This window comes from Castor canadensis, chromosome 2 (genome assembly GCF_047511655.1).
Source record: "Castor canadensis chromosome 2, mCasCan1.hap1v2, whole genome shotgun sequence".
NCBI classification, from domain to species: Eukaryota; Metazoa; Chordata; class Mammalia; order Rodentia; family Castoridae; genus Castor; species Castor canadensis.
Window position 1 is genome coordinate 5,536,583 of NC_133387.1, and position 546,834 is coordinate 6,083,416.

Sequence of the window (546,834 nt, forward strand, 5' to 3'; positions counted from 1 at the left end):
ATATATTTTTCTCTTGATAAATAGCTGTATGAAATGGTTTCTTGAATATTTTTCTTCTCTTGTACAATATTCTGACATCCTACCAGTATTTGTCCTGCCGGGTTTCTGTTGTTTCTGTTCTGTATAATAGTATCTAATGTTGACAAAAATTGAATTTTTTGAAGTATACAGAGTGTTATGGGTTTTGGAATTTGTGGACACAGATTTAGAAGATCACCATTTACAAATAAAATATTTTACATGTATAATTCTGGCCTTGTGTCCTGTTGTTGATCTCTTGCGTTCAGAGAAGCTCACTGCTCATCTGATCCTGTCTCAGAATGCAACATACCGTATTTCTTAACATCAGCTCAGCTCTTTTCAAATGGGTTGAGTCATAGGTTCAAGCTCATTCCACTAGCCATGTAAATCCCCCATCCCGTCTTCTGTAGACTAAACACAGAAACTTGTTACTTTAACTGTATTTACCAAGGCCAGATTAAAAATTATTCTTGGGCCTGTTTCTTTTCAAACCTTGTTTTTGTTCAAATGGTAAATTTGGTCCAAAAGATGGTGAACACCTTTTGGAGTCAGGGTCTCACTGTGGCCCAGGCTGACCATGAACTCCTGGGCTCATACAATCCTCCTGGTTCTCAGCCTCCCAAGAAGCTGGGACTACAAGGGGCGCCACTGCACTGGCTTTTTTCCCTCCCCCCTCAAGCTGCTTTCCAGATTTATACACATTTCTATCAGACTAAATACAGTTGATGTTTTTAATGTAAACAAGCTTCTAAGAGCTAGGTGTGCTGGCTCAACCTGTAATCTCAGCACTCAGAGGCTGAGGCAGGAGGATTGCAAGTTCGAAGTCAGTCTTGGCCACATAGGGAACCCCTGTCTCAAGAATAAGTAAAAAAACAGAGGTTCCTTCGTTGCCTAAGACAGATTTTCACTCGTCCCTCCTGGGAACACTGAAACAGTGAGCTCCTGAATTGCATTATCTTGTAGAAATTCTTAAAGGACCTGTCAGTCATCTGAAAAAACTTCTTAAATACTCTGGTAAAACAACTCCTGCTGGAGTATCTGCAGGTGAAAGGTGGGAATGCTGGCAATCTGGTGCATTGTTAGAACTCTGCTATGCCGTCTTTCTCTCCTGCCACTGAGCTTGGTCACTGACTGGTGAACAAGCGAAGAAAGGCCTTGGCTCCCGCTGGGCCTCGACACTTAGCTGTTGGAGTGAAAGCCAGCTCCTCGTTGCTTTATGAAGGCCAGAAAAGGCGAGAAAGATAATAATGGTAGCCATCAGATCCAGCCACTTAAACAGATTCTCATAGGGAGTAGGGGCTTGGGAGAGGAAATCGGGGAGGCTTGAAGCCTGTGGAAGGAAAAGGCACAAGGTACAGGATCTGCTCCAGCAGGCACAGGACACAGGATAGGCTCAACTGTGGTGGGTGGCAACTTGCATGGCTACCCAGGCTCCAACTTGCAGTAAGTCCTGGGCATGAAAGTAGGAGCAATAACCAAACCTCATCTCCCCCATGCAGACATCAAGCAGTCACCTCTACCAGTTGCCTGTAATTCTTTTGCCACATACTCAGAAATGAAGATGAAGCTGGCCCCTCAGAATTACAGGTGAAGTAATTCTGCTCTAAGTAGGTGCCGCTCTAAGATCTCTGTTCAAACAGCTGATAGGACCAACCACTGCCTCTTTAAAATGCTCTCTGGCCCTTGTTTTGTGGACCAGCACCCATTCCTCAGGAGCTGCCCTCACCTGGCAGAGCTGAAGAACTCTGTGCCACGTCCCTAAGGCAGCTGGGTGAATAGTGAACGACTAAGTGCAGTTCTCATCACGAGGTTCTGCAGGCGCTCCGCAGACCTGGGCGTGGACACCAGGACTTGGCCTGCCGACCACAAGAGAGGGCCGTGCATCCTGCTGAAGTGTCATTCCTGAAAGTGCCTCGGAATGTCTGTGATCTACAGAGTCCAAGTCCTTGGCAGCCACAGTCCAGTGCTCTGTGGCTTCTTGCTCTGGTTTCCATAGATGTCAGCAGGAGACCCCTGTGAGACCTGGGCTGTCTCCTCTTCCTTGGGTCCCATGCAGCCTGCGTTCTCTAGCTGGTCATGGTTTTAATTTTTCCAGTAGGTATGACATCGAGAACATTCGCATGTCATTTATGCACTTCTTTGATGTTCAAGTACTTTGTCCTTTAAAATAGGATTTTTGTGAGTTTGGTGCCTTTTTTTCATCTGCTCAATAGTGTCTTGATAAAGCAGCTTGATTTTGATGGAAGCTGAGTTGTTTTAAGACTTTGTGGCTAGCTCTCCGAATGAGCTGCTCAGGAAGTGTTTGCCTGCCTTGACGTCATGAAGACACATTTTCCTCTCAAAGCTTTACTATCTTGGTGTATACACACTTTGTTACACATGTGACCTAAGCTCCATCCATGTTTTAATGTTACTGTAAATTGTGCTCACACTATTACTGACTTAAATTTCAAACTGTTTGTTGTCAATTTGTAGGCGGACATTATTACATTGACCTTTTGAGGTCCTGAGGTCCCTTGCTATGTCTTCAGGTGCTCTGCGACCTAGGATGGGGTCACACGTATGTCCAGCAGGTTGAAAATCTAAGTTGAAGATGCCCGCTTGTCTAATACACCAGGCTTACCCAGCACTGCAGCTTAGCCTCTCCTGTCAGACGTGCATAGAACACTTCTTTAGCCTCTTTGGGCAAAAATCACTGAACAAAAATCTAGTTTATAGTAACATATTGAGCATCTCAAGTAATGCATCGAATAGTGTACTGAAAATTAAGAGCAAAAAAGCTGATGGATCTGCTTTTGTACCACTATAAGGTTGGAAAAAGTTGTGAGAGGTCAGAACAGGCATCCTATAGTATTCCATGTAGGCCTTTATTGGGTTGAGGAATTTTCCAGTTCTTTTAAGAAATTTTTCTATGCTATGTATTTTATAACAATGTAGATTAAAACTATTATCAAAAAGAAGTGGTGGTCAAAGATGATGTGAGTGGTTGGTAATGCACGGTGTGTGGTGAAGTAAATGCAATGGAACTTCACTGTGTAAGTTTATGTGTTGTGAGAAGTCATATCTGGCTGGAAATCATTAAGTGTGGTCACAGTTGTGACCTAAAAACCAGGAGACGCAGAAAGCAAGAGGTAAAATGCCAAGTGCTGCAGAAATCTCCGTGAGTCACCTGGCCACCTGCAACCCTGTCCTTACAACCTCTTGAGGGAGGCGTCACGAGCTCCTTTGTAGACTAATAGGGTGCTGCTTCCAGCTCTTATGCTGAAGGGGGCTTGGTGACATGAGTTCTCTTCAACGGCTTTCCCCTTTTAAGTGAGTTTGGAAAAGCTTTCCATTTTCTGAAGACGAGTCTCCACAGTTTTTGTACAGTTTTTAATCATAAATTGTGTTAGATTCTGTCAAACTTTTTCCACATCTTTTTCAGCACTGGCAGTAAAAGCTAGAGAGTCACATACAGGCCTTTGTGTGGACAGAAGTTTTCAGCTCCTGTGGGTGAATACCAGGGATACAGCATGTCTGATTTTGTAAGAAACTGCATCACCCTTCAGTGTTGAAGACTTTCCATTCTCAACAAGAAAGAGCCGCCCAGCTCTATGTCCTCATGGCATCTGCAAGCTGTCAGCGATAGCCATGCTCACTCCTCACGTCAGGGGTCTCACGGCAGGAATTGCTTTTTTTTTTCTTTTATCCAGCTATTTTCTACTTCATTTCTTTCTGCTCCTCGAGCCTCTACTGCATGCACTCTTCTTTTTGTTTAGGGAGGTAGGATTCATTGACCCCTTTGTTCTTTTCTAATACAGATGCTCAGTGCTGAAAAATTTCCAAGTACTAAATGAGCCCTGGGCCAGAAGCTTTGATATGCTTTCATTTGCAGCCACTTCAAAATAGCCTTTGGATTTCTTCTCTGACCTCCAAGTGGAAGTGGCACTTTTTCTGTTACTCATCTCTGATCTGCATGATTGAATTTGTGTATGTTTATTAGTCTTCTTTAACATCCTGGGTGACAGTCTATGTTGGTAAGTAGCCCATTGTGTACTTGAAAAGACCTGTGTTCTGTTGTTGAGTACTGTCCAGAAATGTCAGCTGGGTCATGTTGGCTGCCATTGACTGTTCAAGGCATCTGCATCCCATTGCTTTTTCTATGTGTCGGTTATTGAGAGCCATATTGAAATCCCTAACGTAGACCATCTGCTTCAAGTTTTATGAATTTTGTGGCATGTGTTCTGAGGCTGTGGTAGTGGTTATAGTCAGGATTATTTCTGCCCAATGATTAAGCCTCTTACCACCATGAAAACACTCGTTACCATCCCTGGCAATAGTCTCTGCTCTACTCTATCCACATTAACAGAACTATTCCAGATATGTACATTAAAATCTAACTGAAAGACATGTTTTCCCATTTATTTTTAACACGTGTCTTCATGGTTATAGTGAGTTTTTATAGGTAGCCTATAGTTGGTCCTGCATTCTTACCATCTAACAATCTCTGCATTTGAAGCATTTATATTCATTTGCATTACCTTTGATGTGACAGATTGTTGGGGTTTCAATCTACCACACTGCTGCCTTCTGTTCACTAGAGGGATCATCTGACTGACCCATCAAGTCAAATAACATGAAACAGGATACAAGTCACTTCTAATCTAATATGGTGCTTAAACTGCTTTGTGGTTCAAGATAAAATCACTTGGGCCAGGCATGGTGGCACATACCTGTGGTCCCAGCTACTCAGGAGGGAGAGTTGGTGGATCATGATCCAAAGACACCTCGGCAAAAGTGTGAGATCCTATCTGGAAAACAAGCTAACGGCAAAAGAACCAGGATGGTGGCTCAAGTGGTATCACACTTGCTTAGCAAACATGAGGCCCTGAGTTAAATCCCCAATACCACCTCCCCCAAAAAACAAAGTGAGCTCCTGCAATACTGCATCTCTTCTGAAATGTAGTTTTGGGAGGGGTGGACTTCACCTTATATTCTGACACTGAACAATATATGCAGCTATTTACCAAGTCTCTAACTGAGCTAACTCTTCTAAGATCCCAACTTCTATACCCAACTGCCATGTAGCCACTACTTGGGAGTTTCCCAGCAAAGTGACATAAGTGCACAAGTTCCCACAGCTCACATGAGGAGGGGGCTGCCTCCTAAGGGAGCACCGCTGCCTGGCCCATCACCTGAACCCACGAGGAGTTCACCTCAACACCTCCTCCCCAGGCAAGAGGCCAGCCCACGGCAAGGGGAAATAAAAAGCAGACCGAAAAAATCCTATTTAAATCATCAAACAGATCCTTTATTTACATGTAGATTGTATGCTAAATCATCAAAATAATTTATAATAGTTAACTGCCTCTTAAATATCATAAATGATGCCTTCTGACGTTAAAAGTAATGTGCATTCAACCAGTCATTGAAGTTATCTATTGAGAACATACTAACCGTGGCCATGCAGTCTCCCAGGAAGGGAAAGCGTGGTGAGTCCTGCTCCCTCGGGAATGAGGAGGCGTAGTAATGGCCACTGCTCAGGCTTTGCTCTGCAGAAGCCTAACTCTATAGGATTAAAATTATTCTGTTTTCCCTCTATAAGCAACACATCTGTAACATCAGCTCAAAACTGTCCTATGAAACACCCTCCCCCATGCTGGCAACTTATCCATGACTGCTCCACCCAGTCATGGGGTCAGCTCAGGGGCATTCTTTACGGAGCACCTTGCTTTGTAGTGGGCGAAGAAAGCCTGGTGAGTCACCACCTAGCTGGGGTCCACCTTAACTTTCCAGACGCCACTGCTGGGAGGAGGAGCCGTCGCAGATTGCCATGGCAACAGAGCCCTTCTGACCCCACGGATCCACCACTCTCAGGCACTGTCCAACAGAAACCTGGTACAGCCGGTTGTTTTTCTGAATTAAAAAAAAAAAAAAAAAAAGTTATTTGCTTTTATTTCAAAAACAAGCTGGGCGCCGGTAGCTCACACCTGTAATCCTAGCTACTTGGAAGACAGAGATGGAGGAGGATTATGGTAAAGCCAGCCTATGAAATAGTTTGAGATCTTATCTCGAAAAATCTCAACACATAAAAGAGTTGGCAGAGTGACTCAAGGGGTAGAGTGCCTGCCTAGCAAGTGTGAGGCCCTGAGTTCAAACCCCAGTACCAAATTAAAAAATAAAAACATAGTGGCAGGATATGGTAAAGGAGACACCACAGTGCCAAAGAGCTGTGGAGTGTTCATGATTGATTAAAATGAAGATGAGTTAAGGGACACTGCCATCTCTGAAGACCTTCCCCAGAGCAGAATCTGAGTCATCTTCTAAGCCTCCTCCCACCCTCCCCACATCACCAAATGAGCTGGGAGTTCCTCACCCCAAACGTCCACTGCTGGGATCCTCCTGACCCGTGGCACTTCATGAGCCGTGGCGGGTCTGACGAGCGAGTTTCTGACATGTCTAGACAAAGGAGATTATTTAAAACCAATTCATGTTCTTCATTATAAATCCAGATCTGGAGGAAAAAAAAAAATCTTTTGCTTTAGATGGTGAAATTCAGGATTGGATACTTCATGTATCTGTGGAAGAAAAAATGGACTTATTTATGATCAGAAAACAAACAGGCCAATGTATGAGACTTAGTGGAAGCAGAATAAACACAGGAGGAAGTGTGGCACCTGCTGTGATTACATCTGGAGTCCCCCAAAGTTCGTGCCTTAAAGGCTTGGTCCTCAGGCTGGCACTACTGGGAGGTGGTGGGTCTCATGGGAGGTCTTCAGATCACTGAAGGAGCCACTCCCTGGCCCCTTCCTCTTCCTTTCCACTCCCTGGGCCTGTGAGGTGAGTGGTTTTGCTCTGCCATGTACTTCCACCACAAGGCACTGACTGCCCACAGACCTGTAGTAACAGGGCCAGGCAATCATGCACTTTCCCTATCCAGAAGTGGTTAAAAAATGCTTTTTAAAACAATTTCCTAACATCCGTATCACCTTCCATAGTATGCAGCACTCTCAGAAGTAAAACATGCTTTAGGAAATTTCAAAGAATGCACTGTTGACCAAAAAGTCAAAGGTTTATTGTTGTGTGACAGCAACACACCACCAAAATGCAAATGGAAACAGGAATGCCATGTTGTGAGCACTTTAGTCTGGAGACAGCAACTGTGAGATTAGATTGCTGTTAGGTTTTTGGGTTTTTTTGTTTGTTTTTGCAGTACTGGGGCTTTAAATCAGGGTCTTCACCTTGAGCCACTCTACCAGCTCTTTTTGTGAAGGGCTTTTTTGAGATAGGGGCTCATGGACTATTTGCCCAGGCTGGCTTCAAACCTCAATCCTCCTGATCTCTGCCTCCTGAGCAGCTAGGATCACAGGTGTGAGTCACTGGTGCCTGGAGGCTGTTAGGTGACTTTGTCAGATACAAATCAGTCTGAAATTCAAGTGGCAAACTGAAATAAGTTATTAACTTATATTTAGGGCTATTTTAATACTAAAAAGACAAACAGTAAGTGAAACTATGTGAATTAAATGAACTCAGATTCTGTTGTTTCTTTTGATGCACCACAAAAATTGGTCAGGAAAATTTGATTTGAGAGAAAAAGATACATTGATCCATTTACTATAATTAAAGGTCCTTGTTTGGAAGAAGGCACACTTCACCTGCCACTTCTAACAAGCTCTTAGAGTTGGTGAAATCAGTTAAATCCATGTAACAGCAGAAAGCACACATCATGTTCTCAACAACTGACCATGCTACCAAGACAAATAAACCAAAGCAGGACAAACAGATGAAAAAGGAAGTAATTGTCTACAATGACCTCCAAGGTCATCCCCAACTTAAAATGTGTAACTTAAGGAGTAAGCACATTAACATATCATGTCCTCAGGCTGCCTTCCTCAAGCGGCTACGTGCTGGGAGGGGTTACTCACCTGAGCTGGGTCCCCATAGTCACAGGCCTTAAGCACCACTAGACCTCCCTTCTGGCTGGGGCGGCCCTGAGCCACCAGACATTTGTTGGTCTGGAAGTGATAAAGCTGCAAAAAAGGAGAAAGCACATGACAACTCAGCGTGCAGAGACCAAGATCAAGGAGGTCTGACTGCTGAGGACAAGGCTCTGGAAGATACATGGAAGCATTACTCCACAGGAACTGCACCTTTGTCCAGGGGAGCCTGGAGACATCACAAAATAATTAGCCATTTTAACATTCACAAACAGCGTCGAGAACAAATTCTAGCTAAATATACAGGATCATGATCTCCTACAGGGGGTAGAGGACATTAAAATATCCCCACCCTGAAGAACTTAAAGTCAAGGGAATAAGAAAAGGTATTAAAAAGACAACATAATTAAATGTGATACAATGCTGAACTGGAGCTAAACACCTATTCCAATGGTGAGATAGAAATATAGTGGGAGGTTTCCAGCCATATGGACACACATGCTCTTTTTACTTAACAAACATCCTGATTTTTTTGTTTTATAGAACAGAACAAGAGGGAAATAGCCAGAATCAATTCTAGTCCCTGAAAACAGATGGCATTATAAAAACTGGATGTGTGCCTTCTTAGTAACATAGAAAGAGAAACTGGGCAACAATGACAGCACCGACCCTGAATGCTCAGAGCGCTGTAATGTTGTTAGGGACCGAGCCCTGGAACTTAGGTTGATTACACAAATGGGTCCATAGGTGTGCTTCTGTGTGAGCTTAGGTTGATTACACAAATGGGTCCATAGGTGTGCTTCTGTGTGAGCTCAGAAGACTGCTCAGCACCTTGGGTGGGAAACCCCACCTGGTGCCATCACTCTGACCCTAACCTGCTACACTGGGCTCCCAGAGCTATGACTATGCAGTAGAGAGCAGTTCCATTTCACTTGTTTTCCTTTGGGGAATCATTTTATATTTGCTTACGTTGCTTTTAGTCACATGCGTCTATGCTCTTGGAAGCTGCCACATAACTTGTCTCACACAACTTCATAAAAGTCATGCTTTTATGAAGACCAATAGGTTAAAAAGAAAAAGACCAACAGGTAAAGGATTTTTTTTGTGTGTTTTTTTTTTTTTTTTTGCAGTACTGTGGCTTGAATTCAGGGCCTACACCTTGAGTCACTCCACCAGCTCTCTTTTTATCGACTATTTCTGAGATAGGTCTCTCAAACTACTTGCCCCGGCTAGCTTCTAACGGTGATCCTCCTGATCTCTGCCACCTGAGCAGGTGGGACTAGAAGTGTGAGCCACCAGCGCCCGGCTAAGGATCTTACATTAACAGCAAGATACTAAATTTTTGGCAACACCGAGGTCTGAACAAGTCAATGCCTTGCACGGCCAGGCAGCTGCTCTAGCACTCAAGCCATACTCCATCCCAAGATACTACAATTTCTAAACACTTATGCTCAAGTAGAGGAAGGTCCTGAAAGTACATATAGTTAGAGCTAGGCTTTATGAAGTCTGGTATGTCATTTATAGTATCATCTCAAAACTTTTCATATCACACCCTCCTCAATCAATCAGTAAGATGGCTGCCTCACCCTTCCACGCCGAAGGACTCTTGGGCGCTTGGGCCCTCTGTTGATGAAAATGGGCTGCTGAGGCTTGGCATTGGGCCCAGGTATCTGCATCTCTGGGTAAATGTTATCCAAATACCATTTGAATGACTGACAGCCCAACTTCTTCCTCAACTCAACACGTTCACTGATGTTTCCATAGCTTCTGGTCTTCAGATCAGGCCGTAAAGAAAAATACTGCTCCTAAATGTACAAAGACATGAGGATGGAATTTCTTTGTTAAAAATCAATATTAAGCAATCCTGTATGAGGTTTAAAAACAATGAGTTATGAACAAAAGTATTTTTCCATTCCAGTTTTGTGTGTGTGTGTTGCTGAGGTTTGAATTCAGGGCCTACATCTTGAGCCAGCCCTTTTTCTGTGTGTGTTAGGTATTTTCAACATAGGGTGTTGCAAACTGTTTCCTTGGGCTGGCTTCGAACCATAATCCTCCTGATCTCTGCCTCCTGAGTAGCTAAGATTATAGCGTGAGCCATGGTACCTGGTCTCATTCCAGTTTTCTTGATGTTGCCAGAAAACAATGGAAACTTTTCACACAATTAAATCTGTCATTAGCTGACAACAATAATGAGACATACATTGAATTGTAAGATACACTCTGATTTCAGAAATGACAAAATCTATAAAGTCTATTTTACCAACAATAAAATAGACTATACTTGAGATTAGTGACTCTTAAACTCTTTGGTCATAGGACTTTACGTTCTTTAAACTGCTGACGACTCCAAGAGGTTCTGTTTGTGTGGGGTATATCTAAGAATATTTGCCATATTAAAAATTTAATTGTACAAAAATGTTAATTTTGATATTCACATACATGCATATAATGTAGTTTGATCAAATTCACCCTGTTTTACTCTTTCTTCACTCCCTCCCTTTAATAGTTTTTAGTGGGTTTCATTATGCTACTTTCAAATATATATATAATTTCACACTTTGATCATATTTACCCCATCACATTCTTCTTTTCCCCCTCCCACTGGTGCCTCCCAAAGAAATGTAAACATATTAATTCATTAAAATAACTCATTGTATGTATGTATTTATTTATTTTTTTGGTGGCAGTGGAGTCTGAACTCAGGGCCTCACACTTGCTAAGCAGGCACTCTACCACTTGAGCTACCCCAACAGCCCTGTTTTGTGATGGGTATTTTTGAGTAGAGTCTTGTGAACCATTTGCCAGGGCTAACTTCGAACCATACCTCCTGATCTCTGCCTCCTGAGTAGCTAGGGTTACAGACTAGAAAACGCAATTTAATTACAGTCAGGAAATAGATTATTGGTTATCTAAGGCGTGGACAATGGAGGTTAACAGTTAAAGGCTATGGTCTGGTTTTTTTTTTTTGGTGCAATAAAATGTTCCAAAATTGGTATGTGAATTATACTAATAAAGATATCACAAAGAAAATATGGAAAGCTGGTTGGGTACCAAAGTCTCACACTTATAATTTTAGAAACTTGAGAAGCTGACATGGGGAGGATTGGTTCAAGCCAGGGCAAACAGTTTGCGGAGATCTTATCTCCAAGATAACCAGAGCAAAATGGACTGGAGGTGTGGCTCAAGTGGCAGACAGCTTCTGAAGCTGGCTGCATTCTCTTTCTTACAGAATAGCCACATAGAGAAAGAACCAGGGCTGGCTAGGTATGGTGGCTCCCATCTGTAATTTCAGCTCTTCAGGAGGTGGAGATCGGGAAGATCACGCTTTAAGGCCAACCCATGCACAAAGATCCCATCTCAACCAACAAGCCAGGTGTTGTAAGGCATGCCTGTGGCTCCAGCTATGTGGGAGGCATAAACAGAAGGATCCTGATTCAAGACCAGCACTGGTAAAATGTGAAACCCTATTTGAAAAAATAACAAAAGCACAAAAGGGCTAGGGTATGGTTTGAGTGCTAGCACACCTGCCTAAGCAACTGTGAGGACCTGAATTCAAACCCCCAAGACCACCCAAAAAAAAAAAAAAAAAAAAAGCAAAGAAAATTAAGAGTCAGGTTAGAACCAAAATTGAGTGAAATTGTGGGTATAGAGACACCTAAAGACCAGCCCTAAAGTGAAGATCAGCAAAGCAAAAAGAAACAAGAATGAAAAAAATCACCCCAGCCATCAGCAAAGGAGTGGCCACCCTATCATTCGTCCTCTGCAAAGGACACCGAACCTCACCTTGTATTCATCCAACCAGACATGTGCCAGCCTCAGAGAGTTGTGTGTCATGGTGTCCTGGCCTTCGGGAGATCCATAAGGTCGCCGTTTTCGGAAAATGTGTCCTACTCTAGAGCAAGGGATAATGAAGAGCTTCCCGCCGCACATCCAGATCTGGCCAGGAGCAAAGATGTGTCAACTCACAATGCTGCAGAGTTAGGCATGAACCTCACTAATGACCATTGTGAAACTTTACAGGATGTCTTATCAGACACAAACACTCAAGTGGAAGAGTCAGAGGGGATATTTAAAAATTATCTTTCTGAAATGAACTAAACATGGACTACATTATAAAACCATGAAATATTCATTTCTAAAGTTACTTAAAACATCCAAAAACTAGATAGCATTTGTTGCCCTCAACGCAGAGAAACTAATGCAGATACTTTAAAGCAACTGAGCCCAATAGGAGAAAGGGACCAGGAACTAGAGAAAAGGTTAGTTTGAGAAGAATTAACTGAGAAGGTAACACATATGTACAGAAAAGCAATGAGAGTCAACTCCCTGTATAGTTATCCTTATCTCAACTAGCAAAAACCCTTGTTCCTTCCTATTACTGCTTATACTCTCTCTTCAACAAAATTATAGATGAGGGCAAAATAGTTTCTTCCTGGTAGCGAGGGGTTGGGGGGGCAAGGGAGGGGGCAGGGGGGTAAGGAGGGGAGGAGAAATGACCCAAACATTGTATGCACATATGAATAAAATAAAATAAAATAAATGTCTTATTTTCCCAAGGGGAAAAAAATAAATAAATAAAATTACTTAAATACTGTGGCGTCACTGTAACAAGGAAATCTGATTACCCTACTATATGTATCTAGTAGTATCAATAAAACGAATGAAGTCTAGATTAGACACATATTAAAATGTCCTGATGTTATGTTGACCATACTTTAAAAATGCTTATAAAATACACATATTCTTACACACTCTCACTGAGTAGATGTGATCCATGTCACAGACGATAGTAAAGTGACGTGCTCTGAGGACACCACCAATAAGTATGAGCAAGGAACGTTTACAGGCAAATGAGATGGTGGATGGCAATTAGATTCATCACACACAAGGTTTAATAACTGAAAACACACAAAAATAAAATTACCCGAAATGATATCTCCAAATTTTCTCCTCCCCAGATATCCATGCCACTGTCATACTGCCCAAGCTCACTGAAATACTGTCTGTCCATGGCAAACAACCCTCCAGCCATTGTAGGTGACCTAGAAAAGGAAAGTAGCTCCTGTACTAATTCAATATAGTCAGTTCTCTGCCTTTGTTTTGTTTTTAAAAAATTCTAGGTAACTTTGGAACATAACAATATTATGAAACACTTTATCTAACATCAGGTGTGAGCTAGCCAATGACATGTTAGGTATTTGGCATATCAAGGCTACTTTTCTAAGAATCAAAAGCACTTTTCTTACTATAACCATGTTTAGTAGAAATTCACCTAAAATTAATCATGTAATTCCTTGTTATGGTCTGGTAAAGCCACTGGGACAAAAACTGGACTCCATGCCTGCTATGGAGAGACTTCACAGCTTCATACACTCTGGGTGGATCTAATGTGTCAGCAGTGAACTTTAAGGGGATGACTGTGTCCCAGCAGGTATTTCATGACATCTGGAGCGTTTTTAGCTACCAAGACTCAGTGGGGATGGTGGAGGGAGGGGAACAGGGGCTGCTACTGGTACCTGGGTTGAAGCGAGGGGTTCTAACTATCCTAAAACACACAGGAGCCCCCACCCGTCTGGCCTGATGTGTCAGTAGTGTCAAGGTTGAGACATGCCGTGTTAGAGGCAGAGAAGCTGCTGTACACAGGGACTTGAGTCAGCTTCCAGGCACCTCACTTTCTGAAACTGGAACGAGGGGATTATGGATTCTAATGGCCCAAGCCTACGGAAGAGAAAGTACTGAGCGTAGACTGCATAATGTCTGGCACTAAGCAAAAATAAAAGAGAAAATAAATAACCAGGAAACACTGAAGATAAAACCACATGAAGAGAAACAACCTATAATAGAAACAGATGTGCAGGAATTTTAGTTAAGAAGTTATCAGGCAGAGACTTCAAAGTAACTGCTTAATACCATTGAGAATAAAAGACAAGATAGTTTAACAGAGAACTAGGTATTATCAGAAAAAAAATAAAAACCCCAACAACCACCACCCGTGTTTATGCATTATCTGAAAAACACTTCTGAAAATTGAAGACAGCAGGCTGAGAGTGTGCCTCAAGTGATAGAGCAAGCACAAGGCCCTGAGTTCAAACTCTAGTCCATGAAAAGAAAAACTGCAGACAAAAAGTTAAGCAGTCAATGAAAAAAGATTATTTGCAAAGGAAGCAAAAGTAAGACTGACTCTGGCTTCTTGTCTGTAACAGCAGAAACCACCAAAGGCTGATGTCAGCCAGCCTAGATCAGGACATGGAGAAAAAACACTCTTAAGAGAATGGTGATGGACTGAAGGAATAGCTCAGTTGGTAGAACACCTGCTTTGCAAGCATGAAGCCTGAGTTTAAACCCCAGTTCCACCCAAAAAAGAGAGAGCAAGAATAAAATAATGGTGAGACAAGTGCATTTTCAGAACAGCAAAGACAAAAGTAATCACTGGGAGGTTCAACTGGAGGAAACAATGAGAGTAATCCCAGGTGGAAGTGCAGATGAGGAAGGAGTACTGACACACAGGAGAAATAAGTGGCAAACCAAGGTGAATACAGGTTACATAAAAAATGTTTTGTAGAGGTTTATATATACATATATTGACAACAGCATATAACTTGAAGATAATGAGGATGAAGATTTGAGTCCCTTGCAATGTTTGAGGAAAGTGGCAATTTTTATTATTATAAATAGTAACAAGTGACAAATTAGGAGTACACTTGTATTTCCTAGGGTAGTCACTTAAAGGACAGTGTATAAGAATGTATAATTTCTAATAATGGGATGGCAGCTGGGAGCAGAATTAAAAAATCAATGTTCACATTATAACCCCTTATTGTGTGTAGTCATGTGTATTTTTATCTATGTATTTTTATGTATGTTATTTTTCACAAGTTTTTAAAACATTAGGTCCAAGAACTTTTAAAAGTAAAAATACAAACAAGCCTCTCTGAAATCTACATAAGAAATTAAAGGAAAACAAAAATAAGGAGAAAAAAACATAAGAGCAAATTACAGTGTTACAGATTACAGAACAGAGATGAGAACTTAAAAATAATCCACATTCTGTGCTTCGTACTGGTGCTAGGAAGAATCCATCTTCAAAACCCTAACTAAAAAAAAGGACTATCGCTCATGTTTTCACAGCATTAGTCGTACTTTAGGCTGAGCATTTCTAATCCAAAAATCAAATATGGCTCCAAAATCTGAAACTCTGAACATCTATGTGATGCCACAAGTAGAAAATTCCATACCTGACCTCATGAGATAGGTCACAGATCGCAGGCACATGGCATAAAATTACCTTCATGCTGTGTGTATAAGGTGCACATGAAGCACAAATTTTTGTATTTAGACTTGGGTCCCCTCCCCAAGATATCTCATTATGCATATGTAAATACCAAAAAATCCAATAAAAATCCCAAACCAAAACCACTCTGGTCTCAAGCATGCCAGATAAGGAAAACTCACCCTGCCACAAAGAACTGAAGGGAAGTTAACGAGCAACACAGTGAACCATGCAAGTCGTGTCACAAAAACCACAGCACACAGGCACTCCACAGTGCCCCATGGACAGGGATCCCAGGACGTGATGAGATCATCTGTCTGCCACTCCCGAGCCCTAGAGACTTGACGGCACTGACCATTTCTAATTCATAACTCTTTCCTTAGGACTTGGCAGAGTGCACAAAATTCAACAGACACTCGAGAATTTTAATGGACGGATTAGGTCTTTACAAAGAAGGAATCACCTTTACTACTCATTCTACCCTAAGGAAAGCCTGGTGGGGCCTTCCCAACATAAAGCAGCAGTCTTACCTTATTGGCGTGGTAGCTCCATCCACCCCTCCAAGCTCGGAAAGGGGGACAAGATCCCATTTGAAGTGCAACCCCCAGTTGAAGCCGCCCCGCACGACAGGAGACGCACTGTAGGCAAGTGTGTCAGCGCTAATGATGTCAATCACTGGGCACACCACAGTGTGTGGGTCCTCACGGATGGCGGCCAGCAAGGGCTGCAGCCACATCACGTTCACTTCGCAGTGGCTGTCCAGAAATACCAGGACTTCCCCTGAGAAGCAAAGGATAGAGGCTAAAGAGCTGCTTCACTTATGCCAGCTGAGGCACTGCCACCAGAGCCGGGGCTACAGACAAGCAATGTAGTGACCGCCTGCCCACTCCAAGCAAGGCACCCTTACTCTTTACTTTGCCAGCTGGAGCCAGAGAAATCTTTTGGCCAAGAATTCTGCCTGGTGTGAGCACTGTCACTGAGACACATACAAATAGCCTGTCAAGGCTTACAGACAAAACAATTCAGCAAGAAGACTCAAGGTCTCACAGTTACAAACCAGCTCTTCAGATACAAAATGCTTTGGTAGAATGACAGTGGACTGCTGTGTGAGAGTATTTTTATTACAATTATTTTAACCAAGTATTTCTAAACTGAGTCCACACTAGACTACATCTTGTGTCTCGGTAAACAGAGCATAGGAAAACTAACTGCATTTTCACTGACGACACTGGTCACTGCTACACCAGAGCAATTTTCTCACAAATGAGAGGGGGCTCCCCAACCCAGCCAGAACCCAGACTGCAACCCCATCTTAGCTAAGGCGCCATCCTTCTGCATCTCCCTCTCCCTGGGATTCTGCACAGTACAGCTTTGCATTCCTGGTCTTCCCTCCATTTTCTTTTTGGCTTTAGCAGCTCTCATCAGGTAGCACATTGACACCTTTCTTCTACTTAGCAAAACACACTGTCAAAATTTTATCCTGCAGTTTTAATTCCTCTTGATAAATGTGAGCAAGAATGAGGATTGCTGCATTTGGTAATTCTAAATTTGTTAACTACATGATTTTTCTGAGCAGTTGAGAAACTTAAATCTTGTAAGGAAGCATTACTATTCTAAGTATGTAATCGATGTAGACTTTACATGAATGACTTAAAGCACAAGATGTATCTGTTGTCTTTTTTTTTTTATATGTACAGAGGTTTGAACTCAAGATCTCACATTTGCTAGGCAGGTGGTCTACCACTTGAGCCATTTGGCTAGCCCTCCAATTTCAATTAATGAAAGAAGAAATACCTCAGACAAGTGTTCAATGATGTCAGAGAATCAGTCTTGTAGCTCAGTGTCTGTACACAGCCTTAACAAGTATGCAGCTCTCCAGCTAACATTTAATGCAGAAAGACAAAATGCTCAGCGTATTCAGTGAAATGGGATCAATTCAATCAAGGTTTCTTTGAGGACAAATGTCTTTATAGATTTCTTAATTCTGAAAGTGTTACTTTTTCCAAGTAACACCCACTTAACTAATGAAGTAAGAGTATACCTGATCACAGTGAACCTGCCATAATGACTTTCCCCAAACTGGTGGGCTTCTGACAGTTTCTAATCCACATTTGAACAAAAACCTGGCCAGATCATACAAAAAAGAAATGAGACCTACTTTCATCTGCATAAAGCTAAATAGCAAATATGCATTGTAGAGGACAAATGTTCAAATGGCATAATTCTGGAAAGACCCTCCCCCCACCTCCAAGAGTTCTATATTTCCTGGCCTTCAATAATTCAGCATGCCAACTGAAGGTAGAAGCAGCCCTGACTTCAGTATATAATATTAAAACTAGATGCAGAGGAGCTGCATCTCACTTTTTGTTAATTGCTTTGGGTTTAAGAGAAAGAAGATTTTACAAATGAAGTCCCAACTCAATCCAGCAAATGGTCTGGCAGTGGCTTTTGAGGAGGGCAGCAGCAGGGCACAGTGCTCACCACATAAACCCCACTGGCACAGCAGTGCACAAGGAGTAGTAGGAGCAGTGTACAAGGGAAGGTCCCCACCAAGTTCAAGACTTCTCAAATTACTTTCACAATTTTTTTTGCTATGTCCAGGCAATACATTACAATATTGCAAAACTACATGCCTGCACTATTACATACCTACTTTTTAAAGTGCATTTATTTTTATTTTATTTTTTGGCAGCACTGGGGTTTAAACTCAAGGTCTCACTGTTGCTGCTTACTAGGCAGTTGCTTTTACCACTTGAGCCACTCCACCACCCCAAATTCATTTTAAAAGGAAAAATTTTATCAGGATCATAAGAGAAAATCAGGAACACAAACCCTATACATATTTCTTTTTAGTTAAGCATAGAAAGAAATACAATGGAGCCAATATAATGTAACTAAAGACTAACCAGATGTGTTTTCTGCAGAAGACCAAGTCTGACACCTGCTCTCTCTTTTTAGAGGGGGAAGTTACGGTTTAGGGTATGATGGAAAGTTTAAATCTACTAGTAATAACAAGAGACCTTCTCTTTGAAGAATCAGAAGGATTAAGAGGGAATATTTTTCAAAGACACCATTCATAGTTATGGAAGTCAATCTTGTTTACTACCTAAAATCCTGAACCATCATCTCCAGAGGTAAGATATGAATCCACACTGAGAATTATTAGCAAAATTAAGTGAAGCAGTTTGGGTTCATGTATTTTAAGTTCTGTACTAAGAAAAAAAGTATGTTTAGTTTTATTTTGGTTTGGACTTTTCTGCTTATATAAGTAAGATATAAAATCTACTTAAGGGCAAAAACTACCAAGGAGGGCCCCGAAAGAACAGACCATAAGGGTTCTATAGTTCAGTCCTTGTGCTCTGCTTTGGGGCAGCAGAGTCAGCGCAGGAAAAGGTCTTTCCGACTGCAACAACCCTCACCTCTTCGGTTGGCACTGCTCGTTTAAACACAGTTTAAACAATCAGTGTGTTTAAACGATCAGTGAGAGGCTGTGGGGATCCACCCTCAGCATCCGACACCACAAAGAAAATCCAAAGGACAGCTGTACCTGTCGCATGGGCTGCTCCGATCATTCTCCCTCGAATCAATCCCTCACGCTTTGTATTTCTTATAACTTTAATTCTTCCAGGGAGGTGTTTTTGGACATACTCATCTAATTCTCCTTTTAAATCATCTAAAAACAAAGAGTTCCATAATTACTCAAACTGCATGATACGCAAGGGCAACTGGTAACTATTCTCAAAGTTACATTTGGTATGTGTTAAAACTCGCAATGACAAATTAGGCAAACATTATAGAATATTCTGCTTTATTTTAAAAGAATATTGTACCTTACTCTGTAGGAAGAAAAAGGAAATGAAAAGTAGGAGTTGGAATACTGGCCAAGAGGAATGGCTGCCTTAGCCAGACTTGATTTCCACAGCATCTAGCACAGTGCTTTGCAGAGAGAATGTCTAAAATCAGGATCGTGAGTGAGGGAATGTAAATAGTCCACATTGCAAACAGAGAAAATGAGATGGAAGTGTCTTCTGCATACCTCCATCTTTTTGGAATAGTTAAGAAATAACTTTCAGGTTCTTCCCATGCATTATGTAATAGCAGCAGTAAAAATCACCTTTTATTCACTCAATGCCTTTTTTTCCAAGGGCACTAAATATTTTTAATGAATTCTAGGTAATTTACTTTTAAATTTTATAATAATGTCAAAGATTGTATAAGATAATAAGCAGTAATTCTTTCCATACTTAGTACACAAACCACTGTAAATTATTTTTTTTCTTTTAGATAAAATAGTCACAAAATGAAAACCAAACTACAAGTTGATTAAAAAAGAAAAAAATCCAGTCAGTGCAGCAGCACTGCCCTACGCCCCCCGCTGCAGCTCAGGAAGCAGGAGGCCAGCTACAGCACAGGACTTCTAGAGGCTAGCATGGGCAGCACAGTGAGGCCGTGTCTCAAAAAAATCCCCCAAACCAGAAATGCTAGAATTTAGTATTTAACAGATCTTCAAATTGGTCCAGACTCATTTAGTTTTTTAATTGCTCAGTTTTAAAAGGGTTTTGGGATTTTTTGTTTGTTTGTTTTATGTGTGTATGTGTGGAATACTGAAGAATAAAAGCAAGTTTTGATCTTCACTAACCTTTCCAAGTTTTTATCAGTATTTATCAAGGTCTGAGAATTGTGCCCTTGTGGGTGTCACATTCATATCCTCACTTTGAGTACTTAAGTATCCTGGCATACCAGTCTCTCTTGTAGCTGTCAGAGATACTCAAGAAGTTGTCAAGTACACAGCAAACTACCACCGTGCTGCACCTCACCACTGCACTTCTGCAGGTACTGTACTGAGAGGAGCAAAAGGCCGGGAGCTGGCAGAGTGGCGGTCTCCTTTCAATTACTTCACAGTTGGGGAATCTTGAGAAAACTCACTAAATTCTCGTATCTTCTCTCTGTAAAATGAGTTCCCACCTGTCTCACATGGAGCCTGAGATGAATGAGTAGTGTGAATAAAGAGCCTATTTGTGTATGTGAAGCCATTCTTTGAAAGAATCTACAGGGAATTAAAGAAAGGTATAGACAACATGTAGGGAATCATAGAAGTACTGGGGCTCAGAGATCATCTGAGAACCACCACAATGCAATCCACTTTAATCGAGGGACAAGTGGTATAGCAGACTTACTGGATAAATGTGGGCCATGGCACTAAGCCCAACGAGAAACACCAATCCCAAAAGGGCACACAGTGAATGACTCCATTTACAGAACACTTGTGAAATGGCAAAATCAGATTAGTGGCTGACAAGGATTGGGGATGATGGTGTGAGGAAGGGGGCACTAACTATAAAGAGGTAGCATGAGGCAGGATCACTGGGGTGATGAAGTAGTGTACACCATGGGACTGTATGGCGGTTATAGGAATCTGCCCATGGCATAAAATGGCATGTTACCAATGTAGAATTCCTGCTTCGTACATTGAACTGTAATTGTGCAAGACTAACCAATGGGGCAAACTGGACACAGAGTAAAGAGAACCTCTTCATGACTTTCTACAAATCCACAATTACTTCAAAGTAATTTTTTTTAAGTAATTCAAGGGAAAAATCTCAAGGGCAGATTACCATGATAAGGCGTTTCTTCTAACCATCCTATAGTCAATGGACAGGCACTTCAGCTTAGCTACAACAGCGTGCAGGTGAACCTACTGCATCTCAGATGTCAGCACTGCCAATGTCTGTCAACAACAGTTGACATAGCCTCACTGCACTACTGCTGGTCACAGCATACTTACCGAAGTCACTGTCATCATCCACAAGGATGATCTCTTGAAGAAGGTGTGCTGGTGTGCGGTCTACAACACTGTGCACTGTCCGGAGCAAGGCAGAAAAGGCTTCATTGTAGAAACAAATGACAACACTAGCAACTGGCAGGTCAGCTGGGTAAGACTTTTCTTTACATCTGTCAAGACACAGACAGCAAAACCGGCTTTCAAGGGGCTCAATTTCTTGGATCATTACTTCACTAGCCTTTACTGCCTCTGATTCAGCCTCTTCCTTACATTGTGATGATTTTGAGAGCATGTAGGAAAACAGTGGTTTAGCCTTAGAGTGTTTAACATTTTGTTAGTAATTTCTCTCTCCAATACCTGCTACCTTGTTACTTTGGAGCCCACATTTTTTAAACTTCAGGTTTGTTTTTTACAGAGAAGGGGCATAACAGTGTAGGGTCTTTCTGAAGTCACTGCAAGTGTTTAATGCAGCACTCAAAGGCTGATGTCTGGCTGCTCCTCAATGAGCTTTCAGAAGGATATAGAAAAATAAAACTTTGTATTTGAAAAATTTTGCCCAATAACTAAAAAGATTTGAGTAAGCTATCATCTCTCATGATAACAGAAGAACTTCCATGTAAGCAACTACTTGATAAAAAGGGTTAGGTTGCTCTAAGCAACAACAAAAAAACTACTGAAGAATAAACTTAAGTCTTGAACTCAATTTCCCCAGGTGTTAAAGCATCCAGCGCCTGGTCCCACGGGCTCTAGCCTCCTGCAATTCTCTCCATGCAATCGAAGTGGAACAGGGTCAGTTCCTTCAAGCAGCCTCACATGTTTATGCTGCACAGAGCTCTACATGCTGCTCCCAGTTCGTGCAAAGGCCTTGCTCTTTGTGAAGCCCGGTCACTCCGGGTTTGGATCTATATTTGGCCAGTTTCTAGCCAGCTATTATTCATATGCTATGGCAGTGACTAGTTTCCTTCTTCACACCTACTGCTAGATTTGGAGCCCTGTGAATGCAGCACTAAGTCTTATCCTGTTTATTTCCAGGGTCTGTATAGCATGTAGCAAGTAGAAGGTGTTCAACGAAGGCTTGTTAGGGGAATGACAAGACTACACAAATGAAAAGCCTTTCAAAGAAAAAATAATAAAAGACCAAAGAATATGAATAAAATAAATCTTTGCCAACTTTAATTCTTTTTTGCCATGAATCCAATAAATAATTAAAACTTAGAATACTTAATTCCCTCCTCTTTGCGATGCGATTTGAAATTTCAAGAGATACAGCAAGCTCTAGAAGTGTGCCAGTACAATCTCAAATCATGGCGCTTCAAGGCAAATACAAGTAAGAAATCAAGCAAGTCTTCTAGCATGATGCATCCTAACTGCAAACTATGAACACCATCCTCTTGGCTCCTTGTACTGCCATGGAGAGCGCTATGTTGTTAAAACATGCTAGGAAAAAGTTGCGAGAAACATACGCGGCATTCCTGGTGTCTGGAACATCTCTATGGTAGCCCAGGCGGTTACTAATAAGCATATTGAAGGCATGTTTCTGATAGCCCAAGTCTCTCAACTCCTGATCACGTTCATCAAAAATCATACCTGCAAAAGAGGGAAGTTACAGTCAGGACATACAGCCTGGAAAGGATTACAACAGTTACTGTTATGATGTTACCCAATTATAATCAGATAATAGCCATGTACCTCAAATCTAGGTTGACTCCAATTTCAAGTAAGTAAACTGAGGTAAAGGTCAATTCTTCTAAGTTTTGTATAGAGCAAGTGTACCACAAACAACACCTGCTCACAAGCCATAATCTTAATACTGTATTTTATTCATGAGAGAAAGTTACCTATGACCAGGGAAAAATGTTTAATAATTTTCCCTATAAGCAATAGATTATTAAACCCAGTGGAGGGATGAGAACATGGCTCAATCAGTAGAGCACCTGCCTAGCAAGTGTGAAGCCCTGAGTTCAAACCCCAGTACTGCCAAACAAACAAACAAAAAAATGGACCACAACAGGCCCCAATCTTAGCAAGTTTTCATATGAACCCTTTATCTAAAAAAGACAACAGTTAAAACTTTCCACAAAAATGGCTTCTGCAGTCTCTAATTTCAGACTTTAATCAGCTTCACTGGCAAGTAATTCCTGTACAGATATAAACATCATCATTGCAATTTAACATGCTTGTTCTAATATTCTGTCAGAAGTCTCACCTTTGCATAGAAGGGTAACTTTTGCTGTCTTGTTCCCAAATCAGACCTTCGGCCTCTCCTCAAAGAATGATTCCTTTGTAAAGCAGCATTTCCCATACCATTCAAGAAAAACTAATCACACTGGATGTTAGAAGACATTAAAAGGAAAAAAAGCTGGGCATGATGGTACATATCTATAATCCCAGCACCTGGGAGGTAGAGCTACACAGTGAGACCTTGCCTCAACAAATAAAGACAAAAAAAAAAAAAAAAAAGATTTCACTGTCAAAGAAACTAGGAAATAGAGAATTCTAAAAGTCAAATCTTTTTTTTTTTTTTTTTAATGGCAGGACAACTGCTCCTTTAGCACAAGGAACGTTCTGAGTGTGAGTGGACAGGACCTGGAATCAAGTATCTCTCTGATTTATATGGCCACAGAACACCTGACTTGTCCTTGCAGACACAATACCTCTTTGCAGGCCTTCTCTCTAGGACTTAAGCTGGACAGCATCCTTTTGGAAATATACAACAACAAATTCCTTCCAGCAGTTTACACAAGGATGGAAACTCCACGAGAAGAGGCTTGGCCATGTTCAAAACATCAAAGAAGCAAAATGAGAATGTTTGTACACAGCATCACGACAGTGACTTGGCCAAAGAGATTCTCCAGAAATACTACTGGATTCAGCAGCTACCAGAGGACAACTTCACAGTGAGTACCAACAAAACCCCATTTCTAATAAAAGCTTTAGATGCAAAACTCTTCCATACTGAAAGATCACTTCAGCAGCCTCTCCTCCCTTCTCTGCGCAAATATAATCATAGTCAAACCTCAACTAATTAGCATGTCAGGAGTTATTTCAATAAATTCTGTAATTAACTGAAGATTAAATGAGAAAATGTTTATAATTTTCAATTTATTATTGATAATCTTTCTAAAATGTACTTTTTCATAGGTTCTTTTCTATAATTGTTTATCGGTAACTTTAGAAATCAGCACACTTTTAGTTATTACTATGCTGACTTACCCTCCCTCCTTCTGCAGTACTGGGGTCTTGTAGGCAGGCGCTCTACCACTTCAGCCACGTCTGCAGGCCACTTTGCTTTTCAGTGGTTTTTCAGGTAGGGTCTCCCATCAGGGCCGTCCTAGGACCACAATGCTACTCCCCATGGCTTCCCGCATGGATGGAGTCATGGGTGCAAACCCAGCTTATTGACTAAGGCTGGGGTCTCACTAACTTTTTGCCTGGGCCAGCCTTGAACCATGATCCTCCCAGGATCTGCTCCCAAGTAGCTGGGATTACAAGCATGTGCCACCACACCCAGCCTTAGATTTTCCTTACATAGAGGATTTAGTATCATCAGTGACATTTAGCTTACACCCAATGCTGTAATCACCATCACAACTATCTAGATGCAGAGTATTTTCACCATTCAAAAAGAAACTGCACCCACTACAGCAGTCACTGCTCACATGCTTTCTATCCCTGTGGATTTGCCTACTCTGGCCATTCACTGAATGGACTCTGCAGTAGTCCATTCACTTAGATAATGTGTAAGGTTCACCATGTTGAAACATGGATCCTGACTCCATTCCTTTTTGTACCTGCATAACATTTCAGTCACCTCATCAGTTGATGGAGGTTGGCTTGTTTCTGCCTTTTTTCTGCTGTTAATATTGTCTAAAATAGCAGTTAGGAACATTCAAGTACAAGTTTTTGCCCATTTTTTAAAAGAAGAATATTCTTTCCCCCAATAAATGGTCTTGGTGCCCTTTTTTAAAACCAATTAACCACAAATGTCATAGGATTTACTTTTGAACTCTCAGCTCTGTTCTATTGATCTATATGGATCTATATGTCTATCCTTAGGACAAAAAGAACTGTTTGATCACTGTACCGTAGCTTTGCAGGAAGTTTTAAAAATGCCTGAGTCCTCCAACTTTGCTCTTTTTCAAGAATGTTTTGGCTAATCAGCATCCTCTGCAATTCCATATTTTTAGGATAAACTTTTCAATAAAGTCCATTGGGATTCTGACAGAAATGAATTAGCATTCAGGGGTTCATTCACCAACCTGGGATGTCTTTCCACCTAAAGTTAGATCTACCTTAATTTCTTCCAGAACTGTTTTGCACTACTTAGGGTACAAATTTTGGCAGGCTAAATTTTTTTGTAAGTATTTTACTGTTTTGATGCTATTATAAATGCAATTGTTCTCAACACTGTTTTGGAACCATTCACTGTTGGTGGACAGAAACACAAATGGTCGGGCATGCCCATCTAGCACCATGCAATTGCCAGTTCATTTTGTTCTAATACTACGGTTTTGTAAATTCTTTAGGATTTTTCTACAAGGAATTCAGTTTTTCACTCAGGCAATCTGAGTCTGTCACTTTCAATGTCTACAATTCTCTCCCTACTTCTCTCAAAAGCAAATACACAGCTTGTTCGAAATGGTAAACTCAATGTTATTTCCTTATGAAAGTTAAACCAAATAAACGTGTATAAGAGAGCTAGAAAGTTTTGCATTAATGCTTTTAAAATGCTTTTAAAAGGTGTATTTAAAAGGACTGTTAGGTACATATTACAAAAAGTGACTTATTAGAAACACATTAAGTCCTAAAATTAATTTCTCTGAAACTGTGACCAAATGAAATGTCTGTTTTAACATTTCATTTCTACTCTATGGTTCAGTCTCTCAAAATCACTTACTGTACGTTTTTATTTCTAAATAACCTATTATGTGATGTTTCTATGAAAAGATCAAAGTTCTTTTTTTCACATTTTGAAGATAACCAAACTGGCTTACTTATCCCTTAAGCACTATATAGTACTCAAAGGCATACACAGTAGATTCTTATTTCCAAATTCAACAGAACATAATGGGGGCGGCACTTTCTATTTTATACTAAGATTTTATTTCGAGTCTTACTTCTCATAAGTGAAAATTTCATTAGGTATGAGTAACTCAAACTCATTTTTAAACCTAGTATTTGATCTGTTTTAATTAAATCTGCCTTTTTAAGATAAGTTAAATACAGTCAAGTCATCTTTCAGTCATTTCTCTTCCTTGTTAAATAATCCTAGCAATTAAAAATCTTCTCCTATAAGGTTCCAATTTTATTTATTTATTTATTTGCAGCACTGGGGTTTGAACTCAGGCCTTCACACTTGCAAGGCCCTACCAAGATGCTCTACCACTGAGCCATTTCACCAGGCTCCATTTTCTTTCTAGCCCTTTTTCTTCTATTCTCTAGACCTAGTTTCTCTCTGAAGTCAGAGTTGGAAAAATCAGAATATAACTCTCAACTCTATCTTTAAAAATCATAGAACCGTAGCTAGTTCACAAACTAGGAAAATGGCACAATTCTAGCTTCCTGAGCAATACTTGATTTAAAGAACAAACTTTCAATGCTAAGTCCCTTGATGTGGCTGAGAGTAAAAATCAAATAGGACTTACCCAATTCAGAAGAGAACTTCAGGTGGCCTTTCTCTGTATCTTCAATGTGATTATCTATCACATCCTCAATTCTCTTTGCTTTCAACTGTGACTCTAATACTCGACTTGGACCTCGAGTAAAACGTGGATAAAATTTTTTGGGGAATGGTCCATAGGGCCCAGACCCCTTGACGGGCACATGTTTAAGTGGTTGAGTCACTTCACTCAAGTTGAAATAAACAAAAAGCAAGACTGTCCAGGTTGCAGATGTGAAAAGGCACCCGTAACAGAAATAGCGAACCGTGACACTTCCCATTATAGACCTAGCATAGCTGGAAGGGCATTTTCAGTTTCCTAAAACAGGAGGACAGGTACGTTAGACATTTCAGTACACTTAACTCATTCACCAATACACACTCACTGTTTTCCAAAACTCCAAGCAGGACTCCTATATGTACCGTAAACAGAACTTCAAACATAAGATGATGTAGATAGCAAGGACATTTTTAAAGGGCCCAGCAGTTAAAACCACAGGCCAATGTACAGCCAAATAGCTCACTGATTCCTAGCACCTCGTTAATGGATACTTCTTCACCTTTGTTCTACACTGCACAGCTCTTAGTTTGCTCATTTGTTTTAGGTTCTCACTTTTCATGAGGAAAACACAAGTACTGTGTGGATCATTGCAGAATATTTTACGTAGCTTTCAATTTAAAATTGTAAGATTCGTTTGGTTTTGGTTTCTGCAATGCTGGAGTTGGTACCCAGGGCCTCAGGCTTGTTAGTGCTCTACCACTGTGCTATACCTCCAGTCCACAAGATTCTTTTTTAACCTAAGGATCTAACCTCTTACTAAAAACGAGCAACTTGAAAACACAATTCTACCTTCTAGTCAAAGATTATACCTATCTCAGAGCCTACTGTAGTTCTAACAGTTATTTTCAAATACAGCGTTCAAATAGTTCTGTTTTTCCTCTCCTCGTGATGCCCTATAAAACAAGATAGCATCAAATAGCAATCTTTTCTAAGTGCTCTGATAATCTCTTCTCCTCATGAAGGCTCACACGACATACTGAGGAATTCTTCTAAGGAACCGATGAGAATACAAAATAGTGAATGGACAGATAACCTATGTAAGAATCTGTACAGAGATACTAGTCTGAAATTTTTAAATATTATCATCCCCAAACATGAGGACAAAACAAATTTTCAGTATTCCCCACTTTAAAAACTGAACTGTCCTGCACAAGATTATGCCAATAAGCCTAGAAGATAGTACACAGCTCAGTTTCTCAATTGTCAACCCGGTAACTATTAGATATTTCATTGCATGTCAATTTAAAAACAAAAATGACACAAAACAAAATAAACAACTGCCACTAGCAAAAAATACCAGGGGGTGGCTAGAATGTCTACAGTGGAAAGGGATTAGGTGCCAATGAAACTGTTGTCAAGTCAGCTGGTAGCACTTTTTAAAGTAAATCCATGCACAGAACATAAACATTTCAGACACAGAGGAAAATATTCTCTGAGAAAGGTGAACAAAGCCCATCAGGGAAGACAAAAAAAGTTAAAAAATTGAACAGTAAAACAGAAACAATAGTAGTGATATTTAGTGGAAATGTTAGGTTTCAACTAAAACAGGAGTATAATGGCCTAAAGTTTTCAGCTCTGAGGCAGATAATGAGCAAGCAAAGAACAAAAGACAAAAGTATGAGGCCAGGCCTGGTGGCTCACAGCCTATAATCCTAGCAACTTGGAAGGTGGAAATGGAAAGGACTGCAGTTCTAGGCCAGTTCCAGCAAAAAGTTAGCAAGACTACTATCTCAACCAATGGCTGGGCATGGTGGCATGTACCTGTCATCCCAACTACGCAGGGAAGCAGAACTAGGAGGATCATGCTTCAGGCTAGCCTGGGAGCAAAGTGAGACCTTATCTCATAAATAACCAAAACAAACAGGGCTGGTGGAGTGCTTCTACTTCCTCAAAAGGCCAGGAGATGCTGAAGTTTAAGACTGTCACAGCACACTGCTCTGGTTCATGAGGAATGGTGTGCCTACACAGCAAGATTTATAGTTACATAGTAAGCCAACCTTATTCATGGATTTATTACAGGTGGCTTTGGTCACGTGTGGTCAAAAAAAAAAAAATGAATCCCCTATGTGCACTGTGCAGCTCAACTGACATGTGGAAGCACTCAGTTAGTCCTGAGTCACCGTCACTTGTTTTTAAACTCTCTGCATCCAGATCACGTATGGTTGTTCCTAAACAGCAGTCTCCTTTGGAACCAAAGACCCATGGATGCCAAGGGTCTACTGCAGACTGTTCTCAAACCACTCCAGGCCTCCCCACTTCCACTGTGGCCTCCTGGTCTTCAACACAGAAGGGAGCATCCAACGCAAACGAAGAGAAAAGCCAGCCAAACCCTTCAGCAACCACAGGGTATGAGGGCCAGTCCACGAGCAGCTCTATATCACAGGTGGGCACTGGCATTCACTTCTCTTTAGCTTGTATCTTACCACGTTGGGCCACGTTCAGCTCTCAAAGCCTAGCTCAAAATGTCTTGGCCATGTTTCCTGTATAACCTTCACCCATGTTCCACAAATGTTTGGTAACTCACTTGAAAGACCATCTAGAAGTGTTTTTGTAACAGTTTAACATTTTAAAGGACTAGGCATGGCATGGTGGCTCACATCTATAATCCCAGCTACTCAGGAAACAAAGATTAAGAGGATTGCAGTTCGAGGTCAGCATGGGCAAAAAGTTAAGGAGATCCTATTTCAACAAACAAGCTTGAGTGTGATAGCATACACCTGTAACCCTAGCCATGCAGCCTGCATAGAGATCAAAGGTCAAGGTCAGTCTGAGAAAAAGCACAAGATTCTATCTGAAACTAAGCACACACTTGAGAGGTGTGCCTCAAGTGGTACAGTGCTTGCCTCGCAAGCACAGGGCCCTGGGAGGGAAGGAGGGAGCGTAAGCACAATAATGCCAAAGTGAAAAGGAGACATAAGTATGTGTACAGATTTAAAATGAGAGTATTGATCATAAATTTTGTGGAATGAATAGAAAAGCCCTGGCCCTGGGAAGGCAGGAAAGCTGGCTAGCTGAGGGTTCTTCTGATGTTAAGCCATTGTGAAAGCAGTTCCAGATGGTATTGTAGTGGGGAACAGGTAACTTTAGTCTACGCACTGCTTCAAAGAGTAGGAAACAAGGAACATTCTCCGCCTCACTTCTGAAGCTGGTATCACTCTGGTATTAAAAGAAGGACAGTTTAAGGAAGGAGTATCAAAGTCCAAGGTAGACTACAAAATCTTTGAAAAAAAAAAAACTGAAATCATGTTTTTAAAAAACTGAGTATGTCAGGAGCAAGTTGTACTTAATCAGGAATACAAGGCTGGTCCAACTCTGAAAATTTATACCATAATCTACTATCTTAAAAAAGTAATGGGAACCAGGCACTGGTGGCTCACACCTGTAATCCTAGCTACTCAGGAGGCAAAGATCAGGAGGATTGCAGTTCAAAGCCAGTCTAGGCAAACAGTTTGTAAGACCCTATCTCGAAAACACCCATCACAAAAAAGGGCTGGTGGAGTGGTCAAGGGGTAGGCCCTGAGTTCAAAACCCAGCACCACCAAAAAAAAAAAAACAAAAAGTAACAGGAAAAAACAAATGCACTGATCAGTAAGTATGAAAGGTTTATTAAATTTAATATTCAATTCTATGCAAACTAGGAATAAATAGGGATATCTTTACCTGAAGAACAGCTCAAAACCTTGAAACAAACATGATATTAAATGGTTAAAATCTTTTTGAAGGGATTTCTTTTTTGATGGGTAACATCATTTTCTTTAGAAACAGGAACATTACAAAAGTGTCCACAATTACTACGAGTATCATAGTCCTGTAAGTATAGCTCTGGAGTGTTTATTGATAGTTAAGATCCCTGGGCTCCATGTCAAATACACTAACCCTCAATGCCCAGGAGTAAGCTTAAGGAATCTACAGCTATAAAAAGCTCCCCTGACAATGCAACCAGATCTAGGAGCCAAAGGTATGGTGAGAAGACAAGACTAAAGACTGATCCCATTCTGTCGAAAAGGAGTTATTCAGGTGTTCTTAGTCTCATTTTCATCAACTGTATTCCAAGTGAGTAACACTGTCTATCTTACTTAGAATTATATGAGCTAGTATAGGTAAAGCATCAGGCACCAAGACTGACACACAAACCCAATGATTTACACTAGACCAAGATAAACCTCACAGGGACTGTGGCTGGGTTTTGTTGTTGTGTTTTAGCTTCTTTACTGTATTCCCTTTACTGACCCACACTGAAATGACCTATGGAAGATGTTGTGAAAACCTACAGGATGAATATATTAGAAATTAAGCAAATAATTAATTTTTTCTCATTAGTTTTTTTCTCTCATTATAGCTAAATTTAATAACATAAATGACATACATGACCACCTATGTATGACCTACAAGTTCCTACATAATCTGACATTACCACTGTTTCCCTCATTTATTTTGCCCTACACTCAGGTCTCCTTGGTCAACAAGTCAATCATACTCTGCTTAGGGACTACCCACGTGCATGTCCCTCTGTCTAGAGTAATTTTTCTCCCATGTAATTTCATAGCTGCCTCCTTCACCTCTGTTCAGTCTTTGCTCAAATATTACCTTCTGAATAAGGCCGTCCACCTAGACTATTTTACTTAAAAATGCAACTCAAGAAATGACCCCAGCATTGTATGCACATATGAATAATAAAAAAAAAATGTAACTCAAACACTAGATATTAAAGCTGATCGTCCTTATTTCATGAAACTTATCACCTTCTTACATATACATAGCTAGTTAAGTTTACTGTTTTATCTCACCCTCTCTCCTATGCTAGAAAGTAAGGTCCATTATAGCAAGAGGCTTCTTTGTTTTTTTGGTCTTTTCTATTCCCAGTGGTATCCCCACATTCCCTGAGCTTATAACACTGTTTGGCATATAGCAAAGATTTAATAAATATTTGTTGAAATGAATGAAAATTCACTGTAAGATGGTTATCAATATGCATGCAAAATGCTAGAAATATCTTTAAAAACACATGCATTACTATTTATTTGTTTTGGGCAAAGCAATATCTTAATGCTATGCATGACTACCATAATTTATTCATTAACAGTATGAAAATGAGTCACAAGAACTGTCATGTTTAATATTAGGAAAGGTGTAAGAAATACGCAAGGAACTCATTGTTGAATTTTAAAAATTAAGTGAAAGTCTTTGTGACAAAAATGGGAAAGTACTTTCCATCTTGTCCACTATCTGATCTTTGGTTTTCCCTCTTGGCTGCCGGTGAACAACTACGGGTAAAATGAAAAGGTTTTCTGTTTATAGACCTCACTCCCAGGAGTTGTCCAACTCTGTCTAGACACTTCACAGGCTCCCCACCCCCGTCATAATACCTGTGATAGCTCAAATCAAGATTACTTGGTTTCCATAACTATAAACTGCATTAACTCTCAACAATGCTATTAGGTAAATATTATCTTGCTCAAACCACGTTATATTCTGTGGAGAACATTTCTTATGTACTGAATCATTACACTAAAGAACATATAAAGTGAGAGACATTTATAAAATCAGGTCATTTCTTTTATAGAATTAGTTATAATAGTGTTCAGAAGCAATGAAGACACTGTTTTCAGACAGGTCAAGTCAACAATATGAAGAAGGCGTAAAACAATCGGGTGCCTATTATTTAATGTTTCTTTTAAAAAAAATATTTTATTAGCATATATTAGTTGTACAGGGGGGTTTCATTGTTACATTTTCATAAATGTGTTCAATGTACCTTGGTTAGGTTTACCCCACCATCATCCTCCCTCACTCCTTCCCCTATTTAACATGATTTCAACAGGTTTCAACACTCTATCTTCATACATATATATAAAGTACATTGACCATATTCACCCTCCTTCCTACTAGTACCCATCCCTAACAGGACCTATTCGTGCTCTTTTTTTTTAAAGTGATATTCACTGTTTAAAGGGGTTTTACCATGGTATTTCACCCATGAATATACTGTACTTTAATCAGATTAACCCTATTACTCACCCTTACCCCCATAAAATGACTTTAACTGTTTAAAGACATTAAGTAGCCAAACAAAAATCAAAAACTGAAATTGTGACCTAATCCATCCCGACAAATGACAAATTTAGTATCCACACAATAGTGTCTCTGCTTTGTATTAGTTGCTATGTCTTCTACTGGCAAATACCCCTGGCTTCAACATCCAACACTAAAAGCCTTTAAAAGGAAGGTCAAAGCAAATATGTAAGGTTAGTTAATGCCAAACAACTAGTGAGTGAATTCTTTCAATCATAAACTTGAATAGTTAATAAAGCCCCAATTTTCATAGTTAGATATCCATGGAATATATCTGCAAAGTTAAATGAATCAAAGGCCAACCAGATGGGTGCATGGACTTAAGTGAAACAAATCAGTTTGGTTTTATGTTTTCCTCAAGTCATGGTCTGGTAGCTGCTCAGGACAAGATGTCTTGTAAGCTGAGAGTGGGCGCTGTGCCAGGGAGAAAGCAAAGACCAGGAATGGAGCAAAGAATGAGCTACACGATGATTATAACAGTGGATCAATATATGGAAGGATTAGTCAGAATAAAAATGTCGATAGGCTAGTGGATTCAGTCCTGTGTGGCAGAATAACTGCTGGAGTTGTTAGCAGAAAAAGTGACCTGCAAAGAGTGGCTGGAAAATGTGATGCCCAACACTGCCACTGGAGATGGTTAATGATAGCAGAGCCATCCTTTCCAGATGGGTGAACTGCAGGTATCTCAATAAATAGTAGTCTATAATGTGAGCATGGCTAGACCTCGTGTAGACAAACGTCAGGAGACAGAGATCATTTCCATCTTTTTCAAGCCCAAATGTTTAGCATGGTACCCAGTGTTCATAATTAACATACACTTGTTTGTATTTTTTAAAGTGTATTTCTGTTCCAGATGGGGTTAAAGGACATTGTTTAGATCCGTGCAACATCAAATCTTAGAGAAGAGTGTAACGTGAGAACATATGTAGGAAAATAAATGTTTATGGGGAAGAAGATGGCTAACCAGTTTAACAAGTTTCATTAGACATATTCACTAAGTAAAATATTCAGCATGCAAACAAAGTTGTAAATCTTTTTCTCTCAGTTTATATTCTTAATGATTAATTTGAAAACATTGTGAGAAGAAAGTTTTTTAAAATCAACAGATGACTTTATACAATTCTATCCAAGTCAATATGAAAACTTAGAAGAGTACACTGTGTGTGTGTGTGTGTGTGTGTGTGTGTGTATACATGTGCACACATGCATAGTAGTGGGGATGGAAGCCAGGACTTCGTGTATGTTAGGCAAGTGTCTAAACTACACACCTAGCCTAGAATAGCTTTAAATGAAAATACAATGTACTTAAATTGACCCCAATCCTAAAGGAAATTCTAATACACCAATCACTGTAAAAGAAGTAAATTCATGAGTTCTTCAGAAAAAAACAAAAACAAAAGGAGAGGAAAAAGTCAAAATGCAGCAACAAAATCCAATCTCCTGGACCAGGGTGGCAGGGGAACTCTTTAATTTCATTAAAGATCTAATAACCCAAAAAACGAAATCTAATAACCCTATTGCTACTTAACTAAGTTTTGTTTTTTTTTTTTAAAGGAAATCTTTCACATTTCTGTGTATGCGTGTGAGACAGGGTCTTACTATGCAGCCCAGGCTGGCCTTAAACTTGCGATCCTTCTGCCTCCATTTCTCAAGTGTTAGGATTAAGGTTTACACTAGCACAACAAACTCAAATTGGTTTTAATAAAATGAGCATATCATTTATCTCAAAACCTGACAAGTGAACTTCCCTCCCCTAAACATCTCATTTGTAAAAGTCTTAAGATAAAATTAAACACTAAGCACATGTTTAACACAAAATATCTAAAACGTATGAGGAAGACCATGAGAAACTCCTGAAAATCCCAAAGACAAATGGAAAAATGTACCATATTCTTGAACAGTCATAGACAAGCCAGCTCTTCCCACTTTAACTTATACATGTTAAATACACTATCAGATTTTTTTCCTCTGTAGCTAAGCAAGTTGATTGCTAAGTATACTTGGAAAAGAATGAATAAGCAGAGAATAGCCGTGCAAATTCTAGAAAAAAGAATGAAGACGGGATGAGCCCTACTAGACAATAAAATCCAGGGCTCTTGTATCTGAACATGCTTCAGTGTAACACACAGACTGACAAACCAATGGGACAGGAAGTGCAAAAAAGACCCCACTACACACAGAAACTTAGAAATGTAGTATAACCTTAATATAAATAAGTTTTACTAAACTTAACTTAGTATAAATAAAGATACCATCACAAACAGAGAGGAAATGGCTTTTTACTAGAGATGCTGAGATCACAGAGCATTTAACTATATGGAAAAGATACAATGGGGTCTATTCTTCACATCACTCAGGAGGATACATTTTATTTAACTATAAAAAATGAAACCATATAAGTGCTAGAAGGAAACAAGTAAACTCCCCCATTATCTGAGAGTTGGTAAAATTTCTGCTAGATATTACTAAAGAAATTAGAAACAATGCAGGAAAAGATAAACTAGATTACATAAAAACATAGGTTTAAAAAAACTTTGGACAGCAAATAAAGACATTAAAGGAAGAGCAAAAAGACCACCAATCAAGCAGAAAAAATACATGTAAGTGGTATCACAAACAAAAGGGTACTATATCTTGGTATTAGTTTTCCTATTGTTATATAACCAAGTACCACAAACTCAGTGGTTTAAAGTGCTGCTGTGGTTAAGGGTGAGTGTGGCTTAGCTAGGCCCTCTGTGAGGCCCCAAGGCTGCCACCAAGGTGACAGCCCAGTGCAGCTCACATGGTGGCCTGGCAGCGGAAGAATCTGCTCCAACTTCATCAGGTTGGCAGAATTCAGTTCCTGGTAGCTGCAGACTGAGGTATCCTGGTTTTTTAACAGCTATTGGCTAAGCCACCCTCAGGTCCTAGAGGTTGCCTGCAGTTCCTTGACAACAGTAAGGAGTCTCCTACTCCAGTCCATCTATGACAACGGCATAATATGAAGCAGTCACAGGAGTGACATTCCATCATCATTGCCATATGACCTAACCCAATCATGAGGCTGATGTTCTATCACCTCTTACAGTCTCTGGATCACCATCAACTCACAGGTCCTACTCCTGCTCTGGGTGAGGATATTCTGCAAACCTCAGGCATTTGGTGGCAGGAAGCCACTGGGAGCCACCTCAGTGTTTATCAGCCACACTCTCAGAGACTCTACAAGTGAAGAAGCAACAACTCTGCCAACTGTTCACAGAAAGAGGAATACAAAATGTTTTTAGCCATATAAAAATGTTCAGTACGGTTCATAACAGAAATGCAAATTAAAGCTACACTAAGTTATCATTTTCCCACCTGTTCTACTAACAAAAATCCAAAACCTTGACATCATTCCCTGATAGTGAGCCTGTAGGGAAACTCTCATATATGATACAGTTTCTATGCTGGGTAATCTGCCAATACCTACTAAAATTACACACATTTACTCTTTGACTCAGCAATATTACTTGAGTAATCTATCATGTGGTAAAAATAAAAAAATGTTTGCTCACTTTGGCAACACATATGCTAAAATTGAAATGATACAGAAAAGATGAGTACAGCTCCTGTACAAGGATAACACACAAACCCATGAAATGTTCAAAAATAAATAAATACATGTATGCATAAGGTTATTCACAATAGGATTGTTTTAAATAGCAAACAGATGAAATCAATTCAATTGTCCAAAAATAAGGGGCTTGTTAAACTCAGAAATACCCACACAATAAAGCAGTATACAGCTATATAAAAGAAACTATCGGGGTGGGTGGTAAGGGAGGGGGTGGGGGCAGGGGGGAGAAATGACCCAAGCATTGTATGCACATATGAATAATAAAAACAAATACATAAATAAATAAATAAAAGAAACTATCTCCATAAATTACTAACTATATATTAACTCTAAATTATGTTATCAAGTGAAACGATACAACACTACATACAAAATCAGACACTCACACATCCCTGATTATAAAACCAAGAAAGTGGGCTGGTAGAGCGGCTTAAGTGGTAAAGTGCCTGCCTAGCAAGCCTGAGACCCTGAAAATACGCTTCATAGACCTAATCTACCTTGATGGCCTAGCCTAGCAACACAGTAAGGTATAGACTGTCTTACCTTGGTTATCTCAGGACTGACTGGGAACTGTAGCTCAGCAGAGTGTGAGAAGAGGAAATACAGCAGGGTCAAAACTCAAAATATGAAGTATTGTTTCTACTCAATGTGTATGGTTTTTGAACCATAGTAAAGTCAAAAAATCATTAAGTCAAAATACTCTAAGTCAGGAACCACCTTACTGCTTTCAGCTAAGAAGATCCATTTTGAAATGCTTCTCATAGTCATCCTGTAAGAGGTGCTTACACAAATTAAACACAGGAGAAAAGCTTGGCATTCCTGCCTCAATTTCTCATCTGTCTTTGTCTAAGCCATTTACCTTACACTCACTTTGGAATCCAGGAAGAACAGGACTTATCTGTAACAAATTTACAAGGAGTAATGGAGGAAACTACCCCAAAGGCAGCCTTCCCAGGAAAGTGATAACTTCTCCAGCACTCTGAAAGAATTGAGATAATGGTGAGCCAGGCCCACCTGACCAATCTGATCACCATGCTACACCTGTGACTGGAACTGTTTATGCATACCCTTTGCTCCTGCCTAATTCTTTGTCTATTTAAGGCTAAAGTTCATGTCTATATCCCAGAAGATGGCCAAAGATGGGCTGACGTGCTTACTTTGCCTCTTCTCTTAGCAAGTCCCAGGTTATGTAATAAATCCTTTCCCCGCCCTCCACCACGTCTCTTTGTTTGGTACACAGAGGCAAGTGGATGAACATGACATGTGGAAGCTCATGAGTATGGGCCTGGAATCCAAAACTCTGGTCTTGATCCTCTATTAACAAAGGACACAGTCCAGATTAATAAAGTAGTTAGATTAGGGAAAGTTCATGGAGACAATGTCTGTTACACTATCATCTGTAGTATGACATTGCATAAATCCACTAATTCCATTCACAGCATCACAACTCAGTAAATGTGCTAATCTAACATTTTTCTTCTGATAATCATTAAATAATCCTAAAGAAAAGGCTAATACCAGGAACGCAGTATGCGTTCCATACGTCAAGTACCAGTAAGGGTCCTGGGAATTATTAATATTTAAAGCTTTTATTATTATGCTAAAAACTCAAAGACATGATAAGCAAAAAGGAAAATATTTTAAAAATCACCTGAAATCTCACAACTCTTAATGTTTCACTGTATAATCTAGTACTTTTTAAAAATTGCTCTACACTGTCTACAAAATGTTTATACTGCTTGTTATAAGAAGTACTTAAACTTCTTTTGCTGAAAAGCACTGAGCCCTTACTATATAAGGGCTCGAATTAACTATATAAGTATCACATGCTAACCAACTGTGCCACTGGAGCACCTTCCACAAATTAACTAAACACAGGAAAAATCTTGGCATATCTGTCCCCATTTTGCACCTATTGTCCTTTGCGCTGAGTCATTCTCTCCTGCAGCCACCTTGGAGTCAAGGAAGGACAGGAACGATCAATAACATCTTTATGACAAGAGCCTGAAACTACCCCTAACGAACAGCAGAGCCTTACAGGACAGACCGCTCCCCAAATGTGGACAATTACCTGTAATGCCGAGGCTGCACCCTGGAGCAGGACTAACCATGTCTTGGGAACCAGATTGCTCCCCTCAAGTGATGAGACCCGTAACTACTTCTCCAGAGTCCTGGAGAACTCAGGACTAAGATAATGACCAACTAGGCCACACCTGTGACTGGGACTGTTTAACTATGCATACCTTTTGTCTCCCTGCCCTAAGTCTTTTGTCTATTCAAAGCTAAAGCTGATGTTTTAACCGAAGAAGACTGAAAATGGACTGAGTGCTTACTATGCCTCTTCCCTCAGCCCTGTGATGAACCTCCCTTCATTACTTTCACCATGTCTCTTTATGTGGCATATTAGGGGGTGAATGGAAAGACCTGACATGTGGAAGCCCAGGAGTTTGGGTCTGGGGTCCAAAACTCCAGTTTCACTTTTGACATTTACCAAAAATATACATTTAATAGACTCAGGTTACTGGCATTATAGCTAATTTTCTTTGTACTTGTCTTTATTTAAAATATTTTCTACAAATAATATGTATTTAATAAATAAGGTAAAAAAATTTTAGGAAAAAACTTTGTAACTTAAAAATATAAGGAAAACTTTGGAGAGGACTGAATAGTTTAAAGCTTTCAAAGAAATATAATGTCTTTTCTTAATAGCAGCAAAGGAGAGTTCCATACCAAATTGCATAAAGAAAACAGAATGGGTTTTAAACACCAGCAAGAAATGTTTAAAAAAAAGTTGAAAATAAAATTCAAACACCAAACAAATGTTCTAAAAGCAAGAGAGTCAAGAGTGTTTTTTTCTTCTGTGAATCATTTTCCAGGGCATAAGTTCCCCTTTGTGTACATCTTGTATCACAAGGCTAACGGGACAGATCTGTTTATCTGGACAGCTTTTACTTTCTCTCACCACAAAGCAATTTTCATGTTCAGTTACACTAAAAATGTCTGCCTCTTATGGGAGGAGGGATGCAGGGGTTCCCTCAGATCCCCAGTTTCCACACACAACCATAGGTTTTTGAGATCCACCAACGGAAAAAGAACTTCAGGATGTCTTACAAGAAGTCGCACAAAGTGAAAGTCCTAACAAGGATTTGTTTTAGTATAACAAGGGGAAAGTAGGGAGAAATTGGGGGGAAAAGGGAAAAACATTTCCTGCTCCCTACACAGGAAATGGGTGGTTCTTACCTGTAGTCTTACACTCTGAGCTGGGGGAAACCATTACCAACCATATTGTCTAGCAGCCCTGAGTTCTTAGACAATGGCTCTAAGCACTAAGATAGGTGTTGTTTATTACTTTTAAAGTGTGGAGATGTGATCTAGAGCTACCCAAACACGAAGACAAAACTGCTTTTAGGACTTCCTTTTGTTAGATATGCCTTCCACTTTTTCTGTCTCTCTACCCATTCAAGGAGCCTTGCAGCTTCTTGCTATTTCAAAGAGGAAGGCAGATCCCTATCCTTGTAACTTAAAATCTGACCCTTTTAATACTTACTAAAAACAATTTTTGTGTCTCCTCATCTATCTTGCCTCATATCTTTAAATGCCAAGTATTTACCTTTCAATAGTCTCCAGCTGTTTTCTTTGTAAGTCTATTCTATATTCCAAACTGTCAAACAGCATTTGTTAGCCTTTTCCACAAAAAAGGCGTAGTCACTTTTACTTCGCTCGTCATGTGAAGACAAATACTAGTTTGTAACAGTACTGTTCCTACCGTATCCCTGTGAAATTACCAGGTGATGACAACAAAAAAAATACACATTACTCCTTCTCATTCCTATCAACCCTGGAAAACAAGAAGAGTGCATTACCACCAGCAATATTTTATTCTGCTTCTTTTTGGTGGGATGGGGTTTGAACTTAGATCTTCGTTCTTGCAAAGCACTCTACTGTTTGAGTCATGTTTCCAGTCCATTTTGCTCTGGTTATTTTGAAGATGGGGGGTCTCTTGAACTATTTGCCTGGGCTGGCATCAAGCCACAATTCTCCTGATCTCAGCCTCCCAAGTAGCTAGGGTTACAGGCATGAGCCACTGGCACCCAGCAACCAGCAGTATTTTATAATTACACACAAGGAAATTACTGAATCAGGAAAGGTTCAGAGCAAATCCCAGACAACAAATGCTTCCTGGAATGATTTTTAGACATCTCTTTTCTACAAGAAAAATCAGCTGGGTGTGGTGGTGCATGCCAATAATGCCAGCACTGGGTAGGCCGAGGTAGGAGGATCAAGAAATTTCAGGCCTGCCTGAGTTTCATAATTTAGGGCAGCCTGGGCTGTCTCAAAAAATAAGCAAAATAGCCATGGCCCACACTTGTAATCCTAGCTACTCAGGAGGCAGAGATCAGAAAGATCATGGTTCAAAGCCAGCCTGGGCCAACAGTTCGAGACCCTATCTCAAAAAAATCCTTCACAAAAAGGGCTGGTGGAGTGGCTGGGGGTGTAGACCCTGAGTTAAAACCCCAGTACCACAAAATAAATAAATAAACAAAACAATGAAACCCAACAAGAACATACATATTGAGCTGGTGCTTTGGCTTACATGGTAGAGTGTCTGCATAGAGGGCACAAGGCCCTAAGTTCAAACCCCAACATTGCAAAAAAACCAAAATTATATATATATACACATACTATAGTATCTAAGGTCTTAACTTAAATGTAGAAGAGATCTACAAGTAATGGTGAAGGGAGAAAAAAAATCTAATTAATCAAGCATCAAAGAAAAGGAAACTGAGAGGACAGGCAACAAGGCAAAGTACATGAAAGTGCAAACCTCAGGACACCTGGTCAAGCGAAAGGAGCCGGTGGAAGCTAGTCATTATTATTTAAAACCTCCCTGTACACAGTACAAGCAGACAGCGGCAACCCTCACACAAAAGATCCACAGAGACAATAAGGAGAATGTGGGGCAAACAGGTCAGTAAGAGATGATAGATATGCTTGTTATTTATTGGAATCATTACATTGTAGCTCTTTCTAACTGCATGATTCTATATATACCAGTCCTTCTTAGTGTCCAAGCCTATCTTTTATTACAATCTACTGTATTTTAATTCATTTCTGAGACTTTGTGTCCACTCAAGGCTGCCAGCAATGCTTGGGAAATGCCCTCATGGGCATTTCAACAGTCAAGTGATCTCAGAAGCCCAGCAGGTAATGTGTGAGTCTGTCAGAGAGAAGAAACAATCAATGGTGTAAAGTAATTCAGACTATGAACTGCAAAGATGCTGCTGCTCAACAGCCAGACTGCAACTCCTAAGAGAGAAGTATCAAAATGGACAGCAGACACCAGGTCTCTGTGGCTCACATCTGTAATCCTAGTTACTAAAAAGGCAAAAATCAGGAAGATCATGGTTCAAAGCCAGCCGGGCAAATAGTTGAAGAGACGATCTCGAAAATACCCAACACAAAAAAGGGCTGGTGGAATGGCTCCTGCCTAGCAAGCATGAGGCGCTGAGTTCAAACCCCAGTGCCACCAAAAAAAAAAAAAAAAAAGACAGCATACAACCACTTACAGCCCCACCCCCCCTACACCTGCAAAAAAAAAAAAAAAAGAAAACCCAAAACAACAACAAAACATAAACTATGAAACTCGATTATCTCTAGTTCCCTTCCTTCTTGTGGTGCAATTCTATCTACTTGGGAGGCAGAGGGGGAGAGAGGAAGGCAGCCGTGGCCTATCTCAAAAGCAAAATACCTATCTCAAAAACAAAATACAAACAAAAGGGCTGGAGGCATGGCTCAAGTGGCAGAATTCTTAACTACCATGTAATGAGGCCTTGGGTTCAATTCCCAGCACTGGAAAAAGAAAAAAGAAAAATCCACAATACATAAGATGTTACAAGATATCTAAATAAGCCAGGTACTATGGCTCATGCCTGTAACCCTAGCTACTTGGGAGGCTGAGATCTGCAGGATCTTGGTCCAAGGTCAGCCCAGGCAAATAGTTCCAGAGATCCATCTCCAAAACAATCAAAGAAAAATGGACTGCAAAATGGACTGGAAGTGTGGCTCAAGCAGCAAAGTGCCTGCTTTGCAACCAGGAAGTCCTGAGTTCAAACCCCAGTCCCACTAAAAAAAAAAAAAAAAAAAAACTAAATAAGTGAACTAAAAACATAGCCAGTATAAACAAGCATATGTATCTCTGCAATCAGCAAGGTCTTCTATACCCAGTTTGGTCCTAGGGTCCAAAGAATTGCTGGCTGAGTTGACTACCCTTAAACCATGCTACAGAAAGTTCACTTCTCTAGTGGGTAGTGAGTTTCTTGGGTTTGAAATACTCACAAAATGGGTTAGGTACACTAGTCAGTTATGCAAATGAAGGTCAACCAAAGGACAAAAAACTAGTGCAGAGTGTAAAATAAAGAAACAATAAGGATTACTATCTCCTTTTTTTTTTTGCGGTACTGGGGCTTGAACTCATGGCCTTCATCCACCAGCCCTATTTTTATGAAGGTTTTTTTTTTTTTTTTTCAAGACAGAGTCTCACAGAACTATTTGCCATTCACACAGAACTATCTGCCCGCTGGCTTGGAACTGATCCTCCTGATCTCTGCCTCCTGAGTAGCTAGGAGGTGTGCACCACTGGGGCCAGGCTATTGTCGCCTTTTGATCTTAAAGAAATTAAGTAACTTGCCCTAAGGATACACAACTAGGAAAAGGAGAAATTGAGATGTGAACACTAGTTGTTTGAACACTAGTGCCCATTCTGCCTGAAACTTCTGCATCACGGAATTTTCCTCTGGGTGTGTGTGCATGTATTTTTCAGTGCGGGGAATTAAACCCAGGGCCTCAAGCATACTGGTAAGTGCTCTGCCTCTCGGCTACATCCCCAGCCCTGTTGGTCAAGATGTTCTCATCTCATGGCTTCAACAGTTTAGTATCCTTTTTTTCCCCCAATCAAAATCTTTGGAATCTCAGCATATAATTACATTAAATGTGATAAAGGACTACATAATTCTTCATTTGTTAGAAAAACACTTATTCTCAAAATACTGAAATCCACCACTAAAATTAGACAGAAGAAAGGGAGGGATGGAGGGAGCGGGAACTTACTCAACATAAACAATGAATCACAGACTCATCATGACCATCACAGTCATACCTCACTTGAAAGACAGGGTAAGTTCTGAGAGATGTGTTAAGTAATTTGATCACTGTATGAACATCAGTGTACCTGACAAACCTACCTGATACAACCTGCTATTCCCTGTATCTATGGCTCCTAGGCCATCATGAACAAAACAATGTGAGATGTTAAGCAGAACAGAAAAGGATGCAATCGAGAGACACAGTAAACTCTGGTTGTACCAGGCTGCTGCCTGCATAACAGGGCACACTGTTTTATAGTAAACTTTTCTTGTAAGTAGAACACACTATATAAAGATAGAAAATACAGTAAATACATAAACTAGTTACACAGTCATTTATTATCATTATCAGGTATTATTATTATTTCTTATCTTTTTATATTTTATGCTGTTAATCCACTGAAGCATTAAATCTGGTTACTGCGGGGTTTTTTAGATTTGGCATTTAGTCGTTCCTTTTTCAAATGCCCATTTTCCCTTTATATAATATCCAGTAACTCATGAGCTCAAATGCTTCTCCTGCCTCAGCCCCCCTGAGTAATCGGGATTACAGGTATATGCCACCATGCCCAGCTGAAATTTTTAATTCAACTTTTATCTCCACGAACACAGTAAACAATTTCTGATTGGTAATTCACTAAAAAGCCTATACTACTGTATATAGACAACATAAAATTGTATATCCACCCACTGACATTATCCTGGAAAAGTGGAAAAGAAATACAGACTTTCTCAAACAAAACTGAGGAATTCATTTCCATCAAACCTACACAGCAAGAAATGGAAAAAGAAATTCTTTGGGAAGAAGGAAAATTGTATCAGTCAAAAACCTGGATCTATATACAGAGAAGGAAAGCACTGGAGAAAGGAAAAATGAAAGTAATTCTTTGCCTTAAAAGATAATTAATAATAACAATGCACTGGGCAATTACAGCATCTATGTAAGTGAAATAATTAAGAGCAGTGTCGCCAAGGGAGGGAAGGAACTACAAATACTCTACAAGTATCTATACTATGCGCAAAGTGATGTAGTGTCACTTAAATGCAGATTCAAATTAGTTTAAAATGTATGCTGTAAACTCAAGAGCAATCAAAATTTTTTCCAAAAAGAAGTATAATTGATAAGCTATGTGGTAACCAAAAAAACAATGGTTCCTCTCAGAAATGTCCAAATCCTAATGCCAGAATTAAAATAGAAGATGGAATTAAGATTTGTTGCTAACCAAACATTCTTAAAATATGGAGCTATCCTAGGTTACCCTGGGTAAGTACACTATAGTCATGAGGACCCTAAGTGTGGAAGAGGGAGAGAGACCAAGAGATCAGAGTGCAGCAATAGAAGAATGCAACCTACCATTGCTCATTCTGAAGATGGAGGGTTAGCGCCTCAGGCCAAAGTCTATGGGTGGCTTTCCAAAAGCAAGGAAACACACGGTCTCCCAGAAGCTCCAGTGTGGGGAGCAGAGTAGGAGAAGCTTATGAGGACATAAGCATAGTTGTACTCAATGTTCTGCAGGCTGAGATCGGCACAGCCCCAGCTGCAGAATAGGGCAAGAATAACATGCACAGCAATTGCTTTTCCTAAGATGTTTATGTCAAATAATCTGTAGGCTGAGATTTGGCACAGCCCGAGCCGCAGAAGAGAGTGAGAAGAGGAGATGCAGCTCAGCTGCTTTTCCTGAGTTGTTTATGTTCAGAGAAGCAGGAATGCAAGTTCCTCTTGTTATAATGTCATGCCCCTCCAGGAGACCCATTGTTCCACCTCCTTGTTTACCTCCTTGTTTACCACTGGGTATAAAAGACTCCGGTGAAGGAGGATGAGAGGCTTTTTGATGAAGGGAGGCCTTTGGATGAAGGGGGTTTTTGGCTGAAGGGAAATTGCTGGAGGGAGGATTGCTGAAGGGGAAAAATGAATTGCTGAAGGGAGGGCTGCTGAGGGAAAAAGAACTGCTAAAGGAGAACTGCTGAAGGGGAACTGCCGAAGGGGAATTGCTAAAGAGGGGTTGATAGAATTGGTTGGCAGCTTGTGAGGGAATGGTTCCTATTGATTGCCTGCAAGTCTGAGGGCCGAGACTTCAAAAAAGCTAAAAAGAGAATGTAAGTGCAAGTCTGCACCGAGAACTTTATACATAGGCTTTAGAAAAGCTAAACTAAAGAACAGCTAAAGAGAACATGGAACAGTGCAAGTCTGAGCACTGAGGCTTTAAGAAAGCTAAAGAGAGAACACGGGATGGTGCAAGTCTGAGGGCAAAAACTTTAAGCGAGATTATGCTGAAGAAAAGCTAAGAGAAAACATGGGACAGAGTGAGTCTAAGAGACTTTAAAGAATAGAAAAGAACACTTTTAGAAGCAAGGTTTTAAAGAACTGTAAAGGAGTAAGGCCTTAAAGAAAAGACAGAGAAATAAGCAGAGTAAAGAGAAGTAAAAAAACAATGAGGCTAGTGTGCGTCTCCATCAAGTGCCCAACACACCTGGCCCACAACTTTCTGTCTGTCCTGTGTCCTTTCTGCATCTCCCGTGGCCTCCACTGAGGTTCAGTAATAACCAGGAACGAGAGAAAACTCACTCCGCTCCAGAAAGTAAAAGCCCTTGCAATACCTTGGTTTAGTTCACTGAAGCCCACCCACTTCAGAACTCTGGCCTTTGGAATTATAAGACTGTCTATCTAAAGGTATTCTAAAATTAAGTTTGCTAAGAATGGGAGGTCAGAATGGAGACTGTTTTCTTGTGGTTTTTTGTTTGTTTGTTTGTTTTTTAGGCAGGGTCTCATTATGTGGCCCAGGCTGGCCTCCAACTCATAATCTTCCTGCCCTCATCTCCCTAGTGCTGGGATTACAGCATGTGCCAGCACACCTGGCTTGAGACCGCTTCATACTGCTAAAAATCATCTAATCCTATATTTAAGATTTGTTTAACCAACAGGGATATAAGATGAAGGGTTATAGATGAAAAGATTGACTAACAGGTTTGAAAAATCTTCATTTTTATGTCTAAAATTTTTCAAAATAAAGTATTTTCTAAAAGAAAAAAATCTCTAACCCAATAGTTATTCCTTTAACCCTGCTGCTTATGTTAAGGCATTAGGCTCCATACATGTATTGGTTTCTAGGAGTTGTAACATGTGCACACAATTTAGTCTTCAGCCAACTACTGTCTGTGGAGTCAAAAGACAGTTTCCCATCCATCCTTGTGGGTTCTGTGCATGTATTTGTATGGGTTAACTATTTTTTCCTCACTTCTAATTCTTCCATAGAACATAAAGTAAGTTTCACTTTGGATCACAGAATGCTCAAATGGAAGTATGTGTAGAAGGGTATGCATAGGTACAAAGTAGTCAGAAGGATGTATTGTGCCAGAGTTGATGTTACAGTCTTTTAGCTCCAGGTCTACTTTCCGTACTCCACTCCAGTGGTTCTCAGCTAGGGACTGATATATTTGACAACCTCTGAGAACTCTGAGCAATGTCTGGAAACACTGTTGGTTGTCACACAGAGGGGAAGAGGGTGTAAAGGCCAGGGATGATGCACATCCTACAATGCACAGGTCAGTCCTCAACAACAAACAACTGTATGGCACAAAATTATCAACAGTGCCAGGTTTGAGAACTCCTGTTCTATTCTGTGATGCTGGAACTAGGATTCTAAAATCAGCCTCTTCCCAACTACTAAATGCAACAACTTGGATGAATCAAGGGAATTAGACTGAATGAAAAGGCCCAATCCTGACAATTACATACTGTATAATTGGGTTCATATAGCATTCTTAAATGGACAAAAATTACACATGAAAAACAGATTAGTGATTGTCTGGGGACAAACGGGGCCAGGGGACCAATAAAGGTAAATGTGGGATCCTTGTGATGATGGAATTGTTCCCCCATCTTAACTGTATCAGTGTCAATACCCTGGCTATAATGTTATGCTATAGTTTTGCAAGATATTACCAATGAGCAGAACTAAGTAAAGGGTACATAAGAGTTCCTATATCATTTCTTACAACTGCATGTGACTCTATAATTGTTGTAAAATAAAATACTTAATTTTTTTTAAAGCGACAAAAACTTTTAGTTCCCATAATATAAGGTTTTAAAAGTTCCATACCAGGTGTGGTGACTCATGCCTGTAATTCCAGAGAATGGGAAAAGGAGATAGACAGAGGCTCAAGGTCAAGCCAGGAAGGTGGGGGGAGGAAGTTATCAAGACCCTACCTCAGGTACATTGGTACACACCTGTAATCCCACCCACTTGGAGGAGGGGGGCACAGGTAGGAGGATCATGGTCCAAGGCAGCCCCAGGCAAAAGCAAGACCCTACCTAAAAAAAATAATGAAAGCAAAAAAGGTTGGCGGCAGGGCTCAAGTGGTACAGTGCTTGCTGAGCAAGCACAAGGCCCTGAGTTCAATCCCCAATACCAACTCTCCCCAAAAGAAAGACAAAATACAAAAATATACAGCAAATATGGCATGGATTACATAAATAATGGATTGAGTACATGAAAAAAACTATTTCCAAAAGAAACATACATGTAAATACATAAGGAAAAGTCTATTTCCTATTTGCTATTTATTGTCAATAAATAGCAAAGATACACAAACAAAAATTATTCTATTTTCTAACTCAAATTTAAAGTTTAAAATACAGCCATGTGTTGCTGAAGGACAACAATATGCTTGAAATGTTTTGTCATGGAACATCATAGACTGTACTTAAGCCAAGATAGCTACAGTATCACTCAGTGGTATCATCTTATGTTCTATGACTACACTCACTGCACCCATGGAGCCATGGAGGTAGACAGTTAAATAGTACATTTGTAAGTGATGAAATTACAAACTGCAAGGTCTTTTTTAAAAAGCAGTCTGACAATGCCACAGGCACCTTAGAAACCACCATATTCTCTGGTCAGTAGTATCATTTTTTTCCTAAGGCAAAAAAAAAAAAAAAAAAAAAACCCTAAAGAAATAATAAAGCAGATGAAAAGACTTGGGCATATCATACAGCAAATTCTCAAAAGTTCTGTAATAAAGATAAGTAAGCTATGTGGAAAAAAGGATAAGGAGAAGTTAATTTTTTCTGAAACACTTGAAGATTTCTTACACAAATTGTAATTTAAGTTTGGCTTTTAAAACTGAGATCCCAGGAGGAGATATGAAAGAGAGCAGTGGAGGGGGTGAATTCAAGTATGATATATTTGATACATTTTAAGAACCTTTGTAAATACTCCAATGTACCCCCATCCAACACAATAAAATAAATTTAAAAAAAAAGCCCTAAGATTCCAATGGTCAAATACTGAAACATTTCAAGCAGAAAGTTCAACTCCTAGGAAAGTACAGGTATGTTTTTAGTTTCCCAAAGAGAATAGTAAGTAGAATGGGTGCTTGTAACATGAATACAGATAAATACACAGAGGGAAGGATAAGGTTAGTGGAAGGTGATTAATTACAGAAGACAGGCTGGGCTCTGATGCTGAGCTCTGCTTGCAAAAGAGAGCTAAGTACTATCTTTAATCAAATCTAACTCAGGAAGATCCTAGCAACAGTGTATAAAATAGTTTGGGAGTGGGGTTAAAATCAAGAAGTCCAGTGGAACAAACTCCAGTAAGTTAGTGGGAAAGAGCAGAGACAGAACTATCTGTACTAGTCACTTAAAGGACATGGGCCCCTAAGGGAGAAAGGGGCAAGACCACCACACCACGCTTCCAATTCTTAATGAGGAAACAGGCACAGAACAGATTCAGGAGCATTAACGGACGAAATCTATTTTAGCCATGTTCCACTCAAGACAACAGTGATAGGAAGATGCCTTCACATTCAAATCCAGGCCTCACAGAGAAGTTTAAAGTAAACATCAAAATTATAGTTTAAGTTATATGGAAATAATAGCAGAGGGGGGTTTAAGTGGTGAAGATGGCAAAATGGCTATAGGGAGCAAATACTGAACCTCTGAAGACAGGCACATATAGGGATTTTGGGGAGAGAGTCTATAAGGACCACTACAGAGAACACCAAGAGGGCTCGCAGACAGGCAACAATGAGGTGCCCAAAGACTGATGAAGGGCAAGTAGAGCGGTTAGATTTAGCAACTGAGAGGGTATGAAGGTCTTTAAGAAAGCAGTTTTTTCAAATGTGAACCCTTTTGCTGAGGGATGTGGCTCAAGGGCTAAAGTGTCCGTCTTGCAAGTGCAAAGCCCTAAGATCAAACCCCAGTATACCACTAATACACTCCAAAAAATGGAAAGTGTCAAACAGATACCCGTAAACATATACAAAAATGGGCAAATACTGTGGTTCTACTTACAATGAGGTAGCTAGAATAGGAAAATTCGTAAGAGAAAGGAGCCAGAGTGATGAAAAAGTTTTGGAAATGAATAGTAGTGATAATGATACAACATTGTGAATACACTTAAAACTAGTTAAATAATAAACTTCATGCTAGGTACATACTTCACAATAAAAGATGAAAAAGTGAAGTAAAGATGAAACCACACTTTTGGGCCCTAGACCCAAACTCCTTGGTTTCCTCATGTCAGGTCCTCCTAACTCAACCCTACACAACTAATAAGGCAGAGAAAGTAGATTTATCACACTGGCTGGGGAGAGGCCAAAGTAAGCACGCAAACCATCTTCAGCCATCTTTGGGGTACAGACCTGAGTTTTAGCTTTAAATAGACAAAGATTAGGACAGGGGACAGAAGGTATGCATAGTTAAACATCCCTGGTCCCAGGTGTGTTTTAGTGGGTCATTATCTCAGTTCTTGTTTTGGGAGAGGTTATGCAGAAGTTATCACTTGTCCTGAGGAGGCTCTGATGTCCCTGTCCTTTGGTGCAGTTGCCTCCATTCCTCCTTATTATGGATAAGTCTGTTCTTCCTGGATTCCAAGGTGAGTGTAAGGTAAATGACTCAAAGACAGATACAAAATGGAGGCAGGGATGCCAAGCTTTTCTGTGTTTAGTTAATTTGTGGGCCCAAGTTAAGAAGTCAGTGCTTTTCAGCAAAAGCAGTTTAGCACCTTTTACAGAACTTTTTGCAAGAAACAGCACAGAAATTTTTCAGAGAAGTGAAATTGCAAGGAACAGCACAGAAACTGTCAAGAGAAGTGTGGACTGTTTCATGACATTTCACTTGTAAAGCTCAACTGAAAAATACTGCGGGTAGAAAGCACTTTTCTATTTCCTATTTTTCTTAAAGAAAGGTAGATGTTAGTACAGAGCATATGTGGTAAAAGGCAAAAAAATAAATAAAAATACAAGTCAAGTCTGGCCTAAGCTTGTGTTTGGGAGGAGTAACAGAATATTTTGGTGGTATGAACAGCGCCTTCACGATTACACCTTTGTATATTTGAAAAACCAACCAACCATACATGACTGTTTCCCTAAGTAAAAAACACCAGACCAAAATCTCTGATAAAACAAAGCCAGCCCATAACGAGCATATTAATATTCCTCAAGGGGTAAAAATCAGAATTGGGGGGGGTGATATTTTTAACTTATCCGACGGCATGAATTTCAGGTGTACAGGAATTACGCAAGACAAATGCCCCAATTCTTTCCACAACACACTGCAAAGGAAAAAGAGACACGAGAAGCCTACTGACCAAGCGTCACACATGTGGATCTGGCCAACCAATCCTAACAATCATCAAAGTTGTTTGTTTTTCAGAGGAACGAGGTCGTGGGAAAGTCCGCCTGAGTTCGAAACGTTTCCTGTCGTTTCCGGGCAGTGTTTGTTTTCTTCAAGGACTTGAACGCTCGGCCCCCGGCAAAAGCGCTGCGGGAGGCCCGGCTCCGTGAACCGCCCGGACCCCGCACCCCGCCCTGCACGGCCGCGCAGGCCCGGAGCCCCGCGGGGAGACGCGGGCAGTGCCGCCCGCCGGCCGGCTACTCACCGCGACGCCCGCAGCCCAGGATGGCGGCCTTCCGGGGCGCGGGCTGTGGCATCTTCCCTCCCGCCACAGCCCGGGCCGAGCCGCGGCGCGCGAGCGGAGCGGCCGGCCTAACGCGGCCGAGCGGTGGAGCGTGGCGCGCGGAGGAGGGCGCAGAAGCCCAGTCCGCGCGCGCCGCCGCCCCCTGCTGGCGCCACGTCACGGGCGGCGCCGCCCCTGGTGATGACGTCGTCGCCGGCCGACGCCCTGACGTCACGCGGCCTTCGCGCGGCGCCACTCCCAGCCCTGCGGTTGAGGTTTGTCGCCCGCCGGCTTAGGGCTTTTCTAATAAAGAGAAATGTGGAAGAAAATGGGAACAGGGAACGAAGGCTCGCAGCCCTCTAGAGGGAATTTGGCAACGCCTGACAAAATGGTAAGGGCGTGCTACTTTGACCCAGTAATGCCAAATGACGTTGATGAATGTCTTAATATTTAACTGTGGCACCTCTGAAATAAACGCCATCGGTCAAGAATTTATATGTTTCCTTTCTAGGGGGACCAAGCCCGTGTAGGAAGCAATATAGGGGATTTTAGACCTCACACCCAAATTCCTGTGTTCCACGCGTCTGGTCTGACCACCCCCCCCAACATGCCCAATAAAGGGAGGAGTAAGTGAGGGACAGGGAAAGGAATGTCCTACACGCACAAGCAGCCGTGGGAAGAAAGCACTTAAACCATCTTTCCCCAACAGACGTTTGCTTCAGGTTTAAATAGGAGGAGGAATTGGAGGTAAAGGGAGAGGCGTGCATAATTGTCAAGCCGTCCTCTCGCAGCTGGTTCCAGTGGTCACCGGTGGTCTAGCTGGCTGGCAGCTCATTGGCCTCAGGACTTGTTACAAGTGAGGCCTTGCTATTACAGTAACAGTCATTGACGCCTGGCTGGTGGATTGGTGGTGTTTTTGTTTTTATGATGGTACGGGGTTTGAACTTATGGCTTCACACTTGAAAAGCAGGTACTGTATCATTTGAGCCAGCCTGCAGCAAGGTGGTCTGTCTTGAGGAGGTTCTTCTGTTCCTTTGGGGGTGGGGTTAGTAACTTCCACCTCGTACTATAAAGATGTTATCAATCCTGTTCTTCCTGGATTCCAAGGTGATTGCAAAGTGACTACAGAGAGAATAGCTCTCTGTAGACTCGGAGAATAGCTCGGAGCAGTAACAGATTCAAAATGGAGACAGAGGTACCAAGCTTTTCTCCTGTCTTTAGTTAACTTGTGAGCCTAAGTAAGGAGTCACTGCTCCCTCCTCAGCAAAAGCAGCTTTTAAGCACCTGTTGCAGAAGGGAGGAAATTCTGCATCCCTTCTAAATTAGAAATCAGAGGAAAAGGAAAAAAAGAGCAGCACCTGAACCAAATCACAGTGAACTTAAACTGAATGGCTTTAACCACACCACCCAGCAAAGCAGCCACTCTACTGCTTGAGCCACACCTCCAGTTCATTTTGGTCTGGTTATTTTTGAAGATGGGGGTCTCATGAACTATTTCCCCAGGCTGGCCTCAGACTACAATCCTCCCCATCTCAGCCTCTCAAGTACAGACTACAGGCATGAGCCACCAGGGCCTGGCTGATCCCACCCTTCTTGTGCATTAACAGGCTGTAATGTTTTCACTATGACATGTCCCTCACAGGCTCATTTGTCTATTGGGTATATTTAAAAGTGATGTAACATGGCCAGATGCCAGTGGCTCATGACTGTAATCCTAGCTATTCAGAAGGCAGAGATCAGGAGGATCTAGCCCCAGCAAATAGTTCCCCAAGACCCTATCTCAAAAACCCTGCACAAAAATAGGGTTGGTGGAGTGGCTCAAGGTGAAGGCCCAGTGTTCAAGCCCAGTACCGCAAAAAAAAAGTGATGTAACATGTATTTAAATATGCAAATGCGATATGCCAGAAATTATATCCATCCAGCTACCTAAACTTACAATTAAAATTTTTAATGTCCACTTAAACATGTATAGTACAAAGATTTTGATTTTTAAAATTATTAGGCACTGGTAGCTCACGGCTGTGAACCTAGCTACTTGAGAGGCTGAGATTGGGAGGATCAAGATTCAAGACCAGCCTAGGCAAATAGTTCAGGAGACCCCCCCATCTCCAAAATAACCAGAAGAAAATGGACTGGAGGTGCAGCCCCAGTGGTGGAGCACCTACTTTGCAAGCGTGAAGCCCTGAGTTCAAACCTGTGACACCAAAAAATATATATATATACATATATATATATTTTAGAGTTTAAAGACCAGAGCTGTAGGGCCTTGCTGATCCAAAAGTGATCTCATGACAAACTACATCCATATCACTTGAGTTCTTCTGAGAAGTGATAAATCTTAGACTCCACCCCAAACTTACTTAAATCTGAATTTTACCCAAAGCTCCAGGAGATTTATATACACATTAAATTTTAAACCATGCTCTAAAATGGGTATGTTGCAGGCACCTGTAATCCCAGCTATTCGGGAGGTGAAGGCAGGTTGATTTTGAATTCAAGGCTAGCCCAGGCAAAGCTAGCAAAACCCTACAAAAAATAAAAACAAAAGGGCTGGGACATGGCTCAAATGAAAAGTGCTTGCCTAGCATGCTCAAAGCCCTGGGCTTAACCACCCAGTACACACACACACACAAGCTCTTCAGTACAATCAGTGCCTGTAAGTTTCCATTGCTTCTCCTTCCTGTGTCTCTTCACTTGGTAGTGCCACATATTTAAATGTTTGCCAATCTGACCTGTATGAAGTGGATATTTATTGCTAGTATTTTAAACACCCATCCCACCACATGTTCAATTGTCACCCATTAGAGATTGAAGAGCCGGGGCTGGTAGAGTGCCTGCCTACTAAGCATGAGATCCTGAGTTCAAACCCCAGTACTATCCAGAAAAAGAATTGCATTATTGTAAGTGAAGATCTGGATTAGCTCCAGTTTTTCACTGTTGTGAAGAATAACCCTGAAATGATCTTTACCATTTATCACTGTGGATAACAGAATCTTTGAGACCAGGCTGACTAGAATATGGGCTGTGTTGTTTTTTTTGACCCTGGATACAGTCACCAGATGAAATTTGATGTTTCAAATAGGCTGTCCTGAAATTTGAATTTCAAATAAAGAATAATTTTGCGGCATAAGTATGTCCTATGCAATATCTGAATATACCTGTCTTAGTCTGCTTCTATTGTTTGTATCTGAGACTTGCCAATTTAAAAATAAGAGAAATTTTCTCAAATTCTGGTGCTGTGAGGCTCAAGATTAAAAGGGCTGACAAGTTTGGTTGTCTGGTGAGAGATGCTTTCTACTTCCATTATGGCACCTGGGATAGTGCAACCTCTGGAGAGAAGGAACACTGTGGCCTCATGTGACAGAAACCGGAAAGGCAAAAGAGGATGACCAGCCTTTTATAAGGACACTTCATCCTACTCATGGGAGCTCCACTTTATGCCGTAATTACCTCTTGAAGACCCCAACTAGTAATAGTAATGTAAGAGATGCTCAAGTTGCTTTTGCTGAAAAGTACTGACTCCTTACTTGAGCCCGCAAAATAACTAAAAACAGGAAAAGCTTGGCATCTGTCTCCATTTTGTATCTGTCTTTGCTCTGAGCCATTCTCTTTACAATCACTTTACAATCACCTTGGATTCCAGAAAGGACAGTACTGATAACATCTTTATGACAAGGGACTGAAACTTCCCATAAGGAACAGTGGAACATGCAGGACAGACCACCCCTCCAAATGAGGACACTTACGTGTAATGATGAGGCTGCATCCCGGAGCAGGAGCAATCATCTCACGGGAACCAGATTGTTCCCCTCAAGTGATGACAGTGATAACCTTCTCCAGAACCCCTCTGGGAACCCTTGGACTGAGGTAATGGTCATCCAGAACACACCTATGACTGGGATTGTTTAACTATGCATACCTTTATCCCCTGCCCCCCAGTTCTTTTGTCTACTTAAACCTATAGCTCATGTCTGTACCCCAAAGATGGCTGAAGATGAGCTGAGTGCTTACTCTGCCTCTTCCCATGGCATGTCATGAGTCATGTAATAAATCTTTCTCTGCCTTCACCATGCCTCTTTGTTTGGTGTTTAGGGGCAGGTGATGGGACCTGGCATGGAATCTCATGTCAGGAATGAGATGGAGTTTGGGCCTTGGGTCCAAAACTCCGGTTTCACTAATATACTAGCAATTAAGAGTCAACATAAATTTTGGAGAAGACACATTTAAACTATAGCTGTACTTATGCTATTACTCATTAAACAATAAGTTTATTTGAAACTCAAATTTAACCCAACATTTTGTATTTTTATGGAACTGGGATTTGAACTCAGAGCTTCCTGTATGCAAAGCAGGTGCTCCATCACTTGAGCCACACCTCCAGTCCCTTTTTCTTTGGTTATTTTGGAGATCCAGGGTCTCTCAAACTATTTTCCAGAGCTGGCCTCAAACAACAATCCTCCTTATCTCAGCCTCCCAAGTAGCTAGGATTACAGGTGTGAGCCACTGGCTCCCAGCTACATCTTATATTTTTATTGACTAAATCTGACAACTCTAACCCTGGGCAAATTCTAACCTGAGTTTTCTTAACTGTGAAATGGTGATAATAGGACTTGTAAAGTAGTAAGGTTGTTTTGGCAAAATGAATAATGCAGAGTACTTACTAGAGGCCTGAAATATTGTGAGAACTCAGTGATAGCTATTGTGATTCCACATAGATGTGTCTTAGAATAAATTTCCGGAAGCATGCACTGGTTACAGAACAAACCTTAGTTATTTTTGTGACTCAGTGGATGAAAGTAGTGAGGACCCCTCTCCAGTGTGAAAGGTACCAACCTCAGCCCCCTGCCAAGCCAGAAATGCCTTACTCCTCACTCCCTTCTGAACCTCATGTGGTCTCTTACACAAACCCCCATCCCATGGGCACTGCTGAATCAGGACTCCCCCTGCCCCCTGACAGTCTGTTGTGACTTCAAACTTCAGGTTGTTCACCCAACCCAGCTGGTCCTGTCAGCTCCAACTCCTCCCTTGGGAACCCTTGCTCCTCTGCAGCACAGCACAGTAGCACCACCCTGGCTGGAGCTTCTTCATGAGCTGTCACTAACACCCTCTGTGACTTACAAGTGTGATCATAAGTCGGGGAGAAAAGTGTTACTGGGAACCTAGATCTATGGCATGAGAGAAAGAAGACACACATACATGAAACCAATCAGGTTAACAATCCCAGGCCATTGATTTTTGCGTGTATGTGTGTAGTGCTGGGGATGGAATCCAGGGCCAGGGCCTTGCCTGTGCTAGGCAGGCACTCTACCACTGAGCTACACTCCCAGCCCTCTAGGCATTGAATTTGATTGAAAGTGTGAACTCAGTCTTTTGTGCTAAAATGTTAAATGTATTTTCTCCTGGCTGTCCAATGAGAGACCTGCAAACAAGGCCAACATAAGAGCACACCCTTATGTTCAATGTGTTGTCTCCAAACACCATTTCTTACTGAAAAAAGCCAGGTATCTGCAGAGAAATGGGTGATTCCAGGTCTGAAGACTCTGGGAATCTGTTCATGCAGACAGGGCACCCTGTGCTTCTCCCCCAGCCCTAGCCTAACAGTCAAGAGTCAGAGCATAGGAAGACAACAGGGTACAACATGGGAAGTGTCAGGAGAGCTTGGGCCAGAGCCATAGAACAGCTCAGATAGGAAAAGCCAAAATCAGAAGCAGAAAGGAGGAAGTGGCTTGGAAGGACAGAAGAGCCACAGGAACAAACTGGCAAGCCTCCCTGGAAAACTTAACCAAGATGCCCAAGCAATTAAATTGGACATCAGATGCTCAGCAACTTAACTGAGCAAGGAGGCATCCCCAGAATCTATATTGACAGCAAGAAAGGAGCTTGGTCCAAGTCAGTGTGCACCAATCATGGCTTTCTGTGAATGTCTTCCTGGGGCATCCTCGATAGCTCATCGGGTTAGAGTAGAAATTGGGTTGGAAAAGGGGGAAAGGCACTCCAGAGATATAAGCCACACTTAGCATATTTCTCATTGCATTTCACTTAATTCCATGATGCTCCAAACTTGTCTTCTGGTGCTACTATGTTGAAGGACTTGGGGGACTTTCTCACCCTTTATAAATAAATATGATCTTGTTCCCTTTCGTCATTCAGATCTGGGAAGACAGTATCCAAATACCACTGAAATGATTTGCAACCCAATTGTTTCCTTAACTCAACACGCTCACTAATGTTTCCATAGCTCATGAATTTCAAAGAAGGATTTCGAAGAAAAAACTTCTCCTAAATGAAAATAAAGAGTCATTTCATTAAACCAAACCAACCTTTGGTAATCAGATCATGATGTCAAACACAGCAGTGTATATTTTCATCGTCTGAACTAAAAATATACCACCTTCTATGTGGGGGACAAGAGCAGAGTCCCATCACGCAAGCTCAGATTTACTCACCACACACAGCTATGGTGTGTGCTGTGGCACCATAGTAGATGACACAGTGGAATCCAGAAAGATGGTATCCTGCTTCTCAGGAGACAAAGAATCACAGCTGCCCCATCGTAGTGGCCCCTTTCTCCTACACTCTCAATACTCAAGTACAAGACTACCCAACCCCTGGTCCCAATTAATTCTTCCACTTTTTCAGAATGAGGCAGATGTGATGGTTAAGGGGAAGCAGACTCTGGGAAGGCACAGCTTAGGTTCCAATACTGGCTCTTCCATTAATTACCTGTGACCTTTGGCAAGTTGTTCCATGAGGCTGTTGTGAGGACTGAGTACTTAGCATAAAGTCCCTGGGAGAGGAAGGCTAGTGTGTGGCAAGCATCAGGCCTGTGTTGGTCCTTATCACCACCCTTGGTTGGATTTTTATGTACCTGGACTTAAGTACTAAAGATAAATGCCAAATAGATTACTTGGTCCCATGTTAAAAGAAACATTATAAGCAGACCAAGGGCTCTCTGAAAGCACAACCCTTGTATTTTCATCTGTGTATCTCCAGTGCCTGGCACATAGAAGTGAGAAAGGGAGCTTCCTTATCCAAATTAGTGTGTTATGAGCATGCCACGTTGGAGTCTCCCTAAGGATTCTTGACCACTGTAGGCCTTTGCTACAGTATTCTTCCACCTAGTTCCCAGGGTGGATTGGTGCAGGGGATGGGCAGAAAGTCAGGGGAGGGTGTCATCATTTGACAGCGAAGGCCTAGAAGTCCTTAGGCAACATCTCTGGATCCAAAGCCCTCTCTTCTACCATGCCACTTACCAAATTACCAAATTTCCCAATGTGTTATGTCATATAATCTTCTGATTTTGTACCTAACATCGTATGCTTTTAAATTAACTTTTTGCCAGCGTATCATTTATGAAATTTAGTAAACTACTTAGTAATTGCTATATTCAATTCAACTGCCAAGATCTATGACTAGAGTTCATAGTGATAAAAAATTAACAATGTGACAATAAGCTCAAGATCTCTCATAACTAAATGCAATTTAAAACAATAAGATATCATTTTAACACTTGAATTACAACCAATGTGGGGAGATAGGCCCTTTTACATTCTATGACAGTAGAGATGACAGTGTAGACAGTGAAGGGCAGTTTGGGTACTATCCATTGGGATTTAAAATGCATTAACTAATTCCCAGAAATTTCATGTCTGGAGATTTATTCCAAAGATATAGTCGCACAAATGTGTAAGAAGGTATGTGTGAAAGATGTTCATTTCAGTATTATTAAGAAATCTAGCTGGTGGAATGGCTCAAGTTGTAGAATGTCTGCCTAGCAAGTTTGAGGCCCTGAGTTCAAACCACAGCACTGTAAAAAAAAAAAAGATAAATCTAAAAAAATCAGGATGATCAGAATGTTTATCAATAAGGAACATTTATCAATGGGATCAGTTTTTGTAGATCCATGCAAAGGGGCTACTTAAAAGAAAGATAGTTTTATATGTTCTGATTTTGAAAGGTAATTTTGAAATGTATTTTCAAAATACAGTGATAGATGAAAAAATTTCAGAACAAAATATCGTATGAATCTAGTCACATAAAAGAAGCTGGGCATGGTAATGCACTCTGTGATCCCAACACTAAGGTGGCTGAGGCAAGAGGGTCACAAGTTCGAGGCCAGCCTGGGGTGACCTAAAAAGACCGTGTCTCAAACAAAGCAAAAATTTTTTTCTGGTGTGCATATGTATTAACAAGCAACAATGAAAAGTAATTCAGCATTCATGAATTATGTAATTTAATTCTACTCATTTTAACTATAGAAAGGGAATAATAGAGTATATATTTTGTGTTGCATTTGGCTACTTTCATTCATCATTACAACTTTAATATTGACCCATTCTACTGTACATATACCTGCAGTTGGTGAATTTTCATTGCTGTATAGAATTATAGTGACTAAGTTTATCAAAGCTACCCATTCTGCTCTTATTGCACATTTGGGTTGTGTTCAGTTTGGGCTAACACAAACAATGCTGTGCATAAAAATCCTTGCTTTTATGTCCTGCCACACATTAGCATGTTTTTCTGTACTGAGTTCACTAAATGGAATTGCCGGGACTTAGGGCATTCGTATCTTACTTTACTAGATACTGCCAAACTGATTCAAAAGTGAGCTTATAATAATCAACATTCCCTATTGCTTACTAACAGTTGGTCCTGTCAGACTTTAAAGTTTGCCAACCTACATAGTAATGTTTATATACACCATCTCAATGAGCTTTTAATGGACATTTCTCTAATCAAAAACTACACTGCATACTTTAAAACTAGAATTACAGAAATCTAAGATAAAGACCAGGACATATAGGTTCTTATGTTTTTGTCCATTTGTCCAAAGTGAGGTCTTCTTGGGACTCCTGTCCTTGTGCCTGGCATCTGGATGTGATGTGCATGCACCCTTGATGTCCCGGCATGGTCTTAACCCATACTGACATGCATGAATGGAAGAGCAAGCTTTGATATAGAAATCTTTAACTGTTGTTAGAAAAGGGGTACGCAGTCCAGAGGCCAGCAGCATTCATGATTCATGTCACTTGGTATCGTGATAGTGTATGTGTATGGGAGACACCTGGGGATGGGGTAGGGACAGGCCATCTTCTTTGGGAGTAAGAAAGAGTAATTCCCTGGAGGGAGGATTAGATCTGGGGCGGGGGACATATTGGCTGATTTATTTCTGAGAAACTTGAATTTCCCTGGAAATTAAAACTTTTTAAATGAGATATAAGGATAGCAGCTTAGAATTAACAAGAATAGGGTTGGGGATGAGTGAGTGAGTCGTTGAAGGGGCATCGTTAAGTTACAGAAAACAGAAAAGCATAAGATTTAGAGCTGGAAAGGCAACAGAAGACGTCTTGTGAACAAACCCTGTTCCATGCTCTCAAACATTGCTCCACAGCAGAGATGTGCTGCTCACCTTGTATTCATCCAGCCAAACATGCACCAGTCTCAGATAGTTATGGGATATAGCTTTCTTGATTTCAGGGTTCATCTCAGAAAGCTGCTTACTGATATGGCCCACCCGAGAGCAAGGAATTATGAAAAGTTGGCCTCCACACATCCAGACCTTGACAAAAAAGCAAGACCAAAATTAGGTATTTTTGTTCGTAATAGGCAACTGGTACATTTTTTCCAAACATAATAATAGCTACTGGTTATTAAGATTATTATTTCACTTAATTCTGACAATAGCCTTACAGTGTAGACACTGTGATTACCCCATTTCACAGATAAGAGAACTAACACATAGTGTGATTAAGAAGTTTGCCCAAGGACACAAAACATTAAGTGGTAAAACACAGGATTCAAATTTAGGAAGTCTGGTCTGAGAGCCCACATTCTGAATACCAAGCAACTCTCCTAGTAGGTATTGCTAGATGTAAGCAGGTAACCAGAGAAATGCCAGCCCTGACTGAATTCAATTATTTGTTCATCCTTTGTTGTACTTAAAACACCTTACAACACTTATTTTTAATCAGTGCTTTTTTTACTACATACACTTTTTACTGTATGATCATTGAAAAGTTATCAAATATAGGAAAGTACACAGGAAAACAAAATTTACTTCTCATCCCAACATTCTGAGTTAGTATAACTCAGGTGTGCATGTAAACACTGAAACACACACAACATGAAGGTAACTTGCTTTTTTCATTTGGTGTTATGTGAATTTATTTTAAAAGTCTTAGTTGTTGGACATTTTGGTAGTTTCCAATTTTATTATCAAAATTAGCACAAAGATTGTGCTCATAAATCTTGTGTGGGTGGTTTGTCCATCTGGCAGTATATTTACCATGATTCTTCTGTTTACTTGAATTCAGTTGCTCCTGGTCCTCAGTACACCAACACCAGCACTGCTTGGCAACTTGATAGAAATGCAAATCTTTAGGGGCTGAGTACAAGCAATCTGTATTTTAACCAGTTTTTGTGTGTGTGTGTGGTATTGGGCCTACACCTTGAGCCACTCCACCAGCCCTTTTTTGTGATGGTTGTTTTTGAAGATAGGGTCTCACAGAACTATTTGCCTGTGGCTAGCTTTGAACCTCAATCCTCCTGATCTCTGCCTCCTGAGTAGCTATGATTACAGGTGTGAGCCAACAGTGCTGGGGTTAACCAGCTCTTTATGTGATTTTTATGCACACTCAGGTTTGATAGCCCCTGTTCTAATTGATCAAGACTATAAATTCCAGTTTTGCAGCTATTTTAAGGAAATCCAGTTAATCATTGGGTAACAGTTATAGAAAATTAAGACTTTGCTAAAGCACTACTTGGAAGTATTATGGTGAGTTATATTGCTCAGTTGGTAAGAATGGATATTTAAGAAAATGGAAAAGTTCAGTCACTCAAGAGATGATGTTAGAGAAATTGGGAAATCAGAACTTCTGAAATAACATGAGCCCTAATGACTGATACACCAACCTCTATGTTCTTTAGAAACACCAGAAATCCCCCTATAGGATGTCTCGAAGCTCCTTCAAATTCCTTTTTTGGAACATATGGCACAGAAGTAAACGCCTTAGGCCTGAAATCCTAAGAATTTTGTTGTTATTTTGCAGCAGTGGAGATTGAACCCAGGGCCTCACGCATGCTGGGCATGCCCCTGGTCTTTGTTTGTTTTTGTGGTACTGGGGCTTGAAGTCAGGGCCTACACTTTGAGCCACTCCACCAGCCCTTTTTGATGATGGGTTTTTTCAGGACAGAGTCTCACGAACTATTTGCCCATGTTGGCTTTGAACCATGATCCTCCTGATCTCTGCTTCCTGAGTAGTTAGGATTACAGGCATGAGCCACTGTGCCTGGCTTGTTTTTTGTTTTTGTGATAGGGTTTCATTACTTTTCCCAGGCTGGCCTCAAACTCACCATCCTCCTTTTTCTGCCTCCTGAGTAGCTGGGACTGCATGTGTGTACCACCCACATCTAGCTAAGAATTAGGTTCTTGGGCCGACAGAGCGGCTCAAGTGGTAAGATTGCATGCCTAGCAAGCGTAAGGCCCCTAAATACTCCAGTGCCACAAAAGAAGAAGAAGAATTAGGTTTTTTTATAGCCCAGCCAACCAGCCAGTACTTATGGACACACCTGTTCTCTCTGACCTCATTTTCATCAGGAATTGGAAGATAAGTGGTTATTGATTTAGAGTTTTCTTCTGGGTACTTAGTAGATATTCAGCAAAAGTCAACAAGATATGAGCTATTTATAATGCTTTATCTTTTTAAAAGTAAAGACCTTGAATAGCCAAAGCAATCCTGAGCAAAAAGAGCAATGCTGGAGGTGTCACGATACCTGACTTCAAGCTATACTACAGAACCATAATATTAAAAACAGCATGGTACTGGCACAAAAACAGATATGAAGACCAGTGGAACAGAATAGAAGACCTGGACAAACCCACACGGATCCAGCCATCTGATTTTTGACAGAGGAGCCCACTGTTAGTAGGAATGTAAATTAGCGCAACCACTATGGAAAGCAGGATGGAGGTTCCTCAGAAAACTAAAAATAGACTACCATATAATATAGTAATGTGACTCCTTGGAGTATACTGAAGTAATGTAAGCCAGGATTCAATAGCGCCACTTGCATACCCATGTTTATTACAGCACCATTCATAATAGCCAAGCTTTGGAAACAGCCCAGGTGAATGGATTAAGAAAATCCATTAAGAAAATATGGTATAATGTACACAATGGAGTATTATTCATCCACAAGGAAGAGTGAAATTATGAAATTAAGTTCTTTGCAGGTAAATGGATGGAACTGGAAATCATGTCAAGCAAAGTAAGCCAGGTTCAGAAAGATAAAGGTCACATGTTTTCTCTCGTATATGGAAGCTAGACCTAAAACAATAAATGTATATATAAATACATATGTGATATTATATGCATATATGTACATGAGAGAGAGAGATAATAGGATTGTAATAGTGAGTCTGTCTGAGGGGAACTTGGGGAGGTGGGAGAGGAAGAGAGAATGATAGAGAATGAGTAGTATTAGAATACATTGCATCCGTGTATGAGGATAGTGTAAGGAAATTCACTGTAAGCTGTTGAATAATGGGTGAGCAGCTCAATAGAGAAAAAGTAAATAATAGAGGTGTTACTCTGATTAAAGGACAATATATGCATGTGTGAAATACCAAGGTAAAATCCCCTCGAACAATCAATATACACTTGAAATATGAAGGACAGAAAGGTAAAGCAGGTCATATCCAGGGGTGGGTACCAATGAAAGGGAGAGGGTGAAAGAAGGCAAATAAGGTAAATGTAGTTTGTATAGAATTAGAATAATGAAAAAGGAGGGGGGGAATCTAATTAACATACATTGTAAGCACATATGTGAATGTCACACTGAAACCCTCCCCCCTCTTCAATTAACACATGCTAATTTTAAAAAAGCCTGTGGAAAAACAAAACAAATTGAAGCAGTAGACTTTTGTACAAAATCTTCATCGGTCCCAGATGGTTGCTTGTTTTGTCTTGATTTAGTCTCAGAAGGGACATGATCCATCTGGACATGCGTTTTGTTCTTCTCATGGTTTGTGGAGGTGATGGTCAACATTCTTCCACAGACAGACTGTTGGAAGTTGTCTCTGCATCTTCCACTTTCCTGCTGAGAGTTGATATCGTGTAGCCATTAAGAACATAGAATTTGGATCCAGTCCTCCTGGTTCAAATCCAATATGAGCTGAGTGGCCTGGGACAAGTTACTCAACCTATTTGTGCCTCCGTTTTTTTCATCTGTAAAATGAGAATAACCACAGTCCCAACTCCCTGGGATTATCATGAGGATTAAATAATTTGATATTTGTAAAGCACATAGAGTTCGTGTTTATAAATCAAGAGTAAATCTCTGTTGTACTGAAGCATGGCAGATTGTAAAAGTGGCCACAAATTCTTTTTTATTGTATTGTTTATATTTCAATTTCTTATCTCTGATCTTAGCCTCATGATTTTCTCTGCTAGTGGGACATCAACACATACAATGCAGGCAGATGCTTGAAAAGTGTTTGCAATACAGTGAGTCTTGCTGTCTCTTGCTACTTTTGAGAACCTTGCAACCTCTTCAGTCTGCTAGCCTTCTCAGCACTGAGACACAAATGGCCAAGTGGTTCCCATTGCCCCAGCTGTCACTGAGCTAATTCCTAGTCATATAATGGAAGCCATCCTAGACCACCCAGCACAAGCTGAGCTTCCAGGTAAGCAGATATAGAAGCAACACCAGTAGAGAGCAGACATTCTAGCTAAGACCAGAACCACTTTAGTGACACAATGAATTGGGAGAAATAAAATTGCTTGTAGGGATTTGTTTGGTGGTATGGGGGTTTGAACTCAGAGCTTCATTCTTGCAAAGCAGGCACTCTACCACTTGAGCTATACCTCTAGTCCATTTTCCTCTGGTTATTTTTGAGATGGGGGTCTCACAAACTATTTGCCTAGGTTGGCCTCCAACCATGATCTTCTAGATCTCAGACTCTTCCAAGTAGCTAGGATTACAGGTGTGAGCCCCCAGTGCCTAGTCTGTTTGTAGTTTTAAGCTAATGCATTTTGGTATAGTTTGTTACACAGCCAAAGCTAATTGACACATGAGGCAGCATTGTTCCACTAACACTGGCTTTATTTATTCAAATAAAGGAGATCTCCATCCATTTAGCTGTTCATTGCAGAAACTTGGAGCTACAGAATGGAATCCTGTTCAATAAACATTGGCTCACTCCCCCAACCCTTACCTTGGGGCAGAGAACACTTCCCTGACACATGGTCTGTGAGCTTTTATGTTCAACATGCTTTGGCCTGGGAAATTTGAGCCCATGTCATGCACACTGTGCGTTGAATATACTGTGTGGTTTGACTTTACTTTTGAATTTTTGCCATTCAGTGTGAGAAGAATATGCTCTGAGTTGCTGCTACTCCCAGAAATGATGATTGGACTTAGATTGAACCCAGAAACTAAAGCATAGCCCAGTCTAACCTCTGTGCTGAGACACAGCTAACTGGCCACCGTGGACATGTGAAGGAGAAAGGTAAATGCTACTGTTCCAAGCTACTCATTTTTGATGTGGTTACACAGCATCATTGTGGCAATAGCTGACTGAGTCCTAAAATTTTCAGCAATAGAGATTCTTTTATTTAAACATTTTTATTAGTATATGATAGTTGGGCAAAGGATTTTATTATGACATTTCCATATTAAGATATGTTATACCTCAGTTTGGTTCATGCCCTCCATTAGTCTCCTTCCTACCCCATTCCCCTTTTTAAAATAACTTCAATAGGTTTTAATGTTACATATTCATATGTGTTTAGAAAGCATATCAGCCGTTTTCACCCTCCTTTACCCTCTTCATTTACCCTCCCCCTCCCACTACTAGTGTCCTCCCCTTAACATGACCTGTTTTATATTCCTGCCTTTCATTGTTTAAGTGTCTGTTTGTTATTCAGTGAGGATTTTGCCTTGGTATTTTACCTGTAAATATATTGCGCTTAAATCAGTCTAACCCCCTCTGCTATTCTTCCTCATCCTTTTCCCCTCTAACCTGCATTGTTTAATAGTTTTCAATGTGTTTCATTGTGTCTTGTTCCTGTACACATGTGATGTATTTCATTACTACTCACTCTATCATTCTTTTCTTCTTTTTCTCCTCCCTCAGTCTCCTCCAACAGTCCCACTTTTGGGTACATGCTATATATATACTTTTATGTATATATGATAATGCTTGTATTTGTATTGGATCTGTCTTTCATCTATGGGTGAAAACATGCTATCTTTGTCTTTCTGAACCTGGCTAATGTCACTTAAGATGATGTTCTCCAGTGCCATCCATTTACCTGCAAATGACAAAATTTCATTTTTTATGGCTGAATACAATTCCATTGTGTATAAATATGACATTTTCTTAATCCATTCACCAGTTGTAGAGCATCTAGGCTATTTCCTTAGCTTGGCTATTGTGAATAATGCTGCAATAAACATGGTGTGTGCCAGTGTCTTTATTGTAATCTGACTTACATTCCTTCAGGTATATGCTTAGGAGTGGTATTGCTGAATAAATATGGTAATTCTATTTTTAGTCTTTTGAGGAGCTTCCATACTGTTTTTCATAGTGGTTGTATTAATTTATATTCCCACTAACAGTGTATGGGCACATTCTCACCAGAATTTGTTGTTGTTTGTTATTGATAACTGTCATTCTAACAGGAGTGAGGTGGAGTCTTAATGTGGTTTTGATTTGCATATCCTTAATGAACAGGGATGTTGAGCATTTCTTCATGTGTTTTTGGCCATTTGTACTTCTGCCTTTGAAAAAAGCTGTTGAATTCATTTGCTCATTTCTTCATTAGGTCATTAATTCTTTGGGAGTTTAATTTTTTGAGCTCCCTGTAAATTCTGGTTATTAATCCCTTCTCAGATGTATAGTTGGCAAAGATTTTTCCCCATTTTGTGGCCTGCCTCATCAGTCTAGCAACTATTTCCTTTGCTCTGCAGAAGCTTTTTAGTTTCATGTAGTCCCATTTGTCAATCCTTTTCTCTTGGTTGCTGAACCACTGGAGTTCTATTTAGGAAGCTATTGCCTATGTCTATACATTCCAGTATGTTCTCTCCTTTTTCCAGTAGTTTCAAAATTTCCGGCCTTATATTAAGGTCTTTGATCCACTTTGAATCGATATTTGTACACGGTGAAAGACATGGATCTAGTTTCAGTTTTCTATATGCAGATACCCAGTTTCCCAAGAACATTTGTTAAAGAGGCTGTCTTTTCTTCATGGTATGTTTTGAGCAGCTTTGTCAAAAATCAGGTGGGTGTAGCTGCATGGATTCATATCTGAGTCTTCTATTCTGTTCTATTAGTCTTCATATATGTTTTTGTGCCAGTACCATGCTGTTTTTATTGCTATGGCTCTGTAGTGTAAAGCAGGTATTGTGATACCTGCAGTATTGCTCTTTTTGCTCAGTATTGCCTTGGTTATTTGTGGTCGTTGGTGGTTCCATATGATCTTTATGGTGGATTTTTCTCTTTCTTTTTTGTCAGTACTGGGGTTTGAATTCGGGGCCTCACATTTGCTAGGCAGGCTTTCCACCACTTGAGCCACTCTGTCAGCATTTTTTTGTGTTAGGCATTTTTGAGATAGAGTCTTGCCAACTATTTGCCTGGCTTGACTTTGAACCGAGATCCTCCTGATCTGTGCCTCCTGATAGCTAGGATTATGGGTGTGAGCCACCAGCACCTGGCTACGGTTGATTTTTCAATCTCTGTGTGGAATGCCATTGGAATTCTGAGTGGACAGGCCAAGGAGAAGCAGTGAAGAGTTATGGTCAGCATAGGAGAATGAGTGTTGAGGGACTTGTTTAATCCATTATGGAGATGTATGACAATTTGCTTCATCATTTCTCTACTAGGGGCATGTGATTTGTTTTCACATCACAGCATCCAAAGGGTTTAGCAATCTTGGTTGGAATCTAAGTTGGCATCTGTATCTAGTCCAGAAGTGAGGCTGGCAGATGGGGTTCCCTAAATGGTTATCCTTGAAATGGATGGAAGGGCCCCACTTCTTGGAACAGCACACATTGGCAACTCTGGGGATGCCAGGATGGAGTGCAGATGCTAGAGAGATGGGATTAGCTAAGACTGCAAGTTATTAGGGGCTGTTGAAGGCCAGCTAGAGAAATTGAGGTGCAAGTTTTAAAGCTTGGTTATCAGAGACTGGTTGTGAAGCCACAGCTTTATGGGCATCCAGTGAACCATCACTTTCCATGAGCAACAGAGCCACTGGGCTCTGGGCAGCTAAAACAAACAGAGCACTGGCGGCATCCAATCCATTGCCAGTCTCAGCTAGATGTGACTCAGAAACAGGGTAGAGCTGATCTAGTGGGGCCCAAATCCCGAAGATGAATAGATAGTATGAGGCAGGAAGCAATTGGTTTGGGGCATAGAACTTACAAGTAATGTGAATTGGGGAACTTACTCAACCTCTTTGTGTCTCAGTTTCCCATTATAAATAGGAGATAAGGGTTGTATCTTCCTTTGTTATAAGGATTAAATGAGTTACTATCTGTATGATTTTAGAGCAGTGTGTGTTAGACATAGTGAGAATTTTAAAAATAAAGTGCATTTTATCCTTTACATTCTAAATGTTATTTCTTTGGTGATATAATCTAAAATACACACCTCCAACATAAGGCTAGGTTCCCCTTTGATATGATCTCATAGCATTCTGTATTTCTTCATTGTGTTCATCAAAAATAAAATTAAGTAACTGATACTACAATAGAGAAGGCTGATGACATAAGAAACCTCTTTTGTATTGTATATTGTTGTGTTTTGGCACCATGCTTTCTACATAGAAGGCGCTCCATAGATATAATTGAGTGAATGAGTGAGGATGCCTAGCACGTGGCACAGCGTGACTCAAAGGAAAATCTCCTTGAATGATGGCTGAATTGAATTTGAATAGAGCGCTCAAGAAACATCCTAAACTAAACTACAGACACATGTTAGTTACAGCCATGGGTGCTGATGCAGGCACTCTATTAAAAGTATCAGCAAGGGAGCAGCTCATACCCTGCTGATTAGAGATGTGCTGGGCTGAGCTGAGATGCTGGTGGCCCTGCTCTGCCAGGCACTATCCCTTTAGGGACCAGATTATAGAAGGGGCCAGAGCCTGGACCAGGTGGGAGGGACTGAGTCAGCTTAGTGGAGAGGTTCTCTCACAGCAGAGAAAGAAATATTGCATGTTAACCACCAGCCTGACTTCCCAGGTGCAAAATGGCTGAGTGCCAGCCCTGAGCTTAAAGAGCTCATGGGGTGAGAAGCAAGGGTGCAAAGTCCAGGAATGTCTGCTTTTGAGTAGCAGCAGAAGTTCCTGCAAGGAAGCTGAGAGCAACTGAGCAGTGGAAAGGGAACCAGGAACACTGTCCTGGAATCCAAGATAACTTCTGGGAAAGACTGGTTGGTCCACAGGGTCAGTACTGTAGGTGGAAAACCAAAAGTCACTGGCCAGGGACTGAAGACAGACTGTGCCTGGAATGGTGTCACAGTATGCCAGGCCTTCTAGGATATTGATTTACTGGAACGGAGAATAAAGTAGAAGTGAAGGTGTGTGGGCAGGTGTATAGATTATTCTTTTCTCAGGAAAGACAAGGTCAGAGGCAGCTGCCAATGTCAAGAGAAGCGGTGTCAGAGGATGCTTTAGCTAATTACTAATTTATATATTTCTTTATGAAAAGAAAGATCCAAGCACACTTAAAAGATATGAAGAGGCCATTAGAAATGGAATGGTTGAAAATGTTGGAGCAGGGGTAATAAACAGATTTGAATAGTATGTTAGCTGTCATTGGCTATCTGTGCAGACTGTAGAGTCATAAAATGGAATACACTTGCTTTTCAAATGTGCATGTATCATTCACAGAATTGATTCTATTTTGAGACACAGGATTTGCCTATTAAGTTGTTAGGGCCTGAAAGGAGTAGATTCTTTATGCAGTATTCTTGAGAGCAATGTAGTAGCATGAGGAATAATTAACCAAAGAAAACAAAAACTGCCAAAGGCATAGGTGTTATAGCATAGTGCCTGCATGAGAAGGGAGCACATGAATGGGGGAAAGAGAGACAGTCAATGAAAACAATAAACTTAGGAAGTACTGTCAAATAGAGGCTAGAGGAAAAGATATCGCTCTAGATATTCTTACCTGCTCAATAATATATCTGAAGCACTATGAAAGAAATCTGTGCTTAAAAGAGCTTTAGAAATCAACGAAATAATCAGCAGAAAGAAGGAAGGAAAAGGTAGACAAGGTAAAATCCAAAACAGAAAAAAATTGGAAAAAGAACACAACTCCTAAGATGATGAAAAGAGAATCCAAGTCAGGCACATTGGCTCACACCTGTAGTCCTAGCTACTCAGGAGGCAGAGATCAGGATGATTGTGGTTCAAGACAATAGGGTAAAAAGAAACCCTATTTCAAAAATACCCAACATGAAAGAGCACTGAAAGAGGGGGAATCAAGTTGTAGCACACCTGCCTAGCAAGTGTGAGGCCTTGAGTTCAAACCCCAGTATTGCCAAAAAGAGAATCCATAGACAGAACACATTATATTAATTTTCTATATCATGCATTGAAAATAATAAAACATATGGTAAGAAAACTTAATATCTTATTGTTTCCAGCTTTTGCAATGAACTCTTAAATTTGTTGCATGTCTTTGCGTGTGACACTAACTTGGTACTGGATAGTCATGGGGGAAGATTTGGCACAGTGTTTCATATGACTAAAGTCAGTTTTCTCTTTATACATACAAATACGACCACTAAAAAAACAAAGTCTGAATTACCCTTAGTGAAAATTCCACATTTTCTCCTCCCCAAAGATCCATGCCCTTGTCGTACTGTCCAATTTCATTAAAATAATGCCTGTATATGGCAAAAATTCCTCCTGCCATTGCAGGTGACCTAGAAAAGGAAGCAAATGTTAAACCAATTATACAAAGACAGTAATCACACATCTTCCTAAAAATTATATTGAATGTTAGTGATAAAATAGTTAAAAACTAGAAAGCCATAACAATACAAAAATTATCTAAATATATATTTAAGTACGTAAAATTGCTAAATTAAAACCACAACTACCTAAAGTAGGCAATAACATTTATTATTTAGTTCTCACCAAATTAGGTAAGCAATATAGTCTTTGTACATGTGTTTTGTTTTATTTCAGTTGATATATAAATTCAGTACAGTGCGATGTTTTGATAAATGTACAAATTGTGTAATGATGAAATCAGGGAAATAGGCATTTTTATCACCTCAAACATTTGTCATTTCTCTGTGGTGAGTTATTCAAAATCATCTCTTTTGTTTTGAAATACACAATACATTATTATTGACTATGGTCACCTTATTATACAATAGAACTCCAGAACTTATTCCTCTTAACTATAACTGTACCAATTGACTGATCCCCTGCAGTCTCTGGTAATGACTATTATATTTCTTTGAAGTTCACACTTTTTTTTGGCAGTGCTGAGGCTAGAACTCAGGGTCTTGTGCATTCTAGACAACCACTGAGCTACATCTCCAACCCCTGATTTTTTTTTGAGACAGGGTCTCACTGTGTACCCAAGACTGGCTTTGAACCCCTGATCCATCTGCTTCAACCTTCCGAGTGCTGGGATCACAAGCATGTGCCACCATGGTTGGCTTGTTTCATTCTTCTACATGTGGATATCCAGTTTTTCCAGCACCATTTATTGAAGAGACTTTCCTTTGCCCAATATATATTTTTATCACCTATGATGAAAATCAGTTGTATCTGGCCTCTCTGTTCTGTTTCATTGGTCTATGTGTTTGATTTATACCAGTACCATTCTATCTTGGTTATAAAGCTTTGTAGGATGTTTTGAGGTCAAATAATATGATGCCTTTGGCTTTGTTCTTTTTGTTCAAGCTTGCTTTGGCTTTTTGGGGTCCTTGGTAATTCCATACAAATTTCAAGACTGTTTTTTCTATTTCTGTGAAGAATGTCACGACTTGTATTTTGATATGGATTGCATTGAATACATAAATTTCTTTGAGTACTATGGGCATTTTTAACAATAGTAATTCTTTCAGACTATGAGTATGGGATATCTTTTCATTTATTTATATCCCCTTTAATTTCTTTTATCAGCATTTCATGGTTTTCAGTGTACAGATCTCTGACCTCCCTGGGTAAATTTATTTGTGTATGCATTAATATGTATTTATGTAGTAGCTACTATAAATGGGGTTTGTAAGCAATATGTTCTACCTGTTGACCTTCTGAGTAGTAAGTGATGTTTAGAAATGGTTTTCCTATGAGGATGAGAGTTGAATGGGGTAGTGGATATTACAGCTCTTCCTTTCTAACAGCATTAAGTGAATTTTAGTGATTACTTCTGAGAAAATTGTAATGTCAGAAGGCATCTTTTTTTTGTCCACTAATACTAATGCCCAATAATACCAAAATAAGTAGTTTGGAAATAATTACAAGTGCATACATTCACTCACTTGTTCAAAAATATATTTATTGGGCATCTGTGGTGTGTTAGGGATGAATTAGTGAAGTGACAGACTGAGAATAGATCCCCTCTGCTATGGGGCAGGGGATAAGATAGGAAGACCTCTATGTTGCAGTGGTCCCAGAGAAAAATGATGACTTCCTGGATGGGATAAAACAAGAAATGTTACAAAATGTGGTCAAATTACAGACTTAGCTTGAAGATGCAGCTAATAGTTTTGCTTATGGTTGGGATGTGCAATGTTAGAAGGGCAGAGAAATCCAGGCTGATTTCAGTGGTTTTGGCCTGAACACATGGTAGACGGAGTTGCTGTCCACTGGCATGGAACAAGTGGCTATAACAGGTGTTTTGTTTGTTCGGCAGCACTGAGGTTTGTGTTCAGGTCCTGGCTCTTACTAGCCAGCCATTCTACCACTTGGGCCATTCCCTAGCCCATTTTTGCTTTATTTTTCAAGTAGAATCTTGTACTTTTGCCTAGGGCCTGCCTCAGACTGCCACCTTTCTACTTACAGCCTCCTGCCTAGCTGGGGTGACAGGCATGTGTGTGTCAGCTTATAGACTGAGATGGGGTCTTGCAAACTTTTTGCCCTGGCTGGCCTCAAACTGCAGTCCTCCCAGTCTCCACTCCTCAAGTAGCTGGGACTACAGGCATTGTCCACTGCATCTGCCTGTTCCCATTTTTCTCCACTAAGACACATCCATACACATACCAGTGACTTGGTGGGATTTGATCATGAGGGCCTGATCTATGGGGACAGTCAGAGGAATGGACTGGTCATGTAAAGTCTTTGTAGGGGATAGATCTCCTGGAGTTGGTTAATGTCTGGGTTAGAGAATGGGCCCCAGAGAGCTGGAGATGGCTGCAGAGCATTCCTATGTGGTCATGTTTGAAGACCACATCATACTCCATATGGTCCTTGCATAAACTACTGCATAATTCCACAATTATTCCTTCCAAGTCTTAGTTCATCTTTCTTTCACCCTTGAATTAGGAAGCAAGATTGCTTCTCAAGGTAAGGATGTCTAGGGCCGGGGCCAGGGAATTTGACTATGGGAAGTAATTAGGGTTTGGACTAGATAATGGGGAGTGGGGAGAAAAGGGATCGCAGAGCAATGCGAGGCTGGGGACTATTGATGTGCAGAAGTGTCAGTTCGTGTCTCTTAAATTTTTGGCAGAACTCCTCAACTTATATAGAGGAACACAGGGGCAGATTGGCTCAGTACTGGAGATGTGCTGAGCTTGTAGCAACAATAAGGAGATGCAGCCACTGAGGTGTTGGCAAGAGAAGTGATATACAAGTCCGAAAATGTAGGCCACACAACAAGACAGACAGCTATGAGGAGGGAAATGAGAAATCCAAGGGCTGGAGGTCTGCATGGTATTCAACGTGAAGAGCAAGAAAGCCAGGAAGATCTTTGCTGTGGTCCAGAGAGGGACACTGTATCTAGTAGTTTGGAAATGAGAGACTCAGGAGAGTCTAGCGAATATGTAATAGCTAACATTTGTATATACATTTTGATTTTCATAAAAATCCTGTGAAAGATTATTCTCCAAATATTACAGATAGAGAAATAAGGTTCAAAGAGGCTAAGTAACTTGTTTAAGACCACACAGCTCTAGTTAAATTAGACTAGAGGCAAAGATCAAGGACTTGCTGGGCTATAGTATTGGAAAACTTAATCATCTGGTTTGTGAAGCAGAAAGGTGAGGAGCAAGAGAAGAGGGATGAGTCTGGCATCAAGGTTAGCAGGTAATGTGGAGAGTGGCCTGAAGGCAACCCATTCAGATGTGGCTTCATAAATGTAGCTGAAAGCAACAACATCCAAACTTTGAACAATGACCTGAGAATTAAAGCAAATACAACTATTCTCACATTTAAAAATATGTTTTCCAAGGCTAACAATCTAGGAAAAACACATTCATCTTAATCTATGGAATTGTACTTGGAAACCCTTGGATAAAGATTTTTTTTACACATGTTGGGAAAAGATGTCTACTTCCTCTGAGACAGCCATCATTTTGTTCCTTGGTCTGCATATAACTTGCTCCCAAGGAAAAAAGTCTGCATCCTAATGGTGGGCATCAGAGGTCAGGGAGCTCTAACTACCCACAGTACCCTGTGGGAACTGAAGTGGGATGCACATTTTATTTTCTTCCTTTCTTTCTTTCTTTCTTTCTTTTTTTTTTTTTTTTTTTGGTGGTACTGGGGCTTGAATTCAGGGCCTACATCTCAAGTCACTCCACCAGTGACTTGTGATGGGTTTTTTTTCAAGATAGGGTCTCACAAACTATTTGCCTGGACTGGCTTCAAACCGCAATTCTCCTGCTCTCTGCCTCTTGAGTAGCTGGGATTACAGGAGTGAGTCACCAGTGCCCAGCTGAGATGCACATTTTCACTAGAAGAAACTTAACATCTACCAAATTCTGGTATCAAACACTTTAAGGAACAAAACATTTATCTCCATTAAGCCCAAGAGATCCAAAGAATAATGTCTGTTTTTTTTTCTCAAGTCCCAATAAACATATACCATTTCCCTATAACCAGAAGAAATCTCACCGAATTGGTTTACTTGGTCCTTCTGGCCCATCCATCTCATAAGAGAAAACATGATCCCATTTAAATTTCAGGTTCCAGTCAAAAGCCCCCCTTACAATAGGAGCAGGTTTGTATTCCAGGGTCATATGGTCAATGACGTCGATCACAGGGCATACCACCGATTTGTGGTCCTTGGCAATGGCAGACAGCAAGGGCTCCAGCCAAACTTTGTTCACCTCACAGTGGCTGTCCAGGAATACCAGGATGTCCCCTGTGGAGTTGAGAACAGATGGTGTTAGTCCAAATGGATGAAACAGCCCAAATCAAAGTTCAATGCAGTGAGTATTGGTTGAGCATTTTCTATATGTGTGGCTCTTCTGTTGCACTGAGGGAAACAAGAAATAAGTACTTTATTATGTCCAAACATGTGCGACACCACATGCCATGGATGTTCAAAGGAATCTGGTGAACTATGAGTTAGAGAGTAGTTTGGGGTAAAAATCCAAACTACTGAGCAGGTAGAACTGAGCTGGGCTTCAGTTTAAAAATCGTTATAGCTTGCCTTCATTGATCAAGTTCATTTGCACATTTTTACTGGGAGGATCCCTTCTTAGGCATTGAGTTTAATGCTTGGGATGCAAGATACATAACTGTTTGTATTCTTGAGTTCAAGTTCTAATGAATGTTCTGTTTACAGGCCATGTGAATGACCAAGTGCTATGACTTATACCTGTAGTACCAGGGTATTTCTGGGAGGTAGAAATAAGAGGATCACAGTTCAAGATCATCCTAGGCAAAAATTTAGCGAGACCCTATTTCAACAAATAAGTCTGGCATGGTGGTTTATGCTTGTGATCCCAGGTACTCATAGGTAGGAGGATCACAATCCAAAGCTAGCCCCAAGCAAAAAGCATTAGACCTTATCTGAAAAAACTAAAAGCAAAAAGATCTGGGGCATGGTTCAAGTGCCACAAGCAGAAAACATGGGAGGACAGATAAACTCTGGTTACATATATATGAATATGATGTATGGACCAGTTCTATCTGTGGTTTCCAGCATCCACTGGGGCCTTGGAACATATCCCCTTGTGGATAAAAGGGGGACATATATAGGTTAGGTTTCAAATATAAAGCAGCTAAAGATAACTAAACAACTAGAAAGCCATAATTCATCCTATAAGTTCATTCATTCACTTCATTCACTCTATAAGAAAAAGTACAAGAAAAGCAAATTATAAATCAACTTTACTTGGAACATAGATGCAACGTATATGTGTGGGGACCAGGAGGAGCTGGAGAGAAAATATATGTGGGAGCTTTTGCACTGAGGTGTTGAGTGAGTGCATTGAGGTTTGAAATTTTTCAAAATAAAAAATTAGTAGGACTCTTCTTTAATGCAAAGTTCTGTAGTTTCACTGGTTAGATTGTGTCCCCCCCCAAAAGATATGTTCAAGTCCTAACCTCCAGACTTATTTCTGTGTGGGAAGGAAGATCTCTATGACACAGTCACAGACTCACATCCTAAGTTAATGCACATACCTGAAGCATGAGATGCTCCAATCACCCTTGATCGAATCAGACCCTCTCTCTTTTTATTTCTTATTAGTTTAATCTTTCCCCGAAAGGCTTCCAAGTGATAGTCTAGTTTTTCTTTCAAATCATCTGGAAAAATAAACAGCAACTATAGTAATTAAATCAATTTATCACTATTATGATTGATTGCTAAAAACCATGCCTTAATCTTCAAAGAAAGTTTAACCTTAAAATCAAATTTTATCCTGTGGATAAGGAGAAGATAAAAGTGATTTATCATCAAAACCAGCTGTAAACATTTCCTATGTTTCTAATGAAATACTTCTTTCAATAAACCTCTATTAAACTTTTAATAGAAAAAGTATTAGCTACGGAACTTTGGTGCAGCCTGATAGTCTACTAACTACACAAATTATATTGTGAGCAACTATGCTTCTGAGTTTGTAGTGACTCTTAAGCAAGCTATCAAACCATATGCTCTTTTACTCAATATTTGAAGGGTAGTACAATGATGAGAAAGGAGGCTGGGGACCAGGCGATACAGATACAGTGACAGAGAATTCTAAAGTTCTACGTCCCAGGAGACTGGATCCAGAGGCTGAAATCAATAGGAGCAGGCTTGTGGTTATCCTGGCAGAAAACACCTCCCTTTACAGAGAGCCTAAGTCCTGTTCAGGGACAGGGATACAGACTGCCCGGCTTCACTTGTAGTATGATAGGCAGCATGTCAGATTGGCTGTCTGTGAGCCTTTCCAGCAGCCTGTGCCCAAGGACTCTGTGAGCCAGGACTTGGGGTACATAAAGGCAGTACAGAATACAGTATATCTGACCTGCAGTGGAGGGCTTGGGTTTTTAGAAGATAGTCATGTTGTTGGCTGGTAATCAAGAGGGACCAGAACAATGGGTAAGGTGGGTGGCAACAAGTCATGCCCTTTGTTCAACTCAGGGAAGGCAGTTCCCTGGCCTCTGTCCCCCATTCCCCTAAGCTGAGGGAATCTATTGCTACTGTCTGTTTTCATCAGCTGGGAAAGATAGGCTTCAGTTCAAAAAAACTGTCCTAAAGTCCATGATGAAATTGTGAATTAAAGGCTCCATGAGAACACAATAGCTTATGTCTTGTGTTTGCGGTTCTGCATGGGCCCATGGCTAAAATCAAGAAGAAGTAGAGGTGTCTGGTCAGGCAGTACACTCAGGTCTCTACTTAGTGACCTTCTTTTCTCTTATGAAGAAGGACCAAAATGCATAATGAATATGTGAGCAGGTTACCAAATGTTATGAACTGGATATTTGTGTCCCTTGCTCCAATTTCAAATCTAATGTCAAAATCTAATCACCAATATGATAGCATCTTGAGGTGGGGATTTGGGGGAGGCATTAGGTCATGAGGGTAGACCCTCATGAATGGGATTAGTACCCTTATATGAAGATACCTGAGAGCCCACTTGATCTCTTTCTGCCATGTGAGGACATAGCAATAGGATGTCTGTCTGTAAACCAGCACCCTTACCAAGAACTTGGTCCTCACATTACCCTGATCTCCAGAACTGTGAAAAATCAATGCTTGTTGCCCAAACCATCCAATCTATGTTATTTTGTAACAGCAGTCAAGCTAGCAAGACAACATGTCTCCAAACTCATGATAAAGTTCTTAAGACTTGCAGTGGTCATTTTTGGAACTGCACCCCCATGGTAGGATCCTTGAATTTCTGGGTGAGAAGGCAGACATCCTCAGAGTAGAAGATCATCCCTCCCCCTGCACCTACACATGGCTTTACTGTGGCTTCTTGTCAAGCAAGTTGTCAAACATGCCACTTAGCAGACAAGACAATATGGGTAAAGCAAAAAGGCTAGGATTATCTCTCCATGCCCCTTGTAGGCCCGAGACTAGAAATAAGCAGCCTTGTACCCTCAGATTTTGGTGACTCCCATAGAAATGATGTTATATATGATAGGTTCCTGGCCAGCATTTAAAATCTCAAACATAGTGATATTAGTTTGAGTTACACTCCAGAGGCATTTAATATCAGTCCCCACATGGTGGATCTCCTGGGGAATCTTCTTTTCTTCTCCTCGACTATTCTTCTTCCTATGCGTTTTCTTCATCTTTTCCTTTCCAAGCTCATAACAGGTCAGATTCACCTTGGGTTGAGTTGACTTGAAGGCCTGAAACCTGTCCAAAATTGACAGCATTGCTTCCGTACTCCTTGCAGTCCTAAGATTTGAACTTAGTTGTAAAACAAACAACTAATTTCATATTCTAAGGGTGGCTAAACGAATTTTGTACTAGTATCACAATTATTTTAGAACCAGTAAGCGTAAGTGTGAAGCCCTGAGCTCAAACCCCAGTCCCATCATCCCCACAAAAACTACCAGTAGGTATTGAGGAATAAGTACTTAACTACAGTTGGTCCAATTGGAATTCTTTTATGTAAGATACCCAGATCAGGTAATTTCCCTGCATTAAGCTCTTGATAGCTCTACTTATTCTTGAGATTAAATCTTAATAATGCCCTTAATAACTTTGGCTTTATGCCTCCCCCCCCCCACTCTCCCAGCTCTACAATCATTCATAAACTACATAAATGCAGAAATATTCCAAACTCACCATCTTGTCTTTTGCCCCTGGCCCTTTACAATGCCGATTCCTCCTTCTCCATCTGGATAACTCCAACTCATCTTTCCAACCTCCATTTAACTACTACTTCTTCCTGAAGTGATCTCCAAAATGGGTTTTGTTCCCTTGGCTGACCTCATGGATGCTCCATCAGGACAGGGACCATGACATCTACATCCACCATATGTACCCATAGCACCTGGCAGGCACAGTGTCTGCTTCAATACCTGTCTAAACCTCCTTTGTATAAAATCAAGTTCCACTATCAAGAGCACCACCTTCAAAGTAGATTAGAAAATCAGTTCTGTCTTACCAAATTCACTCATGTCATCTACCAAAATAATTTCTTCAAGGAAATATTCTGGAGTAAGATACATAATGCTGGACACTGTCCGAAACAAAGCATTGAATTCTTCATTATAGAAGCAAATGATAATGCTGGCAGAAGGTAGATGGAGTGAGTAATGCTTTTGAAGACATCTGCAGGGATAAATAATAGGAAGAGAATGATTGATCTGAAACCTTATATGCTTAGAGGTCTCTTTCCTATTTTCATTTTCTCCTTCCATTGATCATCATGACAATACAATGACAGCACATATAAAGATGCAAAAGCTTCCTTAACTTTTATGTTGTTTTAACAATTTTGGAATCATTTCTCCCTTCTTAATTGTTTTTTATTGACACTCTGTTTTGGTAATCTTAATTGTACTTTAAATATAGTATAAATACAAATTGTATCCATATTTTAGCTTCTATTATAAAAATGAATTACTAAGGTCATACACACTGAAAGATTCATATGAAGCTCATTGTATGACTTTTAAAGAAAACTCACTGTTAGCTGGGCTCTGTTGGCTTTCGCCTGTAATCCTAGCTACTGAGAAGGCAGAGATCGGGAGGATTGCAGCTTGAAGCCAGCCCAGGCAAATAGTTCATGAGACCCTATCTCAAAAAAACCCATCACAAAAAAGGGCTGGTAGAGTGGCTCAAAGTGAAGGCCCTGAATTCAAACCCCAGTACTGCCAAAAAAAAAGAAAGAAAGAAAAGAAAACTCACTGTAGTTGTTTTTTTATATATAGATCTGCCATCTGCTGCAACAAAGAAATGCAATGAGTCTGATGTAATTGGATGTCTTCTAAGTATTTGCAAGTATTTGACAAAAAGGTTTTATTATTTTATTTTTGTGCACATGAGGGAAAAATGAAAGCTGCGTTCTAGTAATATTAATTATTAAGTAGTAATTGTTTGGATTGTTATGTTAGTATTCAGTTATATTTTGAAATATTTTGATTGTAAATTCAGAAACCTACTGGAGCTAATTTAAGCAAAATAAAGAGCGATATATTGGGAGGGGACCCAAATATCTCACAGGAAGTTGCATAAAGGCAACTGGAGCCTTAGAGAACTAATGGAGCTGGGGAGGCCTGAGTGCCATCTGGATACTCTGTCCATCTCAGCTCTTGTCCTTACATCTGGGAATAATAATGACAACAGCAATAATTAATAGCATCAGCCTACCTCAGAAGGTTTCCATATAAAATGCTCAGAACAGTGCCTGGCATGTAGTATGTATTAATGTAAAGTTCATTATGTGATTATTGTTCTCCCTTGCAACCTGGCTTATATCCACTTCTTTAACTCCACAGAGTGGAAATGTGGTTAACATAGCATATTTTATAGTCCAGCACCCAAGGTAGGACCTTCTCTTTCCCAAGCCCTAAACTTCCAGGAAAGTTTCATTGGCTCAATTTGGCTCAGTCGCCAGCCCTGGGCTTATCAACTAGAGCCAAACAGTGGGGTCAAAATATAAGACCATAGTTCCCATCACAACCACGAGTAAAGGGGAATGTTTCCTGGAAAATACCAGGGCATTGGGTTCCAGGCAGGCATTGTACAGGAATCCTGGAGTCCTTCCAGATATTTGTAAATGAAGGCATCGTGGAGAGGACCTTGTCCTGACCACTTCTACCCAGGACCAGATGAGGATATAGGAAGTATTCTTGCTGAGTAAAATCTGGCACTGTGCTCAAAGGAATGGATTATGTGAGATGACAGAACCCAGAAAAAACCTGAATAAATGGGAATGGTGTGTAAGTACACATTCTGCACCTAAGTCTCAAACATTAAGTGGAAATATAACTTTGCAGAAATATGTGTGAAAAGGCTTGAATTTATGAGAAAAGAAACAGGAGAAAGGGAGGGAAAGATAGGGGAGAGGGAGGAGAAGGGAGGGGAGAAAGGAAAGGGAAAGAGAGAAGGAGTGAGGAGAGGATAGAGTGAATGATGCTAGGCTGAAGAATAACGCCAAGAATGAGAGAGCTGTGGTGGAAGGTGAACTTGTAGTGCCTAAGTCACAGCTCCAATAATATGCAGTCCAGGAGTGACATTTAAACAAACTATGGATGAGCAGTGTTCCTTCAGTTTGATGATGGTGAAGAAGCCTGAAACTGCCACATGAGAATTCTTTAGGTCCCCAAGACAGCATGTTGTGTATATGTTTCTCTAAAATTAATCAAGAAATGTTTGCTGTGGTATTTCCTTATAGAAAACCTTTTAGCCTAAATAAGTTGTTTTTACCAGTAAAAGTAGTTTGGACAAGGCTGGCTTTAGTGTTTGGTAAGTCAATCTGTTCTTTGCTGTCTATCTAGATTCATGATAGCATAAGGCAGGATTGGTAGGTATTGAAGAGTGTCTCCTTAAACCCATGTGATGAATTCCTAATGCCCCGGACAGAGAATGTAACCTGACTTGGAAGCAGGATGATTGCAGATGTAACTAGTAAGATGAGGGTGTTAAGGTGGCCCTAACACAATGTGGCTGGCTGGTCTTATACAAAGGGGGAATTTGGACAGAGATAGACATGCTCAGAGAGAAGAGGATGAAAGGACCATCACCATGACCAAGGGGGATTTATTTTGGTTACATAGATGTTTGAACACATGTAAATCAATAAATGCAAAACACCACATTAACAGAATTAAGGACAGAAACAATATAATCATCTGAATAAGAAAAAGCATGACAAAATTCAATGTCCTTTCATGATAAAAATTCTCAACAAATTAGGTAAGGAAGAACTGTATCTCAACACAATAAAAGCCATATATGACAAACCCACAGCTAACATCATACTCATTATCAATAAGTCGAAAGTTAATTCAAATGGCCAGAAAACACATGAAAAAATGCTCACCATCTCTAGCAATAAAGGAAATGCAAATTAAAACCACACTAAGATTCCACCTCACCCCTGTTAGAATAGCCATCATCAGCAACACCACCAACAACAGGTGTTGGTGAGGATGCGGGGAAAAAGGAACCCTCTTACACTGTTGGTGGGAATGTAGACTAGTACAACCACTCTGGAAAAAAATTTGGAGGCTACTTAAAAAGCTGGACATCGATCTACCATTTGATCCAGCAATACCACTCTTGGGGATATACCCAAAAGACTGTTACTCCAGAGGCACCTGCACATCCATGTTTATTGCGGCACTATTCACAATAGCCAAGTTATGGAAACAGCCAAGATGCCCCAGCACAGACGAATGGATTAAGAAAATGTGGTATCTATACACAATGGAATTCTATGCAGCCATGAAGAAGAACGAAATGTTATCATTCGCTGGTAAATGGATGGAACTGGAGAACATCATTCTGAGTGAGGTTAGCCTGGCCCAAAAGACCAAAAATCGTATGTTCTCCCTCATATGTGGACATTAGATCAAGGGCAAACACAACAAGGGGATTGGACTATGAGCACATGATAAAAGCGAGAGCACACAAGGGAGGGGTGAGGATAGGTAAGACACCTAAAAAACTAGCTAGCATTTGTTGCCCTTAATGCAGAGAAACTAAAGCAGATACCTTAAAGCAACTGAGGCCAATAGGAAAAGGGGAACAGGTACTAGAGAAAAGGTTAGATCAAAAAGAATTAACCTAGAAGGTAACACCCACGCACAGGAAATCAATGTGAGTCAATGCTCTGTATAGCTATCCTTATCTCAACCAGCAAAACCCCTTGTTCCTTCCTATTATTGCTTATACTCTCTCTACAACAAAATTAGAGATAAGGGCAAAATAGTTTCTGCTGGGTATTGGGGGGGGGGAGCGGGAGGGGGTGGAGTGGGTGGTAAGGGAGGGGGTGGGGGCAGGGGGGAGAAATGAACCAAGCCTTGTATGCACATATGAATAATAAAAGAAAAATAAAAAAAAAAAGAAAAATCCTGTGATTTTGAAGAACCAATATGATGTATATCTTAATTTGCATTCTTTTAAAAAAAGATAACCTTTTCATTTCTGGCCATCAGTGTGATACATACTCATCACAAAAGTTTTATGGGCTGGAGATGGGCTCAGTGGTAGATTACTTGCCTAACGTGTAAAATCCTGGGTTTGAGCCCCAGTACTAGAAAAAAAAAAAAAAGATTGGAGAACTCAGAAAAGCTTTAAAAAAGTGTAAAAAAATCAACCCAATCCCTAGCTCAGAGGTAATTACTTCTGACACATCAGTTTGTGTCTCTCCTGACTCCCCTCTAATCATATCTTCTTTTTTATTAATTGGAACCATACTTTATGTTCTTGTTTATAAATTTTGTAGTGGAATATAAACTACATGGGAACAGGGATGTCATAATACATAGTAGTCACTCAATAAATATTTGTTGGACTGGGTATGACAGCACATGCCTAAAACTCTTAGCATTAGGCAGCTGAGGCAGCAGGATAGAAGCCTGAGGTCAGCTTGCATGAATAAAAATGCCCTGTCTCATAAAACAACAATCCCCCCTGCTGGTTTTTGGTTACTGGATTTTATAAACTGTTTTCACTTCATGCAAAGTTACAATTTTCTGGCATTATTATGTATTCTTTCATATCATTATTTTTTAATGGCTACATGTCCTGTGGGTATGCAAACAGTTCTCTAATCCACTATGGGTTTGAAGTTACTTCAAGTTTGTTATAGGTAACACTGTGCAGAATATCTTTGGATATTCCTATATAGCCATTTCTGCACATCATTTCCTGAAAATACATTTGTACAAGTAGACTCCTGGGTCAACTGTGCTTGCTTAAAATTTCTGCATTTTGCCAAATTGCTCTTCCATCCCCCACAGGGTGATCTCAACCCATGCCCTAAAGCCTTTTCATTAGAATCCATGCCTGTGCTTTAAACTTTGATAATTATTAAAAGATATATATATATATATATATATGTATCCTATTTTAATTTTTATTGCCTTTTTCTTTCATTGCTACTGGAACTGAGTAATAGTTACTAGCCCAAAACACAAATGTACTTTTCTATTTTGCTTAGTTGACTTCTTTCATGATGTGTTTTTTTTTCTAATTGATTAGTAAGAACTCTTCATATAATAAAGATGTTTGAGTTATAGATTTTAAAATTTCATGTAGCATTTTTATTTGGCATTTATACTTTCTACTCTATTGATCTATTTTTATACTATACCACAGACATGATTTTTGTGTTATTCGTTGTACTTATTTATTGTGGCATTTTGATATTTAGCATTATTCTTTCACAAATGTTTCTTGGACGATGTTGTATATACTTCAAATGAAATTTAAACTCATTTTGTTGGGCTGGGGAAGAAACTCAAGTGACAAAGCACCTGCCTAGCAAGTGCAAAGCACTGAATTCAAACCCCAGTATTTAAAAAAAGAGAGAATAAATTGATTTTGTTAAGTTTAAAAAAATAAATAAATAAATAAGTCGAAAGTTTTTCCCTAAGATGTAGAACAAGATAAGAATGCCCACTCTTGTCACTTGCATGGGACATAATAATGGAAGTCCTAGCCAGAGCATTTAGGCAAGAGAATTAAATAAAAGGCACTCAAATCAGAAGGGAAGAAATTAAGTAGTCCTGCTTTCAGATAACATCTTATATATAGAAAACTCTAAATACTTGACCCCCACAAAATTGGCAGAACTAGTAAATGAGATTTACAATTAGTAAAGTTGTAGGATATAGAACCAATATATGAAAATCAGTAACATCTCTATCAACTAAATGAACTATCCAAAACAAAAATGAAGAAAACAATTCTATTGACAATAGCTAAAACAAAGACAAAACACCAACCTAAGAATAAATTAAATTTAACCAAGGAGGTGTTACATTGCAAATTGTAACAGATTGATGCAAGAAGCTGAAGAAGACATAAATGAAAAGATACCCTGTATTCGTGCATTAGAAGAATTAATATTGTCCATACTACCCAAAGTAATCTGTAGATCCAATGCAATTGGATGACATTTTTTACAGAAATAGAAGAACCAATCCTAAATTTCATATGAAACCACAAGAGCCAAGGCAATCTTGAACAAAAAGAACAAAGCCAAGACATCATGCTACCTAAATTCAAAATCTACTACAAAGTTATAATAAAAAAGCACAGTACAGGCATAAAAACAGACATATTGACCAATGGAACAGAATAGAGAGCCTAGAAATCAATCAGTATATTTATGGACAACTAATTTTGAAGAAGATGCTGAGAATACACTGTGGGAAAAGGACAGTCTCTTCAATAAACGATGCTAGAAAAACTGGATTTCCATGCACACAAGAATGAAATTAGGCCCTCATCTCACACCACATGCAAAAATAAACTCAAGATGGATTAAAGACTTAAACATGAAACCTGAAGTTATAAAATATCTAGAGGAGAACACAGGGCACAGCTCCATGATTTTGGGGGATACGACCCCAAAAGCACAGCAGCAAAAGCAAAAGTAATTTAGGAGACTGAGGCAGGGAGATCTTAAGTTCAAGGGTAGTCTGAGCTACAGAGCAAGTTCCAGTTCAACCTGGGCTCCACAGTGAGACCCCATTTCAAAAAATAAAATAAAATGGAATTATATAAAATTTAAAAATGTTCTAGGGCTGGCTCAAGTGGTAGAGCACCTGCTTAGCACATATGAAGCCCTGAATTCAAACCCTAGTGCTGCAAAAATAAATAAATAAATAAATAAATAAATAAATGGATAAAAACCCAAATAGAACATTTTTCAAAAGAAGACAAATGGGTCATAGATGTATGAAAACACTAATGCAAACTAAACCCACATGAGCTATCACCTCACATCTGTTAAAATGATTATGATCAGAAAGATGAAAGCTGACAATGTGGAGCAAAGGACCCTGAACCCTGCTCGGAGGAATGCACGTTAGTGCGGCCACAGTGAGATCCATGACCCAACAATCTCACTTCTAGATGCAAGTGTGAAGGGTGTGGAATCAGCTATCCACACTCCCGTGATTACTGACACATCATCCACAGCAGTCAAGAATGGAATCGACCCCCCGTGGAGGAATGAGTACAGAGAGTGTGGGGTATGCACACAATGGAGTACTGCTCAGTCTTAGAAAAGAAGAAAAGCAGGTTGTTTGTGACAACATGGGTGGACCCAGAGGACATGAAGTGAACATAAACCAGGAACAGAAAGACAAATGCGGCATGCCTCAGTGCTGCATGGAATCTAAGATGCTCAACTCTTAGAAGCAAGATGGAAGGGTGTTGCTAGAAGCTGGGGATACAGGTGAGGTGGGAAGATTGGGACAATGTGGTCAAATGTTATAAAGTTTCAGTTATACAGGAAGAATGAGGTCAAGAGGTATGTTGTATGCATGGTGATCACAACTAACAATATATTTTCACATTGAACATTGCCGAGAGGGTAGGTTTTTAGTGTTCTCACCACATATGGAAAAATAAGTATGTAAGGTAACTAATCATGTGCTAATAATTAACTTCATCTAGCCACTCCTCAATGCATACGTACATCAAACATCACATTGTACACCATACACACAACTTTCACTTTTAACTCATTGTTCCTCTTTTTGATGGTTCTACTGTTTAAACTCAGGGCTTTGTGCTTGCTAGGCAGATGTTCTACCACTTGAGCCACAACTCAGTCCTTTTTGCTTTTAGGTTATTTTTCAGATAGGATTTTGCACTTTTGCCCAGGCTGGCCTCAGACTGTGATCCTCCTACCTATGCTTCCCTCTAGGTGGAATTATAGGTATACACCACTATATCCTGTTTGTTGAGATGGGATATCACTAACCTTTTGCCTGGGCTGGCCTTAAACTATTATTTTCAATTTAAAAACTTAAAGTGAGAAATAAACTATGGCAAAGCTGAAGTAGCAGTTCCATTTAATGGAATAATATGGCCTCTAGAGCAGACTAAACATCTGCTTGGACTCCAGACAGTATAGTTACTCCTCCTTGTTAGAATATCTTTTAAATATAGTAGGATTCTTTGTAAGAATTGAATTTCCTTCTAAAAACTGTCAAGTGCACTTCTCTTTAAGGGCAAATATCTCTAAACTCTCCTTTCCTGAACAAATAATCAAGTGATGGAAGAAGGGATGCAAACCCAGTCTGACCATTTTAGATGAGTTTTGAGGGAAAAAATGATAGCAGGGAGAGAAATTCATAACTTATTGCAATTCAAAATATTGACCTGCCTTTGTGGTAGTTATTCAGTGATGAAAAATTGTCTTCCAATGGGTGCTGGTGGCTTATCCCTGCAATCTTAGCAGAGATCAGAAGGATTGTGGTTCAAGGCCAGCCAGGGCAAATAGTATGCAAGACCCTATTTTGAAATACCCAACACAAAACAGGGCTGGTGGACTGACTGAAATGGTAGAGTGCCTGCATAGCAAGTATGAAGCCCTGAATTCAAACCACACACACAAATAAATGTTTTCTAAATTAATTCATACCATGGTCTGTGGTTTGGGTAAATTATATATTTTTTCTTTTATTGTGACATAAATAGATTGTGTCATTATATGTAAACATTGTATCTCTTATGCCTGACATATCGTGAGTGGTATTTGTGGCTTTAAGTGTTTGTGTTGGGGCTGGAGGTGGCTTAAGTGGTGGAGTGCCTGCCTAGCAAGCCTGAGGCCCTGAGTTCAAACTCCAGAACTGCCACACACACACACACACACACACACACACACACACACACACACACACACACACACACACAAAGTTTGTGTTGCATAAAATTCCAATAAGGCAATGTGGTCCCGCTTCCCAGTGTTCTAGAACTCGGCATTTACCTCTATATCACTACATTCCTTAAATATTTTTCTCTCAGGTAAAGGAGAATATCAGCCCCCTTTTGCTTGGAAACAATCAGAACCTAAATCATACTTAAAAGGCATTAACATGTACAAGCTACAGCATGGATGAACCTGAGGACTTGTGCTAAGGGAAATAAGCTAGTCCCCCAAAACACAAAGAGTGTTTGATTTCACATGTGTGAGGTAATCTAGAGCAGTCAAATTCATAGACACAGAAAGTATAATCCTGGCCGCAGGGCCAGGGAAGAGGAGGAGGTGGGACATTGTTTAATAGGTTCAGATTTCAGTTTTGGATGATGAAAAAGTTCTGGAAATGGATGGTGTGATGGCTGCACACTAGTGTGAAAATACTTAATGTCACTGAATTGTGCATCTAAAATGATTCAAATGGTGAATTTTTATGTTATGTGTATTTTACCATAATTTAAAAAAAATGGACATTAACACAAAAGATTGAGGAAACAATGAAAATAAAGCAGACTTTGAAGAAAAATAGATAGCTGTTCCAAGCATTTTTCTGTTGGGAATGAAGTGGGAATGAAGCCACGTTTGGCCAGAAGCTCTTAATGGTGACTGAGTAAAAAGACGTGTGGGTGACTTAGTTCTCAGAAACATGTAGAACACACTGTGCTGATGCAGGAGGTACTCTGTATACCATAGGTCTTATAATCTTGAAATAGGATCTTGACATTATCTGACTTTGAGTCCTAAAAGTAGGAATTCATGTAAGACTTCTATATGCTCATATTAAAATCTGGTTAGTAGCTGTGTTTATTTTTAATGAGAAAGGAACATACTTTTTATTCCTGGCATCTGGCACTTCCCTTGCACTGCCCAGTCTTCTACTGATAATGGTATTAAATCCATGTTTTAAAAGTCCTTTGAAAAGCTCCGGATCTGAAAAGTTAATGTTCTTATCTGCAAGAAAAAGTAATTAGAGTCACATAGGTAAAGGCTTACTGCTGTTGCACAGATGCAGGACAGCACCAACAACTCTATCCTGAGCTTATTTCTTTTATAACAAGGCAGTGCTATTTTCTTGGAATCCAAACCTCCTCCAAATGACAAGGTTAAAAGGTGAGACCACAAAGTATTTACACAAATCAAAGCTATTATGTTTTTCCCCCCAGTACTGGGGATTGAACTCAGGACTTTGCAGTTGCAAGACAGACACTCTACCACTTGAGCCACACCCACAACCAGAGCTCTTCTTTAGCAAAGAATACTCATTGTCTTTTATGGAAGGAAGTGCTCAACCCCTTCAGTGCCACCAAGATTCTCAAATGCAGTGTGAGATTATAATGACAGAAGGACTTAAGGAAAGTTGGAGAATTAGAGCTGGAATTACTCTTCCCAAATCCCATCAAAATATCAATCATAACAACAAATGAAGTGGGGAAATTGTCTATCAAAAAATAAAAGACTTTTAGATGGGAATGAAAAACAATGTAGTCATAAAGATAAGCAAAATGGAAAAAGTGAAAGAATGGACACAGAAGGCAGGAGTCAAAGTATAATTTTTAAAAGTGTACAATTTAGTAGAAGATGTGCACAGAAAGTCATTTTATACTAAGACGTAATTCACAATACACACTTAATAGTAATGAGCTTGCATTTAATAATATCAAATAATGCTGCAACAAAACAAAGAAAAATATCTAGGAATATCAGAATGTACTGCCACAGTAATGGGGTATTTTAAGAACTCTGAATCAGAGGAAAATTAGACAGAACTTGAATAATGTAATTAACTGATTCCTTAGTGGATATATATTGTACTTTGTAGGAAATTAACTTTTGCCCCCAATGCCCAATGAGTGTTTTCCAAAATTGCTATAAAACACTATATATAAAGGGGGTCTGGTCAAGATAGAGTGGCCGCATTCCTCCCAGATCCTCTTTCTTACAAAAAAAAAAATCCTGTACCAAACACACAGATAAGCATAGGAGGGCTCCGAAAGATGGAAGCAAGGAAGCTGATTGCCTAAGGGCTTCGTGACTTGATGAAGGTCTTGAATGACGGTCCTCAGAGTTTTGTTGCTGTCTTCTATAAATCCCAGATGGGAGCACTGCAGAAGCCTCCAGGTGGAATAACTAAAAAGCCCCGCCTCCAGCCCCGCCTAGTAGCAACAAGAATTAGCAGTGTTGTGAGGGTGTGAGCACTCTGCCTCCTCTTGCCCTGGTGTTAGTGGGGTCCACTGGGGGCTGATGTCCATTCTCAACTGGAAGCATCGGAAGGAAACAGGTGGGAACACTCCTCTCTCTTCCTAGTGCCAGTGAGGCCCAGTGGGGGAGTTAAGCCTGTTCTACCTGGTGTCAGTGAGGCACCAGGAGGGACGGGAGGCAGGGCTACCTGGTACTCTGTCATTCCCCCCACCCACAACAACAAGGTTATCCAAGTCAGTGCCACATTTCACTGGGAAGGTGCCAATGGCAGCCAAAAAGCTGAATTTCCTCACACATTTACAATTTCTATTCCTGGGTGGTGCCAAGTAGGAAGTAATACACACATTCACCTGTCTTTGTGCTACATCTCAACAGGAGGCCTGCTGAAAAAGCTTACAAGGGTACAAAGCCTCACATATGTATAAGGAATGGGATCAAATAGAGTCATCTGTTATATCAAGAACCGAGAAGATCGCAAATTAATTTAAAAAGACAATGCTGAGATGCCAACACTAAGATGAAACGGGTTGAATTAACTTATGAGGATGTTAAAACAGCATCATAACAATGGTACAAGCCAATGGAAAAAAAGGAAAACCTCAGCAAAGAAATAGAAGTTATGAAAATAAAAAGAACCAAATGAAAGTTATATAATTAAAAAGTAATCTAAGTAAATACACTGGACAGGTTAAGTGGAGTGGTGATGACAAAGGACAGATCAGTGAATTTGAGGAGAGATCAGTAGATCTGCCCAATCTGAAAAACAGAGAGAAAGCAAACTGGAAAACATTAGAGAGTCTGACGACCTGCAGAATTACAAAAGAGCTAAATTTGTGTTGTGCCAGTGACAGGAGAGGAAGCAGATTTGAAAAGTAAGGAATAATGACTGATAACTCTCCAAATATGGTGAAAGATGGAAATCTACAGATTGAAGAGGCTGAGCAAACCCTCATATAGGGTAAAGTAAAGAAATTCATATCAAAATATCATAAACTTCTGAAAACTGAAGACAAAGAAAAACCCTGGAAAACAACCAGAGAGATGATGCATTACATACAGGGAGACACTAATTTGTTTGTTGTTTGTCTGTTTTGGGGTCTCAGTAGGTTGCCCAGGCTGGTCTTGAACTCTGAGCTCAAATGCCCCAACCTTCTGAATAGCTAGAACTATGGGTGTGCACCACCAAACCCAGGTAAGAAACATCAATTTTGAAAAACCGTGGATTTTTCCTTTAAAACCATGGAACAGAGAGAAGTAGCAAACATTTTCAAGTGCTAAAAGGAAAGAACTATCAATAGCAAATTTCATATCCAGCAAAAGTATCCTTCATGAATTATGGGAAAAATAAAGATTCTCTCAGATTAAGAAAAAGTAAGAATTTTCCATTGGCAAACCCACCCTTAAAGAATAGCAAAAGGAAGTTCTCTAAACAAGAAGGAAATGATAAGAGAAAAAAGTATGGAACTTCAAAAAAGAAAAAAGAACATCAGAATGGTTTAAAAACAAACAAACAAACAGGAATAAATATAATAGACCATCCTCATAAGACTCTTAACTTTGTGTTTGAAGCCAAAATTATAACCCCATCTGATGTGGTGCTCAAGGTGTGCAGAAGAAAGATTAAGGATGATTGTATTTTAATATGGGAAGGCTCAGAGACTTCTTAATGTTTTTTTGAAGTGGCAAAATATTGACACAAGGAGACTGATAAGTTTTAATGTAAGTTTAATGTAAAATAAGTTTATAATGTAACAATAGAGCAACCACTCATAAAACTATATAAAGCGGTATGTTAAAAATGCTATAAATAAATCAAGATGGAATCATGAAAAATGTTCCAGTAACCCACAAGATGGTAACAAACAGAAGAATAGAAAACAGTAGAAACACACAAAAGACAAATAACAAAAATGCTAGACTCAACTCCCAACATAATAATTATATCAAATGCAGATGACCTAAATATGCCAACTAAAGACAGATTGGCAGAGTGGATTAAAAAATATGATGCAATCATATGCTACCTACAAGAAACTCACTTCAATGCACTATAGCTTGACTAAAAGTAAAAGGATAGAAAATGATACTGTGCAAATATTAAAAGCAACAGTGGCTTTACTATCAGAAAAAATAGTCTCCAGTACAAATAAATTTACTAGAGAAATACTGATAAAAGATCGATCCACTAGGAAGACATAATTCTACATAAGTAGAACAAACAACAGAGCCTCAAAAAAGATAAGGCAAAAATTGACAGAGTTGAAAGGAGAAACAGACAAATCTACAAGTATAGTTTGGGTCTTCAACATCTCACTCTAAGCAATGGACAGAACTAGTAGCCAAAAAAATTAGCTGGGATTGAATTGAAGAATAAAGTACAGGATTTAACTGACATATATAGAGAACACTCCATTGGACAATACAGCCATGGAACATTCACCAAGACACAGCATATTCCGAATAATGAAATAAATCCCCCAAACGTAACAACTGAATCACAGAGTGTATTTCCTCACCATAGTGGCACCAAACTGTCAGTAATGAAAACGATGGGAAATATCCAAGCACTTGAAAATTAAAAATGAACTGCTAAATAACTGAAAGAGAAACTCTCAAGGGTAATACAAAAATGCGTAGAGATGAATGAAAATGAAAATTCAACATATCAAAGTATATGGGATGCAATATTATGAAAATATCAATTCTCCCCAAATTGACAACCTGTTTCTAAAATATATATGGACAAGCAAAATATTTAGAATAACCAAAATAATTGTTTGAAAGAACCAGAAAAGAATTCAGAAATAGATCCACACAAATGTGGTCAAGTGATTTTTGACAAATATAATGAGGTTGGGGAAGGAAAGTTTTCAACAAATGGTGCTAGACCCACGGGACGTCCAATATAGTAGAAATCCCAACCCCATGTCATCATAAAATTAACTCAAAATGGATCGTGACCTTAATTGTAAAACCTAAAACTTAAAATTTCTAAAAGAAAATAATGAAATCTTTGTGAACTTGGATTGGCAAAAAATCATAAAGCATACAAGAGAATGTTATGAATCAAAATTCTTGAATGACAACATTCAAAAGAGAATGAAAACAAATTACAGACTTGTTTACAAATCACAAAATGTTTGCAACTTACATATCAATGGACTTAAATCCAGAATATATAAAGAAATCTTAAAAATCAGTAAGACCCAGTGAGGTGTGGTAGCATATGCCTGTAATTCAAGCACTCAGGAGGCTGAGGCAGAAGGATCACAAGATCAAGAATCGTCTTGAGCTTGCCAGGAGCCAATGGCTCACACCTGTAATCTTAGCTACTCAGGAGGCAGAGATCAGGAGGATTGCAGTTGGAAGCCAGCCTGGGCAAATAGTTTGTGAGACCCTATCTTGAAAAAAATCCTTCACAAAAAGAGACAAGGTGTAGGCTGTGTTCAAACTACAGTTCTGCAAAAAAAAAAAAAAAAAAAAACCTGTCAGAACTGTCTGGAATATATAGGAGGACCTGTCTCACAAACAACAACAACAACAAAACCCAGTAAGACAAACATTCTAATTTAAAAATGGGCAGGAGACTCAAATACATACTTTACAAAGGAAGATATATGATTGGCCAGCAAGCACCTGAAAAGATGGCTCAATCATTCGACATCAGAGAAATGCAAATTGAAACACAATATCATTCTTCACCCAATAGAATAGTTAAAATTTTAAAATCAGATCATGTCATGTGTTGGCAAATATTTGGAAAAAATGGAATTCTCATGCATTGCTAGAGGGCTTATAACGTAGCACAGCTACTTTGGAAAACACTGGAATTCTCTTCAAAAGCTAAGGATGCACCGTAGGACCCAGCCATTTCACATTTCCCTGTTTACCTCAGAGAAACAAAATATGTCACAAAAGACATACCAATATTCATTATGGCATTATCTTTAATAGTCCAAATCTGGAAACAAACCCAATGTTCATCAGTAGGTGACCTGATGAACAATTTGTGGTATATTCATCAATGGATGGTAAGAAGAAGAATAATAGTTATTGTTGTTATAATTACAATAAGATAGGACTGAGGTGTGGCTCAAGTGGTAGAGCACCTGCCTAGGAAGTGTAAAGCCCTGGGTTCAAACCCCAGTACTACCAAAATAAATAAATATAATAATAAAATAGAACAGAATGAACTGTTTCTACAAACAGCAACCTGAATCTCAGAATAATTACTGTAATTCATAAAAGCCAGCAAAAATAGAGTAAGTACTTTATGATTCCACCAATATAAAATTCTACAAAATACACTAGTTTGTTGTGAGATTTTTTTAGGGCAATGTAAAATATAAAGAACAAAGACTAATATTTCAAGCTGCCATTTTGCTAGGCTCATATTTCAAAAAGAATTGGAAAGTCAGTCCTCCAAAAAGTCTAGGATTTGGAGTCCAGCATGTGTCTTCAAAAAGATTTTTTAAAAATTCTTAGCAAGTTGTCAAAACTAAGGGAACTGTTCCCAGGTCAAAGATGGGTTAAAAAATCACGATACAAACAAAAGCAAGAACTTTTAGTTTGTGAGTTGTTTTGGGGGAAGCCTTGGGGCTTTTGTAGACTTCTTGCCTTCTATTCAGCTTCAGGTCTTCATCATCTCTCTCAATGCACCTTTGAGGCAATGGTAAGTGCATACACACTACCTTTTTTTTTTTTTTTTGGCGGTACCAGAGTTTGAACTCAGGCCCTCACACTCACTTGGCAGGCATTCTACCACTTGAGCCACTCCACCAGCCCCTATACTCTACCTTTAATGGAGCTATAAATTAAGAAGAGAGTAAAGACTTATGAGTGTGAAACAGAGGACAAGCATAAAATTATTGAAGAAAATTCAACCATCTACTTGAATCCCCTGAAAACTGATAGGTAATTTCTAAATTAAAATTAAGCAATTTCTAAATTCAAGTGGCTTGTCTATGTGACCTAAAATTTCAGATGGTAACATAAAAACAGAATTCAGAGCAGATATCCTGAGCAGTGTGTCCCAAAAGGCTGTAGGCGGAGGAAGTACACTGGCTCCCATTACTCTCTGAAAAGCAGGACTAGGATTCAGAGCTGTCTCTGGGCACCCATAATACAGAGTGAACAAAAGGCCCGTGTACCCTCTAAATAGGTGCCGAGTGTAAATGAAAGCCCACATGACATCCAGAGTTGGCAGGATGTCAACTCCTTCACTACTAGTGGAGGAGTATAAAATTTAACCACATGTGCACCCATTGCTCAGCTGTCTATTTCTAAGAATCAGTTCTACATAACTGTAGCACCATATGTATTTGTAAATGTGTTTCTCTTTATTTGTTTGCGTACTAGTGGAAGTTCACCACATCAGTTTGGCGCTATAAGGCAAGAGGAACTAGAGCCAAACTATCCATCAATGAATAAGTCCTCAGATGTACTCATTCTCTACACCTACTAAAGATTGAGGCAAATTGATATGCATTTAGCTAAAAAAAAATTACCATGGTGTATTATTAAAGCAAAATGCATGGAGAGAAAAGTTGATAAAGCACTTACCTCTTTGGGATGAGAATGGAGGGAGAAAGGAGGAATTTCTCATATACATATATATGTATCTATTTAAGTGTTAAAGATTATGGCTGGTTTTCACTTTGTGGTTTGTGTTTTTCAACATTTCTCTTAAACACTTACAAATAAATAATACCCAAAGCTATTGAACATGTTTCCAAGATAGAGACAGTGACAAGGCCAGCATCCTAATCCTTTGCGTCCATGGCCATCCACTGACCACAGCCAAAGTTTCCTGAAAGATATCTGTCCCAGGCAGGGGGTCAGGAAAATGACTACTCTAGCTGGAGCCTTAGTTCCAAACCCACACAATGGCCTCTGGTGACTGGACCAATCTCGTACCAGCCCCAAACTTGTGTCACTTGGAGGAGAAGCAGGTTCTATCATGTCTCAGAGAGCATCCCTTGGGTGCCCACCCATGGTAAGACTTTCAGAGAAGAATTAGGATATGACCTGAGGGCAAAGAATAGGAGACCTGCAGAGAAGCTCCTAAGCTGGAGCAGGGCTTAGGGAGGTGAGGGTTGTGCAGAGCAGGAAGCCACAGAACATAGATCTGGCTTTTATGGCTCTAATTTCTGCTCTTGATTGTTTTGTTCTTTTTTGGAGGGTATATTTTGTTAGACGAGATCTTCATGTGTGTGAACATGGAGAAAAAAATCTTACAAACATAATAATGAGTGAAAAAAGCAAGTTCCAAAAAGATATGTATTATAGAATAACTACATATATGTCAAAAACACTAATATCAGATTTTGCTTAGATGTACATGAAGAGGATATGGAAGGACGGCATCATTAAGTCAGGTAGTGGCCATCTCTGAGGTAAGAGGGAGGGGAAGAAAAGGGGTAACATTTCTGTTAGAACTGTTAAATGTTGTTTCTTTGAAAAAAAAAAGGTCTTGAAAGTAAAAGAGGGGCTACTTAGAAGGTAGAATGGAAAGGGGGAGGAAAGGGGAAAGAAGAAAGTTAATACAGGTGTACATAAGACCAAAATACATTATATACATGGATAAAATGTCATAGTGAAGCCCCTTTGTACAAATAATAAGAACAGAAAGTTGCCTAAGCAAATATACCAAACTATGTGAAAATAAACTGGTAAATACATGTGAACCTGTTTTCGGTTTTACTGTTTTCTGTGTATAAAGATATACATCTAAGCTGAGTTCTGGTGGCTCATGCCTGTAATCCTAGCTACTTGGGAGACTGAGACTGGGAGGATCACAGTTCAAGGCCAGTCCATGCAAATGGCTCTTAAGATCCCATCTCCAAAACAACCAGAACAAAATGGACTGGAGGTGTGGTTCAAGTGGTAAAGTGCCTGCTCTGCAAGTGCAAAGTTGAGTTCAAACCCCAGTCCCACAACAAAAAAAAAAGATCCACATCTAAATGAAGTATTTCCTAATTGCCATCAAAAGGACATTGTCTTACTCTTCCAAATGTTAAATTTGTGGCATTTTTCCCCTTAAAATGGCTAACAGAGAAAATCACAGTACTTACTTATTCTAGGTAATATTTTTAGTTCTTCAGGTGGTTCACCTTCATCAGACCAGTTGACCATTGCTTGTTCATGCTCAGAGGCATGGATTTGTTGCTGTGCATTTTTTCCAATAGACCAGTCTGTCAAGGGCTCCTGGAGTTTCTTCTTCTGGCTGCTCACATGATTATGGTGGAAATATGCGAATAATAGGGCTGTCGAGACCCCAAATATCAAGGACCCATAGAATAAACACTGAATTAGACTTCTCATTGTAAACCTAGCATTTTTGAAGGTCCATTTTCAATTTCCTAAACCAGAATGATTTAAGAGAGGCATCATTAGATAATTCAATGGTTTGTATAAGATCCACTTGGCTTACATTCAATGATCAGTGTTTTAAAAATAGGATCATTTTGATATCAGTCCTCATTACATTTTTCTATTAGAATCTCTTCTTTTTCCTATTATCAAAAGGTCTTAAAATGAATATCCATAGCATTGACAAATATCCAGACTTACCAATATCAAACATGCAGTGTCACTTAAAGTCCTGTCCCCTACTCCTTGAGGGAATAATGCGGCAGAGCCTTACTCAGCCCTTACCCATGCCCAAACCATCTTGGAGAATTAGTATTGGTCTCACAGAATCTGATTTGACACCAATCAGACTTTAAAATATAAAAATATGCAGTGTCACATGCTGGAGAAAAAGTGGGCAATGAGAACTGCTGAAGTGAGTGTACATTGCTTTGGCAGTTGTAAGGCATGACAGGAGCCCAACAAGAAACATGCACATGCACGTCTATTGAAGTAGTGTTAGTACAATCCTATAGGACTGGTGACCTTTTAAGAAGAGGGTCAGAGAAGGGCACACCCAGAGGAAAGGCCATGTGAGCGCGCAGGGAGGAGCTGGCCATCTGCACGCAAGGAGAGAGGCTTCAGGAGAAATCACCCCTCCCAACGCTTTGACCTTGGATTGCAGCCTTAGAAACTTCAAGAAAATTAATGCCTGCTGTTTAAACCAGCCACTCTGATGTGTTGTTATGGCCACCCAAGCAAACTACTACAAAAGCCAAAGACTGACCAAGGCATTTGAGTAAAGCCTGCAGAAAGAAAAATAAACTACATGTAGAACCAGAAAAGGGGAGCAACAAATAAGAACTTTCAAAATATCAAAACATGGCCAGGCACTAGTGGCTACTTAGGAGGCTGAGATCAGGAGGATTGTAATCCCAGGCAGCCCAACTAATAGTTTGAGAGACCCCCATCTCCAAAATAACCAAAGCAAAATGGACTGGAGGTGTGCCCCACCCAGTAGAGTGCCTGCTTTGCAAGTGGGACGCCAAGTTCAAACCTCAGTCCTACCAAAAAAAAAATATATATCGATATATCTATATATAGATATAGATATATCGATATATATATCAAAACATAGATTTTGATTACTCAGAGAGAGCAAAGATTCTACATTCATAAAGGAACAATTAGAGAGTAAATACCGTTGCTACAGTTTAAAAAAATCACTACAAGTTTGGAAAATAGAGAAAGAAATTTTCTGGAAAGCACACCAAAACAACAGAGTTACAACTGAGAAAGAAATGAAAGCTATGGTGTTTCCTTCCCAGAACATCCAACTAGTTTTGTTTGGTTTGTTTGGTGATCCTATGCCACAGAGCCACATCCTAGCCTCTAGCACAGCCAACTAGTAATGAGTTTCAAAAAGCAATGAGAGAAAATGGCAGTGAAAATTATCAAACTAATAAAGAACTAAAGAGACCCACAGAATGCTCCACACAGCAAATGAGGAAAGATCCCGAAAGCTTGCAGAGGAGGTGACATTTACAAAGGAGAATCAGAATGACATTCAACACTGGATTCAGAAAAGTTACAGAGAAATGGCTTCAAAACTCTTAAGCTAAATTATAGTCAACCTAGAATTCTATACCTAGTCAAAACCTAATCAAGCTTGAGAGTAGAATAAAGGTATTTCCAGATATCTAAAGGACTCAGAAAAAGCACTCTCCATGTATGCTGTTTTTTGGAGAAGGAGGACCACATTCAGATTGTAAATTACTACAAAGCAAAAAGGGGTGGAAGAGGAGAAGAAGTCACCCACATCCCTAGAAGGTAGAGGTCAGAAGACCTAGTTGATGGATTATGGTACTGGGGAAATTTAAACAGATAACACTGCTGGTACTAACATTTAATACTATTTACAGAGGGATGAAGATATAAACATTGATTACTATGTTAGCCAAAAAAATCACATAGATTTATTAGAAAAATAAACCAGAAGAATGAAATTGATGCATAAGATATTGGGAAATAGAAGCCTTAGGGTTAGAGTAAGAAAAGTTAAAAACAACAAAAGAAATACTAACCTAAGAGTAGCATAAAGGAACTGTCTTAAGAACCATTAATAAGTCAAAAGTGGTTGAACTAGAGATTGGGGGTTAGGGAGGGAATTGGCAAGGACCAAAGTTTTGTTTTTATCTTACTTTTTTGTGGGACTGGGGTTTGAACTCAGGACTTTGCACTGATTTACTGCGTTAGTAAAAGCAGTAATGGACCTCCAGTCCATTTTGCTCTGCTTATTTTGGAGATGGGGGTCTCTTGAACTATTTGCCTAGGCTGGCCTCAATCCTCAATCCTCAATCCTCAGTCCTCCCCATCTCAAGTAGCTACTGACACCTGGCTTTTATCTGGCTTTTTATATGTATGCATTTCACTGAAAAAATGTTTTCAAAGACTTAAAACACAAGATTAGAAATTAAACAAACCATGTCTATAAAATACCATCAATGCTAGGAAACAAGTGGATGCAGCTAGTAGCTCTTGGTCTCCTCACCCTATCCCTGTAAGTCACAGGCATCTGCTATAAATCGGTGAATGAGCCTCCAGCTCTCCAAGTCTACCCTGGGTCTATGACCATCAACACAGCTCCTCCTTTGTCTTGTGCATGATTCATGCAACCGTCTTCCTTGAACATTTATTGTTGGCTCACACTTTTCCCCTTGACTCAGGAACAGCATCTGGCTTCTGTTTTGACTGTGGATTTGCCTTGGGAATGGGCTTATGTAAATACTTGAGCTCCACTAGGAAACCCAGAGTGCTCCACAAAACCTAGTACCCAGAACAAGTCCATGGCATCAAACCCTAAGCAGACTTTGACCCCAAAGGGACTTGGACACACGTGGATAAAGTGTCTTCCCTAGTGAATCCTGGGCTGACCACCCAGGTCACACACACCCTACCTCAGAATCTTTCCCCAAGTATCCTCCCAGCCACCAGATCAATAACTGGGGTCAAGTCACACAGCCTGTTGAGGAAGGGAGGAGAGTGCACCCAAGGAATTGCAGCATTGGCCATAGACAGCCAGCAGGAGCCAGGAGTGCTGATGTGGAATAGTCCTGCAGATGCTGGATTAAGTGATAGAGTGTAAGGTCAGAAAGGGTAGAGTCTATCAATGAAGGAAGACTATTCCAGGACCTGTGATTTAACACCTGACAGAGATTCACAGTAAAGGTTAATTCACTGAATAACTAACACTTCACAAGTAAAATGTGAAAAGTATACACAAGTAAAGGAAAAGTATCAAATGGATACCAGCGGAAGGTAACTTCTGACTTGGGGAATGATAGATAAAGATAATTCAGGACTAGAGTGTAGCTTACAGCTAGAGTGCTCACCCAGCATGGGTGAGGCCCTGGTTTGATTTGCAGCACACACATACACACAAAACAAAACAAAGAAAGAGAAGAGAATTATATTATCACAATAATTTCTTACTAAATGTTTTAAATTTGAGAGATTTGTGCTTTCTCTAAACAGCAAAAGTAATTAGAAACTAATTAAAAGGTGAACGATTTATACAATGTGAAGAGAAATCAGAGTTAGAAACTAATTAGATGAGAAAATAGGCTAGGAGAGGCCATCCCAGGTATTGTGTGCTAGGATCATTACAGAAAAATAAACCCATATTCTCTAGAAGTATTCTAATGTATTAAGAAAACTTGGGGGAATTCTCTTCGGATGAAAATAGCCCCTCTAGTTTTATTAGATTGTTAATTCATGTTCTTACGTTACATTTTCTTAATAGTGCCTCCTCTCTGGTTCTCACTTCCCACCCCACTCCCACTCCCACAAAATTTGGAAAACCTCTGAGACCAACACATAGAGCTAAGAGATCTACCATCAGCTTTTCAACTCTGTATCCTCAGAAGAAATCATCTTTAGTAATTTTGTTCACCAAAATATGCTGAATTCACATGCTAGAAGAACACAGAATTTTAGAACATATTTCAATGGTGAGTTGCATGTACAGAAGATAAGAGTGTAAGTACATTAAAGAGACCTAGCAGTTAATGAACAGAATACTTTCAAGGAGAGAAAGCAGCTAGTAACCCCCCCACCACACACACAAACACATGTGCATACCCCAAAACCATAACTGGATTTACAGTTAAGCCTTTTTAAAATGTGAGACTTTAGAGTCAAGGAAATGTCATGACTGATTTTTTCTGTAAATAATCATTATTTTTAGTCCTTTGTCTTCCTGAGAAGAAGGAAAAGGACTCTGGGACCTTCTGATACTCCACGGGCTTTTGTCCCTTACTGAATTTTTTTTGGATAAGTAACACATTTGCTTGATATAAATGTTGACAGCACAAAGGGGCACAAAATAAAATTGGCCTGTTTTTCAAGAGCTAAAGCCATGACAGTACCCATGTACCCGTAAAGTGGCACAACCAGCCTAAGTAAATCTTCTTAATCCTAACCCAAGTCCTCATCTCCTTCCACATCAGTGGTCGGATGCACTTCTCCCACCAACTCCAGTGAAAGGACTTCACCACAGCTCTGTCTCCATTTCTAGCACCTGAGCTCCTCCACCTACCACTGAGGTAACCACATTGGTTGCCTTGAAAGTGATGAATTTGCCAAGCAGAGTCAGGTGGGGAGTCTATGCCAATGACTGACAAATGTAATGCTTTTCTGAATAGTGCTGGACTGTGCTGGGTTGATCTGTCACATGGTAGTGCTCAAAATGCAGCCTAAGGCAGCTTCACAAACCTGGTGACATCACACAGGGCATTGTCAGACCCCAGAGGCCCCTTGCCAGCAAGCTTTAGCCAACAGGTAAAATCCAGGAATCGAAGGTTCAAAGAAGCTTTTTTGGAATAACTGACTGATATTCCTTCTTCTTAGCTGAGGAAATAGGAAAAGTCTTGTGAGAGTCAAGGTCAAAATTCAGGGTAATTCCCTTCTCCAGGTTGGGTCTAACGTCCGGCTCTTGTGAAATAAACTTGAGAAAAACAGCAAGCTTTCAGAATACCTCGAGAGACTGAAAGATAAGCCATGTCTTTTAATTCTTTTAACTCTCAAATATGTAACTTAATATTTTGATGTTAATCCATGGGTTCTGCTCAGACTTTCACAAGCCAGCAGATTTGCACACACACACTCTCCCGCCCATTTTGAAGACGCTGACTCAGTGGTTTGCTTGGAACTAGACACCTGTTTCAGGTCTGTGAGAGGAAGAAGGTGGGTGGGACCTTTCTTCACCCTCCCCTTGGGCAGACTCGATGGGCATGAATGTGCTCCAGCATGACTCTTGAACTTCCTTTGGACAGGCTAGACAGAAAGGTGCTTCTTTGTCCTTTGGTAGCAATATTAATTTTGTTTTTGTGGCACTGGCATTTGAACTCTGAGCTTCATGCTTGCTAGGCAGGCATTCTTACAACTTGAGTCACTCCAGTATCCCAGCAATATTAATTTTAGAAAGTAAATTTTGGAACTGCAGATGCAGCTCCATGTTAGAGCACTTGCCTATCTTATGCAAGGACCTGGGTTGGATCTCCAGCATCACACACAACAAAGTTTTTATTCACAATATCCTCAAACTGAAAACAATCCAAGAGTTCAATAAGAGTAGAACAAATAAATTATGGTACCATGGAACACAAAACAGCTATGAGAAAGACGGAATTACAGCTGTATGGAGCACAACCGATGCACCCCAGACATAAGGTTGAGCAATAGGAGCAAGATGTAGGATGCAAGATTCTATTTCTGTGATGCTCAAGAAGAGGCCAAGCTAGGCCAGCGTGATAGTAGTCAGAGCAGGGATTACCCTTGGGGGCCAGGGTGGTGCTAGGTACTGATAGGAGCCAACATTGAACCTTCTAGGTGACAGACATTCTGTCTAGACCTGGTGAAGGCTTCCAGACCTCCATGTTCAAATGTGCATCAGGCAGCTCACTGGTTTGTGTACATCAGTGCATGTCATATCCTCAAAAAGTCAAGGAAGAAAGTCAACCCATTTTTTGGATAAAGATTTACCAGGGGAGTTTTGCATACATTATATGATTTGGTTGTAATGAAGTAAAATATTTCTTAGAAAGGTGCATATTATAGGCCTTATTTGAGGGCAATAATTAGAATTTTCTTTATTTTAGTTGAGAAATAATTCACATACCATAAAATTCACCCTTGTGAAGTGTGCATTGCAGTGGATTGTGGTATATTCACAAAGTTGTACAATCATTACTACTAATTTCAGACAGAGCCAATGGGAGAAGATACTCTCAAGGACCCTCCCCTGTGACCTACTTCCTCCAGCTAGATCCCAGCTCCTAAAATTTCCATAACCTCCCAAAATAGAGGGACCAGCTGGGAACCAACCCCCAGCACATGAACCACTTTGGAGGATACTTCATATTCAAACTATAATAGGACCCCAGAAGGCTTATGTCTGTCATATAATGCCATTTAGTCCAGTTAGCCCATCTCCACGAGTGCCACAGCCTTAACAGTTTCAGCATTGTTCAAAAGTCCAGATTCAAAGTCTCTTCTAAGACTCAAGGCAAACTCTTAGCCATAAGCACCAGTAAAATAAAAAAGAAAGTTACATACTTCCAAGATACAATGGCACAGAGTAAACATTTCCATTACAAAAGGGAGGAATGGGGGCACAGAGAAGAAGGCTGGGACCAAGCAAGACCAAAACTCAGCAAGACAAACATTAAACCCTAGAGCTCATCTGGGGCACATGGTATCATGATCTGAGCTCCAAAGGGCTTGGACAACCCCACCCCTATGGCTTTGCCATCTGTAGCTCACCAGGCCTCTCTCTTGGGCTGGCTCCACTGTTGCCTGTGCTTTCCTCCATAGGAATTCTACATTCCTGGCGTCTCCAACATCCTGGGGTCTCTATTGCAGTTCAGGCATCATCTTCATAGCTTCATGCCATACATAAATGGAGGGCTTCCTTTGAAATCTCAGTGGGAGCTTCCATGCCCTGCAGCTCTTGCATTCAGCATGCCTGCAAAACCAGCACCATGTGGTTGATGCCAAAGTCTGGCATTAGCTTGAGCACTAGCTGGGCCCCCTCAAACCGTGGCTGCAAAGGCCTCTGAGTGCCTGGGTGGCTGAATGCAAGTGGCCATGTGTGATCAGGGCACCCAGGCTGCTCTCTTTTCTCAAGAGAAAGTCTTTCAAATGCATTTACACCCTGGAGCCTACAATGGGTGGGACCTGACTAGTTCCAGAGATGCCCTCAATCCATCTTTTCTATCGTCCCAGCGCAAAGTGTTTGGCTTCTTTTTAATGGCATTACTCTCTACCTGTTTCTCTGCAGGTAGATTGCACATTTTTCAAATCCTCTGCTCTGCATTTTTGCTCCTGAGTCTCACTGTAAAAGCAGCCAGTAATAAACCATGTCATAGCCTGAATACTGGGCTTTCCTCTACTGAATTAATAAGTCCATATTTTTAAATTCAGCCTTACTCGAAGTCTCAGAACATGGACAAAGTGCAGACAAGTTCTTCGCCAGAATTAAACATTCATGGCCTCTAGCCCTATTCTGAAGTGAAGGGTAACCAACCTCATGAGCCTGCCCTTCACTGTCCACATGCCTGTCAGCATTCGGGTCTTCTGGGCTTCAACAGACTTGCCCAGTAAGCTCTGCTTTTGGCATCCTAAGCTTTCTCTAGTTCACTTCTCTAAACTTTTCCAGATTCCTCCTGCAAACCATTTCCAATGGCTTCAGAACCATATGGTCAGGTTTGGTTGCAGCAATGTCTCCACTTCTCTGGTACCAATTTTCTGTGTTAGTTAGCTGTCTCTTCACTTTGACCAAATACCTGACATAAACAACTTAATGCAGGAAAGATTTATTTTGACTCATGGTTTGCGGGTTCAGTCCATGGTCACTTGGCTCATGTGGTTGGGCAGAACTTCATGGCAGTGGAAACCTGTAGTAGAGGAGCTTCTCACCTCATGGTAGACAGGAGGACCCAGCTTCTCAGCTCTACCCAAAACTTCACCAGAAAGAATTGAAAGCCAGCTCTTAAAATGATGTTTGTATATCCATGTTCATAACAGCATTGTTCACAATAGCCAAAAGGTGGAAACAGCACTAGCATTCATTGAGGGATAAATGGATAAACAAAATGTGGTTTATACACACAGTGGAATATTATTCATCCTTTAAAAACAAGGCAATTTAAACACATGCTACAATGTGAATGAAGTTTGAGGACATAAGTAAAATATGATTCCACTTACCTGAGGTATTTAGAGAAGTCAAAACTATACAGACACAAGTAGAATTGTGATTGTCAGGATCTAGGAGGAAGAAATGGGGAGGTGTTGTTTAGTGAGTGAAGAGTTTTAGTTTTACAAGATGCAAAAAGTAATGGAGATGAACAGCATGGTTGCATAATATTATAAATGTATTTACTATCACTGATCTGTCCACCTAAAAATAGTTAAGATGGTAAATTTTATGTTTTGTCTATTCCCCCGCAATTAGAAAACAAAGAAGCCAACACACACCACAATTCTTTTAGTTACTGTCCTCCATCCAACCAAGTATTACAGCCGTAAGATTGCCCAGTGTGCTACTTTCCACATCCCCAGCATTTCAATTACGTGAGTGAGAGCCTTAATCACAATGCTGAGAGTATCTCCCACCCCACTTCACCATAGGGAAATGGGGTCCCTTTGCTGTTCATAATTAATCCAGCTCCAAAGTCCCATGTTGACTGTCTGCTTCTAGGTCCACTCCTGTCACAAGTACCTGGTTTTAGCTTTCCAGAAAACAGACCAGTGGCTTATGTGCTAGTCTTTAATTAGAAAGTGGAATCCCAGAGAGCAGAAGTAAGGGACAAGAAAATGAAGTGGGAAGGAGGCATAGCCAATAAGGACATATCCTCAAAGGTGAACCAGCCAAGTATGACTGGCTGCTACTGAGAAGCTGTGTTGACTGTATGTCAGAGGATTGTCCATTGGTATAGAAAAAGAGGAAGATCTACCCCCAAGATTTCTTTTCTATTGACTGAAAGTTTGCGAACTCTCCCATGCTTCCAAGGAGGGGACTTGTGAGCACTAAGGTAAGTCGCTGGGTCAGGAGATGAGAGGGACAAGATAGATACAAGAGTAGTACTGTCATGTGCATGAACTCAGTGAGACAGCCTAAATTCATTCAACCCTAGGACCCCTAGGACAGGCTGAATGAGGACTAGTGTTGGAAGTGGGGGTGAAGAGGGCCCCTACACAGAAGGCTGTTTGGAGAAGTGACATTCAAGCCAGGAGTGAGTAAAAAATCTCCAGCCAACCCTCACCTTTCTTCTGTAACCTCTAGCCTCCAACTTCCCTCCACCCCCATGTTCTCAGGTGGTGATAATTAAGAATGTAGAGGCACTCACCTGAAAACTATTCATTTTCTCTCCAACTCATTCCACCAACCACCACCATTTGAGCTAATGCTTTTTGACTTCCTTTGTTGGAAAAGGAGAGTCCCTGTTAGAAGCAAAACCTCTTCTGCTTGGTATCCATTCTCTTGCTTCCCCCAAGGCTAACACCAGTTCTCTACTTATCTTGTCTTCCTAAAGTACCAAATTCTTCCCTATTGAGTCTCTTTCATGAGCATCTTTAAAAGACCCTTCCCTGATCCTTTGTCCTCTCCAGCACTGTCCCTCTCACAGAAAACCTTGGAAGAGGTCTTGGTGGTCACTTTGTCCACTTCTCACATACCATAACTCTCTGAGGTAAAACCTACATGAGGTCTCCAGGGCTGGTTCATTTCTCATTCCTTTATTTACCTTGTAATTCTTAAAAAATCCACAAGAGGGGAACTGGTGAACAATTCAGAGGAAGACTGTAATAAAATTGAATGACCATGCCCAGGGAAACCCTGGTAAAGGCCTGACATAATGAATACCCTCTATCATGTTGAACCAATATTGCTGCCAATTTTCTGAAAAAATAATTGAAATTCTCTGGTCCCTCTTCCCTCCAAGCCTGTGAGTTCCTGGAAGGAAGTGACTGCTGTTCTTCTTTATACTGTTGGAATTCTGATCCAGCCCTGAGAATCCCGAATGGAACTACAGAAATAGCAGTGTAGTTTGAAGTTGGATACTTCCACTTTTACACCTGCAGGGAAAATTTGGAACTTTCCTTGAGACTAAAAAGCAAACTGGGAGACAAAGCAATATGTTTTATCTCATATTAGTAGGCAAATCTCATCCTAGGTGAAGGTTTGTGTTGGCTGGAGTTTTGGAAGTTTCAGTTCATGGTCAGTTGGCCTGTTGCTTTTGGGCCTGTGGCAAGGCAATGTGTCATAGTGGGACTGAGGTAGCGACTCACTTCATGGTGGCCAGGAAGCAGAAAGAGGAAGAGACTGGTGTCCCACAGTCCTACTCAAGGACATGTCCTCAATGACCTAAGACCACCCACTAGGCCACATCTCTTAAAGTTTCAGTGTGTCAAAGTGGGGACTAAGCCTTTAACACATGGGCCTTTGGGGGGACATTTCAAATCTAAACTATAGGGAATCCCGAGTGTTTTTGAAGGTTGTTAGTTCCTAGAGGGCAAGATCCCAAACCTGCCTATCTTTTGTCCTCTCACATAAAGAGGACATGTAAGGAGAATGCCATGTGATGAGGGAGACAGAAGTTGGAGTGCTGTGTCTATATGCTATAGATTGCCAAGGAGCCAACACCAGAAACTGAAAGCCCCAAGGAAGGATTCTACCCTCTAGAGTCCCAGTGGGAGTACAGCCATCCTGACACCTTCATTATCAACTTCTGGCCTCCAGAATTATGAGAGAATAAATTCCCGTTGTTTAAGCCATAATTAAAGAAAAATTACAGGAGACCATTGCTTTGGACTAGGCTGGTCCCCAAAAGTCTAAACTAAAAATGGAGGCAATCCTGCTAAAGTCCTGTGTTACCAAGCCAAGACTAAGTTGTTACCTGAGTTTCTGAGAAATCAAGAGCGAAGTAACAGGCAAGTTTCTCAAACAGGCCACTGTCAACTGGCATGGTAATAAACTTCCCTCCTCTTTAATCTGCCCTGTTTTCTGAGACAGGACCTTACTATGTAGCCCATGCTGGCCTAAAACTTTTGATGCTCCTGCCTTAGCCTCCCAAGTGCTGGGACTACAGATGTGTACCACCATGCCCTGGCTCCTTACAAAAAGTAACCTGATGTTAACCAATCATTTTTTTATTGTCCTGTCTCCTTGTCCTTTCCTTACAAGATAAGTAACTTCGATATGACAAACCTGCTTTCTTTTCTTAGTTTCTGCTTTTTTTTTCAGTCCTTCTCTATAAAACCAACCCCTTTTGTTCAGCTCAATGGAACATTTATTCTACTTTTATGGGATGAAGTGTTTAATTCTAGAATAGCAAAATAAAGCCAACTAAGACCTTTGACACCTTGTTTAATATGTAGTAGGTACTAAGAGACATTCATTAAATATGTTCTCAAAGAAGTATAACTCTTAGAAAAAGATCAAAGAAATTTGCAAGTAATGTCAAAATGAGTATCTTTGGGGGAGAAAGGGGAAACAAAAGGAGAGAGAATGCAAGGTCAATCAAGGGGATGACGATGTCACTCAGTGGTAGAGTACGTGACTGGCATGTGTGAGGCCCTGGCTTCAATTTCCATCCCTGGCCCTACAACCCCCCCAACCCACCAAAAGAAAGTCAATCAAATGACTGATTCTTTTTAAGCAGCCCCCTTAGACTCACATATGAAAACATTTGAATCCCTTCTGTCTGATTCTTTGTTCCCATGAGAAAGGCCTGCAGACCTCCCTGTGTTCCCAATATGCCCTCTCACCTCGAAGTTTCTTCATATGCCACCGCCAGGTTTACCAGCCTGTCTTAAAAATCATTCAGAAGAATTCAGTCCCTATCCATGATGGTTACCCAACCATTCCAACTCTCTATTGCCACCCATCATTTGAGATCTGATTATCTTGAGGTACAAGCAGCACTTGTCTCTGGGACCATGTAGTAAATAAACCTTTCCACAGAGGTGGGCTGTCACCTCAGGAAACTCATACATAGGGTTATAATTTGGAAAGCTCTCATTAGAAATAAATGGCTTGCTGTCTTAAAGTGGGGACACGGGCCTGGGTTGTGGGGTTGAGTAGGAGGGCAAACCTGGTAATACATGTCAGGCAGAGGCCTTCCCTTTATCAATTTCTGTAAAAACAAAATAGATTTGGGAGGGCTTTAAGAAGCAGGATTTATGCAAGATCCCAGCTGCCACGTGGATCTTGAACTCTGGTTATCTCCCCTCTGATCACAGGCATCTGAAGTAACTCACATAAACATTGTGCCCATAGGCTCAAGACGTATATCAAGAGGTTACAGACTCTTGCCTTATGGACATTTCTGTTTGTTTATCCCTTCTAATAGTCACATGGCCCCTGTTCCTCCTCAACATTTAATAGCACAGTAAGCTCCCACCTTCCTAGCTGTCAAAACCTATGTCCCAGAATTGCAATTCCTATGAACCAAATAAAGTCCCTTTTATTTTAAAGTTTCTTATTTTGAACTGATCAACAATATCCAAGAAGGACTACTACCTTATTTGATAGACCATATATTGATTGCTTCTATTCTAAACCAGAGTTTTGTTTATTTGGCATAAGGCAAGAAAAAGGAGTTTGCAAGCAATGGCAAAATGTGAATACTTGACGTGGGGAAGGTGTTGTTTTTCATCTGTAAGTGCCTTCTACATGGTATGTGGTTGACCTAGCTGAAGACCCTGGGTTCTGATGCTTGCATGAATCTACACTGAGGAGGCATAAAAAGCATCCATGGTCCTGCACTAGAGTTCCTCATGTCTTCAGCAGAGGAAAATACTCTTTTTTTCAAGGCAAAGTCTTGGGTTCAATTGGATAGATTTGGCCAAATGAAACCAGTTCCCATAGATAATTAATACCAAAAATTTGGGGGTGTTGGGGTAGATGTTTAATCTTAAGTGAATGATCACTTTTGTCTTCAATTAATGAAAACCCAGAAAAGCTTGGTTACAGGATGATGACATTTGCTGAATGAAGATGCTCTAACGATGAAAATCATATAAACCCTAGGGCCCTAAGTTAGCTCAAAATATTAGTGATTTGATGAGAAACAGTCCATTTGAAGACTTTTTATTTGGTGGCTTAGTTCACATGCCAGACAATAATCTTTTCTAGCAACATTTTGGGAAATTAGACAAATGAAGGAAAGTGGGTGGAAGTGATATGTAGGTTCTTGGAAATGTCTGCAAAATGTTAAAAAACAAATTTAAGCTTTCAGCTTGTGGGAACTGGTCTAGCGGAATGTGCCAAATATAATTTAAATGAACCCCAGAGGTCTTCTATATCTTTGATCATTGCTTTTCTTTTGCCTGGATTGATGAAATCTCAAGGGAAGCTGGAATGAATCTCCATCCTCCACTGACATTTTCCTGAAATAATGACATTTTCATTTCTTTTAAATCTTCCCTGACTTTCACTTAAAATAATATAATATCTAAGTCTGTAGAGACCCTGGGGAATCATTTTGACCTCCTGTGGTCATTTTACACATGGGGAAACTGAGGGCAAGTGGAAGGAAGTAGCTTTCCCAGGGACATTCTTCATTTCTGAATTTTCCAATTGCCTAAGCTTAAAGACTGACTATATTGCCAGTGAGGATATCTTGGTCACATAGGCTCAGCCAATCCTTTGACAAACTAATGGCTCCTGGGAAAGTCAAGCCTTGACTTCCTAACTTGAGTTAGGCAACACAGGTTAAGAATAGAGGCAACCAGCAAGTGGACCACCAAACAAGGTATCCTATTTCTGCTCTGGTCGCCACCTTCTTTCCTTCTCCTCCTCTTTGCCTTCTCCTCTTCCTTCTCCTTCCCTTTTCTCAGAAGCATTCTGTCAGGTACCTAGTGTAGACTTGCTGCCCACAGCATCATCTCAGATTCCCTTCCGTCCTCCCCTCTGCCTCTCTCCTATGCTGGGTTTCCTTCCCAATTGTGTACCTTGTCTTCCACCTTATTAATTTAGTTCCTTGTTTTGGTGCAACATATACTCCAGAATCTGAGAAAGGGTGATGGAAGGTAACATATTTTGGATATTACAAGTCTGAAAGCATCTTCAGGTGCCTAGGTATAAAATATATGGATCATTTTTCTTCAAGTCCTGCTCTGTCCTAGCCCCAATTCATATTCTGGGATCTTTTGCCCTTTGTTTATTGTCTGTTTGGGAGTACAAGGAATAGTGTCCCTAAGTAATTCAGATAAAAGGGAAGTGTCTTATGGAGGTGGTAGACAGGAAGTCTCCTGGAAGGACAGAAAATTTACAGAAAAATCCAAGAACAGAACTGCAAAACCCTGAAGCAATCCAGGACTAGGAAAAAGTGGGAAGCTGACTGTCCTGAGACAGATAGCCCCTCTTCCAGCATCCTGATTCTGTCCTGTCAGTGCCCTTGGTTTTCTCATACCCGCAGACTCCCTGGAAGCCTCTGCTTGCTGGTGTTCACCAGGACCCCTCTGACTCCACCTCATATCTTAATTCTTCCTTCTGACTCACTAATTTAATTTTTGATTCACAAATACTGATTTGGAATCTTTCTGGACCACATGAGACATCGCCTAAGTCATTGGCAGTTATATCCACCAGCTGTCTTGAGCCAGGCTCCAGGACTTCATCCAGGCTTCTATGGCAGAGACCCAGCAATTAATAGATGCAAAGGAACATGGCTTTAATTTGCATTTTCTGATTTCTAATGAAACTAAGCTTCTCTTCATATTGGTAGTCTTTGGGGGTGTCCTCTGTGAATTTTGTTTATCTATATCAATTTCTGCTCTTTATTCTTATTTATTTTTGCAGTGCTGGGTATGGAACCCAGGACCTTGCCCATGGGTTATGTTACTAAGGTCAGCACCCTATCACTGAGCTATACCTCCAGGATAAGCAAAGTCTTTTCCTTGCTTATTTGGTTGAGTTCCTTGAATTTTCTATGTACTAGATCCTTATCAGTTTGGGATGTTTCAGGTGTGTTCTTTCTTTCTGTCCTCTACCAGTTGACTTTGTCAATGGATCCTTGGCTGACTAGAAGTCTTTAGTTTTAATGTGATAAAAAATTATCATTAAATTTTTTGTCTTTGAAGTTTTATTTAAGAGGCCCTTCCCTACCCTTGGAATACAAAGAAATTGGCCCCCATGTGATTTCTTTCACTTCTCATTTCACTGCTCATCTTCCATATTGAATCTATTTTTAGTAGTCCTTTTAACATGATACTGGGATTTTCTCCCTCCACATGCTGAAGCATCTTCCAAATATCTCCACGTCACTCATCCTTTCTCCACTGATTTCTAGGATGCCTTTATCCTGCACTGATTCCCATGTACAGTAGGGCTCCTGTTCTGTCCTTGGTTGCCTAACATATCTTTATTCCTAGTTGGCCACATTTGACTCAGCTATAAATTTAGGTTTCTGACAGTCCTTAATACGATCGTTAAAATGCTGCTGGGAATAGTGAGCAGTGAAGGGCATTCTAAGTGGGGACATGACAGGGCCAAGGTGAAAGAATGAGATTGGTAAGGCAAGGTCAAGGCATATGACCCACTTTACATGCAGCTAAAGGTACAGGGCTGCTATGATGTCGCTAGCTTCACAAAGTGAAGATCAAAGTATCAAGTGTCTTCCCATTGTATAAAATACTTCCACTGCATAAAAGCATGGAAGACGGGCCACAGCCTTTGATTCATGTAAGAAAACTTTGCTCTTCATCGACTATGCTCCTGATGTGCTGTTTAAAAACTGGTTTCACTTCTGTATTAACACTTTTTGCTTCCTCTTGACTTCCTGTGATATTGCTTAATTTTCACTTCTGGTTTGCTCCCACTAGTCTGTTCTGGAAGTCATTTCCTTTTCAAGTAAAGTAAACATGAACTACTCTGATATATAGCTTGCAGATATATGTCTTCATCATAGTAAAAACAAAACAACACCCCGGCACTTCTTCCTTTATTTCAAATAGGGTCCAGTATTAGCTGACAGATCAGGGATCTCCTGCATTTTGGATTACTAACTTCTTCTCTCTCTTAAAAATAAAAAGAGGAAGACTTACTAGGAAATGTACAGAGCTCTGTGCCCCAAGGAAAACCAAGGAAACCCAGCCACAAGGATAAACTTCAAAAGTATAATTTTGAAGGAAAAGGGCAGATTATAAATGAATGCATAGTATGATAACATCCTCTCATAATATTTCAAATGTAAAATAATAGTTGCATTATATTGACACTTATCTGGGTAGAAAAGTGTAAAACTTTGTGTGGGAATAAGAAGTACAAATTCAGAATAAAGGTCACCTTGGGGAGAGGGGTATGAAATAAGGGATGGCACACCAGGACCCAACTATATTTTATTTTTAAAAAAGATCTAAAGTAAATATGAGAGAAATGTTATGATTTGAAAAAGCTGATTTGTGAGTTCCTAGGTATTGCACACATTTTATATTTGTAATATTTCATAAGAACTAAGAGTCCTATTCAACTGATAGGGTTCACAAAAGTAGATCTTATAATCTCTAATATTCTTTATCACATCTATTAAAAATAATTGCTGTGTTTTATTTCATTGGTGGCCCACAAGAGGGAGATCTAGAATAATTCAGCAAGTAAATGCCTGACAAGAAAACCACCACCCTGGGAGCCAGGCACAGGTGTTGAAGCCACCCCTCCTCGCCCCTGGCCCTGGCTCCCCACCCCTGGAGAAAGGCAGCGCTGTTTCTACACATTCGGAACCCACAATGGCACACATCAACAAACAGAAGTGTTTTTTCAAGTATATCAAGAAAATGTGGTATCTATACACAATGGAATTTTATGCAGCCATGAAGAAGAACGAAATGTTATCATTCGCTGGTAAATGGATGGAATTGGAGAACATCATTCTGGGTGAGATAGCCTGGCCCAAAAGACCAAAAATCATATGTTCTCCCTCATATGCAGACATTAGATCAAGGGCAAACACAACAAGGTGATTGGATTTTGATCACAAGATAAAAATGAGAGCACACAAGGGAGATATGAGGATAGGTAAGACACCTAAAAAACTAGATAGCATTTGTTGCCCTCAACACAGAGAAACTAAAGCAGATATCTTAAAAGCAACTGAGGCCAATAGGAGAAGGGGACCAGGAGCTAAAGAAAAGGTTAGATCAAGAAGAATTAACCTAGAAGGTAACACACATGCACTGGAAATCAATGTGAGTCAACTCCCTGTATAGCTATCCTTATCTCAACTAGCAAAAACCCTTGGTCCTTCCTATTATTGCTTATACTCTCTCTTCAACAAAATTAGAGATAAGGGCAAAATAGTTTCTGCCGGGTATCGAGGGGGTGGGGGGGAGAGGGAGAGGGCAGGGTAGGTGGTAAGGGAGGGGGTGGGGGCAGGGGGGAGAAATGACCCAAGCATTGTATGCACATATGAATAAAAAAAAGAGAAAAAAATAAATAAAAGCCACTAGCATAGGACCCCCTCAAAAAAAATCAAGTACAATTGTTTGCAAAGTACATAGTAAACAGCAGCAAGAGGAAAGGGATTCAAGAGAGGTAAACATGCCAGAAACACATAGCGCCCTTGGGCACCTGTGAGGCCACGCTCCATGGTATAGGCAGAGATGGGGTCTCCACCTTATCCTAGGAGCATTGGGACTAGGTCTGGCGGGCGGCTCAAGTGGTAGAGCTCCTGCCTAGCAAGAGTTAGACTCTGAGTTCAAACCCCAGTCCGCCCCCCACCCCAAATAATAGTGAGTGTGTTGGACTGGAGGTGTGGTTCAAGTGGTAGAGCATCTGCTTTGCAAGTGCGAGTCCCTGTGTTCAAAGTTTAGTCCCATATTTTTTTTTTAAAGAAAGAACATTGGGACGTCAGGACAGTGGCATCTGTCGCTAGAGCCAGAAACAAGGTCAGAGATAAGCACGGCTTATTAGATCTGTAATTTAAATCTATCACTACCAGCAACCGCTCCAAAATTAAATTAGATACAGTGGTTTTCAAGATTTTCTACTATTTCGGCAACTTATTGACCTTTAATGCAAGTGCCAAAGGTTTTATTAAAAATGATGGAGGATCTTTCTCTATTTGTAGAGTTAAAAAAGTTATGGAGGATAATTAAGAATAGTGTATTCAGAGGCTGGGATGTAGCTCAGTGGTAGAGTGCTTGCCTGGCATGCACGAGGCCCTGGGTTCCATCCCAGCACCAAAAAAGAAAAGACAAAAAAAAAAAAAGAATAGTGTATTCAGCAGTAGTTTCTTTTTCTTTTTTGATGGGACTGGTGTTTGAACTCAGGGCTTCATACTTGCAAAGCAAGCGCTCTATCACTTGAGCCACACCTCCAGTCTATTTTGCTCTATTTTGGTTATTTTGGAGATAGGATCTCGAGAATTGTTTGCCCAGGCTGGCCTTAAACCACTATCCTCCTGATCTCAGCCTCCCACAGGAGTGAGCCATCAGCACCCCGCACTAATACTAATAGTGGTTTCTTGAACCTGGGAGAAACTGCCTTTTTTTGGGGGCAGTACTAGAGTTTGAACTCAGGGCCTGACCTTGCTCTACTACTTGAGCCACACTCCCAACCCTTTTTGCTTTAGTTTTATTTTTCAACTATGGTCTTGCTTTTGCCCAGGGTTGGCCTTAGATCAAGATCCTCCTACCTTCACCTCCTTCTAAGCTGAGATTAGATGTATGAAATGTGCATAGAGCATTATATAACATGGGCCTTTTAGAGACATTCAAGATCCAAACAACAGCACCACTATGGCACAGCACACCTTCCCAGGTGACCAGACTCACTGGTCACTGAGGAAAAATGAATGAGAAGAGGAATGAGAAAGAGGAAAGGAGGAGATGTTGGTGCAGAAGAGGGGAAGGGGAGGAGAAGGGTGGGAGAGGGAGGAGCAGAGGGACACAGAGAGAAGAAGAGAAGGAAGGAAGGAATGGAGGGAGGGAGGGAGGGAGGAAGGAAGGAAGGGAAGGGAAGGAAAGGAAAACAGGTTTCCTTTTGTCACACCTTAGTTTTCAAAATAGAAGGTCGAATCTGCAACTCACATGATGGTGGCTTGGGTGTTGACTTCAGGCATGGTCCTGGATTTAAGATTCTAGACTGTAGAGCAAAGACTTCCTCAACAGAAATTTTATCACAGGGAGAGATCATGGTTCTCCAGAAATCTCAGAAAAAAGCTTCCAACTGCCCGATTTCCTAGTGAAGTTTTTTTTTTTTTTTCTAATGCAACCATATAAATGAACATGACTGAGAGCTGACTTTTATTCCACATGTCAGGCTGGTGGTCAGGGAAAGATCAGGGGCAGTGTTCTGGCACCTTGGAGCAGGGCTTCCTGTCAAAGGTTAGGGGTCTTTGCCCAAGACCTAATCAACCAGAAGCTGGGAGGGAGTCTTAGAAAATAGCAGGCTCCCCCTCCATGTCTTCCTTTCAAAGACTCAAGAAAATTTAGCCATTTGCTGCCCCCCAACCCCATGAAGTCCACAGGGAGGGGGAAGAGTAGATTTTCAGCTAAGGCAGGCGTGGGTGTGAATTCTGGTTCCACTGCCTACTTATCACATGGCCTTGGGCAAGCTGATTAACATGGACGCCTTGGTTTTCTCCTTGGCAAAACTAGATAATCTTATTGATATTTGCTTTAAGAATGAAATAAATACTGGCACATTGTCTCATTCATTGATTTGTTTTTAAGAACTCCCAGTATACCAAGTCAATAATGTGCTTTATCAATGAAAGCAGTTCATTTCATTGTCCCCATTTTGTAGAGGGATGATAAAAAGCCTTTGTGTTCATATTGGTGTCTGGGCTCTTAAGATTATCTGAAGAAAGTTATTTGGATGTATATGTGTATACATATGTGTATATGTGTAAATACATATATAGGTCTGTAAATGTTGATACATTTCTATCCTGTTCTAATCTATTTATTCTATTCTATTCATCTGGTTTCCAAAAAAGATTTGAATCAACTTAAGAAAAAAATCAGGAACCAGTGTAAAGATCAGTTACAGATGAATCAACTTGGGTTGTAACACATTTGTACATGGAAGCAATGCTAGGAATCTCTCTGTATAGCTATCCTTATCTCAACTAGCAAAAAATGCTTTGTTTTTCTTATTATTTCTTATGTTTTCTCTTCAACAAAATTAGAGACAAGGGCAGAACAGGTTCTGCCTGGAAGGGAGAGGGGGTGTAGGGAGAGAGGGTGGGGGCGGCTGGGGGAGAAATGGCCCAAACAATGTATGCACACATGTGAATAAATTAATTTTAAAAATTATGAATAAAAAAAGAAAAAATCAACAGGAGAGTTAAAAACTGTGCAGTCACATACTCTGTTGGTGGGAGTGCCAATTAGTATAATGTTTCTGAAATGCATTTTATTATTTCAAGAGACTTAAAATGCTTAAGTATTTTGATCACTTCTAGAAATCTATCCTAAGTAAATATTCAAATTTAAATGAAGATTATGGCTTAAAAGAGTTTATTACAGTCATTACTTTAATAGCAAAATGTGGAAACCGCCCACATGTTTAACTGTGAAGAGATAGGGTAAAGGCATAAATGTTACAATACTAAGTAAAAACTCAGGACACAAATTGTGCATATAGAATGATTGTGGCTACATAATGGTGTATACTTATAGACGAATAATACAAAAAGTTGGAAATAAATGCATAAAGTATTACTGGTAATGATAAAACTATAGGTGGCTATTATTTTGTTAGTCAATATTTTCAAATTTTGCAAGTTTACATTGGAGAATGTGTGCACCACCCTGGATGTCCAATATCCAATGCCACCCTTTACCTGATGGGGCCCCAGAGTGACCCACACATTCTCTCCTTAGCAGTAGTCAAAGGTCCCCTGGAACTGCTCAGAGGTATGGCCAACATTCTGCCTCTGTGGTTCCCCTGTCCCCCACCGTACCCACCTCACCTGTGGAGAACCATTTGATTCAACTTACAAATGCAAGCTACTGTAGCATAGCACTGTGCATCTTTACAGTCACAAATGCAAAGTACTCCAGTTAAATTGAAGCTTGAAACACATTTACAAATGAAATCTCAGAATGCTGTGGAGCCATACTAATTTCATGTGGGGGATGATTCTGTTTGGCTGAAATGAAATCTCTGTCTTAATAGCAAAGAAAAATAAGGCAGTCCTAGGTCTAGATTAGTATTTAATCTGCTTTAATATTTTTGGCTTTAATAATTATGTAGAGAATATCTTTCCATATCAGCACATCGCACAAAATGTCTTTATTCACATAAAGGCTTTGTTAGCTGATTTAGATTCGTCACATGTCACATTTAACCAAATTCTGCCAGCAAGCAATGTGAAAGGCCAGTTTAATTGGGATGTATGTACACTTGTAAAACTGTTGGCGCACATAAAGTTAGCACAGGGGCAATGCTGAAATCTCAAGACATCTACTTTCATACTGCCACTTAGGAGCGTGAAGTAAATGCTAAAGTTGGTGATTGGTGCCTGCGAAAGAAGCAGCATGGTTCTAGTGTCAGCCTGGGCTATTGAAGGAGCTCAGTGAGGGCTGGACATGATGGATGCATGCAAGTTCAAGAATGATGTGACATAACTCACGTTTCCTTACCGTGGCTTTCACTTTGACTTCACGGCAAAATATCCTAATTGCTGATAAACCCCAGTTTACTCCGTGACACTGTTAAAGTCTTTGTGCTCTACTTGCCTTGAACTTACTCACAGCAGGAACACTGTTGCTCTTTTTCCACTAGCTTGTGAAAAATAAAATGACCATGACTCCTCCACAGTGCATCAGAAAGCAATGCCATATGTGAAAACTGCTTTCAATTGTACATTATCACTGCAAAAGTGGAATTTCATCTTCATAATTATCAAATAATTTAGCCTAACTGCAATGTGATTCACCCTGAACCCACATGACAGGGGATTGATCCAAGCCACTGTCCCCGGATGCAGGGCAGCACCCCAGCGCCTTCCTCGGGTATCTTTGTACTTGTCACTACTCTTGGAGTGGCCCTGGCCAGGCCAGGTCAGGCTCCACAGATTTCCCTTTTCCCTCACCCAGACCTTGGGAGGGGACAGTTGAGCTTGCTAATGGAAGGGGAAGGGCTGATAAGGCAAGAGGACAGGTGGAACTGTGTACCTCTTGGTCTCCCTCCCCGCAGAAAGGTGAGACAAGCCAAGACTTTCCAGTTCCTACCGGGAAGGACATGTCTCAAGAGAGACCATTGCCTTCCAGGACTCAGATCCATGAGAGTCCTGGCTGCAGCTCCCAAGCTACACGAGCCCAGCATTGCCACAGCAGCAACAGAGATATCAAGAGAGGGTCTGGTATCATGGCAGTGGACTCGGCCCCTGGGCTGCCCTATAAAACCCTGATGGCCAACTTAGTATCTTCAAGGGAGAATGAGTAGGAAGTAACTATTCATAGAGATAGAATGATGAATCAGACTGCTCAAGACCTTAACAACAAAAGCAGGTAGCCAAGAGATTGGTCTCAAAGGAGCGCTCTACACTCCTGTAGTTTTGTTTGAGACAGGGTCTTGCTGTGTAGCCCAGGCTGGCCTTGAACTCATGATCCTCCTGCCTCAGCCTCCTGAGTGTTGGGATTACAGTGTGCACCACCATGCCCAAGTGTACCCATAGTTTGGACGAAGTCAAACAAAAGGAGTTTCCATACATTAAACTGGTGTCCTGTGCCAGGCACCATGCTCGGCACTACGGACCTTAGTCCATCTCCCACCTTAACAATGTTTTGAGCATCTCTTGCTAAAAACAGTCCTGTGGCTCAGTGGGTTAAAGCAACAGCCATGCCATTAGCTCTCTGATTCTGTGGGTTGACTAGGCACAGTGGGGTATTCCTCCATCCCACATAGTATCCATGGAGGTGTGGCCTCTATGGGGCTGGCCTGCGATGAAGCATCCAGCACGGCTTGCTCAGGCCTAGGAGCTGGGCTAAGCTGGGATTGTGGGATGACAGGCCCCCATCTTCTTCACGCCTCTCCATGCAGCTTCTTCACCTGGCTTTGCTAGCAGGGTAGCCCAACTTTTTCCAGGGTGGTTCAGGGCTCCCCAAAGCACAGTATGGAGCTCCCCAAAGCACAGAAATGGAGGCCACTAGGTGTCTTTGTGGTTGAGACTGGGAATGGCCCAGCATTGTGTCCCCTGCTTTTTGCAGGTAAACTGAGTCTGGGAAAGTCCATAAGCAGAGTGGGAAGGGTACACAGGAGCATGGACAATGGAGGGGTAGTCTTCACCAAAGGAAACGGAGACACAGGGACATGGGTTGACTTGCGTTCACGCAGCTGACTGCTGTTAAGATTAGAGATTCAAATTCCGGTCATTCAAATTTCAATTCCACTTTCTTGGACACACATAAAAGGAGGGCAGAGCTACCCTGCTGGAGGAAGCTAAGAGTCACCCTGAATTAGGGCTTGCAAATCATGCTGCATCAGTTTTTCCATAGATTTTGTTGTGCTCAGAGAAACAAGAACAAGAAAGAGGCTCCCTGCTTGGGACAGATGGTAGAATTGAACACATGAAAGAACAGAGCTGCTGAACTCTTGTTTGGCTTCTATTCTATTGAGGATCATTGTCTTCCAAGCACAAAGGGCAGAGCATCATGAGTCATAGGATGGCTGGTTAAGCAGTAGGCTGAGTCAGAACATATGGGGTTTTCTCACCCATGCCCTAACAACTTCTTTAACAAAACAAACCACACTCCCCTCTGAGATGGTGTCCTGTGCTGAGAGGACACCTCTACACAGGATGTTCTGCAGGTTAAACAAGACGATGATGTGACAGTTAATGAGATGACATGGATCTAGCACAGAGCCAGGTTCAGTTAATTTTTATTGATGAAGTCGTGTGACCGATTTGAGTAAATTCTGAAGGCAAGGGAAGCATACAGAAACCATTGATGAGTCTATGAAGTGCTTCAAAGAATGCAGGAAAACAGCAAAGAGATACCCAGGAAGACCAAAGGGCACTCTGAGTTCCTTAAGGGGGCAGACATTGCCACACAGCACGGACCAAGGCATTGGACTTTGGTTCTGGACAAGGTTTCAGGAGAAACTTTTGAAAGACACACATCATGTCATTATCCATACAGGGACAAATCATACAATCATTAAAACTTAGACTACAAAAGAAAATCCTAAATGCAGTAAGATATTACCTTGATGGCTATCAATATACCAGTATGTGTGCTGGTACCTTAATTTGGATGACACAGTGTGTCTGATAAAACCCTGACCTGGTGTCCCTCCTCGTGGCTCCTTTGTCCCTTCCCCTGTGGCTCTTCAATGAGAGCACCTGGTCCACTCAGGGCCCACCTTGAGCGTTCTGTCCTTAGGTGGAGTCTTCTTTCCGTTGGTGTTAGACTCCATCCAAAAGCCAAGATGCCAACGTGCCTACTGTCACCCATGCTCTTTTCTGCCCTCCAGACTGACACAACCTCTACCTCCTTCACTCTCCACTCAGCTAGCTTTCCATCTTCAAAAACACCAGCCATAGAAGGGAAACAGAGGCATAGAAAACAACCTCTTGTGCATGGATGGTGGGAAGGCAAATGGTTATAGACAATGGCCAATGGGAAGTGGCCACCCTGAAAAACAGTTTGGATTTACCTTGTAACCTAGGGATTACTCTGAAGCACTGAGATTCTTGCAAAAACCCATGCATGAGTATTCATAGCAGCTTCATTCATGGTAGTAAAGTACTAGAAACAACACAAATGTCCTTTTACAGGAAAAAGGTTGAAGAAACTCTGGTATTACCCACATAATGGGATATTAATCAGAAATAGGAAGGACTAAATTATTGGTACAAACAATGACTTGGAGGGACCTCAAAGGCACTATGCTTAGTACAAAGCATGCTACAGTCATGCGTCACTGAACTACGGAGATGCGTTCTGAGAGATGCCTTGTTAAGTGACTTCATCATTCGAACATCACAGTGTACACTTACACAAGTCTAGATGCTGTGGTCTACTACACACTGAGGTATGTGGTCTACCCTAGAGCGTGTGGGCTATGCCCCTGTACAGCATGCCCCTGTATGAACACAGCGGGCTACTGTGACACAATGGTTAAGTATTTGTGTGTCTAAACATATTAGACAAAGAAAAGGTATAGTAAAAATACTGCGATAGGAATTTTTCAGCTCTGCTGTAATCTTAAAGGGCCACTGTTGTATATGTTGTCCATCATTGAGGAAAATGGCATTATGGTGTGCGTTACTATATGTGATGCCATTATGTGACTTCCTCTAAATAAAAGTTCAAACATGGAGATGAGATTAGTGCAGTTCAGAGGGTGATAATGGAGGTGGGGTGCAAATATGAAGAGGTAGCTTGAGGGATTTCTTTTTCCCTCCCTTTCTCCCTCTTTCTTTCCCTTCCTTCCCTCCTTCCTTGCTTCCTTTCTCAGTGCAGGGATCAAGCCCAGGGCCTGTGCATGCCAGGCAAGAGCTCTAACACTGAGTTACATCCCCAGTCCTAAGGGGTTTCTTTTCTGATGCTAAGATGGTTCTGTAGCTTGATTGGGATAGTAAGTGGACACATGAATTTATTCTTGGGATAACATTGTCTAGAACCACACACAGAGACACAAATGCAAGTGGGAAAAATGGTGAGAACTGAGTAAGTGTCCATAATCCAGCTAACAATAATGCAGCAGTACCAATTTCCTGATTTTTGTATTTGTGCTACAGTTACCATATAGGATGTCACAATTGGAGAAGTTAGGGTAAAAGAATCAGGACTTTTTTATTTATTTATTTATTTATTTATTTATTTATTTTTACTGTTTATGGAATTTATTGTGAGTCTATCATGACTTCAAAATTTAAACTTATAAAAAATTAAAATCCATCTTTTGTTATTTTCTAGTTGCAAAAGTAATTTATAATTGTATTACTCAGGAGTCATTTGGTTGAATGTAGCAGAAGTTAATTGAAGCTGACTTGTGCTGGGAGCAGGGGTAGCAAGTCTCCAGAGTTGGGTGTCTGGGACCTCAAAAGCAGCCATGAAGCCAAGACTTAGGAAGAGCTGACCTTTGAGGCTTAGGGCCATCTCTTGATCAGATACTCTCTTTATTCCTCGGTCAGTCGCCTTTGTTTATTGGTTTGGTTTTTGTTTGGAGTTAGGGTCTTACCATGTAGCCCAGCTTATGAGCCTCCTGTTTCAAACTCCCCAGTAGTGAGAGTATAGCATGACATGGCCAGCCCAGCTCCAGTCAGATCTTTCTCCTTGTTTGTTCATAGGATGTTTATCCACTAAGGCTGGCCGGGCTTCTCCAGTCCTGACTGGGCATCCTAGGACAGGGCATCTGGTTAGCCTAGTTGACCACTGGCCTCTACTCCAGCCCAGTCTTATGGGCACTTGGCATAAATATGGGTATTGTCCTCACCCCTGTTATTTGGAGGTGGTTCTCAGAGAAAATGAGGAGTCATGAGTTGGCCACACATCTCCAAAAGGTGGTTATTATAGAGAACTAGCAAATTCTCTACTAGTAATTATAGACTTGTAGAAGACAACAAAAATGACCCCTAATCTCACAAACCAGATGTATACCCACCAGGGTCCTAGAAGGTGATAGTTAGCACAAGTAAGTTTGGTAATTTTAGGAAAGATTAATGACAAACTATTTGCAAGGGTGAAGGGAGGTAGGGTGGGTACAGGAGCCTGGAATTAGTGACAGCAGGGCATCTTTGCTCCCCCACTTGAGTAGGTGAATGGGGAGGGCAGCCACCAAAGTCTGTAGGAACTGAGAATGCAGTCCCAGCCAGGCCAAAGTCACCCTCAAGGAGGAGGGAGTAACACATTCCCAACTTCTCTGTTCTCTCTTGGTTCAGTTCCCTGGTGTGGCTTCTACTGGTCCAAGCAACCAGAGGCCAGAAGTCAAGGTGCCCACAATTGATGCCCATGAGGACAGCACCCAGATACAGAACAAGAGGAGTTGGGAAGACAGCAGACCCACAGAGGTGGACAGATGGTACTCACACACCTGGGCACCTCCAATAGAATTCTGATTTATGAAAAACCCAAGGAGTTAAGATTTAGTCTCAGCTCCATATCTAAGGCCCTACTAGCTCTCCATTTTAGATTGGGAACACATTTTAATTTGTCTTATTCTGATCATTAAGCTTGAAATATAAAAATATTCCACTGAATAAGATTCCCGCAGGTGAATCAAGGCTTTTCATACTGTAAACATCACAGCTGGCGTGGTGCTGTGAATTCTCCCATCTCCAGCCATGTTGTTTTTCATGGCTGATCAACACTCTATTACATGGCTGTGACAGTGAGCTGGTCTCCTCTTACAATAAAATTGGATTTTTCTAGTTCCCCCACCCCTGATATCTTTAGGTTTGGATGTGGTTTGTGGAGACCACCTTCTCATGGCTTCTTCATAGACATGTCTCTTGACTTTGTAATTGCTCTCTACTTGCCTCCCTCCCACACCTTTTTTTAAAATTTTAAAAATTTTATTCATATGTGCATACAATGTTTGGGTCATTTCTCCCCCATTCTCCACTACCCCCTCGCTACCCAGCAGAAACTATTTTGCCCTTATCTCTAATTTTGTTGAAGAGAGAGTATAAGCAATAATAGGAAGGAACAAGGGTTTTTGCTGGTTGAGATAAGGATAGCTATACAGGGAGTTGACTCACATTAATTTCCTGTGCGTGTGTGTTAACTTCTAGGTTAATTCTTTTTGACCTAACCTTTTCTCTAATTCCTGGTCTCCTTCTCTCATTGGCCTCAGTTGCTTTAAAGTATCTGCTTTAGTTTCTCTGCATTGAGGGCAACAAATGCTATCTAGTTTTTTTTTATTGTTTTATTATTCATATGTGCATACAAGGCTTGGGTCATTTCTCCCCCATGCCCCCTCCCCCTCCCTTACCACCCACTCTGCCCCCTCCCTCTCTCCCCCACCCCCTCAATACCCAGCAGAAACTATTTTGCCCTTATCTCTAATTTTGTTGGAGAGAGTATAAGCAATAATAGGAAGGAACAAGGGTTTTTGCTAGTTGAGATAAGGATAGCTATACAGGGAGTTGACTCACATTAATTTCCTGTGCGTGGGTGTTACCTTCTAGGTTAATTCTTTTTAATCTAACCTTTTCTCTAGTTCCTGGTCCCCTTTTCCTATTGGCCTCAGTTGCTTTTAAGGTATCTGCTTTTAGTTTCTCTGCGTTAAGGGCAACAAATGCTAGCTAGTTTTTTAGGTGTCTTACCTATCCTCACCCCTCCCTTGTGTGCTCTCACTTTTATCATGTGCTCAAAGTCCAATCCCCTTGTTGTGTTTGCCCTTGATCTAATGTCCACATATGAGGGAGAACATACGATTTTTGGTCTTTTGGGCCAGGCTAACCTCACTCAGAATGATGTTCTCCAATTCCATCCATTTACCAGCGAATGATAACATTTCGTTCTTCTTCATGGCTGCATAAAATTCCATTGTGTATAAATACCACATTTTCTTGATCCATTCGTCAGTACTGGGGCATCTTGGCTGTTTCCATAACTTGGCTGTTGTGAATACTGCTGGAATAAACATGGGTGTGCAGGTGCCTCTGGAGTAACCTGTGTCACAGTCTTTTGGGTATATCCCCAAGAGTGCTATTGCTGGATCATATGGTAGATCAATGTTTAGCTTTTTAAGTAGCCTCCAAATTTTTTTCCAGAGTGGTTGTACTAGTTTACATTCCCACCAGCAATAAAAGAGGTTCCTTTTTCCCCACATCCTCGCCAACACCTGTTGTTCGTGGTGTTGCTAATGATGGCTATTCTAACAGGGGTGAGGTAGAATCTTAGTGTGGTTTTAATTTGCATTTCCTTTATTGCTAGAGATGGTGAGCATTTTTTCATGTGTTTTCTGGCCATTTGAATTTCTTCTTTTGAGAAAGTTCTGTTTAGTTCACTTGCCCATTTCTTTATTGGTTCATTAATTTTGGGAGAATTTAGTTTTTTAAGTTCCCTATATATTCTGGTTATCAGTCCTTTGTCTGATGTGTAGCTGGCAAATATTTTCTCCCACTCTGTGGGTGTTCTCTTCAGTTTAGAGACCATTTCTTTTGATGAACAGAAGCTTTTTAGTTTTATGAGGTCCCATTTATCTAGTTGCTGTGCTGCTGGGGTTTCGTTGAGAAAGTTCTTACCTATACCTACTAACTCCAGAGTATTTCCTACTCTTTCCTGTACCAACTTTAGAGTTTGTGGTCTGATATTAAGATCCTTGATCCATTTTGAGTTAATCTTGGTATAGGGTGATATACATGGATCTAGTTTCAGTTTTTTGCAGACTGATAACCAGTTTTCCCAGCAGTTTTTGTTGAAGAGGCTGCTATTTCTCCATCGTATATTTTTAGCACCTTTGTCAAAGACAAGTTGGTTATAGTTGTGTGGCTTCATATCTGGGTCCTCTATTCTGTTCCACTGGTCTTCATGTCTGTTTTTGTGCCAGTACCATGCTGTTTTTATTGTTATTGCTTTGTAATATAGTTTGAAGTCAGGTATCGTGATACCTCCAGCATTGTTCTTTTGACTGAGTATTGCCTTGGCTATTCATGGCCTCTTGTGTTTCCATATAAATTTAACGGTAGATTTTCCAATCTCTTTAATGAATGTCATTGGAATTTTAATGGGAATTGCATTAAACATGTAGATTACTTTTGGGAGTATAGACATTTTTACTATGTTGATTCTACCAATCCATGAGCATGGGAGATCTCTCCACTTTCTATAGTCTTCCTCAATCTCTTTCTTTAGAAGTTTATAGTTTTCCTTGGAGAGGTCATTCACATCTTTTGTTGGTTTACACCTAGGTATTTGATTTTTTTTGAGGCTTTTGTAAATGGAATTATTTTCATATATTCTTTCTCAGTTTGTTCATTAGTGTATAGAAATGCTAATGATTTTTCTATGTCGATTTTATATCCTGCTACCTTGCTATAGCTATTGATGGTGTCTAGAAGCTTCTGAGTAGAGTTTTTTGGGTCTTTAAGGTATAAGATGATATCATCTGCAAATAGGGATATTTTGACAGTTTCTTTACCTATTTGTATTCCTTTTATTCCTTCTTCTTGCCTAATTGCTCTGGCTAGGAATTCCAGTACTATGTTGAATAGGAGTGGAGATAGTGGGCATCCTTGTCTGGTTCCTGATTTTAGAGGGAATGGTTTCAGTTTTTCTCCATTAAGTATAATGCTGGCTGTAGGTTTGTCATATATAGCTTTTATAATGTTGAGGTACTTTCCTTCTATTCCTAGTTTTCTTAGAGCTTTTGTCATGAAATGGTGTTGGATCTTATCAAAAGCTTTTTCTGCATCTATTGAGATGATCAAGTGGTTTTTGTCTTTGCTTCTGTCAATGTGGTTTATTACGTTTATTGATTTTCATATGTTGAACCACCCCTGCATCCCTGGGATGAAGCCTACTTGGTCGTGGTAAATGATCTTTTTAATGTGTTGTTGAATTCGGTGTGCCATTATTTTTTGAGGATTTTTGCATCAATGTTCATTAAGGAGATTGGCCTATAGTTCTCCTTTTTGGAGGTGTCTTTGCCTGGTTTTGGGATAAGTGTAATACTGGCTTCATAAAATGTGTTTGGCAGTTTTCCTTCCCTTTCTATTTCATGGAACAGTTTAAGGAGGGTTGGTATCAGTTCTTTAAAGTTCTGATAGAATTCAGTGGAGAATCCATCAGGTCCTGGACTTTTCTTTTTGGGGAGACTCTTGATTGCTGCTTCAATTTCATTTTGTGTTATAGATCTATTCAGTTTATTAATATCCTCGGTTCAGTTTTGGATGATCATATGTATCTAGAAATCTGTCCATTTCTTTAAGATTTTTGAATTTATTTGAATATAGGTCCTCGAAGTAGTCTCTGATGATTTCCTGGACATCCATGGTGTTTGTTGTTATCTCCCCTTTTGCATTCCTGATTCTACCAATTTGGGTTTTTTTTCTGTCCTCATTTTAGTCAGGTTTGCCAGGGGTCTGTCGATGTTGTTTATTTTTTCAAAGAACCAACTTTTTGTTTCATTAATTCTTTGTATGGTTTTTTTTGGTTTCTATTTCATTGATTTCAGCTCTTATTTTTATTATTCCTCTCCTTCTATTTGTTTTGGGATTTGCTTGTTCTTGTTTTTCTAGGAGTTTGAGATGTATCATTAGGTCATTGATTTGGGATCTTTCAGTCTTTTTAATATATGCACTCATGGCTATAAACTTTCCTCTCAGGACTGCCTTTGCTGTGTCCCATAGGTTCCGGTAGGTTGTGTTTTCATTTTCATTGACTTCCAGGAACTTTTTAATTTCCTCTTTTATTTCATCAATGACCCATTGTTCATTAAGCAATGAGTTATTCAGTTTCCAGCTGTTTGCATGTTTTTTGTCTTTACTTTTGTTGTTGAGTTCTAGTTTCATTGCATTGTGATCAGATAGAATAAATGGTATCATTTCTATTTTCTTATATTTGCTGAGGCTTGCTTTGTGCCCTAGGATATGATCTGTTTTCGAGGAGGTTCCATGGGCTGCTGAGAAGAATGTATATTGTGTAGATGTTGGATGAAATGTTCTGTAGACATCAGCTAGGTCCATTTGATCTATGGTATATTTTAGATCTAGGATTTCTTTATTGATTTTTTGTTTGGATGACCTATTTATTGATGATAATGGGGTGTTAAAGTCTCCCACAACCACTGTGTTGGTGTTTATATATGCTTTTAGGTCCTTCAGGGTATGTTTGATGAAGTTGGGTGCATTGACATTGGGTGCATATAGGTTGATAATTGTTATTTCCTTTTGATCAATTTCCCCTTTTATTAGTATGGAATGTCCTTCTTTATCTCATTTGATCAATGTAGGTTTTAAGTCTACTTTGTCAGAGATAAGTATTGCTACTCCTGCCTGTTTTCAGGGGTCATTGGCTTGGTAAATCTTCTTCCAGCCTTTCATCATAAGCCTATGCTTATTTCTGTCATTGAGATGGGTCTCCTATAAGCAACAAATTGTTGGATCTTCCTTTTTAATCCATTTCGTCAAGTGGTACCTTTTGATGGGTGAATTAAGTCCGTTAACATTAAGTGTTAACGTGGTGATTCCTGTCATTTAGTTGTCTTAGTTGTTTGAAGGTTTGATTGTGTGTACCTAAGTGAGGTTGCTCTCTACTGTCATGCTTTTTCTTTTCCTGTAGTTTGGTGCTGCCTGTCCTTTCATGGTTCTGTTGGGTTTCACTTTCTGTGTGCAGAATCCCTTGAAGAATCTTTTGTAGTGGTGGCCTTGTGGTCATATATTGTTTTAGTTTCTGCTTATCATGGAAGACTTTTATTGCTCCATCTATTTTGAATGATAGTTTTGCTGGGTAGAGTATCCTAGGGTTGAAGTTATTTTTATTCAGTGCCCGGAAGATCTCACCCCAAGCTCTTCTTGCTTTTAATGTTTCTGTTGAGAAGTCTGCTGTGATTTTGATGGGTTTACCTTTGTATGTTATTTGTTTTTTCTCTCTTATTGCCTTCAGTATTCTTTCTCAGATCTCTGTATTTGTTGTTTTAATGATGATATGTCATGGGGTAGTTCTATTTTGATCTGATCTGTTTGGTGTTCTGGAGGCCTCTTGCAGCTGTATGGAAATATATTTTTCTAGTTTTGGGAAATTTTCTGTTATTATTTTGTTGAATATATTACATGTTCCCTTTGCTTGTACCTCTTCTCCTTCTTCAGTGGCCATGATTCTCAGGTTTGGTCTTTTGATGGAGTCAGTAAGTTCTTGCATTTTCTTTTCACAGGTTTTGAGTTGTTTAACTAATAGTACTTCGGTTTTTCCTTTAATTACCATTTCATCTTCGAGTTCTGAGATTCTGTCTTCTGTTTGTTCTATTCTGCTGGATTGGCCTTCTGTTTTGTTTTGCAATTCCGTTTCGCTCTTTTTTCTGAGGTTTTCCATATCCGGAGTCCCTTCCTTTTTAATGTTGTCTATTTTCGTCCTGAGTTCATTTATCTCTTTATTAATCTTGTTTTTTGTTTCACTTTGGTGTTTATAAAGTGCTTCTATGGTTTCCTTTATTTCTTCTTGTGCTTTTTCAAATTCTCTATTTTTGTTGTCTTGGAATTTCTTGAGTGTCTCCTGTACATTTTGGTTGACCATATCCAGTATCATCTCTATAAAATTCTCATTGATTACCTGTAGGATTTCTTCTTTTAAATTATTCTTGTGGGCTTTATTGGGTTCTTTGGCATAGTTTATCTTCATTTTGTTGAAGTCTGGATCTGAGTATCTGTTTTCTTCATTTCCCTCTGGTTTCTGTATTAATTTTTTGCTGTGGGTAAACTGGTTTCCCTGTTTTTTCTGTCTTCCCATCATTACCCTTGGTGTTGTTATTGTCCCTGTACTGTGTGCAATTAAGTATTTTCTAGCTTGTAATAATAACAATAGTGATATTTAGAATGGAAGGGTGAGAGGAGAGGGAAAGCAAAGAAGTTAAAGAAAAAGGGAAATATGAATAAACAAACAAGTAAAACAAAACAAAGCAAACAAACAAAAAAGTTTCAAAGATATAAACAGGGAGAGATAGTGTACTAATCAACAGTAAGCTAAACAGGTATTAGAGAGACAGAGAGAGGATTGAAAAAAAATTCTCCCAAGTTCAAATGCAATAAAGTTTCAGTCTTAATAATTTTGGTGTTAGTCCCTCAGCCTCCAGTCCTGGAGATGGTGTCTCAGAAGTAGTTCTGTCATTGTCTCATCAAAGGGCAAAAAAACCCAAACCAAACCAAACCAAAACAAAACAAAAACACCACAAAGTGTCCCAAGTTCAAATGCAATACAGTTTCAGTAAGTTTTTCAGCATGGAGGTGTAGTTCGGTTGTTCTCTCATCAAAGGTAGGGAGAGAGAAAAAAAGAGTCTGGAGACAGGTCTGTGAATGGTATCTGTGGCTGTGGCTTGCCTGCCCGCTGCTGTCAGCCTGCTGTTGCTGGCAGCATTATTTATGCAGATCTCAGTGGTGAGCTTAGCACTCACCTGGCCCCGCAGGCTTTGTTTACTCAGAGTTCTCCTGTGCGTGAGCCTCTGCTACAGGCTTTCCCCTTTCCAAGCACACTTGGGGAGGTGACACTGCACCCACATTCTCAGGCTGGCATGTTTATTTACAGTTCACATGGGAAGTGGGTCTTCACCCCTCTCCTGTGGAGTTTTCCTCCCACTGCTGCTTTTACAAGCTTTCCCACTCCTGATTGCTGTGTATTGCTGCTGCTCCTGCCTTCTCTGGCCGGCTTGTTTATTTACAGTTCTGTGAGGGATTGCCTCTCCCCGACTCTTCAGCACTCAGGGCACCCCGTCCTCTTTGCTACGTGTCTTTTTTGTTGTTATTGCTTATTATTCAGTTTTTTCCCCTGGGTGGGGGTCAGTCTGTCCAGGGGGCTATGCTGATCTGGCCCAGGGTTGTCTGTGGGAGTACTGTGTACCGCTTAGCTCACCTTGTGGTCCGCATCTTTCCAAGCCATCTAGGCGCTGCCTTTTGGTGGCGGTGTGGGAACCCTCCTGGTTTCTCCGTTTAACATGAAGTGAAGGTGCTATGCGTGGGCTGGAGGTTTGAAGGAGTCAAAGTTTTGCCTGTTCTTGGTGGTTTTTCCTGTACGGTGTATCTCCAGTGTCTCTCCAAGATTTTACTTTAGGAAGCACGCTTTCTGTTTCCTCCCTCTAGCCGCCATCTTGGAATCCCCTCCTACACCTGAATGACTTGAGTTGACCCCAACTCCTAGCACAGTGCTTGGCACAGAGCAGGCACTCAATAAGTATTTGCTGGACAAAATGAATGAATGAAGGCTAGATGCCAGCACAATGTGTGAATTCCTCTTATCTTTGATGAATGTGCCAGAATGTGCCAACCTTGTTTGGTGATGAATCAGCAAGTTTCTGGGAATACTTTGACTTTGAGTCCACAGACTCGGGTTTGACTCTTAGCCACTCTGCTTCCCAAGTTTTAAGAGAAAGTCACTCAACAGCTCTGCATCTCAGTTCCCTCTTTGCAAAAGGTGGACAGAGTTCTTACAGGTTTTACCCAGTGATTCTAACCCTCACAGCTCTGTCAGTATCATCTCTTCACCTTCACCTACTATTGTTTTCTAGGAATTTGTTAGGCAATTGCATCAAGGCAGAAAAAAGAGGGCCAAAAAAGCTAAACTACAGTGTCCACCAAGGAAAGTGTGACGTTACAATGGACAGCCAAGGCCAGGCTGGGTGCTGTGGGGCACACCTATAATCCCATCTATTCAGGAGTTGGGTATCAGGAGGACTGAGGTTCAAGACCAGCTTTGGCAAAAAGTAGGTGGGACCTCCATCTCAACACAGAAGTTGGTTGTGGTGATACACACCTGTAATCTCAGCTGTACAAGAGGCTACATGAGGTCTGAGGCAAAAACAAGAAATCCTACTGAAAAATTATTAAATAAAGCAAAAAAGGCTTTAGTGGGCAGAGTGACCCAAGTGGCAGAGCATCTGCCTAGCAATCAACAAGGCCCTGAGTTCAAGCCCCAGTACCACCAAAAAGCCAAAAAGCAAGGCCTGTCACCAGGAGGGGGCAGGAGAGCTGGAAATGTGACCCAAGGTTCCCCTTTGCCAAGGCAAACACACTTGGCCTCACATCTAATTTTTCCAAATACTTGATGGTTCAATATTTAACAAATCCACCCTTGAAAAGCCTTGATTCACCTGTGGGAATCTTATCTACCAAAATGTTTTTATGTTTCAAGCTTTTAACGATCAGAATCAAACAAGCAAAAATGTTCTCCCAGCTTAAAATGGAGAGCTGGCAGGGCCCTAGAAACAAAGCTGGACACACATGTTTGCCATCTTTATGATAACTAGTGGATTGTCATGTGCTCTGCTTCTGCTACATACTTCTTCTGTGAATGTCTAGCACCTTCCTTCCAGCTCTCATTTATCTCCAATTGGATTTTAAGCTATCTGAGGGGTGGGTGTTTCCCACTGGCCCTTTATCCAAGTGGGCATGGCCTGTGTCCTGGGCCCTGTCTCTTTGGCAGGTGCAGAACTCCAGCTCTGTCCTCCCAGCTCTGTGAGCTGCCCTCTGCTTAGTTTCTGGGCCTCAACCTTGCAGTCAGGATTAGCAAATGCCTGAAGCCCGGAAGGTGGGTAGAGGTGGACAGGATACAATGTCAGGCTCACTTCCCTGCAGCTCCATGCCTGTGCCATCTCAGTCCCTCGACTTGTCATAGCGAATGTTGGCTTCTATTTCCTACCACGTAAAGGGATAAAAATCAAGCAAGCCATAATTTTTTTCTTACACTAAGCAGTTTCCCACTGGCATCCTACAGGCTGTCTTGGCCTCTCAGTTCCTTCACCTCCTCCATTCCACCCACTCAGCCACAGGCTCACATGGCTGAACATCAGACTGGGTCACAGCCCTCTGAAGCCTCTATTCCAAACCCATGCCAGCTGCCACCTTTTGTCCTTATAGCTATCTGCATGCCCACAGCAACAATCATCCTACCCAGTGGGACTTGTTTTCCTTTAGCCACCTGTGCCCTTTCCCCACTGCCCCCACTCTGACTTCCTGCCTCCGCACACCTAGCTTTCACTCTGACTTTGCCTCATAAACTCTCAGCCCCCTCCCAGCTCTTTTCTCCCTCTGGCAGAACCACACCTATGGCCAACCCAACCACCCCTCACGGTTCTTCACAGTTGGAGAGCCTGGGCCGAGGGCACCCCTTCCATGTGTGAATCTGATCCCTGTACCCCCAGAGAGCTGACCACCTGCCCTGCTCTCTGGGTGCTCCCCTCCCACTCTGAGCCACCTACCTCTCTGCTGCTCCCTAAAAATCCCCCCTCTCAGCCCCCAACTGTGACCTCCCAAAGTGACTAGATGAAATACATGCAACCAGATGATAATGACCAGTCATCTTCCCACAGGTCCTACCACCAAGTGTTCCCTCACTTACAATGGATGGCCTGTCCCTGTTTCTGTCCCTGCATGGAGCCAGCTGCTCCCCAAGTGTGTGGAATCCCAGCCCTTCACCTGTCTAGGACTCCACTCCAATGGCTGTCTTCTCTCTGACACTATTGGGGTCTCTCTCTCTCTCCTCTCTCTCTCTCTCTCTCTCTCTCTCTCTCTCTCTCTCTCTCTCCTTCCTTTCCTCCTTTCTTCCCTCTCTCTCTGCTAGATGTTGCCATCATACGCAGAAGCATCAGTACTCACTTCTTTAAGTCTGCTCTGACTTTTTCCTATACTAAGTTTTGGAGGAAGAGATGTCCCTGATTGCTGCTTTTATTTTCCACTGTCCCCATACCATCCATAACCCAATCCAATCACACCTTTGCCCACCATTTCACTGAGAAGATTCTGTATTAGTTACTTTTGTGTCACTGGGACAAAATATCCCAACATGAACACCTCAAGGGAGGAACCATTTGCTGGTGCTCATGAATGCAGAAGGTTCAGTCTCTGGTTGCCTAGGCCTATGTGTGTGGCAGAACATCATGGCGGTGGGAAGAGATGTGTGGTGGAGCAGCTTCTTACCTCATGGTGGACAGGAAGCAGAGATAAGAGAATGCCTGCTTTGGCTGGCTTTCTCCTATGGGACGGTGCCATCCACAATCAAGATGGGTCTTTGCCCCTTAGTTATTCTCTCAGGAAAGGCCCCCCACAGACAAACTCTGAGACGTGCTTTGTTAATTTCCTAGGTGATTCTCAATCCAATCAAGTTGATAATCAAGAAAATCATCCCAGACTCTGAAGTCTCCCAACTCACTGTTTCCAAAACCAGAAGGTCAGTCTGCCTCCCCCATCTCCCAGCAGCATGGACATGGTTGGCTGATTTCTTGTTAAAACAATACTTCTCTAGGCTTGTGAGACACAGCCCTACCTACCACTAGGCATCTCTTGCTCTCTCTAACCTCTAAACATGGGGACCCCAATGCCTCGTACTTGTCAGGTTACTTCTCTACCTACACTCTTTCCCTGGGTAACGTTCCTGGGTTGAATAATGTCCCTCCAAAATTCATGTCCACACCGGCACCTTGGAAATAGGTCTTTGTAGATATAGTTGAGTTAAGGCAAGGTCCCACTAGATTTGAAAGCTCCCTAATCCCATGACTGGGTCCTGGACACAGGGGAGAACACCATTTGACAACAGAGGCAGAGACTGGAGTGGTATAACTATAAGCCAAGGAATCCAGTAATGCAGAATACTAAGCAGAAACTAGGAAGTGGCCAGGAAGAATTCCCTCCTGGGGCCTTCTGAGTGAGCATGGTTCTCCTGACACTTTGACCTTGGACTTCTAGCCTCTGGAACTGTGAGAGATAAATATCACCTGATTAAAGTCACCCAGTTTATTATAACAGACAGAAATACACTACAGTGACCCTGTAACTTCATTTACTACCTGGAACTGTTGCTTCTAAAATGTGTTATCCAACCCAAACTAGGTGTCTGAGTCTCAGCGGAACTACCACACTCACTGCTCAGTCCCACCCCCTGGGTGTCAAAAGGTAACTCAAGGGCTGGGTGTGGTAGTGCACTCCCATAATCCCAGCTACTTGGGAGGCAGAGATAAAAAGGATTAAGGTTTGAGGCCAGCCCAGGAAAAAGCATAATACCTTATCTGAAAAACAAACTAAAAGCAAAAAGACTGGGGGCAGGGCTCAAATGATAAAGTGCTAGCCTAGCAAGTGCGAGGACCTGAGTCCAAACCTCAATACTGCCAAAATGAAAAAAAAAAAAAAAAAAGATGTCTCAAACCGAAATGGATCAAAGAGAACTCAAATGAGTCCAAATCTACCTCCTACAAACCTTCCCCACTTAGAAAATAAAACCCAAACCATGCCAGTTCTCAGCTGAGACACATCAAGTTCTCTCATCCCTTAGTCACACCAGCTTTAATGCTAGGACCTACTCCAGATCACCCCCCTCACGTGGACCACTCACTTCCTGTATTCCAGCTTCTGCTCACTCCTGCACACACCGTGCATCCTGTGTGCAACCGCCCTGTGACTGTTCTACAGAGAAAATCAGGTCGGGTCTCTCCTGATACGTATCAGCAAAAGGCATTTCCTGATGGCTGGTGGGCCCTGCATGGCCACTTCCTGCCTTCCCCACTGCTATACTGGTCTTTTCTTGGTTCCTTGCCCAGGCTTCATGGGCCTGACCTTGGGCTGTTGCCTCTGGTCTTTGTTCTGCTTCCAGTGCTTGCTCCAGGTCACTCTGGTCCCTCCTCATCACCCCCACATCTTCAGACTGGCCCTTCCTGATCAGTGCAGCTGTGCTGTGCCACTACACACCCACTCACATCCTGTTTGTGTCCCAAACCACCTTTGTTTATCTACTTGCCTCAGGCTCTCTCCCTCACCTGGAATGTTTTCTGGAGATGCATTTCCACCGTCTAGGACAGGGCCTGGATGCTGATAAACAGAAGGCTTTCAAAAATTCATCTCTTCACTAATGGACAAACCTCAGAGCCCATTAGAAAGGCATTCCGTGGAGCCAGATGTCCCCCTTGAGGACAGGTGCAGGTACACCTGAGACACAGAGGAAAGAACAACTTGCACCCGTCTCCCTGGACCTTGGCCTCAAGAAGTAGTGTATCCTTTGAGTCTCATGGTTGCGAAAGACCTCGGGGTCATGCACAGTCAAGGGCATGACTGCCATGAGTGGTGGCCAACTGCCCACAGCCTGCTGCATACTTCCACCAGCACCGCAGATGCACGCACAACTCCACAGGGAGAACCCTTCCCCAATGAGCAGAGCATCCCCCTGGGCTGGGCAGAGAAGTAGGATTGGTAGGTAGAATTTACAAGGTGCCCCATGGATGTTTACACAGCACTTTGTTCTCTTTTTCCAAGGTAGCAAGGTCTAGAGCAAACACATACAGAGATACAGGTGTGGAGCCACGGAACCTTGGAACGATTCCCAGGTTTTGCTGCTGACTTACGCGGTTTTAATAAAGGTCGTCTGATTTCTTGATGCACATAGAGTAAAACTTCACTTGCTTTGCCACACCGTGATGTTGCGAAACCAAATGAGGTGGTTTGGTATGATGATAGGATGTGCGTTCCTTCCCCATCTCAGCGTCATTGAAGATGTCAGCATTGCAGGAGCTACGTTAGAGGAGAGGAGCCACAGCAAGTATGATGTGCCACCAGCCTGAGAGCCTGGGCCGCATTACCCAGGGGTGCAAGGCTGACTTCTGTAGCTCTCCTGAAGGTGTGGGGTGGGAAAGAGGGTCTCATGACTGTCACAAAGGCTCTGGTCCCTTACTGCTGGCACTGTAGCTGCACTGTCCTCACTCAAATGTTTGGAAGTTGTCTGGATGCCTTCCTCCTCCTGAACACGTACCGCCTGTTAATTTTTCCCATGTAAGTTTCCTGTCATCCCTTCCTTTTCATTTCACACTCCCACTCTTTGCTGCAAACTTGATGTTATCTCTCAAACAGGTTCCCTGTCCACAACCCATTCCTTCCATATGTTCAACATGTCATCCCAGATTGATATTCCGATTGGCTGCTTGGTATGGCTTCCCCACTCTAAAACTCTCTGTGGCTCCCCATTGATGAAAGAATAAAATGAGAATTCTATAGGTAGGAAGTCAGATTGCCTTTCCTACCCTGTCATTTCCTGTTTCTCACCTGGCACGCGTGTCTACCTTTTGCACAACTTGCTTTGCCTGTGTTTGCACTTTCCCTCTCTTCTCAATGACCCTCCTGAACTCTGCCAGCGTGATATTGGTCCATTCTGCACCTCAAGATCCAGCCAGCAACAACCACTTCCCCATGGCAACCCTTAATGCACCCGAATCCCCACTGTTCCTGTGAGAGTCCAATAGAGGCTGAACTGTGTGTGTGTGTTGTGTGTGTGTGTTTTCTTCCCAGGGACATTATAGCTCTTTCAAAGGATGCAGTGCCTTGCATGTATTTCACCAATTCTAAAACACACATCTTTCAGTACTTTTAACAACTCTAATATCAGACTGCACAGGTGTCACAGTTTAACCATTTGAATGTTTTCCTGGGCTGTATGTGAAATAAGGGTACAATTATGACTTAAGTTTGAGGGAAGACAATGTCTCTTTAGATCCCTAGCACAGATCTTGTCTGCAGGAGGCAATTTTCTTGTCTTACTGTTGGTTGGATGAGCTGATGAACCTTCAGATGTCCAGCATGCAAGCCCACACTGGGTGTCCATGTCCCTAGAGTGCACTCACTGCCCAACCAGCTGAGCATCAAACCCAAGAGAGTGTGAGAGGCGGGAGAGAGTGGGGATTGGGCTGTGGCTGCATGTTCAGTCCCCATGTGTCCAATAGAGTCCTGAGCCAGATGCCTGCCAGGGAGGGATGGCCCAGAAAAAAATATCATGGTGTTTCTGTGAGAGGGGGATGTGTCACAGCAAGTAGGACAACAGATGGGATCAGCTGAGAACTGTCTGTCAGAGGCACCTGGGGACAGATTCCCAAAGTCATCTTGATTTAAATTGGTCCAGGATCTGAGGAATGTGCAAGCATTCCAAATTATAAGCTCGTAATTCCATTTGGGGTAAGGCCAGTCTACCAAATGAAGGACTGTTAAATGAATCCTACTGTCACAGGGGGAACCTCAGTAAGTGCAGGTCTAGGAGAGAAACAGGCTCCTGTGGAATGCTATGTGAAGAACTGAAACAGCATCTAGCTACCACCCTGTGAGGGATGTTGCATTCCTGTCCATCATATTCCAAGAGACCTGGTGGATTGCAGCTCTCCTGTTTAATGAGCTCCTTAACTCAAGCTACCAGTGTATATCCATGGCAAAAGCTAACTGAGCAACTCCTTGGATAATAATGGTTGTGATTTTTTCAGTTCTTTAGAATATGCAGATTATCTTCATATGCATTTGTGTAATCTTAAAACAACACTTTTAGATAAGACTTTGCCATCTCCATTTGACAGACTGGGAAACTGAGGCCAAGTGCTAGAGTGGAGAGGCTGGATGCAGGGAGGAGGAAGAAAGCTGCTGTGAGTTATGGGACCCTTACACATCTGGGCACAGCAGCCACCTCCTGCCCTCTGGGTCTACAGGAAGCTCTTGGCTGGTTATCTCCACGACTTAGGAAGGAGGTCCTGAGGTGGATTATTGCCTGGCCTGCAAGATGGAACTTGGGTCTCCTTTGGAGTCCTGACTTTCCTCAATAAACTATGAAGCCCAGGCCCTTGCTCCGGGGACAGCGGTGCTACAATGGCATGGGACGTGCTTGGTGGCAGGTGGGCGGCCCTGTGGGCCATCAGCTCTCTGTGGCTTCCTGGCTGCATCAGGGGCCAGGGAGCCTATGAGGCACAGGACAGGACTGCCATGAGCATGGCTGTGCAGCTCAACCACCCCTCTCTGGGACCTGGCTGCCTCCTGGTCATGCTGCTGGAAGAAACACATTTCTCAAAGCCTCTCCTGCTCCCTGCTTCTGGCCAAAGCACTGTGTCCACACTTCAGTTGTCTTCAGGTATCTAGAAAACAGAAAAAGCCAAAAGGGCTTGCTGGATATCCTGTTCCTTCCTGAAGCAAAAAGTTAAAAGACACACTGCCTGCTGCAACAGGAGGAGGGAATGGGGAGGAAAGCCCTCTTAGAGGACGTGTAATGTCCTTTGCTTCCTATTAGGAAATAGTGCCATTGCAGATGTAATCAATTCAGATGAGACCATCCTGGAGGAAGGTGGGCCCTTGGTCCAGTATGACCAGTGTCCTTAGAAGATGGCCGGATGAAGACAGGGACACACCAGGAGAGCATGCCATGTGACAATGGAGGACCACAGTGATGCAGCTACAAACTGAGGGCTGTCAAGTATTGGCGACAAGACCCATAAGCTGCGACAGGCAAGGAGAGGCTAATTACAGGTTTTAGAGGGAGCACGGCCCTACCATGCCTCAGTGTTAAATTTCCAGTCTCACAACTATGGGACAATAACTTCCTGATGTGACTTGTTTTTTTTTACAACAACCCCCAGAAACTAATACAGACAGGTATAGAAAAACACAACTTCATGCCCCAAAATATTCCTGCCACCACCAGTCATGAGTAAAAACCAAAAATTATCAACTAGTAATAGGGTAGACAGGGGACTTTGAGTTGGTCCCTAAAAGAGAGGTAAAGGAGGAGCTTTAGGTAAAAGGTTAGAAAAGGAATGAAAATGTCCTTTTGGGGCCAGGCCAGGGGGTGTCTGAGGAAGCTGAGGAAGCAGGACTGGAGAGGTAGGTGGGGCGCTGATGCTAGAAGGCTTCAGACCCAGTGGTTTAGGTGATGGAGACCAATTTGTGTGTGTGTGTGTATGTGTGTGGTACTGGGGCTTGAACTCAGGGCCTTCACTATGAGCCACTCCACCAGCCCTTTTTTGTGATGGTTTTTTTGAGATAGGGTCTTGCAAACTATTTGCCCTGGCTGGCTTCGAACTATGATCTTCCTGATCTCTGCCTCCTGAGTAGCTAGGATTACAGTTGTAAGCCAGTTTAAGATTTAAAGCCAGAAATTGCTATAGCAAAAGCAGCTACGTAACAAAACATAGTGGAGAAATAATAAATGCTCTGAAATTAGGACCAGGTTCAAAAGCTCGTTTCCCCACTTGCTAGCTATTACCTTCTCTAGGGATTAAGTTTTTTCAAGTCATAGAAAAGCTATGCTGGGAGACTCTGGGAGCTGCAGAGTGGTGGCAACAGTGTGGCCTTTGGATCTTCCCAAGACCCCAGGTGAGAGCAGACAGGTCAGTGACAGGGAAAACATAAAACCCAGATAAGCCCCACACTGAGGGGAAGTCAACACTGAGCAGAGCAGCACTGCAGAAGTGAAGGAAACAGAACGCCCCAATCAAAGCAGGGATGCATGCCAGTAGATCTCCAAGAAACAACAGAAGGGGCTCTGTTGAGTTAAAAAAAAGAAGGCCAGGCCTTCTGAAAAAAGTCAGGAAAATTCACTTTAAATGAGACAACAAAGGATCTGCAAGGCCAAATCTCATACAAAGCCACCACGCAGGAAAAGAAGACAGGGAGTAGAATGACACCCTCCAAATGATGTGGGCACACTGGAAGGGCCCGAGCCCACCATGTGTGGGTCTGTTTCTATACCTGCTGACAAATCCCCACAAACTTAGCTCCTTACCACAACGTTGTTCATCTTGCCATTTCTATGGGTCTGGAGTTCAGGCACAGGTGACCTTGCTCTCTGCTCTTGGTCTCCCAATGCTGAAACTAAGGCATTGGCTGGGGCGCTGATCTCATCTGCAGCTCTGGGCTCTCTTGGAAGGATCCGAGTCCCGTGATTGTAGAACCAAGACCTTGGGCTCCTGGAGGTAGCCCAGTCATCCTTCTCCATGGCAGGCAGTGGCTCAAAATAGCCAGCTTTGAACCTCCCTGTCATTCTCTCTCTGATCACTGAACTCTCAAAGGGCCCACCTAATTAGATCAGGCCAACCCAGACTCTCTTGATTAACTTAAAGCCAACTGATCAGAGACCTTAATTACATTTACGACCGTCCCCCCCTACCTTGATACTTGATGTAATCTGATCGTGTAATTTAATATTCTTTCATATTCACAGGTCCTTCCCATACTTGAGGGGAGTGGATTACTTTGAACTTTGATCCTCCCAATCTCAGCCTCCCCAGTAGCTAGAATTATAGGTAAGAGCTACTAGTGCCCAACCCAGAATGTATTTTTAAAGAAAATGACAGAAGATACAAAAGAACAACATAAATTAAAATTATAAAATCTCAGAAACAACTTGACAGAAATAAAAAAGAACTAGAAACAACTGTCTTAGAAATGATGGTTAAATTATAAGGGATACAGGAACAAAGTTAAATAGAAAGAAAAATAGAAGGGAAAAGAGGGAGGAAATTAGAAATTCAAAAGGGACCAAGAGAAAAGTATAAAAGGATTCAGGAATGTGACAAATCATGGTGACAGACAAGAAGATGCAACAACAGTAGTCCTGAAGAACACCAAAGCAGGGGTAGAACTGTGGCTCAGGAAACATTTCTGAAAGAGCAGAGATCTAAAATCACATGTTGGAAGAGAATGCCTGGGAATATTGACCCCTAAAGATTAAGAAAATGTGGTATCTATACACAATGGAATTTTATGCAGCCATGAAGAAGAACGAAATGTTATCATTCGCTGGTAAATGGATGGAATTGGACAACATCATTCTGAGTGAGGTTAGCCTGGCCCAAAAGACCAAAAATCGTATGTTCTCCCTCATATGTGGACATTAGATCAAGGGCAAATACAACAAGGGGATTGGACTCTGAGCACATGATAAAAGCGAGAGCACACAAGGAAGGGGTGAGGATAGGTAAGACACCTAAAAAATTAGCTAGCATTTGTTGCCTTTAACACAGAGAAACTAAAGCAGATACCTTAAAAGCAACTGAGGCCAACAGGAAAAGGGGACCAGGAACTAAGGTTAGATCAAAAAGAATTAACCTAGAAGGTAACACACATGCACAGGAAATTAATGTGAGTCAACTCCCTGTATAGCTATCCTTATCTCAACCAGCAAAAACCCTTGTTCCTTCCTATTATTGCTTATACTCTCTCTTCAACAAAATTAGAAATAAGGACAAAATAGTTTATGCTGGGTATTGAGGGGGTGGGGGGGAGAGGGAGGGGGCGGAGTGGGTGGTAAGGGAGGGGGTGGGGGCAGGGGGGAGAAATGACCCAAGCCTGTATGCACATATGAATAATAAAACAATAAAAAAAAAGATTGACACCAAAGTCTATGGACTTTATGGAGAAATAAAATTAACCTTTTAGCGTCCAGAAAAAAAATGAGAAAATGGCCTCTAAGGAGCTCTGGTCATCATAGGACTTCTCAGCAGAAACACTGCAGCACAAGGGCCACATATTTGAGGTCCTTATGGGGAAAGAGGGAACCAGGGACTTTATACCCACCAAAAATACCTTTAGGTATAAATAGCACACATTTTTTTGGTGCTGGGGATTGAAGTCAGGGCCTCGTGTGCTAAGCAAGCACTCTATCACTGACCTGAACACCCAACATGGAAGAACATGGGAAAAATTGTTCCCTTAACTTTTTTTTTCAATACTGGGGATTGAACCCAGAACTCTGCACATACTAGGCAAGTGCTCTACCACTGAGCTATATACCCAATCCTTAAAAAAATTATTTTAGCTGGGCACCAGTAGCTCATGCCTATAATCCTAGCAACATAGGAGGCTAAGATCAGGAGGATCAAGTTTGAGGCCAGCCCAGGCAAATAGTTCATGAGACCCCCCCCCATCTCCAAAATAACCAGAGCCAAATGGACTGGAGGTGTAGCTCAAGCAGTAGAGCGCCTACTTTGCAAGTGTGAAGCCCTAAGTTCAAACTCTACTCCTAAAAAAAATTATTTTAAGACAGGCTTTCACTAAGTTGCCAACACTGGCCTCAACTTGCTATATACTCCAGGCTGGCTTCAAACTTGTAATCCTCCTACCTCAGCTTCCCAAGGAGCTGGGATTACAGGTGTGTACCACTGCATCTGGGTCCTTAACTTCTTTCTAAGAAATCTGCAATAGAAAGAACTTTAAACAATTCAACAGGTGGACTGGGGGTGAAAATTAAATAGTTAATTGTAACACTGAAATTGTGAAGAAGACACTGAGGGAGTACAGAAACGATTACTAAAACCCTGCTCTCAACCTGTATTAGAGATTCTCTGTGAACTCAAGACAGACAGATGGACAATTGTATTGGCCTGTTCACTGTTGCTAAAGATGAAAGACCACAGACAGGGTGAATTTAAAGGAAAGACGTTTATGTTGGCTCACAGTTCTGGTCCTGGTCCTGGGCCGAGAGGCTGTCTGATGATGGCCTTCTTGCTGACAGCATTCTGAGGTGCTGCAGGCATCATGTGGGGAGAAGGAGTGAGTGTGTGTCCCTTTTGGTCTCTTCCTCTTCTTTGGAAGCCACCAATATTCACTCATGGGGGCTGAATTTGAGATAGAGAAATAAGGGGTTGGGGTTTTCCAGTAGCGTAATCCTTGCACCCAGTCTCCAGGTTGGGAAATGAGGCCACACTGCCTACATAGTGAATTTTCAGGAACTTAAAAAAGGCTCAGTTTAAAAACCAAAACAAAACAAAGCAATCCAGCAACATCCTTACCTCCCCAGCTGGGTAAGTGCTTAACTCCATAGTTAGAATTCTTTAAAGGCTTGATTCCTGTCAGTGATTTGACTCATCACTTTAGTGAGGAAACCTAGTTTTCTGACTCAGCCCAGCTGATGTTGGAATGGCTGACATCAGGTTTCCATCCTTGGGAGACTGCTGCTCTTCCCTCATGGTGGAGACCCTGCAGTGCTGTGGTCATGAGGCAGTTCAGGACAGCAGGGTCAAAGGCAGCTGTCTGCAGGTGACATGGCTGTGAGCCATCTGAGACCTGGGAGGTAGGAGGCCAGAAGTGGGAAACTGAGGTGTTGTAGGATGCTTCTTTAGTCTTTATCATAATTGCATGTACAGATAGCTTAATGGGTTAAATAGGTTAAAAAATTGAATAGAGAGTTAAAAATGGGACAAAGGCTGTTATTAATCTGTTGCATCATCTTCTTGAGTGATTCTTTAGGTGCGTATGTCCTTGTCATGTCTCTGGACTTTTCAAGGCTAAGAGCTCCTGCATTTTACAACTGTTGACACACGACTCAGTGCCACAGTGTTTAAAGTGCTAAATACTGGGACCAGCAATCTGCTACCAGCAAGGCATTCTGCAAGTGTCCAGGGGAAGGCCGGCCATTACTCAGAATTGTTCTAACAGGTTTGCCTGAATCAGCTAAAACAGTAGGGGCCAGTGCTGAGAAGTGTGTATTTGAAATTCTTTCTGAAAAATAGGGCATTTTGCAGACCTGGATGGCTACCTGCCTTAGGGCTTGCAGTGTGCAGCACTCTGGAAGTCTTCCCCCACCCCCACCCCCCGACACATCTGTACTGCATTACAACAGGGTCTTCATCATGCACTCAGTTAAGATGCAGACCCTTCCCAGAGGAGGGAGGCTGCTCACAGAGAGGTGACAGTGACTTTGCCATCGTCCTTTCTGCAGGTGAATCTCCCTGGAGAAAAGAGGATGAGTTCCTGCAGGGCATCTCTGTCTCCTGGGCCCAGAGTTTCATGTCTTTCCTCCCATCTCCTTAGGAGATGCAGTGTTAGCCTGCAAAAGCAGCTTAGGGACAACAGCCAGAGTTTTGGGGTTTTTTTGCATAGAGTCTTGAATTTTTGCCCAGGGCCAGCCTTGGACCACGATCCTCTTACCTATGGCCTCTCTGGTAGCTGGGATGACAGGCCCATGCCACCACACCCAATGAGTGAGATGGGGAATCTCACTAAGTAGGCTGGTTTGAACCTCAATCTTCCTGATTTCTGCTTCCTAAGTAGCTGGGATTACAGGTGTGAGCCACCATGTCTGGCCAGGGCTGTCTTGACCACATATATGTGTCTATCTACACACATGACATTTGTATATTAAATTTTATATGCTAGCCACACTGTTCCATGTCTTATGAATTACATAAGTAATTGTTCATGGTTTGAAATGTCCCAGTGCTCACTTATTACGTGATTATTTGGGGTTTCACTGATCAGCCTTTGCTGCCTCATGCAGCATCGCTGTGCGTTACATGTCATCTGCCAAAGAAAGTCCCCTCATGACACGCTTCTCACCTGAACCATCAATGGCTTCTCCCTAAACCATCAGTGGCTTCTCCCCAGACCATCAATGGCTTCTCCCTAAACCATCAATGACTTTCCCCTATATGATTGTTTGGAGAAGTTTGAAAGAACATACACAACTTTTTAAAAACCCTGTGGGTATATAGTGATTCGCTTCATTCCCTCTAGACGGTACTTAGGGGGCAAGGTGAAAGCGTGACTACCCTCTTTTCACTCTGGCTTTCTTCATGCCTCAGGCAGAAGTGCCATTGTTTTCTTCAGTGGAGCTGCACTTCTGCCTTGTTTTCATGAGCTGCATCTTTCTTCCTTTTACTTGTCTAGCTGGTTATTGCTATATAAGAAGAGCAATTGCTCCAGGCACTGGTGGCTCACTCCTGTGATCCAGGATACTCAGGAGACAGAGATCAGGAGGATTGAGGTTCAAAGCCAGCCCAGGGCAAATAGTTTGCGACCATATCTCGAAAAAAACCTATCATAAAAAAGGACTGGTGGAGTGGCTCAAGTGGTAGAGCACCTGCTTAGCAAGTATGAGGCCAGAAATTCAAATCCAGTACTGCCAAAAAAAAAAGGCATAAGCCTATAATCCTAGCACTTGGGAGGCTGAGGCTAGGCCTTTGGAGAGTGAGTGAGGTGTGTTCTTGTCCAGACTCTAAAGCCTGGCTTATCTTCTCCCACTGGTGTTGGCATTTCTTAGATAAAATTCTAAACAAGCAAAATTGTGTCTGTCTGACAAAACCCGTTTCAGCTGGAGGAAGAATAACACTGCAGAAGTTTGGAGCTGGAGTTCAAATCCAGCTCTGCCCACTACTAATAGTGTGGCCTTGAGCAAATTGTTAATCTTGTACTTAGAAACTGCTTTTGCTAACAAGCACTGGCTCCTTACTCAGGCCCATGAATTAACTAAAAGCAGGAGAAGAGCATGGCATCTTTTGTCTCCATTTTGTGTCTGTCTTTGCTCTGAACCATTCACCTTGTAGCCACCTTGGAATCCAAGAAGGACAGGACTGATCGATAACATCTCTCTAAGAAGGAGTGGAGAAAACTGCCCCCAAGAGGGAACAGCAGAGCCTCCAAAGGACAGACCACCACCAGGCAACCATGACTTGCTTATCTTGACCGGAGTCTCCCTTCAAGTGATGACAGCGGTAACAACTTCTCCAGAACTGTACCCCCCATAATGGTCAACCAGGACACACGTTACCTGGGACTATCTAATAATTGCGCATACCTCTCTCTCCAGTCCCAATTTGTCCTTTATTTAAACCTAAAACTCATGGCTGAAGATAGGCTGAGTGCTTACTTTGCCTCTGCCCATGGTGTGGCCCAGGCCGTGTAATATAAACCTCTTACTCTGTCCTTCACCACTACTGCTCTCTTTATTTGGCATGCTGGGGTGAGAGGCCGAACTTGACATGTGGAACCTCTGGAGTTTGGCCTGGGGCCTAGAACTCTGGTTTTAACCTTTCTGTGCCTGAATTTTGTCATCTGTGAAGTGGGATTCGTAATGGCCCCAGTGGACCCCAACATTAAATCTTTCCTGCCTCCTTACCACTCGCTAGACAGACTGAGACTTCTTATATGGAGTAGGAGTTCATTTCTACCTCCCCTAAGCTGCTGTGTTTGGAGCACCTACCCTCTGCCTCTGTACTTGAGGCTTCCTCACCCTTGGCCTCAATCGGTTCTGGGTGAGATTGGCAAGGCAATACCACTTTCTCCACTTGACAGACCAGGGAGCCAAGGCCAGGTGGCCAAGGGACTCACCCAAAGTCCCACTGCTAAGAGCCAACCCCATGGTCTGCAGGACCCACAGTCTTTCCTCCTTAATCTGCCTGTTTCCATGTGTCCCAGACCAAACCAAACTGGCTGCAATTTCCAGACTATTCTGCTTGCTTCACCTCCCCCCACCAATTTCTTTGTTTTATGCCCTCCCCAGGGCATTTAAAAAATTCTGAGTAAGTGAATTTGGCAAAAGCATGATGGATTCATACCTGAGATTAGGCCGGAGTGATGGGAGCAACCGAATACATCAGTACGTTGGAGAGGGGTTTGAGCCAGGGTGTGAATGCACCCCAGCTCTCGCTGTCCTGAAGGTGGAGCTGTGGCTTTCAACTTGGGATCCTGAGCCCAAAGCTTGTGGCTTCCACATTTCAGACTGACATTGAAAAGTGCAGACAACATGTCTGTGTGCAATGGTCTCAGAGTCAGCCTCTGCTAGAGTGGAGTGGTCACCATGGTGACGCACAATTACCAGGCAGCTGGGGACAGGAGTAACTGCCTGGGCAGTGACTGTTGGTCTGCACGGCCCTGTCTCTTTCCTACCAAAGAGTTCGCTTAGACAGGTATGTGAGACACCACAGCAGGCAGGGAACAAGATTTGTAGCCCTCAGTGCAAAGCACTCCCTGTCTCCCTGACTGGGGCCAAAGGAAAACATGGAGGGACTTTGCCACCAAAGTAATTTGCTGCTGTGCCCAGACACCGAGAACCCCATGCCCCACCCCTCTGAGCTTGACGGCAAACCCTAGCTCCCTGACCCAACCTTGAATTTGGCTTCTCTAGAGGTTATCCATCCCTCTACCTGAGATAGGCTCTGATGAAATGGTTCTTATATTTCACAAGTCTCAGAGATTATCCCATACATAGCCTTATTTTTCCTGCAACACTCAGTTCAAGTCTCTCTTGTGGTACAGTCTTGACAGTAAATGTCAGCCCTGAGCGCCAGCAATCACAGGTGCATGACTCCCACTAGCTCTTGGGCTGCACCACTTTCATTCATTCAACAAACATTCACCAACTACCTGCTGAGTGCCAGGCACTGTATGAGATTCTGAAGCACTGGACAAAACACACATTTCTGCCCTCACTGGGCTTTAATCTACTGTGGAGCAGACAGCAGACACAATGTGTAAGTGAGTTCTATAGTGTGTTAGGAGGTGACAGGTGCCACAGAGAAAAATAAGCAGAGGACAGACAGGAGGTGGCAGGAAAGGGATTTCTACTTTTATGCTTTTTCCCTTTTCTTTTGGATTCTTTCTTAAACAGAGTCTTACCGTGTTGCTTAGGCCAACTCCTGGTTTCAAATGATCCTCCCACTTAGCCTTCAATAAGCTGGGACTACAAACATGTGCCACTATACCTGGCATTTTTTTTTTTTTTACGTATTCCCTATTTTCAATTTGGGCTGCCACAAAGACAGAAAGCAGGGGGATTCTTTTCTTTTGCATCCTAATGCAAGCCAAAAGAACAACAGCAAATCGTTTCTATTTTTAAATAGTGGTCTGGGAAGGAATCACTGAGAGGAGATCTTTGAGGGGAGAAAGAAGGAGGAAAGCCAATCATCCAGGTAGTTAGAAAAACAATGTTCCAGGCAGATAGACTCACCACTGCAAATGCCCTGGGGCAGAAGGAAGTCTGGCATGTTGTAGCAACAGGTGCTGGTGTGGAGGCAAGGAGGAGTGGAGGAAGACGAGGTTAGAGAGGGTGGAGAGCAGCTCATAAAGCTGTAGTGGGGAACTCTTGGGGGAGGGTGGCGGAGGAACATTCCAACTGTCATTTGGGAATCGATCACAGGGCAGGGAGAGTGTGGATACAGAAACTGGTTACCAGGTGACTGATGATGCTGCCATTGAGGCAGGAGGAAGGGTGGCTGTGGGCACTCTAATTACAGATCTCTTTGGGTTATCACTGGGTAGAAGTGGGCATGAAGAGAGAATGCAATCAGACGCCTGGGCTTGGTGTGAGTAACAGGGAGGCCTCGGTGACGGTGACGGGGAAGACCATGGACAGAAGGGCTTTGGTGGGATCGGAATTGCATCTGGGTGTCCAGCAGGCAGATGCCCAAGCGAGATGTCAAGGAGGTGTTTGGATATGGAAGCCTGGTGCTCTGAGGAGAAGCCAGATCAGAGTCATCGTTATAGCAGTTGCCAGGGACAGCAGGAAGCCAAGCAAAGAGAGTGCTTTAAGAACAAAGCTGAGACCAATGAACCAGGGCTGCTTGGACCCAACGAGACAAGGACTGAGCACTGAGCAGTGGTCTTAGGAACAAGGCGGGCAGAGCATCTCAGTGAATGCTGTTGGGCAAGCCTGGCTGGAGTAGGCTCTGGAGAGAAATGAGAGACAAGAAGGCTTGACTGCACTCGTAGGAGTTTCATTGTAACAGTGAGCAGGGAAAGAGGGCAGTAAGCAGCTGAGGGGGATGAGGAGTTTAGAGACTTCCCTGATGGGAAGTCTTCATGACACTGGGGTGTGCCCCTGAGGGGACTGCGGCGCCTGATGGGAGGTTTTCAGGTCATTGAGGGTGTGCCCCTGAAGGGATTGTGGAAGCCAGCTCCTTTTCTCTCTTGCTCCCTGGCCTCAAGGTGAGCATTTTGCCCAGCCGCATTTCCCCACCATTGCTGTCCAGCATCCTACCTGAGTCCCTAAAGCAAAGGGTAACCCCACCATCATGGGCTGAAACATCCTAAACTGGAAGCCAAAATAAACTTTTTCTTTTAATAATTTGATTACTTCAGGTACTTGTTATAGGACAGAAACATGGTATGTAAATGCTGGCCACATAGAAGTGACAGGGTCAATAAGTGCTGTTTGACTGAATAATTAATTGTCTTGGTGTAAGCTGTGTCATTAAAACCAAGAAGAGAGCAAAACTAAAGTGAAAACACCAGCTTATTTTACCTACAGTATCTTTCTTCAATGACCCTCACCAATTTATTTTATTTTAATGCTACTGGGGTTTGAACTCAGGGCCTCAGACTTGCTAGACATGTGCTATACCATTTGAACCATGGCCCCTGACTCTTTTTCCTTTAGTTATTTCTCAGACAGTTTTCGCCTGGGGCTGCATTGGACTGTGATCCTCCTACATATGCCTCCCATGTAGCTGGGATTACAGCTATGAGCCACCATACCCGGCAACCCTCTGCATCTTAACCACTGATTGTGATCCTAACTGAAGAGTTACAAATAATATGTGTGATTTGTATAAGAAAAAGTATGTGAGATTGTGTACAAGAAGAGGCAGAGATATAATGGAGCCATTAAAATATGGGTGAGAGACACAATTAACCATCGATTATAATGAAGCCAAAAAATTCCCGTGACACGGGAGGGGTCACTGTGTCCAAGCTCAATGCATCAATCACATGACTGGGAAGGGGCCGTTGCACTGCCCTTTACATAACTGTGTGGCTTGTGCGATTATGGAGAGTGCAAGACACTGGATAATGACAGTGACTATGGCTGTGGTTTGGATAAATGTCCCCTAAAGCCCCATGTGTTAAAGACTCCATCCCCAGCTCATGGTACTATCTGGAGGTTGTGGGAACTTCAAGAGGTGAGGTCTAGTGGGAGGTCTTCAGGTCACTGGGTGTGTCCTCGAATAGGATAGTGGGGTCCTGGTCCCCTCCTTGCTGTCTTACACTTACTCCCACCATGGTGAACTGCCTCACCAGAGACCTAGCAGCAATAGAGCACTTCCAAAACTATTAGCCATAAACATTTCTTCTCTTTATAACAAAATCTCAAGTATTTTGTTATAGTAGCATAAAGCAGACCAACACAACTATATGGCCATTTTGTGCATTTACTCTGCTTCCTACTGTTATGTAGGAGTGCTCTCCTACTTAGTGAAAAGTTTACTGTAAACAGCATTCTGTGTTATGCAGGCAGCAGCCTCACTCACCTCATGTTTGCAGTGTCTGGCTTGCGTCAAGAGGCCATGTGGTGTGACTGACCTAAATAAAGGACCACATGTGATGGGTGCTCACTGCAGGATGAGGAAGCCCAAGAGTGTGGCATCCACAGTGGCTGGGTGCAAGGATGTCACTCAGAGCCAGCTGGCCTGGAAGAGGCAGGACACTGTGTTTAGCAGAAGCTGGCAATAGCAGAAGCAGTAGCTTAGCATAGCTCTGTGACCGTAAATGAGTCCTGGATCTCCCTCACTGAAAAGGAGGGATTGGAGCAGAGGGCCTGTAGGTCCTGTACCAGGACTGTCATTACACACTGTAGGCTCCTGCGTCGGGATGAGCCCTTCAGAGGCTGCTCAGCAATGCTGGGCTCATGGAGAGCAGCAGCTGGCTGCAGGCAGCCCCGATCACACCCAACATCTCCCTAGAAAGCCATTCTGGCAACTTCCACCATGTGTCAGGAGGACTGAGTGATTCTGGGCTCTGATTGGAAATGAGCCACTCTGCCCTAATTAAAACTGAAGCTTGAAGCATATGGGCATTAAATGTGGCTGTGAAATTCTGAATGCAAATTGCCCTTGATTTACAGCCGGAATAGATCATGTGGCCCCTTCTTGTGCATAGGTTTTGTACTGAGAGTTGAGGCATTTGGGGCTTGGGTGGGTTTCAATTTGAGGATCTGCTCAATTCTTACAAATTTTGCTTTCATCCGTGTGACAGTATTGCTGGTCAAATGACAGGGGCTCATCCTTGGTTTCTTCTGGGACTGTGAGCCAGTGTTGCAGGTGCGATGTCCTCCTGGAGTGAGGAGATAAACAGAAGCTGGTCCAGGAGAGCTGGGTGTTTTGAGGCCTGTACCTGTGAAGCCTCATTCATTGCCTCTCCCCGTAGGCCCCAAATGTCTCGTGTCGAGGCCTGTTGTGCAGCAGACTCTGAGGTCTGAGGTCTGAGGCCTGAGACTGCTTGGCTCCAGGGACAGGCAATCAAGTCAGTTTTGAAAAAGTTTAACAGAAGCAAACTGCTAGGCAAACAGCAGGAGTAGGCCTTGTCTAAAGCCCTTTTATGGAGCAAGTGAGATAGAAACATAAAACAGGCCAGGCTGTTCACAGAGAAGTGCTCAGGGGTGTGGCGTGGACCATAAATGTTCAGGGAAGTGGCAAGGGGGAGCAGAGCCTTCTGAGGGCTTAAGTAGGACATTCCCATATCTTTGTAAGGGACAGTTTAACTCACTACAGTAGGCATATGGGTCAGAGGCTGGGCTGCCTGACTCCTGGGCAGGACAGGGAAGTGCTGCCAGGGAGAACCAGGGAATACACTAAGGAGTCATGAGGCTGGGGGCACTCCTGGGTCTTGGAGGAGGGTGATATTGCTATAGCTGGAGGTGGCCATTGGGGTCCCCTTCTGGAGAACCACTGCAGTGTTGGTGACAATGGTGAGAGGAGGTGCAATGTGAGATCATAGCCAGGAGAGAACCGTGGTGTCAGCGCTGGGAGCCTAAGGGAAGCCATGCCTAGTGTGGCAGACTGGAGGGTTTTTAGGGGAGTGGGATCTGGCTTTTTCTCAGGCCTGGGCACACCAGTTGACCCTGCATCTGGAATGCCCACTTTGATCAGGGTCATGAAGTTGGACGGCCCCAGCATCAGTCATCAAAAGATGGAAATAGCACATTTAAGAGGAGCCTGGGAAGAACCAGAAGGCAGGAGGAAGATGACTGAGCGTGTCCCTAACCTAGGCCACCCACTAGGGTTCCAGCAGTGCTTGGTTAGCTCATACCTATGGCTGTGTGGGAGAGGGAGTGTCCTATATGACCAGTGTAGGGGGAGGGGAAAAGTTCGAGTTTGATTGACAGAAGTCACACTGGGCAAGGGGGTGCATGTGTGTAATTGGACATGCTTTGCAGCTGCATTATAGTCACATGCAGGGATGACCTGAGTGACAGTGGGGAGGGAAGGCCTGCCCCTGGGCACAGCTGCAGGCAGACTGGGTTGAGAGTATGCGTAGATCCAGGGCAGTGGCCCATGGTCCAGCTAGAGGGGGAGGGACCTGGAAGGAAAAGGACTGAAAGGTCCCAGACAAGGAGGACCATGTAGAAGTATGTGGATGGACATACAAAGTGGGCACCCACCAGAAAGTACCCCACCATAGAGGAACCCAGTGCACAAGGATAGCTCCCTGGTTGTCCCTGGGACTAGCACAATGGGCATGTGAATAGAGCAGTCAGAGTGGCAGGGAAGGAGGCCACACACAAGCCAACAGCACAGGTTTGTACTGACCTTGAATTTCCAATTAATGAGCAACTGAGGCCAATGCTGAGCTCCCCATATGGAGGAGAGCAGCCATCTACCTTGTGGAAGACCAGCAGCTCATCCTTGCAAGGACAGACTCCTTCTCCAGGGATGGGTTTGCTTTTCCACTCCCAGAGCTGCATGGAGTCCCTGCATCAGAGGACTTATTGGATGCCTGACTTCCAGGCATGGGTCCCCACAACATCCCATCCCACAGAGGGACTACATCACAGCCAAGAAGGTGGGAATGGGACCATGGCTGTAAGGTCTGCTGGTCCTGTCATGTGTGGCACACCCAGAAACAATAGGCCTCCCCCAGAGCCAGGATGGCTGAGGAAGGCAGAGCAGGGCGGGAGCTTACAGCAACATGGGAGGATACAAAGAAGCAAACTTTAGATACAGCACAGGCACCTAGCAGATGCACCTAGCAGTCCCTGGAGGAAGGACACAGGGACACAGGGATCCAGGGAAGGAAGCAGGAGTGGCCTTCTTATGTCTACTTCAGGGACCAGGTCCGGACTCTGCAGGGACAATCCTGACCCCATGAGGGACATGATCTCGCTAGGGCACACAGCCAGGGTCCCACAGAACCACACACAACAGCTGCCACCAGGACACTTTGACCTGTGCCTGGTGACCTTGACCTTCAGCAGAGGCAGGGCTGCAGTTGCACAGTGGGATTCAGGAGGACAGTGTGGAAGTTCACATGGCTCCTTTCTCACATGCGGCAACTCTGGCCTAAGGAGTGATGGCCAGGGCTCAGGGCTCCCAGGAGGAAGGTTTGGGTCACACCACGAGGCAGACCCCCACATTTAAAGTAGATACTGTAACATCTAAGTACATACCATAGATATTGTAAAGGCCAAATTTGAGGTGTTGGCACCTTCCCCAGCAACCTTGTAGGTTCCTAGAGCCTGGATCAGAGGGTCTCGTGCTAGAATGCACACACGGTGGTCTCAGGGTCAGTGGAAGCACTGGGATTGATAGTTACTCCCATCCTCCCTCTTCTAAGTTTCATCTGAGGTGGAGGGCCAAAGAACAAAGGGGGAGCTGTTCCCCAAACATGCATGGGAATGTGGCTGTGTGTGGTGCATGGGCTGGGGACGTGCTCTTTCCCTGGCTGGCCAAACATAGTCCTGAGCTATCCCTCAGCCTTTCTGAGCATCCTTCATGATGACTCCCTGTTGGTCTGCACTATAGCCAGAGGTGTTCCCCCTCCTCTTCCTTCCTTCCCACCGTCCTTCTCTGGGGACAGCTCTGAGCCCATTCCTGCCCCTTCTGCCTCATGTGCTGCTTCCCAGAACCTCCAGCCTCCTTACAGCATCCACAATTCCCACTCATCCCAGCTGACACAGGCAGAGCAGGAAGCAGGGAGCTGGTAGTGCTGTCAGTTTGTACCGTGGAGAGCAATAAGCCAAAGTGCCAGCATTTCAGTCTGAAACAGACCCAACTTTTCGTTGGTAAGGAAGTGTCAGGGCCAAGTGCACAGACTGGAGGAGGTAGAATGAGACCTCTGGCAGACCTCCTTCGGGGTCACTTATAGGCCTTGCTGTGTACTGGTGATGTTCTTAACTTCCTCCACAAATATTCCATCATAAACTCATTGACATCACATTTTTGTTTTGTGCATCTCACAATCTGGTCCTAAATTAATTTCAAAAGGGACTTCCAAAATGTTTTGGGCAGTGGGAACCCATTTGAATAAGTGTAGACCTTCCCAGTGCAATGTCCTAGGACACCTAGCCAGCACTGTGATGCTGTTCTGCCTTCTGCCTCCCTCTCCCCCTTGTTTTCAAAGAAGGCAAAGTGGAGAAGTGAGTGCAAGGCAGGCTGTTTTGCAATATTGTGAGGCTCTAAGATAAACCATTTTGTGACTCTGAATTTAAAAATGGAAAGAGATACTAGGGTCAAATTAAAAAAAAAAAAGAGGAAGAGGTGAAAGAAACAAAAGAAACAGGGTCCATTTTCCTCACCCTCAACCCGTCCACCCAGCCCTTGGCTATCTGGTTATAGGGCCATGAGAGTATAACATAAATAAATTGAACCTGAGCTGTGCCCAGTAAGTCTTGGCTTCTGTGGTCACAATTCTTTTCTTGTTCAGGTAACTTGAAAAGTTCTTCATGGCTGTTGTAAGCCCCAGGTGTTAGCAAGCTGTGGCCAGGCCTTATTAGACTACAAAGGAGAAGTTCTCGTCCCCAGATTTATGTACTTGGGTCCATCAGCTCTTCATCTAAATCCCCAGAGTAACAAGGCCAAGCACGGCTGCTGCTTTTACCTGACCTTGTGAAATGGCCCTGTTTCCCACAAGCGCAGAGAGTTGGGGACACCGGTCCACAGGGAAGGTGTGTCCTGTCAGTGACTGAGCTTTCCTTCCCCACAAATGCTCAGGATGGGCTTTGGAGAAAACTCAGATCCCTCCTGTTCAGCCTGGCCCCACCCTGATGCTGCAGGCTGTAGGTCATGAGAACTCTGCTACCCAGGCACAGTGACGGATTTGAGGGGCGTGGCCAGGGCAGGGACTTAACAGTGAGGTAACAGATGTGTTTGTATTAGTCAGCTTTGCACTACTGCAGTGAAATAGCTGAGGCCTCTAGTTTTATAGAGAAAAGAGGTTTATTTAGCACACAGATTTGGAAGTTCCAGGGCATGGTGACTGCATTGACTCAGTGCTGGTGAGGGTCCCATGAAGGAAGGAGGATGGCAAGGGTGGAAGTACATATTGAGGTAAGCAGTCACATGGCAAGACAGAAAGCAGAGATGATGAGAAGGGCCAGGATTGCTCCTTTTATAACAGCCCTCTGGGGATTGCTCAAGGGGTCACCTGAGAACCACCCTCCAAAATCACACCCTCAATGAGACTGCATCTCAACCTACAAGCTGGATGTGGAGATGTGTACCTGTCACCCAGCTATGTGGGAGGCATAAATAGGAGGACTGCAGTCCAGGCTGGCCTGAGCAAAAAATACAAGATGCTATTTGAGAAATAACTAAAGCAAAAGGGATGGGAGCTTGACTCAAGCAGTAAGAGGGTCTGCCTAGCAATCTCACGGCCCTGAGTTCAAGTCCCAGTACCAGGCGGGGCTGAGGGAAGAATTAAATGAACTCCTGTCCATGAATGCACCGAAACAAAAAACTCTGTGTGCTTCTCGTTTCTCACTCTGCAACAGGAGTGTGTACCAGGTACTTCCTTTTTTGCGTGTCCCATAAACAATCATTCCAAAGTTCCTATAGGGGATGGCACTATTGATTTGCCATCAACAGGATGAGCCTTTGACATATTCTTTCACTGGAAATGGATTTTCTATTGGAAATGGATTCTATTGAAATCCTGACACGCAGGGAGAAAAGGAAGCAGTTCCTTGTACTAACTGACCACACACACTTTTGGTGTCTACCTCAGCTCTCCAAGAATCCAGAGACAGAAGAGAGCATCCTTGATTGAGGGATGATTGTCTGAGGGAGGGGACCTTGAAGGTCCTGCAGCCCAGCTGTCTGTGCACAATTGCTCACCCTAGGGGGTGAGTGCCAGCCAACCCAGGACCAGGGGCCAGGCCCCTGCCCGACCTGATTTCCATCCTTGGGGGAGGACAAAGGTTACTGTGAAAGCATATTCCTTTCCTCCACTGCCTCACGCCTTTCCCTAAAGAAATACCAAAGGGACCAACGATTTAAATGTAAAATGACTTGCATGTAAAAAAAAATGACAACATAAAAATGCAGCAGTAAAGAGGGGGAATATTTTAGAAATAAGTTTGAAGTGGGAAGATTATCTCTAGACATGAAAGGAAATCCCAGTAGCCACAAAAAACAAGTGAATAAAATAAGCATATAATGGAAGCGTTTTCTGCATGGAAGAAAGGCATAAGAAGAAAAGTAAAAAGACGAATAATAAATGGGGAAGCAATTCTGGCAATTCCAAGCTGACATCTTTAATAAAAAGAGCTCCCATGAGAAGACAAGACCTAACAACTTACAAGGCAAAAGATCACAAATAGTCAATTCACAGAAAGGTCACTACAAAAGAAATGCAAATGGGCCAAAAGCTGTTTGTACTCATTCAAAATAAGAAAAATGCACAAAAAAGGATGAGATACTATTTTCATGGAACAGATTGGTGAGTGTCAAAAAGCCGGAAGTGAACTGTATTGGTGAGGATGCAGTCAGGCGTGTTCCTGCATTGTGGGTGGCTCTGCAGGCCAATCAGCTTCTGGGGACAAAGCAGTCATCTGTGGAAATTCATCATGGACACATTCCTTGTTCTGGCAATTCCAAAGCTTAGTGCTTGTCCTGCAAATGCTCCCAATTGTGTGACATGGCGTGTGTGTAATTTTCCTGCAATGGAAGCACCAGTAGAGAACTGCACTTGAGAATTTGATGTAATACATGCAGACTAGTGAATTCCGCAGCATTTGCACAATGGAGCACTATGTAGCCATTCCAGGAGCGAAACAGCCCTCCATGAACAGATACCTGCCATCTTCAGGATACTCAGGAAAGAGCTGGTGTCCCAGCTGCTGTGGCTGGGTCCTTCCAGTCACATGGGTCACAAAGGCTCCTCTGCCTTCACCAGCATTGCTTCCTGCTCTATCCTCCTCTTCCCTGCATCGTCCATCCCCTCTCCTGACTGGGACCATGTCATTATGCTGTGATACACCCCATCTTAAAAACAAAGCCCTCTCCTGAACTCTGTTCCTCTCTACCCACCACCTCATTTCCCTACTCCCTTGTTCACTGAAGCTCCTCCAAACAGGTACCTTCCACGGCGCTCTGTCCTCTCCATGTTCTGAGAGCCCACTGCCACCAGGCTGCTGTTCTTACACAGCTCTGTGCTTCTAGCAATCTTCCTTAATGTCCAGTCTCAGATGGAAGCCAAAGCCTTCACCTCCAAAACGCTGAACCTAGCTGTCCTCTCTTCCTCCTGCTCTCCCTCACCAAACTTCACATGCCCGCACCCACCCTCCTACTCGGGAACCCTCTCCCCAGGTATCACAGAGTTTATCCCAGCATGGATCTCAGATTTCTGCCCAAATGTCCAGTGGACTCTCGAGCCATAGTCAGGAGAAAACCAGAGTGGAAGGCAAAACCAGAGCAGAAGACAACCCAGCCCCCTCCTCCCACACTCCTGTCCCTCCACTCTCTCATTGGCCAAACCAAAAGATCCTGGGATGTAGTTTCCAGCAATACAGAGCAGGGGGCAGTCAGGGGGTACGGACAGGGAATGGATCTATGAGCAGAGGCAAAAGCCACCCAAAGGTCCTGACCTGCCCCAGGGTCTTAGGAGAGAGTGGTTAGACGCTACAATTCTCCAGAGATGTACCTGTGAACAAGCAGGTGAGCAAATCACATCAGTTTTTTCTTCTTCTCCTTCTCCTTCCTTTTGGCAGTACTGGGGTCTGAACTCAGGGTCTTGTGCTTACTAGGCAGGCATTCTACCACTTGAGTCATGCCCCAGCCCTTTTTGCTTTAGTTTGTTTTAAGATATAGCCTCCCACTTTTTGCTCAGAGCCTGCCTCCAACTGAGATCCTCCTTGGCTTCACCTGCTGTGTAGCTGGGATTACAGGCCTGTACCACCAAGCCTGGCCCCAGCATCAATTTCTTAAAAATGCAAAGATGAAGAATTGACTTGGGCCCAATGATCCAATGGAGGTGTGAGTCTGAGGAGCTCTTCTCTTGCAGCCTGATGGCCAGAGTCACTGTCAAACTGGCCTGCCTCCACGCTGCCCACAGTGAGCCCAGGGGCCTCTGGCAAACATTGTGAATGACAGTGAGCCCCTCTTCTAACCAGCCCATGCACACAAATGCCTTTTGGTTCTTCAAAGATGTGGGGAGCCCCTTGAGTCAGGGTGAATAAACTTCAAGCAAATGTTCTGCTGGCCAAAGGATAATGAACTTAGTGCCAAGGCTTTATTTTTTGACCTAAAGGGTACAAAGCACTAGAAAGAAGGCAAGGCCATTTGCAGAATGGCCTATCGGGAGCGTGTGTTGCAACGATGGGAGGATCCTGACGCAAGCTTTGGTCAGAGTCCTCCTTGGAAAGTTTCTCTCTCCCCCTTTCTCTGCCAAGTCATCCTAGGAGTCTTCAGAATTATATTTAGGAACGTTTTACAAAATACCTTTTGACCCACACAGCATAAGGAGGGTTGTCAAAATCAATCTGTCCTTGAGAGCTGCCTTGTGTGCTCAGGGTGTCTCTGGGGGATTTGCTTGAGCACTAAATGAGCATTGATTGATTATGGTATAAAATGCCAAGGGGCAAAGTCAGAGGTGGACTCGAAGGTCACGCGAGGATTGGATCTGGGGTTTAGTTGGGCCCTTCTGGGAGGGACAGAGAGTCCTCTGAGGGCTTGGAGGATGCTCTAAGTCCACACACACCTGAAAATCTGGGCTGCAATCTGCCACCCTGCTGTCAGAAACTACCCATGTTGAGGTCCCAGGCTGCATGTAAATACATATTTTTTCCCTGGAGTTTTGAAAAGGTCCAGCTGACATTCTAAGGCCAGGTCTGGATGCCAATTGCAAGTCACCTGTAGGGATGACATCAGTGGCACTGTAAGCAAGAGCTGCAGACATCCCTTCCGGTGTGAGTTAGGGTCTGATTTGTATAGCAGTGCAGGAACTTTGGGGCTGTATGATTGCCAAAGTAATTCTGTTTGCTCAGGAAATTATTAGGACTGATCTGCATTATCTAAGCAGGTCCCAGTAGCTGGGTGAGTGAGAGGTCAGAAATCTGTCCTGGAAACAGTGGGACTCATGATTTTCCAGGCTAATTGGTCTACTGATGCTCAAAACTCATAACTAAGTCAAGAACCAATGCACACAGACCGTAAGTCAAATTCTGCAACCTGGGAGCCCAAATGTTCTGCTGGCCTGTTGGGAGGCAAAGCCAGATCACTAGAACAAAAGTCACATGAGATGCCAGTGAACCCATTACTGAGGCAGCTGCTGGCATGACCTAATGCCTTATTTCCAACTCATGCTGTTTATGTGACTACTGTCCTTACACAGGAAGGGAACAGGACAGCTGCGATCGCCTCTTCTCTCATTAGCAGACAGACACCTCTGTGTGCAGTTATACACACCCCGCTTGCTGAATCTGTCACTCTGGAGAACTGCTAAGTGTGCGCTTAGGCACAGGGCTGCCCGGACCCTGGGCTGCTCTCTGGGGAGAAGATACGAACAGCTCAGGGGAACATTGCTACAGAGTCACCTTTACTGCAATCCAGAGTTCTTGGATTTCACTCTCAGGGCTGCCTGGGGTTGACTGTCATCGCCAATGGAGAGCAACCTGATGCACAGATAAGGAAGATGGCCAGCACAGGAGCCCTGTAAAATCAAAGTGGAGCCAGGAAAGGGAGATATAGTTCCAAAGGAGTATTCATGCTCATCGTGGGCCCTGCCTCTGCTTCCCTCAGAGGCCAATACTAATGGCTCCCTTTGCACCAGGGAGCGAAAGCTATCATGAGGTTACACAGTGTTCAAGCTTAGGAAAATAAAAACGGGATTGTGACTCTGCCTTGGTTGTCATGATTAGATAACATCCCTTAGCCTGGTGAGTTTTCTCAGCATTGACAGAAGGCTCTGAGGCCAGACCTTGTTGGCTCATTTTTACAAGGGTTGCTTTTTGCCCAGAATTGAACGGGTGTATCCTGAACACACAGGCTGGTGCTCTTACCAACCGTGTCAGGCCAGGATAGCACAGCAGCTGAGATGTTTTGTACCTTGTCCACGGTTAGCCTGGAGGCATTTCCTAGAGTCTTGTGCAAAGCTTTTGAAAGGGAATCTGGGCGCTGGTGGCTCATGCCTGTAATCCTAGTTACTCAGGAGGCAGAGATCAGAAGGCCTGTGGCTTAAAGCCAGCCTGAGCAAATAGTTCTCAAGACCCTACCTCAAAAAAAAAAACCGAAAACCAAAAAACAAAAACCTCACAAAAAAGGGCTGGTGGAGTGGCTCAAGTTGTAGGCTCTGAGTTCAAACCCCAGTACTGCAAAATAAATAAATAAATAAGTAAAAATAAGAAGGGTTTTTTTTTTTTGGGGGGGGAGGACACACGTTTTTTTCTCTTGCCCCAAAGAGCCCAGAAAGGATGACTGACGGAAATTAAATGGCTTCAGCCCCCAGCTGTAAAGTACATTGGATGCAGACCCTGATGAAAATGAGATAATTACCATGAGCTGTCCTGGGCCTGCCATAGGTGATCACACACTGATGCTGCCCTCTTCCCAACGCCGAACACAAAGTCAAGGGTGAAGGGGAGTTCATCGGACACATGACCCCTAAAGTTCTTCTAACTGCAGCATTCCCAGGGGCGGGGCAAGTGGACTTCAAATCCATGAGGCTCTGTGAATTGTCAGTGCTCCACAAAGCCCATGGCCTCCAAAGTCACCTTCATTTATATAGGACATTAGTAGATACAATTAGATTAAGTGAAATGAAACCACCAATACCTATAAATTCTTAATGGAGGATTTCCTTATATTAATTTTTTTTTGATATGGTGTCTCCCTACACTGCTCAAGCTTGTCTGGAGCTACTGAATTCAAGTGATTCCCCTGCCTCAGCCTTCCCAGTAGCTTGTGCCACTACATAGGCTTTATGTAAATACTTGTACTTTTTTTATTCCACTTCTTAGCTGGGTTGTAGGCCTCAGCCCTGGGTGCAACATTTTAAATTGTCTTCTTTTGAGCCAGGAATGGTGGCACATACCTATAACCCTAAATACTCAGGAGGCAGAGATAGGGGGATCTCAGTTCAAGACCATCCCAGACAAAAGTTGTTGAGATCTATCTCAAAAACAATCTGGGTCTGGTGGTGTATACCTGTAATCCCAGCTACTTGGGAGGCAGAGGTAGGAAGACTATGGTCCATGGCTGGTTCAGGCACTGGTGCACAAGACTCTATCTGAAAAGCAAACTAAAAGCAAAAAAGGGTTAGTGGTATGGCTCAAGTGGTAGAGGCAAGGCTTTGAGTTTAATCCCCAATACTGCCAAAAAAAAAAAAAATCTCTGAATGAAACATTACCCTGGTTGAGGAATAGACCAGCATGGGTGGACCAGTGTGTCAAGCAGGAGCCTTGGGGGTGACATCTCTCAGAAATGGGGACTCCAGATGTGCAGGTGATATTAGTGCAGTGGTATAGCCATGTCACAGAAGTGTGGCATAAAACCGGTTAATAAAACTCTCACTAGGAGTTGTGAAACACCCTAGCACCATCACCCCATCACCTACTAATACTGTATGTCATTACTGACTTCACTGCCATCACCCTGGACCAGTGATACTCCAAACAGGCAGTATCTCAGTGCACCCTTTCCTGGGAAGCTCTTCCAAACCAAGTCTAGTGAAAGACCTGGGTACTTTTGCTGTTGTTTCTTTATTTTTAATTTATTGTGAATGATACTTTTACAAAATTCAATGAAAAAAAATTGCTACAGAAATAAAATTTAACAAAATATATTCAAGACAAAATATAAGCCCTGGTTCAAAAGGCCTCAGAAGTCTTCTAAAAACCATGTCACTGCCCTTATAGATGGGGAAACTAAATGACTTACTCACTGTCACACAGCACAGACAGTGGTGAGACTCCCATAGTCCTCTGGGAGCCAGGAAATGTCCATCAGTAGAAGGACAGAGACCAGGGGAGGTGAATGAGGCAGTGGCCTTGTGTGGAAAAGAAATCTATGAGGGTTCCAAAAATTCAGTCAAGATAAATACTATTTTAATACGATGTTTTCCTAAAAATCAGAACATTATACAAAGACAATCAGTAACGGTGCTGAGCCTAGCAGCACTGCAGCCCGAGGTAAACGGCAAGAAATCAGGTTCACTATCTTATTTAAGATTTTGATATGTTGTCCAGCACAGATTTTATTGCATTAACGGTAAGAAGGTCATATGTAGGACATTCAGCAGCATGGATGTCAGGTCATCAAGTGCACAACAATGTTGGACGTGCCACTTGGAGCTATTGCTCAAATAAATGTACCACACCCGTGTGGAGGGCTTCCAGAAGTGCCTGGAAGAAAATAATCACTGCACTCCCTCCATTCAGAGACTCCACTGATCAGGAGACATATGTCAATGTATTAATATCATTTCAGAAGGAAAAAAAAACAGCTAGTGAGCTGCTTCTTACATAGGAAACATCCAAGTGATTTCAGAAATACTAGCAATGTCTCCCCAAAGCCCTTACAATATAAGCATGCTAGTAATTTTTTTGAGACAGGGTCGTGCTATATAGTCTAGGCTGGCCTTGAACTCTTGATCTCCCTGCCTGGGCCTCAGAAGTGCCGGGATTTACAGATATGCTACACCATATCTGGCTAATAAAATATTTTGCTTTAGGATTCCAAGGCACTAAAATCTACACTCCAACAAAATTAACTTACAGGACACACTTACTTATTGATGAAGGGTTGTATATATTTACACAAATCAACTGACAAAAGCACCCATTATACATTATACCAAGTGCTAAAAACTGTCCCATCAAGAAAACTCAACATATGATAAGGAACACTGTGGCTTCCTTCCCCATGAAGGGCCCTTCCAGCCTGGCTCTTCCTGACTTCCTGCCCAGTCTTTGGGCTCCCTTCTGATTGCTCCATCAGTTTTTTTCAAAACCAGTTCTTATCAAATGGTGTGATTTATGCAACCTGGCAAGTTATCATTGTAACAAGGATTAACATTTTAAGCTAAAGAGAAGAGATGTAAATGATGAGCTGGGGAAATGATCTGATCGTTACTACATTGCATCCATGGACTGAAGGCCTCCTCTCCTACTTGAAGTCTTTTAGCAAGAAGCCAGCCAGGGAAAGACCAAGAAATTCCACTCTCTTGGGCCGGTGATAACTGATTGGTTTTTGACCTCTACCAGGTCTCTCCAGAGCATCTGCTCAGGGACTGTGGGGTCCTTCCAGTCTGGTTTCATTCTGGGTTGGAAAGCAGGGGGGAAGAAGGGATATAAACCCACCCCATGATCCAGGGACCCACCCTGACTCTAGGGATTTTGCCCACGTTTCTGGAGTTTGTGTGGGAAGTGGAAACCGAAAGATGGCTGAACCGGTTGCCTCTCCCTGGACAGAGGAAGACTCTTCTTTAAGCAAGGTCCCTAAAAGGCGCTAACCACACCTCCTCCTCTAGGAAACCGTGAGACTGCACCTGCAGAGGAGTGAAGGCCACCTCCTTACTGCCCCCGTGGTGTCCCTAAAGCGACCCCTGTCCGCGATCTTTCTCTGGGTGGCACCCCTGCATTACTGATTTACGAGGAGCAGCTGAGCTGACGTCAGCATTCAGAGAGCTCGGGGATGTCGGGGTCACCCGGTCCTCAGCCACTAAGCAGGAGGGGAAGCGCCCCCCTCTCCCCCTACTTCCAGCCCAGAAGCCAAAGTCCCGCCGCCCGGGGGAGCGCTTAGGGAGCCATCGCAACGGGCGGTGCCGGATCTGCAGCCCAGCGGCGGCACGTGGAGCCCTCGCCTTGGTTTTTGGACCCACTCCCTCCGGTTTCCTCCGCACTCCCAGGAGCTCTGCGTTTTCCGCGGCGCGGGGACATGCACTTTACCGCGGATCCGCTGCGCAACTCCTGGTAAAAGTGAAAAGAGCGGGTGGGTGGGGTGAGAGAGAAAAGCCGGCACTCACCCAGCGACAGATCGCTGTCGGTGCCGCGCCACCCAGCAGGGCCGTGGCTTTCCGCCAAGCACTTGCAGGGCAACGCGCAGCCCACGGAAACCCAGGGTTCCCAACGTTGCGGGTCTACGGCGGGGGACCCGGTGCGTGTGCGTGATTCAGGGAGTCAGGTCGAAGCAGAGACCCTGCGAGATGAGGTGGACAAGAAATCAGCTCCGAGCAAGTCCCGAGCCACCTGGGCTGCCGGGGACAGTGCACGGTGACCCGGGGGCGACGGGGAGCGGGACAGTGGCGCCACACGCCGCGCACTTCCTGTTCAACGCGCGCCGCCTCCACTGCCAGCGCTCCCCGAGTCTGCGTCCTCGCCAGGCCCGGCTCCGGGCAGTCCCCTCTCGGTCCCCCGGGGCCGCGGCGCTGCGGTCAGTGGGCGGTGGACGCCCTGTCCTCCTCGCTCCGCGGGGCTTGGGGCGCGCCCTCCTGCGGGCTGGGCCGCACGGCCGCCACCAGAACTTCTGCCCGCAGCCACGCAATAGCCCAATTGCGAAGAGCTTTCGCCTTTGCACCTCCTCTTCCCCCTCTGCCCTCCCTCTCGCCCAGGGAGGAGGCGGCCCCGGTCCCAGGCTCCGGGCTGCTTTATTCCGCGGCCCAGGGTCATGTATTTATATGCACATCTCCCTCGCCACCCTTTCCACCGAAGCCCAGGCACCGGAGACTTGTTTGCCAAATCACTGTTTTTAATTGCACCTGCCTTTCAGATTACCTCTGGGAATCTGGGGGAGGAGCCGAGGGGGCGGAAAATGTTGCTTCGCTTTGCAAAAGGAGGAAAACTTTGTCACCCAGCAAGAGACCTCAGCCACGCGTAACCAGAACCAGCGCGGGCCCTGATTCTGATTTTGCACCCCATGATTCCGTAGGGGAAAGAGGACGCTCCAACTCCGCGCTCCCCGCCGGCCGCCACCCCCTCGGGTGGTGCGGCGCGAGTTACCTGCTCGACCCGCCTTCCCCGCGGAAGTCCCCACGAGGTGTCTTCAGGGTGGAAGGACAGTCATAAAGAGCACGCGACTCCAGTTCAACGGCAGCGGCCAGGGGAGGCAGAGAGGGGACCGAACCTCAGGGACGAGGCACCGGAATTAACTTCTGGCTAAAGTTATGGGAAGCGCGGCCATGGACACCAAGAAGAAGAAAGAGGTCTCCAGCCCGGGCGGGAGCGGCGGCAAGAAGAATCCCAGCCAGAAGAGGCGTTCGCTGCGAGTGCACATTCCGGTGAGTCCCAGCCCTGTGGCTCCAGGCCCCGGCGCCGAGGCGGTTAACGCGGGACGCCCCGCGCGCGCCGTGCGTGCCTCTTCTGTCACTTAGGGTGGCCTGGGGGAGGGGAGGAGCAGGGCCCGGAGTTGGACTGCGGGGCCGAGGCTTGGATCTGGCTCCCCACCCGCGTGCAACTGGGGTTCCGACACTGTGCAGACCAGGGGCGGAGGTGGCTGCAGAGCAGCGGGGGCGCGGGGCGCGCTACCCAGCAGGGCGCCGCTGGTGGCCCACTGGGCGTAGCCCGCGCGCGATCCCTCAGTGTGCGGGTGCGGGAGGCGGTGCGTCGTGTTGTTTTGCTGAGAAAGGATGGTGTGGACTGAGCTTAGGCGGGTGGAGCTGCGCCACTGCTGGGGACCAAGGATGGTGGGTGAGGACACGGCGAGGCGGGGGCGACTGTGTAGCTGTGCCCCCAAATGGATCTTCTTCTCCACCAATTTTCCTCTAGAGGCTTCTGGGGCTGGGGCACGGACTGCTTTGCAACCACTTCCTTTCCTCTGCTCCCAGGAGTATATTTGGGCCTCCGTAGTATTTGGGGATTTGGGGCTACCTAATTCGTGCCAGGCTGCTGCGAACTTCAGCCCCACATTGGCAGCCTGGGCTGGACTTTGGAGACATTGATTGGTCTTCAGGTCGACCTTGTCAGGCTAGGGGGAGCAGCAGGCGGGGTCATGCACCACCCTGCAGTTGGCTTACTCAGGTAGACCTAGGCCCCTAGTCCTGGCCTCCCAGGAAGAGGCTTGGGGGGTGGGAGGTACACCACTTGGCCCTTACTTTTACCCAAAGGGAACCCCAACTGGTTACACCCCCTCCCCAACCAACCAAGTAAATATTTGTCCAAACACAACATACAGGTGGCCGTGCACCTCCAGGCACACATGCGCAGACCACACGCACAAGGTGAGCACACCTGTGCTCTATGGGGAACGTTTTGTTCTTCTCCCACGTGCTGGGTCCTGGGGCAGGATTTGGGACACATGGTCTCTCAAGGCTGCCTGGGCATCTCCTCAAAGCTCCAGCCACAGGTAGAGCTGGTCAGTCAGTGGCTGGCCACTCATTTTCCATTGTGACTAGCACTAGGCATTTTCCTGCTGTGTTTCGGAGGGAAGCTCTTCTGGTTAGACTCTCCCCCAAGGTCCTCCTGCTTAAGCTTAACTCCAGTGTGTGGAACACTTGGATGAAGGTGAGGTCCAAGGCCTCTCAACATCCAGTGGCTACTTGCAGGAGCAGCCTGAAGTTGGGCAGCTGGGTAAGCCTTCCCTAACACTGGACCCCCTGGCTGTTGTGTGGCCACTATGGCGATGACCCAAACATGGGAACAAGGGTTTTATTTGAAAAAGAAATGTTCCTGTTTACATCACTGATGTAAGACATTGTTAACCCATTTGTAAAGTGAAAGCTAGGCGTTGCTGCTGAAATCTTTAACAGTGATCACTTGAGGCAGCCATTTAACCACTTAGAATGTCCTGTTTGTCACATGGAGAAAGCAACACCCATTTGCTTGCTTTGCAGGGGTATGGCAATAAAATAATTCATGAGAAAGCTCTTTACAATTTACAGCATTATATAGATTTATGACTATTGCATACATACCAGAGCACCTAATTTTAAAAAGAGAGAAAGAGAAAAGAACATGACATTGCCCAGTGGGCTGGCCATATTGTACTGAGGCCAAATGGAGAGGCCAGTCTTACAGACCATGTAAAGGACTGAGAGCCCAGACTGTGGGTGTGGAAAGCCTGTGCTGTAGGTAGGATATTCTTGGCATGGATCCAGCCCACCAAAAGTAGTTTTCACTCTAGCATTCTCACCATGAGATCCAAGGCTGAAGAAATGAGTTCTGTCTTAGCTCTCACAGGGCTTGTAGATGCTGGTGAGACCTGGGGGTCCCCTTATCTACCATCTAGTAATTTTCTATTGATCATCATGCCAGGAGGGAGCTTCAATCTGGCTGGGAAAATAAGGATTCCAGACACATGCTAACAAATGATTCAAGGCAGTCTGATGACCAGGACAGACATCAGCTGCTCCTGGTGAGCTGATGTGTTCAGAGAGACTTTAGACCCAGTGGGGGCAATGGTGGCTTCCAGATACAGTAAAAGCCATGTCCTATGGAGAGAAGGGCTTGAGCACCAGGGTAGTAGGAAAGAGACTGAGATCAGACCAAGCAGGTCCTGCAAGGAGGGTTGCTAGTTTGTAACTACAAACACAAGGTATTGTCCAGTTAAACTTGGATTTCAGATTAGAACATAAATTTTAGCATAAGCATGTCCAGTGCAGTGTTAGGGATTACTTACTAAAACAATAATCAATTACTTATGTGAGATCTTAGTTTACCTGGGTGTCCTCTGTCTTCTCAGGCAGCCCTGCCTGGAAGGCCAGGCCCAGGAATTCCTCTCCAAGGCACAGAGTTGCTGCAGTGGATGCTGTCGGTACCCTGTTCCATAAGCCCATGGCCTAAAGTTCACCTATGGCCTTGGTGGGTGCCTTCTGGCTTGTATTTTTCTCCCTGTCTGAAGGATTCCTCTTGGGCAGCCCATTCAGTCCAGGGCAGAGGGGCCTGGCCATGCTGGGTTAGTTCCCTGAGGGACAACCCTCCACCAAGGAAGGTGTAGTTGGTGGACAGTAGCCCAGTGCCCCCAATCCCGGGTAGACAGTGCTGATACTGGTTCTGCAGGGCTTCTCGGTGGTAAAAGTCCCCCTGCTGGCTTTTCTGGCTTCCCTGTTTCACACTCCTCACTCTTGTGCTGCCTGAGATAAAGTACTGAGCCTAAGTTCTTGTCTGGGTGTCATGGTTGGGGGGGTCACTCTAAATTAAGAAGCCATTACAAAATGATGAAACTGTTCTCAGAAGTGAGCTGGACACGTGAGCAAGAGTGGCACGAGGGGGACAAGGGCTAACATGAGGGAAGCCCACACAGATGCATTGGCAGACCCCAGGGGTCAGGGTTTGAGGGCCCTGTGGTGAAGATGAGAGCACAGCAATAAAGGGCAGATGGGGGCACACTCAGAGAAAGTGAGTGAGTCTTCATGTCTGACAGGTGGCAAGTGAGCAAAACGGGCATGACACATTTGGAATAAGGGACCACGTCTTGGGGGAACGATGAATTCTGTTACACCCATGGTGCATTTGAGCCGAGGGTAGCAAATCCATAGGAAATCACACCTGCTTCCTCATGCCCAGGAGTCAGGTGACTGTGCTGTCCCAGGAATGCCATTTCTGAGCACAGTTTGGATTCCAAGGGGTTGCTCCAGAAAGAGGTTGTGCAAGTGTAGTCATTTGGTGGTGTCCAGTGGCATGTGAGTGACAGGACTCCTGGGGCCTCTAAGTTCTCAGTAACTTGTCTTTTCATTCAGTTGGATTGAGACCCTTTTGGGACCTCAGTTTCCAGAGCACATCAGTGGCTCATGGTGTTGGAGAAGTCTCTGTAAAGCTCCTTGGATCTGATTATGTCTGGCCACCTTCACTCCCATTCCTGCCAGTGGCCCCTGCTCTACCTCAAGGCAATAGGAAAGAAGAATACATTTTAGGGGACACCCCAGGGCCAATGGGTTGTGGCAGGTAGAGAGACCTAGAATTGCTAAGTAACTTATAAACTGGATTAGATTGATGGCTGGGGATACAGGGAGGGAAAATGTTTCTTGGGTCTTAACTGAGGATGCTGCCTTGCCTGATGTTAGCCTGTTGCTCAGCTATCTTTGATGCCTTTGTGGACACTCCACTGAGGTCTTGTCAGAGACGGGGGCAGATCAGGAGGAGAGGACAGATGGGTACAGGTTCCTGCCTGAAGTGATGCTGGGCCTGGAAAGGAGCAAGTGGTGCAGTAGTTAGAGCTGTGGGATGCTGATACCATGTCTTAGCTTCCTTATTCCCTGATGTTACGGAGGAATAACAATGCAGGTGGTGGGAATAGTTTTAGAGAGTAACTCATTGGAGGTGTGGGTGTATGTGACATTCAGCTGGCACTTTGGGAGCTATCGTGCTCATTCTCCTTTTTCTGTCTGGGAAAAGCAACTTCCTATGAATCCTGAAATCCATGCATCTTGTAGACATACTTTAATAAGTGATATTGGTTGGCATATTGTGGTCCTTGGAACTGTTTGCAAGCCAATGACGGGGCTGGCAGCCACATGGGTAGGGAGGGCTTTGGAAAGAAGAACCCAAGTGAGACAGGAACCTGTAGGGACACTGAGGCAGCCAGGGGAGTCCAATTCTTCACAGCTGTGTAAAGCATTAGTGACAGAATGCACATGTCTCTGCCCTCTTGGGAGAGGAGCTCCAGAAATCCTCACTGGAGACAGACTAAAAATAGAGGCAAGGCCAAGTGGCCAGTCACAGAAGGTTATTGAGACATGACTGGGATTGAGCGGGCCTGTCACTCATGATGCCTCTGCCTGCTACATAGCCACCAGGGGAGCCTCACTCTGCTGGAAGCCTGGGACCTCCTTCCTGTGGACACTCCTGACGAGGTGGGAACGGGGCTGTGTTGAGCTATGTTGTTCTCCTACCCCTCACACCACTGAAACACCCTGGACTGAAGACCCAAAAAGGGAAAGGGAGGCGGTGTGCAGCACAGTAGAGGGATCAGCTTTGATCTTGGCCTTGACCTTGGTTGGTCTGTACATCCTATTAGTTGGGTTAGGGTTTAGCCAGTACTTTTCCAAGTGTGGTTCTTGAAATTACAGCTGAAGTAGAATCAACCCAGTATTTATTTAAAATATAAAATCCTAGGTCTCAGCCCAGAACTACTGAGTCAGAATTTCTGTGTATTTATTAAGTTATTTGTTAAATTCTTCAGAGGATTCTTATGCCTACTGGGATTTAGAAGCAACTGATTTCCAGCTCTCCCTGTGTAATACTGATTCATTTCTTCTGTCCCCATGAGTTATTCCTTCTGTGTGCTTATCTATCCATCTATCCATTATCGAGCTACACATTCATCACCTCTCTTTTTGTGTATCTAAATATCGTTCATCTCTCATCTGTCTTTTATTGATCATCTGCACTTTTCTAGTTGACGTTGGCTACTGACTATTTAACAAAGGAAAGATATTCTGGCTTCCAACTAAAGATGATATCCAGCTCAGCATTCAGCCGGAGTAGCCCAACATGAGTCAGCCTCTTAGGTCACACCGGAAGGTTTCTTGACTTGGCCCTTCAGTGGCTTGGTGTACCATGAGGCCCAGAGTATGATATCAGGACCTTCAGTAGCCCAGGTACTCAGTGTGAGAGACCCTAGAACTCCAAGTTTACAGACATAGCCTGTGTGTCACTCCATGGCACACTGAGTGTGAGTGTGGCTGAGCTTGAACAGAGGATGCTGACTGAATGCCAGCTGGCCACAGGCCAGGGCTGGACCTGAGGGGGAACAGGCAGCTAATCCCCCTGAGGGATCCTGGCAAGAGAGCACAGATTGCCACAGAACAGTGTCATGGGGAAATAGTGTAGACCACGCACAAACCCACGAATTTGCCTGTGTCTGGGGCCTCGAGTGTAATGCTAGAGTAAAGCCCCTTGTCTCAGCCTTTTTTCTCCGTTTCACAGATGTCCACTCATCATTGCACAGTGGATGTCAGGGACAGCCCGGGTCTCATCTAGCCCCCGTTGTCCCATTCTCACTTAGTCCTGGAACCTGTGGCTCTAACTGTAGCGGTGAAGCCTGAGTATGAATGCAAATACTTGGGCCCTGGGTCGTTATTTCACCAAAGGATGCCTGCGATACTCAGGTAACAAACAGAGAGGCGTTATACCAGCATTGCTGATGTGCGTGGTGTTCTATGTCTTTCTCACATCCCACATTTATTAAGGTGCTTTGCAGTATCTTTGCCTATTTTCTTTGCACTGCCCTACTCCAATAAAATCCGGAAAAATGGTTTCACTTGTCCTAGTGTCCACATGGAGCTGGCAGTTGTGGCCGTGTGGCAGTCTCAGTTGACTAAACACAAGACAATTGACAGACCCTCGACTGACTGCAGAAGTTCTTTGGAGGAGTTTTTTACTTGCCAGTGAGTCATCTGGTTAGACATCCTTTACGTAACTTTTAAGGCAGTTGTGTCCGCTAAAACCTTCAGATACAGGCATACTCTGAAATGATGCTGTCTCCCGTTTTCCTCCCACTCTGATCTGTTCAGCTCCTTGCCAGGGACTTTTAGTTTCTGGGCATCTTTATCTTTTATGGGAGCTCCAGATGCTCGGAGAAGCAAGTTAAGAGTCACGTCTCCCCACCCCTTCCAGTTCCCTGACTCTTTGCTTTCTCCTTTCCTCTGTCCATTCACCTTTGACCCAGGATGCAAACTGCGAACTCGACCACCCACAAAACGCCAGGTGTCTCCCATTTCTTTCTTTCGAGAGGGGGGACCCACCCATCTTGATAACTCCCAAATTTTGTCAGCATCTTTTTAAATGTGGACCGAGCAGAGGTTACTAAAGTGCTGAGCCTCCAAGTTGAATTAATTTGCTTGGTTGGTCAGCCATGACTCCCGTCTAACATGAGCAGAGGGGCCATGTGTCCTTCAGGCTTTTCACCACAGGGAACTCTTAGGAGACCCCATTGGTAACCACTGTGTGCATGTGTGGCCAGACCAGAGGAAATGCTTACATCTTAGCTGGCTATGCATGTCAGCCCCTACCCCTTAGTGGGAGAAGCTACCTTCAATTGGACTGTTTATCAATCAGAATTGCACTTATCTCTTCCTTCTACTACCTACTTTGAAAATAATTTTAATCTCTATTCTTTACTTCCTGTTGACAGGAAGCCCTCTCTGCCAAACTCATGGCTTGCCACAGACCAATCGGTTCACCTCTGGGCTTTGGGGCTTCTGCCAGAGCTCGGTGTTTTGGTGTACTCTGGCTGGGCAGCGAAGTTGCTGATGAATGTTTAACAAAGACTGATTTGCTTTCAGTAACCCCGGCTTCCAGCCCCTTTCCTGTGAGGCGAAGGCCTGTCCTCATTGTGGGAAGCCCGGATGCCCTGCCAGGCTTCAGCAGGTAACCTGGCAGGAGGGTGGGGCTGTAGAGCCCTCTGTTTGTGCTGGGGAGCTGAGGAGGAAAGACACCATAGAGCAAGGGGAGAAATTTAGAAAGGGGCACAGGCTGCTGACTGTGTAGGTGTAGAAGTGAAGAGCTTGAGAATTACTAGACTGTGTTTGTAGCTAGGGAGGGTGATGCCTGGGGAGTCATTTATATCCATGTGCCAGGTCCTGTGCCAGGGTGGGGGATGCAAAAGCTCTGCTGATGTCCTAATCCACCATACCTGCCAATGCTACCTTGTTTGAAATAGGGTCTTTGCAGATGACATTAAGACATAAGTTGGGATGAGGTCATTAGGGTGGGCCCTAATCCTGTATGGCTGGTGTCCTTAGAAGAAGAACTTCGGCCACAGCAACACAGAAGGAAGAAGGCCACATGTTGGAGACTGAGGCAGAGATTGCAGTCATGATGACACAAATCAAGGGATGCGGGCTAACCAGAAGGTGGGAGAGGGAAGCAAGGAAGGGTCCTCCTGTAAAGATGTCAGAGGAGCATGGTCCTGCTAACACTTTGACCTTGGACTTTGGCCTCTAGAACTATGAAAGAGTATGTTTCTGCTGTTTTAAGCCACCTGGTTTGTGGGGCTGTGTTCTAGTGGCTCCAGAACTGGGGCCTGCCCTCAAAGGCTAGTTGCAGCAGCACTCCAAAAGTTACTGTCCCCATCCTGATAGAGCCATGTGAGCAAGTGCTCAGGGAGCTGTGTCAGGGGGCTGGAGGATTCTTAGCCTGGCCTGGAAGGGTGGATCAGGGCCTCTGTCTACAGTTCTCTGCCTGCATCTCCTCCAGGATCTGCATCTTTCCTTGTATTTCTTGTTCCTCCCTGCTGGGAATCCTAGTGAGGTAAGACTGGAAGAAAACCGAGCTTGTGATGAAGGCCAGGTGGCAGCTTGGGGACTGGCCTACTCTGTTTGTTCAGAGTACCTCCTCTTGTTCCTACTGTGTAGTCACAGAGACACCTTGGACCAGAGGCCCAGAAAGGTGGGGACCAGAAGGGCATTTCTGTCTCCTCTTCGCTTCCAGAAGACAGGCAGCAGGTTGGCATGGAGACCTTCCTCCCAGCAATCCTCTTCCTCTCTGCTCACAACAGCAGCCTGCAAACAGCCTCTGGGTTGTGGGCTTTAAGCCCAAATCACCTTGAGAGGTCCTCATCAATAGCATTCTGCCTGACAGGCACTGCAGGAAGTGTTCTTCCACTGTGCCATTCAGACACTGCCTGCTGGGGAGTCCCAGGCACGGTGGTGATGACTGACTAATGTCACTGATTGTTAGATACCATTAGCCAGCTCGGGTGTCGGTGTGATCCGGCTAATCTCTAAAATTGCCCTGCGAAGGAGTATCACCATTTGTCTTGCCTTTCTTACCACAGAAAAAGAAGGCTCCCCACCATTCCAGCCCAACCTGCCAAGGAAAACCTCTCCTGTGATTTAGCTAAGGTCTTGATGTCTCTGCTTAGCCCCAACCTGGATGTCCCATGAACTGTCAAGGCCACTTTGGGGTAGGAGATGAGAATGGACAGGTCAGGGCAAACCCACCACAGTGTGCGCTCAGAAGGTAGGACACACTAGTCTACAGGCTGCCCCCCAGTGGCTTGCCCTTGAGGTAACCAGGCCCCCCATTCTTTATTCTGCCCCTTTGTAGGTGCCATTGAGCATTACTCTTTATTCTTCTCATGTCAAAAATAAATAATCCATAATAATAATAATACCTACTCCCTAGGTATTCTTTCTAGTTTTTTGTTTTAAAAATAACTCTACATTGGAATGAACACTAAACCAGGAATTGGGAGGCCCTGGCTAGCCTTGCCTTCAGGTAACTGGGGGCTGTGTCTCACTTCATTTAGCATGGGCCATCCTGTGCTGGGTACTGGAACCAAGACCAAGATAGCCCCTCTCTCTCCACAGGCAGTAGCCTTGGGCATCCACCATCCAACTTCACTGTGGCTGCGTTCAAATCCCCAAACTGTGAAGACTTAAAATGACAGACTTGTATTCTTTCTCACAATTTTCTACCTCTCCTGGGAAGTTCTTGTGATCTGAGTTTATCTCTTTGGCCAACTGGTGGCTTGGTTGGGGCCGGAGTCCAGGGTAGCCCTGCTCCCATGTCTGCCTGTTGCCCAGTTGGCTCCACAGTGGCTGGGCAATGGGGACGACTTGGCCTGTGTGTCCAGCAGGCAGCCCAGGTGGCAGCAAGACAGCAAGTTTTGACCTGAAGGGCTTCTCTAGCTTATTGGCCACAGCAGATCTCATGGCTCAGATTCAGTGATGGAGCAACAGACTCCAACCTTCCAAATGGGAGGAGCCACAGTCACAGTGCAAGGTCATGGCCACAGGTAGGGAGGGACTTGTATGCAGTTATTGAACTTGTAACTAAACCTCCTTAGAGCTGTTTACATATATCATGCATTAGTGCATTGTGTAACTAATGTCCTTAAATAACACATTATCTAATTATGTCATATATTACTTAAATTACATGTATTATTTGTAGTGCACATAATATATAATACGTATACATTTAAAAAGAAGGTTGGAGACTCAGGTCTTCATTTAACTGGGGAAATGGTGATCTGTCCCAGGGGCAGGCAACTGTTGAGAGGCTGTATGTGAGACAGGAGGAGAGACATGGCAGGGGAGCGGTGGAACTGGGTCCCTCAAAGCCTGGCACTTACTAGCATCCGGTTTCTACCACCCAAGATGAGTGAGTGTCCGAGGAGATTATTTGCACCTGGGGAGAAGCCAGTGTCAGGAGAACAGAGAGGTTATTTGTCTTCTCATCACTGTGCTTGTTAGGTGTACTTTGAGAGTTCTGAAATGACCCTGGGGCACCGGTAATAGGATGTTCTCCGCTCCAAGGAGGGGAAATGCCAGGCAGCAGTACCCAACTGGCCTAAGGGAGAAATTTGGCCAGGTGGCTTCCCACTGGGTTGCTGGGTGCTAGGCAGGAAGGGAGGATGCCCAGGGGACAAGTAGTGGCCTCTGGGAGTTGGAAATGATAGACGCTATGTCCTGGACCAACTTGGAGAAATTAAGCGTCCTATCACGGGTCCTGTGACTGCCTAGTGGCAAAGCAGGGATTAAAACTCAGGTGTTTATTTATTTATTTATTTATTTATTCATTCATTCATTTTATTTGATGGTACTGGGGTTTGAACTTTTCCTTGTTTGTGAGGCATGTGCTCTACTACTTGAGCCACTTCACCAGCTCAAAAAATTTAGGTTTTCTAATCAAGCAATGCTGGTAAGGGAGGAAGGCATTCGAGGCTACAGATGACATTCCAGCTGCCTGGCCTGAGGCTCTGCTGGAGACACCTACTCCTTAGGTCAGAGGTCAGAAGACGGCCTTGAAGCAGTTCTGTTTAGTGAAGGGTCAAAGCAAGAGGCTAGCCCAGACCCAGGCTCCAGGCTCTCCTGATGATCTGTCAGTGGATCCCCTGTCCACCATGCTCCCCCTCTGTGGTCACATCAGCAGTCCTCAGGAAAGGCTCAAGGTGAAGTTCACTGCTCTAGCAAAATACACTGTAAGGTCCAGTGGACCTACCTGCATCTGTTCCTTGTTGAGTGATGATCTACCCCTCAAATGATCTGGTTACCTTCCCCTGATGATTGTTCTTGGCCAGTGATTCTGTGCCTCTGTTTTGATCCTCCAGCGGTGGGGGAAGGACAGCAAGTTGGGCCAGACAGAGGGACAAGTAGGCTGTGAAACAGCCACAACAAAGACCCCAGCCAACCCCTTGGAATATTCTAGAACTGGGATGCCCTTCAGAGTTGTTCCACTTTGGGGTACATCCCTTCTGTGGAGGGCAGGGACTCAGCCTAGCCACTAACCCCTCATCCCCACCCCCACAACCACCCCCCATCCCTACCCCCACAACCACCCCACCATGGCAGCCACAGCAACACCTGTCTTTCTGCATCTGATTATTGTTCTTTTTTGATGTGTCCACATTACTCTTTAATTAACCATAAGCCTCTTAAAGTATGGGTGCATCTGTTCCTTGTCATATTCCAGCCCCAAGGAGCACCGCCCCCCCCACCAGCTGAATCTGACACTAATGATGCTGGTGACAGTGGGGAAATACAGGAGCCAAGCTGACATAGTGGGAAAGAACAAAATGTAGACAGTCTTGAGAACTGAAATGCTTAGCTAATGTAGGAACTAATTTTGGAAAGTCTGGGTGAATTGATCATTTTTAAATCTCATGGAAACAATATATTGAAAAGAAAAATTTTCAGACAAATCGCATCTTGTTGACATAATAAAAGGAGGCTGATGGAGTGGCTCGAGCAGTAGAGCGCCTGCCTAGCAAGGGTAAGGCCTTGAGATCAAACACCAATACCACAACATACAAAAAAAGTCATAATAAAAGGAAAAATCTCAGGAACATTAGTGTGATGTTCGGTTTCTGTGGTTTTTTTTTCCTTCATCTCTTCCCTGGGAAACATATGTGGGTCTTTTCTCAAGCTAGTTGACAAGAAACAGCACAAATCCACCAGAAGGCATTTTATTTTGGATAGCACCATAGTCCTCTGTTTGGAAACTGGTCTTGCATTTAGGCTAACAAGCAGGGAGGGAAGGGACTATTGACCCAAGCACCAGGTACCAGCCCCTTGTGTGTCATCACCTGCCTCTAGTTCTTGATGATGTTGGATATGGGAGCAGCCACCTGCCGGAGACAGGCATGGATATGGCTGTCACTCACACCAGATCCTGAAGAACAGGACCGTTGGTGTGAGCAGGAGGTAGGAGGGTTTCGGTTGCTCTGGAGAAGGTGGCTGTGGTGGAGAGCGCATGCATTTGGCGTCAGGAAGCAAAGCTGCAATCCTAGTGCCACCGTTTGCTCCTTGTGTTCTCTCAGTCGCCTTAGCAACACTTTCAGAACCTCAGTGTCCTCGCCTGTAAAATGTGGGAGTGAAGTGAGATCCCTGAGGTAAAGATGTCAGAGTTCTAGAAGTATTGGTTTCCCCTCTCTGTAGAGTAGCCCTGGGGGATACCCTAAGAATACAGTTGCTAGGGATGGCCCCAAGTCTTTCCAATGGAAGTGATTCTTCTTTTTCTTTCTTTCTTTTTTTTTTTTTTTTTTTGGCAGTACTGGGATTTGAACTCAGGGCTTCATGGTTGCTAAGCAGGCACTCTACCACTAGAACCCCTCTGCCAGCCCTGTTTTTGCGTTGAGTATTTTTGAGAGAGTGTCTCACCTGAACTGTTCGCACAGGCTGACTTAATACCACGATCCTCCCGATCTGTTTCCTGAGTAGCTAGGATTATAGGCATGAACCACCTGTGAGCCACCGGTGCCTGGCTTGTGTATTTGTCTTTATCCTTTGTAAGACTTTAGCTAAATGCATTTACAAATTTATTTAACAAGCCTACGTCTTGCAGTGAGATAAGTCAAGCCCAAGGCCAAAGTGTTGGACTCAGCTTGAGCCTCAAGGGCTGAAGATGTTGAACCCTGGCCTGGAAGAACATAGAAACGGATTCATATGCCAGGAGCTTAAGGGTCTTGTCATGGGGTGAGACTGCTGAGAGTTGAGGTGGTGGGTGCAGAAATCTGACCTAGCAGGCTCTACCTAGAAGCTAAAATCAGTCATCCCTTGGTATCTGTCAGGGATTGCTTCCAGGGCTCTGTGAATACCAAAATCTACATACACCCTCTTGTGTCAATTTTAAACCATAGGTGACCTATGATACCCACTACGATGTAATGCTACCTAAACAGTTGTGCTGTATTGCTTAGGGGATAATCATTAAATGTCTGTACGTGTTCAGTTCAGATGCAGTTGTTTTCACATATTTTGGATCTTTGGTTACTTGAATCTGCAGATGTGGAAGCCACAGATATGGAGGACCAAGTATTCTATTACTTGCCTGCCTTTACCCTCCACTACGCCAGGCTCACAGAGCCTCCAGTAGGGGTGCCACAGGTGCTGGGGGCTTGTGGGTGCCCCTGAAGAAGACTCCCACGGTCTGGGAGAAGGCTGAGCTGCCAGCATCCTGGGGAGTTGTTTGTCAGCTTAATGGGGTTTTGCCCTCATCCCCTGGGGGCATTTCTTGTCTAATAGGGATGCTTGGAGAATTCACACCTTCACTCCAGAGAATGTGTATTTTGGGGCTTTGTGGAGGCTCTCGGGCCCCCAAGTCATGTCCCATGTGTTCTGCAGGTGGGCCCAGGTGGGGAGGGCTGTGCTTTCCCTCTGTTTCCTGGGCCATTCCCAGTGAGAGGAGCCAAGACCCCCCCCATCCTCAGTGGCACCCTGAGCACCACATTTGTGTCTTGGAGGTAGTATCTGCTCACTGGCACAGTGGTGGACTAGGACACCTGTGAGAAGGGGCGAGAGGATAGGGATGGTGACAGAATAGAGAGGAAGGGGTAGTAGGGCAGAAGGGGAAAAGCAGAGCCATGGACAGTGGCCATGGGCAAGGGAAGAAGAAGACATATTTCCAGGCACATTCTGTGGCCAAGTATGAAGTAATGCGCTTTTAGCCATGGGGTTTTTGCTCCTCTCTCCAGCCTTTCACTGAGATTTGATTGCTGTGCCTGGCTTACCTGGAGGGCCCCCAGGAGGGGCGGCAGGGCAGGTGGCTCAGGCTTCATGTTGGTTAATGTGTTTAATTAAGGACAGACGAAGGCATCCATTGGAGAGACAGAGCCCCATTAACAATTGGAAGGGCCCTCCCAGCTCTAGCATTCCCTGGTTCTGTGATACTTCCTGGACTCCAGGTACCCAGCACCTCCTAGTACCCTAGCCCCACAGTCCCTCCAGCAGAAACAGAAGGCATCTGGTCTGGGATGACACAAGTGTCAGGAGAAGGGTCTCAGTCCCAGACCTTGCTGTTCTAACCATGCTGACCTGGGTGAGTCTTGGACCCTCAAATGCCCCTTTGATTCTCTGTCTGAATGGGTACGGGGACCGTCACTTATAACAGCAGTCAACACACTTAGTCTGGATAGAGATGGGGACTCCTGCTCCAGTGCTGACACACAGCTCTCACTGGGCTCCAGAGAGAATCGACTGGTAAGTGGCTGAGCAAGGGCAGAAGTGAAACTAAAAGCATCACAGGCCACCAGCTCCTGACAGAGCAAAGGGACAGCTCTGAGTGACAGCAGACCTCTCCTGGCAGTCCGGGTCTGGGCAGCAGTCTCCAGCGCTTGCTGCCTAGGGTTGTTCAGGTCCACTCCATGGCCCTTGTCCCCAGAAAGTCCTCCCCATTGCTCATTTCTATCGCTATCTGAGCATGGTTCCTTTAGCCATGTATCTGTGAAGATTGAGACATACTGGGTGCTGCTCAGGAGCTGAAGGCCCTGCTTGCTCCCTCCACCTTTGTCTTTTTTACAGATAACACTGCAGGGCTGAACAACTGTCCCCTGATCCTTTGGGTCTGGTTTTGACAGGAAGGTCTGATTGTGGCAGTCTGTGTTCACCACTGATGGTGGGGCCTGGCTTGTGGGTGTCGGCCCACCTTGGATCCTCCTGTTTCAGCTCCTGGGAAGCAGACTCCTTGGGCAGGTCAGGGATCTGTCTTTCTTGAACCTCCTGTAATGGACTTGAGGGACATCTGGCCAATGCCCAGCCCCTCATTAGAGGACAGTCGGTTTTCAGAGCTATCTGTGATCTGAGATGTTTCTAACCCATCCACCTCCTTGAATGGTTAAAACCGGTGTGGCCTGGACCTGCTTTGAAGCCAGAGTCCTGCTCAGGACCAGGAAGAGTGGCTTCTATGGCGTTAGGTGAGTATGGCTCCCCATCCTGAATTATGTTCATTTTTCTTCAGGGACCCTTGGCTTGTCCAGCACAGTGTACGCATATCATGGATCCCTAAGTATGCCCTACCTTCCACCAAGGCACCTCTTGTTTGGAGGATCAAAACCAAACCCATCTCACCTTTAGAAAACTCAAATTGCTGGAAACCTAGAATGGCCAAAATAAATTAAGATGGCGTCTCTAGTCTCTACCTACACTAATGGTGGTATCAAGCATGGCTGTGGTCCAGGACCAGTGAGAAGGCAGGACCTCCAGTTCCCCCTAATTCTTCCCTTTTTCTTCCTCCAGAAGAGAAGGAGGGCTAAGGGGAAGGAAAGGGGCAATGTAGAATTTATCACTGTGGGAGTATTTAAATACCCACCGTAGGCCTGCCTCATCCAAACCTGGCCAAATATCTTCATGGTACCTGGAAACCCAAAAATGGTAGGCGATTTCAGTGTACATACAAATAAGAATTTAAAAATCCCTGCATTTCTAAAACTGCAAGAAACTTGTAGTTTAAGCTGCCTTCTTACAAGGGGTTAGGATGGCTCTGGATGGGCAGTGTGTGAGGTGGAGGTGGGTGGGGCCAGATGTCTGTGGAATCCTTCCCTGAAGAAGGAGGGAGCAGGACAAGGTGGGGGAGAAGCTCTGTGTACTGCAGCCTCAGCTGCCCCTTCTGAGTCAAGATGGCTTGTAGCAGAGGCTGGGGACAGCCATGCTTAGATGTGAGCTGTGGCCATGTGCCAGGTGGACTGTCTTCCTACAGCATGGCTAGCATCCCTAAAGAGGGAAGTGGGAGAGAGGTACATCACAGCATCCTGGGCTCTGGAGACCAGCCGGAAGTGTGAAACCTACAATCCTGCCGTTCCCCCACCCCCATTGCTTCCTGGCGACATGAAATAAGAGATCGATGTTGTATAGAAGGTGGAAGAAACAGGGCTTGCCCTCAATACTCCATGGAGATTGCTAGTTTCAGTGATTTTCAAGATCAGATGAAGGGCAAGGTCACTCTACAGAGAGCCAATATCCACTGCCCCCTTTGTGTGTGTGCATTGGCTTACCCCATCTGCACAGCGACCATGTGAGGCTGTTACCATCCTCATTCTCCAGACAGGGAGGTCTGCAGAGCAAAGGCCACCCAGTAGGGGCAGCAAGGCCAGGCATCAAGCTGGAGCCGTCTGGCACCTGAGCCCACATGCTGAACCACTGTGCAGAACAGACAGATGGTGCTGGAAGGCAGAGTGCAACCCAAGAAAATGTGTGGAAGGAAGAAAGTGTTTATTCCCAACCATTTTTATAGACTGATTTATAGACACACTAGTATGAGTCTTTTTTTTTTTTTTTGTAGCTCCGGCTATGGAAGGGACTGTTTTTGGGCACAGCAGCCTCGAGACAGGTGGACCCCCAGTGTTCACCTCACACCTCATTTTCACTGAGCTCTGTAGGTCTCCATTCTGTGGCAGCTGGGAGCCGGCAGGGATGAAAGGTCCTGAATGTCACCCATGCAAGAGCAATGACTTTTTCCAGCTCTGATGTCTCCCATTGTCATCCCCATGACACTGTGTGTTCCTGTCCTCTCGGCCAGGAAAGGCCCCATGACTTACTAAAGTTCAAAACCCCCCTCATGGTAGCCATACTCTCCAAGTCCTCTGTGAATGAGTTTTGCAGCTGGGGTCAGTTCTTGGCTAATGGCAAACTGATAGGAGTTGTAGGACTTTTTTTTCTAGTTGCTTCCAAAAATTATGCTGGTTGATGTCTTTGGACCCCTAAAAGGATTCTTCCTTTTATATCAAGCTGGAGGGAATAGATAGTACTGAAGGTTTCAAGCTGTAATCTAATATTTTCTTTTGTCACCCATTTTCCTTTTCCACCTTTGCTCCATTTCTCTCCTTTGTCTTTGTCTTCGGTCTTTTTGCCCCATGTCTCCTTTTCTCCTTTATTTTGTCTCCTTAGAGCTAGATTTCATCAGGCTGGAAAAACCTGCCTTCTGACCCAGTTCTTTTCCCTGGCGTAACTGCAGCATCCAAGGCCTGGGCGGGTCCCGCTCTTGCAGGGATGCTGCCATGTGCATGCTGGGCTCCATCTCAGACCCCAGGTCACTTTCTAATGCCACACAGACCTTTACTGAGCTCTGCATTTGACACTCGGTACCATGCCAGCCTCTTTCAAGTACTTGGTCACTTAGCCCATCCCTAACTGTGCCTGTTCTTCTTATTGCCCCATTTTTTACAGTCAGGGAAACAGAGGTTCAGATGGAATGAGTCATTTGGCCAAGGGACACAGCTGGTGAGATCAGGGCCAACATTTGAACTTGGCAGGTTGTCTCCAAAAATCTTTCACCTACAAGATTTCTTCTTACTCACCCTCAACATCCAATTGGGAGCCATGAAGAAGGAAAAAATACCTTCCCGGGAGCTATAAACCCTAAAAGAAGGTCGCTGCTGTGCTGCCCAGAGGGAAATCTTGTGCTGACTTCCTCCAAAGTACAAGTCTCCTCCTGCCCCCTGAAAGACCAGGATGAAGAGCCAGGACGTTGGGGGCCTCACTTCCCTCATGGTTACCTGTCTTACTAGCTGGGTAATTTTGGACAGGCTCCTTGACATCTCTGGACCTAAGTTGCTTCACTTGTAAAATAGCAATCAGAAAATCTACCCAAAAATTGTCATGAGAATTAAATGTAAACCAAAGAGCTTGGTTTGCAGCAAACTTGAGTGAATAATAATTTTTTAAAAGTCATCTTTCTTAGCTGGGCATAATGGTGCATATCTGTAATCCCAGTACTTGGGAGGCTCAGGTAGGAGGACCTAGAGTTCAAGGTCAGCCTGGGGTATAGAGCAAGACCCTGCCTCAAAACAACAATGAAGAATCATCTTTCTTCATTTGTTAGGGAAACCCTAAGAGCAGAATGTGTGGCTGAGGGCTGGGGGAGGGGCTCTGGTGGTAGAGCACCTGCCCAGCAAGCAGCAAGGCCCTAAGTTCAAACCCCAGTACCACCAAAAACCAAAGTAAAACAAAAACAGAATGTGTGGCTGAGCCTGGCAAGGACACAGGACTTTCAGTTCCTGTGTGCATTCAGCTCACTTCAGACCCCTCCTTATTCTATTTTCGCGTTGTAACTGTTTTTCCTTCTTTTAATATATTTCATCTTACTGCACCACACGCATCCTTTTGGTAATGGAGACAGGGTGTAAATAAATATCATTGGAACTCAGTAACTTCTATTTAAGCAAGCAAAGAAGCCATTTCCATGGGACCCATATGGTGGAGGTGTGGGTGTGGTTCTGGGCCGGTTCCCAGGCTAGTCTCATCTCTCTGGTTTCTGCCTCCAGTCTCCCCCACCCTCTCCTGCCCGCCCACTTTTTCCTTATGGTGCAACCACATGCACCTGTCTGCCTGCCTGTCTCTCCTTGGTGAGAATATCCCAGAGTCTGAGCAGTGGTGTGTGGATTGCAGGGTGTGTGTGTGGACAGGGGTGTGTGCATGGGTGGTCAGTGGTATGTGTGTGGAGGGTGGCATGCAGGGGCCACTCCAGCCATAGCGCTTGAGTACAGGAACAGTGAGGTACCCACAGCCATCAGGGGCTGGGCAGAGAGGCCATCCCTCTGCTCTGACACAGCCTCCTTCATGCTCCACCCTCCCTTGAGACAACAGTGTGAGAATCCAGGGAGGTGTATCCTGAGAACTGGTTACCCTGATTGTTGGCTGTCCTTGTGCCATGAGCTCCAGGCCTGGGGCCAGGAGGACTGAGTTCCCATCCCTGCTTGGCTGTGTGAGCTGGAGCATCATTAGGGAACCCTGTGGCCTGACTGTAGGTGGTCAGTGCTCCATGTAGCCAGATTCCCACTGCCTGGCCTTTGCAGGGATGTTATACAGCTCATCCCCTTGGGAACCCTGAATCTGCCTCCATATGTTCATGAGATGCCAGAAAGGATGCCCAGGGGCACTCAGGGATGATAGGGCTCTGGACAGAGGCACTTTGGTCTCAGGCTTCACCAACAGCCCTCCTGGAGGTCAAGGATCTCACCACCTCAACATCACGCCCACACTTTCCACTTCAAAGCCAGAAGCACTGTGTGCTTCTTCATTGCAGGAGGGTCATGTGTACACTGTGTGTTTGCATGTGGTGGGGAAGAGACAGACAAAGAGAGATAAAAATATACACTCCAATGCCCAGGGTTCAAATAAAACAGTTAAGTCCTTACTATGATTTAAAGACACGTAATGGCAGCAGGCAAGAGGACAGAGGCCTCTTCTCTGTGATCCAGGCTGGTCATGGCTAGGTGATGTCGCAGAAGGAAAGGTGGACTGGGGTAGGGAGAAGTGATTTTGCCTTTTGGTTGTTGGATAATCAGCCAAGTGTCCCCAGGAAGTCTGGCGGGACTGGCCTGGTGGTCCCAGATTCCCTGAGTTCTGCTTGGTGATTGGCAGGAGGTGATGTGGTCCAGGAGGAGCTGGATGGGGTCAGATGTTCTGGTTTGAGCCATACTCATCCTTCCTCATGTCAGGCCTGTTTCCTCAGTGTGAAAACCCATGGGTAATATAGGTTAACTCTTACTTGACCATCTTTAATAACCTCGAAAATGATAACCTCATAGAGTGCAACCAAATATCTGACCCACTTGCAAAAAATAACTGTCCAAATTGCCATATGAAAAACATCCTTAAGAACCATTTTGAAACTGCTAAATTTGAAAAGTGCCAATTATTTTATTGACAAGCCTGTCATCTGGACATGTTCCCACTTTGTTGAATCTGATGGTTCTCTTCCTTCTTCTGGACTTTTCTGTATAAATCCAGCTGCAGCCCTTTCTTCCTTCTTCAAGAGGCCATGCCTGAAGGGCGTCACACTGTGTGCATGGAGCACTTGTTGGCCTTGTCACAGTTGTCACCTGTTTTGGTTTTTTTTTTATTCATATGTGCATACAATGTTTGGGTCATTTCTCCCCCCTTCCCCCACCCCCTCCCTTACCCCCTCTCTCCCTCCCTCTCCCCCCCTACCCCCTCGATACCCAGCAGAAACTATTTTGCCCCTATCTCTAATTTTGTTGTAGAGAGAGTATAAGCAATAATAGGAAGGAACAAGGATTTTTGCTGGTTGAGATAAGGATAGCTATACAGGGAGTTGACTCACATTAATTTCCTGTGCGTGTGTGTTACCTTCTAGGTTAATTCTTTTTGATCTAACCTTTTCTCTAGTTCCTGGTCCCCTTCTCCTATTGGCCTCAGTTGCTTTTAAGGTATCTGCTTTAGTTTCTCTGTGTTGAGGGCAACAAATGCTATCTAATTTTTTAGGTGTCTTACCTATCCTCATATCTCCCTTGTGTGCTCTCTCTTCATCATGTGATCAAAGTCCAATCCCCTTGTTGTGTTTGCCCTTGATCTAATGTCCACATATGAGGGAGAATATACGATTTTTGGTCTTTTGGGCCAGGCTAACTTCACTCAGAATGATGTTCTCCAATTCCATCCATTTACCAGAAAATGATAACATTCGTTCTTCTTCATGGCTGTATAAAATTCCATTGTGTACAAATACCACATTTTCTTGATCCATTCGTCAGTAGTTGGGCATCTTGGCGTCACCTGTTTTTAAAAAGATGAAGAGAAAAAAATCACTTTAGTAACCCCCAGGGCCAAAGTGCTGTGAGGGATATCCATGAGGAAAGTGCTGCCAGAGACTGGAGGTTCACACGGGGAACTCTTGGAATCCATTATGGCCCTGGGGTGTCTGCTGAGCTGTGGCCAGGCAGGGCAGGGGTCACTGTACATAAGAGCAGGTATCCCTGTATCCTGCCTCTGTATTGCTGTTGAATGGGGGGCCATTTGCAAGCTGTGAGACAGGAAAGAGGTAAGCACCCAGGAGGAAGGGAGGTCAAGGTCTGACGGTTCTTCGCATGTGGAGTTCTGGGCAGATGGCAGTGGGAAAGGACTTCCCCCATCTTCTTGGGTGTGCTTATAAGCTGATTGTATTCCTGTGTGGCCCTCAACTGCCTAGGACTGGGATCTCTGCACTTCTGGGGCAGTTCGAACATAGCCATGAGCTGTCTTGCAGCTTCTTGGGGCCCTGTATCTCACTTGCCCTGATTGTTGGGGTGGTCCAGGCCCTAGGAAGGCCTCTCTGGAGGGTGGAGGATAGATAGTCTCTTGTTCTCGTGAAGTTCACAGTCACAGGAATTCTTTCTCCACCTACCTACCATGTCTCCAAGTGACCCAGCACCCCACAGTCTGCAGGTTTGTCTACTCATTGTGGAGCTGTATTGATTGACAACCCGCTTCAAGGCAGCCATCCTTCTAGGACAGGGGGATGGGGGTGGCAAAGCAGGCTGACAAGAACCTTCCTCCTCTTTCCGTCTTGCCCTTGGAGGCTACTGTACCACCTGCCCCTGCTATCCCTGCTTCCAGCTGGGACAGGGGTGGGAGCAAACCCCCCACCTGGATCCTCCCCTCGCCTGAGCAGGAGGGCTTAGTTCACTTCTCCACTTGGTGAGGTGAAGCAGAGCAGTGAGTGTATTTTAGAGGTACCAGAAGGAAGATGCCCACATCCGATAGAAGAGGCATCTTGTTCATCTGATAGAGAGCAAGATGGTTGGGATGGGAAGCATGGATGGATCTATGAGGAAGAAGGCAGCCATCCTTTTTTCTACAAACATCCACTGTGGCAGTCCTCGCCTGTCAGGCCACAGCAGTGTCCAGAGCCGTGGGCCCCAGATGTCCCCTGGGTGTCAGGGATTGGTGATTAATGGTTGGACAAGGACAATGAACGCAAAAGCCAGTGACTTCTGCTGAGTTGGGAAATATGGAAATTTCCACGTGCAGCAGCTTCTGGAGAGACACAGACCAGAACATCAGAAAGGACAACAAACGGGCTGGAGTGTGGCTCAGTGCGGAGTGCTTGCCTCCCACGTGTGAGGCCCTGGGTTCTGTCCCCAACACTGAAAACAAAACAAAGCAGAGCACAAAGCAATGTGCACACACTGACTGGTCGCAGTGTACATCTGGCCCCAAAGCCCAGACCGTCCAGGCTGGCAGCTGTCATTGGTAGAGGCCTCTGATGAGGGAAGGATGGGGGTAGGCAGAGAGCAGGTTCCAGAAAAGGGGAAGCCACCTGTGTGCCAAAGGCCCCAAACTCACAGGCCTCAAAGAGGGAAAACTTGTTCTGAGCAAAATGCCCAAGTGCACCATGACAACAGGAAAAGTCACTCCAGTTCCGGAAAGCTGTGGTCTGGGGCTGTCACAGGAAGAGGTACCAATATATTGTCAGAACCCGACTGAACTCTGACACATGCTGCGTTTCTGTTTTTCGGCTTTGGGTTTGTTTGCTTTTCGTTGCTTCCCTGTAAGGCCATTAAAAGAAAGCTTAGCTGGCCTTGGTCTCAGGAACGAGGGGCAAGTGTCTGTTTCTCAGACGGCACGGTTTGGGCACAGAGCAGCGAAGTGTGGAACAGAGCTGCAGGAGGAATAGAGTCAACCTGGCCCAGCTCTCATTCACAAGTTGGGAGTCAGGTTTGCCTCTGGAGCAGGTGCCCTGCAGGTGGAGAACTGGCCTCAGGTCAGGTTGTGGCAGCTCCTTGAGACTTGTCATTCCATATTGTCAGACTTGGCCTCCCGTAAGACTGTCAGCAGCTGTGACTGGGAGGGTGTGAATCTTTGGTCTCTTCCTTACTCTCCTCCACATCACACAGAGTTAAAACTCAGTGACTTGAACGGGTTTGCCCAACTGCATACCAGCGTCCTAGCATTCATCTCTGGCCTCCGTGTCCTTCCCTTGGCAGAGCCAGGTGAGGTAAGGGGACAGTGGTAGGTGAGTAGACATGGAGCAGTGGAGGGCACAGGTGTGAAGGGGTAAAGCAGGACTTCAGGTCTTGGGAGATGTCCAACAGACTAGAACCCAGGCTTAGGATTCCTCCACTGAGCTTCAGCCTAGGCTAGTTTACAAAGCTGGGCCAATGACTCCTCTGAGACTCCATTTTCCCCCCTCCACCAAGGCAGGGCTTGCCACCAAATTAGGCTATTCTGAGACGGAGCCTAGAATAAGTGACTCTTCCGTCTCATGTTCCCTTCTTCCCTTCCGAGGACAAAATCACATCAGCTATCAGCCTCTACACAAAATAAGTAAACAGGCAAATTTGGTTCCTTCTTCGAGGACAGAGCACCCAGAAAGGCATTGTTCCCTGCCAAGAGAGCTTCTTGAATGTTTATTTGAAAGTTAAGGAAAAGGTTTAGACCCACAATTCCATAGTGATTGTCAGAGGAGCCCAGAATGATCCAGGTGCCAGTGGCTCACACCTATAATCCTAGCTACTTGGGAGGCTGAGATTGTGAGGATCATGGTTCGAGGCCCTTTGTAAGACCCTGTCTCCCCAAAATAACCAGAGCAAAATGGACTGGAGGTGTGGCTCAAGTGGTAGAGCACATACTTTGCAAGTGCAAGGCCCTGAGTTCAAACTCCAGTCCCACCAAAAAAAAAAAAAAGGGAGGGGTTGGGGGGGTTGGACTAGACAAGCAATGACAGGGAGCCCCGCACATGGGACACTGAGCACCCATGTCCTACCTCCTCCACTGTGGCACTGCTAACCATCCCACAGCCTGTGGTCCCTGCACCCTGGAGCCCTGCAGCCCAGCAGAACCTTGTTCATGTTTATAACATGCTCTGGAAATTGGCAGAGTGAAGCAGGTTCCCCAGATTAGAATCCACCCAGCTAATTGCAAGTCGTATGGGGTGAATTGTGTCTCCCAAAGGGTATGTGGGAGTCCTAACCCCCAGTTCTTTATTTGAAAGTAGGGTCTTTGCATATGTAATGAGTTAAGATGAGTGGTCTTGCAGTAGTGCAAGCCCTTATGCCAGTGTGACTGTGTCCTTACAAGAGTAAAGACAGCCGCGTGGAGACAGAGACACCCAGGGAGCACACCATGTGCTGACAGGCAGAGAGGAGCCTGCAGCTGTGAGCCAAGGAGCCCCAAGGATTGCAAGCAACCTCCAGAAGCAGAAGACACGAGGAAGGATTCTCTCCAACAGGATTCAGAGGGAGTGTGGCTCTGCCCCACCTCGGCTTGGACTTCTGACCTCCAGGACTGAGGCAGTAACTTTGTTGTTTTAAGTCCCCTCTGCCGCCCTGTTTGTGGTGCTTCATTATAGCAGCCACAGGAAATGGATATAGCAGGGCTTTGTTTCTTTGCACCTTTGGTCCTCTAATCTCCTGTCCCTCTAAACACAGAGCCTTGCAGAGACTGGAGAAACTGAGGCATGGAGAGTCTGGGCTGTGGGCTTCTCCCAGTCATCCTGAGATCACTCAGACTCTCGTGGAAGGGAGGGGCCAAGTTCGAGGGACGTGGGGTGTGTTGCCAGCACTACCTGAGCAGCCTGTGTATGAGTGAGCACCGGCCAGCCAGAAACCTCCAGAATATCTGTTCCCCAGGCAGTTCACCTCTCCAGGCCAAGGCGGTGGGAGCACCCTGCACCTTTTGTCCCCAGCACAGATGGATCCTGTTGTTTCCAGTGAGGCCCTTCATTCCAGGATCACACAAGACTTCCTAAACAGTAATTATTTTCTATTCAGAAGGCCCTGAAGAAGCCATTGGGAAGAGGAGCTGTGGGAACAGGAAGCCTGGGCCATGGGCCTGCCTGAACCAGCTCCGTGCAGATCAGCTGTCTCCAATCCCTGTCCTCACCTGCAGAAGAGAGAAGGAGGCCTACCATGTTGGCCTCTTGAGCTGTGAAGGTCCAATGAGATGATGCTAGCTGAATTCAAACTTTCATTTTTAAAGTTATTCGTTATCTTTAGTTTTGTTGTCTTGTTTCTAGATAGACCAAAGGTTGTGTGTTTTCATTTCTAGATAAATCAGAAGACATGTGGGTATTCTGTCTTTGTCTGTTTGCACAGCTACAACAAAATACCCAAGACTGGATAATTTATAAATAGCAGAAATCTGGGAAGTCCAAGATTGAGGCACCAGCAGGCTCAAGATCGGTGACATCTCCTTCCAAGATGGTACTTGAGCACACCTTGTCCTCACATGGCAGAAGGCAGAGGACAAAGGGAGGCCCAGGAAATTCCCTTCAGTACCCTAATAAAAGCCAGATCCATTCATGAGGGCAAGCCCTCATAACCAAATCACCTGTCAGCGGTCACTCTTAATACTTAATAGCCGAATTGGGGGCTAAGTTCCAACAGGAGCATTAAGGTTTCATCTGGTCTGTGCCCAAAAGCTGAAGTCTTCTGCCTCGTCTTTGCAAGTTGACTTCACAGGGTAAGGAGGAATGACCCCTGTACAGCGTGTTTAAGCAGTGCTGGGCTGTGGGCGCTGGGGTGCGGGTAAATGTTTAACACCTGGCTGTATAGAAAAGCAGCCTGATTTATCCTGTGTGGATTGCTGTGGTGTAAATCTTCCCACCCTGGCAGAGTTCAGCATGACATCAGTTAATGGACCCAGGAAGAGAAGCTACCAATCGCGACTCCTGGAGGCGGGTGTGAGCGGCCAACCTCACCTGCCTAAAAGGATCCCTTCCAGTACCAATCTCAGAGGCATGGCCTCCTTTTCTCTTGACCTGAAACTCCAGAGGAAAAAAGAAAGAGTGGAATGGAGTACAGAGAGGAAGGGCCCTGGGGCACAGCTGGACCAGCCTGGAGCACGGCAGAACTGAAGAACAAGGGATCCAAGTCTTCAGAGGATGAGCGAAGCCCCAGGGCAGGGGATGATGGGGATGGGGAGGTCAAGGGCACAGCCTCAACGGGGTGCTTCATGGGGGTCTTAGGCTTCAAGGGCCTGTGGAAAGGACGAACTTCTGGACAGGGAGACTGGGGGATGAGAGCTCAGATGCCACTGTCTCTGAGGTTTGCCTTGAAATAAGGAACAGCGTTGATCATAGGAGGAAAAGTCAGCTAAGGTTGTCCTCCCCCCACTTCCTCTCCCTTCAACCCACTGCATGTGTGCATTTAACCCCTGGCCAGAGGAAAACCATAGGCCACTCAAGGCTCCCTTTGGGAGCCTGGCCAAGGAGGAACATTTCTGCCAGCATCAGCTTGGCTGCGTAGTACGTATGCTGGTGTTGAGGTTGGGAGTGCTGCTATGTGCTCAGAATGACACCAGATATCCAGGGACCCAGCTGAGGGCCGCAATCTTCCTGCAAGGCCCTGGTGCTTTCACTGGGAGATTCCAGAACCATTTCAAGCTGGTTTCTTCCCTCCTGCAGGCCAGGCTTTGCACACATTATGTGGTTGCAAGCATTTACCTCCCAGAAGCTGTGCTCTTCGCTGGCCTCCTCTCATCCAAGGGATTGGTTTTTGTATCTCCTTGCACTCTAGTGGTGGAGCCTTCTGTAATGACCCGTCGCTGGATGGGAGCTAGAAAGGATGAAGGATTTCCATCTGTCATCAACAAAGAGAGGGTAGATTTTGGTCTATATTTTTGAATTGGGTCCAAGTCTTCCTGACTCCAAGCATCTGATTTCAAATGAATTTATTTTGGTACTTTATTTGCTAATAAGTGGTCTCAGGTTCCAGCTGACACTTCCTTGGGAGGCTTCACCCCAGTGTGGACAGATACTGACCTGAGATCCGAGAACCAGCATTTTGGACACATGGCCTTGGGAGTGAAATTGTGGGCAGAATGCCGTTCATTCTTTCTGGAAACACACCAGCAAGAGAGCGTTTCAACTTTGCTCCACAAATTAGCTTTTAAGGGGAATGTGAGGTGACATAATTTATTAAACTCTTGGGAAAATAACAAAGTAACAACTTGGGAAAACATAGCAACACTGCAGCCATGTGATTGCTTCTGTCAGAATGACGTCCCTATCAGATCCTGAGAAACCACAGAACTGGAAGGAGGTGTGTGGTGTGATGTGTACAAGCCTCAGGAACTTAGAATGGGACCCTTAGCGTGGGCTCTAGACCTGTGGGCTCTGGAGCTGTATCTGTGGGCGTGTGTCTGTGCATGGGTTCACGTCAAAACACCAGGACTGGGAACACACATATCCATGTCCAGAGGACAAATGTAGGTACAGACACGGGTTGGTCCCCAGTTCAGAGTGTTTGCCTATTGTATTTTAAATGCCTGTGCATTTTAAATAAGCCAAGTCGGATGTACCCAGACCAGTAAATGGCTGGAGCCAGTTCAACAGCATCCCCCATGAGGGCCAGGGATTGAAGGGAATCCCGTAGTTCACCTGTTCTGTGTCCCGAAGACCGGTTTCCACCTGAATTCTGAAGACCAGAGTTGCTTAAGACGGAGCGTAAGAGAGAGTGCTTCTGAAGGAGCACTAAGTAGCTGTTAGCAGAATGTTACTGGCTTTAATCTTTTTTTTCTCCCTGCCCACAGTGCTGTACCCTTCAGCATCCTCTGCCTCATGGCCTCATCCCCACACTGCCATCCTTACTCGTCATTGCCACCATCCTTACCACTTCACCACCATCCTTACCACCGTCACTACCATCCTTTCCCATCATCTCCACCATCCTTTCCCATCATCTCCACCATCCTTAATTCCTTCCACACCATCACTACCCACCATTACTATCATCATTATCATTATTACCCACCATCACCACCATTACCCATCTTCACCTCTGTCACCTTCAGTATCATCGTTACCCACCATCACGGCCATCATTTCTTACCATCACCTCTATTGTTACCCACAACCCTGCCTCAAAGGTGGCTGAGCAGTGTCAGTGGTGGGGCTCTTGGTGCCTGGAACCCATCCTGCCCTCAGGACCCATCCTGCCCTTGGGGACAGCACTGCTCAGCTGTCTTAGCAAGTGCTGGCCTGTTGTTACTGAATCTGCCAGCGTAGCAAATGACTTAGATGATGTCTTCTTATACTCTACCTTTCTGATTACAATCATAATACAAAACATAATGCTTGCCAGGATTGGGGCACAAATTCAGGTGCTGGTGTTAACTTTGCTTTCAGTGTTCCCATTCACTGCTCAAGCCCCTGCATACCTGTTAGGAGGAAGTCAAGTCTCCCTCTTGTGCCCTCCCCTTAATTCTCCAAGAATCCCTGGGGCATGGGTGTAGCCTGCCTGGGAGCCACCCCACTCAGCCTCTCCTGCTGTGGCTTCCTGGGCTACTTGGTGTCACCAGAGAAGCCAGGTCCCTGCCAGGTTTCATGAACACTTCTCCTTAAAGGACTGGCCACTTCCTGTGCTCAGTGGCAGGTGCGACCACTGGGGGCTCACAGGTCACAAGAGGAGGACCAGCCCAGGGCTCTGGGTCCCCAGTCAGAACCAGCGGTGCATGACTTTCTTTCCCTGGTTCTCAAGGCTGGGGACAGGGTTCCTTTGCCACCTACATCCTTGCTAAAGGAGTAAATTTTGCAGGTGAAGCATATGTAAGCCACCAAGAAAGATTAAAATAGCCTGTGAGTAAGATGTGGCAGTTGCTCTTGGAACTGAAACACGGCCGTTCTTATGGCACTGCATATGAGTTTGCTGAGTGAGAAGTGAGAAATAGCAGATACATGGACAGACTGTGTGGGGAAACTGAGGCCCAAATAGATGGGCAAGAGCTTGACAACAGGGCGATGGATGGTTCCTGACTGCAAACCAGGGAGAGAACTGTGGTCAGACAGTGTCCCAGGTCACACCGCCTTGCTCTTGACTATCACTGCATTTTTCTTCTTTATATTCTCCTCCTTCTTCTGTAACTGGCTCGTGACTGAGAATATCACTACTTTTCTGATCTGGAAAGAAGTGTTTGCTACATAGATTTAGGTCCAGCGAGCACTGGTTGTGGGGAGGAGTATGTAGTGAAGGCACAATGTGTTCCTTCCTGGAAGATTAGGAGATGGACTGATTGATGTGACTGTGAGACCAGTGTTTTTATATCCCAGGCCCAAACTCCTGGGCATCCACTTGTCAGGTCCGGTCACTTGTCCCTATAACCCAAATAAAGAGACCCGGTGGAGGGTAGAGAAAGGAGGTTTATTATATGGTCCGGGACACACAGCCCATCCTCAGTCATCTTTGGGGTACAGACATGAGCTTTAGCTTTAAATAGACAAAGAATTAGGGCAGGGGACAAAGGGATGCATAAACAGCCCCAGTCACAGATGTAGTCTGGTGGTCAGATTGGCTGGGTGGAGCCTGGATCACCATTATCTCAGTCCTTGTTCTTTGAGGGTTCTGTAGTTATTGCTGTCACCACTTGAGGGGAGCAGTCTGGTTCCCAGGAGATGGTTACTCCCGCTCCAGGGTGCAGCCTCGGCATTACAGGTAATTGTCCACATTTGGGGAGCGGTCTGTCCTGTAAGGCTCTGCTGTTCGTTAGGGGTAGTTTCAGGCTCTTGTCATAAAGATGTTATTGATCGTTCTTGTCCTTCCTTGACTCCAAGGTGGCTGCAGGAGAGAATGGCTCAGCGCAAAGGACAATAGGCACAAAATGGGGACAGACATGCCAAGCTTTTCTCCTGTGTTCAGTTAATGTGTGGGCCCAAGTAAGGAGTCAGTGCTTGTCAGGAAAGGCAGTTCAAGCATCTCTCACAGCTGCAAGTCTACAGTGCTGGCTTGGGGGGAACCTGCTCTTCTCTTTGGACATGTCCAGGGAGGTCATTTGCCTAATATCAGGTGACAGGTTAAGGCTGCTCGGGCAAGTTGCTGAGGGGACTGAGAGAGGCAGTGGGTCCGAGCTGAGCAGGGCTGCTGCCAGTCCAAGCCCGGGAGACAGCAGCGCTTTGTGGAGTCGTGCAGTGCCTCAGTCTATGGACTCCAGTGAGCACACAGTAGGGAAGGCAGCTGCCTCCAGCAGCCTCCTCCTGGCTCTGCGTCTAGTGTTACCTTCTTGCTTCTAGAAATAGAGGTACCATCGTGGATGAAGTCCCTGCTCTTTACCCCCTCGTACAGCCTGGGCCCATTTCCAAAGCCCAGGCCTGGCTTTTCAGCTGGACTGACCCCAGTTGCCCTTTCCCCAAGAGCTTCTTTCTTTTGAGGCACAAGTGAGCCAGTGGGGCTGCCATTAGCTCCCATAGCACTGGTTTTGCTGCAGAGGTACGGGCTCTTTTTTTTTTTAGTGGAACTTGAATTTGAACTCAGGGCTTCACACTTGCTTGAGCCACTCCACCAGTGTGGATCTCATTTAGCTTAGCTTTGGCCCTAAAATAAGTCCTCCCTAGACTGCCAGACAAGAGGCAGGCCAGGCCCTGAGGGTACAGGGGAGCTGGCTGGAAACAGGGATTAATAGCTCTTTAGCAACTAAAAGGGAAATGATAAAGGCGTTAAGTTCAGGACATTCCAGAATCCCTCTTCTCTCTGAGTGAAACCCTCACACAGTTTTGTGACTGACCCCTTTCCTAGTACAGCTTCTTCCTCTTTAAAGACATTTTTGTTAACCATTGCTGCCGTGACTTACTATCATTAAGTGAGTCTGTGCCTTTGCTGCTAAGCATGTGAACACTGTTGGGGTCTGGACAAGAAGCACCTGTCTTCTCCTCCACGGCTCTCTCCCCCGGTCACCACTCCTGTTTTTCCTCATGTTTATTCCCTGCTCACTTACCTCCTTTCTTTCCTCATGTTCTCCGAAATGGCCTCTGTTTGGAATTGAAGGTCATTTTGAAATATTTGTGGTAAAAAAACTTGTGATATTTTTTCATAATTAAAAACACCAAATCTTGCTGGATGCCCATGGCTCATGCCTCTAATCCTAGCTATTTGGGAGACTAAGATTGGGAGGATTGCCAGCCCAGGCAAACAGTTTGTGAGATGCCACCTACAAAGTAACCAGAGTAGGATGAACTGGCGGTATATGGCTGAAGTGGTAAAGCACCTGCTTTGCAAACATGAAGCACTGATTTTTGTGTTCAGTCCCACAAAAACCAAAAACAAAAACCCACCAAATCTAACCAATTTGCTTTCTCTTGCAGTTGGTTAGGGGTAGATAGCACTGTGGGCCCCTGACTCGCTGTGCCCTGGCTGTAAGTCACAGAATGTCACAGTGCCTTTGATTTGGTCTGCCTTGGAGATGTCTCTCTAGTGAGAAGGACAGATCAGCCGGGTGGGGGCACAGCACACTCTTGTATTTCTCAGGCTGACAGAAGGTAAAGGACGTTCAAGTTGATTTTAAACAAACAGCAGCATTAGATAAGTGTTGGCTTTTGAGTTGAGTGACCTTTGCATGGGGCGTCTTTGCAAACCGGCAGAGCTGGACCTTTTAACATTGAAGAATTCGCTCCGTTCTGTTTCTCCTCCTGTAGGTGATCCAGTCACTGAATATCTGGGATCTCTTGTGAGTGCTAAGTGGATCTGTCATAGAACTGTTAAGCCACAAACTTTTGGCAAGTTGAATTTAGCAGAGTTTAATTGAACAAATAATAACTTGCCAATCAGGAGCCCTCAGAACCAGAAGAGGTTTGGAGAGCTGGGCTCTGCTGAGTAGACAGGTGACATTTAGGGACAGCAACTGCAGGTGAGCTAGAGACAGCTGGATCCCTTACAGTGGCATTTGACTTATTTGAATATGGTCTAAGCAGTTGGGAGACTGCGATTGGCTGAGACTACTCAGCTGGCTGTTACAAAAAACAAATCCTCCTGAATTAAGCTTTTATTTTGTTTTCATTCTGTCCATTTTCTGTTACAAAATACCTGAGACTTGGAAATTAATTAGAAAGACTGATATTGGATAATTATTAATTATAAAAATTATTGATTAATTATACAGAAAAGAAATTTCTTTCTTATAGTTCTGGAGTCTGGAAAGTCCGAAGTCAAGGGGCTGCATGGAGAATGTGGGCCTTTTTTGGGTGGGGTCTCTGCAGAGTCTGGGCAACACAGGACACTCACTTTTATAGCAAAGCCACTCCCTTCACAATACATTAGTCCATGAATCCATGAATGCATGAACTTAGTAATGAAGCCAGAACCTTCCTGATGCAGTCACTGTCAAGGGTCCTACCTCCAAATACTGTTAACTCATGACTGGGGATTAAGTTTCCAACACATGAATTCTGGGGTGAGAAGCAGTTTGTTTTGTAGAGACTCAGAAGCATCATGAAACCAAATTTAGTTTAATTTAACAGGACCCAATAAGCCCAAAGAAGAGAATGGGAGACCTTAGAGACCTCCCACATGGTTCTCCAGCGCAGGAGGTATGATGTGACCTGAGAACCACTCTCTCTCCTGTGGCCACTTGGGGCTGCACCCAGACAGGAAGCCAGAAGTTCAGTTGGGGACAGTCTAGAGACTCCCCTGGCCTCATATCCCAACCTCACATTGGAAGGGCTCTGTGCTGGGAAGGGGCAGAGCCTGAGTACCCCTGGAGGAAATGGAGCCAGCATTGGTTCCAGCTGCCCTTTGTTTTGGTGACCAAGTAAAGGGACTCGACACCAGTTGTGCTGACTTGGGCTCGAGCAATGTTGGAGGGGTCAGGGAAGGTGCCTTGGACTGCCTCCTGGGAAAGCCATCACCTCATTCTCTTGTTCCTGAACCCAAAGGTGACTCTTGTGGTTGCCAGCATTCTAGTCTATGGCTGCAGGTGGCTGATCAACCTGAGGTTGACAATGGTTACTCTTAGACTGGTTCTGGTCCTGGCTCCCCAGCTCCTCAACCTCATGGGGAGAGTTGACACACTACATAAAAGAGATATCATGGTATCAAGAAGAATGATTGAAAGACATTTAACTGGCCACAGGACTTGTTGTTGATACTCATTTTAACCAGATCACAGTCATTTAGAAACAAAAATCACAGGGGTCTGGAAGAGTTCGTATCACATGCCCTGGGTCCTGCATGTCCCAAAATTAGACAAGTTTGCAGCTTACTGGTGCACTGGACCCCAGGGCCATGCCTGTGGTTTCTACTTATCACAACCTCCATCCCAGATGCCTCCCTATTTGGCTGTCCCCACTCCTGAACAGGAGTCACTTTCATCACAGACCCGCCCTCATACCCCAAACTGCCCAGGGGGCAGTAGCTCCCAGCCAGCTGCCCATTAGAGCCCCTGAGGAGCCTGGCAAACACCCCTAGGTGTCCTAACCAAGGTCAAGGAAAACGCAGGGTGGGTGGAGGCTGGGCTAGTCTACCCTGCAGCAGGACACAGAGCAGCTGCCCTGGAGGCAGGACCCTTGCTGTTTGTCCATGCAGCAGCCTTTCCTGGTTTAGCAGGTGATGACAATTTAAAAATACATCATAATGGGAGGAGGATTGCAGCACCCACTCCTGGATGTGGACCATGAGGACGCTGTGTTTTTGATCGTTATTTTTAAAAAATGGGGAGCTCTTGGGCAAAAGTGCTACCTAATTATAAGGTACCAGCACTGCTGCTGTTGTGTTGGAAGAGGCTAGAAAGAAACTCTTTGTGCTCCCCTCCTGCAGCCCAGGTACTTGATCCCACTGTGCACAGCACGTGAAGCATGGTTCTTACACGTCACACACCCATGGTGGCACATTTGACCAGCTGCAGACTTAGAACTGGTGATGGTACCAGGCAGGGACCTCAGAAGGGGTGGGAAGGTGGACAGAGAAGACATAATGGGGTCACCCTGATATGGATTAAATTGTGTCCCCAGAAAAGGTCCAGGTCTTGTGCCTTAATACCTGTGAATATGATCATGTTTTGGAACCAGGGCTGCTGCAAATGTAACTCGTTAAGATGAGGCCATCCTGGAATAGGTGGTCCTATACCAGTATTGCTGATCCTTAGAAAAAAGGGAATGCTGGGTATGTTGGTGCACGCCTGTGATCCCAGCTACTCAGAAAGCAGAGGTAGGATCTCTGCCTGAGGCTGGCCCCAGGCAAAAGTGCTAGACCCTATCTGAAACACAAATTAAAGTGAAAAAAGACTGGGGGTGTAGCTCAAGTAGTAGAGCACCTGCCTAGAGTGTGGGAGGCCCTGAGTTCAAACCCAGATACTGCTCCCAAAAAGTGAGGGGACCTAGACACAGATACTCACATGGGGAGATGCCAATGTCATGTGGGACCCAAGGGGTGCTTCCAGAAGCCAAAGAGGACCAGATCACCAGCAGCCATGAGAAGCTAGGAGGGAGACCTGGGACAAACCCCTCACAGCCTCAGAAGGAACCTCCAGCCCTGACTTCTGGCCTCCAGGACTGTGATCCCATAGTTCCTGTTGTTTAAAGATGCCCGCTCAGCCCCAGGAGACTCGCACCCAGGGCAATAGAAGGGGCCTAGGCTGTGCAGCAGCCTGCTGGCCCCAGCCCTGTTCCTCGGGGACACCATCCCTTTGGATGTCAGGTGATGCTTTCTAGGGCCCCTTCTGACCCCCAAATTGTCAAAACTCCAGCAAACAGCCGTGATGCTTAGAGTTCTGGTATTCTCTATTCACACTTTTTAAGATGGGATGTTTAGCCCTGGGACTTGCTGGCTGTCCAGTCACCAGTGTGTGTGTAGAAGTTAGGTGTGTAGATACAAGCACCTGTAAAGAGAGGTTATGTGCCAATCAGTTGATGAAGATGCTATGGCCAGAGGTTTTAAGGAACACAGCCCTGAATTCCTCTAGGGACAGCCATTCAACACTCACCTATTCAGTGTTTCTGGCGACTTTACAGAGAACAACTGCCACAAAACACAAGACTCGGTACACTCGATTCATAAAAGCGGGACTCAGGTAACCTCGGTGTGTATGTTCTCGTTCCCTGAGAAGCGGGAGGCAGCTTGGTAGTGTTGCAAAAGCCTAGACTTGAGTTGACGCTCTCTTTGAACTTGACCTTACTCTTTCAAGATCAGCCCCATTGGCAGGCATCATCCTTGTTCCCAAACCGCATTTACTTGGTGTTAAGAGTATGGTCTGTCACCCCCTGCCTGGAGCTGGTTCCCCATCTTTCTTTCTAACTCAGAGATATGTCCAAAGGTGGATATTTGCTGTCTACCTCCCACACAGGTGACTGGCGTATGACTGTCCTCTGTTATCCCTGCCCGCTGGACCCCCGCTACGGGCCAGGTCTTCTCAGTGGAAGGAGAGGTGGCCTCTCAGGCAGATGTGCTGGAGCTGGCTTGGACTCACTGTGGAGGGAGCGTTCTTATTTTTTGCAAGTACATGTTCACGGGCACCCCTGGGATGAGCCCGCTCCCTGACACCTGGGGACGGGACAGCTGGGAGCCTGAACACTCGCTAAAGACTTATTTTATACATCAGTTGGATGTAGGGGCATGGCTTTGTACTGGATGTCCCTTGTGCCTTTCTGAATGTGATAATGCCAGCAGGGGCATTATTTCTCCACACTACCCCTGTCCCCAGTTGAAAAGCCCATTGGAGTCAGAGGAACTTGGCTTGGACTGTGGAGGGGTTGGGACCAGAGATGTCAGGGCTTCCAGAGGCAATATGGAGCCTGGAGCTGCAGGGTCCCCTTGCTCCCTGGCTCTGGCTCCTTCTGCTTCCCTTACAGAGTGCAGGTGATAGTGCCACAGAGCTTTCTCTTTCTTCATAGTATTCCTAGGGTCCTCCCTACTGTATTCCCCACTTGCACTGGGTTCATGGTCTGCTCTACAGTCCATCCTCCATACTACAGCCTGAGACTTGTAAAATGATGAATCAAATCATGTCTTGCCCTCATTCTCATCACATACTGCCAAGACCTGCCTCAGGCTCTTTGCACTTACCTTCTCTCTACTTGGTTCACCAAGCTGTCAGTTCCCCTTCTCAGGAACGCCTCCCCCACAAAACTGCAGCCCCACTGCCAGGGCCTGCAGTAGAACTCACTAGCAGGCCACGATTGCTGTGTGCCTGTCAGGTTATGGACTGGCTTGGTGCACTTGGGTCATATTTGGGCTCCTTCCTATTTCCAGGTGAGGTCAAAGCCCAGGTGTGTGTTCACTGGGTCATTCCTCTGGGGTCTTCTGGACAAGGTTGGAGGGGAGAAACACAGAGTGAGGAGCCTGACATGGAGCTGGAACCAGGATGGCCCCATATTACCGTTCCCTGGAAATCCACACCGGCACAGTGTACCCAGCTGGGCCTGGTGTTGGAGGGGTGACAACAACCCAGCTTTCTTATTGGAGGCCCTCGGAAAATTTCTACTGGGATCTGGTTTGGAAAAGCTGTGCTTCCTCCCAGGGACAGACAGAACCATTTCCTCTTATGTGAAGCTAGCAGTCTGTCATCTTTCCCTTCCTTGGCTTGTGCTGTGGCTGTCATTAGAGTCACAGGGTGGGAGATGGAGCTATTTCGAAATCCCAGGGTGTGGTGGTACCCCTGAATCAATTTAGAAACTCTGAGCTTTTTTTTTTTTTTTTTAAAGGAAATTGGAATTTCCTCAGGTAATTCCAATGTGCAACTGAGGTTGACAGGCAGCAATTGGCAGGAAATTTGGAGCCAAATGTACTTTTTTTTTTTCAGTACTATGGATTGTACCTGGAGCCTAGCAAGTGCTTTGCCACTTGAGCCACGCTCCAGCCCTTATGTTTTTGTTTTAGAGATAAGGTCTCATTAACTTTTCCTGGATTAATCTTGAACTCAAGATCCTCCTGTCTCCGCTGGGATTGCAGACATGCACCACCACACTAGACTCCAAATAGATAGCTTGACTATACTGTAGTCTCCTACACAGCACTGTCTATTCTTCTGGTTTCGGCCTTCTATCTGAAATTTTCTCTGAACCTGATTCCCATTGGTCCACGCGCAATCAAGGAGGCCTATGTTGTAAGAAGACCCTTCATGACTGTAATATGCAATATAAGAGAACAACTTGTTGGATAAATGAATGAATGAATACGGTAGTAACAGGCATGAAAATGGTATCGTAATAGTGTTTTATTTACTTTAAAAGTGGTATTTTATGAAAAGTAGGTTTGATGTGAAGAAGAAAAAGAGACAAATGGAGAATACCCTAGAAATGCTTGTGGGCCCTTCTAACAGTCTCAGTCTACTGGGAGGAGAACTTTCATTTTCACCTAGAGTAATTACCTTTGCTTGACAAACGCAGATTCCTAGCACTCCTCTTATTCAGTGATGAGGGTAGGTTTTCATCTCATAAATGAAACAGAGGAAGGGAGCGACGGGAAGGAACTTCCTCTTACCAAAGAGCTGCAAAATGGAAAGAGGAAATGAGTGAGATTAGTGTGGGACTAGAAGTGGAGGGACACAGAGAGAGAGGGTGGGGGTGTGGGTGGGGGTGGGGCCAGGGGGTGATGACCCACTGCGCTCACTGTCCAGGGAGGGTACACAGGGGATCCTCTGCCTGTCAGGATGACCAGCTGCTGGAGTCTGCAGGGATGGAGGAGCTCCTAGCATGTGGGGCTTTCTGTATTAAACCAGGACCACCCTGGGCAAACCCACCCCAGCTGGTCACCAGTGCTGGCTAAGGAGCTGTTTGTTGCTGCTTACTGACTTTTGTTCAGATGCAGTTGTGGGGAGGAAAGGGATGCAGGGGTCTCAGGATGGGAAGGAAGCACGACCTCACTGCTAGTGACAACGTGAGCTCAGAGCTCTGTGAGGTCAGCTTCGCTTTACCCAAAGCATCTCTCCAGGGAAGGATACACTGAACAAACACCAGCCCAGATTGGGGACAGAACCAAGGGTCTCCAGTTGAGTAGCACAAACAGAAACAGGGCGAGAAACTTCCTGCCAGACTCAAAGGCCTTGACCTTTTAGACAAACCCCTCTGCAGCAGGAATGGCCAGGGGCAGGGACTTTGTCCTTCATCTCTGTGCCCTGGCTGCCTAGAGAGCCTGGCACACAAGGAACGTCCTGGACGTGTTTGTTGAATTAACTGCAGCTGAGGAAGCCCATGCTGGTGGGCTGACTCCAGGGGCTAAGGGTGATGAGTACTTACAAAAAGATCACCATTGTCACATTGTTTTAAGATGCTACTGAGGAGACAAAACATACACCCAAAGTATGAATGATCAGAGAATAATCTAAAATGAGTTTACTGAAGACGAATAAAGCATTGTGTTGCCTGTGGGTCTGGGCTCCCTCTCAAAGTCGCCTCAATTCAAACTCAGTTCCAATAGCAATTCAGGGTCCGTAAAGCACTTTGTCCCCACCTGGAAGCTACACTGAGTTATGGTGAGTGTTATGGGGCTGGACTCAGAGGGAAGAAAAAGAAAGGGGAGAGAGAGAAAGAGCAGTGGCCTGGGGTAACTACTGACCCCTCAGTTCTCAGTGGTGAACAATGACAAACCTGATTTCTCTCTTATATAATGTGTCCAGCAGTGGCCCTGCTCTGTGTCCTGTTTATTTTGGGAATACCAGGCTGAAGGGACAGTCCCTACCTGGGTCTTTGCTTTGACAGAGACAAGAGGGGTAGTAGGCATAAGACAGCTCCTTTTCTTTTTCTGTGGACTGGGAATTGAATCTGGGACCTTGCACGTGTTAGCTGAGTGCTGTACTACTTGAGCCATATGCCAGTCTTTTTGTTTTTACTTTATTTATTTATTTTGGTGGTACTGGGGTTTGAACTCGGGGCCTGGTGCTTGGTAGATAAGTGTTCTATCACTTGAGCCACTCCCTGCCACAGGCCTTTTTACTTTTGTTATTTTTTAAATAGTGTCTTGCTTTTTGCCTGGGCTGGCCTGGACCACCATCTTCCTGCTTTCTGTGTAGCCGGGTTGACAGGCACATACCACCACAGCCAGCTTTTATTGGTTGAGATGAAGTTTCTTGAATGGAGAACTTTTTGCCTAGCCTGGCCTTGAACAGAGATCCAGTCTCTGCCTCCTGAGTTGCTAGGATGGCATGCATGAGCCACTGTGCTCAGTTTATTTTGTTTTTAAGATAGGGGCTCGCTAACTTTGCCCAGTCTGGCCTCAACTCTCCACCTCCCAAGTAGCTGAGATTACAGATATGCACCACCATGCCTGGCTGGCAGGGAAGCTCTTAAGGCTTCTGCTGGGAAGGGGCACACATCACCCATGGGAAAGGCAAGGCACATAGCCAAGTGCACTGTGGCCCATTACATTTGAAAGCACACCAGCAACAGTTTGGAATGACCCGCCTTTGTGATTAGGCACATCTTATGACATCATGCTATCACCTGCGCTATAGTTCACAAGCTGGATGGTAACTCATGACACATGATCCAGTCACAGGCCCGGCTTAGAATTTGATGTCAGGAAACAGGCAGAATAACACAGCGGAAAAACAAAGTAGTGCAAAATGCGGCCTGAACTGGGACCTTTGACCTGAGCCAGTTATGAAACCTCCAGCCAGGCAGCTTTCTCAGCCCTGGAACTTCATAAATACTCTGTGCTGGGGAAACTCACTGCTCCTCACTAAATAGCCAAAGTCTAAGTGATGGCTTTTTAGTTTACTTTAAATCGGGGCTGATTCCTTCTTACAGGGAGAGCTCAGACTTCTGACCGTGTTTTACTCCTTACAGACATTTTCTGACTGACTCTAGAAATCATGCTGTGAGTGATGGAGGGACCTCACCATGCGTTTCTCGTTTCCTGTCCTTGCACTGGAGTGGTTGGGCTTTTTACCAGTGGGTCTTTGGGGTGCATATCGGTTCAGCCTCTCTCATTCACAGGTGGGATCTGTTTTTTGAACATATGCTCCAGAGATTCTGAGGTGCCCTCCAGGTTGAGCCATCAGACAAATTACCTAGGTGGAAGGGCTCAACCTTCTAGCTGGTGCTGTCAGGAGGGATCCTGGGCCCAGCATCTCTGGGCAGTCCTGGGGAAAGATCAAGGAGGGCTTCCGAAACTGACTGAGATATCAGACTCCTGACTCCCTTTTGGGCCCAAAGGATGCAGAAAGTTTCCTGATGATTGCCTGAGGGGCAGACGGGTAGGCAGAGGCTCCTCACTCCCCACCTTTACCTTCTTGGTCCCAGACTTACTGGGACCAAGTGCCTAGCACATAGTGAGTACTCATAAATGAGCCAAATTCTCCAGCCTCTACTTACAGTAAGGTCGAATTCTGGGCTTCTGAACTCATTTCATTGTTTTAACAGTTTCAGCCTAAGTTCTAGTGTTCATTCAGTTCTTGGATAAAACAATTGCTGTAGAATCCTAGAATCCCTTAGCCCACAAAACTGGATCCAGGTTTTTCCTGTTGTCCCTGGGCCTCCATCTCTAGCCACGCCTGGCCAGCGAGGGAGGTGGCTTTGTGCCGGGGTTTCTGCACATTTGTGACAAGTCAGGTTGGGATCTGCTCCTGCAGCTAGGCTGGGTTTTCTCCGTGCAAGGCAGGTGTAGTAGGCTGGAAGCGAGGTCCCTAGAAGGACTCTGAGCTGTTTGGTGACACTGCCTCCCCAAGTTGATAAATAGCTGAAGGGTGGTTTTCTTGCTTATTTTTAAAGTCTGGGCCATTTTCTGTTGTAGATTCGTGGTACCACCTCAACACAGGGAGCCATTTGTGAGAAAGAATGAAGTCTGACCTCAGAGTAGAGGTGGGCCCCTAGTCACTGTAGGAGCACTGGTCAGATCCTAAGGGTCTGGCTATGCACTGCCACCAGGTCACCAGGTCACTACGCTGAGCTCTTGCCTCAGGAGGCAGTGCCAGGGCCTAGAGGCACCTATTTCTTCAGCTGCCCTGTGAGCTCCAGCTTGGGGCTCTGCTGCCCCTCTCCTCCTGCTTGCCCTTCCTGTCACTCCTATTTTTATACTCTTGCCCAGCCTTTAGTACCTCACCTGTCCCGCCCAGCCCGCAGCAACCTACCTGACCAGAGGAGCCACCCTAATTTCTCTGGGACCCTTCCTCTGTCCCCCTGATTTCAGGAGCTATCCAAATCCTATTCCCATAGCTGGCTCAGAAGCTCCCTTGGCTGGGCCTGATTGTGCTCCCTCTCTCCCCAGTAGAGCCTTTGTAAGGTGACTGACATACCCCAGGTATGGTCAGTGGGTTGGTTAAAGGAGGCCGAGGTGTTAGCAAAGTCACCCAATCCCTTCTCTCTGAGGCTACCACATCCTGGGTGAGAGGCTCCCTGGGTGTCGGTGGTTCTGCCCTGGTCCCAGTCCCGTCCTGAACATCACCCCACCCAGAGGTGACCGCAGGTGTATGTTTTCAGAACTTTCTGTCGTTTACTTTCTGCCCTGTCCTACCTTATTTTAAGGTTCAGAGTCTCTGTGGCTTTTCTCCATTGGTGATGGAGAAAAACCCCCAAGTCACTGGGATGGACTGCATTACTTCTGTAAATTTCAGGAAAAAGCACACAGTGTGTTTATGAAATGCATACTGATTGAATCCTCACCTCCATGGGTAGGTGTCCTTATTATCAAGCCCATTTTACAGGCTAGTAAACTGGAGAAGCTAAATGACATGCAGCGTCACAGTTGCCAGTAAGTGGCAAAGCTGGAATTTGAACCCGTAGACACGTAGAAAGAGCTCAGAGGCCAAGCGAGGATTTTTTTTCAGGAAGATGAGTCTGCCACCATGTCTAAGAGATGGCACACTTGGGGACACTGTGGGGGGAGGCAATGTATAGAAAGACTGTTTTGTGCTCAGTGTGTTTGTTTGGTTAAGCTGGGGGATCTCATGACTGTTCAGTGACAGCCTGGCCTCCACCCCAGACATAGCCAAGCCTTCTGTTCAGTAGTGCCTTCTAACTCGCTTTAGATCACAGACGTTCAGAACTAGAGCACCTGCTTGAGACTAGCCATCTACAGCCTTTGGCTACAGATGACCCAGCGCTTCCTGGCTGGAAAGAGAGGCCTAGTTGCCTGAGCCTTCTAGAGCCTTGGCAGTGAGTCTGAGCCCAACAAGGGAAATGCACTAGGGCCTTGCAGGATGTGAGGCCTCTCCAGAGTCTCTGCCTTACTCCTTTCATGAAGCCCTTTTGTTTATGACTTTCATCCAAAGCAGCCCCTTTCATCTGGAAGTTTCTCTGGTGGCTGCTGTCTGTCCCACACAAGGTGCTACACTGACTTCAGTCTGCATATTCCTTGCCTCCATGGCTGCCCTTCTGGCCAGGACTGAAGTCCACAAGGTCAGGGGCTTTCTCTTCTATGTGTTTTGCATCCCAGCATGAGTCTGGCACATCATGAGGGGTTTAATACTTTTGACCAGGAGAGGGACCATTGAGAGACAGAGCAAGAGCAGCCCATCTTGGTTCTGCTTAACTAAGAAACAGGAGAGAAGAACAGGGGTTTCCTGAGCACCCAGCTATTTCTGCTGATGGTGAGCCCACTCATCTTCCAGACAGTGGCTCCCATGCTTCAGGAGTGGAAGATTTTTCCTGGGCTGGCTGATGAACCTGTGTGACATTCAGTTAGGGACTATGGAGCATTTGAAAGTGTGTGTCTCCAGGATCTTCTGGGGTGGATGGAAGCCAAAGGTACCTGTGGCAGTGCAAGTGGCAGGAGTCACTGGGACTGGGGATGGAGGGACCAAGGATGGGATGGGGATGGGGTCGGAGACGTCCTGGAGAGGAGGTGAGCCTTGTGTGTCTCCTTTCCCCTGAATCCCTCAGCACTTTCCAGTGTGTCATCTTAGTACAAAGGGTTCCAGCTGTGCCCCTGACTTCTGTTCCTTGGACTGTGAGTGCATTGGGCTTGTTCAGGCTGGAGTTGGAGGAGTCACCTAGGAGCTGTGTGCCAAGTCTCAGCCAGCTTTCCTGTAGATGGGGACAGTGTCTTCCCATCAGACTGACGCAGGGGCTAAAAATCATGAGTGCCTGGGTTCTGGCCTTGGCCCGAAGCACCCAGCTGTAGGACCTTGGGAAAGTCACTGACCTAGTGGTCGCATGGGATTTAGAGTTTATTTCACATGTGAGCTTATTTGATAGAGGTGAGTCGTGCTTCAGGAGGTGACGTGCCTCAGACACATGGTCTGTGCAGTCCACGCACCGTGTGCTCGGTGCAGGGGTCCAGGCCCACCCCACATTGAAGGTCAGTGGAGCTCATAGCCTGGGAGTTGTTTCCACTCAGGAGGCTTCAGACAGTAGCTCAAGTCTCTTAAGACCTTCAGGTGTTCAGAATTGGCTTTGAAAGGTGGAGAAACTCTTACCCTTTGGGACCGGGTGGAGGAGTTTATGTTTCCTCCCCATTCATATGAAGGCGTAATATCATAAAGATTCCAAGTTCTTTGGAGCCCACGAGTTTTAAAAAACTGCTGTCTGTCTGCATGGAAGCATCCAAGGAGTGGCTGTGTGGCACGCTTTGATAAATACTGTTAGTTTCTGGCAACTGGAGGTAGATGAGCTGTCGCCCCCCTGACAGCCTCTGACACAGTGGTCTGTCACATGAAAGGAACCCTTTTGCCAAATCTGGCCAGGCACAATGGCTCAAGGCCATAATCGTAGCTACTTGGGAGGGGGAAATCAGGAAGATCACAACTTGAGGCCAGCTTGGGCAAAAAGTTCGCCAGACCCATTTTCAATCAGTAGGTGGGCCTGGTAGCACACACCTGACATTCCAGCTACGTGAGACGCTTAGATAGGGGGATCCCTGTCCAGGCCGGCCTGGGCACAAAGCAAGAGACCCTATTGCAAAAATAATAAAGCAAAAAAAAAGGGCTTAGGGCGTGGCTCCTGCTGAAGAAGCATGAGGCTTTGAGCTCAACTCCCAGTACTGCCAAAAAAGTTTGCCAATTTCTTACAGACGATTTTAGGCAGCAGGTCAGACCTGTTCTTGTAGCTCAGAGGAAGTTTCGATGCAACCTTTGGTAGATTCACTCTGAGCAGTGTTTTGTGTTTTTGGTTGTGTTTTGCTTTGTTTTTGCTGGAGCTTTTACCCAGAGTCCTGCCAAGCAAGTGCACTCGCACTGAGCGATACCCCAGTGTAAAGGTCATCTTTAATGGCAGAGCTTGGCAGCAGGTTCCTTTGAGCTGGAGGGTAGGGACCGATGGCATCCTGGCCTCTAGGCCTTGCAGCTTGGGAGGCCACCATGCTGGCCAGGTCCTGTCACTGACTTGACCTTTACTCATTTCGCCACAAAGGGTTTCTAACCTTTCCTGAGCTGGCTAGCATGCCCTCTATGGCAGACTTCTGTAAGGATACTGGTAGGGCCGACTGGGCCTCTGTGACTTGTTGCTTCCTAATTGTGGTACTTCGGAAGCTATCAAACTACCCAACCTATAATAGAGTTCACAAGTGCAGAGATGCTGGCCTCAAGCTACCTGAAGAAATGGGATTGCAGAGTAAAGTACCATCCCATTTATGCACCACTCTGTGTATTAGAAGTCATATGTTGTTCCCAGAGGGTCCTCCAGACAACACCAGGCCACACCTGCTCTTTATTGCCAGTGAAGCCAGGAGCTGGGCACTGAGCCTAGGACACCAGTCTCACCAGCTCCTCTGCCTTGGCCCCTGGGTCGCCTGTGCTCAGGCCTTGTAGTCCCCGGATTGACAGTGAGGTGGGGAGGGGTCATGGGAAGGGTGAAGGCTTGATGGAGCAGAATCTCTGCTCTAGAGCAGCTAATTTTGGTTCTCCAGACACCCCTACAGGTCTGTGCTGTGGACAGGACTGTGGGGTTCTATTGATGTTAGGGCTGTGACCATGTGGTCACCTACAGCAATGCCTTGTCCCAGGATCGTGAGCGAGGCAGGTAGTATTTGACTTTTAGGCTCAAGGCTGAAGACAGCATGGGATTTGACAAGGGTTTGTGTGGGGGTCCCTGGGATGCCGAGATAGCTGAGCCAGGTCTGTTGTCCAGGGGCAGGGCTGGGAGGTACAGTTTTTACATACATGTGCTTCTGGTTTCCAGGTTTTATAGTATACAAACATGCACTCCACTTACACGGCTCAGGCAATGCTGGGAGTAGCTTGAGATTTTCCTGCCACATTTACCATGTCATTTGGCAACTCTTTGAAGTCATTGTTTTGATTTGTTATGTAATTTCCTAATGCTACCACATGACTTGATCAGTGCACGCTTGACAATCCCGCTACGTGATGTGCCTTCACTTAGGATGAGTGTATTCTTGTTTTTAATTAGAGAAGTAATGAGCCTGAGCCACAGAAAAAGCAAAAGATAGGAGCAAGCAAAACCACATAAATAAAAGAGGATGCGAGGACCCATTAGAACGTGTCAGGATCGGGAAGGGAAGGTAGCTGTGATAGAATCCTGGCAATGCACCTTCTCCGTTCACAACCTTGGTAGCTCAGCCTCTCCGAGTCCTGGTTTCCTTGCTGATAAAATAGACAGTGTGGTACCCACTTACCTGCTGAGCAGACCGAGACAGCATCTGCAAAGCTCTCAGCACTAAAGATACACTGGAAGCATCAGTTCCAGGAGAGGGGCTGGGTATTAACCCAGAGATGCCAGGGGAAGGTCCTTGGGGTAGGGTAGAGTCTTCCAGGGATGGAGAATGCAGTCTGCACGTGTCTGCATGTGGGGCTGAGGGACCCATGAGGACTCTGGCTGATGGCCCTGGGCAAGCCTGAGAGGTCAGAAGGATGACTGAGGGCCAGGCTTCTACGGCTGTACCCATAATGAAGAAGCAGGTTTGTTCTGTAGGAGGTACTGAGCCAGTAAAGGTTCTCTGGTTTTTGTTGTGTTGTCTGTTTTGTGGTCTGGGGAAGGTGCTAAGTGTAAGGCTGGGAAAATAGGGTTTGGGAAGATGAATTAGTGAGAGAGGCAAGAGGAGTGGGAAGTGCCTCAGTAAGGGACATCTCTCCCTCGGCTCATTCTGAAACATGGCACTGGCAATGGTCTTCAGGCTTTGCTAGGATTGTCCATCTACTGGGCTTTGTCTTCCAGGGGAGCCCACTCTGCCTTTTAAAAAACGAGAAGGTGGACCCGCTCAGGAGCCAAAGGAGAACGACAGACAGCCTAAGCATGCAGTGGAGACTTTGGGAGGCATATTACACAGGTGAAGACAGGATCTTATTTGAGATTGGAAGCTTGCAAGCTGCAGCACGGTTGTTTGTGACAGCATCTTTAACGAGTGATGCTGTGATGTGGCTGTCAGAGCTACAGAAAATCATCACACCACGTCGGTCATTCTCAGGCGCTCATCTTCTACTGCAGCAAATCCTTGACTCTTAGATGGTGGTACCCATTCCCTGGCATTTCCAGCTTTTCCAAGCAAAATGAATTAGGCTTTTTTTTTTTCCAGGCTTGCTTGTATGCTTTGGAAGAAAGCACACAGAAAATAAAACAAGCCTGGCTCACCCAGCAAGACTAGTTCAAGAACCAGCAGGAGAAAATATTGAGATTGGCCAGATCTCTGGATGGCCATTCGCATCCATACCCCAGGGGACAGGGGAAGGGGGACGCTGTGGCCACAGGATGTTGGTCCTTCACTCAGCACTGCATGGTGCCAGCTTTTTGCTAAGCCTTGTATTTATTCTAGTGCTGCCCTCTAGTTCCAGAACAATCCTGCACATCCCCAGCCGATGCTTATTTTTGTCCAAATACTTGCTTGTCCATTATCCCAACGACAGCTCTGGGAGGTGTACGGAGCGAGCGCATCCATTTCGGTTGATTTTTTTGTGTGCGTTTGAGGCAGGCCTGGGGCTCAGAGAAATGCCTAAGCCATGGCTCAGAGCTGGGTTGAGGTCCCAGAATATGAGAGCTTGGGTCTGGAAAGGATTTTGAAGTGCAGTGTGGAGAACATGCCTCTGGCTCCACACTGAGTGACATTCTCAGGTAATCCGCTGACTGGGGAGGACAGAACGGGGGGCCAGGACTCAGGGTTCCTAGTTCCTAAAGACATCTTGCCCCAGACTCTCATGCCTTTGGTTCTTAGGTGCAAGAATGGATTATCAGGTGGACAGTGGCCGCCATTACCCGCCTGGGCTAAAAGTTACCTTAAGAAAGTCACAAACTCCCAGCCTCATTAGAAATCCCTGATTCAGTTCTCTTTGTTCCTGAGCCCCCATGGACAACCATGTAACATTGTTTTTGTTGCCTCTCTGTGAAACATTCATCAACATCCACCTTTTCTTACCTTTCACTGCCACTAAGCTTACCTGGATGACAAACTTGTCCGCTGAATCTTCTCCTTTAAATCATACCTCTTGGGTGTCTTCATCAAGGGGTCACTCACTGTCGTTTGAAGCAAATCCTGCATTGCTGAAGAGTTCAGGTCATTAGCGGGTTTACTGATGAGCACTGCAGGGTTCTGAAATGGAGATCCCACTTTCTCCTTAATGGTTCAGGTCCATTTTCTTCCCAGTCAGCTTGTATACCCCTTAGAGCATCATTTCAAACGTACCCAGGATTTGTTTTAACCATGTGTTACCACACAGATAATCAGGTGTAACAGAGGAGTGCCTGTCATAAAGGAAGAAACTGACTACACTCACAGATCCCTGGAAACAGGAGGCAGGGCACACTGTGCAGGGCCATTGGGCAGTGCCAGGGCTTGGTCAGGAAGCAGAGGGGGCAAGGGAAGGCCGCAGGGAGGCAGGGTGAGCAGGCCTACGATTGGCTACTTTGAGTAATTTCAGCCAGCTCTTGGAGGGTCTGAGCTATCCCTGGTTGTCAGAGGGGCCTTGGGGCGTGACTCGGTTTCTCTCTCTAGGAATTGGGTACCCCTGGGAGTGACAGTCCCTCTAGGATCAGCAAGGACCCCACCTTGAGTCAAAGCATCAGAAGACAAAAAATAAAAAGCAAGGTGAATACAGGCAGAGACTATGTTGCCCTCTGTGGTTTGCAGGTTGTCTGACTGGAGTTGGGGTACCTGGCCTCAGTGAGGATTTGACTAGCAGAGCCTTGTGAAGGGTCACAGCCATCATTGTCACCAGAGAAAGGCAACATTCTTTATACTCCAAGAAGAGGGATTCTTAGGAACCTCCATGCGCTTTTCCTCCGCTGTTAGCTAGCTGTGGTCCGAAGTTCTGTAGAGACCATGCAGGGGGCTGTACTGACGGGAGGACCTGAAGCCGGCCTCTGCTCCTGTCTTCATTCGTTCTGCTGCTTGTCTTTTTACAGCTCAGCTTGGCCCTCCCTCCTGCTGGCTGCCTGTGTGGTACAGAGCTACCTGCCCAGCCACCCTGACACAGGTGGTAATGACAGTTTGCCTCAGTCCCAAGCTCTGCCTGCATTTTGAGCAGCAAACCAGCTCTCGTCAACAGGACTGTCGCCTGTGCTGTCTCAGGCCAGCCCATGCTGTCTGCCAGCCGCTTGTTGTGCTGCTTTGGGGACTGGGAACACGCCCAGCCCCGGTCCCCATCTGTTGCAGACGTGCAGTGGCGGCAGCTCCAGAACACAGCCAAACCTTAGAAATTGCTTGTGCTGAAGAAGCTGGGAAACCCCTTCTCGGGTGGGCCTTTGGAGGGAGGCAGCAGGATTTGTCAGAGCCGAGGGAGCTGTCATCTGCTGTCACTTGCATCCCATCATCCAGCATCTCACAGCCGGGCACTTCTTACCAGCATCCGGGAAGAGGAGACGTCCGGGACCCCTTGGGGCTGAGTAAGCAGACCTTGCGAGCTGGGTCCCTGAATGCATGGTGATGGCACGTCCCCCGTGTGTGGGTGTTTCCTCTTATGATGCTTTGTCTCCTCTGTATGCAAGGCTGATGCTGAATTGTAGCTTTGTTCTGTAGGAGCCTCTTATTAAATTAAATACCCCAAGGTTGAATGAAATGTTCCTTCGCTCCATTGGAGCTGTGTCTTTTCTCCTTACGTAACTTTTTCTTGGTGACTTAAAAAGAATAACTAGTGAAGGTGGTAGGTGTGTGGGAGTGTGTTTATCCCCGTCCTCTGCTGAGGCTGTCCTCCTCCCCTGCCAGACTTGCCAGTGCTCTCCATGGCCAGGTCCTGAAACACAGGGTCTCCTCCCCACCTCCCTCTCCTGCCATAAAGTTCCCTCCTAAAGCTGAAAGCTTAGTGAGATTGACATTCTCTACCTCTCCTTCCCTTTTCCTGAGTCATCATTCGTTCAGTTTGACCCAAGTGGAGAAGGTTGGGGATGGTGGGGATGCTTTGGGTTTAGCCCCCGTTGTCCCCTGGGACCCTCTTGACCATAGACACATTGGCAAATTCACAGGTCTCCTGCTGGAGGTTGAAACTCTCCAAAGCTTACCTGTTGCTTGTTTGACTTGTGGGGATGACAAGGAAGGGAGAGAAGGTAGAGGAGATGGGAGAGGTCTGCTCTGTAGGAGACCAGCCAAGAAGGAGAGCCCTAACCCCCAAGGAAATGTGCAGGGTACCCAGCTGAGCTGCAGGCTGACAAAGACTAGAGCCCGAGATGCCCAGTGCCCTGCTCTGACACCGGTGCCTCGTCTGGAGCAAGCCACTGGTATTTTGTTTTTGTTGCTTTACAATTCCCTCCAACAACCGGACCAGTTATGCCAGAATAGAACTCCTGTGACCCCTGCCCCTGTGATTGGAAGCAGTGGGGCAAGGATTATATCAGAAGCAGGAGACTTGATGCTATGCATCTAAGTCACAGTCCAGCGGGGAGAAGAAAACCGTGAGCAAATAGGTAATGAGCACAGGATGGCAGTGCAGACGGTAAATGCCGGAGCAGGTGAGCCAGTCTTGGGGTAGTGGCCAAGACTCAGCAGGCACTGCCCAGGTCTGGGGACACAGAAGTTACAGGCATGAGGCTCACGTGAGTATAGAAGGGCCTTAAAATATATGAGAATTTCGGTGCAGTTTGGTGTGCATAGGTAACAGCAGTGTGAGGGGTAGGAAGGAAGCAAAGGAGTCCATCAGCCCACAGGTATCCTAGGGATGTAATAGATACTGAATTGAGGCAGTGTCCTGGGGGTCCACTATCCCAAAACCAGGCTGCAGACGATTCTCTTCACTGCCCCAGAGAGGTCTGGCAATGTGGCCTCGTAGGTCTAAGGGCTTCTCAATCTTTTCATTTGCTTCCCCAATTTTCATGAAGACATCCAAAGACTAGGTCAGCCTAAGGTGAGGTATTTGGTTGGTTTCAATATGGGTTTGGGAATTTTTAGCCCAACATTAGGCCTTGAGACAGGTGCAAACTTCTTTTTATAGAAGAGGAAGCCGGAGGTTGAAAGGTTAAATTCACGGGTGAACACAATGGAGAATCTGGTATGCTAAAGGTAGTCTTCTGGCCTTGCCTAAAGTCTCAAACAGGCTGAACTGGAGGGAAAGCCAGGTGTCCTGAGGCCCAACCCAGTCTTTCTACTAGGAGCACACAGGCTGGTGGATAGAGAGTGGGTGGACCAGATTCCTCGGCTGTGGCTTTGTCTCTTAACTTTCTAGGCCTGGCTCCTCTTTGGGCTCTACAGGCTGGTATTGAGATCAACACTTCCACAAAACAAACCTTTCAGTCTGGTGGAGCGGTCACTGCCATTCCAAGAGTAAGATGGTTGGCCTTGACCTCATCAGCTAATGAAGCTGGCCAGCCAAGGGTCCTTGGAAACACAGGTACTCGATTTGGGTTCTCATTTCAGCTTAGCTGGTAAGGAGTGGAATCCCTCTCTGCTCTCTTTCAAACAGTAAATCTTTCCCTTTCCTGAAAGTATTTAAGCCTCTCATCCCCCAAGAGGCCATGTTTATCCCTCCTGCAAACCCTTCTAGCAAACCCTTCACTTCATTAGCCTGTAGGCTAATCTATATTAGTGCCTACATGTTTTCTCCTATGTATCATCGAGTATTGAGTTGGTTTCAAGTTCATTCTCATAGATCCATTCAATTGATAACTTCTGGCAGTCAGCTAAGGATGAGTCTGTCTGGGGTTCGAACTCAGGGCTTCCTGCTTGCTAGGTAGGCACTCTTACTGCTTGAGTCACTCCTCCAGCCCCTCCACATTTCCTCTTGAACTACTACAGGCTGCTTGTACTTCGTATTAAAGTACATACTTATTGACTTCAGGCTTGACATTTTCATGGATGCTAATTCTTTAATTCTCATGAAAATCCTGGGAAGTTTTCTCTGTCCTATACATGGACACTGAGCCTTGTATAACTTACTGAGATTGCATGGGCAGTGAATGGAGACTGGAATTCACACGTGGACTCTGCTTCACAGGAACCCTTCCAACTGCACTGGGTGGGCCTTGGCAGAATGTGCATGTTGGCTTTCATCCAAGAGCATGGTGGCATGGTGACTTAGCAAGAAATGAAGGTAGGACCTAGGACAAGTGGCTTATTTAAGGCTCCATAGTTCCCCCACCTCCCCCAAAGTGTGGGCAGACTTGTCACCAACTCTTTTTTTTTTTTTTTTTGATGAATCTGGTGTTTGAACCCAGGGCTTCATGCTTGCAAAGTAGGTGTTCTACTGCTTGAGCCATGTCTCCAGTCCATTTTGCTCTGGTTATTGTTGTCGTTCTTCTTCTTATTATTATTAAAGGGTCTCACCAACTATTTCCCTGGGCTGACCTTGCAAACCTTGATCCTCCAGATCTCAACCTCCCGAGTAACCTAGGATTACAGGCATGAACCACTGGCACCTGACTTGTCCCCAGTTCTTGACATTCTAACAGTGATGGTGGAGAGCATTAACACATAAACCCTTCATGCTTTCTAGCCAAACCTGTGTCAGTCTGGACTTTGCCAAAAGCTTGACTTAGGGCCTGAGAACTCTAAAAGGGGTTGATGTGAGGCCGTGGGACTCCAACCTCAATTACTAAAATTTGAATTAGCAATATAATTGAATCATTAGCCCCAATGCCCCAAAACTCTGATGTCTCCTCTTGTCCCCAGCATCCTTTGGCAGGGGACTTGGGACCATGTAATCTACCATGCTGCAGCTGGGTACCACATGCAAATAATCTCATTTTCCTGAGCCCGATTTTTCTCCTGGGAATGGAGACTATGATGCCTGCTTCTCAGGGATGGTGTGAAGATCTGTTGACCAAGCCAGTTCTCAGCCCGTAATACATGCTTAGTAAACAGGAGGCTCTGCTCCTCAGGGGAATGTTCAGTTGAGGCATGCCCCCTTGGAGTCCAGCAGAGCTGGAAAAACACCTTCTGAAGCAGGGCCTTGAATGGAGGTGAGAGGGCTTTGGTTTCCATCAGGTTCCTGTTTTCCTGCTGCTCCAGCCTCACCCGCTGCCCATCATACTTGGTGATGGTCAAGTCCAGGACCTCCTCCTGCCCACCTATCACATGAGGATGAGGTTTGTCCTCTCTCTGGTCATCTGATATCCATTGTGTTTCTGCTGCTGTGACCTTCAGGAGAAGGTCACAGACAGTGGCTTGTTCGTGTCATGATCTTTCTCGAATCATAAATTCCCTTCTTGATTTCCTTTGGAACCTCTCACCCTGATCTGTAGCAGAGGGGGACACAGGCAAGAAAAACAGAAGAAAAACAAAGCTAGACTTAGAATTTTGTTTTGATTTTGCTTTGCAGGTGAGGTATGTAGTGGCATTTTATTGTCTAATGTCTGTTTTTAAAGGAGGCAGCCATCTGCCTGGTAATCATGGCTTTAGCTCATTAGTCACTGGCAAGTAAGGGCCCTGCTGGGAAAATTCCAGCAAATAAGGTAACAGACGTGGAAGCTGTGGGAACAACCAGCCTGAGACCTACAGCAGCCTGGAGTGAGCTGACTGCAGGTCCCTTCAGCCCAGGCAGGGTCCTCTGGGCAGAGCAGGGGGCCAGGCAATCATTCCATCCCAACCTGGCTTTTCCTTTCCTTTTGTTTAAGGGTTCCTACAATTTGGGGGCTCCTAGAACTGGCTTCTGCTGCTTCTTAGAGAAAGATCCAGATTTAGAATCAGGAGCTGAGGGGCTAAAAAAGAAGTACCATGTCTCAGAAACTTTGTGACCTCTTCCTTTTCCCACAGCCCTAACAGCTAGTGACCCTACCCTCAGTGCAGACATTCTCCCTGATTTGCAAGCTGGCTGGCCAAGTCACAGGCCAAACCATGTGTTTATGCTGGAAGCAAAATTGAGATTCACATGAGTGAGCATTTGGAATATTCTGAGATAGATCTAGAGGTCTAGGTCCACCTGGTGGACAGGTAGACTGGGGCGGCTTGCGTTGGGGAGAAGGTGGGGAGGAAACTGAACAAAATTTTGTCCTCACTTAGTGTAAGGACAGGGCAAAACCTTGAACTAACCAGGTACCTGTAGGCAGGCACCTCCATGAACCACAGCAGGATGGCGTTCTTTCCCTCTGGGCAGGCAGGGAGGAGCTCATTCATGCCCTGGGACAGGTCACCAGGGCTCTGCCTGGCCCTCAGCGCCGGTGCTTTACAGAAACCAAAGCCAGCAGACACAGAGGGCTAATCTGCCCTCCCCATTCTTCTTGTCAAAGCAGGGCACGTGCAAAGACGCGTCCTTTTCCCAGTGAGCACCAGAAGGAACTATTCTACTCACCCCAAATTGTAAGTGAACTGTCACCCTTTTCTGGCTGTTCCCTGAGGTTTTCTATATCTGGAGCCTTCCCTGCCCAGCTTTAGTAGGAATCTGGGAGCTCTGCCAAGGAGTTTTCAGGCTGAGGGACCCCTCCCCAGGGAAGAGCGCCTGGTTTGGGCTCAGCCACCAGATTACCTCTTTGGTGTTAGTGAGAGCCACAGGAACCCACATAGCTCCTGGAGAGGAGTTTGTGCTTCAGTAGAGTGTAGGAATGATAAGCTTTTCAGCCATGGGAGATCCTTATAAAAGGGGAACTTCTCGTACTGAGAGGGCTGGTGAAAGACCACAGGCCTCAGCAGGCAGCCTGAGTAGGCACCCTGCAAACACTGCAAGGGTAGTAGCAGCAACAAGGCCTGTAGGATTCCTGCCATTCCTGCCACAGAGTTTGAAGGGCTCTTCCATGATCCCTAGTTGTACCCATTTGGACTGTGGGGTGGGGGACAAGGGCTGCTAGAGAGTCATCCTTCTGAATGGAGTCCTTTAGCCCTGGTGGGATTTGCCCTTTAATGTCAGGCATTGGTTTGAAGAACCCAGCCAAGCCTGGCTCAGAGCTGGCTGTAGGCGTCTGTTACCACCCACTCCCTCTGAGTCATCTCACACTTATCTGCTCAAATCCTCAGCCTTGAACTGTGCTTACCAGTTGGTCCTCTGAAGCACACTCCAGAGGGGAGAATTGGAAGGAAGGATGGGTCCTGGAGGACACAGGACAAAGGACTCCACTGATGGGGGGCCTGGGAATCCCTCTGCTTTGCCCCAGGTCCCTAGCCCAGTCTTATGGCTCCTTCAGGCTCACCCAGACCCTCAGGGGTCTCACCAGCCGCTCTCCAGCATCTCTCCTGGTTGCCTGGAGTTGGAGCATATGGCCATGTTGACATATGGCGGCTATGTTTACAAGGGTCACCCCTGAGGAGAGACTTGGGCGGGGGAAGGCTGTGTGGCCTCTAATCTCCCTCTTTACTTCTTCTCTTCCTTTTCTAAGTCTTCCTTGTTCTATGAGAACTGTTTCCTCCATAGTCTCTTTAGTGGGGGAGAAAAGATGTCAGTGGGTGGGTCAGAGCCCATGTGTCTATCCAAGGGCAGCCCATCACCCGTGCCAGACTTTCTCTGTGAGCCAGACATCCCTGGGTCCCACCCCAGCCTGCTGAGTGTGATCTCACATGCTCTCAATAGAGCCTTGTGCTCTGCCCAAAGGCCTGGCTTCTGTTTCCCTCCTGCCCTATCTCTAAAGAGAAGGTTATCATGGACCTTCCTGCCCAAGTGCTAACTAGTCACCAAGTCCACAGTTTTCCCGGAAACCACCTTCCTCAATTACACTCACGAAGAGAGACAAGAATATCACCGTGCAATTGCAAAAGACTGTAGAGGATTTTTGGATAATCTCCAATGCCTAGGCACTGTTGGTTAATCGAGTCCTGACTGAGAGCTACCAGCCATGCCTTATCTAGATGGAGTGCTAACTGTCAAAAAAGTGAGAGTGAAATAAATCTGGACATACCCCGTCTCTGGCACTGGAGGTACTTTAGGGTCTTATTACTCCCACTTCGACCAAGTCAGTCTAGAATGCCAGTGAGTGAGAATTCCAGGTGGGCAAGCGTGAGATGGTCCTCATTCCTCACGTTTAAAAACCCACTGTCTTCTGGGGCACAGTGGTCCTTAAACTTCTAATTTGCTGGGAGGGAAAGGGGATGGCGTATTTGTAGATGGTAATGGGGGAGCCATATCTTCAACCCCCTCCCCACCTCTAGGGCCTTCACACATCTAGGGTCCCAACTGCCAGGGACCTTAAGGCCATCTTAAGTGGCCTTATCCAAACAGTTTTCCTTATTTGACCATGGCCACCCCATCTCTCTAGGGCATTACAGTCTTTTTCTGACAGCCAGTCCAATAACCTACCAATCAATTCAGAGAAGGGTTCTATTTAGTGAGTTCTGGTTGGCCTTTGAAATACTGCCTTGACCCAAATAAGGGGTTTAGCTGTAGGCATGTGAGCACTTGTGTCGATCTGTGATACCTCACTCTGTTGGGGATTCACTGTTGGGAGAACTTGGGCTTTTGGTGTCTAGCCAGTCATTTTTCCTAGACCTATGGCAACTATGCATCAAAGCTGGGTTCTGGAAGGTACCATGCTGGACATTTTTCCCCTGGAGAGGGAAGGAAGGGATAGCTAGGCCCTATTTGATAGGTGTAACAAGTCATGGGGCTTTGGCACCAAGAGGCTGACTGAGATGGAGAATTTTGTTGGGCAATAAAGTATAACTGTCACCTGCAGCACAGCTGCTTCCCCAAAATTCCACTCCTGCTGCATGAAAAGGACAACTTAGCACCCCAGGACGGGGAGCAGAGACATTTTCCCATATTCTTTAGATGGCTGCATCTCTCCCCCCATCTCTTTTATTTCCTTCCCCCATGGCTATGATGTTGGTTGACTGGTGACCTTTAGATCACCTTCACTGAGGTGTAATTTGTGTGCAGTAAAACCCATCAGTTTTAAGTATACCATTAGATGTGTGGTGATAAATGCACACAGCCATACAACCACCCCCATGTCATGATATGGGGCACAAGGTCCCTGTGTCTCTTTGTAGTCTGTCGCCTTCCCCATCCCCACCTTAAGACCCTTGTGGGTGGAGTCTGTCTTATCTTTCATACCCACATCCGTCATAATTCCCCACAGCACATATCCGTAATTGATAAATAAACGAGTAAGTACATTGCTCGACTCATTGTATTTTATTTATTTATTTATTTATTTTGTGGTTCTGGGGTTTGAACTCAAGGCCTCACACTTACTAGACAGACACTCTACCACTTGAACCACTCTGCCAGCCCTTTTTTGTGATGGGTTTTTTTTCGAGATAGGGTCTTATGAACTATTTTCCCCGGGCTGGCTTCGAACTGTAATCCTCCTGATCTCTGCCTCCTGAGTAGCTAGGATTACAGGCATGAGCCACTGCGCTCTGCTCCAATGTATTTTTAAATCACCCCCAAACTCCTGTTTCCTCCAGTTCATCTTAATTTTGGAAAATGATCTAACAAGCATTTGTTAATTAATAATTTCCTTTAGTCATTCCTGATAGCAGCCTCTTGATCAGCATTAGACAGTCAATGTGACCAGAACACAGAAGATTCCAGCTGAGAGCAGGACTTGCCATTCTCCTTTGCCTATTCAATCACAGGCAAATATGCCATTTCCTCTCCACTGCAAGAGCCTCCGGTATTACTTTTTGTTCTTTCCCACGCTATGCCAGAAATTGCCAACACACTACCCTCTGCCTGCCTGCCTTCCTCCTCTCCTCCCTCTCTTCTTCCCTCCCTCCCTTCTTATGATAAATGAAGAAATCAGCACTTGGATGATTTAGGAGCTCTTCAGGGAACATCCCCAAAGCATTCTCAGTTTTCAGGAACTCTTCTATGTCCCTAACTTGGTCAGCAAGAGTTCAGCATGTCCCGTCATTCTGTCTGCCTGAACTGCCCTCTGGTCGTATGTTTGTGAGGGTCTGGTTGACTCTACCTCTCTCCTCTAATCAAAGCTCTGACAAAGAAGAGACTGTTGTCTACCCTCTGGGCTCAGTAATAATAGCCTCTTACCCCTAAAATCAGCCAAGCATTTTAAAGTAATAACTGGCATTTTCCAAATGATTCCCACACAGTACAATAATCCCTTTACATGTTAACTCAGATGTGTATGTGTTTATGTACCTCTTTATTAACTCAGTGCCTGTGATTCACATTTTTATATAGAAAACATTTTTAAGTAACTCTCACGAGCTTATATAGCAGTCTGCTCACAGATTGCTACATAGAAAACCACCCCAAACTTGAACATATGATTTGGAACCATCTCTCATGGGTCAAGGGTTGCCTGGCTCAGTGGAGGGTTCTCACTCAGGGTTCATCACACATTTCCCATCACGTCACATGGCAGCTGAGGCTGGAGCATTCTGAAGGCTCTTCGCACTCACGCCTGATGCCTGGGCTGGCAGTGTGGCTCCTTCTCTGTGCAGCCTCTCCCCATGGCTAGTGGTAGCCTCTTTAAAACGCAGTGATCTCAGAGTGGTGTCTGAGTGGTCTCAGAGTGGTTAACATGGTAGCTGGATTCCCCTGGGGCTCATGTGGCAAGAAATCTGCGGGGAAGCTGCAAGGCTGCCTATTGCCCGACCTTGGACATCAAGTACAAGTGCTACTTGTACTGCACTTCTATTGGTCACAACAGCCCCACGCAAGGGAAGGCAGAATAGAACCAGTTTCTCAGTGTACAGTGTGACAGCTTATGTGCACAGGAAGAGGACACATTAATGGTGGCCCTCTCAGCAGCACAATGCTGTGTGTGGACAAGATGCAAACTGTGCTTTGAGCCACTTCACCAGCAGCTTTCAAACTTGTAAGCCACCGTGAGAAACTTCACGTCATGACCTGTTAGGACCCATGTACCCACACCAGACAAGTCCTGGAGCAGTGGTTCTGTTTTGTTAACAACAAAATCGACAAAATTAACAACAAAGTTGGCCTCAGTTGATTCCACAGCTATGTCCTACCTGCAGATTGAGAAACACTGCCCTGCAGGATCCTAACTGTGATCACAGAGCACCAAAAACCACAAGAAACAGGTGCACACTTAGGTCACACGGATGCCATTTCTCACTGATCCTCCAAAATTCCAGAAGTTTGACAACCTGATCTGTTGGTGAGGTCATGGGGAGACACACCCTCTCCTCCATCATGGTTAGGAAAGCAAACTGGCCCAACCGTGAGAAGGGCGTGTGGTAGTATCTGTCAGAAACCACGCACATTGCCCTGGAGGCAGCAACCTTGCCTCTGAGGACAGCGCCTAGAACTATGAAGTAGATACAATGTTTTCATTGCAGAATTAAGTAATGATAATGGCCAAAGATTCAAGTCAATCTGTGTCATCTACACTAGAATGTTCCATACAAAGGAATATCACATTCACAGCCCCATGTGTTGATACTGGAAGGTCTCCTGGATATGTAAATTGACACAAGTGACAAAGTAGCAGGGCGCTCTTTGCGTTAGAAAGAAGGAACATACTTTGTATTTGCGTTTGCACAAAAACACCTTAGCCTGATACACAACTAAGAGTCTTTGGACAAGGATGGGAGAGACTTTTTAATGGTATATCCTTTTGTTTGGGTGTTTGAATCCGATGAATTTACTTCTTATAAAAAAAACTTAGTTGGAAAACCAAGCCATTGCCCTCAGTCCATGCAGGGATATAGAGCAAAGCGCGAGTGGATGATTTTTACGTTCTTAGGTAGAAGATGCAGTGGGTGAGAGATCGTTTCCACCTGTGCTCTTCAGAGAGTGTGTCAATTTCTTGAAGTCAGTTCCTGAAGGATGAGTAGGCTAGCAGTGTGCCAGAGACGGGTCACTTCAACCCACATGGGCCAGAAGCTCTCAAACTCTGAAACACAGGAGGCCCCCTTATCTTACTTTTCTTACAAACATTTTTTACACAATCTTTTCTTCCCCTGCGGTGCTGGGAATCAAACCCAAGGCCACCTGCATGCTGGGCAAGCACACCCCTAGCCCTGAAAGACTCCTTTGAAGGGAGAAACTCCTTGCTAACTTTGACAGGGTGTCTTTGAACTTCAACACGATAAGCACCACCTTGAGTTTCTATACGGTGTGGTTTTCACTGCAAGTCATCACCATAAAGGAATTCTGGCTTCTGAACTGTTACCTTTACAGTCATTTGTACATTATGACCTTGAACTTGTGGTGTTTGTGAGCCTCTGTTAATGAGGAACACTGGTATAAGCAGCAACCTGGGCTGGGGAAGACCAGAGGCTGTTCCTGGACAGTGTGTATGTCAGTTGACTGGAGCAGAAGAGCAATGTGGGAGAAAGGTGAGAGAGAGGCCATGGCTGTGTGCTGAGGGCATTAAATGCCAGGACAGAGCACGACTCCTTCTTCTGCAAGCTTAGGCATCACCAAGGATTTATTTTATCCAACAAAACCCCTCTCATGTTCATTTCTGTAGGCTGGGTGTACAGACAGCCAAGGATAGCTGACCTACTGTGATCTTTAACGCTGCCCTTTTTTTGTTTCTGATGAGACTGGGGTTTGAACTCAGGGTTTTGCACTTGTAAAGCAGGTACTCTACTGCTTGAGCCACACCTCCAGTACATATTTCTCTGGTTATTTTTTGGAGATGGGCTGTCATGAACTATTTGCCTGGGCTAGCCTCAAACCGTGATCCTTCCAATCTCAGCCTCCGAAGCAGCTAGGATTATAGATGTGAGCCACCAATGCCTGGCTGATGCTGTCCTTTAAGCCATGAAAGTAGGGCAATGTACAAACCAAGAAGGGGCCTAGTGGCATCTGGGGATGTCCCTGTCAGTTCCAGTTTCTGCTATGGAGTTTCCTTTCCTCTTTGTAAAACTCTCAAAAGATGTACTGGTCTCGCAGATCAGTTTAAAAACAGATCTTTGGAAAATGTCAGTTTTCCAAGACTGTCTGGAAGGTCACAGTCCACTCATGTTAGACATCCTAGAACATGAAGTCCCCAAGTTGCACAAGTGATATAAGCAGCATCCTGGGCTGGTGGAAGAACAGAAGCTGTCCTGGACCTCAGGACCTTGAAGTCACACAGGGCAAAGGTACATGAGTACATAGTTCAGAAGGCTTCCAGCATCTACTGGCATCTTAGTTCATTTTTTGTGACTATAACTAAATACCCAAGACTGGGTAATTTATGAAGAATAGAGGGATTTGTGTGTGTGTGGTAATGGGGTTTAAACTCAGGGCTTCTTGCCACCTGGGCAGGCGCTCTAACACTTGAGCCAGTCCACCAGTCCTTTTTTTGTGCTGAATATTTTCAAGATAGGGTCTTGCAAACTATTTGCCTAGGCTGTTTTGAGCCTGACCTTCCCAATCTCTGCCACCACATCTGGCCAAGAATAGAGGTTTATTTAGCTTTAGGTTCTGGAGGCTGGGAGGTCTAACAGCACACTGCTGGCTTCTGGTGACAGCCTTCTCATGCTATCATCGCAGGGCAGGGCACCTCAGAGCAAGTGCTGCCTCAGGTCTCTTCCTGTTCTTATGAAGCCACTCATGCCATCATGGGGGCCCCATCCCCTTGCTCTCATCTAATCCTGACCACCTCCCAAAGACCCACCTCTGAGCATCTTTCACATATGAATTTGGGGATTATGTTTCCACACATGAAGGTTTGGGGGCACATTCAAACCACAGCTACTGGTGATAAACAAGACTAAAAGCAGAAGGGGTGGCCTGCTGTGGACAGACCATCCCATCACTACTGGGTACACACCATCTTGGGGGACCCAAGGTCATCTGTACACTTGTTATAATTGACCATTCTAACTCCTCTAATGGAGAGTGAATGAGAAATGCTAAGGACACTTAGAGTTTCTTCCTAGTCCCAATCTTGACCCAGCCATGCAGTCGCTAGCCCAGGGACTCTGTCCTGCACACAAAGAATGGGTGATAAAGTTATCTAAAAGACCAGGTTTAGGAGGATCCGAACTATGTCTCAAGAGATGACTTTTACCCCAATTCCTGGGATGTAAGAAGCAGGTTTTTTTCTTCCTTGAAAAAGCAAAGCCCCTGTTTTTGTATCTGACTCCCCACAGGAACTGCACCTGATCTTAGACAGCACCCCAGTACTTTCCCGCTCTCCCTCCTTCTCCTCCTTATGTAACGAGCCCCTCCAGAATGGAATGGCTTTGTTGGCAGCAAAAACAAGAAACAAAAATCAAAAAACCTAGCAAGTTTTCTTGTTTGGATTCAATAGCAGCATGATTTATGGCCTCAAGCCCCCACACTCCCCCCACCCCCTGCCAAGGAAACTAGAGTTATTCTGCTCCCAGTTGGTCTCCACCACTAACCCAACTGCACAGGGGGTTCTGTAATCTGTCCCCAACCCCCAGAAGTGCTGGAGCTCCTTGGGACTCAGGCTGGTGTTTGGCCTCTATCTTGAATGTGAAGCCAGCTGGGGAGGGAGGAGGTGGGCCAGAAGTGGGGACCTACTTCTCAGGCCCTTCTCCCCATCATCGTTGCTCTCCAACTCCAGCAAGCAGTCATCTTCAAGCCCCACTTGCCTCTATTTTATCTGTCTGAAGGCTGTCATAGACAAGATCCCATTGGCCTCATGACTCAGAGTCCGGGAGTGGGAATGACCCACTCTCCTCCCTTCTGGAAGGATCCAGAGCTATGGACAGGGATGAGTTGGCCTCTCAGCTCCTGTCTCCAGGTGAACCAATGACCATGTGCATCTCTGAGGTGTACCAAGCAGGCCCTTTACTAGGTCACAGGGTCCCTGCTGTCTCCTTCAATACAACTGAGAGTGGGTGGCCCTGGCCCAGCAAGGATGGGTGAAATTGAAGCCATCTATGGACATTTGCTGCCTTTACTTTGTACTAAATCAATTTCATGGTCCACTGATGGGTTCAGACCATCGATTTGAAAAACCATGGCAAAATGCTTCTGGATTGGCCGGTGCTGAGATGAAAGTGACAGTGAACAGTAAATGAAAACCATGCCCTTCCACTGCCCGGTGTGTGCAGTTCTCACATGTTCTTGAGCCCTTAGTGTTTTCCCCTTCCTTGGAATTCCATGTGCTGTGAGACTGTAACATGTCTGGCTCAGAGCAGATGGGTAAATAACAAGGGGTAGCAGGAACCCTTGGGTGTCTATGGAACATGCCTGGCAAAGACCTCCTGATGGATGCTTTTGTAAATATGAACTTGTGATGTTCTGAAGTCCTGTTTGAAAACAACTGTGGATGAGCTCCAAGGCTAAGCCCCAAAGCCACATATGCGGCAGGCGGTTGTAGCCTAGGCGAGGTGTCTCCATGGCCTCGTGTAGAGGTGTCCTCTCTTGGGCAGCGTCCTCCTAAGTAAAGGATACTGTATCTCTGAGCCACCAGCAACTCGTGACCTTATAAAAATGTTCCCTGGGTGCCCAATTTTATCCTAGTTTGAACCATTTGAGTTTTCTCCTGTGGGGAGCACTAGGTGGGGTGGGCAGTGAAGACAGCTCTAGGGGAGCCTCAGATCAGACCCAGGGCCACCAAGTCTGTGTGGCAAAGGATGGGCCCAGCAGCACCCCTTCCCCTTGTTATAAGCAAGGAGCGTCCTGATGACTACAGTGTATACAACAACCGGCTGGCCTAGCCACATGCGGCACCTTGAGGGCCTTACCTTGTGTTGCTGGCACCCAATACCAAGGAAGCCACAGTCTGAGTTGGTGGCTGACTTTTTATTTGTGTGTGAATAAACCCTGTCCAGAACCCCAGAGCTGGCCTTTTTAGAACCTGTCTTAGTAAAATCATAGACTGGCAGAGCTGAAAAGAGCCCTAGAAATTCAGGAGCATCCTTCCTTTCATTTATTCAGTTTGTCCTTGCTTCAGAAGGCCTAAGAGAGCCAAGATATCCCATGAGGACACCATTCCCTTATCATGAAGGTGTGACTACCATCAGTCATTTATACTTTGGCCTGAATGGCTCATCTGCACTTGCCCAGAATCAGTTTTGGTAAGGGGAAAGGCGGACTCTCCTCAGAGTGCTTCCATGTGTCCAGCACTGTGGAGGATCGAGTGGCTCCCAGATGACCTGGATGCAGTCCCCACTGCCCACTGACTGGCAGTGTGTGGAGGAGGAAGGTACTTGGGGAAGAGATTGACACAGCTCTTACCCAGCCTGGAAAGGAGGAATGATGGCCTTTAGGGGATCTGGGAACGTAGAGGGTCATCAGGTGACCATAGTGCCACCAACCTGTGTTGGGACAGAGGAGTCACCCATCCCTCTGCACAGTGTTCTCAACCAAGGAGACCAGCTAATCCCTCTAAGCTTCTGTGTGGCTCTGGCCAGCAAAGGCTGCCTGGATGTCAGGGGTACCAAGTGGTTTTGTAAGCCAGAACAGCACTGTAGACTCCAGGAGCAGAGCCAAGCTTTGTAGCCTGTCTCTAGAATTGCCAAGCAAGTCGTCCATCATCCAGCCTTTCAGCCTGGGGGAGGGAGGGTAGCTCTGTAGTCACAGGGAGGGAGCTAGGGTCTCTGCACAGCCTTTCAATCCCACTTAAAGCCCAGGTCAAGCAGGATAGATGCCCTGGCTCCCAAGGGGGGTGGCACTCAGTCAGTCTTGGTCATCAGGTCAGAACTTGTCCCCAGCCAGTGGCCCTCCCGGCCCCCAGTGGTATAGGGACTCATATTCAGGGAAGGGCCTTCATTTGTACCCTCCTGTGTGGTTTTTACAGCTACCACCCAGTGATACAGGAAGCTTGCTAAGTGGGAAACTGAAGCTCTTGGGGACAAAAATGATTTGCTACTTGCAAGACACTGGTAGAGAGCTAAAAGAATTGGGGTCTCCCAGCCCCTCTGGCTTAAGGATTCTGGAGCTACTTGGTTTGGGGAGGGGGATTGATGTCTGGTGCTGCTGGAGAGCTGGGGAAGCCACTGGTGGCATTAAGCTGGTGAAGAAATGGGGACACAGGGGTGGGCACTGTCCTCAAAGCCAGGTATGAATCAAGACTGCCAGGTGAGGGGAAAGGGTAACCACGGAAGTGAAAAATAGTGTGTGTTTTTTTTCCCCTCCCTTCCTTTTTTACATCAAAAAGTCTGTTGGCATCAGTCAGAAACCATGGTGTCCTCTATGGAAAATAAATGTCCCAGGCTGTGTCTGAGAGTTAAGTTTAGGCCCTCCCTAATTTGGCCACTGTCCCTCCTGTTGCCTAGTTCCAGTGAGTCGGTATTTGTTCCTTATTTTTCTGAGAGTGGTTATATAACACAGATGTTTCTCAAAGGCTCCAATTGACCGTGGCTCTGGCTACCTCCCGCCACCCATCAGTACCAAGAACTGCCCACTTGGCGGTTTTTAGTGATTGCGCAAGACTGACCCTTGTGGAGCCACCCCCCATGCCTCCCACCCCAGACCCTTGCCAAGGCCGTCGCCACAGAGGCGGGCTGCAAGCCACAATGACAGCTTAGATTCTGACCCGATTAGAGCTGTGGGAGCTGCCCACCATAGCCTTGATGGAGGGGTCGGCGAGGGGACGGGAGAACAGGGACCCAGGAGGAATCTCAGGGGTGCGTGTGGCTTCTCTGAAATCACACTGAGCATCCACTAGGACTTTCCTGGTATTTACACTGATGGCTCAGAACCTTAGAATGGAGGATTCTCAATATCAATTAAAAATCTGGAGGGTTTGAATTTGAGAAGCCAATCAAGATGCACAGTGAGATGGAAAGCCAGGAATGCAAGTGGGCGGAACTGCTTCCTCCACTGGGCGCCATGGAGGCAGGAGGAAGCTCCCGCACTCCACATTCACAGAGGTACTGCTCAAGAGCTGCAGAAGTGATGTGCGAGTCTGGGATACGAGAAATTATTTCTGTGACAAAGCTGGGATGTAAAGAGAATGCTTTTAGTTCTGAATCTTGCAGCCGGCCTTTAAACTGGAAGGCCTCACCCCTCCCGTTCAGCTTAACAGATAAAGACAGGCTATGTGAGCTAAGAGCCACCTTCAAAAATTATCTAGTTCAACCCTGTCATTTGACAGATGGAAAACCAGAGTTCAGACATGCCTAAGATCCCCTGAGAGTAAACAGCAGAGCAGGGCCTGACTTCAGCCTTTGGCTCCATCTTTGTGAGTGGCTGTGTCCTCAGGTGCCTGAAAGACGCAGGGCTCACATATGCCTACAGGGGAGCCCTGATCTGTGGCTCTCAGCCCAGGATTGCTCCAGGTGGCACTCTGGGTCTTCAGTCTGCTCAGCAGGATGGAGAATGAAAGTTATCCCAGATGTACTCCTTCCTCAGTAGGGGTTAAGCTGGAATGCTCTACTGTGACCCTGACATCTAAAAACCCTGTATCTGCCCCAAGATGGGGGCCACCAGCCCCTGACATTGGCAGCCGTTCTGTTTGTCCTGCATTTGCACTTTTGTCTTTCCTCTTTCTGGGGTGTCCCAGCTGCAACAACAGCAGAATTCTGTTAAGACAGAACAGCAGAAAGAGGTCAGCTGGTGTCCATTTGATATACAACCACTTAACCCCACGGCCATAGAATGTGAGTGAAATGACCCCGTCCTCAATGTTCACAACTCAGATGGTTATAAACATTACCAAGTTCATTATCTTATGGGAGAGCTTTAGGCTAAGTAGAAGGTTAGGGGAAGCAATATTTAAGTCTCTGGATGATACAAAACAGTGCCTGAGTGTCAAGTGATTGCATTTGGAGGTGGGATATTTTATTCTTCTCTGTTCTTTGCAACAACGGTGTCAGTTACTTTTAGTTACAAAGAGGAGCTTAAAGAAAAAGTTAGTATCATAAGCTGCCAGTGGGGGTTGAATCTGGACCTGTGCAAATCCTCATGCAGCCTTGCTTTTTCCCCTATGGTTGTGCTGTGCCCAGGAGACTCCTTTTGCATGCAAGAGCTATATATCTTCTCAGCCTCTCTGTCCCCAAGGTGTTTGTCCATTCCTAGAACTGAGCCACCCCAAGGAGTAGAAGAATCCAAGAGCTCTGAGATAGAAGTGGATGGGCCTGAATTATAGGACCTGCTTGCTACTGTCTGGTAGTCTGGCATTGAGCAAAGGGCTTAAACTTCTCTGGCCCTCAGTATCTTCGACTACTAGGATGTAGGCTAGGGTGATGCCATTTGCCTTTCTACTTATATGAGCTGTTATAAGGACAAACGAGGCAGCAACCACAATTGGGATATTGAAGAATAACATACAATCTGAGATTAATGGTGGCTCTGTTTTTAATATCTTACTTTTCCTGCTAGGCTTTTGGCTGCATTTCTAAAGCCAGGTGAGGTGGGGATGAGGGGTAAATGAGCTGACTTTAAGGTCAGTTGAAAGGTCAGGAATTTCCTCAGTCCTGGGACTATTCCTTTTGTCCTGATGTTTTCCTGACTGGTGACTTTATCAGTCCAAATCCTGAAAGTTCACTTTCTCTAAGACCCTGATAACCATCTCTGGAACATGAGGTCAAGGTCTGAAGTTTGAAGGCTATCTCAGGGTTCATCCTTCCCATCTTGGTGCCTCCTCATGGCCCAGGGAAAAATGCTCCATAGTGCATCCATGGGGGAGGAAGTGAAGGATCAGGCTGGTGTAGACAGCAGCAGAAGGGCAGTGTGCAGTGCTTATGGGAGCTCAGCACTCAGAAGCTGCGTGCCCAGGGCAGGCTCCAGGAGCCCTGGTCTTCAGAAGCATCAGCTGTGTTGGCAAAGCCAGGGCCCACTTCCTCCTTGAGCAAACAAGCTCATTGGCATAGTCATAGGGAGAGATTTTCCCTCACTGCACCTCCCAGATGTGCAGGCTTCTCTATGAGCATCGGGAGATAAGCCCAGACTGGGGACAGGGAGCCTTCCAGAAAAGCCAACCACTTGTACCACCACCAGGCTCCAAGTCTTTCCTGTCAGTGGAGATACATGCATATATGTGGTACAGTCGCCGAGGAACCAGCTTGGTCTGTGGGAAGTGGGTGGTGGGCCCTGCTCAGTCACTCTGGGGCTGCTGGCAACCTATGACAAGAGTGTTCTGGTCCTGGTTCTTTCCAGACCATCTGGTTGTGGGGGATCATCCTTCCTGGGTTGTCCTGGGAAGAATAAATGAGTATTTATGGAAAGGCTTCCCCACGTGAAACTGGTGTTGCTGAGCTAAGGTTCTAGGATGGTGATTACTGGAAGCCAGTATCAGAATCAGCCATGAGACCAGCACGGTTCCGTATCACTTCCCAGTGAACTTCATGAAGCTTGTTTTTCGGGTGGACCATCAGCATAGTCTGAAGCTCCCCTCTCCCCCACTGGTTGCTGGGTAAGAGGCTGCTTGGTCCAGGAACTAACTCAAGCACAAGGACACAGTTCAAACACACTTGGGACCAGCTGCATGCCGGGCACAGAGCAACACAGAGAATAGCCAGGTGAATGGCTTTCCCCTTGCCCTCGATAGATTCAAGATGACTGTAGTATAGTGCCAGATGTCCTGAAATAAAGGCATGTCTGAAGTATTGGGGACACAGATGAGAGAGATGCTAGTTCTGCCTAAAGGTGGGACCAAGCTACAGATAACACCTGAACTGGGCTTTGTTGACTCATAGGAGTTCACTGTGTGAACCAGCATTTGGGGAGTTGGAGGTGGGCAAGAAGAAAAAGAGCCATGCCCAGAAGACAGAAGGTGCTGGAATGTGGAAGACAGTAGCTGGTGCGGGGATTCATGCATCACTGTGGCCCAGGCTCGTGCTAGGGCTGGGGATGTGAGGTTAGTGGGATCTCTGATGGTTGAAGTGAAGTAGGGTCAGGTCACTGGGATGGTCACTGAAGAGTGACCTTGGTCTGAAGTGTTGGAGGAGGAGCTGTGATGGCATTCCAGGAAGAAAGTCCATGCACACACTGTTCTGTTTGCAAAACCACAAGTGCTCTGCCTGGCTGTTGCTGAAGGAAGGATGCAGGTGCAGAGCCCATCAGAAGTGAGGCTGCAGAGGTTGGCAAATCATGGAGCCTGGATGGAAGCCTGCAGGGTCCAGGCCAGCACTCTTTCCATGGCCCAGACTCTAGTCCCCCAGGGGAAACAAGTGATGCTCAGCCAGGCAGACGCTGGGAAAGTGCCTCGCTGCACCGTAAGCCAATCAACCCCACCACCGTGGCAGGATCTAAGCTTCCAGGTGACCCAGTGTGCAGCCAGGGCTGAGAACCACTCAAACAAAGGAGCTGCTGAGTGTTCATGTCTGCCAGGCTGGAAGCCATTGCCAAGGCTGTGGCAGAGACCCTGGGGCTGACTCATGTTTTCAGGGATTGCTTTTCAAGCAGAGACTTTAAGGATGGATTAAAACAGGAAAGACTGAAAAGTTTAGGGAATAATTAGTTCATCCAAGAGAGAACTGGGTGAGAGAGGGTGAAGGCCTGTGCTCCAGAGGTAGACAGAGAAAAGAACAGTTTTTTAAAAAAAAGTTAATTACACAGAAAACTACAAAATGTTTCTGAGTGAAGTGAAAGAAGATACAAACTAATGAAAACATATCCCACATTCATTGATTAGAAGACAATGTTGTTAAGAGGTCAATACTAATCAAAGCAGCCTACAAATCCAAAGCAATCCATATCAAAATTCCAATGACAGTTCCTAAAATTCATATGGAATCTCAAGGGACCCCCAAATAGCCAAAATAATCTTGGGGGAGGGGGAAAACTCTGTGTGGTAGTCCACAGCTATTATAATCCCAGGATCTGGAGTTTGAGGCCAGACTAGGATGCATAGGAAGACCCTGTCTAAACAAAACAAAACAAAGAGGCAAAGATGGACGCTTCACTGATTTCAAACTTAGTACAAATCTACAGGAATCAAGCATAATGTTACTACTGGTATAAAAACCAGACATACACACCAATGGAACCGAACAGAGAACTCATATTTATGCTGAGACTGCCCTTGTCAAATAGGGAAAGGAAAGCCTTTTCAACAAATGGTGCTGGGAAAACTGGGTATGAAAGAGAATGAAGTTGCATACTTGTCTTATACCATATACAAAAATTCACTCAAAATGAACCAAAGGCCTAAATTTATTTTAGAATTAAAACTAGGGGGGAAAGATTTATGACTTTGGAGTTACCAGTGATTTCTTAGATATGGCATCATAAGCACAAGCAACTAAAGGAAAAATACAAATAAATTCACTACATCAAATTAAAGACTTCTCTGCACCAAAAGACACATTCAGATGAGTGAAAAGTCAAACCACAGAATAAGAAAGTATTTGTGATCATATATCTATAAAAGGTTAAGATCTAGAATGTGAAAGGAATTACTACAACTCGACAACAGATAGCCCAACTTGGTTTAAAAACATGCACAAAGGACTCAAATAGACATCTTTCCAGAGAAGATTGCAAATGGTCCAGAATCACATGAAAAGATACTTAACACCACTAATCGTCAGGAAATGCAAATAATCCCATAATGAGATGCCTCCTGGTACCCATTAGAAAGGCTACATAAAAGACAACAGAAGATAACAAGTGTTGGTAAGCATGTGGAGAAATGGAAACCCTGTGCACTGTTAACGGGAGAGTCCAGTGGCCCTGCCACTGTAGGACAGTGGGTCCTCAAGGAAATTTAAAATACGGCTACCCAAATCTGGCCATTCCACTTCCAGGTAGACACCCAAAAGAATTGAAAGCAGGGTCGTGAAGGGAGGTATGTACACCTGTGGGTTAGTTTGTTAGGGCTGTTGTAACAAAGTACCATAGATTTGTTTTACTGTAGGTCTGGAGGCTGGAAGTCTTAGATCAAGATGTGGACAGGGTCTCTTTCTCCTGAGGCCTCTCTCGTCAGCTTGCAGATGGCATCTTCCTCTTGTGTCTCCACGTGGTCATCCTCTATGTGTCTGCATCCTACTGTCCTCTTCTTACAAAAACATCGGTCATGATGGATTAGTGTCCATGATAATGATTTTATCTTAACTTACTACATCTGTAAAGCCCCATCTCAAAATGCAGTCATCTTCTGGGATCCTGTACTACAACATATGGATTTTTGTTGGTGGAGGGTACAACTCAGCCTTTAACACTTCTGATCCAAGCAGTGTTATTTACAATAGCCAAAAAGTAGAAGCAACCACAGAGTCCATCAGCTGACAAATGAATAAATGAATATGTTCTGTCCATACAGTGGGAAAGTATTCAGCCTTAAGAAGGAAGAACATTCTGTCTCATGTTATAACATATGACACTCTGACTTGTGTGACACTTGAAGACATGCTAAGTGAAATAAGCCAGTCACAAAAGGACAAATACTGCATGCTTCCACTTCTGTGAGGTCCTGGAGTTGTCAAGTTCACAGAGGCAGAAAGTAGAATGGTAGTTGTCAGGGGCAGGAGAGGGAGGATGGCTTTAGTGTTTAATGGGTACTGAGTTTTAATTTGGGCAGATGCAAAGTTTCTGGAAATAGATATGGTGCATGCACAACAGTGTGGGTATACTTACTGCCACTGAACAGATGCTTAGATGGGGGTCTGGGGGTGTAGGTCAGTGGTAGAGCATTTGCCTAGCTTGCACAGGCTCTGGGTTCGATCCTTAGTACTACAAAGAAAAGAAAAGGTTAGATGATAAATTTCATTGTGTGTATTTTACCACAATTAAAAATTTTAAATAAAAATGGAAAGTTATGGACTCAGGTTCTCTGAGTTTGAGGATGGACAGGAGAGGCTCTGTCCATCCTGTCTGCAGATGTTTGCCAAGGCCAGATGCAGGACTCTGGAGGAGCAGGCTGGGGGTTAAAAGATGCCTCCATTTTACACCTGACTTTGCAATGGGCAAAGTTACCCCATCTGCATCAGGCCATGTCCCATTCTCCTTGGCCACTGTGTCACTAAGTTTTACTGACCCCACCCATGATCTTCCCAGGAGACACATTTTTTGAGGACACTTCATAGAGGCCCATGTTCTGTGTCATGAGATAAATCCTGTCTATCAGCCACTTCCCAAATCATCCCTAAACGGGCTACCACTGTTTCTGCCTTCCTTCCTTGCCTCTTTCCTTCCTGCCCCTTAAGTCCCAGGCCTTTTCTTCCTTCTCCCTTCCCTGGGATATGTTGGGATGTGGTGGGTTGTACTGGAAATTTGGCTTGATGTTCTGGAAGGGAGTGTGGGGAGTGGGGGCGGAGAGGGGGTGGCTAACCTTCACCTCCTCCTCTAACCTGTGCCCCATCCAAGTCCCTCCTTACAGATTGACTCTTAGGAGGAGGGCTCAGGAAGGAGGAGGCAATGCCCTCTTAGAGCCACTCACAGTCCAGAACTGAGGGCTGCTGTCATTGACCATGTACTCCCTTTCTGTCCTAGGACCTGAGTTCCTTTGCCATGCCGCTCCTGGATGGAGACCTGGAGAGTTCAGAAAAGCATTCTTCTCGCAAGGTAAAGCCTCCTTCCTGAAGCTTCCCACCACTCATCTGAGGTGCCCCAAGGCAGGCAGAGCCTCAGACACCCTTTCACCTGGCTTTCACTTGCACTCCTGCCAGCAGGTTGCCTTGTCCAGCTGCATACCTGGCTGTGACTGAGTGCAGCCTGGGATAGTACTCCAAGCCCCTGTTCTGGTGTTCACACAATTCCCCTCCCTTGCTCTGGGATGACTGTGGCCCTCAGCCTCCCAGAGTAGGCAGAGCTGAACGAGGTGAGTGCTAGGTGCTAAGTAGCAAAGAGGAGTTTGAAAGTGTTAGTAGAGTCAAGACTGGCCGTGGATTTCTGCTAATGTCCACCACAGACAGGAGTTTGTCCTTCCCACCTTAGCCAAGGCCCTGGGCTCTGTCCTGTGCCTGGTCCCCTATCCAGCAGTCCCTGTCCCCCTGTGGTCACCTTGGTCTCTTTTCTACTTTCTCCTCCCTCTTTAGCTCACTGTTCTCCCCTCTGCCGCTGGTCAATTTTTTTTCTTCCATTAGGAAACCCTAGTGTCTTCAAGGCCCTGTGGGGTCAGGCGAGAAGTGTGGGACTGGTGGTGTTGATGTCAGTAGATGCGGAATTGGGTGGCCCTGCACAGGAGGGGGAGGTCAGGCAGCCTGTCCCATTCTCCCACAGTCAGAAAGGGAAGGTGGCAGAAGGCTGGGCAGGGAGTCCTCCCTGGACATCCTGCCACCCACAGACCCCTGTGGCAGGTGATTGTAGGGAGCGGCTGGTTATAGGACACTTTGCGCAGTGCCTGGGAGTGGCTGCTGGGTGCTGGCCAGCTTGGGATTAGGCAGGAGTTCCAATACTGGAAAAAGAGAATCTATTCTCTGAGCACTTTGAGTTGCATACAATTCAATCAACAAATTGGTTTAGCCCCATGGGCTCAATTGGTGTCAGTTCCTTGCCCCACCCTGCCCTGAACATGCAACCTTGTTAGCGGCTATTGTGGCCCAGCTAGAAAAGACTGGCAGAGAAAAGCCTCAGGCCTCTCCAGTGAGCTTCTTGGGCCAGGAGAGAACAACTGGAGTTTGTTCATTCATGGCATGAATGAGCCGTCAAGCTCAGAGCCCTTGCCACCCTCTTCACCATCTTCCCCTGAAAACCCAACAGGAACTGAGCCTGCAGAAATGCTCTAAGAGCACTGGGGTTCCCTCAGACCCACGCCGTCCCTTTTGTGGGTCCAAGGGTCCCAGAGTAAAGCTGTGTCAGGAGTGAATCGCAGCTGAGCAGGAAAGGGTGTGAAGGTGTCCTTACCTTCCCCCAGCATTTTCTGGGAACTTAGGGGGATACTAGTGATGGTGTGAGGGCCCTTGTGCGCCTGACTCACCTGTTGGCCTGGCAGGGAAGGGCTAAGCTCAGCAGGAGGAGGAGGCTGATCCCACCAGACAGCGCCCAACAGTGGTGGTGGAGCATCAGAGGCTGCAGAAGAAGGAACCTGAAACCTACTTACCCAGAAAGCAGTGCTTCTCATAAAACACTCTTTTCTACCCCCCATGCAGCCTGGGGACAGGGCCTCTGATGAAAGGGGAGAGGAGAAGTAGAAGGAACTGGTTCCCAGGAGCTTTACTGCCTAGGATTTTCCTTGACCTACCTGGCCCCATCCTGTCACCAGAGAGCAGACGGCACCTCTTTCTGATCTGCAGAGCCACTTTCCGTCAGACCCAGGAGCCTGGGGTTTAGATGACAAACAAGGCTGGTCTTTGTGGTAGGCAGAGTGAGGTGACTGCCTATCAGGGATGATTTCCAAATTGCCCAAGACTGAGTTGCCTCTTCCCCTGACAAATTCTTCATGTAAGCAACCAAGTTCAAAATGAAAATGCCTGGGAAGGAGCCCATGGTCCCATTCCTACCCATGTCTGGCCCTTTCTGAGGACAGATGTTAGGACAGCAGGCTCAAAGAGGACAGGGGACGCTAATGGGCTCCTATGGCAGAGAGAAGGTAAGGAGGGGTATACTGGAGTCACTGCTACCCCAAGGAAAGGGGTTAGCTGGGGACCAGAGGAGGACGGTGGCAGTGGAGGCTGTGACGATGTGTGCCCCAGGAGCGTCTTTGGATTTATGATATACGCCATGTGAGGACCTCTGATCACTTCCACTTCCACAAGTGTGAGTGGGTATGAAGTAGCAATCGTGAGCTCGGTAGTAAGGACACGATCACATCTTACTTTTGTATGGTAAACATACATCTGACTCTGCATCACCATCCCCCAGTTAGAGAGGGAATGTGCATCTCCATCATGCCTAGACTTCCTTCCAAGGCTGGTCCAAAGGGCTCCGGTCCCAAGAAATACAGCACATACGTGTATTTTTTAGATGAGGGAGAGGGAGTTCAGGATGATGCTTCCTCATTGAGCCAGGCCTGAGGCGAGGTTGCTTGATGTTCCGTCTCCTGTATTTTCCACCATACCATAATATCCTGAACCTCAGGCTGATGAGACAGCCCATTCAGGAAAGTGTCCCAAGCCAGATAGCTCCCACCTCAATGCTGCCTGCCCTTCGGCTGTTTCTGCATCTCCGACTACGACCAAGATCGCCATCCTGTTGGGGACTCTGTCCCTCTTTGGCAGTGGTGAGTGAAAATCTTTATGGCTGCCAGGCTGGGTGTTCTTAGTAACTTCCCCGCTCCTGATGGATGGACTGAGTTTGACTTCACTGTCTGAATCCCATAGCCGGTGCTCTTGACTACCTACGGTGCATCAGTTGACTCATATCATCAACAGGAAAATGGGACTAGTGTCTCCTCTCTACTCCGCTCCCCATACCCCCTTCCCCAAGAGATGGTAGCTCTTTGTTGTACAACAAACAGACCTCTTGACTGGTAGAGTGGCTCAAGTGGTAAGAGCACCTGCCTAGCAAGCGTGAGGCCCTGAGTTCAAATCCCAGAGCCACTAAAAAAAAAAGAACTGCTTAACAGACCTCTGTGCAGAATCCTGGTCATTTGACTGTGCAGCTCTGGTGTGTGGCTCCTGGGCCAGCACTAGCAAAGGAAGGTCAGTATTAGATGACACTTTTGGGGTCATTCAACACCATTGCAATCTGTGGTCAGCCAGCCTGGCCTGGCTCCAGGGGACCCTGTGGAATGACCAACATAACCTGCATAGATGACCGTGGATTTTCTTCTCAGTGTACACTGATCCTGAGACAATTAGCTGACCATCTTGTCATTCCTGGCAACCTATCCTCCATGTGACCCTGAACAAGACATCATCTATGAACCTGTCTCCCCACTGGCCAACTGGGGTTAGGAAATGTGCTTACCTTTTACTGTGAGGATTATGGGAAGTCGCTATGGAACAGATGCAGAATGTACCTGCCCCATGGCAGCTGCTCAAAGGGCAGGTCTGGGGACGCAGGTGCATCAGCACATACACTCCATGTCAGATGCCATGAAGAAGAGCATCCTTCCATTCGTCGTTTACCTGACTTAAAGGGAGCATTGCACTGGACAGGACTGTACACACAACCTGGCACTTGTCTAGTCCATGTGGGAGCCCTCAGGACTCAGATGCAGCTGCCCTACCTTTAGTTCACCCAGCCTGAGTGGCTGGACTTGCCTAGGGCCTGCCTCAGCATAGGGAGGCTTCCTCTTCCCCAGCTTCCTTCCTTGGCTCCTTTCATCTATTCCTCCTTCCTCTGCATTCTCTCCAGCTCCAAGAGACGTCAGATGTCCTGTCTTTGAGTCCTTCCTGGCTAATCCTGAAGTTAGCTTCCCCCTGAACTCCTTGCTCATTCTCATGCCTGCTACCTGCTCTTCCTCAGAGCAGAAGGCAGGGCACAGCTAAGACCCGAGTATCAGGAGGCTTGGCCCCCCCATCTCCACTTCCTCCCTGGTGGCTTCATGACAAATGGCCCTGTCTGGGAAGCTCTGCCCAGCTGAGGCCTGAGTGCCTGCTTTCCACTAGCTCCTGTGGAGCCAGCCCCACACTGAGGAGTCTAACCTACACCCAGGGAATCATACAGTTATTTTGATCAAAGTATCATTTTGTCACAACTAGGCTAATGGCCTGGGCTGAGGCTGTCCCTGGCGCCCTTGGTCTACTGCTCTCCACTGCCCCAGCTGGGAAGGGCTGGGCCTCCATCAGACTCTCTCACTGGCAGAAGTGTAGTCCTGCTTGGGCAGCTCCCTGAGCGAGAGGCTGGGCAGGCCCAGCATCCAATGCTTTTTGGCCATTTTCAGAGGATGAGCGTGGAGGGGCTGCTTTCTGGGGCTCCTTTGTCAGGCCTGATGGCTGAGTAGTGGGATACCCTGAGATTATGAATGCACAATTTAGTGAGGTCTTAGGGGCCCCCTTGCCCACCAGATAAGGTTCAAGCCCTTTATGGCTGGTTTTCCAGTAGTATTTGGCTCAGTTTGTCCCAAGGGCCCTCTGGGTTGATGGTGTATGTCACCCTCTCTGAACTTCTAGCTTCATCTTCTCCAGCCGCTGCTCTGGAATGTCTCTTGGCCTCATCTACCAGCCTGTCCAAATCTATCCAGACTTCAGAGTCATCTCTGAGCTAAGGTCCCATGATGGGTAGTTTTGATTCCCTGGACAGCCCTTCATGTCCCTTGTGGTTATGAGGTTTTGGTCTTGGCCACTATGCTCTGTGAGCCCCTTGGGGACCTTCTACTTCCTTGTCCATCTTTGTCCCCTCCTTAGAACTGGACACTGACATTTGCTCAGTACTCCTTCTCCCTGAGCCAAGTTCATTGGCAATGCAAGGGGCACAGTAGAGCAGTAGAGCACAGCCTTCAGCCTCAGAGACTCCCTAAAGTGACTGTCTCCCTGTGGCTGTCCTGCTTGACCTCAATTCCTCTTCCACCTCTTGTTCCCAGCCATTTCTGTGCTTCTCATTCAAGGAGGTGTGTGGCTTGAGAGTAAAGACCACAGTCTCTAAGGTCAGACTCCATCACTTGCCAGCTTTGAGGCTTAGCTATGGCCCCAGCTTACATCGTCTCTTGGCATCAGACTTGATAGCACCCAATGATGGAGGAACATGGTTGGGACTACCAGAATGGGCAGTACTACATACACCAGACTACCATTGCCTGGCTCAGGAGCCTTCATGGTTTCCCCAAAGACAGGGACTCTCCCTAATTCAGCCTCCTCTCCCAGGCTCCAAGTCCCTTCTCCCACAGATAGTCCATGCCATTGAAGACACATTTTACCAAATGCGTAGTGATGCCACCAGCAAATGTGTATGAAGTACTTCTCATGCCCCAGAGCTATGCTAAATTCCCCACTTGTACTGTGCCCCGTTGTCTTCACAGCCTGTGAAAAAAGCCTAGTGCCCTCACTGTGCAGTCAAGGAGCAGGCTAGAGGGCCCAGGTCAGTTGTCCATGCATACTGATAGAACTGGGCTGGGACTCAAACTCAGGTCTCTGCCTCGAGTCCTCCCTTGTCATTCTGACTTTACTGCGGAGGCACCTTCTATTCCCTGGACATGTGGTCCCACTGTAGATGAGGGTCTCTTGGCCCCAGACACCCTGCTCCATGTCCTCCACACTCTACCCACCACTAGAAAAGCCTCTCACTTTAAAGTTTATCTCCAGAATTACTGTGAGTCCCATAGGCAGGAGGGACAGTGGCTGAACTTGATACTCTAGACAGAGGATCTAACTGATTTTCATATTAAATGGTTAAAAAAAAGAAGAGAGAAAACCTTGAACTTTGAGGTGGGCTTGGGTTACGTGGTCCTGGTAGCCATTCTGCCACAGAAGCCATTCAAGAAGGTTGGCACTGAGCCCGTCCTGCAATTCCATGTTCTTTAGGGTTGCATGGCAAATTGGAAGGGGGAGATTGGACCCTTTGGAAGTTGGTGGTCACTGAAGAGAGCACCCAGCAAGGACACTGGACTCTTTAAGGGCCTGCAGGCTTGGTGTTCAGGGCTGCCCTCTAGTGGTGGAAGGATTTACAGGGGCCCTGGTCAGGGCAGAGTACCAGATCCCGGACAGAGCACAGCAACTCCAGTTTCACTGTTGCCCATGAACCTGTGATAGTACTTCTCTTTCCTGGTGCTGAGCTGGGAAGCCCATGAAGTCCCTTCAGCTCCAGTGTTACAAGTTCACCAAGCAATAGGATGCCAGCGATCACCTGCATTTCTGCAGGTGGACTGCAAATGAAGTCCTGTGCCATGTTCATACATGAGACCTAAAGGCTGAGGGTACATCTATCCAAATTGTACAGATGAGGAAACCAAGGTAGCATGGGAAGGGGCAGAGCTAGGGTCAGAGCTCTCTCATTGCAGGTGTGAGTTCCCGACCCCACACAGCTAGACAGTGAATCATTGTCAAAGGCTTGAAGTTATGGGACCCCATAGTTTTCAAACCAGAGCTACAATTCTAAGTCATCAATGAAGTGAGCCTCTAAAGTTTGGGGATTCTCAGTTTTCTTTCTGACCTGTGTCAGCAGCCTTGGTCACTCAAATGCCACAGCAGCTTGGGGGTGAAAGATTCATCATTTCTGAGCACCAGGGTCCTCAGGATGGAGCTCTGGGCCCCCCGTGTTTTGGATATAGGGATTTGTGCTTCCCACATATTCCTGGGTAGTGAGACTTTGAGAAGGACAAACAGGAGGCCTTGGGAACAAAGGAAGAAGGCAGAAGTGTGAGTTGTCAAAGGAGGAGGATGTGCCCTGACAGGTCCTGTTCACTACCTGTTTCCCCATCTCTGCCCACTACCTCCTGGAAGGAAGGCCCTTCTAGGCACTGACCTCTGTAGAGGAACCAGGGATGTTTGTAATGGTAGTCAATCAGAAGGACAGTAGTGACAGGTCTGGTGCAGGGCAGAGGTCAGAGTGCCCTGAGTGCTGGTAGCCTCACTCATTTATCTGTCTTTCTGCAGGTGGACAGCCCCTTTGGCTCGGGCAGCCCCTCCAGGGGGCTCTTCTCCAGAGGGCCCCAGGCCCGGCCCTCTAGCCCTGTGTCTGCTCCTGTGAGGCCCAAGACCAGCCCTGGCTCTCCCAAAACCGTGTTCCCCTTCTCCTACCAGGAGTCCCCTCCACGCTCACCACGCCGCATGAGTTTCAGCGGGATCTTCCGCTCCTCCTCCAAAGAGTCTTCACCCAACTCCAACCCATCTACCTCACCCGGGGGCATCAGGTTTTTCTCCCGCTCCAGAAAAAGTAAGACATTGACGCTATGGTTTCATGTGGGTGCTGGGCTGCTGGGGACCCTTGCTATGGCCACCTGGTCAAGTGGCACCAGAGCCATTGGGTGTCTGTGGGTGACTTGGTGCTGAATGCATGTGTGTCTATTTGTTTGCAAGAGCAAATCTTTCTGCATAACGTGTTTCCACCTGTTGCCAGCACTAATCCTGTTTTGGTAAGCTCTGTGGGGTTAACTGCAAACTTTCTGATGGTCATAGTCTGATTTCTAAGGACAAACATTTGCCTCCAGCCTTCTCTGGAAATCAGCATACACCTGTCACTGTGGAGAGTGGAGTAGGAGAAGCCTGTGAGGACATAAGCACAGTTGTAGTCAATGTTCTGCAGGCTGAGTTCAGCACAGCCCCAGCTGCAGAATGGGGCAAGAGTAAGATGCAGAGCAGCTGCTTTTCCTAAGTTGTTTAGAAACAGGAACGCAGGTTCCTCCTGTTACAATGTCATGCCCCTCCCATTGCTCCACCTCCTTGTTTACCATTGGCTATAAAAGACTTGCTGAAGGAGGATGCAAGGCTTTTGGATGGGGGAGGATTTTTGATAGGGGGTTTTTGACTGAAGGGAAAGTGCTGGAGGGAGGACTGCTGAAGGGAAAGAATAGCTGAAGGGAGAATTGCTAAAGAGGGGTTGATAGAAAGTCTGCACTGAGAACTTTATACCTAGGCTTTAGATAAAGCTAAGCTAAAGAAAAGCTAAGAGAAAACATGGGACAGAGTGAGTCTAAGGAAAGAGACTTCAAAGAAAAGAAGACGTTAGAAGTGAGGTTTTAAAGAATAGAAAGAAGAAAGACTTCAGAAGCAAGATTTTAAAGAATTGTAAAGGAGTAAGGCCTTAAAGAAAAGACAGAGAAAAGAAGCAGAGTAGAGAGAAGAGATTAATAGAGGAAAAAAAAGCAATGAGGTTGTTGTGCATCTCCATCCAAGCGCGCAACACACCTGGCCCCAACTCTCTGTCTATCCTTTGTTCTTTCTGCATCTCCCATCACCTCCAGTTAGCCCCAGTTAGGTTTAGTAGTAACAAGGAAGTGAGGAAAAGCTCACTCCATGGCACTAAGGCTAAGCTCACAGGGCCCAGATGTCTTCCTAATATGGCCCCTATCCTAGGGATTTGGTATTTGGGGGGCTTTAACTGTACCTGTTTATAGCAGAGCCTGACTTTTTCTGGCTGGGGCTCTGGGCAGCAGGGAATGGAGGCCAGGATGGATTTGTTGGAGAAACTGAAAGGAAATGCATGTTTGAGAGAGAGAGACAGAGTCCCTTGGAGTCATTTGTGATCTGGAGATTTATATTGTCACTTGAGCACCCTTGGTCATAATGTGAAAGACACAAGGCCAACTGTAAAGTGATGGAGCCATTTCCTTCCTTCCTGTGTCTTCTCTTCCCAGTTCTTTTTGCTGACTTAGAACATTTGCATTAGGGAAGATGCTGCATGAAAAACAAGCTTGCCCTTGAGCACCAGAGGTCTGGGGTATTCCTTCCCTCAGGGTTGTGTTTGCATATAGGAGCAAACTGAATGGAATTTCAGTCCTCACGGGGTTACCAGGACGGTCACCTCCTCCTCTTTGTTGTGTGTGTGTGGTTTATGGTCATTTCTTCTAGTACCCCTAAAGTCATCTCCCCAGAATAGCAGCTCTTCTGCCTCTCCGTGAAGCAAATACACAAACGACCCGTGACTGAGGTATTGCAGGTGAGACAGCATGGGCCTGGAGGCTGACATGACTGGGGAAAGGTGTTGTCCCTCTACAAAGGGAGAGGAATGTTCCAGCACTGAGGTATCCCTGGGCTGCTAGTAGCTTCCTGAATTTGTCAAGTGCAGTTGTCCCTCGCCATCCCGGGGGCTTGGTTCCACAGCCCCTGCAGATACCAATCTGAGGATGCTCAGGTCACTTACACAAAATGACATCATGTTTTCATTTAACCTACAACAATCCTTGGTATCATTTAAATCACCTCTGGATTGCTTGTAACACTGAAAACAATGTAGATGCTACAGAAATGGTTGTACCATATTGTTTAGGGAATAACAAGAAAAGGAGTCTATACTTTCTCAGTATAGAGGCAATTTGTTAAAGATATTTTTGACAAATATCTTTATTTGTCAAAATGGGTGGTTGCATCCACGGATGTAGATCCCACAGATAAGGAGTGTCAGCTGTATCTCATCCTGTACTACCTGTAAGTGGGGGTACAGAAGACCAGACCTGTTTCTTACTGGTTTCTCCTCCATGACTGCCATAACAAACATCACAAACTGGGGATTTAGAGCAACTGAAATAGATTCTCTCACAGTTCCAGAGCTGGAAGTCCAAGATGGAGTTGTGGGCAGGGCCTCTGAAGGTGCCAGGGAAAGATCTGCTTCAGACCCTTGTTGCTGGCAGCCCCCCACCCCGCTCCGCCTGGCATTCTTTGCCTTCTGTGGCTTGTGAATGCATCACTCAAATGTCTGCTTCCTCATTACATGGTGCCCTCTCTCCTCTTCTTACAAGGAGATTGCACTGGATTCAGGTGCCTCTACTCCAGTATGACCTCATCTTAACTTAGTTATGTGTGCAAGAACCCTATTTAAAAGAAAAAAGTTACATTCCTGAGGAGGACACAGATTTGGGAGGACTCTGTCCAACTCAATTCATACATCTTGGAAGGCCAAGATCTATACTTGAAATCACTGGTTAGGGTGTGGAGGGCTGTGGGGTGATCATCCTGTTAAGATCAGAGCTGTCTCTGAAGGCAGAAAGAAGTAGACAAGATATGGACTGTGGAGGTCTGGGAGGGCGGCACATGGGCACCAGAGACCAGGATGGACCCAGCTGGATTAGATCCTAGCACCCCTCTCCATGAGAGCTCCCTAAGAGGCACTAGATTTCTGGCACTGGAGAAGAGCTCGTCCTAAGCCATAGAAGGTTAGCCAGTTCAGTAGACCAGCATCTGAGAGTGGCAAAAGGTCTAGGGTTCCCAGGAGTTAGTCCCAAAAACCCAGTAATTAAATAAGTAAGCAATAGGATGTACCATTAATTTGGAAGCCAGGGATGATCAGGTTAGAGGGACGCTAACCACTTCAGTGGACCAGACTGGGACAAGTAGCAATGTGCCCACACCTGAGGTTTTGAGTGAAAGAAACTCCCGCCCAAGCCCAGTGGTCCCCAGGAAGAGCCAACCACCTCCAACCTGCCGAGCCACATCCCTTTTTCACCCAAGCCCCTGGGACTAGTTTAGTATTCCCACAAAGTTTTGCAGTAAGGTGGGGCCCAGAAGAGGCTCCCAGGTGGCCCCCAGATGTCTGCTGGGGAGCAAGCAGAGGAAGGGTGAGGCTCCAGCTCCACCACTCACAGGCCCCCAGCACAGGCATGTGGAGAGGAAACAGGGCTGGAGAGATGTAGGGGCTTGCTCATGCCTCTCCATGTGGTGAGCGGCACAAGAAGCCAGGTCTACCTCTGTTACATCATTCTTCATCCGGCATTATGCAGAAGGCGGAGGGGTGGTGTGTCATGTTCTCTGTGGATGGAGAAGATGTGTCACTTGGAGAGACCATGTTTCACCCACAGGAAACAAAGGATGCTTGAGCCTGTGGGATGGGACCCCTGTGAGGCCATGGGTCATCTCCCTTCCCCTAACTTCATGTGTCTCCACTTTGGGGTGAACCTGCTCTTCACCTGCCTGTGTAAACGTTGTCTCAAATTAGAACTCAGAGGACTCCTGCAGAGACAGGGGATCAGACCTGCCCTGGTGAAAAAGGTGTGTGGAACCTGCATTCCACACACAAGCAATGTCTGTCCAACAGGGGGAACAGTCAGGAGAAGCAGACACTTTGGCAGATGGAACAGCGTTGTTGCCCTGGGCAACCTTTCTCTGTAAGGGATGTGGAGAAACATCTCAGAGGGCCTGGCCATTGGGCAGATGTGGAAGTTTGCGAGCCTGTTCCAGGCAGAAAGGGTGAGAGATTCGGGTAAGGCACCATCACCCTCCTGCCCCCAGCTGCACTGAGTGCCCCACTGAGGGGGTGGAGTGGGGGAAAAGGAGAGGGAAAAGAGCAGATATGGGGGGAGGGGACCACTGCAGGCAAACGGTCCATCCAGAGCTGGGAGGTGCAGAAGGACCATCCTGTCTCCAGGGCCCATACTGAGGGTCAGTCCAGCCTTGCCACTGTGTGTCACTTGAGGTGTGGTGCTGCTCCCTGTCCAGCTTAGAAAATTAGCTGCTTCTTTAGAAACTGAGTCCCAGAAAGATCTCCTTTGAAATTGTGCCAGTTTCTTAAAGGATTGCTCCTTTAATTGTTTATGACTTTTAGATTTTCATCCATTTCCAACCATTTTGTTTTAGACACTGACAGATTCACAGACTTGTAGATAATTAAACCTGGAAGGGAATGTAAGGGAACTGTTTATGGGAGGAGAAAAATGCAGATAATAATTTGAACATGCACATTATATATGTGTATATATTTTGTGTACATGCATGTGTATGTGTGAGCAGGTATGTGATACCTGCATGTGTGTAGATTACATGCATATGGATCTGCACGTTTGTGTGTGTATTGCAATATGTAGAATTGTATGCGCACATATATGTGCATATACACGTGTGTCCTGTATGTACACGTGTGTGTACATGTGTATGTGTATATGCAGGTTATGTGAGTATACACTCACACCTCTTATTTTTAAAGGACTGGCATCGAGTGAAAGATTAGAATTGAATAAATGAGTTGAAGGAGATTTTTGCTTTATATGGGCTATTCCAACTTTTTGAGATGCTATTCATTTATAAGTGAGTAACAACTTAAAAGACAACTACGTTCTGAGAAACTGTCCAGCACTCAGACTCGAGCTTCAGGGCAGTAACGCAATGTGGAACAGAAGTGGTGGGGGTTGGCAGGAAGTCACATGGGTCAAGGGCTGGCAGGGGACATTCAGCGAAGCAGGGCTGAGAGAATATGGTAGAACGCGTGGTGTGGGGCATTTCCTTGTTACCTGAGTGTGGAGGTTGGGCTGGTGGGAGACCCAAGGACCTGGGCAGTGTTGGAGCAGAAGTCTGTATGTGGCATGAGAAGTCTGGGTTGATTTTCCCAAAGCCACATGGATTCTGCAGCCATGGTGGACAAGGCCACGATGGATGCTGGCCATAGACCCTTCATTTGTGGGGGCCTGCGCTCCCCAGTAGACCTCCCCAGCATCCTGGCATCCTTTCTTAGTGCCACAGGCAAGGAAGGCACACCGAGGGGCAGAGGCTGCCCTTAGCTCTCACACACACAGGGGAACTCAGTGTGCAGGCCAAGGGAGTGCAGGGGACTTCACCCTCAGGTGATGATCCCAGCAGTGTCCCTCACCCTGAGCCCATACAGTGCTTTTTGAGCCTATAAATCACTTTGTCCCTAGTCAATAAAGCAGGCAGCTACCAATAGCACCAGGTCTGGGGTTGGGGCTGGGGCTATGTGTGCCTCTCAGGGGCCCCCATGGGATGCATGGGGAGCTGGGTACCACAGCAAGCCCGTCATCAGAGTAGACTTTGAGTCGGACATTGAGGATGGGCCACAGTTCAGGTTCTCCTGGGCAGTAGTTCCTGCTGCCTTTTCCTGTTCAGGATTCTAACAGGCCCTTCTATGTTCTGGCCAGACATAGCTCAAGGCTCCTTTACCACCTGCCTAGGCAGCCATGGGCTGGGCCCAGGAAGGCTGTGGAATAGCTCTGAGCTCTCAGAAGGACAGGAATTGACTGGATTGAGGATGGAGGACATGGAAGTCCACTGGGATGGGTGTTCAGACCAGAGTGGGCCTGGTTCCCAGGACAACCACTCATATTGTTGCCTTTGAACCACCAAGTTCAGTTCCTGGGTGTCCTCTAAAGAAGGCAGCCGCCCCAGCCTGGCTATGGACTCAGTGAGGGAGGGCAGGTCTGGATCCAGAGGTAACCTGCAGCAGGAGGTTACCTCATCTTCCTTCCTAGTGGCTTTTTACCTGGGCTTGTTGTGTGGACAATTTGAACTTGAAAGGTAAACAATTTATCTGCTTTTTCCAGGGCTTGAAAATCTGTTCCTGGATCAAAGTATCCAGAAAATATATTGCTCCTCACTGCCCCACAATTGAGTTCACAAAATTGAGCATGAGAGAAACACCACCAGCTTGGGTGGAGGTCTTTACTGTAACAGCCCCATGAGGCCCCCTGTGTCCATCCCAGGATGTCATAAAGACACTGCTCATTACGCAGGGTCCTGGGGACTTTCCTGTCTCAACTGGACACCAAGAACAGCTGTACGTCTGATCAGCTGGCCCATTTTTGTCCAGAGTGGACGCTAATCACATAGTGGTTCTCCTGTCTGCACTGCCTGCTAGAAATCTTTGACCCAAATTTGTATAGAAGGCCCTCAGGGATGCATTATGCCTTGTTTCTGAATCCATTTTTGTCCCCATCCTTGCACTTTCACCCTACTGGGTCTTGCTATGTAGCCCAGGTTGGCCTCCAAATCATGACCCTTCTAACTCAACTTCCCAAGTACTGGGATTACAGACATGCACCACCATGCCCAGCTACCCTACTGCCTTTTTAAACAAGGGATGATTTGGGGTTGTTTGTGGAATTTAAAAAAGAGCTGAACACTCAGAACTCAGGAAGGGAGGGACCCTGCTGGACCTGGGACCTCAGTAGCAAGAACATGTGATTTTTCCATTCAACCCAGAAAATTCCTAGTCTTCATGTCTCTCAGTCTACCATCCTCAATTTCTCATTATAGGGGATCTGATTAGCTCAGAGACTGTCTCTGAATCACTCAGTTTTGGCCAGGGTTGGGTGAGGAATGGTGGGTAGGGCACAGGACCATGGAGCAGAAGCAGAGTGACCAAGAACACAGGGGGAGGGCAGGTAGGACAGGAAGATCAAGTCCCAGGTGACAACCAATCAGCTGTAATAGCCTCTTCCCCGCTGTCTGGGGTGCGCACACACACGCACACACCCCCTTCCCACGTTCACAGTGAGGCCACATCAAACCTGCCTCTACCCAGCATGCAATTGCAAGTGTGTTCACAACTTCTCCCGTGGGAGGCAGCCCAGTGTCATGACCAGCCATGGCTGCCAGGAAGATGTGGTTGTCGTTGCCTGTCCTTGGTCTCGAGGTCATGATCATTTCTTCAGTCTGTCTGCGCTTTGTCTTTCTGTCCTGTAAGTTAGGTCTAACTGACAAATGTAGAACCTCAAGATCCACAGGCCCCCAGGTGATGGCAACACAAAACTTAATCAACCCTGTCTTCCGTTATTGGGGGAAGTTACGAGGGAAGGGAATTATGATCCCTGTCATTTTAGAAGGGAAATGAAAAAGGAAAAGAAGGTCATTCACATGCCAGGAATATGAAAGGGGATTCAGCTCTCGTTCTAGACTCTACAGTTGGCCTTGGACCAGTGAGTACTTAGGCCAGCCAGTGTTCTCTGAACCAAACCTTCATTCTGGTGAAGACGCATCTCCTGGGTATATCGGGGGGCGGAAGTCTTCCACAAACCACAGTCCATGGTACAGCAGCAGGCTGACTCATGGCACATCTCGGGTTTCCGTCAGACTCTTCCCAGCTTGCTTTGTAGTGGCAGACCCTTTGGTGACTGGGGTCAATCACCCCACCCCAAACAATATCTCACTTTCTGCCTGTTCCTCTAACACAGTCCTGGGAATCCGGCTTACCACCTCCCTTTGTAAACAAAGCATTGTAACAGAGCAATAATAAGCCAGGAGTTCTTAGTTTAAACTGACACTTTACAAAAGATTGATTAACGGGAGAAAAAACAGAAGTGTGTCAACACACGTGACACCCAGGAAGAAGTAGTTCTCAAAGAGGTGACCTTGAATTCCAGCTTCTCCAGCATCTTCAGCAAAGAACAGGGAAGCTTTAGAGAGGGCAGAAGACCAAGGAGAAGGACTTTGCACCTGCACAGATGGCAGGTGGCAGAGACAGCACCTGAGGTCAGGGAGTCAGTGAGGCTCCCTTTAGTGACACAGGGCCCTCTGGTCCTGGGCAGGCTGAGGAGGCCTACAGCTGCCCCTGTGGTTAACCTTTGTCCTCCCTGGCAGAGGACAGAGGGTGGAGGGCAGAGAGCACCTTTTGTCTTTGTGAATTCCTGTCCTGCTTTGACGCAGGTGGAGGGAGGGCTGAGAACTCTTCTGTATCTTCTTGATTGTCCTCAGCTTGATGGTTCCTGGATCAAGTAATCTGGGGAGGCACATTCTGGTCTCCCAGCCCCACCAAAACACAGTCACACACACCTGTTGGACCCCCAGGGCTGCTTTCCCACGGGGACCCCAGAACTGAGCAGTTGCCTCAGAGAATGTGTGGTGCAGAGTCAGAAAGGTTTATCTGGCACACCTCACTCTGGTACCTCAAGAATTCTTAAGTGGTTACTTGGCAGAAGTTTCCAGAACAGTGAATCTTTAATAAGATTAAAGCTTTATAAAAAGAAGAATGAATCTTGCTTGACTGGGCTGTGCTTTGCCCAGTCAGCAAGGCACGGCCGCCAGTGGTGTTGTTCCGTATGTGCTTGAGCTTCCCTCCGTGATCGTGGTGGCAGTCATGAGTGCCTGCCATGTATGCAATAATTCTCTCAGTCTTCACAGAAGCTCCTTGACGTGTATTGTTGCAGTTTGCCAAAGTAGAAACGGAGGGACAAAGCGGTTAAGTCATCGACCAGCGTCCACACAGCTAGCAAGTTGTATAACCAGGATTTGAACTCAGGCAATCTAACTCCCAAATCCACTTTCAGCCCAGAGGCTGCAGCCCTGCTTTAATGGACTTACGATGCTTCAACTTTACAATGCTGTGAAAGCAATTCACAGAGAGAAATCGCCTTAGCATTTTGAGTTTTGATCCTTTCCAGCCCTCTCTGCCCGAGCCAGGCAGCCACAGCAAGCTCAGCTTCCAGATGACACCTCCACCCCAGGGCACAGTGACACTGCAGCATGCTGCGTTGCTGGCCAGGCGTGCTGGGTGCACCTCAGTTTAGGATATCACCAATGTGCAATGGGTTCTTAGGGGCTGAGGCCTGAGTTGATGAGCACCTGTACTTGGACTGGGTTACGTGTCTGTCTTTCCACATCAGAGTGTGAGCTCTCTAAGGGGAGGAACTTTGCTTCATTTGAGGCTGCTTTCTCAGTGTCCAGACAGTGGCTCTAGAAAGAGCTTGAAAAAAAAATCCGCATTTTTTTCTTTTGAGACATGGTCTTGCTAAAAAAGCCAGGCTGGCCTCAAAACTCACAATCCTCCTGCCTCAGTCTTCCAAATGTGTCTGACTGGATCACATGAACCTGAGCCAAACCCAGAGAAAACAAAACTATCTGACGTCATGATAACCACTTTTGCATAGCCTCCTATTCCTAGCAAACAAAAACCATAAAAATACCAATGTGATATAATCCCAGCTACTTGGGAGGTAGAAATAAGAGGATCAAGGTTTGAGGCCAGCCTACGCAAAAAGAGGGATATAGACACTATCTCAAAAAAAAAAAAAAGCAAGCTGGGTGTGGTGGTACCCATTTATAATCCCAAATATATGGGAGGCATAGGTAAGAGAATCTTGGGCTCAGGCCACCTCTGGGCAAAAGTGAGAACCTATCTGAAAAATAAACTAAAGCAAGAAGTACTGGGGACATAGTTCAAGAGGTAGAGCACCTGCCTAGCAAGCATGAGGCCCTGAGTTCAAATCCCAGCACCACCAAATATACATATGTACACACATGTACATATACACATACACACACAAACATTAAAAACAAATGTGAAACTGGAAATGAATGATAAGTTAATGCAGGTCTATCATTCTTAATAGACAAAGATACTACAAACCAATCAAATCATGGCTCATTAGGAAAACAGCTTCTAGAGAGGACAGCCCGTGTGTGATGCAGACCATTTGCACACCAGCAGAACACCCAGCTCTGCAGCTCTGGAGCAAGGCATGGGAGAGAAGGTGTCAGAGAAGTCCCTAAGCCCCCCTCTTTCACCCCAGTGCCAGCTGTACCCCAACTTTCTTGTGCTGAGTTTGGGGGAAAAGAAGAAACCCTTTGTTGATTGTAACGATGTAACGTTTCCTTTTAAAATAATAGGCAGGTGGAGGAAAATCATGACTTTAGCTTAAAGAACAGTTTAAGTGATCACATAGATGGATGGCGATAGTGTAAAAAGCACAAGTGCCATTCGATCACGTCCTGTATTCTTCTGATTATTTGTATAGAAGAGACATCTCAAAGCCCGAGGTAAGGAACAGAAGGGTAGATTACCTTTGTAAACAACCTGTGCATTTGGGGCAGATGGTGCCATCGGTCATGCCTTGGCTTGGTTTTCGCTATAGTTATCGTGTGAGACCGAGGTCCACGGTGCAGCTGGAACCTTATGTCATGGAACCTGTGATTGTGGTGTCATAGAAAATGGTCAGCATGACTTTGCACAGTTTCCGGAGCCCCTGCTGCATCTCAGCTTCTGCAATGCCTGGTGCTGAGGGGAGGGGTCTGCCCACGGGGGCCGCCAGAGCAAAGCCCCCTTCCACGATACAGCTCTAGGTGGAGGTCCTAGAACCCCAGCCAGGGCTTTCTCGGGATGGCTGGCGTGTCCCCAAGCACTCATGCTATTCGTGGGTCACTGCACAAGAATGGAACTTCCCAGAGAACCTGCAAGAGTTCAGAACCCCCAGTCTTCCCAGTGCTCCTACTCAGCAGCCAGGACAGTGCACTTGGCCTCCCTGGTGGCCAGCAGGGGAGGGGATCACCATGTGCTTGCCCAGCACTCATTCCTGGGGGGCAGCCTGAGACACTCAGCACAGGGTTCAAGGCGAGGTCCCCATGTGAGGCAGCAGCAGCAGCGACACGTATGAGTCTCCTGGGACTGCTGTTCCAGGAGGGTAATAAGCCAGGTGGCTTAGACCATAGAATGTGTGTTCCCATCATTCTGGAGGCTGGAAGTGTAGAATCAAGATGTCAGCTGGACCACACTTCCCTCTGAAGGTTCCAGAGGAGGATGTGCCCCAGGCCTCTCTCCCAGCTTCTGTAGACACAAAACTTCAATCTCCGCCTCCATTGTCACATGGCCTCTCCTTCCCCATACATGTGTTTCTTCTTTTCTTAAAAGGACACCATCCACATGAGATGAAGGACCCACCCCAATCTGAGATGACATCACCTTCAGTAATTACATCCGCAGTGACCCGATTTCCAAGCAAGGTTATGGTCTGCGGTTTTGGGAAGGACATGACTCTGGGGTACGCCATCCAACTCAGGGCTGTCCACCGTCTGTAGACAAGGTGCCGAGCTATTTTCTTAGTGCTTTACTTTTGCTTGCCTTTTGTTCTTTGTGTGACTGAGGTTTGTTCTCGACACTTCTGTCTGGGTTAGTTTGTTTCTCTAAAACGCAGCAACACCCTGCACTGTGGGAAACTGGCTGGCCAGTCGCCACCAGCCCCACCAGTAGGGTGACACAGTGGGAAGAAGAGCCCTTCTGCAGCTCTTTGGCAGGGACAGGAAGTCAGAGGCATTCACACTCCAAGTTTGGTTGAAGGCGGGTCTTTCCAGGCGGGACTGGATTGGGACTGGGTAAGAATCTTGAGACAAAAGCCCAGGATTGGTAGGAAGAACAAGGCCAGGGCGTAAAGGTTCTCAGGACACAGGCTGTCCAACAGTGGGAAGAGATGTCCCAAGTGATCAACCCATTGGCCAGCAGGAAAGCCTGGAGAAACAGCTCTTCAATGACAAAGACACTGACAGTGACCAGGTCACCATGTGACTTGGCTTCTCAGAATCCAAGCTGAGCACGGGGAGAGGTTGGGGGTTCTCAGAACTTTCTATCATCATGACCTTTGGAAGGGTCTTCCCACCCTGGACACTCCCTCTCCAACCAAGGACAGGAGTTGCTCGGCCAGCAGAAGCCTCGCTCCTGACCTCAGCATAAAAGAAAATGTGCAGCTGACCTGATTCTTGGCTCCTCCCAGCTCTTCAGCTGTTGTTCCCAATTTAGTGGTCTTCCATCCATCAGCTGGCCTCTGGAAGGTGACATTGGATCCCACACCACCATGATAGGGGAAAAATCCACCAGGCTGCAGGTGCTGGCCCTGTGACTGGTTTTGGCAAGTGTGCTTGAGTACCTTGAGTACCCTTCATTTCCTCACCTGTGGCTCCTACGCAACTGTCACCACACAAGCCAGTGCACATCCTACTCCCATCCCTTTTTCTGGGCTTCATTCCTTCTCTGACTGCTAGCTTACGTAGCAGAGGTGGGAGAATGTGACCCGAGCTTGCGGTCTCTGCCACCTTTCTCCAGGACTCTCACCTTCTCCTGGAGGTACATCCAGCACAAGCCCTTTGGCTCTACTCTTTGTGACACAGCCAGGGAGAGCGGAGGAGCGTGGATCAGCCCCACCCACTGCCAGCCAGGGAAGGTGATTTCCAGGTGTCGCAGACTCAGACCTTCCTCTTCCAGGTCATGTGCCCTGTTGGGCTGTCCCACTGGTAAGGCACGCTGCCCAGGTGTCTGTTCAGCATCCTTGTCCAATGCCTTAAATTCTTTGTGGAAAACAGCAGGCTGTAAAATAGGAGTACATAAACTTCAATTTCTTGCATAAACTTTTAAAACTGACCAAGATTCATTTATACAGGGTCTAGGACACTGCACTTGATGGAGAATTATGGACTTAGGTCAATTTCCTAATCCAGCATCCTTGACTGTCAGTCATTTTAGCTTAGAAAGCCCATCTCTCTCCTCTCCTGACATTTCTACAACCCCCCTTTCTTCTACTGATTTAAGGTTTTACCTCCCAGGCCCTTCCCTGACTCCTCCCCATACCTGCTGGGAGGATAAACAAGTGGGTGCCCTGTCCAAACGCAGGTGTAAGAAACACAGGGTCCACTGGAGTATTTCTACTTCCATTGGAAACTAAGACATTTGTTTTGACTTACTTAATCCACAAATATGGCTTTCTGATTATGAAACTGACTACAGCTACAGCGCCAAACTAGGCAGCCTCACAGATTCGTCCTGTTGACTTTCACTGGAGAGGAGTCCTGAGAGCTTGACTAGGTGGTTCAACAGCTCATCCCAACAGGCTTGTGGGTAAATTCAATGGAGTGAGGTGTGATCCAGCCTCCCCCAGACTCCGGCCAGCTGCCCCAGAAATGGGAGGGAAAGAGTCATCAGGAAATAAGGAAGTCTGTGCACAGTATGGACAATTTGTTGTCCCTTCAACAATAAGGATCCTTGCATTTTTGAAAGGCTCCTTTGAGAACCACCTACAGGGGCCATAACGCTTTCTTTAGAATATTCCTGGTGATGGGCAATATGACCTTTTGAGGATAGATTTTTTTTCTTTTTGCAAGGAGATCTCTTTGGGAAAATAGCGTTAACTTATCTCCAGAAGTTAAGATGGAGTAGTAGAAATGCCAAAATGCAGTAATGAAACTGCTTTTCTTACTGATTGAAAATTAGCTTTAAAAATTGGGGGAAGGGAAGTAAGCATCCATTTACCTGTGCAGCAAAAGCCCATCTGGCTTCTACAAGGCGAGGGGTTCTTGGTGTCACAGATGCTCGCCTCATCGTCCTGGCCATGGCAGCTCCTAACTTGCTTTTCTTTGTTTTGAAGTATTGAGCGTCTATCTGATGTGACTCTCACCACTCACATTCCAGGATTATTCTCCTTGCACTCCTAGTGTAGAGCAGAGCATAAAAATGGAGGATGTTTTCCAACTTGGATGCTTCTTCCTTGTTCTTCGCTTTTGAGTCTCAGTGAGCAAGATGCATCACAACAAAAAAGCTAGGGCCAGTGAAGAAATGGGAAGACACTGCACCTCCCAAAGAAACTCCATAAATGTTGACTGACTGATGGGAGCGGTACTGAAGCATTGATGCCAGTGAATCCCTGTCTTTTTCTCAAACCCCTCAATGACTTTGTGACCAGGGATGACATTCAAAATATTGAGTAACCAGTGAGGTCTGAGCTCCTGACCACTAAGGACCAAATGAGACTGGCCTTAGCACTAGAGCCTTCCACTTGTCCTGGGGGCTTCCTTTATAGGTTGACCTTTTTGGCTAGATAGTGGGGTAATGGGTAGTACTGGAGTTTGAACTCAGAGATTCCTGCTTGCCAGGCAGGTGCTCTACCATGTGAGTCATGCCCCCAGCCCCTATCTCAGTGTTTTTAATTGTTGTGGCTGCCCTGGTATACTGCTGACTAGCCCTGGCCTTTCTAGCACAGCTCACCCATCGCTTGTTGGTCTAAAGTTTCTTAGGAAAGTCATGGGCTGCTGACTTTTCCTTCTGAGCAGTTTTGGCTCAGAGATAGTTTGTGGCCACAGACTTCATGAAGACATGCAGGAAGAGACCCAGCTTTTCTGCCAGACAGGGCCTCAGCATCCAGGGCTGCCTTGGGTGGCCCATCTGCTCAGGTGGGGTGCCTACAGACAGGTGCTAACAAGTGCCTAACCACAGCTGCTCTGCCTTGCCTGTCCTCAGACATTCAGCTGAGACCTGACTTGGAAAAGCATCAATAGAGACTACTCACAGACTTTTCTGACCTTGGGCAGAGGCAGGTTTCTGGAAAGTGAGCCCTCCTTTCCTAGGTAGCGCCCTAGCCGCATTCTGTGTGAGGTTCATACCTGCAGCAAATGTTCCTGACTGTACAGATGGCTGTGTGGCCCCTTCCTTTGGGCCTCCTAGGGCTCAGGCTGGCCCTGCCCCTGATCTCAGTGCAGGGTTTGGCCATGCCAGAGGCTGACTCAGTTGACAAAAGAGGGCCACTCATCTCAGCCCACCCAGGGCCCCTGGAACAGAAGCTTGGCCACAAGAGGGTAACTTGCAGCAACTCAGCCCCCTCAGTCCATGTGTGAGCACTGGCTGTGGAGACAGATGACTGATTTTCCTACTCACGTCTTACTGGATGGCTGTCTTGGGTCCCTGAAAGATAACAGAAGGAACACTTGGCTAAGCTTTACCCATGAACCTAGTTTCTCCAATCTTTGTTCCAGGACCAGCCTGTCACCTTGCAGAGAAGAAACAAGGTCTTCAGTAGATTGGAGACATTAAGCTGGTCTTGATCTTGAGCCCAGTCTATTCAGGCTTCCTCATCACTGCTGCCTTTGTTCCTAATTCCTGACATTTTTCTTCCCCGTGCTGCCAGACTCTTTCTTCTGGCTGAGGCACCTCAGTGCTTATTCTCCTGCTAAGTGTGACCATGGTGACATCTCTTGTCCGTTTAGACCTTTGCTGAGAATTTACCTTTTGATCTCTACTTCTCTATCCCTTGTCTGGGTTATCCTCTTGGATTTTACTTCGATCTTCACTTATAGCACCTGTCCTACCTGTACTATTCTGTAGAACCCAACACCCTCCTGTCACTGAACCCTAGCCCCTGAAGGTTCTGCCTGAAGTAGCAGGAGAGCTTACGCACAGGGCTGGCTTTGCCCAAAACCAAGAAAAGAGCAGTGTGGTCAGCCGTGTTCACCCGGGATTCCTCGGAAACAGCACCTGAGGCCAGTCGTGCACACTTAAGGCTCTGTTGAGGAAGGCAGGGGGGCTCAGGGAGGTGCAACCCCAGAGCCGCAAGAGTAGGGGCAGGAAAAGCTCAAATGAAGCAGAAAAGAAGGTGGAGTGCTACTAGCCATGTCCATGAGAGAAAATGGGATGTCTCCAGAAACCCAGAACTACGGTGGCCTGACCAGTCCAAGAGTTGGAAGCAGAGTGAAAGTGCAGAATTCATTTCTTCTGCATCCTGTCTCTCGGGTAAAACCTACCCTGTGGGGTATTAGCCACCCCCTTAAGTCTAGGTTGTGTTACCCAGCCCCCTGCACCACCTCTGATGGACCCAGGTCCCTATAGTTCCGGGTGAGACGTGGGCAAGCTGGGCACCATAAGGGACATCCTGGAGCAGAGCCCTCATACTGACAGAGGCCAAGCTAGCCAGAGAGTGAGGTGGGTTCTCCACTAAGCAAGCAGCTGGAGCTGGGGTCAGGTGGGGTCAGGAGAAGCTGAGGGAAACATCAAACGGCTCTGATATAAGCAGCTGGCATATGAGATGTGTTTTTCAAAATATGAGCTATGCTTTATCGATCCATTTTCTCTTGCTCATAACACTATAGCACAGAAAAGAGGTTTCATTCGGCTCCTGGTTCCAGAGGTCCAAGGTTGAGAGGCAGTGTCTGGTGATGGTGTTCTTGCTGGCAGAGTCTGGAGGCACTGCAGGGTGTCACATGGAGAGAGAGAGACAGCAAACACAGGCATAAGTGTGTGCCTTCTCATCTCTCTCTCTATCTAAAGCCACCAGAATTCATTCATGGACCCACCCTGATGACCTAACCTAAATCACCTCCCAACGCTCTGCCTCTAACCTCCACAACTGGGTTGTTTCTACCTTCTTAATGCCTCACACTGGGCCTCAAACGCCAACGTGAGTTTCCAAGGGGGAAAGTATTGGAACCATGGCGTGTGCATTCACGACATTGGCTTGAAGGCACTCATCTACTTTCTTCTGGGTAAAATCTAGGTTTTCAGTATTCTGAGTTGGGTGTGTCATGAATGAGATGCAATATTTAGCATCTGTGTGGAGGGACATTGTGAAATCAGTCAGGTCTCTCACTCTGATACAGTCCATGATGCCCTTTAACTGTATCCCTTCAACATCTTCTTGGCAATAGAAATATTAAAGCAGTTGCTTCTTAGGTCTGTGTATTAGACATGCTGTGTAATAAGTTATCCCAAGAACACAAAACCTGGCACGAAACAGTAACATTTATTGCCCCGTGGTGTCTTCAGGTCAGGGGCCTGGGTGTAGCTGCTCTGGTGTCTGGTTCTGGGTCGCTCACAAGGCTGCAGTCTCAAGGCTGGACTGGGAAGGGTCTACTTCCCATGTCACTCACCTGGTTGTTGGCAGAGTTCATATCCTCATGGACTGTTGGCCAGAGGCTCCTTGCTGTGTGGACCGCTCTATAGAGTATCTCATAACCTCAAGTAAGTGGAGAGACAAAAGAGAGTGCCATGAAACAGAAGCCATCATCTTTTATAACTTTATCCTAGAAATGGCGTGCCTCGATTTTAGCTGTATCTTCTTTTTTTTCCTTGATGGTACTGGGGGTTGAACTCAGGGCCTCAAGCTTGCTAAACAGGTGCTCTACCACTTGAGCCACTCCACCAACCCTTTTTGAATTGGTTATTTTTGAGATAGGGTCTCACTTAATGCCCAGGCAAGCCTGGACAGCAATCCTCCTATTTGTGCTTCCCTGTGTAGCTGGGATGACCAACACACTCCCCCAAAGTCATGTGTGCTAAAGACTTGATCCTCAGCCTGTGGTGTTATTGGGAGGTGGTGGAACCTTTAAGAGGTTGGGCCTTGTAGGAGATTTTAGGTCATTATGAGACACCAGTCTCCTCCTCCTCCTCCTCCTGTTCTTCCTGTCTCTCTCTTCCTTCCTTCCTTTCTTTTTTTCTTCTCTCTCCCTTCCTCCCTCCCTCCCTCTCTTCCTCCCTCCCTCCATCTCTCTCTTCCCCTCCTCCCCCTATCCCCTTCCTGGCCACCATGATGTCAGGTTCTCTGCTCCACTATGCCCAACTCACCATGATGGACTGAAACCTCTGAAATTGTGAGCCAAAGTAAATTATTCCTTCCTTAAGTTACTTTTCTCAGCAATAAAACATAACACAGAAAATTGGTACTGGGAGTGGAGCCATTGCTGTGACTATTCCTGACCATGTGGTTTAAAAGTCATTGGAATTCATTTGCAGGAGAAACTTGGAAAAGTTTGGTGATGTGTGCTAGAGAAAGCCTAGAATGCTGTAAGCAGAACTTCATGGGTGACTCTGATGGGATCTCAAAAGACAGGAATGCTGATAGAAATGCAGACTGTGAAGGCCAGACTCATGAAGTTTCAGATGGGAACAAGAACTCTTGGGAATTGGACTAGAAGCCATGCACGTTATAGTCTGACAAGAATTTGTCCTATCTTTTGTCCTTGTCCTGAGACTTTGTGAGGCTGAATTCAAAGGTGACAGACTATTAAAGTGGCAAAGGAGATTTCAAAGCTGCCCAGCATTCAGGGCGTGGGACACATTTTGCTGGTTGCTTTTAGCCAGACTTATAGTGAGAATTGGGAGAAAAAAATCAGAGCAGAAAGATTTGAGAAAACTTGAAATTTGCCTAGAAAAGAAGCTGCATGTAAAGTTGGGTCCAAAGAAAGAGTAGCTGCTAAAGAGATTAACACCATTAAAAAGAAGCTAGCACTATGCATCAGGATAATAGGAAAGAGGCCTGAGGGCATCTCAGGAATTGGTTGGACCTCACACATTGCATGCTCAAGGGGGCAATGATTGTAACTCATTTGAATGACTTTGCTTTAAAAAGAGTTTGGGTCACCCTGCATACATGGGGCTGCCTAAGTATTAGTTCCCTGCCTTCAACCCTCCAGGCACTCAGAAGTCCTACAGTCCTGGTCTAAGGGAGCACAGCTACTTACTGCTCAAGCTGGCAGCAGACCTTGGCATTTTCCGTTGATGCTGGTTTTGCAGCCATGCAGAATGTAACAGTTAGTTGCAGAGTCATGGAGGCTTCCACCCAGGTTTCAGAAGAAGAACTGGGAGGTTAGGCAATGTGTGGCAGGGTCAGAATCCCTGCAGGCAGCCCCTGAGATGGTGATGAGTGAAGTTGTGAGGGTGAAGCTGAAGATGCTTCGGAGACCCCAGGAAGTTAGAGATGCCAGAAAAATGAAACATGTGCTGAGGAAAGCTACAGGCAATGAGTGGAACCAGCCCAAGAAAGAGGGCCACATGGGCTGTAAGGCCATAAGGGTGGGGCTGCCCAAGCCCATTGGAGCTCACTCACATCTCGTCAGCACATTCCCTGGAAGCCAAGCAAAGAGTGCAGGATTTAAAGTTTGCCCTGCTGGATTTTAGTCTTTTTTGGTCCCATCCTCCTTTTGATGTCCCTCAGTCTTCCGTTTTGAAATGAAAATGTTTGTTCTGTGCCGTAATACATTGGCAGTATGTAATTTTAGAAAATTGTACAGGCACAAACAGCTGTGAGTTTGCCTTGACTCAGAGGAGTACTTGTGAACAATGTTGGAACTGTTAAGAGCATGGGACTCTTGCAGATGGACTGGAAGCCTTTTGCATTATGAGATGGATATGAGCCTTTTGAAGGCCAGGGTGGAATGTTATGGTTGATGTGTTTGGGGGTCAGGTTAGTAAGAGGTAGATTTGTGATAGTTAACCTTGATTGTCAAATTTATTGGATCAAGAAGCACCTAAGAGATCAGAAGCACGTCTCTGGGTGTGTCTATGAGGGCATTTCCAGAGAGGATTAACAAAACAGGAAGACCCACCCTGAATACAGGCACAATCTCATAAACTGGCAGCCCAGATGGAATAAAAGGGGGAAAAGAACAAACCCCACCAGGGCAGGCATTTTCTCTTTGTATTTCCTGATCAACACTCCTCTGCTTTGCCACTCCCTTCCTACCATGATGGTCAGAAACCTCTGAACCCTTGAGTCAAGATAAATCCTCCCTCCTTTTAAATTGTTTCTCTCAGGTATTTGTCAGTGCAATGAAAGTCTAACTAATACGGACTGAGAGGGAAGGGCCCGATAGAGGGGGCTCATGAAGGAACAGGAAACAGGGTGTCACTACCATGAGCTTGTGCCCATCTCTAGGGTGGTTTCACTTCTCCATTTGGCTGCTTGGTCATTTGTTTTTGAGGATGCCTCCCATTTTTCTTCATGGTCCTGCCAAGGCCACTTGTCCTCCCAGAGCTGCATGACCTGGAGTCAGTCAGATCCTGCCTGGACTATTTAGGGAGCTGCACACTCCCTACGTGTGTATGTGCACGCTCTGTTTGTTCTAGAAGGAGGTTCCTTAAGGTAGCAGTTGTGCCCTTGTCTCTCCCTAGAGTTCAGCCATGAGCTCTCAGCAGAGGCTCCAGTTTGATTCTGAACTCTCAGCAACCCTGTGAGTCAGCTGTTTCTCCCAGTCACAGAAGGCAAGTGGCTTGTTCCAGGTCTCAAAGCTTAGTAGTGACAGGTGATGCATAAGAGCTGGTAGGCTCCACGGCAGCAGGTGCTCATCAAAGCTTGCCTTTTTCCCACAGCCTCTGGATTTTGCTCCCAGGAAGCATCAAACTTCCCGTCCTGGCCTTCAGAAGCCTGGTGGAACTGACGTCTGTTCTCGCTGGTGGCTCTTTTTTATGGGGCCCATAGGGAGACAGACACGTGTTTTATGTGCCTGTCTCTGTTCCCTAAGCTTACTTACATGCTTCATAGCATGATCAAGCACACATGTGAGTACCATCAAGTAGCTAAGTGTGTCCCCTTCCTTCATGGGGCACATTTTTTCGCCTAATATCTTCCTATAGCTACGGAAGGTCATTTCCCAACCAGCAGGTGGGGCGGTGACCATGCTGCCCTTGGCTGCCAGGCGAGTACCTCTTCCTCTCAGCTTCCTTCCACCTGCTCTGAGCCCTCTCTCCCCCAAATCCCTCACATTTGCCAGTGTGCACAGCATGTTCCTTCCCATGGGTGGTGACAGACTCTGACAACCCATGACAGCTGCACCTTCCTCTCCCTCATTGCAGCCTGGTCTTGTTAGCACCACATAGAGTGTGAGGTAGAGTTGGTCTAATTCAGTCTCAGTGTCCCTCTCCCGGGGTCAGGGACTGGTTTCAGTGCAAGGTCAGGAGAAATTGGCTGGGCATTTAAGAAGGTGCCCCTTGCAACAAAGAGAAGAACATGACTGTGCTGTGGGGACATGGTTTCTAGAACCTATAGGACAAAGGCCCACACACACGGTGGCTGAGCAGAAGGTGGAGATGATGTCGGTGCAGTTCACATCACTGAGCTAACTGCCTACCTACTAAGTTGTCATTGTTTTTATAACAAAGCCTTCTTATTCTGTCTCTCTGAAGCTGCGCAGTACTGTAGAGGTTACTACAGCTTCCAGACTGATTCACACATCTCACCCCAGTGAGCTTTTTAGCCAAATGGTAATCAGTCAAGGTAAAGCTAGAAGAGTTAATCTGGAATCTTCCAAGCACAGGGCTAGTGGGATGGGGGCAGAGCATGGGAGCACAAACATCAATTGCCCCTGCTCTGAAGGAAAATGAAGCAGGGTAAAGGCTTGAGTAGTCGGGGCAGGTGCTGTTTTGTACAAGATGGTAGAGGAGGTTTCTCTGAGAAGACCTGACAGGTTATGGGAAGCAGCCATTCAGAGGTCTGGAGGCAGAGAAAATGCTAAGTGAAGTTTGCAAAAAACTCATTCTGGATGTCAATTGCTGGTTTTGTAAACCATCTTGCTTAGAGAAGTGACCAGGCAAGCAAGCTCTTCAGGTGAGCTTGCAGCAAGACCCAAGTTAGGTTGGAGTACCATGTTCTATAAATTCACCCCTGGGCTCTCTGCTCTGCCCCTTCCACCTTAGTTTACCTTTTAAATTTTTTTAAGCTCCCACACGGCCCAGGACGGATTGAAAGGCTCTGTAAGAGTATCTCATTGCTACTACCAACCCCTTGGGACAGCTGGTCGACCTGGAGCCACATCTGATTTCACTCATAGAAGAATGTAAGGTGAGAGCAGGTAGGGTCCTGTCTGGGAAGGCCTGCCAGGCTCACTGAATCTTGAGTTTTTCTGGCTTTTGGCTGAGTGGCCACTAGGGGGTGACATAGTCTCACATGCTGGAGTGGTTAGTCCTACCCAGGAAGAGATGCAGAAACCAGCCCTGCCTAGGTTTTCCCTCACCTTGAGGAGGTTCACCTTCAAGTGCACCCTCCAGGCAGAAGGAGGTTGCAAAGCAGACCATATGCCTGACTAGGCCTTGTCAAGGGGGTTGTCTAACACTGATGACATCCACTCAATCCCTGTCTCCCAAGAACCTGTTCAGTGCCAGGCCCTGGGGATGCTACAGTGAACAAACTGGCCCCTGCCCTCATGGGGATTAGATCCTGGGGACAGATTGGAAATAGGTACCCTAGGCACAAATGTGCTGTGAGGTACCAAGTGCCCTGAGGAAAATCAAGGGTACCCAGACAGGGGTGTGAGGAGCTGCAGAATATAAGAAGGTCATCAAAGGCCTCTCTGATGGGAGATATTTGGGCAGTGATAGGATGGAGCCAGGGAGGACCCAGGTAGACATCTGCAGTGTGTCATGCCTGGCAGAGGGAATGGCAGTTTGAATGTCGTTTGAGATCTGTTCTCTGTGTCAACAGGGAGCAGGTCAGTGTGGCCAGATCTGAGTGGGGGAAAGAGGGCTGCAGAAGGCAAGGTCAGGATTCCAGGTGGTAACTGAGTGGTGCAGGAAGCAGTCGGATATTGACTAGGAAAAGAACTCACACTTGGGAGGAATTTGTCTGTCCACTGCATGGAGAACACATGACAGAGATGGAAGTGGGGGCCCAGCTGAGGGCCATGGAAATTGACCTGGACATAAATCTAAGATCTCCGGCCTCCTTGGAGACTTCCTTCCAGTCCTGCTTTCTCTAGAGAGCCTTACCTGGTTGTGCTGACTTGAGCAACTGCTGTTTTAGATATCTTTGCAGCCTATTTCCCTTGTAGTAAGCTTCTATTGCCTTCTTGTCTCTTTGAAAATCATGTGTTGAACTCTTGTGCACTTGTGCCATTTTCCCAAGCTCCTCCAGTTCACAGCTCCTCATCCTCCTCCCCCGTCCCCCAGCACTAGTCAGTGTGATGGTTACCCACATGGGAAGAGCGCCCATCTCTAGGCTGAGCATGTAGCTAATAAAGAACGGACAGTTACTGCAACAGCAAAGAAGGCTGGCCTTACAGCAGCTCTGCAAAGGGGGGCAGGTTATTCTGGAGTCCCCAGTCTTCCTGTTCTGTCTTCTGCCCTCTGTGGGCTCCTGGGTCCCGAGTTCAAGTGCCTCTATCTCTCCCCCTCCTCCGGCAGATCAAAAGGTTCTGGCAAAGGTATTCAGACTAGGATAGAAGCTGAAAGCTACATAACTCTTAGCACTTGGCTGAGAAGGAAATTCTAGCATAAAACCGGTTGCAATGGATTCTGTTTTTGGAAATAGTTGCCTTCCCAGAACCCCATGATCTCTTGGGGGGAGAGGCAAGGTGGGATTTGTCCAGCTTCCCCCCCACCTACACTCAAATGAGCAGTCTTAGCAGGCAGCAGTCCACACCCAATGACTGCTACTGATGGACTCGCCCCACTGGGCATTGGGACATTATCTTTGTCCTACCAAAAAAAAAGAACAAGAAATTACTGACCTGGACAGCCACCTCCTCTGATTGCACCCAAGGCCACTCTAGGTCAGGGCCACAGGATCTGGTAGGACAAACAAAAAGCAAAAGTTGATGAATATAGCTGACACCAGAGACTTTACCTCGCCCAGAGAAGGAAATGTGCTTCACTGAGGCATGAAAATGAGGCACATAGCTCCATGGGGTAGTGGATTAAAGCCATTTTTTGACTACGGTCTGCAGGAAGAAATACATTTGATGTGGTAATCCAGTGCATACAGATATAACTAAAACCCATCTTTGGTGAAGCAGTATTTCTCCTAGACTATGTATTCTGCTTTCTACTCTGTTCTTATGCATGCTTCATCTGATCCACAAGGTCAATGTCATGACATTACTGGAGAGTGGTGATTGCAGTTTGGAAAATACCACCGTAGATGGTCAGAGAACAGAGGGCTGAGCTGAGTTTGGAATGTGTGCCCGGCAAGTCTGGTTAAGGCACAGAGAACTAGCTGGATAGAAGGAAGCCCTGGGCTCTGGCCAGAGATGTGGCAGGGTAGACTTTCCAACTCTGAGGTTTCCAAGACTAGCTCACAACTGTGACCCAGGTCATGTGTGCTCCAAGAGGAATTTCATTTTTTTTTTTCTGGTTAATTAGACTACTCCAGCTCCACCAGGAATGACTCAGAGGAGCAGGGAGCTGCCTCTCAGCTTCTTTTCCTCATCTCTTGCATCTGTGGATCTTGGGGTGAGGGGCAGGGGTGCTGGAAGAGCCCTTTGAAATTCAAATGTACTTGAGAAGGAGTTTATTTAACTTGTAAGACTTCTGGTCCTTTCACAGTGTTCCAGCCTTGATCACAGACAGCCCTCCCTTTTATATCCCAGCAACTGGAGTTTATTTTTCAAATAAAAGTCTGTTTTCCCATAAAACGCAGAAGGTTTTGTGCTGTGTGTGGAAGAATGAACCAGAGCTTTTAAGATTTTAATTTGGAGTCTCCAAGTCTTCAATTTACATGCCCAGGGTTTCCAGGAGCTGAAGATGCCCTGCCCTGGCTTGCCCCACAGAACAAACACAGGGCAGTTGGATGGCTTGTGCCATCAATGGGGCCATTGTGCCTAAATATAGAGCAGGAGCGGGGCTGAGCAGAGCGAGTGTAGTCCTCCAGTATTGAGGTCTGGGATGCGCAGCTGGTCACTCTGCAGAAGGCCTCGCTGACCCTCCTTAGCCTTGCCTTGAGGGCCACCACTCACATGACCTGCCAGTCAGGGTACTGTAGACAGACAGAGAGCCCCTTGGGAGTGCCGAACAGACAGGGCTAAACACAAGGTTTATCTGGTTGCAATTATGAGGTTCTGTGGTTACAAAGGTAAAGGAGAGCTTGGCGGCCTTCTGGGAGGCAAAGCAGAAATTAGTCACGAAGTCCTCCCCTCTCTGGGTGGGAGAGGCGAGGGAGATAGGGCAGCGTGAAGGGGCCAGGGGGCCCTGGTGGAAGCTGGAACCGGAAGTACAGTTGGTCGGCCAGGAAGGAGCAGGCATCATGGGGGCTGCCATGGCCTCCAGAGGCACTGCCCAAGGCTGGTCCATTCCCCTAAGAAGAGCCTGGGTGTCGCTGCTGCAGCAGCTGGGGGTCAGCCCCTGTGCAGGTGAGGGGAAGAGTGGACAAGAGGACATGCACCTGGTACCATGGGCACCCTGAGCCCAGGGCCTGAGTCACAGTGACAAATCTGTCAGGTACTCCCAACATTGTGGTGCCTTCATTAAAAAGAAGCCTGGGTCTCCCTGCCTCCTTGTCTGAAGTCACATGTTTGGTGAAGGCCGTGGAGCATTGCTTGTGTGTCCCTGACATGGCTTCTTTTGCCCCTGGCCTTCAGAGGAGGTCTTGGGGCCAGTAGGCTGGAGCTGATAGGAGAGAGACAGAGCCCCATGGGGCTACAGGTGACACCTCCTGAGGTGTGGCAGTAGGAGAAGGAGGGAGGGGACCGAGGTGGCTGAAACAACATGGTGTGCTTGTCCTCTTTCTGTAAGGAGCGCCCTGAAGGAGACAGATTGAGAAGCAACCCAGAGTCTCTTCACAAAGGAATGGAGGAGTGTGTAGTAAGCAGGGCAGGGGGCATAGCCCAAGTCTCTCCTCCCACAGCCCGCTGGGGGCACAGACCTCCTGGCCTTGATGTCCTTGACCTTACCGGCTTGTCACCCCTTGCTCTGGCTTCCCTGTCTGATTTTCTTCTTACAAAAATCAGCTGGCTTGGGGAATCTTCACTTTTATGGCCTTGTGAGCAGTGAAGTGCTTGGAAACTGAGAGGCACAGGCAGTCCCTAGCCCAAGGTCAGGTTTGGTGGTGCTTCGCTTCGCTTCTATCACAGGTAGAAATCAATACTAAGAGTGGCCCAGGTGGTCACTCCTGTCTGGGAGTCCTGGCCACCATCTGCAGGAACGTCCTAACTTATATAGGTGACATATACTAGTAATGCAAAGAAGGCAACACCAACAGTTAAACTAGATGATAGAAACATGGGGGAGACCCAAGGGGGACCCAGGAGCCACCCTGGTTGCCTTGAACCCAAGTCTGACCTGCAAGGCTGTCTTTAACAGCATCCAGTCACCTTTTCCTGTAAAATGCCAGAGAGTGCATATCTCAGATTTCAGGGGCCACATGGTCTCTGTTGTAACTACTGAGCCGTGATAAGACGTGAGCAAGGGGGCACAGCTGTGTCCCCATAAATCTTATGAAGCCAGGTGACTGGCAGGACTGGCAACTTGCTGACGCCTGTTTTTAGAACATAAATCTGATTCTGTCATCCCCAGTTCAACTCCTCAGTGCCTCCCCAACACTCAGAAGTGAAAATCCCATCTTACCATGGCTTACAGGGTCCTTTCAGTCTGACCCTGGCTAGCTCTGACTTCATCTCAGATGTAATCTGCATGGCTTCCTGCACTCAGGCATCTGATTTGTCCCGTCTGTAGGCCCTCTGCCCTGTTGTGTCTCCTGTTGTTCCCTTCAGGAGTGAGACTTGGTCCCCAGGTACTGGGGTGTCCCTGACAACTGCCCTCAGCTAATGAGTACCCCTTACCCAGGGTCCTGCACTTCCAAAGCTGGCCTGTACCCAGTAGAGGGTCACTGTGTGGGTATAGAGGACTGACCCCCAGACCCTAGCCACAAAACTCTCCGTGGGGCTCAGGAGGTCCACCTTGCCCTTCTGCCTCAGCTCTGCCCATTCTTTCCCTTCCCCATGGTGAATGTTGATCCTGAGAGAGCTCCAGTCTGTGTCCTGCATGGACCTAAAGGACCCTTCCTCCAGGCAGCCACAGGGATTTCCCCCTCACTTCAGGTCTTTGCTCTCACAGTGCAATACCAGAGAGGCAATAGGAAGGGAGGGAGAGAGGGAAAGGAGGAGGTGGAACTAAGCCACGCTCTGAAGACAGGTAGGAACTGGCCCAGGGAGAGGAGCCAGCCTACATGAGCAGCCTGGGAGGAGGCAGTCATGCCGGGGGAGATATAAGCAGGTCCTAGCCAGCCCTCCGGGCTGCTCCCGGGAACTTGGCCCTGAGTCTGTCTCCAGATGTTGTCAGAATCTGGAGTTAACCTGAGTTTTACCCCACACCTAGCAAAACAAGATTTGCTCTGGCTGGCCCTGCTCTGCAGACACAGCCCCGACCCCACTCTGCCCTGGCCCAGCCAACCCGAGGCCCTGGGACCTGCACAGGCTGGCTGCCGTGGGAGCCTTCCGGATGGGGCAGCTGGTGAGATGTGAATTCTGGGGCCTTCTGAAGAATGTGACTCATCTTGCCTGTCCACAAAGAAAGGAAAAGTATGTGTGGCATGCAGGTTTCCTGAAAAGTGCAGCCAGCACACGGTTCAGTTATGTGGCCTGGCACCCGGTGTGGGCTGGGAAGGGCGCCCTCTGGTGGCCAGCTGGGAGGCATGCAATCATTATTTGGGAGAAGTCAGAGCGCTGTCCTTTCCCACTGCAAATCAGAGTCCTCTGGCCTTCTAGGGCCTGCTGGGGGACAGTTCTGGAGATAGTCAAAGGACACACCATGAGCACTGCATCCTTGTCCCGACCTATTTCTTTCTTAATTACTTCTTTAAAACATCTTGACAATTTCAAATTTACAAAAAATTTTTAAATGGCGTAGAGTTCTTGTATAACCCAGATTTCCTAATACTAGCATGCCGTGAGTCCCTCCCTCCCTCCCTCCCTCCCTGGAGCATGTGCTCCTATGAACTCTGAGCTAAGTTGCAGACATAACGTCGTCCCTTTACCCCTAAATGCGTCAGTGTATATTTTACAAAACCAAGGTCATTCTAACCACAGTATAATTACCAAAACCAGAAAATTAATATTAATACCATATTAGCTAAACTTCAGGGAATCCTGCAAATTCTCCGTAACCTCTCTTCTGGAAGAGAAACGCTCCGCTCGTGACCGTGTCCCACGGTCCTTTCTCTTTAGTCTCATCTTCCACCACCACAGTGCTCGCCAAGTGCACACAGAGCACAGGCCATCTACTGTGTGACTGCCCTTGCTGTGGGTGTGTCTGACACTTCCTCAAGATCAGACTCAGGCTTAGCTGCTGGCAGGAGTGCCACCCGTCCCCTGCCGCGCCCCAGGCGCCACAGCACGGAGCCCGTGACTCTGCTATGGCACCTTCCTGGTCATGTGCGCTCCGGTCACTTGGTTGGGGGGCCGTCTGCAAGGCAAAGCTCTCCTCTTTAATAAAGTGTTGGTTTTTCCCCTTGTAATCGATCAGGATTTCTGGGGGAGCTAGTTTGGAGTTGTGTGAATACCTTCTTTCTCAGCCAGCCTCTGCTTGCTGGTTTTAACATCTGTCAGTGGTTCTCGCCTGAGTTGTTATATAGCGGTTGCCAAACGCAGTTTTCTAATTTTGTCACTAATTCTCCATTGGCTGAGGGGAGGAATTCTATTTCAGGAAGAGGATTACCATCTCTCCCTGTGTATGCATGCATCTGTGGGCACGTCTGTACTCATAGGTTTGCATTTTATTCGGTGGGTTGAAATTTCCTGTTGCCATATTTTCATGTTCAAGTTGTCCTGGACTTGGCCAGCAGGAGTCTCTTCAGCCTGGTCCCTCTGTCCTTTGACCATCCCTACCATGCTGTAAGCACTTCATAACTTTCTGGCTTATTTTGTACTTCCCCTGCCCCAACCCTGGAACCAACCATTGCTCCAAAGGGCTCTTGTTCCTTTTGGTGACAAATAGTATTTCGAAATAAGACCTCAACACCAGACATGCCTGTTGCTACTGGGATATCATTGCTTCAGGGGCCTCTCAGCAGACAAATCATAGACAACTTAATGGTACATGCCTATAATCCCATCTACTCTGGAGGCAGGATTGGGAGGATCACAGTTTGAGGCCAGCCTGAGCGAAAAGTTAGTGAGACCCTATCTTAACTAACAAGCCAGGCTTGGTGGTACACACTTGTGGCCTCAACTGTGTGGGAAACATAGGTAGGAAGATCATAGTCCAGGCTGGCCACAGACAAAAACATGAGACTCTATCAGAACAATAACAAAAGGAAATAAAAAGGGACTGGGTATGGCTCCTATGGTAGATCACCTGCCTAGCAAGTGTGAGGCCCTGCATTCAAACCTTCGTACCACACACAAAAAAAGTGGCCATTAGTGACCATGATGTGGTGCTTCACTGTGGTTTTGACTTGCCTCTCCCCAGTTATGTTGAGTTTTTTCACGTTCTCGCCATTTGTGTACTTCTTTAGAGAGATGTCTCATCACGTCTCCTGTCAGCTCTTAATTGTGTTGTCTTTTCATTGTTGAGTTGGAGGAGTCCTTTCTAGTCCAGGATACTGGGCACTTATCAGATATGTGACTTGCAAATATTTTCTGCCTTTCTGTGAACTGTTTTCACTCTCAGTAATGTCCTTCAATGCACAAAATTTAGTTTAGTTCTGACAACTGCAAAGTTTGATGATCAAAACTGCTTTATAGTACTGCTCCTTAGTACCTGGCCTATGTAGACACTTCAGTTTGTTGAGATGGAAAAGAAGGAAAGGGAGGGGATGAGGACGTGGGCAGTGGGAACCATACTCATTTCTCCAAGGCATGACCCTCAGGACAGAGGTGCAGGGAGGCCCTGGCCCCTGCGGAAGCCCAGGGCATGGGTGATGGGCCCAGGGACAATGTCCCATGAGCTCTGCAGCTGACGAGGTGCTTTTGCTATTTTGTCTGTGTGACCTCTTTGAGAACCCTGTGAGATGGGCTCAGGCTGTACTAGGATCTGTGTTATGGGAAGGGTGTGGGAGGAGCATCTAAATGGCTCCAGATCACGTGCTCCTGCACAGCTCTCAGGTGCTATGTTTGACCTAAGCATCTTAAGCCCTTCTACCTGCCATCTTGTCTCACCCATGTTTCACTATTAAGAAGAAGCAGATCAAAGGCAAACTTCGGCTCAGGCCTCACATTCTGCACTAGTGACTTCCAAATGAATGCAGTGCGGAAGCAGTTGGGGTCCTCCTGTGGAGCCCCAGATTCCAGACAGTGACAGTCCTGCTCAGTTGTCTGGCAAGTGAGGCTGGGCTAGGCAGGCCCTCGCTTTCTGCTAAGCCTGAGAATTCACCAGGCCTTCCCCGTGCCAAGACTGGGGCACATTCCTATCTTGTTTTCTCATTTTTAACAGAAAATCCTATGCTTGGCCTTTAGAAGTTTACAAACCATCACTCTGGAGTCTTTTGAGCCCAGAAGTCACCCTCTGGGCCACTGAGAAGCTAGAGTGAGGAAAGGGTCATTGTCACTTCCCCACTCTTGTTTTGAGGACCTTCAGAGCCCATGGCCTGGTGGGCTTTTAGGGAGATCTTGATGGGTGGGTAGCTGGTAGCCCCCAGGGATGCCGGGGCCCACAAAAACGGATTGAGTCAGGCCCCCACCAAGAACCTTTCCTGGACAGGTGATTCAAGAATTTAAGGAGATCTAGGGATTTCATACTTCGTAGGTGCTGCATCTCATCTCAGCAGACTGAAAGTAATTACTGCTGTTGGTTTTCCACCTTTTTGTCCCTTTTCTATGTCTTTCAAATGAAACTGCTCCCATGGTCACTGCCAGTTCTCAGTGGGCTTTGACATCACTGGTATGAGTGAAGCTGTGTGAACAGAGGTGGTTTGTTTCTGCCAAGAAAAACACTCTGTCACTCAAAGAGCCTCTGAATTCTATTTCCTGTTGGTGACACGTGGCTGTGCATGACTGTGAGTGTGCTAGGGTGACGTGGACACACATGGATGCCTGAGTCAGGAGGAGAGGGGTACTCATGAGAACTGTGACTCATACACAGCCTCCAAGGAAAGGATGAAGGAGGCCCCAAGGAGGTGACACGGTAGTTCACTGGGAGTCAAGTGACCTTTAGAACTCTCCATGAAATAGGACACAGTATTTTGTAACCAGCAGGAGAGCTCTGGTAAACGGTACTAAGTCTGCTGCCCAGCTCCGAGGGTCCTGCACCTCTCACATCCTGGGATTTTTGATTGGACAGCAGCCATACAGGGATCTGGATGCTGTTCAGGCACTGTCCTATGGTCCCAAAGGTTCAGAGCAAGTCCTTTAGTTGGTCATCTATTTTGCTAACACTCTTGCAACAGAGGCAAAGCAACCAGAGATCCTAAATGCCCTGGAGAAGGAACTCAGAGCCAGCCTCTGAGCCCAGGAAGAAGGTGTCTGTAGTAAAGATGGTCCACCCTGAGTCTCAGCCACTTTTATCCCTTCTAGGTCACTGGTGACAGTTTCAGTGAAACTCAACACCTGATGTGGTACAGGGAAGAGGAGAGTCTGGGGTCTGTTCTCAAATTTGATTTTAACGTAATTGGAAGCCTGAAGGCAGGGTGAGCTACAAGGCTGCTGGTCCTGTTGATATTCCATGGACTTCTGGGTGAGGGTACAAAATGGAAGTTAGATGTCTGCTATGGTGTCCACAACAGAGACCAACAGTCACACTGGCAAGTTCTGGGTGGATTCCTACCTCAGTCCTGGAATGCACCCAGGCTACTGGACAAGAGATGTGCCTTAGCGCGTTTCCCATGCAGTGGGACTGGCCTCCCACTCACCAAGGACTAAATGTTTACCTCCGTGATTTGGGTCACCAGGGTCTCCAAAGAGCTCTCATACATCAGGAGGGTGGACAGTATGCTCATTCACCCAAAGAGCTTGGAAATGCGGGTGTTGCCCCCGGCGCTGTGCTGTTCACAGGTCTGCAGCCCCTGTGACCTCTCCTTCTTTACCTCTCAGCACCACTGTCTATTGGACAATCTGGCTTTTGACTGTTTTGCAGAATCCAGATGCATGGTGGCCATCAAACCTGGTCACATCCGCACATTAGGTTTCACTGGACACAGGCACCTTTGGCTTCAATGCCAGAGTTTCAGCTGGCCAAAGTCGGAGCCCTACAGAGGGCAGGGGATTGCACCTCCCTTAGCACCAGAACAGTAGCTAGTACTTCCAAAGGGTCAGGGGAGCTCTTGTCCCTTGGCCTAGCTCACTGCTCCTGAGCCACCTTAGGGACTCACTCTGTAAGGGCCAGTTCTGTTCCTTTTTGGGGTAGGATCCCTGCCATCAGCAAGCTTTCAGTCTGGCTAGGAAGAGATTTAACACAGAAAACAAATAATGAGGCAAGCTGTAAGTGTGAAATGTCTCCAGGTGCTGAGCTCCAGTTTGTCTGTGTTTCTCGTTGTTGAGTGATGCCAAGTTTACAGCTGAAATGTAGAATAACCCATCCCCCCAAAAAAAGACATAAGAAGTACAATTAAATTGCCTATGAGTCCACGCCTCTCCAAATCCTGTAAAACTGGGATCAGGTGGTATCTGCAAGGCCTCCCACCTTGCAAGGCCTCAGCACAGGGGGAGAGGGTTGCTGATTTACGCCATCTTCGCCCCATTACTTGTCCTATTCCTGCTTCAGGGCAACCAGGAGCGTAGTTTTTAGAGATTGATCCAGGAAGACCCTGGCCCCTTTAAAATATATTTTAAAAGACTGTTTCATCTTGTGAGTCCCTTCTTTTCTCGGTGCTTCCCTTAAAAAAAAAAAAAATCCTGAGTGTGGAATGCATTACACCAAATTCCGTCCCCAAATCACAATTGTGTGGAAGAGAGCGGGGAGCTGTGACAAGGGAATGTTAGTGCCCATCCTCTTGTGAGTGGGAATCTTCCAGTCACTTAGCTGCCATGTGAACGTGTCACCTCTCCCATTGCTATTTGAATATAACTCTGGGATAAAAAGCTTTGCCCCAAGTTAAGGAATTTCAGGCGTACGGAATCAAACAGGAAGACCCCCATGGGTAGGGAGTTGATCTTTAAGTTTTTGGGACTTATGCAAGCCAGTCCCTGCCGTGTTGGCACCTTGAAAAGGACCAAGATTACGGGCCATGGTGGTGCACACTGTAATCCCAGCACTTGAGGCTTGCAGATTTGAGGCCAGTCTGGGCTACATAGTGAGACCTGTCTCAAAAATCAAAACTCAAACAAACAAAAAGAGTAACCCCAGCTACCTGGAAGGTGGAGATCAGAAGGATCTCAACCAACAAACTGGCCATGGTGTCAAACACTTGTCTTACCAGCTACAGGAGAGGCGTAAGTAGAAGGATTGCATCTGAGGTAGACCCTGGGCAAAAACATAAGACCCGATCTGAAAAATGAGTAAAGCAAAAAATGGCTGGTGGAATGGCTCAAGTGGTAGAGTGCCTGCTTAGCAAGTGTGAAGCCCTGAGTTCAAACCCCAGTAAAAAGAAGGGAAAAAAAAAAAAGAAGGAAAGAGGGGGGAAGGGAGGGGAGAGGGTGGGGGGAGAGGGAGAATGGGGGAGAGAGAGAGAGAGAGAGAGAGCAAGCCAAGATTGGAATATTTGCACCACAGAAATTGGCAGGCACCACCCCTCAAACCTCCTCTCTCTCATGGAGAGTTCCTGTTTAATAGTAGCCAGTGCCCACTGTTTCCACACTCTGAAACCCTGTCTCCCTCACTAGTCCCTGGACACAGTTGAACCTGGGAAGAATGTTCTGAATGAGGTTAACACGTGCTGCCCAGGTGAGGGGTCCGTGCCTTTGTACCCACAGTGAAGGTTGTCATGTTCTTGATCCTGACCCCTAGTCCTCTTGCCCAAAGCCTCCAGGATCCTTCTCTTTGAACATAGAACTGTGATGTACCACAACCAGCTTCTACTGAATCAAGCCACCTCCTCCACCTCTTTTCCTCAGTGGCAGACAGTGACCCTGAAAGATCCAGGCATTATTTTCTGCACTTCACCTCTACAAAGGCAAATTCAGAGGGTGGCCCAGAGCTGGTCTACAGGGCAGAGCAAACAATACAGTCTGCTCTTCTTCTGTGCTCAGCCACCTAGAAATGTCCCTAAGTGAGGCAAGCTGGTCTGTTTGTTGGGCCGGATGCACTGTGCACCCATGGGACACACAGAACGCCCGTTCTGTCAAATCAGCAACGCCCAACTTGCCTTGGACTCCCATGTGGCTGGCCTGTGCTACAGGCGGGACTCTGGTGCAGATCATGACCGTAAAACGTGAATTTGCCCCTTTGCCTCTAAACTGTCCAGTCCAGAGGTCAAAAATTAGTGAAAAGAATGCAGAGGGAGGCACTCCTTTTGTGCACAGGGCTCTTGGAGGTCCTGCAGGAGCCTACCCATGACCTTGAACTCTTACCCTAACTGTCGTTGACTTTCTGAATGTATGAGTATGAGAAGTGTGGTTCGGGGAAAGACGTGAATTTGGGTGTTTAGACTGATCTACGTCAAGGCTCAAGTCCGTGTACCCCAACTAGTTAGCTGTGTGACCCTGCTGAGCTACTTCTCTGACTCCCAGTTACTCATCTTTAAATGAAATGGTGTTAATATCTTCCCTTTAGCTTATTTTTTGGGGGGGGATATAAAATAACAATTGTAAGGTGACCAGTACCCCTCTTGGCATATAAAAAGCGTTCACTAAATGGAAGTTATTATTTTTGCTAATTAAAATACAGTTCTTGGAGGACAAGAATGTCTTTGAATTATTCGGTTGTACCTAATTTCCTCAGTCAGCAACCTCTGGTACATTCGCTAGAGGCTTAATAACCACTTGCTAAGTGAACGGTCATAGACGTGCAAGTCCAGGGCCCTCAGGCCTGCCTCAGTTGCTGTTTTTTGTTTTTTCCACATGAACTTAAATTAATTCCCTTTTAGTCACTAAATTTGGAAGTATTTCTTTTCACGAACTGTATTATGTAACAGGGTAAGAGTGTTGGTTTAACATTCTTTTCATTTAATGTTTTATTCAAACTTACTTCTTCCTTGCTGGCATATGTGTTCAGTGATCCTTACAGATTATTTGCTTTGTTTTGCTATTTTACTGTTTGTAGTTTTTATAAGACAAGGTCTTGCTGTGTAGCCCAGGCTGGCCTCAAAATTTGTGATCTCCTGCCTCAGCCTCCTGAGTGCTGGGATTGCAGACATGGGCCACTATGCCCAACTTGCTATTTTATTTTTAAATCAAGAGAATTTTTGTTTGAAGCTGAATTGATTTTTTAAAAAATCTTTTTTCAGAGTTTAATCACCTACACAGATAATTCACTAGCATAATGGGGGCAATGGATTTGGTGACTTGTTCTGAAGTCCAAGTCCTTGGTGAGCTGTACTGACCCGGACTGTTCCCCCACCCCACCCTGTACAAAAGGCCTATTCAGCCCTTAAGGCCAACTCAGTCCTCTTTTCCAGGCATGGCAGGGGGATCTTTCCTGTCCCTCTGTGCTGACACTTCGTCCATTCCAGCCACTGTGGCACTGATGACATACTCATAGCTTCTTCCTGTCGTTGGCATTGTTCAACACTTGACCTTGACCTCTCCCACTCACTGAGGGCCAGACCTGCTTTGCAAGTTGTTTCTGCATCCTTGCTACAAACATTAGATCACCCTATTGCTTGCTATGAGTGTCCCCCCATAACGATGGGTCCTAAAGTAGAGGAGCAAGTGGGAAAGGGGGAGAGGAAACTGTGTTTAGGAGTGTCTGTCAAATAGCCCCAGGCCATGGGTCTTGGAAAATTCACAACCCCAATCCAGAACCTCAGTTTCCCCATCTTTAGCACGAGGGGTTAAACTGAATCCCCTGTAAAATCTCTCTGAGCTCTGCTATTGCACAGTTCTCGGCAAGTACAGAGCTCAGATTACATGTTTGCTGAAAACTTTTCGCTAAATTCCAGGGCCACCCTATCTGTCCTTGGAGATGATCCCGTCACCTTCCCGGAGTGGAGTATAAGCCAAAGTAGATTCAGCGGTTTCCAGCCCAGGCACTTTGGCTTCTCCACAAGCCACAGCCGTAGCTCCTGACCCACAGAGTCCTGAAGTACACGCATCAAAATAGTTGCGTGATGTCATAATGGGACTGCGCTCTGGCCAATTGGTGCCAAGAATTGTCTGCACGGGGTGGTTTCCTTTTACAGTCTTTTTAAAGAGACACCATTCAGCTCTGCACATGACCAGCAGGCTGTGCTCCCTCTGCCTGTTTAGTCTCCCCTCTTTCTTTTTCAAGTTTAAGGAGTGTCTCAGTGCGCCACTGACCTTAACTGCATAAACAGATCCCCTGCGCAGTTCTGTTTGTGCCTCTGGCACCTTCTTGCCTACTTGTAGCTGCTCCGGTCAGGATTCCTCTTCTCAGGACAGTCACTTGAGAGAGACCCGCATAGGATTACCCTACGGGCACCCGTGGCTGCTGGTCCCAGAGAGTGACACCATCGTGTGAGTCCGAAGGCTCCTGGTGAAGACACTTGGACTCAGCCAGCACTGCCTCTCAGAGTGTTGGTGAGCCCTGGCTGCCAGGCTGATGCTTCGCCCCTTCTGGTGACCTTCCACCTGGGACTGACACCAGTTCTGTAGATCCTGATATGTTCACCTGTCGCTGCTCCTGTGGCCACAGCTACTCATGAAGCGCTTCGGAAGTCTCAGGGGCAACAAGAAACCCAAGGACCAAAACCGAAGCACTCAGAGACGCCAGTCGGAGCCACATGGCCTTTTTGGTAGGACACTGTCCTTTCCCTGCTTCTCTGATGGCCTGTGCTGTAGGAGGGGACCCCAGGGTGGTGGGTGTGTTGCCATTTGCTTCCTCTTGCTCTGGGTGTAACCCTGAGCAGTAGGTAGAGTGCAAAGTGACTCTCTGCCGACTGTCACATTGCTGCTGGGAACTGCCCAGCGTCACTCTTTCTGAAGCTGTTTTCTTTCTCTGGTCCCACGAGGCTTAGTGCTCTGTTGGACGATCACTCATTTAGGCAAAAACAGTGGGACGGGGAGGGGTAAGAATGGAGACAAAGTGTTCAAAAAGAAATGTGTCCGTGTTGATAAAACTTGTCAGAGGTTAGTTGGGAAAAAAAGACTCCAACCCCAGTCCTGTGGCTGAGTGACGTGCTAGATCAGGATTAAGGTGGGTGGGAAAACACCTGCCTCATTTGTCCCATGAGAAGAAGCTTGTTTTGAGGTTCTGGCTTCTGGGACCTGCCACAGAAGGTTTCAGGGATTTTAAACCAGCGTGGCTAGAATAGGTGGCATCCATGGTTCAGTATTTGCAGAAACTACAGACGTTGGGTGAGTTGTGCCCTGTCTGTGTGGAGCCAAGTAGGTGGGTTCCAAAGCTTTCTTGTCTTCAAAAGGGCCTGGGTGAGCCCTGCCCACTCAGCCTTGGATGATAGGTGTTACGTTTTTAGAACCCACGTAAGTCATTGCGGGCGTCAGTGTGCAGAGGGAGTGGGATCTTCCTGGGCAGCCCACCGTGAGACAGAACAGCAAGACTCCCACAGAAGCTGTGGTTGATCCACTCAGTCACAGCAGAGTGGAGAGGACACAGCCCAGTGGGTGAGGAAAGATGGGGAAAGCTGAGGGAGCCTGCCATTGTGTCCCTGTGTGGAATATAACATGGTGAGTGGCACAAAAAAAAATTGTCACATATGTAACAAGAGATGACTTTGGCAAAGCATCTTGGCAGTAAATAAGAAGTGGAATAGTAAGAAAAGAGAAATAAACACACGATCCACCTGTTCCTCTTGCCACATCTGATTCAGCAGTGCCCTGGATGGCCTGGGTGGGCTCGGGTCTGGAAGGGTCAGTGAAGGACACAGTGGTTCTTGAATTCGGGGAGTTTTCAATCTAGTTAAAAGGAGAAAATTCATGAAAAGAATAGTATCCCATTGGTGAATTTACAGAGGACTAGGACATCTCACCCCAACAGGGAGGGGAGGGACAGGACAGGTTTCCAGGACTGGTCATTCAGTGACTGGTCTAAAAAGAAGGCTCTTATTTTAAATAATAAAGAAATAAGCACTCATTAACTATGGAATTAAATCTGAACCTATTATTGATCTAAAAATCTGGTTCCACTAGTGGGGACAGGCAGGCAGACCCGTTATTAAATGCCTGTGTGTGCCAGACAGTGGTTTCTACCCTGGTGTTTAAGAGCTGGCTGTCATCCTGTCTCCTATGCTTCTGAGATAAAAAATATTTGCACCTCCACCAAGTTTCAAAAGGGCTTGTATGCAGATGCCAGCTCTGACCTCAGGGCCAGGGAAATCAGACTCTCAGAGTCCTCAGGATTTGGAGAGCAAGTGGAAACCTGTGTTTTCTGCCTAGGCCAAGGCTACTCTCATCTCAGGTGGCCAGAGCCAGGTATCTGGGTTTATCACCTGTCTGACTTTTCCTTTTGTCACAGTAAGCCAAAAGCTTGGCAGACAGGAGGTCCCAGACCCTCCAGTGGGCCTGGGTCCACTGAGTGAAGGAAAAACAGTCAAGAACTGTCCGGGAAACCTCCCTGCTACCTCCCCCCAGCTCTGCCTGGCTAACCTGTGAAACCACCCCAGTCAGCCAGCTTGTGTCTCCTGGCCTCTTGATGACGTGGTCTCTGAGGGAGGGTTCTATCAGTACCTCAAACCCTAATCTCAACATCACTGATTCTCTGCAAAACCTCAGTGGCTGTGTGATGGCTTTACAACATCCCACTCCAGCTGGGTAGTATGGAGGGCTGCCTGCCATCCAGCATCATGGGAAGCATAGATAAAGGATTGAGGCCTGATGTCAGCCCTGGGCAAAAACGCCAAGACCCTAGCTGAAAAAGAAACTAAAGCAAAAAGGGCTGAAGGAGTGGCCCAAGTGGTAGAGCACCTGCTTAACAAGCGTGATGCCCTGAGCTCAAACTCCAGCACTCAAAAAGGAAGGAAGGAAGGGAGGAAGGGAAGGAAGGAAAGGGAAAAAAACCTCACTCCACACTCTTCCCTTTTCTCTCAGAAGAATTGCTTCAGGATTCAGTTTTAAATCCCCTTTCAGCAGCCTCCTGTCCTTCACACAGCTCTTCCTATTGCACAAGGAACTTAGATGAGGACTTGTGTCCCCGGGAAAGCTTCCATAAGGTGCTGAAGTCCCTGCCTTTTACCTATCCTCCATTTCCCCAAATGAGCCCCTCCTTTGGTGGTCAGTGCCCATCTCCTCTGGTCCCTACAGGGTAGAGCCACTCCCCACAAGGACAAGAATAATAGCTTTTCTGCCATTCCTCTGGCCAAGTGACACATCCTGGTTACACATGTACACACACTGGATACGCTCACACCTGCGTACACACGTATGCACACATTCGCGAGTGCACAAACTCACACCAGCATGCTCGAAGCTCACTCACACACATGCACCTGTGCCCACTCACGCTCACTTGCACACACCCACACAATTGTCCCCAGAGTCTATGACCAGAGCAACCAAAAGAGAAGGGCAAGGCCTGCAGTCACTGAGCCATTGCTACTGGTCTATGGGTGGCCATTCCTTTCAGAAGTAGCGGCTGTCACTGGAAAGTTTTCCCTGGGTCGTGAGGTGTGCTCCTGCTGTGGAGGCAGACAACGACAGATGCCTGTGGCCATACAGAGGAAGAACCTCTGCCTGGAGTCTCTGTTCACGCCTTTCTTTAGCGTCTGTGGTGGAGAGAGATCCAGATTGAACCATGTAACAATAACATGAAGGAAGATTTGGGGAGGACTGGGCCAATTGCAGGAGACAGTGACTGTGGTGGCGTCTCTGCCCTCTTCAGACATGGGGCAGTAACTAAATAAAAATACTTTGGGATTTTCTCAGGCCCTTCTGAAGGGTGGGCACCAGAAGCAGGAATCACCGGGCAGTGCCAAGTACTCCTCGTGCTTCGGGGGGCTGAGTAAAGGCTCCAGACCCTGGCCTCTGCACCACTGGCTTTTACAACCAGCCTCCCCTTCCCTGAGCCCTGCGCGGCATGACCGTGCAATGACTTTCTGAAGAACATCAGTGTTCATCCCTGCTGGGTGCAATCTGGTTCCCCCAGCACTGTGGCACAGCTCTCTAGTCCTCTGTTACTGCAGTGGAGTCCTCGGCTGCATATGATGTTGAGGCTTTTTGCCTCAAGCAGAGGTTTCCAAAGGCTGGAAAGTGAAGTCTGTTATCTGTCTGCCCACCCTGTCCTGTTGAGTTCTTTGCTCAGCCTCTGGCTGCCATCCTGGACACCTGGCCACTGGCGTCCTGACTGGGTTCGTCTTGAACTATCCCAATACAGTTTTATAAGGGAAATTTTCAAATATATCCAGGAGAAGGGGGAATGGTGTCACAGTTCATCCATGACCAATACTGTGCCAGTCCCGCTGGTATCCATCCTGTGCTGCACACCCAGCTTTGGGGACACGGCAACAAGCAACAGCTGAGCCTCTCAAGGGGCGCATGGCTTAGGGGTCGACAGACAAGCAAGAGTTGTTTAATTATGGTAAAACTTACACAACATGAAATTCGCCATCTTCACCAGCCTTAGTGGGTGGTCCAGTGACATTGAGTAACATTCACTTTGCTGTGCAGCCACCACCAATGTTCATCACCAGGGCTTGCCTGTCATCAGCCTGGAACTCTGCACCCCTGAACAGAGACTCCATTCCCCCACCCCCAGCCTCCCTCACCCTACTTCCTGTCTCTATGAATCTGATGATTGGGACCTCATAAAAGTAGAATCATGCAATGATGTGACTGACGGGTTTTCATTGTAAGGTCATGTGGCAGTGGCACAAGGAAGCAGAATGAGGGGTATGCTTGCCAGGCAAGGGACCACAGCAGGTGTGGGCTGTGGTATCCCTGTGGTCATGTGGAGAGGCCCAGGTACAGGGGAGGAAGAACTCTCAGTGTGTTCTAGGGACACTGGGAGGCCAGAGTGGCTGCTTTGTAGGAAATGAGGTGGGGAGGGCTGGGCACAGTGGTCACTTTAAACCACCCCAGAGTCCATGGGGAGAATTCTGTATGAGGTGAAGCCCATTAGGTCTGGAGAAGAGACAGTCAAGTTAAGAGTTGGGACCATGGCCGTGGCCACAGTAGGGAGACGGCAGAGTTGGGTCTCGAGCCTGCGCCCCTCTGGGCGTGCCCCCCGCCAGGTGCCCAGTTCCCTGTCCCCATTCTTTCTGATGAATTCATCTCACACGGCAGACTCCAAGAGGTGCAGCATCCTGACTTGGAAGGACAGGTCTTTGCAAGGGGATTTCAGACCCTGCAACAGGCTGGTGAGGGTGTCTGGGACCCCCAGCCAGACGTGATGACAATTTAGGAGCACTTATCAAACCCAGTGAAGCTCAGCCCACCTCCTCTTGGCCACCACCTCTGAGCTGGGCCTAGAAGCCCACCATCTGTCAGCCCACTTTCCACTCCTGAGCCATCACCACACAAGGACCCTGTAGGCAACAGGAGCCAGGAGTGGCCAAGCACTTCTGATTCCCTGGTCCCTGAAGATCCTGAATCACTCAGTAAGTCAGGCAGTTGTCACTTAACAGAGTGGCAGGTAGCAGAGGGGCTCAGGCACAAGTCTTTGGGGGTTCATTTGCAGGTACCTCAGGACAGTGGCACTTTGACAGTGTCATCTGGGCCTTTCTCTTTCCTGCCCCATCCCAGTTACCCAAAGTCACCATTCTTCCCAGAAAATTGGTCCCCTGAGGACCAACTGGAAACCGTCAGCAGGTACCATCTGGACAGTTGGCTCAGGGCTGCTTTCTGGGAGCAGCTTTACTGGGGTGCCAAGCTCTGAGCAGATGTCTGGGACCACAGATGTCTGAAGGTTCTAGAAGATTCTAGGACAAGACTACAGAGCCCAACAGAGTGAACAGAGGAACAGAGAAAGAAGATCCAGGAACGGGATGGATCACACAACAGCAACTCTGGACACTAAAGGAAAAGCCTCTCATGAGCCTGTGACCTGGGGCTGGAGCTGGATGCATGGCTGGGCCTCAGGTGGCCTCTGTTCCTCTTCCACCCACAACCTCCAAGGCAGGACCTGACCCAGGGTCAGCCTGTGGACCCTGGGAGCTTTGCCATCCAAGAGTGTCACCTGGGCTTCCAGCTCCTCTGTAAGACCAAGAGCTCAGATCAAGTAGACAGCAAGATGAATTGATCTTCTGGGAAGATTTTATCTTTTGCTGATGGAAAGAAAAAGTATGTGAAGTACAAAAACTCTGAAGAACAAGTCATCAGTGAATGTTTCCTGAGGCAGGAATGACTTCAGGTACCACCCTGCATCCTTGGTCCTGAGCCTCGCCAGGAGAGAGTTCCGACAGGGGCAGTGGTCCAGGGTGCATCCCCTTTGGAGGCCCTGTCAGACACCAGGTATCTGACTGTCAGGCATGGGGGAACCCAGCATGAAAGGGAAGTGGGCAACAGGTAGCGGCTGTGCTGGGCAGTGCAGCAGACAATGCCCAGGCTCAGGGCCGGGGCTGAGCACCTGCCGCAGCAGGAAGCAGGCTGGGGGCCCCAGCTGGATTCAGAAGAAAGCCTTGTTTTGTTTTGTCTGTTGTCCCGGGGTTGGAACTCAGAGCCTCAGGCATGCTGTACCATTTGAACCACACCGTCAGCCCTCAAAGAAGCCTTGAAGAATGCTGCACATGTGGGCTTGGTGGTCCCACCTTGGGCTAGAAGGGACAGCACAAATCAGCTGAGACTGGATTTCCTAAATGAGCAACGAAAGAGAGACAGAACTACCAGGACTCAGTTTAGCATAAGTCTACCTCCTCAGAGCTTCCGGGTCTAAAATTCAAATGATGTCTAGTTCTTCCCATTGACGTAAAGAAGGCAATAGTAACTCTGAAATAAGAAAATTGTCCTTTCTGAGCCAAGGCACAAACGGTCAAGCCCCACAACATCCATTCAAGCTACCCAGAAGGACATGGGCTCCCAGTGAGGAGATTACAGCGTTTTATAGTCCCCAGAGAAAGGAGGCGGGCTTGTCAAGTAAGCTGGCCACACTGGGGCCAGGCAGTCTCAGAAGTGGCCTTCGCAATGGTGGAGCTCTTTCCTACAGGATTTCCAGCCCTAAGGTTGGCAGGGGCCAGAGGCCCAACAGTTTAGCATACATTTTAGGACTTTACCAGTAGTCACAAAAAAAAAAAAAAAAACAAAGGTCAGACACAGAGGCTGATAATAAGTGGCTGTCAAGAAGGATCCAAAGATAGCCCAACGCAACCTTGGCGGCTTCTTCTCCTCCTTCTCTTACTCTTTCTTTTGGTGGTACTGGGGTTTGAACCTTGAGCCACTGCACCAGCTCCCACCCCCTTTTATTTGTGAAGGGTATTTTTGAGATAGAGTCTCTGGAACTATTTTCCTGGGCTTGGCTTTGAACCGTGATCCTCCTGATCTCTGCCTCCTGAGCAGCTAGGATTGCAGGCATAAGCCACCAGCCCCTGGCCTTCTTTTTCTTCTTTTGAGAAAAGGTCTCATTATGTAGCCTAGGCTAGCCTCAAACTCATGATTCTCCTGCCTCTCCCTCAAGTGCCACGATTACAGGTGTGCACCACCGTGCCCAGCTAACCTTGGTTTCTTGATCTATTACACCCCATCTCCCCACAAGATCACAATGCTCCAGTCATCGACCCACAAACAACCTGGAAACTGTCAAAGAGAACTTTAGTCCCACTTCTTCCCAGGAACTTTTGGGTTTGCTGGGAGACAAGCCTGGAGCGACCAGAGCTCTGTACCTCTGACTGTGGAATTCCCAGTTCAGACACCCCAGGGGCCAGGGTGGATTGCCCTTCTCTGTTCTCTGTACCCTATTCTCAGCATGGTGGGAGGGAGGCCTGCAGAAGCAATTTTAGTAAGCATGGGCTCTGTCACAGGATCTGAGAAAATTCTTGGAATAGTCAGAATTAAATGTGTGTTTCCCATGAAGCACTTCGGCTGACAATTTATTGAATATATACATATATGAACATTTTGAGCATTTTGATGCTCAGGGCAGAGAAGAAGGAAGTGCCTGCTATGTGTTTTAATGTAGGTTTTGTGATGATTCAGCGTGGTGAGGCTGGCAGATGAGAAGACAGCTGTCATTGGAAAGATGGTGTGGTTAGGTGCCTAAGAGGAGGGTGTGCCATGCCACAGTGTGGTGAGGACCCACAGGGAAGATCCAGGGCTGGTCAGGAGGGAGAGGGCTAGGGGGAAAGGCACCCTGTGATGCTTTCCAAAGGGCAGAAGGGGGTGGGAGGTGAGCAGACCAGGACTGGTGGGCGCACATGTCTCAGACGGCTCTGGGGCATGGGGCTATTTAATTGTGTGGTCCTTGCCCCTGGGTGACGAGGGCCCCCTGTAGTGGAAAGGCCACGCGGAGCAGATGGTGTAGAGTAGATGGTGTAGAGTGAGGACTCTGGTTGGCTAGCATCATATGGAAGATGGGCTTCTGGGGAGGGAGCCGTTTGCTGCCTCTAAGAACCAGCAAGCCAGGCAACCCTGCCTGTGAAGGGGGAGGTTCTGGGGGGAGGGCCCTGGACCTTCTTCTAGGCCTCCCACATTGGCAGATCAGACTTGGTGGCTCATTTCCCTGGGAGGTGACTCTTAGCCAGAATGAGATTCCCTTTCTCTAAAGGTCACCATCTGTCCTGGACTGAGGACAGAGGGAAGGGCTGTCTCTTCCCGGTGGGTTTCCATCAGGTCCTTCTCCACTCAGCTCCAGGTCACAGAGCACATCAGCAGGAGTGTCCACAGACAAAGTCCAGGGTCACTTTCTGACCATCTGTGGTAATGCTGCTTATTTCATTCATGTGTCCACACTGAGCGTGTGTGACTGGTGGACCAGTCAGTTATAGGATAGGACATGAGCCCTCTGAAAACACGTGGCTGCCTAGAGTCCAGGACTTGCCTCACCACAGTCTCGTTTCTGGGTGAAAGTGACAGTAAGGCGTGGCCAGGCAGAACTCAGGACCCATTAGGGTCGGGGCATTGCCTGCTCCTGGCAGGTGCAGAAGAGGTTTCCCAATGAGCATGTTGCCTGGAGCCAGCAGACTCCTGCTGGGCTTTGGCCCTTCAGCCTGGCCTGCATGTCAGGGCTATGTTCTCCATCCCAGCCTTGACCTTGACCTTGAACAGTCAGGGCCTCTCTGTCCCACTCTGACCCCATGGTTCTCTCTCTAGGAATGTCTTCATTAAACAAACCTATCAAGCACCACCCTGGAGCGAGACAGCTGGTGGGCCATGGAGACATGGAGCAAACATGCGCAAATGTATCATAAAAACACTATGAAGACATGATTGAAAAAAGGAAAGGCAGGCTGGCGGAGTGGCTCAAGTGGTAAAGTGCCTGCCTAGCAAGCCTAGCCAGTGTGAGGCCAAATAAAGGAAAGGGCCAAAGGAGAGTTGGTGGGAAGGGTGAAAGATTTTGATGTGGATGGTGGCAGTGAGCTCCTGGGGTCAGGGGTACCCAGGAGACAGCCAGTCCAGTGCTGAACAAGCAGGGGGGCCAAAGAGTACAGGACAGCAGTCGAGGAGAATGGGCCAGGACAGGGACAGCCTGGCTTGCTGGAACTCCACGAAGGAATTGCCCAGAGCATAAGGTAGCAGATAACTCAGGTATCCCTTGGATGGGCACCCACCCAGGACAGAGTCCCCCTGAGGCATTAGGGGAAGACAATGGGTATTACCACCACCCTGGTTCCCGACTCTGCTGTGCCAGTGTTTTTGGGTCTCCCCTCACCTTGTGGAGTCTGCCTGACTGGGAGGTGGTTTATCTGCAGCAGGTGGAAAGCTGGTTTTCTCCCAAACAGTCAACAGCATGATGCAGGAAGCTGTCCTTCTGCCGATCTATGGCCCAGAGTCTACAGACCCTGGTCTCCCTCTGCCTGCTGAGCACCAAACACCTGATGACAGAGGCCCTGACACAGCCAGGACTCTTGGGGAGGGGGGGTAACCTCTTAGGGTCATCTGGCTGAGAGGGCTTCTCCAGCTCCACACTTGACTTAGAGACAACTAAGCCAGACACAGTGGCTCACTCCTGTAATGCCAGCTGCTTGGGATGCAGAGATCCAAAGGACTATGGTTTGAGGCAAGCCTAGGCAAAAAGTTACCAAGACCCCCCCCCCATCTCAACAAACAGTCTGGGTGTGGTGGTACATACCTGTAATCCCAGTTATATGGGAGACATAGGTACAAAGATCAGGGTCAGAGACTACCCCTGGGCAAAAGGGAAACCTTATCTGGAAAATAACCTAAAGCAAAAAGAGGCTGGAGGTATGGCTCAAGTGGAAGAGAACTTGCCTAACAAGTACAAAGCCCTGAGTTCAAACTCCAGCACCACCAAAGAGAGGAGACAGAGAGAGAGAGAAAGAGAGAGAGAACTAAAGAGAATGGAATGAATAGAGCTGCTGGAAATCACCCATGAGGCCCTGAAGATAAGGTGAAGACATGCTGGAGGTGGCTCGTAGCCTCTGCAGTGATGTCCAGGAGGCAGGGAATGCCTGGCTTTAAGGGAGGCCCCAGGGAAGGGCGCTGATGCCGGGGGCTCTGAGGCTCGGGTGGAGCTGGGGCAGCATCAGTGCTGGACCCTGAGGGTGAAGCTGGAGTGATGAGCGCTAGTCAATCAAAGAGAAGCCAAGGCCAGGTATAGAAAACCTACAGTGTCAGGCTGGACGGCAGGAGCCTTAAGACACAGGGACTTATAACTTGACTTCAGCCACCCTGTCCCCCTGTGTGTGACTCCAAACATGTGCCAGTGTAGGGCCCTGTGTCTTGTGCTTTGAGAGACAGACCTGGGAAGCAGCAGGCCATGCAGCAGCCAGGCCAAGAAGACATCACTGTGTCCTCTCACTGATGATGTCACATAGCAGGGCTTCAGCAAAGTCTCACATTTGGTAGCTCTGTCAAGGCAAGTGATGGAGGTGGTGGAGGTGATGGGGAAACTGAGGCCAGGAGAGGCCACTCAGGCGCTGCATGGAAGAAGGCATGAGTCTGTCAGCTCATATGCAGTAGTGCTGGACTTATGGGTGAGCAGTCACTGTCTTCTGCAGGACCGTCCTTGATGAGTATTCCTGAGGGGGCGCTGGACCCCTCCCTCCCTTGCAGTAATATCAACACCCATCCACCCCTGTCCCCCGCCTCTCATCCTGAGTGCCTGAGCCTGGCCAGTCCTGGTTCTGGTCACAGCATACTCAAGGCTGATGGAAAGGGACCACAGGAGTGGCTGCAGCCTAGCACTGACATGTGAGCCACTGTCACCAGGCACGGAGGAGGGGTATCCGTCTACTTGGTACCGCAGACAGAGAAGCAAACCGCCATGCTTGAGCCTGGCGCCCATAGACTGGGCCCCACCAAGGTGTGCTAAGCCTGGGGAGTAATGGACGTCACCGTCTGTAGCCCTACCAGGGCCCCCGCCCTGTGACAGCTGCCTTCCCCAGGCTCCTCCGCAGCAAGCTTCAAGGCTGCTGGCAGATCACTTGGTTTCCACCCCACCCAGGTGCCCAGGGCTGGGCAGTTCTACCCACGGACTCACTGCAGAGCTTGGTCCTGCCTCCTCCTGGAAGGACCCCCATCCCCACGAACAGGTCTATCTTCAACCCTCCAGCACCAAACACCTTTTGGAACCACCCCGTGACACTTGCAAACAATGTCGCCAGCCCTGTTCAAGATAAAGTTGACTACCGTACAAGCACAGAAGCATGGCGGTGAATGTGCACAAAGTGAGTGTACCGAAGCTACTCAGAGAAATGTCATCTGCCCTGGAAGCCACCCACATGGCCCCTTCCCGTGGTTTTGGACTTCAGATGACATTCATTGATTTATTGATTTGTCTGGCTTCTGTCCTTGAACCTTGTAAGATGACGCCGTGTCAGCATACGGAGTTGAAGTTCACGCACTCTCACTGCTACAGGCCACGCCTCTGGCTGTCTGCATAGACCACAAGTCACCTACACATGGACTTGTCCATGGACGTGGGCCGCTCCACATGGGACCCTGACACCGTGCCCTTGTGCTCATCCTTGTCCATCCGTGTGCCTGGTGGGCTTATATGAGGGTCATCGGTGGGAGGGTGCGCACACCTGGGCAGTGTCAAAGGACAATGTGATGTCGCTGTGTGTGTGTCCTGGCCCTGGTGAGTCGTGAACAGGTGCCAAGCGGTCACGTCCCCATGCTTCCTAACTTGAGCCTCGCTTGGCACTCGGCCTGCTCCGCCTGTCACAGGCTCTGTGCAAGTGCAGGTGTCTTGCTCACCTGGTGACTGAGCCTGTCCCCACAGCCCCGAGGCCCACGGGCGGGGACCCCAGTGAACGGGGGCGCTGTACAAGGCTGCGCTCCTCTTGGGGCTCAGCCCTGGGATTTCCATACCATGGGGAACTGCAGCCCTTCTGGGTTTGTAGCCACTCGCTGTTGCTATAGCAACCCTGACTTACACCAGCCTCACACTAAAAATAGATCAACTTCATCCCTAGATAGAAAAAGTCAAAGGAGACCAAGTAGAGGACCCATCTGCCCAGCTCCTGGGCCCCAGAGCGACTCCGAGGGCCAACTACAAGAGGCTCAGAGCCTCTGTGACCACCACCTAGAGGAGGAAGGTCAGGCTACAGCCAGTCCACCTCGGGCATCCTCAGAGCCAGTGGGACGTGACCTGTTCCCCACAGGCCACGCCTCAGCTTTCTTCTTTCTGGTCTAAACCACAGAATTTAGGAGTAAATCCTAACCAGTCATATCTGGGGGTTCGTTCTGTCTTTCTTTGGTGGGGGCCACAGTGGACATAGGATCTGGCTATGAGCTCAGGCTGGCCGGGAGCTCATGGTCCTCCTGCGTGCTGGGATTGTAAACAGTTCTCGGGCAGGGACTCCATTCGCAAGGTGGCACGCCATCTCGGAATTCTTGATATCGTATGAGAAGTTGTTGAAAGGCTTGGGAGTGTTGGTGTGGACAGGACAGAGCCTGGGGAGGGGGAGGGGACAGATGTCAGACACTTGAAGGGCTGTCCTACTGGAGAGGGATCGTTAGCTCCTTCTCTGCCGTCCTGTGACACAGAGGGCTCAGCTCCACAGAGGAGAAGTGGCCCCTCTCTGCGACAGTGTGTGTAGTTATTTTTAATGCCATTGAATCATTTTCAAATAAAAGTTAAATGGCATTTCAAGATGTTTGAAAGCTAGAACATTGTTCTGGAAATGGTAAGGGGTCCAAACCCTGGCTGTGCCTCGTGTCACGCCTTCACCTTGTCTGAAAGTGGGGATGATGGTACTTCCCATGGTGGCTGCAGACTGTGAGACGAGGCCGTGTCGCCCTGGGCACCTCCCCAGCACACAGTGGCGCACTGCAGCCGCCTTGCTCTCACCAGTGGGTTTTTAACATCAGCTGGGAGATTTACTGAGGCGTCTTCTGAGCCCCTGGCTCTGAGATCAGCTGCAGTAGAAACGGATGTGGGTGAGTCAGAACGGAGCAGGTCTGTGGACAGATCCCGGAGTCTGAAGTTGTCCTCTGCACACAGGCCAAGGGCAGCCAGGGGGCGCTGGGGTGCTTGGATTCAGACCTTCCTGGGATAGCCCCCTCCACTCCAGTGGGACCCCCACAGCCAGGAGCTTTTAAGGGTATACTCTCTCCTCTTCCTAGCTTTTTCTTTTTTTTTTTTTTTTACTCACATAACATAAAATTTACCATTTTACCATATTTTTAGCGTGGTACTAGGGTTTGAACTCAGGGTCTCTCACTTCCTGGGTAGGTACTGTACAACTTGAGTGTCCCCAGCCCTTTTTTGCTTTTAGTTATTTTTCCAGGACCAACCTTAGATAGAGGTGCTACAGCCTGTGCCTTCCCTGAGTAGTTAGGAATACAGGTATGCACCACCACACCCAGCTTACTTCTTGAGATGAGGTCTCACTAACTTTTTGCCTGGGCTAGCCTTGAACCATGATCCTCCCAATCTCCTCCTCCTGAGTAACTGGGAGGTTATAGGAGTGGGCTACTGTGCCTGGCCTGATTTTCTTTTTTCAATCATTTTAAAGCGTACAGCTCAATAGCATTGAACATGTTCATGCGTTGCTGGGCAGCCAGTAACTTCTCTGTCCACAGAACTCATCTTCCCAACCAAAGCTCTGTCCCCACTGGACAGTGACTCCCCATCCTCCTCCCCCCTCCCCTGGCCCACCCAACTCTATTCTGTATCTATGAGTTTGGTGACTCTAGAGGCCTCATATGAATAGAACTGTGCCCACGGGAGCCTCCCTCCTTGGGAAGTCTCCAGAGTCTCTGCCTTAGACCTCCTTGGCTCACTGTGGGGACGACACCCCTGGGCGTGGGTTTTGACTGGTATCCTGGGATGTGGGCCCAGAGGTGGCCAAGGCTAAGTGGAGAAGAGGCTGGACCTGTTCACCTGCCCCATGACAGCCTAGGAGACATGCCACTCTCCATTGACCATTTGACAGGCATCCCCAGCACCCTTCAGCTCTGAGTCACCTCCTCCGTGGGTCGAGACTAGCACGGAGACTGGGGGTCGGAATGCCGTGGGAGTCACTGGACCCTGGGGTACAGGGCCAAGTGGCAGCCTTAGGCACAGAAGGCCAGGTGAGTGAGGTTACCCAGGGGACAACCATTGGAACATTGGGACTCCAGGGGACCCATGGTATTGACAGTTGATCCTGGCGTTCCTAGAAGTGAACGAGGCAATGAACTAGATGCATTCTCACTCAGTCTGGGGGTTCAACAGCATCAGCATTGTTGGTTCTTGAATCAAAGCCTTGCTTGCATCAGAAAGGCACAGCCTGAGCCTCCATCCATTCCCCACGCAGAGCCCTCGAAGGACCCCAGTACACTACTGGAACTTCATTCCTCAAAGCCTTAGCAGGGTGGCCATGTTTTGGGGAAAGGATAGTATTCGACTCCAGAGATGACAACACTGACCCTAAACTGACACTGATGCTGGAAGGCCCCAAACATCCTGTGGTCCCCCTCATGTGGGAGGAGGAGACTGCAGCCCAGTGTCTGTGGCTCTCTTGGTGCAGGGGAGAAGTGAGCGAGACTGATGACACCTTCCTGGAGCCACTGGAAGATTAAAAGGCATTTGGGGAAGTGAGGAATGTCACTTAATCGGAACCACCCGACGTGGTGTCTGCCTAATCGGTTTTGGTATGTGTTAGCAGCACAGCCATAATAAGAAAGTGCCGGCTGACAGCCCGTGAACTGGGATGGTGTTGAGTGCCAGCTGATGGTGGGAAGGCCACAGCACACACACTCGTGTCCCCTTGCCACAGGGAACGTTGGGGAGCAACAGGGCCACTGTCTTAGTTCATCCCCACCAGAGCCCTGCTGGCCTTTCAGGAGAGCAGACAGATTTCTGCCTCCTCCCCACCTGTAGGAGTCTGGCCTTCCTTTATCCCCTGGTGGGGAGAAGGACTGGGTGACTCCACACCCTTCTGCAGTGGAGTTGGTCGTTGTTTGCGGCGCTCGCACACCCTGGACAAACGCTGTACCACTGGGCCCCCCTTCCCGGCCCGTGCACAGGGTTTTGCTGCCGAAGAGGAAAGGAGGCCAAGGGCAGTGCGCCCTGTGTCTGTGTAGCGAAGATGTGGCCTGCTGTGAGATGGGACAAGATGAGGATGACGGGACAGGATGCGTGGGGTAGAAGCAGGAGGAATTTTCAAACAGTTCTACAGCCTTAGAGCCTCTGTAGCTGGAGTCCTCAATCAGAGGCCCAACTCCCAGGTTCCACATGTCGGGCCTGACCACTGTCCCCAATGTGCTGGATAAAGAGCCGAGCAGTGGTGAAGGCAGAGAAAGGAGGCTGATTACATGGCAGCCACAGGAAGGGGCAGAGTAACGGCTTCAGCCCATCTCTGGGTGCAGATGTGAGTTTTAAGTTTAAAATACAGGAGGATTTGGAGCAGAAGCAAGAGGTACAGAACTGAGCCGTCCGAGTCATGGTGTGGCCTGATTGATCATTATCTCAGTTTTGGTTCTGTGAGGGGCTCCAGAGTCGTGGTTACCCCTGTCATCACTTAAGGGGATGCAATCTGGTTCCCATGACACGAGTTCTCCTGCTCCAGGGTACCAACTCATCATTACAGGCACTGTCCTTGCTTGGGGGAGGTGGTGTCTGTCCTGCCAGGTTCTGCCATTCCTTCCTTGGGGACAGTTTCCATCCCTCATCATAAAGATGTTATCAGACCTGTCCTCCCTGGGACGCAAGGTGATTGTGAAAGATGGAAAGGAGACAGAGGCAAAATGGAGGCAGGGATGCCAAGCTTTTCCCCTGCATTCAGTTAACTCGTGGGCCCGGGTAAGGACTTAGTGCTTCTCAGCAAAAGCAGTTTCTGTCTGTTCCCCTTGGTCCAGCATACGCCTCACAGACCTACAAGCCCCACGTGGGGAGTAGTATATAGCTTTGCTCCAAGACCACGGGCTACAGAGCCCAGGAGCCTCGTCTGGAGAACCCAGTCTTCAGTTGGACCTGGATGTCAGAGCAGGAAGGACTCAGAAAGACGCTGGGCCCCCTCCTGCCCTCAGGTGGAAATTCATAGCACCTCCTTTGCAAATGAGGCACGTGGATTGCAGAGTGGTTTGAGGACTTTGCTAGAATTTCAGATCAACTTTAGTCCCTAAAATAGTGTTTGGGGTTCTTGTTTAACTATATATTAAATAGGGCATGCATGTGTGTATTAAAATACTCAAAAAAGGACAAAAAGCACGAGGTAAAAACGTAACACATTCTCCACTCGGGAACCCAGTCCCCCTTTTCCTCTGCCCAAGGCCAGCTACTTCATAGCCTTTCAAAGACACTCTGAGCACTTCCAAGCTGCTGCTTCTTTTTTTTTGCACAAATGGTGGTATATCACACATGCGGTTCTGCAATCTGCTCTTTAACCCTTTGTCCATGTCAGTCAGCCTCTGCAATGCAGATTCCCCAGGGATTTTCGGCTCGCCTAGAGGAGCAGACATTGCAACGGGCACACGTGTGCTGTGCTGCACAGAGGCTGAGGCAGGGAGGAGTTTTTAAGGAAAAATGAGAAGGAGTGCATCAGATTCTTTTTGAAACAATATCCTTGGCCACAAGGATCAATAGTGAGGGTGGCATCAGTCCAAGATGAAATAGGCAATGACTGAGCAGATGTCCTTGAAAAAGTGCCTTCTGTGTCACGTTGCAGTGCAACCTTTGTGCGAAGCCATGGTGCCGCCGGTCTTTTGTGATCGCTCTTACTATTCCCCCCTTCATAATCACCCATCTTGATTTTGTTTCCATCATTGTTTTGTTAGGGCTTGACAGAAGTAACCCCATTTCGATTCTGACTTTCCTAACGTGTGTGCTTGCAATCATTCCCCAATAGAGCAAAGGAGATGCCCCATTCTTCTTCCTGTCGGATAGCACCCCACTATGCAGCTAGTCCGTGAATGACTTCACTAGTCCTCCCTCTATGGGAGCTGGTCCCACACCTTTGCTGTTTATTTAGAAATGTTACAATGATATCACCTAGACAACATAACAAGTACCATCTCAAAAAAAAAAAAAAGGCAAATACTCATGTACATACTTGTACCTGACTCTATCTTGGAATAATAAACTCTATCTGCTCTTGAAATAAATTCTGAGAATTAAATCATTGGGTCAAAGAATACATGTATTTTCATTATGACAGACAGTGGCAATTTGCCCCTCGTGGAGATGGTGCCAGTACACACCCCCTCAGCACCAAGGGCTCAGTCCTCACATCCTCCCCAACACGGGCTAGCAGCTTCTTGAACTTTGTCAGTCATGGTAGCTTCAGAACCACGCAACAATAGCCTTGGTTTTAGAAAAGTAGCTATACATTGGGCTGGGCATGGTAGCTCACGCATATAATCCCAGATATGCAGGAGGCATAGACAAGAGGATTGTGTTTCAAGGTCAGCCTGGGGCAAGAAGTGACAGAGACCGGTCTCAAAGACAAGGCTGTGTGGTGGCTCGTATCTTTGATCTCAGCTACATGGGAAGTAGAGATAGGAGGATCAAGGTCCAAGGCTTACCCCAGGCAAAAAGTACAAGCCCCTATCTCAAAAGTAACTAAAATCAAAAGAGCTGGAGACATCACTCAAGTGGTAGAGCAACTGCCTAGCAAGCACAAGGCCCTGAGTTCAAACCCTAGTACTGGCAAAAATAAACAAATAAAAAAGAAAAAAAAAGAAATTCTAGCTACTCAGCATGAGACCTTATCTTGAAAAATCTCATCTCAAAAAAAAGCTGGTGGGATGGCTCAAGGTGTAGGCCCTGAGTTCAAACCCCAGCACCACACACACACACACACACACACACACACACACACACACACACAAAAGAAAAATAGCTATGTGACGTCATGTGTCAATTCAGGGTCTCCCTACCTCACTCCATGAATATTTCAGGGAATTCCAGTGACACTGCCCCTGCCTGTTCCATGATATCTTGGCTGCTAGAACATTCCAGATATATCACCCCACAGACCTGCCCAGTGGGCTCCGTGATGGATGTAGGGGAGGGACTCTCTGTGTCCATTTCTACCTGAGACATCACAGGCCCAGAATCAGTGAGAGCTGGAGTGCGCAACCCCAAGGCCCTGCTAGTCCTTGTCAAGGGGAGCAGGCAGGCGCCTCAGTGCCCCTCACCCCTAGAGGCCATCTCATCTTGCCTCTGGCTTTCCTAAAAGCAACAGGAAACTGCAGCCACCATAGAATCCCAAATTCCTGTTGGCTGAACCCTGAACTCCCATCCCCTTGGCTCGACTTCCTGCTCCTCTAAATGTGCCATGTGCCCTGGGGCTCAACTGTTGTCAGTCACCTCCACCCCTTTGGGATCTCCTGTCCCTGTGACCACCAGACCCCCACTGTGGAGGAGGCCCCCTTCCCACCCATCCAGTCACTTGCAGGCATTCTGGCAGAAGTGCTTCCTACAGGTAAACTGAGAGCAGTTTTCCTGACTGTCTGTCTCTGGCTTGCAAGGTCCTTTGGTTTCATTTCCTCTCCCTGGGAGCCTTTGGGACCCAGGAGGTGCTCAAATGTTTGAGCACCTATTTCCCCCAACCCAGGAAATGCACCCCACTGTGCATTCCGTGTGCAGTCCTCCCACTTGGTTTAAGGGATTTCAGCCACTCAGGACATTGGAGCATTTCTCATCTGTGGCACAGAGTGTGGCCCTGAGCCAAGATCCTGGTGGTGGTGTCTTTCATCTGAGCCCTTTGAGACCTACAGCAGCCAGCCTCCTCCTGGCTCCCCCGGTGTCCCAAACCCACCTTTTCACTCCTCGTTAAAGAGCATTTGTTTGAGCTGTGCCGAGATGCATTTCTCACGCTGCAGCTTCTCATCCAGAGATGCAATTCACACCACCGAATCACCTGGATTTAGTGTAGTCATGCAATCAATTTTAGAACATTTCATTACCCCAAGAAGAAACCCCATGGCCTTTAGCCATCACCCCACTTCCTCCCATCCTGGTCTCCCCATCCCTAACCCCTGGAGTCCACTAATCTCTCCATCTCTGTGGACTGGCCTATTCTGGATGCTTCCTGTAGACAGAACCCTTCAAGATGAGGCCTTTTGTCACCAGCTTCTCTCACTCATGGTGTTTTCAATCTCTATCGCGCTTTACCTGGGGCTAGGTTGGCAGGCAGTGCCACACCAAGGTTTGGGGAAAGCAGACAATTCCCCTGAACTTAGCTCCATAGGAGGGAGAGTACCAGGGGACCTAGCCTGCTGTGAACTTAGTCCTCAGCTAAGTGCTTAGCTGGCAAAGCTTAGTCAGATCGGAATATGCACGCTGTCCTTGAAGGATGTTGGGGGATGAGGGAGAGAGCTAGCTAGCAAGCCAGATGTGCTAAAACTGCTCATGCTCCCAACAGTAGGAGATGTGCCAGGAGGATTCTGGGACATACACACACTGATGTGCAGGAAGTGAGGCCACTCACCGACACTGCAGGGTTGCTGAGCCAGTGCTTGCAATGAAAGGAACCAGCAAGGAAGGCTGCAAGGAGGGGTGGCCGGGTTGGGATGGGCAGGGAGTCTGGATAGTCTTGGATAGTCACCAAGGGCCTAGGGACATGGGTCAGAGAGGAATGATAGGCCTGGTAAGATCTTTGAAAGCATTCTGAAGTCAGGGCAAGCAGCCTGTATGCCATCCGTGGGACTCAAACTGAGGTTGTGAATGAATCCTGAAAGCCAAACATTTACCTATTCCCAACAAGTCAAGTTTGTGCTAGAATCTCAGAAACACCTCCCAGCTGCTCCCTGACCACCTGGGTCCTAGCAAATGGCCCCTGCCATCACAGGGATGGGCTTGAGGGTAACACTGAGTGAGCATAGAACATAAGGTGCCACCATTTAATCTGCAGGGATGGTCAGCCTGCATTCCTGCTAGACAAGCCTTTGAGAGAAGAAGCCAGGTCCAAGGTTACCCCTGACCTGTGGCTGGCCACTGCATTGCTCTGCTGGCCTCAGCCCTGGTCCTGTCTTAGACTAGGCTTGCCAGTGCTTGACCTTGACCTTCAATCTTAAATGGAAAGCATCTCCAGAAAGCAGAAGAGATTGTACAGAAGGCAGGAAGGGGTGTCCCGAGCCTCAGAGGGGAGAGGTCCCTTCTTGGGAAGGTGGTCAGATGTGACAGGGGAAATGGAGAGTCTTGGGTGCAGGGTTCTAGTGCCCTGCCTGGTGGGTGGCAATGCTTATGACTGGGACAGGAGAGAAAACAGGGAGCCCAGGCTCAGAGGGAGAACTGGAAACTGGCCCATGCTGGAGGAGATGGGGCACAGCAAGACCAGGATTACATAGCACTTGGAAGCTATTGCTGGGGGTGACTGGCTCCGTGCTGGGTGGCGCGGGCTTTGTCCAGGTCCTCTGAGGGTTCAGGGGACTGGACACCTCCAGGGGCCCGGCGGTGCTGCTCACTGGACTAATGTGCGTTTGCCATTGTGTTTCTGTCATGAACGGATCCCATACTGAGGACAAGGAAGACCGGAGCCACTTCTCTTAATCTAGAATGTAGGCTAAGACCAGGACTTGGGCCCAGGCTTCTATTTTGGAAGATGACCCCAGCCATCAGGGAAGAGTGGACAAGAGGGCAGGACGCATGCGGTGTGTTACCCGCCATGGGTAGATTCTCTAAGATCCTGCTATCTCAAAGGTGCCCGTTGGAGAGGCTGGGGACACTGTCCACCAGGGCCTGAAGGTCATCCTGGGGTGTGAATTTCTCTCCCTTAGGGTAGGGCTTGCCTGTGGGCTGAATGGAGATCTGTAGCTTCGGTGAAGGACCTGAGGACATACGGTGTTAAGACCCTGTCCATGGGGGACTGTCTACTGCAGCTGCAGCAGAATCAGAGGTGGCCCAGGAGCTGAGCCCTTTGTCCCCAAGCCCTGGCCACCCTGCCTCATGACAGCCTCCACAAAGGCAGGGACACCCTCCCCTCCTCCCTTCTGCCATCTCTGCCCACTTTTGTCTCCTCCATCCTCATCTGTCCCCTCATTCTCCCTCCATCTTTCTCCGTTCCCTCCCCAGCCCCCTGCCCTCTGCCCATTTGGACAGGGCTTTCAGCCTAGCACACCTTTGCCAGAGCTGGACAGTGCTGTTTTCAAAGCAGGGCGCTCACTGCTTGACTTCAGGGAATCAAGTCTACTCTGTGTTGCCTGTTTTAAGAAAATTGTTTTCCACAAATAGGACACACACACACACACACACACACACACACACACACACACACACTGCAAGTGTTCACTGCCTCTAAACAGCCTCCTGAGCCAGCAGCCTCAGCTCTTCCTGGCCAGGGCTGGGGTGTAGCTGTGTCAGACAGATGCTCCGAGCTTGCATGCTTTGGGGTGTAAGCAACAGAAACTGTGACTGGCTTAAACAGCATTTGTCTCAGAGCAGAAAGTCCAGGGTGGAGGCTATGTGCTTTGTCTCCACATCCACTGAACTTTGACCACCTCTCCTCATGGTCACAACAGCTACCTTTGCGTGTCCATGTTCTGGGTGAGGGAAAGGAGAAAGGAGACCCTCACACACCAGGTAACAACGGCCCCTTGTTCTGACTGGACCACCTTAGAAGTGCTCACCTGGGCGCCTCTCTAGTCCATCTTGCCCATGAAGCCAGTCATCCAAGGGCAAGGCTTCGAGAGACTGGGCGATGCCTGGGACAGGGACAGAGCTGCCCCTAAACCAGCCAGGTAGCACAGAAAGGGCGTTGTGTAGTGACGGACAGGCAGGGCAGATGTCCCTTCAGTGGTTCCCCCTCAGGTGCCCCAACATACAGCAGGACTTCCTCTATGGAGCCAGGTAATGGTGTGATCTGGAGTCTGACCTGTAGGTACCCAGAAAACTTAGGGATGGAGTGGCTCCTGTTCCTGGTGGGGACAAAACAGAGCCCCAGGCCTATGTAGGTTCTACAAAACCAGACTAGGATTATAGACCCCCAACCCCAAACAAGACAGAATGGCACCCTGAGAACGAAGTAGCACCCTGCTATGCTGAGTGGGATTCGTGTAAGAAGCAGACACCAGGGTGGGATTCCCCATGCAAGAAATATGGGATGAACACCTGGGGAAGGTGAAGACAGGAAGAGCCTTTGATGACAGAAGGACACCTGTGGACACATAGGCAGGGAAGCACTGAGCTGCTGCAACAGGGAACTGCTCATCAGAACCCCCGCCGTCCAGCCGGAGAAGGCCAATCCCAGTACTCAGTCATTTACTGGGAGCAGCCTGGGTTGGGGAGGGTGAGGAGACTGGGAGACCCGGGAGCAGGGGGCTAGAGATCTGGCCTCCATGTGAAGCAGGGAGGGGAAGCAGCAGTTGTAACTGAGCACTAAACCCACCCTCCACACACACTCAGGAGGTCTGAGTGGAATATTTCCTGACCACCACCTTCCTTAAATCCCACCTGCTCAAGGTAACAACTTGCACAGACCATTGGGCCAAGATGGAGCAAGCAGGGACGGTGGAGGCACACACAGCCTGTGCTGGGCATGGGCCCCACAGCCCTGGGCATGCCTGGCAGACTTCTACCATGCTATGGCCTGACGTTTCTCCTGACATTCATAGGTCAAAGCCTAACCCCAATGTGACTGTAGTCAGAGATAGGGCTTTCAGGAGATAATTAAGCATGAATGAGATCATCAGGGTGGGGCCCTAATCTGATGGGACTGTGGCCTTATTCAAAGAGGAAGAGAGGGCTCTCCCTCTCCCATGTGAAGGCATAATGAGAAGGCAGCCATGTGCAAGCCAGAACAAGGACCCTCACCAGATCCCAGCCATGTTTGCACCATGATCTCCAGAACCATGAGAAATAAATGTGTGTCGTGTGAGCCACCCATCCGCATATTTTGTTCTGACAGCCTGAGCTATGACAGCCACCCTCCTCTGGAAACCAGGGTCCTACTTGGCACTTGCTTCTATTCAGCAGAGGATAAGTCTGGTCCAGTACCTCCATAGGTTAGGTTTAGGTCCCATGGTGGCATAGAAGCCGATCTTGAGGGAACCCCCACAGCAGAGCCCTTTTTCCCCATACCAGAGGTCAAGCATCAGAAAGAAGTAAAAATGGCGCTAGATGGGCAGAAAGAATGGCAAGTGTCCACCGAACACGGGGAGTGAATTTGAGGAAGAGCCCCACAAGGTTGAGGCCAGATGCCAAGAGACCTCTCCCACGTGGGGACACTGTGTTGTCAGATCATTGGCTTTGTATTCTCAAGAAACCTCTATTTTCAGCACAAGAATGGGTTTATGTCATGGTTTACAGAAACTCAGCCGGATCTAGTTTTCTCATTCCACTTGGCACCCGAATTGGCATGGGTACACCAGCATACCACGGCCGCATCACCCTGAAGGGAGGGCTGTACTGGGACCTGACCCAAGGCTGGGTGTGTGGCCTGGCAACCCTTCTCATGAAAAGGGGGTTGGAGCTTCCTGTGTTGTTTCCTTGGATAGCCATCATCTTTCTCTTCTCTTCACCTGGAGTCTTTGCAGAACATTTCTGCTTACAAAATCAGAGTAAACTATTATTCTTGCCTCACTACAGGTGACCTTTAAGCGGAGTTTTGGGTGTCCTCAAATTGCTTAGCCATGCAATCACAGTCTCTTGGATAACTCATTAATGGACAATTACATCTTTTTTTAAACTTAACTTTATAAGGGCACCCTCTTCCTTCCTTTGTTTCCCTAAATTCTTATGGGGAAGGTTGTTGCCCCTCTCTCTTACTGCCAGCACTCATTTCTTAAAGGGTCAGAGGAGCCCTGGGTGTGAGCTCAGCATACACCTGCTCTGCCCCACACAGGCCGGACAGACTCTGCAATCAGTTGCTTGGCTCAGGACTGTGTATTTTCTGCAGGATGCTGATCTCCCTAAAGCAGTGCAAACCACTAACCCATATAATTTTATAGATCCTTTTGCTTTGCACGATGAATTTATTTGAAGCTACATTATTACTCCATTATGTCATGTTTCCACATCGACACAATGGGAAGTGATGTCACCCATCTTCCCTTCTAAGAGATTCTTAAGGTTGAGTTCTGTGTGTGGAACACGGGAGCAAGTTTCTGGCTGGTTGGCTGTTGTTGGAGCCTGAGGCTGTTGAGGATTTCATCCCTGGACTTTCTCTGTTGCGTTTCACACGGTGAGCCCTGGCCAGCCCCTTACATGTTTATTGAAGGCCCGGGGTCACAAACAGGGATAAAATGACAAAGCATTATTACCACACAAAGGTTTCCAGCCATTTATCTGGCACACATTTGCCTGACATCTGGCACAGCTGGGCTTGGGGTCAGGATGAAGGCTCTGCTTCCAGAAGCCTCTAGCAAGTCCATCTTGGTACCTTTTCCCTAGGGCCTGCAAAGCAGATTGCCAATAGCCTACGATGTTTAAGGAGCCTTGGGAATGTGCCAGGTCCTTCTCTCATGGCATCTTGCTTATTCTTTTCAACAATCCTGGGATGTCCATATTCCAATGGGGACATTAGCTGAGAAGGTGGAAGAAATTTGTTTGACAGAGCTGGGATTCCCCGCAGAGGCCTCTAACCCCCAGCAGGAGACCCCCCACTTCACTGTCTAGAGAATCCTTGGGGCAACAGATGGACTTGAACCCTTAAATTGTACATGGTCTGGGGCAGAGGTGGGGAATTTGCATTTTCAACAAGACTTCTAAGAGCTTCCAGCATGGATCATATATGGTGGTCACACTTAAGCACAGCCTTGCGGATGGATAGCCGCTGAAGCTGGGTGGAAGAAGAGGGGAGGTTTGCAATCCTCTTCTGTGTGTTCAAATCGCTTCATCCTAAAAAGAAAAACCTAGCATTGCAGACATGTGAGCAAACTGGCGCCATGTCTTTTAAAATCTGCTGACTCAGATTGGCTCCTGGGTCAGGGTGTAAGGGACCCCCTTACAGAGGGGAGTCTGCCCCTGGGGAACAAGATCAGAGCATAAGACAACAAAGTCTGTAATTTCTTCCATCCCCAGAGGACAGTTTAAGGGATTTAGGTTTGCAAACCAGCGGATCCAATTTCTAAAATGTCAGGCTCCAAATTCTTTCCCACTGGCCCTGGGCCCTTCTGGGATTTTTGCCCTTTTTCACCATGGGCAACATATCCTGTCACCTTGCCTGATTGGACAGCTTCAGCTGTCAGGCAGGGCCATCACTGGGGTGGTTAGTAGAAGGAACAGAGGGAATAGCCCAGCCCTGCCCATGCCTTCTGTTCTGCGGCACAGCCACTTGCCCCAGCACACGGGAGTGTTCCATGCATGTCACCTGCTGTGAGTCTGCTGAAAATCTCCCGTACCCAAGTGAGTGGCTGGGATACTGGTGCCAGGGATAGATTTGCATAACCAGGTGTTTTCCAACTCTGAAGCCTGGGGCTATGTGTGCATGTGCACAAGGCCTCAAAGCTTCCAGGAAAGATAGAACTTGAGGTGGAAGAGGATTGTTCTCTTCTGTATCCTCCCTCCTTTGCCACCTGTGGCCTGGGTGAGTGAGCGTACGGGGTCCACACGTGTTTTTGTTGCTCAGTGTCTATTCCTGGTTTTAGTAACTGGAGTCTAACTTTGCTCAGTCCCCTCCTGGAACCTGAGTCCTGGAGCCCGTGTCTCAGGTCAGTGGTGGGCGTGTCCCATCTCTAGCCCTACAGTTGGTTCTGTGTGGGCCTCAGCTCACTGTGGTTTGTTCTCTCCATGGGGGAAAAGGACTTTCTCTTTCCCACAGGGCTAGAATGAGGGTCCTTTCAGTGCTGTCTGTGTTGGCACCATTTGCAGCCATCTGGGGCCTGAGAATAGAGCCACTTCTGGAGGAGAGCTCCTACGAGATGCCCTGATTGGGCCTCATGGGGCCTCCAGGCTTCAGCCATGCCGGACTTTCCTTACTTCCTGGCCTGCTGCCGTTCATTTGCCGCAAGCCGTGGCGCATCAGGCAACAATGGAGGTGCCAGAGGATACGGGAGGATGGGGCTGTGCCAAGCTGCCTGGTCAAGTTACACCACGTGACAGGCTTACTCTGGGGGCTGAGTCTCAGGAGGCACCTGACACTCAGCTGCCACCACCTCCAGGCAGTCACACCCTGACACCAGATCTGAACAGCTGCACTGTCACCTGAGAAGACAGCATCATCCCCAGGGGCAATACCAGGAAGTCCTGAGGTTGCTGCCAGGCCTGGGTAACCCCAGAAGGGGATTTCAGCCTGATGGTGCCACAGCTAGTCACCCACACTCGGCCTCTGTCCCCATGTCCACTGAGTTGGCAACAGGCAGCCCTGAGTGTCCAGGTTTCTAGGTTGTGACCCAGAACCTTGCGTCGTGCTCATGAGTCCAGACAGGCTGTCGGCTCTCGTGGCAGTTGCAGTCATCTGCAATCCCGTCAAGCGCGTCTAGTGACAGCTGACCTGGTCACTTGCTCATTCAGCAAAGATGTGTTAAATATCTAGATGTTGCTTAATCCTCTTGTGCCTTGGCTTGTCACCCATAAAATGGGACACTACATGCCACCTCCTTCCTGGGTTTACAGTCACAAATTAAAGTGTGACAGTGCATGACGCATTCAAATACCAACTCGTGGAGAATTTTCTGATATGCATATCCTAAAGTGCTCAATAATTCCTCCTGTGACGTCTGTGACTGTTACCTTAACACCAGCACTGTCAATACCTTACTCTTAGCACTGTCAGTACCCTACACCAGCACTGTCAGTACTTACACCTACCACTGTCAGTACCCTACACCCAGCACTGTCAGTACCCTACACCCAGCACTGTCAGTACTCTATACCTAGCACTGTCCGTACCCTATACCAGCACTTTCAGTACCCTACACCTAGCACTGTCTGTATTCTATATCCAGCACTGTCAGTACCCTACACCCAGAACTGTCAGTACCCTATACTAGCACTGTTAGTCCTCGGTGTCTTGCATAGTGAGCACTCTGTGCGTCACCCTGTTCTAGGCTCTGCTGACACAGAGGTAAAGAAAACAAAGTCCCTGCCTCATAGAGCTTATTTTCTCATGGGAGGAAGCAGAGCTTCTTAGGTGTCATCATAACACCTAATTAGGTGACTTGCACTTAGGCGTTAGGTCAGGTGAGATAGGTAGATCAAGAAGGAGAACTGGGGCTGAAAGAGTGTTTGGTGAGTGAGGGTTCATGGGTGGTGCGTTTTCAGTTTGGTTATAGAGGCCTGACTTTGTGAGCTGGAGCCTGGGCAAAAGATGCAACACAGGAAGGGGAGAATATTTGGGGAAGTGAGAATAGCCCTGAGGTGGAAGCACAGTTGTCATGTCAACCACAAGGATGCACAGGGAGACCTCAGGGGCCTGCTGAGGGCAAAGGCAGTAGGAGGTGCACAAGGCAATAGGAGAGGTCTGTAGAGTCCACAGGCCTGGGTACCCAGTTCTTTCACTCCTGGTGATGGGGCCACTGGAGAGCTTTGAACAGGGAGGCACAGGATCTGCTCACATGAAATTTAAAAGTTCCCTGTATCACCGAGGACTCGCTGTCCTGTGCTCCTCTGCAGAACTTACCAGCCATTGTGCCTTTCCCATTCCGCATCTGGTCACTGTTGGCATCCCCTGGGTCACAGCTGTAGAGAAGGAAAGAGTGCTCAGGGCAAGCAGTGTCTTCTCGCCATCCGGGCACCAGTGGGAATGACTCTGGAGGAAGCAGCTGCTGACGTGATGTCAGGATTCCCATGGCACCCTGCTAGCTGGAACTCTGACCTTACCTAACAGGCTCCACACCTTAAAATCCAGCATTACAGGGACAGGTGTGATGGATCACATCTGTAATCCCAGCTATGCAGGAAGCTGAGATAGGAGGATCTTGGCAAAAACCTGAGAACCTAGCTGAAAAATGAACTAAAGTGAAAAGGGGTATGCCTCAAGTTGTAGTGTGTTTGCCTAGCAAGCACAAGACCCTATGTTCAAATTCCAAAGGAGGGTCTCATATTGGCACGGGTGGATGGAGGGGTGACAAAACGCCTCCCTGAACAAGTTCCGGGAGGGCAAGCCCTGACACCTGCGGCTACTAAAATTCAGGGTTTAATTTGGCCTCTCTGAGCCCAGTGCAAAGACAAAACAAAGTGATAACAATCACATTCAGCTGACCTTCCCCTAACACTCAGTTACATGGGAAGTCTGACAAGAAAAGTGTTTTGAGGTTTGGAGCCAGACAGTCCTGGATTCGAGTCCAGCTTGGCCCAGTGGTGTTGGCTGAGTGACTTCATCTCTTCCTACTTTCATTTTTCCCACTTGACAGCAGAGGCCACATCAGCCCTGGAGGACTGTGTGACCAAGTCACATTCAGTAGTATGTTTCAGGGGTCTCTCCATGAGTTTTCTCTCACGCCCTTACCCCTGCTTTGGGGAACCTGGGGGAGTTTTCTAGATAAACATCTGCCTAGCTGTTGCCAGACTGTCCTGGCTTTTATCCGTGCTTCCATTGGCCACCACAGCCAGCCACCCTGGGAGACTCAGGCACTTCTGCAGGCTGCACAACCCCCTGTAAGCCCCCAGCCCCTCGCTGGCCTTGTCTGACTTGGCTCTTGATCAGGCACTCCCTGTCCTCTGTCTGCCACTGCAGAGGGTGCATGGACTCAGGGCTCTGACCAGCTTGCTTTGGTTCCTTTCAGGGCACTGACCAGTCAGGATTAAGTGGCTGTGCTTGCTTTGAGAACTGAATTGTTTATTGTGCACCCCGCTGGTCAGGGCGCCAATGGCTGCTGCTGAGGAGGGGGCCTTTGGTGTCGCGTCCTGTTCCTCAGCCCAGAGTCTCCTACTCATCCCTCCTGTGCCCTGAGGCTCTGTGGGGAGGTAAGATGCAGGCTGAAGGGCAGAATGAGCGTTTCCTGGAATGTCACGGATGGCTGTGGACAGCAGCACCTACCTCCCCCTCCACCCAGGGACCCTACTCAGTGACTGCATATCAGTGCTGCCAAGGCTCAACCTCCTGTGGCCTTTGATGCTAAGTGCTCTGGGTGACTTTTTTTTTTTGGCAGTACTGGGGTTTGAACTCAGGGCCTTTCACATGCCAAGCAGATGCTCTATGACTTGAGCCACATCTCCAGCCTTTTTTGCTTTATTTTTCAAAAAGGGTCTCACTGTTAGGCCTGGGCTGGCCTGGACTATGATCCTCCTGTTTACACTTCCTGCAGAGCTGGGGTGACTGGTGAATGCTGCTACAGCTCAGCTTTTCATTGGTTGAGATGGGGTCTTGCTAAGCAGGTTTTTGCCTGGGTTGGTCTTGAGCCATGATTCTCCCTCCTGAGTCTCTGAGATTATAGACATGAGCCTGGCTTCTGGATGACTTTTGGCCCTCCCCAAGTTTTTGCTTCTGAAACAGAGAACATCAAGCCTAATGAGGCTGGAGGGCCCAGGATGCTGTCTATGGAGAAGGCATAGCCAATCGTTTGAGGCTGGTGTGGGCTAAGCCTGAGGAACCATGTTCCCCTCTGGTAGGCATCCTTTGGGGCATAGATTCCAGTCCCTGTGCCTTCTACACCCTGCCAGGCCAGGTGGCTCCAACTGGCTGTGGTGTCCTGTAGCCACAGTGACCTCAGGGTTAGGAATGAGAAGCAGACTGGTGTTCAGGGAACAGCCTATGAAACTTTGTCTGGGGCTGCTATTACTGCCACTGCCATGCCCAGTCCTGGGGGCAACCAAAATGGGCTTGCATCTCTCCACTGAGCACATTCCCTGGAAGAAAATCAGAAGATGCCAGCTTGAAAGTCTACAAAAGCCACCATTTGCATTTCAAGCATGAGTCTTCTCAAAACAGCAAGCAGGCCAGTGGCTGTTGCTCGCACTCCGCCCATGGAGGGAGAGCTTGGTTTCTTGCTGGTCCCTGGCCCTAGTGGGGAGACTCTGACCCTTTCAGGACCCTTGCTTCTAAAGAGCCTGATAGTTAAGGGCAGTATAAGGTGGCATCCTGGTCTCTTGGACCCCAGATATGAGAATGCAAGCCTCACTTGAAGTGGTCATTGGGCAGTTTGATTTCTCCCTCAATGCTCAAGAGGGAAGAGGCAGGAAGGAGCAGTGGTTAGAAGCCTGGACTCTGAGCCAGACTTCAGGGCTGGAGGAAGTTCAAACTGGTTTTCCCTGGGATGAGGAATTGCTGCACTGAAGCACACTGAAGTTTTAGTAGCTGGTATTTGGCATCTCACTCAAAGGAAAGGCTTGCTGGGAAGTGCATTACACAGTCCACACACATTTCATGTCATCTGTACCCTGATAAGCAGGACGCAAGAGATCTGGGATCCAAGCTTGAAACTCAATCCTCGATACTTAACCTGGGAGTGAGAGAGGTGCAGTCTTAGCACTGTGTGTAGGAAACATCAAGTCAACACAGTGGTGACAGTGGTGCTGGCCACTTGAGGCCAGTCCTGTCCGGGAGACTTCTGAAGGTATGGTACCCCCTTGCAGAGTGTGATAGACAGGAACAGTCACCCCATGGCTCTTGCTCAAGAATGCAGCCCTAGAACCTGGACATGTAAGGAGTAAGACCAAAATTAACCCAAACCCCAGATCTTTGCTCTAGAAGGACCTTAGGAAGTGGGGCCTGGACCAACAGAATTGTTTCCTCTTGGTCCTTGTGAAAAGTGACTACACTTGACTCTCATATCTCTTTCTCTCTGAAGAACTTTGGGTTTTTTTTTAATGGTCACCCACAACTGCTCACAAAGCCGGATATGGTCTTATCATTGCCAGACAGTCATGTCCCATGTCCCTTAAGAAAAAAATCAAATCAGGAGCTGGCCTGACAGGCCTCCTAAAAGCCAGGCTTTCACATGGAGTGAGTGTAATGTCATCAACAACATCCCCCAAAAAGCCCCCTAAACATAGATGCACTGTCCCTATGTTAGTGTGGACAGGTTCCAAGCCCTCTGGCATGCATTCTTTCATGAAGCATCCTGTTATATTCTGTATGGTTCTCAGTTCCAGGGCTAGAGGAAGGAGGAAGACATACAACTCTTCCACTCTCTGCCCCAAAGCCCAGTTTTGTGTGATAGACAGATGTTCGTGGACAGATGTGGCTGTGCGTTCAGCCTACCAGGCTAATCCTATCTGGGGCTTAGTGCTCTCCAACCAACTTTTCCAGCACAATTAACTTCCAAGTCGTGTGTGTGTGTGTGTGTGTGTGTGTGTGTACATGTGTGTTTGTGTGTATATGGTGTGTGTGGTGTGTGGTGTGTGTGTGTATATGGTGTGTGAGTGTGTGGTGTGTGTGTGTATATGGGGTGTGTGTGTGGTGTTTGTGTGTGTATGTGTTATGATCAGATTGAAGAAAGGAACAAATCGATAATCCCTTGTTTTCTTGATATCACTCAAAAGGAAGTAGGCTTTTCTTATCAGTAGTACCCCAAAGGGCACCTGACATTCTCAGCTCTGATATCAGAGGGGTTTCTTAAGCCTCTCACTTACCTGGACACTTTTTCTCCTCCATTCTGCGCAGCTGAAAGTTTAGCTGAAAATTTGTCATTAACCTGCTAATCATCACAGACGTGCTCCTCTCTGGCCAGCGACTCCAGAGGTGTCTCTTACAGAAGATAGTATCTGATGCACTGAAGAAACCTCACCATTTCCTCTTGCAGAGGCTGCCAGAGCAGGCAGGACTGTTGGGCACTGACATTCTGGGGACATGCTTTGCCCGCTAAATCACAAGGGCTTTAGGGTTGTCACACTTACTAACCTCACTTGCCTGGGCAATACTGGCTCCCTGTCCCCAGCCTGGATATCCCCAGAGTTCAGAGGGTCATAAACACCTACCTTGCCAGTGGCTGTGGACCATGTTAGCCAGGTACATGGTAGATGCTCCACAAATGCCTAGTTAGGCTCCTCCCCTTCCTCCTCTCCCTATGCAGAATAAATAGTCAAATAAAAGCAAACAGAATGTGGAAACTACCCAGATGCCCGTCAACGGCAGAAATGATAAACACACACTGGTGCTTCAATTCAGTGGCCATGTAGGAAGGAAAGTCTACAGTACACTGCAGTGGGGCTGGATTTCACCAACACTAAAACTCACATGTGATGTGAGAATCACGCTGCTGATTATTTGAGGAGGTGAGGAGAGCCCAGAAGGGTGCCTGAAGGTTTCTCACGGAGGAGCAATGTCCCTTTCCATGGATACAGTCACCTTGCACAGATCTGGCCAGTTGGACACTCATGACTTAAGAACTTTTCTGTATTGTACTCTGATAAAACATGAGCAGTGGATGGCGTGGGAGGAAGGAAATTAGGAATGTCCTTGGAGTTAATTGCATTAACAATACAACCAAGGAGCGTGAGCGGCTATGTGACCTTTGGTCAAGGCTAAGAGCAGAATTGCTGCTGTCCGGACAGAGGCACAGGGCGGGGGTGGGGGAACAACACAATTCCAGAGGAGTTTCTGAGAGCAGATTTCCTTGCCTGGAGCAGCTGCAGTCTCTTCATGCACGCCAGGCTCTGTGGCAGAGGTCCACTCTTCTGTCTCCTTTGCTGCCTCTGGTAGCCACTGGTGGTGAGTCAAAGAATTCATAAGGCACAAAAGACAGATGAGGCATTTCAGCCACGGGCAATGCGAGAGGTGGGAAAGGAGGCAGCAGGCTGGTATGCTGTGTTGGGGAGCTTGGCTAAAGAGAAGGTGTGGTCCCTAGAGAGCAGAGCAGGGACAGAGTGGCCACATGAGGACACACAGGCAAGGCCGTGCTGTTGGACACTGGCCTTGCTTTGTTCTAATTCTCTAGCTGTAACCCCCAGATTTGGGCATCTGGACCTGCAGTCCTGGGGGCTCTGGTCTTCCCCTTGTGCCATTGCCCCACTCTCACAATCAAAACATAGCCACCCTCAGGCGCTGTGTCCTCCTCTAATTAAGTCACGCTAACGTCTCCTTATCCAATCATTTGACATGCTGCTTTCTCTTGAGAGTATTTTAACTTGAGATTCTTGGACATCTGAATGCCTTCTCCCAAGAAATGAATTATTAAGTGGGCATTAAACTTTAAAACCATGTGTGCCTATGCTCAGCGTGGATGTAGCAGTGGTCTGACGGGCTTACTGGCAGATGGGGAGAGACGGTAAGGAAGTCGAGCAGACAGGAGCCACCCTGGTGAGCGAGGCAGGTGGAGTGGACTCCCTCTGTGGATCAGATTTTCAGGTTCAGGGTGGATTTCTCCCCACGCCCTGCCCCAGCCCACCTCCTGTCAATGCTGGTGAAAACACTGGCCTAAATGTCCAAGTCTGTTCTCTCATGCCAGAGTGCCTTTTGGTTTCCCTTTGTCAAGGGAGGTCTCTCTCTTTTTTGAAGGACTAGGACCAAGGACATGAAGAACATGGGAAATGAGATTGGGCAAACCCAGTGGCTTTTTCTGAAAATTCAACTGTTACTCTTTGCCTCTTTCTTATAAAGGCATATGGCAGAATACTCTCCAATGAAACTTCCTGCAAAATGGAAGTGTTCTGTCTAGTGCTGTCCAATATGGTAGCCACAGGCCACATGCAGGACGGACCACTAAAACTGTGGATTGTGCTGCTGCATTCATTCCTAGGGCTGCTGGACCAAAACACCACAGACTCAAAACAGTGTATTCTTTCATGGTTCTGGGGCCAGAAGTCTGAGATCAAGGGGTCAGGTTGGTCTCCATTGGAGGCTGGCCTGTCAAGGATGGTTCTTGGCCATCCTTGCAGTGTGTTAGCTTATATGGACCTCACTCCAGTCCCTGCCTCCATTGCCAGCCACCTGTCCCCTGTGTGTCTGTGTTCAAAATTCCTTCCTCTTAGAATGATCCAGTCATTGGATGAGGGTGATAGAATAGGATGCCATCTTAACCTGGCTACATCTACAGTGGCTCAATTTCTAAATAAGGTCACATTCACAGGGACCAGGGCATTGGGGAAACACGATACAACCCATAGTAGCAACTAAAGATCCAAGCTTTTGATTTTATTTCATTCTGAATAAAAGTAGCCACGTGTCTTAACCAGCACAGCTATGCACTTGGGGAGGGAGTCAGTGTTTATATTCAGAGCCACCCCTGGCCCAGACACTCGAGCCCTAAGCCAGGGTCGTGCTCTTGCTGCAATGGGCTGCCCTGAACTAAGACCTCCGAGGAGGGGAGGGGAAGGGGCCCAACTCTCACCAACAGAAAAGGGGAAAAAAGGACTGGCATCAATGGGCACCACTATAGGCACGTGTGACTGTTGGCACATCAAAGCCACCTGCATGCTTTGCAGCCTGGCCTGCATGGAAATATCCAGGGCATGCTGTGTGCCACTTTCTTGGGTTCCCCAGCAGGTGGGGCGCTCTGCGTACATGCCTGATCTCTCCGTGGGTCAGACAAGCGTGAGAGTCATCTGAGGCATGGCACAAAGCCGGACTCTCCCTGGGTGTGGGGCTAATGAGTGTGGGAACATTACGTGACTGTGACCTGGATACTGCCTGTCAGGCTGCTCCTGGAGCCTAGGGTGTGTGGCCGAGAGTCCCAGTGTTTACCTGGAACTCAGGTGACCTCTGGGAGCACGTGGTCCTCAGAATGTGAGGTGTCCCTTAGAAACTTACTAGAAAAGCTAATTCCTGAACATCTACCCAACTACCAGATTTGGGCCTCCAGGGGCGGGACCCAGAAATCTACAGCAGGGCATTCTGGTTCTTGCTAAAATGCTGGCTGGCCCCCTGACCTAGAGCCTCTTTCACCTGATGTGTGAGTCACTGGTAGCACTGTGACAGGGCAGGATCAGACGCCGCAGGCCAGGAAGAGGGGGCCCTTGGGGGCGTCTCACATCTCACAAATGCCTGTCAGAGCCTAAACTGCCGGCCCTTAGGCCACATTTGGAGCAGAGTCTAAACTCCATGAGTACTGTAACCCTTCTCTATTTTGCTGTCTGTTCCCAGCACCCAGAACAGAACCTGGCTTGCAGTGAGTGAGCTGCTTCCTTGCTTATTCAATTCAAAATACATGGGTGCTGGAGAAAGGCCTGCCAAGTCACCTCGCACTGCCCTTGCAAGGGAAGGAACCACTCGTATGACTTATTCAGTGACCTGTTTTCTACTTAGTATTAAAACAGAAGACATTGCTCAGGGCTGCATTTCGAGACCTCAGTGTAACTATTTCATTAATCTTGGATGAGCAAAATATTGGCACATCTAGGAGCCTCCTATGGAGGCTTCCTGTTCCTGCAGTTTGAGGGAGACTAATTTATGACAGTCTATGCGGCAGGCCATTGTCCCCTCCATTACTTCTTACTTGTTATTCCTCTACCTGCCCAAATTTACTTCTGTCCTAGTCATTTTCAAAGACCAGCCTCCACTGAAAGGGACAGACCCAATGGGAACGACAGAGAGTAGCCTTAGCTGGGCTGGCAGGAGCCACTCAGCCGGCCCTAAGTGAAAGAAAGAGCCAGGCAGCTCTTTCAAGCAGAGGGAAGGCCTTCTCAGAGTCACAAGGCTCGGCTTCCTCCTCCTTGCTCACTGGCCACACGGAGAGATGGAAAAATGGACTGTAGTCAAGGCAGACTCTAGGAGAGACAGGCACAGGGCAATGACTTCTGGGTAAATGGGAGGCATGGGTGGGAATGGGAGCTACAGCCTGGGAGGTGGAGGGGTGTAGAGCCAATTCCCACAGGACTTGTGAGACCCAGCCAAATGAGCAGCAGCCTGGGGACACTGAGTGGGACATATGGGGAACTGAAATAGGATGTCAAATGGCTGCAATTTTTGTGTGTGGGGGGGGTACTAACCATGCACTTAAGAGCACAACAGGTTTCTGGCTTCATGTAGATGGGCACTGTCAGTCTGGAGAGAGTGCAGGTGACCCAACCAAGGGACCCTGGAGGACGGTGAGAGTCCTAGGGGGAAGCTCAGGAGCCCTCGGTGCCCCAACAGTTGAGGCCACCTTTTCTTCTCTGACCTCTGAACTAGAAAGCTAGTCTGCACTTTAGCAGACACTTGAGAAACCAGGTGAACAGTCACACTAAGGGACAGGACTACAATGAGTATATCTGGGCTGGGGTACCACTCAAAGTTTTCTGAATGTCCCCCACAGGCTGCCTTCCTCCCTGGGTAAGGCTGCTGCTGGATGAGACCTCGGCAAGATGCCAGCTGCTGGCCTGATGCCCACATGGTTTGGGTCAAGTTACAGTTTCAGCCCCTGCTGGAAGAGAGGAGCCAAGGTTGCCATGGGGAGCCAGGCAGAGGCTGGGGTCACTGGGATTGTCATGGAGGGGCATTCACCCTGGAGGCAGGTGGATGAGGTCCTCCTTCCTGCTAGACATGTTTAGTTTTTTATTGAGAAATGGCAAAGGGCCTTTAGACTATTTTTGCTTTGAAATCAGTCAATGAACCAGGGAGTATTTATAGTATAGTTAAGTGTTTGAAGAGGAATATAAAAGGCTTAGCCTGTGGTTCTTGGGCTTGGGAGAACAACAGAACTGAGCCAAGGGACAGACAGAGATGTATGAACTCCTAAAGTTATGATGCTGTCTCTGAGCCCACTGGGGAGCTCTTTACCCTCCTGGACACTGCTGGGGAAGCTTGCCCAAAGAGCAGGGCAGGGAGCAACGTTTCTCCTGAAAGTACAGTTGGTTGTGGCAGCTCCTTGTCAGAGTCACATCACGCTGTGCATGTTAAAGAAAAGGGAAACTGGGCAATGATGGCTCACACTTGTAATCCTAGCTACTTGGGAGGCTGAGATTGGGAGGATCAAAATTTGAGGCCAGCCCGGGCAAATAGTTCCAAAATAGCCAGAGCAAAATGGCCTGGAGGTGTGGCTTAAATGGTAGAGTACCTGCTTTGCAAATGCAAAGCCTTGAGTTCAATCCTCAGTCCCACCAAAAACAAAAAAGAAAAGGAAAAAAAAGGAGGAGGAGGAATTTAGGTGAACTAGAACAGAAGCTGCTGAGCTCCTGGCAGTCCTGGCAGGGCTGGGGAGGAGGCCCTGGGCCTTTGGGCAAGTGTTGGGTAACTTGAGCAGGCAACACAGGGCCCTGTTGGGCATCCCACCCCTCCCCCATCATGATTGAAGAGCTAGTGTCATGATTCTTTTTTTTTTTTTTTCATTTTTCTTTTATTATTCATATGTGCATACAAGGCTTGGTTCATTTCTCCCCCCTGCCCCCACCCCCTCCCTTACCACCCACTCCGCCCCCTCCCTCTCCCCCCCTCCAATACCCAGCAGAAACTATTTTGCCCTTATTTCTAATTTTGTTGTAGAGAGAGTATAAGCCATAATAGGAAGGAACAAGGGGTTTTGCTGGTTGAGATAAGGATAGCTATACAGGGAGTTGACTCACATTGATTTCCTGTGTGTGGGTGTTACCTTCTAGGTTAATTCTTTTTGATCTAACCTTTTCTCTAGTTCCTGGTCCCCTTTTCCTATTGGCCTCAGTTGCTTTAAGGTATCTGCTTTAGTTTCTCTGCATTAAGGGCAACAAATGCTAGCTAGTTTTTGAGGTGTCTTACCTATCCTCACCCCTCCCTTGTGTGCTCTCGCTTTTATCATGTGCTCATAGTCCAATCCCCTTGTTGTGTTTGCCCTTGATCTAATGTCCACATATGAGGGAGAACATATGATTTTTGGTCTTTTGGGCCAGGCTAACCTCACTCAGAATGATGTTCTCCAATTCCATCCATTTACCAGCGAATGATAACATTTCGTTCTTCTTCATGGCTGCATAAAATTCCATTGTGTATAGATACCACATTTTCTTGATCCATTTGTCAGTGGTGGGGCATCTTGGCTGTTTCCATAACTTGGCTATTGTGAATAGTGCTGCAATAAACATGGGTGTGCAGGTGACTCTGGAGTAACAGTCTTTTGGGTATATCCCCAAGAGTGGTATTGCTGGATCAAATGGTAGATCGATGTCCAGCTTTTTAAGTAGCCTCCAAATTTTTTTCCAGAGTGGTTGCGCTAGCTTGCATTCCCACCAGCAATGGATTATGGTTCCTTTTTCCCCGCATCCTCGCCAGCACCTGTTGTTGGTGGTGTTGCTGGTGATGGCTGTTCTAACAGGGGTGAGGTGGATGTTAGTGTCATGATTCAAAGCTAGTGTGGGCACAGGGTGGTTTGCTTCCTCCACCCAGAGGAACCCCAGGTACTTCCACTAGGGTCTGGAGGAGGCAGCACCCACAGTTTCTACCTGTCTGCAGGGAATTAAACTCCCAAGTGGGCTAGTTCCACAGTCTGCAGGCCAGAAGTACCCAGGATCTGGGCTAAGAAGCAGACCAGTGTCTGGCCTTATAGCTACTGCTCCGACTGTGACACAGGGTTCCTTACCTCAGGAACAAGGTACCCTACTACCTGGTGAGGGATCCCATGCCTGAGTTCAGATTTGATTTATCCACTTCCCTGCTGCTCAAACGGAGGCTACAGTGGACCTGGCATTTGTCACTCAAGCCCTTGCAGGATAATCTGAGGGAGGGTAGGGACCATGTCACCTACCAACATTCTCCAGCCCCTGGCATGGGGTCCACAAGGAAGCTGACAAGTGTTTCATCAAATAGCTTACTTTGGGAAGGAACCAGAAAGGAACATGGAAATGTCTCTGCAGTGGAGGTGACAGACTTTGTGAGTTGTGGTCACATCAAAGGGAACAGGTTTAAGCCATGACTTGGAAGAACAGGTGACTGGTGCTTTAATTTACACAACACAGAGTCATCAGACTGTGCTGAGCTGTGGGCGCCAAGCCCAGGGACACACCCCCTCCTCCTGTTATGTCACCAGGGCAGCCCTTCCAGGTGTCATGTAAATGTCACATTACCCTTGGCAGAGCTTCTCAGATAGCACAACGGAAACTTGGCTGTGGGAGAGCAAGAATGTCTGACACTCCTCCTGGACTTCCCTTCCAGCCTCAGGCCTGCTGACCCATTCTGGATCCCGTGATCAGGGTCAGGCCTCCCACAGAGGACGGGACCAGAACCAGCACAGGCTAAGATGGACAGACTCTGACCAAGCAGGACTGGGGCATCCCCAGCTTGCCTCTTGTGACAGGCCCTTGGCACAGGGCCACAGACAGAGGAGTTGTAGACATGGTAGGGTTGGAGTCTTCTGGGAGGTACAAATCAATAGCCACGCAACAGCAAAGCCAGCAAAGTGCTTTGTGTATGAGATTACGTACAGTGGAATATTATTTGACCTGAAAAAGAGGAAATTTTGACACATGCAACAGTGTGGATAATCTGGGAGAACATTGTGCTAAATGAAATAAGCTAGGCACAAAAGAACAACTGCTATGTGATGCCACTCATATGAGGTCCCTGGAGTGGTGGAGCACTGGGTGCTGGCAACAGGGAGTGGGGGTCACTGATGGTTAGGGCAGAATGGGCACAGATCTTCACTTCAGGAAGACAGAGGGCTCTGGGGATTGACGTCATGGTGACTGCGTGGAGTGAATACGCTTAGTACCACCGAGTTGTACACTTAAAAATGGGTAAAATGGTCAATTGGGTATTATGCACACTTTAGCATGAGTAGAAACACGTTTGTTTGTTTTTTTAAAAAGGTTTTGATTAATAAATTAGATTATTCTGTGTGGTTAGTCCATTTACGTGACACTCAGCATACAAGTCCAGGCCTAGGCAGCAGGACACTGCTGGGCTATTCTGTGTGGTTGAACCTGTCCCCAGAGTTCTGGAGAAGAAGACAGCTCTCCCTGACTGGTCCACAGCCGTGGGGACTGCTCTAGCAAAGACACAGAGTGCCAGAGGCCCCACCCTTGGGAGCATTGGGTGACGAGCAGAGTCTAGTCAGAGGCATCACAGATGAGACCCCGAGAGCCTGCCCACTAAGTTCAAGAGGTGGCCTGCATTTCCCCACCTGCTCATCAGTCTCTACAGGGAGGAGGGGACATTGTTCCCTTCCCCCAGCTGAACCTTTTAGCTCTCTCCTGCCCCTCTCCCTGTCACACAGATGCCCACCCTCAGGAGGGGACAAAGGCACCTGAACAACAGCACTCAGGTTGTCATGCACCTCCAGGGCTTCCAGAGAAGCCACCACTCCCACTCACACACACGCACGCGTACACTCACACACGCGTGCACGTACACTCACACACCCGCGCACGCGTACACACACACATGCACGCGTACACTCACACATGTGCACGCGTACACTCACACACCCGCGCACGCGTACACTCACACACGCGCACGTACATTCACACCCGCGCACGCGTACACTCACACACACGCACGTGTACATTCACACACCCGTGCACGCGTACACTCACACACGCGCACGCGTACACTCACACACCCGTGCACGCGTACACTCACACACGTGCACGCGTACACTCACACACGCACACGTACACTCACACACCTGTGCACGCGTACACTCACACACGTGCACGCGTACACTCACACACCCGCGCACACGTACACTCACACACACGCACGTACACTCACACACCCGCGCACGCGTACACTCACACACGTGCACACGTACACTCACACACCCGTGCACGCGTACACTCACACACACGCACGCGTACACTCACACACCCGCGCACGCGTACACTCACACACACGCACGCGTACACTCACACACCCGCGCACGCGTACACTCACACACGCGCACGCGTACACTCACACACGCGCACGCGTACACTCACACACCCGTGCACGCGTACACTCACACACCCGCGCACGCGTACACTCACACACCCGCGCACGCGTACACTCACACACCCGCGCACGCGTACACTCACATACACGCACGCGTACACTCACACACCCGCGCACGCGTACACTCACACACGTGCACGCGTACACTCACACACCCGCGCACGCGTACACTCACACACGTGCACGCGTACACTCACACACGCGCACGCGTACACTCACACACGCGCACGCGTACACTCACACACCCGTGCACGCGTACACTCACATACACGCACGCGTACACTCACACACGTGCATGCGTACACTCACACACGCGCACGCGTACACTCACACACCCGCACGCGTACACTCACACACATGTGCATCCACACCGTGGCTCCATTCTGTCTCCTGCAGGAGGTGAGCGAGCCAGAGAGAGAGGGACTCCAGCTGCCATTTTCATTGGAGCCCCAGGGCTGAAGCAGTCTTCCACTGGAAGAAGACTGAGATGCCTCCACCAAAGCAGCACTCCTTGTGAGCCCCCAGTGCAGAGATAATCCCCTGACGCATGCTAGATCACTTTTTGTAAAAGTCGGAATGATTGAAGAATACTTTGCATATATTAAAATTTATTTTCTACTGTTCTGAGAACGCTGACAAACGTATATAGTTGTATAATCCCCACCACCATCAAAATGCAAAACAGCTCCATCACCCCCAGAATTCCCATGCACCCCTCTGCACGTCAGTTCTCCCTGTCTTCAGCAAATACTGACCTCTTTTTCTGTCTCTTCTAGTTTTGTTTATTCCAGAATGTCATACAAATAAGAACCATAGCATATAGTCTTTGGGGTCTGGTTTCTTTCACTTAGAAAAATACATTTGGGATCCACCCACATTTCTACACAAATCAGTGTTCTTTACTTTATTATGGAGGGGTGCACAATTATCTCAGTTCATTTCCTGACTCACCAACTGAAGGACAGTTGAGCTGTTTCCAGTCTGGGGCAGCTGTGAATGAAGCTGCTATAAACATCTGTATTTGATTTTTTCTGTGTGTGAGCATAAGCTTACGTTTCTGCTTCAAGTGGCCTTGCTGGGATGGGTGGTAAGTGGATGTTTAACTCCATAGGAAACAGTCAGACCTTCTTCCAAAGTGGCTGAACCATTCTGCATTCCCACCAGGGATTTGTTGTTCAAATATTCCCCAGCACCAGTTTTAGCAGGTCTTGCAGAATGCTGGCTAGTCCCTATACCCTGGTATGTTGTTGTGGTTTTAAGTTGCCTGTTTCTAGTGATTAATGGGCTTGAGCATTTTTTATTTTTTCACTGCTTACTTGTTATCTGTAGATCTTCTTTGGTGACATAGCTATCTTCCTTATTACTTTTTTTAAGGTTAAATAGTAACTTTATTTTTTATTAGCATATATTAATTGAACAAAGGGGTTTTGTTTTGATATTTCTATATGTACAAGTAATGTATTTTGATCAAATCCATCCCCTCTATTACTCTTTCCTCTTCCTCCTTTTTTCCTATTTATATGGGCTTCATTATTCTGTGTTCATACATACATGACACTTCTTTATATATTCTGGATACAAGGCCTTTATCGCCTATAAAATGATCTTCAGATATTGCCTCTCTGCCATTTTTCTTTTTCATTTTCCTGACAGTGTTTTCTGGAGAGCTTAACTTTTAAATTTGATAAGATCTAGTTTATGTATTTGTTCCTTCATGGACCATGGCTGTTGGTAACTTGGTTGAACAAAAGTGTCCCAAAGCCTTGCCAGTGTTTCCTGGACATGGACTTTGTGCCAGACACCATGCCATGCAGGAGGCAGAGCCATAAATGAGACTCACACCCCTTATGCCTAGATAGGAAAGAAACAATCACAGCAAACTACGATTTTGTAATGTTGGAATGTGCAAAGGACATAAAAAGGAAGAGTGATTTGTCTTAGAAACAAGTGGCTTAGAAACAAGTGAGTTTGTTACATAGAACAATTTAGACAGCAACAGAGGCTGAAGCTTTGCAGTGAATCAGAAGATACAGCTGAAAAATACCCACTCCCCAAGCAAGCACTCTGGTTCTACAAACCCAGTGAGCCATGCACCAGAGAAGGAAGCTGGAGTGGAGGCTCTATGTCCTAATGGTCCGCTTGAAGCTGGAGACCCGCCCCTCCCCTCCCCCATCACGGCTTCCAAGTGGCTGCTACTCATTCACATATCGTGCACAGGGACTGTGTCAGGACCAGCCTCCATCACAGTGGCTGAAAAGAGCCATGTACAAAATTTCCAGGTGAACACAATGGATAGAAAGGGGAGGTCGGCTCATCACAGCTGTGGATCAAGTGCACAAGGTATGTGGAAAGGGACAGGGGACTTTCTCACTCCTGAAGTCCTGCACACAGAGGACTGAGTCATCTCTCCCTGAAAAACAAGCTCTAACAGTGGTGTCACCACTGTTCACATGGGGGATACTGGGAGCCTTGGGAATCCTGGCTCCCCGGGAAGGAGGCCCATTTCCTGGTCTCTTCTGGATGACTTGTTACCTTTTTCTTAAATGCACCAGAAGAAGTGCCGTGATGCTGTAATCTTGTTTCGTGGCCCTGTCCTCTCATAAGCATTGCTGCATTTAAGGCAGAGGTCACCTAGGTTTGAGATTCTGTCTTTAAAAGGATGCATCCAGTACCCTGGTTTCCACCAGGAGACACTTGCCTCTTTTTCGTGGCATTTTCCATCCTCTTCTCCCCCCTCATGAAGAATGTCACCCATTAATCACTGTGGGCAGGTGTGGCCAGTACTGCTCACAATCCATTTCTTCCCTGTGTGAATGGGAAGAGCTGAGCACTCAGAGCCGTAAAGGTGAGCTCTGGGCAAAGGCAGTAGCTAGACACCTTCCTGGCATTCCCCAGCCATCTCACTGGCACCTCATGCCCAGAGGACCTGGCGGGTGGTGTCAGATAATGTATTGAGTCAACAGAGCCCCAAGAGAACCTGGGTAGAGTTCCATGGCAGCCGGCTGCAGCCAGCTCCCTGGAATGAAGTCCCACGACTGGCTGCCAGCCACCACTGCCCTGACAGGAGAGCAAGCCACAGGGGAACACTGGGCAAGATGCTCAAAAACAGCCTCCCTGGTTCCTGGCTTTGGCCTCCTCGTCCTGCTTCGCTAAGTATGGCCTTCCCTAGTGGAAGTTTGGTCATTGTGGTCCGAACTCCATCATGCCCACACAAGATAGCTGTACACCTGGAAAGGCCAAAACATACCAAAGCCCTCCCTTAGATCATCCACAACCCTCTCACCGGCACTGTGTCCAGAGCCTGGAGACTGGGGTTACCCAGGAGGTGCCTCCAGGGTGAAGCCACCTGACCCAGAAAGGGATCCAAAGTATGGAGCATGAAGAGGCACTGGAGGGACCACACTCACAGGCTGGGCCTCCCATTGTCTGTGGTGGGGAGGAGCTGCAGTCATGGATCCAGGGCAGATTCAAATAGCTGAATGGCAGAAAGCATAAAGAAAACTCAAGGTGTAAGTTCAGGTTTTAGAGAGAGTGTTCTGCAAACAAACGTCAGTGTGACAGGTCCCAGTTGGGTGTGGTCTGGATTTGGCTATCACGCTCACACTAATATTTAGCCCTACTTTTTCCAGGAAGGATCCCTTGGAGATTTCTGAGTTTGTGGGGTTCAGACTGCAGAGTGGGCACAGCACTGGCTAGAAGCTGTAGGAAGAGGAACTGAAGGTACATTTTGAGACCCCCTTGGAAACACATTCCGAAAACTTGGCTTTGGAGTTAGAACTTCCTTGAAGTTATTTCAGAAATAGAACAAGTGAGAGATTTGTGTGCTGTGGCTGGAATGGATGCATCAGATCAGAGGTCCCAGGACTCCAACAGTCTTCTTCCCAGTTTCTGGGAATGTCTCCACAGAAGTTAGAATAATAAATGTGGTTAACACCCAGCAATTCCAAGAGCAGCTGGAGACAGGACAGGAGTGTCTAGTCCCTAGCACACTGAGAGAGCCCACCATGGAATTCCCTAGCCAGCACAGGGTCTCTCCAGAAGAGGCATGCTTTGGGAGCCTGGGAGCCACCTGACCCTTCCCTCAGTCCCATCGCTGTAGAGTCAATTCCAAGTTTATCCTCAGACCACATCTGCCATTAGAGATGCCTGGGTACACTAGACGGGCTGGCTTTGTGGGGACAATTGCCTGTCTATCCTTGGACTGACACCACCCTTGGTGTTTATTGATCCTTGGTAACTAGGATAACTGATTCAAAACAAACCCTTCCCACTTTGTCATTGAACACTTCCTTGGCCTCAGTCTGTTTGAACATGAACATAGTTTAGTGTGGCCCATGTCTTCCCATGGTAATGCACTGCTAGTCTCAAATAAACGTGTGCATCTTTGGAGAACCCTTCTGTTTGTTGTTAAGGTGTCCACCTGGTTATATAGCCAGTGTCTAAAAACCCTCCTGGCACAGGACAGAGGCTCACAGTGGGATGTAAGATCTGAGTCATTGCTGTGTTACTGTTTCTGGCCTGATGCTTTACCTCTTGGAGCCTGGGTTTCCTGCTCTGCAAGAGAAGGTGATGAGACAGTTGTCCCCTATGGTCACTGCTGATTCTAATCACCTACGTTCTCTTGGTGAAACTATCCATGCTCTATCACATTTAGCAGAATTCATCTCACAGCTCCAAATGACACCTGTTGTGTTTGTGATCACCTCAGAGGACTGAGGCTCCAGCATTTCTCCTTCATCAACAATTCTTATCATGTTGTTTTCAGAAACCATTTTATATGGGAAATGGCCTTTTCCAGAATCTCTCTCGCTCACTCTCTTTCTCTCTCTTTCTCTCTCTCTCTCTCTCTCTCTCTCTCTCTCTCTCTCTCTCTCTCTCTCTTGCTCTCTTGCTCTCTTACAAAGCTACGGGTGGGTTTTCCTCTCCTCCCTTCCTCTCTCCACCCCCCCAACCCTGCGTTGCCTTTTAGCCTCCAAATGTACATATATTGTATCTTCTTGCACCCGTAAAGTATCTGGGGTTATGTTGGGCTCTGTGACATAGAACTCAGTCCTTCAGGTGACTCAAAGAAGGGACAGTTCTTCCAACAGCCAGGGCAGACAGTAGAAGCAAGGACTGACTGAGGGCTGACCCTCAATTAGTCCTGCAAGAGTCTTGTTCCCCTCCCCCACCTCCATTTCTGCTTTGTTTTGTTTTGCTGGTTTCCCCCATGCAAGATATCAATATACTAAACTCAACTTTTAGCTAACTAAGTACAGCATGTTATTGGGTGTAAAGCCCTATAAAACTATTTCCCTCTGAATTCCAATGAGGAGAGTAAGACCCTCAAAAAATGCCCTACAAGTCTCTGGCTTTACCATGCTCATGTGCCTGTTCTTGGAAGCTAAGCAGGGATGGGAGGAAATGTCCTAAAGGAAGCTTGATTGTTTCTTATCTGTAAAATGAGGACTTTGAAAGATATGGACAGTTCCAAAATGCATTGAGCATCTGAACTCCGGCAGGACCTTAGAAAACTCGGATCCCCAGGCTCCGCCCCAACCCAAGCCAATCTACACCCTCAGGACTTGGAACACAGATGTGATTCTTCTGCCCAGCCAGGCATGGAGACTGGAGGCTGAGTGGGTCTCAGCTGTCCCTGTGGCTCAGAGACTCCCAGCTCAGTGTGTTTGGCTAAATTCTACGGAGACAGACACTGGGGACTGCCCAACCAAAAGTTTTGAGCAAAACCTTCCATGGGGAGTGGAGGCAGAAAGTTTCCAAAGTTCAGTGGAAGAAACATGACGGCACCAAGGATCTTTAACCCAGAGCCTCAGAGCAGATCATCGCTGTACTGGCTTGAGCTCAAACCGCACATATACTAGAGATGGGCTGGCCAAACCTTCCCCGGAACAGAGAATGGCTACACATGTCTACTCTCAGTGAGATCCCAGATCACAAAGGCCTAAGTCTGTTTAATCCCAAGAGAGTCCAGCTTCCACTGGACATGACTGGTTTCTCACAACCAAATTATCAAAGCTCAGACCTCAGGGTCAATCCTGCCTGGGAGTTGCCAGGATTCATAGTGTTTGACCTAAATCTTCTGATAATGCAGGTTCCTATTCCAGGGCTAGGGCTGCCTTTGATCTTTCTAAAGATCCTTGACCTGCTCTGAATGGCTGTATGGGAAGGAGAGGCAAAAAAGGATTCCTTACACAGTTTGCACCTGGGTTATCCTCTGTTGAACCTATTGACAGTTCCAGGCCAATGTTACTCCAGCAAACACTAGCCAGGCAATTCAACGTGCTAGGGGGACAAGGGTGACCTGTGATCTTCTTGAAATTCATAGATGACATCCAGCTGCTGCCCAGCTGGCCTCAGCACCTATAACCTGCACCACTGTGTGTCTGCAGCTGTGTCTTGGGCAATTGAGACTTGCTGCTTGACAGAGCCTGGCTGCAATCCAGCTACCTCCCTGCCAAGTGTGCCTGAGCCACACCTTCAGCCCAGGCTGGTGGGGCCAAGGATGCATTTTGTGACCCCAAACAAGGTCTGTTGACCATCCCTGGATTGCTGGGTCTGAACATTTGGTCTTATCAACCTCAGAGCGGGAGCACTCTGGCCTCTGACAGGAAGTCAGAGGAGACCCTGAAGGAGAGAACTGAGCTGAATTGGGCTGAAACACTCAAGTGTTTCAAGCCTAATATCAACAGAAGTCACTAACATGACTGGGGCAAGCTATAAATACAATTATTTTGTTTTGTTATTAAAATGCAGTGAGGCATCAATATAAAGAAAATGGGACAAACTGGTTTAACATTCTAGGTCTTTCTATGCTTTCTTTAGAAACCTACTACAGTGCTATTTATCTGCAGCACAGTGGGTGACCAGTTAAAGGAAAGTTCCAGAAGATGTGACACAAAGTTGGCCAATTCCAAGGCAACATTTATTCAACAAACACATAGTTGGTGCCAACTAGATGCTAACAAGGCACAGTGCAAGCCTGCCAGCTCACCCTTGCATTCCACTGACTGCCAGTTCCCACAACAACAGGAAAGGGCAGGAAACATTGAATGCAAGCAACGTATATATTTTGAGATTGAATAAACATACCTCACTTGTGTCATAAGACAATACTTCTGTTACTGCATTTGAAAACACAAATCACAGTTGATGAAAAGTGACTCAAGGGGAAAACAATGCAGTCTTGGAGGACAATTGCAAAGCAAGCTTCCTCTTCTGCTGGTCTTGCCACTGTTCTTCCTGTCCTTTAATTTTGAGCTCAGCTCTTAACAAGGATACAGGTTGTACTTTCTGGATAAAAGAATGATATAAAAGTCTTGTGGCAATAGTTCCCTGCTTAGGATTTTGGTGGGATGTCATGCCAAAGGCCATACATCCATGGTTATGGCCTATTTCTTGCTATTTCTTGATTTGCCTCAGGACACCCTGGCAGGATTCTGCCCAGGATGCAAGTATCACAATCGGCTGTGAGTCACCGTGCTGGGACTTTTAAGTGTGGTATCCAGACAGATGGTATCCACCAAAATGGGCCTAAAGTGCAGAGATGTTTAGGCAAAACCTGTGCGCTCACTTGACCTGGGGCTCCTCAGAGTCTATATTATACCAACGATCTTGTGAGCCTTGGCAGGGGGGTGGTGGAGAGTTCTCTGAGCAGAATGTCCTAAACCTGTCTCATCTGGTCACAGGCTTCCACTTATGGGGGAGACACTGCTCTGAAAGTGTTCCATAGAACCCTGTTGGGAAGAAACTCGCCAATGTTTAGGTTTCTGCCTTTCCATCTATGAGAAATCCTATTTGTGCAGGGCAGGGCTGGTAAGGCCTGAGAGGAAACACCCCTTTCTCTGACCTATGCTTGCAATTCTGTCAGGCACCACCTTTTGTTGTGCCTTTGTTCCCTGCTAAAATGCAAACACAGGGAGAGCAATCAAGCAATGAGCAGTAGATGTGCTTAGGATTGTCCTAACTGAAAAAAAAACAACAACAAAAAAAACCCGGATTGTTCCTACCATTAGGAGGGTCCCAAATACAAGCTTTGGTCCTTGTCCTTAAGGGTGTCAGGGCATGGTTATATGAAGGAAGGCAAAACAACTCATTAAATAAACACAAAGAGGTGATTAGTATTTCCTTATGTGGCCCAGCTGAGGGAGCTGAAGTCTCCAGGGAGAAGGTTCTAGAAGGGCCATCAATGGAGGGGAAGGTGGCCGTGGTCAAGGTAGACCATCAGTTCTGAGACGGAGGTCCAAGAGCCCTTCCAGGCCCAAGACTCATTTGGAGAATCTGACAGTTTCTCTTTTCCAACTATGTGAGGCTGGATTTTTTTTTTCAATATACTTCAACTAAAACCATATTTTGGACAGGTTGAATGCAGAAGCAGATACAAGAATCTAGCCTCTTCTAATTGAGCCAATTATTAAAGACGTTTGCAAGAAGCGTAAAACAAATGCAACCCCCCTTTTGTTTTATTTTAAATATTTTATTTTATATATAGGTGAGAAATTACCCCCAGAAAGAAAGTGACTGAGGATCCCAAAGGACATTTGTTTATATTGGTCACATGTAGTGACATCCACGGTATTAAAAATTAAAACTGAGAACATGTAAAAGTATTGTCATTTACAAATAATAATAATAAACCCATTACACATTAAAACAAATAACATATTTTTGAGAGTGTAAAGAGGTCCTGAGACAAATGTTTCCTACTGCAAAGGGCATGGACTTCTCTCAGAATCTGTGTTCCATGGGTTGAGGGATGTGGCAGGTAAAACAGGGCAGGTGGGATGGGCTGTGATCCTTTTGGAATGCATCCCATCAAGGCAAGCAATGGAGAAGTGATCTTGAAGAGTGACCTAGCAACCCAAATTGTGGGTCAAAGAAAAGAGAATAAAATGTCTGAAGTTCCGGGTAGGAAGATGTCCTATGTTACATGGGTCGTCTGTGCCTGGAGTATGACCCAGTATGATGGTTAATCTTGATTGTCAACCTGCTTGGGTTAACAAATGCCTAGGAGATTAGTAAAATACACCTTTGGGTGTGTCTGTGAGGGTGTTTCCATAGACAATTAGATCAAGAAGGCTCTGAATGGATTAATCCCTTAATGGGTTCTCAATATGAGGGAGTGTTGTGAGATGGTGAAAGGTAGGAGGTGGGGCCTAGCTGGTGGGAGTTGGTGGAGGCCTGTCCTTGGAACCATTTCTTTCCCTGGCCCCTTCCCGCATTCCTTTTCACTGCTTCCTCTCTGCCATGAGGTGAGCAGCGTCCTCTGCATGCTTCTGCCACCATGATGTTCTGCACATGGCCCAGAATCAACAAATCCAAGGTCTGTGGACTGATAGCTCCGAAAGCATAAGCTAAAATAAATAATTCATCCCTTAAGTTGTTTCTGTCAGGCATTTTGGTCACAGCTAAGCAAAAGTAACTAATGTGGCCAGGCTGTCAATTTTATATAATACTTACCCTAGTGTAAATGCCATTGAACAAGCAAATGTGTGCCACTTGGAACTGGTCTTTGTGATCTGCATCTCCTCGAATTTCTTAAACCACCAGACTCTCTGTGATGGAAAACCAGTCACTGGCCTCAACCTCCCTTTAGAAGGGCTTCCAGGCTGCATCTTGGCTGACCGTGGCGTGGGGAAACCAAATGATGGTTGTGGTCTGGAGCAAGACCCCCAACCTGCCAGAGAGGGGAGGCTGCTCTTTCTCACCTCTCATGGCACTGGGAAAGAGGGACCACAGGCCTGGAGTTGGCCAGAGGTGGGCTCCAAGTTGAAATTTAGCTGCGTCACACTCTTTCTCTCCTGAGCAAGGCAGGAAGCCAGAGACAGCTAAGTGGACTTGGGTTTCTGGCCAGCAGGGTCTTTCCCCCAAGATCACATCTGATATTAATGGTATCTAGCAACTGTCTGGTCCATGCGGTGCCCCTCAGTGTCCTAGAGTGCTTTGCTTTTTACCTCTTCATCATCATCACAAAAAACCCATTTTCAAATAAAGACCTGGGGTGCTAACTCATCTGAGGCCATGCAACTTATGAGTGGTAGATTGAGGGCCATATCAGGACTCCAGAGCTCAGTCCTCCCTCCACATGGGGGAGTTCTCATGGGCAGCGCTTGGGCAGGTGTGGGAGCGGAGGCTGGAGGACCTACCTGTTGGATGGGAAACAGGTGCATTCTGCTGGGATTCTGAAAGAGCTTCCCACAGAGGTAGGGCAGGGTTTCAGGAGCCAACTGGGAGGGGAGGTCAAGGCTTAAACCAGGGACAAACAATGGCCAGAGCCCATCACTGCCCAGGCTTGAGGAATCACAGGAAAAAGGCCAATGTGGGTGGTGATGGATGGGAGGTGGTGAACCATAGATGTAGCCCTCTAGTCAAAAGCCATGCTGGAACCAGAGGACCAGGGAGCCCCTACTGTGCACCTGAGGGCAGTGTCTGGGACACCAGTTGGCAGAGATGGCAGACAATGAAGGAGTGAGGGCAGTGTGAGGAGGAGTAGAGGATAATCAGGCCAGAGGGCCAGCTGGGAAACAGAGGTGAAAAATTGCAACAGGGACTGCAGCTGGAGAGGTGTCCTGAGCAAGCATGCATTCAGTGACTGTTTCTGCAGCCTCCCTTTCAAATACTTGCGATTCTTGGATGGCCTGGCGGCTTAACGTCCCTTTCAATGGCCTCTCTGTGGCACCGTTCCTCTCAGTGGGGACTCCTGTCTCTCCCTGGCTTGGCACTTTTGTCCAACACCCTCTCTATGTCCCCCAACACTATTCCCCAAACTGTGAACACCAGCTCTTCATGGCTGCAATGAGTTGTTATTGCTTTAAAAAGTCATATAAACAGCCCCCATCCGGTGGGTGTAAACTGAAAAGTTGCTCTTCTCTGTGCCTCTGGGAGTAAGTCAGCTATGAAGTTTGCCTTCCTTTCTTGTTATTCTAGATCTCAGACATTTAAAGGCCAGTGCAGCCTGGTGGCTTCAGCCCATTCCCTTCTCACAGTGGAGGGGGATGGGGTGTACGCATAGCCATCTGGTCTACCCGGCTTATTTGCACCAAGGCACAGGGTGGGTTTGCTTGAGGGCCTATGGCTAGTTAGTGGTAAAACTAGGCCCAGAGCTCAGGGCTTCTGAAATCCAGGCCTCTGCTTCCACCCTGCACGGCTGTCCAGTAGGCCAGTACTCATTTCCATCCAGGGCACCTCTGTTCCCTTTCTCCTCTCCTTTCTCTTCAGACACAGTGGCACAGCCAGCCAGGCCCTGTGAAGTCACCAGCTCATGGCTCCCTGGTGTCTGGAGCCACTTGCCTGGCGTTCTGTGTGGCTGCCAGAACAGATTCTGTTCACTCACTGGGCCTATTCATGGGGCCTGGCCCAGGAGAATCAAAGGCATTGTTCACCCTCAGAGGCTGACAGCAGCCTGAAACAAAGTCCTGGAGGTGGGGAGTGGAGGGGAGGAGTTCCTTCTCAGAAAAAACCAAATGGGCCAACCTGTCTGTCCTTTAGCCAGAGACTTCTTGGGTTACCGTGGCCACCACCGAGCACTGTCTGGGCCTTTAGGAAAGTCACCTGCATGGGGCAGATCTGTGGGGCTTTCCAGGGTGCAGCCCCAGCTGTTCCATGTGCTTCTGTGAGCCTCCCCACCTCTGCCACCCAGCCCGCTGCTCTCTGAGCTCCTGCTTCGGGATCACCTGCATTTGACACTTGGCTTACTTCTGGTTTTGTTCTTATCCTGTTTCCCCCAACCATACTTGATGTTGGAACCTGGTCAGATTACCTAGACACGTTCCCTCTCCCACCTGCACAGAACACAGCCCTCAGTGCCACCAAGAGCTGCTGATGGGCTGAGCAGACACTTGCTTTCTAGAGGGGCCTGGAACTGGAGACCCTTCTGCCTCAGCCTCCCAAGTGTTGGAATTACAATTGTGCACCACCTCACCCGACTTTCCTAAAGATTTGAGCTTGGCCATTTCCTATGAAGGAATGAATTAGTCTGTGTAAAGGTAATGGGAGATTGTGGCAGCATTGTCCCGTTTCCCTCTTAATTTATTCACTGTGACACCAATATTCAAGACACACAAACATCTAAGAATAACATTCTCACCTGCCCCACAAGCCTCTCCTGTGACAGTCACTGAGAAGACAGTGGCCACGTGTGTGACAGTGTGTTCTTTGTTGATCCTTCTCTCTACCTTTCTGGCTGATGTGGATGAAAAGCCAGTTTGGAGAAAGTCCATCCCACCTGCCCAAGTCCATCTGGCATGAGACGCACACAGAGTCCCAAGCACAACCTCTCCTCTGCGCAACACCCACCCTTCCACAGAGCCTCTTGCTGCCCTTTTGGGAATCACACCAGCCCGAAATCTCCTCTGACGTTTATCTCACAATATTTGCTCTTGGCGCACCAGCTTGGAAGGGGAGGAGAGGAGAGCAAGCAGTATCTGACTGAAAGGAGAGAGAGAGCATGCGGAGGGGTGTGACAGGCCTGCCCCCAAATGACATCAGGACTGTGCACAATGATGGGGACCAGCCTCACCCCAGGATGGTCGGTGAAGGCATTTCTAGACCTGGCAATTCTAAGAGACCACAAATAAGAGCTCTTCTCTGATATTCGGAATCTAATAAATTACCCTTTTGCCACCAGAGGATTTTAACACTTGGAAGCAGAAGGGCTCTTCCCTGTCCTCCTCCCTCAGGGCAGCACTTGTAACAGGTCCTGTCATTTCCCCACAGCCTCCAGCGTGTCCTCTTCTCCATCGACACCCACCCAAGTGACCAAGCAGCACACGTTTCCTCTGGAGTCCTACAAGCATGAGCCTGAGCGCCTAGAAAACCGCATCTATGCCTCCTCTTCCCCACCGGACACTGGCCAACGCTTCTGCCTGGCCTTCCAGAGCCCGGCCCGGCCTCTGCTGGCCTCCCCTACACACCAGGCTCCCCTGAGAACTGTAAGTCTGGGCCCTTTTCCCCAGGGCATTTCTGAAGTGTCAGTGGGAGAACAGGGAGGTCACTTCCCCACACTGGGTTAGTCTGGTTGAGGCTGGGTGTTGCTGGCATTTGTGGCTTATTTTGTCCTAAGTCACAGACTGAGGGAAAAACAGTGGGGACACAATGGAGGCAAATGGAGATCAAAGGGAAGTTGTAACATCTGTTCCAGCTGGAACATGAGCACAAGTTTTCTGTTCCCTCCACTTCATCAAAATCATCCTTTGGAAGCTTTACCCTTGACTGGGATAGTAAAGTAAAATATCACAGGAAAAGCAAAAGAAGATTTAAAAATATATAGAGAGAAGGGTTTGCATTGTAGAGTTTTAAGACTTGACATACAACATCGTCTGACCTGGGGCACATTGTTGAAAAGGGCATCTTGGAGGAGAATGGGTGACAGATGTCTTTGTGGCCTTCAGAGGACTAGCTGAGATGGGCCTGGCATGGTGAGGGAGGGGGCTGGCTTCTCCATATACACAGGCACTCACCATGCCAACACATGTCCTCCCCATGGCCTGCTCAGCCCATGTTAGGTCCACAGAGACCCGATGTGACTCTTTGCCCAGTGAGCACATGCCTACATGGAGCGACACTTTTCACTCAAGCCTTGTGTTACTTTCTTTCCCTGGGGCTGCCATAACAAAGTGGTCAACCCTCCACATCCATAGGGATGGGTTCCAGGACCCTCTGAGGACACCAAAATTCTTGGGTGCTCAAGTCCCTTTATAGATTGATACAGGGTCTGCACAGACCCTACTCACACCCTCCCATATGTTTAAAATCACCTATAGATTACTTACAATAAGCAATACAACATAAATGCCATGTTCAGGGAATAATGACAAGGAAAAAATGCCTTTTTTCAGTACTGATGCAATGCATTTTCAAATACCAACACAAATGCCACGTTCAGTACAGGTGCCATTTTTTTTCAAATACTTCAATCCACAATCAGTTGTACCACAGACATGGAACCTGTGGATACAGACAGCTGACTCTGTGACCAACTGCAGGCATAAAGCAACAGAAATATATTGTCTCACACGGTCTGGGGGCTAGAAGTTCAAAAACAAGGTTTGGGCTCTCTATGGTACTCTATACCGGTCTTTGCCTTCCCAGCTTCTGGCAGCCCACATGTTTCCTGGTTTGTGGCAGCTTCACTCCAGCCCCTACCTCCAATCCCCAGGGCCTTCTTCCCTCTGTGTCTGCTTGTGTCCAAATTCCCCTCTTCCAAGAAGGACACCAGTCACATTGGATTCTAGCCCACCCTAATGGCCTCATTTTAATCTAATTACATCCGCAAAGGCCTTATTTCCAAGTGCAGTGCTATTCACAGTTACTGGGGGTTAAAATGCCAGCACATGTTCTCAAGGCACACAGTCCAACCCATAACAGTTGTTATCTTTTGGGAGAAGATGTTTGTGCCAGGCAGAGAGCACCCCTTTCTATCTGATCATTCAACATAGTTTTATTAAAGTCACATTTAGTCAAGTATTTATTTAAGTGGCAAGGGTTAAATGGTATTGTTTCTGCCTTCCAGTGCCTACAGTCTTGCTGGCAACACAGAAGTACTCAGGTGACCTGTGTAAGAGTGGGAAGCACGTAGTGGGATGCTGAGTGAAACTGCAGGGTCACAGTGCAGGAGGCGGGGAGGAGAGGTGCAGGTGGTGAGGGCTCAGAGCAGCAATACCAGCTGAGTGAAGGGCTGAGCTTGAGTAATGGTAAGGGTTTAGAAAAGTGGTCACATCTTAAGCCTGGGAATGAATGTGATGGGGAAGGAAGAGGCTGCATAGTATGGCCAGGCATGGGGACGTCTCTGAGGAGGGCGGGTGTGACAGAAACTGTAAGACATCTGGGAAGCAGCAGTGTGGTGTCCAGGGCTCAGTCCAGAGCTTCAGGAGTGGGGGGGGGGGTCCATCCACTTTCTGGGGTGTGAATAAGAAAAAGATCTAGAAAGGTCTTTTTCCTGTGCTTTTAGCACACATGTCTTATACAGGTAATAGAACAAAAGGACCTCAGAAGTGGATGGGGGTCACCTATCCGAAGGCTAAGAGACAGGAAGAGGGGAGTTGTGTTGCAAGAGCCCATCTGGCAGGAGCTGGATCTGCCTACATGACTGCCCAGTGGACAGTAGCACTGGGGAGGACTCACAGACACTGGCCAAAGGTGCCTTTTGAGGCAGACAGACAGGAATCCTGATAGACCTGCCCAAGCCAGGAGGCAAGGAAAGCTGGGACAGATGACCCTGTAACACATGACAGAGCAGAAGGACCAGAATTGGGGCAGGGAAGGAAAACACCATCAGAGATGTAAAAAAAAAAGACAAAAAACGTCCCTATACTGGTTTCTTTCCCACACACTGTAATAATTGACAAGTAACCCATTTCAGAAGAGATACTGGTTGGAGGGAAAAGGATTATCTTGGCTTTGGGTTATTTGAAGTGGTGATGCAGACACAGACGCAGAGGTCTCATGCTCCTGTGTTGTGACCAGCCCAGAGCCTTCCCCAGCTTAAATAAAAGAGTCCAAGGAGCGCTGCCCAGATGATGCCAATTCTTCCCCTCATATGTGGCCAGAAAGCCGTGTTCTCCACTGGTTATGATGTAACTGTGCCTCACACAGCTGCGAAGCCCTTAGTCAAGATCAGCAAGATCCAGTAGTGTTGGGAGGTGTCCTCAGCTATGTCTCATACTCTGCCATCAGCATGGAGCCCATCCCCTATCCCCAACTCACAGCTGGAAGCTGAGTGACTAAGGCGAGAGATCAATCCTCCAAATGTCATGAATAGACAAACAAGGTGTGGTGTATGCACACGGTGGAATATTAGTCAGCCATACAATGGAAGGACATGGTGACACATGCTGCAGCATGGGTGAGCCTGGAGGATGTTGTGCTGAGTGAACTAAGCCACACACAAAAGAACAAATACTGTATGATTGCACTATAAGAGGTCCCTAGAGTTGTCAAATTCACAGAGTCAGAAAGTAGAGTGATGGGTGCCAGGGACCAGGGGGAGGAGTTTCAGTTTAGGAAGATCAACAAGTCCTAGAGACGGATGGTGTGATGGCTTCATGACAGTGTGAGTGTACTTAATGCACTCAACTGTAGTCTTCAAAAGGATTTGGTGGTAAGTTTTTACCACAACAAAGTACGAATGATCCAGTCAGGACTACAGTGTTTACGTACTGTGAGCTTCCGAAAACCAGGGTTGTCATCTGAGGCTCCACATTACATTTTGAAATGATGTCTCAAGAATTGGAAGAGGACATCCTCACTGGCTACCTGAGCTTAAGAGTCCTCACCTCCACCTGTGAGTGTCATGCCCCAAGGTCACCAAGGGCTACCTCCCCCTAGCTCAGCCATGGCAGCTGAGCAGGTGCTAGTGTGAAGTTCATATAAAATGTGTTCCTTTATAATTGGACTCCATTGGATGTCTTTAATTTATGTGCTCAGTTCCTTAGAAGCTTGACTGATTTTGTTAATTTTGCTACCAGCATAATTTTCATAAGGAGATGTGAGTTGCTTAAAGAGTTCTGAAAAGCCTAAAACTATTTTGATATAACTTATGTCTGCCTTTTGGAATAAAAAATACACTTTCTATAAATATTGACCATGAAGGTCATTTTTCTAAAATCGGTTCCCATGAATTTTATCCTAAGACTAGAAAGGGCTAGGGGTGATAAATTAGTCTTTAGCAGACAACACTACACACTCATTTGATCATTTATTTATTCAGCAAATAAATGTGGCAGGAATGGTGCTGGCATGGGTAGGAGGATGACAAGTCTGTGAGTGGCACTCCTGGGGCAAGGACAGTGTATGATTGATTCACAGCACTGTACGTGATGCAAGGGAAGGTGCCAATAAATATCCACAAATTGAACAAAGTAAAGAGCTTTGCCTATTGGGAGGTTCAGATAAATCATTACAATAGAACATGCTAGAACCTGCTTAGTTATCATGGGGGGAGCACCTCATCTTCTCTTGGAGAGTGGAAGAGTCAGTCCCAGAGGAAGTGGAATTTTTTTCAGCAGGGAAGAGCAGTGGTCAGCGTGGCATTCGGGAATGATGCCTCTGGCTGGAAACGGAGATTAGATTGGATGTGGGTAGACTCAGTGTGAAGAAGCCTAGGCCTGGTAGCAGCTTTTGGTGGAAAGAAACAAAAGAGTTTCAAAAAGCAAAGAGCCATTTAGGAGGATGAAGTGGAAGGCGTTTGGAAGGTGGTGAATGATTAGTTCAAGGGGAAAAAGAAGAATCAAGAATAATTCTAGAAGTTGTGCACTGGGTGGATGGGAGCCCCATTTGCTGGGGCAAAGAACCAAGGAGGAAGAGCAGTGGGCCGTGTCTGTAAGTGCTCGAGTGGAGTGTGTGGGCAGCTGTGTGCGCATGGGTGTGCTTGGGTGGTTGTGGTATAAAGTGCCCGTGCAAGTGGAAGTGTCTAAAGGACAATTGAGTATGTGAGTCCAGAACTAGAAATTAAGATTTGAAAATCATGTGACTCTAATTGATGCCATGACAGGGAGTGAGACAATCCCGAGAAATCTATGATGGGTGAAAAGAGAATGGGAAAAGCAGACAACTGAGGGACAAAGGACAAGGATTCTGAATTGCCTGGAAAATGGACAGAGAAACAGACAAACACGGTACTACAGAGCAAGAGGCAAGGGAGTCTTTGTGTTTCACGCCTTTGGAGGGAGCAATTGACAATATCAAATGCAGCAAACTGGCCATGGAACCTAGGACCAAGGTCATTGTGACCAGCTTTGTATAGTCAAGAGCAGAAGCCCCCAGCTGGGTACCAGTGGCTCACACCTATAATCCTAGCTACTCAGGAGGCAGAAATCAGGAGGATCAAGGTTCAAAGCCAGCCCAGGCAAGTAGTTTGAGAGACCCTATCTTAAAAAAAATCTATCACAAAAGGCTGGTGGAGTGACTCAAGGTGTAGGCCCTGAGTTCAAACCCCAGTACCTAAAAAAAAAACCAGAAGCAGAACCCCTCTACTGTGGGTTGGGTGAATAAGAAGTAAAGAAGGGGCAGACTCTGATGTTAATCTTTTCAAGAATCTTAATGTGATGGAGAGGGTGGGGTTGTAGCTGGAGCGATGGAGATGATAGAAATGAATTGAAACCCTAGGGAGGAAAGAGTGAGAAGGAAATGATTAAAGTGAGAAGGGGAAAAGAAGGAGCCATGTTCTGACCTTGTAAAGGAAAGGAGAGAGTTTGCTTGATGGCTGTTTGTCATGGCCAGTGGGAGAGCCCTCTTCCATGGGGTTGAAAATTTCCAACGCGGAGGTATTGGAAGAATCAGCACTTTTTCTGCTTCCTTTACCATGTAGTTAGCATAGAACCAAAGTCATTTTTGTGGGACAGCGTTTGGGTTAGACATTCTTCTGGTCTTGGCTGTGCTTACTCATGCATCTGTGGCACTCCCTGCTCTCCTCTTCACCGTCTAGAAATTTCACTCTTGATCTATGTCTTGGGTCAGAGTCCCTGGGAGCAAGGCTGAGACAAGGTTTGGGCTCAAGTTCATTTATTAAGAGAGTGCTCCCTGAAGGAGGAGAGTGAAGGGAAGATGTGAAGCCAGGATGTGGTTCCAGTTGAGGACTAGCCTCTACCTGATGACAGGAGAGCTCTCGGTATAATCACATCAGACATTGCCCCAACCAGAGGAAAGGAAGTTGGGCTTTTGTACCTGTATAGTATCATGGGGTGCCCTAGGGTGAGGAGATGTGCTTGCAGCTGGAATTGCTCCTGTCACCCACGGACATGCCTCCTAAGACAGTTGCAGTGGCCCCTGCCACAGCTCCATTTGCTGGAGCTACAGGAAGGAACCCAGGACATCCCTCACAGTCTGTGCTCTGTTGCCTAGAAGACCTCTGCATCCAGTAGCACTGGGGACTGTGTCAGCTCTTCTACTGCTGCATAGCATACCTCCCCAAATTTAAAACAACCCCCAATGGCAGGAGTTTGGGACAGGCATTCTGCTGACCTTGGCTATGCTTACTCATGTATCTGTGGTCACCTACCACATGTCTTGGGAACTGGCTGGACCAGAATGGCCTCATGTAGAACAGCTTTTCTCTGTTTCACATGGTGTCCCCTCCAGGAGGCTGGCCCAACCTGTTCACATGGCAGTGATACGGTTCTAAGAGAGACGAAGGAAATACAAGTTCTCTTGAGGCCTGGGCTCAGAGTGGCACACTCACTTGCATGTCCAAGATAAAATCAATCTGCTTTCCTTCCTCCCCCAATCTGACTGGCCTTATGACTTACTGTGGCCAACAAAGTGAGGCAGAAGTGACAGTGTTGTATGCAGAGGGAAGAGACACAAGAAGAGGAGAGGGCTGGGCCAGTCATACCATCCACCATGTCTTGTCACTTGATTTCAGCAGCTGGGTCTGCCGTGGCCCACACGCTGTGCCAGAGGCTAGAGGCTCATTTGCTGTATGTCAGACACTCCGTGACTTGCTTCTCTGAGGGTCATTGTCCTGCAAAGTGGGCTGTAGCAGTGCCCATTCCATATGAAACAGCCACGAAGAGGAAACTGGCACAGGCTTTGATGAAGACATGCTCTTACATCAACCGCTGAGGGAGAAAGGAAGGAAAGAGGACAAGGAAGAGGGGCACATGGTGAGGCAATGCAATCCCAACACAGGCCTCAACCATGCCAGAGGGAGTTAACGCTAGGCTGGTTCGTAGCAGTTGTCCCAAACTAGCCTAAAAGGGTCCACTCTTTTATTTTTATTATTTTGCTTTAAGGATGCACTCTTTATCCCTCACAGCAGCCAATCCATGGATGGCAGCTATCCTGGGAAGGTGCCTGATCTTTAGCAAGGTGACCTTCTCAGCAAGGGCCATCTGGGCTAGTAATTGAGGGTGGTCCATTGATAGTATACCCACCCACTGGGGGAATATCCTTCCCTGTGAGTGGTGTGTCACAACCTCTGGCACATGCAATTATTCCCTACTTCATTTTTAAAATATGAATTAGAAAAAGGGTTCCTTCAGCCTAGAGGGAGAGAACTAAGTCCCCTGGCCAAAACCATCACCAACCTGCCAGCCATGGGACGTAGCCACCATGGAAGTGGACCATCCAACCCTAATCAAGCCTTTAGATGACCCACCCCGGCCATACCCAACTGGGAAACACCATGACAGACCCTGAACCAGACTACCCAGCTGAACAAGTAATGAATCCTTGACCACAGAAGCTATAAGATATAATCCATTAGCTTCCAAGAGCTGCCATAGAAGAATACTCTGGACTGAGTGGCTTGAATAACAGAAATTGGTGTGTCACAGTTTTGGAGGCTGGAAGTCAGCTATGGTTTGGAAGAGTGTCTCCCACAGGTATATATGTAAAGGCTTAGACCTCAGTGTGGCAGTATTTGGAGGTGTATGGGCCTTTAAAAGGTGGGGCCTAGTGGGAGGTCCTTAGGTTATTACCCTCAAAGGGATTGTAAGACCCAGGTCCTCCTCACTCTCCCTCTACTTTCTGGCTCGAAATGTGCCTGCTCACTGTGACATGCTGTTCTACCCTGATATGCCCTCCCCACCATTGACCCAAACCCATGGGGCCACCCCATCTTGAACTTGAACCTCCAGAACTAGGAGCAAAAATAAATCTCTTTTTACTTGGTAAGTAGCCCATGTCAGGTGTTTTTGTAGTTGTGCAAGGGTGGCCAATGCAAAGCCCAGGACAGGGAGCGGGCAGGTTTGGTTTCTCCTGAGCCTCTGTCCTTGGCCTGCGGGGGTGGTGTTTTGTCTTCACACAGCCTTTCTCTGTGTCCCTGAATCCTTGGTGTCTCTTCCCTTCTCTTTAGGACACCAGTCCTGCTGGATTAGGGCTCACCCTTGACCTCATTTGCTCTTAATCACCACATAAAGGCTCTGTCCAAAAACAGTCACACTGGGGATAAGGCTTCAGTATGAATTTGAGAGAAATACATTTCAGCCTGGAATGGACAATAAATTGTTGTTGCCTTGTGCCGGTGGGGGTGGGGAGGAGTATGTACTAATGTTTGTTTCATCATGCATGGGTGGGGAAGGGTAGTGGCATACCTCAGTGACCTGAGCAATAAATAATAAACTTGGGAGCTTGTGTTCTCTTTAAAAACAGATGTCTTGCCACCAGCTCAACCTGCAAGATTCCTGGTTTACCCAGTTTGAATGCTTTCAATGTTATTTGGAATAATCCAAATAATAACCTATCTCTTTTTAAGACAGAAAAGCACTTTACAATGTCTGAGGGGTCGGAAATGTTAATCACCTTGATTTGATCATTATATGTTACACACATGTATCGAGCTATCGCCCTTTACCCATAAATATGTATAGATGTGTGTCGATTCGTTTTTTAATTTTAAAAAGATACTTAAATCTATAAATATCTCAAATCACTTGACATTAAGGAGAAGTTAAAGGTTTTATGTGTGCTGCTTTTTTTTATATTCCTATCTACCATTTTAAATATCAAGTTACAACCTTAAAAGGACTTGATGTTAAAGCTATCTGCCCAGGAATGGCAAACTAACAGTCCTGTCTATCATTCATTACTCACAACAGATTGGCTATTTTAAAAAATAGTTTAGAAAAAAGTTTACATTGGGTCAAAGAGTAGGAGCCACAGAGAGAATGTATTCATTATGGGATTGGTTCTCACAAGAGCTGGAGCTTAGAAGAGCTAGCCTGTGAAGAGGCAGGCAGAGGGTATCTGCTCTCCTGGCTGTCAGAAAAAGTATCATAGTTGGCATTTTTCCTGTATTCCTGTACTGTTGAAATCATGAGTCAATGAGCAGACAGAAGACAGAGCCCCAGTAAGGGGCTCTTATAATGACTGAGAGGTTGGCCCATTTTTCTGAGCAGTGGCCACGGTCTTTACGATTCACATCCATTCTTCCCCCCAGCACAGAAGGAGATGTTCATTCTTTTCACTATGAATGTGCCCTGCCTCTGTCACCTCTCCAGGGATCCACAGGGGAAGTCACTTGTTCCACAGCTGGTTCCTAAGACCCTATTATTGGCAGGGCACTACCCTAGCCACTGAGGACCCAAAAATGTCAACAGAATTCCTGCCCTCCAGAGTCTCTTCAACATGAAGAGTGATCCTGTAGAAAGAGAGCCCTGGAGCTAGAGCAGCCAAGGGGAGCCAGGTCTTCTTCACTTGCTGGGTAACGGAACTCACAGATGGGGTACGTGGTCTAAAGAGCCACAGGACCTGTGGCCATGTATTTGGCATTGTTTTGACCACAGGAATACAAATATACGGTTAAAAAAATAGAAATTTCCATTAGTGTATTATTTTGCTCTCCTCAGTGATGATGTCCACCCATTTCATGGCTAAATCCACATCCCCCAATCATGACAATGACCACTGTAGGAGTCTTCTTAAATTTTTCTACCCTAGAAGAGCAAGGAGAAGCCATGGTTAAAATATTGGAATTGAATGTTCATTGGAGTTTGTCACAGTAAACTACAAATGGTACCTCTGCCAGGAGGCAGAACTGTAATTATTTTTTCCCCTAACTTGGGCTGTCAGTGTAAAGCACATCACCTTTAACTATATGTATTTCTTATTTGAGAAACCATCATGGTCAAACTCGTCACCAATTTCTATAAGCGAGGAGCAGAAGCCAGATGGCAGATGTTGCTGAGTGAGTGTCAGGTGTCAACTACCATAGAGTGTGGATGGCTTTATCACCAAGTCTGATGTGAAGAGTAGATGTGAGCAAGGGCTGAGCTGGAGGGGGACAAGGAAGGGCATTTCTTTAAAGGTCTTACAAGGTCCTGTACCTTTGGTCCCACTTTCCCTGTGTGTCTATCAAATGGGACCATAGTATTTACCTCCTAGGACTGCTGTGAGAACCCAGTGAGAGGAGTGTGTAAAGTTACTCACCCTCAGGGTCAATAGTTACCAAGTATTAAGGCAATATTTGAACCATGGCAACTGGGATCCAGAACCTGTGCTCCTAGCATGGTAGAAGTCCGAGACTCACAACCTCCCCATCCATGGTGACTGATCCTAATTCAGGGCTTGGCCCCCTCTGTCCCGTCACCTCATTTTATAATTAAAGGGCGATAGCACATAGCCAGATTCATTCACTCATCTGTTGTCTGAGCTGCTGTTGTGCTGGCAGAGCTGGGTGGGTACAACAGAGATGGTATTCCCTGCAAAGCCTAAAAGATTTCTGCCTGGTATTCCTTCATAAGTTTGCCAACCCCTAAATCATTCCAGAGCCTCCCTTTATACTGTTCTTCAGTCACTCATTAGAACATCCAGTGCCAAGGGGCAGAATGAGCTCGGTCCCAAAAGGCCTAGACACAAGCAGGAGAGCTTTGCTCCACTGAAAACAAGGAACAAGGTCCAGTGCAGAATGCAGTGGAATTTGCCATCAGTCCTGCCATCAAGAAACTCCAAGAGCCAGGGTGGCCATTAAGTTGGAAACCAGTAGGTTGTCCCTGGAGATGAGACTTGAAGAAAGTGATTCTCCTCCTCCACTTGGAGCTTTAAAATTGTACAAACCACTTTAGGACTGGATTGAGGAGATGGGGTGGTTAAGGTGGTGGACGGAACTTGTGTCTCTTGAGTAAGGCATTTTGGTCTTGTCATTGTCTGCCCTGCACAGTTTTAGTGAAGTGCTATGGCTTGGATCTGGAGTGTCCCTCAAAGGCCCATGAGTGAAAGGCTTTGTCCCCAGGTGGCACTGTTGGGAGGTGGTGGAGCTTTAGAGGTGGGGCCTGGTGGGAGGTTTTTAGGTCAATGGAGGCATGCTCTCAAAGGAGACGGTGGGACCCCGTCCCTGTCCTCTCCTTTTCACTCCCTGACTTGTGATGTGAGTGATTTTGCTCTGCCATGTATTTCCACCACGATGCACTATCTGCCACAAACTCAGCAATGGGTCCATGAGCCAAAAATCAACCTTTTCTCTTTGTAAGTTGATGATCTCCAGTACTTTGTTACAGAAATGGAAAGTGGCCAACACAACGCATTGGTCACACTTTGATCTGATAGGATTTCTCCAGTAAGACTACAGAGTGGCATTTATGTGGAGACAAAGCAAGAACCAGTAAAGAAAGGACTGCAAGCCGGGTGGTGGTGGCTCCTGCCTGTCATCCTAGCTGCTCAGGAGGCAGAGATCAGGAGGTTTGTGGTTCAAAGCCAGCTGGGGTGAATAGTTTGCAAGCCCCAACACAAAACAGGCCAGACAGAGTGGCTCAAGGGGTAGAGTGCCTGCCTAGCAAGCATGAGGCTCTGAGTTCAAAATCCAGCACCGCCAAAAACAACAACAACAATAAAAAGAACCACAGCTGTGGTGAGAGATGGCAGAAGGCTACAGGAAGACTTGCAGGTAGAGACTTAGACAAAAGTGTTAATTATAGAAGCGTGCACAGCATTTAATAGGTTGGATTCATGGCGCAGAGCACCAGGACTCTAGGGCAACTCTCCAGTTCTTCATATGAAAGGGTGAGTGACAGTGTCATACAGGAAGGGGGAGAAGGTCTGGGATGAAAGGCGAGTTCCATGTGGGTCACTCTGTATCCCTTTGGGACACCACATAAAGATATCAGGGACCCAGAGCTTTTCAGTGTGGAGGAGGAGAAGCAGAGGTGAGAGGATGGATCCTCTTTGTCCATTTTATTTACCACACATTAAGTCAAGGAAATGAAAATGTGAAACACTTTCTGCCCATATAGCTGCTCGCGCAGGGAAGAAAACAAAGAGTTAAATTCTAATCAGAAAGACTTCTTCCCCATACAGTCGTGTGAAACGCTCTTGGGGGCTGAACATTAAGTGGGGGAAATTGCTGTGCCTGCTCATGTGTCCTAGACGGCTCGCTCAATTTGCATTTAGATGAGAATTCCTTAGGCTCAGAACAAGGACTGTCCCCTAACTCCTAGCACTTAGAAAAGCATTAACTTTAGCTGGCGAAGTGTCATTGGTACAACGGTGACACAAACCATAACACCAGTATTAACCGTGTTCCTTTAACGACTCCACAGAAACTAGCTGTTGGAGTGGTGGAAAACATTAGAGCGAGCCTCCGCTGACAGCTCCCTGGGAGTGGAGTGCATGCCCTGTTAATAAGTAACTGCCTACCTTTCCCACACTTGCTCTTCTGCAGACTTTGCAGAGGCCCCTGCGGCATGGGAGTCTGCAGTCCTGAGTGACAGACAGTTGCCCATCTCCAGTGTGATGACAGGAGAGGGTGGTTCAGGGCAAGGAACCACACAGAGGAAAATGTAATATGATTTCCCTGGTTCTGCCAGTGGGTTTCTCTTCACACGGTGTAACAGACACACATTAAAACCCCGTTCTTACACTCATTTCTTCCCAAAGTGGTAAGGCCTTTTGGTTATCATGGTTGGGTCAGATTAAGCCATGCCATTTACTTTCTCTGCATTTAATTTTAAAAATTAGAAACATCTGGAAAAGTATTTGGCTCTCTCTTTTGAAAATTCCTCTTTTTTCCTCCAGAAAAACTTGTGGAGATTTGTGCATACTTAACGCTACTGGCTGTGGGCTCAAACATGGTTAAGAATGTCAGTCTTACACATGCGTGTATTTTACCACAAATAAGAAAAATTCTAAAGAACTTTTCTCTGACTATAAAAGGAAAAGCATAGCCAGGTGCCAGTGGCTCATACCTGCAATCCTAACTACTTGGGAGGCTGAGATATGGAGGATTACAGTTCGAAGCCAGTCCATCTCCAAAATAACCAGATAAAATGGACTGGAGGTATGGCTCAAGCTGTAGAACGACTGCAAAGCTTTGAGTTCAAACCTCAGTCCTGGAAATACATACATACATACATAAGATAAAAAAAATAAAGGAAAAGCATAAAGAAAAAATTTAAACTTTATTTCCAGCACTTCAAAACAAATAGATAAATCGCAGTTGTGCTCTGCCAGCCTTTGTTCCTTTATACGCAGATAACAAACATAGACCCTTGTAGAGACCACTTGGTGACTTAGCTTTTTACTTACTCTTTTTGAGACATGGGTCTCGCTATGTAGCCCAGGTTGGCCTCAAACTCATGGTCCTCCTGCCTCAGCCTCCTGAGTGCTGGGATTACAGTTGTGTGCCACTATACCTGGCTCTACACTAATGCTTTAATCAGGTTCCTGTCTTTTTATGTGGTTTGATTTTTGGAGAATGTTTTTGTTAACAGCCTCATTTTCATAAAATTTAATAGACACCCAGTATTGAATAATACTTTTGTACTACTCAAATTATTAAGCCAATGACTAGATCTGATACAGTAAACAACAAATATTAATAGCTTGGAGAGCATTTACAACATATCAAAAGTTATCAGATGGAAATCATTTTGATATTTGGGTAAAAAAAAGTATAGTTTCAATGGAGTCACTCACTAGCAATCCAACACTCTTAAGAAACTGAGGGTGTGACATTTCAGCACCTGGGAGGTCATGGAAGTACGAGAGCCATTTGCCTTCCTGAGACTCAGCTTGAGGGACAGGAAGAGCAGGAGACAGAAGAAAGAAGTTTTCCTTCTTAGATCTGTCCTTGAATCTGCCTTTTACCATGCCCAGCAAGGCTTGGGACCTCTGAATACCAATTTAAGGGTCTATTTTCTGTTGCTATGAACACAAAACCACTGTAAGTTTTAACAAAAAAAGGTTTATTTCGGTTCATGACTCTAATCCAAGGTCAAAGCCATCTGCTGATGGCCTTCTTGCTGGCAGAGTCCCCTGGCCTCTCTCTCTTGTAATAAAGCCACCATGATTCAATCATGAGGACCCCACCCTCATGGCCTCGTCTAATCCTGGTGGCCACCACTAGACACTATCATGGGCTGAGTCTCCACATTAATATCTCACCGAGTCCAGCCTGAGCCTCGAAGGGGGCAAACCATATTTAAACCATAGTTCCACTCATATTTAATGCTGCACAGGTTGGAATATCAATATGGCTTATTCTTTTTCCAAGAATGTAGGGATGAGATGTTTAAGTAATTTTCCATGAGTTTGAGGAGTTCAAACACAACTGGTGAAAAATGTGCACTTAATCCATTCCCCATACACCTGTATACTCACTAAGAGGCCATATCTGGCCTCTGCGGTGACACAAGCAAGGCCATTTTCTTTAAAATAGAGGCCTGAGGGCTGGTGGAGTAGCTCAAGTGGTAGAGCACCTGCCTAGCAAGCATGAGGCCCTGAGTTCAAACCCCAGTACCACCAAAAAAAAAAAAAAAGAGAGAGAGAGAGAGAGACCTGGTCTGCCTGCTTACTCAACCTTACAAATGGGCAATTAAAGAAAAACACCATTTCCCACCAGGTGGGAACTGTAGACTTCGTGTACATCAGGTGCCTCGCTTGCAACATGGATACTGTCCACTGCCTTTCTCTAAGGTGGAAAAGCAAACAGAAAGGGCTGTGAGCACCCATCATCTCCAGGAGCTCAGAATGTAGTCAGCATCTAGCTTGTCAGCCTGACTTCAAAGGAAAGGAATGTATAAGCAGTGGACCCCTGAAACAAAGCAAATTCCATTTTTAATTTTTCTGAGAAATAGAGGCCAGAAGCAAACCAGCAGTAGAACAAGAATATTTTGCCTGGAAAAAATAAACACAAAAAATAAAGTCTATGCCGAACAAAAGTGTGGTTGAAGAGACTGCTTTTTAAATAACCACTTAGACCAATTGTCTAGGACCTATGAAAATTAAGTTGTGTTTATAAATGTATTTTGTTCAGTATGTAGAAAAAGATCAGCTTGCATTTCCATTCAAATGGCACTCTCAGAAGTTGGTTTGGATCATGATTGATTGCTCAGTCACCAATCCATGACCATGGATTTTAGCCCATCGTCTTCTCATCCAGTCTTCCTGTCTTACATTCTGAATTGACTCAGATCATCATTAGCAAGTAATTAGGAGATCCTGTACCCCATTTTTAGCTTAGTCCTTCAAAACAAATAGGCAGTAGTCAAATACTGTTAACTAGCCTCTCGTTCGGTCTACACCAGAAATGGTGGGGTGCATGCTGCGTGCTCTTCTAGGTGCTTAGAGACAGGTAGCTGCGGGTTGGTCTAGAGCCACTTTCTAACACGTTCCTCACAAATGTGATGGGGACAATTCTATTTTATGCTGTGTCTGTGCGTGTCCTCACCCCACACTGAATTCCATCAGCCTCCTTTGGTGGCAAACCTTTGCCTTGGTGGCTGCACAGAGCAACTCTTGACAATTGCTCTGGGATCTATGGCATAAATTCTTCTACTATTCTTTGAAAATATTGTTTCTTCTCTCTTTACACATAATTTTTTTTAAATTCGGTGTGTTGGATTTCATAAAGCAGTCTAGCTCATCTCCTCTGCCTGGTTTCTAGACTATGAAAAGAGAAATTCAGTTCAAGCCCATTTGTTGCTCATGCCAGGCCTGCAAGTAGGTGCCACCACCCCCGCTCTGTTAGGTGAAGAACCACGCTTTAGGAAAATGAAACGACTAGTAAATGGTAAAGACATGATTCAAATTGAGAACTGCCTGGGAAATCCGGGTTCTTTTCACTCTACCAAATTAGAGCAGCATTGACTGGCAGCTTGCCCAGGTGAGCACTGTGCCAGGCACACAGCACCCAGTGTGAGGCACAGAGACCAATCTGTCCCCTCTGGGTGGGCACAGCTGGGATTCAGGTGAGGAAGGGTGAGGCAGCCCAAATGCTTTGCCCTCATTCGTGCTATTTACTGTCTTCATCTTTTTATGCTCTGGCCATTTGTCCTAACTGAAAATATTCCCCAATATCTTAAAGTTGGTAACAGCTGGTGAATACCTTTCTGAGATTTTTGCCCCTCTCACTTTTGAGTTCCTGGTGTTGCTGGAAACACAGTCCTGATTTAATGTAGTCAAGTCACCTTCCTGACTTCATTCATTGGCATTCCTTCCCCAGATCCTAATAAACACAGCTAATCCTTCAAAGATCTATGCTTAAGCAAATTATATTGTTGGATTAAGCTCCTGGCATGTGAAATAAACCTTTTTTTTTTTTTTTGGTGGCACTGGGGTTTGAACTCAGGGCCTTGTGCTTTCTAGGCAGGCACTCAACCACTTAAGCCACTCAGCCAGCCCAAAATAAACTAGTAATCTTGTCATGAAGTATACCTTGTATCTTCATCCTTTTTAAAATTTTCAGTTATTTCTGGTTTTACTGGACTCACCAGACAACACATTTATAGTTCTCTGTGACCATGATAAGTGATGTACTTATAATTTTTTAAACTTTAAAACAATTAAGCACTGTATTGTCCTAAGATTTCGGAGTTTCCTGTTGTCACGGTTTAGTCACTGATAAAAATTCTAGGGCTTGAATGCACATCGTCTTGCTCTTCCTGCTGTTAATCAAGTTTATGAAGTTAGATTTGGTTTTTTGGCTATTACCCTATCCCAGAGAAGTAAGTAGTGAATTTCAGCAGATTCAGTTGGTATGCTTGAGATGGTCCAACCGATGCTATAAGTTGTGGTGCATGGGTTCATCCTAAGGTGTGGCATTATTTTGCCAGTGCCTTGTGTGTAATTAACTCACATCCTCCTCACATTCCTCCTTATGCAGCAGGTTATGATCCCTACTTCTTAGACGAGGACACTGAGGCTCAGACAGTGTCATGGGGACATGACCTAGACAGCCACACCAGGTCCTGTGCCTCTTTTAGAAGGCCCCACTCTTGGTTTAATGGTCTGCTTTTATTATCCTGAAATCCCTACTTTTTGAACAAGGGCCATTTTCTGCTATCTGTCTCAGTCTGTTTTCTATTGCTATAACAAAATACCTGAGGCAGGGTAATCTGTAAAGAACAGAGATTTATTCCTTGGAGTTCTGCAGTCTGGGAAAGTCCAAGAGCATGCTGCAGGCATCTGATGAGGGCCTTCCTGCTGCATGAGGACATGGTGGAGGGTGTCACGGGGTGAGTAAGTGTAAAGGCCCAACTCCTCAGGAGCTCACTCGCGTGACACCTCCACCTCCACAGTAACAGGTCCCATTTTAACATCACTTCTGCAGATGTCAACAATGACAGTGCTATTTCAACATGCATCTGGAAAGATGGTCATACCATGACAGTTACACCAAAAAAAATAGTAGTAACCTCCAGCCAGTCCTGGAGTTTAATCCCTTGCCCAGGGCCTGTCAGCATCCTCACCTTGCTAGCCTGACCCTCAGACAGTTCTGGTCTGAGAGAGGCTCTGGGCAGGCATTGCAGCACGTGGTCCACACAGCTGCTTGGCTCACAGCACCCCAGAGTAAGTTGTGATGCCCGGGACTCCTGGGAGCATCGGCTGGTATCGAACAGGTCATTTTATGAGGAAAGTGGGCAAAGCAACATCTACCCACATGCTCACCAGCCGTTGCCTCCCAAGTGACTGCACTCAGCTACCCAGAGACAGGACACTCTGTTTTCTCTGATTTGGGCTCCTTTAAGAATATAAAACTATTGCTGGGGTTTTTTTCTGAAGAATGCCCAGTGAGCCCGTGGCTCACGCCACAGCTACTTGAGAGGTTGGGATCAGGAGGATCAAGGTTTGAGGCCAGCCTGGGCAAATAGTTTGCAAGACCCCATCTCCAAAAGAACCAGAGCAATATGGACTGGAGGTATGGCTCAACAGGTAGAGTGTCTGATTTGGAAATGTGAAGCCCTGAGTTCAAACCCCAGTCCCACCAAAAACCAAACACCAAAACCATATTTCCTGAGTAATACCTGTGTTCACATAGTTCCTGAATAATGCTTGTAATTTGGGCAGCTCTCCTCAAGTTTAGCTTGCCAACATTTCATCTGCAAGACTGACTTCAACAGTAAGAACATACACTGGGACTTCTTTGACACCTCTCTTTCTCCTCACTTGCTTCGCCTCAGTGTGTGTGTCTCCGGTCCTTTCTCCCTTTACAGTGAGAAGAGTAAAAGTTTAGAAGGAAACTGAGGAGGCCCAGTAATCTTTGCCTTCGCACTAAAGATCCCCCAAGCAAATTCCTGCTCTTTCAACTCTGGATAGCTGTCCTTCTTTTAAAACCTACAGTGTGACACACCTACAGAGCTTGGTGGGTTTCAGTAAAGTGCCTGTCCCCTCTGATGCCCTGGCTGCACCTGAGCCTGGGGCACCTCAGAAGCTACACTGTCCTTCTGATGACGGGGAAGGATAAAGGAGACATGACCCATGCTGCAGGAATAATGAAGCTTTTAAAGATAATCTTGTCTTTGATATTTTTTTAAAACAGCTAGGTGCAGTTGCTCACGTCTGTAATCCTGGCTACTCAGTAGGCAGAGATCAGAAGGATCTCGGTTTGCTAGCCTAGGCAAATAGTTCTTGAGACCGCATCTCAACCAATGGCTGGTGATATACGCTTTTTATCCCAGCTAGTTCAGAAACATAAGTAGGACTGTGGTCTACTGTAGCACTAGGAATAAAGGAAGACCCTATCTCAAAAATAACCAATGAAAAAAGGGCTGGCAGAGTGGTTTGAGTGGTAGAGCACCTGCCTAGTAAGTGGGAGACCTGAGTTCAAATCCCAGTACCGCAAAAACAAACAAAAAACCTTAAACACTGTTTAGGACCACTGGTTAGGACAATACTAACCAAAACTTAATTTTCAAGTTGTGTTCTTTCTAGGACAGTTATAAAACAAAATAGAATTATAAGTGGAAACCAGAGTTTGAACACAGGGCAGCCAACAGATGTTAGTAAGGCCTGGATAAGTAACCACCTAACTGCAGGAAGTGTTTGGGGTTATTCACAGCCTCCCTCTGCTGCTTTTGGGATCTTGTCCACTTTCCTTTGCCTCCATAGAGTTCATTGTTAGTCAGGCACAGCTGTGCACACCTCTAATCCCAGCTACTCAGGAGACAGAGAGCAGGATGATCTTGGTTAAGGCCAGCCCGGGCAAAAAGTTAGTATATCCCATCTCAGTCATCAAGCTGGGCTTGGTGGTGTGCACTGTGATTCCAGCTCCATGGGAGGATTGAGGTTCAGGCTGGCCCCAGGCAAAAACATGAGACTCAAAATCTGAAAAAAAAAAGTATAAATCCAAAAAGGGCTGAGGGCCCTGGATCAAGTGGTAGAGCCCCTGCCTAGTGAGTAGAAGGCCCTGAATTCAAACCCAATACCCTGTCTCCCCCCCAAAAAAAGACTTCATATTGCTGTGAAGAAGGAGAAGCAAGACAGTCACGGCGCATGGAGAATTGTGACCTTGACCCTCTGCATGGGAAGTACACCGAAATGACACAAACTGATAAGCTGTGGTTTAGTCGTGTGAGCTAGAGAGAGGGAAGGTCACAGTGGTGAGCGAGTACGGGAAGGTGTGGGTGTCAGCCTGTAGTCCTCACTCTCCTCTTGTTAACATGAGAGACTTGTTCCTTGGATGACAAAGTTAGATAGGGAAGGCAGTCCCTCTCATTGGCATAACTGTTATCACCATGTGGCCACTGCACAATTGACTTCTTTGTTCAAAAACAGATAAAGAAAACCCCAGAATACGTAAAACACAAATAAATTCTCCTAGCTACTTGGGAGACTGAGATCAGGAAGACTGCTGTTCCAGGCCAGCCCAGGCAAATAGTTCATGAGACCCCATCTCCAAAAATAACCAGGGCAGAACAGACTGGAGGAGAGGCTCAAGTAGCAGAACACCTGCTTTGCAAGAATAAAGTCCTGAGGTCAAACCCCAGTCCTACCAAAATAAATAAGTTCTCATCTTTAAAACACAGTGGTGATTTAAAGTAGTAATGACAAAATAAAAAAATTTTTTAAATAGGTAAAACTTCATCTTAAGGAGCATTTATCAACTTAAATAAGGCTCAATCTCTTTTTTGGAATAGGAACTGAATGTACTTCTGTCATTTAGTATATGAAAGGGTCTGACTGGATCGGCCTGTAGTGGGGAACATATTAAGTCATAAGATTTAAACAGAGAATCTCAAACCATGTCTATCAGTCCGTCTACTGCATCCTCTAACCACGACTAGGATCCTGGTGGCTTGGGGTTACGCAGGGCCGTCCTGTGGCCGGGTGAGAGTAACTCATTCTGTGTGTTCTGCTAATTATCCAGAACTCACTTTACAAGGACAACTTTTATCCTATTTTTGAACTGAAGATGATTCAAGTTCTAGTCATCAACCTTAAAATAGCTTTAAATGCCTTGCACCTTTTTTGGGGGGGTGAGGGGCAGTACTGAGGTTTGAACTCAGGGCCTCACGCTTGCTAGGCAGGTGCTCTACCACTTGAGCCATACTCTAACCCTTTTCACTTTAATTATTTTTCAAATAGGGTCTCTCATTTATGCCCAGGCCAGCCTGGACTTCAGTCCTCCTACTTACACTTCATAGCTGGGATAACACGTGTCAGCACCAGCTTTTATTGTTTGAGATGAGGTCTCACAAACTTTTGGAATAGGCTGGCCTCAAACTGTGATCCTCCCTATCTCTGCCTCCCAAGTAACTAGGATTATTGGCATGACACCCCGTTGTCTTTTTTATTTTAACAAACAAATTTCATAGTAATTTTGAAAGCAAACTACTAACGATATGACTGAGACAAGGAAAAACAGGGCTTCTTAGTGTGTAAAAGATAAGGTAAAAATTTAGATTGAGGCTGTGTTGGGCTCTATGATGTTGGTTTAGATTTTTTCATCTAAGAATCAAAGGAATGGCAATGAAAATGCAAAGAAAGGCCCCTCTAATGCCTTCCTTAGTGTAGGGTGCTAAGTCCTAGACAGGAGCAAGGCGGTCTCCTCTCACTTTTCTTAGCACATGAGTCATTTTTTATCTTGAGGTTCTGCTGTTAATCAGGTCAGCAGTTCACAGACCGGGTGGTCTCGGGGTCCCTTTCTGCTCATAATTATTGTGACCCCAATGGCTGCATCCATGTGGGTTTCATGACGCTTACCATATGACAAATTAAAACTGAGAAACTTTAACATATTCGTTGACTTTAAAAGGCCAGAAATAAACCATTTTCATTTCATTCATTTTATCCTACATGAATTCTTTATGAAAAAAAAATAGCAAGAAGAGAGGCATTGTTCTTCATGACTGCAAATCTTTTTAATGTCTGAGTTAAGAGGCGACGGCGGGATTCTTGTACTTGCTTTTGCTCTCTGCTGCCGCGGGCTGTTGAAGTTAGAGTCTGTGAAGAAAATTCCACCTTGGACTTGGACAAGGGAGAGTATTTTTTAAATTTTATTAGTACATAATTCTGTACAGGGGAGCACATTGTGACAGTTGCATATGTGCTTACCATGCATCTTAGATTTATCCCCAAGGGAGGAGCATCTTCAGACAACCGTGCAGTCGTTTTGATAAGTGGTAGTTTTGTTATTTTTTGATTAACAAATAATCATACATTCTTATGAGGTAAAAAGCGTTATCGTATGTGTGCATTGGGGAATGATTAAATCCAGCTAGCTAATGTATACATAACCTCACATACTCATCATTTCCTGTGTTGGGAACATTTAAGATCTACTCTTCTAGCAGTTCTGAAATATACATTGTATTAATGACAGTCACCATACATCGCCAGACCTTATTTCTCCTGTCTTTGACACTTTGTCCCTTTTGACCGGTGTCTCCCCGTCCCAATTTCCTCATGCACACGGGTCACCACCATCCTATGCTTGGCTTCTGTAAGTTGGACTTCTTAAGATTCCACCTGTGAGTGAGGTCACTGACATCTTGTCTTTCTCTGCCTAGTTAATTTCACTCAGCACAATGGCATTTGTGACAACACAGATGAACCTGGAGGACAGGTGAGAGTCCTTAAAGGTTAGTTGCAATGTGGAATCTGAACCTTATCAATGAATTTTTCATGGTCTGTCAAATAGAAGTCCCTTCCATAAGGTCCATCGATCTGTCTTGCCCTTTGAGTAGATCTTTAACCCATGCATGAGTTTGGAATATCACAAATTGCCCATTTGGAAAGTGTTGGGACACCTTTCATCACACAGTATCCAAAACACATTTACTGATAACACTTTACTGTTGTAAACGCAGGCTGCTGGCAGGCTCCCCTGTGTCCAGCCCTCCCCTCTTTACGCACATGTTAAAATCTTTTTATATTCCCAAAAACTATTTGGAGGCGGGTATGGTGGTATGGTAGTACACACCTGCACAGCTTCAGGAGGCCAAGACAAGGTCAAGACCAACCTGGCTACATAGTAGAGACCCTGTCTCAGAAAGGAGGAGGAGGGCAAAGAGGAAGAAGAGGAAGAGGAGGAGAAAAGAAAGGAAAAAGAGAAAAAACTGTTGGAGGATATTTGCCCTTACTTCTTAATCCTACCAAACAAACTCTAATTCCATTTCTTTAGCTCCCAATGGTATTGTGCAGAAATCTGGTTCCTAGACTTTGAACCTGATCTTTGCCTAATTAGAATATGACCTCCTAGAGGTATGGTCCAAATCTGCTATAATACCCAAATATCCCCTCAGATGGTTTGTGGCCACAGAGCAATAGAAAAAAGTACCTGAAACTGCCTGGAAGAACAAGGACACCTACTGTATCATGTCCACAGGCCCAGGGGCAGGAGAAGCCTGCTCAGTGAAACCACCCCAAAGCACTCAGTAGCACTCAGGTCTACGTGCTTGTCTGTGGCAGCAGGAGGTGGGCAGGGACACACACATGTGTGTAAAGCCCTAAGTCCTCTCTGTAGTCCACAATAGCCTGGGAGGGGAGGATTGTCATCATTGTAACTCATGTAGGGAAAGAATGTGACCCACAACAAAACTCAGGTTATTCTGGGAATGAAGGTAGAAGAGGGGACTAGAGGTTAGGATAACCCACTTCATTGTACACACACACACACACACACACACACACACACACACACACACAGAGGGCTAGGCCAAGCTTAGTGCACAGAGCAGTGTGCACACACAGACAGGTGTGCACATGTGGAGGGGTGGGCCTCACCCACAGCACCACTGCACACTAGCAGAGTGTGTACACAGCAAGGGGCGGGCATTGCTGATAAGGGCGTGTACTTGAGTCTAAAGTAGCAATATAGTTTTATATATGTATTACATATAATGCATAACATTACGTACTTATTAATATGTATAATGTACATACAATGCATATGTAATTGAAGAAACAAATAAAATGATATAAGAAGTGGAATGTACATGTGACATTTTAAACATATTGGTATAGGTAAAATTATTTAGTATTCAGAACCTGAAAAATAAAGACTTAGAGCAGGGTGTGGTAACTCATGCTTGTAATCTCAGCTACTTAGGAGGCAGAGGTCAGGAAGATCACAGTTTGAGGCCAGCCTGGTCAAAAAGTTAGGAAGACCCTCATCTCAACATATAAGCCAGGCATAGTGGTATACAACTTTAATCCCAAATACCATGGGAGGCATAGGTAAGAGGATCACAGTTTGAGTTGCACCCAGGCAAGAAGCAGGAGACCCTATCAGAAAAATAACTAAAGCAAAAAAGGGCTGGGAGCACGGCTAAGTGGTAGAGCACCTGCCTGACGTGTGAGGCCCTATGTAAATGGGAAGGTATACCATTGTCATGGATTGGAAGACTTACTATTGTTAGGATATCAGTTTTTTCCCAAATATACGTATAGATCAAATGCAATCCCAGTCAAAAGGCTACTAGGTGTTTTTTTAAATTCTAAAACATATGTGGAAACATAAAAGGCTTAAAAACATCAAAACAATTATTGAAAGAAAAAACTGTTTGATTTAGGTTTAGCACACAGCTATTGTGTCATCATGAGGCTGGGTGCTCATGATGAACGTATAGACACAGATCAGTAAACAAAACAGAGAATTCAGGAATAGGGGTGCCCATATAGTCGACTGATTTTAGATAAAGGTGCCAGATCAATTCACTGGGGAAAGGAGTTTTTCCAACAATGTAGAACAACTAGGTTTTTGGAATGGAGGAAATATAAAATATTTCAAAATATAAAACTTGCAGAAAGAAATGTTGAAGAAAATCCTCACAACTTCAGGGTAGTGGGAAGGCAAAGATTTCTTAGGCAGGACACAAAAATCATGAGCCATAAAAGGATATGTCGGTTGGCCTTGTCATCGTTGTGACAAATACCGAGAGAAACAGTTGAAAGGAGGAAAGTTTTGTTTTGTTCACAGTTTCAGAGGTTTCCGTCCATAATAGGAGAGAGGGAGAGGACATGGTGAAACAGAGCTGATCACATTATGATGACCAGGAAGCAGATAGACAGACAGAGACAGAGGCAGAGAGAGAGAGAGAGACCCGTGCTAGCAGGCTTTCTCCTTTTCCCTCTTCTGTCCCATCTGGGCCCCCAGCTTGTGGGAGAGCACCACCCACATTCAGGGCGGGTCTCCCCCACCCTTTTTTAACCCTCTCTAGAAACACCCCCAGACACACCCAGAGGTGTGCTTTACTAGGTGCTTCTCAATCCAGTCAAGTTGATGGTTCAAGATTAAGCATCACAAAGGATAGCTTCCATCTCACCAAGGTTAAAACTTACTCTTTGAAAGACACAGGTAGGACTATGGAAAGGCAATTTACAGAATGGGCAAACATATTCACAAGACATGTTATCTACCAAAGGATTTGCATCCTACACACATTTTCTATTTTGTTTTGTTTTCTCTTGTTGAAATGGGATCTCACTATATTGCCTAGGCTGGTCTTGAACTCCTGGGCTCAAGCCGTCCTCTGCCTCAGCCTCCTAGTAGCTGGAACCACAAGTATCCACCTCTATGCCTACATCTAAATATATTTTTAAAACTCAAACTTAGTGGCCTAAATCACATATTATCACTCACAGTTTCTGTGGGCCACATTCCAAGCAGAGCTTAGCTAAGTCCTCTGCCTCAGAAGGTGCTGGGACAGGTCTCATCTGAAGGTTCAAATGGGAAAGAATCCATTCCCAAGCTCCTGTGGTTGGTGACAGGGTCTGGTCCTTTCAGGCTGTTGGCCTGGGGTCCTCAGTTCCAGCCACATGGGCCTCTATAGCATAGCAGCCTGTCTCATCGGAGCCAGCAAGAAATCGGTGCTTGTAAGACAGATGTAGATAAACCAGAAGCCTCAGTGGGGAGTCAGGTGTCCTATCACCCGGTGCTATGCTGCCTTGGTGAGAAGCAAGTCAACAGACCAGTTCACACTCGAGGAGAGGGAAATCCTAGGAGTCGGGGGTCACTGGGGCATCTCAGAGAGTGTTTGTCTCACTCAATAGGAACAGAAAACTCCAGTCTAAAAATGGGCAAAAGTACAGTCAGTTCACAAAGGAAGATCGATGAATGGCTCACAAACGCGTAAGAAGATGCCATTAAGGTACAGTGCAGTATTTCAGTACCTGCATACAAAATGGACCCATAAAAGCAGAGTGGTTAGTATTTTCATCTCTCCACCACTTGGTGTTTGGAGCTCCTGTCTTCTTAAAGGAGGTAACAGGTCCCTGTGAATTTAGTCATCCGCCTGTGCTGGAGAACATTACAACTTCTTCCTTCTAACTAAATTTTGGTGCCTGTTTTCCGATGTCCAGTATACCCTCGTCCCACCCTCTAAAAAAGCTCTATTATACATTCTGGCCAACTTTTGTTTTTAAAAAGACTGCAACATGTGAGGGGGAACATTGGATGTTTGTCTTTTGGTGTGTAGCTTACTTTACGTAAAGTCCCCGAGTTCCATTCATTTGCTGCGAGTTATGGGATATCATTCTTTTACAGCAGAGTGATATTCCATTCATTCCCAAAAATATGTACAAGTGTATCAAAAACTTTTTAATGTTTAAGGAGATGGAAATGTTAGCTACCTTGATTTGATCATCACACACTACGTACATGTTGAAGTATCACACCCTACCCCATAAATCTGTACAATTAAAATAATAATAAATATATATCACTAGTTGTTAAGGCAATACAAATTAAAGCTACAATGAGAAACTACACATCCACTAGAATGACTAAAATATGTTAAAAATTTTTAAAGACTATTCCAATGAGGACCCACATGTCGCTGGTTTACGTGTAAAATGGTATGACCCACCATCTACAAGTGACCCGGATGTTCTCCTCCTTGGTGTTTACCAAGGGAAGTGGAAGTGTGTCCATACAGACTTGGCCACAAATGCTCATAGTATTAGGACAATGCTCCAAAACCAGAGACGTGACAAATCTTCATCAACGGTAACGTGACACAGTCATGAAATGCTGCTTAGCAACAAAGTGAGCAAACTAGCAACCCTCTCAGTGAATCACTTATGCAGAGGAGTCCATGTTTATAAAAGTCTAGAAAAGCTGGGCACCGGTGGCTCACACCTGTAAATCCTACCTACTCAGGAGGCAGAGATTAGGAGGATCACAGTTCAAAGCCAGCCCAGGCAAATAATTTGTAAGACCCTATCTCAAAAACAAACAAACAAACAAACAAAAATCACAAAAAAGGGCTGGTGGAGTGGCTCAAGGTGTAGGCTCTAAGTTCAAACCCCAGTACCACAAGAAAAAAAATATTCTAGAACACACGTATAAGACATCTTGACCACAAGCAGATAGGTAAATGCCTGGAGTCCTTAGGAAGCACAGCGGGTGTGGGAGTGAACTTTGGGAATGCTGGGACTACCTTGTATCTTGATTTTAGTGGGGATTTCATGCTAACTCATCCTTGAAATGCACTGCAGTTTCCTGTAGGTAAATTACCCCACAATAAAAAAAGAGACATTGAAAATCATTTTTAGCAGATGTACATTTTGAGGGATGCAGGCCATACATCTGCATTTAGATGGCTTTGTGTCCCAAGGTCACCCTAATCCATCCTCAGTAGCCGAGTAACACCACAGATCCTTTGGACTGCAAGAGTCCCCAGTGTGAAATTGCAGTGAGACATCAGCAAGTCCCTTTCCTTTCTGCTTGAGTATTGTGCTTGCTTTTAATCTCTTCATGTGGAACAGAACAGAACAAAGTTGAAATAGTTTGTCTCAAACATTTTAGAACCTTTCACCAATTTATGGCCAGAGCATCTGTAAACGAAGGGATTAGGAAGGGCTAAAAAACTATTAGCAGTGGTCTGTTGTGGGGAGGGTTAACAGGCCAGTCTTGGGGGGAGTAGAGAACAGTGCAGAGACATTCCCGTGAACTTACGTTATTCTGTGTATGCAGGAGGTGGTGACTCACAGCTGTAATTCCAGCTACTCCGGAGGCAGATCATGGTTCAAGGACAGCCTGAGCAAAAACTCCAAGAGAACTTCTAGTCAGTAAAAGCTGGGTGTGGTGGCACACCCCTGCTATCCCAGCTACCTGGTCACAGTCCAGTCTGGCCTGAGCATAAAAGCCAAACCCTATATGAAAAATATGTATAGCAAAAGGGGCTGGGTTGGGGGGTGTGGCTCAAGGGACAGGCACACCTGCCTGGCAGCCCCAAGGCCCTGACTTCAAAAAAAAAAGAGTTGAAAAGTTAATTGAACTTGAGTAAATACTTGTTTTTTCATTTGTCAACCTAATAGAATGCAGTAAAGTCATGTTAAACACTTGTAAACTAGAAGACAGATTTGGATCTATCTGTGAGTCAGGGACTTGAGCCTAACAAGCCAACCATGCCAACCCCATGAGTATGTGGGGTCATGAGCTGCTGCACCAGTTTCTAATCCTGCCAGGGCACACTCACTCTACAGACACTTTGTTAACTGACTTCCGTGCTTCCTGGGCTATGAGCAGGTAGCAAATAAATATTTGCCAAATGAATGCTGTCTTCAAAAGCCTAGCAGCCTCTACCTTTTTGGAAGTGAGGAAAAAAATCCAACATAGAGAATTCAGACCAAAAGGACTTTTTAGGGTAATCCGTTTTCTTCAGTTCTTATTCATCCTCATCCTTTGAAACAGGTTTTCAGTTAGCTGTACCACTGTAGAAATTTGTCACCACTCCCTGGGACAAGACACTGCAAAATAAATGTTCTTTATAGGAAGTCATAAATAAATTTTAGGGAAGAACTAACTTTGTGTTATAGCATCTGAAATTGTTATTTGGAAAAGTACCAAAAAACCTTTCCCCAAATATATGGATTTAAACTGACCAAAATAATTAAGAGTTATGGGGTTGACGTTTGTTTGTTTTTTTGTTTTTTTTTTTTTTTAGTTTTTATCCAATTTCTGCATCACTTTTAAAGGCCAACTGTTTCACTTAACAGAAACTAAAACTGTAGGGTGGTGGCAGGAGTGGACAAGGCTCTCAGCAAACAGCCAGCCAGGGCGGGAAGTGCTGTCAGCTACTCCCCCTGCCACCTGCCCCTGGGTACAGACTAAAAGAAAAATGTTTGCTGCCTTCATACCTCATCGAGGTCACTTTTTCCCTTCACAAGGTCAATTCCAACACTCAAGGGAAGGGACTGCAGTCATTTCTAAACAGGAAAAGGATCAGAGGGAGGGAAGCCTGAGTAAATGGAACGAAATGACCTCTACACCCACTTATGGTGTTAGAGGTCAACTGCTCGCCCACCAAGCTTTCATTCATTTACTAATAATCAACAATTCACTCAAATACTTTTGAAAGCCTACTATGTGGCCGACTCAGGCCACACAATGATGATGAATCATTCTTCCCCTTCACAGAGCTTATCGGATTTAGAGGAAACAGAAAAGCAATAAATCCCAGCTCAGTGTGTTTAGTGCCACATAGCGGTATGTGTCTCTGAGAGTACAGCTGACCACACGATTGTTTGAAGATGTCAGAAGAGAAGAGGAGGGGAGATAAAGCAGAAAATGCTTCCTGTGAAAACTGGGCCAATCTTAAAGGATGACCAGCCAGGTGATGTCACAAGGGAAGCAGGGGGGAGAGGCCAGAATGTGCAAAATCCTATCGTGGGGAGTGCATAGGGGTGCGGAAGTATAGCCATCAGACCTCTGCCAGGAGCTGAGGAGTTCACAGAACATCCTAACAGTCCCTGAGAGTCAATGAGTGGGTCTGAAGGAGGGAGCAATAAGAGTGAGTCTACAGCTGGACGCCGGTGGCTCACGCCTGTAATCCTAGCTACTCAGGAGGTAGAGATGAAGAGGACCGAGGTTCAAAGCCAGCCCAAGGCAAATGGTTTTTGAAAAAAATCCCTCACAAAAAAGGGCTGGGCTGGTGGAGTGGCTCAAGTGGTAGTGCGCCTGCCTCGCCAAGTGTGAGCCCCTGAGTTCAAACCCCAGGGCTGTCAACAACAGCAACAACAAAAAAATACCCAATAAAATAAGTCTACATGTTTAGAAGGCCACTGGCTACGTGGAGGCAGATAGCCTGGAAAAGCACAAAGCTAGAGTATGGAAGCTGTCCCATAAGCCAAGCATGAGGTCCTGGAGGCTGGAGAGGGGAACAGAAATGCTGCAGATGACAGAACAAGAGGCTCTGGGGACATCTGTGGACAGACACTCAGATGGAGATGAGTGACTCAGTTGCATGGCGAAGGCCAGGAAAGTGGACATAGAATGCTCTGGAAGCTACTTCCCAGGCACTGGGGGAGCCACTTCACACTCCATCCACTCCAGGGAGGGTACCCTGGCAGAACAGAGTGGGGCTCAAACACAGCAGGGAAAGTGCAGCAGCTTCAGTTCTGGGCCTTTAAATTATTCAGGAGCTCCTTTTCCAGTATTTAAGGTTGATTTATTTCTTGCAGTAGCTATTTAAGACTTTTTTTTTTTTCTTAAAGGCAGAGCAAATTCACATCTGACCTCACTGCATTAGGGAGTGCTTTTTTGGCAGTCGTTTTGGGATTAGGCATCCAGGCTGATGTTTTTCCTTCTGAACATCATTCAAAATACTGTATTTTGCAGGATCTAGGTGCAATTATGTCAGGCAAGACTTAATAATTTAACATTTTTCACCAATTAAAACACCACATTTGTAAAGGCTCCATCTTTTGCAGTCATCTTTTTTTCAATGAAGTTCCACTCAGCAGTCTGGTCCTCCCACTATGCAAGAGTCCGGCAACCCCAGACTGGCTGCAGAGGCCAATGGCTTACAGGTGGAAAGGTCCCCTGAAGTGACACTGCACCAGGCCCAGCTACGGAAACCCCCACCCCCCCCACCCCACCCCCTCCCCGTGCTTCTCTGCATGGTAGGGGCCCTCTAGTTCTCCTTGGGGAAATGGGCCTAAGACTGTCAGGAGGGTTGGGTGACAGTTTTACCTGCTTTTGCTGTCTTGAATGTGCCTGGTATGGATGGATGGAGAGAGGAGATGGTACCTGAGCAAAACCCCTCTCTCTCTGCACCCTTGTGGCCAAGCCCTTCCCTCTCCTGGCTTTCCCCGCCTGCCTGGGGCAGCTAAAATTAAGTCTGGTATGTCTGTGGAGACTTAAGAAAACATCACCATAAAAGGACAACCGACGACCACCAACTTTAAATCATTTATTCCCACGGATTTGTCTCTCTGGACCCTGTAAACATTTATGTACGTGCCTAAAAAAGTTTTGAAAGCCCTCAAGTTCCCAACACCGACTGAGTGTGTTATAGAACAATCTCATCTGTCTTTCCCTCCTGTGCTGTGCCTGTCTTTCTTTCTAAGGAAGAAAATGTAAGCTGTCTTCTTGCTAAGTGAAACCTGTGGAGATAACTCAACGTCACCAGCTTATTACATAGCAACACTTCCATTTTAGGCTCCACGTGTATACCCATCACCAAGTGAAGCAGCAGGAAGTGTTAACTTCTTTCAATTTCTCTTCTCCACCAACGTCTGGCTCAGTGGCTGTCCCTTTAGTTCAGGACACATTGCAGGGAACACAGCCTCCCATTTGCTACCCACTTCTGCCTCTCAAAAACCCAGCTCATCAAGATTACAGGCAAAACCCATGATCATTAAGCACCAAGGAGAGACTTACATTTTTTCATTATACTAAAATTAACACAAGAAATAAAAATGTAGGCTTTCTAAAAGGAGAGTGATTGATGCTTTCACAGTGTGTACCACGAACCTTTTTTCAGCTTTTTACCTTGAGATAGCTGTAAATTTGCGTACAGTTGCAAGATCTACTTCAGAGATTGGAATTATACCACAGTGGCCCCGATGATAACACCGTTTAAAACCATACGGGAGAGACTGGGACCCTCACACATTGCTGGTGAAATGTAAAATGGTACAGACATTGTGGAAAATGGTTTGGTAGTTCCTCCAAAGGTTAAACGTAGAAATACCTACATAATATGACCTGGTAATTCCACTCCTAACATATCCATGTCCATATACCCGAGAGAAGTGAAAATACACATCCACACAAACACTTGGGCATGAATGTTCATAACAGCCCACAAGTGGAAGCCACCCAAATGCCCATCCACTGATGCATGGATAAACAAAATGTTGTATATCCACACAATGGAATATTATACTGCAATGATAAGAAATGACATGCCAATTCATGTTGCAACATGGATGAACCTGAAGACATTTTTTTAAAGCCAGTCATAAAAGACCACATATTGTAGGATTCCATGAGTATGGAATGTCCAGAATAGGGAAACCAATATAGAAAGTAGCTTAGTGGTTGCCTAGGGGGATGGGTGTAAGGGCTGAGCAGGTAACGGGAAGTCCCTGATAAAGGGTACAAAGTTTCTCTTCAGGATGATGAAAATGTTGTAAACTTAGTTATACAACTCTGAAAATGCTGAATTGTTGAATTGTACACTTTAAATGGATGCACTGACTTTCCAGCAAATATGTATCTTTTAATCCAAATTGTCATTTCCTCCACACAGTTAAATCAGCTTGGCTGGGCTCCTGGGGGAAAATAGAGAATGATATCACAAGCAGGATATTAATATTGATAAAGTCGGATGCAGAGCAGCTCCATCACCTGTGGGGTCCCTCCTGTTGCCCTCTTACTGCCACCAACACCTCTGTCCCCCCTGACATTCACTAATCTCTTCTCCATTTCTGTAATTTTGTCATTTCAGAGTGTAATGTCAACGGAATCACCTTTGGGGATTGTATTTTTTGACTCAGCACAATTCCCTGGAGACTTATCCAAGTTTTTGTATATATCAATAGTTCAATTTGTCAGGGGGACAATACTGAGGTTTGAACTCAGAGCCTCACACTTGCAGGGCAGGCGCTCTACCACTTGAGCCCCACACTGCCTGAGGTTTGCTTTTTTGCCTTTTGATATCTAATTGCTTTCAAACCTATGACAAAAATTGGTTTGGCACATCTGCACAGGTCTATTTTGTGGTTCTCTATTGACCATGGAGTCTATTCTTCTGCCAGGTCACACATGTGATTAACTGTAGCTATACAGTAAGCTCTAATATTGGGTAGTGACTTCTCTCACTCCATTCTAATTTTTCAAGATTATTTTAGGTTATCCTAGAGTTTTACCTCTCTGCATTCATTTTAGAATAAGCGTGTCTGTACCAAAAAAAACCTTCTTGGGATTTCAAAAGGAATTCTATTAAACCAAAAGATGAAGGTGGGAGCTAGGCACTGGTGGCTCACACCTGTAATCCTAGCTACTAAGAAAGTAGAGATCAGGAGGATGGAGGTTTGAAGTCAGCCTGGGCAAATAGTTGAGACTCTATCTCTGAAATATTCAACACACACACACACAAAAATGGGCTGGTGGGGTGGCGTGAGTGGTAGAGCACCTGTTTAGCAAGCTTGAGTCCCTGAGTTCAAATCCCAGTACTGCCAAAAAAGACGGCGGATAACTAGCATATTTATGTTGGGTCTTTCAATTCATGCTTCTCCATGATCCGCTCTCATTTCACCCACATTTTGTACTTTTCAGCAAACGATCCTGTCTGTGGTTTCTTTATCCCCAGGTACTCATTTTCTTTGCAGAGACTGTAGCCAGCGTTGTTTTTACATCAGTGCCACAATTTTAGGGTCAGCATACAGAAGTGCAGTTGGTTTTTGTGTGTCGATCTGATATCCTATGACCTGGCTGAACGTACTAGTTCTAGAAGTTTGTTTTGTTTTGTTGATTCCTTGGAATTTTCTGTGTAGATAACCATGTCATCTGCATGTTTTTATTTCTTCCTTTCCAATCCGTATGCCTTTTCTTGCTTTATTGTAGTGGTTAGAACCTTCAGGACTAGCTTTCAGATGAATGAGAACAGACAGTCTTGCTTTGCCCCTAGACTTAGAAGTATTTAGGCTTTCACTACAAAGCAAACATCAACGCTGTAGATTTTTTATCACAGAACATCTTACCAAATTAGTTTTGTCTTTTCCTCCCCACCGTCAGTCCCCCCCTCCCCACTTTTTAAGAGGAAATTTAGAGACTTAGGGACTGACCCAACTGAGGAAACGAAGCAGCAAAGAACCAGCAAAAGAGGTGTCAGTACTTCCTGCTTTAAGCAAGGCCTGCGAGAATGACAGAATAAGGAGGAAGTGCCATTCTTAGAGGTAGGGGCCCTCTGCGGCCCTGATCAGCGCCAAGGAGCTAATCTCACTAGCGGGGCCCCAGTAGCTGGGGTAGGAACTGGCTGTTAGGCGGCGCACTCCGGGCTCCTGTAGGGGAGGGCAGCCTCTCCGCCTGCCAACCCGAGTTGGCGATAGGCGAGTCTCAGATACCCAGATCCAGGGTGACAGAAGCAGCCAGGGCCAGATTTAGATCGTGTGAACTTTTGGCAACAGCGCCCCAAAGGAAGCAAGTTCAGAGCTCGCCGGCTGGAAAAAACGATAGCAGCAAAACGCATCCACACTACAGAGCGTGTGGGCACCGGCAGGCTCCTTTTAAGGAAATCTAAAATCTAACGGAGGAAAAGGAAAGCAAGGAAGGACGCCCTACTGTGTGCGCGCCCATCCCCAGCCGGGGTCCCGGTGCCCTGCCCATCACCCCGCCCACCCCACCCCGCCCCACTCTACCAGGGGGCGCCCCGCCCGCCCGCCTCGGGGCTGGCCGAGCCCACACCTGCGCAGGTCGGACCCGCCCGGCGTGCTGGCGGCGCGCGCGCGCGGGGAAGGTGCGGGGCGCGCGCGGCAGGGAGGGTGGGGTGCAGCGCGCGGCGGGCGGAGGGGCGCGCGCAGGCCTGCGGCTCCCCTTCCCACGCTTCCTCCCGGGCCGTACCAAAGGCGCGGGGGGGAGCGGAGCGTGCCACTCGCGGGCCCCACCTGCGGCGGCAGAGGCGGCGGTGGCGGCGGCGGCGGCGGCGGCGCGGGGCCTCGGGCGGGGGGGGACCGCGCCGCTCCTCTCCGCTCCGCTCCGCCCCGGCCGCCGCCTGCGTCCGCCCGCCGCCTCTGCCTCCGCCGCCGCCCGCCGCAGGCCCCTCCTCCCGGCGAACGGAGCGAGGCCCGAGCGCTCGGCCGGCCACGAGCCCGCCGGCCGGGGACGAGCGAGCGCCGCGGCCCATGCTGATCCCTGTCCTCCTCCTCCCCCTCAGGCGGCGCTGGCGGCGGCCCCGGGACCCGCGGAAGCCGGCATGCTGGAGAAGCTGGAGTTCGAGGAGGAAGGTGAGTGCGCGCCCGCCGCCGACGCGCATCCCCGCATCCCGCCCGGGACCCCGCGCCCGCCCCGGTCCCCCCAACCCCCGGCCCCCGCCGTCCCCGCTGCGCCCTGCGTCCTGCGGGGACGGAGGCAGAGACGCAGCCGGCTCCCGGGCAGCGGCCGCCGGCGCGCACCGAGGGGCGGGCGGCCCTTTTGTCCTCGCCACCCGAACTCGAACGGGAGCAAGGTGTCATGCAGCCCTGATTGTTTGCATGTCACCGTGCGCTCAGAGGCAAGCCCGGAATTGGACGCACAGCCATGCCTTCAAATAACAAACCGGCTCCCTTATCTGTATTTGTGGAAATGCCTCCACTAGGGTGTGTCTCCCCGTTTTTTTTTTTTTTTTTTTTTTTTAATGGGGAAAGTTAAATAGGCAAACCCCGGGTGGCTCCTGGAATTGGTTTTTGAGTTCAGGCGACCCTCTCACTCTTGTCATTTCTGTCGCCTCGCTTCTTCCTCCGTTTGTCTTCTTCCTGCCCTATTTTCCTCTTGTATCTTCTTACAGGTAAATAACCTGGATCTTATTTTGAGGCTGTTAACATGTGAAGGGGATGAGCCTGTTCTTTGACAAAATTCCTATTTTAAAATGGAATCCGATGAGCTCAAAGTGGAAAACGAACTTTATATAAGATGCTTGGCAATTTGAAGAGTGTAAAAGGCCCTTGTGCTGTCTCGTGTACTTTATTATTTATTTAGCTACTTCTCTCTCTCTCTCTCTCTTTTTTCCAAGAGGGTTGATAAGAGTGAAGCTCCCTAAACAAAGACTGTGCATGTGGACACAGTCCCTTGGGCCACCTCTAAGACCCCTGTTCGCCTGGGATCAGGCAGTCACTTAAGTAAGCACTGTGCTAACCCCATAGCACCAAGGCAAGGCCCAGTGCCTTGAAGAAAATTCACTGCAGCATCTCACAGACGTGTTGGCTAGAAGATAATCATCCATAGAAGCCCTCCTCCATCGTTAACTACTAGCACAAACGATGCATTGCAGAAATTTACTGAACTTAATTTGTATTTTATTCTCCTGAAAGACAGCCCGTGTCTCAATTCCAGTGCATCTCCATATTCCCTGGTGTTACTTATTGCATGGCACATTCTAGCCACTGAGTACGGTATGCTCTTTCCGTTAAGACTTTGAATGTCTGAATCGTAAGGGTTTCAGTTTTTGCAGATGAATGTGAAGCCACGGGGAGCCTGGGGAGTAGTCTCTTAGAGAGGTACCTTAATAGTTTTAAGAACCCAGGCCCAGGTTCAAATCTCATCCCCCACCTCTTGTTTAACTGTCTGACCTTGGATAAGTTACTTAACCTCTCTGTACCTTAAGTTTCCTGGTTTATAAAATGGAGCTGGTGTCAGGGTGTTTGAAGATAAAATGAGTCATAGTACAATGTAAAACCACAGTAGGTACTTGTAAATGTTACTTTTGTTCTTTAAGTGGACTTTTTAAGGTTTTTATTAATGAATCTTAATACAGAGATTATTCTTTTCAACACGACTTTAGTGGCTTTTTTCCCCCTTTGAGATTTATTCATTTAATTATGCTGCATTTCTCAAAGTAGATACAGTCTTTTTTTTTTTCCTTTGCATTGTTTCTGCCTGTGTAATGAATGTAAAATATTAAATCTCAGAGCTAAGAAAGGGAATGTCCCCTTTTCACCCAGCTATTTTTATCTGTATTGCCATCATTACTTTTGAGCATACTGGATCCCACAAATAACCCTGTCAAACGTCTCTAGATTTTTAAGGAGGCAGAACGAGAAATGATTACTTGGAGGTACATGAGAGAATGATGTTGGTGTGGTAGTCCAAAACGCTGCTTTATATCTTTGCAACTTTAAATTGCTTATTCATCCAAAATTCAGAAAAACCAAGTGTCAAGCAGAATCATGCATTTATTTGAGGTGTGGGAAAGAAGGCCTGACGGTAAGACACTAACACCCCAGAAAATCTGATGTGTTAGCAGCCCACATAACAGGTAGCTACTGAATAGATCCTTGGCTCACCTTTCAGCATCCTTGTTATCCAGTTAATATCTTAATTTATGCGTTGACTTCTTGAGGCATGATTTAGATCATGATACGATTGTTACACTGGAAACACATGAATACTAATAGTCTTGTTACCAAATGTTTTTCTGTTTTTTTTTTTTTTTTTTTTTTGCAGCACTGGGGTTTTAAACTCAGGTCCTCAATCTTGCTAGGCAGTCACTCTACCATTTGAACCACTCCACCAGCCCCAAGTTCTTAATAAATTATAACTCATACTCCGGTTGTTAGAAGACTTTTGGAGGCACTAGTGAAGTTGGGAAGAAAAGAAGAGGCTAGTGGGAGACCTAGCCTGCATGGTTTGTTTGGGTCGTCTGTTGCTTGGATTATGACACAAACCTCCCCTCCCAATTCTCTGACCATCACACTGTGATCAGGGGACCTTTAAAGAACACAGCTTTGATGGCCCCTCCTCTGCCTTGTCTGTACAGCAGGGTAAGCACAGATTCTCTCAGTCCCCTCTCTGAATGAAGGACTCTGCAGAGAGACCTTTTCAAAAAGCAGACCAAGCCAGGCGCCGGTGGCTCATCCCCATAATCCTAGCTACTCAAGATGCAGAGATCAGGAGGATAGCAGTTCGAAGCCAGCCCAGGGAAATAGTTTGCAAGACCCTATCTTGAAAATGCCTAACACAGAAAGGGCTGGTGGTATAGCTCAAGGTGTATGCCCTGAGTTCAAGCCCTGATACTGCAAAAAAAAAAAAAAAAAAAAGGCAGACTGAGTTCTCCAGGTCTTGGATGGGGCCTGAGAAGCCACATTGTGTCAAGCCCCTGGTGACCCCGCTGTGCTGGCTTACTGGCCTGTCTTTGAAGAGGAAGGCTCCAGGTCTGGGGTCAGTGAACTCGGCCGAAGGCCCGACAGTAAATATTTGAGCCTTGTGGGTGATATGGTCTTGGCCTCTGTCAGAACTTCTTAGCTTGCCCTCGAAGCACGAAAGCCAGAAAGCAGCCCAAGGCCAAGCACTTGGGGCAGGGCTGTGCTCCAAGAAAATTTCAGTTCTCGATACAGGCCTCATGTGCAAGACCCTGCTCTCTGGGTCCCTTACCATAGGGTGTCACCCCAGTAATCTCACTGTGGCTTTAAGGTGCAATTCAAATCTCACCTTCTCTTCTGAGCACCTTCTACACATGTCCCCAGTTGACCTGCTCTTCCATTGCCTGCTGTTCAGCAGTAATTCTGGGATCCCAGGGATTACTTAAATGTTTGTAGTTACTTTATGATGTTGGGAGGATTAAATGACCCATACATACAAAGCAATGAGGACACTGCTGTGTCCATAGTAATCACTATACGTATTTACTTTTTAAAGTTTTAAGCTGTGGGACCAGTCCCATCTTTTGCATTTATTCGTATTAACCGTCTAGAACTTACTTCCTGGCCAGCACTAAGCGCAAAGTTCTTGGTAAACAGCACATCATCCAGCTGTTTCCTTCCTGGTTATTAAGCAGGAATTCTGGCAGTATCCACCAGCTCTGCAGCCTCCTCCATGCCCACTTCTTCCTTCCCTCCTGCCACCCCGTGGTTGGAGGATCCGCAGTTGCTTCAGATTCATGGTGACTTGCTGCAGCAGTTTCCCCTGCTTCCTGCTGAGAGTATCTTGTCTGTCATCTTCTTCCCACCCTCATCGTCTACACTGCCTGTGCCCCAGTCTGTCCGCTCTGTCCTCACTGCTCTTCACCAGATGTCACGTCCACACGTCCTTGCTGTGGGACGCCTAGCCAGCCTCATCCACAGTGTCAAAAACGGGGATGAACAGGGGCTACTGTGAGCAAGAAGAAAATGTTATTTTTCCGTCTAAGGAAGTGACTGTTTTCCTTGGACAACTATAAAGGTTCTGTAGGCTTCATGTGTTTTATTGTTGTTGCATTACGGGTTTTCTCTGCAAAGCAAGGGGCTCCCACTTGGTGACCTCTTATTCTCCCTTCTGGCTTGATAATAGGACCCCCGAGCCAACCACAGCCAATAGAAAAGCAAATGAACAAACCAATAGAAGAACTGTGTTCACCCATAACTCACCCGTTCTCACCTCAGGCGTATACTGCCCTGCAGTGAGCGAGGACGGGTTCTTGATGGGTTCTTGATGGGAACAGAGCATCTTAGACGGTTTGGTGGTTTGTGGCATTCCTGGGGGTGCCACATTGACACCTCGGTAATGAAAAGATGCACAGTTTGTCTGTGGTATTACATTTTCCTGGCGGTAGGACAATTAGAGGGAAAAAAAGTCCTTATAAAAGGTTCCAGAGGAGGTTGGAAGCTCTCTGTCTCGCCTTTCAGGGTGTATGGAAATCTACTTGATCATTCCCTGTCACTTGGCTTTGAGCCTCAACTGAGTCAGCCTGCAGGTTGATTGCCTGGGATGCGAGGGGTGCTGACCCCTGGTGGTAGAGATACCAACATGACAGGTTCGTAGTCCCAGTGTGTTTGCTTGGGAGTGCTGGAAGACTGTCATCCAAACTCTGTCCTTCCCTTCTGGGTTTACCTGCTCTGCTTAGGCAAGGGATCTATTGATTCTTGACAGCAGGAGTAATTACAATTGTATGAAACAGCTAGAGTTGAAATTTTTCCTGTCTATCTGGCCCCATATTTGACATACTGCTGTATTTCACAGATTTTCAGATGCATGTTTTAATATCTCTGGAGCCAGAGTGTAACTTAACACTTGACGGCATCTTGCGATGTAAAGGCATACAGTCGTTGGCTTGTAGACTGTGCTATGGTTTGCATGTGGCTTATCCCCCAGAGGTCTACAGGCTGGGATCTGGGTCCCCAGTGTAACTGTATTGAGAGGTCGTGGATGGGCATTGAAGAGGTGGGGCTAGTGAAATGTGGTTAGGTCTTTGGGGCATGCCCTCGGAAGGGATTAATGTTACTCTCACAGGAGTGGATTAGTTCTCTTGAGAGCCAGTTATAAAGGAACAAGCCTGGTCCCTCCCTACTCTTGATACTCTCTCCCACCAGCTGCCATGTGATGCCCTCCGCCATATGGCACAGCCAGAGGGTCCCTGCCAGACATGGGCATCATGCTGTTTGGATATTCCAGCCACCAGAATCATGAGCCAAATAAACCTGTTTTTTTTAATATACTAGCTAGCATCAGAGACCGTTAGAGCAACACAAATGGACTAAGACAGAGTGACAGTAGAAGGGTTTATTACCTGAAAAGAAAAGATCCCTGAGTGGTTAATCAGAGAGGAACATGCACAGGGGATTTGGGGGTATCTGAAAGTGGGACTGGTCTCCAGGCTTTGCCAGTGCTTGGGGCCACTAGAAAGTCATTGGGAACCAAGGCAGCACCTCTTGTCACCTTTCTAGGGCCGCATGAGCCTCCCTGTCGAAGCCTTTCCCTGCTTCCTCACAGGCATGTTGGAAAATGGCCTCTGCCCCGTCAATGTCCAGCTCCAACCCTGCCAGCCCACTGATGAGAGCCCGAGGCCCATGACTGGTCCACTGCAGCTTTAACTGTGAATTGCAGACAGGGAAAGCTGTTGATTCTACCCGCGTTTGGCATTCACTGGAAAAGTTGGAAGAATTTTTATGTATTTTTTTTCTGTGATTATAATAATAGCTGTCCTAAATTTGTACACTGTTCTAAGACCTGGACACTTATCTGATCCTCAAGAAAACCCAAAGAGGTAAATATGTTTATCATCCTCATGTCATGGAGGAGGAAGTTAAGATGGTAAGAGGTGAAATGCCTTCACCCAGGTGGCTTGCCTGGGGAGGTGGGTAGCACACGTGTCACATGCTCAGAACCCTGAAGAGTGTGTGCGACCAGAAACCCCTCCTCCCATTGCTCACCTCCACACCTGCAAGCCTTTGGGGATTTCCCTCTGCCTTCAGTCTGGGATCTAAATTTCTTAGCATGGTCTCTGATGTCCCCCTGCTTGCTCAGCCTGTCGCTCCTCTCCAGCCCTGTTCCTACCTCTTTTTCTCCTTGAGTTTTCCCTTAGCTCCCCAGCCTTCTTTAAGATCCTTCAGACACCTGCTTCCTCTAAGCCCTCTGGACTTCACATGGGCTGTTCCCTTCCCCTAGGTGGTTCTTCCCTGTCCTTTCCCACCTGCTAGTCCTCAGAGAAACTCTTCTGGCCTCAGACAGGACTTCACACAGCTCCTCAGGACCCCTCACAATCTGTTGGTGCTGTTAAGGAGAAAAGGGTTTCTTTGTATTTCTGTGTCAGGAAATCACAAGCTCTGTGAGACTGGAGATGGGAAACGGCATTCCCCAGGGCCCAGGACACCAGGATGAGTAAATTAGTTCTCTGTGAGTATTTGTTACAGAGATGAGTATATGGACTTTGGAGCTTTAACTTTCAGCTGGCTCGCAGGCTTAATGCACTTCAGGTGGTCAACGTTTCTTGTAAAGAAATAAAGCATTCGTATAGTAAAGGCATTGTGGAAATGAGGGCAGTGAAGTAGGCAAAGACTGTGGCCAGTAGAGGGAGCCTTGAGCGTCTTCCGGAGGTGAGAAGGCCTCTCCACCCAACAGGAGTCAGAACCCGCCATGTCCAGTGATTGGACAGCTCGAAGGTGGCATGAGCAGATTGGATGTGCTACTGGCTTACAGGGTCTGGTGTGTGAGGGAAGGCCTTCGAGATCGTTCTTTTGTTGCAGTGAGTGGTGCTCTTGTACTAACATTAGGGGGCAAGGAGTCTGGCTTACCCTTGATAGTAAAAGGAGAGAGCCGTTTTAGGGGATGGAACTAATTTAGGAGGCTTTTGGCTGAATTGTGGTCACTTTAATCTGTTTTATGAGCTGCCTTCTATCCCACTGACTGAGCTGTTTTCTGTGGCTCTGGATTTATGTCACGGCGTTGGGTGTCATGCTGGCCTATTTGTTTCCTTTCAGGTTATACTGTGGTCATTTGTAAATAACAAGGGTATGTCGCTAACAATAACTTATTCAATAGGTTATGTGGTCTCTTTTCTTTGAAAGTGAGTGGTTTACCCATCCGTGGCCTCCTCAGAGGCACGCATCACATCACGTTCTAACGCGTTTTCGGATCCCATTTGCTTGGCTGTCAGTTCTCACGTTGATTGTCCTAGCTTTGACGTCTGTGCACATGATGTCCCCCCCTTCCAAAATACACCCGGAATTCCTGTCATAGTCATTCAAAGCACGAGTCAGACCCAGGCTGGAGTCCCGTTTCTTTTACTTAACAGCTCTGAGACCTTAAGCAAATCATTTCAAGCTTTAGCTTCTTCATATGGAACTTAGAAATAACAGTAGGACCTAGCTTCTAGGATTATATGCGCATTGATTAATAGGGACATAACGCTCACCAGAGTGCCTTGTGTCAGTCCACTCTTCATAAATAGTAGCTAAGCAAAACTTTTAAGAGCCGAAGTCACCATTGGTGCACCCTCCCACAGTAGCTTATTATCTGCCCTTGTCAGGCCCAGTTGACAGACTCATTGGCGTTCGTGACCCATTGTAGGGGTTCAGTCCAAGGGTGGTGTTGCCCCATTTTACGAATGAAATTCTGGCTCAGAGGAATGGCGATACTGTGAAATACAAATTTGTCTTTTCTCCCATTTCCTGGCTTACAACTCCTGAAGTCCCAGGACTCTGAACTGGTGAGTGTCTTTTTGTGTGCTAATGAGGTGACTGTGGCTGGCTAGCTTTAGGGTCAGTTCAGTCACCAGAAAGATCAAGGCAGGATTAGAGGGTTGGGATTTCAGACCCACCCCCAACCTCTGGGGAAGAGAGTAGATGAAGGTTGAGTGAGGTCACCAGTGGCAAGTGGTTTAATCAGTCATGCATTTGTAATGGACCCCAAAGACTGCGACTTCCGGCATTCCTGCCCCTCTGCTCCTTCATCTGTACCTTTTATAATAAACCCTTAAACGTGCCCTGAGTTCTGTGAACTACTCAAGCAAATTGATGGAACACCAAGTGAGGGTCTTAGGGATCCCAATTTATAGCCAGCCAGTCAGAAGTTTCAAAGGCTTGGACTTGTGACTGGCAGAGCAGTCTTGAGGGCTGAACCCTGGACCAGTAGGATCTGATACCACCCCCAGGTCGACACAGTCAGAACCGAACTGAGTTAGAAAGCTGGTGTTTGCGGCAGACAGCAGTGTGCAGGGAACAGCTCCCACACATTTGGTCACAGAAGTGTTCGGTGTTGATTGTTGAAAGAGAAACAACAGGAAAAAAGGAATTTTTTCCCCCTCCATAGAAGGACACATTTGCTCATGGTCACAAGGAAGGTAATGACAGTTCTAGTCTGGATTTCGCCTCCATGTGCCCTGGCTCACCTTCTTCCTCCATGTGTGCCAGCTCCTTTGAAGCTGGTCAGTAGGCCCCACCGGAGCAGACTGTCACTGCCTCCCAGGCCTGAGAGCATCTGAAGACATCTGCCATTAGTGCTTTACTGTAAGGACTCTCCCGTGTTTTTATTTAAGACAGTTATTCTTAACCGTGCTTACACTTACTGTAAGAACTGTGACGCACCATACTGGAGGAAGCCAGAGAACCCACAACAGGAAGATCCCTTGCAACCCCAAAAGTCAGGCACACGGTTATGGATACAGTCATGGATACGTTTAAGCCTTGGTAAAGCGTCAGGTTTCAAGCTGGATTTAGAGTGGCCTTTTGTTACAGTGACAAGCTGCAGAATGCATTTTAGGTAGGTACCATCTTGAATTTACATGGGTGAATTGGCCAAATTGATCTGCCACCCTCAGCCGGTTTGCTGAATATCCTCATTCATCTCTCTTCCCTCTTAAAATCTACTGAAATGGCAGAAATCAATGAAATCAAACATAAGAGTAGTCTTGCTCAGTAAAAATAAAACTTAGTCCTTGGAGAAGGCAGGAGTAATATGGATAACCCTTGTCGGTTCTACTCAAGAAGAATAAGCAGCCCGGCTCCGGTGGCTCATACCTGTAATCCTAGCTACTTGGGAGGCTGAGATTGGGAGGATTCCCATTTCAGACCAGCGTAGACAAAAAAGTTGACCCCATCTCAATAGGAAAAAGCTGAATATAGTAGTTCATGACCGTCATCCCAGCTGCATCAGAAAGCATAAATCGGAGGATTGCAGTCCAGGCTCGGTAAAAAGCAGGACCCTATCTCAAAAATAAACAGAGCAACAAGGTCTGGAGGTGTGACTCAGGCGGAAGCCTTCCCTTCCCAACCCCAGCATTTTTGAAGCCCTGAACTCAAACCCCATCACTGCCCCCCAGAAAGAAGAAATGAGTGAAAATGCCAAGCATCAGGATGAGAGGCTTCTTAACTATAAACAGATGTTTTAAATTGCAAGAAAGAAAACTGCAACTGTTATGGATATGTTTTTAAATGTTTTAATCATTTCTTGAACAAGTCGTACTGATGTGTATTTTCCTGGCGTAAGTTCCTTCCCCAGTCACCCTGGAAGAAATTAAAAAGTAACTGAGTCATCCCTTTCTTTCCCCCTTCAGTAGTACTAGCCTTGTGCTAAGTGAGAACTTGACCATTCAAGCCACTCCTTCCGCATAGCTGGGATGACAGGTGTGCCACCACACCCAGCTTTATTGACTGAGGTGGGTCTCACTCACCCTCTCCATCCTCCCAATCTCCACTTCCTGAGTAGCTAGGATTATTAGCTCATGCCTGTAATCCCAGCACCTATCTGAGTTATATCTATTTGGATATGAATTGTATATGAATTATATATGAATTATTATATATCAGTAAAACTATTTTTTCGGTGGTACTGGTGTTTGAACTCAGGGCCTCTCACACTTGCTAGGCAAATGCTCTACCACTTGAGCCACTCCTCCAGCTCCTATAAAGCTATTTTTTTAGGAGTAATTAAAAGATTTCGTTCTTCCTCTTTCCCTGCCCCACTCCCCGCCCTCAAAAAAAAAAGGCATCCTAGTCCATTTGTGGGGGAAACCCATAATAACCTTCAGGGAATAACCAATGCCTTGGTTATTTGAGTGATTTTAGCACACAGGAAAGGATGGACATGTCTGAGGCAGGTTTGATTCTGATGTCAGAAGTAGAGGACGGTAGTATACAAAGAAGAAAACGTGATCCATTGCACACTTAAGAGTATGGGCAAAACCATAAATAAACGTGCAAATGGAGCTGCGCACTGTCCTGGCTTAACCTGGGAGAGCAAGAGCCCTTCAGTAAATTAAGCACACTAAGAAATCCTAGCAACAGACAAGGAGAGTAGCCTACCACCATCTCAGCAGAGACTGAAATATTGGGAAGATCCCAAATAAACTAGGGGTAGGAGGAACCTTCTCCAAGTCACTGAAGGTTTACCCAATGTCGCTGGCAAGTAGCAGCAGGGATGTCGCTGGTCCTGATGTCCAGATGTTGCTTACTGGGAGCAAACCTTGACTGTCACTGTTGTTCAGCTCAGTGTCTGTGTTCTGCTTCCTGACAAGGAAGAAACTGTAGTGGCAGATGCTTAGTCAGGTAGTTCGTACCATTTGAAAGCTGATGGGACTCCTTACACCCTCGAGGTCACAGTTCTGTCTCCATGACATCCCTTAGGCATCTGTTGCAATTCATTTTAAATTACCTAATTGAGCAAACTGTCTGCCTTGATCTTGACTGTGCTTTTCCTTCTCCCGTGCGCACGCATACACACGCACACACACGCTTAGAAGACCACTGCATTCTCTAAAGTGTGCGTGTCTCCCCACCCCAAAACCAAATGAGAAAAACAGCGCTGACAGGCTTCACTCACTCTGCTGCTTCACAAGTCCTTCCTGTAAAGTGTGCTGTTTCTGTTTCTAAGCACATTAGACAAGCCGGCCTTAAAAAGGCTAACTTTTTCCACATATTTAGAACTTCCATGTTCCCTTGTGCTTATTTCTTGCTCAAATAAACGTTTTTTTAGGAAAGAAAAAAATACCGTATGAGTATAGTAAACGTATTTCTAAACATAGAATAAAGAATAAAAGTTCAGTCTTGTTTATTTATTTGTTTTTGCAGTGCTGGGGATGGAATCTTGTGCATTCCACGCACACACTTACCACTGAACTACTTCTCGGTCCTTTAAAAGATGAATTTTTGTTTCGTTTGTGTTTTTTGTTTTGTTTTGTTTTTCTCGTTTTTTTTTTTGAGATAGGGTCTTGCCATGTAGCCCAAGATGGCCTTGAACTGGTGATCCTCCTGCCTCAGCTGCCGGAGCACTGGGATTGTAGGCTGGACCACTATAATACTAACATACTGGTCAACTTTTCTTTAGGGACCCATAGTGAAATCACAGTGTATTAAGTTTAAATTGTGGGGATTGGGAGTAAGTAAGGTTTCTTGTTTTGCTTTATTGGGATTTTTGTGGAGTTTTTGTTGTTTATATTTAGTGAAGCTTGAGTCAGTGTGTATATTTGTTTCAGATTTCATTCTTTTATACTCAGCTCTCTAAATGTGGTTTGAATCTGCTGCTGTGACCTGTGAATAATGAGTAAATATGACTTAAACTATTGTAACTCTGTAAATAAAAGAGGGGGACTTGGCTTGCTGTGGGCCGCGTGTGTCCATGTGTGTATGTGTGTGTTCGTGCTTGTGTGTGTGCGTCTCCTCCCTATCTCAGGCAGTGGCTGGCCAGTGGCCTCTGAAGCCCGTCCCTGAGGAGGGGCCAGCAGCTTCTGCCCCTTCCTCAGCTGCACAGCTCCACTGAATTAAACTCTGACTAGCTGGCACTTCATTTGCCAGTGAGGACATGCCTGGTTAACTTAGGGTGAGTACATCATTAGGGGGGACACCAGCAGGCAGTGACCTCCTCTATGCACTTGTGTGCCCTTTGCCCTCAACATTGTGTCACAGGTTCTCTGTGGGGGTGGAGGTGTGGCAGCATCCGTTAGGAGTCTGGGAAGTTGACTGGGCTGACTATACCTGTTTCCATCCCCAGGACGGTGACTCAGGTGCCTCTGCAGCACCGGGCCACACCTACAGCAGGGTCTGGGGCCCTGTGCCCTCTGTCTCTGCTTTGCTTTTGTTCTGTATTGCTTTCTTGTTTTGGGTTCATCCATCTTAGGTCCATCGTGACCCGGGCTTTTTGAGGCCACAGTCTCATCATTTGGTGTGTGAAACTTCGGTGATTTCCTGTTATTTATAGGATCTTCGCCCAGGGCAGGATCTGGGCATCCTGAACCCTTCGTTCCTGTCCATGTTCTCCCCAAGAAGGCACAGGCCACTGCTCCTGCTCCTGCCAATCCGTCCTTGCTGTATGTCCAGTTGTTTGCCCAACACCCTGATGCTTTTACTAGGGCAAGTCCTCACCTTTATTCCTGCTGGGATTGAAGCCTCCAGGCAGAGCTCCACCAGAGGCCAAGGCCTCAAGGCCAGTGGCTGGGGTTGGAATCTTGGGGCATGGACAGATTGGTGGAGTTGAGGAAGGTGGGGGTGGGGAGTTGGCCAGACACAGCTCCAACTTGAGCCCTTGTGTGCTTTATCTTTACAGGATGGAACCCAGGGCCTTGTGCATGCCAGACAAGGGCTCCGCCCCTGAGCCCGCCCCTGCCCTGCCCCCCCTCAATTTCTTTCTATGCTAGGGCCCAAGTTAGGCCTTTTCTACCCTCTTTGCCCCAAGACTGCAGGGCATCAGCAGGCACCTCCTTTGCTTTTGCTGTCCTGTCACTTTAGTCTGTATTTAATGATCTGGATTGATTCTGTCCCCTGCCACCTTGTTAGAGTATGGGAAACACTGACCACATTACTTACTAGCTGTGTAGTGTTACTTACTGGACACCCCCGCCCCCTTGCTTGCTTCAGTGTCTCCATCTGTGAAATAGGGGCAGTAGTTGTATCTGCCTCGTGAGATATTGTCAGGTGTGAAGAGCTAATGCTGGCCATTGCTGTCATGGTGCTGTGGCACAGGCCAAGCAGCCACTAAACATTAGTACCACTGTGGTTCTGTTATTTATACCACTATAGACATTAGCTGCTCTATGCTACTAATATTTTTAAGAAACATCCTCATGCCCTTTATCACTATTTCAAATAATCCTGAAAACAAAGTTTAATTAGTTAAGGCATTACTGTGGGAGGTATTGCACCCATCCAAGCCATTGCTTTCCCTTCCCTGACTTAGGGAGCATGAGGTGATTCATTTGCCCCTCCAGATCCATGCTTCACCCTTCACCTGTCCTCACTGGACCCCCTGACCCCACACGCTCCCCAGGTGTGGTCACCACCCTCCAGGCATTTCTTCTCTGTTCCCTCTTCTGCCTTAAAGATAAAAGCAGAGCATGTCAGAGGAGGGTGGGGAACCCCACGAGGGGAACATGGCTCAGTGGCGGAGCACTTGCCTATCACATTTGAGACCTGGGCTGTATCCCAAGCACTCCCCCCCACACACACACACAAAAGCAGAGAATGTCAAAGATGAATTCCTGTAGATGTCTGGACCATCTTCACAACTTTCGAAGAAAATGCAATGTCTTGCACACTAAGTTCTTTATAGGCGGGAGGGTAAGCAGCAACCCCTGTCGGTGCTGCCACACTAAAATGTGGGGCCTAAGATAAGTCAGAGTTGGTAGTAACATGGGGTAGTGCAGGCTGCCAGGTGGTAGGGCTGGGTTGGACTTGGCACTGGCTGTGGCTTTGCCCTTGAGGGATGGGTGTGGGGCGTGGGGCGTGGAGACTGGTGCTGGGGAGCTGCTGGGCATGGCCAGGTGTTTTCTCACACAGTCTTTCTCCACATTAGAAGCATGCCCTTATGGGCGAGGTCAACCCTATCTGAAAAGCAAGGTGCCTGCTCCCAGGAATAACAGGACAGCCCTCCTTCTAGATTTAAAAAAAAGAGTTCCAGGACTGGTCCATAAGAATTGGGTGGAATTGGAGCTGGGCTCTGAGCTCTTGGCCAGGCTGTGCCTCTTGCAGTCTCCGGTTCACCCAGCAGCCCACGCTCCCAGGGTAGTGAGACAGGTGGGTAGGTGATGGTACCGTTCAGCTAATAATAAGTAGATTAATTAGTGGTCGTTACTTCTGTAAACATGGCATCCTGAAATCCATTTCTGAGTCACTGTCTCACTGGCTGTCCTTTTAGTTTGATTAAAACTTGTATTTGTAAAACTCACATACTGAACTCTCCTTCCAATTATCCTCCAGTATTCTTGCTTGACTAACAGATTATAGCGACAGTCTATCCTCTTCATGTTCATATAATTAAGGCCAAAAAGACCAAGCAGTCTTACACAGTTTCTACAAGTTCTTCCTAAATGAAAACCCTGTGTAAATGGGTTTTAGAAAAATTAACTTATGACTATCGTGGTTATCTCTGAAACATGAAATTGTTCAGTTTTCTCTGTTTTCAGGGAATTTTTAAAAACATGGATATGATAGTGTGAACAGCTTATAATCTGCAGTCTTAACTCAATTCAATTTCACTTTTTTGTGCAATAGAATTAAATAGCTTTAGTATAAAATGCACTTGCAAGCACATCACAGCTTTAGATCAGCACTTACCATGTTTTTAAAAATCAGATACGGACAATATTTCTCTGACAAAAAAAAAATTCCCCTCCAGTCTGCTAATTTTATTAAGGTCTCTATGGTAAATAAAGTTTATTGCATCTAGATTCACAAGTAATCTTATAATGGCATGGTTTGTTTGCTGTCATTTTTCTCTCTGACAGAAGCATCATATAGCCTCACATCCATCCTGGGCCCTCTTGCATTTGATCTCTGCATCTTTCGGTGGCATATAGTTTGGCAGGCATTGACTTGTGCCTGGTGCCCACAGGGAACCCACTACGTGCCTGAGTTCTAAAGAAGAGGAAGGTTTCATTGTGCCCAGATGATTTATAACCTCAGGAAGAGCAAGTCCTGTAAACGTACGGGCGTGTGCTGACCCCATCACAGAGCTGCTCACAAGGCACAATGGGCATGTCCGAACTGGAGCAGTGAAGTCCACCGTGAGGGGCTTAAAGGGAAGTGGTGTGGGAGGAAGTGGTCTTTGAACTGACTTTGAAGGCGTAGTCATTTCCTGAGGCCACTCTAACAAATTAGTGCAAACTGTGGCCTAGCACAACGGAAATGTACTCTCTCGAGGTGCTGAAGGCAGAAGTCTGGGGAATAAGTTGCCTCTGAGGCTCTGAGGAGCAGTCTGCCCCAGCCTGTCTCCCAGCTTCTGGTGTCTGTGGTGATCCTCAGTGTCCGTTGGCCTATCGATGCATGGCTCCACTCTCTGCCTGTCTTCACGGGATGTTCCCCTCTGGGTCTACCCTTCCCTCTTACAAGGACATTTGCTACTGGATTTAGGACTTGTCACCCTTAATCCAGAATGATCTCAGCTCCAAATCCTTACCTTCTCTAAAGGTCTTACATCTGCAGAGACTGTAACTGCATAAAGGTCTCATTCTAGTACCAGGTGTTTGTGTTTGGGTGGGGGGAGGGGCATCATTCAACTCCTTACTCAGAGGTAAGTAGGATGTCAGTGGACCATAGTAGGAAAAGGAGGTGCTGACCTGGACGAGAGCTCAGTGGCACAGGCAGAAACCCAGGATACACTTTGCCCAAATAGATGTCCCTTTAAAGAGGAAATGCTGATTTGATGTGATCCCAGAGAAGCGTCCTAGGAGATGTGGTCAGGGGGAGGCTGGACAGGTAGGCTAGAGTAAGATTGCTGGAAACCTGAAGGAAATGGGGTCTCCTGTGCAGCAAGGGCTGGAGGCACATTAAGTCACTGAGACAAGGTCATTATGTGAAAATCAGATTTTACAAAAGAGAAATATCTGTACATATTCCTAGTTAGTGTTTATCATTGTTTGCATTTAAGTTAGATGTTCATTTTGAAAATTGTGCTAACCTTTATAAATTGCACACTTTGACGTAACTTGCTACTTCCCAACACTACTCTTTAGCAAGTTCCTTGAATGGCAGCACTGGGTTAGCACACGACTGAAAGGATGGTAAGGTTTAATACCACCCCCCAAGCAGGTGCCTTCCTTTGTGGGCCAGTCCCACAAAGGATGCTCTGTAATTACGCTCTACGCAGCAGCATGCAGAGTAACAGAAGAGCACAACATGGTGTAATGTCTTAGCTCCAGGCCCCCGTGAATATCCAGAGGCCAGACGTACTGCATTCTCAGGAATTTTAACAGTGCACTCCAAGTAGCCTGTTGTTGAATGTTTTGGGTGGGTTTTTGTTTTTTGGGGGTTTTTTTGCGTGTTTAACTCCAAATTGCTTTTATTTTCTATTTTTGTATATTTCTTCTTCCAAATACAATTCAAGACCTCACCATAATGCAAGCGGTGCAGACGGTATCTTTGATAAACAAACACATGGTCCCAGGGAGACCACTGTGGGCTTGAAATCTCACGTGCTCGGGAGACTCCTCCAACAACGGAGGAGTTGTTGTGCAACTCCAACAACGGAGCTGCACAGTGCACATGCACACATGCAGGAATTTTAAGATTTTTGCTTTTGAAATTTCTTTGGATTTTTTTTTTTTTTTTTTTTTTTTGTGGTACTGGGGTTTGAACTCAGGGCCTCATACTTGCTAGGCAGGCACTCTACCACTTGAGCCACTTAGCCAGCCCTGTTTTGTGTTGGGTATTTTCAAGATAGGGTCTTGGGAACTAGTTGCCTGAGGTTGGCTTCAAACCATAATCCTCTTGATCTGTGCAGCTAGGATTACAGGCATGATTTTTTTTTAATTCATTGTTTTTTGACCATGCTTTGTCAAAACCACATGTAATAAATCCATGAATAAGACAGGCTTAATGTAATCAGAAATGTGAAAAAGCACATTAAGGGTAAACTAAACAGATGTAGAAAAGGAAAGACACTTTATTTTCCTAACTTAAAATGCTAATATTCCTGTTGTTCTTGGTATTGCTTTATTGTATCAGTAGTAATGTGTCCTTGTTCCGAACTAACAGACATTATCTTGCTTTGTTTGGTCAAGCTTTTTTCATTAATAAAAAATGTTGTAGATCCGCCCCCAAACTCAATCTAATCATGAGAAAAACATCAGACATACTCAGTTGTACCTGACCAGCTGCTTCAGAACCTTCTATAGCAGGTCTGAGAAGGTGCCAGCCAAGAGGCAGCTGAGAAGTCAGGCTGAGTGCAGCATGAAATCCTGGGTGACAGCCTGGGACAGAAAAAAGGGTGTTAGGGGAAACCAGAATAACGTAAGAACTCTTGTTAATAATTGGTTCGTTATTACTTCGAGGGTTCGTTAATTGTAAGCAGTGTACCGTGCTGATGCAGACATTAATGGTGGGGGAACACAGCTTCATGTGACCAGAAGGCTGTGTCTGCTCAGGAACCTGGCTCCCCACATCCTCCCCTTGATGGGGGAAGCAGAGTTCCTGCGGGGCCTCGCTCCCTGCAGCCAGGGTGACTTGGGGCTGTGATGTGAGAGCATCCCTGGGAGGACATGACAGACACTCCGAGCCATGGCAGACTAGCAGGCCACCTGAGATCAGGAGTGAGCACCACAACCCACACATGTCCATCAGCCAAGGGCAGGCACCTGAGTGACCACACCATAACTCAGAGTAGCCACGGGTCCAGATTGATGTCAGTGAGTGCAGAGAGTTATCCTGCAAATTTGCATAGATGCTCTTTCCCAGAGGAGGAAGAGCCTAACTCGTCACCCACGGGTTCATATGGTAATTCCTGACCGGATGCAGAAGAGAGAAAGGGTAACAGGACGAAGACAACCTCAGCCAGACAGTGGGTGTGAGGAGTCGTGTTGGCAGTACGGACCCCTGATGAGAGATGAAGAAAAACCCCAGGAAAGATTGTGAGAAAACCATCATACAAATGCAAGGTCACCTGCCTGTCCTTCCTACAGCTGTCAAGGTCATCAAAAAGAAGAAAGGTGTGAGCAGCTGTCAGTGCAGAAGAGCGACAGTGGCACGATGACTAATGGCTGTGGTGCTGGAAACCTGAACAAGGAAGAGGGTGTTGGGGGAGCCTAAGAAGTAGCAGCTTTGGTTGATAACATGTCAGTGTAGTTTGTTATTGGTGACAAGTGCTCCATAGTAACCGTGGTGGTTAATCTGGACTGTCAACTATATTGGGTCAAGAAGCTCCTGGGAGATTAGTAAAGCACTCCCTGGGTGTGTCTCTGAGGGCGTTTCCAGAGAGGATAACCGCGGCAGAAAGACTCTCCCCAGTGTGGGCAGTACCTTCCCCAGCCTGGGGGCCGAGTGGGAAAGGAAAGGGGGAAGAGGAAGAAGCCCCTAGGGCAGGCTGCCCCACATGATGGCCCGCCTCACCACAGGCCCAGAAGCATGGAACCAGAAACGGAGGCGAGATAAATCCTTTTCTTTACATTGTTTTCTCACAGCAGTGAAAAGTCTGACACTGTCGTGACATATGTTCAATGTAGAGAAACCTGGTGTGTGTTGTATCTTTTCAACTTTTGTATAAATTAAAATGTTAGTCTAAATAGTTTTGGAATCAAGAGGGGAAATAAGATGGTATGCTAAAAATTATGCCTACCAAGACTTACACATTTTCAAATATTCTGAAAGCTTGGACATTCCTGCTTTATAGTATTTAAAATTTTTATTTTATGTATTCATACAGTGATACGGACATCCATGCTATTGTATATGTCTTTCATGAAAAGTCTTGATTTAATTACTAGGGGACAATTTAAAGTTTCCTTTCTGGGAGGAGGATTTTACTACTGTGAGCTTCCCTCTTGGTTTCATACATTTGGATGTCAGGAACACAGATTCAGTAGGCAGTTTGTGACTAAACATTGGTCAGGTGTATACAAGGCTGCCCTCATCTTTGACGGGTGCATCTGCACAGATCCACAGGGAACAGGCTACAGGGAAACCAAATAATCGCAGTGCAGGTCTGCAGAAGTGGTTCACAGTTCTCTGTGCAAACTGTTTCACTTCTCCCCTGGTAGGACTCCCTTTCTCAGATAGATAAATGTCTCTGGGCACAATGGCAGCATGCTGACTTCATCCACCCTTGCATTCATTCCAGCTCATCTGGGGCCCCATGAGCTCCACACTGGTCCTTGGTAGCAGCAGGATGTCCCTCCTCTGCTAGTTGTGCTGTCTGTGAGGACTGCAGCCTGGCCTCTGGCACAGTGGAAGCTGTGGGGGGCAGATGCTGTTGGTGCCAGACCCACATTCTCTTGGTCTAACCCATGTTCTCCATTTCAGCATCTCTGCCTGGGGATATTTGGCAGCTAGGCTTTAGGGCAGAAAAGCCAGAGGTAATGTCCAGTAAAAAATCCTTCACCTCAGAAGGGGAGGAGGCCAGTCTGAGTTCTGTACCGCAGCCTCTCTCAGCTTCCTCCCTCCCACCTTCACCTCCAGTGGCATCACACTAGAAACCTGCTTCCATGGGCACCCGCTTGAGTTTTTGCCTTCCCTGTCTCGTTTCCCCCTTGTCTTGGAGTCAGCTTTGGGAGGAACCACGCTAAGATAATATGCAATAAATATCTGTGGATTTAATTCATGGGTAAGGTGGGTTAGTTTCTGATTGTTCAAAGAAATTTATCATCCAAGAAGGAAAAGAATGTTAGAATACACACTTAACTACTAACAAAATACAAGACAATAATTGTTGAAAATATAGGCAAAACTCATTCAGAAGCCAGGTGCAGTGGCTCACATCTGTAATCCAGGAGATAGAAATTGGGAGGATCACACAGTTCAAGGCCAGCCCAGGCAAAAAGTTCTCAAGATCCCATTTCAATCAATAAAAGTGGAGTGGTGATAAATGCCTGACATCTCTGCCACACGGGAAATGTAAATAGGAGGATCTCAGTTCAGACTGGCCCAGGCATAAATGTGAGACCCTGTTTGAAAAATAATTAAAAGTCAAAAGGGCTGGTGGCAGGGCTCAGTGGCAGAGTGCCTCCTTAACAAGTGCAAAGCCCGAGTTCAAAACCCCAGTGTTGCCAAAAAAAAAAAAAATCGGAGGAAGAGGTCAATATAGATTTTCTTCCCTGCCCTGTTAAAGGAAGGCTCGTTGCCCCTTCTGTGTGCAGGATTTGCAGTGCAGACACTTTGGGGACAGAGGACAGGGCCTTGTGTTCTCCCATGTTTGTGTACCCAGGGTGGCCTTGCTCACAGGAGGCATCAGATGGTTCAGTGAGTGAGTGAGTGAAGTGGCAGTGTTTAATGACAAGAGATGTTGGACCCGCAGAGCTAGCTTTCAGTCGCACTTTGATCACTTCCTAACTTTGGGCAAGTAACTTAGCTTGCCCTGCCCTCAGGAGAGGAAGAAAGGCCTGTTCTTCCAGGTTGTTACATAAATTAAATGAGGTGATGTGTTGCAATACCTGGTCCATGGTGAGCACTGGGAGGTTGACTTTTGTGGGAAAAGATGGCATGTAGGCTGGGTTGAACTGGAGCAGGAAAATATAGAGAACATTAAAGCAAAATGAACAGGTGCAGGATGGTGAGACTGATGACAAGGAACCTAGCAGGGCCTGCACAGGGCATGGCAGGGAGGTTTGTGAGCGCCACACTCACACCTCTGGACTTTACTGCACAGCAGGAGGGGACACGCCACAGAGGGATCTGTCCAGGGGGTGGCTGGAATGATGGCACTCTGCGTTAGGAACTGGCGTGCCCAGAGGAGAGGTCACAATTGAGAACAGCTGTGGGAGTGGCCCACAGAATTTGTCATGAAATTAGGAAACCAGTTGGCGTACATTCCCACGGTAAGAAACAGAAAAAGTGACGAGGCTCCTTTCCACAGTGAAGGACTTTACCATACTACCTTACGCTGAAAACTGAGTATGCCACAGTGCTTTTGATTTCTTCATTTACTAAGTGGTCTGAATCTTCCAAAGTCCCCAGTGGGTGTGGGTTGGATGGAGCTGCCAAAGACGTCTTGGGGAGAGGCTAGGTTAGGAGGGAGTGGATTGAGGCAGAACAGGGAAGACTGGTCATTGCAGGCCAGGGAAGGAGGAGGCATCCTGGCTAAGGTCACAGTCCTGGAACTTACGAGCTTCAGGTTCAGTTCTGGCTACACACCTACCAGTCATGCCCTTGATCTGAGGGCAAATGGAGTTCACTGGGCTGGGATGGGAAAAGTGTCCCATCCTAAAATTGTTTTAAATTTACATGTTTTGTGGCTATGATTCATTTGTGTTGCATTAAACTAGATTTGTGTATTTATGTAGAGATTATATGGACAAGACTTCTGTTTATTACTTTTTTGCTCTTTGAGCTATATTATAATATTTTTGTGCATTGGATTGTTGTCTTGATTTGGTCAAAATTTGGATATGTATGAATTACTTGAATGTAATTTTTAATAATTAATTTTGTTGATAGATTTATATTGTAACCTTTTATAGTTTTTGAATAAATATAGTCTGCCTTCCTTAGACACATTTGTTCAGGAAATATACATTTTCCTGTTATTCTCATCAGAAAAGAAACATTTGAATATAGTCTTCAAATTCTTTCATATTATGTGGCTTTTATTTTACTATTTTGTTGTAAGCCTGTTGTTTCATAGTGGAGGTTTTGTGAATAAGATAGTTGTAATATCTAAAATCACCATCTGTGTGGCAGAATTTTAATTCTTTTCAGAATTATTTGATGTAGTCTTAAAGAGCTTTTGCAGATGATAAAAAGTGGAACAACTAGAATGTAGTATTTTGAGTTCTAGAAGGTACCTAAACAGAGACCTAAATAAAGAAATAACTTTCAACTTAAAAAAAAATAATAATAATAATAATAAATAAATTTACATATTTTTGTTGCAAGTCTATAGAAATACCATAGCTTTGTTTTTGTTTATTGGCTCTATATTTGTGACCTCGCTAAACTCATTCTTTTTGGATCTGGGAACTTCTCCTAGATTCTTTGCTATTTTCTATGTAGAAAATTATCTCGTGTGAACAAAGGCTGTTTTGCTTTTTTCCCTTTCAGCCTGTAGGCCTTTCATTTTTTTCTTGCCTTATTGCACCAGAGGGAACTTCTGGTGCTGTGTTGAACAGAATTAGTAAAGAGTGAGTGTCCTTGTCTTGTCCTCGATCCTACAGAGACGCCATTGCTTATTTTCCCAGTAAGGTGTTAGTGATAGTTTGGGCTTTTTTGTTTTGTTTTGCTTTGTTTTGTTTTTTGCAGTTTCATGCACTGTTTTGGACTTTTCATTTCAAACATCATTTGGGAACCAGTGCACAAAAATAAAACTGAAAACCAAAGCAAGTGCAAAGAAAACTTTGTATCAATCCCTGTTCTTATACAGCAGCAGTTTGCACATCAAAGAAAGCTCATGTATTGTCACATTTTTTCTTAGCTGACAAGCAGTAAAGAATCCCTTAAAAAGGAAAACAAGTATATATATCAAATTGTTTTCTCATCTATATAAACAGGAAACAGTGCACTTAATGGTGAAATTCTGCCCAGAAATGATAAAGAGATTATCCTGTGAACAGGTACAAAGTATCATTCCTGCTTTCTTTTGTTTGAAATCTTATATAGCTGCATGCTGACAAGAGCATACCATACCACAGAAGAGATGAATGACCTTTCAATAACTTGAGGTGTACTCTTCACGGAAGAGCAACACCTCGTCGGTAGGTCAGTGTTTCACAAGTGTAGTGTCACATATGTATTTTAACCCTTTGTAAAATGTTAGCCTTTTTTTTTGTACATGGCTTTTCATCAGTTGAGGGAGTTGTTTTATTATTACTGATAAATTGTTGTTCTTTTTTTTAGCAGAAGACTCAGAAAGTGGTGTTTATATGCGATTCATGAGGTCACACAAGTGTTACGACATCGTTCCAACCAGTTCAAAGCTTGTTGTCTTTGATACTACATTACAAGTAAGTATTTCCAATTTCATGAACTTTCAGTATGTTGTTTGGACAGCTACTTGATGTGGCAATTTAAATCCAGCAGTGCCAGAAACATGTTCTGTGACTTTGCCAAATGTCACCCACTTTGCCGCAGTTTTCTCTCTAAATTCTTAAAACTCCTTGTCAACCTTATAAGGTTTGTGCCATTACTGTCCTCTAAGTACAGATAAAGAAACTCTGATTCTAGTTGAAGAACTTAAATCACAAAACTTAGTCTGCAAATTCTCAAGTTAAGGACTTTATCCACAGAGCTGGCATGAGATGGAATCTGGAATTTAAGCTCGGGCCTTTCCACATAAGTTCAGAGCCAAAGTTTGTGTTCGCCAGGCTGCCCGCCTCCCTTGGGAAGCCTAATAGTCTTTCTTGGTTGTTTAATAAGATGTATGGTAAATATTTGAAATAATATAGTTAAAAAGAAGATACTAAGGTAGATAATCTCTTGAGAAAACTTCATTGATCTATTTTTAGCAGAAAATTTGGACCTGATCATTTTGCTATTAAAATTGTCCTTACTGGGGCTGGGGGCATGGCTAGTAAGTATGAGGCCCTGAGTTCAAACCCCAGTACCACCAAAAATAAATTGTGCCTATTGTAGTTCACTTTCAGTCAATATGACTTAGAATCACGTGTGAAAAGTCCTAAATCATACACAAATGTAAGGATCAAATGACCTTTAGGGTAGTGAAGTAGGTGTGTATATGTATGCATTTAGATTTAAATTTCTATATAAATCGTCACCAAATAGGATTGTCTTCATTTGTGTTCCCCAGAAGTATACACTGAGCCAGGAACTTGTGGGCAGGTGGTTTATAAAGGATGAGCTCCCAGAAGCTACAGGAAGCCCAGCAAGGGTGTGATTTCACCAGAGACCTGCGGAGGGCAGCCTCAGCCTGTGTCCTGATGGCCCCTGGCTTCCTCTTGCTTTCTTCTGCCCTAGCTGATCCGTCCAGAACTGTTCTGGGAGATTCCTCCCTGGCTCCTCCAGCTCAGCCCTGGCCCTGCAGCTCTTCACTTCCCTGGATCCCTCCCCCCGCTGTAGGCTGCCTTTGCTCCCACTCGAGCACACACAGCCCATCTTCAGAGGACCCCCAGGCCCTTGGAGCCACTTTGCCTCTTCTCTGTGATGCCATTTGGCACTGACAGGAAACAAGAAATGGATTTGTTTTTGTATAATTTCACTTTCTAACTGTTTCTTGTAAACATGGGAATTCAATTGATTTTTTGGTAAGGTGGCTTTATGTTCAATGACTAGGTAGATTCCCTTTGAACCGGGGAAACTCCAAGGTCCCTTTTCAAACCCAAGATTCTCTGATTTTTTTGACACAGAGAGGACTGAAAGCATCCCAATATAATACTACAGTAGAGACAGTGATAGTCATTTTAAGAAAGGTGGTTGCAGTCTGGGGCATGACTCAAGTGATAAAGCACCTGCCTAGCAAGTGTAAGGCCCTGAGTTCAACCCCCAGTAGTGCCAAGAGGTGGTTGTTATGTCTGCTACTATAAATTTCAGTAGTTAAGCCAGGCACATCTGTAATCCTAGTAGTTGGGAGAACCATGGTTCAAAGCCAGCCTGGGCAAATAGTTCCCAAGACCCCATTTCCAAAAAATAACCAGAGCAAAAAATTTTTAATAGTTAAATAGCTAGATATCCTGAATGCCCAAAATAAATGACTGGCTTAACCCATTTCATGCTCACTCCTATCCCTCAAATGGTATCCTTGTGGAGGTGGCAGATCTCCCGCCCCCCCTTGCCATTTCTGTGAACACAAACAAGTAACGGTTGACTTTTGCCTGACTTTTCCCTTGCCATGCAATTGACCTTCTTTGGAATTAAGAACTTAAGCAGGATGAGTAATACATTAAAAATGTTAGAGGGCACTGTAAATATCATTTCTGTAATTAACATCAGCTATGCTTCCTTTCCTGGAAGTTATTTCACCTGCAAGTCTCTTATCATGGAAATAGGGAGAACATTAGCATTGCTTAAAGCAATGCACAATGCAAACGTATGTTTGAGGATTTGGGCATTTTGTAGACACATACTGCAGCGTGGGTCATTGGCACACCCTCGAGAGCTAAGAAAACAGACAGGGAGGGTTGCACGGGGACACAGAGCCAGAACAACCTGATATCCATCACCAAAAGAGCGCTTGCATAAATTCTGGAATAGGCCTATCAAAGACTACCATGTAGCCATTAGGAAAAATGAAAATATGTTTGCCAAGAATATTTTTTAATTAAAAAACAGTAGACTACGGGACAGTATATATAATTACCACGTTACTTGGAGAGTCTGAAGTCTCAACCCCAGCTGATCTGGAGACTGAAGTCAGCCATTTGCAAGGAAGAAGGAAAAGGAGACACTCAGAGATCATAGGATAGAATATCACCTCAGTAGAGAAGAGCAGAGGCTGCACTGCCCTGGTGGGAGGGAGGAAGAGCGCTCTGCGCACAGCTTTTTTTTTTTTTTTTTTGGTGGTGCTGGGGTTTGTACTCTGCGCCTCACACTTGGTGAGCAGGCACCGTACCACTTGAGCCATTCCATCAGCCCTTGCCCACAGCTTTTCTGTTTCCAGCTTCAGTCTCTTGTGAGGCCAACTCAGCCTTTATGATTGGGTTCCCTGAAATTCTCCTAAGTTTAATACTGGGATTAACTGAAGGATCAGTGGCAGTCTGATCTTCTGGCCATCTCACAGGGTTAAGGAAAAAGAAACCAAATGTGCCCACTGGGAGACTGTCATCACCACAGGTCTCTAGAGCCCATTTGCAATTCTGTCACAGTCAGTGGTGAGAAGCATCGGCAGGCCAAGCCACTTTCCCTACCCAAGCTCCCAAGACTGGGAGTAGAGCGAGGGAGGACACCTCGGACACCTGTGTCAGCAGCACATTGTCGCGCGGGGTGGGGGAGAGGGCAAGTGCCATCTCGGCTGCCATGCATACCACACTTAGCCTGGGGGCCACAGTCAGGCTCAGGCTTCTGGTCACTCAGTATCCCATGGTTAGCTGCCCAGTTTCCGTTTCTCTTCCCAGGCCAAAGGGAAAAGTAGTTGGGGCATGTTCGTGTTGAGATGTCCCCCTGTGCAATTCCTCTTGATGGAGACTTCACGAAACATCCCTGGCCTGACCCTGCTGTGTAATCAGGTCCATGTGGAATAGCATCGGGGCTTGCTCCCCAGCCTGATCTTGCTCCAGTCCCCTTTTAGTCACTCAGTACGTGTGTCAGAGTACACACAAATGTGTACGTGATGCCTCCAGAAGTCCTACCCGGCGTTGGGTAGTGGCATGTGGTGTCCTTCCAGCACTTTCCCCAGGGATGTTCCACACATTTTGTGTGCTAGCCCCATACAAAGAGGAAGTTCCAGAGGCTTCCTATTTGGCTCTTCCTCCTACACATTTCTTACTTTGCGGGCCAGAGAGCCCATGGAGGGATTCTACTAACTGCAGAATCATACACGGGAATGGAGGAGATAACTAGAGCCTGGCTCTGCAATCCTGCCATGCCCCTGATGGCTGAAACTCGGGTTAAGATGCCATCTGGTCTGACTAGCAGACCAGAGTGGCATTTTGTGTTCTAGGAATTAGCAGCCATTTGGAACCAATGTCCAGTACCTCGGGACAGCCTACAGCTCTCTTTGTAAGTCTGCTGGGAGAGACATGGAGGAGACTACTGTGTATACGGCAGGGCTGCAGGTTGCTCCCTGGGACTGAGTCTGTGAGCTGGTCTGGGCTGGAAACTGGGTGAGAAGACAGGACTCTCCAGCGTGAAGACCCAAGTCGTGGTGTCGGCCCCTGCACTTAGTTTTTCTTGTCTTGTAGCTCAAGTAACATGTTAGAAGACCGAGTCTCTTTCATTCTTAGGGAGACTGCCACCAAAGATCCTGTGGCTTAGACCACTCTAATTACTACTCCTGGGTTGCTCTTGATGGGTACCTTCTTGGCACCAAGGACTGGCCCTCTGCTACCAGGGAATGTCGTTCCCACTCAAATCACTGAGGCTGTCCCAGGCATCAACTCCTGCTGTGTGCCTGGCCCACAGAGGGCAGCCAATGTGGAACCTGTCAGAGTGAAGGGACTCCCCTGCCTAGATCATGTGCTCCGCTAAGGCTCAGGGACGGAATGTCCTTGGAGTTGAGAGTGAAGGTTGCACCTCAAGAACCTGTGCGAGCGCTCCCGTCTCCCTGAGCCTATGGACTCCCTTTTTACCGTGCCACAGAAGTGCTGCCATTGCAGCCATTGAACATGCTGTGGATTTTAGTCAGTCAACCAACATGCAGTTACAGCCACTTCTGGCTGCATGGCATGCACCAAATTAAATGAACAATTTCTGTTAAGCCCATCAATAGCAATAAATTCTGCAAATCAGCGTCAACTTCCTTTTCTTTCACCTAACACTGTTGAAACCTGTCTCCAGTTACAGGGCAAGGGCTGGCTGGGGTTGTCTGGAGAGGAATGAGTGACTGTGCATCATTTTTCCCAGGAAAGCCAGCCTCTGGGCTCTCGAGCAGAGAACAACCTGTGAGAATGTCAGCCATGTCTACTGCCATGGCAGACTGAGAATGAGTAACTCCGGGATTCAGGAATCCTGGTTTTGTCTGAGAGAATGATGGCTAATCTTGACTGTTAACGTGATTGGGTTGAGAAACACCTAGGAGATTGATAACGTACACTTTGGGGTGTTTCTGTGAGGGCATTTCCAGACATAATTAAATTAGATCAAGAGGGCTCCAACCTAGTGAATGGCTTAATCCATTTGGTGGTTTCAGAATTTGAATTCTACCATTGGGAGATGTTAGAGCCGTGGAATGTGGTTGAAGGAAATAGGTCTGGGGGAGGGGTGTCCTTGGGATCTGTCTCTTGCCCTGGCTCCTTCCTGTTACTCCTCCACTCTGCTTCCTGTCCAACATCAGGTGAACAGCCGGGCTCCATCACACCCTTCCCATCGTGGTGGACTGAAATCTCTGAAACTGTAAGCAAAGTAAATCTTCCCTCCATTAAGTTGTTTCTGTTAGGTACTTTGGTCACAATGATACGAAAACTAACACGGAGTGCATCCACATGTCCTGTGCAAAAGAGCCACTCCTCCCAAATCAGCACCCAGCTGTCATCGCAGAGGTGTGGTGAGGCTGGGAAGCGACCTGGTGCTGCTGTGTCATGCAGAGTCATGTTTGTGTTTGTTCGAGAGCATTAGCCCTGTACAAGAAGTGAGACTTTTGGGGGGCTGACTGTGAGAAATGAGCCACTCGTTTTCTCTGTGTTCCAGACACCAGGGCTCCCTCCTGCACCAAATGCTGTGGGCCTTGGTTCTGCCTCAATGACAGGTGCAATAAGCACTTCCTCTTGGGCCTCTGGGTGCCATCACAGTCACAGAGAATGGTTTGTTTAGTCACGGAACCACAGCATGGCTTCCCACTGACTGAGTGCTTAGCACTGTTCAAGCCCAAGGACAGGACAGGACAGCAGTTCCAAATGCTGGTGCCAGTTTCTCCACCAGTTAGGGGCCAGTCAGGAGACAAAAACTGCACTAGTTATTTGAACAGTTAGCATATGCGAATCTGAACAGGCTGTACGATAACAGGGTAAGTGAAAGGGTAGATAAAGACTTGGAAGGCAGGAGTCTCAAAGTCTGGTTCCCAAACCAGCAGCTTCAACACAAATCAGGCTCTTTAGAATGCACCTGCTGAGTCGGAAACTTGGGAATGAGGCCCAGTGATCTATGTTTTACTGTGTCCATGAAGCGCTCTTAACCACTGCTGTACAGTGCCATGGAGGTAAGAGAGGTCCTGGGACGTGCCTCTGGCTGGTGCTTGTGTCCCTGGGTTGGGGTGGGGTCTTAAAGAAGGTTGAGCTACACATAATTGGGGGGAAAAAAAAAAAGAAAAAGGACCACAGATTGGATGCAGCTGCTGCTACCGGAAGGAAGCAGGTGTTAAAGTAAAACAGTGCTGGGATGGAGTTCACAGGAACAGTGGGCAGACAGGAAGTCCACAGGCTGCGGATCGGAAGCCAGGCTGCCAGCAGGAAGCTCACAGGCAACAGACTGGAAAAGCATCCCTTCCTCCTCCAGCTTTGAGTTCCTTACTATGTTTCTTTATTTTTGGAACCTAAAATAAAGCCAGCTGGCAATGCTGAAATGTGGTCTACAATTTCCTAGTATCACAAAATCAAGTCATGGGTGGATTTGGAGCTGAGACAGCTTAATAATTGGAGGAGCAGAAAAGGCAGCTATGTCCCTTTCCCTTCCAAGTAAGCCCAGCAGTGCAGTGAGCCAGAAGTGCTAAGAGATGACACCTCAAGAATTGTGAGAGGCTCAGCAGTCAATAAAATTTCATAAGAGAATCATCACACCCCAGGATCAGGGGTACAGCATTAAGAATTAAATAGACTTTCCCTCACAATAGTAATTATGGTTGGGTTTTCTTTAGCAATGCCCTAGAAACAATAGCTTTATTTTTAATAAACATTTTAGAGTGGTTTTAGATTTACAGAAACATTGTAAAAATAATTCAGAGAATTCTCATCTATACCATACCCAGTTTATTTTCAACATCTTAGATTACTATGATATATATTTGTCATAATTGTTGAGCTAATATTGATATGTTAGTAACTAAAGAACACAATTCGTATTTCCTTGGTTATTACCTAGTGTCATTTCCCTGTTCAAAGACTTCATCTAAGTTATTACTATGTCACATTATGTCTGTCGCAACTCTGTTGTAGCAGTTTCTTAAGACTTTCCTTGTTTTTGACAACTTGGTGATTTTGAGGTGTCTTGATCACACGTTTTGCAGAGTGCCCTCTATTGAGATGTGTTTGTGTTTTCTCACAATTACACTGGGAACACAGGTTTTGGAGGGGTACATACCACCCACATGACTTGTCACTCTTCATCTTGATTGTGTGGTTGAGGTAATGTCATTTTCTCCACCACGAGGTCATCCTTTTCCCTCCTTCCAGTAGCCAAGTCTCTAGTGCAAGCCACCGTGCATGCCCAGCCTCAGGGAGTGGGGAGTTATACTTTACTTCCTTGAAAGCAGAGAATTTACAAACCTTAGGTAGAAGTTTGTTTTTTCAAGGGAGATAGGTCTTCTCCCCCATTTTTAAATTTATGCATTCATTTCGATAATGGTTTTAGGAATACTTACCTTATACTTTGGTGTATAGTCCAATGCTACTTTTTTTTTTGCTGAAATTATGCCAAACAATACGATTTGTACTATGCCAGCAAGCAAGTACCCAAATAAATAGCTTTTGCCAAATCATTTTTGAAAAGAACACATAGGACATCCAAATAGAGTGAAAAGTGAAGTGGGAGGGCCTGACTAGGAGAGTCATTACAGGAGCGCCCAGGATCGTCACAGTTTGAGATTTCGGCTGAGATACACAAAGGGCAGGGGTGCTTAATTATTTTCAGGGCAAGAAGAAATGGGGCGCGCTGTCCTCTTGTTCAAGACTGGTGCCGCTGGCGGGGTTGGGGAAGTGAGCCTCCGCCAGGCAGGGTGCATGCTTTCAGTACAGAGAAAGAAGTCGTCAGACTGCAAAGGGCACAATAAATAGTGGCCAGAGATATGGAGAGCGCCCCTCTGCACAAGCCAGGTCTGATTCTGACCCAGATGAATCACATCCTAGTTCTGTAAGGGATCAAGATTGTCAAGCCGTTCTTGATGCTGGAGGCACTGTGGAGAAAAGAAAGGAGAGGAGTGAGTCCTCAGGTCACATGAATGGAAGCTCTCTGACTTGCGTAAATGGGTGATGCATTGACAGGCATATCTGGATGTCACCTAGATAACTGGCAAAGCCTGTGTGATGTCCTCATGGATAAGGTGCAGAAGTGTAGTTTGGCGGGGCAGTGAGTGAACTAATGGCCGAGCTGGAACTTAATGTTAAGTCTAAGCCAGCCTGAAGCAAGTTTTCTAGCTGTAGAAAATCCGTTTGCATCACTTTCTATTCCTGCCCCTCCTCCCTCCACGCAGGACATCACTGCACCGCAGGCCCACACTGTGGGTGTAGCCAAGGGAGCACAGTGAGTAGATAAAAGCTTCTGCCCTGGGGCAGCCAACTTCCTACTTTGTTCTTTCTCTGGGTCACCCTCTGGCTGTTTATCCCTCCTGTCTTCCTCCAGCTCCTTGGCCTCACCCCCAAATAAACTGCACTGCGGCAGGCCCTGCCTCCTGGGCACCCCAGCCTGAGAAACTGGTAGTACTCCAGAGATTCTTACACCCTGAGCCATTCAGCATTTGGGACAATGACCCGAATGTCAATTTTGTTGATGGCATCACCTAATTTACTGATAATTTTTTTTTAATTTAACAGGGATCGTCAATAATCAATATCCAGAAAGAGTCCTCATTTCAGCTAAGTTAAATTCTTAAGATCAGTTAATGAGTACATGGTATCCAGAACAAAGGAATACCAGCATACCAATATTCCAGAAAAGAGCAAAAAACAGAGGCCAGACACTGAGGATTATGAGTGTGTATGTGACAAAGCCCTGCCCACGACAGGGCATGCTATTAGCTAATCTAGAATATTTCAACATACATAGTAGATTTAAATGTCAGATTGTACAAAAAAAAAAAAGGCTTATAATAAAAAAAAATAGTCTTTTGTACCTGTTATTCATTTCCTTGTCACATTCCCCAGAAATAACCTGTGAAGATGTTAAACACAAACTCTCAAACATTCAGTCCACAACACTTCCCGAGAAAAAAATACATGGACATTTTAAGTTTCCCTTACCCTCACTTCATAGGCTGCTGTGTGTAGAATTCCATAATGGAGTAACATTTTACTTGGAATTTTGAAGGCATCACCCAGTCCAGCTCTCAGTGTTGTCAAACAGAAATTGGTTGCAGTTTCTTTACATGTGATTTTATTTTTATTTTTTCCCTTGGACGCTTTTAGGGTTTTCTCTTTATGTGATTCTCCAAATTTTCACAGTAACGTGCTTTGCAGTCTTTTTTTTACTCATCGTGCTGGGGCGGTGACATGCCTTTGGAATCAGACACTTTACCCAGTTCTCTGCTCCCTGTATTATTTCTTCAACAATTTCCTTGTTACTGCTTTTTTTTTTTTTTTCTGGAAGTTCATTTAGCAGATCTTACACAACCTGAATTGATTTTTGGTGTTCTTACCCTTTTTTTAAAAAATCTCTCATTTTCTTCTACTTTATGAAAGATTTTTTTCCCCCAGCCCTTCTAGGAAGTGACATACAGACGCAGGACTTCTGTGATGTAGCACCCGAGGTTTTGTCCTGCGGCTGCCCATTCTGTCATTAAGAGTGAACAGTGAGAGTTGTTGTGGACAGACCTGTGTTTGTAGGTAGTCGTCTTGCCTGGTGGACTTATTCAGGGGCAGTGGGGCAGCCATCTTTTTATGGAAGCTCATAAATGTTTCATTTCTGGAGTAGTTTGGTTTCTCCGGAAAGTAGTCATTTGATGGCGATGATGGGTAGCTGTGGTTCTCGCCTCATTTGATAACCACATCTCCATGTTTCTTTAGATGTCCACCACACACACACCCCTGTGCCAGAGCCTCCAGACTTGAGTCTCCAAGTGACCAATGAGACTTCTGGCTGTTTCCTCTGCACTGGGCTCCATTCCCAGCCCCTCCCCACACAGTCCTTCAGTGTGACCCCTTTCTCTGTTCATCAGCAGTCACTCTCCATCTTTTTTTTTTTTTTTTTTTTTGTCTTGTATCATGTTTGTGGTCATAAGTGACTCCCAGCTTGTTTTATTTCTTTCTTTCTTTTGAAGTACTGGGATTTGATCTCAGAGCCTTGAGCTTGGTAGAACACTCTTACCACTTGAGCTATGCTCCCAGCCATATTTCTCATTTACAATTGCTGCTGTTTGGGGATAAGTTTTCAAGAGAAGCTGTCAGAAATGCTTACTCTGCCTTTTTTAAACTAGAGAGTCACAAGGAAAACTGTGGGAGTAACAGAAGGGGAGACAGGTCCCTTGGAAGTAGAACAAACTGAAAAGGCGCTTTTGATTAGAGTGACACAGGTAGACTTTTTTGTGGAGTTTGAAGTTTAGGATGCACTGGGTTTCATAGGTGGAGCTGAAGACAGGCTCCTTGAAGTAGAAGGAACATTGTGACAGAGGGATGGGACAGGGAGGTCAGGAGCAAGAAGTCTGATGTGGCTATTGCAGCAGGCTGAGGTTGCATTGTGGAGGGTGTTCAAGGCCACAGTTAAGAAGTTGGACCCTTCTTTGTGCAGAGAGTAGGTATCATCAGGCCTGGTGGTGCATCCCCGTAATCACAGCACGTGGTGAGGCTGGAGGATGGAGAGCCCTCAGGACTGTCCTGGACTACATAACAAGACCTTCTCTCAAAAAAGAAAAGAAAGAAAGAAATGACAAGCCTTGATGTAAAAACTTAGCAAGAAACTCAGTTGGACATTTTTAATAGAACTTTAACTTTTCACCTGAGGTAATTTTAAAAACTTCACAATCACCCTAATTAGTGAAAATGAGAGTAAAACTGAAAATGAGCAAAGCCTCAGAGGGACCAGCACCTGCACCCTGTTTAGAGAACCAGCTCTGAATTCAAATCTCATTTCCCACCTTCACTTTTGTAATTATCACATTTGGTGTCTTGAAATCTTATTTAAATGTAAACTTTAAAATTGATCACAGTTGGAACAGATTGCACATCAGTTGAAAAGAAAGAAACGTTCCCAGGTACCCAAGACCCTTTCGAAGCCTTCGTGGCTAATTAAATTAGAAGTGGCTTTTTGCCAGCTCTCACTTGATCCTGTTTATTGGCTCATCGGTACCACCTGTGCCTTCTGTAATTATGAAGAATGTCTCAAGTGTAATTTTAGATTGCACCTCAAACAGCCGTGCACATATGAAGGAGGCATGTGTGTCGATGTGGCGCTTCCTCGCGTCCTCAGCGCGTGGATGGGTCAGCATCCATGTGCTTTGGTCACTAAAGGATGGGGAGCAAAAGCTTTCTTCTTTCTGGCTCCTGGTAGTGGGTACCACACCGAAAGTCTTCCCACATGAGCCCATGCAACCCAACATGGTACCCCTGCCAGGAAACACTCTCTTAGTTCATCTCCTAACCGGGAGTGTCGGTTAAGTAACAGAGCCAGCGTCACAGGGCCGGTAGCCATCTAAGGAGCCATCTCACCATGTGTCTGATGATGGCGTTTGAGGAGACCAGAAAAAGTGGGGTGCTCCATGTGTCACTTCAGTTGGCGAGATAACGTGGGGTCACAGCTATGTGGCGATGCACGTCTTATGGGAAAAGGAGAATTTGAAGTCCAGTCGGTCTAGCCCATTGACAAGAAGAAGGAAAGGAAGGTGTTGTATTTCACTGTTCCCCTTCATGTCTGCACGTTTTACCTTGTCCTGCAGAACTGACACCAGTTTCCACATTAAGTTCTTATTTTTTTATTGGTGGTACTGGGGTTTGAACTCAGGGTCTTGCACTTGCTCAGTAGACGCTCTTATCACTGCTTGAGCCACACACCCCCAGTGCTGTGTTGCTGTTTTTAAGGCAACTCACTGTGTAGCCCAGGCTGGCCTCAAATCCATGATCCTTCTGCCTCCACCTCCTGAGTGCTGAGATTACAGGGCTGCACCACCACGCCAGGCCTCCACGTTAAATTCTTAATATTCACTTTGCTTTTGAGCTGTGACCTCACTGGAAGTTCTTCTCATTATAAGCCTTGGTCTTGGCTCAAATGGCACCAGCAGAGTGTCCTCTCAGAAATAACTTACTTAATACATTTTATATGCATATAGAAAGATAGCATAATGGAACCCACTAAATACAGTTTGTAACAGTGGGGGAGGAGAGCATACACTGTACATATCTATGGAAATAGCACAACAAAACCTCTTTATACAACTGATGTATGCTAATACAAAAAAAAAAGCGGAAAAAAGAAAATACTGAGCTGAGCATATGTTCTCAGTTCCTGGTGTCCATGATTGGTCTGTACACCTGCAGCAGGTGTACTTCCTTAGTGCCTGTTCACAGGGCCTTGAAGCTTCTAGTGACTTTGCAGCATTTGGGGGGTGAAGTGGTTTTAGGCAGAGAAAGCCTCATGAGAGAGCAGGAATTTTCTTACAGTTCCAAAATGACAGTCATATTTGAGTTATATTGGTGTTGTTTTTTTTTAAGTTTAATGAGACTCTCCATAATGTAAAATCAAACATCCAAATGTTAACAATTAAGCTAGCAGAAGTGCTTGCTTTTTTCCTGTTTTTGTTTATTGAAGTCCACAGTGTTCAGTCATTTGTGGCTTGATGCTAACCAGTCCCCTAGACAGGACATTCTCTTCCAGAAGCTTCTAGAAATATGTCTGTGGGAAGAAGCCCTCTTGCTTGGCTCTCACACAGTCTCACCCGAGGTTTAGATCCACTCTCAGGGCTGAAGGAGTGGCTCAATATATAGGAGTGCCTGCGTAGCAAGCTTGAGGCCCTGAGTTCAAACCCCAGTCCCACAAAAAAAAAAAGAAAGAAAGAAAAGATGTCCCCAGTGATACCTGGTTTGTGGGGCTGGTGGAGTGGCTTAAGTGGTACAGCACCTGCCCATTCAACTCTGAGGCCCTGGTAGAGAGAGGCTCTCCTTGCTCGGATCCCTGGATGTGAAAAGTACACACAGCCTTCACTTCTGTATCACAGACACTGTGGTTAGATCAATGCCTGGAATAGCCTTTAGGTAGTGTCAGTCCTTTTCATTTCATGGAATTAATGCTGCACTTGCTTTTGTTTTCTCAGTTTCCCTATTTGTTCCTTTAGTTCTCATCTTTTTTTTTTTTTTTTTTTTTTTAGTACAGGGGCTTGAACTCAGGGCCTACACCTTGAACCACTCCACCAGCCCTTTTTTGTGAAGGGTTTTTTCAAGATAGGGTCTCAAGACCTATTTGCCTGGGCTGGCTTTGAACCATGATCCTCCTAATCTCCTGAGTACCTAGGATCACAAGTCTGAACCTCTGGCACCCGGTTTCATTTGATTTAATAAGTATTTTTCTTCCATTCTTCTCCTCTTGGCTTTTTAGTTACACATCCTTGTTACATCACTCTTTTGAAGACTACTTTCGCAAGCTTTCTCACTCTCTGTTACTACTGAACCTAACTGGGGCAGCGGGAGATGCAGAAAGGAAAAAGGACAGAAGACAGACCTGCAGAAAGCTGGGGCCAGGTGTGCTGGGCGCTCAGATAGAGACGCACAACAGTCTCGTTGCTTCTTTTCTCTAATAGCTGTTCTTTTACTTCGCTTCTTTTCTTCTCTGTTCTTTAAGGCCTTACCTCTTTACTGTTCTTTAAAACCTTGCTTCTTTTCTATTCTTTAAAGTCTCTTTCCTTAGACTTGCACTGTCCCATGTTCCCTTTAAAGTGTCAGTCCTCAGACTCGCAGACACACCAACAACCAGCAGCAGCAGCATTCTCACAAGCAGCCCACCAAGCCAAACCCATCAAATCCAACCAAATCAGTCCTCCAAGTCCTCCTTCAGCAAGACTTTTATATCCAGTGGTAGACAAAGAGGTGGAGCAACAGTTCTCGCGGAGGGGCGTGACATTGTAACAGGAGAAACCTTCATTCCTGCTTCTCTGAACGTAAACAACCTCGCCCTCTGCCAAACTCAGCCTGAACATCATGGAGCACATCTGTGCTATGTCAGGTTCTCATAGGCCTCGTAATCCGCTCCCCACAGACTACCACACAGACTCCAGTAGTGCTTTTAACTGTGTGCTGTCCAGCACATGGTGATATTTTGACCGTCACCCAAACGATGGAGGTCACCTATGTGACAGGTTAACTACAGTGCCCTGTGTGCCATATACTTTGTGTCTGTGGACGTTGTAAAGCCACACCAGAACGTTGTAAAACTGTTCTGGTGAACAGTTCTTGTTTATTTTCGTCTCTCCACATACCTGTCTTTCTGGTGTGTCTCATTCCTTCCTGCAGCTCTTGGCAGTTCTGGAATCTTCCTGCAGGCATGAAGGCTGCCCGTATGTATTTCTTGTAGGGAAAGTTGGTTGGTGACAACTTTGTGTTAAAAAAAAAAAACCCATACTTTGCCAATCTTTTTTGAATGGTGTGTTCACTGGACCTACACCCTAGGTTGGCAGGTTTTCCTTTCAGCCATCTGTCTGACTGTTGTCCTTTGGACATTAACATGTCTTTTTCCTCGCAGTCCGTCTTCTCTTTGGGATTATTAGCATCACATCTGTGGCAAGCTAATGTGTGGTTTTCTTTACGTTTTTCCTGCCTGGAGTTTATTTGATTTTCTTTGATATTCCAGTTTTCTGTCAGTTCATTTGTTTGAAGATAACTTGGAAAATGCTCTCAAAAGAATTCCAGACTGAATGTGGTTCTGAATCCACATCCAAGGATTTCTTGAAGGCTGCCTGTGTGGCTGCACCCCGGCACCTTCAGCAGTACCTGTACCTTTCCTACACCTTGGGCAGTTCGCTCTCCAGGAGCTTTCCCATAGCTGTGTTCATGTGGGGTTTCATGAACAATCCTCAAGAATGATTTTAACACTGGGTTTTTTTCTGTCACCTTTGTTATTTTGGAGAAAACAGTAAACTAACATTGTGGTTTTAAGAGATGCCTTCCTATTTCCTAGCCAGTTTAGAACAAGCTTCCCAGATATTTAATGTGCCTTAAAATCTGTTTATCTGTGACTTTTCTGTAATTTTTTCTAGGCCCACAAGGAAGGACTCCCAAGGTATCATCCACATAGAAATGCCAGAACATTCAAGTTGGCATACCATTCCTGGATGCTATGGGTTTTTTGTTTGTTTTTGTTTTGGGCAGTACTGGAGCTTGAACTGAGGGTGTTGAGTTTGCTAGGCAGGTGTTTTCCCACTTGAGTCATGCCCCCAACTGTTTTTTGCTTGAGTTATTTTTTAGATATGGTTTTGAGCCCTCCTACCAATGGCTTCCCTCATAATTGAAAGAGCAGATGTGTGCCACCACACCTGGCTTGTTTGTTGAGATGGAGTCTTCCTAACTTTTGGCCTCAAACCAGGATCTTCCTAAACTCTTCCTGTGCAGCTGGGATTGCAGCTTGAGTCACCACTCCTGGCCCATTTTCATGTGTGGTACAGAAGTACTTTAATAGCTAGTGTGGTGGTACATGTCTATAATCCCAGCTACTCTGGAGGGTGAGACAAAGGTTAGAGAAATTCAGGCCATCCTGGTGATACAGCAAAACACTATCTCAAAAAAGAAAAAAAATCAACTTTTGAATGCTGTTCATAAAGTTAACTTTTCTGGGCCTTATCCCGAGCTAGCTCCCCTTCCCTCTCTTCTCAGTCTTCTGGTGGTTCCTTTAACTCACAGATGGAGTCCCCACTATTCAGAGCACAGTGCTGGCTGGGTTAAGATGAGCTTCAAGTAAGGGAAGAGAGTTCCCCTTACCTCCAGTCACATGCCTGTCCTAGGTAGGTAATCCAGGCACACAGTTCTACAGAAAGGCAAAACGTGTCACAAAAATGAACAGATAGGTGCTGAATTATTGATCCAGAGTCTGCCTTGGGGCCCCATCATTTTTACCCATTTCTTTCCAATCAGTTAACAAGGGTTTTTTGTTTTTTGTTTTTTTCTTTTATTATTCATATGTGCATACAAGGCTTGGGTCATTTCTCCCCCCTGTCCCCACCTCCTCCCTTACCACCCACTCCGCCCCCTCCCTCTCCCCCCTACTCCCTCAATACCCAGCAGAAACTATTTTGCCCTTATCTCTAATTTTGTTGTAGAGAGAGTATAAGCAATAATAGGAAGGAACAAGGGGTTTTGCTGGTTGAGATAAGGATAGCTATACAGGGAGTTGACTCACATTAATTTCCTGTGTGTGGGTGTTACCTTCTAGGTTAATTCTTTTTGATTTCACCTTTTCCCTAGTTCCTGGTCCCCTTCTCCTGTTGGCCTCAGTTGCTTTTAAGGTATCTGCTTTAGTTTCTCTGCGTTAAGGGCAACAAATGCTAGCTAATTTTTTAGGTGTCTTACCTATCCTCACCCCTCCCTAACAAGGGTTTTTAATAATAGTGAATGAGAACAGATTTCTTTTAGTTAAAAAGCTATACTTCAGCCAGGCTCTGGTGCCTCACACCTGTAACCCTAGCTACTCAGCAGGCAGAGATCGGGAGGATTGCGGTTCAAAGCCAGCCTGGCAAATAGTCGGTGAGTCCCTGTCTCGAGAATACACAACATGGTGCTGATTTCAGCAGCACATGAACTAAAATTGGAACAATACAAAGGAGATTGGCATGGCCCCTGCACGAGGATGGCATGCAAATTCATGAAGTGGTCCATATTTTTAAAAAGTAATACCCAACACAAAAAAGAGCTGGTCTAGCGCCTGTCTAGCAAGTGTGAGGCCCTGAGTTCAAACCCTAGTGCCACCAAAAAAAAGAACTATACTGCAACATAACAACTTTGTAAAAGAAATACACATTTTCTGCCCTGCTTCTTCCTTAATGTAGCAGTTTAATTGTTTACGTATTTCTCTTTGACCTTTTTCCATTTTATATATTTTGTATAATTATGATGCATAATTTTACAGTCTGCATTTTTTTTTAGGGGGGTAGCGTTAGGACTGCACTTGGGCCTCGTGTTTTCTGCCGCCTGACCTCACCCCCAGCCCTTTTTGCTTTTGTTACTTTGGGGATAGTGTCTTGCTCTTCACTGACCTAAACTGCAATCCTATTTATGCTTCCCACATAGTTGGGGTGACAGGTGCACCCCACCGTGCCCAGCTTTTTATTGGCTACGATGGGGGTCTTTTGCTTGTGTTGGCCTCAAACTGTGATGCTCCCAATTTCTGCCTCCTGAGTAAGATTACAGAGATGAGCTGTGCCCAGCTCAGTCTCTGTTTTTTCATTATCAAACTTTTTTAACTTCAACATAATTTTCATAATTATACTACTTAATTACTATTTGATAGTTTTTTTCATTGGTATGCTAGCATTTTGTTGGGTGAATATTTTTCTAGTTTTCAACATTAAAAGTAATTGAACGTCTTTAACTCAGGAATCCCATATCCAAAAATAATTCTATAGAGGAAAAAAGCACAGTAGGGATATTTTTTGTGATTCTTAATACAGACTGTGTTTCAAAAAATATGATATGGTACAACCAGTGATTTTAAAATAGCATTTGAATTAGGAACTAAAACTTTAAAACAATTGGTTTGTTTTAGCAGCTGTCTTAGTTACCTTCCTATCACTGTGACAAAATACCTGAAGGGAACAACCTACAGGGAAAATGGCAACAGCATGTAGGAAGCAAAGAAATAGGAAGAGGGAAAAGGAGGAGCCAGGGTTCCGGTGTCCCCTTCCTTCCACCAGGCACAGCCTACTGGGCCTCCCACCTCCTCCCAGCAACACCCAGGGCTGGGGACAAAACCTTTGTACTCGGTTTTGTTTTTTTTGGTACTGAGGCTTAAACTCCAGAGTAGCTAGGATTACAGGCGTGAGCCGCTGGCGCCCGGCTGGCCTTTGTACTCTTGCAGCTGATCGGTCCAGAGCCCAGCTGCAGCAGCTGGAATGAAGCTTCCAACGGCAAGTGTGTCTGGACTGCTCATAGGACTGAACTGTTTCCCTGTGGCTGCGGTTTGTACCTGAGGCTCCTTCTCCGCCCTGAGCGTTTGGCTGTGAGTGAATCGTCAAGTCAGTACCTGGTAGCATCCCGAAGGGCATTTGTTTCGAGCTTAGTGAGGCTCCGTGGTCAGCACCACATGGCCAGGGCTTGCCCATGACAGGCACCGTGTTGTCTCCACAGGTGTGACCGGGTCACATCACTGTACCTGTGCTCTTACCCTTGAGAGAGGGTTTGTTTTGTTACTGAACATATTAGACACCAGTTTTCATTTGAGCAATTTGATGCAATCTCTTTGTTTTCAAATGAATAACTAACCAGACATGGGCGAAACTAAACTGTGATATTTATTTTGGAAGACAAAAACTTGGAAGTCAGTTGCCTCATTTCAGCTTCGAGAAATAGTCCCCAGCCCCTGTGTGCCATTGGGTGTAATACAAAAGGATTTTTGTGATAAATCTTGGCTGTCTTTAGCTTATCAAACTTACAAACCTGTCTTGGAAGATGACTGGGAAGATTTGCTTGAGGTCTTAGCTGAAGGGATCTTTTCGCCTGAAATGTGGACTTCGTGGTACGTTTTGTTCTCTGCTTCCTCCTAGGTTAAAAAGGCCTTCTTTGCCCTGGTAGCCAATGGGGTCCGAGCTGCGCCCCTGTGGGAGAGTAAGAAGCAGAGTTTCGTAGGTGAGTGGGATGGGAGGGTCCTGCTGCTTCTGCACACTGGAAATTTAAAACCCTGCCTGTGTTTCGTTGAATTCTTTTGTTTTGTTTTGTTTTGTTGGGCTTGTTTTAACTGAGCGACTTTGGGCACTGGAGGAGCTGGTGTGCCTCTGTCAGCTCCGAACAAAGTCCACGTGGATGCGGTGGTGAGACAGGAAGGAGTGGCTGTCCTCTTCCCACCGTTCATCATTCCCTTGTCAGGGCAAGCCTCAGGACGTGAATACGGTCCTTGTCTTTGCTAAATCACTGTTAAACGAGTACAAGTAGTATGTCACTTGTAACTACTTAGTCACCAGCGCTCTCGATCCAGTACGTACAGTAGATGGGGACAAGATTGTCTCTCCCTAGCCAGCACGTAATTTTCAAACGGCTCTGTATGTCTGCCTCCCCTCTAGAAGGTAATTTCCTAAGGGAAAAGGTTCAGACCTTTTCCAGCTCCATAGTTGTAGTGTCTGGCACACAGTAGGCACATAATAAATGGAGACTTCAAGCCGGGCACAGGTGGCTCACACCTTAATCCTAGCTCCTCAGGAGGCTGACATCAGAAGTATTGCTGTTTGAGGCCAGCCCAGGCAAATAGTTCTCAAGACACTATTTTGAAAATACCCATTACAAGTTAGGGCTGGCAGAGTGGCTCAAGTGGTAGAGCACCTGCCTTGCAAGCATGAGGCCCTGAGTTCAAACCCCAGTACCGACATCAAAAAATAGTAAGTGGAGACTTTCTTAAAACCATAGCGTTTAGGATGTTTCTCAGGAAGTACTCCAAGTGTCCTGGAAGTGTCACATTCCTAAAGCTTATAGAACACTGTGTCGTGTTTTCAAGTACCTCAAATTACTTACCTCTAGCCACAATTCTCTTTGGATATTTTATAACAATTGGTGAATTTTCTCTCGTTGATCTGCCAGATACTCTGGTTAATTCCATATTTATGAGCAGGGTTAAGTGCGGCTGGATTTGCTTATCTATTTGGGGTAGACAATCCATTGTAGTTTTAAGAAATTCATGAAACTGTACTTGGGATCTTTCTGTTTCGTAAGCTTTTCTAGTAAATGCTACAGGTTCACTTGTCACTTAAAATTTTTCGCATCCATGGCTCTATTTTTAACGTGTGATTCTTTTTCCAGGAATGCTGACAATTACAGATTTCATAAACATCCTTCATAGGTACTATAAGTCACCTATGGTAAGTGGCAGTGCTGCTCACTGAGCTGCAGGGTGGGGAGGGGGTGTGAGCCAACCCTGGCTGCCCCGAGGATGGCACCCTCAGGCAGAGTAACAGGGAAAAGCAGCTTCATTCAGCTTGCAGAATTCCTTCGGTCCGAATCTACATTCTAATATATTTCCAGGACATTCTGAGTTTCACTAAGTTTCTGTTACTTGCCCCTCAGCCCTGGCGGCATCACAGGTGCAGGATGGCCCTGAGCGTCCTTCAGGGCTGGGCAGGGTCGCACCTGTCCCTGTAGCTGGCCAGTCTGGGCCTCACTCTGAGATAAGTGGCCACAGGGCTTTATCCCTGCAGGCCTGTCAGTGTGTGGAGTGCTAGTGTGACCTCACCCACAATATTACAATGACTGTATGTACACTGTGGCTTTAAAGAAGGAAAAATAAGTAAAACCAAAACTGAAAAAAAAAAAACCACTCAGTTGTGACTTTTTTTCTGCCAAGTAGCAAAAAACTGTTGGCTGATGTTGGCAGAACCTCTGGCATCTGGTCAAGCCATTCTACAAGAGCACGTTTGAAAGCCACTCTGTCCTTTCTCTGTAGGGGGAGGTGTTGGTTTTTGTTTTTTGTTTTGTCTTGTTTGTTTGCAGCACTGGGGCCTGCTTCTTTTTGGGGGGGGGCTGGGGGGTGGTACTGAGGTTTGAACTCAGGGCCTTACACTTGCTAAGCAGGTACTCTACCTACCGCTTGAGCCACTCTGCTAGTACTGGAGTTTGAACTCAGTCTTGTGCTTGCTAGGCAGGTGCTCTACCCCTGGAGCCATGCCCTTATCCCTTTCTGCTTTAGTTTATTTTTCAGATAGAGTCTTACTTTTTTGCCTGGGGCTGGCCTCAAACCATGATCCTCCTACATCTGCCTCCTTCATAGCTGGGATTACAGGCCTATACCACCATATCCAACTTGTTTTTTGAGATAGGGTCTCAATAACTTTTTGCCTGGCTGGCCTCCATATTCAATCCTCCCATCTCTACCTACTGATTCCAAGCCCGCACCACCAAGCCTGGCCCAAACAGTCTGTTCCTTATTGAATATGTTGATGTTTGTGATTTTATCAGCTGGGTTTTGGGTTTTGTTTGTCTACAATTGTGGAGCTCAGAGTTGTAGGCTTTATTTAACTAGTACTATGTGGGGTGTTTAAAAGGTGTAAGTCAGTACATTCAGTGTTGTTTTAAAGGTAATGGTCAGTTATCCAGTATGGCCGTGTGTTGTTTAACACGGAACACGTCGTGAGAAGTGTGTTGTCACTGAATTTCATTGTATGCACACATGGTGGAGTTGTTACGCAAACTAAGGCAGCCGTGACATCCACGGTCTTGTAATCTTAGGACCACAGTCGCGTCTGTGTAGTCCATCTTTGACCAAAAATCATCTTGCGACCCATGACTAATTAATTCCTACTTAAAATACAAAAATAAGTTTCTTCATAAGGAGGAACTTTTACCGAAGACTGTAAGTATTCTACACGTCACGCGACATATCTGATTTCTCAAGCACCATGAATGCCAGCTGTCTGCTCAAGTGTGACTTTTAAGTGGGTAGATTTTGTTAACATACAGCAAATTCTGTGTAACAAATCTCAGCAGGAGTTGAAGTCAAAATTGCTAGAAGAGCAACTGAGTCTAAATATATAGCCCCAAGTTTTCTTCATATGTGAAAATATGTTTTTCTTCCTTATTGCCCCTCATTTTCTAATGAGCAACAGGAAATGCTGTTATGCAGGCCATGCTTTACTTCATTTTTCAGGTGATTACTTGTTCCTGTGTTGCACGTTAGCGTTTGTAAATAGAATTGTCCTTATTTGCAGGTACAGATTTATGAATTGGAGGAACACAAGATTGAAACGTGGAGAGGTAAGCCCCGTAACACCCAGAGAAGACGCCTCACTTTGTGTGAAATGGATGCTTTGGTGTCACACATCTTTTTTTTTTTGGTAAATCAGTTTGTTTTATTTAAAGACACAACATAGGTATTGAGAGTCTTTTCTTGGCTCAAACATTATTTCAAGAAAAGCAAAGCTTAGAATCACCTATACTGACATTACATGTGAAATATCTGCATTTACATTTTGTTGCACACCTAAGGTACATATACACATATACATTACACCCTATGCACACAAATATATAAGAACATTATCACACATCTTTTTGCTCTGCTTAATGATAATGTGACAGTTAAAGCATTTTGAGGTACTAACTGTACCCATTTGCCCATTCTGTGTGGCGGACATGCCTACAGCACCCACGGCCTGCACAGCCTCCAGCGGGGCTGGGGTACTGTAGAGAATCACGCTGAGCATCTGCCGTGCATAGGAAACATCCCAAGGACTTGCCTAACCTTAACAAAAGCAAGCTTTTGTCCTGAGTTCAACCCTAATTGTTTCTTTACCAATTATGGCAGAACATGGAACAAATAAACCTTAAACTAGACGGTTTATATCAAGTAACAAGAAAATAACTGTAGGAACTCTCTGTCACGTTGAAGATTATCCTTTACAATTACAATACACTTTTCTGTGGTGAAACTGCAAGAATACTTTAAATTCTTGTTTCATAATATGAGATTGGTTGTGTCAGTGAGACTCATGAGTGATGGTGGAGAGGGCAGAGACTGGTGGGTGCTCAAGGACCAGCTGAAGGAAGATTTTGAACTTGAAATTCAGGAGTCTGGCTTTGACTTCCCATAATACGCTTGATAGGATAAGCCACCTTTATAACTGGCTGAGAAATCTGAATGGCTGTTAGCAGTCTCAGAAGCTCTGCGGGCCCTTTTAGTTCCGTGTGATTTAAAAAGTGTCATCGAATGATATATTTGATTAATTATGGCTTTATCAAGCCAAGCGAAATGAGTTAAGTCAACACGGGATCCATATGGCCTGTTAGATGAAGTGTATGTAACCTAACACCACACATACTTCTTATCCAATTCTGCCACGCAAGTTCTTTCGACCAGGATTTAAGTGTATTTGCATTCCATATGCCTGGTATTTGGTAGTAATGATGCCAGGACATTCTCAGATGCCTTCTTTGTACAGACCTTGATAAAGCAGACTGATTACAGTTGATATCCTTACAAAGAAAATTTCTATATGCTGGAAAAACCCCAAGACACACTAGGTTTTGTGCATTCACTTATTAAAATAAAACAAGAACGTTTAAAGAACAAAGTTGGTTGTAACTGACTTTATCTTACAGCTTATGAAAACTGGTTTCAAAGCATTTTGTAAATTCTTCATTTCTTGAGAGTAATTTTAATGTAATAAAATCTAGCAAGTTCTGGTATTCCTTTTTTTTTTTATCAGATTGATTCTTTTTTTTTTCCCCCGATGTTGTAAATACCTATTGGAAATGTTTTTCTTCAAAGGCAACATCCTAAAAAGAGTTGAAGTTGTTTAAAATAGCCAATAGTTTGGGATAAATTCAATTTATTTGGATTTTTAATTCTTCTAGTTATTATCTGTAAACTGAGGAGTATTTAAATTTTTGTAATAACCACAAACAGCAAATATGTTACTAACTGCATATTTTCTTTCTAAAAATACAGAGCTATATTTACAAGAAACATTTAAGCCTTTAGTGAATATATCTCCAGATGCAAGGTAAACTTATAGTTTTTTTCCTTTGAAAAGGTGCGTTGTAATGTATGTGGTTTATTACCATGATGGATTAGATAAATAGTAACAAACACATGTTTAGATGGGGCCAGCCTCCAATTCAGTAAGTTTAGGGACATTACAAATCACAGCCAACTCAGGCATGGTGGCACACAGCTATAATCCCAGCTCAGGAGAGTGAGGCAGGAGGATCACCAGTTCATTCGAAGCCAGCCTAGGCTACATAGTAAGATTCTGTCTCAAAAATAAGCAAAATCACAGCTGTTGTTGGTCCGAAGAGTTGACAGGTGAACTAAGAAGATGGTCTTGCTAAGCAGTTTTGAAAATCCAGCTCTCTGGGGGCAGGACCAGTCAAGGAACTGTGTTAAAATTGCCTCGTCTTGAGTGTAGCTGGCCAGCCCAGTCAGGGTGAGAGGGTAGAACCTGGGAACAGCAATGAAAGAAAATCTCCCTCCCCACCCCAGTCTGACCTAGGCCAGCACCCTAGAAAGCTTGGATCGAAAGTACAGGCTAGGCTAGGACTGGGCGTGGTCCGTGTAGCATAGGTGGTAGACCATAGGCCGGCATGTGCCGGCCCTGAGGTCGATCCCCAGCACTGGAAACAAAACCAAACAAGACAGAACAGACTAGCAGACCTTCTTAAAGCTCAGGACCACGAGCGAGAAAGACAAGGTAAATTGTTTGCTTTTATTATCTTATGTCCAGATTCTAAAAGAAAGACGCATTAACGGCCCTCTTGGGCTAGTGACAGGGAGGCAGCAAGGAGCGCAGATTGACGGGCACCGAGACAGCCGCCCGGGAGCCCACTGCCTGCCTCCTCCATCTGCTTTCCTGAGGCTTTAGGTCTTGTCCTCTTTCAAACAGCATCACTTAAACGTGCTGTTAGAAAACTGCTCCCCTAGAGACTTCTATTTGAGAGATATTAACTGATTGTGAAAATCAAAATTTGCTGAGATCTCCACTTTAAAACTCTTCCATAAGTTAGTCAACCTTTTATTATAGCCACATAAAAATATGGGAAATACTTTCAAGCAGGGGTGGTCCAGAGCCTGCTGATTTTTTCTTAAAAGCCTCCTAACAACTTTTAACGGCTTTTCCCACAGCCTCTTCGATGCTGTTTACTCGTTGATCAAGAATAAAATCCACAGATTGCCAGTTATTGACCCTATCAGTGGGAATGCACTCTATATACTCACCCACAAGAGAATCCTCAAGTTCCTCCAGCTTTTTGTAAGTAGCTCCTCGCACTTCTCCAGACGTAGATGCGCTTGCTTTCATTTGCTTCTGGTGCATTGGCTCCTGTGACTCACAACAAGAAACGGTTAGGTTTCAAGTCTCCATTTCTAAACTTCAGTTTCTCAACTTACTGCTGTTTGAATTGTACATTCTCAAAGTTGATTCCAATTACAAAGCTTTCACCTTTCAGTACAAGTATCAAAATAATGATAAGAAAAACACTTGGAATTCTCCACTTAAATTTGAACACTGTGTCGCCTACTGTACAGTTTGCACCTATTGTACTTGTCTCAAGGACAAAGTCAGCTGAGCCAGAATTGAGGGCAAAAATTGCTTCGGGATGTATTTGTCAATGACATGGTTCTAGAAGCATGATGAAAAGCTACTGTCCCTAAGGCTGTCTGCAGCAGTAATAGGAAATCCCAAAGCAGGTAACAAGTTGGCAAGGAGTACCATGTTGGTCCAAATCAGGCCGATGTCACTCATAGGTTTTCTTAAACCCAGAGCCTCTTGGTGTGGGCGATATTGGAAGAGGCTCCCGAGGAATAGGGAGTGTGCCAGGGGGCTTTTATGTTTCCCCTTAATTGCCTGCACTAAATCTGAGCTTATAAGTTATCCGTCAGATAGAGCACTAAGGGCATTAATGGTGCAGAAGAGATCATTTGAAAGTCATTTTTCCAAAGGAGAAAGTAGATATCAGAAGTTTACTTTCTTTTTTGTGAGAATTTTTACTTTTTACTAAGGAATGTTTTAGTAATTTTTGCACAGACTGGTCCAAAGAGAATCCTTTATTCAGGTCAGCAGTGTGTGTGTGTTTGTGTGTGTGTGTGTGTGTGTGTGTGTGTGTGGTTTTCTTTTTTTAATTATTCATTTATTCACATGTGCATATGTGCATACGTTGTTTGGGTCCTTTCTCCTCCCTTCCCCCATCTCCACCCTCTCCCCACCCAGAAGTTTACTTCAAAGTAGCTCTCCTCTCCACAGCTGCCCATGGCAGGCTGGTGTGAGGTGTGGGCCACTTGCTGCAGAAGCACAGAGTTCAGTAATTGAGAAACACCTTGTCAATTAAACCAGTCTCATATTTCAGTAGTCTACATCTGTAAAACTTCATGGTTAAGTAAATGCTAAGAAATAAGGTAGGGAGGAGAAAAATAAGTTTAAAAAAATAAGAAGTTTCATTTGGGCTCACTGGCTTACATCCAGATGCTTGGAGGTAAAGATCACGAGGATCACAGTTCAAGACCAGCCCAGCCAAAAAGTAAGCAGGACCCCTTCTTAACCAATAAGCCAGGTGTAGTGGTGCACACCTGTCATCCCAGCTACTTGGGAGGCATAAATAGGAGAATCACAGTCCTAGCCCCACCCTGGGCAAGCAAGACCCTAATCTAAAAAAACAACTAAGACCTGTCTAAAAAGTAAAAATAATGAGACAACCTTAGGGGGTGTGGCTCAAGTGGTAGAGCACCTGCAAGCACAAGACCCCGAGCTCAAACCCCATACCACCAAAAAAAAACCCATGAAGTTGAGTAAAGAGACAGTCAAGGAGGAACGACTGAGGGATATGTCAGTCTTGGTTACCAGTTTGTAATCTGGGAGAGTGACAGCCTTAGTCCTTGAGGTTTCATGGGAGTGGGGGGGGAGCATTCTTCCGGCCCACATGTGCCAGGCTTGCAGCTTAGTTAACCTTGCAGTTACCATCTTAACCTCAGCCGTGACAGCTGCTTGCTCTTTGTCTGGCGCTGTCTTGAGCACTTCACACCCACTCTCATCCTCACTAACACCCTGTCAGGTAGGTGTTTTGATGTACCTCGTGCTATAGGTGATATAGCTGATCAAGGTCAAGCAACTTGGCCAAGGTGGTGTGCACACTCCCATTCCACAGCCACCTTAGCCTTCAGTGCGCCCCAGTCCAGAGTCACACGGGCATCTCTCTGATTCCCAGGCCCAGGACACCTCCACTCTCCTGCCACCACATGGGAGGGAGGTCTGCAGAGACCCCACACTTGGTGATAAAGGTGTGACGCCATCCCTTTACAGAGCTGCCTCAGATTTTCCTCTGCTGTAAAACTATGCCTCTGCCCAGGACTGCCTTATATTTGGGCCAATATGGTAATAAGAACCATGCTACTAGAATATTCAGCTGTAGGGCCTCAGTTGAAAATACGAGATTTAAATAAACGTTGGGGCCTGAATTTTAACTGAATTAATGAGATCATTTTCTGAGAGAAGGTAGCATTACCTTTGGAGACACTTGAAAATGAGCCGAGGCCCAGCGTCTGACAACGGGCTGTCCTACACTGAAATGGACCAGGTGGCCTATAGGTCCTTCTTTTTTTACCCCTCTAAATTTCTAGGATTCTCATGATTTGAATATTGATGAATGAACTCTTTGACTTGAACATTTTGTTTCTTCTAATTGTTCATCTTTTCCTGATAATTGCAAGGTCTCCCGGGAGGATGGAATCGACTGTACCTTTTATAAAAGGTGGATCTTTGCAGTCACAGATCTTATTTTGTCATAGTCAGACAGGATCCTAGATGTTCTCTTCTGACTTATCCCTCCTCCTTTAACGTAGCCCATGAAAAGCAAAGTGATCTTTTAAAGGTTGTTTTAATTCCATTTAGCTGGCTTGTTCTTGGTTCCTAGTAGACAGAAATGGGAATCCCGCAGAGAGAATCCAGCGGGTGGAGGTGGGATGAGCCGGGACTTGCTGGGGCGGCCCAGCCAACCAGGCGCCTGAGAACTCGAGCGTGCTTCATAAATGTCACTGAGCACTGACAGTAGGTTCAGGAGTTTAGGTGACTACGTAAGAATAAATTTGATCTTGGCTTACAGGTGTTCATTTCCCAAACAGACCTGTTATTTCCTCCTTCTGCCCACTTTGTTAGCGAGCAAAGAGAAGGAAGAAGGTTGCAGTGTTAGCGCTTTGACTAGTTTGCTGGGTAGAAACATCAGAGACAGGGACGGTTGTTACGTGTGAGTTTTTCAGCAAAGTTGAGGCGTGCAAGCAGGTTGTTAGGAAGGTGATTTTGTTGGGCGTTGCTTTTCCTTCCGATGCGGTGACTGTGGAACATGTGCGTTTCTCCTGCTCAGATGTCCGACATGCCAAAGCCTGCCTTCATGAAGCAGAACCTGGATGAGCTGGGCATAGGGACGTACCGCGACATCGCCTTCATCCACCCAGACACGCCCATCAGCAAGGCTCTGAGCATCTTCGTGGAGAGAAGGGTATCTGCGCTGCCCGTGGTGGACGAGTCAGGTCTGTGCGGGGCGTCCCGGGGCTGGGCAGCAGGGGCGCGGGTGGCGTGGGAGCAGTGGTGCCTTCAGTACCGTGGGGCACTCAGAAGGTAACTTTAAACCTGCCTTCACGCTTCCATTAAGACATGACTTCATGTCTGTCTTCAAATAGGCAAGTCATTTTATCTATTACTGTGTAGTTTTCTAGCTGAGATTAATTTTAAAGAAGCTTTTTTTGTCCTAAAATGTTTTTCTAACATATGTTTTCATTTTTAGGAAAAGTTGTAGATATTTATTCCAAATTTGATGTAATTGTAAGTATTTTTAATTTTTTTTAAGCCTGTCATTTGGAAAACATTTTTAAGCCCATTCATTTCATGTTTTTATGTTTTTCTCTTGTTCTCTAAAAATTCCTAACTTTTTTGAGTATGAGAGTCTTAAGAGAATTCCACAGACTCCCATAGTAATCAAACTTTTCGTATTCATAGCTTTAGCAATAAATTACATATTAATACATGCCAGTATTTTATAGTTCTCTGTGTATTTTGTATCCCTCCCTGTAGCACACACGTATATTTTAAGTGGTCGTATTCCTGTGTGCTCAGTGCACACGTGACTCCATGGGTCCCTTGCCAAATGTGCCCTCTCCTTCACTGACTAGGGGACAAACTGGACTAAGGGAGTGAGTTAAGTACTAAATGGAATTGTGTAGAGTCTTGTATTTGTCTCTGATTTAAATCTTAGGTTCCTTGTTAATGCTGCATCTTTACATTTGATGTTTTTCCCCACTCATTCATAAATGGAATTCTCTAACAGAGTTTTACATTGTCTCTAAGGAAGGGAGGGAATACTTTGATAGTCCCTTTACAGACGTTAGTCACTGTGGCATTAGAATCACAAATGGAGAAAGCCTTTGGTGGGCTTGACATGCTGTCTACCAGTCATGGCTTCCTGAGTAGGGTAGACCTGTAACATGAAATCTGTAATTATTGATGAGATGATGAACTAGCAGGACCAACAGCACTAGGAACTGGAAAGAACTTTTGGTACCAAATTAAATATTAAACATTTTAAAAGTCAAGTTGCCTTAAACATACTAATTTTGATCATTGGCGTGAATTGAAGAGAGAGGACGTAATCTGTGTTTCAGAACCTTGCTGCCGAGAAGACATACAATAACCTAGACATCACAGTGACCCAGGCCCTGCTGCACCGATCACAGTATTTTGAAGGTGTCGTGAAGTGCAGTAAGCTGGAAACACTGGAGACCATCGTGGACAGGATAGTGAGAGCCGAGGTGAGTGGCCCTAGCCTCTGCCACCGACCTTTATTCCCAAGTCATTCTGCAGCCAGCACCTTGGGAATTTGCCCCAGAGGAGAGACCCAGGCAAAGTCTTCCCTTTTTCCTTCTTCACTTTGCTACACTCATCATCACCTGTTTTCCAAAGGGTTTTAGTTGACTTAGGAATATATCCTAACGTTTTATTAATGTCCATAGAATTACATACCTTTCAAAGATCATAAACAGAAATAGGTAAGATGTCCCTCCCTATTTATGACCACCCATGTAATGGAATCCTTTATGACAATTTAAAATCATCGCATAGAAGAACATTCATGTGGAAAACCGTTAGTAATGCGTTGATCGGGGAATAGGCCGATTGCGGTGTACCTCCAGTTCTCTGTGTTGCTCTCCGTGTGTCTGCCTCAAGGAGAGACGAGGAGGATGCGCCACACAGGACTCACGACGGGTCTGTCTGAGCAGCGAGTTCAAGATGACATGGTAGAGCGTGCATAGGCCCATGCTCTTCTGTGCTCATCTGGGGAGCAGTAGAAATCTGTGACATGAAAGAGACCAGTGAGGAAATGAGGATGTAATTAAGTCTTTTTTCTCAAGTTACACATCGTGACTTCTTCCCGTATTCAATTTCTTTCACCAGGGCTAGCAGAGTGGCTCAAGTGGTAGAGCGCTGGCCTAGCAAGCATGAGTGCAGTACCTCAAAAAAAAAGAAAATTCTTTCATGAGAAGGGCACAGGGGCACAAAAGCAGTTTCTAGCTTTAGTGTTTGTAGTTTGTTAAGAGAAGGATGAACAGTCTGGTAAAGATTCCACTTACCCAATGTGACAAGCCACAGCGCTAAGTTTTAGGTACCTGAGACAAGGGAGATTTGTGGTTTTAGACTCAGCAACAAAAGACAAGAAAATATTTTTGGTAGTCATTTCTATTTGATGGGCTGAGATGATTTCCCTTGACCATATAGAGCATTCATCTGATCCTAGATGTAAACCACCATCCTGATTTATAATGAATAGTTAATAGTTGTGCTCTGTTATATCATAGGATTGTTGAAGGACCTAAAAGTTTTATTAGAGAAAGTTTTTAAGGAAATTGATATTGATTAACATGAGAAAGATGACCAAGTGACTCACTGGGGTTTGTTTATTTGCTTGCAGTACTGGAGTTTGAACTCAGGGCCTCACTCTTGCTAGGCAGATGCTATACTACGTGAGCCACTCTGCCAGCCCTATTTGTGCTGGGTATTTTCAAGATAGGGGCTCACAAATTATTTGCCTTGGGCTGGCCTCAAACCTGATATCTGCCTCCTGAGTAGCTAGCATTACTGGGGTAAGACACTGGTGCCCAGCAACTGTTTTTTAACCTAATGTAAGCTATGATATCAAAGACATCTTAACAGTATCCTCAGAGACAAACATAAAAAGAGAACTTCCTCCTCTCTCCATCTCCTTCCTGTGTCCTGTTTTATACAAGGGACCAAGACTGTTCGATACCTCAAGGACCTCCCGGGTGACTAACTCCACTGGCCATGAGTGTTGAAGCCAGAATAGTTTGATGTGAAGACTGCCAGGAGCAACCTGCTTTCTCTTCCCACTTGGTTACAGGAACACCTCGGGCTCTCTACTTGTCTATAAAAGACTTGGAGCAGAGCCTAGACATCAATTCAGTCACCTTCACTTTATTTAGCTCACTTATCTTCAATATTACTTTGTTTTTAATTTGGCAGAACTGGAGTTTGAACTCAGAGCCTTGCACTTGCTAGGCTCTTTTTTTTTTTTTTTTTTGCAGTACTGGGGCTTGAACTCAGAGCCTACACCTTGAGCCACCCCACCTGTCCTTTTTTGTGATGATAGGGTCTCGGGAACTATTTGCCCAGGCTGGCTTCAAACTGTGATCCTCCTGAGATGCTAGGATTACAGGAGTGAGCCACCAGCACCCGGCTAGGTAGACACTCTTACTGCTTGAGCCACTCGTCCTGCTCAAGTATTATTCTTACTTTGTGAACTTCATAGAGAAAAGACACTACAGAAAATAAAAAGCAGTCTTAAGAGCAGCAACCCTATTTCTTTTCCGTAATCATCTGGTCTTTCCCATGTAAAACAGATGACTGTTTACTAGAAACCAAGTTGCAACCTTAAAAGTTATATACTGTGAGGTTCTGCTCTGAGCTGTATCCTTCATAGATAGAAGTTTGACAACTCAGCAAGACAAGGCTGGTTCATCTTTCCTAGGGTCAAGCAAAGCCCTCCTGTGGATTGGTCTGCCTTGCTACCTCCCTTCTTGGTGGAATGGATGTGTTACAGTCACGCATGAGAGGCACTTTCCCAGTGTCCATTTTCAAACTTTTTTTTTTTTATTGTGTTGGGTGGGGGTACATTGTGGCATTTACAGAAGTTCCTATAATATATAAAACTTGAATTCACGACCCTTCTTAAATGTTTTTAATTTGAACTTTTCTCCTCTTTGCAGGTCCATCGGCTAGTGGTAGTAAATGAAGCAGACAGCATTGTGGGTATTATCTCCTTGTCAGACATTTTGCAAGCGCTGATACTCACCCCAGCAGGTAAAGTGCTGATTTCTGAGTGTGGCCTTGGGGTGTAGCAAGGGTGGGAGGTGGGCCAGTTAGCACCCACCTAACACAGTGAGGTGTTAATGTGCGCTAGCTACTTGGTAAGCCATTTTTATTTTCTTTTCAGTTTTGAAATTGAAATGTTCCCCGTGGGTGAGAAGTTTGTAGGAATATTCAGAGGAATGGTGGGGAGAGGGCTTTGGACAGAGGGGTTAATGTTTCTCAGCCACCACATCTTTAATGGTGCCTGGGTGAGGTCTTAAAACCGCCAGCCTCCCTTCCTTCCTGCTTTGTCTTCCTCTCATGTTGTGCCTTCCCAGCCCCCCATCACGGAAATCAGCTGTCCTTTGTCAGGCCACAGACCTGAGGCCGTCGTGAGACTTGGTGGCTTGCTCTTTGAACTCTCAGGAGTTAAACATTAAGTGATGTGTCTCTACAGTATTGATTTTTCTTTAGTTCAGACATCAAACTCAGCTACAACTAGCTTTTATAATTAATCTATAACCTATAATCTATAACCTCAAATGCCCACCCTAAAGTGATACCCAGTACCTGCCAGAATCATGTCTGATTCAGTGCCAAGAGAAGAGTCCCAGAGAAGCTGTGACCTTCCCAGGCGGGCCTCGGGCCAGCAGCCTCAGCATCTCCTGGAACTTACTTGGGATGTCTGCTTGGGGCTCCAGCCCACGTTTGCTAAATGAGACACCATCTGCTGAGTCAGAGACGGGCCTCGTGCCATCCCTTTTGGGCTTCAAGTGTTGGAGAGCCTGAAGCTCACGGTGATCCAAGGAATGAGATGCTCACTGCATTACTTGCAATGCCCTAAAACCAAAAATAACCCAGATACTTTTCCGAAGAAGGATGGGTGGTTTGGGCTGCATTCATTCAGTAGAATGCTAGTCAGTGTTGAAAGGGAGCAGAGCTGCATTTGGCAGTGCAGGATTCTCACGAGCAAACCTGAGCAAAGCAGTCATGCTAGCCTCCCGTATGACTGTGTGTATGAATTGCCACTCAGGCAAAACTGTGTGGCCCTCCATGCAGACTCTTTCCCACAGCTACATAGAGAGGCGCATTCAGAAAAGATCAGCCTTTCCAGGATCAGCCCTGAACCAAGACACACAGTCACTCAGCAGAGAGCAGCTGATTGGCAGCTCCCATCTGTCCCTAAACCGGGATTCTTGGGACATTACAAACTCAGAGTAAACCACCAAGTGACTTATCTTCTGTGTACCTTGTTGTCACACACCACAAGCAGGACAGGGCTGGGCTAGAAGTTTACATTTCCATCTAGACTTGGTATTTCAAAGCTGTAAGTCATTCTTGCTTCTCTGTTGGTGCAGTGAAGCAGTCTGTTTCACAGCTGGAACTTGGAGAGTATGTAACCATGGAAATCATGTCATAAAGATGAGGTGGCTGGATCGGCGTTCTGGGCGATATGCTGTATATGACAGTTTGTTGAGGAAAATGTTCTGTGTTCCTGATGACTGGATTTCATGTGAACATTTCAAGTAGAACTCATGCAGAATGCCTGCACCTGACCAGTGGCCACTAATGCGCTTATACATTGGGGGAAGTGGACAGAATATGCAGCAATGAAGAGGCCTGCCCTGATAGCCCAGGGCCTACTTATCCCCTTGCCCACTACATCCATCTGTCTGTAAGGAGGCAGGTCCTCCCAACATGCTGAAATGGAACCAAAAACATGAACGCCAACTGCACAGTACAGCACTATGTGCCAAGACAAGTACTGTGGAGGGGATGTTTCTGGAATACTCAGTAAGAGGCACTTTGAGAAGCAGCCACCATTATTCACTAAGACTATTTCAGAAAACCAAGGACTGTGATGTGGCATAGTGGTAGAGCACTTGCTAACAGGCTCGAGGCCCTGGGTTCAATTCCCCAGAACCACAAAAATAAAAAAGAGAAAAGGTGGCTAGTGTGAGATGAGGAACTCGGAAACTGCCGTGGGGAAACCACAGTAGCTCTCCCCTCAGCCCACTGGGAAACACCATGGCTGGACACTTGCAGGTGTCACATGCAGCTGTCCTTAGTTTTGATCCTTTCCATTTACATTTTAATAAGAATGCACAGCTGAAATTCTCTGCACCTTTGCTACAACATACGCATTGCTTTTTCAGTTTTCTAACAGTGGAGTGTGACATATTTAGAAGTCCGTGTAAAGTGGCAGTAATGGTGGAAGGGTGGAGTGCTTGGAGCCACCTCTCCTTCCTGCCTCTCCCTCTTCCTAAGTCACTGCCAGACACGGCAGAAACCCTGATGTAGAGAGCTCTGCTGCTAGGATGAGCCTTGAAACTTTCCTTTTCCATCCTCTGACAGGTGCCAAACAGAAGGAGACGGAGGCAGAATGACCACTGTGAATGTAAACGCCCTCGTAGAACTTGAACAAGGCTTCTGGGTCACGTTCTGCCTCATGAACACTGGCTGCAATCGAAGAGCGTAAAATGGCGAAGAATGTATATCAGAGTTTAGTGAGGGGTATTTTTTCCAGTGATGTAAGCTTCAAAAAGAGATTTTATGTGCTTGAAGATTCAGGCTTGCATTAAAAGACTGTTTTCAGACCTTCATCTGAAGGATTTTAAATGCTGTATGTCATTAAAGTGCACTGTGTCCTGAAATGTTTATTTTTCATTTCAAAGAACTCACTGGTATGGACAGGTGAGGTGACATAAGGCGTGTGTGCGGCGTGTTGGATCACAGTGCCTTATGTCTGAACTCAGCAATACGTCATCGCTGCTGCCCTCCCGCCCGCCGAGTGCGCATGAAGTGACGCCGAGCTCGAATGTGGTCGTCTTGGAGCCTTTTACCAAATCAGCCTATTTTCACTAGATTTGTCAAAAAGTTGTGATTTGAACATGAGCAATTACTTTAAAACTTCAGTGACACTTTAACGTTTAAATGTTTGTTCTGAGCTGCCGTGTAAACGAGGCTGGCCTTACAACAGCTTTATTTATTTTTCTTTCATTCAGTTCTTTTACACATCTTCTGGTGGGTGAACGTCACGTGTCCATTAATAAACTCTTGGTTGTAATTTTAAAATGACAGGTTCTCGTTATTTAAGTTTGGCTCTGGAAAGGATCAGTCTTCTGAAATGGCGGCCGTTGGGTTTGGGAAGCATGTGTGGAACACTGACAGGGCCGGGGTCTGCGTGCCGGGAAGACGTCTGGGTTTTGGTTTTTTTAATGTGTATTGAAATGTAAAATCATGATGTTCATATGACTGCTGATGAGATTGTAAATTTTATTATGGCACATACGTTTCCTGATGTAAGTGCTCTGAAAATGTTGACACTGTGTATATATACATATATATATATATGACAAGAGTTTGGGGTTTTGGGGTTTTTTTTTTCCAGACTGAAAATTAAAATAAATCCTACTATCTACCGTTTGTTAAAGAAGTTCTTTAAAATGCCATGTATTCATTAGAATTCTGTGCACCGTTTTCCCCAAACATAAAAGCGCACAAGTTCTTGTCTCCTTCTATGCACCATCAGAAAAAGCCTTAAGGATTCAATCCATAGTTCTCTGTTACTAAATATAAACATATTGAGAATTGCCACATTGAGCCAGGCACACTGGTGGCTCACGCCTGTAATCCTAGCTACTCAGGAGGCAGAGATCAGGAAGATCATGGTTTGAAGCCAGCCCAGGCAAATAGTTTGCCAGACCCTATCTTGAAAAAACCCATCACAAAAAAGGGCTGGTGAAGTGGCTCAAGCAGTAGACCACCTGCCTAACAAGCATGAGGCCCTGAGTTCAAACACTGGTACTGCCAAAAAAAAAAAAAGAGAATCCCCACACTGATTTTCTTCTGCTGATGCGTTTATCTATTTCCTAGCTGGGCAAATAGAAGAGGAAGAATACGTACACGTGTTTTCCCCATGGAAACCTGTAGTCTGAGCTAAGTTAGTGGTAATACCGGGGAGAAAGGAAAGAAGTCACAGTGCTGAAACCCAGACTCCTCTCCTCATCTGCTCTCTGTGGGTCTTTGCTTTAGTACACTGACGGTGTTTTCTCTTCCCATGAGCCCACCTGGGTTCAGCAGTCTGGTCCCCCTTCTGTGTACGTTTCCAGGTCTTTGTGCAGCACGTCAGGCCCACTTGGGTCTTTAGAGCACTGCTGTGAAAGGTCTGTTGCAGCCGTTTCTGTGTGAGGTGCGCAGCAGAGATTGGGGTGTGGAGATTGTGCTTCTCCCCGCTGTCCTGGAGATGAAGAAGGTGGTGCTGCAAGGAGGCCAAATCCAACGAAAGGCCAGGAGTTAGCAACAAGGCCAGACATAGTGACCCTGCCAGAGGAGCCCTGGTGTCTGCCCCTCCTCCCCAGCAATGTCTGCAGGGATCCCTAGGGCAGGGCCTGAAAGCTGTGTGTGGAGAGGCGCACAGGTGCCAGCGCCCTCAGCAGGGACTCCAGAAAGGAAAGGTTGCTACAAGGACTACAGTGGGAGCATGTCAGGGCCAGGGCGGGTAAGGTGGCTGATGTGTAATCCTAGCTACTCAGGAGGTGAAGATCAGGAGGAGCTGGGTTTGAGGCCAACCTGGGCAAAAGGTTAGCAAGACCACATCTCAACAAACAGTGTGAGTATGATGATACACACCTACAGGCTGTACTCCCAGCTACATGAGAGGCATAGGAAAGAGGACCATGGCCCAGACCTCCTCAGGTGGAGGATACTTGCTCTGTTTTGCATTCTAATCTCTTAAGATTTATTGAGCAAATAAAGATTTCTTGTAACATTTTATTAAACACTTGCAGAAGCAGTCTCTTAAGCCAGTGGTTCCCAGCCAGAGGACATTCTGACCTTGAGATATTTGGCTATGTGGAGACACTCTTGGTTGTCTGTCACTCTCAGGGGAGAGGGCTGCGGTTGGCAGCTAATGGATAGAGGCTAGGGAACTGCTTACTAATCTGCCACAAAAGGACACCCCCAACCTCAGACAGGAGATCCTTCTGGACCCAGATGATTCGATTCTTCTGGGTACTTGATTACCTTTGATTTGATAACCAAAGAACCGAACCCACCTGTCAGGAAGGAAAAGCCAGCAGGCAGCCTTTGAGGGAAAGGGGCTGAAGAAAATGACCCACTGGTGAGTTCCGTAAGTCCACCTGGCCCTTACCACAAATTCCTTCCCAAGTGTTTTCCCCTAAAGGAATTTTTGCTTGGCTGATAATACCCTCAGGAGGAAATTGCTGCCCAGAGGGACACCCTTGCAAAGAATTTTACTCACTGCATACATGTAGAACAGATGCCAGAATTCCACATAAAATGACCTGCAAAGCCAGCAGAAGCATAAGTACACACATCGAGCATGCTCTAAACATTCACCTGGAGCCCCTAAAATTCCTTTTCGAGGTAGATGCTCCTTGTCCATCTTCTTGCACTGAATGTCACATGAAACTTTAGAATCTGTGTCAGCAAGGGTACAGGATTGTTCAGCTTGGGGGTGCTTCCTGCAGGGAGGTCTGGGATGAAACAGGCCCCCAATGCCCTCCGACAGCCCTGTGCTGCAAGTGCTGCCAGCCTCTACCTGTGCAGGCCTCGCACATCAGACTAAAAAGTCACTGAGCCCTCCTGGCTTCAAGTGTGCCTTGCTCCTCCCGGGGGGACCTGCAGAAAATCACCTGGTTTCTTGTTCATCCATATAAGTAGCTCTGGCCATCCTCAGAGTCCACAACCGGATCTGGTCAGCAACAAGCCCACTGGAGGTGGGCCTCTGAGGGGCAGGGCCCCCAGGTAGCCTTCTCTAGTATATTTGGCCAAGAAAGAGAATGAGCTCCAAGTTGGCTCCTACTTGACACTGTCAGGGACTCATCTGTACCACTTTGTTAACAGCAAAAAGATATTTCCAGAAGATCTTGGTTCTTGTGCTCTGGCGTGGAAGAATCCAAGCAGAACATGTGGGTGTAAATGGAGTTTATTAAACGTTAGGAAGGAAAATACAAAGGGAGCACAGTGAGTGCAGGTGGAGTCTACCAACAGAGAGAGCGTGCGTCTCTTCTCCAGGTGCTTTTAAAACCTACTCTATCCCATGGGAAGAGCAGATCCAGGTGATTTCCATCCAATAATCAATGTGTGGGGTGGGGCATGGGCGTTTCCTGGCCAGGTGAGGGTGGTCTGGGCAACCTATATGTGAATCCCAAACTTACCCTACCTCTAGCCTGCCCCAACTTAACACGGGAGGACAGGTGAGCATAGCCCCTTGTCACTTCCCCACGGTTAAGGACACTTTTTGTCACCCACTCCTCTTGTGGGCCAACCCTCCCCCCCAGTGGTGAGTCCACACCAGTGTCCAGGCCTCCCCCAACCAGAGGCAGGAGCCAGGGGATGGCCTAATGCCTGGCACAGCTGCCTCCGGTGACCAGCAAAGTGGACTCGCACAGTCCAGAGTCAACACTCGTTCTTGGAAGTGCAGTCAACAGGGCCCAGAGCTGGGCTCAGTTACGTATTTGTCTGGAGTCTTCACCTGAACCTTTTGCTTCCCTTGAACTCTCCCGCCACCTTCCCACCTGAGCTGCCTGTGTGCCACCCCTCAGGAAGACAAGATGCTGCTCAGTTTCCACTGGCTCCAGACCCCTTGCTCAGTCAAGCAATCATCAGATCCCACTCCCTCCAGGGCCTCAAACCACTGGCTCCCAGCCCAGCTACTACACAGCTTCCTTCTTTTCTGCACATCCCCTTCTACACTGCCCCCTCAGGCCTGTGGGGCACAAGAAAGGTGCCATGCTGACCCCAAGACAAGGTGAACACTTCAAACCAGGCAGGCCAGTGCAGGGAAAGCCTTAGCCATGGAGGTTTGAGGACAGAGAGGCATCACGCCCACCTTCAGTACCACACCCGTCTGAAGCCCTCCTTATGCTGGCGACTTCACCTGCCTGAGGCTGCATCCCTGCATGGCCTCACCCTTGGCTGCCAAGGGAAGGAGAAGCTGTTAACAGAACCCAGCCTCTGTCTCCCACCCATGAACCCTAGGGTCTGCCTTTCACTGTCTGCAGGGCACCCCACTTCCTCGAACTCCTGCCTCACCTCTACCATCCACACACACAAAGCAGACAGGCTGGAGCCCTCAGTTTTGTGCAAGTTTTTTTTTTTTTCCCCTTTGTGTTTATTTGGTTGGAATTTATTTGTTTGTTTTTGCAGTGCTGAAAATTAAGCCCAGGCCTGGGCAGGTGTCTCCTACTTTAATCATGCCCCCAGCCCTCTGGGTGATTTTCAACTTCCCTCTCTCCTCCCTAACTCTAAAAAGGCAGAAAATGGTGGAATTTCTGACTGTTTTCCATCGTATTCAAATTAGTCAACCCCAAAAGGCTTCCCTTCCAACTTCCCGTCCTCATGGTAAGACTACAGTGTTAAACTAAAAACCTGCTCAGCTCATTTCACTGCCCAGAAACTCCGTACACCTTTCCTGCCTGGCCAGCCAGCTCCACCTAGAGAAACTCTGCCCCTGTCCCCAGGCCCAAACCCAATAGCACTTGGCCATACGCTCCTGTGACTACCTGCAGGTGGCTGATTCCCTCACTGTCCCCAGCCAGCAGAGAAGTGGGTGAGACCTTGCTCAGCCTGGCTCTCTTGTAAAGTTCTTAACGGGGATAATATGTAGTCATGCATAGCAACATTTGGCCAATAGCAAAACAGCCCAACAGTGGTCCTGAGGCAGCCTAGACTTAGGGAAAGTTCGGGACTTTTAAAACCCACACAACCTGATTTAGAGCCCCTAGCTCCCCCACTCCCTGACCAGTCCCCTCTGAGCCCAGAGAGCTCCATTTCAATTGCAAACCCTTTGTTAAACTAGACTGGACATTTCCTCCTATATGGAGAATTAGCTTAGCTGTATGCATGAGTCCTCCAGAACCTCCTCCTGGCCAGAAGGCCACTGGAGATGGGGAGTGACTTGAATTTTCTCCCTATCTCTAGGTTAAGGATGATATAAAAACAACCTCAAATAAAAATCCTTCCCTTTTTTTCCTGCATGCTGCACCTCCATTCCACCTGACACACACCCCTGCCTGTAATCCCTTTCCTATAATAAATGCCATTATCGCCCTTGTTACCCCCATGTGTCCTGCCTGGACACGTGGGACACAAAGAATCTGGAAATCTGATCAGAGACTACAAAAGCCTACAAGCAGTCCCATGAGATGCTAATGGAGCTGAAAGTTTCCTGCCTTCTAGTGTTGTGGTGGCTGTGGTGAATCCCAGCCATTGTGTTGCTGGCAACGCTTTAGTCACCACTCCCATTCTGTGACAATGCTGGTGTGAATGAGCCTGCCAGGGAACAATGGCTACAGGTTATGCATTTGCTATTCTTTCATTGGTTTAGAGTGCACTTCCGCTGATGAAAGTAAAGGTGACTGTGAAACAGCATACCAGCAGGAGCCTCTTCCATGTCATGTTATTGTGACGTCTTGTGACTCTCCTAAGTTCTGTAAGTACCCTATGATGTTTGCACAATGAAGAAATCACCTAGCGATGTGATTTTCAGAACACATCCTTGACTGTAAGTGCAGTGTAACTGTGTACAGGCCCTTGGGAAACTCAAAAGGAGCAGTGCTTGTTGTTGACATGGTGGGCACCTCAATCCTTGGGATGCCTGGTCAGTGTGTGTTCAATGTTGGTCAATCACCAGACAAATGAACCACCCCAATCACACAAAGCTCTTCCCTCCACATTTTCAGATTACTTGACAAAGTTAGATCTACCTAATTTGGAGTGTGACCTACAAAAGGCAGAGACAGTCAGGTGCACAGACAAATTGTCACAAAGAATACAAGGGAGCCATGTGGGACAGCAGAGGAAAGGGTATCAACATCTTCTCAGAAAAAAAAAAAAAAAACAGCCTGGCTTAGGAAGATAGAAGTGAACAAGAACGGAGAATGAGAGGGTGAATACAGCCCCTCCCTCCATGGAAGTAGAAAAGATTCTAGGAGCTCACGCCTGAGCCTCTTAAAACAACCATCCATGATGCTTTGGGAATTGCCTCACACCAGCTCCCTTTGCACCTGGTTTTATTTTTGCCAGCTGGTGCCACTTCCAAAAACTTTTAAAAGTGCTGTTCTAGGACCAGCTCCCAGATAAGTCCTAATTAGAAGTGTCAGGTGCAAAGAGGCAGGCAAGTAGTTGGTCCATAGTTTGATGCTCAAAAATGGGTCCCAGGAAACCCGTCTGGACTCAGGGTCTTTCATGGGGTGTGTGACCACATCATCTCACAAACTTTCAGAACTTGCTGAAGACAGTAGCTGCTTAGACCCTGGTTGTTCCAGGCTTCAAGAGCCTTGGGCTGGGCTGGGCATGCAGCATGGGGCTCAGGACACATCTGGGAACACAGCAAGTCCCGCCCTCAGAGCTCCTACTCTAGCAAGAGGCAAAGGAAAGGGGAGGCTGCACTGCAGCTTTCTCCTTGCCTGCCAGGGAATGCTGCCTGAGATGCCCACATCTGTGACTCCCAGGCTCCCCTAAGTCCTGCTCAGACCTTGCCTGTTTCAGGAGGCCTGTGCTGACCACATCTTGGAAATAATCCCCACCATATAAACAGCGAGGCAAAGAAAGCAAGATATGAGCCCTGAGTGCTCGTCCCTGCTGGGGACTGCCAAGGACGTTAGACACGTACACGATACCCACTGTCATGGTGGTCTTTATGATCACAGAACTATCAAGTGACAAGTTCATACCGCTCTGAATTTGAGGCCTTTGGAACTGTCTGATTCCAAGTCCTCTGCTCTGAATCCCAAGTTCTAAATGGCTATTGTGGGTTGAATTGAGTCTCCCCAAAAGACATGTTGACATCCTCAAGCCTGGTTACCTGTGGATGTGACCTTATTTAGAAACTGGGTGTTTGCTGAGGAATCCAGATGAGGTCATTAGGGTGGCACTAATCCATTACGACTGGTGTTCTTATTACAAGAGGGAAATTTGGACACTGACACGCAGTGAGAGGCCAGGTGATGACATCAGCAGAGACCGGAATGATGTAGCTTCAAGCCAAGAAAAAACCAAGCATTGTTGGCAATCCCAAAAGCTAAGGGAATATGGAACAGATCCTCCCCGAGTGCCAGACTGTGGAGAGCCAAAGCACTGTTCTCTGGAGTCACCAGGCTTGTGGCATTTCTTTACATCAGCCCTGTGGTGCTAACATGCATGTCTCCCTGCAACTAGCTCACTGATTTTTTTTTTTTTTAAGCAGGGTTTTTTAGCTGGGGTTTGAACTCAGGGCCTCATGCTTGCTAGGGAGACACTTCACCACTTGAGCCCTGTTTTGTGTTGGGTATTTTCAAGATAGAATCTTGTGAACATTTTCCCAGGGCTGGCTTTGAACCTTGATTCTCCTGGTCTCTGCCTCCCAAGTAGCTAGGATTACAGGCGTGAGCCACTGACTCCTGCCTCTGATGTCTTTTTATCAATATGAATTTGACACTTGTACCTTTTTCTGCCACTAGACCTTAATAACAGAGAAAAGGGGCCTGGGAAGCAAAGGGCACCTGGAGTAGAAACTGGTGGTGGGGAGATCCCTCTTTATCATCCCTCTCGGCAGCACATCCCATGCCAGTTCCCAGTAGGGAAATAAAAGACTGGTTGGGAGAAGAATATAAGTGTCACTTGAGTTCATCCATCCTAAATGCCTCACTGAGAAAACCAGGGAAAGCACAAAAAAAGCAATGATCTTGTGAGGGGAAGGCTGGAGGCCATGATTCTCACAAAACACTTCTCTTTGCTTTTCAGGATGATCTCTGAAGGTCACAGACATGGTCACCAGTGATTTGCACAAGCTGTACCTGGGGCCTCCACTCTTCACGTCTCTGGCCTTAAAGGACGCTAGTTAAGCCTCTGGACCTGAGTTTCCAGCTCCTTCCAAGGGGAGATGAGAGGCTTAAATGAGACAGGGTAAGTAAAATGCAGCAGGGGCTAGGAAGTGAAGAGACGTCTGCTGTGCTCACTCTCCAGGTCGTCTGTCGATTCACTGTGGGGCAGTCAGTTGCAACACCAATCTGTGCTTTTCCCACAGGAGATTCCTCACTTCTGCCTTATTTTAATTTTTACAAGAGAAGGAAGGAAGCCCTCAGATCAAACCATTGTCAAACCTATCATGTATTCTCACACACAAAAAAAACCCTCAAACCTGAATTTGATCAAGCCACTAGGTATAACTATCCAGGCCTTGGAAATGCAGAAAGAAGATAGGCCAGCTTCACACAGCCCACTCTCTTCAGCAAGTACGTTATAAGACGATGAAAAGGGGGCTGGGGAGATAGACTATACTAGTCAAATTCAATGTGAGGACTCCTATTTAAAATTATTCCATAGAACCAGGCATGGTGGTATGCAATATAATCCAGCTACTCTGGAGGCAGAGGTAAGAGAATTGAGGTCCAAGGTCAGCCAGGGCAAAAGCACAAGAAAAAACACTGAAAGCAGAAAGACTGGGGGCATGGCGCAAGTGAGGGAACTCTTGCCCAGCAAACTTGAAGCCCTGAGTTCAAATCCCAAAATAAAATAACTTGATAATTCTGACTTTTAAATATTGGTTAACATTAGAAAGTATGTGTTGGCTTGTTTTTTGCATTTTTTTTTTTTGAAGAGTCCTCATCAGCTAGAGACACATACAGAAAGCCTCCGACTTAATAGTTTTTCAACTTTTATCATGGCACAAAAGCAACACCCACTCAGTAGAAATCTTACTTCCAGTTTTGAGTCTGGATCTTTTCCCAGGCTAGCAACATGGCATTCAATTCTTTCTAGAATGATTTTTTTCTGGGCAGTTCCAGTCAGTCACATGATCATGAAGGGAAAACTCCCATAGTCTCCAGTGTGCTGTGTGGCTGAGCTCCAATATGCAGGATTGTAGAAATACAGTCCTGTATTGACCTATGGTGGGTGTATCAGGAGCATCTGTACTGCAGTGTTTACAATACATGAAAAGGTGTTTGGGCTTTGCTTTAAAATCATCCAAGATGGGTGCATTGGTACACACCTGTAAGCCCAGCTACTTACGAGTCTGAGGCAGGAGGATCACTTGAGCCCAGGGAATGAAGGTCAGCCTGGGCAACAGAGCAAGATCTTGTATCAAAAAAGAAGGAAACAAACAAACCAAATCAGTCAATCAATCCAGAGGACTAGGGGTGGGGAGTGTCTAAGAGTACAGCTTTAACAAGATTGGTGAGTGTTGATTAGTTAGCAGACAAGGTGCTGAGAGTGTGTTTTAAATGTTCCATCACTAAAAAAGTTTTTAAAACTTTTTTGGCGGAGTGGCTCAAGTGGTAGAGCACTTACCTGGCAAGTGTAAAGCCCTGGGTTCAAACACCATCTACCACCAAAGGGAAAAAAAAAACTCATAAAACTTTACCAATTTTTTTAATAAAAGTAAACTGTTTGCTTTCCTTATAAAAGTAACTATATTTTAACCCAAACATATTAAAATTAAAATGTGTCTAGTGGAAAAATCTGACTGAGAGTTAAATGCGACACTTGAGATTTTTCACGTGGCTGCATTCACTTGTCTCCCCTTGGAAATGCACTCCCTGGAAATGGGGCATGTTGCTGTTAGCTCATTGAGAGGCAAGCCAGGCCTCAGAAGTAAGCTCTTTCTAGATTTCTGACCTCTTAACACTTGGAGATGGAGACTCTTCATGTGTCTTTGATACCTGGCACCTGAAAGGTCTGTTTGTATGCTATAAATTGATTGGCCCAATTTTTTAAATGAGGTTTTTTTTTTCAGAAGTGTAAATATTTTTTTAAAAGAGAACAGGGTGTGCTTTCTTCTTTTTGCAAATTGCCTTAGAGAAAGAATGTTCCATTCTAATGTTAGTGAAACCAAAATTATGGTCTAAGAAGCCTGGGGAGCATGCCCGGTTGGCAAGCAAGGTGACAGGTGGGGACCAGTCTCCTTCAGGTGCTTGTCACCAACCGCCATCCACTGCTACTTTCAAGTGTGTGGTCATTGAGGGAAAGGACACGAGGGCATTCAGGGTAAACCTCCTCCAGTTATCATCTCACAGGCCTCTCTCCAGTCTCTGCTCAGGTCTCCTGTACCCTATAGGTCAGAATGAAAAATGATGCAGTGGCAACGGAACTAAAAAAAAAAAAAACCTGTTGGTCTCCTCCTACCAAGTTCAATATCAGCTAACCCACTGGCCTCTCTTCTTAGGGATTAGGAATGGCCCTCCTGGACCTTCCCACCCTGGTGATTCAGTCTGAACCACAGACTTCCTAGACTTGCTGCCCAGACAGAGGCTGGCCCATTTTTTTAGTCATGTCCAAAACCAACTTTTTTTTTTTTTGTAGTAATGGGGATTGAACTCAGGACCTCATGCTTGCTAGGCAGGTCCTCTACCAATTGAGCCACTTGCCAGCCCCCAAACCAACATTTTGCCTTATTGACAAAATTGAGGCCAGACATGGTGCTCCATGTCTGTAATTCCAGCACTTAGAAAGCTGAGGTAGGAGGATCACAAATTTGAGATCAACCTTGACTCAAAAATAACAATAAAATAATATTGAGATTTTTTTCTTTCTCTTTAATTTCAACTTTCTTTTTCCTTCCTTCTTCTTTCTTTGAATTTATTCTCTTGTCATAATTTCTTAAAGAAGTCACCAAGATCATTACTGTTATGCCTTTTTTTCTGGAACATGAGCACCCAAGGTTAACTTTTCCCTTTTATGGCACCCCATAAATTGGGCTTATAGTGCTTATCTGTAGCCTCCTTATTATCATTCAGGTCTAAGTACTTCCAATTTCCTTTATGATTTCTTTTCAGCCCATGAATTATTTAGAAGTATATTTCCTGTTTTCACAGCTATTTTCCTATTTTTTTAAAAACTGTTTAATCTACCAATTATCAAGAGAAAGCTAGGAAAATAACCCACATGACTTCCATTTCTCTGTGTAGTTCTGGCAGGTTTCGCTTAACTTCTTCCATATAAACAGAACCAACTTATAAACTAGAACCAACCCTCACATACTGCTTTGCTATTTAAAGATCTTTTTCTCTAGTGACAAAGACATCCTTCAGATGAGTACTGAGAACAGTTGAAAAGAATTCTGTTCTGATAACTTTTAACATGGGTCTATGCACATTACTCTTACCAGTGCTGTCTTTGCTATGCTCTCATAAAATTCTCCCTGAGGACAGTGCAGGGGTGGCAGAGGGGAAATCAGTGAAAATGGTGGCTCTTACCTCCCCATCCTGCTTCTGAATCCACCAAATGCCTCCCTGCAGGCACCAGGCTTCCACCTTACATAACCATGAATAAGAAAGAAGACAGGTCACAAAAGCACAGAAGCATGAGGGTCTAGCAGGGTCTAAAGAATTTCCCCTTTCCTTGGAGCTCAGGTTTTTGACCCTGGGAACAAAGCAAGCTGGGAGGGCTGGTGAGAGGTCTATAGATCTTTTCTAAGTGGGAAAAGAGCTCCAACAAAGTCAGGCACATTCCCAGACGGATGCAGCTAGGTCAGAGGGTATAGACGTGTAAGCTGAAAGCATGAAAATTGAGTCTCTAGGTTGTCTGTTCCTATGTGTCTCTTGAAAAGCCTCTGCATACTTGCAGGGGTCTCTCTATCCCATCTGAAGACCTTGATTCATTTTTGCATCTCAGGCCACTGCAGGGAGCTAGACTTAATCCTGCCCTTCTGAGAACATCCCTAGGTTTCCACCAGCTACCATAATACACACAGCAGGTGAATGGGAGTGCCAAGGGTGGGGCCATTGGCGAGCTGGATGAAAGTGACATTTCCCAGAGATACTCTGGATCAGATCAGAAAGTACCTGCCAACCTCACTGAGCACACGATCTAGCTGGTTGAAAACCAGCCCTCTGCCAGCTGATGAGATCACTTTGCTCCTAGGACAGGTATTGCATTGGATTCAAGTTACAGCTAGTGAGCATTTTCTAGAAATAGACTTTGTCAGGAAAGGTGCTGGGCTCTCTGCAGGTGGGAAGTTGCTGCTTTCCTACTGGGGAAAGTAAGAGCCAAATGGCCTTTATGTCCTGTAAGTAGAGATGTGTTTTAATCCCTGGCTTTTCAGCATGTGGAGTGGGACAGGCAGATGTCCTAGGACAGGATTGAGGAGAGGAGGGACTGAAGAGGAACTGTGTCTTTCTTGTCTCCAGGCTGTGCTTTCCTTGCTCCGCTAGGCTTGGTGGAAGACAAGCTGCCAACAAGAGGCCAGGCTCCAAACTTGAGGCCTCAGACTGATACAGTCTGGGCCAGCACGACCATGGGGGAATACAGGGGAACCAACAGTGTTCTCAACCATGTCTCCAAGAACAAAATTAGCGCAGCTGTCATTTAAATTTATTAAATATTCTTAAAGCCTTTTCTAAGAAATTTAAATGTTCATCTGATTTAATAAAATACTCTATTTATACTAAAATAATGATTGGCATGTAGCTTTTTGGAAGCCATCAAGGTGCCCAGTAATAAAAGCACAAAAACATGGTTGTTAAAAGCATGTGCTTTTCATCGCCACTTGATAGGCGATGAAGAGCGATCTGGGGCAGGTTGACAACCGCAGACCTCAGTCTAGGGTCGTTAAATGAAGACACAGCATCGTACCTGTGCTCATGGGTAAAAGGTGAGGGTGACTGAGATACTGCACACAAGGTACTTAAAACCAAGGAAAAGCTCTATTAGTCGCCATTATTATAATAGATTTGTGAGATGGATGCATATTTGCCAAACAAAGATGGCATAGAAGGGTATGGGCAATATGACTTCTTTTTGGGGGGTGGGGGGCAGTACTAGGGGGTTAAACTCAAGGCCTCACGCTTACTAGGCAGGCATTCTACCACTCGAGCCATGCCCCCAGACCTTTTTGTATTGGCAATTTTTGACATAGGGTCTGTTTATGCCTGGTCCAGCCTGATCCATGACCCACCTATTTGTGCTTCCCAGTGTACATACCACTGTGCCCAGTTATTGGTTGAGATGGAGTCTTGTGATCCAGTTTTGGCTGGCCTTGAACCTGGATCCCATCATCTCCAGCCTCCCGAGTAGCTAGGATTATAGACTTGAGCCACCATGCCCAGCCATGACTTCATTTATTTTTAGACTGTAAATATACAGAGATGTGATTAGAAAAAGCCTAAAAGCCAAGCATGGTAGCACACCTGTGATTCCAGCACTTGGAAGACTGAGGCAAGAGGAGCTCAAGTTTAGGCCAACTTGGGCAACATGGTGAGAGCCTGTCTTAGGAAAAAAAGTCTAAAAATACTTTATGCCAAAGTACTAATAATGTCTAACTCCAAATATTGGAATTTTTTTTCAGATATTGCAATTTTAAGAATTTTGGGGGTATCACTTACCTGCATTTTTGTGACACATATATAAAAAATAATTTTTCAAAAAAATTTTTACCAGTGAATGCCTTAAAAAAAAAGCCAGGGCTGGTGGAGTGGCTTAAGTGGTAGAATGCCTACCTAGCTAGTGCGGAGCCCTGAGATCGAATTCCAGTACTTCCAAAAAGAAAAAAAGCCAGACGCTGAGGTCAGCCTTTGGTGGCACAGATCTTTCTGGGAACTGGGGTTGACTCATTGCCTCTACTCACACTTCATCCTACCTGCAGCAAAATTATAGCAAATAATTGAGCTTTCAGGAGTGAAAAAAAGTTACAAGCTAAAACGGCAAAATGTTGTCAATTGACATAATGAACAATTCTTTGTGCTCTTTTTTTTTTTTTTCTTTTTTGAGGTACTGGGGCTTGAACTCAAGCACACTACCACTTAAGTTACTTCATCAGCAACAATTCTTATTTAATGGAAATTTACTTACACAATCTCAAATCTAAAAAGTCATGGGAAGACTGAGGATGTCGCTCAGGGGTAGAAAGCTTGCCTAGCTAGCATGCACAAACCTAGCACCACAAAAACCAATAAAAAGTAATGAATAAAAAGTAATGAATGATTATTGACCATCTCCAATTTTTTTTGGCAGTACTGAGATTTGAACTCAGGGCCTCACCCTTGCTAGGCATGCACTCCACCACTTGTGCCATTCTGCCACTCTACATCTCCAATTTTATAGAATTTTATTATCCTACCCCTAACAGTTCTCTTGGCTGTATTACGGGCTGACCTGCCTACCTCTTCCCTTGTATGGATTCTGGCTAAATGCTGACACTGGCAAAGACCAGCATTGCCCAAGCTCGCTCAGGGTAGAGAGCTACTACCTAGACCTGACAGCTGTATTAGTGAAGGTGTGGCTGGGTCCCTGGGCTGCTGAGAAGCAGCTATGGGCCAGTTACCTTACTGACAGGGCTCTACTCAGTGAAAGGAAGTAGGCAGTAGTGAGGCAGTTGGGCCTTCTCCCTGTGTAACCGGCCTCCCACATACAAATATGGCTTTCCTGACCTATTCAGTGGTCTCCCAAGGGCAGCAGCAGGTGGCCACCGAGCCCCCACAGTTCCACCCCTCTGCAATCTACTGCATCCATGTTTCTACCATGTGGGCCACTGCTGCCTCATAGCTCTTGTGACCCTGGGTGTCCTCCAGCAAATGCTCTGCTTCCAAGGGCTGACTATGTCTGCCATTGAAGTGTCTAAGAGGACAGTGTCCAAGAGACACTACGAGCCATCACCACACAGTACAGTTTGCCTATGGAGCAGAGCTCTGAGCAGGTCATAGGTCAACTTAGGAACTGGCTGCCCTTGGGTCAGGGCCCCATCTCTGGACCACAGAGTCACATTGCATAGAATATGACAAATTGCAGAAGGAAGTCCCCAAAAGTGTTCCATGGGTATGAAAAGCCTTCTAAGCGCTCCCAGAAAACAGCTCTATCACTAACCAACAAGCATTACGTTGATCTTCTCAAAACAGTTGGAGGCATAACAATACAGCTGCAGGTACCGATTTGATGACCGCTAGCATCAACTGGCAAGTTACTAATGAACTTCACTACCGCATGGTCTGAATAAGGATGGAAAATTTCGTTCAGAGTGTATATACTGCTACCTCTCTAAGGTAACCACTGCTCAACCAGGGCAAACCAAATGACAAACTTCCCTGAGCTACAGACAGTTGGCTAATTGTAAACTTCCTTTCATCTAAAAAGTTGTAATCTTCATGAACATCAAAAGTCAAAATTTCTTATTCACAATAAAGGGGGCGCCTCATCTTTTTTTTGTTGTTGTTGTTTTAATATCCAACTTGTTTTGTAAACTCCCTTTTGACCCTGGCCTTGGTCATGCTGACATCTGACTAATAATGGAGACTTCTAAACCACACTGCTCTGCACGGATTGCAGGAAGATGTTAGTGCAGACCACTGTACTCAAGACTGCTTTCTTCCCCTGGCCAAGAGCTGCCTTTAAGGCCTACACTGGTTCCTGTCCAGCTGGCTGTTCCTGTCTCTGCTCTTAACTACTATAGTTAGTCCTTTTTTCATCTCGGCTACCTCCTTTAAGGTCAAGTAGTGAGAGCCTCCCAGCTTTAGAGGTACTGGAATGGGAACCCTTTTAATTCAGAGAAGCATTTGATACTCCTTTCAAGTTTATGTTTGGTTTGGTTTGCTTTAATTTCAGAAGATTTAAGCAGCTCATCTTTCCTCTAACACAAAGGAAAGTTAGTCTTTACTTAGAAATGAAACCTTCAACAGAAACCACATTAAAGAACAAGGCAGCAAGAAAGAAATTACCATTATGAAAGAACTCAGGGAAAAGTAAATATCACAGAACAACTTGAAAACAAAGCTGAGAAGAAACTTCACATTTAACATCGTATCCTATGCTACATATTGCACCAAGGACACAATCAAACGCTTATTCCTATCCCAGAATGGAGAAGAGGGAAGGGAACAAGAGGATGTGAGGAATGTTCCCCAGACCTCACAGTCGCCACGAAGGCACAGAAAAGTGAGGTACCTTGTCCAAGAGTGTACACATTTTAAGTGGCAGAGCAGGAATCTGAACTCAGGGCTTCTCGTTCTAAACCGAGGTCATTGCCTTTGGTGAGAGGTCATTTCCGGGAAAAAACTGGTGTGCCAGTTGACTTTTTGTTATCCATACTGATTAAGGTACAAACCTGTCTTTCTAACGTCTGAGAGTTTAAAGTCAATTGAGTCTTATTCTGGTGGCAAAAAACCCACTTACCCTTCCACCCCCCAAATTAGGTAATGGCAGTGAGATCAGCAGTCATCAGCTGAACAAGTCTAGTCTCTAACACATACCAAAACTTTCAATTAAAAGGTGAGGTGAGCTGGGCGCAGGGGCTCACGCCTGTAATCCTACCTACTTGAAAGGCTGAGGTCAGGAGGACCATGGTTTGAGGCCAGCTGGGGAGAAAAAAGTTGTGAGACCCCATCTTAACCGATAAAAGCTGGATAAGGTAGCATGCACCTGTCATCCCAGCTACACGGGAAGCATAAATAGGGAGGGTTGAGGTCCAGGCTGGCCTGAGTGTAAGTATGAAACCCTACTTGAAAATACCTCAAACAAAAAGGGATTGGGTGTGGCTGATACCAATGAAACAACTCCTCTGCGAAGGCATGAAAGTCATGTTTAAGACTGTCTTAAGCCAGGCGCCAGTGGCTCACTTCTGTAATTCTAGCTACTCAAGAGGCAAAGATCAGCAGGATCTTGGTTTGAAGCCAGACTTGGACAAATAGTTCACAAGATCCTATCTCGAAAAACCCCGTCACATAGCTATAACTACCATTAACTGGACAGCTTACAAACAACAGAAAAGTGTAAAATCAGGCGCCAGCATGGTGAGTTCTGGGAGGGTCCTTCTCCAGATTGCAGATCTGCAGGCTCCTCTGCATCCTCACACTGGAGGAAGAGAGCAAGGTGGCACTCTGGCCTCCTATAAGGTCACTAATCCATTTATGAGAGCTCCACCCTCATGACCTAATTACTTCTCAAAGGTCCCATCTCCAAATTATATCACTGTGGGAGTCAGATGTCGGTGTATGAATTGTATGGGGGGGAGAACACATTCAGTCTGTAACAAAGACAAAATTGTATTTGTTTCAGTGACCATTTAACCATATTGAAAGTTAAGGTGTACCATCTGGATGTTACTTCTGTCTACAAAATCATTGCTTTTTTGGAGAAAGAAGTTATGTCTGGTATTTCTTTTGAAAAAAAATTACCCAGTCTATTAATTTAACAGTTATTACCTTCCAGTTCCTTGATAATTTAGCTTGAAGAAAATTATTCAAGTGTTCAAGACATTATTTTATTATGGTACTGGGGTTTGAAATCCAGCCAAAGACATTCTTAAAGAATAATATGTGCATAAGGTCTTTGTAAAATGTAAAGCAAGGATCAATGTAATAAACTAATGTTGATAGTGAAAACCTGTATTTATTTCCTCCTAAGTGAATTTAATTTTTCATAAATCAAATAGAAAGTCTGTGAGAGTGTCTTGCTAGAGCAATGAGGAAATATGGGATTAGCTATGAAGCAAAAGATGCAGATGACAATTTTTAGTATTTTTTATTGTGATGCTGGGGGCACATTGTGACATTTACCAAAGTTCTTACAATATCTCATAGTTGAATTCACCTCTTCCTTTAGCAAATAACTGTTAAAGACCTGAATTTTCCAGACTGCAGATATGACAATCTCATTCTTCAGATGTCAGAACATTTCAAAGGCTACCCTCCTCTTCATGCCTGTAACAATGATATAAATCTTTGCTAAAATTTGCTTAATAATGTTAAAATATAAAATATTTGACTCAAGGGTTATTCAGAGCCCTGTTATTTGGTCCCTAAAAATTTCCCTCTCAAAACATCCCATTACAAACATACTAGCTTTAAAAAACAAAACACACAAAAAAACCTCCCTCAGTTAGCCTGTCCCTCATATGCGGACATTAGATCAAGGGCAAACACAACAAGGGGATTGGACTTTGAGCACATGATAAAAGCGAGAGCACACAAGGGAGGTGTGAGGATAGGTAAGACACCTAAAAAATTAGCTACCATTTATTGCCCTTTACGCAGAGAAACTAAAGCAGATACCTTAAAAGCAACTGAGGCCAATAGGAGAAGGGGACCAGGAACTAGAGAAAAGGTGAGATCAAAAAGAATTAACCTAGAAGGTAACACCCACGCACAGGAAATCAATGTGAGTCAAGGCCCTGTATAGCTATCCTTATCTCAACTAGCAAAAACCCTTGGTCCTTCCTATTATTGCTTATACTCTATAAGAGCAAAATAGTTTCTGCCGGGTATTGAGGGGTTGGGGGGGAGAGGGAGGGGGCGGAGTGGGTGGTAAGGGAGGGGGTGGGGGCAGGGGGGAGAAATGACCCAAGCATTGTATGCACATATGAATAATAAAACAATAAAAAATAAATTAAAAAAAAAAAACTCCCTCATTTCTCACTGCAGCTGCCTCCCATTTCTCTTCTTTACAACAAAACTCCCACAAAGGTGCCTATGTGTGTAGACTGTGATCCCTTCCCTGCCCTCGAAACCCACTCCTGTCAGGCTCTTGGCCCCACCACCAGCAAGAGAGCTCCAGCAAGATCATCAGCCATCTCTGTATTGCTAAACCCAGTGGCCATTTCTCAGTCCTGTTTTACTTGACCTTTGACCCACATGGCTGCTCCCCCACTCTAAAACCATGCCCACTTGTTTTCCAGGACATGCCTCCCCAGGGCCCTCTTCTTTACCTGCCCCTCCAGGTTTCCTCTAGCTCTCTTCTCGCTCTCTATACTCTCCCTTGGTGATCCTCCCCATTTCACTGTTTCATCTGTAGATCTAACTGCTGACATTTCCCAAATGCACTGTTTTCTCTAGCCAGATCTCTCTTCTGATTTCCTGACTCATATATTTGACTGCCTTTTAGGCATCTCTATTTGGATTTCAAACAGGAATTGCAAACATACCATAACCAAAAATAACCTACTTCTGCCTCCATGCTAGCCCTAATAAAATCCCTGCTACTTCTGTTTACCCCACACATTTAATCTTAATATTTAGTTTCAATGGTTTTCTTTTTAAAAAGGATAATTCATAAATATAGAGGGCCCAAAATGGAAAACAAATAACACTTTTTCTCAAGAAGTGTCAAAGAAGAAAACAAAAGGAAAATTAGAAAGAACTCTAAATTTAATGAAAATGAAAACACGGTGTATCAAAATCGTGAGCTGCTACCATAAGAATATTTAGGGGGAATTTGTAACACTAAATGCATGCATTATAAAGAAGAAAGATTTCAAATCAATAAACTCAGCTTCTACCTTAAGAGAAAAAAGGAGAACAAATTTAGCCAAATGAATAAGGGAAATAATGAAAGACTGGTTCTGAAACCAGTGATATAGAAACCAGAAAAAGTGAAATATGGAAATCAAAAACCAAGTACTTAAGAAAATCAATAAGGCTGATGAAAGGCTACACAGTCTACTGAGGAAAAAAGCAGAACAGACACAAATTACCAAGGAGAGCGACAGATGCTATCACTGTGGCTTCTATAGAGATTAAGAGGGCAATACAGGGATAGTATGATTGACTGTATACCCATAAATGTAACAACTTAGATAGAACAGACAAATTCCTTAAAAGACACAAACTTGAAAAGTTTCAAGAAGAAATAACTCTAATAGCCCTTTCTTAGCTATTAAAAAGGCAAATGTGTAATTAAAAACCTTCCCACAAAAACCCCCAGGCTTAGATAGCATTACTGAAAAATTGTACCAAGCATTTCAGGAAGAATAAATACCAATTCTACACAAATTCTTCCTGAAAACTGAAGAGGAAGAAACATTTTGTAGCTTATTCTATAAGGCTAGATTACTCTGATACCAAAACCAGACAAAGAAATTACAAGAAAAGAAAACCACAAACAATAATCCTACATACCCTAAAACTAGAGCTCATAATCATGAACCTTGATGCTAAAAAGTAACATTTTTAATAAATCTAATCTGACAATATATAAAAACAATAGTAGGTCATATGGGAACCAAAGAACAAAAGATTGAGTTAACTTCTGAAAATCAATCAGTATTATTTATCAAATTAAAACGGAAAAAAATCACACCATAAGATCATCTCAGTAGATTAAAAAAAATCAGAGAAAATCCAACATCCATTTCTGATAAAAAAAAATTATCTGCAAACTAGGAAAAGAAGAAACAACTTCTGCAAAAACCAATAGCTAACACAGCAGCAGATGGTGGCATTTGGAAAGCTCACCCCTAGAATGAAGGAGAGGGGTTCGTGTTCAGTGTCACATCGCTGTAAAGCAAGAAAATGACATTAAAAGCATTCAAAATGAAAAGTAATAAAAACTGTGATTATCTGTGTAGATGGAACCTTACAAAAACTAAAACTAATAAGTAGATTAACAAAGTTGTAAGAATAAAAAAGTTTTATTTCTCCATTCTAACCAGCAAGAACAATTGAAAAAAATTAAATCTCATTTGTAATAGTATCAATGTATGAAACACTATGAATAAATCCCTCAAAGGATTTACATACATATATATCATATACTGAAAGGTACAAATATTGCTGAGAGAAATTAAAGAAGACCTAGACAAGAGGAGACATATGAGCCAGGCATGGTGACTCATGTCTGTACTTTTAGCTACTCAGGAGGCAGAGACTGGGAGGACTGAGGTTTGAGGCTAGTCTGGACAGAAAGTTAGTGAGACCCCCCATCTTAAGCACTAAAAGCTGGGCTTGGTGTCATGCACCTGTCACCCAGCTATTTGGATAGAATAAATAGGAGAATCAGCGCCCAGGCACAAACTTGAGACACTATTTGAAAAATAACCAAAGCAAAAAAAAAAAAAAAAAGTGGAGTGATATGCTTCATTCGTTGGTCAGAAAACTCTATTATTAAAATGTAAAGTCTCCAAAAATCTCAGCAGACCTTTTTCTGTAGAAAAGTGACAAGCAGATTCTAAAAGTCAGATGAAAATGTAAAGGACCTAAATGAGCCAGCTAAAACAAATCTGAACAAGGAGAACAAGGAGGAAGCATAAAACTCTTTGGTTTGGGTTGGGAGTGTAGCTCAGTGGTAGAGTAGAGTGCTTGCCTAGCAACTATGAGGCTCTGGGTTTAATCTCCCAGGACCAAAAAAAAAAGTGCTGGGATGTAGCTCAGTGGTAAATAACTTGCCTAGTGTGCACAAAACCCTGGGTTTGGTCCCCAGCACCAAGAAATAAATAAAATCTAATAAAAACTACCTGATTTGGGGTTGGTAGAGTGACTCAAGTGGTAGAATGCCTGCCTAGCAAGCGTGAAGCCCTGAGTTCAAACCCCAGTACAGCAAAAAAAAAAAACAAAAAAAAAAACAAAAAACCTACCTGATTTCAAGATTAGAAAGCTATAGTAATCTCAAAACAGGCAAATAAATCAGTGGAACAGAAGAGAGTCCAGAAATAGACCAATGCATACATGGGCAACTGATTTTTTTAAGAGATAGGGTCTCACTAGTTAGCCCAGGCTGGCCTTGAACTTTCAATCTTCCTGCCTCTGCTTTCTGAAGGCTGGATTACAGGTATGTGCCACCATGGCCAGCTTTGGGAAACTGAATTTTGGCAAAAATGCAAAAGAAATTTAGTGGAAAAATGGATCTTTTCACCAAATAGTGCTGGAAAAATTGGATACTGATATGCAAACAAAATAAAAAACCTCAACAGACCTTAACAGTTCTCAGAAGATATAGAATTCAAAGTTTCCACAACATTACCTGTTATACAGTAAAAATTACTGGATATGAACAGAAACAAAAATGTACAGTTAAGAGATAAGCCATTCAATAAAAGCAGAACTACAATGATACAGATGTCACAGTGAGCAGACAAGGACTTTAACTCTGATGAGTATACTAAAGAAGCTCCAGTGAAGACGTGGGAAAATGTCAGGAGAGATTGAGACTATAAAAGAAAACCAAATGAAAACCTTAGAACCAAAAATATATTATCTGATTTCTTTTTTTAAAAAGTTATGGAGCTGACCCAAACATTGTATGCACATATGAATAAAAAAAAAAAAGCTATGGAGCTGCAAGGGGAAAAAATATTATGAAGAGCCCTGATGACTGGGAGGACACTCAAACTGTCTAAGATACATAACATCAAAGTCCCAGTTGAGAGAGAGCATGGGTGGAAAAAGTACTTAAGAAATAATAACTGGAAAGTTTTCCAAATTGGATCAACACCAGGAGCTCACAAACATATAAGCTCAATATGATCAAACAGCATAAAAGCAAAGAAAACCATCCACAGGGACATCATAGCCAAACTGCTGAACACCGAAGGTCAGGAGAAATTTTGAAAGCAGAGAGAGGGAGGAACCCAGCGAAGGAAGAACAGAAAAACAGTAACCGGTTTCCCATCAAAAACATCTTTAAAGTACAAAAAGAAAACACACACAGTTACTTAAGATTCTATGCCCATCAAGAATGTCTTCCAAAACTGAAGAGAAATGAAACGGTAGTACAAGGGAAAGATTTGCAGTGATGCAACAGTTCTATATCTGGACTGTGATTTTGCTTACATGAATTTACACGTAACAAAACTGTAGAACTAACACACACACACACACACACACACACACACACACACACAAGAACACATGTAAAATTGACAAAATGTGAATAAGACTGGTGGAGTTGCAACTTGGTGGTGATTACCTATATTAATGTAAGATGTTACCATTGGGGGAATGGTACACAAGACCTTCCTGTCTATTTTTGAAACCATTCATCTTTAATCTTCAAAATAGAAGTTAAAGAAATAAAATGAAGACATTTTTAGATAAATAAATGCTGAGAGGATTTGTTTCCAAGAGGCTACAGGCTGCGGGGAAATGGTGTAAAGGTTACTCCACACACCTAACTGGGGCTGAGCTTAGTGACTTCCTTCCAAAGAGTGCTGCACAGGAGATTTTTAAAGAGTGACTTTACGTCAAATAAAGTTGACACACCATCTCAGGTAGTGATCAAAGTTAGTATCAGTAGCAATATATCATGTTGACAGGAAGGACTCTTGAGATAGTGTGATGAAAATGGTACTTCCCCTCTTTGATCCTCCTCTCCCAATCCAAATTCCCAGTCTAAACCTGAGAAAAATGTTCAACAAATCTCAGTTGAGAAACCTTCTACAAAACACCTGACCAGTACTCCTCAAAAAGTCTGAGAAACCATCACAGCCAAGAGCAGCTGAAGAGACCAAAGCAATATGTATCATGCTGAACACTGAACAGTGAAGGCAACACCGCCAGTGCCCCTGTTGTGTGCCAGTCATGACATGCCACTATCACACAGACCAAAGTGAGGGTGCCATAGTCAATCCATATAGTACATAATAATTCTTTTATTTTTAAAATAAAAATGTCTAGAATAATAGCTCTATTTTTTCCACCTGCATGTCAACAGAAGAAACTTCCTATAGCCCAACATGCTGGAAGAATTCAACACTGAGAATATGTCCCTCATATGTGAATTATATCTTCTCGTGACTTATGAACACTGTGACTAAATTCCACACCTAAGGCACCTTTGAAGGAGAAAGAAACACTAAGCTGAACCAACACAAGCCAACACCTGTTTTTATTGCATAGAATCGACCTCCTGGCTCTTCCTGAGTATCTGCCGGATGCCTTTGCTCCAGTTCTTAGGAACAAGCCCCACACATTCTGCTCTAGCCACTTGCCTGGCCACTGAGCCAGAACCTCAGGGGATGCTCTCTGGGACATGGTAGCCTTCTGAGGTGAAAATTCCTGCTGGGAACATTTGGTCCAGGGGTTGTAGGAGGTAACTTTACCTGTAGCCCAGCAGAAACCAGACGTGAACTTTCAAGGAAACTTTGGTAATGATTTGAGGATGGCGTATTGGTTTTCTAATACCTCACACCGGGTGTTCAAAGCAACAGAAAATTATTCTCTCCGGGTATGGATGCCGCAGGTCTGAGACCACTGTAAGGTGGCACTACGCTCCCGCTGAGGGCTGGAGGAGAGGATCCTTCCTGTCTCTTCCAGCTTCAGGTAAGCTCAGTTGTTCCTTGACTTGTGGCAATATGACTCCAATCTCTGTCACGCTGACCATCTTCTCTGTGTCCAGTCACTTTGGCTTAGAACCAACCCTCTCCACTATGACTTCATCTTAACTAATTACATCTGCAACAGCCCTAATTCCAAATATGATCAGGTTCTGATAGGCCTTCACTATATCCTTGGGGGAGACACAATTCAACCTTAAATGGTTGAAAACATTCTTACAACTACTGCATAGCCCTAAGAGTTCCTTGCCAAGCCAACTTTCTTTCTTCTCTTTTTTGTTTTTGGCAGTACTGGGTCTTGAACATAGGACTTCAATGCTTGCTAGGCAGGTGCTCTACCACTTGAGCTACTCCACCAGCTCCCAAGCCAACTTTCTTTGTCACACATGGTGGCTTCCACAGATTTAGAGGTGGCCCACTCCCCACGTTCCTCTGCCTCAGGGGTACAGCAGGCTGAGGCTCTGCCTCAGAGAGCAGGATTTTCTCTCACCCCTGAGTCAGAGGACTCACCGTCCCCAAATGATGCTAAGGTCAAGGACTACCACACCCCTGAGGAAACCTCCCCAGCCACAGGAATGAGAGCTGTCTCTATGACTCTACCAACGTAACCACGTAATAGAACGACGTAGCTGTTTCCCCAATCTGCAGTGCTTCATTTTGAACACCGAATGTGAGACGTAACAAATCAGTCTAATTGAGCTTTTGCCAAGACTAACACGAATCTCATTTTTTTCCAGTCTTCCCTCATCAGAACAAAATTCCTAAATCTCTACTTTATTAAGAGTCAACTTTTCCCATGCAAAATAATTTCATGTATATCCTTTTGAAAACAAACACAGCAGTAGTTTTTACTCTTATCTTAGTCTAACCCAACTATGGGTGGGGGGGGAGTTTTGTATGTTATTTCTGGAAAAAAATCCAGTGTCAGTGGACTTGGAAATGCTCACAGGAAGCTAATAAAAATGCCACAATATCAGACAGATTAAGTTTCAAATAGCTACCATAGTCATCAACACCATAGGTATAGACCAGCAGAGACCTACCTGGCTAAGCCATGTTCGTAGCATGAGCTCCTTTACTCAAGGGATGATGGCAATTAATTGAACTGATTATGCCCTCCTTCTGGGAATTTAAATAGAAGACCTTGGGTCCTTAGCTTGCAGGGAAAAGGGAAAAAGTACAAGCACACAAGGGAAGAAGGCAGCCTGTGGAGGCCACAAGACAGTGGTCCTGAATTAGAACCTGCAGAGCACCTCGCACCTGCTTAAAAGGCTGAGTGCTGGGAGTGACACTCTGTAATCCTAATTACTCAAGAGGCAGATATCAGGAGGATCATGGTTCAAAGCCAGCATGGGCAAGTAGTTCAAGAGACCCTATCTCAAAAGTACCCAATACAAAATAGGGCTGGTGGAGTAATTCAGTTGGCAGAGCACCTGTTTATGAGGCCTGGAAAAAAAAAAGGCTAAAGAGTTATCTCAATGAGCAGAGCCACTCTGGACACAAAAGCAAGTCCATTTCTCCCCACCATGTTCCTGCATGGTGGAAGTCAGGTATTTTTATATGAATTCATTGATCCCTATTATTTAAGGTAATCTAGGGCATTTCTTAAATCAAATTCTCCCCATTTGGAAAATTCTTGAATGAATTTGATCTTTACAACTGTGCTTCTCAATCTGGATTACTAATCCTGTTAGGTCAGTGCTTTGAAGTTTTTTGAGGCAATTTACAGAGAGAAACATTTTTTAATGGATCCCAGTACACAATACATTTATAGCATATCTATAAATATACACAATACACATATTTAACCTTATCATGCATAGTACACTATATTCTGGATGGTTCTAGTGTCTTTGTTGCCCTATTTTCTCTTCTTTTTTTTGTTTTTAAAGATAATTACCCTAGGTGATTCCACCAAGGAATTAAGTGCCATCAGTTCAAAACTACTGGTGGAAGGAAGCACCCAAATCCACAGGGTGAACAGGGGACATTTTTCTGGTGTGGTGGTGCACGCTGGTCATCCTACCTCTCGGGTCGGAGATGTGGAGTATGGTGGCTGAGGCCCTGGGGCAGGCCAGCTGCACAGAGAACTAAACAGAGGTCGAGGCTGGCCCAGGCACAGCAAGACCCTGTCTCAAAAACAACCAACGCAAAAAGGGCTGGCAGAATGGCTCAAGTGCAAGGCCCTGAGTTCAACCCTCCACTACCACCCCCCCCCCAAAAAAAAAGACCTTAAATTGAAAATACTTTAAAAGGGCCAGGGGTGCAGCTCAGTGAGCGAGTACCTGCCTAGCGCGTGCAAGGCACCAGGCTCAGTGGATCCCCAGCACCACGAAAACAAACAGAGTCAAACAGTTAAAGAGCCCAAGGCAAAGTTCACTAAGAGAAAACGCAGAACCATAAAGAGCTCGCACCGGGCAGGTGGGAGAGGCTGCCTGGGCAGGCGGTCTGCGGTGACCCGCGAAGGACGGCTGTCCCCCCTGGAGGTCCACGTTATCAAGCAGCCAAGGTGACCGGGAAGGACTGGAGGAGGGACCGGGCGTCTGCTTGGTTAGGCGCCGCCAAGGTCAAGGCTTTATCATGAAGGACAAGTGTCCTGGGCTCTCGGGGGCATCTTCATTTCCTGAAGACGGGCTTTCAACTGGCCGCCTGCGCCCTAGGGCCCAGGGCCTCCCGACCGCACGCCAACGCAGGCTCCGCCGGTTCCCTGGGACCCGGGGTCCGACATGGCTTTTTGCGGAAAGCATGCCAGCGCTCCCACTGCGGGGCGACCGCCCACGCCGGAAGGCGACAGCTCCCGGCGTTTCCACGGAACCGCACCGCGATGACTTAAAAGGCGTGCGGGCTCTTGCAGCAGGGTTCCCACGCGGCCGCCATTCCCCCTAAGGCGCGCGAAGCCCCCGACAAGTTTTGAATTAACAGATTCCATTCTTCCCACAGGCCTTCAGCCATAGAAGGCGATGAGTCACCACCCACACCAAGCCCAGACTAACTAAAGCTAATATAGCAAGAGGATATATTTTCTACAAAAAAAGAAAAAAAAAATCAAGGGAGGTGCCAGCCAACCCACAACCAGCCCGCAAGTGCCACGCGCCTCGCGCGTCTACCGGGACAGACCCGCGCGAGTCTGCCAACCGCTCACTCAGCATTCGGCCAATCATCGCGCCTCCCGCCTCTTGCCCCGCCCCACCCTCCGCCCTGGCCAATCACTGAGGAATTTCTTCTCTCTTCGCCTCTCCGGCCCGCGCCCACCAGCCTGCAGCTAGAAAGTCTTCCAACCTCGCGGACACCTAGAAGCACGACAGCAGCCAGTCTATATTTTTAGCTCCCGGGTGGGAAGCCCCGCCCTAAGCTCCGCCTCCTCTCCACTCCCAATGGGAGACGGAGTTTCCGTCGCGTCATCGCGCGGGCAGGCTGAAGCTGTCCAATCAACGCCCAGGAAGAACCGGCGTAATTAAAAAGCGGCGGAAGGAGGTGGGAGGGTCATGACGCAGCGAGTTTCAGTCGTGCTTTTCCCAGGGCATTTCTGTGTTCGCTTTTTTTCCCTTTAAAGTAAAACGTCTCCTTGACGCACCCGACTCCCCCGCAAATTTCGGAGGGCTACGGCGGCGGAAGGGCCGGCGTTGTCGCGGGCCAGGGAGAGTGGGGGGGGGCCGGCCGCGCGCGGGGTCACGTGGGCGTGTTGTTGGGGGAGGGGCGCCGTCGCGCGGTCGGTTCCGGGCGGTTGGGCGCGCGAGCGAGGGAGCGAGAGGTAGCCGCGCCCGCCGCCGCCCTGCTCTGTATGCCGCTCTCCCTCGGCGGGTCCGCCGCCGATCGCAGCTGCAGGAGCCGTCGCCGCCGTGGTTGATGTGGTTGGGCCGGGGCTGAGGAGGCCGCCAAGATGCCGCAGTCCAAGTCTCGGAAGATCGCGATACTGGGCTACCGGTCTGTGGGTAAGTGGCGACGCCGCGCGGCCTTCTCGCGCCGCCCCGGCCGGGGCCTCGCGTGGGCGCCGGGACGCGGTCGGGCCTGCGAAGTTTGGGGCTGGCGCGGCCATGTGGCGGGCGGGCGGGCGGGCAGGCGGGCGGACGGACGCTGCGCGTTCCGTAACCACCATTTTGAGCGGAGGCGGCGGCGGTCGGGGCGGCGGCCGCGTGGAGCGAGGGGTGCGGGAACCCGCGTCTTCCCGGGGCCGCCGGACGGTGGCGAGGGGGCCGGGGTCCCGGGCCGATCCCGAAGGCGGCGGCGGGAGGGTCGCGGGCCGCTCCGCGGAGCTGCGCTGCGGGGCGCTCCGGGAGCCCGGAGTCGCACCTGTCCCCGTCCTGGCGCCGCTCGCTCCCCGAATTAAAGAAAGCCCGTGGGATTTTAACAAAGGAGACGGCATCGCGGCTCCTCTGCATTCGGGGCAGAGTTGAGCCTCTTAAAGAAAAGTGGGGGCGTTTGGCTACGGAGGGCCGGTTTCCCACCGAAGAAGCCTAGAAGAACCTAGAAGAACCCCCAAGGAGACCTGTTCGGAAACCGTCTGAGCTGAGTGCTGGGAAAGGAGAGAGAAAGACATTTGTGATGTCGTGTCCTATTTTTTTATTCCAGGAAGAAATAAGGCCAGGCACTTGTAACCAGGCTGTTGAAGTGATCCAAGAGTCTTTGTTTTCTATTTTTTCACTCCCAAACGACTGACATACATTTGAAACTGCCTGGCAGTCACCTTGTTGCTGAATAGAGGTGGGGTGGACACGGTGTCAAAACGAATGGTTTTTTTTTTTTCCCCAGCCATTCTGTGAGGAAGCTGACTACGCTTTGTCTTTGAGACCCACATAAGCCTGGAAAAGTCACGTCCCTGTTTCGTCCTGTTTTACAGAAGTGGCTGTCTAGGGAAAACGTGCACTTGACCATGGGGTGAGGGGTGACTGGGGAGCGAGGTGACCATGACTGCCATAGGAACGCTTGCTAACTGGCTGCCTCCCTCCCATTGGACGAAGTCCCCGCTACGCGTTCCCTTCTGCTTCCTCACCCTACTTTCCACCTCCCGTGCCAGGGTCTGTGCTCTTTGACCAAGATGATCTCCAGCTGCTTACTCATCCTTTCACCGACTCTGGCTCTAGGGCTGGGGCCAAATCGTTCGGCAGGAAGGGGGAGATCAAAGCTGAGGCTTGCTTGAGGCGCCAAGAGTCAGGTACATGTTGGGAAGAGTAGGTGACCACGTTCACCGCTGTAGCCTCAAATTGAGGTTTTTAATGTCATAGTCTACTTCCCAACTGCCAGCGTGGAGCCCCAGGTTTAACCTTCGCTGGTGGTCCGAATCAGCATGCCGGTTCTCTGTTCTCTTTTGTCTCCTGCATTTTGCAAAGTGGAGGCATGACATATGCCCTGACTCTTGAGTGAACCGGCTCCGATCAGATACATAGTGCCAGTCTTCAATAGATAGGAGTCCCTGAATGTCCAGTTGCAGGGAACAGCGTACCTAGGCTACCGGCTTCCAACCCGGGAAAGTGTCCCAAAGATCTGGATTTTATTTATCTCTTGAAAGTTTGTAAACAGTGATTCTAGTCTTTGGGAAGTGTAGGTTTTTATCCCTGTTTTGCTAAAGAAGTTCCTTATGTCCAATAGAAATCTATTGTTTTATCTTTCTTGTATCCAAATAAAGACCACATTGTACCTGGCCACCCCTGAGCCTTTTCTTCACATTGGACTGTTTGTTAACTGCTGTGCTAGCCAGCAGTGGGATACAGAGTAACTTTTAGAACCTGTTTTCTATGCCCTCGGTATGTCATATTTCTACAACCTACTCCGTTTTCTTTATTTTCAAGCCTGATGCTTAAAGTAAAAGATATTTTAGAGGTTAAGTTACTCCCAATCTTGCATTTGATTTTAAAGTTGTTTACCTTAATTATGAGTATTTTATAGTTTGTGGGGTCCTTTTCAGGGGGAGTAGGGTTGGGTTTTGCCAGCATGATTCCACTCTTCAAAGATTATTCGCTGTTGACTTTTCAGAGCTTACTGATGTGTTTGCTTGCAAATAGTGTCATACTGGAGAAATTTGAGTGTATCTGGTTCTGGTTTTGTGGTATTTTGTGATGCTAAGCTGTCATGTTTGGTGATAAAGTGTCATAGAACTAGGCTTATCCAAAAACCACACTTTTTTTTTTTTTTTTTAGAACGCTCTCTTGTTAAATGTCTTATGCCAGTTTGACTACTTGTCATTGTGACTTTGTCATGTCAGAAACTTAAAAGTTTGCTTTCAGTTAAAACTGAAATACCATGATCATTTTACTACTTGGCTTTCAATTCTTGTTTCTTGGAAACAACATTGATAAAACTACCAATAGGGAGAATCATAATCAGTAGGTAATTTATAGGACTTTCCTTCCCTGTGAAGTATTTTTCCTGTAGTTTACAGTGGTAAAGCTTTTAAGGACACGTCACCTGTAACTCAGTCTGGCTTTAAGGGAAGTGCTTTGTGTTAACTGTTTTAGTGGTGGCCAAGTGTACCAGCTCCCTCATACTCCATTGTTTCTAGTATAGCCAAGAACTCCCACAATTGGAGGTAACTGTAATTAAAGTTGTAGTGTCAGGTAAACTGTCTTCAGTCTGCTGCATCTTTCTCTGAAATATCTTCCACAGGGAACTTGGTAATCTAGTTTACATTAGCCCATAAGCAAAAGCTTATATGTCAGCCAGGCATGGTGGTACATATCTGTAATCCCAGTACTAGGAGACTGAAACAGGAGGATTGTGAATTCCAGGCCAGCCTGGGCAATTGTACTAAAACCCTGCCTCAAAACAAACAAAAAACCTTATTTGTCATATTATATATACATATATATAGGAATGAGATCACAGGAATGTGAGTGACTTATAAGAAAATGAAACAACAGGTGTGGTTTGGTAAAAGGCACTTGAGCAAAAGTACTGAAGTAACTGCCCTGTCAGAATGTGTTAGGTACTATTCAGATGCTTCATAGAGATGTCATTAGATATTTGGTTATTCCCAGAAGAACACAGGTCTCATTGTATTCTGACTTTTTAATCTAATGGAACAGACTGAGAGGTGAAGACATTGTTTGCCATGTATAAAGTCTACCAGTTGTTGAAGTTGTATAAGCAGATGCTTAGTAGCATGTGAGTGGGGTAGTCCAGTAGTGGCTGCTTTCTAGTGAAGCTTGAAATCAGCTTGTTTTGGTCTTCTTATTCTGTACAAGACAGTAGTCAGCTCACATTTGTGATTATGACCTTCCAGATGTTATTTTGATGTCATGTTGGTTTTATCATCTATGGTTACCTTCATCACCCCAGAAAGAAGCCAGGTGTTCATTAGCAGACACTTTCCCTCCCACCCATCCTTCCCTGGCAACTACTCACCTCCTTTTGTTTCCATGGATTTATTCTCAGCATTTAATATAAATGGAATCATGCATATATGGTCTTTTGTGACCGGCATCTTTCACTTAGCATAATATTTTCAAGCTTTATCCATATTGTAGCATGTATCAATACCTCATTTCTGTTTATGGCTGAATAATATTCCATTATGTGACTTTACCACGATTTATTTATTCATTCGTCAGTTGGATATGTGAATTGTTTGTACTTTTTGACTATTATGAATAATGTTGTTAATAACATTAATGTGCAAACTTTTATGTAGACATATGTTTTCATTTCTCTTGGTTGTATTCCTAGGAGTGGAATTACCAGATCAGATGGTAACCCTGTTTAATATTTTGAGGAACTATCAAAATGTTTTCCAAAGCAGCTGCATCATTTTACATTCCCACTAACAATGTATGGCAGTTGCAATTTCTCTACATCTTCACCAACATTTGTTATTGTCTTTCTTTTTGGTTTTAGCCCCCCTAGTGGATATGAAGTTCAAAAATCTCACGATTTGTAAATAATTTCTTCTATCTATTGGTTTCTTTTTACTTTTTCTTTTTTTAGTGGTGTGGGGGACAGGACCTAGGGCTTTGTGCATGCTGGGGAAGTGCTCTGCATTCCTAAGCTACATCCCTAGTTCCTTTTCAGTTTCTGATGGTGTCCTTTAAAGAAAAAGCTTGTAACTTCAAAGTTCAGCTTACCTGTTTCTTTTGTCATTTGTGTTTTTGGTGTCACATCTAGGAAACCATCACCTAATCTTAGGTCATGTAGATTTACTACTGTGTTTTCTTTTATGCTTTTTTATACTTTGTCCTTACATTTGTGCTTGTAACCTACTTATATGTGGTGTGAGGGAAGGGCACAACTTCATTCTCTGTGTGTGGATATCAAGTTATCCCAGACTTTTTAAAAGGCTACTGTTTCTTCATTAAATTCCTTGTGGAGAATGAAGTGACAGTAAATTTCAGGACTCCCTCATTGCATTAATTCGTGTGTTCATTCTCACGTCAGTACTGCACAAACTTGATGAGAGTACTGTAGAGTCAGTGAGTTTTGAAATAGGGACATGGGAGTTTTCTAATTTTGATTTTCTGATTATTTTGTCTGCTCTGAGTCTCTTGCATTTCCACATGTAAAATTCATGTGGCTTGTCAGTTTCTGCCAAAAAAGCAAGTGGGATTTTGATAGAATCTTTTGCAGTTTTGAAAGAATCTCTTAGTGATTGACTTAAAAAACAGTAAATTCTCATATCTGCTCCATTGTTATTTTAGTAAAGTATAAAATAAACGTCCAGCCTTGCACAGATGTATAGTTGAAAAAGAGATGGGTGTGTGAATAACTTTTTCAGGTAATTGTGAATATTCTTTAATACTCACCAAAATTCTGTGATAGTTTCTTAAAGGTTAGTTGTACTGTGCAATCTATAGTCTTACAAATGAATTTGTCCTATTGTTATATTAAACTCCATTGCTCTGCTTTCCATTTTGAATGGATTTTCTACCCTTGTCTGACTTTGTAATATCATACCTTGGTCATTGGTTCATTGTTAGGCAGATCTTCCGTGCGTTGATACATTTTAATATATAAATAATACAAAAATTATGTTTGTTACTATCATCACCAATCTCAGAAAAAAATGTAAGTATTGAGATACTGTTAAAAGCTTTTCAAAACTCTAATTTTCCCTTTTGAGAATGCACGTTTTACTTTTGACACTGTCCTACCAGTTTTTATTTGAATTGGTGATTTTTTTTTTTAATTTCCAAGAAAAGTTTACCAGATATGCACATTTGAAATAATGATAGTTTGTCAACATCATTGCAACTAGAAAAGGTCTGATGGAAGTTGCTAGTTCAGACCTTTTCTCAAACAGTTGTTCAAGTTCCTTTTCTTACAGACAGCCTGATCATTCTGAGCAGTCGGTAGCAGAGATGCTTTATTCATACCTCTCATTTTGTCATACAGAATATTAAAAAGATGTGGACTAAAGGTTAAGATCCACTAAACTTGCTGGTGGAGTGGCTCAAGTGGTAGAGTGCCTGTTCAGCAAGCGTGAGGCCCTGAATTCAAACCCCAGTACTGGCCAAAAAAAAAAAGATTCAGTAAACTTCATCATTTTACTACATTCTCTAGGACATTGCTTAGTGAAAGCAATCTTTTCTTTTTTTTTTTTTTTTTGGTGAGGGAATGGCAGTGAAGGATAAAAATGATTTACCACTCAGTTTGCAACTACTGTCTTGATTCCATGCTGAGGGGTGCCAAACTAGCAGTTTTACCCACCATTGCATTTGCCCCTTTAGTACAAATGTGAACATAGTGGAAAAGGCAAAGAATTAGTGTCCTGAGGGAAACAGTTTTGATTTCGTGAGCCCCTGTGAAAAGGTTTCTGCAGACCACACTTTTAAAAACCGTAGAACTGTAGTATGCTAGGATCTTGCTACTCACTACTGTGCAGAGTTGAATTGAGAATGATTGCATGCTAGATGCTGTTGACAGGGATGTGAAAGAGCCTCCCAGGAGAGATTGGTAGCATTGTATGAGAGGAGGGTGATGAGGCACGAAAGAACGTGGCATGGTTGAGAATGGAAGGAAGCACGGGGGTGGCAAGAACATGAGGAGGAGGTGGAAGTAGGAAATGAAGTTGGAAAGGTAGTCAAGAGCTGCATTACACGGGGCCTTGTAGGAACTTCGGGAAATGATTCCCTCTGCATGTAAGCAGAATTACGGAAGGATGGGGAGAGTTAGGATGCCTGTATGCCAGTTCACTTGGCCTCCGGTTGGGATGCACTTTGGATGAGTTGTTGTCTTTGGACTTGGTAGTAGTGAGGATTCCAAAGATTAATGAAATTGCAGCATAGCAGGACCAAGATACTAATGATGTAATTTTTATTTTTATTTTTAAATTTTTATTTAAAATTGCTTTAAAAAATCATGTTCAGCCAGGCTCCAGTGGCTCACGCCTATAATCCTAGCTACTTAGAAGGCAAAGATGGGAGGATTTTGGTTCAAGGCAAATAGTTGACAAGACCTTATCTCAAAAGTGCCCAATACAAAAAAGAGGTGGCAGAGTGGCTCACGTGGTAGAGGACCTGCCTAGCAAGCAGGAGGTCCACAGTTCAAACCCCAGTACTGCCAAAAAAACAAAACAAAACAAAAAATGTGTGTTGCATGAAGTGAAGGGTAAGAGTTTCGTTGTAATATTTCCATTCATACACATAATGTATTTTGATCATATTTACCCCCTCTGTTACTCTTACTCCCCCTATCCCTGATCCCTAATCGTGTAATTTGTAAATGCAAGTATCAGGATGGAAGCTGAGAGAGGTACATAAATAAAAACAAGTGATTTTGTCACAAAATGTGTAACTTTTATAGTGTTGCCTGAATGGATTATATCATTTCAGTAAATCAGAGCTGAACTTATGTATGTGAAAGCATTAATGATCACCTTTGAAAGAACCTTTATTCTTAGTTTTAATTTGTTATGAAGCACCACATTAAGTCTTAACATTTGGTAACTGTAGTACTCCAGATATCTTAGTTAAACTGCTAACTGGCAGCAAACTGCTGGATACTGTTCCCATGAATTGCTTCATTGGTAATTTTAATGTCTCAACTTGATGGTCCTAGAATACTGTTTTAATAATGTTAAATGTGTATTGGGCTTCTGATAGTTTCCACAGGACATTAGGATTCACTTGCTTGGTTTATGTCATAACTGTAATGTAATTGAGTCCCCTGCCCACTATTTCTCTTACTGTTGGGCAAGGCTCGTCAGGGGCTTTTGAAACATAAGTTGGTATTTTAAAAAGATATACAATATTGGTTTATGCAAGATTGAGTTGAATGTTACCTACATGGTGACATAGTAAATTATTTGTGAACGGGGGAGGCACATGCTGGCCTTTACATTAATATAGTTTTATAAAATGAAAATGCGTTTCTAAGACTTAATGTCTTACATATAATGTGTCTTAGGTGGTAGCTGCTGGTTTTAAAATAAAAAATCACACTTGAAGCTTATTTGAAAGAGGATATTTTAAAATACAGATTTTCTTTGTCGGTCATGATTTTTGTTAAGTGACTGAATAAAAACATAATAACAGAAATTGCCTATGCTTGCTAACTTGGATGGTGTGGGGAGAAATGGAAAAATAATGTGGAGTTTCTAGCCCCCATATTGGAAAACGGACATGCAATGGGAATTTCTGCCCTGGTAGTGGTGCCTTGCACTGTTGTGTAAGAGCTGTGCAAAGATTTTTGAGCCAAAGCATCACTAAGGTTGCTCCTGAATAGAGCAAAGGACCATAAAATTCAAGCTGCCAACGTAAAGTCTGTATTTATATTAAGGAAAAATTTCAGGGGAAAAAAAACAATCACCTCTGTGCACAGGTTGAGACCTGGCCTAATTTTCTGGTGATTTTAGCAGATTGTGTCTTCATTGTGAACCAACTCAGCCAAACTGAACCACATTCTTAGATCTGCCTGTCACATGTTCAGGAACATTGCCAAGCAGTGTAGAGGCTCTTTCCTGGGAGCTTATGAGCCCTTCTTGAAATTGTGAGCATGTTTTCTGGATGAGGAGTCCAGGAGTTTTATCAGCTGTCTAAAAGGGTTTAAGCACCCCCTTGCCCGGATCAAATCACTGGAATTACTGGTTGAAGAGGGAAGTTTGTGAGGTTTTTTTTGTTCTGTTTTATCTTTAGAACTAGAATAGACAAGATTTTTATTAAATATATAAAAACAGAAATAATGATATTAGTCTTTTTTGGTGGGTCTGGGGTTTGAACTCAGGGCTTTGTGCTTGGAAAGCAGGTGCTCTACTGCTTGAGCCACACCTCTAGCCCATTTTGCTGTGGTTATGTTTGGAGATGGGGTCTCATAAGCTCCTTGCCCAAGCTGGCCTCAAACCTTGATCCTCACGATCTCAACCTACTCAGTAGCTAAGATTATAAGCATGAGCCCAGAGTTCCCAGCTGAAATGATGATATTCTTTTTTTTCTTTTATTATTGTATTTGTGTTTACTTGCATGTGTATACATTGTTTGTGCCACCTCTCTCCCCCCAGTTTGTGAGTTTTAAAGTGTTACATGTTATTCAAGTAGGCATTCATTAAATATTTGAATAAGTTAATTCTGTCATGTACCAGTCATATAGTATGTACTTGTCACTAAGGCTAGGGCAGTCATTTTTGCCTTGTAAGTTTCATTCTAGAGAGGGGGCAAAACTAAACAGTTATTATTGAGGTACTGACAATAATTGTTGGTGTTTTTGAAACATTTACTGATGTGAGACACCATTCGCCCTTAAACTCTGTGGGGTAGATACAGTTATCTGCTTATTTTGCAGATAAGGAAACTGAGGTACAAAAAAGGTTAAATGACTAGCTCATGGTCAGACAATTATTAAGTAGCAGGGCCATGATCTGAATCCAGTCAGTGGCTCCAGAACTAGCAAGTCCTTGAGAGAAATAATCGAAGGAGAGCTAGTGTGGCTTGACAGGCCAAGTTGTCTCTAAAGAAGAGGCAGTGTGGCTCCACCAGGGAACTAAGGACATGGGCAAGATCTGAGTGGTGAGGAAGTTGGGACTTAACTGTGTGCCAGCAGTCTGTCAAGAACATCTTTGTAGGTCCTGTTAAGTTTTAGACTTTTTCCTAGAAATAGTGGGAAGTCACTGAAGAATTTTAAACAGCAAATATAATAATGATCTATACCAGGGATTGGTAGATTTTTTTCTATAACAGGCCAGATAGTATCTCAAGCTTTGCAGGCCATGTGGCTTCTGTTGCAACTATCTACCTTTGCCTTTGTAGCCCTAAAAGCAGCTGTAGATAGCGCGTCAACAAATGCTGTCGCTGTGTTCCTATAAAACTATTCCTGGATATGACAGTGGAATTTCATTTGATTTTCAGGAGTCATGAAATACTGTTGAATTTTTTTCCCCCAACCCATTTAAAAGATGAAAAAACAATCCTTGGCTCATATGCTGTATAAAAACAAAACAGACTTTTGACAGATTTGGCCCCTAGTCATAGTTCTCTGATCCTTTCATTTTGTTACTCCTATTTATGGGGAGTGGAGTTGAGCCTCCTTCTCTAGACCTTTTCATTCTGTACAACTCTGCTACATAAATGGGTGACTTCATTTTATAGGAATAAATAGCTTCCTTAACCTAGCTCATACCTCTGGATAAGCATATCATTAAAAAATGTATTTTTCATGGTACACAAAATAAGTATACCTTGAATTTTTTGGGCCTCTGTGGAAGTCTTTCTAGAGCTAAATTTATACGAATTTAAGAGAATTAATTTTTTTCCAAATAGGATGATCCTATTCCCTTAGACCTGTGGTATAGAGCAGCATTGTTCAATAGAAATAGAATGCAAACCGCATGTAACTTTAGATTTTCAGTAGCTACATGAAAATAAAAGGGAACAGGTAAAATTAATATTTAATTTAGCCCAGGTTGTGCAAAATACTATCAACATGTAATATTTTTACATTTTTTATACTAAGTTCTGAGTCTTATGTTATATTTAACTCTGACACATCTAAGGACTAGTCACATTTCAGGTGCTCACTGTCTGAGTGTGGCTAGTACTGGACAGCACAGGTAGAATAGGTGAGTTGGTGTTGAATAAAAGGTCAGTGCAGGGATCAAACCCAGGGCCTTGTGTATGCCAGGCAAGTGCTCTACTTCTGAGCTACACCCCCAGCCCCTAGTTTTGAGCAGTTTTAAATTTCATGCTCTTTAATGTGTTATAAAGATTGTGTTGTAATTTGAGACATTTTTGCTTTCTCTGTCTCAAGATCCTATCCCCAGCTTTTTTTGTTGTTATTTTTGTTTTTTGCAGCACTGGGGTTTGAACTCAAGAGCCTTTCGCTTGCTAGACAGGTGCCTCAACCACGTGAACCACTCTGCCAGTCCTATTTTGTGTTATTTATTTTCAAGATAGGGTCTCAAGAACTATTTGCCTGGGACTGGTCTGGCTTCAAACCATGATCCTCCTGATCTCTGCCTCCTGAGTAGCTACGATTATAGGTGTGAGCCACTGGTACCTGGCTTGCTTGTTTGTTTATTTATTTATTTATATTTATTTTTTGTGGTATTGGAGTTTGAACTCAGGGCGTTATACTTGCTGGGCAGGGGCTCTTACCGTTTGAGCCACTCTACCAGCCCTCTTCCCCAGTTTTGGATCAAATCAAGGAAAATTCATCGTTCTTTATTACCAAGCATTTAATTTTCTGTAGTTCACCAGGTCTGTTCCCTTGTTCCGTTTTAGCTTTATCAATAAGTCATCCTTAGGGATAAATGTCCTATTCAGTCTTTATGGCTCATGCCTGTAAACCCAACTACTTGGCAGATGGAGGTGGGAGATCAGGAGGAATATGGGCTTGAGTCCAGACTGGGCAAAAAAGTTAGCAATACCACATCAGCAAAACAAGCCAGGTATGGTGTCGTGCCCGGAGAGGCATAAGTAGGAGGAATGGGAAGGGGGTTAAGGGAGGTGTTCCTAAGGCTGGTTCTGAGCAAAAAGACCCTATCTGAAAAGTAATCTAAAGCAGTGAAGGGCTGGAGGTGAGGCTCAGGTGGGTAGAAGAGTGCTTGGCAAGGCCCCGAGCCTGAATTCCAGTGCCACCAAAAGACCAAGTCATTCGAATGGCTTTCCTGGGCAGCACTTTTTACCTTTTGGTTTAGCGACACCAACTGTTAATTCTTCGTTTCTGTGACTAAGTTGTTCATGTTAAAATGTATATTACTTTCTTTCTCTCTTTTTTGGTGGCACTAGGGTTTGAACTCAGGGCCTCACGCTTGTTAGGTAGGCACGTTACTACTTGAGCCACTCCTCCAGCCCTTGAAATGTATATTAATTTGTTCTTTTCCTCAGTGGAATATTTTCTGGTAGCATAAGTGTGTGGCAGCAGTGGGCACACATGAGTATTGAGCGAGTAGTAATTTTATGAGCTAGTTTTACTTAGTTGTTCTGCCTTGTTTTTGTCATAAAATAATCGCACCTTAAATTTTTTCCCTCTCTTTTCTCTCCTAGCATCTATTTTTAAGACTGGGGAATGGGTGTGAGAAAGAACAAGATGATGTCAACCCTGTTTAACTCATAGGAGCAAGTGAGATAATCCATGTGAAAATGTTCTGCAGACTCTAAACAGTGATTTGCTTGAAGGTTCTGTTAAGCAAACTTTGTATTGTGTGCCTCACACACCCTCATCTGACCGTGTGCTGGCCGTGAGGGGCAGGAGGTTCCTGTTGGAATCATGATGAACACTTCCAAAACTCAGGAACTCTTGTGTGCCCCTCACTAAATTGAGAATGCTGAGGTTGGGCTATTTTTTAAAATACTTTCTTGGTGACCCTGACATACGTACACATGTCCTCCTCCCCTGAAAACACAATTTCTACTCAAGTGGATGCATGTAATTGGCTAGTATGTCATGCAAGGATCATGATAAAGAAACCTTGTTTTGTTTTTTTTTAACTCCAGTCCTTCTAGCAGTGGTATGTATTCAGGTTCCTGTCCGTTTATAACTACACGGGATTCTGCGTTCTTTTTCTGTCTGTTCTGTGTTCTGTAGTTGGCTCCTAATGAAGGGTCTTCCTTGTGTTCCTGACCTTGCCCTTGACTGGCCTGAACTTACAGAATTCAGTAAAGATATTGATGTGCCAGTTTTGGGTTTTTAGCCTTAAGAAGTTGGCAGCCTCTGTCTTTGTGTTCTTAGGAGCCTCGGGTAACATGACAGAGACCTGAGGAGAGGACAAGAGACAGAGCCCTGCCCTCCTGCCCAAGAAGCCAGTCTTTGTGTAAAAAGAGAGGAAATGAAATGATGGTTGGCTGGTTTCACTCACTAAGCTTCAGGGTGGTTTCCAATGCAGCAGTGGGCCCTTGGAACAGTAATTCACATTTCAGAGATGTGTGTGCTTAGTTGTATTTATTGATATTTTTGTCATTTTGAGACTTTTGCTAAAGTAGTTACTGTAAATCGTTTTTTGTTTCAAAGTAATATATTAGATATACTATTTTATATGATCACCCTATAAGTTAAGGTAGATTTCATTATCTCCATTTACAGATGAGGACACAACTCAGCCAAACTTTCCAAAGTCACATAGCTAATAATTACCATCTTAAACTGCTTGGCTTAAAAAAGTGAGTGCCTTGTTTTCCCTTTTTTTCATGCTCTTTTTTCCTTAAATCAAGGAAAACTGTATTAAGGTATAATTTACATGTTAACAAAGTATTCTAAGTATAGAGTTGGATGAGTTTTGATAGGTTTTGACCTGTATAGTCAAAATACAAAATAATCAAAATACAGAATGTCCTTATCCTCCAAAGTTCCCTTCTGCCCCTTTTAGAGCAGTCTCTCGCACCTACCCCCACTCCCAGACAAGCAGTGATCTGCTTTCCATCACTGGATAAGTTTTTCCTCTAAAATTTCACATAAATTGAATGGTGCAACATACACTCTTTGGGCAGTCTTCTTTCAATAAATGGAATGTTTTTGAAATTCATCCATAGGTTGCATGTATAAGTAGTTTTGTTTTATTGCTGGACAGTATCCCACTGTATGGATGAACATATACCATTATTTGTTTATCCAGTCTGTTCACGGGTAATTTGTATTGTTTCTCATAATTACTGAGAATACAATTGTTAGAACATTTGTTTGTTTTCGTGCACCTGTAGTTATTTCTGTAGGTAAATACCTAAGAATAGGATTTTTGGGTCAAGTGTATGCACGCACCCGCAAACGCCCGTGTAGTATATCTCTTTATGAGAGTCCGAACTGTTTTCCAAAGTATTTGCACCATTTTATGCTTCTACCAGAAACAGATCAGAGTTCTAGTTGCTGCTTGCACATTCTCACTGCTATGTGATATTGGCTGGGTTTTTTTTTTTTTTTTAACTTTAGTTATTGTCATGTATTTGGTTGTGATTCTAATTTTCCCAATGTTGAATGATGTTGAGTGTTTTTTATACACTTGTTGGTCACTCATGTATCTCCTTTTGTAAGTATTAAGTCTTTCTGTATTACTGGATTCACTTACTGAGTTATAGATTCTGAATAAGTCTTTTCAGAGACACAGTTTATGGTTTATATTCACTTTTGTATCATGTGTGAAATAATCTTTGCTAAACTAAAGATCATAAAGATTTTTTTACAAGTTTTCTTATAGAATTTTTTTTTTTTGCAATTTTTATTAGCATGTATTAGTTGTGGGGGGGGGCATTTCATTGTGACACTTACATATGTGCTTACTATGTATCTTAACACTCCCTCCATCATTCTCCCTCATCTCCCTCCCCCTTCTTATAGAAGTTTTATGGTTTTAGCTTTTAAGCTTGTATCTGTGATCCATTTCTAGTTAATTTTTATGAGCTAAAGATGAAGATCCTTTTAAAAAAATCTGAGGTACAATTTACAATAGGAAAATCTCTCACTTTAGAATAGGATTCAATGAGTTTTGACACACAAATGCAGTTGTGTAACCACAATCAATACAGAATAGTTCCATTAACCTATAAAGTACCTTGTGCCTGCTTCTAGTCAGTACCCCCCTTTTCCATCTCTATAGCTTTGTCTTTATCAGAATACCAAGTAAAAGGCCACACATATTATGCAGCTCTTTGTATCTGCCTCTTTTCACTTAGCTAACATATTTGAGATTCATCCATGTTGTGTGCATCAGTGTTTCATCTTTTTTTATTCAGAGTAGTACTCCTTGTGGGTAGCAAATTTCTTATCTATTGTTGAAGGGCATTTGGTTTTCTACTTTGAGTTTATTATAAAAATAGTATAAACATGCATGCGTTTTTAATGTGGCTATAAATTTCTTTTGGATAAATAAAGACGGTATAGGTTAATGGAGAAAAATTGTCCAAAAATAGATCCACACACACATATATGTCAGCTTTTGGCGAGGGGTAGTCTGGGGTTTCAACTCAGAACTTCATGTTGCACTTATTAGTAATAAGCATTCTCTCTACCCCTTGAGTCATGCCTCCAGCTCTTTTTGCTCTGGTTATTTTGGAGATAGGGTTTTGCTTTGTGTCTGGGCTGGCCTGGACCACAGTCCTCCTGATTTATGCTTCCTGCCTTAGTTGGGATGACAGGTACACACGAGATGGGTCTCTGAGCTTTGCCTAGGCTGACTTCAAACTGTGATCCTCTCAATCTTAGCCTCTCAAGTAGCTAGTATTATAATGAGTGAGCCACTGGTGCCAGCTTTGTTCTCCCCTCTCCCACCCCCACTCCAGGTATATTGATCATAATTTGGAAAAAGCTTGGTTGATTGAGGGAATACTGTACTAGAACTCAATAACCATTTATTGAACATGTGGGCATTGTGCTTTATACATGATTTTATTTAGTTACTATGATGCAGAAGAATTTTGAGACCCAGAGAGCTTAACTTCTCCAGGGACCTCGCCAGGAATTACACCATAATCTTGAGTTCAAACCAGAACCTTTACCCACTATTCTGTTTCTACTAATTAAAATGTTTTGAAACTAGATTGTATTGTAAACTTTACTTATGTGTGTAATCTCAGCTATTCCCTGCTCCACAGAGCTGCCATTAAAAGATGGTATGTCTTGAAGTAAATGGATCCCTAGCAATGGGAAAAGATGATTGTCGTTGTAAATATCCTTTACCCTGTGGAGATTGCTGGCATTGTTCCATTATTTACTTGAGATTTATGTCTTTCCATATTTTATGTCAAATACAAGAAACAAAAATTGTTTCAAAAGAGGCTATCTAGGGTTTTTTTGAAACATTCTATTAGAGGTCATGAAAAACTTTTTCATATCCATGATTGTTTGCCATCTTCATTTTCCAGAGTTTTTAAAAGTAGAAGTGATGTGTTTGACAATTCCCTTGACAACTCAGCATATTTTGTTAAAGTTTTTGACAGGCTTTTATGAATTAATTTTACCTATTCCAGTTCATTCCATGGCTTTAATTTCAATAATGGGAGTTCTTTGTGTGTGTGTGAATGCGGGGTTGAGGTTCACCATGTTTAAGATGTTTTCCTTGCTTCCTCCAGTCTCCTCATTTACTATCATCGGCCTTCATGAAATGTGATCCTAGCAATTGGGAGGCTGAGGTAGGAGTATGGTGAGTTTAATGCTGGAGTACACTGCTAAACACTGACTTTCAGAGTTGGCTGCACATTAGGTTCTTTTTTTTTTTTTGGTGGCACTGGGGCTTGAACTCAAGGACTCTCACTTACTAGGCAGGCACGCTTACCACTTGAGCCACTCTGCCAGTCCGTTTTTGTTTGTTTTTCTCAATATTGAAGCTTAGACCCTGTCCTTAGAAATTCTGGTTTACGGGGGTCCTGATGTGAGATCCAGAATCTGAGTTTGCCTACAGCATTAGCATAATAACGTAACATGTTCATTTTTTCCTGTATTTCCTGTATGTTGTCACTTAGATGTAGCAGATTGATTAGTTTGGGTGACTTTTCCCCACCCCAAACTGCTTCCAGAGTGGTGATCTGTGTTGTCATCAGAAAGCACATAAAATCTCTTTTTTAATATTAATTGCTACTGGTCAGCATTACCTAGATACATTTATTAGTTTATAAGCCATGATAATCAACTAAACTGTGTTCCTTTGGATACTAGATACACACCCAGGTTCCTCTCATTTATTATTGCATGTGTGTTTCTTCCCATTAGACTTTACTTGCCTAGCAGGAGGATTCTGTCCATTTTCTGATGTATCCCAGTGCCTGGAATTATGCCTGCCTGGAACATAAAAGCTACTTAACACATATTTGAGTAGTGGAATGAATTAATTCCTTGTCAGAGCTCTGAACACTTTAGATTCAGAATAGAGTGAAATGTTAACCAAGCTTGGAACTGTAAAAATACAGCTGGCAGGAGGTAGAAGAGAAAAAAAGACCAGTGGGGGAGCTGGTCTGGCTTTTATTTTTTTTATTAGATACCTCTGTAGCTGGTAGAAATAGGAGTAAAAGTTTGAGTGCATAACTCATTTAATTGCAGGGGACTTGGAGGGGAGAGAACCCAAGTAACAGTTCGGTGGGAATGTCATCATTGAACACTATGGAGATTCACATCCAGAAGTGACAGTTTGACTCTGGCAGTAGTTTTTCAATTGCATCTTTTCTATCAGTTTGTGTTCTGTCATTTGTATCCCACAGGTTTCATGATGTTTGATGTCTTTCATAACAATAGAGTTTTTCTTCCTTTATCTGATCTTTTGCTTAAGGGCTCCTCATCCAGAATCTGCTTGCCTTTGTCAGTTTTCTGCTGGACCCACAGGTTCACTTGCATCCCTGTGGGCACGTTTAACTTGGGGGAGTGGAGTGGAGCTGTAAGGTGGCTGATAGCATTTTCTGTAGGCTGCACTCATCTTTGTGCATAACCCAGGGACATCTTTCTCAGCACGGACAGCAAACATAAGCACAAGTTGGTGTATGCTTTGGACTTTTAAATATATTTATGTATTTTGAGACAGAATTATAATAAACTCCATGGAATGGAGTAAAACTGTGGAGGAGCTGTTTAAACGGAGCCACCAGCACCTGGCCCATCCTATCTCCTTTATCTAAGACAGAATTACTTCTGCCATCTGTTCCTTTATGTTTCCAGGGTCATTTCAGTTATTTATTCCCCCTCACATTTGTTCCTCTCACCCTGATTTATTCACCTTTATTCACAATCCAGAAGAGTATTCCTATTTCTTTAAAAAACAAAACAAAAAACTATAGGCCATAGCTTAGTAGGTTGATCTCATGACCATCACCTCTTGTTTGAAAACATTGCTTCAGAGATGGTCTGGATGATGATGAGAGTTAAAAAGTGAATATCTTGGCAGAATGGGCTGGCCGGATAATTGGGCTTCGGGAGGCACCAAGTCAGAAGAGCCGCAGTCTGGGTCAAGATGATTTTTTTTTTTTAAGAAAAAAAATTATTTTAAAATTTATTAACTATTTAGCATTATTTTTATTTAAAATTATTAAATTTTATCTTGTATTAAAATAAATGGTAATGCTATATGTTATATTGAAATTATATTAACACAAACATTATTGGTAGAAATCAGTTTTTATAATTATTAAATTTTTTTTTCATTTTTCTTTTATTATTCATATGTGCATACAAAGCTTGGTTCATTTCTCCCCCCTGCCCCCGCCCCCTCCCTCTCCCCCCCTCAATACCCAGCAGAAACTATTTTGCCCTTATTTCTAATTTTGTTGTAGAAAGAGTATAAGCTATAATAGGAAGGAACAAGGGTTTTACTGGTTGAGATAAGGATAGCTATACAGGGCATTGACTCACATTGATTTCCTGTGCGTGGGTGTTACCTTCTAGGTTAATTCTTTTTGATCTAACCTTTTCTCTAGTACTTGTTCCCCTTTTCCTATTGGCCTCCGTTGCTTTTAAGGTATCTGCTTTAGTTTCTCTGCGTTAAGGGCAACAAATGCTAGCTAGTTTTTTAGGTGTCTTACCTATCCTCACCCCTCCCTTGTGTGCTCTCGCTTTTATCATGTGCTCATAGTCCAATCCCCTTGTTGTGTTTGCCCTTGATCTAATGTCCACATATGAGGGAGAACATAGGATTTTTGGTCTTTTGGGCCAGGCTAACCTCACTCAGAATGATGTTCTCCAATTCCATCCATTTACCAGCGAATGGTAACATTTCGTTCTTCTTCATGGCTGCATAGAATTCCATTGTGTATAGATACCACATTTTCTTAATCCATTCGTCAGTGCTGGGGCATCTTGGCTGTTTCCATAACTTGGCTATTGTGAATAGTGCCGCAATACTCATGGATGTGCAGGTGCCTCTGGAGTAACAGTCTTTGGGTATATCCCCAAGAGTGGTATTGCTGGATCAAATGGTAGATCGATGTCCAGCTTTTTAAGTAGCCTCCAAATTTTTTTCCAGAGTAGTTGTACTAGTCTACATTCCCACCAACAGTGTAAGAGGGTTCCTTTTTCCCCGCATCCTCGCCAACACCTGTTGTTGGTGGTGTTGCTGATGATGGCTATTCTAACAGGGGTGAGGTGGAATCTTAGCGTGGTTTTAATTTGCAGTTCCTTTATTGCTAGAGATGGTGAGCATTTTTTCATGTGTTTTCTGGCCATTTGAATTTCTTCTTTTGAGAAAGTTCTGTTTAGTTCACGTGCCCATTTCTTTATTGGTTCATTAGTTTTGGGAGAATTTAGTTTTTTAAGTTCCCTGTATATTCTGGTTATCAGTCCTTTGTCTGATGTATAGTTGGCAAATATTTTCTCCCACTCTGTGGGTGTTCTCTTCAGTTTAGAGACCATTTCTTTTGATGAACAGAAGCTTTTTAGTTTTATGAGGTCCCATTTATCTATGCTTTCTCTTAGTTGCTGTGCTGCTGGGGTTTCATTGAGAAAATTCTTACCTATACCTACTAACTCCAGAGTATTTCCTACTCTTTCTTGTATCAACTTAAGAGTTTGGGGTCTGATATTAAGATCCTTGATCCATTTTGAGTTAATCTTGGTTCCATGTATAGGGTGATATACATGGATCTAGTTTCAGTTTTTTGCAGACTGCTAACCAGTTTTCCCAGCAGTTTTTGTTGAAGAGGCTGCTATTTCTCCATCGTATATTTTTAGCTCCTTTGTCAAAGATAAGTTGCTTATAGTTGTGTGGCTTCATATCTGGGTCCTCTATTCTGTTCCACTGGTCTTCATGTCTGTTTTTGTGCCAGTACCATGCTGTTTTTATTGTTATTGCTTTGTAATATAGTTTGAAGTCAGGTATTGTGATACCTCCTGCATTGTTCTTTTGACTGAGTATTGCCTTGGCTATTCGTGGCCTCTTGTGTTTCCATATAAATTTAGTGGTAGATTTTTTAATCTCTTTAATGAATGTCATTGGAATTTTGATGGGAATTGCATTAAACATGTAGATTACTTTTGGGAGTATCAACATTTTTACTATGTTGATTCTACCAATCCATGAGCATGGGAGATCTCTCCACTTTCTATAGTCTGGGTCAAAATGATTGTACTTGCTTCCTGGCAGGCCCAGGTGGTAACCAAAGTGCCACCACAGTGAAGATTGCTGGTCGCAAGACCACTGGCTTTGAGGCTGTTGTTAAACAATTTGTGTACATGGATATCCAAGTCCTTGTACTTTAAGAATTTGGGGTGGTTATGGAAACAGCCAAGATGCCCCAGCACTGACGAATGGATTAAGAAAATGTGGTATCTATACACAATGGAATTCTATGCAGCCATGAAGAAGAACGAAATGTTATCATTCGCTGGTAAATGGATGGAATTGGAGAACATCATTCTGAGTGAGGTTAGCCTGGCCCAAAAGACCAAAAATCCTATGTTCTCCCTCATATGTGGACATTAGATCAAGGGCAAACACAACAAGGGGATTGGACTATGAGCACATGATAAAAGCGAGAGCACACAAGGGAGGGGTGAGGATAGGTAAGACACCTAAAAAACTAGCTAGCATTTGTTGCCCTCAATGCAGAGAAACTAAAGCAGATACCTTAAAAGCAACGGAGGCCAATAGGAAAAGGGGAACAAGTACTAGAGAAAAGGTTAGTTCAAGAAGAATTAACCTAGAAGGTAACACCCACACACAGGAAATCAATGTGAGTCAATGCCCTGTATAGCTATCCTTATCTCAACCAGCAAAAACCCTTGTTCTTTCCTATTATAGCTTATACTCTTTCTACAACAAAATTAGAAATAAGGACAAAATAGTTTCTGCTGGGTATTGAGGGGGGGCGGAGAGGGAGGGGGTGGAGTGGGTGGTAAGGGAGGGGGTGGGGGCAGGGGGGAGAAATGAACCAAGCCTTGTATGCACATATGAATAATAAAAGAAAAAGGGAAAAAAAAGTATTTGGGGTGGTAGCTGAGTGCTGGTAGCTCACACCTATAGTCCTAGCTACTCAGGAAGCAGAGATCAGGAGGATCATGGTTTGAAGCCAGCCCAGGCAATAGCTTGAGAGACCCTATCTCGAAAAAAACCCTTCACAAAAAAGGGCTGATGGTGTGGTTCAAGGTGTAGGCCCTGAGTTCAAGCCCCAGTACTGCACAAAATAAAGAAATAGGGGTTGTGCCAGACATGATAGCTTATGCCTATAATCCCAGCTGATGGAAAGGCAGAGATGAGGAGAATCATTTTTCAAGGCCAACCTGACAAAAAGTTTGCAAGACCCCACTTCACCCAGTTACTGGGCATAGTGACATGAGCCTGTCATCCCGGCTATGAGGAAGGTGTAAATTGGAAAATCGGCACAGTCCAGGTTGACCCTGGGCAAAAAGTGAGCTATTTGAAAAATAGCTAAAGCAAAAAGGGTTGTGGCTGTGCCTTGAGTGGTGGAGTGTTTGTGAGGCTCTGTGTTCAACCTTCAGTACTCAAAAAAATGGGGCCAGACATTGGTGATTCACACCTGTAATCCTGGCTACTTGGGAGGCTGAGATTGGGAGGATCACCACTCCAGACCAGCACAGGCAAAAAAAAAAAGTTCATAAGACCCCCATCTCAATGTGGGAGTGGGGGTGGAGGGCTCTTGTCCCAGCTTGCTATGGTGGGAAGCAGAAAACAGAAGGATTGTGGTCCAGGCCAGTTGTTCTGGACAAAAAAGAGTTGAGGTATGCCTCAAGCTGTAGAGTGCCTGCCTAGCAAGCACAAAGCCCTGAGTTCAAACCCAGGTACTGCCAAATTAATTAAAAAAAGAAAAAAAGAATTTGGGGTGGGGCTGTGTCTCTCAGTTGTGGAGCTCATGCTTAGCATGCATAAGTCCCTGAGTTTAATCCCCAGCACCCAGACAAAAGAAGTAGTGGTGAAGAGAGGGCAGTCGTCCGAATGGGTTGTGCCAGCTACATTACATCAGTTTTAATGAAACCAAGTTAATAAACTAGTTGGTAGACCAAAAACCTGCTCCTTCCAATCATATCCCAGTTAACTAGTAACATGTAAACTGTTTAGAGAGTGCTGGGGTATGAGTGTAGGGGTATACAATTAGTTACATATTTTTTAGGACAAGCATGAAAGCAAGTTCAAAATTAATCTGAGAAATCATTGAAGGAGTTGTGGAAACTGCCTGTTTTGGAGTGATCACAAAGCATGAGATTTGATCAACTTTCAAAATACACCTTCTATAGTAAAAACTTTGGATGGAAAACTTACTGTGCTATTTTGTTATTGCAAAAAACAGGACAATACTATTCTAACCTGTAAAAGTTCAGAGTATTTTTATAAAGTAACTTTCTTACGTTTTTTTAAAAGTTGAGGTGGGGTTTTGGTTTGGAAGAGGAATATGTAGAAGTGAATTGGGGTGTATTTTTGGGTTGTATTTCTTTCAAACCTTTTATCAGGTATGTCGTTAAATGAGTGATTTATGTCTGTTTCTATGCAGATATGCACACAACTGGTATGTGCTCCATTTCTGTTTATTTTTTTTCAGCTCACTCTTTTTTCCTATAACATTTCTATAAAGAAGTGATCCAGAGTTTGAGATTCTCCTCAAGTTACACAAATCTGTAATCCTGCTGAGAGCATAGTCCTTGCTGTTGCTGAATCATCTTCAAGAAGTAGCTAGTGTTTCAGAACGTGAATTTGCTGGGGACTAAAGTAAAAAAAAGTGAAAATATGAGAGATAATTGTAAAAGTGATCACAAAACAGACCACAATTTGCTGTAGACCAGCAGTGCCTTTTAGTAGCCACCAGCAAACTGCATACAGAACTGGACCACATCTCACCTGCTTCTTCAGAGGCAGCCCTGAAAGCCAGAATACAGTAGTCAGCTGAGGACACTCAGTGTGATTTGTTTATAAAGATTGTCAATTCAATGCTGACTGGTAAACTAGTTGTCTAATAATAATACCTGTTTTTAATGAAGATGGCAAAAACAGCCGTGTCATGTCAGCAAATGTAACTCTCCTGTCCCTTCTTGATTTCAATAATTAATGATCTCCCCGTAGGGGAGAGTCCAAGGGAGGAGAGACCCAAGGGAAACCCAGCTTTTTCTTCAGTCCCACTTCTGCTAATAAATAGTACCTTTCTCCAGGGGCCCAGTCTAATTGAGAAATCCAATTAATGCCCTAATGAATAAGGTTTAAATTCTGTTATCCCACTTTACTACTCATAAGGAATTTACTTTCATTAGAATTTCTGTAAGACTGTGTCCTCTGCTTTGGGTCAGAAAGACTATGTAGGTTTCAAGTTAAATACTCTTTGAATGTGTAACAATAATTGTATTTTGTAATGCAGTCCACTTTCTTTTTTTGAGGTAGAGTCTCAGTGTATTCCAGCCTGTCTGCAGATTGACCATCTTCTTTCTTTAGACGCCCCCCCCCCACCCCAGTGCTGGGATTATATGCATGCCACCACCATGTCCCATTTTCTTTCACAATTTTTTTTTTTTCCTTTGGTGGTACTGGGGTTTGAACTCACCATCTCAACACTTGCTGGACAGGCACTCTGCCATTTGAGTCACTCCTCCAGCCCTCTTCCACTATTTTTAATCCAGTTCTACTTCCAAAAATAGAGCTATAGAAGTCATTTGGATCTTTTTCTTTTGTTTTGGGAAAAAGTTATCCCATACCTTTTTCCTTTCCTTCTTTCCATTTATAAGCATATACACAGACCCTCATTTCACCTATGTGAGAGTCTCAGAAATAGCCTTCAAAAGCCCTTAAGAAGTTTCTTTTTCTTTCTCTCTAAACTTCTTTTACTTTAGTATCACCAACTATGTAAATAGGTTTTCTCGTTTCACTAACATAAAAGGAGTTTTTTCCTTTACTCTCTTTATTGCGTAAGATACTTGTGCTGTATTTTGAGTTAAATTCTTTATGGACTATCATATATATCATGATCTCTTTCAAACACAATACAGTTGAAATTTTTGGAGTTCTGAACTCCTACTGCATCTGTATATCACAAGGAAGCCCATGTGCAAGGAAGCTACTAATATAACTTAGTTGAATGTTCCTCAGCTTCTATTAAAGTATGTTTCTCTCTATTTTGTTTTTTTTTTTTTTTTAAATAAAGTTGAGCTCTTCTGTAGTACCTGAATGGAAGAGCATGAGCTCTGAGCTTTAATTTCATTCACTTATTTAGAAATAACAGGTCTACCGTGTGTCAGGTTGATTTCCGTGGACAAATAATGAAGATAATTTCAGGTAACACTAAGTGGTAAGAAGAAATGAAACAGGATAGCTTTGAGAGAGTGAATAAGGGAGCAGATGCTACCTTAGGTAGGGTGATTTTCAAGATAGCTTCTCTGTAGAACTGACATTGGAGCTCAGACCTGAATGACAAAAATGAGTCATACACTGGGGGTTTGATGGCTAAAATGAAGAGGTCAGGCAGCCGGAGCTTGGCAGAAGCTTAAGAGATGTGACTGGAGGGTGGGAAGGAGGTGGTAGATGAAGTCAGAGGGGTAGCTGTGGTGTGGTTGTTAGGAATTCATACTCCTTGCAAAGTGAAGATTGATCTGCTGGTGAGGGAATGCATCTGCCAAACAGTGGGTTTTTTCTCTCCCAGCAGATCCTGCTTTTAATCCAGACATTGAACAAATTTGTTCAGCTTTTGAGTCTGGGGAATGTCTTGGCGTAAAAACCAATATGCCTATGAGCTGCACACTGTAGTTTGGCAGAAGAGAAGTGCAAGTCAACCTCAGCAGTATAAGACTGGTGTTGCTGATGGAAGAAAGTTAAGCTTGGACAGCATATGGACCATGTGTTTAATGTTTTGAGGACATGTTTAATGTTCTGAGAGCAAAGAGTTTAGGGAGTAACACAAGGCAGGGGCCCCTTCCTATTTCCTGGTGATAAAATAATCTGAAGTGTGTTTTTGCTTTGTATCTTCACAGGGTATGTGCCCTGTTCTAAAGTTCTCCAGGAGAAATTTTAGGAGACTAATAGAGGAGTGAGAAGTTAGAGCCCTAGTTCTTGATGTGTTAACATAACAGTCTCAGTTATTAACTGGTGATTTTGTGAAATTCAAAATATTCCTTACCAGGCTTGGTGGCACACACCTATAACTTCAGCATTGGGGAAGCATAGAAAGGAGGATTTTAAATTTGAGGCCAGCCGGAGCTATACAGTAAGACCCTGACTCAAAAACCATAAACAAAAAATTTATGGTTGTGGGTGTGGCTCATGTGGTAGAGCCAGGAGTGAGACTGAATTCAAACTCTAGTACCATCAGAAAGAAAAAAAACCTGAAACTTAATCTGGACACCCTCAGGCCTTTGGCACAAAATGATTAGGACAAAATTTCTGTCTTAAGGAGTCCTTTTAAATGAAGACTTGTGCTACATATTTTCAGATTTCTCTCTTTAAAAGCTGTACTTGGTAACATTCTACCTGCTATTTATGAAAGAGAGCACACACACTAATCATTTTTTATTTCTATATTAAGAAAAAAAAATCACCATATTTCAAGGACACCAGAGGAAATTAACTTGGTTAACTGGGCACAGTGGCTCATGCCTTTGAGCCTAGCTAGTTGGGAGGCTGAGATCGGGAGGATCCTCATTCAAAGGCCAGGCCACGCAAACAGTTCATTCTCCAAAATACAGAGCAAAATGGACTAGAGGTATGAGTCAAATGGTAGAGCACCTGCTTTGCAAGTGAAAAACCCTAAGTTCAAACCTCAGTCCCACCAGAAAGGGAAAAAAAAGAATTTACCTAACAATATCTGATGTGCTTGTTAGTATTTGTTAACGTCACAGGAGTATTTAATTCATAATAGCTTAATTGGTTAAAGTCTTCTCATACAAAGCAAATTAATTAATTTATTTCACTTCTAAAATTGCTAAAGTGATAATTTAAAGACACGTTTCCTGATCCCAGTACTTTCACGTTTCTGCATTTAGTACAGTGCCATTTTTTGTAAAATAGAATTACTTGTTTTATCCTAATAAGACAATACATACTAAACTGTTGTTGTCTTTTATAGGGAAGTCCTCATTGACGATTCAGTTTGTTGAAGGCCAATTTGTTGACTCCTACGATCCAACCATAGAAAACAGTAAGTATTGTTTTCAAGTACTTTATAAACTGAGAAGGCTTCTCTGGCTTACAAATGGCCATTGTGTGTTCCTAGAGGCTTTGGTTGCAGGGACTATTGAGTTAAATCTATATTTCTCCAACTAGGATCAAAGAAAGCTTCTAAAATCTTTACCTACCACTGTATATTCAATTTTTTTCATTCAATGTCCTGATCCCCTGCCATGTAGAAATTGTTAGTCAATAGGAATCCAACCTCGATCAGCATCTTCATACCAGAATCTGCTTCAAGAGAACTGGAATAGAGAGCAATCTTTGTTTCGTTTTTTCCTCCTTCTTCACCGACACTTTTAAGAGATACCAAGCTTGAAAAGAAAGAATGAAAACACTCTAGATCCTGTATCTTACTCTTATAGGATTACTACCCCTCCACCCCCAGTCCTAAAGACTTGAAAGGAGCTGCCAAGAAATAGACTATTCTAGGATTGGAGCAAGAGGTTGAAGTATTAAAAATAAGTTGGCTCAGAAAGCCTGTTGGCATTTCATGCCACGCGCACGCACACACACACACACTCACAAACAAACAAAAAAAAACACAGGCTGCCAGAACCACCCGCAACCTTCACTTTGTTCAACTCCAACCCTGGTTTCAGAATCTTCCTAAAGATGCTAAAGATTGAGTGACATCCAGGGAAGCTAGTGTATTAGAAGCTTAATCTGGTCTTGTTTTGGGCTCTTAGAAGCCCAGTTAGGTCCTGAAACCAGTCTCTCAGATTCTTGAGACCAGGACTTCCCTAGAATTTGTCATCGGGAACATACAGATGTTTAAATGTGGGTTGTATCAAATCCTGGTTGGCATGTAGACACTAGGCAGACTTAACCGATGGTTATTAAGCTAGCATAAACTTAAAGCAGCTAAATTATGGACTGTTATCTGCCTGAAGCTTGCAAAAGAAACATGTAATGCTTTGGCTTACAACAGGGTTGGCAGACTACAAAAGGTCCAACTACTTGTTTCTTGTACAGCCCAAGAACTAATGTCAAAAGAAGAACAATGCTTTATTGTGAAATTGAAATGAAATTCAAGCGCCATTACTCATAAATTGTGTGTGTTGAGGTGGGGGGTAGAACCCATGGTTTCCACATGCTCGGCAGGTGCTCTTATCACTGAGCCACATCTCCAGCCCTAATGAAGTTTTATAGGAACATAGTAATGTTCATTCCTTTCCATATTGTCTATGGCTGGTTTTGCTCTACAATGGCAATGTTGTTTAATAGTTACAGCAGACACCATATGGCCTACAAAGCCTGAAATTTGCTGTCTGGCCCTTTACAGGAAAAGTTTTCCCATCACTGGCTTAAAGTGTCTTTGTGTCTTGGTATGTTTGTGGCCGAGAAGGAAACCTGTTAGGTTGTGAGACTAGCTGTGGGATAACCCATGTTTGAAAGTAACCCCTGCTAGCCGGATACTGGTGGCTCATGCCTGTAATCTTAGCTACTCAGGAAGCAGAGATCAGGAAGATTTCGGTTCAAAACCAGCCTGGGCAAATAGTTCGAGATACCCTATCTTGAAAAACCCTTCACAAAAATAGGGCTGGTGGAGTGCTTGAGGTGAAGGCCATGAGTTCAAGCCCCAGTACTGTCAAGAAAAAAAACAAAGTAATCCTACTAGTATCTGCAGGGTAGAACCCTGACTAAATTCTATGCTGAGTTGTGTAAAGAACTTGCTTAAAGAATAATAAACAAAACCCAACACTAGTGGCTCATGCCTGTAATTCTAGCTACTCCAGGAGACAGAAATCAGGAGGATCAGAGTTCAAAGTCAGCCCAGGCAAATAGTTTGTGAGACCCTATTTCAAAAATACCCAACACAAGGATTGGAGGAATGGCTTGAGTGGTAGAGCGCCTGCCTAGCAAGCTTGAATCCCTGAGTTCAAACCCCAGTACCAAAGTGGGGGAAGAAAAGAAAGTTAAAAAAAAAAAAGTAAGTGTGAGGAGCAAATTAATGTGTATACTAGATGAATAAGTTGACTATCTGTCCACTGGCATAAGAGCATAAGAAAGCCATGTTCTTGGCCTTAATATTTGCTAAACATAGCAAATTAGAATTTTATTCGTGCAACAGTAAAAGATACTTTTCTTGGTAAGCTCTGTCCACAACAATAGTTTTATAATTATATGTCCCGTGGCATTTAAATACAGAGTTGAAGGAAAGTCATGGTGTTGTATATAAAAACATTTTCTTTCTAGGCAGGTAATGGTTCAGAAGAAAGTCCAACTTCTAAAACGTGATAGTACCTAAAAAAATCAAGTGGTATGACCCTACTTTTTTCTTTCCCTGTGATGGGTCTCTGTGTTGCCCAAGCTGGTCTGTAACTCCTAGGTTTAAGTACATGCCACTGCACCCATGTTGACCAACTTCTTAAGGCTGTCAACGTCATCTTTAATTACGCTTTTAATTTTTTTTTTCCTTTTCATTATTGGGGATTGAACTCTGGACCTCATGCTTGCAAGACAGGCATGGAGCCAAGCCACCATCCCTTTTTGTTAGGGTTTTGTTTGTTTGTTTTTGGTAAGATAGGGTCTCTTATGTCTGAGCCAGCCTGGACTGCAAACTCCCATTTATGCTTCCCCACATGGCTGAGATGACAGGCACACACCTCTGTGTCCAGCTAATCTTTTTCTGTTTTAGTGTTCAGCAGTGAAGAGTGTAAAGTCTTTAGGCAAGAGCAGAAATAAGTATCAAAATACTTGTGTCCCTTGAGAGTTCATAAGCCATATTCAAGACATCAATTCTATTTACATACTTCTCATAGTATAACATAGGACAGAGCATTTATTGCACCCTTTCCCCCACTATTTGGTAGAAAAAGATTATTTGGCGATGAATAGTAAATTCAAAAGAATTTTTTTTTCAAAAAAAACCATATGGATGGTTTTATGATTGATTGATTGATTGATTGATTGTTGATACTGAGGATTGAACTTGAGGGAATCTTGCAGGCACTCTACCACTTAGCCCCTCTGCCAGTCCAGTTTTATGATATAAAAAATGCAGTAGTCTAATTCTCAAAGTAATCCAGTAATTATTATAGTACTTACCTTATAATAGAGAATAGGCTGCCAATATCAGTCCTTCAGTGTCAGAACATTTCTATGAAATGTCGCTGTAAAAACATAAATCCTGGGACTCTCACCTGCTTTAACAGTTTAATATAGGAGAATTCATGCAAGTTAAACCACATTTTCTAGTTTAGGAAAACTTTTAAACCAGAAATACAAAATACTACTTATGCAGATGTGGTTTATTATGTCTATTGTAGTGTTCATCTCACAACTTAAACTAAAATGACATGATAAAGTCAAATTAGTGGGCTTGAACTCAGGGCCTACACCTCGAGCCACTCCACCAGCCTTTTTTTGTGGTGGATTTTTTTTCAGGAAAGTGTTTTAAGAACTATTTACCAGGGCTGGCTTAGAACCGTGATCCTCCTGATCTCTGCCTCTTGAGTAGCCAGGATTACAGGCATGAGCCACTGGCATCCAGCCTAGTAGGGGTTATTTAAAAACAAGAATAGCAGCCATCTTGGAGTAGCACTATTGATGAATGACTAGGAAATTCTAACTAGGAATTTTCTAGCATTATCAAGCTTTGCCAGCTGGTAGACTTAGAAGAGTCCTAACACACTTTAGTAGACATAGACCTTATTTTGTGGATACCAAGTTTAGAAACCTCTATTACCTTGCTTTGGTAGCCTTTACTAGTAAATAGCTGTTAATCTACTTGGGGAATTCAGGGTTTTCGGATGGAATGGTCTATTTAATCATGATTTGGTCTCTGTATTGTGAGCCTCCACTTGATATCCCTGTGTAGTTTGGAGGCAGGGTCTTACTATGTAGCTTAGGCTCAAGTTTGGAACTCTGTCCTCCTGCCCTTTGCCTCCTGAGTGATGCACCACCATGCCCAGCTTCCCTGTGTCCATTTTTGCCTGTTACAACATTGCCAGCATGATATTTTAAGGATGTAAATCAGATCAGGTTACTCCCCTGCTCAAAACCCTTGGTTTCCCATCACATTCAGAATAAACATTCAAGTCCCATACAGCCACCTGTGTGCTGTCCTACCTGGTTACCTTTCAGTTTCAGCTTTCTTGAGTTTTTTATTTAATACATAGCTTCTGTCTGGTGGTATTCCCCAGATAGAATATTAAACAGGGTGAGTGAGTACATCTCCCTTCACTGGGATATCAGCTCAAGGTCAGGGACTTAGAGCTTCCCTAGCACAGTGCTCCTGGTGCTAATAGCATCCAAGAAATAGTTTTTCAATGAATGAATGATACTTGTTTTAATAATCTGATCCTGCCTGGAGCTGGTGACTCATGCCTGTAATCCTAGCTACTCAGGAGGATCTCAGTTCAGAGCCAGCTCGGCAAATAGTTCACGAGACCCTATCTCTAAATAATCCATCACAAAAAAGGGCTGGTGGTGAGGCTCAAGGTGTAGGCCCTGAGTTCAAACCCCAGTATTGAAAATATTATAATAATAATCTGGTCCTGATAATTATGTCATAATTTACAGCCACCAGTACTTAGTTCTAATTAAGGCCATTGGTGTTTTTGCTCACCAGTGTTTCTTAGGCAACATTCATCAAGTCTGAAATACACTTTTTAATACTGATGAAGGGTTTAGAACTGCATCATGGCTGCCCCTTGGCTAACAATGGTTCAGAGCTCCTCGAGTGGCAAGTCAGAAGTCAGAGTGAAAAATACCTTAGAAGTTTTTCTTAGCACCAGTGAGACAGGTTATACTGGGTGTTCTCCATCTTGAAATACTCATACTTAGTTTTCATCTGGTTTATTTACCCATTTCCTCAGTGAGCGTTTCCAGAAAGCAGTCAGTGATGATGTGCAGTGTGGTATTGGTCTGCGATCTGTACACACCTGACTCTCAACCTTGCTTGCATTAGAAGAGGGTGGTGATATTAGTGTGATTCTCTTCCAGCCACCTTTGCTCCCATGGAGCTCCTGCCTTTCTCCTTGGCACTTAGAGTTTTCTTAAATAATTTCCATTTGTCTCTGTTGCTTTGTCTTTTGGCTGTGAGGCAGACAAAATGGGACTTCACTCTGCTGTGCAAGGGATAGCATTTGCTGGCAGGCTTGTGTTGCACAGAATGACCAGCCAGCAGAGTGGCTAAAGCTATGGATGCAGAGCAAATACGCTCTGCTTTCCCTGTAAGGTTCCAGATGGTTACTTCTCATGATTCTGTTACTGTTAATATATTCCCTCTTTTGTCTGTGTTTAGTTGAAGTCTGTCTCCTTAGATTTCTGAGTTGACTTTTCTGGAACTTACTGGACTCTTGATTTTTCCTCCTTGGTAGGAAAAAGAACTTGTGGCAAATTGCTTAGATCCTTAAGCTAAGTGAGAATGGTGGCTTTATCCTAGAACATCTGTTCCATTGCTGTTTTATCTGTCAATAAAATTGTTACTTTCCTTTATGTACTGAAAGTTCTTAGCACTTCAATTAATATTAGCTCTTAGTGTTCTGACTTCCTGTAAATTAATGGAACACTCGTGGCTTGGGTTTATTCTAGAACTCAGTATTTTTGTAGTGTATCTCATTCCACAGAGCATTCATAATATTTTTTAGGGTATGAATTGTTGCTTAATTATAGTTTCTTTGGAAAAGATTCAGAGATTACCCCAGCTTGATTTTAGTCAGCCAGAGTTATTCTGAGTTAAAAGAACTAGAGAAGAATCAGTACAACTCCAGGCTTATTCTTCTTCATGGGAACTTTCCGTGAGATTATTAGGGACTCTGCTTGATCAGTTGTCATTGTTCAAACTTTTAAGTGGTCTGCAGTTAATTTATTTAAACTAATGTCAAATTCATTTTTTCCTTGTAGCTTTCACAAAGTTGATCACAGTAAATGGACAAGAATATCATCTTCAACTTGTAGACACAGCTGGGCAAGTAAGTGACCTGTGGAACTTCATAATCTCCTGCAGCATGTCTAACAGTGCTGGCCAAGCAGAGTCCCAGACACAGGAGTGAAGCCATGAACACTCCTCATGCTGCGTGTGTATAACGGAATGTTAATGTGTCTTCTCTAAGACTTCTATGGCACGTTTCCAAGTAACTTGCTTTTCTACTTTAGAATTGTTTAAAAAATATTCTTAACATTGGGAGGGTTGACACTCAGTATAGGATAGTGGTTTTCCTTTTTTTAAACTTTTATTTCTGCATTAGAGAATTGTATTAGTGTTCTCTGTAATACGTATTCTACATTAAGAGCACAAGTAAATCTCTTTCAAGGGTCAACATGAGAAAGGGTAATAAGCAGGAATAACTGGATTCACTTTATGATTATAGGTTATAGATTTACCAGGTGATTATAGAGTCCAAGCTCCAGTTTGAATGTTGCCTTTAGTTTATATAGTTGGTTGTATGATGATCAGATTTGAGATTATGTAGAAGGATTCTCACAGATTACTTAATGTAGCAGATGTATGGAGCAAATTGCCAGGGGAACTGACTGGGAGCAAGGGAGAAAAATGAGAATATTGGAGTGGGGGGAAAAAAACCCTTTTGACAGCTTAGTTGCCCTGTTTCCATGACACCCTGTCCTGCTTTTCCTAGAAACCATTCTGTTAAACTGAATTTGTCCCTGTTGACTGGAGGGTAGGGAATATAAAGAACTGGGATTTTAATTCCTAGCTCCTCCTGCCCTTGGCAGTTTACAATCACAAAGAGTCAGGCCAGCAAGAGGGTGAAGAGTGTAATCTGGTCTGCCATGTTAGAGGCTTTTTCCAGAACCTGGAGAAATTGGAATAGACTTGGAATAATGGAACATGTCCCATGAATTGGGAACGAATTCCCTCTGCTTGGTGTTCGGAAGTGAACATAGACAGTGTCTGTCTGTATGTCTGTCTCTCTTTCTTGCTGTCTTGCTCTGTCTACTCTCTCTCTCTCTCTCTCTCTCTCTCTCTCTCACAGCAGGAAATGGCTGTACTGAGTGGTAATTAGCACTCAAGAAACCCTGGAGTTTTCATTTTGAAAGCTTGGAAGAAAGTAACCAAATGTGCAGCCTCTGAGCTTGTACACAGCACCATGGCATGCATCCACCTCTCTCACCCTTTGCATTTGCAGCCTGTGGTGAATGTGTGCTTCAGTAATCAGACATGTTGGCGGTATTGAGCAAGACCAACCTGGGCTCTGCCATTCAGGGTGCCTGCCCGCTCACAAAAGGTGCATTGGACTCACTGGAACAAGAGGAACAGCCTCTGTGTGGGGGCAGTGGTATGGAGGACATACATCTTGTAGAGTAGTGACGGGGCCCCTTTAGGGAGGAAGTGTGGGATTCTTTGGGTCTGTCTTTCTTTGTTGCTAAGATGAATAGAAGTGTACTGCCTGAACTGAGGCATGTTTGACATCATTGCTAGACTGCTAGTAATGATTATGCTCATTACAATTATACTGGTCCTGGGCAAGGGATAGCCTTGCCATTTCTAGCAGGACTCTTGACAGTGTTAATATTTGTTTTATATTTGTTTGTTTAGATCTTCTTTAAGCTCCTGAAAAGTGGGGGTGAGGATATAAATTAAAACTCACTTCCATGCAGTGTTGCTCTAGGGACTCAATACTTCACAGGTATCTAGACTCCCACTAAAGTGCCTGGAGTCTGGCTGTTCTTACTCACCCAGTGACCTGAAGACAGTGAATGAGCCTTGCTGCATCTAGCACTTGCTCTGACAAAAGGCCATAGTGGTTCTATCTCCCTGCACAGGATTGTTAGGCCAAGGGTGCCAGAGACCACTGTAGACTTGATGCCCCTGAGGCCAGGGGTGGCTTGCTGTTACTCAGTTGATGATGGCAGTCGTGAACTGGGTGTGCAGGGTTAACACCAGCAGAGCTGGAGAGGAAATGTCTTCATGTTGGCTCTCTCTCAACATAGAAGGTGTGTTCTTCTGAGGTACTGCTTTGCTCTAAAACATGAATGTACACTCCGCATCAAACATTTTTAAATTTTAAAATGATGTTTTAATGAGTGGTATTAGCACTTATTAATGATTGTTTTAATGTAATAGTGACACAGATAATGAAACTGACAGAATCACATTTTAGGAAGTAAGGATATGATGTGCAGTATGACAAGAGCAATGCTTGGACTGCCAGCTCTGTTGTTTCTTTCAGTTCTGTTATTACTGGCTAAGAGGGTTCTCACAGTTTTTGTCTATTCAATTTGTTCTCATTTGCAGCTACTATTCTTCCTTATCCTTCCCCCCCACCCTTGTTTACAGTTTTCATGCCTTTCGTTGTATCTTGTTCCTGCACAGATGTGATACATTTCAGTATTATTCACTCTATCATTTTTTTTTCTTTTCCTTCTCCCTAAGTCTCCTCTTAATAGTCCCACTTTGGGAAACATTTTTATGTGTGTGATTATGTATGTATATATGATGCTTGTATTTATATTTGGAGCTGTCTTCCACATATAAGAGAAAACATGGGACCTTTATCTTTCTGAACCTGCCTTAAATCACTTAACATAATGTTCTCCAGTTCTGTCCATTTACCTGAGAACAACAAAATTTCATTCTTTATGACTGAATAATATTCCATTGAGTATATATATTATATGCTCCATCTTCTTAATCCATTCATCAGTTGTAGTGCATTTGAGCTGTTTCCATAGCTTGACTATTATGAGTAATGCAGTGAACATGGGTGTGCAAGCGTCCTTATTGTATCCTGACTTAACATTCCTTCAGATATATGTGTGGAAGTGGAATCGCTGGATCAGATGGCAGTTCTATTTTTAGTTTGTTGAGGAGCCTCCATACCACTTTCCATAGCAATTGTACTAATTTACATCCCTACCAATAGTGTCAGAAGCGTTCCTGTCCTCCCAGATCATTGCCAGCATGTGTGTTGTTTGTGCTTCTGATGGTAGCCGTTCTGACAGGAGTGAGGTAGACCTCACATGGCTTTGATTCGCGTTTCCTTTATGGCCAGAGCTGTCGAGCACTTCTTCATGTGTTTTTTGACTATTCCTATTTCTTCCTTTGAGATATGTATGTTCAGTTCATTTGCCCATTTCTTTATTGGGTCGTTGGTTCTTTGGGAGTTTAGTTTTTTGAACGCCTATAAATTCTGGTTATTAGGAAGTTGCTGCCTATGCCTGTATGTTCCAGTATATTCCCTACTCTTTCCTGTAGTAGTTTCAAAATTTCAGGCCTTATTTTAGGGTCTTTGATTCACTTTGAATTGATATTTGTTGCAAGGTTGAAGACATGGATCTAGTCTTAGTCTTCTACATTCAAATATCCAGTTTTCCCAGCAAAATTTGTTGAAGAGGCTATCATTTCTGGCTGGGATGGAGCGCGGTGCTGCAGCACTTGCCTAGCATGCGTGAGGCCCTGGGTTCAATCCCAGCACCAAAAAAGAAAAGACAAAAAAAAAAAAAACAAGAGGCTATCATTTCTCCAATGTATGCTTTGGACACCTTTGTCAAAAATCACATGGCTGTAGTTTCATGGATTTGTGTATGGGCCTTCTGTTCCATTGGTCTTCGTGTCTGTAACCTTGCTGTTTTTATTGCTTTGGCTCTGTAGTATAGTTTGAAGCCTGTATTGTGATATGTCCAGCACTGCTCTTTGTGCTATTGCCTTGGCTACTCAGTCTTTTGTGCTTTCATGTTTAGGGTTGATTTTTCAATCTGTGAGGAATGTCATTGGAATTTTGATGGGGATTGCAGCTAATAATTGTTAGAGATTGTGTTCACAGTTGGTGAACAATAATATCAAAGGCTACACTGGCTTTACAATTCACAATGATGAAACAACCAGCATCTGCTCCAGCTGTGGTTCTATCCTTCATTCTACACAAAACTCAGAATGAAAATCCTACAATTTGGGTTCAGATAAATCTATTTCTGGGGTTCGGACTGGTAGTAGTGGGGAGAGATGATTGAAGAAAGAATTCTTTTTAAAGTAATCTATAGCCAAACCCAGGAGTATGCACTCCAGACCCAGCTCCTCAGCCAAGGTGGGAGGATCACTTGAGCCCAGGAGTTTGGGGACAGCCTGAGCAACATAGTAAGACTCTGACTCAAAAAAATTTTTATCCACTGGTTTATACATTTTAGGAGCAAAATTCCCTATAGTAAAGTTGCTATATAACAAAACATAACAGCAAGTATTTTTTACTTTGTAGTTTATATGAGTGCATATACACCCATTCATCACAAGGACTCATTCTGAGAAGTTCCACATTAGACATTCTGTGAACGAACGTTATAGTATACTTAACACAAACCTAGCCTGGTATAGCCTATTTCTCCTAAGGCATACTGAATGAAACAACACAAGGTAAAATCCAGCACGAAAGAAAAATAATACCCCTCTCCAAAAAAAATAAATGAACTCAAAAACCCAAGATGTATGAGGCTACTGCCAGAGTAAGATTGTGTACTATTTTACAGTAAACCAACTCCCTTTGGCCTTGAGCATGCTAGGTAAGCACTCTGCCACTGAGTCACATATCTAATCTAGCCCCCCAGCCCCTTCCCCTTTTTTCTTTTTCGTTTTCTTTTTTTTTTTTTTTTTGGAATAAAGAGTACACTAGCCGGGCACCAGTGACCCAAGCCTGTAATCCTAGCTATTTAGGAGGTTAGGAGGCTGAGATTAGGAGGATCGTGATTTAAGGCCAGCCCGGCCAAATAGTTCTTAAGAACCCCATCTCCAAAATAACCAAAGCAAAATGGACTTAAGGTGAGGCTCACGTGGTAGAACACTGCTTTGCAAGTGCAAAGCTCTGAGTTCAAACCCCAGTCCCACCCAAAAAAAAAAAAAAAAAAAAAAAAAAACTAAAGTAATAAAAAGTGTAATGAAATGTAGTAAACCACAAAAACCAGAAACATTTGTCATTATTACCAAGGATTATGTACTGTACATAGCAGGACATGGTATATGCCTGTATAGTCCCAGCACTTGAGAGGCTGAGCAGGAGGATTGTAAATTCCAGGCCAGCCTAAATCCAAAAAAAAAAAAGTGTGTGTGTGTGTAATGCATTGGGGGACAGTGTTAAGATGGTGCGGCCACAGCCTCACTGCTCGATAGGAATTTTCCAACTCAATTAAAATCTTAGGGGACCATTATGGTATGTGTGTTTAATTGCCCCGCTAAGGATGGTGATGAATATAGTTAAGTATATGTTGATTATTTTTACTTTGCATAAAATATTTTGATTTGACCTAATTTTGAGGTGACGTGTATCCTAGATGGTTTTTTTGAGTACTATAAAAAACTGTTAGTAATTAAAGTAGATTCATTGACAGTTTTATAATTAACCAAATTTTTATTTTTTAAAAAATAGGAATAAATGTATAGAACAAAAAGAAAATTTCACAAAGGGTAAACAGTAATAAAACTTCAGTCTTTCCACTCTAGCTGTCATAACACAACTTAACAGTTTTTAGTGTGTACTTCTAAGTTATCTTGATGCAAATACAGTGCAGATACCATCATATGGTATTATAGTATGCATTTGCAAATACAGTATTTTTTTTTCTATTTCACACAAAAAGTGTAAGACAGTCTTCTTATCCCTATGCATATGGCCTCTTTCTTCCCTTGTGCTACATAATAAACAGTTTGGCAAGTTAATTTATTGATCAGTTGGGTTGTTGCTAGTCTTGCTATCACCAGCAATGCTGCAGTGAATATCCCAGGCATCGTGTCAGGTATCATTGTAGACACGGAATGGTATAAAATAACGTAAGATCACAGTTTACATTCTTGCCAGCAGGGAACGACAGTGACTGTTTCCCTCCTCCGCACCAACACCATGCATCCCCAAATCTTTAAATACCTGTCAATTTGATAGGGGTAAAATAGCATCCCAGTGGAATTTTAATGTTTTTCTCTTATTGTAAGGAGCTTTGATATTTGATTCAGTTTTCATCTATTTGAGGACATTTGTGTTTCCCTTTCTGTGAGCTAGCTGTCCATCTACATTGCCATTTTTTTCTGTTGTGTGGCTGGTCTTTGTTCAGTTAAAAGACCCCTTAATATGTGAAGAAAGTTAGCATTTTTTGTATAAGATGCAGGGCTTTGTTTTGTTTTCAGTTTGTCTTTAAAGGCTTTTGTTTGAGAGGTTTTTAGCCACAACAAGTGTTTTCATTTTCACACAGTACAATTTGTTCATTTTTAACTGATTTTTTAAAAATTCCCCCATCTGTTATGCACAGTTTTAATTTTTATTAAGTCTTTGATTCCTTGAGTACATTTTTGCCAAAGTACAAATTAGAGATCCAGCTTAACCACCCCAAGGTGGTGCTTTACTTGTACCTGTACATGTTGTTGAGGATTACTTTTTAATCCGTACTGATCTGAAATACAGTATTACCATATACCTAATTCCCATACCTATCTGGGTCTATCTACATATTCCAGTCCTGAGCTGGTGTACCATTATTTTAATTACTGTAGCCTTATGGTTTCCACTCACCTGCCCCTCAATTGCTCTTCTTTCTTAGAAAATACTTTTTAACAGAATCATGTTATATATTAACTTGGTGTTATGATTCTGCATATTTTTGCTTAAGACCATGGCACAGGTTTTCATTTGTGTAAGTCTTTTATCTCTTGGGAGTATTTTAGGATTTTCTTTTTTTGTGATAAGATCTCACTTTGAAGACCAAGCTGGCCTAGAACTCACAATCTTCCTGCCTCCATCTTTGGAGTACAACATCAAACTGGTTTTATTTTAGTTTATTAGTAGTTTTACCTTTGCTGCTGCAGCTGGGGGTCTCTTTCCTCCATTGTACATGTAACTGGTTAGGTTTTGCACAGTGCTTTGTTATTTTCACATTTGCACTTTTAGGGAAAAAATAACCTACTATAGCTGTGCTAGTGACTAAAATCATTGGAAATTTTTGTCTTAATCTTGTTTTTGTTGTATTACCAAAAATTATTTTCAAAAATCAATACCAAAATAAGTCCAATTTAATTATACTAATAGTGAAAACAAAGGTTTTATTTTGTGGGTGTGATAAATTCTGTGAAATAGAAAAGCTATGTTCTGATTGATTATGATATCAAAGAATTGAAGTAACATTTAATTTTTCCTTTTTTTTTTTTTTCTTAATGAGCTTTACCACAATGCAGTAAATTTGGGCCACCTTAAATAGTAGCTGTAACCATACTGTGGGTTTGCAAAGTTAACAGAGACACTGATTGATATGATGGCATGTCCTGATTTTTCTGAGTTCATACTTAGGGTATGTGGTATATTGACAATTATATATTACAACTAAGAATGAAATATTTGTGCTAGACAGTGGCATATGCTGATGAAAATGCATTGATGTCAGAACTTTCTGTGTGCTTTCATAATTGTGTATCTAAAGCAGTTTTGTGGAGCTGCTTTATAAGACTCTTGCATAATGTATACCTTCGTCTTTAACTCCGAAGTTGCTCAGTAATAATTCATTTGGTCCCCAAAAGTCTAGATACACTGATTGATTCTAGTAGTTTGATTATCTTCCCTCTTCTCTGTTAGATGTTGGTGGCAATCTTCTAACAATCCACAGATTGATGCCCAGGTTGCTGTGACTAACATATAGAGAAAATAGAATGACAGTTTCAAATATGAATTATACAGATAAATGCAATAAACCAGTAGGACTTGTAATTTCCTGTGGAGGTCTGAGAAATTCTGAGCGCTTCCATCCTTGAAAGAAAATGGGGCAGTGCTTATCCCTTGATAGGAGACTCTGGAGCCACCAGCCGCCTTTGAATTCCTTCTCTCCCCTTCTCCCAGGAATTAATGATGCCATTAGCTTTCCACTTCAAGTCCTAAAGCCTCCAGAGTCATCTTTAATGACTGAAGCATGTTATCATCCCCAAACCATTCTTAAATCTTCAGTGTACAGGCTGTTTCTAGGATAATGTTGTACTCTGTTTACTTGGATTGAACACTTTACTCAAATGTAATTATTTTTTCTTCTACAGGATGAATATTCTATTTTTCCTCAGACATACTCCATAGATATTAATGGTTATATTCTTGTGTATTCTGTTACATCAATCAAAAGGTAAGACTGCAGCTGCTTGCTTAAGTTTATTTGCTATGCTTGGAGTATTATCTAGTATTATGCTGGAGTTAGTAGTAACAGACTTAGTTATAGGCTTTTTTAATGATTTTCATGTGACAAAATAAGTTATTAAGGGGAGAAACCAGTGTCCCCAACAGACACTGGTTACACTGGTATAATAAAATCTGTTTTCTTCCTTCAGGTAGCCTAGATAGTAATTGAACGTGACCCAAGCTTTTCTGTTATGAAATGGGAAATACATAAATTGATTTGATGTTTTGTGTATTTTTCCATATTAATGTGGAGTAAGTAGACTTTCTAATACAATGTGGGAATATCAGTTTGTTGAATACATTATACTGTGAATTTATGAAATGGACCTTTGTCTAGTTGGATCTCCCTTATCTTTGTAAAAATTAGACCAGTGTTTTTTATTAGTAAGAACAGATGTTGGTTCCTCTAGCCACACATTTCTTGCATCATATCCTGTTACCAAGACTAGCATATATTTTCACTTGGAGGAGTGGTCTGTGACTATGAACACAACAGAACTAGCTGTATGTATCAGCAGAGCTCTGGGCACTGGGAACAGCTTGTTTTTGAAGACTTCATGGAAGTATCAGTGACCATGGAGGGAGTTTGGTGGCTTGCTAGCATCTATTCAATAGTGTATGACACATCACGGAGTTTGCCATACTGTCTTTCTTCTTAATAATGCATCACTTTATTTGTTACGTTAAACAGTCCTCATCGGATGTTTTATTTCTGCCTCACCTCCCATAGAAAGACACAATGACTAAGAGGTAAAGTAGCTGCCCGGGGTTACATAGACAGTATATGAAAGTGTTGCAGCTCCTGTTCACATCTCCAGTCCCTTGGTCAAGAACAGCGTTGTCAGATAGAACTTAACTGTAGTGGTGGAAATGTTCCAGATCTGTGCTGCATGTGACCATTTAAAATTAGTGGAGATTATCAAAGTCAAAATTCAGTTCCTTGGTTACACTAGCTGTATTTCAGGCTAAGGTGTCTACCATATTGAACTATATCTAGGCTGCTCACCACTACACACTCCTCCCAACAAAAATTGCAGTCTCCTCTGTGAGCATTTTACTTATTTTTCTCCCAAGGTAGGGAATCATACTTTGAGGTGTTGAGATATAACTAAACTGGATTCTGTGGCCAGTCTTTTGAACAGATCCCATACTGACAGTCTCTGAGAAACCTTACACCTTAATCAAAATGAAGTGCTAGAGCTGTGTGTTCCTTTAAGAAAAATAGGAAAATGTGCAAACTAGCATTAGGGACACCTAAGCATGGATACCATTAACATCTTGGATTACTTCTTTCCGGTCTTTAGTTTAGCATATTCACATTTGCTTCCTGAGTGCCACCTACGTTGTCTCCCATATTTAGTGTTTGAAAGTAATAAATGGCTGTATAAGAATCCTTGTTCAGTAATAGGATACTTACCTATTTATTGTGTATATTTTGTTACTAAACAGTACTTGCATTGGCTTTTATATATCAAATCACTGCCTGCTTTTAATAACTTGAGACTTGATAATTTTCTTTTTGACTTTGAAGAACACCTAATATAAATTAGTAGAGCAGTTAACCCTTTTTATATTAGTTACAAAAATTTTCTTAATGCTGGTTTTATATATTTTTAAATTTTATTTTGCACATGTTCTTCCCTCATACTTGTTCAGTAGTAGTAGTATTCTAAAATATTCTGGCTTTGATTTTTCTCTTGAGACAAAACCTTGCTACATATCCCAGGCTCACCTTCAACTTGTGATGCAGGTGCTAGGATTACAGGGAATGCACCACTACATTTAGTTTTTTCTAAGATTTTCAGTTTAAATGCCTGCCATATAATGCCTTGACCAGAACAATTGAATATAGCAAAACTCTAATGGTGAGTGTTGCAAGATCAGATTCACTCATTTCTGCATTCCTGTTATTTCACTAATTAAATTGAAAGACACTATTCAGGTTCCTTCATTAATTGTAAATACAATTTTAGTCTCTGTGGTTGCTGGAAAATATTTAATGTTGGTTATTTTATAATTGTTACTCCACACAGTTAAAACGTTTGGGAAATTTTTTTATTTTAGTTTTGAATTCACATACATTAATAAAACTAGGATTTCATTGTGATAATTCCATACATGTGTACATATACCTGGAACACATTCACCCCCTCCATTTTATTTCCATTCTCCCCTCTCCTCCCTCTTTTTCCAAGTAGTGTTTAGTGTTAGTTTTCAAACAGAATTACGGGTTCTATTGTGTGTCTTCAGTGTGTGTATACCTCCTCTGTTCACTCCTTAGTGTCCTTTCCCACACAGCCCCTTTTAGATTCACGCCCCATTATTGTTATTGTTGTCATAGATACCGCCTTAGGTCAGGGTTTCACAAATGAACAAGAATATCTGATGCTTGGCCTTTTGATCTTGACTTTTCTCGTTCAGCATAATGGTCTCCAGTTCCATCTGTTTTCCTGCAAATGACATAATTTGGTCTTTCTTTATGGCTGAATATGTATATGCATACACATACACACACAGTTTTGGTTTTTGTCTTTTTGAGGTACTAAGGTTTGAACACAGGGCCTCATATGAGCTTGCTACACAGGCACTCTACCACTTGAGCCACTCTGCCAGTTCCCACAACATATTTTCTTTATTCATTCATCAGTTGTTGGGCATCTTGGCTATTTCCAGACTTTGGCTTATTGTGAAGAGAGTTGCAAATAAACATGGCCATGTAGGTGTCTCTCCTGTTATTGACTGAGAAAACTAGGTGTCTACATAAAAAGGAATGAAATTAGACTTGCCAAGGACTTTTGAGAAGGCTACAGACAACCTCTGCAGAGCAGAGAACGGAAAGCTTGCCATGTTCTCTTGGCAGTCCTTTGCACATTCTGACTGTTTCCCTCACTGCAGTTGGGTGTGTGGTGGTGTTTTATGGTACTTTTTACCATCTTTTAATGAGCATACATCGTACCTCTCACCCATGAGGAAGAGAGAAGTGGTGTCTTGTTCTTTTAAGAAAATGAATTCATAATTATTTGTGAATATCCAAGAAATAGGTTAGTAAAGCTTTCTAAAAAGGCCATCTTGTTGATCAGGATGGCCATCATTTTTACTGAAGTTAGCCTCTGCCTATAAATTACAACAATTTTATTTTGTGAAATAAAACTGAAGGTCTTAGATTATTCCTTTGATTCATAAAGTCCCTGTAGAATTGTTTCTTGCAGCTAAACAATACACCTTCTATTTTATAATTTCTAGAAATAGACAGAGAACCCAGATTTGATAGCTGGAATCTTAGGGCTTTCATTTGTCTCCTACCAGTGTTGGACAAGTCCCTTTGCAGTGCTTCAGTTTAGCAGCAGTGAATTAGATACAAGGAGGCAAAAGAAGACCTCTCCAGTGTGAGGCAGTTGGGATAGCTACTTAAAGATGTTAACTTTTAAGTAATTCTGTTAAAGAATCAAAAGGTGATGTGAGAGCTGTGTGTGGTGGCATACTTCTGTAAACCTACCACTTGGAAGGCCAAAACAGAAGGATTACAAATTCAAGACCACCTTTGATTACATAGTGACACCCTGCCTCAAAAAAATAAAACAACTAAGATGTTTTCAAACAAATCTACATTCAGCCATTAATATTCTAGAATGGGGCCTCAGTCAACTTTGAATATGTCTCTTATATATCCATCCAGAATATGTTCATTGTGATTTCTATTTGGTTTCTTCAGTGTGAGATACTTGTAAAGCAGTCCAAGTCTAAACTACAAGTCTGTAGGAATTTTCTCTCACTAATCTTTTTCTGTGATGCTTGTGAGATTGAACTCAGGACCTCCTGCACTTTAGGCAAGCGCTCTTCCTTGGGGCTGCACCCCCAACCCTCCTACTATTCTTTTGCAGTTGTTTCCGCACCTTATTAAGGAGCCAAATCAGCCTACAGTATTCAACTTAGAGTTTTCAGAGAAGCAAAAATTGTCTATACTCATATTTCCAAAGTCTATAACAGAAAGTTAAATTACGACTGAATTCCTGGCATAAACAGGCATTTGGGAACAAATGGACCCTTTCTAAATGAGTATGCTTTTGAACTAGTGGGAGCTATTGTGCACTGACTGTTTCTCCAGTGGTTTAGCCACAGCACACAGTATTATTACACTGAAACCAGTACCTGTAAACAAATGTGTATCACAAGTTCCTTTCTAGTGTATAGTGCTCCTACCATCTTTTTTTTAATGCTACTTTTCAAAAGACCATTAAATTGATAATATCTTAATATACTGGCTTGTGACCAGCAATTCAAAATTGTTGGCTTCAACTGTTCAACCTATTGTTAGCCTAGCAAGTAATTTAAGTGGAGGCTGGCTGAGAGAGTCTAGAGAGTTCTCTTGTGAAGATAAGAATGTGGAATAGCGTGGCATGGACCTTGCTGTTACAGGCTTGCTTTGCTCACTTTAGTCCATTTCAAGATGGCTCTTTACTGCATTAGAGAAGCTCTGATCTTTTTTGGCAGCGGCAGGGGGGTGATTGGAGGGAGGTGCAGCACTGGGATTTGAACTCGGTGCTGTGCTTGTTAGGCAGGCGCTCTACCAGTTGAGCTATGCTCCCAGCCCTTGCTCCTTCTTAGATAGACTCTGAATTTGCATTCCTATGGTATTAACCCATAGGTCCTAATGCAGTCTGTTAGACCTGAACAGAACCAATGCTATTTTTCATATGACAGAGATGAAAATAATTTGGAGACAGTAAGAGGGGTTATTTCTAAATATTAGTTGCCTGTTGGTGCATAACAAACTATCTGAAAGTTAGCAGCTTGAAACAATGCACAACTCTGTTTCCAGGGTTAGAAATGTGGCTGTGGCTTAGCTTCTGCACTGCTGCAGTCCTGTCCAGAGGATTGACCAGGGTAGAAGGTTTTCAAGCTACTTCATGTGGCCTTTGTTGGACTGATCTCAACTCCCAGTTAATGTACCAAGTGGTTCTCTCTATCAGGACAAGGGCACAGCAAGAGTCAGAATCCTCAACAAGATGGAAGATTAGTCTGTCTGTAACCTAACCTTAGAGTTGGCATTCCAGTACCTTTGCCATGTTCTGTTCATTGGAAACAAGTCACTAGGTCCAGCCCTTGCTCCAAGAGAACACACAAGAGTGTAGGTCCAGGAGGGGGCAAATGCAGCACATGCTACAGAACTAACTCTATAATGCAAAGTACAGAGCTTAGGACACCCATATCCTATTGTTGACCATCGGTGAGCTTGTGGGGGATTTAATTTTTATTTTATCAAAAATAATAGTGTGCATAGTTTAGCCAAGCACTGGTGGCTCACACCCCTAATCCCAGCTACTTGGGAGGATCGCAGTTGGAGGTCATCCTAGACAAACGGTTCATGAGACCCCCATCTCCAAAATAGCCAGAGCAAAGTGAACTGGAGGTGGTAGCTCTAACAGTAGAGCACCTGCTTTGCAAGCACAAAGCCCTGAGTCAAACCCCAGTTCCTACCCCCCACCGAAAAAAAAAAACATATTTCAAGATAGCATAGTATATAGTGCATTTGGCAGGCTTCCTGTTCCAAAGCTTGAGATACAACAGTGACCAAAGGCCCACCTTTATGAATCATCTTATTTCTGTCTGTTACATCGCTAACGAGATGGAAAAAGCTGGGGGTGGGATGAGAAATGTGAGAGAACTTGTGGATTCATGAAGAGGTCTAAGACGTGACATTGAGTGAAGACTTGGCAAGAAGTGAGGGAGGGAGTACATTCAGGGAGAAACAGGTGGAATTGGAGTCAAGTTGGGTTGGGAGTCATCAGAGTGGGTGCCCTTTAGAGCCTGCTGCAGCAGGTCTCTCTGGCTGAGTGAGAACTTGGAAGGAGTGGCTGTTGCGTGCAGCAGGCTGACATGGGGTACAGTGCTCCAAGTTGGGCCCCAGGGAGAAGGAGGGGAGGGAAGAGTCCACCGGGTCCCAGTAACTTTGAAGGCACCTACAACAGGCTTTCTGGGTGAGGGTGGGAGCAGTTTGTGACCACTTACTGGCATATTAACCCCACTGTGACGTCATTGCCGCATACTTAGATCGATGCATCTCCAGAAGATGTGTAGTTGAGAGCTGACTCCAGCAAGTCATCAGCACATTGATTATATTCAAAACCAAGAGAGATAGTGGTCGCTCTTCACTTAGAAAGAAAAAAGCAACAGAGCTAAGCTAGGGTGCTCCAACTCAAAAAAGTTCCACAAACCTCAGTTTAAACATACACGGTTTCGTTCTTTGCTGGGTGAGTTTGGAGGTTAAGGTTGGCATTTACGTGGTTTGTCACCCTAACGCTAGACTGTCCCATCTAATTGTCACACCTGTTTCACTTGGAATAGTCTCAGTAAGCATGACTGGGTGTAAAAAAGCTTGGTAGGGAAAATGCAAGAATTCTCTGTGTTCAGTTTGTGTTAAAATGGTGAGTCTAGGACGTTTTGTATTTTTTCTATCAAACATTGTATGAAAACTTCATTAAAGTGGTATCTAATTTCATACTTTTTTGTCTTCTAGTTTTGAAGTGATTAAAGTTATCCATGGCAAATTGTTGGATATGGTGGGGAAAGTACAGTAAGTAGTGCAGTTTTATCTTTGCTAGATAAACTCATTATAATAATATATTCTAAGCAATAAAATCTGTCACTATTTGTCATGTTTTGTTTTTCCTTGTAAATAGAATACCTATTATGTTGGTTGGGAATAAGAAAGACCTGCATATGGAAAGGTATGTAACTTTAAATCATTACTGATTTATTAAATCAAGTCTAAGGTGATTTAGTCACTGAAACATTTTTAATTATTGTTCTGATGGCAAGTATATTTTCAGTTGTAGGGTTTTATCTATTCACAAATGTAGTTGTGCACAGCAGAAGCAAAACAGCATAAATACCACATTTCTTCAGAAAAAAGAGCAAGCTTTGGAAAATTCTCTTGAGGTTATCTACCATAACAAAAGTAGCATTCATTGTTTTCACTAAATAATTTTTGAGTAGGGGGCTAGGATCACAGTGATGAACACGGGGGCAGGGACACTGCACTTAGTGAGCTGTGGCAGAGTGGATGAGACTGGAGCAGCCTATACATATGAACTGTGAGCCCTTTCAGAATTTTCTTTGTCCCTTGGGTACTTAAAATCTAGCAATGAAGTAGGTGATTGTGACAGATATTGAAGTCTTTGGAAATACAGTCATGTTCTCTGAACTCTGAGATCTTGCTGGACCATGGGTGACCCCACAAGGCATTGTCTGTTCTGTTCCCCAACCCAGGTGTGACTAAATGCTCCTGTGTTACTTTTTTTTTTTTTTTTTTTTTTTTTTTTTTGTGGAAAGGGGATTTGAACTCAGGGCTTTGCATTTGCAAAGTAATCACTCTCCCACTTGAGCCATGACTCCAATCCATTTTGCTCTGATCATTTTGGAGTTGGGGTATCGAGAACTATTTGCCCTGGCTGGCCTCGAACCTCAATCCTTTCAGCCTCTCAGTTAGCTAGGATTAAAGGCATGATCCACTGGCTCCCAGCCCTGTGTTAGTTCTTTCTTTCTTTTTTGGGGGGATTGGGACATGGCAGGAGAGGGGTTTAAACTCAGGGTATCCTGCTTTCTAGGCAGACACTCTGCCACTTTAGCCACACTAGCACCCTGTGTAACTTCTTGATGATGTGATAATGACAACACAATTCTGCTTCATGAGAAAGTTGATCGAGTATTTCATAAACTAATTATAGGGTGTTTGACATAATAAAAAAACAGAGTGTTCTTTTCCCTTAGGGTGATCAGCTATGAAGAAGGGAAAGCTTTGGCAGAGTCTTGGAACGCAGCTTTTTTGGAATCTTCTGCTAAAGAAAATCAGGTACTATCTGTTTTATTCTGAGCTCTTTTTAGTCACAGGTGTGTGCTCTCCCAGTCAGCATTTGACTCTTGTTTTTATCATTCTTGTCTCACTTTTAGCCTTTCTGTGTTTCTAACACCAAGCTTTGGGGTACTTTAGGAAGCACTATAAGAAGTTCAGTCAGTATCCTACTTGTAATGGGACCTAGAATATTTGTAGGGCAAACAATAAATAAAGAAATAATCCTTTTTTGTGAGCACTTACTGTTTTTTTATCACAGACTGGTACAGAAATTAAGTCAAGCCATGGAAGACTAATTTTGTAACTGTCTCCTCCCCCTTTTTCTGTAGAGTGAAAGCGAGTCAGTTGCATGTGTTATTTTTAATGTATGATTAAGAGCCATTTTCTTCCCAAATTCAGCCTTCAGGTGGCCCTTTAAGAGCTCTTAGGAAGGAAGGATGTATGTCTCTTTTAGAAGGCCTCACATTACTCCTTTATCCTCCATGGCCTTAATTTGGACTCATGTTCATTCACCCGACCAGTGGCAGGCTGGCTCATCTTACACCTCCATTTTCATCATTTCCCTTTGCTGCTGTGCTAACTTCCCCAAACTACTGCTCCTTCCTGCGGGCTGTATAGTGCCATTCAAGCCCTCAGTGCCACAGCACAGGGACTGTGCTGTTTCACGGTCACTCCTCTCCTGCTCCCTTAAGCATCGGGGTCTTTTGTCACACTCAGTCTGACTTGACAAGTTCTTTCTTTAACGTCTCCTTGCATTCATAAGGTGTTTCATGGTTTTAAAGCATTTTCAGTGTGTGAATAAGTTTTCAAGTGTCTGAGGAAACTTAACACCAAGCCAGAGAGAGTGACTGGCTGCTGCTGCTTGATGAGGCCAGAGAGGCAAGAGTCAGCCAGCATCACTCTTCCTGCCCTGCTCTGCCTTATGATAAAAATCCTTCCTCCTTGAGGCACTACTTAGGATTCACCTTCTCAGTGACCCCTGAACTGAATAATCATTTCTTCTCTCTTGCCTCCTCAACTCGTTCTGAGATCCAAGACATTTTAACCTTTATGTTCTCTGTAATGTTGAATGCAATGTTTTGTGACTAGCAGGTTAGGTGTCAAACCTGTTCATTCCTTTGTCCAGATATGGAGGGGAATTAAATCTGTATAATTGGCTCCTGAGTTCCAGCTAGCAAGGAATTATCTGAATCAGTTCAGTTCCAGAGTATATAGATAGTGAGAACTCACAAGAGTTGAGGTTAGCAAATAGAAGACACCTGTGTTTTTTAATTGAATTAACCCAAACATTTCTTGGATGCCTGCTGTGCCCTTGATTATCTATTGAATTATCTAGTTTTAGAAGTGAAAAAATTAAAATCTAAAGAAGTTAAAGACCAAGTTCTAGAATTAAATTTAAATGTAGCCCAGATCTCATCCTTTATCCTCTATATAGTATGTTCTGATAATCAGGTGCTCCTAAGCCAGTGACCTTCATTTGACAAGAGGGATGTGCCTGGGGTTGCCTTGAGATGAGTTAGGATCCCAGGCACCTCATTCCTGACAACTGGACGGAAGTCAGAGGATGTGGAGTTCTTTTATGAATGGAACTTCTGTTTTCCAGTAAAATGTAAAACATCGTTATCAGTAGAGTAGAGAAAGGGGGCTGGGAGAGCATGAGGAGAAGGGGCGAGCACAAAGCCTCCCTCTGCAAAAGCGATGAGTCCAGGAACTGTAGTTGGGTTGCTAGGCAGCGCCACTGGGTTCCTGCTCATGGGTGTAAAATGAGTCACAGTGTGTGCCCGCCCTGGGTTTTGTCTACTCTGCGATTGTGGCATCATGCAGGTAGACACTTGCAGAAAGGGGAGATAAACAGTGACCACAAGGGTTGACTATGGAATCAAACGTGGCCCTGGAGGAAAGTGAGACCAGGAAGTAGCCATGGGACAGGGTCAATATAGAATCAACAAATTGGGTCCATGTGGGGTTGAGCATTATTGGACTCATGATATGAAGAGAAAGTGAGCTAGGAAGACAGTGTGGTGGGATACCTAAAACAGAGGAGGGTAGCTACCAGTAGTGATGAGACCTGGGCCTGCCCATGGAGCTTTTGAGAACAGTGGTGTCTTTTCCTTAATCACTGATGGTTTTGTTTTCTTTATCCTTCAGTGAAAGGATCTCCCACCTAAAGTAATAGTGATTCCTTGCTGGGAAGGACCAGTGGGTTCCAACCACAGGATGGAGAGCCAGGGCTGTGGTGGGGGAGGTGCAGCTATCAGAGGAGAGCCAGGAATGGTGCCCAGGAGGACTGAGCAACAGTCATTTGGAATTGCAGGTGTCTAGAAGCAGGCAGGGAGGTGAGAGATAAGAGTCAAAGCTGGCAAAGGAGGGGGGCAGGGAGGGCAAGAAGAGCACCTCCCTTCTGGAGTCTTGGGGTGAGATGGAAAATGCCCCCTTGGGAAGAAGCTGTAGGGAAAGCAGGTCTGCAAGGGAATTTGAGCTAGAATCAAGAGAGACCACAAAAGTCCTGAGGACTACGTGGGAGGGGGTGGGGTGGCTGGTGGGAATGAGGAGGCTCTGAATTCAGGGGCTGATGGGGGAACCCTTGGTGTCTACCTACAGGAACAGAGTGGGCACCAAGCCTTCTCAGTTCTGTTAGTGATGAAGTAGGTATCGGGTTCTACTTGAAAACTAACCCTGTCATTCATTAGCTTTCTCTTTGTTTTCAGACTGCTGTTGATGTTTTTAAAAGGATAATTTTGGAGGCAGAAAAAATAGATGGGGCAGCATCACAAGGAAAGTCTTCATGCTCAGTGATGTGACAGTTCTGCCGCAAAACCTCGGACACTGGGAATATATTCTACCTGAGGAAGCAAACTGCCCGCCATCCTTTCAGATAAACTCTGCTGCTTTTCTGTTCTGTTAACCTGAAAGATATCATTTGGGTCAGAGCTCCTTCCCTTTCAGATTATGTTAAACTCTGACTCTGTCCAAGTGAGTTCACTTCCATTTTCAAATTTTAAGCAATCATATTTTCAATTTATATATTGTATTTCTTAATATTATGACCAAGAATTTTATCGGCATTAATTTTTCAGTGTAGTTTGTTGTTTAAAATAATGTAATCATCAAAATGATACATATTGTTACACTACTATTAACTAGGCTTCAATATATCAGTGTTTATTTCATTGTGTTAAATGTATACTTGTAAATAAATAGCTGCAAACCTTAATCCTTTGTGCTACTTGGCATGGCTTTTATTTATATATTTATTTATTTTTATTTTTATTTTATTATTCATATGTGCATACAAGGCTTGGTTCATTTCTCCCCCCTGCCCCCACCCCCTCCCTTACCACCCACTCCGCCCCCCCCTCTCCCCCCCACCCCCTCAATACCCAGCAGAAACTATTTTGCCCTTATTTCTAATTTTGTTGAAGAGAGAGTATAAGCAATAATAGGAAGGAACAAGGGTTTTTGCTGGTTAGATAAGGATAGCTATACAGGGCATTCACTCACATTGATTTCCTGTGTGTGTGTGTTACCTTCTAGGTTAATTCTTTTTGATCTCACCTTTTCTCTAGTTCCTGGTCCCCTTCTCCTATTGGCCTCAGTTGCTTTTAAGGTATCTGCTTTAGTTTCTCTGCGTTAAGAGCAACAAATGCTAGCTAGTTTTTTAGGTGTCTTACCTATCCTCACACCTCTCTTGTGTGCTCTCGCTTTTATCATGTGCTCAAAGTCCAGTCCCATTGTTGTGTTTGCCCTTGATCTAATGTCCACATATGAGGGAGAACATACGATTTTTGGTCTTTTGGGCAGGCTAACCTCACTCAGAATGATGTTCTCCAATTCCATCCATTTACCAGCAAATGATAACATTTCGTTCTTCTTCATGGCTGCATAAAATTCCATTGTGTATAGAAACCACATTTTCTTGATCCATTCGTCAGTGCTGGGGCATCTTGGCTGTTTCCGTAACTTGGCTATTGTGAATAGTTTGGCATGGCTTTTAAAGATGGGAATCTTGTCCTCCTGAGTTTCTTTCCTGACACTCAGAAGTCTCCTCAGAAGGCCCATGGAGGATGTGGCCACTGCCATTGGTACCACATGGACGCCTACTGACCACATGGGCAGGAAGACACTCACTGGGTGGTGGCCAGGGGCTACACTTGTGTTGTGGGTAGGTAATGAGAATGGATTACAGCTGATCACTCTTTGTGTCTGTTATGCTAGTTGAAGAAAAAGAGCTGTTAAAAGACACATTTGTCCCTCCTTGGGCTTAGTTTGATGTCCATGTCAAACACAGTAAGATTTAGAAAATACTTTGCAAATCATTCCAGAGTATGTGTTGATTTAGAGGATGGGACTACTGCCAGCATCTGTCCTGTGTTGGGGCTTTGTGAGCCTTGTTCAGACCCAGGCTCGTGATTCCTTCCCCTTGAGGAGTGAGCTGCAGAAGATGACTGGGCTGGCGGCCTTCACCTGTCTGTGCTTTTAGTGAGCCCCTTTCCCACTCAGAATTTCTTGGGGCTTTCTAACATCGAACAAATGCTACCATTGACTTTACTAAGAAAATATTGTTCTTTGTCTGACTTTTAATGAAAAATTGTGTTCTTAGAACATGACATTCTCTTTGAATCATTGAAATATTTGTATCTCTTTCGGACAGTAGCAACCAGGTCTGAGGAGAGCAAGAGCCAATAAAGGCTGTTCCTACTGTGTGTGTGTGTGTGTGTGTGTGTGTGTGTGTGTGTGTACATATATGAAGCATATTTATGTACACATGTATTTGTGTCATTGTCATCCCATGGTGAAATTCAAGCCTTAGAAAACCTTCACCAAATACTCAGTTCTTCCCCCCCAACCCCCCTGCAGTGGTACTGGAGTGGAACTAAGGACCTCGGCTTGCTAGACAGGCACTCTAACACTTAAGCCACGCCCTCCCCCGTCCTTTTTGCTCTCATTTTGAAATAGGGTCTCGTTTTATGCGTGTGCCAGTCTGCACTGAGATCCTATTTGTGCTTCCCCTGTGATGACGGGCATGCCACCATGCCTAGCTATTGGTTAAAATAGAGTCTTGGGAACTTTTTTGCCTGGTCTGACCTTGAAATGTGATCTTGCTAATCTCCCTCCTACATGGCTAGGATAGGCTTGAGCACCATGCCTTATCTAAGATTCACTTTTTAAGAAACTAATTTTGGCAACAGTTACTAACCTTAGGACTAAAAATTGTTAGTACCAAACACATGGAACCACATTAAATCTGGATCCAGTTGATCTAGTCAGCTCTTCACCTGAAAAGTGCTGTATAAACAAAACTTTCAGCATATTTGTATTAGAAAGTAGCTGTGTTCTACAGAGTTGGAGTGTAGCTTAGTGGTGGAGAACTTGCCTAACATGCTCAGAAATCCCTGAATTCAATCCCCAATACCACCCCAAAAACGCTCATTTTCCATAAAGTAGGCTTTGAAGGGCTGACTTTCCCAACTGCAGGAGCATAGATGATTCCTTTTCAAAATGCAGACCACTCCATCCTTCAATGGCTCCTGAGCACCAGCAAGGTGCCAGACACTGTTCCATGAGCTCAGCAAAGAGCCCTGCGTCTGTGAAGAGCTTGTCTCCTACATTGACCTTGGAGACTCCACAAAGGGAAGATGCCATCCCACCACAATTGATTTGTTTACTGATACCAGGTGCCAGGCATCAGGTTGGGCTCAGGCCCTGCTACATGACAATAACAGGTGCCTATAGTTGCATGCTATGCTCCTGTTCTGGCTTGCTTCACTTACCCTGTGAAGTAGGTGACACCTACTTAGATATGGGGAAAACATTTTAAGATGCATTAGTTGATTAAGGTTACAGCTAAAAAACAAGAGCCATGACCAAATTCACTGTGTTGCTATAAGCTAATGTGGTTCCTGAGCTGCTGAAGCACTTTTTGTGACTACCAGGTTTTGACTCATTCTTTTTATTTGAATATATTTCATCAATATGACTTTCTTTTTTTTTTTGCATTTTAACATTTCTGAAATAGAAAGGAGTCTTAGAGTCAATGATAAAACATTGTCATAAAAGGTGATGTTTTAGTGGCACACAAAAGTTGAGGTTTTTGTTGTTTGTTTTGGAATACTGTGGTTTGAATTCAGGCTTCACGCTTGCTTAGGCAGGTGCTACCTAATTGAGCCATTCTACCAGCTCCTCAAAGTATTCTTAGATTCATTGAAATACAGAAAATGCAATAAGAAAACTAGATATATATTTAAAACTTTGTCAGCTCAAAATTAATTTCAAAATCACGTTTTGGGAAAGATTGCTGTTTCAAAGGATTTGGGGGGGCAGTATTGGGGTTTGAACTCAGAGCCCCGTGCTTGCTAGGCTGGTGCTCTACCACTTGAGCTATACCTCCAGCCCACAAAGTAAGATTAATACAGGGAATTTTGCTAAAGTTGTCCATCCCCTCTCAGCCTTCCCCACTCTGACATCACCCAGTTGCCCTTTAAGGTTGTATTACCTGAGTTGGTTATCACCGCCTTGGCACCAAATATGGCAGGTGTTTTCTGGCTTACCTCTCAGTCTATCCCACACAGTCGGTCACTTGTCTGTGAGTCTTCTGCTTCATGGAACCATTTCTCTGATGTTATACTGGCCATGTTGATGCCTTGGTCTCCTGGGTGCTTCCCTGTCAAACCCCTCATTGGGCTTTCCTGCCTATATTCTTTTCCTTGGTTTTGTTTGGTCATAGCTTTAACTCTGTAGCCTGATGCCTAGTAACAGACTTGATCTCTTGGCTTCAGGCTTATCTGTCCGGATACTACATGGGTGTCCCATGGGCATTTCTAGTGTTATTATATCCAAAGTTGAATTTCAGTTTTTCAATTTTATTTGTATCATTGTCCTGGGGGTATATTGTGGCATTTACAAAAGTTTTTATAATATATCAAGTATATTATATTGAATTCACCCCCTCTATCATTCTCCATTATCTCTCCCTGCCCCCCACTGGAATTTTTTTCAACATGTCTTGTTTTTCCATATACATACTTGAGTGCACAGGGTCTTCCTATGTCAGACTGGCCACAAGCTTGAAATTGTCCTGCTTCAATCAATGTGAGTCAATGCCCTGTATAGCTATCCTTATCTCAACCAGCAAAAACCCTTGTTCCTTCCTATTATGGCTTATACTCTCTCTACAACAAAATTAGACATAAGGGCAAAATAGTTTCTGCTGGGTATTGGGGGGGGAGAGGGAGGGGGCGGAGTGGGTGGTAAGGGAGGGGGTGGGGGCAGGGGGGAGAAATGACCCAAGCCTTGTATGCACATATGAATAATAAAAAAAAAAAAATCACAGCCACCTTTCTCAGGTATTTATTACAAAAAAATTACAGTCATTTCATTATTATTTGATCAAAAAAAAAAACGAATAAAATCTTGTGCTTTGTGACAAAAAAAAAAAAAAGAAATTGTCCTGCCTCAGCTTCCTAAGTGCTAGGATTACAGGCATGAACTACCATGCCTGCTCTCCAAAGTTGAATTTTGATTTTCCTCAAAACCCTGGTCTTCCCCTAGGCTTTTAATTAGTTTGAGAAAGGCCATTATCCATGAGGTGCTACAAACCTGTGAGCCTCCTTGATCTCACCTGTTCCCCCCCATCCAGCCCACCACAGATCACAGGGCCTACCAAGGGCCACATAATATTTATTTTGTTTACTTCTATCTCACTCCTCTTGTCTGCACTTGTACGCTTTCCAAATCCTTATACTCCACTCAAAGCCATCAAACAAATTGTACCAAATCCAAACTTCCAGACATCAAGGCCAACTGTGATCTTGCTGCTGCTTCCACATCCCCATCTGCCACCCTGAGTGTTCTAGTCGCTAGTGTGGTCTGTCCCAAAACCAGGAGGCTCCTGGGTCTGTAGCCTCTGTGCTGTCCCTTTCCTCTGCCTGGGGCCTCCCTTCCCAGGACTTCTTAGCCCCCAGGCCTTCCAAGTTCACCTGAAGTGTGTCCTAGCCCTGATGTTTTATCTCATAGGACAGCAGGTGTCAGCTGGTCATCATTCAGGTCTCTGAAGTGTGTATGTCAACGTATTATTAGATCATGCTCGGCAGAGCAGCAAAGGCCTCAAGACACCTGACTCCCAACTTCATGCCCAGGACTGAACTAGATGCTTTGCACTATGGCTGAAGTTCCTTGTGCTTACTATGTTTTCTTTTGTTTTCAGTGGTTCCCTGGGAGCCACAGTTAACCTCGTAATTTATGGCACGCTAGTTAGATTTACACCAACTTAATCAGTAGTCACAAAAGCTGGGCACCTGTGTACAGGGAGCCATTCTCTGCGCTGCTGTGGCCATACAGATGTTTTTATATGTCATATGCCCAATGACAGACTTGGTATTGCTTTATAAATTTGCATTCTAAATTGAATAGGAGAAAAGCAATAATTTGTCTTCTCTGGGCGGTTACCTTCACAGGTGCCCTTTGACTTTTCATATGGATTCCAGTGTCCCTTTTTTTCAGCTGAAGGGTTCCTTGGTATTTCCTGTAGGGTCGGACTGCTAGAGATGACTTCTCGATTTTGTTTGTTCTGGAAATGTCTCCATTTTTCCTTCACTTTTCAAGGATGGTCTCAGCTCTCAGCTGCATGGTGGAGAGTCTTGCTTTCAGCGCTTTGCCAACCTTAACACACCCCACATTGCTGTAAACCTTGAGTTAACTTCCAGAGTTCTGAAAAGCTTGGGTTTTGGACAGCATTTGCCAGAGTTCTCATTGCGTTCTGAGATCAGTCCTTATGCACCATTCCTGATGGCGTCTCACCATCTGTGGACTGCATATGTAGAAAGCTTTTTCAGAGTTCTGCCTTATAGACAGGCTTTGGAGAATCTGACCTGGACTGCTAGAAGTTCCCCAACTTGGGCAGAGCGTGGAGATGCCATTTGGCCTCCAGATCCGTCCTGGTCCTCTCCCAGCCTTCGTGGTGCCCTCTGCCATGGCTGATGCAAAAGGACTAAATACCACAGAGTGGTTAGGAAGCCATGCAGGGGACACAGAATGTGCTCCTGCTTTTTTGGATTATTGTCTAGCATCCACTTTAAAGAGAGCTGGCATCCTAAGAAAACACCTGTGATGCCTGTGGGCTGGGAAGTGTCAGTGGGCCCAGAGCCACCTGGACTCAACCGAAAGCACTGATAGTGCTGTGGTTCCCTGGCAGCCAGCAGCAAGGTCTGTTGTGCACACCAGGAGGAGTCCCTTGAGGCTGTCTGGCAGGCTGGATGCCTTCCGAAACACTCAGAAAATTCCAGAACTGCATTAGCTCCTTCTCATCCCCTAAGAGAGGAAAGTTTCACATTAAGCAAAATGGTGATGCTGCCATCCTTTACTTTCCCCGCCTTGGACAACTTCTTCAGTTATCCAATAGCCTGGCCAAGTGGAACCTGCTGTGGAATTGGAGCTACAAAGAATCTAAAGTCTCACCTGTAACCCTAGCTGCTCAGGAGGCAGGGATCAGGAGGTTCGAAGCTAACCCCAGGCAAATAATGCAGGAGACCTATCTCAAAAATACCCAGTGCAAGAAAAGGCCTGCTTCGCAAGCTTGAGGTCCTGAGCTCAAACCCCATTGCCATCAAAGAAAAAAAAGAATCTGAAGTCTCACCTTACATCTTTGTTTCCAGAGGAATGGCCTGAGGCTCAGAGAGGTAAGGGGCAACTGGCAGTGATCTCCCCCTTGGTGCATTGTTTCTGCTCCATGTTTAAACACAGCCATAGCTTGCTACCCAGGACCCTCGCACTCTCATTTCAGCAGCATTGGATGGAAACCGGAGTACTACAGTTCTAGCCCCAGCTCTGCAGCGGATGTGTCTTTGGGCAATTTCCTTATACTCCGTGATCTTATTTCCTTTCTCCATAAAACTTGTTGTAATGGCCAGAAGTCTGTAGAAGCAGTCATAGTCCTAAGATCACGTCCTGAGATCTCTCACCTGATGTCAGAGTCCCCACTACTTCCTGAAGCTTCCTGTGTCTCTCCAGCCACAGCATTCGGTTGGTTTCCGACTCCCTGCAGGGCTGTCTCTCATCCCAGCCTTCTACATCCACCGAGAACATAGGGTCACAATGACCTCTGCAAGCAACTTTACCAAATGTGAAGAAAGTATTTCATTGCAGTCTGACCCAAGACACCAAGAACGTCACAGTCACTGGGCACCAGTGACTCACATCTGTAATCTTTCCTACTTGGGAGGCTGAGATCAGGAGGATCGTGGTTCAAGGACAGTCTGGGCAAGTATTTTTGAGTCCCTACCTTCAAAATAGCCAGAGCAAAATGGACTGCAGGCATGGCTCAAGTAGTAAAGTAACCTGCTTTGAGAGTGCAAAGCCCTGAGTTCAAACCCTAGGCCTATCCCCCCCCCAGAAAAAACCCACCATAATTACTTCCATGATGATAAGAAACGCAGGCCTGCCATCATTCATGTGTCAAGTGTACTCATGTTTGTTATCCAACATCACTAGCTGAGCCCAGAGAGCCCAGTCCTGACCTGCTCCTGATGCAGCCCAGTGGGATGTCCTGGCAAGGAGACTGAGAGCTCACTCACACAAATTAATGAAGGACTTCATTCTTCACCAGTGAAGTGGGCGGTGCACCAGAGATGAGGCCCAGCTCCCACATCTGCTACAACCCAGCAGTCTTGGTTTATTTGTTTATTAACAGACCAGGACTCAAGCCAGGTGTGATGGCACATGCATACCTGTAATCCCAACACTTGGGGTGAGGCAGGAGGAGCACGAGTTCCAGGCCAGCTTACGTAGTGAGACCCCGTGCAGAAAAAAAGAAAAACGGAGAGACCTGGTTTCACTATAGCCCAGGCCTTGAACTTGGCTGCAGTGATCCTCCTACCTCAGCCTCCTAAGTAGCTGGGTCTATAGGTATACACTACCGCACACAGTTGATTTCTTGGAGGGGAGTGAGCCATGCTGGGATTTGAACTTGGGGCCCCACTCTAGCTAGGCAAGCACTCTACCATTTGAGCCACACCGTCAGTCTTTTTTGCTTTCAGTTATTTTTCAGATAGGATTACATGTTTTTGCCAGAAGCTGGTTTGGTGCCCCCCCCAACACACACACACACCGTGCTGGCGAGCATGTCACCTGGAGGACTCTTTAAGCAGGTGGGCCTCACCCCCAAAGTCTCTGCTTCCACAAGTCCAAGGGGAGCTCAAGACATTTGACTTTCTCAACAATTCCAGGCCACAGCTTCTGTAACCAGCTCAGAGACCATATTTTGAAGACACTGACTTGGGCAGTGACAGGTTAGGATTCTTATTTTAAGAGCAAGGGACACACAGGTGGAAAATGTAGGATTATATTGGGGTGACCCACTGCCCTGGTTTTCTGGGACTGGGGGAGTGGGTGTTACGGGTTGAATTCAGCCAAATCCCTAATTTCGGGTCCTGGGAATGTGACAATATTTGGAAATAGAATCTTTACAATTGAATCAAGTTAAGATGAAGACATATGGGATTGGAGTAGGCCCTCATCCAATGACTGATGTCCTTGTAAGAAGAATAAATTCGGACACAGACAGATAAACACACAGGGGAGAATGTCATATGGGAATGGAGACAGAGGTTGGAGCGACGTGTGCACATGACAAGGATAGCCTGCATCACCAGATGCTGGGGGAGACCTGGAAGAGATTGTCCTTCTGAGCCTTCCCAGTGGGGTCAGCCCTGACCACACCCCAGCTTTGGACTTCCAGACTCCAGAACTGTAGAGAGTTCATTTCCGTCACTGTTCTCAGTCCTGCACTGTGTGCACTTTGTTAGGGCCACCCTAGGAATATGGAATATGGAATGTAGGACTTTACTTTTTAAAATCAGACAAGGATAAAGAACCTCAGCATGAGGAACTCAGGACAGGTGGCCAGGACTCAAGTTTACCAAGGAGGAAGCCAGAGCTAAGAGAAGTTGTGGCCTGCCAAGTCCCATGCAAGTCTATGTCAGACCAGAACACAAGTGTTCTAGTGGTTGGTCGTGGGCCCGAGTGATATTCTCTCTCTCTGTCACACACACACACACATCATACACATACACGCGCACACACATGCAGCCCTGAGGCAGTCAACATGGGGAGGGTGTTGCTTGTAGACATAGTTCAGCAGGTTGGAACAGAGCCCTTGAATTTGGACCTAAGGGGTCCGAGGCCATGCTGCTGGGGATGTGCTGAGCCACACATCCCCAGAGACTACCTTCTGGAGTAAAGGGGAAGGTCCAAGGTGGCTGCAGTCACCAGGGCCCCGGTTCTGGCCCTCGATCTGCACCAGCTTCACACCCTGGACCCTGAACTCCATTTCTCCAGCTGCAAAACACAGACACATCCGAGTCCACTTGGTTGCTCTCAGCTGTGCATGTGTCTTGAACTGGATTAAGTTCCACTGCAGAAATTAAAATGCCCCAAATTTAAATTTTTCCTCCAGCCATTCTAAATCAGGTAGCCTGCAGCCACTTGTCCATCTGATTTCACCGGAGTCATTCTTCACGGTCACTGCTCTGCCAGCGCTTGATGGCCTTCCTGGCTCCAGGACGAGTTGAGTGGCTGAGGCAGGCCTGGTGGCATTCACTCTGTCGCCCCCTACAGTTAGAGAAAGGCACAGAGTTCCTTTTTGCACATTTCTGGACCCCAGCCAGTCTGTGTGCTGCAGATTACAGTGCCCAGGCTGAGCCGCTGGAAGCTGCTGCGTGTCTCTGGTCACCTTGTGCCGCTGCTAGTGGCCTGCAAGGAGGCTTCCTCACCCCTCCCTCCTAGATTCCTTCCACGTTCAGAGTGGAAGAAAACCTGAAAGTATGGGTTCCCCAGGAACAGGAAGAGAGACTCAATAATGTTCAAATCATCCTCGGAGCAGCTAGTGACAGAGGACAACGTGCCAAGGCCACCCAGCAGCTTTCTCAACCAGGACTCCTGGAAACAGCACCCTCCTTGAGAGGCTGAGACCTTGGTGGGTGAGGGGCTGTTCTCCCATTCATGGATCACAGTTCTCAGGGCCACATCTTACTCTCAGGCTGAGTGTCCCTGACAGGCTCCAGAGCTGGAGCCTCTCTGCCACTTGTCACCTGTCACCTGATGATGATGGCCAGCAGCTCCAACCTTACCTCTTCCTGGGAGCTGTTTGCAGCCTGTGGACTCACACTGCCAGTTGGAAGAGTTTGGTCCAATGTGCGTCGTATTCCCTGCTGGCCCTGCAGGGTTGAGGCCAGGGTCTTAGCAGGGTCTGCCATGTTCAGAGGGTGGGGCACCTGCCACTGCCTAGTTTTGATCCAAAACCCCAAATCCTTTCCCAATGTGAAGTCCACGAACATCTTATCCTCTCAGGGTGCAGCTGAGCCAGGGGCTGTCTTCTCCCCCTCCTACCTCTGCTCCTCCACTCACCCCTTCTCACCTGTGTCATAAGCCACTTGGCCCACACAGGACTAAAACAATGCAAAAGGACAGGGACCCAAGGTCAGAGTGTTGGCTCCCAGCCTGGGAAGGTAGCATTGTTTCCCATGGGGGCCCTACCAACCCAGTTCTTTGTTCCCTCGCCCCCATGTGGTCATATACCATGTGACCTGCCCCTGCTGCAGGCAGTCAGCCTAGGAGTGAGCTGGGCTGGGACCCCATGTAAACCAGACCCCTCGCTCAGGAATTTGGGCTAGGAAACACGAAGGCCTGAGGCTCTGACCCAGAGAAGTGAAGCCGTGTGGGAGGCAGAAAGGAAAGAGAGCAGACAAAGGAAGAATGTTGGCTGTGGACTGGCAGAGTGGCTCAAGCAGTAAGTGTGCCTGCCTACCAAGCATGAAGTCCTGAGTTCAAACCCCAGTGCAAAATAAATAAATAAAAGAGTGCTGGCTGCAGAACAGACCAGTGCTAAGGGGAGCCCCAAGCACCAGTTGCCTGAGGGCAACACAGTATTCCATGGCCTGCCACAGCCCTGCAGAGCAGGCTTGGCCACTCCCAGGCCAGCTGGGCGCCACCCTGATCTTAGAGTCAGCCCAGGAACCAAAACCCCCACGTCCACATCCACCCTGAATCCTTGGAGTGCCTCCCTGACGTTGAACAATTCAAGTCCCCTCTGGTGGCTCCTCTGGCCAGGGCTGGTAGTGCCTTCTTGGGCAGGAGGTTGGGGTGGGGAGAAGGATGGTGCTTTCTTGGGGTGGGGACCTGTGGGGACCTGTGAGGCATTGTCCAGTCCTCTTCACACATTCAGTATGCATGGTGGGTTGACCAGATGGGGACTTGTACCTCCTACACAGGATTTGCTGGGCCCTGTGCCTGGTTCCAGGAGAGTGGCCTGATGAGTCCATCTGCTGACCAGGGTATAGGTCAGCCAGGATGATGCAGTTGTGCCGACTTCCGGTGACTCAGATTGTTCATGCAGACAGGCGTGCGCAAAAATATGTGCCTGGGTTCAGCACCTGCCAGTGTGAGCCTGCTTGGAATCCTGGAAAACCTGGTCACTCTTGCAGGCCTAACGCATCCTTGTGACAAACGCACAGGGGCCTGAGGGCGGTCCTGTTCCCAGTACACACAAGAACCAATGGGGTTGTGGTCTTGCTGGATCGGAGCCTTCCAGGGTGCCTCCTGCCCCTGCTTGAGAAACCAAGGGAAACCCTGAACAAACTTACCACTTCACTTGCTTGTTGTTGACTTTTAAAATCACCAGCTTTAGATACCTTAAAGCAACTGAGGCCAATAGGAAAAGGGGACCAGGAACTAGAGAAAAGGTTAGATCAAAAAGAATTAACCTAGAAGGTAACACCCACACACAGGAAATCAATGTGAGTCAATGCCCTGTATAGCTATCCTTATCTCAACCAGCAAAACCCCTTGTTCCTTCCTATTATTGCTTATACTCTCTCTACAACAAAATTAGAGATAAGGGCAAAATAGTTTCTGCTGGGTATTGAGGGGGGGAGCAGGAGGGGGTGGAGTGGGTGGTAAGGGAGGGGGTGGGGGCAGGGGGGAGAAATGAACCAAGCCTTGTATGCACATATGAATAATAAAAAAGAAAAAAAAAAAATAAAGGCATAATTGCCAGGCTAAAAAAAAAAAAAATAAAAATAAAATCACCAGCTTTGGAAGTCACACAGCTAAGCAATATGTGAGTCTCCCACTGGCTCTTCTGTAGATGTCACTGTGGGTCATGACAGTAACAGTTGCTTAGGTTACTTTTCAGGGCTTTCAAGGCCACTTTTGTTGAAACCACTGACTCATTTGTGCCTGAGCAGGTGTCCTATGGGTGACCTCTTTATGTCAGGAGGCCAAAGTGTGCTCCACCCTCAGAGTACACTAACACTGCCATTTTCTGAACGTGTGTCAATGCTGAAGATTGATTCCATGTGCGTGGACCACTGGCCATGTCACCTGTACTCACTTCCAGTCATCTTTGCCATGCCTCAGACCTCCCTGCCTCTTCACCCATAACACTGACACCTCTGGCCCTATACACACATGTGCAAGGACACACACAGTTGCTGCCTGCCTGTGCTCTCACCCCACCTGCAGTGCAGCCTCTTAGCAGGTCTGTGGAGGAGGGAGTTCATGTGCCCCTTCTCAGATCAGCCACCAAGGCTCAGGGCCAGGAGCCCAGCTGGCGACTGTGTGGCTCACAGCAGGGCAGGGACCCAGCATCTCAGGATGAGCCTAGAGTCCTGCTCCAGCAGGCCAGGGGCAATGGGGACATTGCAGAGCAGATGCAGAGGATGCAGCATGGAGCTGCCTGGCACCCACCCTGTCCTGTCCCAAGTGACCAGGTTGTCCCTTAGTGACTTGAATCTTTGCCAACTAACCACAGAAGACCAAGGCTTCCCCTTGCACAGCATGGAGGAGCCATTTAACAAATTCCTTCATGAGGAGGCCAGGACCCCTGTCTCCTATACAAATCCTGACTCACACTTTGGCCTCCTGACATCAAAGAGGTCACCCATAGGACACCTGCTCAGGCACAAATGAGTCAGGCCTACCCCCATCACCCCACACACCTGTGGGTGCCACCCTGGCTGCTACTGTGGGGCAGGGAGAGAGATGGAGGGATGAGAAAGGAAGAAGAGGGGGAAGGAAAAGGAGAAGGTGGGAAGAAGTGAGAAGAAGGGAGGAGTTTCCAGAACCCTACTAAACATTTTCCTGCATTTTTATTATCACTTTTGATGTTTGTTTGTGGAGACAGGGTCTCTCTAAGGAGCCGGGGCTGACCTGGAACTCAGCATCCTTCTACCTGAGCCTCAGCAGTGCTGGGATTAAAGAATGTACCAAAAAAACCTAGCTTGATCTGTTTCTGATACCAAAATAAATAAATGAGTTCTACTGCCAGACTATAGATTTGTCAATTTTCCCTTTTAGTTATATTGATTTTTGCATCTATTCCGAGGCTGCACTGACTGGCAGAAATAAATTCATGATGGCAAGATCTCTGATTGTTCCATTTGATAATATACAGCATTCTCACCAATCCTTTTCTGTTGCGGTGGTGGTACTGGGGCTTGAACTCAGGGCCTGGTGTTTGCTAGGCAGGCGCTCTACCACATGAGCCACTTGCCACGGGCTACAGAGGGACTAATGGGGAGCTAGTGTTTAACAGGTTTTGCACAGTTTTGGTTTTGCAACAGTTGGTGGTGAAAATTGCACAACACACTGAATGTTTTTAACACCACTCAATTACTCCTAAAAATGAGTCAGATGGCAAATTTTATGTTATGTGTATTTTACTACAATAAGAAAAAAAAACTGATGCCAGATGTGGAAGCTCATGTCTGTTATCCCAGCTACTTGGGAGGCAAAGATCAAGAGGATTAAGGTTTGAGGCCAGCCTGGGCAAATAGTTATCAATACTCCATCTCAATCAGTAAGCAGAGGTGGCAGTGCCTGCCTGTGGTCCCGGCTACACAGGAGGCCATAGGTAGGAGGATAATGGTCCCGACAAAAATGGGCAAAAACATGAAACTCTACCTGAAAAATAATTAAAGCAAAAAGGGGCTGGGAGTGTGGCTCAAGCGGTAGAGTGCCTGCCTGACAAGTGCAAGGTCCTGAATTCAAACCTCAATACTACCAGAAAAAAAAAAAAGTTTAGCGAGGCAGGAAAATTGAGGTGGGCAGAAATCCTTCCTTAGCACTTGGAATTCTTTCCCCACTTCCCTCCGACATGTACTGTGCTGGTGAGAAGCCTGTGGTGAAGTGGAGGCGTCTGGCTTTTTTCCCTGGTATCTTAAGATTTTCTGTTCCCATGACTTCTGAGGTCTCGCCGCAATTCGTCTAGACAGTAATTGTTGTGCTTCCTCTTGCTGAGTACTTGGAGGGTCCTCTCAATCACAGAGTCAAGCTTGCCTTCAGTTCTTGGAAGTTCTCAGCCATGGTCTCCTCACATCAAGCTTTTCTGCTGTCACGATTTTCAGGCACACCCTAGAAACCCATCTTACAAATATCAGTCTTTCCCTCACAGCATTTAAATATGCTTTTGCATTTTTTTATGTTTTTCTCTTAATATATAGCTTTCTGGATGAACTATATATATATACATATATATATATATATATATATATATCAAGACAGTCCATGAATTAGTCCCTAATTCTTCAGCTGGACTTGTTGAAAGGTTTGTCACAGAATTGAAATTTTTAATCACCTTATTTTTTTATTTCCACTTTTTAATTTTTTGGCAGTACTGGCATTTGAACTCAGGACTTCACACTTGCTAGGCAGGCACTCTACCACTTGAGCCCCTCTACCAGCCCAACTTCCAAGTTTTAAATGACTCTTTCACAGCTGACCTGTTTTTGCTTTATTTCTTCCTGTTTTTGTTTCACTATTTCTTGTTCAAGTAACTGCTTTTCTTTTCTTTCTGAACATCCCAAATTCTTTTCTCAGAGTCTCACAGGATTGTGCTATGCCTTTATCCACCCGTTTTAAGTATAAAAATTGATGAGTTTTGACAGATTTATACAACTGCATATTCACCACTACCATCAAAATATAGATTTCCATCGACCCCAAAAGTTTCCTTGTGCTATTTCCCAAAACCAAAAATCTCTGCTGCCACCACCTGATCTGTCTCGTCCAGAGTTTCATATGCACGGATGGTCCCACACGCAGACCTGGCTCAGTGTAAGTCTTCTGAGACGTGTCCATTGCTGTGTCATAGCAGTTGGTCTCTTTTGACTGCGGAGTGGTTAGGTGCTGATGGACACTGAACTGTTTCCAGGCGGGGGTCTTGAATAAAGTCACTAAAAGCAGCATGGGCAAATCTTTGGGTGGGTTTTTGTTTTTCCTGGGAGTTGAATTGCCAGGTGTTTGGTAACTGCATCTAAGTCTATGAGGTTTTGTCTTGTTTTGTTTTTTGGTGGCACTGGGGCTTGAACTCAGGGCCTCATGCTTGCTAGGCAGCCGCCTCTACCACTTGAGCCACTCCATCAGCCCCTTGCACCTAAGTTTATGAAACCTGGAGTCACTGCACCTTTTACACTGGCACACGCGTGTGGGAGTTCACTTGTTCCACATCCTCACCAGCGCTTGTCATTTATTATCAGCTTTCATATCTGCCACCCTCATGGATGCATCGAGGTATCTCCTGCTTTTTTCACTGAGGCACAGTTTTAGACCGGTGCTCCTGCTTTGAGCACATGATAAAGCGAGAGCACACAGGGAGGTGTGAGGATAGGTAAGACACCTAAAAAACTAGCTAGCATTTGTTGCCCTTAAGGCAGAGAAACTAAAGCAGATACCTTAAAGCAACTGAGGCCAATAGGAGAAGGGGACCAGGAACTAGAGAAAGGTGAGATCAAAAAGAATTAACCTAGAAGGTAACACCCATGCACAGGAAATCAATGTGAGTCAAGGCCCTGTATAGCTATCCTTATCTCAACCAGCAAAACCCCTTGTTCCTTCCTGTTATTGCTTATACTCTCTCTTCAACAAAATTAGAGATAAGGGCAAAATAGTTTCTGCCTGGTAGCGAGGGGGTGGAGGGGAGAGAAAAGGGGGGTATGGGAGGGGGCAGGGGCAAAGGGGGAGAAATGACCCAAACATTGTATGCACATATGAATAAAAGAAAAAAAAAAAAAGAAGGCTGCTCCTGCATTTAGCCCATGAGTCATTCGATCAGGAAGTGTTAACTGAAGAAGCAAGATCTAAAACAAGAGCAGGAATACATAAACTTGGCATACTCCTAAAATCGCAACAAGCTGAAAAAAGTTGGGGTTACAATTAGCCTTAGGGCTGAGGGGCACAAAGTCTGGATTCCAATCCCGGCTCCACTATTTGCTTGCTGTGTGAGCTTGGGTATTGCTCTGGGCCTCAGTGTCCACATCCATAGGATGGGAATGATTATCTCACAGGGTTGTTGAGGGAATTAATGACCACGTATACATTAAGCCTTCCTAGGTGCCTGACTACAGCAAACGCTATGGGAGTCGTTAGGATCACCGCCCACCGCCCGCGCCCCGCAGTTTCCCGGGGTGTAGTCCTTGTGGCCACCACCAGGGGTCGGGCTTCAGCACTTTTCAGACGGCGCTGTTTGCGTGTGGGAGATGCGGACAGAGAGGGTCCGCAAGCGTCCACCGTTTCCTCTCCTTCCCCGTTCCTGGAAGTCTTCGGGGGACGATCTCCTCTTCCACTTGTCGGCCTGGCATTGGGCGCCCGGGTGGGCCAAGGGCACAGATCCTGGCCCAGAGGCACTTCTGGCTGCCCCCTCGCCACCCGGCCCCGGCCCCGGGCCCGGCCCGCAGAGCCTGGATGCGCCCGCCGGCGTCAGCGCGTCCGTCGGTCCACGCAGCTAGCGAGGCGCGCGGCTCCTGGTGCGGGGGCGCGGACTCCGGGAGCCGGGACCGCGGGGGCCAGGGCCCTTCACCTGCGCTTCCCGGGCGCGGCCAGCAGCGCGGATGGAGCCTCCCTCCCGCATCCAGGCCTGCAGGCCTTCGCGTATCCCCTGATGATGCCAGCCCCGCGGCCGCTGCCATCCCGGGCTGGACGTGCCGGGCCACCTTCTCCAGGCCCCGCATTCGGTTTCCACGGTTTCCACGGTTTCAGTCAGGTGTTCGTGTCTTTTGATCGCCTCCTCCCTGGGAGCTGAGAGCACAGCCATGGCATCGAGCCTCCCCGCCTCCCTCCAGCCGCCACAGACCTGGCGGCAGAGCTCTGGTCATCGAACCCTGGGATGGGACAAGGAGGCGCCTGGGCACGAAGTCTCAAGAGGGCTCACTGTCAGGACTCTTTGGCAGAGACACCTGCTTTCTTCTAGGGACTGTGGGAAGCCACCAAGGTGTTTTAGGGGAAGGTGGCAGGGTCAGATTTTAGATTTCAAAAGATTATTCAGATTCTGAGGGGCACCTGGCGTCACAACTGTTTGTAAGGTTTTATTTCTTAAGATGGAACTGGTGTTGGCCTTTTTGTCTCCCTGAACTAATTCACAATTTTGAGAGACAGCGAGAGAGACAGACAGACAGACAGACATGATGAGATGGGGAGGGACTGGAGTGACCAGGAATGGATGTCTATTTCAGAGAATCAGCTTGGGGCTGGAGGTGTGGCTCAAGTGGTAGAGCACCAAGCATGAGGCGCTGAGTTCAAAACCCCAGTAACCCCCCCCCACACACACACGCAGAGAAATGAGCTTGAGGTTTTGCAGAAGCAACATACACAAACAGGTAACAGGATAACACACACACAAAATGAAGGACTGGATAGGTTAACACACATCAGTAAGGAGCTACTCAGCTCCTGCCTAGCAGGTGTGAAAGACCTTGAATTCAAACTCCAGAGCCACCCAAAGAAAAAAAATGGCAAAGGTTATGAACAGGCAAGTTTTTCATTGTTATGCTGGGTATGGGGTGCATTGTGGCATTTACAAAAGTTCTTACAATATATCAAATATATCATACTTGAATTCACCCACCCACCATTCTCCTTCATCCTCCCCTCCCCCATTCCCGGGATAGTTTCAACAGATATAATTTTTCCCTTTATATACATGTGTACATTGTATTTGCTCCATATTCACCCTCCTTCCCCATTCCCTGCTTCCTCCCTGAAGAAGCAATTTTCAATGAAAGAGCAAATCCCTATGGAAGTGCAGGTATGAACAGATAAAGAACAGCCAGACCTGGACCCCCAGGGTGGGTCTGGAGGTAGCAGGGCCCTTTGGGGAACTGCTGGGACATCCGATGATTGAGGTGTGCCCAGGTCACCCCAGCAATTTCACTCCTAGGTATGCACCTCAAGAGGCCTTTGGAATTTGGTGGGGTGCTTCCCTGCAGGAGAGTGCAGGCAGACCAGAGAGGCAGGATGTCCTGCAACAGGCTTATAGACCTGCCTCAACTTCCCCTACAAACACATGCTATTTTTACATGGTTTTAATGTACACTGAAAAACCTGTAGTTTTCTAAGTAGACAAATGGGAGATTTCACTTGGTACAGTTCCTTAGAACTTGGTTCCTTTACCATTTCGCAAACTCTTGTCACTAATGACAGCAAACACAAATTGCAATGGATATGTGCAAGGTTGTCACAGCCTAAGATTTCTGTTACGGTTTTGTATGTAGATGGTGAACATCTTCCATACAGGGAGAGAAGGCATCCACCTGAGGTTTAATGATTTTTCTTTTCTTTCTTTTTTTTTAGTACTAGGGTTTGAACTCAGGGTCAAGCGCTTGCAAAAACTTTACCACGCGAGCCACATCCCCACCTCTCTTTACTTCAGTAATTTTGGGGATAGGGTCTTAAGTTTTTATCCAGGTTAACGTCTGATCCTCCTATTAATACTTCCCGCGTAGCTGGGATAACAGGTGGACTCCACCACCCCTTGGTTGAGATGAGAGTCTTGCTAACTTTTTGTCCGGGCTGGCATTAAACCTTGCTTCTCCCAATCTCTGAGTCCAAATCAGGTGGATTACAGGTGTGAACTAAAGTACACTCCAAATTGTAAATGTCATCTTAATTCCTAAAGAAGAGAAAATTGGTGGCTTTACCTTAAGGAGATAAGGTAAACAGTGCTACATAAAAGAGTGGCTCCCCTCGGCCCCCCATGCTGGGGTTCTAACCCAGAGCCTTGTGCATACAAGCACGTGCTGTACCATTGAACCATGCTCCAGCCCCAGACTGAGGTCTTTCCCTGCAATCTCTGATCAGGTCATCAGATTCTGGGTTAATGCTTATCCAATAATAAATCTGTTTTCTTTCTCTTCTATCTTTCTCAGTTGTCAGAAGACTGTTTTTAATTATATGCCTCCAACAGAACCCATGTCTCCAGACAAATGCTAGAATATGTAGTTTGCCTGTGGTGGCAAGGGGGCTGGGCCCAGCAGGATCCCCTGGGGAAGGCATGACCTACAGTCAAGGGTGACATATGGTTTCCAGTCTGGGCCCTGTCTGCCTTGGATGACCTCCCAGAGCAAAGGCAATGTCACCTGTCTGCCCCAAGAATCGCAGGACCTCCTTTCTCTGAGCAGAAGGGTCTCATCTGTGAAATGGTGAACGGCCCAAACTGCTCTCCTCCTTCCAGGACCCCACTGCCCCCTAGGGCTTCTCTCTGCTTTGATCTCAGAGCCTGCCAGCCCCTGGACCCCCAACCACCTGAGTCATTGTCTTATGCAGTTACCATCTGCAATTTGCGGGTTCAGTGTTTACTCCGCTCACTCCATAAACAATCTTTGAGGCTCCGTTATGTGCCAAATACTTCTGGGCCCCGAGAAATTCTCACGCCCAGGCGGGCTGCGAGACTCTGTAAACAGATCCTTGGCTTCGAGGGTGGTCGGCCTGTGCGCAGGCGTAGAGTCACCAGGGTGCAGAGCACTGTGGTCCCCCAGCGTTGGGCAGCACGGGTCAGGACAGATGACACCTAGGCAGAACCCTCAAAGGTAAGATGAAGAAGGATGGTATCCCAGAGAAGGAGCAAAGTCAGGAGGTGGGGAGCCTAGCGTAAAGGGCGGGACGAGGACTGGGTGATGCTGCAGCAGAACATCTAAGGGACTCTGAGGCCTCAGGCCAGGTCAGGGGCTGTCCTCTTCGCCTTGGGAAGCTTGGACTTTTCTCCTTTGTCCCAAAAGACAGGGTGACAGCCAGATGGGACTAACCAGGTGAGAATTGTAGCCAGGTGAGAAAAGGGGGCAGCTGAGGGAGGTCGGGTCCTCCAGCGGAAGAGGGAGGTGGACCGAGGGGAGGGCAGCCTTGGGGGAGTGGGAGCTGGGCGACCCTCCCCGCCGCGCGCGAACCTGACTCAGCAGGGCGCTGGTGGGCTGAGCCGGAAGGTCGGGCACCGGTGGCCTCGGTGGCACAGGGGGCCGTGGTCGCGTCGCAGCGCCGCCGGCGGCCCCTCGCGGGCTTAGCACGCCCGAGAGCACTAACGCGCGGGTGCCCGGCCCAGCAAATCTTTTGTCCCCGGCGGCGCTGAGCCAGCAGGCGCCGCCCGGTATAAGTGGGGTCCCGCGGCGGCGGGCGGCGCACCATGGCGCAGCGCTCGGGAAAGGTGAGTGCGACCCGGCCCGACCCTGCCATCGCGCCTTGCTCGCGGGGATGGGGAGGGTGCAGACTGGCTCCACGCACAACCCCAAGCAAAGTTGGCTTCATTTCTTAAGTAAATGGGGAGTCCCCCCTTGACTGAGGGCCTCTTTGGTGTGGGTGGGTAGGAAAGGCGCCCTCTTCGCACCCCCTTTTCTGGGGTCCCAATTCCCTCCCCGCCAAGGGTGGTCAGACCAGGCTGCCTCTAACTTGAGGTAGGGAATGACTGATGGTAGACGGCGGGGGGGGGGGGGGGGGGGGGGAGAGGCTGGCTGTCTTTCCTTTGCTGCAGGCTGGTCAGTATGGCCTTTGTTCCCTACTGTATCTCCAGGGACACTTGGAGCTGGTTCTCTGCAGAACTCAGGTTTGATTTGAGGGTGCCCAGCTCTCCCTGAATGTCCCAGAGGCCCTGATCAGACCTGTCTTATGCAAGAAGGGCGACCAATTAGGATATCTCTTCCCCTTCTGGCTAATCTGATGAAGACTTTGCTCTCTACAATGGAAACCTTAGTGATACAACCTTAGTGGTGAGCGCATTGCTTCGTATGGGCGGGGGTTGTGCTTCAGCAACAAACAGGTCCAGGCTGACAGTAACATGGGGAAGGGTAAGGAAGAGGCAGAAAATCAATCCTGCCCTGGCTTACAAGTGATCATTGTCACACGTGTCACTTTGGCCAAAGCATGTGGCCATCCTAACTCCTACAGGCCTAAGAGGACAATTCTAACACATTTGCCTGGGAGAAGTGAAAACACTGATGAAGTATAAATGACCACTGTTACGGGGTGACATCACTCTACTTTGACAGGGTCATTCTGGGACCACAATTCATGAGACCCAAAGAGTTATTGAGTGGTTGGAATTTTGGGTTCCATGACAGGAAGAACAGGAAGTGCGTTTGGGGGGTTGTTGCCTCAGTTGTTCAGTTTGTGGACAAGGACCACCTGTCAGTGCTACTGCCCACAGGACACTATGTTTGAAATACCACTGAGATGATAAAATTACAGAGCTGACACAGGCTGCTATGCAAGGAGTGGCCTATAAAAAAACAGAGACAAAGTGACACTTATTTCCCATGCCAGGCCCTGACCTGGCTTCTAGGAATTCCGCCACTGCAGTTAAGAAGGCTCTGTGCCAGGGGCCTGACTTTCTGAAGAATAAATGTGATGAGTTGTAGGTGCAGTTTACACTTTTGAAACCATTTCCTTTGATGTTAGCATGGACGTTATGTTTTGACAGTAAGCAAAAGCTGAATTGACAAATGCAGTGGGAGTGTGAGGTAGACACCTAGGCAAAGGGGAGAGACTGCCTACCATCTGTTTGCCTTACCATGAGCTTGCTGGGAGCTGTGTCTGACATTAGCTCATTGACTGTTGGTCCTCTGCCCAATCAGCAGAGTGTGGGGACCTGTTGTAACAGGGCCAGGTTTGAGAGCCTGAGAGTCTGGGGTCCTAGCCACCAGCTTCCAAAACTGAAAGGAGAGAAGCCCCTGACCCCGAACTCTGACTTGGCCTTCCTAGATCACTCTCTACGAGGGCAAGCACTTCACAGGACGGAAGCTGGAGGTCTTTGGGGACTGTGACAACTTCCAGGACCGAGGTTTTATGAACCGAGTGAACTCCATCCGAGTGGAGAGTGGAGCCTGGGTCTGCTTTGATCACCCCGACTTCCGGGGCCAGCAGTTCATCCTGGAGCATGGTGACTACGCTGACTTCTTCCGCTGGAATGGCCACAATGATCACATGGGCTCCTGTCGGCCTGTAGGAATGGTGAGTGGGCCACTGCAGTTGGGGGCTGATGGAGGGTCAAGACTGAGTATGTAAACAGGAGCATGGGCCTTCTCACTGTACAGGATCCCTACTCAGACCTCCCCAAAAGCATGAGCCTGAGGCACTGGGGGCCAAGTGTGTGGGGGGAGGAGGGGAGCTGGGCAGGAGAGCCCCCTGGGAGTTTTCAGGAAACCACTTTAAATTTCTGATCCAAACATGTAGCTAAATTTTCCATCTTAAACTACTGTTGAAAATTGTGAAGTCCTGAGATCAAATTCCACTTACACACAAACACACATACACAAAAATAATGTTATTGAAAATACTGTAAGTTTGGGGTTGCATCTGGATGAAGGAGCACTCAGGAAAAGGAAGGCTGGTTTGGGAGTGGCCAGGTGGCCTTGGAGCCCTCTGCAGGCCTTTGGTGCTCTGAACTTGGAATGGCTAATGGAGGAAGTGGAAGTGTCACTGGCTACTCAGCAGGAAACTTTCGGGCAGATTACTTGGAGTTCCACCAGTGGCTGCATTTCACAGGTGTGGCCTGGGATAGAGAGAACAAATGAGGGCTGTTGCTCCCCTCGGGAAGGACTGTTTATGTGTAGTTGCCCTAGGATAGAATCTAAGGGATGAAGGTGCCCCAAGCCACAAGTACAACCAACCCTTTTTGAGTGCTGGTCGTTTGGGTGGGAAACGGCGATTCTTGAAATCAGAGTTAGCCTCAGTCTGTCTGCCAGAGGGTCCTCTGTGGAAGCCTGATCAGGCGCTCTGGCAAACATCCGAGGAATCAGGAGAAGCGCCTCTCTGCGTGGGGCCCCCTTTCTTTTCTGCATCCATTGCAAAACCAGCTGGGCTCTGGCATCTCGAATTGTAAGAATGCTTTCTTAGTATTTCTGCCAGGCCATAGACCTTTGGAAAAAAAGGAATTAAATGGTTGGCCTGGGATCCTGCATAATACTGTTTATATGAAAAATATACCAGGCATCTTATGAATGCTGTTCTCATAAAAATCATCCCTGAGGCTGACTGTGAGGCAGACCCAGGCCTCTGCAGGGGTCTGGCCAGTGGGTGCAGGCCCTTGATTGCCATTTGGAAATAGGCAGTCACATGGGGAGATATATGGACTGATGTTAGTGAATGACGATGTCAAGCCCAGCAGGGACTTCAGTAAATGAGATCTGTTATTTGTTTTGGATTTTTGGCTTCATGTTTTAATAAAAAGGTTCTATTACAGTTCTAACATATTATCATTTGAAGGCTTGCAGCCAGGGGTGGAGAAGTCAAAGCTGGAGAGTGTGTTGGTGGGGCAGAGGCAGGAGTCCCCAAGGCTGAGCTCCTAGAGGAAACCAGTGACCTCGTCCTTGGTCCAGGTGGCCTCTGGCCTCTGGGCAGCTTTGTCCTCTCTAGATATTGGATTCCTTAGTTGTAAAACCTGGAGACTGGATACTTCAGTGGCTCTGAAGCTTTTAAAAGTACTAGACCTCTTTTGTCCCACCACATCTCATATGGAAAAACCATGTATGTTGGGATAGGGAGCACTCACCAGCCACCAGCCCAGCCAACCCAGGAACTCTTGGGCGCCCAGAGCCTTGGGTGATTCCAAGATCTTGCTGCATGGGTATGGGTAGGGGAAACTCAGAGCATTCCTTTCTTTCTTTCCTATACTTGCCTGGGTCTCGGAGCACGGGGAACATTTCTGCCTAGAAGTCTTTGAGGGCTGCAACTTCACAGGCCAGTGCCTGGAGTTCGTGGAGGACTGCCCTTTTCTGCAGAGCCAGGGCTGGGCCAAGAGCTGTGTCAACGCCATCAAAGTGTACGGGGATGGAGCGTGAGTAATGCCCAGGGCTGCTCAACTCAGGCCCTTCACAGCCAGGTGTGGGGAGGCAGCCTGCAGCTCACAGGGAGTAGCAGGGTGAGGTGGGCTTCAGACTCCAGCAGATGGGCACCATGTCACCTGTCCCACAGGCCTTGTCCCTCTCTCAGCTGCCTCTTATGCCCAAGGCAAGCAATGGAGCCTCCCCTAGGGGCCCAGCAGGTCTTCAGGGCAGGACACTGCTCCCCAGATGTCCCCTGGAACCTCCCCTCTGGGGTGCCAGTCCTGAAACAGGGAAGGGAGCACATTAACAGCTGTGATGTGCTCTGTGATTGGACAGAAATTGAGACTCAGCTTTTCCTGAGCCCAGGAAAGCTCACTGACCAGGAGATTCTCTATGCCCCGGCCTCCCTACCCGCTCTGGGCCTTACAGGGTACAAAGGCACACAGTGGGGTCACATGCTCTGAGAGAGAGCACCTGCCTGGCAAAGCTAACCCCTGAACTGAGCCTCTCCACCAAGTGGGCAGACCCCACCATTCTGGCTTCTCGGGAGGTGGGCTTTGGGGAGGCTAACTTCCTATTGGCACACAGTAGCTGGGGGGGGGGGGGTTTACCTGGACAAGGGATTTGTCCAAAATAGCCGTCAGAGCCCTGTGCACTTGGGTTTCCTTCAGATCAACCCAGGACAGCTTCACTCCCATGTGCACTCCTGAGTGCAAAGCTTAAAGGCCCCTGAGTCTTTCCTGTTGACCATGGCCTCTCGTGTCTCCACATCCCGTTGGGTAGCTATGTCCCCATTTTATAGAGAAGCAAACTAAAAAGGTTGACTTGCCCCACCCTTTGCCTTGGGAGAGGCCCAGCAAGGACTGGTCAAGCCTTCCCTGCTCCAGAGCGGGGCACTGTCAGCCCTTCAGGGAGGAGGACCCAGCGTGCACTGTCCTTCACCTCCTGTAAGTTTAATTCTTTAACAGAGGTCAAGGAGAAGCTGTCCAGATGGTAGCACCCTGAGCCCCCTGGGGCCTGGTGGGCAGTGAGGCGGGACCCCTCCACCCTTCCCACATGCAAAAAGTGTTCTCTGTAGGTCCCAAGCCAGCTCACGAGTGACCTATTCCTCATTCCTGTGTCCTGGAGAGAAATGCACTAACACTTCTGCAACCCCCTCTTCCAGCCCTCTAGAAAGCCAAGCCCCTCCTCTCTTCCTGTGGAACTCCTCCCCAACAGTCACAGCCAGGTGGAGAGCAGAGAGTGTGCTATGATGCCCATCGAGGTCCCTGCTCTTTCCTTTTGGGGACTTCCACAAGATCTCCAGGGTGACCCAAGACACTGCTCAGGGATTTCCAGCTGACTTGGGTAGAGAGGGATAGACCCACCCCCTGAGAGGCCTCATCTGTCACCATGGGGTGCAGGGCTTCTGGGGAGGCCAGTCTGCTCTGACCCCCAGAGGTGCTGTCTGACCACTCACATTTATTCCCAACCCCTGACCCTCCCAGAAGCCAACTGTGCCTAGCACCAAGTGCACCAGGTGCAGGGTTGGGATGGGGGACCAGGGCAGCAGGGAGTAGAGAGGTAAGAGGTAGGCTGTGTGGTCTTTGGTGCTCACTCTCCATGTATGAGCTCATCATCAGCTGGAAGATTCTGAGTCTGTGTCCCATAGGGAGAAGAGCCTTCACCAGCAACAAGTGCTTTGGGATTGGTGGGCAAGAATTCTTAGGGCCAAAGAGAGGCCAGAGCAGTTCCATGTCCTGGACCAGAAAGGACCCAGAGAACTGCATGAGCAGCCTCTGGTGGAAGGCCTGCCCTTCAGTATGGAGAGTCCACATGGCACCTTGTTCTGTGTCCCCTCTTCACAGTGCTATGGTTGTCTCAGAGATGGGAGGGAAGGGACAGGATTGGTCCAGCCACTGCTGCTCCCTAGCTGTCCCAAGGTCTCTACATCAGAGCACACTCCCCATCCCAGGCAGAGACCACCCTCCTGGTCATCCCCCCCCACACACACACCTTCCTGATTACCTGCCCCCAAGGTCCCCTTCACCTGCAGCCTCACAGCCTTCTGGGTGATGAAAGGTTGGAGCCTGCTACCTCCTGTCCCCTATCTAGCACTGGTCCTGCCCAAGTGTTCCATAAAGATTTGTCCTGTGTGCTGGTTTCTGCTCTCTGGGCAATTAGCAGCTGCCCAGGAATTAATTGCCAGGGGGAGGGAATAGGGAAGGGATCCCACTGGGGATCCTGGTGTCCTGGCAGCTCTGGCCCATTCTTCTCTGGAGCCTGTGTGCCACTCCTGGGCTCCAAGGCCTGTGACCATCCTGGGCATCTTCTGTACCTAACATTGCAGAGCACACATGTGGGAACCGGATTGTGCTGGCCGGACGAATGGATAGTACTGATCGGTTCCCGAGGTGCCGTCTGCACAAACAGGAATGGCGCAGGGTGGTGATGACGGTGGAGTGCATCCAGGTGGAATGCCATGAATTGGTCATTTTAAAAATGTGACGGATTCTGGGTACTCCGCTGTGTCCCACCGACCCACACAGCTGTGGCGGAGTCAGACAGGAGCAGCCATTGGTGTTCCCCGGAGTGAGGGAGAGGGAGGAGTCTGGCAAAGCTGTCCCGAGCACTATGTGGCATCTGGGCGTCCCCTGACCCACGGTTCCCCTGGCCTCCAGGTGGGTCCTCTACGAGGAGCCCAACTATCGCGGTCGCATGTACGTGGTGGAGAGGGGTGACTTCCGCAGCTTCTCGGACTGGGAGGCCCACAGCGCCCGCGTGCAGTCGCTCCGCAGGGTGGTCAACTTCTTCTAGCCCCGGGAACAGGGGCAGCCCCTCGTGGCCCCACCCGGGTCTCGGGACCGCGGGCAATAAATGTCCTGAAAGCGGAGCGCTGACGGCCCCTGAGTGCTTTCTGGGCCCCTGGGGCGGGCGGGGCGGAGGAGGGCGCTGGGAGGCCCCATTAGGGCAGGTGGGGACCTGGCAGGGCAAGAAGCCAACCCCTTCATCTTCTCTGGTTCAGGGTGGCGGGTGATGGGTCCCAGAGCAAGGAGGAGGCCGGGGTGGAGCCTGGACGCCGCTCAGGCCCTTTCTTTACCCCGGGAGATCTCCTGGGCCAGTTACGGGCGAGTGGGGGGCGGGGCCGGGCGAGGGGCGGGGCCGGGCGCGCCGCCCGCCTCTCCCTGAGTCAGCAGCGGGCGGCTGCCAGGCCACGTGGTCTGCGCAGTGGCCAAAGGCCTGACCCCTGGATCCCGCGTCTGCATCTCTGGATTTTATCCTCTCGGCTGATATGAGAGGCCCCTCTGCAGGACGAGATGGGCCTGGGGCGGATGTCCTGTAAGGAAGACAGAAGTAGGGGGCGGAGGCGCAAGAACAGGGGGGCTTTGCCGGAATGGAAGAGATGGAGGCTGGGAGAGACCTTTCAGGGCCAAGAGGGACGTAGAGTGTCTGCTCCCACCCCAGCCCCTGCGAGGAGCACGGCAGGGCTGGCAGACCCGGGCCCCAGGCGCCCTCCGGCCTGCACCTTCTCCCCCCACGCAGCTCCATCGGGACACTGGGCCCACCTTGGAGTGGGCGGGATTCTGGGGGTGGGGGAATACCCTCCGCTGGGTCGGAGAGGAGGGAGGAGCCTGCCCTGGGCGGAGACACCTGGACCCAGGCAGTGGAATTTCTGGGAAGGGGTCCACACCCTGAAGCCCATGCTTCCTTGTCCTACCTCGGAAAGTTCCCTGGAGGGGAAATTTACCAGTCACTAGGGGTGGGGCCAGGTTACTCCCTGCCCTTCCCGGCAGCTTCCCCTTCCCCCACCCCCAACCAATCTGATGGAGACAGTGGGTGTAGATGAGATCCCGCGTCCCAACTGAGAAGATTTTAGCTCATTCCAGGAGGGATGAAGTCTGGAGTCCTTGAGGGCCTCTGGACTGCTGGACCTGGAAAACCCAAAGAGCTCTGCTCCTGCCTGCGCCAGACTAAGTTGCCTGGGTGGGGGATCAGGTAACCCACCAGCGTTCCGACTGTGGATCAGGGTCCTGTCTGGCTTTCCAGTCCCTACATTGGGTCCAGGGTCCTCTACCACCTGCCTGGCCACGCAGCTTCTCTGCTCCCTCACCTTGCTGGAGATTTTTGAGTAGGTGAAGGGGCAGTGACTGCCCCTCGTCAGGATCCCGGTGAGAAAGTATTCAGACCGTGGAATTCCTATTTGAACTGGAATTGAGATTACCCAGAGGCTTGGGGAGGTTGATAATGGAACCCTGAGCTAAGGGACAAAAAACAAGGTTCCCAACAGAAAAAGTCTCAGGCTGCTGCTGCAGGACCTGAGTATGGAGAATGGGAGGCTTGTTCCTGCTCAGTGGGGGACACTGAGTTCCCAGGATGTCTCCCATCTCTCTCCCTCTCCCCGCTGAGAAAAATGGAAAAAGATCATTAAGCAATGTCCCGCTCACCAAGATCTGGGTGGCAAAGATGTAGCAGCCCCTAAGAGTGCACTGGGGAACCCCTCTAAGCCTAGTCTAGAAATGACATCACTAAGCAGTGGCACTGAAATGCACCATCACTGGTTCCCCTCCCGTGTTTATCGAAGTCATTCCCCGAATCTTTCATTTCACTGCCGGCTTGTTCAGGGAAGTAGAGCTCTCTGCATGAGCCCAGCCAGCTTGTCTCCACATAGGAGTGTATCTGCCAATAAGGCCTGGGCCTGTCCTTAAACAGCCAGCCTCTCCTATCACAGCTGTCCCCCACACCACCGGTCACACCCCAAAGTCAGCAACGTCCAGCTGCTGGAGCTCTAGGACCTCACACACCCTTGCCCACTGCTGATGACAATGATGATGTTACTGAGCGTTCACGAGCCGTGCTCTGTAATAGATTAGTGTCACGTTACTATGCTCAGTAACCACCATACAAATGAAGTGCAAATGGAGGTTACACAGCAGGCAGGATTCAAACCGATGTCAGTAGATCCCTTTGCTCCTAAACCATGCCATATATTTGCATATGTTGCTATATTTGGCATGAACTTGGAGCAAACCAAAAGTTCCTGCCCTGTGAACTAAGTGCAGTCATACCCACTTTTTTTTTTTTTGGCAGTGCTGCGTTTTGAACCCAGGGCTTTGTGCTTTTTAGGCAGGTGCTCTACTACTTGGGCCACACCTCCAGCCCTTTTTACTCTGGTTTTTTATTTTAGCACATTTACCACTTGAGCCACTATGCCAGCCTTTTTTGTGATGGGTTTTTTTGAGATAGGGTCTCATGAACTATTTCCCCAGGGCTGGCTTTGAACTGCAATAATCCTGATCTCTGCCTTCTGAGTAGCTAGGATTACAGGCGTGAGTCACTGGTGCCTGGCTTGCTCTGGTTATTTTTGAGATAGAATCTCATTTTTTGCCCAGGCAGGGTTGTACCAAGGTCCTCCTATTTTAGACTTCCCGAAGTACTAGGATGACAGGTGTGCACCACCATTCCTGGCTTTTTTCCATTGCGATGGGGGCTCACGAACTCCCCCCGCCCTGGGGTGGCCTGGAAAATAGACCCTTCTGATCACAAGGAGCCGCTGGCACCCGGCTTTCTTTTCCTTTCTTTCTTTCTTTTCTTTTTTTTTTTTACAGTTTTAATGGATTTCATTGCTGTGTTCTCATACATGCAATCATATCTGTTTATCAACCATATATACACTTGGAAACATCAGACAAGTAACCCCTGGGGAGGTGCCATGCAAGGACTGGTTATTAGTAGACAGTGACCTGGTCTTTGAGAAAATCAGGGAGGAAACACCTGGTCCTAGCAGGAAGAGGTTAATGTGCCTCAGGACTCTCCCTAGGACTTGACCTTGTCAAGCCTCTGCTGTGCCTTGGTGTCCTCAGTGCACAGTGGGATAGCACCACCCCCTGAGGGAAAGGAATTCCCAGCAATCTGATGAGACCCACGCCCCTCCAGCCCAGTCCATTCCACTGGTTTGGGTTGAACTTGCCTCCCTCCTGTTCCCAGGAACAGCAGCGCCTCATTAGTGGTGATTTAGTGCTTCTGCAGGCTTTGTGCTCCTGCGTGACCTCCCCTTTACCCCAGCCCCCGCTCCCTAATCTGTCAGCAAATCTGCTTTTCATTGGAAAGAAGAAAAACAAGATTCCCACCACAGCTTGTGGGCAGGCTGGTAATTTATCTGAAGTCCGTCCAGGGGGGTCGATGGACCAAGGATGAGAACAGCCCAGAGCTGCGTATGCTTCATGTAGTGCGATCTCCTGTCTGTGGTTTGGAAAGCTGGGACTTTTTAGAGCCATCCCTTGTGTCCTCTGCCTGGAGTCCCCCTGCCCACCTGGGATCTGCACTCGCTCTTTGTCATGCCCTTTGAAGCCTGCACAGATGTTGCTCCCAGCGGCAGCTGACAGCTGCTCCAGAAGTCTCTGCGTCCCTCCCCTTCCTGGGCAGCCCTCTGCACTCCAGGTGCACCTCCTGCCCAGCTCTTCTGCTGTGCCCCACGTATCCTTGGCTGGAGGCTTCCTGTCCCTGCCTCTTCACTCATTGGGGAGGACGCCTGCAGAGCAGCGCTGTGCCCCCACACATGTCTGTGTTCCCCTCAAGAAGCCTCAGAGGATTTTCAACCCAAACCTGAGTGAGATGGTTTTTAAAAATCTAGCTCCAGGGCTGGGAGGGGAGCTCACTGTAGAGTGCTTGCCTAAGCATGCCAATAGGCGAAATAAACAAACAGACAAGTGTGGAGTTTCAGTTAGAGATGACAAAGTTCTAGCTAGAGTTAGGTGGTGACAATGACTGCAGGACAATGTGAACATGAAAACAGTGAATTTTATGTTGTGTGGATTTTGCCCAGGGCAAACAAGTTTAGCTCCTCTTGCTGGGGGCTGATGACAGGGAATTTGGGTATCGAAGATCCTCCCTAGACCCTGGGGACCTTGGCGGGGGGCAGGGGGGGGGACAACTGGGGGGGGAGTGTCTTACCTGTTCCAAGGATTCCGCACATCTCCCTTTCCCTGGCTTCTGTCACCTTTTTATTGATTCCGGTGTCTCCCACTGAATCCAGTATGGGGAGGGGCTCTGTATGTGACTGGTGAGGAACCTCATAGGAGACCCAGCAAGATCAAAGAAGGGTGCTGGTGCAGGAGGAGGAGGGGACCCCAGGCCCTGCTCAGGCACATGCCCTCCAGGATGGTGTCAGCAGAGACACAGAAGGGAGGGCCTTTGATTGCTGTGAAGCCAGCCCTGTACAATGAGTGTTTTTGTAAACAGGCTCTTGGCTCCCAACTGCCTGTGGTGAGGCCTCCTTTGCAGTCTGTGATTTAAAACAATCCTGTGGAGGCCAGCTGCAGCCTTTCCTTGTGACCACTGCTGTGTGTGTGTGTGTGTGTGGTGGGGGGGGTCACCTCTGGAGCTGTAAAAGGTGCTTTTGCTGAAAAGCACTGACTCCTTACTTGGGCCCATGAATTAACTGAAAGCAAGAGAAAAGCTTGGCAACTCTGTCCCCATTTTGTACCTATCATCCTCTGCTCTGAGCCATTCTCTCCTGCAGCCACCTTGGAATTAAAGAAGGACAGGAATGATCGATAACTCTTTATGATGAGACTGAAACTTCCCTTAGGGAGCAGCGGAGGCTTGCAGGACAGACCACCCTTCCAACTGAGGACAGTTACCTATAATGATGAGGCTGCACCCTGGAACAGGAAGAATCATGTCCTGAGAAGCACATGGCTCCCCTCAAGTGAAGACAGTGGTAACAACTTCTCTGGAACCCTTGAAGAACAAAAACTAAGATAATGACCAACCAAGCCACAAGGGGACTATGCATACCTTTTGTCCCCTACATGAATTCTCTGTCTATTTAAAGCAAAAGCTCATGTCTGTACCCCACAGATGGCTGAAGATGGGCTGAATGCTTACTCTTCCCCTGGCACGTGCCACGCCGTGTAATAAATCTTTCTCTGCTTCTCGCCATGTCTCTCATTTGGTATATGTGGACAAGTGGCTGGACCTGGCAAGTAGCATCCCAGGACTCAGTCTTGGGTCACAAATTCCAGTTTTCTAGCCAGCCTGTAGGTAGATAGCCCCTTGCTCAGGGTGTGTGGCAGTCTGAGTGGTTGGTGGCACTAAGCTTGCTGTGGTGACCCTGCTATGGTCCATGCCTGTCCTGGGACCCCAGGTCTCCATGCTCTGGGTGGGGGTGGAGGTGGGGCCAATCATTAACAATCAGAACAGGGGTTAGTGTTGTGTAGGACTCTAAGACTGGGGTCAAAGCAGGTTAGGGGAGCAACCAGGAAGACCCTTTCTACTCACCTCGCCTGGCTCCCAACTCCCAGGCCAGTAATCTCATCAGTTGGGAGAGATCATTTGCCTTGGGCTGAGGCGTTGTCTCCTGGGTGTCTTTCCCATACAGCAGTAGAGCCTGAGGCCTGGAGAGGCTGCCTGAGGGTGCCAGGCACAGGAAGAAGGGTAACGCATTCACCTCACATGTGTGGGCCGTGTAGACCTGGGCCCTGGAGTTACTGAACCCTACAGACAAAGAGCTGGGGCTGCTGGGTAGAAACCCTTTAACGGGGGGCTGGATGCTGAATGAACCCAGGCACCTTCTGCAGGGTGTGACCTGTTGAACTGGCTGCGGACCTCCTCACCCAGAGGGAGCACTTGAACACATTTTATACCTGGTGGGTGGCTGGTCCCCAAGGCCGGGGAAGGCACCATCTTACCCAAGAAGTGAGGTAGGCGCAGAGATTGGAAAAGGTAATAGAAAAACGTGAGGCCACGACTAGGTGAGTAACAGTAACATTATAACCACACAGTCCTGTGTTCTTTGCCCGAGAGGAGCTCTGGATTGGACCAGAACAAGCAGGGAAACGGGATCAGTTCCATAATTCACTGAGCCCAAGATAAAAGAAAGAGTTTTCCGGAAGATGCACAGGAATTCCTGGGACTTTGGCCAGACAGGAATTTCTCCTGTGTGTCCTCTGGACCCATGCTGATGATTCATGAGCTACATTCTCACAGCGTCCTTCCTGCAAAGAAAATAACAAGTTCCCTAGGACTTTGGCTAATAGCATCCCATAGGGCTAGGCTGATGGCATTATGCCAAAGTAAATTTTTTGTGGGGGAGAAGATTTTAACATCACTCATCTACATTTGAATGTTTAGCTGATTTTAAGTCCATCTAAGATGGGGCCTGACAATAACTGGTTATCAGCAAGGCATTTATTGAGAAATTATATTATTTTCTCTCTTTTACCCCTGAATAGACTTGAAAAGTTATTGTAACTTGCCCAAATTATACCATAAGTGGCAAAAGAAGCTAAGTGCCCACCTAATCCCTGCACTCCAGCCTCAACAGCAGTAGCTTCAGTCTTTCTGACTGAGACTAACGTGTGGGTCATTGTCTATACAACAGTCCTGATCCTCACTATTGAGTAGATCATTGATATTTTTTATTTTATTTTACTTCAGAGCAATGCTAGCCAGAAACCAACTAAATTGATTTCACAACCCCTAGTAGGTCACAATTCTCCAGTTTGGAAAATACAACCCTTCCTCATAGCATAAACAAATAAAGACGGAAGGAGATGTGGCCTGCTGGGTGGATTAGCTAGTTCAATCCCATTTCACCCCACCCTTGCGTGCCTTCCCAAAAACCTTCCCCCCTGCCTCGTGGGCCATGTGACACAGCTCTGGCCAACAAGACGAAAGCTAAAGACTGACAGAAGCATTTATGAACTAGGCAGGCATTGTGGTGAACTCCTGTAATCCCAGCATTTGGGAGGCTGAGGGAGTTTGATTGTGAGTTTGAGGCCAGTATGAGCCCAGCCAGGACTAACAAACAAACAAAAAAGATCACACTGGAAGGTGAGCCCTAATCCAATATGACTGGTGTCCTTATACATAGGAGACATTTGGACACACATAAGGGAAATGCTGTGAAAGATGGAGGCTGAACTTGGGGTGATGCTTTCACAAACCAAGGAACGCCAAAGATTGCCAGCAAACCCTAGGAGCCAAGAGAGAGGTCTGGGGACAGATCCTTCAGTCTTAAAAGGAACCACCCTGATCATACCTTGCTCTTAACTTCCAGCTTTGGGAACCAAGAAGCAGTAAATTGCTGTGTTTACGGCCCCCGGTCTGTGTCCTTTGTTGTGTCAGGCATAGGAAGTGAACACAGGTGGAAAGGGCTGCCAGTGCAGAACAACCAGTCAGGTTACACAGTGGCCAGCTGGAAGCAGGGGTGACGGAGGTAAGGTTTGGAGGACTGCACAGTAGCTGTTACAAAACAACTGATGGGGTGCAGAGTGCGGGCTCCTGGCAGATGGTCACCCCGATAGCACTGGCTATGAGAATGTGTATCAAGATAAAGCAGACCAAGTTCACAGTCAAGATGGGTGGTGGAGCCTGAGGCCTCTCTGTGATCCACCACCATCTCACCAGGGACAGTTCGAGAACCTGGGTGTGTGGGTGGTAAGCAAAAATGCCAGTCGTGTCCACAGATTCCCGAGGTTTTATGTGAAATTTAAAGCCCTGGTAGCATAAGAATGAGAGCCCTGACCACTGCAATCAAATGGCTGGGAGGATTCGGGAGACCCAAAGAGCCCCAAATCCATCAAGGCCCTTGACAGAAAGTGTGCCTCTGGTGAAGTTCAACAGTTCCCTTCGTGGCCAGCGCCCATCCCTGCCCGCAGGGTTATGGGATATCAGCTGTGCAGAAACATGAAAAAGGAGAGACACCCAAAGGAACTCCGGGAGTTCACTGTTCACGTGCCAGACATCTGGAGAGTGTGCGGAAACAGATCTGAGGGTGCCCCTGGCCAGAGAGGGGGAGCAGGACTCTGGGCTGGCCGAAGGTATCGATGGACAGTTCTTCCTTCTGTGTGCTGGCTTTGGCTGCTCTTACAATTTGCCAGGCTAGCTGACACAAACTTGGTAACCCTGCAATGACACAACAGAGGAGCAGGTTCTAAGACTATGGAGGCAGCAATTCTGAATGGGACGTGATAATGTGAATTCCCGCCTCCATGCACCTGAGAAGACCCTGGGACCCCACCTTCCTCCTTCCCAAGGAGATAACCTGGGGATGGAAGTTCCAGAATCTTTAAAAAGGCTTACTGACTACAGAGTGGGGACTTGGAGGTGTACACACCAAATCCAAGAAGATACATTCAACTGTCATCTCTTACTGGCTGTGTGAGCCTGGGAGAATTACTTAACTTCTCCACCTCTCAGTGTTTTCATTGATCAGATGGGAGCATCAGTAGTTCCTCTCCAGGGGTTGCTATGAGGATCAGTTGAAGACAATTTAAACCATTGGAATAGGGTCTAGCATATTTTGTGTTCTGTAAGTATTACCATTATCATGGGCCACTTTTTTTTTTTTGCCGTACTAGGGTTTGAACTCAGGGCTCCATACTTGCTAGGCAGGTGCTCTACCACGTGAGCCACTCTGCCAGCTATCATTCTGTTGTCATACTGTTAATAAGGACCAACAGACATCTGAAGCAGCTGAACGCAGGCAGGGCCATCGAGGACTCAGCATCTCAGGAATAAAGGTTTGGGTCAATCCACTTGGTCAGGAGTCTTGCCTAGGAGAGGGGACCCAGAATCTAGGGGAACATGAACAGGCAACAGGGACAGAAAGCCATGTGTGCCGGTCAGAGAAATAAGAATGGTAGCCTCAAACCATACTTCTCGGCCTGCTGGATTGTTTACACCTAAAACGTCTTCTCTTTGTGGTTCTGGTGTTTATTATTCAGTCCATACGTCAAGACTACTCTATTCAGAGTTCTCATACTCTGAGGCCACTCACCCTATCCTGTCACTTGGGAGTATGGTGCACCCAGTGGGTCTTTGAATTGTCCCCACTGGGAAAGGGCACTTATGATTCACGTGGGGTGAGCACATTGTGAAGCTGGGGTGTTTTGGAATTGCAGCCTTGGAAAGAGGGCATTTGTGTGTAAACCTGGCAGCCAGAGGGGAAACAGCTTTCTGGGTTTCCCTGTACCACACAGCGATGCTGAGCAGGCTGCAGTGAGAAATTAAGTCTCCCCTTGGAAGTTAAATCTGGTGGAAAACACATTGGGAAAGAAGGCGTCTGGAGCCAAGCTGATGCAGGGCAGCATCTGAGATGCAAATTCCGGCTGCCAGGAGTTGGCGTTCAGAGCACTATCCTCCTTGCTACCTGGACTTTCTCCTCCCCCTGCACTTGGCCGCTGTCCAGGAAGCCTCACTAAGCTCCACTGTCTTCTGCCACTACCAAAAAGTCCTGAGCCACGCCCTAACTTCCCCTTCTGCTCCGGCAACAGGAAGGCAGAGGTGGGAAGGCAGGGGCTGTGCTGCCTGGACCCCCATTAGGAAGGACGCCAAGCTCATGGTCATGACTGGGTTGACAGCCCAATCAGTACCAGTTCAGCTGGGCTTCAGAGCGGCCCATGTTCTGTGGGGCAGCTGGATGGCTTCCAGAATGAGAGAACAGATGCTGCTCACAGGGCTCCTTCCTCATTCCTCCTGGTCACACACACACTCACATGTGCACACACACACCCACAGTCACCCACTTTCACTTTGGCACTCACAACACACTCATACACACTCACACAAGTGCACACGCTCAGGCTTTCTCACACACGTGTGCACAATGTGCTCTCATGCATTCACTCAATACACACTCCCTCCCTCTAACCAGGAAGCCTTACTTCAGATGAGGGTGAGGGCCCCTCCCATGAGGAGGGGTGCCCACTGCAGATGGGCTCCGATCTTTGCCTGGGGCAGGATTTGTATACATTTTGACATCTGTGCACACATGTGAAATAATTTGTATACATTTTGACATCTGTGCACACATGTGAAATCACGATCCAAATGGCACATCATTGGCTTCCTAGGTCCTTCTTGCTCTTTTGTCATCACTGCCTCCTGCCACTCCCTGTCCCCTTCCCGCATCACCAAGCAACCACAGGTTCACTGTCTGTCACTACAGATTGTGTTTTTGTCTGGCTTCTGTCACAGCACAGCGATCCTGAGATGGGTCCACGTGACTGTGTGCCCTTTCATTGCTGAGGGGTGTCTCACTGTCCAAATGGGCCACCTTTGGTTTACCTAACCACCGAAGAACGTCTGGATGTTTCCATTTTGTGGCTACTGGAAATTAAGACTTTAGGAAAATTCGCCTGTGGTCATTCTTATCCTAGAGATGACCCGCTTTCAGTCTATTGAAAGTGTATTCTTTCCTTAATAAACTCTGCTTTGCTGTCACTGAAAAAAATTCATTTTGTATGAAGTACACTTCCATTTCTCTTGGGCAGAGGAACGGATGAATCACGGGGTAGGTGTGATAAAAGCTGCCAAATGGCTGTGCAAAGCTGTCACACCACTTTACATTCTCACCAGATGTATAGGAAAGCTCCAATTGGTCTATATTTTTGCCAACCAGGAGTCCTGGGGGACAGACGTCCTCATTGCAGTCATTCTAAGAGACGTGTAAGCCATAGGTCAGTGAGCAGTTCCCTCACGATGAGGAGGCTGAGCGTCTGTCAGACAAATAGAGAGCTCTTAGCTATTTGTTTCTCTTATTTGGAGAACTGTATATTCAAGTCTTTTGCCAATTTTTAAGTTGGGTTATTTGTCTTTTTATGGTTGAATTGTAAGAGCTAAAAATTATATTTTGGATACTAACCCCTTCTCAGACATACGATTCACGAATAGCTTCTCCCCATTCTGTGGGTTGGTTTTTCAGTTTATAGTGACTCCCAAAGCACAGAGCTTTTCGTTTTGATGAAGTCCAGTCTTTTTGTTTGTTTGCTTATGCTTTGGATGTCATATTGAGGAAGCCATTGCTTAATCCAAAATCACGAAAACTGTTATCTTCTAGGAGTGTGATCGTTTTAGCTCTTACATGTAGTCCTGATTCATTTGAGTTAGTTTTTGTATGTGGTATGAGATAAAGGTCAAGTTTACTATCTGTCCAGTTGTCTCAGCACCATCTTCTGCAACAAGAACCGGTCCCTCATTGGATGGTCTGGGTATCTTGTTAAAAATGAGTTGACTGGGGTTTGAACTCAAGGCTTTGCATTTGGGAGGCAGGTGCTCTACGACTTGAGTGATGTCCCCAGTCATTTTCCTTGTTTCTTGAGCTTGGGGTTCAATGAGTTTCTTGAAACATGGATTTATAATTTTCATCAAATTTGGCAACTTTTCAGCCATTAGTTCTTCCAATATTTTTTTCTGTCCCCTCCTTCCTCTGCCTCAAGGACTCCAGTGACACATACTTGGGCTGGTTGAAGACAACTTCAACCACTAGTCACTAGTCACTAGTGCTCTTTTCATAATTTAAATTATTTTTTTCTGTTTTTCTTTTCAGGAAGTTTGTACTGCTGTGTCATCAAGTTTACGAATAATTTCTTCTCTGATGTGTAATGTGCTGTTAATTCCATCCACTATTGTTTAATTTTGAACGTTTTCATAACCTTTTTTTTTGGAGGGGGGAGGTTCTGAGGACTGAACCCAGAGGCTTGTACCTGCTAAGCACACCCTCTACCTATGAGCTGCACCCACAGCCCCTACATAACCTTTTAAACATGTGGAATGCAGTTAATGACTGTTTGCATGTCCTGTCTGCACTTTTCTGGCTCTGTGTGGGTGTTGGGCAGTGCCCTCAAAAGTGTTCCCTCCAGCAGTTTCCTCATATGCATGCGTTGACCAGTGTTCAGCCGCAGACTGGAGAGGGACCCCAGGCTCTCTCCTCGCTGGTGCTCTGTCCTTCTGCCTCCCAGGCACTCCATTGCTTGCTCAGCTCAGGAAGTCCTCTGGGCTCTGTCCTGGTCCCCTTCCTGCTCTGTGGTCTGGATAGTCTCTCAAGGCAGAAAGCTGGGCCAGTGACAGCCTCAACCTCATTTCTTCCATCTCGGGATTACTGCCCTTCGTTGCCTGGTGTCCTGTGTCTAGAAACAATTGCTTCCTATGCTTTGTGTGTTTGGTTTCGGTTGTTTAATATTGGGGCAGGAGGGTAATTGGTCCTCGTTAGGCCATGTTGGCCAGAAGTGGGAGTAAGTCTGGAGGCTGTTTGAAAACTGCGTGCCCTCTGTCCAGTTAGCCTCTGACATTTCTTCTGCTTGCCAGGAAGAGGCCGTAGGGAGATAAAGTGGACATTTGGGGGATGGAATGTTAACCAGCTGGCTTGCTTTCTACAGAATAGCTATGGCTCTGGTCAGAGACCCAGGAAAGGGCCGACATTCTAGGACTCAATGTGGGACAACCACAGAGAGCCCTGTTCAAGTCCAGGCTCTAGACGTCCCTCTGTCCACGCCAGTCTCTGGGGCAGCTCTCTGACACAGACAGGAATGCAGTGGCAAGTACAAAGGAGGTTTTCTCAAAGGAGGAAATTGTTGTTTTGGCAGTATTGGAGTTTGAACTCAGGATTTTGAGCTTGCTAGGCATGTGCTTTATCATTTGAGCCATGCCCCCCGCCCTTTTTGCTTTAGTTATTTTTCAGGTTAGGTCTTGAGTTTTTGCCTGGGGACAGCCTCAGACTGCGATCCTCCTCTCTATGCCTGCCTTGTAGCTAGGATTACAAATGTGAACCACACCTGTACAACAAATAAGACTTACTTGTTGATGGGGGGTCTTACTAACTTTTTGCCTGGGCTGGTCTCAAACCTCAAATCTCCAGATCGCTGCCTCCCGAGCAGCTGATTTACAGGCGTGAGCCACAGTGCCCAGCCTGTAATTGGGTTTTCTAACGCTTCTTCTTTCTTAATTTTGAAGCCAACCAGAATAAACAGTGACACTCGAGCCAGGATAAAGGAATGCTGTCCCAGGTTGAGATGCACAAGGTGGTGAGACCCGAGCTGATAGACCAGCTCATGCCTGTCAGGGTCTGTCAGAGACCTACAGCTGTCTTGAAGTAGGGCTGGTCCTAGCCTCCTCTGGACCCCAGAAGCAACTACATGCTGGGACACATGTATATACAAGGTGCCAAGGGTAGACAGTTTTGTGATGATTGTTCTTCAATCAATAATAATAGCAATAAAAGAGCTTTTCTTTAGGCTTTTTAAAAAAATTGTACAGCATGTGTGCATGCTTGTGTTCAAACACATAACTGAATTTATCATTGTACAACTCAGGGGTGTCAAGGATCCTCACAAAGCTATCCAACCATCGCTGCTGTCTGCTCACAACTTCTTCACCTCTCAACGGAAACCCCGTGCATGTCACAGAGTCACTCCTCGTTTCCCCTCCTCCAAGCTCACGGCCACCATTAACCAGCTTTCTGTCAGTCTGCATTTGTCTATTTTGGGTAGATCGTATAACTGGTATAATATAATATTTGTCCTTTTGTGTCTGGCTTCTATCACTTACCGTAATGTTTTCTAGGTTCATCCATGTGGTGTGACTCGGTACCTCCATTTCTTTTGTACTGAAAAACATTCCAGGGTATGAATACAGCCCATTCTGTTTTGCCGTTCCTCTGTGGATGGGCACCTGGCTTGTTTCCATTTTTTGACTGTTCTAACATTCATGTTCCAATTTTTGTGCACGCACCTGTTTTCAGTTCTTTCAAGATGCCCTAGGAGTAGAGTTACTGGCTCACGTGTTAACTGTTGACAAGGTACCTGTTTTCCAAAGCGGCTGTACCATCTCATGTTCCAGGCTAGCAGTACATGAGTGTTCCGATGTCTGTGTATCCTTGACAACACTCTTTCAGTGTTAAAACGACGGTCCCCCTCGTGGAGCTGAAATGGCATCGTGTGTGTGTGTGTGTGTGTGTGTGTGTGTGTGTGTGTGTGTGTGTGTTTAAAAAGCGGCTTTATTAGCCAGGTGCTGGTGGCTCACACCTGTGATCCTACTCAGGAGGCAGAGATCAGGAGGATCACGGTTCGAAGCCAGCCCTGGCAAATAGTTCCATGAGACCCTATCTTGAAAAACCCTTCACAAAAATAGGGCTGGTGGAGTGGCTCAAAGTGAAGGCTCTGAGTTCAAGCCCCAGTACTGCAAAACAAAACAAAAAATGGCAAATGGTTTTGCCTGAGTTCAAACCCCAGGACCTGAAAAAAAAAAAAAAAACACACACAAAACAGCTTTTCTGAGCTGTTCACATATTGCACCCATCACCCATTTGAAGTGTGCAGCTCAGCAGTGTGCATTCACAAGTATGTGCAACATCACTGTGGTGATTTTAGAACATTTTATCACCCCAGAAAGCAAACCCTGTGTGCTTTGCCTGCCACTCCCTCTGCTCCCAAACCTCACCCCAACTGGACGCACCCTCGAAGTGATCACCTCTCTCCCCAGACTTCCTGCTTCTGGATATGCTATGTGAATGGAATCACATAAGACATGGTCTTCTGTGACTTACTTCTTTTTTTTTTTTTTGTGGTACTGGGCTTGAACTCAGGACCTACACCTTGAGCCACTCCACCAGCCCTTTTTTGTTTTGTGATGGGTTGTTTTAAGATAGGATCTCATGAACTATTTGCCCAGGCTGGCTTTGAACTGCGATCCTCCTGACCTCTGTCTGCTTCCTGAGTAGCTAAGATTTCAGGCATGAGCCACCGGCACCTGGCTCTGTGACTTACTTAACATATTTTTAGAGCTAGGTGTATAGCTCAGTGGTAGAGCACCTGCCTAGCATGCA

The 546,834-nt window shown here is 45.4% G+C and overlaps 5 protein-coding genes, 2 long non-coding RNA genes, 3 other non-coding genes and 1 pseudogene across 36 annotated transcripts; 7 read left to right on the forward strand and 4 right to left on the reverse strand.

The window, feature by feature from the left end:
• Positions 1-5,289: 5,289 nt before the first annotated feature.
• Galnt11 (polypeptide N-acetylgalactosaminyltransferase 11) lies at positions 5,290-51,561 on the reverse strand. Of its 7 annotated transcripts, none has more exons than XM_020162003.2 (12): positions 51,405-51,561; positions 26,635-26,967; positions 22,453-22,576; positions 20,993-21,159; positions 18,755-18,880; positions 15,738-15,987; positions 12,862-12,979; positions 11,721-11,873; positions 9,524-9,742; positions 7,926-8,030; positions 6,377-6,514; positions 5,290-5,916 (listed from the first exon to the last, which is right to left on the reverse strand). In XM_020162003.2, the coding sequence occupies exons 2-12, from the start codon at positions 26,927-26,929 to the stop codon at positions 5,785-5,787; spliced, it is 1,827 nt and encodes a 608-aa protein (XP_020017592.1). In that variant the 5' UTR covers positions 26,930-26,967; positions 51,405-51,561; the 3' UTR covers positions 5,290-5,784. The 7 variants fall into 7 exon arrangements, 5 of the variants coding, with proteins under 5 accessions (XP_020017592.1, XP_020017593.1, XP_073916528.1 ...); XM_020162004.2 differs by lacking the exon at positions 51,405-51,561 and adding an exon at positions 51,114-51,312; XM_074060427.1 differs by lacking the exon at positions 51,405-51,561 and adding an exon at positions 38,448-38,897.
• LOC141421031 (U6 spliceosomal RNA) lies at positions 36,305-36,413 on the forward strand. Its single transcript, XR_012445737.1, has one exon. It is a non-coding gene; the product is annotated as a U6 spliceosomal RNA (small nuclear RNA).
• Positions 51,518-137,437, forward strand: LOC141418636 (uncharacterized). The gene is made up of 3 exons (XR_012443307.1): positions 51,518-51,813; positions 65,790-65,934; positions 136,028-137,437. It is a non-coding gene; the product is annotated as an uncharacterized lncRNA (long non-coding RNA).
• Positions 58,893-167,706, reverse strand: Galntl5 (polypeptide N-acetylgalactosaminyltransferase like 5). 9 transcript variants are annotated; one of them, XM_074060462.1, is made up of 10 exons: positions 167,590-167,706; positions 106,543-106,602; positions 106,252-106,393; positions 105,097-105,298; positions 89,556-89,676; positions 79,942-80,108; positions 77,021-77,143; positions 75,503-75,752; positions 71,241-71,358; positions 58,893-60,984 (listed from the first exon to the last, which is right to left on the reverse strand). In XM_074060462.1, exons 4-10 carry the CDS (start codon positions 105,143-105,145, stop codon positions 60,799-60,801), a joined length of 1,014 nt encoding a protein of 337 aa, XP_073916563.1. In that variant the 5' UTR covers positions 105,146-105,298; positions 106,252-106,393; positions 106,543-106,602; positions 167,590-167,706; the 3' UTR covers positions 58,893-60,798. The 9 variants fall into 9 exon arrangements, 3 of the variants coding, with proteins under 3 accessions (XP_073916563.1, XP_073916558.1, XP_020017589.2); XM_074060457.1 differs by lacking the exon at positions 106,252-106,393; XM_020162000.2 differs by lacking the exons at positions 105,097-105,298; positions 106,252-106,393; positions 106,543-106,602; positions 167,590-167,706 and adding an exon at positions 97,998-99,402.
• On the reverse strand, positions 150,167-150,286 carry LOC141421094 (small nucleolar RNA SNORA31; annotated as a pseudogene).
• A 25-nt stretch (positions 167,707-167,731) lies between the features above and the next one.
• On the forward strand, positions 167,732-427,274 carry Prkag2 (protein kinase AMP-activated non-catalytic subunit gamma 2). Of its 11 annotated transcripts, none has more exons than XM_074060335.1 (17): positions 167,732-167,867; positions 238,554-238,625; positions 245,477-245,756; positions 334,963-335,177; positions 369,501-369,570; positions 392,257-392,363; positions 409,879-410,019; positions 410,564-410,645; positions 411,807-411,865; positions 413,708-413,753; positions 415,447-415,501; positions 416,620-416,746; positions 419,847-420,012; positions 420,267-420,304; positions 421,141-421,287; positions 423,757-423,850; positions 426,194-427,274. In XM_074060335.1, the coding sequence occupies exons 1-17, from the start codon at positions 167,754-167,756 to the stop codon at positions 426,223-426,225; spliced, it is 1,845 nt and encodes a 614-aa protein (XP_073916436.1). In that variant the 5' UTR covers positions 167,732-167,753; the 3' UTR covers positions 426,226-427,274. The 11 variants fall into 11 exon arrangements, 10 of the variants coding, with proteins under 10 accessions (XP_073916436.1, XP_073916441.1, XP_020017600.1 ...); XM_074060340.1 differs by having other exon boundaries at positions 392,260-392,363; XM_074060348.1 differs by lacking the exon at positions 167,732-167,867 and adding an exon at positions 215,733-215,868.
• On the reverse strand, positions 260,413-265,622 carry LOC141418637 (uncharacterized). Its single transcript, XR_012443309.1, has 3 exons — positions 264,239-265,622; positions 262,649-262,734; positions 260,413-261,968 (listed from the first exon to the last, which is right to left on the reverse strand). It is a non-coding gene; the product is annotated as an uncharacterized lncRNA (long non-coding RNA).
• On the forward strand, positions 349,347-349,419 carry Trnaa-agc (transfer RNA alanine (anticodon AGC)). Its single transcript has one exon. It is a non-coding gene; the product is annotated as a tRNA-Ala (tRNA).
• On the forward strand, positions 408,580-408,686 carry LOC141421001 (U6 spliceosomal RNA). Its single transcript, XR_012445709.1, has one exon. It is a non-coding gene; the product is annotated as a U6 spliceosomal RNA (small nuclear RNA).
• Positions 427,275-454,306: 27,032 nt separating the features above from the next.
• Rheb (Ras homolog, mTORC1 binding) lies at positions 454,307-505,393 on the forward strand. 2 transcript variants are annotated; one of them, XM_074060495.1, is made up of 9 exons: positions 455,671-455,690; positions 455,897-455,967; positions 480,128-480,199; positions 486,082-486,149; positions 494,192-494,274; positions 500,845-500,901; positions 501,008-501,055; positions 502,098-502,179; positions 504,888-505,393. In XM_074060495.1, the coding sequence occupies exons 1-9, from the start codon at positions 455,686-455,688 to the stop codon at positions 504,978-504,980; spliced, it is 579 nt and encodes a 192-aa protein (XP_073916596.1). In that variant the 5' UTR covers positions 455,671-455,685; the 3' UTR covers positions 504,981-505,393. The 2 variants fall into 2 exon arrangements, with proteins under 2 accessions (XP_020017606.1, XP_073916596.1); XM_020162017.2 differs by lacking the exons at positions 455,671-455,690; positions 455,897-455,967 and adding an exon at positions 454,307-454,747.
• Positions 505,394-524,898: 19,505 nt separating this feature from the next.
• Crygn (crystallin gamma N) lies at positions 524,899-532,116 on the forward strand. 2 transcript variants are annotated; one of them, XM_074060496.1, is made up of 4 exons: positions 524,899-525,029; positions 527,188-527,436; positions 529,116-529,261; positions 531,911-532,116. In XM_074060496.1, the coding sequence occupies exons 2-4, from the start codon at positions 527,272-527,274 to the stop codon at positions 532,044-532,046; spliced, it is 447 nt and encodes a 148-aa protein (XP_073916597.1). In that variant the 5' UTR covers positions 524,899-525,029; positions 527,188-527,271; the 3' UTR covers positions 532,047-532,116. The 2 variants fall into 2 exon arrangements, with proteins under 2 accessions (XP_073916597.1, XP_073916598.1); XM_074060497.1 differs by lacking the exon at positions 524,899-525,029 and adding an exon at positions 525,215-525,248.
• Positions 532,117-546,834: the final 14,718 nt, after the last annotated feature.

What these genes read in the sequence shown, in the direction of transcription:
- Galntl5 (XM_020162000.2), bottom strand. Translation starts at nt 98,247, where the DNA reads ATGAGAAGTCTAATTCAGTGTTTATTCTATGGGTCCTTGATATTTGGG. An exon ending in AAAAATATTACCTAGAATAA is followed by an intron (nt 89,677 to 97,997) that starts GTAAGTACTGTG and finishes TTTTTCTTGCAG; the next exon opens with ATAAGAACATTAACTTTTCA. An exon ending in AGATGACATGAGTGAATTTG is followed by an intron (nt 77,144 to 79,941) that starts GTAAGACAGAAC and finishes TTATTTTTCCAG; the next exon opens with ATGATTTGAAAGAAAAACTA.
- Galnt11 (XM_020162003.2), bottom strand. Translation starts at nt 26,929, where the DNA reads ATGGGAAGTGTCACGGTTCGCTATTTCTGTTACGGGTGCCTTTTCACA. An exon ending in CCAGACACCAGGAATGCCGC is followed by an intron (nt 21,160 to 22,452) that starts GTATGTTTCTCG and finishes GTGTCTTGACAG; the next exon opens with ATGTAAAGAAAAGTCTTACC. An exon ending in CCCAGCAGTGGACGTTTGGG is followed by an intron (nt 5,917 to 6,376) that starts GTGAGGAACTCC and finishes TTTTTAATTCAG; the next exon opens with AAAAACAACCGGCTGTACCA.
- Prkag2 (XM_074060335.1), top strand. Translation starts at nt 167,754, where the DNA reads ATGGGAAGCGCGGCCATGGACACCAAGAAGAAGAAAGAGGTCTCCAGC. An exon ending in GGTACTATAAGTCACCTATG is followed by an intron (nt 411,866 to 413,707) that starts GTAAGTGGCAGT and finishes CCTTATTTGCAG; the next exon opens with GTACAGATTTATGAATTGGA. An exon ending in CAAGATTGAAACGTGGAGAG is followed by an intron (nt 413,754 to 415,446) that starts GTAAGCCCCGTA and finishes CTAAAAATACAG; the next exon opens with AGCTATATTTACAAGAAACA.
- Rheb (XM_074060495.1), top strand. An exon ending in TTGTAGACACAGCTGGGCAA is followed by an intron (nt 486,150 to 494,191) that starts GTAAGTGACCTG and finishes TTTCTTCTACAG; the next exon opens with GATGAATATTCTATTTTTCC. An exon ending in TCTGTTACATCAATCAAAAG is followed by an intron (nt 494,275 to 500,844) that starts GTAAGACTGCAG and finishes TTTGTCTTCTAG; the next exon opens with TTTTGAAGTGATTAAAGTTA.
- Crygn (XM_074060496.1), top strand. Translation starts at nt 527,272, where the DNA reads ATGAACCGAGTGAACTCCATCCGAGTGGAGAGTGGAGCCTGGGTCTGC. An exon ending in CCTGTCGGCCTGTAGGAATG is followed by an intron (nt 527,437 to 529,115) that starts GTGAGTGGGCCA and finishes TGGGTCTCGGAG; the next exon opens with CACGGGGAACATTTCTGCCT. An exon ending in AAAGTGTACGGGGATGGAGC is followed by an intron (nt 529,262 to 531,910) that starts GTGAGTAATGCC and finishes CCTGGCCTCCAG; the next exon opens with GTGGGTCCTCTACGAGGAGC.